Raw genomic sequence first — 420,000 nt, 5'->3', positions numbered from 1 at the left:
TTGATCGAGAATTACGAAATTAAAACGTTAACTTCCGTATGGAATCCCAGCCCTGATATCGAATTACTTGCTGACATATTCAACAAATAAATGGATATCTACTTATTGATTAAAAATTAATCATAATACTGGCTATATAAAGTTTTTTTTATATGTGAAGAAAACGACCAATAATTGTTTCATTATTGAATATACAAATATTTTTCCCAAATTAAAAATAACAATGAAATTTAATCGCTGAATTTCAGATTGTTTCATTATTCACTAATTTTTCATTGGAATTTTCTAATACCATATTTTCTTTGCGGGATAAGATAGATTTTTTTACTAAGCACCATAAAAATCGTGAAAACATGATAAGGGTTCCTTAATTACAGGCGCAATTAGCTTATAATTACAGGTTTGAAATGTGGTACCTTCTTATAACAATTCGGTAGGACAGTCTTTTTTTTTTAAATGCAAATACAGTCAAAAAAATATTTGAAAATGAAAGAATAATCTAAATGGAAGAATATTTTTCTACTTACATGCATTAATCCATCATGTTTGTATTATTGTTAAACTACGACGTTTCCAAGCGACGTCCCTTATCGAACTGAAACGTGGCTGAAGCACGATCCAAGGGAATACGAGTATTTCACTCGCGACTCGATACACACGCAAGTGAATTTGAAATGTGGTTACCAAAATCGATTTCAGCCATTTGTAAACAATTTATTTATATCCAAAATATACGCTGAGTGCACACGGCAATTTGTACTTACACAATAGTGATAATTCTGTAAGATAAGCAGGTAAATAGGTATGAAAGTTAAAGGTAATACAATACATTTAGCATTATTTTAATGAGCAGATATATGGGTACCGCGGAGTAACATAAGTTCACGTCAAGTTTCGATATCAATCCTTTTTTATCGGACCACGTCTGACTGAGCAATTTTGAATTTCGAAATTTCGAGTAATAAGGTAGCAAGATAATAGCGCGTAACACAGAGAGCGTTAAATTTGCAAACTATTTATCTTGTAGGTACATTTTTGCGATATTACGGAACATTTATGGAACAATAATACTATGGATAATGTTTTTCCTACATTTTAGCACAGTTGGGCAAACAATTGATCGCGATCGACCGGTCTTTAATATATAGCTGGCTAATCATTCCATTTTTTTTTATCCTCTAAGTAATCTCGCCATTAAAAAACTCTTGGCCTTTTTTGCCTAAGTTGCAGGTAGCTAAAAATTTACGTAAATGTTATTGCTACTAAATTGTTGGTCGTGCGAAATTCAACAATCATATTATAATCGTTTAGTGGTCAATGCATTAATGTGCAATGTTTTTATATATATTTTTGTATGAAATATCTTTCGTAGGTTTTCGTTCATATAACTGTCTCCGGATAGGTACCTAATGCAACTTAATTTTGATACACTTTTAAACGGAAGATTAGCTAGACTGGCAACTCTTAAGATTTTTAACTGTCAAGTTGACACATCGTCAGCAGACGCGTCGAACGGAAAAAAATTGGAAAAAATTGTTTATATTCTCATATATTGTACAAAAAACTTATTTTTTATGCATACATTCCATTTTAAGATTTTGTAGTGCAAATCGCATGTAAAGAAAAAATCCACTTGTATATTTTGATCAAACAAAAAATGGTTAGCCGCCAACGAAAACCTTTACCGAAAGAAGTTAAAACAGCTAGTGAACCACCTAAACCCGAGGAAAAAGACGCTCCGTTGTAAGTTTTTATTAACATATATAACTCGTTTTTTAAACTAGAATTTACTCCATCCTTTGTTTCGTAACTATCTATATACAAGGACGCAATAACTCATATCTTATTCTGTCACAAGGATTTTTTTGTTGGTTAGTGATTTTTGTCCGACCGGGGTCGGTGCAAACAATGCATTTAATATATCTAGTGTCGGGTTGTGATCTCGTGGTTAGTGTCGCGTACTCTTGAGTCAGAGTTTCTCTGTTCGAACCCACTCCACCACAATTTGATACCTATTTCTAATAATGAGCCGCTTAGGCTCACAGAAATACTATGAAATTGAAGTAATTTTGTAAATAATAAACACAAGTATTTCTTCTTCTTCTTCATCTTGTTGTAGGCCTTGTAGCCTGTTTTTAAGAGGGATTAGCCTCCTGCAATGTCGATTCCCAGCTGTCGACCCATCTCTTTGGTGGTCTGCCCGGAGTCGTCTACCATGGGGTTGGCCGTACAATGCGATGTGGGGGAGTCTGAATGGTTCCATCCTCCTCACATGCGCATACCATTGTCTCCTTTGTTGCCTTCCCCACCTAACGACATCTTCGATCTCGCATGTTTCTCTGATCCTGGCGTTTCTTATTCTCTCGAAGACTCTTGCCGGATATGATTCTTAGAGTCTTCATTTCTGACACTCTAAGCACGTTTTTAAACAAGTATTTCACTTTTTTTTAAATATTTTTTTTTTATTAAAATTTTTCATTTCTGTTTTAGGAAATATGGACCGATGCCGAGGTTTCAATATCAACAAATGCTAACCAGATCCGTCACCATATTAGCCATAATAACGATAGTTTATTTCACTCAGAAAAAAAGCAAGGAGTTTACGTTCGCGAAGCAAAATGATATTCTCCGTTCCAGGGGTCAGAACTTGGATTGTTCGGAGAGTTATAGGCAGGAGCTGGAGATGTTCCCCGGCTGCGTGCCGGAGAAATGCGGGAGGTTTGTTTCCGATGGCCTCGTCACCACGAGCGAAGCGGACAGTCTCCTGAACATTGCCCGGAAAGGCATCGCCCTCGGTGGGTCCGATGGAGGAGCTTCCATACTCGACCTGCACTCGGGAGCGCTGTCCCGAGGACAAGTGTTCATCAATGTATACTCGCTAGAGAATACCAAAGAAATATTTAATAAAATCGACATCACGACCTACAAGGTAACATTTACATTTTTTCCCACCATAATATGGAACTTGCACAGCAGGTGTATGTGCATTCCGCTTATATTTCGCTCATTTGGTGCAACAATGACATAATTACACTTTAAAAAAAAAAAACAATTTAAATATGTCAAAATGTGCAGAAGGACTATTTACATTGGGAGAAACATAGACATAATTGATTTTGTGGTAAAATGCTGCGAGATGATGTGAGTGTCGTTGTAGGATTGAGTAAAATGGTGAAAAAAGATTTAAGTTATGGGATTTCCATAATATTACCTAAATATTTCCACCTTTTAACCATGATATGAATTTTAATTGTATTGTATAAATACAGTCGAACTCGGTTATTACGAGCACGGTTATAGCGAGATCTCGGATATAACGAGGAAACATTCGATGACATTTTGGTTTCTGATTTTCTCCATATATTTATGTATGATTATAACGAGCTACTTCTCGGCCATAACTAGCAAAAATATCGCCAGAAAAATTTTTAAACTGTTAATGTTTCGATTTTTTCAGTCAGCACTTCATTACAATAAACAACATATTATTTTAGTTTATGAATAGCTTGTTTCGGGGATTTTTACGACAGTTTCCATATTTTGTATGTTCTATGTTTACTAAGGACAAATGCACGGTAAAAATTTCGAGGTGGGGAATGTCGTATCAATTCTAGAGCAGGTCAGTTAAACTCAAACCCTCAAATTATCAACATGTCTACTAATAATAAAAAGTGTCTCTCAATTTGTGAAATAGAACGTGGCGCGAAAAGAGTTGAATTGTATAAAATGTTTTTATCATTCTCAGTGTCAACGTTGTATTTTTATCTGCATTGAAAAGGAGCATCACGGACTAAAATAAAGAGTTGTGATCGTACGAATTTTGATGAAACTGCAACAATGGTTTTGTACTCAAAGAAGCACAGGATTTAAAAAATTTATAGGAAAACTGGATTGACAGATAAATATGACATGTCGCTCACTCCTTTCAAGAACGTCATAAATCAAAAAACTTGATTTTCCAGGAGAACGTTTTTAAAGTTTAAAAATATAATACAATTTATTAAAATAAATATCAAGCCACTTATTGAACTTTTTACTGTGAATCAGATCTTTTTAGGTAAAACCTGAAGGTTTTTTCTCCATTTGAAAAATAACTAGTTTATCTAAAAAAAATAATAAACAATACCTTTTCTTCAAAATGTAAAAACAGCACTTTCTGCCCTGTAGCGGGTAAATATTAAGTTAAAAATATACCTCTTTTGCAAGGATATAGTACATTTTCTATGCATTCCGAAAACATGCACAACTGAAAATGGACGATTTTTGATTTATGACGTTCTTGAAAGGAGTGAGCGATGTGTGTAATGGGTGAATTATATAATTTTTGTTTTAATTGCGACATATTGGTAATATGACCATTCCAGATAACATACTTCATGTGATAGGTATGTTTATAAAAAAATACCTATTCTCGGATATAACGAGTAACGATTATAACGAGTAAATTCTGTCGGTCCCTTCATCCTCGTTATATTGTTATAACCGTTATAACGGAGTTTGACTGTAATAACAATTTCAGGTATTTCATCTTTATAATTCGTGTTTTATTTATCAGGTAATAAAAACAAAGATTCAGCATGCAATCGGCCATAATTTCGGAGTGGATTCGGATAAAATATACCTGACTCATCCAACGTTCTTTTCCAAAATAAATTCCAAAGAAGCAGTCACCACTCACGATGAATATTGGCATCCCCACGTTGATAAAGTGAGTCTACATATTTACTTTTTCCAAAACATTTTTTTCCTTTCTTTTTAAACAAATTACAATTGAGTTTCCCAATACATACTTACCTTAATTTATTTTGCAATGTTATTTTGACATCTGCCTGCTTAATTGCCCATCAGTACTTACCAAAATTACACTATACCCTATGTGTTCAAACACTTTGTAATTGTATAGTTGATTTATTTTCTTCAGAAATTCATTTGTTAAAAATATATACACATATCGTAGTCGTACAGGAGAAAGTGACCAACTACCAAAACGTAAAATGTTCAGGAGGGCCATCGAAGTCACTATTGCTTGGCAAGAAAATAAACACCAATGGAGTTAGTCATTTTTACCAAGTCAATATATTATACTTCCAAGTTTAAAATCTTTTGGGATATTTTCAGGGCAATATTAAGCTAGTAAGATATCAAATAGTCAATGATCACGTTTTTGTTAAACAATGCACTTGGTCACTTTCTCCTGTATGACTACGATATATATATTTATATTTACATATACATTTTTTTTTGCAGAGACCCACCTTATATGTCTTGTCAGTGGAGTTCTTTTTTTTTTACATATTTTTAAAAATATTTTTATCTAATATACATACAAGAGAAGAAAAAAAGGAAAGATAAATCTATTTATCCAATATTAACTGTTGATCAGTTAAACATTCCTTTATTTTGCCATTGCTCCATATTTTTGTTTGCCCTCTTACCTCCGACAGCAACAAATAAAAAATGCTCAGAACTATATATTGAAGATCTATCATGGGACCATCAAATCTTTGTTGTTGAAATGGGTATCATAATTGTGTACCAGAGGATTTTTTTATTAGTTTGTTGCTCAACTGTGATATCCATCAACTATATTACACGCACTGGAATTAACATATTGTTGTCGCCGGTTTTTTCATCAATCAAGTCTGCCAACCCTCAGTATACTAATCACCAGTAACCACAAATCCGATTCCCATCTGTACAATGTTTTTTGACATCTCTTGCGCTCTACCAAAAGTAAGCAAATATAATGTCTCCCGCTCTCTACCAATAATATATTAAAGACACTTTTAAGCGTTTCTCGCAAACAATGTGTTAACAAAATTAATATTTATGTTATTTTGCTTTTAGGACACTTATAAATCCTTTCATTACACTTCCCTGCTTTATTTGAGCGATTTCGGGAGGGATTTTGAAGGTGGGAGATTCGTGTTCATGGACAAGGACAATGTGAGCAGAATTGTAGAGCCTCGCAAGGCGAGAGTCAGCATGTTCACCAGCGGCTCGGAGAACCTTCACTACGTAGAAAAGGTCACCTCGGGAGAAAGATACGCCCTGACTGTTTCCTTTACTTGCGACCCGCAGTACGGCATCTCCGACCCTTCTGTCAAGACGGACTGAAAGAGCTTTTAGTCATTCCTTCCATTTCTAGTTGTTGTGATGTGTTTTTAGTGTGAAGCGGGTAGCTATAACGGGTGATTTACAGATAACATTCCACGGGTATCTATTCTCAAAGACTTCAGTCAATAGTAAAAGTATAATGATAGTAGTTTTAAAAATATATTACTATATCATAATGAAATGGAAAATCATTTTTTTCCCTTATGAATCATACAGATTTAAATATGCCATCTTTTAAAGAGTTGATTTTAAGAATGAGAGATTTCCAATGAGAAAGTTAAGTCTACAATATTTTGAGTGTGCCCAAACTATTTACAAATCTGGGTTTTGTCCACTTAGGAGTTCTTAATATGGATATTTCAACATTGACAAAGAAGAATATGGATTTCTGGACAAAAACAAGGCTTATGACCTTTCATAAGCTGGTTAAAGTGATCACTTTATACACATGTAATATTCACCATTCTACCCATGATCCACAACCACGCCACTCAACGCTGTATTAATTCTTCAATTGACACTTTCTTTCACATGCCATCATCACACAATCATGGATAGAAAACGGTGAATGTTACACCAGCTTATGACATGTCGTATGTCCTGTAAATACCTACACTTCCATATTCATCTTCATGTATGTTACGATGTCAATACTGAAATTTATGCTTATAAACCTAATTAATATAATTTGCATTAGTTTTTGTCTTGAAAATGGTTGAAAATGCTATGGAAATGTTTTTTTCTAAATGGTTCATTGACCACACAAACATTCTGGCAACCATTCATTAGTCAATAAGTAGGATATTTTCCTACCTCTAGTCATCTATTATTTATAACTCTTTAGTATCTCGCCTAGAATTGTCCGCTACTTAAAAACGCCATGTTGCCATTATACTTTTAACATTGACCGGTTTCTGAATAGCTTCTATAGTTGAGTAATTTAGTACACATTTTGACTTTTATGCATTTATAAATTTTCTCGCAATCATTTTAAATATATAATTTTCATATACATACCAATAAATCATAATGTAAAAATGTAACCTTGCCGCAGTTAATGTGATACAGATTTTAATTTAAGGTTGTTATTGATAGTGGCAAACTGTGATATTAATTTAATAATAATTTACCTTCTCAATCACAGTTATGTAGTTGCAATAGACGAATGTAAATTCCTAAAATTAACATTTAGTTCAAATTCACCGACGTATGCTATTCACAAAATATTCAATAATTCCTTTCGTTCGTACAATAATGAGTGTTTTAAGAATATTTATTTTAATAGGTGTTGTTGTTATATGTTTTAAAGTGTGCAGACATATCATTTGGGAATAATAAAAAAAAAACATAAAAATAAGTTAGTGAAGTGTGGTTTTTATTTCTACTCTTAATATTTACAATCCAATGTACATAAAACAAAATAAAAAAATAATTTATGTATAAATAACATCGCGTGATATAATATAACTATATCACATTTCATTAGTAATTTTTACTAATTTGAATAACAATAATAATTCTAAATGAAAAGTGCAGAAATGGAATGTCTTTGGAATGTGAGAAATTTAAAATTTCTTATAGTGCATTACATCGAGGGTTCTTTGTAAGAATAATGATTACAAATAAGCTAATTCTGACTTTGAATTAAACTATGGTAATTAAGAAATTTCATTAAGAGCTTTATTTAAACTTGCGCTGCTGCCTTCTCTACAATGTTGGCAATTTTCATTGCCGAATCTCCCACTAATATGCTCCTATGGTTTCCTGGTAACGCGTGAATGTTCACCGATTTCTTGCACAGCTGGAATTCAAAATTATACAGATTAATACAACATTCTGGCCACAAAACAATAATTCTTATTGTATCAATTGTTTTTAATTCAAGACAAACAATCAAAAACTTTTCTATTGATTGTAATATAATAAATTATAAAAGTATGGTACGTATTGACGTGTCTTTCAGTTTTAGTGGCATTTGTGCAAATATTCGTTTTGTGTTTATCCTCTTTTGCAAATATGTAGTTTTATCAGTTTTCGTGCCAATTTTATTTATACTACTTACAAAAGTACATATAAATTAAGTGGAATTAAAAATTTTTTTTTGGTGCCTGCATTGGAAACTAGTCCAGAGGTGAGAAAAAGAAAAACGTGACCTACATATATTGTAAATAATTTTTACATCACCTGAAAATAATCACCAGTTTATAGTGTGTAGTCACGTTTTTGTGCTACTAACTTGAAACAATTATACAGTGCTTATGCTAGGCAACTTTTCACAACCTTGAAAATTTACATTCCCATTAAAAATAGCAATTACTCCACTGACAAAAAACAAAAACAGATAACTTACGGGTGTCAGGCCATAGTCGTTTCCAAGAGAGACGAAATTATCTTTGGCCGATAGTAATGTCACTTGACCCCCGAATGTGGAGGATGGTTTGTACGAGTCTGCAAGGAGCAGCTTGTAGTAGAAGGATTTAGCTGCCTCGGCCAACTGGGCCGTCGGATAAGGAGTCACCGACTTCAGCAGGTCGGTGATGTACAGGAGCCTTTGTTCCCAGGACTTCATTGAAAGCATTTCCGAAGAGAGCTAGAAAAAAGTATAGTTTTTTTTTTACAAAAAAATTATATTTGGGAAATAACAAACAATAAAACATTTTACGGAAATACTTGAGATATTAAAAATAAAACATGTGTAACGATATCACTGGACAGACAGTTCGCTTCAGGATTTGAACCTGGGTATTTTTTATATATAGTCAGCAGCATATTCTCTATTCTTCGTAGGCCAGAACAAGAACTGGGCATGATGATTTTTTTTAATGAAATTGTTGGGTGCTAAAAGTTTTTAATGTATTCGGAAATTATTACATATTTATTAAATTGTATCTCCATAGTGTAGTCATAAACGCGTCAAACTACCATACTAGAGGTCCCAGGTTCGATTCCCAGGGAGGTCAAAATAAATATATCTGATTTTGACTCACATATTTATTTAAAATTATACCTTAGACAGGTATGTATAAGAAACACGTGGGCCATTAACATTGCATTCATGCTATTGATGATCAAGATGACACTGCATCTATATGATGCAGTGCCCTGTGCACCATTGGGTGCGGATAAGGGTTAGATGAAGATATTTTTTCTCTTTAAATATAATGAGGGATTCAATAGTTAACTGTACTTGCTAATACTGAAAAAAGAATTTTATATAATTGAAGATACATTTAATTTATTTCTTCTAGAAATACTTTCATAAAGTAGGTACTATACCTTGGCTTGATCGACATCTTTGAACAACATGGCAAAGTAGCTGAGGGCGTCAGATTCGTTAGAAGCTTGAGTTGCGTTCACTCTCTTGGCCTTGCCCGTGTGTGTAGCTACATAGGATGGTGATCCGTCAATCAAAATAAGCTCCACCTTTTCACCAGCCTGGAAAAAAGTGATAATTACTCCTTTGAACACTGCCAACACTTGCGAACTACATCTGCAAGTCTTTACCATATCTAATTATGTAAAGTTTGAATACAGCAGAACCTCATTATCGATACAAATTGAGGATGAAGGTAGACCAGATAATTAAGAAAATCATAATTGACAAAATTTATCATTTTATTAGATTATATTATAATATATTTTGTATATTAAAAGCATTGATAACTTTGTTACCACAAATAAATTTGGTAATAAAACACTCTCCTGATGGAATGATTTTCTGAAACCGATAGTCATAAATAAGTGTTTAAAAAAGTAGTATGTATTACACAAAGTAAACAATGGATGGTAAGGAGAGTGTTATATTATAATAGCTTAAATAGTTTTGGTTTATTGAAACAATCAATTATTAATTTCTGCCATAATAATTGATTGTTTATTAATATAAATAGCCAGCAGTTCTTTTTGAGGCTCCTAAATTGTGAATACTGTGAATGTTGCAAATGATGACTCATATTTTGTATACTAGAAGATAAAGCATAAAGCAAAGATCAAAATAATATGCGATACAATGTGACAATTAAAAAATATTATTTTGATCAATCAGGATAATCTACTGTAACTGAATAAATTAATATGTAATAAGTATTAACTTATCAATATTATTATATTTCTATGTTTAAAATAGAAACACGACAACTGTGAAGACTCATAAACAAATGTTTTTATTGTTTAAAGTGGTAATAAAGATTAGAAAAATATCAATAATTTTTACAGTTGATAAATGATACCTAAAAACAATAAATAATACCTTAGAACATATGGATTAGTTGAAAATAAAGAATTCATACCTTTTCTAGTAAAATAGCCATTTCGAACGCAACTCCAGCGCCGAATGAGTAGCCAGCGAGATTGTAGGGTCCCTTTGGTTGAACAGATTTGATTTGCTTAATGTAGAATTCTCCTAAGTGGGTCATAGAATCCAGCGGAACGTCTTTTGTGCACTGCAGACCGTAAACAGGTCTTAAAATTTCTTTAGCAATGGTTTGAAGCAAGTCCACTACGCCTTCGATAGGATGGATCTGGAATGTATCATATAATTATAGCATATCATATAATTTGCGGCATAAATTTATTTTAAACAAATGATAAAGAACATTCATAAAAGGGTTTTTACTTACCAAAAATATTGGAGAAGCTTTAGGATTTATAGAATCATTGGAAGGTAATTTAACAAGTACTTGTTTGGGCATTAATTCTCCATTAGTAGTGCTAAATTGTACTTGAACATTATTCTCGCTCGTTCCGTTTGTTTCTGCCTTTTCTGTTTGTACTTCGGCAGAGGCGTCTCCACCGCCTGAAATATTTTTACAATCTTGTTAAAAAGATTCACAAAACCAAAAAGTACATTCAAGTAAATAGATTATAACAAAATTAAAAAGGTCTTGCTAAAATGAATAATATGACATCACCTCCTAATTCCTGTAATTTGTTGAATGTGAGATTCCTTATTTCTTGAACGCCCAGTACCAAATCATAATTCCTCTCGAGAGTTTGTTTAATTTCGGCTCCCATGAGAGAATCCATTCCGAGATCAGCCAGATTAGTTGCGCCGGGTACTTTTTTCACATCCTTGATACCTGTTGAAAACATGCAAATACAAGTTAATAACAACATATGAGCGTGTGGAATTTGAAATTTGGAGATATAGGAGATTCAACTCCATTAATAAGACATTGACTTTGGTAAAAAAAAAATATATATATATATTTTTACACCTATTGCTCATGGATGTTGCCATATAAAATATTGCATTGATGGCTCTCCAGTTAGTTTTTTCTTTATTTACTTATATAGATCCTAATTTTACCGCACATGTATAATTATTAACCTTTTCCGTAATGATCATCCAAGAATTAGATGTGATCTGAAGGGGGATACCAAAAGACCCCAGTCCATATTTGTATGGAAATGGTAATACGCAGCTCACAGCAAGTACCAGTCATAGATGTCATGTCCACTCCAACGCTCCACCAAGCGCCGACTGAACGCGCTGATCCGATAAGCGAAAGGCAGGAAATTGGATCAAACGAAAGCTAACTAGTCCATTTGTCTCACTCTCTCCTTATGGATACCACATTTATTAGAGCAAAATAAATAACATGTCGATAGCGGACAAAAAATTAACATACTGATAAATAAGTACGTAGATCTCGCGGACTGTTTTTGCTTTTTATCAAAAATAATATCTTAAAACATTTACCGATTTTAAAATTGTAAAAATAATAAAAGATTTTTTTTAAGATTACAAAAAATGGAGTAAGTAGTTCTTACAATACTAAAGTTATCAAATTAAGATTTATATATGGAGGATCTCAATTCCTCTGTTAGATCCGGCTCGGTTAATAGTTAAATACATATAATAGCAATGGCAATACCACACATTGATAATTTAAGTGCATGGCAAGGAATTTTTGTATGGGGTGAAATGTCTATACATTTAATTTGTGAAGAATCAAGTTACCCAGAATGTTGGCCACGGCTTGCACAAGGTCCTGCTGGCCGAGCGAGGACTTGGTCTTGTGCTTGTCGGCCAGGACCATGGAGGCCAGCACGGGGTGCGGCATGTGCAGCAGCGTGGACATGGTCTGCAGGCACGAGGACATGCGCTGGGGCAGGGTGCCCAGCACCACCGTCTCATTATCTCCCATCGTCTCCAGGATGAGGCCCACATCGCCGATGGCTCCCCACTGGATTGCGAGCCCTAGAAATAATAATAGTCAATTTATTTCATTCCTGATAGATGAAAGGTGAATTATATTGATACTTTTTCAGTGAAAATATCAATGCCAGTTAAAAAAGCATGGAACATATCGTGAGTATAATGGCAAAAAACATTAACTCTAAAATCTCTGTTTGAATAATCCCTGTTATTTAAAGCTTTTAGCCTGAATAAAACACCCGCTATTATAAAACTAAAAGCTGAATTTACTTTTAAAATAATGACATTTCAAACTACTTAATGTATTTTGCCAGTTTATTGAAAATTGAAAACTTTTTAATATGCATCATTAAATCAAAATTTCACATTTTCGAGTTAATGTTTTTTGCCAGTATACCCACAATATTATTTTTGTATTTTCTTTCTTACAGAATCTTTATCGTAAAGATCGCCTAGAGTGGTATTATTATTACACAAGTATGAATGCATAAGAGGTAAAAGACCCCCAGGAAGACCATCTAAACGATGGAATAATAGCTAGTCATCCAATATAGCATAAGGTTAAAAGCATTCTATGATATTTTGTGAAAGTTGGTGAGTGTTTAAAACACAATAAACCATAGAATCAAACAAACCTGGCAATCCAGCTGTCTGTCGCTGTTCGCAGATTCTTTCCATAGCGGAATTGGCCAATCCGTAATTGGCTTGTCCGGCATTTCCCCTCCCGGAAGACACACTGGAGAAAGCCACAAAATAGTCCAAAGTCGGGCACAGCTGACGAGAAGCGATATCCAAATTCTTTGTACCTGCAAAAGACCATATAGAAATAATGAAATCAAGTAAAAAATGTTACGATAGATTAAGACTTAAAAGATTACTGAGGATATAATTTATTACCGTTAACTTTTGGCTTGCAGACCGTCTTGAAATCTGATTCGCATTGATTTTCCATGAATGCGTCTCTCAAAACTACAGCCAAATTGAAGATCCCTCCTACTGGACCGAGTTGGTTGGCTTCTTTAAGGAGTCGTTCGGCTCCTGCTAGCGTTCCGATATCAGCTGTTGAAACCAATACTTTCACACCTGACTCGCGCCACCTGAAAGCCAACCACATTAAAGCAACTATTAATAAGGGGAGATGTAAAGAAATGTATTCCATTAATTTTTAAATTTCAAAAGTGTTCCGCCGATAAAACAGTGTGCGACAGAGAAAAATCAAGATGGCGACATTATGTCAGTTTTGAGAAAGACTTGATAAGCTTAAATGTCAGTTTTGAGAAAGATTTGAAAAACTTTAATGTCATTTCTTTATTTTACAGAGCAGTTTGAGCTATGTTTTATGAAAAGTTTTTTTTAAAATTATTTTAATATAGGATGAGTAACTTGAGAAAAAAGTAAGACTTCAATATAAATGTGACAAAATTTCTGAACATGTGGTTCATATGGTGAGTTTTTACAATGAGAGTATTTATTTGGTATATTTTGATGTGATAATTTACAAATAAAAGTAATAAATATATATAATTTTTAAATAGTTTGTAATACATGTTTATAAAAAATACTTTTATAATAATTCTGTATTCAAATGAAAATACAAATGAACATACCTTCTAACACAGAGAGACTGGTATCCGGTTCTCAGACCACTACGAGAAGTCAACACTATTTTGGTGGCACCACGAGTTACTAGCCAGTGTGCCAATTCCAAACCAAATCCACCCATACCACCTGAAAATAGAGCTTAATTAGAACTTTGTAAAAAGATACTTTAGCATTCTACATGACAACGATTGCGTGATTTGACTTTGAAGTTTGATTTTGTAAAATTGGCATCCTAACTATCTGACAAAATAAAAGAACATGCCCAATTTATCTACAAATGAGTGAGTTTAATTGAGTTTAATCAAATGAGTTTAATCAAACAATTCAATGAAAAATAAAATAAAGTGTTTTAATGCGGATTTATTTTATTGTTGGGCATGAAACATGTGAGCAAGTCTAATGAATCAAGGTAGTGTAAAATCAATTAATTCACATATATTAAAAGAGAATTTAGCATTTGAAAACTAGTTGATATGATTAACGTTTACGAGTCTCTAGGAAGTAGCCATAATTTGATATAAATTTTTGTATACCAAAAGTAAGCAAATAGAACATTTATAAGCGTCTCCCGCTCTCTACCAACAGTATGTAAAAGATGCTTTTAAGCATTTCCGGCAAACAATGTTTTAATAAAATGATATTTTTATTGCCCTTTTTTTATATCATTTAATCGAAAAGCTTTAAGCAATAGTTAATGAAATAATAATAAAACAATTGACATATTTACCAGCTAGAATGTAGCACTTGTCCGAGTGCATGTAAGTTTTTGGAATGGCGGTGACCAGTTTGGTGGCGGGTTTGATCTGCTTGGTGGGCTCCTCCGGGCGGATCTTCAAGACGACCTTGCCGATGTGCTTTCCGGTGGCCATGTACCTGAAGGCCTGCTCGATCTGCTGCTCACTGTACACGGTGGAGGGCAGCGGGCGAACGGCACCACTTTCTATCCCTTGAGAGACGAGGTTCACCACTTCCCGTTTGACCGGACTGTCCATGCTGAATAATGCGTCCAGCAAAATCCCGTGGAAGGTCGTGTTCTTCAAGAATACGCTCATGCCCTAAAGATAGTAAAATTGATGATATAACTTTTAACCGTTTGACTGATGAGTTTTAATGAAGATTTTATTTGGTAAAAAATGAGTTATTACTTTTTTTTTATTTCTTATAATGAAATTATAGCTGTTTGTCAGCTTTTATAGCTATTGATCGAAACGCCTCCGTACTGCTTACGCCAGCGCGACAACCCAACGGTGTTGCCAAAAAATAATGCATTATTGCAAGGCATGAAATAACAATATATTCCAAATTAAATATTTTTTTTGAACATTTTAACTAAGAGAATTTTTGACTACTTTTAAAACTGATCTCAGATACGCAAAGGTTTTCCATGAAGTATTTATAGCCCGTAACTCCATTATAATCTGCTGTTACTCCCATAACTTTGTTAAAATTAGTTTGGGCTATTTTTTCTCTGGGGTCCTATGATATGGGGATACTAGGTATGGGCAAATCCAGAGGCCCTCTTTTTGCCCGTATGTAGTACGGGTAAAAGGTTAGTAAGATATGATAATATAATATAAGCAAACACATGAGTAAAAAGTGCGATGCGTATAATCAGTTGTAACTAATGTCCTTAATGAACTTTGGTGCATAATGCAATGTATTTTACGCGTGGACAATGATAAAGATACTTAATTAAGCTGAACCAATCAACAATCGCATATAAATAAGCATTCCAAAATTATAGAGTGTCCTCTAGACAATTTATCAAGACAATTCAATGAGTTAGAACCCTATCAAAATTAGAAGCTTCGGAGCTACTGAATAGTTACCTTAAATCTAAAAATGCTTCTTTATGGATGCCATAATTTGCAAGATATTGGAATAATACAGGTATTATTTTCCCCTACCAGTGGACTGTTGTTTGACAGATCGAATTTGCCGATTTCCAGGAAGCGTCCTCCCATAGCGATGCACCGGATCGAAGCCTGCAGCTTCTCTTCAGCCAGAGAGTTGAGGACCAGATCCACTCCGCGTCCTTGAGTTTGGTTCATGACAAGTTGCTCAAAACTGGTGTCACGCGAGTTTCCTATGTTGTTATCTGTCAACTGTAAATGAAAATATGAAAAAACTGTAATAGGGACTTATTTATGAGAGCGACTTTACATGATTACTCCCCATTGCTCCCCGTTGGGCATAAAATATTGGGTTGCCAGATTTATAAGAAAATTATCCAGATACCTTTGCAGTAACTACATATATAACTGCATCTGATAATAGAGGGAACGATCGAGGGAACAAACGAGGACGGCCACATTGCGAATATCTTTGCGACTTATCTGCAGACCAATCCACAGGATTGAGACAAAAGAGCTATATAAAACAGATGCGAGTATTTACCTGTGGGAAAGTTTTCTTGAGGAACTCTCTCTTCTCCTTGGTTCCGACAGTCGTGTAAACAGTCACACCCATATGTAGGGCTATTGATATAGCTGCTAGTCCAACACCTCCTGTTCCCGCGTGAATCAAAACAGATTCACCGCTCTGCATTCTACCACGCACCAGCAGTGCATAGTAAGCCTGTAACCAAATTTACGATCTATATATGAAACACTGATAAAGTAACATATAGTGAGAATAATTTATGCGGTGCGAGTATAATTACCGTGGCATAAACGACAGGTATGGTGGAAGCTTCTTCGAGTGTCCACTTGTCAGGAACCTTCCACATGAACTGCTTATCGGCCAATAGAGTAGTTGCAAGGCCGCGGGCGGCAACAATGCCCATCACTCTCTGACCGGTCATGTCCCGTCCGGAGAACTCCAGACCCAAGATGCAGTCCTGTAATTTTATAATAAAATAAGTAATCTACTCCGACACTGTGTGTATTGAACTGTAAATTTAATGAATGGCAAATCTCTTAAATATCTCTCAAATAAAAATACTTCATATACCTGTCCAGCTAAATCTCCGGGTAAAGCATCTGGAGGCAGCTTTCCAGTGGCCAACATGATGTCTCTGAAGTTAAGAGGAGCGTAGTACACGTGGCAAAGTTGTTCATTCGGCTGCAGCTTTTCTTCCCGGAAGTATGTCAGCGGACCCTCGATCCAGCGCAAACTGGCCAAGTCGCCACGGGCCATGGTGTTGATGTACGCATGTTCGACCTAAAATCAAAAAAATTTAATGATTTATTTAGTGCGCAGATAGCTTTGAACGTCCATTTGTTTGCCAGATGTCAAAATATTTAATTTACCTGCAATGTGGCAACATCCTGAGAGTTGTCCAATTTGAGATGTCTGTATGATCCCCAGGATCCATCTTTGAACATGTTAATTACTAAATCTTTCTTCAACTGAAGTTTGTAAAAGTTTGAATTTAACTTGAAACTTTCCTTCGAGTCTTGGATGAAATAAAGTCGTAAGTTATTTCCGCCTGACTCCTGCTTCAAGCAATTTACCATTCCGACTACGCCATTCGTGGGTTCATCCTCGCAAGTGAGGAACACTTTGGTGTTGTTGGTTTCGCTCGCTTTCAACGCAGTTTTCACTTCTTCTACCCATGTGAAATTCTTCTCTGTTACCTTTACTGTAAGTAAGTTTGTCGGAATCGGGATGGTTTTACGTAATAGCAAATATGTATTGTTCTGGCTGAGCTGGGAAGAGATCAAATCTAAATTGAGATCGTCCAACAGTTTAAGACTGTCTGCGTGGTTGAGAAAACCGTGAATTTCTTCTAACAGAATCATTCCACCTGGAATCAGCGAATCCATCAAGTTCTTTAGTACGATGCTGCCGTGACGGCTGAGTACATCGACACCGATAGCCAAATGACAATTTTGTTCGGGTACCATTGTTCTGACGTCCTTATTAGATGTATTTATGGTGAGCGGTTCAAGTGTGGGCGTGAATAGCGACACTGGCTGACAAGTGGCGACAGTAATATCTGTACGAAGCATCGGCTCTGACTCTAAAATCTCCATAGCGAGAGGACTCAAGAGAGCTTCCACCGGTCGATCGATCACCACTTCCAGCACTTTCATCTTGAACACGCTTGTATTTTCAATGACCAACTGTAAACTTGCAGTGAGAGCGTCATGCTTAGATAATTCCTTCGGATTGTTGTACGGTACGAAGATATATTTTTCAAGTTTGGGAGGGGATTGAGCTTGTTGCCTGCGCGGAGCCAGGCTAGTCTTGACGCCTCTAAGTTCTATTCCGCCCGACTTGACAACGTTGATGTTTTTATACGATTGAATGGGCAAGGTCGTTCCTTCGGTAAGGTCTTCGATAAGTTGCAAATGTTTGACCGGATCTATTATGGCCTTCTGGAGGCGTGTCGGTAAATAAAGTTCCCTCGTCGGTGTTCCGATGATACCAAACTGCAGCATAGTATCGATGTACGAGACCCAATTTTTTTCCCAATTCAACGTGCCGGTGATTCCGTAGTTGTCGGATGTCTGGATTCCGCGGAAAATCCCAGAATAATCATAGCCCCTGAGCCTGCAAAATATTACAATAATTAGATAATGAATTAGGATAATATTATTTTTTGATATCTCATCAAAGATGAAGAAGAATATGGAAGTCTGGGCATTTACGGGGCTTACGACCGTCATAGGCTGGTTTGAGTAAACTCAAACTCAAACCAGCCTATGACGGTCGTAAGCCCCGTAAATGCCCAGACTTCCATATTCTTCTTCATCGTTGATGAGATATCAAAAAATAATATGAAAATAACTCCTATAATTGGAGATAATCCAGATTTTGTGAACAAGTATTTGGACACACTCAAAATGTTGTGAATTAGGATAACATAAAAAAAAAATAATGAGATGAAACCTACCTCAAGTCCTTATAAATATCTCCAGCTTGCAGTGGCAGAATATCTCCGGAAGTGATTTTGAGCGGAGGGGGAGTGAGATCAAGCGTCTCCCGGGTCACATCTTCGGGAACGTAGATCCTTCCGGAAACGGCCAAAGTCCCGGATTCGCAAAGTTCGAAGTCACCGGTGCCGTCGAATATGTTTATCAAGAATTTGATGGAACCTTCTTTGGGCATAATAGTGGCTCTGAGGAACTGGACATTCTCAAAAACGACGGGCATTTCGTAGAAGTTTCGGTTGCGCAACTTTGCCAATGTTTTCCACACGAGGGTCTGTAAATTTGAAAAAAATTTAATAAATGCGATATACACATGGACATTAAAACAAAAGTGAGAAAGATTTTTAATTATTTTAACATCACACAAGTTAATATATTTGTAGTACATGAGCCATGATTTTGATAATTGTTAGGTGAATAAAAAAAACTTAAAACCAACTTGGAATCATACATAGATTTAGAGAACGATTTTAGTTTTTATTTGAATGAGTGGTGATACGTAAGCTATGATTTTAATAATTACTAGGCAATTTTTTAAAAATTAGTACCTACTTAGAATCATACATAGATTTAGGGAGCGAGTTTAGTTTTTTTATTTTTTATTTCAAATTAGTATGCACTTATCGATGGTAGATAAGACATAATTTCAATAATTACTATGCGATTTTTATCATTAGGAGAAATAGTACCAAACGTTATCATTGAAGAAAACTGGAAAAATTACCAAATAACCCGTAGCTGGGAACAAAATACGTCCATCAATGGTGTGTCCGGCAATATAACTATCTTCTGGTTTGCTGAGATCAAACTCTATGATGGTTTCTCCAGATCTTGAAGCTGTAATCAAAATGGAAATGTTCATATAATCTGTAGTCCAATTTTGGCATGCGAGATCTGACAAAGTTAGAAAGTGCAAATGACAATGTTACCTTTTTCGGCAAATTTAGCGACATCCCATTCCTGTCCATGATCCCATTTGACGAGGGAAGCAATGGTCGGCGTGCCTCGGCTCACCGGGTACGAAATTGGATTGTACAGTTTAGAAATGTTGGGCTGAGCTCCGGCAGAATACAATCTGAAATGGACATCAAACAAATTATTATTAATTCAAACTTTATGTACCTACAGAAAAAAAGTACATTGGCGGGCTTATTGCTAAAAAGTAATATCTTTCAACCAAGCAAAAACAGACTAGTGATGTTGGTCAAACCTTTGATACCTTATATAGCTGTTTGCAATCAGAGAGTAGATAGTACTTGAACATAAAAAAAAACATAAATAACAAATTGATGATTTAATAAGGAAGGCAAAGGAAAAAGGGAGTTTAGGGAGTTATTAACCGTTTTAGTGCTAAATCTTTTCTTATATGCATGCTAAAATTTCTGAAGACTTTTTTGATAAAAGTCTTTTTTATTAGGTGTTTATAAAATCCACAGTATTTTTTAGAATTTATTTCTGTAATTGTTATTAATATCGATACCAGTTGACAGTTTGTGGAAAAACCATCCAATAGATGTCAGTCTACTAGTATCGCCAAGCCCTTTTAAAATGTGGTAAGTATCGCATATTAACACATTGGTTCCAGTGAATTTTGTCAAAGAAATATAATTTGGCGCGGCGATATTAGATCGCATCGAAAGAATGGTGACTTTTAGCCATATTTTGGCTCAAAAAAGAATCGATATAATTTTTGTATTATAGTGACACCTATCTGCTACACAGAAAAGCAAAAATTACATAAAATTAGACATTCAAGATGTGTTTTCATATATGAAGTTGAAGGTAACCTAAATGCACAAATATGTGCATGCCATAAACAATGGGTTAGTGAATTAATGAATTTCACAAGTGTTATAGAACTTTTATAATAATTAAATTATTATTATTACAATCCTAACTGTCCATCAAACCTCCTCCCTTAGTTTTTTATTCTCCTTTCCTCAACTCCCTTTTTTCTTTGCCTTTCTCATTATCATCAACTTGTAATTTATGTTTTTTTTAATGTTCAAGTACTATCTACCCTTTGATTGCAAACAGCTATTTATGGTATCAAACATTTTGACCAATATCACTAGTCTGTTTTTGGTTGGTTGGAAGATATAGCTTTTTAGCAATAAGCCCGTAAATGTACATATTTCTTTTCTGTACATGAAGTTTAAATAAATAAATAATCTTTTCTTTTAGATTCTCAACTCACTTTCCAATATTTGCTAAGCAGAACATCAAGTTGTCATCATGTCCTCTCTTCATTAGTCCTACGTTGGTGCATTCGGACGACAGAGATCTCTTGAGAATGGCTTGCAATAAGCAATGAGGGGCTATTTCAATCACAATAGCATTCTCCGGAATATGCTTCAAAGCTTCTTGGAATAGCACTGGCGAAAGGAGATTGTTGACATGGTACGCGGCAGAACTCAACTGAGCTAGAAACATTAAAAATAATTTTAACCAAACAGTAAAAAAGTTATAATAATGATATTATAGATGTCCTAACTTGATATGAAACATCAACCATTCGTTTTATTTTAAATAAAATGGAGGTCTGAGCATCTCACGACTTGACTGGCTTAAGTGATCATTTTATACACTTATGTAACATTCACCATTCTGCCCATTATCGAAAACCCATATTGCATTAATTTTTTAAACTTGTATATATGCAATGGTCTCGGATTCCTTTCACATGTGGGGTTTATCAACAGATTTGGAAGTATAGCTAATAGTGGCGCCATCAATTAGAAAATTTATAAAGTAAATAAAGCTTACTATCATAAAATAATAATAATAAACAAACATTAATAAACAAAAACTGTACATGATTCATCTCAAGTAGAGACACCTATAACATTGATATTTCATCCGTAGGGAGAAAAATCTAGTGTCTGAATAAATAGTAATAAATTGTTCATATTTATGATAGTCAGATCCGATGACTACTAATATTATTATGCATATTTTTTTGTATATTTACCGATGGGTGTATCCCACTTGTCCTCGGGAATGGAAGAGCTGATCCACTTGGAACTCCTCGGTTTAGGGTTCGGGATAACTTTATCTAAATTATTCCTGAGCATCGGAGCAGCCTCCGCGATATATTGGGAGTGGAATGCTACCCCGGAACTCTTCACTTCCTTATTGAATATATCTTCGCTTTGCAACTGCTTCAGAAAAGCTTTCATCTCTTCAGGAGGACCCGAAATCTGTATGAAAACCATTAATTTAACATTAAATTGATCATCAACAGGCGCCGTGGCGTAGTTGGGTAGAAGCTTGACTGCGAAACTAGCGACGCGGGCTCGATTCCCGCCAAGTGCAAAAAAATTTGAAGAAAGATTTATTATCAATTAGTCTAGAGTATTTGTGATGCATATTTCATGTTTACCTTCCCTTACTATCCCTACAATCCAACCTGCAGGCAACCCTCTAAAAGTAGAGGCTTTGCGGGTTATTCCTATTTTTTTTTAAAAACATATAGTAAAAAAGCATTTAAGAAAGTTAAAACAAAATATGGTCATTTTTAAAATAACTAAAAACTATTAAAAAACTATAAAACTATAAAAAAACTGCCCTCAAACAATGTTTTAACATAATATAGAATAGTATATAAGAAGTTTTTAAGCACGGGACTTGAAAAAAATTGATGATGAATGAAATTCAACATTGGACCAGTAAGGGTTAAAACAGTATAATAAAATTTTAAAATCTAAATCACACTCATGACAGAAAAAAAAATTGATGTCGAATGAGATTCGACATTGGACCAGCAAGGGTTAAAACAATATAATAAAATTTTAAAATCCGAATCATACTCCCAATATAACAATGTCATAACTTATACTGGTTATCTTGTTAGACTTACGGTGACACTGTCGCTGCTATTGTGGCAAGCAGGTACTACGCCGGGCGGGCAACGCTGCTTGCACTGCTCCCAGGAGAGCCCCACGGCGGCCATGAGTCCCGGGGGGACGTTGCTCTGCTGGATGCTGCATCCTCGCCAGTATGCCGCCAGCACCGCCTGCTCCGCAGTGAATGTGCGGTCTGCGTACGCACAACCTAAACAGAAACATCAAGTCAATACGTCTATACATACCTGAGGCAACCTCATACAAGAGATTGTACCCTATTATTTGATTAACCTTGTACATATAATATGTTGCTCACTCCTTTCAAGAACGTCATAAATAAAAAATCGTCAATTTTCAGTTGTGCATGTTTTCGGAATGCCCAGAAAATGTACTATATCCCAGTAAAAGAGGTATAGTATTTTAACTTAATATTTACCCGCTACAAGGCAGAAAGCGTTGTTTTTGAATTTTGAAAAAAGGGTATTGTTTAATAATTTTTTTAAATATACTAAATATTTTTCAAATGGAGAAAAAACCTTCAGGTTTCACCTAAAAAGATCTGTTGCACAGTAAAAAGTTCAATAAGTGGCTTGATATTTATTTTTAATTCATTGTATTATATTTTTAAATTTTAAAAACGTTCTCCTGAAAAATCAAGTTTTTGGATTTATGACGTTCTTGAAAGGAGTGAGCGATGTGTTATGCTAAAGTTTATCACATTGTTGTCAGGTGGTTTTTTCATTATCCCGACCCTAATTTGAAGTAGGGTCATATACTAATAACGTTATATCACATTATAATGTGTGTGTCCAAATTGTGAGCCCAAATTTGTGAACAAGTATTTGGACATATTCAAATTGTTGTTTTAACCTTCATAGACATTATAATTAAGTTATATTAGAATATGAACTATGTTGAAACAAAGTTATTTTCTGAATATCGCGTATTCACATTTTGTATTCATATTTTACCTTGTACCGTAAACTCTATACATACTTGTATAGAGTTAACGGTAAAAAAAAACCAGATAAGCCCGTCTCCATCCTATGTACCCTTCCCTCATCTAGTTAAAATCGTCTTATTCTCTCGTAAATACCCTTTTCTCTGGACCCATTTGTCAAAAACCAATAGTGAAAGCCGATTTTAATTGGATGATATGTATTTACTACAACTTGACTTTAAAAATGAGAATATCAATATAAAATATAATAGATACGGGCTCACAATTTTTGTATTCCTCTGTAATATAATTACGTATTACATAAAAGTATTACAATGTAAAGTTATTCATTGGCAGCGACGGAAATAAATAATTTGTGAAAATATCGGGGATAAAATCACCCATACACAAACGTTGCTTTGCGTATACGCGCATGTTGTAGCATGTTTAGCAGCACCAGTAGTAGGCAGGTCGTATCGCTTCGTTAGCTATTGCGGTTACTTGCGATGTATTTTTTTCTCGTTTTCAGTTATTTGATATCTTGTTGATAGCTAACATTACAAAATTGATACATTTCAACCTCAACTATGGTCAATAAAGGCATATAACAGTTAGGAAGATTCACATTTTTTTTAAATCACATTTTCATGTGATGTACAAAATACATATCATCGTTACACGCGGAAGCTTTTAGCACCGTAAGGGAAAGGTTAAATATATTGTATTGTAATAAAAAATATATATGGTTCTAAAACAAATTTTAATAAAAAGGGTTATTTCGTTTTTTGCACTAGTACAAAAAAGGTCAGTTCAAGTTTTTAGCATTATTCAAGACTTTTAAGACTCACGAAGTAAATATAGTCGCAAAAAGGGGATATTTATTTTACGTTTAAAAAAGTTGTGCTTCAATTTATTTTTGGATTTCATTCAAAATTTAAGACTTGGTACTAAGAGCGAATAAAAAATGAGCTCACCGACTTCTCCTACAGAGTGTCCCACAATGCCATCGGGCTCGATGTCCAGATAGGACAGGAGGTCCACAAGCGCCACCTGGATGGCCGCTATAGAAATGAAGGAGTTGACCACGCTCTCGAAGGAGGCCTCCGTGCCGTTGGTGATGATGTCGACTAGGTCGATGTCGTGCGGCTTGAGCGTGGCCGCGCAGCGCTCGATGGTCTGCCGGAAGACCGGGATCTTCATCATCTCGCGGGCCATCCCCGGCCACTGGGAGCCCATCCCGGAGAAAAGGAACCAAACGGGTCTCTTCTCGTTGCCGACAGGCTGCAAATATCATAAGGCTGAGTCTCAAATATCTACTTGTATAATTGTCGCTCCATATGTGTGATTTTTTTATTTTCAAAGTTTTGAATATTTTTGTATTCAAAGCTTTTCTATTTGAATCATTTAAAAAAAAAAGTGAATTAAAAACATTATTTCAATATCGCATTGTTAATTATTTATTCATTACAACATATTTAATGTGTCCAAATACTTGTTCACAAAATCTGGATCACTCAAAATGTTGTAAATAAATTATCTGGTCAAATTATAAGCTTAAATAATAAAAATGAAAATGGTATTTTCTGGCGTTTCTCATGTGTGTGATTATAATCCAGGATTTGGACCTCACATACTAATATAAGAGTTTCTGCTTAGTAAAAAGTTTCTTTACATCTCACCAATAGATGTCTCTAGTGAAGTTCTAGTGATTCAAGAACAAGGTTTCTAAATTGGTTCATATATAAAGAACTTCCAAGAATTTGAGTAGTGTGGTTGTCAATAATGGGTAGAATTGGTGAATGTTACACGTGTGTAAAGTGATCACTTAAACCAGCCGATGACGGTCGTCAGCCCCGTAAATGCCCAGACTTCCATATTCTTCTTTCTTCATCTTTGATGAGATGTCAAAAAATAATATTTATTCATTATTTGTGGGAAACGCTTAAAAACGTCTTTATATACTTTTGATAGGGAGCTGGAGAAACTTATAAGCCTTTTATTTGCTCACTCTACCACCCGACCCTCAGTACACTAACTACAACTAACCGCAAACTCAATTTCGATTTGAACAAAATTTCATGGCATCTCTCACGCTCGCTCTGCCAAAAGTAAGCAAAGAGAATGCTTATAAGCGTCTCCCGCTCTCTACCAACAAAATGTGAAAGACGCTTTTAAGCGTTTCCCGCAAACAATGTGTTAAGAGTGTATGATTAAGGATGTATTATCTTTCAGATATTGAAATTTACTCACCACCACTTCCTTGACGTTTGTCTCCCCGAGAATAGTGTACCCTCGGTACGGATGTCCCAAGATATTGGTCTTGTGTATCTCGGCCAACAGCCCGTAGAACTCAGGGTCCACGGGCGCCTTCTCCACCGAGTCTAGCAAATGCTCGACGGCCGCCTCCGTCCTGCCCGACACGGCGATCAGCCTAGGGATGGCGTGCTTGGGGTTCAGCGAGGGTTTGGTCTTTGGGTTCGACTGGAGGATGATGTGGGCGTTGGCTCCTCCGAATCCAAACGAATTCATACCCACGATGCCGCCATTCCAGGGGGTGTGCTTATCTACGACCTGGAAATCAAAACGCTTTTATTTCATAACTTTAAAACAAAAAAACAGGAAATAAATAGTATATATATAGTGGGTATACTGGCAAAAAACGTCAAATCAAAAATCCCTGTTAGAATAATCCCTGTTCTTTAAAGCTTCTAGCCTAAATAAAATACCCGCTATTAAACTATTTTCAACTAAGTTGAATTTTCTTTTAAAACCACATAAACATGACATTTTAAACTACTTTATTTTTCCAGTTTATAGAACGTTGAAACCTTTATGTTTTGCATCATAAAGTCAAAATTTCATATTTTCGAGCCGTTTTTTGTCAGTATACCCACAATATATTCTTTTTGTATATTAACGCATTTTGGACAGGTGTTTTTTACACTTGTGGACCACTGGCAACGGGATTTGATAATTGAGTACATATAGTTTAGACCTTAACAAAGAGATACACAATATTCATATAAAAACATAAAAAATAATTCCTTCTTTTTTGACAATGAAATGAGGCCAGCGCAGAAGGCAAAAATACCCTTCCTGTCCTTAAGCCTCAATCGACCGAACGGATAGAAATAACTTTCCCGTACTAATAAACATTGTAAAGATAACACACTGTTGTCGGGTGGTTTTTTCATCAACCCCAACTCAAATTAGCATACTAATTAGGGTCAAATACTAATTACAAGTAACCACAAACTTAATTCCAATCTGTAATTTTTTTTGTCTTCTCTCGCGTTCTACCAAAAGTAAGCAAATAGAGTGCTTATAAGCGTCTTCCGCTCTCTACTAAAATTATGTAAATGATGCTTTTAAGCGTTTCCCGCAAACAATGTGTTAACCTGTTAACCTGGCTGGACGTATAAATACGTCAAACGTAAACAATATCGGGTACGGGTAGGACATATGAATACGTCCTGTAAATATATGTTGCGCCCTGGAATGGGCGGGCTATAATATTATCGTACAATAAAGGTAATTAGTCATCCGTACATTTTCAACATGAATTCATTTCTATTTGTTTGTAATTTTGTATTTTACTTTGTGATTTACATATATAAATAAACCAGAAAAATATATATTTCATAGTCTTTTAATTTATTTTAAGCATACATAAAACATATGAAAACACGTCTATCGGGCGTGACGTATGTACTGACATGTGCTAGTGAAAGAGTTTGCGCCCGTTGTATGTTGCGTAATTAAAAAGTGAACTCCCCGGTTAACAGGTTAACTGGAGATTATTTAAAATAAATAGTTTTTACCTTCATCCTCCCGTCCACCAATCCGGGAATGTCTGGGTTGGGATCCTTGTAGTGGAGATTGGCGGGGATGACTCCAGCCTCCATGGCGAGCACGATCTTGGCGATGGAGCAGAGTCCGGACGCGGGCTCGGAGTGGCCCATGTTGGATTTCACAGACCCAATGAGGAGGGGGGTTTTGCGGTCTTTGCAGAAGAAATTGCAGATGGAATTCAATTCTTCCGGGTCGCCCACCTGGTGACAAGTCAAATCAAATGCTACATTGGTTACTAAATATTTGAGGGCTTAAAATAACAAGTATTCCAATGTCAAGACTTTGTTTTTTTATCCACTCACATTTGGGATGGACAAAATGGGATGGAAAAAAGTGAGTGGATAAAAAAAAAATCTTTCTATTTCTCAAAATAATATATCACTATGATCCACAAAGTTAATGCTTTCAATATTCAAAATATTCCAATAGCAATTCAGATAGAAACCTAAATATGGTTTTTCATTGTCATATACGAGTCTAAAAAACAAAGTATGGATGTTCCAATCGTGGGCAGAACGGTGAATATTACTTTTTTTAAAAAAGGAATAACCCGCAAAGCCTCTTACTTTTAGAGGGTTGTGTGCAGGTAGGATAGTAAGGATAGGAAAGGTTAATGTGAAAAACACATAACAAACATCCAGACCAATTGAAAATAAATCTTTCGCAGTCGAGCGTCTACCCAACTACGCCACGGTGCCTATCAGTTTATACATGATATGTATAAACTAATTACTTAAACTAGACGATAGAGGAGCCCTGTGAATTCCCTAACTGTTAGATAGACCCTGCCCAAACGTCTGCATAAAGATATTATTTATTGATTCGGCATTAACTTTGTGGAATGACATGATTATTTTATTAAAATTAAACACTTGAATATACCACATTAATGAGTTTTATTTACATATACGACAAGTTTTGAAAATGACAGATGTTTTTTTCTTCTGGTACAAATTAAAACTAATTTAGTAGTAAAAATAATTTACTAGTACCAGAAGATGAATGATGATGAAGAAGAAAATGATGAAAATAGTTTAGTAGTACCAGAAGATGAAAACATCTGTCGTTTTCGAAACTAGTCATATATATAAATAAAACTCATTAAGGTGGTATATTCAAGTGTTTAATTTTAATACAATAATCTGCATAAAGACATTGATATGATAATTGATTGGTAGTATCAATTATCATATCAATGTGGAACTCAGCGGAACTTCGAGACGCCGGACTGACCTGGGAGGAAGCCAAGGAGATGGCGCGTGACAGAGTGACTTGGAGACGACTCGTGTTGGCCATATGCTCCACCTAGGGAGCGAACATGGAAAAAGAAGAAGAAAGTATAATGACCTTGGTTCCTGTGCCATGGGCCTCTAGATAGGCCACGTCCATAGGATTGATCCCGGCTTCCTGGTAAACCTCTCGGATGAGCTGATTTTGCATTTCGCCAGAAGGGAAGGTGATCCCCTGCACCTTGGCCCCGTCTGTGTTTGTCTTTGTGTTCAAGATGGTCGCATACACGCGCTTGGCATCTTTAGCTTTCTGCAAGAATATCACCACGGCCGCTTCCGCCCTCACATACCCGTTGCCCGATGCGTCAAACGCTTTGCACTTTCCTACAAAGTAAATTCAAATATTACATACTGAACAAAGTCTACGCAAATTAGCACGTAACATAAATTGATTTTAATTTTAAAGACAATAATAGATCTAGCCAAAGAATGAATAATTTATTAGAAATCCCTTTTTGTAAATCCAGACTCGCTCAAAGACACTCATTTTTCAAGCTCCAAAACTGTTCAACTTATTCCACAAAGACTATTTGTTAGATGTTAATTACCTAAGTTTGTGTAGATTTAAAATTTTTCTTAGATTATTTATTGAAGAGACAGATGTAAGCTCCTTTTTCTCGTAGTACATGCTTGCTTGCTAACTTTTTACTTTTTCATATTTTTTATGTTTTTAAGTTTTTAATTTTATTGATTTTTTTTTTCTTTTTCTTTCTGATAGTCAAGTATTCTTTGTATTTTATATTAACACTATTATTCTAGTTCTACTTATAATACCTATACCCTTATACCCTTTACTATGACTAAATTATATTGTATACCCAGACACATGCCATGCCTTTGTGGGATCTTTTTTGTATTCATATTTATATTTTTTAAATATTTTTTTGTATTTGAATTTATGTCATGTAATGCAAAAGAATTTGAAATAAAGAAAAAAAAATCACCATATAAATTAACATATTAAAATGAATTAAAAGTTCAATAGTCTATGTGAATTACCGTGTAACATAAATTTATTTAAATTCATATAATTATTATATAGAAAAGCCTGGCGGCGTTTGTGGACTCCATATCCATTGGGAGCGGATATGGTTTAATAATAGCCAAAAACTTACACTGTTTGTAGAAATTCACACTAATGTGGCAACTTATTTAAATTACGTGTTTAGTATGTTATTGAGTAGGATACCTTCCGCAGACACCATGCCGAGGCGGTGGAAGTTCAGAGAATTGGCCGGCTTGAGGCAGAGGTTTAGTCCAGCGACGACAGCAGCGTCACACTGGCCCGACTTGATGGCCGTGACGGCTTGGTGCAGGCAGTAGGTTGAACTTGAACATGCCGTATCCACTGCGTAGCTCGGGCCTAGAAACAAATGGTAGATCGAGTGTTGAAATAATCGGCACACGTGTACGAGGAGATGCGTGAATGTGGAAGAAATGAAGAATGTTTGCAATTACAAATTTACACCTCTTATCAATGAACTCCCAAAATGTCAATAGTGCGGTCATAAAACATTAAAAAAAGTATGGCAAAAACGTTTAAGTAACCTCAAGTAAAATCATTAAAAAAAATGTTTAAGTAAAATCATTTGTATGGGCATGTATCACTCAATTTTGGGTGCTTTGCCAATAAAAAAAAATAAAAAATTACAAATTTAAACAATATTCTTCTTCTTTTTATAGATCCTCAGGATCTGTTTGTGCCTCCGCCTGTCGCTCTAAAGATGTTGACTTCCGGCTATCTCTCCACCTTTTTGGAAGTCTGAATCCTTCAGGGTTTCCTTGAAGGGCAATACGTGGAAGTCTGTCTTCTGACATTCTATTTACATGCTCATTCCAGTATTGCCTTCGTTGACCTCCCCACCTCACAATATCTTCCATCTTATACATGCTCCGGATATCAGTGTTTCTTAAGCGGTCTCGCAAAGTGTTTCCGGTTATTATAATATTATTTTTAATTTTATAATAAAGAGTATTAATATTATAAATAACTCAACTTGAGATGAAACATCTATCATTTTTTTAATAAAGCAAGATCCCTGAGCATCCCAGGGCTTACGTAATCACTTTATGCACTTGTGTAACATTCACTATTCTGCCCATTATTGAACATTCATATTGGATTAATTTTTGAAACCTGTACATATGCAATGCCGGTGGATTCCTTTTGTATGCTAGTTCTTATTTCATACATTAGAAGTATGACTGATTGTGGTGCTATCGGTTAAGAAATTTGGGAAGTAGATATATAGCTTAGTCTATTTAAACATATGTGAGAATTATTCCAGTGTCTGATAAAATGAATAATAATAAATTGTTAAAGAATATTGATAAGTTAGTATATTACATATTATTATAATTTTTTTTTTGACATCTCATCAAAGATGAAGAAGAATATGGAAGTCTGGGCATTTACGGGGCTGACGACCGTCATAGGCTAGTTTAAGTAATCACTTTACACACGTGTAACATTCACTAATTCTACCCATTATTGACAACCACACTGCTCAAATTCTTGGAAGTTCTATATAAATGAACCAATTTTGAAACATTGTTCTTGAATCATTAGAACTTCACTAGAGACATCTATTGGTGAGATGAAAAGAAGCTTTTTATTGAGCAGAAACTCTTTTATAAGTATGTGAGGTCCGAATCCTGGATTATAATCACACACATGAGAAATGCCAGAAAATATCATTTTCATTTTTATCATTTTAGCTTATAATTTGACCAGATAATTTAATTACAACATTTTGAGTGTGTCGCACTCAAAATGTTGTAAAATATTACAATTACCAAACAATTTATATATTACAGTAAAAAAACGGAATGAAAGAATAAAGAAAATGATAATTTTATTATGTAATTCAACAATTCATAAACAGCAGTTGTGTAAAAGCAGTAAATAAATAACTGATATGAGTCAAGGTCTCGTAAAGATAAAACTGTGTTTAATTATTGCAATATCTAATTAGCTCCAATGGGTGTGGGTAGAGAGGAGATATGCAAAATTTATTGTTTGCTATATAAACATATATTTCAAACACACTTTTTCACCTCTTACTGACCATGAACCTTGCTATCATTTTTTTAACATAAGAGATTATTAATTTATTTTTTGCTGATAAATTTGAAAAAAATATGCAATTAGATATGTAACTAACTGCCGATTGCCCAGTTTTTATTTATCATTATGAACATATTATTTTCATAAATTTTAAATATCCATTACATTTTATCGCTTTAAATAGTTTTTTCAACACATTCAATGCGTATAAAATAATGTCAACCAGCTCAAAATTTTGAAAACCCATAACTTTGTTCACAATCAAAATTTACTTTCTATTTAAACATCATAAATATGTGTACATATCGCTCACTTCTTTCAAGAACGTCATAATAAAAAAACTTGATTTTTCAGAAGAACGTTTTTAAAGTTTAAAAATATAATGCAATGTATTATATTAAAAATAAATATCAAGCCACTTATTGAATTTTTTACTGTGCAACAGATCTTTTTAGGTAAAAACTGAAGGTTTTTTCTCCATTTTTTTTTTTTTTTCTATTTGAAAAATATTTATTATATTTAAGAAAAATAATTAAACATTACCTTTTCTTCAAAATGCGAAAACAACACTCTCTGCCCTGTAGCGGGTAAATATTATGTTGACAATATGCCTCTTTTGCTGGGATATAGTACATTTTATGGGCATTCCGAAAACATGCACAACTGAAAATCGACGATTTTTGATTTATGATGTTCTTGAAAGGAGGGAGCGATATATTCCTTTGCTTTTTCAAAACACATAAAACTGATCCTTACTTTTATTCAACACTACTGCCGTCAACGCATAGTTGCAATATTTATATGGACATGGGATCCATGTTCGACGCACATTATGTGCTAAAAATATCTAATTAAATGCTTTTTAATACCTTTACTTTTTCTGAGTCTACACGATAGAATAAGGAACAGCAGGATAAGAAAAATATGCGAGATCCAAGATGTTATTAGGTGGGTAAGGCAACGAAGGAGACAATGGTGTGCGCATGTGAGGAGAATGGAACCATCCAGACTCCCCCACATGGCACTGCACGGCTAGCTCCAAGGTAGACCCCCGGGCAGACCACCAAAGAAATGGATTGACAGCTGGGAATCGATATAACAGAGGCTAAGCCCTCTTAAAAGCAGGCCACAAGCCCTACACTAAGAAGAAGACCTTTTAAAAATTTATAATATATCTTCATAAATACATAGCTACACAAATTAAAGGATCAATCAATGATGGATAGTAAACTAAAAAACATATTTGTTAGAAAATTTTAATCTTCAAGACACCTTATATGAAGCAAATAGAAACTTACCTTGAAAGTTGAATGTGTAGGAGATTCTGTTTGGGAACATAGCTCTGCAGCACCCTGTGAGAGCGTACCCATTTATTTTGTCAACATCCATTTCCCAGTATTCCTCAGATTCACTGGAAGACACCCCCACAAACACGCCCGTCCTCGTTCCCCTAATAGCGTTTGGGTTGATGCCTGAAAATGTAACGAGTCAATAACGATGCTAAAAAGTTAAAATGATGCTGAAAGCGCTATTTACGCAGCTTTAGGAAGCTACTGAATGTACATATATTGTTAATATAGCCATTTAATTTGCCCACCCTAACTCCCTACAAAAAATAAACAGGAGAAGATGCAGATAACAGATTTTGTAACTCAATGGAATATAATGTGGACCTTGTTTTCAAATTCACATTAAATCAACCTATTCACTTATGTAATCAATTTTGATTCTCTAAATTAAGGGAAAAAATATTATTGATTGGTTTTTATGCCAACAGTTTCTCCCTCAAGACTAATAGATATTAAACACTAAATAGATAAAAAATTGGAGTAGGAATCTCAAGATAGTTTTTAAAATTAATTTGTCTCCCTTAAAGTGAGTAGCCTGAACTGGCTAGAGGCATTTGAGATGTGGATTCAAAGAAGAATGCTTCCGATACCCTGGACGGACATGGTTAGCATTTCAAGAGTTTTCCAAAGAGCTAGAGCGAATAGGGAACTGATTTTGAATGTTAAAAAACCGGAAAGTATCCTATTTGGGATATGTGCTCAGAGGAGAAAAGTACAAGCTACTGCAACTGATCATCAAGGGTGAGATTAAGGGTCGAAGAGGTATTGAAATAAGGCGGATCTCCTGACTCCATAAAATACACGAATGGACAGGAGTACGGAGCGTCAAAGAGCTGTTTTTGACTGCCTAAAATGGAGACGCATTCTTACAAGTGATAGTCAACGTCGGGTGGACCCGATATGACATAAAGAAGAAGGAAGAAGTCTTGAAGAAGAAGGCACTAGGTTTGAAACCGCTAAAACTTTGAAAACATCTATCATGAATCGCTATGCTGCACATTCATCTGAAAGATCACATTTTGACAGCATTCATTCTACTTTAATCTATGGTAACCTAGATCATTAAAATCTAAAAAATATATATTAAAATCATATTTAACCGATAAATAGCAAAAATAAAATATTTAAAAAGAATCTATGATTACCTGCATCAACAATAGCTTCGTGTGTTAGCTCTAGTAACATTCTCAACTGCGGGCACATGACATGAGCCTGCTTAGCGTGGACACCAAAATAAGTTGCATCAAAATGTTCCAGGTCTTTCAGTTTTCCCAACCTCGATGGAAGTCCGTGCAATCCTGAAATAATAAAATAAATAAAGTTCTATTTTTGCTTAATTTATTGTTATCAAGATATGTTTATTTTTCTTTCTTAATTGTGCGTAGGAAGTGGGACACATATAAATACATTTTTTTTCTGAAGCGTCCTATTGGTTGTTTGTGGGACATGTCGCTCACTCCTTTCAAGAACGTCATAAATCAAATACTTGATTTTTCAGGAGAACGTTTTTAAAGTTTAAAAATATAATACAATGTATTAAAAATATATATCAAGCCACTTACTGAACTTTTTACTGTGCAGCAGATCTTTTTAGGTTAACTGTTAAGTTTTTTTCTACATTTGAAAAATATTTAGTTTATTGAAAAAAATAATTAAACAATACATTTTCTTCAAAATGAAAAAACAACACTTTCTGTCCTGTACCGGTTAAATATTAAGTTAAAAATGTGCCGCTTTTGCTGGGATATAGTACATTTTCTGGGCATTCCGAAAAATGCACAACTGAAAATTGACGATTCTGATTTATGACGTTCTTGAAAGGAGTGAGCGATGTTTCAATGCATTTTTTCTGAATCGTCCTGCTGGTTGTTTGCGGACACGTTTGAATGTAGGTGCAAAATACCACATCACAACTAATGATTGAAGTGGTTTTGGATTTTTCATGCCAATCATGTGAAAAAATGTAAAATAACGCATACAAATTACATTTTATTTTAATTCATGTCCCTTTAGAATCTTACTAGATTCTAAATACAGTATAATGGGGATACTACTTATTCACATTAATGATACTCAATATGAACCCTTTGGTTACCAAAATCCGATATATTCGGTACTCTAGCGAGAAATACCGGATCGGATCCGTCGAATCTAAGTAATCCGTGAATCATGTCATACAAAATTTCAGACACATTTTGGACAGTATGTCATTCAAATAAAATCCTTGAGATATTTTCGTCACACCGAAGATAAAACCATGGTGCAGAGTGTTTATAAATTATCAAACACATTTTACTTTTGATTTATTCATGTTTTTCTGCCATAATAACCCCAAAAGTCTTGGTAACCAAAGGGTTATAATTTTTTTTTTTAAAGAGGGTTAAGTATCATTTCAAACCCTTATCCGCACCCCAATGGTGCATAGGGCACTGCATCATATAAACGCAGTGTTGTCTTGATCGTTAACACATGAAGGAAAGGTGATCAGCCTTCCGCTTCAGGTACCAACCAGTCCAGGGTAGTATTGAATTAATATTAGAGTGAAAAAAATATTTTATATTATTTCGACCCCCCTGGGAATCGAACCCGGGTCTCCAGTACCGTAGTAGCCGAGCGTGCTGACCATCACACTACGGAAGCGGACAAAATATCAAGTATCATATTTTGTAAATTTTAAGAGTAATTTTTATTTTATGTATTATTTTGAGAAATAAAAAGACTTTGTTTTTTGATCCATTCACATTTTTATTAACCAACTAGTTTCGGCAACAACTTGTTGCCCTCTTCAGGGTGTACTTTATGACTTAAATTAAACCCTGTCATTAATTAAACCCTGAAGAGGGCAACAGGTTGTTGCCAAAAGTAGTTGGTTAGTAAAAATGTGAGTGGATAAAAAAACAAAGTCTTTTTATTTCTCAAAATAATAAATCAATATGATCCACAAAGTTAATGCTTTCAATATTCAAAACATTTATTTTATGTATTAATTGTTTAATCAAGCACTGATTTTTTGAGTCTACTAAGTTCTAACTAAGTAGACTCAAAAAATCTGTGTTTTATTTAACAATTAATACATAAATTAAAATGGAATTCCACAAATTAAAAGCCTAATCAATAAATAAGTCATTTTTATTACCGATGGGCCATCTCCTGTCGTCCGCCGTGACCATATCGACTCCCTCGAAGAGGTTCTTCTTGAATTCCTCGACGCTGTCGCTCTCGGGCAGGCGGCCCGACAGGCCCGAGATGACCACGTCGTTGTCGCGGTGCGAGCACCCGTTCTGCATGGTGGCCCCCGGCATGGCGCTGCTGTGCGTGGCGGGTGGCTCCTGTTCTCTGTTCTTGGTTCTCGGGCGGCTGCTGTTCTTGGACGCTCTCCTTCGGGGAATTGTGCCGGCGCGCGGTACAAGGATCGAGGTTTTCTGGAAACATATCGACAATTTAAAACAAGTACTTCTATAACAAGTATTTCGTAGTCGTACAGGAGAAAGTGACCAACTGACAAAACATAAAATGTTCAGGAGGGCCATTTAAGTCACTTTTGCTAGGCAACAAAATAAACATCAATGCAGTTATTTTTGTTTTTTTTTGTTGTTGTTATTTTATTATATAAAATGCAGTGCCACCAAGAAATGTAAGTACAAAATTTATATCTTACATACTTTGTAGAGTAAATACAAAATAAGTTTTAAAAATTCTCCCTGAACAAGACAATATTTTATTTATCACATTCATTCGCAAAACAGCATTTTACTATGTTGGTAATAGACCGGCCCCAGAAAAGATGGGCCTATGGCATTGTCTCCATCGCGCATAGTAAGTGGGTCGAAAATGCCCAAACGAGAGAAGTCTGGAAAAATTTAGAAAAGGCCTACATTCAGCAGTGGGGAGACACCTGATAAAGAAGAAGAACTGTGTGGTAATGTTCAGATTTTAACCTTCATTTTATTGAACGAACGACATAATGCACAATGGAGTGCAATTTCTGACATTATTACTTTAATTGCACATTAATTTCGTAATTTTGAAGTGTTTATAATCGCGTGTAATGTCATAATTACGATTTTTCTTTTTTTTTGCAAAATAGCTATTTCAATATGACAATATTTTTAATCCCGCGGTTTAGAAAAAATCAGGCTGACGTTAATTAACTGACATTTAAGGGTGTTAAATAATTATTTATAGACTAGGCATTTAATTTGTAGAACTCCATTTTAATTTACGTAGTAATTGTTAAATGAAATTATAATAAAGTTGTATTTCATTGTTTAAAAAAATACATTTTGTGACAATTGTTTCGCCTAGTTATGGCATTTTCAAACGAATGTTTGTTCATTTCACATTAAATAATTCATCTTCTGCGTGCATTGCATTTAAGCCAGATAGATATCCGTACACTAACTATTCAGCATTCTGCAGTTTCAATACGAAAATCTCACTGGCCGAAAAATTATTTCATTTAAAAATTTTTTTGTACGTTTGAAGTACAGAACCGTAAACAGTAAACATAAATATTTTTAAAAAAAATCTTTCTTATCGCTCACTCCTTTCAAGAACGTCATAAATCAAAATTTGTCAATTTTCAGTTGTGCATGTTTTCAGAATGCCCAGAAAATGTACTATATCCTAGCAAAAGAGGCATATTTTAAACTTAATATTTACCCGCTACAGGGCAGAAAGTGTTGTTTTTGCATTTTGAAGAAAAGCCATTGTTTAATTTTTTTTTTTAAATATACTAAATATTTTTCAAATGGAGAAAAAACCTTCAAGTTTTACCTAAAAAGATCTGTTGCACAGTAAAAAGTTCAATAAGTGGCTTGATATTTATTTTTAAAACATTGTGTTATATTTTTAATCTTTAAAAACGTTCTCCTGAAAAATCAAGTTTTTTGATTTATGACGTTCTTGAAAGGAGTGAGCGTTATGTCTGGAATCAATAAAATTTCAGCAAAACTATCGATCTTACACGGACCAGTAGTCTCGTATAAGAGTCGATAGTTTTGCTGAAATGGCAGTTGGTATGTGTGTGTATATGTATCTACATAAAGTGTAAGTATTGAGAAGCCAATATTTGAGCGCTCTGTGCTCACACACGAATAAAAATAAATAAAATTACGTAGGTATTACGACGGATGATTGGTGTAATTTGCCACTTCCTAGATGAATTGCGTCTTTTGTGTGATCAGGCCAACTTCCAGCTATATATACATAGTTACATTTAATGTACAAAGCATCCACTTATGTGTAGGGCTTCGCAGAAACTCGCCGACTAAAACTAATAAACGTACACGCCACTCGAACAACGCTGTAAGCGAGGAAGTATTCATTTTCGAATTGCCCGCGAAATGAACGGGGCCCTTCGCAGTTAGCACATGCTAATTTTACGCCGGCGTTTTTCCCCATTCGGAATTCCAAACGAATAAAAAAATTGGAATATTTACGGTCGGAAAAACCACGCGCTTGGTGTGTGGTTTTTATTTGGCACATTCGGAATATCGAAAGAAGAAAACGCCGGCGAAAAATTTGCGTATGCAAACAGGCTAATAGGGAATCACACACCAGTAAATGTTTCGGAATTCAAAACGAATAAAAAATTTCAAATTTGGAATATTTTACGGTCGGAAAAAACACGTGCTTAGTGCGTGGTTTTTGTTTGGCACATTCGGAATACTGAAGTAAGAAAACGCCGGCGAAAAACTTGCGTGTGTAAACAGGCTAAGAGTGAAAAAAAACACCACTAAAGGTGATCAGGTTTCTATTAATTTTAGGTAATACCGAATTGCATCTTAAAAATCCCGTCGCATAATAAAATCGCACATCAGGATGGAGAGCCGGTATTTATTTTTTAGTTATATTTATTTTTTCATTTCGTCATTTAAAACAGACTAAATGGCGTTTGCAACGTTATACGGACCGGTCATTCAAATGTTGACAAAAGAGGTATTATGTATAAATACAAAACAAGTATTTGCAGACGATGTTAAGTGCCAATGGTCAAGTGTTTTTGCGTGATTGGTATAGGTATTTTATTCGCAGAAATAGCCATTTATGCACTCTGACCGGGGATACTAGAAAATTAATGGTTCTATTCTCCTACCACTCAGTTAATGCAAAAATAGTATGAAATAACAGTTGATACAGCCAATATGCAGTGGCGTGCACAGATAATTAATTAGGCTAGGCAGTAGAGGTAGGTAGTAAGGTAAGCTGGTACTACTTACTCGGGTAGGCAGCAGAGGAAGTTAGTAAGGTAAGCTAGGTACTACTTAGTGAGGTAGGGTAGGTATTGCTTGCATTTTTATATGTCAAGCGGGTAGTTAGGATAAGCTGTGCTATTCTGCCTATATGGAATGCACGTCCCTGCCAATATAACCAATTTTATGTCAACCGATTAATCGTAAATCTAAACGTCATGTGTGACAACTTAAATCTTTAAAAAAGTCGTTAGTAAATTAAAAGGACTTAATATCAAAGTATGTTTTAAATTTCCCGAGTGATCTTCAAAGATTTTGGCAACCCTAAGTTAGCTATAAAGCAGGAACAAGTGTTGAAGAATGTCCTATAACGATGGATCGATCGACCGACATCGTAAATAAGCGTGAGGTCGACGTCGACAGCAACTTAAGCGAAGCTTATCTCTTAATCGAATTGAAGCTTATATTATTATGACCCTATGACTTTATGCTCTCTCCCTGGATACCGCCAAAATACATCATTTAAATTAAATAACAAAAAATATGTATATACAACGGTACCTTAAAAAATATGTCAAATTATCATGTTATATGTTAGTATTCGGCTCAACACAGGCCATGCCTAAAGAGCCGTAATACATATAATAAATGTTTATATGAAATGAATATGTATATTTGAATGTATCTATGTATTATGAAAAAATAAATAAATAAATAAAAATAAAAATAAAAAATAAAAAATAAATGTTGGCCCAGTATTCGTTAAGTCGCAACTGAATTTCTTCTAAATCCAGGTAAAATTTTACGTGATTAATTTGTTCTTAAAACACTGTTTTTGCAAAGAAAAAAAATCTACCAAATAATTATATGGTTTTGAAAAGAAAAGAGTTATTGAAAGGAGTTAAAAAAACATATTAAAAAAATATTTTTTCTATTTATATTCTAAATAACAAAAAAATATGCAATATCTCGTGTGATGAAAAAATCGGGCGTGAAGAGGCGTGTAACCTCTCCGATAGTCGGCCAGTGATTGAATTCTGTGTTTGCAAATACCCCCTTAAGTGTTTCGAAAAGTATCCATAAATAATAATAATAAAATAATATCACTAAAATATGTTTTATTCTTCAAGATAATAAAATACTTTTTTGTTGTTTTTAAATCACAAAATATAATTTTATTGACATATACTGGACTTGAGATAATGATAATAAAAAATGTAATTACTAACCAAGCGATTTATGTTGTTATTTTACGTGTTGTTTGGTTAAAAATAAAATGTCATTCTTGACCGATTACATGAGTGTCAAAAAAATATGATGTAATAGATAATAATGTTTTATAACGTAATAATATTAAGATACTTAAGAGACGTCTTCCAGAATTTAAGCAAATTATGGTAAGGGAACATCTTGGCAGTATTTTTATTAGAATTTAAGTTTTGTACTGACATTTCTTGGTGGAACTGCATTTTATAGAATAAAATAATAACTACTTAAGTATGTAGTTTTTTCCCCACAAGATGGACCCCAAGCATTCTACAATGGAGACCTTTGGAGAGCAAAAGAAGTGTCGGAAGACCCCAAAAGAGATGGTCTGACGATATTGTCGCTGTGAGGGGTAAAAACTGGTTGCAAGCAGCAACCAACCGGAGTAAATTGAAAGAGGGGGAAGAGGCCTATATCCAGTGGTATTTTCCACATTAATTTTATATGACCAGCACTGATCATGTCGGTTACGACAAACCCCCCGGTTGCTGGTCAAATAAAATTAATGAGGAAAAACTACATAAGTAGTTGTTATTTTATTCTGTGGTAGTCTTTTGTTCGTAATTTCTGTAAATGCCCAAATAAAGACTAAAGTATACGAAACAAGTCCAAAGCATCAATTTGGCTAACATTCGTCATTCGATTTTCAAATTCGGATTTTCTAAACTAAAAAAAATTCCATACTGTAATTGGATAGATTTCGTTAAGTTATACATATGATAGGTCCTTATATGCATAAACAGTAATTTAACTTAAAAAAAATTATAGAAAAATGGTAATAAAAAAAGATATTTAGATTTAAAATACACAGTTGACCTGATGATGGAATGGTAATTCCGTAATCGGTCGTCGTGAAGTAGACTTTTTAAGTAGTATTACACAAAATTAACGATGAGTGAAAAGGAGATTGTTATATTACCATACCACAAAGCTTTTAAAATACAAAATATGAATACTTGTATGTTTTATTAAAATTAAACACTTGAATAATCCACTTTATTTTTATTTACGACTAGTTTCGAAAACGACAATTGTTTTCGAAACTAGTCGTAAATAAAAATAAAACTCGATAAAGTGGATTATTCAAGTGTTTAATTTTAATAAAATAATCATGTCATTCCACAAAGTTAATGCCGAATCAATAAATAAAATACTTGTATGTATATATGTATTTATAAATCGATATATTCAAATATGTCGATAAGCGAATTTGGCTACCGTGTTAGAGGTCCCAGGTTCAATTCCCAGGAAGGTCGAAATAAATATAACTTATTTTCACTCTTATAATTATTTAATATCACCTTGACTTGTATAAGCGCAGGGCTGATCACATTGCCTTCATGCAATTAACGATCAAGAAAACATTGCGTCGATACGATGCAGGGCCCTATGGACCACTGATGCGGTTGACCATTAAAAGAAGAAGAAATAATAAATAATCAAATAAAAACACAACATTATTTTGGCTAACATAAACTTCTCGTTTCAATAAGTCCAGAAGTGATCTACACTATGTACCCAATACGTTGTTTTTCGATTGGAATCGAAGCTCGAAACGTGTTAATTTGTCGTTTTTAACAGAAAAATGGAGATAATGATATTTTCCTCGTACGGCTAATGCGGAAAAAATATTAAAAATCATACGAGGTGTAAAAAAACAATATTTACACAAAGCAGACTCAATTGGTGAAAATATTGAAACAGATGACAGATTTACCGTTTTAACCAAAAAATTTAATGTTCCATATTTATTTATTTTTTAACTTATTATTTTCTTCTTGAATGTGTTTCGCAGATACTTTGCAGCACATTTTATAAACTTTATAAAATAAATAAATAAAAATTAATACATTAAATCATTAATAAATTTGTAAAAAAAGTGGTGAAAACAAAGTTGATTTATTTTATAAAACTTTGTTTTTAACACTTTTTTATTGGTACACTTTTTCTCCAACCAGTTTTACAAGAACCTTGTCATCGTCAGGGTTTAACATGTGCTAATTCTAAAATATTGAAATACTCATAAGCGAGTGGGCGGGTTTAACCCTTCCCTTACGATGCCAAAAACTTCCGCGCGCTACGGTGATATTATTTTCTTCTTCTTTACGTGTCGTGTCGGGTCTTCCTGACGTCGACAATTACTTGTGGGAAAGTGTCCCTATTTTGGGCAGTCCGAAACACCTCCTCGACGCTCTGAACTCCTGTCCACTCGTGTATATTATGGACCCAGGAGGAGAAAACAAAAAAAAAATTAAACAGTTTTGATAAACAAAGGAGAAAGGCATAAATAAATACTAATAAATTTATATAGTTATTTACAACATTTTGAGAGTGTCCAAATACTTCACAAATCTGGATTATCTCCAATTATAGGAGTATTTTTATATTATTTTGATTAGTAGTGAATTTGAGTACTGTGGTTGTCAATAATGGGTAGAATTGGTGAATGTTACACGTGTGTTAAGTGATCACTTAAATCAGCCTATGACGGTCGTCAGCCCCGTAAATGGCCAGACTTCCATATTCTTCTTCATCTTTGATGAGATGTCAAAAAATAATATATATATTTTTTATATAGTTATTATTAAATCAAACACAATTTTTTTGAGTCTACTCAGTTGTATTTTATTGTTAAAAAGAGAGCTTAGAAGATTTTTCAACGTATTTTTTTTATTAACTATCGGTTTTATCTGAAATTCTAAACTAGTTTTATACATTTAAAAACACGATAAAATAATGTATTAAATCGTTTAAAAACTTAATGCTTTTTCAAAATTAAATAGTTAACGTTTTAGAGGTTCAGTTCATTTCGAAAATTCGATGTAGATGGCGTCTTATACGCCTGAAAACTAGGCGTAATTTTTTTTATTTGTTTATATTTGTAGATAACAGTCAGTTGATAACGTACACCAAATATCTCAAAATTGACAAAAATGTAGTTAGAGCACTTTACGTAGGGCACGTCGATATACACGTGTATGTCCATATGTACATACATATCGCTCACTCCTTTCAAGAACGTCATAAATCAAAAATCGTCAGTTTTCAGTTGCGCATGTTTTCGGAATGCCCAGAAAATGTACTATATCCTAGGAAAAGGGCATATTTTTAACTTAATATTTACCCGCTACAGGGCAAAAAGTGTTGTTTTTGCATTTTGAAGAAAAATTATTGTTAATTTTTTTTTTAAATATACTAATTATTTTTCGAATGTATAAAAAATCTTCAGGTTTTACCTAAAAAGATCTGTTGTATAGTAAAAAGTTCAATAAATGGCTTGATATTTATTTTTAATACATTGTATTATATTTTTAAACTTTAAAAACGTTCTCCTGAAAAATCAAGTTTTTTGATTTATGACGTTCTTGAGTGAGCAAAATGTAATACGTAGGTACATATGCAAATCACTTTAGTTTTTTTAAAGTTATTTTGCATACAATGGGAACAAATTGGTACGTTTGTTAATTTGATTAATGAGTCAATAAACGTAGTAAAGTCTCATTTTTCGATTAGCGTAAATTATAATTAAGAATATTGGGTTTTGATTAAAATAATTGACAAAAAATATACGGCAAAAAATCCGTATTTATGTAGATTATGTTAAATATTAAAAAATAACAATTTAAACAGTTATGTACGGTAAATACTGAAAAATATCAAAGGTTAGTTTTTTCTCACCCTCGTATGATCTAACTTTTTTTTATGTACCTGAGTAGGTACATAATTGCATAATTTATGCAAAATTATGAATTGTCAATAGTGAATCTTAGATCAAAGTAGGTACTGACCCTTATGCGCACCCAAAGGTGCATAGGGCACTGCATCAAATCAATGCAATGTCAATTAGACAGCTTGTTATATCAAGGCAAGGTGATCAGTCCTGCGCTTCGGGTACCAGTTCAGGGTAATGTTAAACAAATATACAAGTATACTAACCAGTACTTCGCTTTTCCACAAGGGTAAGCAGAGAGAATAGAACACCACTTCGTTAATATTGAGATTTCAAGCTATTATATAGGCAAAACTGCAATATGAATTTATTAAAACGTGTGTCATAAATATTTTCATTTTTATATATCGGAATCACATAACTAAGCATTAAATTTCCAATTGAATATTTGGCGTAAATATAATGTTAAAGTAGGTAATATATACAAAAAGATATGACTGGCACCGTGGTGTAGTTGTGTAGGCACTCGACTGAAAAGCTATCGTCGCTGGTTCGAGTCCCGCCAATAGCAAAATTAATTCAATCAATATTTATTATCAATTGGTCTGGATATTTGCGATGTCATTTTCACGTCTACATTTCCTATCCTTACTATACTACCTGCAGCAAGCCTCTAAATGTGTGTGTGTGTGTGTGTGTGTGTGTGTGTGTGTGTGTGTGTGTGCGCGCGCGCGCGTTTGTGCGTGTACGTGTGTGTGTGAGTGCGCGCGCGCGCGCGCGTGTGCGTGTACGTGTGTGTGTGTGTGTGTGTGTGTGTGAGTGTGTGTGTGTGTGTGTGCGTGCGTATGTGCGAAGTACGAGTTTGTTAATGTATCAATCAAATCGATATTTTTTTTAATGCAAAAAATAAATAAAGCCATTAAATTCCACTATTATAAATATTATTTTATTCCGGATTTTAAAACGTATACATAATGATATCAGGCTTATATCGCTCACTCCTTTCAAGAACGTCATAAATCAAAATACTTGATTTTTCAGGACAACGTTTTTAAAGTTTAAAAACATAATACAATGTATTGAAAATAAATATCAACCCACTTATTGAACTTTTTACTGTGCAACAGATCTTTTTAGGTAAAACCTGAAGATTTTTTCTCCATTTGAAAAATATTTAGTAAATTAAAAAAAAAACATATAAAAAATTCCTTTTCTTCAAAATGCATAAACAACACTTTCTGCCTGTAGCGGGTAAATATTAAGTCAAAAATATGCCTCTTTTACTGGGATATAGTACATTTTTTGGGCATTCCGAAAACATGCACAACTTAAAATTGTCAATTTTTTATTTATGACGTTCTTGAAAGGAGTGAGCGATATGTGAAATATTGTAGATGCATGGTAATATTATATACGGCTATTTGTATTGGCCTATTATATTGGAACAGTAAGCAGGAAAATGTTTTTTTATGTAAATAAAAATGTCGTGGAATTGCGTGTTTATGAGTCGGTAGCCCCAAACAATAAAAAAATATCATGATATTACCTGAGAATGCAATCAATAGAGTTATCCAATTTTATTAATATTTGCACTACCCAATTTTTTTTTTAATTATTTGTTGTGGTCTTAAAGTTTAATATCGAGGGCAGAATCCCACGAGATGGACCCCTGAAATGTTGAGATGGAGACCTTGGGAGAATAAAAGTGGTGTCGGAAGACCTCAAAAAAGATGGTCCGGCGACATAGCCGCTGTGGGGGGTAGAAACTGGCTGCAAATAGCACCCAACCTAAGGGAATGGAAGGAAGAGGCCTATATCCAGCAGTGGAGGACAGAAGACCAGAGAAGAAAAAGAAGATAATTATAATATTAGAAGAATTCTCGATATTGTACTATTTTTTATTATTATTTTCAGTGCACTAATTTTAAGGTTTCATTAAATTTTAATATTTTGAAAACTTATTTTACTATCAAAACGATAAAGATCTAGCTATTGACATTTTAAGCACGTTATTTCAGACAATATTTATTTTCAACAAAAGCATTTACCATTGATATTTTTTTGTTTCCACAAATTAACTTTCAGTTTGTTTCAAATTATGTTATAATCTGAAATGTTTACTCAACATTTTTAGATTATAATTAAATTGGAAAAAATACTGTTCAGCCAGTTATTGGCACTTAAGATATATATATATAAGGTAAGTGTCTATAAAACTGACCTAGCCCCTATTGCTGACCTATTTCAAAGAAACAACAGATAATAAGACACTGGTTCAATTATTACTAATTTTTAATATTACCAACACTGCAGCCATGCTTGTGTTATGTGATGACAATGTTTTACAGTCAATATTTTGATTTTTCATATTTGAAATATCAGTTATAGTTTGGACATCTGGCAAGTAGCGCGCGCACACGGAAAATCCTTAACAGACAAGCCTAATCTTTCAAGTTTTATTTTAAAGGTGTATTATTTTTATATGATTGATATTTACTAATATTTTATATGTGTTAGTTAGTTTAGTGTATTGAATTTACAAAAAACAAAGTATTTGTGAAATAACCATATGATTAATACAATACATTTATAAAATAAAAGTTGTCAGTATTACATTCACCCGAAATTTCATTAGTTTCCTTTACTGACCTATAGGTCAGTAATGAGTAAGACGAGAGCATTTTTAAAGTTTACATAAATTTGTGAAAATTCTTAAATACGTAAATTTCTTCCGTGCTTTGGATAGCATACAGTTTTTGGATTATGGGGGCCTAATTCTGACCTATATATTTTTGCTTGGTTTTATAATTATAATAAATAGTTTCAGCGGTCAGTAATAGAAACGAATCTAGATCAGTATTATAAACACATACTATTTCAGAAAAGGAGTTTTGTTCTGAGCTATCTTTTTGTGATTTTTCTTATGTTAAAATACAATTTATTTTTTCTTTTTTAACATAATATCAACAAAAAAAACTTTGTTTATTATCAAACATAAACTGATTCCACTATACTCGCATGAGTGATCACCTTGCCTTCATGTAAGTAACTATCGAGATAACACTGCGTCAATACAACATCAGTGCAGATACAGTGCACCATCGGGTGCGGATAAGGGTTAGTAGAATATAAATATAAATATATATATATATATATATATATATATATATATATATATATATATATATATATATATATATATATATATATATATATATATATATATATATATATATATATATATATATATATATATATATATCTATATATATATATATATATATATATATATATATATATATATGTATATATATATATATATATATATATATATATATATATATATATATATATATATATATATGTATATATATATATATGTATATACATATCAGGCACACTACAATCATGCTCTAATGTTGCACACCCAAATGAGGTTACTCCTTGTAAACCTCCAAATCCCACGATCTTTAATGTTCTAACAGCGTTTAACTGTCCCGTTCCGAAGGGGATATCAATTTCTTTACTAGCGCTGTATCTATCTCCACAGTTTAACCATCGGCGGTAGATCCCCAAATTTGCACGCGTGTGAATCGTGTTCTCGATACGCGAGCGTTATTTGGCAAATACAGAGTGTTTTTTTTCGTTTCTAATAAGAATTATTATTAATTTAAATTATCTACTGAAATTTCTTGGTGCAATTGCATTTTCATATTTATTTTATAAATATCTACCTTTTTACACTAATTAAATTGTCATAATTTTAATATTTACTTTACCCTAACAATGAGTGGAAAATAATTGACAGATGATATGATTGAGCAACTTCTGAGCTATACGGACACTGATGTATGTATATAAGTGATGATGAATTCCATTTAGGGTTAGAAAATAAAGATTAAGCTTCCGACGCCGACTCAGATAACTATATAATCCAAGAACTTGATGAATCTGACTCTAACAGCGTCAAGCCCGTACATATGGTAGACAACAGTAGAAATGAAGAAAATTTGTTCACTTCCAAATCAGGCTACAGATGGACAGATATTCCCAAACCCAAGTCCAAACTGTTCATACAACGTAATGTCATTTTTGTATTGTTTCTCGCTATCTGATTTTTTTACCATTCTTTGTTTTTTTTTTCACCATAATATACGACAAATTAGAAACCCGCTAGTATGTACCGAGTAGTATGCTTCTCTCTCTCTCTTTCTCTCCTCACCCCCTCTCGCTTGCATCGTTTCCGGCCGAAGCGCCTAGTGTCCAGTGATGCTTAAACATTGGGCGGAATTGAATGTCATTTCCGCAGAGAACTTTTTCACAACTATGTTTTTTTGAAAATTATTGTTTACTGCAGAAAATTCAAATTTAAATGGAAAAAATAGAATAACAATAGCATGATAAACATTTTGACATAAGTCGAATTTGTGAAAAACCTGTATTTTTAGCATTTTACTTGGGGTATTGCCAGTACCCCCTTCGAAACCCGCGGATTGTTTTTTTTTACTCTGGACAGGAAAGGTCAAGCAGTCTCTGTGTGCCAGAAGATAAAGTGGCAGAAAAGAAGAAAAAAAACTGAAAATCACCAAGGGTCTTCAAAAAATCTTCCTAGTAAAAACTAAAATGAAATGAGTCCTGTATTGTAAAGTAGGAAGGGGAATTTTTTAGGAATTGTAATAAATCCCAAAAAGGATGGTTCCGCTTTGATCAAGGTCGTGGTATGCCTGAACTGGAAGTGCCAGAAAAACAGGATACTATATAGTATACTTCAGAAGGAATCATAAAAACAATTCCAGAACCGGTGTGACTAAATGCTAGAGGAAATTATTCCATTCCAGAATTACTTATTTATAGTGAGCTTAAAAAAATACATTAACAATACATTTTGTTTAACCAATATGTTTTTTTTTAATAAATAATAAATTGTCACATAAGTACTTACTTTTACATTTATTTCCATTACAAATACTTATATCTTACTCCAGTTTACATATGGTAAAATATATTAAAATATGAATTGAGTTGTCTTTTTCACTCATAGTCAGTAATAGGGGCAACAGCGGTCAGTATTATGAAATAATCCATTTCGAATAGGTCAGTATTGAATACAAAGCCTTTAACTGTTTATTGCGTGGATTTTAATATATGCACTTGACTTTTGACTATTATTTTTTTAACTTTGTAAGGATAAAACTATCCCATTAAAAAATAAAAATAAATTTAAAAAATTATCAAGCCGTTTTAATATTAAATAAATATTTTAAAAATATGGACCGGCTTAAGACAAAAACTAGGTCAGTATTATAGACACTTACCTTATCTGTACTGCAAAAATTACAGTTTTGGCTTGTATAAAAGGGTCTCTGCTAAATAAAAAGCTTTCTCGATCTGACGTAGAGGGCTATAGTGAACTCGTATGTACTGTGTCATAAGATTGATCATGTATTATATCTAGGAGTTCCGAAAAATTGAGTACTGTGTTTGTCAATCATAGGTAGAATGGTGAATGTTGCACGTGTGTAAAGACATCACTTAACCAGCCTATGATAAGTCATAAACCATGTAAATACTCAGACTTCCATATTCTTCATCATATATCTCTCACTCCTTTCAACAACGTCATATATCAAAAATCGATAATTTTTAGTTGTGCATGTTTTCAGAATGCCCAAAAAATGTACTATATCCCAGCAAAAACGACATATTTTAAATTTAATATTTACCCGCTATAGGGCAGCAAGTCTTATTTTTGCATTTTGAAGAAAAAGTATTGTTTAATGAATTTTTTAAATGTACTAAATATTTTTCAAATGGATAAAAAAAACCTCCAGGTTTTACCTAAAAAGATCTGTTACACAGTAAAAGTTCAATGAGTGGCTTGATATATATTTTTAATACATTTTATTATATTCTTAACCATTAAAAACGATCTCCTGAAAAATCAAGCTCTTTGATATATGACGTTGTTGAAATGAGTGAGCGATATGTTGAGATGACAAAAATTTGTATACCCTGTTTAATTTGATGGTTTTTTTTTATATTGGTACCAATATATTTTTTTAAATCTTATCCGGCGGTATTTTATAATATAGTGCCACAGATACGCAGTTCTATTTTCTATTATAATGATCAAGTACGTTACGTTAGAAGCATCATAGATTTTCGCATGCCGATAACTAGTGCATATCCATTTCACAGAGTGGCCTATTTAGCATAGGATCGTCTATTGTTACATGGATGAATAGGGGTCATTAGGTATTTACAATACGGATTTGCAAACATAAGCCCTTGAATCATGCAAGCGCCGCAAGGCGCGCTGTGGAAAACAACGACGTATCTTGAAATTCCTGGTATTCAGTACCTTTAACTATTGAAAAACTACTATGACCTTTTCTTTTCGCAATAAACATCGAGACACGGTTTTCTCAGGACATTGAAAATGCAATAACATTACCGTGACGTAAGTCGGAATGACGATAATGAAACGTTACGTATAAAATGACGCGAGAAATCTTCTCATACCAGCGTGTGGACCACAGAGGCTATTCTTTGGTTTATTGCAAACAAATGCAAAAATTATCATTTATATTTGCATTTATATTTAAAATGCAACACCAAGCAATTTCAGCAAAACTTCAAATATTTGGCAATCAAACATTTCAATAAACTCCCTAAAGAAATAAAAAAAATAGATGATATAAAAATCCTTAAGAAAAAAATTAAAGGTCTATACATTTGAATCTTTAAAAAAATATATAAAAAAACTATTATATCTTTTATTATATAACATTAAACCACGAGTGTAAGTCCCTTTCCAAGCACAAGAGCACAGACTCTTTTATGGAGAGGCACAGCGAATCGAAATATAAAAGTTCTCCATATGTATAAATGATTCAAATGTTATTATGTTATAAATAAAAATGTAAATATATTAAATGAATAAAAAATTAAAATAAAAAATTTGAAGCAATAACTTTGTGATTTTCCATTTTATAATTAAAATGTAACTTTGTTTTAAAATCACTATAAATATAATTAACAACAAATGAACAACAGAAACTTATTTTTAAAATAAAAATATTCGCGGTTCAAACGACATTTTTGCTGCTTAATTAAATATTATGTAAGTAGCCAGTATCTGGGAGGATACCGGATATTTAAAATAGGCCTAAATACCGGATAGGAAGCGGATTCAAGATTCATCTCTAGTAATGAATTTTAAAAAATCACTTAAAAATATTCTACAGCAAAAACAAAACAAAACAAAACCAGTTAGCCGCGAAAATCTGTTTAAAAAACCGGACCTACATACCTGATTTTGGAGGAGTCAAATTCCATAATTATGTTGATCTGAGACGTAAAAAAAGTAGATATATTACAAAACTTGCGTATATTTATATGTAAATAAGACAGATGTATACAAATCAACTACTTACGCGTTGAGAATTGTATAATTTTATTAATCACATAAAAAACACCACTTTTCAGTTTTAGAACCAATGGGATAGTTATTACTACTAACACACGTTGTCAAATTAAAAAGTTAGTAAAACTTTTTTTTTCAAAAAACGTATGTATAAAAAAATTCAAGTATGTGCTTCAATTTATGTAGGTATCTATCTACACAGAAGCAAAAGATTATTTTTTTCAGGTATATATTTTTTAGGAATTTTAGAAGAGTCTCATATGAGGGTTATATGTATTTGAGGGAGCATATTATGTGAATGTATTTAAAAAATATATATTAACGTGAATAAATTATAATAAATTACATGTATGGGTAAAATGAAATACATTTCTTCATCACAATATGACACAAACATTGCAATGAATTTTAATGATGTCAGATTTACTAAACAAATGATATTAGAAAAAAAAACAGATTTTATATGCGTGAAGAAATTTTCATTTTGTGTACAATGGATCACCTTTACATCGTTTGCATCGTTGCTTTTTCTGACAATTTTCTGTATATGTGTATGTATATTTATGTGTTTATGTTTTATATATATATATATATATATATATATATATATATATATATATATATATATATATATATATATATATATATATATATATAACGTAGAAAAAAATCCTTTAACCACTTTCATTAATTCTTCTCCTTTCCTTTTCCTTTCTATTCTATTTTTTATTCCATACCCTTACCCTTTTATTCCCTTCCTCACACACTCCTCACCACTCTTTTTTATATATTTTTTTATTTCTTAATGTTTTTAATAGTTATTATAACATAAATGTGGAATTGTTTAATTGGCTTTATTTTTATTAATGTAACAATTTTTGTTAATGTAATGTAATGTTTATTATTGTTAATGTGACTAATTTTTACTATATACTTTTTTTTTAAATGTAAAGCTGTACAATTTCCCGAACAAATAAAATGGAATAAAGTAAATAAAATTAATGTGACGGATTTTCCTCCTTCAGCTATTTTTTGTAGAACTAGTTTGAGTGGTCAAACAAGTCTGAAAGTAATTCACTGTAAACAAAATTGGAAGATAAGTATGTAATTTTTTTTACGATTTGGTGGCACTTCGCCATTTTTAAGACCTCATATGAAGGTTCAATGTGGGAGAGGGTTTAATTCACCCACGGTTTCCGCGCTTAATTAATGCAGCCACTAATTGAAGGTTAAAAGCGTGGTATAAAAGCGCGCGTATAGTAGAAAACCCTAAATGCGTTCCATGTTTAAAATCCCCCTTTATCACCGCGAAATTCGACCCACCTAGAAATATTTAAAAATAGAACGCTATTATTTGTTTTTTCGTGGGAAACCACGCCCTGAAAGAAAGTAGAAATACGTAACGGTCATCATCCATTATAGATAGCACGGACGCTCAAGAAAAGTGGTTCAAGTCAACATTTCGATTAGAGTCAAGTTAATTAGAGTCAAATTTTCGCAATCTTTTTCAACGTACAAATGCGAATCCTACCGGGAGCCTTCACTTATACAATATTATAAACTAACTAACCATCACGCTGCTTCCCCGCAGGGGTAGGCAGAGAGAATCGAACGCCACACCACTCTGTCTTTGCACATTTTTCGCTTCTTCCACATTCATGCATCTTCTCATACATACCCGACGATTATTACGACTCCTGACCCAGCCGCTTTCAAGTATTTGACATACTCGATTGTGCCAAGTATTCCTCTGCTTCTTATCTACATTCGCATAATAAATTTGTTTAACCGTTCTTTCCTCACTCGTACGTTCCACATGTCAAAACCATCTCAACACACCTTGCTTAATTTTATCGATAATGCTTATCTCAGCCTTGAATTCTTTCCTTATTTCATCATTCGACTATACAATATTATCACGCCATAAAAGTCAAAATAAGCCAAAAGGTTTGGAAAATTCACTTGCATTCTAAACATCCCGCGAGCTTCACACGTGTGCATACGTTCTTAGTCATAAAACACGCGTTCCCAGTCGTACTACGCTAATCGATAATCTACTATATGAACGTAAAGGGGTGAATAATAGAGCTATAAAGCCGCTTTCGTCCGCCTCCATAGTGTAGTGGTCAGCGCGTTAGACCACCGCGCTGGAGATCCCGAGTTCAATACCCAAGAGGGTCAAAATAAATATTACTGATTTTTCATAAAACCCTGGACTGGTGCCATAAGCGGAAGGCTGATCACCTTTCCTTCGTATATTTAACGATCAAGACAACACTGCTTCTATACGATGCAGTGCCCTATGTACCGTTGGGTGCGGATAACGGTTAGAGAATAAATCCGCGAACGTACCTTACATTTTGACGGTTAACTTTGATGAAATTAAGTCGTGTCGGGTTGTGGTCCCGTGGTTAGTGTCGCGGGATCTTGAGTCAGATTTTCCCGGTTCGAACCCACTCTACCACAATTTGATGCCTATTTCTAATAATGAGCCGCTTAGGCTCACAGAAATAGCATGAAATTTAAATATTTGTATAAATAATAAAAACACAAATATTTCTCTCTTTTTTTAAAGAAAAAGGTCTAGTCTTGCGTCAAGTTACCTAAATTTTGAATCCTTCAATAGAAAGGCAAGTGAACTAGACTTTTCATGAATATTGCACTGATATGAATTTTCACTGAAAATCTCGTTTTGATTAACGAAAGCGGCTGCGTCCCCTTTTGTTTTTTTTACACTTATGAGCAGCGGTAATTTATTAGGAAATACGATGATAACCGTATCTATGTACGTATTTATTTACAAATGATAAAGTATCAGTGTACATATCGCTCACTCCTTTCAACAACGTCATATATCAAAAAACGTCAATATTCAGTTCAGTTCAGAAAATGTACTATATCCCAGCAAAAGAGGCATCTTTTTAACATAATATTTACCCGCTACAGGGTAGAATGTTTTGTTTTTGCATTTTGATGAAAAGGTATTGTTTAATATTTTTTTTAAATAAACTAGTTTTTTCAAATGGAGAACAAACTTTCAGGTTTAATCTAAAAAAATCTGTGGCACAGTAAAAAGTTCAATAAGTGGCTTGATATTTATTTTTAATAAATTGTATTATATTTTTAAACTTTAAAAACGTTCTCTTGAAAAATCAAGTTTTTTTATTTGTGACGTTCTTGAAAGGAGTGAACGATATATCAACCTCCTTAAGGCATTTTACAAAAAAAGTACATATAAATATGACAAAAGCAGAAAATTCATAACAGTATAACCATGGAAATTATCGTGCATTAAATACGAAATTAAATACGTAATTATCATTACTGATTAAATACGAAAATATATGAATTTTTGGCCCTTTTAGTACCTATCCTATTTTTATACTTTGAAAAACAGATTTCCATAATAATTGTATTTGTTTTCTTTTTTGCCGACTGCTTATAAGATTTTTTTATAATATTCTAATTTTATAATTTTATTTTTATATTTATATGCATCAATGTAAAACACGGTTTTTTACCATGTCTAGCTATATACAAATGTTCAAAATCCATTTTGTCATTATTACTCTTTAAAATATTAAATATTATACTGGGAAAATTATAAATGTTACTAATGTATTAAACGTATTTTATAATAAAAAAATAAAAATGTTGATAATTTGCTAGGCGGCTTTTATCTATTTTAAATTTAAAAAAATTGAGAAACCCTTAGGAAATAAATGTAACAAAAATTAACCGAATTAAAAATTTTATCATCAATTTAAAAAAAAGTAACATCGATATATTGAATGGTTTATTTGTAAATCACAATATTTACAAACCGTTTATTTATTATATTAGAATTTAAAAAAGAGGATATTTATGAATACGTAAAAAATTCCCTTGCAAAAACAGTGTAAATGCTATTAATTTAGTTATTATATTAGAATATTGGCTACATAAAGTTTAAAAAAATTAATTTAATATACATGACACTAATGGCATTTTTTTTCTTTCTAAAACTAGGTTAAATTACTAATTACTAGTTACTAAGATGCATAGAAAAAAGGATCTGTGTGGTTCGGTAACTTGCAAGTTATTCGCAATTCACTATCAATCAGCTCAATCAAGTAACGGAATAACATCAAAATGATTTAACCGTTAAGTCGGTTGCTGGAAACCATGACCAAAATATCTAATGCCGGCAAAGAGAATGCGAAATCAAAACGAGGCGTGCTAAAATGGCTATAGAGGAAAGTGGCGACGTTAGAAAAAAAGCACATTTATATTATTTTATACATACCGCAAACGCGAAAACCGTCAATCCCTGAGAAGAATGAATTAAAAAAGGGATGAGTAAGGATAAAATAAAAATAAATAATAAAATAACTTACAAAAAATAAAAATCACTAATTAGAAACACTGAAAAGATGTGTCTTTCACAGGCGTCCGAAGACGCGCGAAACGGATAGTAAGTAAAATGCTAACACTAATCAGTTTTCCGCGAGTTAGCGACTTGGAATATAACCTTTCTTCACGGCCGGCGAAAAGCCACTGATGGAAAATCGTCCGGAATCTACGGTAAAATTGTTCCGGATTTCGCGATAGTACGAATTTGACGTTCAACAGAGGGGGCATGCGCTTGCGGTTACCATGGTGCGATGTCAGACCACGTGAACTCGACCAATCAGGAGGCTGTGCGCGGCTTGGATGCGCGTGGCATCAGCATGACAGCTGATTCATCGAGAATTCGCCCAAACGCCGCCACTCTAATTGCGCGATCCGATCTCAATTTCTTTGAACCTTGCGAAACTGGCCCGCCGGCTGTATCATGCGATAACCGGGCCGTTCTCCACGTGTGTGTCAGGTACATGTTGCCGGCAAATAGTTAAAAATGTACTATTAAACACGCGTATCGATCATGACCTCTCCCAACGTTTCCGGTATTTGACCTTGATCTTGAAAACGGCAGACGCCGGCGCAGACGATCCAAAATGGTATATAATTTATGAGTTAGATGCCTACATGCATATGAAAATACTGTAAATTTAGTATTTTTACTATGTAATCAATGTATGGATCAAAAGAAACATTTCGGAAATGCGATGTGCGGCGGAGAAAATATATATCAACTTTGTTACATCATGAAACGAACACGTGCCTAATTAATGACTTACTTTTTAGGTTACCAGAGCGGGGTGTATTTGTAACTTTTTCACGGTTTATATCTTTTCAGTTTTAGTTTCTATGCCCAATATGCCAGGAGTACGCAATATGCAACATACAACGAAATTGTGCACTGATATGCTAGATAACATTGAATAGTCGAATATAAAAACCGAATGATGCAACGATCTCTAATGATGACATTTATACGTTTTGCATTGTATTTATATCAAAATTAATGTCATATTTATTGATTGTTCCCCAATATGTAGTTAATCAAGTTACCAAGGAAGTTTTATAGATTTGTGTCGCACAATTTGTGAATATTTTTGTACCTACCTCGTAAAATACATACATTGCTTTTTTTTTCTTTTTTCAAAAATGATTTGAAAAGCGAAAAATACTTTTGTATCGTTCAAATTTTTATGCAAATGTCGATTTTTTAGTTAAACTTTTATAAATTAAAAACTTACTAACTAACTAACCATCACGCCGCTTCCCCGCAGGGGTAGGCAGAGAGAATAGAGCGCCACACCACTCTGTCCTTGCAAACATTCTTCGCCTCTTCCACGTTCATGCATCTCCTCATACATACCTGCCGATTGTTACGACTTCTAACCTGACCACTTTCAAGTATTTGGCATACCTGATCGTGCCATGTTTTTCTCGGTCTTCCTCTTCTTTTTTTTTCTTTAAATTATTATAATAAAATCTGGCTCAGCTGGGTTTAATGGAAAAGAAAGTCGGTAAAAGCACACATTTCTAATGTAATTAATTTCACAATTTATGTGAAGCAATAAAATGGTTAAAAATACATAAAAACAACACTGCAAATACTAAGAGCTAAATCGAAAACGGTTAAAATGCAAGTGACAGCAGCTGTCAAGAAGCGAGATGAGTTATGTTTAATATTGTCTGTATTGTTGTTACCTTAAACAGATGGCGCTGCAGTTATGGAAGAGACTTCTTTAAAAGGATATGTTTACCCTATCACAGGGATATAAAAACACGTACGTATTCGAATGCAACGCTGTGTTGGAATTTAAAACTTCCAATCAATTTCGATATATTAAAAAAACGAATATTAACCTTTTTATTTGATAGGCGCCGTGGCGTGGTTGGGTAGACGCTTGACTGCGAAACTGGCGTCGCGGGTTCGATTCCCGCCAATTGCAAAATGAATTCAAGAAACATTTATTTTCAATGGATCTGGGTGTTTGTGATGTATTTTACACATTTGCTTTCCCTATCCTTACAATCCTACCTGCAGACAAGCATCTAAAATAGATGCTTCGTGTAATTAAAAAAAGGTTTATGAATAAATACAGAGGAAAACCAAGAAAAACTTGGCACGATCAAGTATTTCAAATATTTGAAAGTGATCAGGTGTTAGGAGTCGGAATAATCAGCAGGTATGTATGAAAATATTATTGAATGTGGAAGAGGCTAAGATTGTTTGCAAAAACAGATTAGTGTGGCGTTCTATTCTCTCTGCCCACCTCTACGGGAAAGCAGTGTGATGGTAAGTTAGTTATGTAAGATTCTTCGCGAATTATTTTACATACTAGGAGACGCCTGAAAATAAGCGGAGTTAAACCCAGAGTTTGGACACCATCAAAATATCGTTAAGAAAAGAGGTAATGTTCAAAGCGTCTTTGAGGTAGTTTTTATTACGAAAAAAGTCGATATAAATTATCAACGATTGTTATAAATTTATCGATACTGCGTTGTTAATGCATTATCTATCCACTGTAAACGACCACCTGATATGAACATATGTTAATCTGCGTGTATGAGTCGCCGCAACAATTTCCCAACGCTTTGCATGCTCGGAAAATCTTCATAACTCGTATGTTCCACCCACATAGGCACATGGGCAGATCAATGTTTATACGCAGATGTAGGTAGACCCATTATAATAAAGTAGGACATACACGCACAGATTTGCTATAAGTATTACACTATTCGTACTATATGTATAAGCGAAGAAATTGATATATTGATATCTCAACACAGATGATGATGAATAATGACTTTTTACAAGTGTAACATTCACAACCGTAATAGTCAAATTCGTGTAACATTCACCATCCCATGATTGACTTGATGAAGTAGCATGTGAAAAAAGGTCTCAATTTAAGCAAAAATATGTATAACTTCTAAAATTTGAGTAGTGTGGTTGTCAATCATGGATAGAATGGTGAATGTTACTCCATGTGCAAAAAAATGATGAAAATCTTGAACCTTTTTTTAAAATCGCATAATTGTTAAGAAGTTGGGATTGGAAATACCAGTCCATGATGTTTTTCAATGGCAAGTGACAGTTGATTGAAGAGCTGATCCATAACAGATGATAAAATGGTTGACACGGGAAGATTCTATATACATATTGCTTATTCCATTCAAAAACGTCATAAATAAAAAAACTTGAAATTCAAGAGAACGTTTTTAAGTTTAAAAATATAATACAATGTATTAAAAAAATATCAAGCCACTTATTGAACTTTTTACTGTGCAACAGATCTTTTTAGGTAAAACCTGAAGGTTTTTTCTCCAATTGAATAATATTTTGTATATTTAAAAAATTATTAAACAACACCTTTTCTTCAAAACGTTTTCTTTTTTCTTTTCTTTCTTTTTTCTGCAAAAACAACACTTTCTGCCCTGTAGCGGGTAAATATTAAGTTTAAAATATGCCACTTTTGCTGGGATATAGTAAATTTTCTGGGCATTACGAAAACACGCACAACTGGAAATTGACGATTTTTGATTTATGACCTTCTTCAAAGGAGTGAGCGATATGTGAAACGTTATTTTCTTAGTGTTATGATTGAGCTATCATCTATTGTTGTTTATGTATCTTAAACAAACCTTAAGTACAAAAAAGGTATGATAAATACGATTGATATGAATGATGTCTCTGATATAAGTTGTCAATTTTTTTTTAAATAATGAAGGGTTGCTATATATTTCCTGAGACTCCGTCGAGACATTTTCACGGAATGATCATGAATTTCGGGATGATGTCTTTAAGTTTATATAAATATAGTTTTCAGAATTTTCTCTTGACTCTGAACTCCTACAACTGTTAACAAGAGGAGAGAATTCTGGCCTGTTTTCACATTTTTAAGAATTTTTCAGGGTCATAATAGACTAAATATCGGGACAATTCATGACTCCACGACAGCACTGTCAACAAAAGTGACACATTTTCACTAATCGAAAGGAATGGGCCATGGAAATTAGAATCGAAGAAAAAATTCCAGTAAATAAATCGTGTACAACGACTAAGTACGGTTCGAATAGATACCACCTGACTAGCATTTAAATTGCGCGCTTGAAAATGATATACTAAATGGTACTTAAGACAGGTTCGCGTGTTGCGAAATTATGTACCTGCATCCACATTATGGTGAGATTGCAAATATTCTCGTGTCCTTTTGAGAATTTCCACCATACTTTTGGAACTGCACACAGCATCAGCCATTCTAACCTTCTAACTGAACCGTGCAACATGCTAGCTAACTGTCCTTTAAAACACGTTTAGTTAAAGATAATTTACAAATTTTCAAAAATTGTTCGCAGTGACTAGTGGCGATATTAAATTTGAGTGGAAAAATTAAACCAATTATTGTGTAACAAATTAAAATTTAAATATAAGAATCTAATCGAAACGAAAAATTGTGTATTATATTGCAATTGAATTAAAAATTCAATCGATACAAACAATTGTGTAACATATAGCAATTTAAATAAAAATCAAATAAAAACAAACGGTTACGTAACATATTGCAACTAAAATAAAAACAAACAGTTGCGTAACATATTGCAATTTATATAAAAATCAAATCAAAACAAGCAATTGTGAATTATATTGCAATTAAAAAAAAACAAAGGAAACAATTGTGTAACATATTGCAATTTAAATAAAAATCAAATAAAAAAACCAATTGTGTATTATATTGCAATTGAAATAAAAATAAATTCGAAACAATTGTTTTATTGTGTTTTCAATTATATTGCAATTTAGGTAAAGTTCGAATATAGTTTTGAGTTCTTGATCGTTCCGATGGAGGTCAAGGATGTACCACACGATAATAGAAAAGGAACTGAAGGAGATATCGTGGACCCTTTCTTGTACGTCGAGGAAATCCGGTCATCGTTAAAAGCTCTCAATAATATGGCTAAAAGACCATCTGTTGATGTCGAATTCGAGAATTTATCTTATACTGTTCGAAACAGGACTGGAAGAGGTAAGTTGCTATTGAACCGTTGAAAAATTCACTTAAACCCCTTATCCGCACCCCAATTGTGCATAGGGCACTGTATCATATAAACACAGTGTTATCTTGATCGTTAACTCGTGAAGGAAAGGTGATCAGCCCTCCGCTTCAAGTATAAGTCCAGGGTAATATTGAATAAATATTAGAGTGAAAAAATCACTGATATTTATTTGACCCCCCTACCCCCCTGGGAATCGAACCCGGGACTTCCAGAACGGTAGACGAGCGTGCTGACCATTACACTACAAAGGCGGACAAAGAGCAATTGAACCGTTGAAAAATTAGCCTTTTGAAACGCAATACCTTTACAAATACAGTTTTTCAAATATTTGGTTTTTTTTTTATATTATGGCCATTGTTACACCGTTTTACAGATATATGGCTTCATAAGTAGGGTGCATTAAATCAATCCACAATGCGTATAAAATCAAACATACTTTGACAAAGAAAAAATACGTCAGCAATATATGGAACCACCGTTTGTTTGCATTATATACTGAATAAAATTCATGCATTTTGCATAAAAGTTGGAATTTTATTTGTAAAATGACCAATCGTAATCCTACAGTGCTAATCACATAGTCGTATATCCCATTTGTTAAAATCACGCAAGACATTATTTTTCTTAACATATGGAAAAATCCCATGACCTATTTGAAACATATAAAGTTTATGTTATTTTAATGTAACATATTAACATTATTTATTTTCATTAATTGATTCGGTAGTAATTAATATCCTGTCCATTTTTTACTCAAATTTTATTTGAAAAACACCATATTTCTTAAAATCCATTATAACGCGTTTTTCGATGTATTCAATATTATCGATGTTTGATAGTGATATTGAACGAATCAAAACACGTTTCATGATAGATTTTAAGAAATAGTGATATTTACCGAGTAAAATTAAAATATATAAAAAATTTATGGAGTTTTACATACTCGTAAATTATTTGCCTATAGAATCGTATATTTGTTAGGATATTCAGAAAAGAGACTCCTGTTTAGGATTCAAATTTTTAAGATAATTACTTGATCTGCCATCGGCTGAATTTGTAAACTTGTGTAACGTTCACTATTCTGGGTATATTTTTGAACATCCATATTACTTAAGTTTTAAAATTGCCTTACAGGGAGATTTTTATTGTTTTTAATCTTTATATCTTCGTTATACCCCACATCAATAATAAAAACACTTTATTTTATTAAAAACTCAGTGTTATCTTATTTGTAAATTGACGTGTTGCATAGAGAGTAGATTTTTTTTATTATGTAATTAATAATTCTTATTTTCTTCTCATTTACTTATCTAAACACCAGCTGGTTATATTGATTGATTTTATTTGTATATTTTAATACATAAGTATCAAGTTTTTTCCGTTATTATTTTATTTGACTGACCAGTGACCAGGTTTCGACGTTATAGACATCATCAGACTAGTGGGAAGTGATTTAAAAAAATAAAATATTATGTACTATTATGAGTGTCACAAATATTATTCATAATATTTATACATTCAAATCATTATATTGGTAAGATTTTCTTTTTGAATTTATGATAGATATGTACGATGTGGATTGCTATTTATTTTTTTTCGTTGTAAGACTTTTCTTTAACTTAATTTAAAAACTTGATAACAAACTGCTTGAATCGCAATTTATCTGGATTTTATTATTGTATTTATGTAAGTAATTATTTTTGTATCTTAGTAAAAATGTGAATAATAAAGGTGGTCCAGTCAAGGATAACATTTATTATTGGTTGTATTTCACGGTATGGGGTGTTTAAATATTATTTTATTCATAAGTCGCATAAGGAAATTCTCCTTGGTTTTTTTTATGTACTAGGATTTACAGCATATTTAGTTTATTTGTCTTAAAAATTAAAGAAGATGTGTAAAGTTAATAATGAATAAGGTTGATCCCTAATAATAATGCAAAATTTAGCATTTATTCTTAGTTGTATTACTGTAAAAATACGATATTTTTCGTGTTAGTTTATTTTTTATCTGTGTCGCATCGCAAAGGTGGGGTTCGACTGGCTAGGAATTGCGAACAAGTTCGCCGAATGATTCAATGATTGGTACTTGAGTCTGATAACAAATTGTCAAGGGCGAGCAGTTGATCTGCGTTAGGTACGCCGATACTAAGTAGTCGATTAGTTGCACCAAAACCAGTTGGCGGGCTTAATAATATGGACATAACGAGATGTAGGTAACAGCAATGGGTGATATGTACGTAAGTACTGTGTGATCTAGGTGATACAAACTCGATGCACACTGAGTGTTGCATGTTGCATCATTTATACTGTAATCATTAGGGTATTCTAAGAATTCTCTCTTATGTAAATGAAACCTTAGGGCAAGTTTATGTAAAAAAATATCTTCTTTTGCTTGGTTTAGGGCTTTTTCTAATCTTTTTCCGTCTGTATCATGTCGGGTCCTCCTGATGTCGACTATCACTTGAGAGTAATTGTCCTTGTCTTGGGCAGCTCTAAACAGCGCCTCGACGGTCCTGATCCCCGTCCAATCTCGTATATTCCGGAGCCAGAAGATCTGCCTTCTGCCCACACCTCGTCGACCCTCTATTTTGCCTTTTATGACCAGGTGCAATAGCTCATACATCTCTCATCTCAGCACATGCTCCAGATAAGATACCTTTCGGACCTTGATATCAGTTAGCAACTGTCTTCCTGCTCTTGCCCTTTGGCGCACATTTTCGTTGCTGACCATTTATCGGTCCATGGAATGCGTAGCATTCTATGATGTAGCCACATTTTTAATGCTTCTAGTCGGTTTATAGTGCTGACATATGGTGTAGGCCTTGCGGCCTGTTTTTAGAAAGGATTAGCCACCTGCGATGTCGATTCCCAGCTATCGACCCATCTCTTTGATGGTCTGCCCGGGAGTCGTCTACTATGGGGTTAGACTGTGACAATGCAATGTGGGGGAGTCTGGACGGTTCCATTCTTCTCACACGCGCATGCTTTTTCGTTACCTTCCCCACCTAACGACATCTTCGATTTCGCATATTTCTCTTATCCTGGTATTCCTTATTCTATCACGTAGACTCTTGCCAGATAAGGTCCTTTGAGTCTTCATTTCTGATACTCCCGATTATCCGTTGATTAGCCCGTTTTTTGTTACAGTCTATGCAATTACTGTTTTATGTATGCATAAATATATTAGTATATATTTTTCGATCTTCATTTAATGAACCAATTTCTTTTATTTGACACATATTTACAATTTCAAAATTTATAATGATCTCACAGGGTTTTGCCGTGCGGAGGGCAAATTAATTTTTTTTAAATGTTATTGTTATTTTATTAGATATTAATCACAAGTTATGCAATTAAAGATGACATGGCCGAATGATACGATCTATTTAAAATCTACCCATTTTCAATATCTAATTTTAAATCGCTCTTTTATACATTGTTTCGTAAACATGTTACACAGCTTTATTGAGTAATATTCAAGGTTCCTTTGACCAACCGCGGTACCTATATCTTTGAATTTGTTTTATGTTTTCCGTGTTTTTTATTTTTAGGTTCTATGTATGTTTTCATATACAGTAGAACCTCTCATAACGAGTAATTTGCATAACGGCAAAAAATGTGAAAAAGTTACTCCCTTAACGAGTGACATTTTGCATATCGACTACAGAGAAAAGGCAAGTCCCTTTTTCACGACATTCACTTGTGAGCCGAGACTTTCGCGCCAGTCAAAACAAAATTCTCTTAACGAGTGTTTTGCTTAGCGAGTAAGATTCTGGAACGAATTATATTCATTATGAGAAGTTCCACTGTAGTGTGTTATTGATAGGCACAAGCGTAGTTGGGTAGACTAACAAATACGAAAAATAAATAAACCATTAAATTCCACTTTTATAAATATTATATTATTACAGATTTTAAAACCCGTACATAATGATATCAGACTCACATGTGAAATATTGTAGATGCAAGGTCATATAGTTATTACAATATATTGAAACAGTAAGCAGGAAAATCTTTTAACGTAAATAAAAATCTCGTGGAATTGGGTTTTTACGAATCGGTAGCCCCAAACAATAAAAAATATCAGGACGTTACCAGAGAATGCAACCAATGAGTTTTCATAATTTATTAATCTAGGTTTTTCATTTTAAATTGGACGTTTTACAAACCAAATTTATTATAATGTATGTTTTTAAAAAGTAAAATTAAACAAATAATATTCATATCAGTTATTTATCATTACTATATTAGTTATTACCACATATACCGTGCAACTTGAAGTGAAATATACTAGACAGCGGACAATATGTCTTTTTTTTCGGTTTACAAACAATGAAAAACATATTACAATAAACGAAATACAGTGCAATACAAATAGTTTTGATGTTTTTCATCAATTACATGGGAACACAACAAGCTAACAGAAACAATAAAGGTACGGGTTAAACACATTTATAAAGAATAGAAATTTGGTTGTAAAAAAGGGTAATTACAATTAAAAGTAATGAAGTAAGAAAAATAAAAATAAAAATTGGATGTAAAAATTAAAAGTGAAGTCATGAGTTAGAATAATCATGCTATTTTTTAAAGGAATAACCTGCAAAGCCTCTATCTTAGAGGCTTGTCTGCAGTTAGGAAAATAAGAATATAGAAGGTACCTAGATTTAAAAGATACATCCCAAACACTAATTGATTGTAAATATTTCTTGAATTCATTTTGCAATTGGCGGGAATCGAACCCGCGACGCCAGTTTCCCAGTCGACCGTCTACCCAACTACACCGCGGCGCTTGCCAATAAGCGCTGATATTCCATGATTTTTCAAAAGGTTTTTATTTTGCAAATTTCGTATTTTATATAATACTGATAAGAGATTAATATATTAATTGGATACTCGCTTTGCAAGGATGATAAATAATTAACAGATTATAATAATGACCCCCAGCTGACCTAAGAGACACGCACCGCACACACGACCTGAAAACACTTTTTATTCATGCATTAAAAAAAATTATATAATATTATTCAATTGAAAAATGTAATATGTAACTCTATTACGTAATTGATCTTTGCAATACAAAAAAATAACAAAAAATACTTATCTGTAATTTTATATTTACCCAGCCGCTAATTTTATAGTACCTACCAGTATAAAATTAATTATTTTATAAGTATATTATTTTAATAACGACTAAACTGGCTCAGTCTGGTTAAATGGAAAATATATATGGCAAAGAGCATAGAACGCCACACCAATCTCCCAAACAATCCAATCTCATAAGTCTTCGCCAACAATCATCGCTTCTTCCACATTCATGCATCTCCTCATATGGTACATACATACCTCATATGGAGATACAAGTATTTGAAAAACTTATTGCCAAGTTTTTCTCTGTCTTTATCTGATTCTATTATCGACGACATTTGCCTTGTATCTCGTGAATGTGCCAAAAAGAAACATCTATCATACAATATTCAAACATCTATCATACAATGTTTTGCCGCAAATTCCTCTGAGATTCCACCATATATTTATTTATATCTATATATACATATATATATATATATATATATATATATATATATATATATATATATATATATATATATATATATATATATATATATATATATATATATATATATATATATATATATATATATATATATATATATATATATATATATATATATATATATATATATATATATATATATATATATATATATATATATATATATATATATATATATATATATATATATATATATATATATATATATATATATATATATATATATATATATATATATATATATATATATATATATATATATATATATATATATATATATATATATATATATATATATATATATATATATATATATATATATATATATATATATATATATATATATATATATATATATATATATATATATATATATATATATATATATATATATATATATATATATATATATATATATATATATATATGGACTTTCCCCAAAAGAGAAAAACCAACACGGTCGAATAGGAGAAGCGTTTTATTCTAAACACTTTGGTCAGCTTCGTTGTCGTAATTTTTTAAAAAGTTATCTTTTTTTTTTACGTATATCAAATAATATTTACTTTAAGAAGTTTGACACCTACGCATATTTATGTGTATGTTTCACACATGACATACATACACACATACTTTGTTATTGTTGGTATGCTGACATTGTCAGTAAAAGGAAAGAAACCATACAAATCCTTGTATGGAAGAGCTGTGATAATTGGTTTCATTTAATTGAATGAACTGGCAAAGTTTTGTATGGGAAAAACAACCCTGACTTAAAATAATATTAAAGATGGATTGATGTAATTAATTTAATATTAAAATATTTTTATACATTTGTTCAAATATATTTGTATTTTATAAACATATTTATTAAAATCTCAATAATCAACACAAATAATTTTAAAATAAAAATTTTATTGATTAAACTCGGAAAAATTGTTACTTACATTCTACTAACAGTATTTAAAAAAAAATGCAGAAAATGGATGATTGAAATTTTATTTTTTTAAATGTTTTTTGTTCATACTTTGTGGCACATTATATAAAATACATCTAACACCAAAAAAAAATCTTTATATTTTCATTAAATTTATTCGGTAGACACTTTATGGTAATATTTATCAAACGTTAACTTAAATCGAAATATTTTTTTATTACATTTACTCGAAATTGTGATCCGGTCACTTATTATCAATATAAATTAATGAGTCAACAAAATCCGTTCGTTCAAAAACTACTCTTTGTGAGAATGTGAAATAACGAACATGTATAGACGTATAACGGTTTTTAATTCTGATCATGTTGCATGATCAGATTATCTTTATTTACCGATCAGGGTTTACACTTGAAAAAAAGAAATCGCAAATTGTCTTGCGCCGATTATAATTGGTCAATTTCCATCCATGTGTCATTCTTTTTCAGGAAAGCGTACAATACTGAAAGAAGTTTCAGGATCATTTCGGTCGGGGGAGTTGACCGCAATCATTGGGCCATCAGGATCTGGGAAAAGTTCGCTTATGAATATTCTTGTTGGATGCACGTAAGTCAATATTTTATTTAATAAAATCATTAGTTATTTCCGCTCAGACTTCCGTCTTCTTTCATTTAAAAAAATGAAAAAATAAATGTGGAAAAAACTATGTAGTTGTTATTTTATTACATAAAATGACATTTCACCAAGAAATGTCATTACACAATTTGAATCTACAAAACTCAAGGATGTGAGCTACTTTCAGAAATTGATCTTGTCAGGTGAGCTACCTACACAAATTCCCTCTGAAGTTTTTTTAAATAATTTTTTATCATCGACCATACCTTATCATAATAATAATAAAACCCTTATCCGCACCCCAATGGTGCATAGGGCACTGTGTCTTATAAACGCAGTGTTATCATGATCGTTTTACTCATGAAGGAAAGGTGATCAGCCCTCCGCTTCAGGTACCAGTCCATTGTAATATTGAATAAATATTACAGTGAAAAAATCACTTATATTTATTTTACCCCCCTTGGGAATCGAACCCGAGACCTCCAGAACGGTAGCCGAGCGTGCTGACCATTACACTACGGAGGCGGACATGTAGCACTAGACATGTAGACATGGACACTAGGAGGCGGACCGTAGTGTAATGGTCAGCACGCTCGGCTACCGTTCTGGAGGTCCCGGGTTCGATTCCCAAGGGGGGTAAAAATAAATATAAGTAATTTTTTCACTGCAATATTTATTCAATATTACCATGGACTGGTACCTGAAGCGGAGGGCTGATCACCTTTCCTTCATAAGTAAAGCGATCATGATAACACTGCTATACCTTATCATACCATACATAAAATTTTACATTAGTAAAAATAAATTGAAACATCGGATTAACCTTTAAGGCAACCGTTTAAGCATTTTGATGAAATTTAGCACAATTTTTTATATTTATTTTCGGAGTTCAATAATAAAATTTATTAGGCAAATTTAATATCCTACGCGAGCCACCGAAAACGCCTCGGCGAGCTACCGTGTGGCGCTCACTGTACTAAATTAATAGGTTTGTTTGTTATTTTTTCTTATTTTACTTATTTTTTTAGATCATCAAACGTGACTGGTAACATCCTCGTGAATGGCAGACCACGCGACATGCGACTGTACCACAAACTGTCCAGCTACATCATGCAGGACGACCTCATGCAGCCCTGGCTCACGGTGCAGGAGGCCATGGGGGTGGCCGCGAGCCTCAAGCTGGGATCCGAGCTTGGGAAGCAAGAGAAAGCTCTCGTGGTAAGAATCTACATACTTAATATCAAATATTGGTACGAAAACACACACCTTATATCTAATATTACAAGAAACATACATACATACGTACATACATACGTAATAACTAATATTGTTAAGAAACTACATACCTAATAACTTATGTTGCTAAGAAACTACATACCTTCTATCTTATATCTAATTTTGGTATGAAACTGGTATGTACAAAATTTGCATGATAAATATTCGATATTTACACTGCCATTGATTAGTGCTTCAATCAGTAATACTGATATTGATGGTTTGTGATAACTAAAACATGTAATCGATATTTTCGAGATAACGAGATAAAATTGCGTCTATTGTACATAGTTCCGGATTTTGTTATTCATCCGTTGGGTTTTTTAAAACACAATGGTAAATATTACTTCCACAACATGTGGTAGGTACCTCAGATGTTCATATATAGCGACTGACCTGTATTTCTATAAGTGTGTACACTTTATTATTCTATCGCTTTGTAACGTTGTGTTAACGTCGCTTTTTATTGCTCCACTCCCGTCGCGTCTAAATCTATAAAATATATCTGTTTCTCTTTCCCTCTACGTTAAATCTTTCTTCTCTCACGTCTAACGAAATGTGCCTAATAAATGTGACGCGTCCTTGAAATTTCACTCTCAATTCTTGTCCGATTATCAAAAGGTCGCCTAAGAAGTTTCATTTCATAAAAAGGTTACTTTTGTGCTGATTATCTTAAAAACCCTACTATTTATAATTGTATTCACTCAATTTATTAAGACTCATGTTCGCTGTTAGATATTTATCGATCAATTTATCTTTTCATTGGTATTGGTACAATTTATTGTTTTCATACTTGATTTTCATTTACCTACATAGTTACTTTGCAAATGATTCATTTGAAGGCTTTTTAATGCGCACTTCTTATTTATGTTCTCCAACGAATGACGTCAGATCAGGTAAGTAAATATTAAAAGTGGATATTGAAGATGCAGAAAAAAAATATTTGAACAAACAAGATACAATCCTTAGAGAAAATGTGATACAAAACAGGTTTTTTTTATTATTATATATTACTACGCAAAATGAGTTTTTGTAATGTAAATACGAGAAGGTATGATGACGTAAAATTTACATTTTTCTGTTTTCGGATTCCCAGAAATATTCAGCATCTCATTTTATTAGTACCTTTATCGATATATTTTATAAAAGTACATATCGCTCACTCCTTTCAAGAACGTCATAAATCAAAAATCGTCAATTTTGAGTTGTGCATGTTTTCGGAATGCCCAGAAAATGTACTATATCCCAGCAAAAGCGTCATATTTTTAACTTAATATTTACCTGCTACAGGTCAGAAAGTGTTGTTTTTGCATTTTGAAGAAAATGTGTTATTTAAGTATTTTTTTAAATAAACTAAATATTTTTCAAATGGAGAAAATACCTTCAGGTTTTACTCAAAAAGACTGTTGCACAGTAAAAAGTTCAGTAAATGGCTTGATATCTATTTTTAATACACTGTATTATATTTATAAACTTTAAAAACGTTCTCCTGAAAAATCAAGTTTTTTGATTTATGACGTTCTTGAAAGGAATGAGCGATATACAAAATCATGTATAAATGAAATGAAAGACCAGCACATGCTGGTGACAATAGTAGGTATATAACATGTACAAGGAAATTGATTTGATGATAAATATTGGCAAATCTAAGGTTGTGGTTTTTGAAAGAGTAATATTCGTATGGTAGATCTGTTTTTTTTAGATGGGAATTGCATTTTTTATTTATCTTGCTTGTTATATTTAAGGTTTATAGATTATAAAGTGGATTTTTGTTTCTTTTAACTATAACAAAGATATTTGATTTGAATCTGTTTTGTAAGCCAATCAGGAACTTCTCAGCATTTGCTCATTGCTGGGAGAAAACCACGTAACACTCTCTAAGAGAAGCCGGACTGTTGACTGTGGTCAGCAGACCTTCCGTTCCACTAGAAGAGGGTTCGGCATTTTGTGTCCTAGCTTGGTTTATGGTACCTTCGCTATTTTTATCATGTATGATCCCACCTTTCGTGACAGTTCAGTAGATCTGGGTGTAAAATATTAGTGGTTGGAGAAATTTTGATACAGGTAGATATTTTTGTATATTTGGAATGAATGTTTTCTAGGGATGGAAAAATTGATATTGATATTAAAAGGGGAGTAAATGGCGGAAACAGAGTAAATTGTACACTGAAATCAGTTATAGCAAACAAAAACCTTTGAGCGAAATCTATTCTGGCAATACATAGGACAATACACAAGGAGTTCTGGTTCCAACCCTGATGTATGAAAGAAAAGCATGAAATTGGCAAAAGAATGATAAAAGTAGACTGAATGTAGCCGAAAAGCAATTCTTCAGACAAATGTGCGGCAAAACGATATATGATAGATGTTCGGATGGTGAAATAAGAAATTAACATTATGAATAATTTTAAAAAGGTAACTGAATATTTTTTAGAACGAATGAATGAAGAAAAAACGGAATAAAACGAATTTATGAGGCGAATGTTCGAAAAACAATAGGACTAAAGAAAGACCGAGGAAAACTTGAAATTATCAACTACTTCAAATTTATTTATTTATTTAAACTTCATGTACAGAAAATAAATAAGTACACTAGCGGGCTTATTGCTAAACAGCCATACCTTCCAACCAACCAAAAACAGACTAGTGATGTTGGTCAAAACGTTTGATACCATATATACCTAGCTGTTTGCAATCAAAGGGTAGAAAGTACTTGAACATTTAAAAACGCATAAATTACAAGTTGATAATGAGGAAGGCAAAGGAAAAAGGGAGTTGAGGGAAGAAGGTAGAGGGAGAAACTAGGGGAGGAGGTTTGATGGACAGTTCGGAATAAAATGATAGATTGTACATAATATTAGTCTCAGACGTTTCTTAAAAAATATTCAATGATAACAATAATGTCTTTTTCATGTTGTATACGTCTTTACAGGTTGAAGAGGTATTGACAACTTTGGGATTAGCCACGTGTAAAAACACGCGAACGGAGCAGTTATCTGGAGGGCAAAAGAAGAGGCTCGCAGTTGCCCTTGAACTCGTCAACAATCCTCCAATCATTTATTTAGACGAACCAACTTCGTGAGTAACCATCATATGTTGTCCATAAACTCACATAATCTCACTTTCCCAAGATGACCGATCAATATGTTATACAGTGATGCCTCGCGTAACGTATTTAACTCGTTCTAGGGGCAATTTCGTTATGTGAAACACGCGTTCCTTTATTGGAACAGTACATGTTATTGTTATCAATTCTTCTCCGTCGTATTCCTCATTACTGAGGGTTGTTACCCTTGTGGAAGCAATGACTCTTCTCCGTAAAATATAGAACGACATAATATTAATAAAATATATGCAAAATTTAGTGTGAAAATTGGCCTTATAATTTATTAAGAGACTATCATACATAATATTTTTCATTTATTTTTTATATTTATTGTATATAATGAAATAATACGCCTTTATTGTTACAGAGGCTTAGACATAGTGTCCATCAAGCAATGCATATCCCTTCTGAAAATCCTAGCAAACTTTGGCAGGACGATTATTTGTACTATACATCAACCATCCGCTTCCGTATTTACGTTGTTCGACAATGTCTACGTCATCGGAAGAGGGAAGTGTGTCTACCAGGGTCCTCCATTACTGTTGGTGCCCTTCATGAGTCAAATCGGATGCCACTGCCCAAAGACCCACAACCCGGCAGATTTCGTGATGGAGACGATACAGACCGACGGGGCTAGTACCAAGCTATTGTCCGCCGCAATCGGAAATGGCAAAAAGACCTTTTATCCCGAGGAGACCCCGATCGTCATCGAACACATCCGGAAGCTGTCGAGGCAGAGAAGCATCGAAGAGGAGATCGCGGTCGTCAAACAGATTGGCACAGGATATCCGACGTCATTCCTTACGCAATTCAGAATCATACTGAAAAGAATGTTGCTGCAAAAATTTCGAAACACGGTGAGTAATTATCGCGTCTGATTATGAACATAATTTTCTGCGCATTTGTAGAGTTAACTATGAACGTAAATAATTAATTTTCTCGTTTAAGTAAATTACTGACATTTTATGGTGTAACTGCAGTTTTTATAGTAAAACAACACGTCTGGTGATGTCGTTACTGACATCATTAGACTGGTGACAAAACCCGATCACTTGTCGATTAAAATAAATGAGGAAAAAATCAATAAAATTAATTATTGATTTATTAAATAAATCATGGTGAACTAGCTATTTATGGCCAAATTAAATCCTGAGAGGGAAACACACACAATTTGTTCATATATCGCTCACTCCTTTCAACAACGTCATATATCAAAAATCGTCAATTTTCAGTTGTGCATGTTTTCAGAATGCCCAAAAAATGTACTACGAGTATATCCCAGCAAAAGCGGCATATTTTTAACTTAACATTTACCCACTTCAGGGCAGACAGTGTTGTTTTTGCATTTTGAAGAAAGGGTATTGTCTAATTATTTTTTTAAATTTACTAAATATTTTTCAAATGGAGAAAAAACATTCAGGTTTTACCTAAAAAGATCTGTTGCATAGTAAAAAGTTCAATAAGTGGCTTGATATTTATTTTTAGTACATCTTATTATATTTATAAGCTTTAAAAACGATCTCCTGCAAAATCCAGTTTTTTGATGTTGAAAGGAGTGAGCGATATATACAAATAGTAATACACAAAACAAGGCGGGGGGCATATATTATCAGCATAACCATGATTTTATATAATTTTTCTAACAAATTAAATTTAATAAATTTAAATAGCGTTTCTCAGTAATTTTTACTAGTACATATAAGATACGGTAAGGATTTTAAGTGTTTTTTTTTTAGAAATTTGACTACAAAAATGGGTTCTTGCTGGTATATTTGAATAATATATCAAAGAATTTGATTTGTTGACGACTCTTTCTACCGTACATTTATATGAAAAGTTCTAAATTTGTATGAGAAAATATAATACTTAAAAAGTTCAATTGTTTTTTACACTCCCCTTACTAAAACTTGCTATAATAAGATTTTGAATTGAACAATAATTTGTTAATTCCAGACATCATTATGGATACAGCTGGCCCACCACATGGCTTCTGGAATTTTGCTTGGCGGTATTTTCTTTCAAATTGGTAACGATGGGTCCATTCCCATAGCAAACTTCAAGTACTGCCTCAGCATCATTGTATTCTTCATGTACACCTATGTCATGTTCCCGATACTGTTATGTGAGTATTCTAGTTCAACCCAAATTTACACTCACAGCCACACATACGCACAGACTCTTGGGCTCTTGATTACAAAGAAGGGAAAAATAATACGATCATATTAGTTTATGAACCTGCGTTATACCATCCGTAGGACCCAACGTTGCACTTTCCTTCATAAATAATATAAAAAAGGGAATTTAAAGAAAGACAAAAACCCTTTCGAATGACAAAATAACATAATTCAATGATCTTATCTTCAAATCAAAATGAAAAGGCATAAAAATGTTACGGCAGCCACTTTTTTTGTGAGATTTATTATTTTTTATTCATTTAACTTTTACTTAATAACTACTGCTGTTTCTCAAAATCTTTTGTGACATGTGTTTCGACATATTCAAATCATTGAACAGGATTTAATGATGATGTTAAATGCAACGAAACACGCGTTACGGATTTATTATTTACCAGGTAAAGTTAAAAAAAGTTTCACTTTAATTTACATTAAGTATACAAAAAATTTTAAAGTTTTTTTTTTCATTTTCATTTTATGTTATGTATTTGTATTGTCATATATATTTTAGAGGCCTGCATGGTTCACCTCACGGTTTGAAATAAATATGTATAAATACAATATATGGAATATTATCTGTATGACTTATGTATGCAATATGTTTGAAAATATTGTCGTATATGTATATACAGTATTCATTTGTCCGCCTGCGTAGTTTTGTTAGCGGTCAGGCTACCGTGCTGGAAGTCTCGGATTCGTTTCCCAGGGGGGTCAAAATAAATATCAGTGATTTTTCAAGCTCATATTTATTTTATATAACCCTAGACTGGTACCCGACGAGAAAGACTCATCGCCTTTGTTTTTAATGCTTAGCGATCAATATAACATTGGTTATATACGATTCAGTGCCGCATGCACCAATGGGTGGGAATAAGGGTAAGAGAGATAGTATTTATAAATATTATCTTCAACTCTAAATATAGCCTGTTGTCACCAGCGAGCGACAAATCTATACTTTACGGGGGGTCGATAAGATACCAAAATTATCATTTTTAATATCTAGTATAATATATAGATAACGTAACGTAATTAATCATTCGGATAAAAGCAAATGTTCATTATTTTCTTTTTCTAATCATTTACTTCCTGACAATATGGATACTGATCGATAACCCGTCGACTAGTTTCTTCTGAAAAAAAACATGTTATTTCTGAAACACCTGATTGAATTTACGTAGTATTTTGTCTTGAAATATTCATATTGAATAAAGTAATCAACCACGTCAAAATAAAGCCTTAAAACAAGGACCAAAAGTTCTTATACCGATGTATGTATGTATGTATATATATATATATATATATATATATATATATATATATATATATATATATATATATATATATATATATATATATATATATATATATATATATATATATACATATATATATATATATATATATATATATATATATATATATATATATATATACAAATATACATATGAAGCTATTAATTATTTAATTAATTAATAATAAAAAACATATCCTTGTAATCGAAATAATTCAAAAGTCAATAATATGAATGAGAATTTTTAAATAAAATTTTAATAAAAATTATCTGTAAATTAACATTAATGGTTACAATAATCTTGCCATAAAGTTTTAATTGTTTTTTTTTTCACGATGATTTCAATTTCCTGATAGAATTGATTGTTTATTTCATGTTGGCATTATACTCTTACTAAAAAATCTTTTTTCAGATCCGAACGAGCTCAAAAATTTGCAAAGAGAATACTTCAACCGGTGGTATGGCTTGAATGCATATTATTCTGCACTGACCATCGCTGGGTTGCCGTGCATTGTAAGTTCAAATAAAAAATACGTAAGTAATTAAAAACATCTGGGGTGCGTTTTGGACTTGCAGGCACCGTACTCAACAGTATGAAAGCTTTTTTACATTTTGAATGTATCCTGTTTGGGGTCGGATCTTGCATAATAATAATAAAATATCTATACAAATAATATCTTTCCTCTATCCAACATAAATGACCGTTGTGAATTCATATGTACTGTGTCATGAGATTGATCAATATATATATCGCTCACTCCTTTCAAGAACGTCATAAATCAAAAAACTTGATTTTTCAGGAGAACGTTTTTAAAGTTTAAAAATATAATACAATGTATTAAAAATAAATATCAAGCCTCTTTTTGAACATTTTACTGTGCAACAGTACTTTTTAGGTAAAACCTGAAGGTTTTTTCTCCATTTGATAAATATTTAATATATTTTAAAAAATATTAAACAATACATTTTCTTCAAAATGCAAAAACAACATTTTCTGCCCTGTAGCAGGTAAATATTATGTTAAAAATATGCCTCTTTTGCTGGGATAAAGTACATTTTCTGGGCATTTCAAAAACATGCAAAACTGAAAATTGACGATTTTTGATTTATGACGTTCTTGAAAGGAGTGAGCGATATGTATGAGTAGCATGGTTGTTAATAATGGGTAGAATGATGAGAGTTGCACGTGTGAGAAAAGATATCACTTTATCGGGCTATGACAGGTCAAAACCCTGTAAATACCGAGACTTTCATAATCTTCTCCGTCTTTATTGGCATGTCATAAATGCTTAATATATTTATTTATTTATTTAAACTTCATGTACAGAGAATAAATAAGTTCATTGGCGGGCTTATTGCTAAACAACAATATCTTTCAACTAACCAAAGATAAAGTAAATAAAAATACATTATTAATTTTAATATATTTATATTTTTGATTATTTTTGATAAAACTATTTTATTTTTTCCAGTACCTACCCTTTATTATAACCTAAAATAAAATGTATATCCACACACAGGCTATGCCTTTGTGGGATATTTTTTGTATTAATATATGTTTTTGTACTGTTAATTATATTATATTGTGAAATGCAAAAAAAATATGAAGTTTTCCCAAAAGTGGGCGATAGAAAATATTGTGTATTAAATTTTAAATTAAACACAGAGTTTACTATGTAAGTTGTATTTTATAGTTAAAAAACACATTATAAATAATAATTTTGTGACAATTATTTCGCATAGTTATGGCATTTTCAAACGACTGTTTTAATAATAATAAATAATAATAGAAAATAAATTTAAATGGAGTTCTACAAATTAAACGCCAAAACTATAAAAAAAAAATTGAATGAAAATATCGACTTTGAAAAAAAAGGTGTCGAGTCAAATAAGTTTTGGAATCTATGATGTTACTGTTATTTTTGAATAATCTATGATGTATTGTTATTTTTCAGATAATCCTCGGTGTGGTGTGTGTGACCATGACGTATCTGATGTCTGGCCAACTGCTGGAACTTGACAGATTCGCCATGTTTAGCTTCGCCGGCATCATGACAGGACTGTGCTCCGAAGGATTTGGAATAGCAGTGGCAACACTGTTCAACGCACAGGTGGGTCAAAACTGTAATGCTTCTTATGCTTGTTCCTACACGCTTTATGCGTCGTTAACCCTTTCCGGTCCATATATTTTTTTTAAAATAATTCCATCAGGTCCACAATAGAATTACAGCATTACAGGGTAAAATAATACATCCAAGTTTTTAAAAAAAAAAAAAAACACTTGTGTTAAAAATTTATTTTTAATTTGAATGTATCATTGAATTATCGTCCTACTTAGTGTAAAATTAATACATAAAATAAATTATTTCTCTTCAGAACGGTTCGATCGTGGGTCCTGCAATTATAGCTCCATCTCTCGCTCTCTCTGTATATGGGGCAGGATTTGGTCCTTACATAGAGACAATCATGGTGATCCTCATGCGTCTGTCCTATCTCCGATATGGGCTGGTCGGCCTGGCCACTTCTTTATACAACGAGCGGGGCGCCCTGGACTGCCAGCAGTTCTACTGCCACTACAGGGACCCCAAGGTGCTCATGAGGGACCTGGGGATGAAAGACGCAAGCTACACCATGGAAATGGTCGGGCTTCTGGGCTTCACGGTCTTCTACAGGGTCGTGGCGTACTTCTTCCTCAAGAGTCGTCTGCAGGCCGAGTTCTCCAATAAAATCATGGAAAACGTTTCAAAATTACTACGAAGGAAGTAACGAAATGCTGAGATTAAAGTGAATGGTGTTCTGAAATCAATCAATCGATCAAACAGAACCTAAAATTTGGCGGTGTCAAAAGTCTGCGTAATCGGAGGGCATGTATGACTAGATGTATGGATGTGAAGGAGGCGAGGAGTGTATGTCAGGACAGAAGAGTGTGGCGTTATATCCTCTCTGCCTACCCCTGCGGGGAAACGGCGTGATGGTAGAAGAAGAAGAAGTGTTCTGAAATCAGTTTTGGCTAGTAAAAACCTTTAAGCGAAAGCTAAACTGGTAGTACACAACGGAATCCTGGTTCCAATACAAATTAAGTATTTAATATGAATGTGAAGCGTGGAGTTGGCGAAATAAGGATGAATGTACTGAACGCAGTTGAAATGCGATCTCTTTATGGATCTAACGTATGGAAGCGAAGCATGGAGTTGGCAAAAGACAGATTAAAGTAGACTAAATGCAGTCAAAATGCCGTCCCTCAGACGAATGTGCGTCAAAAATATGTATGATAGATGTTCGATAGTGATATGAGGAAATAATGTAAGGCTGAGATCATCACTATCGACAAGAAAGAAAAGTGTGCTGATATGGTTTAGGTATGAGAAATGAGTGTAGAAAGAACGGCAATTTTTTTAAAGGCAAATGTAGTTGGAATTAGAAGCAGAGGACAACCGAAAAAAACTTGGTGTGACGAGCGTCAATGTGAAACGAAATGCAAAGATACCGATATTTTCATACATTATTCATACATATTTTATATATTATTCGTTTTTAATCATAAGATTTTATCGTTGTAATATTGTTACTTACTCCTTCAAATTAACGTTTTTTAAACATATATAAAACTTTAAAATAAATAGAAGGAAAAATTTCTTTTTCTTATTCATAAAATAATTGTTTTTACGTGATTTCAAAATAAAACGAATCAATAAACCAAATTTCTTGATCTTCTTTGAAAACAGTTTAGAATTTGACAATGAAATAATTTTTTACGTTTTAAGTTTTTAAAAATAAATTAGTTTTAAGATAAAAGCTTACTGTTTTTTCTGTTTGTCGCTATATGCGATTTTTCTAATGTTTTGTGTGATGAATTTCTTAAATTATAGTATTAATTTTATTAGTTGCTAGGTGCCAATATTGTATTGTATCATAATTTCAGAACGAAATCTACATGACCAAAAAAAATATCGCTAACAACTGATTCCAAAGACTTAAAAAAATATGTAGTGTGTAAATATGTATTTATTCTAAGCTTTGACGTCTTCTTTGTTATAAATTAACATTTTTATAAATATAATTTGACGTGACGTTTATTTTTATCCAAATACTTGTAGGTATGTTTTGTGAATCTGTTTTAAGTTGTGAATCTGTGTAAGTTCGACGAAAAGTGTAGATATTATGAGTAAAAAAAGAGATAAAGCGTTTTCTCATCCCTTTGTATTCTACCCTTATTCATTTTAAACGTTTTTTATTTTTTTAAGAGAAATATTTGTGTTTTTATTATTTACACAAATATTTGAAATTCATACTATTTCTGTGAGCCTAAGCGGCTCATTAATAGAAATAGGTATCAAATTGTGGTAAAGTGGGTTCGAACCGAGAAACTCTGACTTAAGAGTCCGTGACACTAACCACGGGACCACAACCTGACAATATCATAATTTCTTCTTGTAAATTACCACATATTACTAGCATCCCAAAAGTAGATACAATCAAACTAATTTGGATCATGTTTTGTACTGACATTTCTTATTTGTTCTGCATTTTATTTAATAAAACAACAACAATATAGTTTTTTGTTCACTTTTATTTTATTTGACTAGTGATAGGGTTTTGTCGTTACAAACATTATCAGGCTGTTGATGTTGGTAAAGACGAAAACCAGTAAAAAATAAATAATAGTGGAAAAATTATAATGTTGTTGTTTATACGAAACCTAACAAGTTGTGCTTTCCAAGGAATGATATTGGAAATAAGGAAATTTTCATTTGTTCAAAAAATATTATTTTGGCTATGCTACGATATACAACATTATCTATCCAAATACTTTCAGCAATCTCAGATGAAAAAAGATAGTCGACTTTATCAAAATGTCAATGATACCTTTGTTTAAAACCAAAAATACTGAAATTGACGAAACACTGACGACCTGTGGACCATTGAGGACCACGGATGCCTTTCTGAGCTGTTTTTAGCTATGTTAAGAATTTATCTTTAATCGTATAATAGACCCATGACATAAAAATATTACCCAGTTAAGATTATTAAATGTACCTAATCTAAGAATCTTATGAAAAATGCACCTTCAGAGTTCTATGAAATTATTATAATTACATAATTATTTATTGTTAATTTAACATCGCATCGGATAAATTTTCCAATTTTTGTGTATTTCGCATAATCATAAGGCTCACTCCTTTCAAGAACGTCATAAATAAAAAAACTTGATTTTTCAGGAGAACGTTTTTAAAGTTTAAAAATATAATACAATGTTTTAAAAATAAATATCAAGCCACTTACTGAACTTTTTACGGTGCAATAGATCTTTTAAGGTAAAACCTGAAGGTTTTTTCTCCATTTGAAAAATATTTAGTATATTTAAAAAAAATGTTAAACAATACATTTTCTTCAAAATGCAAAAACAACATTTTCTGCCCTGTAGTGGGTAAATATTAAGTTTAAAATATGCCTCTTTTACTGGGATATAGTACATTTTTTGGTCATTCCGAAAACATGCACAGCTGAAAATTAACGATTTTTGATTTATGACGTTCTTGAAAGGAGTGAGTGAAATGTTACACAAGTTCTGCGAGTAAGTACATTTTATATAACATTTTCGTTGTTTTATAATTACACAAAGTTATAGATAAATTATTGTAATTATATTAATGTAAACATTATATATAGTTCATGTTACATTTTCTTTTAATACACTGAGTAAAAACAACGACAAAAATTTTCATTAAATAGATGACTTCATGTCATCTTACTCTTCATAGATTTTAAAAATACAAAACCATTTGTTACATTTTCACCCTTAATGTTTTTTTTTCATCAAAAGTAAGAAAATTATTTTCTCTCTTTATGTGTACGCATCATGATTTTTGCATTCCTCGCAGCCCCATAATTGAATAATTCGGCATCATTTTGTGTTCTGGTCACATCGTAGTATTATATTAACACAAGTTGGTCACCATTGTGTCGAGTAATATCCATTGTTGGAGTTGTGATAAAGTGAACGACGTCTGATCTTCTTCAGCATCTTTGAATGGAGCCAAATTGCGACGTTACTCGCCTCAATTCTCAAACGAAGTTACGCCGAACCCATACTTACTTATACGGGGATACTTTATTATTATTTACCTTGCTTATTATATACAAGGTTTATAGATCATTGAGTTGTATTTTGTTTCTTCTAGCTAAAAAAACATGTGTTATATTAATCTGTCCAGGGAATAGGGGAAGGATAAACTAGTGACGGCCAATCAGGAGCCTCTCAGCATTTGCTCATAGCTGGGAGGAAACCAAGTAAAACTCCCCAGGAGAAACTGAACTGTTGACTGTCGTAAACAGGCCTTCCGTTCCATTAGAAGAGGGTTCTGCATTTTGTATCCTAGCTTGGCTTAAGGTACCAATGTTCTTAATTATTTTTATCATACGCGGGGGTACCAACCCTTAATTTTTGTCTTGATTTTAATCAAGGGTTACAACTTCTTTTAAAAATAATCAGTCGTATAAGCCGATTTATTTTATATATTTTAAAATTCTGATATTCTCGATTACTGAAGAGAGTAACACGTAAAGCTGTGTGCTGACTTAGAAGTGTGATGCCGGAGATTGATGATATGCATTATCCAAACCACAAAAAGCACAAAAATCTCCATCTTGTAGAAACTTTAAAAAATTGAAAGACTCTGTACGCATACAACATTAATAAGGGCTACTTTGGGTTAATGAATGAAAATTGGCAAGAGGACGGCTTTCTACAATATGGAAAGATCAAATTAAGGACTAGAATGAAACTATCAGTAATCGAATGATGCTCAACGGCATTAAAAAAAATGCTACAGTGAGTTGCTGAGTGCAAATTATCAAGTGGACAGTTTTCTACAGTATGCAAAGATCAAATGAAGGAGTTAACGGGCTTATCTTTAAACTTGCCTTTGATTGTCCCCAGGACTGAGAGAAAGGGAGATGAATCGTGAACCAAATCTAGATGTGTGGTAGGTACTGACTAGACATGGAAGAAAATCATATTTTTTTTTTATACAAAAGGTTCTGCCACAATATTAAGTTTAGAACCACTGGACCCACGCAAGATTGATATTGAAAGCAAAGCAAAGATGGTGAATGAATCGACAGAAAAAATAGTAACCGCCAAGCTGTGTCATTATTAAAATGTCGTAAGAACCGATGTCATCATTCGCTCCATATGCCGTTATTGAATTGGATTACCTTACAGGTTAAGCTGTATTGGGTCTATAGCGTTTGGCAGTTACGTCAATAATTCCTTTTATTTCTCATATATGTACGTATGTACGCTAAATAAGAGCCAAGGTTTTGCTTGCTTGTAAGGGCTTTGATCCCAGTGTCATCGAACCTATTGATGTGAAAAATGACAACTGACAATATAATAATATCGATGGCAGTGCCTTGTGCACCATTTTAAAGCGGATAGGGGTCAAGAAGATATACCAGTCTCATGATCTCGATAACTACGAGACCCGGTCACTGGCCAAATAAAATAAATGTGGAATAAAACTATATAAAATATTCTGTATTACAGATACCTATGGTCATTATTGTAGCCCTTATCTGAACCCAATGGTACATAGGGCACTGCATTGTATTGACGGATCATTATCTTGATCGTTATGTACTTATACGAAGGCACGGTGATCACTCCTGCGTTTCAGGGATCAGTCCAGGGTAATATTAAATAAATACCAGAGTGTAAAATCACAGATATTTTATTTTGACCCCTCTCTGGGAATCAAACCTGGGCTATTCAGATCGTTAGCTAAACATGCTTAAATGCTACATATGGTACATACAGGTGTCCCATAATCTGACGTATTCCTTTAAAGGTGGTAGACTCACCAAAAAATGAAAATATGACCTCAGTAAAAGTGCCTTAGTTTTTCAGACATTTCCACTTTTATGAATTTTCCGAACATCTCCGCAGATCAGTTTTTTAAGCATATTTTTTTGTTGTTTTTTTTTTTGAAATGTCAAAGGTTCAATGTTACACGGGGTCGTAATTTTTTCATTAGTATTGCGATAATAGTGGAATGCAAGTGAAACAATTAAGTGCAAACGTATTTTAACTGACGTCACCTGATCCCATCGAACGACCCACTCAAACCGAAGATTACAACAGTTGTAGAGGTGCTCAACAAAAAGTTATATTTGAAATATTGCACAAAAAATCATTTAAATGCAAATCTATTCTACAACATATGGAGAATAAATAAATTATCTGGTCGAATTATGAGCTTAAATAATAAAACTGAAAATGATTGGCGTTTTTCATGTGTGTGATTATAATCCAGGATTCGGACCTCACATACTAATAGAAGAGTTTCTGCTAAAAAAAAGCTTATTTTCATCTCACCAACAGAATTCGGCTGTCCAAAGTCAAAACACAGTAAGGGACATATTTTTGTAGTACGTTTTTTTTGCATTTTTGGACTAAGTAGATGCTACTTAGTCCAAAAATGCAAAAAAATGTACCATAAAAAAATGTCCCTTACTGTGTTTTAAGTTTGGACAGCCGAGATGTCTTTAGTGAAGTTCTAGTGATTCAAGAACAATGTTTCAAAATTGGTTCATATATATAGAACTTTCAAGAATTTGAGTAGTGTGGTTGTCAATAATGGGTAGAATTGGTGAATGTTACACGTGTGTAAAGTGATCACTTAAACCAGCCTATGACGGTCGTCAGCCAGACTTCAATATTCTTCTTCATCTTTGATGAGATGTCAAAAAAATAATATGACAAATCTATTCTGTTTACTGTATTCTATCGAAATCTCAATTAAAGTTGAAATAAAACGTGACCAATGCTGTGTTAAACCAATATGAAATCATCAAATCGCACCTAAATGTAACAATTTTACAAGCTAGATTACTTAAAATCATTTACAATTGAAATATTACGTTTTGGTGAGGACTTCCACAGTTACATATCGTCATATCTGCAGCAAAATAATCAAAAGTGCAACATATCACCATGAACTTGGTGAAACGATAATGGATAAATATCACGATGTGTGATTATTGTCTAAAAAATGAATATGAAAAATCAGCATTTGATAATTGAACTGATATGTTAGTATTTAATTACGTTAAATGTTACCTGAGTTTAAAGAAAATTAAGTTGCGGGCTGTCGAATGTCCCGCCTGAATTTTAGTATTACCGATAAGTATTATGACATAAGCATCCATTTATTATTGGATCATGCAAGTCATCCAATCAACGCGCGTGCCGACACATCTTATTTTTAGACGTGATTTTGTGAAAATATTACTTATTTGTATTTCGGAAGGCATTCAGACGAGAGGACAAAAGCCACCATTACTCTTCTTGGTGTCTTCGCACACCATCACTCAGTTGAGTGGTCATCAATAACATTATTATTTCTACATACATACACTCTCACATTCTTCAATTCCACAGCATATCTTACATTTGTACTTGCTACTTACAATGATGATCGAACTCGAATAGCAAACGTGTAAAGTCCAGGGATACTAGCTTATACAAAGAATTACTCTTGGACCAAAGTCACATAAAGTCGAGAACAAATAATGGCAAAAAATTGTAGTATGTAGATACTTGCAGAAATAATAATTCATCGTGATTTTCTGTACCTGCTCGCAATTGCGCGTCAACTGAGACTTAGGAAGGCGTTCAAAAAATCATTATGGGTACCTACGTAAGATTTTTCTTTTTAAGGCCCAATATACGATAATTTTCTTTAAACCCTGGTAACATTTGACGTAATTTTCTCAAAACATTGTTTTTATATTGAAAAGATGAGATTTTCTTCGAAATAAATATATGGTTTTGAAAAGAAAATAGTAATTGAAAGGTAAGAAGTAAAAAAAATCAATACACTCGTATACTCTAAAAAACAATTGAGCGTGACCTAACGTCTCGTCTGCGGTGCCAGACGCTAACTGAATTCTATTAATGCGAGTAAGGTCTTAAGAAATTCAACGTTTTTGCATTTATAACATAATGGGGTGTGTCCAAATCCGTGTTCACAAGTCTGGGTTTCTCTTATTTAGGAACTAACCTAACCACATGATTTTTGTGTATTTACATTTTATATATAATATACTCGTATATTTTTATAAATTTGTTTTAAATATGAAAGTGATTTGGATGAGTTTTTTTTGTAGAGTTTTCAGTTTGCAAATTCCATTTTAAGTTTTGTAAATTTATTTTTTAAATAGATTGGCTTTAGAGACAAAATAAAAAGTTCACGGATTCGTGGAAGCCTGGGTGTAATGGACGTCAATAGTAAGGTAGAGGAAAGGTAATTAAGATGGTATTGGCACATAGGACACAGAGAACCTGATCATATTGTGAACCAGGCAATCGCCATGGATCTTCCTCGAAAGATGTCTTGAGGGTGACTAAATAATTCATGGTTACTGCATAAAGAAAATATGATTAAGAAGGATCTGAGAATGAGGAGAGCTGACCTCAACAGTTTACAAAGACGATAAGTTGGGATGGAGCTAGGGAGAAAAAGAAGATGTTATAAATAGATGATCAACGTTTAAAAACGATTCGTTCGGCAGAATTATTGTTGAATAAAATCAAGATTCCATTTGAAACTGGTTTGTGAGAATCTTCACACGTTACTATTACATACTTGCGGGTTTGTTTACTTTCCTCTTTCTATGACGCACTTCGTTTCCTACTTATCGACACATCAGTGATGTTATCCACTTACCGTGGTTATAATTTCATCCATTGATGGGCGTATTCATAAACCCTGTTAAAAATTGGCATTGGAACGAAAAGCCGACACAAAAAAAAAAGATTTTACCGATACTCGTCTACTGTCCGTATCTTATCAATGATAAAATCTCGTCGAGTTAGGGCGCTTGTGCACTACACGGAATTTTCTGTCCGGCAGTCCGGTTAGCATGATAAAACGGATTATTGACTTGGATTGGGTTGTGCTATTGGCCGTCTTTCTTCGGATCGGTGTGCTTGATCGGTGCGTGATCACGGTGCGCGTAAATTCGATCACGCTAAACTGTCGTAGTCGCTTTTAAAAACCGGACTACCGGACGACAAAATTCCTTGTAGTGCACAAGCGCTCTTACAATAAAATACTATATTTATATTATTTTCTTGTTAATCATCTCGTATATTACGCAACCCGATTCGAGACCAAACGATTTTTTACGAAAATAAATAAAAATTTGAAATATGTCCACAAACAAAAATTAGAATCCTAAAATATGAAAATTATAAGAAGTGGCATTAAAAAACTGATCTAGGGGGTAGATTTTCGGAAAATTCATAAAAGTGGAAATATCTCGAAAACTAAGGCACTTTTACTGAGGTCATATTTTCATTTTTGGTGAGTCATGAGCTGGCCTAATACCCCTTAAAAGAAATACGACGGATTATGGGACACCCTGTTTGTTTAAAAATTATTGTTAACTTTTTTCACTGAATTGATCTAAACAAATTACAAATTACAATAATATGAATGGTACGGATTGTCTCGTGGTTTTTATAAAAAAAATCCTCAAAAGTACCTACATAATCAATACGTATGAATAAACTATAGTTTTTTCACCTTTTTTGAAAACAAAAATCATACGATATTTTTACGTAACAATGCTACCTATAAAAAAAGATAATTATTATGACGATATTTCGCAAAAAATATATATGCTAAAATATGAAGTGTAATAACAAAATTATGATTTCAGTTTGAACATAAAAATATATATTTTTACCTCAAGAAAAAATGCAGTAAACACTAAAAAAACCGCATTTGCTTTGTGGGTTTTTTTTATGTTTAAAGGGATATTACGAACGTACACAAAAGAAACGTTAACGTATGTAAGAATTTTATAGATGGCTTTTTTTTTCATTATGATTTTTTTTCTTAAATTGATAACCCGCCATGTGAATTGAAAAGGATTCTATCAAAACACTTAAAGACTGTATCAATATACAAAGGACGAAACATTGAGGGTATTTTTCTCAGTGTTGTCATATTTTCCCAAACCCCCAATATTATTTTCATCTTTTATGCTCCGGCTTATTTTCAGTCATCAGATTTTCTTTTTATAATTTTTATTTATTTAATATAGCTACAGTAATGGTCAGCATGCTCGCCTACCGTTCTGGAGGTCCCGGGTTCGATTCCCAGGGGGGTTTAATAAATATTAGTGATTTTTTCACTGTAATATTTATTCAATATTACACTGGACTGGTACCTGAAGTGGAGGGCTGATCACCTTTCCTTCATGTGTAATCGATCGAGATAACACTGCGTTTATATGAAACAGTGCCCTATGCACCATTGGGGTGCGGTAAGGGATTTATTATTATTATTAATATAGTTACAAGAGATTTTTATGTAATTTAATTCATTTTCCATACATTTCTTATTTATAATCTTAAAAATAAATTGCGGTGTTCTCTCTAAATAAAGAGACTCAGATCTTGTGATTGGGGAGGGACTTACACTTATTATATTTTGTATATTAAAAGCATTGATAACTTTGCGGAATAGTTATATAACACTCTCCTTATCATTCATCGTTTACTTTGTGTAATACCACAAATTGAACGTCAAATCGTAATAATTTCATTTTAATGACCTGATGATGGAATGATTTTTGAAAGTGTTTATAAAAGTGGTATTACACAAAGTAAACGATGAATGATAAGGAGAGTGTTACACTTATTATTTATTGTTTTTGTTTGTGGGTAATTATAATTTTTATTGTTATTTTAATTTTTATTATGTAATTCACAATTTCAATTTTCGCCCATGCAGAAATGAGAAATAACAGCTCTTTAACGTTGTCAAGTCCTCAAAAACGTTCAAGCCATTATTCGAGTCCAAATACGATATCTCAGACGATTGTGCGGGAAAACGATATATGATAGATAATCGAATGGTGACATAAGGAAATAATGCTAGGGTGAGATAAGAATTCTCTATTTAATTAAGACAGGTGTGTTGAGATGGTTTGAATATGCGGAAAGCATTAGTGAGGAAATAACGGTAAAAAAATTAATGAGGCGGATGTAGTTGTAATTAGAAGTATAGGAAGACTGGGGAAAACTTGACAAGATCAAGTACATCAAATACTTAAAGTCAGGAGTCGGAATAATCGGCGGGTATATATTATATGAGAATATGCATAAAGGGGATATTCGCAAAGACAGAACTCGTTCGCCGGCCAGCCGCCGAAGAGGTTACACGTCTTTCCACGCCCGATTTTTTCAAAATAATGTATATTGGACTATTATTTTGATTTTTAGAATATATACATAAAAATATTTTTAGAATTTTTAAAAACTCCTAAGCATACATTTATTTAGAGGAAAAATTTATTTTATTATTACAAAAACGGAGTTGTAAGAGAAAAAATACGTTAAATGACACCACGGTTTAAAGAAAATTAAGTTATTTATTTATATTTAGAATATATATATATATATATATATATATATATATATATATATATATATATATATATATATATATATATATATATATATATATATATATATATATATATATATATATATATATATATATATATATATATATATATATATATATATATATATATATATATATATATATATATATATATATATATATATATATATATATATATATATATATATATATATTACAATTATAAAAAAATCAATTACGTAAAATATGGCTTGGGTTCAGAGAAAATTAATTTGCGACATATCGACTGAGTCTTAATGTGGAAGAGTCGAGTAATGTTTGCAATGACAGAGTGTTATGGCGTTCTATTCTCCCTGTCAACCCCCGCTGGGAAGCGGTGAATTGATAAGTTAGTTAGTTTAAAAAAAACGTATTTCCAGACATTTTCTAGGTCTTCGAAACATTTCTGTCGATAAAGCTTAGATTTCCCGACGTATCCGGCCGAATTGCAACTTAGGGATAATTACGCCTAGTTTTATGCAATCGGATTAGTTTTACAACATTTTGAGTGTGTCCAAATACTTGTTCACAAAATCTGGATTATCTCCAATTAAAGTGTGGTTGTCAATAATGGGTAGAATTGGTGAATGTTACACGTGTGTAAAGTGATCACTTAAACCAGCCTATAACGGTCGTAAGCCCCGTAAATGCCCAGACTTCCATATTCTTCATCTTTGATGAGATGTCAAAAAATAATACGGATTAGTTTTATTGGGTGGTCGCGAACATATAAGTCAGAAAGCGACCGGCTGCACGAGGGCCCAGACGTGTCCTCCACAACATTTAATTTTTTTAGAATATGTATTAGAATTGGATTTTTTTTTTAAATATATATTTAAAAAAATATTTATTAATTTTTTCAACTCCTTATCTTTCAAAAACTCTTCTTTTCCAAAACATACATTTATTAAGAAGAAAATTTATTTAATAACTACAAAAACGTTTTAAGAAAAAAATACGTGAAATGACACCTGGGTTTAAAGAAACTAAATCAAAAAGAAAGTTTTTCATCGAAATTAATGTATGGTTTTGAAAAGACAAGACTTATTGAAATGTAAAGGAATTTTTTTTTTTAAATTGCAATATGTATTCTGAAAAACAAACAAAAAATCGAATACATATTCTTTTTAAAAAAAAATAGGCGTGATGTGCAGCCGGACACTTAATGATTTCTATTATTGCGAGTAAGGCCTTAATAAATCAATTAAAAAAATCAGTAAATTATTATGTTTACTTATTTCCTATACGATATGGTCAGCCTGAACATTAAATATGATATAATATAAATTCAATATTTTTTCATGTAACCATCAATACTGTGTCTGCCTTTTAAAATAAGTTTGAATAGTCAAGTATACATGTATATTTTCGGGTGATTTTTTCGCAGGTTCTGCAAAAAACAGTCAAGTCTTGACTTTAACTATCCTATTGAAAGGCAGGTTTTGTTGCTACGAGACTTTTTTTATAACCCTTTTACTGCAAGAAACGTTTCATCTCTAGAAAAAAAACATTTTTATAATTGACAATTTGGTCACTATATCAAAAACTTGTATATCAAACACTTTAGCTTGAAGAAATAAAGGGAATATGTCAGGTATTTCAAAAACTTGAGCTACAAAAAATAATACAAACCGAGAAAAAAGTAACTACAATAGTATCCGAATCGAATAACTAAAAAAATAACGTTGAAAAAATAACAGCTTCCCAAATAATTAGTATTAAAATATTAGTGTTATTTTTTCAAGAGTACTAAAAACAAAAAAGCGTTATTTGTTTAGCCCAGATATAAAAAGGATACTTAAATATTTGAAGCAGTCGGGAAAATGATTTCATTAATTGATTCGGCAGTCACTTTGTGACATATTATCTATCCATATTATAATATAATTAAAATGAAACTTTGTTTTAAAATCACAATATATATTTTATTATAACTTAATTATAATGTCTACCCGTTTCGAAGTTAACCGCTTTTTTTTCAAGACTGATTAATACTAAAACACTATCTACTTAGACAAAATTCAATATATTCTGACGGTTAGGGAAAGAAGCTTGGGTAGATCTCTTTACATCGGATAGTAATCTTAATAATAATTATTATTCTGAATTTGCCAATCACTTAATAGAAAAGTAATCACACATTTGATAAAAATAAAGGTCTAAATATATTACACACATGCAATAGAGGACTCAAATTAGATTACTTAGAAATATTAGAAATTAAAAAGACAATTAATAATAATTTACAACTAATAAATATACAAGTAAATGATTTTGCTAAAAGTCCTTTATTAAATATGTTTCCAATCACTCATCATCATCCCTGATCCCTTTGACTGTGACTGCCAATCAACACAAAACAATAAAGCCATTTGAGACCTTCCCAAGCTTCTTTCCCTAACCGTCAGAATATTTTGAATTTTGTTTGAGTAGATGGTGTTTTAGTATAAATCAGTCTTGATAAAGAAGCGGTTAGCTTCGAAACCGGTAGACATCATAATTAAGTTATAATAAAATATTTATAGTGAATTTGAAATAAAGTTACATTTTAATTATAAAATGGAAAATCACAAAGTGAGTGCTTCAAATATAAATTATATATATTTTTATGTTGCAGTTTACATTTACCGACCGTACATACGCCTGAAACAGCACGTTTTTTTTAAAATTAACATTTTAATATTTTTTGGATTCCTATTTTCGCCATGCGTTATTGACTAATGAACCATCATACCGTTTCCCGTAGGGGTAGGTAGAGAGAGTAGAATGTTACATCAATTTGTCTTTGCAAATAATCTTCGCCTGTTCCACTTTCATGCATCTTCTTATATACATACCTGCCGATTATTCTGACTCAGGAGCTGATCGCTTTCAAGTAAATGAAATACTTGATCATGACAAGTTGTAAAAATAAATCATATTTGTAATAATTTGAATCTTCTTCTTTTTCTAGATTTTAAGGATCTGTTTATGCCTCCGCTTGTAGCTCTTGGGATGTTGACTCCCAGCTGTCTTTCCACCTTTTTGGAGGTCTGCCTGGGGGTCTGCGTCCTTCAGGGATACGAGGACTTTTTTTTTCACTATTTTGTAAAATTGCTGCAATCAGACTTATGATTGTGAAATCCAGTTTCATCTACATTCGCGTCAGCAATTTATTTAACTGTTCTTTCTTCACTCAACTATGTGACATGCCCAAACCATCTCCTCAACATACCTTTCTTAATTTCATTGATGATGCTTTCTTTCCTTATATCACCATTCGAACACCAACGTTTTACCACACCCTCGTCTGAGAGATCGTATTTCGACTGCACTCGGTCTGCTTTCATCATTCTTTGCCAACCCATCCATACATTAGGGTTGGAACTAGGATTTTTTTTATGTAATAACCCGCAAAGCGTCTGCTTTTAGAAACTTGTCTGTAGGTAGGATACTAAAGATAGGAAAGGAAAATGTGAAAAATCCATCACAAACACCCAGACCAATTGAAAATAAATCTTTCTCGAATTCATTTCGCAACTGGCGGGAATCAAACCCGCAACACAGTCCAGCGTCTACCCAACTACGCCACGATGCCTGTCAAATTGTGCACTGCCAGTTTAGCTTTCGTTGAAAACTAATTAATAAAAATAACTGTTAGATCACATGGTATGCAGAAAGAGAGGGTTAACAGAGTGTCAGTTAGCGGTCAAAATTAGGACGACGCCATTAATATGGAGAGGTCATCGGTAATAAACATTTAAGTAAATTATAATATTATCCACGTAAATATGCCAATAAATTTATCACGCTGCTTCCACGGAAACAATAACTCAAGAGATACCCTTGGGGCGCGTGGCAGCCGACATTCTGTCTTGATAAGAGATAACACCGTGTCAATCCAACGACATTTTAAATTATCTGTTATCAGTAAAAAATAATTTAATAAAATAAAATATACTTTGTCACCTATTCACCGACACGCGGGAAACATGATACACGCGCCAAAGAAATGTCGACACGTGCAAAAGAGGTTAATAGATTTGTTCTATATTATTATCATTCATCGTTGGTTAACGATGAATATAGAGATTATGATATGTTCAACTCGACATTGTCACCACTGAGATCATTCAATCCCTTTAATGCCCTTAATCGCAATAAAATGATCCAAGCATCCGGCTGCACTAAGAGCCAGTCGTCATTTCATGCCTGTTTTTTTTTTTAGAATATATCGTGGGCATACTGGCAAAAAATGTTAAAACTCTAAAATCCTTATTATTTAAAGCTTTTTAGCCTGAATAAAATACCCGCTATTAAACATACAGTTGACTGTTCTTTTTAAACCACATAAATATAACATTTCAAACTACTTAGTGTATTTTGCCAGTTTATAGAACGTTGAAAACTTTATAATACTGCATCATTAAGTCAAAATTACATATTTTCTGAGTTACCGTAGAACGGGGCTACTTGAACTTTGATGTGTTACTCGAGCCCAGTACAAAAAAAGATTTAAATCTGTATTTGGTCTACAACAATGAACGTATAAGTGTCACCTGTCAGGGAAACAATGAATCATGTCGATACGTTCATTATTGTAGACCAAATACAGATCTTAATTTTTTTTTGTACTGGGCTCAAGTAACACATTAGAGTTCAACTAGCCCCGTTCTACGGTAATGTTTTTTGCCAGTACACTCACGATATATTGATTTTTTTTTGTTTGTTTTTTAGAAAATAATAAATTAGGAATTGAGGAGTGCTAAGGGTGAAATATAGGTTTCTTCTTTTCCTATACCTTTTCCATATCTAATCTGTAGATGCCGTAATAATAAAAGTAATTTAATTTTAAAATATGAAAATAAGTACAAAAATGTTATTTTAACAAAAACGTTTATTCAATAATTCATTTATACATACAATTTTATTTACACATGAAGTACATATTAATATACGTAATTATAAACTACATATACTTATTTTTAAAATCAAGATAATACAAAAATATATGCTCATAATGACTAGGTAATTAATAACAGGACTTAAAATTAATCAACATTGTTTTAATCACTTTTTTATTATAAGTACACTTTTTGACCTACCGGTTTTGATAAGAACCTTTTCATCATCAGGGTTTATTCAATTCTAAAACATTAAAATACTCAATTACACTCCCTCGAGTATTTTAATGTTTTTAATGTTTTAGAATTTAATAAACCCTGGTGATGACAAGGTTCTTGTCGAAACTGGTAGGTTAAAAAGTGTACTAATAATAAAAAATTAGTTAAAACACAGTTGTTTAATTTTATAAAGTTTATAAAATGTGCCACAAAGTATCTGCGAAAAAATTCAATAAATTAATAACAGGACTTAAAATGAAAGAATACTACTTATTATAAATGGGTAGGATTTATGATTATCACTGGTCAGCAATATCAATAATGATTTTCCCTCTGACGTGTCCTTTCTGCAATTTAGCATATGCTGCGGGAGCCTCAGAAAATTTGTAAACTTGATCAATAATTGGTTTCAGCTGCAACAAAAAAATGTGTTAAAAGAAAACAAACAAATGGTGATGTTGCAAAATTGCAAAGGTATTACATATATCGCTCACTCCTTTCAAGAACGTCATAAATAAAAAATCGACAATTTTCAGTTGTGCATGTTTTCGGAATGCTCAGAAAATGTACTACATCCCAACAAAATAGGCATATTTTTAACTTAATAATTACACGCTACAGGGCAGAAAGTGTTGTTTCTGCATTTTGAAAAAAGGTATTGTTAAATATTTTTTTTAATTATACTAAATATTTTTCAAATGGAGAAAAAACATTCAGGTTTTACCTAAAACGATCTGTTGCACAGTTAAAAGTTCAATAAGTGGCTTGATATTTATTTTTTATACATTTCATTATACATATTCTTACACTTAAAAACAATCTCCTGAATCAAGTTTTTTGATATTTGACGTTGTTGAAAGGAGTGAGCGATATGGTCCCATAGTAGCAGTGGCGTGTAGAGTTTTTAATCAGAGTAGGCAGTAGGGTTGGGTAAGGATAAGGTATAGTAGGCACTGGTCATGTTTCTATAAGGAACGTGAGTAATCCAGGGTCGGCACTGCTTTTCTGCCTATATAGAATGCACGCTTCTGCATGGTAGTGTAGTGGATTTTATATCAGAAGTTCATGATTTGATTTCCACTGAACTAGAACTGGTATTATATTTTCAATCACATACCGCTTACGTCTAAGGCTAAAAAATGATATCACAAATTGAAATAATTGTGTAATATCATAAGAAAACAAATTTTTGACATAACGCTTTGTATGGCTAATAGTTCTATATGTGTATAAATATTTTATTATAAAAGACAACCGTAGAACGGGGCTATTATTTAGATCTGTATTTGGTCTACAATAATGAACGTATCGACATGATTCATTGTTTCCCTGACGTATTGTCACGATACGTTCATTATTGTAGACCAAATACAGATTTAAATCTCTTTTTTGTACTGGGCTCAAGTAACACATCAAAGTTCAAGTACGTACCCGTTCTACGGTACTTCAGACAACTTTAACCATTTGTATTATTAGACAATATGGCAAAATATTATTATATGTATCCATTAAACTATCCAGGAATGAGTTTCTGTGGAAAAAAACGGTATCTGGGGGGTGATTTTTTTTTCATTTATTTAAAACTTTTTATGATGATACACGAGCGACATATTTTCTTGAATAAAAAAAATATTGAGACCAGTCTATTTGTTTTATATAAAAATTATCGGAGTTTCATTTCATGGGTTTTCTTTGACAGCATCATTACACACAAACTTTGTTTTTAAGTAAAATGTCATGGGTAAAACCAAAAAAATAATTTGAAGTGTGGTTTTAGTGTTAAAATACAACCACAGATGGCAGTACAAGTACCATTTTAGAAATGAATATCACCGGGCTTTAGTTATAAGCCTGGCCGTTCATGTACGCCCATACTCCTTTGAGGAAAGTTTTGTTTGGATGACTATGTATGCCCACACTCCCGGAGAGGTTAATTTAGGAAAAAAGAAAAAAAATCACAATTCAGTCAAAGTTCAAATTTAATCATTCAAACGATTATTCAGAATTCGACATGATTGGAAGAATATAACATAATTCTAGACCCTCCAATACTATTTTCGTACAAAACGTTAAAAAACAATTGCTTTATTTTTACGAAAATTGTTTACAAATTGATCATAATATGTATTAACCTTTTGCTTTTCAAAGTAAAAGAGGTGGGACAGGTACTACTTCCTTCCGCCTCCGTAGTGTAATGGCCAGCATGCTCGGATACCATGCTGGAGGTCTCGGGTTCGATTCCCAAGAGGGTCAAAATAAATATTAGTGAGATTTCAGTCTAAAATTTATTTAATATGACCCTGGACTGGTACCTAAAGCGGAAGGCTGATCACCTTTCCTTTGTGTATTTAACGTCAAGATATCATTGCTTCTATACGATGCAGTGCCCTATGCACCATTGGATGCAGATAAGCTTAAGTACTCTCTTATGGTAGAGAAAGTCCAAAAGAATTTTCTGAGGTATCTCTACTTTATTATCTTCGGCTCTACCCGACCAAGTTTCTCCAGGGTATGCTTGGTTATAATAGTTTAGAGACTAGAAGGAATGTGTATTTGATTACGCATTTTTTATCCATTGTTGCGCGGTATGATCGATGATCCTGAAATTATCCGGAACATTGGACTGAATGTTCCCGATAGTTACCTAAGACAGCGTCGAAATAGATTGTTTCACATTCCTATACACAGGACCAACCTGCCGATGGTTATGCCTCTAGGAAGAGCTACCGCTATGTTGAACAATATCTCATTGGATATTGATCTGTCCCATGTGTCTGAAGGAGTCTTCCGAAGCAGGATTCTTCTACACCTTTAGCAATAGTTCTTGCATATATTTGATTTTTTATGTATTTTTAATGTATACGATTAAAAAAATTTTTAGTTTGTAATGTACATATTAATTGAAATAAATAAATTGAAATAAGGGTTAAAAGAAGATTTGCATACCTAATTGATGATATCTAGTTCGAAATACTTTAAATAAATTTGCAAATTTACCTTCTTCGATTCTGCCAATTCCGAGAGATGCTCAATGCCACTTTCGGACGGGGTAAAGTAAGCCCATTTTACAACCCTTCCTTTCTTCAGGGCTTGAATGTTGGGGCAGATCAGATTGGTGGCGCTGGTGATGGTTCCGCGGATGAGCCCGAGAGAATCCAGGTTCTTCAGAAGCGGTGTCGTAAAGGTAACATAGTTTCTAAAGTCCCAATCGTGCTTAGTCGCATAGTCCGACCCCAGACCAGCGCAATCAAGTATCAAATCGTAACTGTAAAGATTAAAATTTCTTTTTACTCAATGTTTTACTAAGTAAATACTACTTTTTCTTAAAATCTACTGTGATACGTGTTTCGATGCATTCCGCATCATTTTCAAACACCGTATGTGAAGCTAATTCTAAATTTTAGAGTTGGGTCCTTGGGACGTTGAAGGTTGAATAGGGGGTAGTAGCTGTTTCTTAATTTTATCTATTTATTTAACTTTAATTTTAATTATTTGTTTTTATTTCTTATCGGTGGGAACATAAACAAAAGGGGGATGCTGTAGTCATTGTCATATTATTAATTATGGGTTTATTGTTATTTATATTTTTATGAATTTCTGTTGTTTCAAAACCTTGTAGTTTATGGCTTTTTGTATTAATTATTTTTAGGATTTCTACTAATGATAATATCATTTAATAGATAATGATCACAAATTTAACCACAATAATTTGTCACAGTAAATTTTAAGAAATAGTGGTATTGACTTAGTAAAACATGAATTAAAAATGGATAGATTTTACCACAAAGTGACTGCCGAATCAATTAATGAAACTATAATTTATAACTGGCTTATGAACAATACAGCAGCAGAAAGGAGAAAAATTGGCAAAATGGTTTGATAACATTAAGAAAGTGGCAGGCCTGCACTGGAATAGAGTCGTATCCAACGGAGAACTGTAGAAGTCCAAGAGGGAAGCCATTATTCAATACTGGACACAAGAAGAAGGCTGAAGTAACTTAATAGGTTCATGTCACAGTAAATTACTTATATTATTTTATTTAAAACAAAAACAATATTGGTATTAGAAGTAGTTGGTTGTGAATTTCCAATTACTGTAAAAAAAGTGGTAAAACTTAAATTTTATATAATTTATATTTGAAACACAACTTTGTGATTTTCCATTTTATAATTTAAATGTAGCTTTGTTTTAAAATCACTATAAATATTCTATAATAACTTAATTGTAATGTCTACAGGTTTCGAAGCTAACCGCTTCTTTATTAGTATTAATCAGTCTTGATAAAGAAGCGATTAGCTTCGAAACCGGTAGACATTATAATTAAATATAATAAAATATTTATAGTGATTTTAAAACAATGTTACACTTAAATTTTATTATCATACAAATCTTCACATCTCAAGATGGAATATTGATATTTTTGCATGAATTTGCAAACACATGAGGTTAGCGGATTGTATAAGGGCTGTCAAATATAGAACTAACTTAGGGTTTGAACAAGCAAAGTTCTACTAAATTACAAATATTTTTTTATTCATTCAAATCCTACCGTCCATTATCAGCAACAATTTGACCAAAGTTTGGATCAGTGTAATCCAACACTACATCGGCTCCGAGTCCTTCAACTAATGGGACTGCGTCGGGAGCACAAGTTGCCGCAACCTACGTAAAAATATCACATAAACATTATTTTATATGTACATTTTGTTATTTTTCACAAATGGTGATGAAATATTACGAGTAAATATAGTAATAAGTAATGAGCAAAAAATTATATGTGATTTTATATTCAAGAATTCATCACAGTTGTTGCATTATGCGGAGGGCGTAATAATGAGCTTATTTTAATTAACACATTGTTATTGGGTGTTTTTTTTTTATCCATCCCGACCCTAATTATAGACACAGATTATAGACAGTTAGCTGCCCGACCCCAAGTAACCGCAAATCCAATTCTCATCTGTACAATGTTTTTTTGAAAATTTCATGATCTACCAAAAGTAAACAAATGAACGCTTTTAAGCATCTCCCGCTCTCTACCAATACATAGTATGTAAAAGAGGCCTTTGAGCATTTCCTGCAAACAATGTGTTAAAAAATACAAAGCATGTGTTTTAAAAATAGTAACAACTAAAATTATTAAGGAAATTATTTTTTTAGGCATATATGTTTATAAATATATTTTTAAAATTCTTACCTAGAAAAAAAAAATCCTTTAACCACCCTTATTAATTCCTCTCCTTTCCTTTTCCTTCTTGCTAAATCTATTATTTTATATAATACCCTTTTTTTGTTTTTTGTTTAATCTTTGAATGTTTTTTAATAGTTTTATAACATAAATGTGGAATTGTTTAGTTGGCTTTTTTTTAACGTAACTATTTTTTGTTAATGTAATGTAATGTTTATTATTGTTAATGTAACTATTGTTTTTATATCATTTTTTTATATGTAAGCTGTACAATTCCAAAATAAATAAAATAAAATAAAATATATAAAATTAGATAACATGTCACACTAATTAAAAAATAAAAATCCAGCTAAGCATAATATTTCTTGTGGCAGCATTTTGTATATATGCAATCTTTGGAACAGTCAGTATCATAAAAATATTCAATACATTTGAAATATTATTTTCCATTTAGTGAAAATTTTCTATTTTCCTTCTTGGGGGATTTAGGATATGCAAATTATGATTTGAGCATAATATCATTAGATTCAGGGAGAGAAAAAAAGAAAAAAAAAAAGGATGTCATTCAATAAATGTTACATATTTAAAAGTCAAAATAACACCTTAGCATTTCCCGCCTTGAGCAGTTGCACAGCCGAAGTCCCAACTCCTCCCGAGGCCCCCAACACGAGAGCTCTGAGGCCCGACATATCCTTCATGTTGAGGTTAGCACTCCATCTGAGGCCAGAGTACGCGGTAAGGCCAGCGTACAGCACGCCAGCCGCCTCGTGCATAGTCAAGGCATCGGGCTTCGGAGCTACCTGGAATTGATATGATGAATCATTTTACATAATTTTGAGTGTGTCCAAATACTTGTTCACAAATCTGGATTATCTCCAATTGCAGGAACTATTTTTCATATTATTTTTTGACATCTCAACTAAGATGAAGAAGAATAAGAAAGTCTGGACCTCACATACAAATGAAAGAGCTTCTTTTCATCTCACCAATAGATGTCTCTAGTGAAATTCTAATGATTCAAGCATAATGTTTCGAAATTGGATCATACATATAGAACTTCCAAGAATGTGAGTAGTGTTTGAGTAGGGTTATCAATAATGGGTAGAGTGGTGAATGTTACACGTGTGTAAAGTGATCAATTAAACCAGCCTATGACGGTCGCAAGCCACAGAAATGCTCAGACTTCCATAGTCTTTTTCATCTTTGTTAAGATGTCGAAAAATAATATTAATCATTTTAATAATAAATAAACATGAACATATCAATATTTATCAATCAAGCAATTTAAATCTGATATGTTGTGAATCATTTTTTGTACAGAATGACAAAAAATTGAAAAAAAAGATTGTAATAATAGGGGATTGCCACTGATAATGTACAGTGTGATTCATTTAATAAATGCAATGTATAGATTAATCAGCTTGTTGCTGATAACGAAAAAAGTCAGTGATTAGCTTTAAAATATGAAATGTTATTATTTTATTAAAAATGGTGATTTAACCCATCCGTGTATCAGCTTTTCCAAAGAAAATATGTACACATATAAACTAATTAAATTTATCCCTAAAAGTAAAAAAGTTGCCCCACCTGGAGGGGGGGTGACATGGTTTGTCAAACAATGACGCGCTAATATTTTGTACCTGATAAAACGAGAAAAAAATATAGAAATAATATTTTAATGCAGAAAAAAGGTAGCACACACTAAACAGATCGATTTTTGTGGTATAAATCAGTCCAAGAAATCATGACACACACTTGTGATTCATACTTTTGAAACGTCAAAGGTGTTCGAATTTGACCGAGTTGTAAAAATAAACTGTCTTAAAAATTAAAACTATTACTGTTTTACCTATCAATAAGGTACATAAAACTATTACGTACATATTTTATCAAATGTCTGGATCAAAATTAAGATAAATTGACAAGAAAACTTGAAAAAATAACTCAGTTAAATATTACGCCTGCGATGTAAAGTTTTGAGTTTAAACTGATTTTTGTTCATATTTTAATCAAAAAGATAAATCTATACTTACAGGGACATCTTTGGTCAAGTGCCATAAATACATTTGTACAAAAATAATAAGAAATAATGCATTACCAAAAGTTTTCTTTACTGATTTGCAAATATCACACTAAGGGTGATGACTGACCGGAGCCATTTCATCGTAACGTGTTACGTTACGATGCGAGCATTCGTATAGTCAGTACAGCGAGCCGAGCGCTCCATCCATAGTTTTGGATGCTCGCTGATGCTCGCCGCGAGCAATGTTATAGAGCAGTCACCACCCTAAGGTATCTTTATGATATAAACTACCCACGGCGGAGGTGTGGCTCAACCGACAACATTTGGCGGCCGGTAAAATATTCTAAGGCGCCATATCTTGGCGGCTGATATGCCAATGGGTTAAAAAAAGACTTATGGCAATCAAGCTTCAAATTGTGTATATGTATATTACCAACTTTCTGTTGACTATGACGTACTCAGCATGGCAACCTTGTTCGTGAACCGGGATAACGCCCCAGACTTGAGTGCCTACAGGAATGCTGTTGGTGCTGCCTAATCCCTTGGACACAACAATTCCTGTGAAATCCCTTCCCATTGTCAGAGGAAATTCTATGTTATCCATTTTTCTCATCAGATTCAATGCCGTCGACCCAAATCCACCTGTAACAATAATAAATAAGCAGTAAATCTTGTTCTCACTGTGCCAGTCCTTGCCGAAGATTATTAATCTTATTTTTTGCTATGTTCGCTCCCTAGGTGGAGCATATGGCCAACACGAGACGTCTCCAAGACACTCTGTTTATATTTATTGGCTTCCTCCCAGGTATATCCAGCATTCCCAAGTTCCGCTGAGTATAGTTGGTGAATGGTTGTCAGCGGTCTTCCTGGGTGCCAGAATTCTCGGGGTTGGAAGGTTAATTCTCTCAGGTCATACATACCACTTTACACCCAGTATTCGCCTTAGGCACCTTTTTTCAAAATGTTGTCTGTAACCGCTCTAAACAGCAACAAAGTACTATAGTAGAACAACTCCCTCAAGTTTTTAAGGATATACAACTTGTTCTTATGCTGAGTTTATTTTGTAAAATTATACATGCTATGTGTAATTTTGTGTTTTTTTTTGTTTTTGTTTTCTCCCCTCGTAAAATGGCCATAATACTCTTGCTTGAAATACTTGAAAGCGGTCAGGTCAGGAGTCGGAATAATCAGCGGATATGTTTGAGGAGATCCATGAATTTTTAAGAGGTGAAGAATGTTTTCAAAGACAGAGTAGTGTGGCATTCTAGTCTCTTTGCCTACCCCTGAAGAAGCAGCGTGATGGTTAGTTACTTTAGTTATCTTCTTCTTCTTCTTCTAACCCTTATCCGCACACAATAGTGCATAGGGCACTGCATCACATTGAAGCAGTGTTATCTTGATTGTTACTTACACGAAGGCAAGGTGATCACTCCAGCGCTTCTGGGTGACCAGTCCAGGGTAATATTAAATAAATATTAGTGTGTAAAATCAGTAATACTTAGTTTCACTCGCCCTGGAAATTGAACCCGGGACCTACAGCACGGTAGCTAAACACGCTACCCATTACACCACGGAGGCGGACTTCAGTGTCTATAACTTGAATCTGTTTTCTTAAAGCATCTTTGTTTCATTAAACCATGATAATTTGAGCTTTCTTTTATAGCACAACGTTTCTAATGGTATCTTTGTGGTTTTAACAAGTGGCAAAATGTTTGTGGTAGCTTGGGTGACAGTCCACCTTTTGACGTCATACAGAGTACTAGTACATAAAATTACATTAACATAAAAAATATTATACATGTCTCACAGAGACAAGAAAGGGAATATTAAAGTCTTTGGGGATGTACGGGGGTTACTACTTGTCCTCGGCTGAATAAGTTAAGTGGTTACTTTATACACTTGTAATGTTCAGTATCCCATCAAATATCTTCCTCTCCTTAATCCAAGAATTTGGAGGGCAAGACTGATCAACTAGCCTTTATATAATTAATGAACAAGTAAACACTGTGTCAAACCGATTCAGTGTTGCCATATGCCAAACCAAAAAATCTGAATCAAACAGTCTAGAAATCTGTATAAAATCTGTATAGAATCAATAACCCAAAATATAAAATTTATTTTTATACACTTTTTTACTAATTTTAGAAATCAAATCCTTTTCTGTTTTTAGTTAGTAGCATGGATCATTGTAGTTGTTTTGATAGTAATAATCCTTCTAACGTTTCAGTACTTATTATCAAATGTTAATCATGCTCGAATCTATACATATTTTCATTCTTCTGTTTTATCATATACTATGTCCAATTCCAAAAATCTGTATAAAACTAAAAGTACTACCTAAGAGTAAAATCTGTCATCTGTAAGGCCAGCCTAAAATCTGTATCAATACAGATAAATCTGTATATATGGCAACACTGAACTGATCCAGTGCCGTATTCACCTTCTTAGTAAGGATAACTAAGAAAATGCAAGTGAAATAAGAATACATTTGGTAAGTGAAGCGAGAAGGGACATTATATGGGGCGAATTAGCAGCGTCACAAACTACTTTTGAAAAATATTTGATATCTGCAAATTCGTCCCATCTAACGACAGTATAATAGAATAAAGGTTACTGTTTGCCTTGTCTAATTTAATATCCTTAATATAATATTTTACTCAGTAATTTAATATTACTTTTTTTTTAATCCAATAGGAAACAAGAGACTTTCTATTGAACTGTGATTGGAAAATAACAAATAATTTGTATGCAATGTTATTAGTATAATGATGATCATAACTTACCAATCATTTCAACGTCGATTGGATTTACTGAAGAAGCCTGTACTTTGACGAGAACGTCGTCTGGATTCGAAATACAGGGAATTCTGGTATGCTGTGATAATTTTAGCTCATCCAAGTTTCCATAAGAATGAATTTGCCAGGATAACATTTTGTCTTGGTTTTTCTCATGTACGGCATGAGAAATACTTCTGGGGTAAATCCTCTTAATTGAACGATGATTATTAAAAATTCTTGATACAATGCGCAGCGCCATATTGATTTTTTAAAATTAAAATTATCACCAGCGCTTGAAAAAAAGAGATCGAAGTCTTTCTGATCCAAACGCAAAACTTCCACAAACTTCCGAAGACGAAAGTTTGACAGCTATTTATATTTTGCGGAAAATCAAAGTGAAAAATATTTACGTTTTTAATGTTGCCATATAGAATTACTTTCATAGTCCGCATTTAAAATTGGTAGGTACCTAGATTTCCAGTTTCATAATTTTAAAATCATTATATGGATACTTGCGAGAGTGGCTAGTACATAATAAGTTTAAAACATGAGTAAATTCCTAAAAAAACTTTTCGTTGTTTCACGTAGACTCCGAACGTGATGTAAACAACAAAACTATTTTTTTCATTTGGCAATTATAAGGCATTAGCCAAAGAGATTTACCGTATAATTTTTTTATATAAACCAACAGCTGTCAAATGTCGAAAACCATTCACCCGACGTAACCTCAATCTTATACTATTTCTTTCGATTATTGATTTCATTACTTAGTGTTTCGCCATGTTATCTCGTGGATGCAGTTGTTAATTCCGTTTAAGTTGATTTATATAACATTTACAGTTTTTATCTCCTTGTGAGAATGGTGAAAATATTCATTATTTAAATATTATAATGTCGTCGGCCTTATTGAGGAAAGCACTAGAAATTGTCGAGGCAGATCCGAAACTTCGAGGTGATTATCAAATTATTTTATTTGCAAACATGTTTTTTATTGATATTTAAGGGACTAATATGTTCTTTTTTTAAGTATTTTATGTTGTTTTTGTTAAATTTAGCCATTCATGTTTTAGGACAGAACAAAAAGAAGAGTAAAGGCGTATTTGATTTGATTCCCGCTAATCATAGAAATATCAAAACCGTCGGAAAGGGTGGCAAAATAGGTACCTAATTATTGTTTATTACGCTTATTTTAGTGCTAGAACTTGACGCTTGATGGGCTTTTAATAATGATACCTAATACATTTGAACTACACCTGGATATACCCTTAGAGAACCTATATAACTTGTAAGAGGAGTCTTTTATTTTCTTTTGTTAGTAACCTCTAATACAGGTAATCCTCAATCAGCACATTTCACCGACTCTACTAGCTACTATTCCATTTTTTTAAAGAATAAACATCTATGATGATCAAAGGTGTTTTATTACAGTCTACAGCTATACCAAACTTCTCCTATCTATTGATATTTTTTATTATCTATAATAATAATAATAATATGTTATAAGTTGAAAAAAAACCACCATTTTTTCTTTGTTTTGATAGCATTCCTTCACTCGGAGCTCACATAGAAAACAAGTTAACATCACAACAATAAGATGCTGTGTCCTTTACACCATCTGAGTGGGAATAATGTTTCAAAACTGAATTGTTTACCTCCCCAATCGTAAATGACTTGTATTTTCATTAAATCAATCTGATTATCCAAAATATTTCTTTCTGTCATGTTAACAATGCTTTTTAAATTCATAAAAGTGATATTTGATGTTCCAGCCTTTTAGCTAATGCACACAGAAATCCAAATTGCTAGTTTTGTATTTTTTTTCAAATTACAATTGAATTTTCTTGGGATCGCTGCATAATGTTGAATGTATATGCCCATTCCGACTAGTTTTTTTTTTGACAGTATATGTCTTTATTTTTTTAGAAAAGCGAGCAGTTTTTAACATTGGCGATCTAAGCTCTAAAAGGAATAAGAAGGTATTCAAAAACCCCAATACAACACTCGAAGAGAATTTGAAGAAACTTGGTGTTTTGGCCAGTTCCAGCATCAACGAAGATATTGCAGAGAAGGTTAATTATGTTTTACATAATTAAAACTCATTACCGATGACCGATGTAGGATAGATGTTCGAATATGGATACAAGGAATGAATGCAAGCTTGAGATAAGCGTTATCAATTGATATTATTTATATTCAAAGCATTTACTTTGTGGTCAAACATTTTAATTGATATTAGTAATGTTAGTAAATAACCACTCACCGACTACTTCTGTCTACCGGTTTCGAGACGTACCCGTCTCTTCGTCAGGACATACACTACAATTTAACAATCATGCGAACAACACTACACCACACCCACTTAGTACTATTCACATACACTATCACTACACATGCAAAACATGCAGAGCGAGTTGTTAGTCCCACCATGCTTTTGGGAAACTGATGTTTCCCAAAAGCATGGTGGGACTAACAACTCGCTCTGCATGTTTTGCATGTGTAGTGATAGTGTATGTGAATAGTACTAAGTGGGTGTGGTGTAGTGTTGTTCGCATGATTGTTAAATTGTAGTGTATGTCCTGACGAAGAGACGGGTACGTCTCGAAACCGGTAGACAGAAGTAGTCGGTGAGTGGTTATTTACTAACATTACTAATATCAGTTATCAATTGAATTCAGAAAGGTGTGTTGAGATGGTTTTGGACATGTGAATTGAATAAGCAAAGAAAGAAGATCACAAATTTATCTTACGGTTCTTTCCTCATTCATCCAAACCATCTCAATATTCTTTTCTTAATTTATCAATAATGCTTATCGAATTAATTCTTATATCCAAGAATTAGAAAGCCAGGACTAATCACATTGCGTTTTTGTGATTGGTGTACAAGTTGAACCACGTTGATCCAATGCGGTTTTCTATGGACCATTTGTGATGTCAAAGAAAAAAGAAGATGGTACAAAGTGCAGGACTGGGATGAAATTAAAATTGACAGGATTGCACTTTGTCTTCATGAGAAACATGTACAAGGTGTCGATGAATGTAAACACATTGTGTGCTGGATACGCTTAAGCGTCTTTAACATACTGTTGGTAGAGAGCGGGAGATGTTTATAGGCGTTCTATTTGCGTACTTTTGGTACTACGCGAGATGCCAAAAAATATTGTACAGATAGGAGTTGGGTTTGCAGTTAGTTGTGATTGGTATATGACCCGAATTAGTATACTAATTAGGGTCGGGGTGGATGAAAAAACCGCTCGACAACAATGCGTTAAAAGAGAAAAATTAACATTTTGAGTGTGTCCAAATACTTATCTATCTCCAATTACAGGAGTTATTTTCATATTATTTTTTGACATCTCATCAAAGATGAAGACTTCCATATTCTTCTTCATCTTTGATGAGATGTCAAAAAATAATATGAATTTATATATGTTTGATTTATATATTATACATGTAAAAAATTATATATAGGTTCTTATCGAAATTATAATTCTTCTTGTTTTAGATTGTCAAGCGTGCCAGATCCGGCAAGCCTCTGATTGAGATTGAAGAAGAGAAAGAGGACGAAGGGACCGTTTTTACGGAAGAAGATTTTCAAAAGTTTGAAAAGGAATATTTCTGCTCTTAAATTATCAATGACTTTATCCACTGCACTCCTTGGGAAACTTGTACTCACCGCTGCAATTTTGGTTTTCTCTTATTTTGTTATTTGGCTGACTATTCTGCCTTTCACGGAGTTGGAAGAAGGTAATTGTATTTAAGTTTTTTCAATATTTCTAATGAACAATAGAAGTTTCATCTCAAGTTGAAACATATATAATATCTACAACATTTTGAGTGTGTCCAAATACTTGTTCTCAAATCTGGATTATCTCCAATTATTGGAGTTTTTTTTCATATTATTTTTTAACATCTCATCAGAGATGAAGAAGAATATGGAAGTCTGGGCATTTACGGGGCTGTAATGCAATGTGTATGTTCAATAATGGTGAACGTTACACAGGTGTATATGAAGTGATCACTTAGCCAGGCAAATGCCAGATTGTAAGCCCTGGATTGCCTAGGCTCCATCGTCTTTAGTTTAAATATGATATCAAAAATAAGCAAATAATTCCATTTAATGTTAAGATTTTTTTTCAGACCATTGGCTCTACAAAGGTTTTATGGACCGCAACATTGCTCTACTGATCACCTTTGGAGTTTCATATTTGTTGGGTCATTAATGGGATTCACCCTGTATCATATTTACCAATATTGTTAGCTCTGAAGGTAATATACCCCCTTTTTTTCCATATTTTCAAGACGCATAAAGTTTTCCATGTAGCTATATGTACTAATTAATAGAGGAACCCAGAGACAACACTGATGTTTTTCTCTGATCTAAAAATATATATGTGACATCCCTTGGAGTGAATGATATCAAAATTTGAATATGTGTGATGTTAAAAAGGTTTCCCATGTAGCTATACTAATAAAAAGAGGAACCCAGAGACAGCACTGATGTTTTTTTTGATCTGCAAATATATACATATGTGACATTCATTGGAGTGAATGATAGCAAAATTTGAATATGTGTGATGTTAAGAAGCAGATTTAGGTCATGCTTTCAATGCATTTTAGTTGTGTAGTGCATATTGGAGTGCACATTTCATAGTTGGTTCAAACATATTATTGTAGGTCCTTTTAATAATTTGCTAAATTTGTTCTATTCGTGTATATGTATATCGTAGTCATACAGGAGAAAGTGATCAAGTGCATTTTTTTACAAAAACGTGATCATTGACTATTTGATATCTTTCTTGCTTAATATTGCCCTGAAAACATCCCAAAGGATTTTAAACTTGGAAGTATAATATATTGACTTGTTAAAAATTGATGTTATTTTCTTGCCAAGCAAAAGTGACTTAACCTGTTAACCGGGAGTTAACTTTTTAATTACGCAACATACAATGGGCGAGAACTTTTTTACTTGGAATGTCAGTATGTCACGCCCGGTGGACGTGATTTTATATATTTTATTTATCTTTAAAATAAATCAAAAGACTGAAATATATATTTTTTCATTTATTTTTCTATAACTCGCAAAGGAAAAAACAAAATTACAAACAAATAGAAAATAATTCATGTCGAAACATGTATGGATGACTAATTATCTTTGTTGTTCGAAAATATAGGTCCCGCCCGTTCCAGGGCGCAACATATATTTACAGGACGTATTCATATGTCCTACCTGTTGAAAGTGACTTATTGATGAATGTTAGCAAATCTAAGATTATGGTTTTTGAAAGAGAAGAATGCAGATCTGAATGTGAAATATTGGTAAACGGAGAGATTCTGGAACAGGTAGATGATTTCGTTTATTTGGGTAGTATGTTTTCTAGGGATGGAAAGATTGATAAAGATATAGAAAGGAGAGTGAATGCTGGGAACAAAGTGAACGGTGCACTGAAATCAGTTATAGCAAATAAAAACCTATCAGCGGAAGCTAAACTGGCAGTGCACAACGGAGTCCTGGTTCCAACTCTAATGTATGGAAGTGAAACATGGAGTTGGCAAAAGAAGGATGAAAGTAGACTGAATGCAGTCGAAATGCGATCTCTCAGAAGAATGTGTAACAAAACGATGTATGATAGATGTGCGAATAGTGAAATAAGGAAAGAATGCAAAGCTGAGATAAGCATTATCGATAAAATTAAGAAAGGTGTGTTGAGATGGTTTGGACATGTAGAACGAATGAGTGAGGAAAGAACGGTAAAACAAATTTATGAGGCGAATGTTAGCGGGAAAAGAAGCAGAGGAAGACCGAGAAAAACATGGCACGATCAGGTATGCCAAATACTTGAAAGTGGTCAGGTTAGGAGTCGTAACAATCGGCGGGTATGTATGAGGAGATGCATGAACGTGGAAGAGGCGAAGAATGTTTGCAAGGACAGAGTGGTGTGGCGCTCTATTCTCTCTGCCTACCCCTGCGGGGAAGCGGCGTGATGGTTAGTTAGTTAGTTAGTTACCTGTTGTCGATATTATTTACGTTTGACGTATTTATACGTTCTGCCCTGTTAACAGGTTAAATAGCCCTCCTGAATATTTTGCGTTTTGGTAGTTGGTCACTTTCTCCTGTACGACTACGATATGTTGATATTAATCATATTTTTATGTGTAGGTACTGAATACATATATGTCTATATGAAACGCACACAGCATGTTCATGGGTAGAACATGTTCATTACATGTCATCCGAACAATCCAAATACCTTATTTATAGAGTCAATCAAAAGCTGAAATATTACTTTATTACCATACATATTATTATTATTAGTCTGATTGCGAGACTAATCTTATTAGTCTATTGATATTATGAAAATTATATACAAGTATATATAAATATCATGTTTATTAATGTGTCGATTAGTTGTCTGTCTCAAAACACTGATAACCTACTTACATTAGTAATTCTCTCATCAATTCTGTAATTCTCTTATAGGAAGATGTCTGCGCAAGATAAGTGGCTCGTTGTCGGCATTACGGGAGTGACGTGCGGAGGAAAAACTTCGCTAGCCAATAAGATAAAGAATAAATTCGAAGAGTGTGTCATTATAAGTCAGGACAATTACTTCTACCCGGATGACAGCCCGAACCATGTGAAGGTGCAAAATTTGGACCATAATAATTATGACATCCTATCCTCCCTGGATATGGAGAGAATGCTCGAAGACGTGATGAAAATATTGAATTCCAAAAATCCCAACGGTCAGCCGAACCAAAATAACAATATGACCGAGCATCTGAACATTTTGGTCATTGAGGGGTTCAGCATTCTGAACTATAAGCCCGTCGCTGATCTGTGTGATCTTAAATACCGAATAACTTTAGCGAAGGCCGAGTGCATCGAACGTAGATCCAAGAGAGTCTACGACCCGCCCGACATTCCAGGTTACTTTGATTTGTGCGTGTGGCCGGAGTATTTGAAGTATAATGTGGAACTAATGGTGCAAGAAGATATCATTACCCTCCAAGGAACGGATGAAAATTTGCATGAGAGTGTTTTATCAGATATTGTACATAATTTAATGGAGAAATAAATATTTTTTACTGTATTCTTCCATGTAAAATGTTTTTCAATACAAATTATCCTTTTCCCTCTAAGATTATCCATTTAAAATGTTTACAAATCCTTGTTTTTTTTTGTATTTCCGTTGTGAAAATATCTGTAAAATAAAGCAAAGGTGTATTGGGAATTTTCACTATGAATTTCCAATTAACCTTCGAGTGGAAAGATATTATTTACATTTAAAAACACCGTTTGTTCAGTCGGTAAAACATGTGACTATCTGATAAAGGATTTAATTTTGTTGTATCTTCAATATACAGCGTTGGTAGTCCAAATCCTGACAAAATGTGGATATATTATGGGGCGGTAAGCATGGAAAGGTTAATGTTTGTTCTTCGAGAGTGTACTCCTTAATTTCTATACTATTTTTATGATCTTATTCATAATCCACAAATCCACCGTATCAACAAAGTATCAAAAAACACATATCAACAAACAATTACGGTGTTTGAAAATGATGCAAAATGCATCGAAATACATGTCACAGTAGATTTTAAGAAATAGTGGTATTAACTAAGTAAAACATGAATTAAAAATGGATAGATTTTACCACAAAGTGACTGCCGAATCAATTAATGGAAAGATGATGTGATTAAAAGTAATTAATAACATTTTGGGTGTGTCCAAATCTTTGTTCACAAATATAAGTTTCTAATTTCACTTGGGAGCTTATAAGCTGCATAAAAATTCAAAATCTTGTTTTCAGGCATCTCTACAGAATGTAAAATAATTATAAAAAGAACCACATGTTTCATTTAAAGATAACAAGCGTAAATAAACACTACTTTTGAAAATGCACGCTCTCTTCTGACCTACTCATGACTTAGGCGCTCACTCATTCGTTTGCGGATTTGTAAACAAAACAACATTTGCCTCTTTCAAATGGACTACCTGTGTGTTCCCAGATGTATGGTGTATGTATTGGGTCCAGATTCCAGAAATAGTATATTCATTGTTGTTCCTCCCAAATCGGTTCAACCGAATGTATTATTTTATTTATTTTCATTTTCATTTCGATACTGACAACACAACTTGGCCTAGGCAGTGAATAGACATTGTCTTATCCTTCAGGGGAGATTAAAACTTATATGTATTATAAGGTGCCAATTTGTAATGACTAATGGTACAACTTGCAACTTGATGGTGAGGAAGACGAAAAGCACAATTAGGAACAATTTTTTATTTTGCCAAATTATAAGGGTGAGAAGAGAAAAGGCCGCGCCAATCAATTGAGTCCAAGCACTATGTCTTGCTTCTAAACAGTACTGAGGTCTGAACACAAAGAACACTGTTATGCGTCTAAATTGTAACTGAACTATGAAAAGGCACAATATATTCCGTAGATTCTAATCAGTACTGAATTCTGAGTACTCTGAGCCCCACTTAATATTATTGCCCCACCTTTTATATACCATTCTACTAATGTGCAAAGGCAAATAGCCACAAGTTAAAAACAGTAATTTTGAGATAAACGAGTTTAAAGTTCACTTATAATTATGCTTTTTGCCAAAACATGTATCAAATAAACACAATATTGCGGCTATTTGGATAATGAATATCTCGGTAAAGAAAACAGATTATAAGAATACTTTGAGTTGTGTTACGCCAAACAGCTACAACTTGAGTTACGGCTATTTGCCTTTACACATGAGTGTAAGTGTGGTGTGAAAAGTTTAAATATTTCATTATAATAAACATAAATATGCTCGCAATGAGTATATGTATATTTCTCGGTTCGAACCCACTCTACCACAATTTGATACCTATTTCTAATAACGAGCTGCTTAAGCTCACAGAAATAGTATAAAATTGAAATATTTGCGTAAATAATAAAAAAAAACACAAATATTTCTCTTTTAAAAAAAAATTAAATAACGATACATAATATTTAAAAAAGTATATTAATTCTTAAAAATTCCTCCATATTTTTAAGGTGCAAACAAAAATACATATGGGTTTTAATCTCCCCTGAAAGATAGGACAATGTCTATCCACTGCCTAGGCCAAGTTGTGATCTCAGTATCGAAATTAAAATTTGGGAGGAACAATTTGCTCACTCCTTTCAAGAACGTCATAAATAAAAAATCGTCAATTTTCAGTTGTGCATGTTTTCGGAATGGCCAGAAATGTACTATATCCCAGCAAAAGAGGCATATTTTTAACTTAATATTTACCCGCTACAGGGCAGAAAGTGTTGTTTTTACATTTTGAAGAAAAGATATTTTAAAATTATTTTTTAAAATATACTAATTATTTTTCAAATGGAGAAAAAATCTTCAGGTTTTACCTAAAAAGATCTGTTGCACAGCAAAAAGTTCAATAAGTGGCTTGATATTTATTATTAATGCATTGTATTATATTTTTAAACTTTAAAAACGTTCTCCTGAAAAATCAAGTTTTTTGATTTATGACATTCTTGAAATGAGTCAACCTCATAAGACCATGGCAAAGGTGGGAATAATTAATTTTAAAAAAAGTAGCACACACATTATCGGTGGGTAAAAAGTGTGCCATTTTTGAATAGTGTTTCCACAGCGAGTGTCACAAAACCCATACTATTTGTGCAAAAGGGCAAACTTCTAAACTGCTTTTGCAAATAAAAGGAACTGATAATTCCGAATAAATATTTACTAATAATATTAGTGTTAGAAATATAAAACTTTATTCTTCTCCGTCTTATTCCTCATTACTGAGGGTTGTGACCGTTGTGGAAGCAATGACTTTTCTCCAGTTATCCCTTGACTGCGCTGCACGTAGCGTTCCAACCACTGAGGTGCCTGCTGCTGCCTTAACTTGATCGGTCCACCGTGTGGGGATCTTCCTCTCCCACTCTTCCCCTCCAGGCTACCGATCATAACTAGTCGTTTCAGGCTATCCTTATTGCCACACGCATATTGAAATAAGCAATAAACTAAACGGAGTCCTAGTTCCAACCCTAATGTATGGAAGTGAAATATGGAGTTGGCAAAGAAGGTTGAAAGTAGACTAAATGCAGTCGAAATTCGATCCCTTATAGGAATGTGCGGCAAAACGATGTTCGAACGGTGAAATAAGGAAATAATACAAAGCTGAGATAAGCATTATCAATAAAATTAAGAAACGTGTCTTGAGATTGTTTGGACATGTGGAATGAATGGTAAAACAAAATTATTAGGCTAATGTGATTGGAAAGAGGAGCAGAGGAAGACCGAGGAGTGTTTGGCATGATCAGGTCGTGTTAGGATGTTTTGTGAGGTCAAGGGATCTTGCATCCCTTATGTCGCTGCGACCATATTAGGTCTTTTTTTTTTTTTTTTTGAGCCCACCATCCACCCGCAGCAGTTAAAGAGTCCTGAGGGACTCTCTGTCAGCTGCACATAGAGGAAAATCTTCAAAATATTTCTGAAGAAATAAATATTGCTCTATTCAATTAATGAGGGGGGAGGAGGATGTACGGACAGAGGCCGACACTTCATCCCCACCCCTCGGGATCCCCTCATTACCTCTTACCATATTAGGTCTATTGTGACCTTATCGTAACACGTTACGATGTGAGAATTCGTACAGTCAGCTCGTTCCAAGTACTTCTTCCGATGTTCGGATGTTCGCCGCGAACGTTACGTTACGACGAAATGCTCCGGTCAGTCCCCACCATAAGAAAATGTGCATAAATATGGAGGAGGCGAAGAGTATTTGCAAAGACGTGGAAAAAAGTGGACAAAAGAGTGGTGTGGTGTTCTATTCTCTCTACTTACTCCTGTGGGTTAATTAGTGTAAACCAAACACACCTCTTGAAATCGTGTCTAAAAACGGGTAAATCCCCGAAAACTGAGAAGTCTGTTCTCGTAATCTGAGTTAATTCGTATGACGCATATAGAGGCATTTAAACATACTAATTCGTTATAGAGATGGGTAAGATCCGGCTATTCATAAGATCTGCATCAGTAAATTTGTATCATTTTAGTGATCCATTCACTAAAAACGGATCAAATGAACGATGGATGAAAAAATTATGAAACCATAGTTTTCGCTCCATAATTTACCGGCTACATTTTCTCTGTTTCTTGTTTTAAATCCCTCGATCCAATTTAAAAAAAAATCCCAATCTATGAATCACTGTATCGGTGGATAAGTGAATCAGTGAGCCAATGTAATAATTATTCTTCAAACCATTATCTGCATCCCAATGGTGCATAGGGCACTGCACAATATAAACGCATTTTTATCATGAAAGGTGATCAGTCCTCCGCTTCAGCTACCAATCTAGGGTAATATTGAATAAATATTAGAGTGAAAAGAATCACTTATACTTATTTGACCCCCCCCCCTGGGAATCGAACACGGGACCACCAGAACGGTAGCCGAGCGTGCTGACTATTACACTGCGAAGGCGGAGGTTTAATAAAATTCACTCAAAATTGGAATACGGATTAATTAGATCCGGTCATCCAAGTAACAATTATTCACTTTTAGAAAGCATTTGCTACTTTTAGTGTATTTCTTAAATTTTTAGTACTTTACAAAATAAATCAAGCGATCACTTAAACCAGTCAATGAAAGGTCGTGAGCCAGTAAATGTCGGATATCCATGTTGTTCTTTATTCATTTTCCAAGTGACAAGTGAAATCTAGCTACGACTTATCACCACCAAATCATGGCCCTACTTAGACTACAAATTTATAAGTTTTATAGCCTATACCTACTTGTGAATGAAATTACTCTTTGTGTTTAATGTTACTATAATTTCATGTAATTTATGAGTGAAAATTCTAGGCAAAAACACTCGCTATCTCGCCAAAGGTATGAATTTAAACAGTTCAATGATTTTAAGTTAGCAATGAAGTAATTTAAGTATATGATTTTAGTTTTATTATTTGACTAGTAAGTTTTTTTAGGATACGAGTGAAATCAATAAAAAAATCTAGAACGAATCCTTCGAAAATAACGAACGAGTTCAAGTACTCGAAATAACGAAGTGAACGGGTACTGTCAAAACCCCATTAGTGCTGATAACATAAAAATGTTAACACAAGTTTACTCACTGTTTATTTGACAAACTGAGTTATTTGATTCCCGACTCGAATCATAATTTAAAAAATAATATTATATGTTCTGACCAAAACAAAGCATTTCTTTCATTCAATGAGATTAAAGGATTGCATGGGTACCTAATGTTATCGCATGACATTCTTGGAACAAATTGTTAAAAAATGAACATATAATACAAGCAAATTCGTCATTCGTTAAATATTTGTCTCGTACGTCGGTCGATTAGTTAAATTTATTCAGTCATTTCTTCACTCTAAAATAGTTTTAAAAAGTAAATTCGTAACTGCTTTTTTTTGTTTTAAATACTTTGGTATCTAATTAAATAATCAGGTGAGTTTGAAATATTTATTATGTAATATATTTAGACTTTTCAAATTTCTGATATATTTCACCGGTACATCGGAATGCCCCCAGCGTACATCACAGTGAAATAAATGACCAAGTAATTATCCTAAATAATCCTTCCCAGTTAATTATTTAAGACTTTTTTGTCACCTATAATCAAATTTTGATTTATCCGCCTCCGTGGTGTAATGGTTAGCGTGTTAAGCTACCATGCTGGAGGTCCCGGGTTCGATTCCCAGAGGGGGGGTGAAAATAAATATTAGTGATTTTACACTCTAATATTTATTTAACATTACCCTAGACTTGTCCCGTAGGATTGATTACCTTGCCTTTATGTAAGTAACGATCGAGATAACACTGCGTCAATACGATGCAGTGCCCTATGCACCATTGGGTACGGATAAGGATTAGAGTTAGAAGAACAATCAAATATTTTCACCGGTGAAGTAAACCGGCCGGAACACCGGGATTTTGTCTGAAAACCGGGGCTATACTGGTCAAACCGGGACTTCTGGCAAAAATTTCTGGAAAGCCCCTCTCCAAGCACAAGTGCTAAGCCTCTTTTTTGGAGAGGCACATCGTAACTAAAATGAGAAATATTAAAATGTCTAGTTAATATATTAATTAGAAATGTCTAATTAATATTTTTTTAAAGAGAATTTGTGTTTTTATTATTTACAAAAATACTTCAGGTTTATACTATTTCTGTGAGCCTAAGCAGCTGATTATTAGAAATAGGTATCAAATTGTGGTAGAGTGGATTCGAACCGAGAAACTCTGACTCAAGAGTCCGCGACACTAACCACGGGACCACAACCCGATACAACTTAATAAATTGTAATATTTTTTAAAACAATATTAAACCAATGAAAAAATTTTTTTTTTGCATTAAGGGGTATCAAAACACATATAAATGATTTATCATTCTTACATTTTTGACACAACCCTGGACTGATACCTGAGGACTGATCACCTTGCCATCATATCGCTCACTCCTTTCATCAACGTCGTAAATAAAAAACCGACAATTTTCAGTTGTGCATGTTTTCGGAATGCCCAGAAAATGTACTATATCCTCAGCAAAAGTGGCATATTTTAAACTTAACATTTACCCGCTACAGGGGAGAAAGTGCTGTTTTGGCATTTTTAAGAAAAGGTATTGTTTAATTATTTTTTAAATATACTAAATATTTTTCAAATGGAGAAAAAACGTTCAGGATTTACCTAAAAAGATCTGTTGCACAGTAAAAAGTTCAATAAGTGGATTGATATTTATTTTAATACATTTCATTATATTTTTAAACTTTAAAAACGAACTCCCGGAAATCAAGTTTTTTAAAAATATTATATAAAATGACGTTATTGAAAGGAGTGAGCGATTAACGATCAGGAGAACCCTGCTTCGATACGTTGCAGTCCCTTGTGCACTATTGGGTGCTGATAAAGTTAAGAAGAAGGAATAATCTAATATTTTTTTCTTTATCATCATAGTGTCCAGATTTATCACCTCCCTCCTCTTTAGATCGACATCAATGTATCTAAACTAGTCAAGCCCGTTAGAGCTATCGTGCACTATCAACTTTTTTTCATTTACGAGTGTATCCCTTGTAGCCTGTAGAATGCCTTGGTCTTACTCCAACAACTTCACGGTTGCGCGACAAAAAGTTGCGCAATCCATCTCGAACGTTGTATTTTATTACTTAATTGATATGTCATCATAGTTTGTATTTGTAGGCAAAGATGGCAGAGGCTAAAAAGTGGATAGTTATCGGGATCACAGGAGTAACGTGTGGTGGGAAATCGTCACTGGCTCATAAAATACGAGAAAGTTACGAGAGCTGCGTAGTTCTTCACCAAGATCACTATTTCCACCCGGATGATAGTCCGATCCACGTAAGAGTCCCGGAATTGAATCACTTCAACCATGATATTCTCCAGTCTTTGAATATGGAAAGGATGCTACAAGATGTTCATAAAGTAATGTATGAAACAGAGCCGAGTACGTTCGGTCCAAATGTTCTAGTCGTCGAAGGTTTCTGCATGTTGAACTATAAGCCGATCGCAGATTTATGCGATTTGAAGTACGCGATAACGTTGGACAAGGAAGAATGTATCAGACGCAGAAGCAAGCGAGTTTACAGCCGCCCAGACGTTCCTGGATACTTCGAGTTGTGTGTGTGGCCGGCGTATCTGAGGCATCACGAAGAGTTGTTGGGTCTCAGTAACATCACCATTCTGGACGGAACCGATGAAAATTTATTCCAACGAATTTTAACTGATATTATCTCATTTTCATAAAAAAAATCTTTTTACTTTCGTTGGAAAAACCAATAAGTATGTATTTTTTAATTAAAAATTTTACTCGGCAAATACATTTTTTTTATTAAAATATGTTGTGACACGTGTTTCGATGCATTCAATACATATTATGTTTGATTATGTTGTTAAATGCTTCGAAACACTTGTCAATACATTTTGAAGAAGTGGCATTTACCAGATTTTTTTTTTAATCATAATTTTTTTTACATTGAATATTAGGTTCTTCTAAGTTAATTTCTAATGTTTCGAATGTTAATATCTTTTTTTTAATTCAACGGGTTCACTGTTTCCTTACTATTCTATTTTAGACATGTTCACCAAAGACTATTATAAATTAAGCTTTTTTCAGAAATAAAATAAGTATTAATTGAAAACCATTTTTTTTAATATTTGATTGTGAAAGTTATTGAAGGATTATTTTTTGACATCTCATCAAAGATGAAGAAGAATATGGAAGTCTGGGCATTTACGGGGCTGACGACCGTCATCGGCTGGTTTAAGTGGCTACTTTACACACGTGTAACATTCACCAATTCTACCCATTATTGACAACCACACTACTCAAATTCTTGGAAGTTCTATATATATGAACCAATTTAGAAACCTTGTTCTTGAATCACTAGAACTTCACTAGAGACATCTATTGGTGAGATGTAAAGAAACTTTTTTACTAAGCAGAAACTCTTATATTAGTATTGATGTGATATGATATGATGATTAGTATGATAGTTATTGATGGAGTTTGAACAATAAAATATTTGCGAAAACTATTAACCATTTTGTACATGAATAGTTTTGAAAGTTTTTGAAATGTTAACTCGGTTTCGAAGTCATTTGGATACGTTTATAAGCAGAGTTTATAATATTCTGCAAATATTTTTTATTTATACAACTTAATTTTGGCTACATTACATTTTTGAATTTGGTATAAATACCAAGTTAGCTACTAACATCCTTATATTTGACAACGTTTTACACAAAACTTCCCTCTATTTTTTTATTCAATCACGTTATTATTTCATATGTTTTATAAATTGAAAAAAATAAGTAAGACTAAAACTATATACAATTTTATAAATAAATAATAAATTATTTGAAACAATAATTCACATATTGTTTTTAATTTATTAAAAATTATTACCGATTTATTAACAAAACATAATATTTTAATTTATGTATTAATTTTAAATCAAACACAGATTGGAGTTCTACAAATTAAACGCCAAATCAATAAATAAATAAATAAACATAATATTGGCGAGTACGGCCAGCAAAGCAAAAATGTATAAGAAACAGACAGTGAATTACAGATTGAAACCCAACAACTTGTACACTGTTTCTTTTTATACATATATTTAGTAATGAAACCCTGAAGAGGGCAACAGGTTGTTGCCGAAACTAGTTGGTTAATAAAAATGTGAGTGGATCAGAACACAAAGTATTTTTATTTCTCGAAATAATATATTATTAGTTTTGCTAGAAAATCCCGAACAATTTTTAATTATTGAGATAAAGCATCTCCAACTCGTAATGAACTATTAGTGACCATCAAACACTAAAGGGAGAAATAGATACTGATAAGAGATCAAAAATCTGTATTCGTTAGTTTTTGCGGGGTAAACTTGAGCCTTAATTATTCATTCTCAAATGGGATTCTATGGTATGTATACTATATCTCAGGTTTACCATGGCAACGTTCAATTTACATAGATATATCTATTATATTATCATAAACTCTCTCCTTGCGAATTACTTGTTTATAAAATTAGATCCAGTAAAAAAAATCATTTACTTTCATTAGCAATTTATTGACACGTGTTTTAATTAAATGTTTCTTTTATTTTGACAATAATTGAAATAATGAAAGATGTGGGGACCGCATTGGATCATCCAATGTTATAAAAACTTAATAGTTTTTTTAAAAATATTATATAAAGGTAAGTTGATCAATCTTGTGCTCTAGATTCTCGGGTCTCGAATTGGGAAATACAGATATTCGATGGGATACCGATGATGTAAGAGAAGAAGCTCAATTCATATTTTTTATCTTACTATTTAACGAAATATTTTTTCAATAAAATTCTAATATCCTCCATTATATTATACTTCTATACGTATTTATTTTTTGTGACAAATTGATACCTTGTTAAATTAATAAATCGCTATATTTTGTTATCTGATTCCTAGTTACATTAATAATTCGTTGTATTTCGTTATCTGACATCTTTGCGGATTATGGGATTCCTTGTAATTATTATTTTTAAACTGTAATATACGGGGAAAACAGTTACCGGAACCAGAGATATGAACAACCCGGAAAGCCGCTCCCGTTTGAAAGATTCTTGCAAATATGTCTCTGGTTCGTAAGATCCTTACTTATGTAACTTCAGGTTGTGAAATTCTAACAAGCATGGCTCCGGTTTATTAGATTCTAGCAAACATTACTATGATTCATGAGATTTTTTGTAATTGTGTTGCGGATCGTGAGATTCTCATAAGTATGGCTCCGGTACATGAGATTCTCGCAAGATGGCTCCGGTTATTGAGATTCTCACAAGCATGGCTCCGGTTCGTGAGAATCTCGCAAGTATGGCTCTGGTTATTGAGATTCTCGCAAGTATGGCTCCTGTTCTTGAGATTCTCGCAAGAATTGTCTTGGTTTGTGAGATTTTTGCACATGTAGCTCCAATTCAAAAGATTCTTGCAAGCATGCATCAGGATACATGAAATGCTCAATGGCATTCTTCGGTTCATGAGATTATAACTATTAAATTCCCGATTTCTGAGTTACTCAGAAGAAGGCACTAAAGTAATTGGTTGTCCAAAATAATGGAAACTTTTAATGCAGTACAATTCCTATTTTTCTGCTTATTATTTTAGAAGTAAAAGAAATTATTGTTTTCTAATACAATACGTTTTAATTTATTATTACTAAGCATAGGCATAGGCGGGATCAGACCCCCAGGAAGACCACCTAAACGATGGAAGGATAGCTGGTCTTCCACCTCTCAGGAGCGACTCGAGAATGACAGGACCTAGTCCTAAAAGAAGAAGAAGAAGAAGATTACTAAGCAAAGTTTTTAGTGTTGTGTGTAGTGTGTAATTAGGCGTATTAATATTATTCATTTTGTCCAAAACATGCCAACTTTCATATAATGTTAAAGGCGGGATGTTTGATGGCCCGCAACATGATTTTCTTCAAACTCAGGTAAAATTTAACGCATCGATTTTTTTTCCTCAAAACACCGTTTTTGTATTAAAAAAACCAGTTTTTCTTCTAAATCAATATACGGTTTTGAAAAGGAAAGAGTTATTGAAAGGTAAGAAGTTAAAATATTTTTCAATACATTAAAAAATATCATTCTAATATTCATTCTAAAACAATTTTTTTGCATAGATACACGCCTGGCTTCTCGCGCAGCTGGTCGCTTCCTGAATTTTGTGTTTACGAGTTCCCCCTTAATACCATCACTGTCTTAATTTTTTAGGAGTTTTTCTGTGTTACTATGCCTATTTTTTGTCAAAGTACCCAAAATTGAGTGATACATAAGTACTATGCCTTATATTGAATATATACATTTCGTATCGCAGCACTTCTTTTAATATCAACCCGCAAGAAAAGAAATTTAATAACAAAACCAGTTACAATATATATATATATATATATATATATATATATATATATATATATATATATATATATATATATATATATATATATATATATATATATATATATATATATATATATATATATATATATATATATATATATATATATATATATATATATATATATATATATATATATATATATATATATATATATATATATATATATATATATATATTATATATATATATATATATATACCATATATTTGTGTATACCTATATCTAAAAAATAACAATTTTGTTATAATAATTATGGTTTATTCATACATATTATGTCAGATGATTGTATATACCTTTGCAATATTCTGATCGAACGGTTTCATGTTTCATTTCCATTTTTTACCCACCTTGTTCAATATCCACAATACCAAACCATATATAATGATTCAGGTACATATAGCAATACGCCGACTTACGACAGAATAACATTCCTTAGCTTTGGTCGTAAGTCGAATTGGTGGTATGTGAAATTCCGTAAATTTTTACGATTTTTATTTATTTTATGTTATGTTTAAAAAACAAAATAATGATACCAATATACTTATGTACATATATTTTTTTCATCATACGTCGATACCTATATGAATAAACTTATCTAAACAAAGATGAAGAAGAATATGGAGGTATGGGTATTTACAGACCTTACGACCTGTCATTGGCTGGTCTAAGTGATAATTTTATATACTATTTTACCCATGATTGATAACCGCATTACTCAAATTTTTGGAACTCGTGCAAATATCATATTCTCACGTCTCTTCATATTTAAGTTTGCGACAGCATCTATGGTGGATTTGAGAAGGTTTTTATTTAGCAAAGACCGTTTTATTTAAATTTATGCAAGAGCTCTACCGATTTATTTCACATACTGGGAGACACCGGAAAACGTGTTTTTTTCTAACTTGTAATTTGACCAGTTACTTTAATCACATCATTTTTGGTGTGTAGATTTGTGAACAAGTATTTAGACACACTCAATATGTTGTGAAACTTATACATATTATTTTTAAGGGTTACTCAATAAAAAAAAAACTAATTATTGATGTTTATCGATTTTACTGCGAATTTAGTGATACTGAATTTTTTTTTCGATGTTCTAAGTCAAAAGATCGCAAGTCGAGGATTCGTGTGCCTTTATTGTATAAAACATTATTTGTACGTAACACGGTAAGACGCAAGCAAAAAACACAACCCGCGCTGAAACTTCAAATGTAGGTCTTCATGCGTCGTTGACCGGTATATAAAATGTGAGAATAATAATAATAATAATATAAAAATAATATAGTGTATATGTAGGTAGGTACTGGCCATTTTCTTTTGTCTCATATCGATGTACGATATAGGAGACATCTTGCGCTCTGTGTGCAATGTAGTAGGTACCTCATATGAGTAGTCCACTTGCAAACCACGTCATATTAAAAAAAAATAAATTAGCTAAAAAGTTTTTTAGCTAATGGCGTATGAGATTTAAAATATTAACGTCTTTCTTTGATATTGTCTGTCGAAATTCGTTAAATTAGGAATAAAATGGAATATAAAAATCAATACTCACTATGCCGATCGACAGTTCACTTTCAAAAATCTCTTTGTTACTGTAAACTTGCTATATTGCTTAGTGTCTCATGCAAAGTTGTGTAAATTGTGGATATCGAGAGAGAAAAACGTACTAAAGTTACCTGAATCTTGGCACTTTAAATTTAATGCCTCTAAAAGATCTAAAAGGTGTGTTGAGATGGTTTGGACATGTAGAGCGAATGATTTTCAGATTTTTCAGAATGATCAGCGATTTCTCAGAAGAATATGTCACATAACGATGTATGATACATAGATGTTCGAATATTGAAATAAGGAAGAAATGCAAAGCTGAGATAAGCATTATCGATAAAATTAAGAAAGGTGTGTTGAGATGATTTGGATTAGTAGAACGAATGAGTGAGAAAGAACGGCAAAACAAATTTATAAGGCGAATGTAATTGGAAAAAGGAGCAGAGGAAGACCGAGAAAAACATGGCACAATCAGTTATGCCAAAAACTTGAAAGTGGTCACGTTAGGAGTCGTAATAATCGGCGGGTATGTATGAAGAGATGCATGAACGTGGAAGAGGCGAAGAATGTTTGCAAAGACAGAATGGTGTGGCGTTCTATTCTCTCTGCCTACCCCTGCGGGGAAGCGGCGTGATGGTTAGTTAGTTTTAAAAAATCCTTTTTTTCAAGAAGAACAAAATGAAAATTCTGTTCATGAAACTGGGAGTGAAGGGACTTTAATGCATGAAAATATGGACATAAGAGTAAAATAATATATTCAAATTATAATTTCTTAAGAGTATGTAGATATAATAGAAATATGAATATGAAACTGTTTTAAAACTGCCTATACAGTTCGGCTGTCCAAATTCAAAACACAGTAAGGGACATTTTTTTTGAAGTATGTTTTTTTTGCATTATTGGACGTAGTAGATTCTACTTACTCCAAAAGCGCAAAAAAAAGTACTACAAAAAAATGTCCCTTACTGTGTTTTAAGTTTGGACAGCCGAGTTGTAATTGAATGGAAGTCGCAAAGCTTTCTATGTTTAAAGTAGGTACTACTGCAAAACTGTCTATGTTTAATTTAAAATGCAAATTCAATAATTATTGATAAACATTGATTTAATTTATTAACATAAATGACATGATCCTAGACTTATGTAATACGTAAACGAATGCGCTTCTTATCTTAACTACGAGAATAAACATTTTTATCAGTTTGTCATTATGACAATTTTTTTACATAACGTGATTTGCAAGTGGACTACTCAAATATAGGGACACAGTCAATATGACAGTTGGATGCACTCGGATCTCGCAATATAGCGGCAAAAGTAACCGAGATACTAATACTGCCGACTACCTATTAATTCCATTCCACGTGCGTCTGTCTCGCAGGGCAGACGTGTGCGCGAGCGATAAAACTCGACCCCACACGTTTTACGCGATCTAATATTTACAAAAATAAATCATTGTGTAATACTTGTGTTCTGAAAATAATTGACAGTAAAAATACGTTTGAAAATGTACTTTGAAACACGTGGCACAATGTATTTTAAGAAATTGTGGTATTTAACAAGTAAAACTTAAATTTAAAAAGTGAAAATACGACTGAAATTTCATGAAATGAAAACGTTGTTATTTGTTCTTTTTAAAAATAATTTTGTCGAATTCTGTGTTTAAAAACACATAAGTGAAAACAAAAAGAAACAGTAAAAAGTGATTTGTTTTGTGGTGTTAAGAGTTTGAAGGATATTGTACCATCAGGATATTTTGAGGAGACCTACAACCATCTTGATATAAGGGAAAAACAATCAAGGTAATTTTTGTTTTTCCTTACAATTCTCAATATGTTTTTTTTTTCAAATTACGCGATTAACAAACTGATATTCAACGTTTAATGTTTTATAATTGAAAGAGCTAAGAAATGTTTCCAAATAAATTATAATATTATGTAGTAGAGTGGTCAAAATCAACGAATCAGCGATTTCAACAAAAACTTTTATGATAAAGATATTATCTTGATCATAAAGGTGACAAACATTTAAATTTGTACATGTAAGTGTGTAAATATATTACATTGAATTTTTTAGTCCACCTTCATATTCCCTATGATTAGCGCATTTAGCTACCATGCTGGAGGTCCCAGGCTCAATTCCAGACCAAGGGCTTTCAAAAATAAATATGTGTTTTTTTTTCACTCTCATATTTATTTAATATTACTCTGGACTGGTACCTGAAGCGCAGGACTGATTGTCTTGCCTTCATATAATTAACGATCTTCTTAACATTGCATCAATATGATGCAATGTCATATGCAATATTGGATGCAGATAATAGTCGATGGCGTTGAAAACTAGAAACTAAACATTTAAAGTTTATTAAATTATTTATTTATTTTAGTATTTTTTTAAAGAGTATGCTGTTTGTTGAATAAAACACAAATTAATTTTAAAATAAAAATTAAATTATTTATACACATTGAAAAGTGGTTTCATTGCATTTAAAACAAATGACATAATTGGTAATTTTATGTCACGTAAGATTTATATGTCCGCCTCCGTAGTGTAATGGTCAGCATGCTCGCCTACCGTTCTGGAGGTCCCGGGTTCGATTCCCAGGGGGGTTTAATAAATATAAATGATTTTTTCACTCTAATATTTATTCAATATTACACTGGACTGGTACCTGAAGTGGAGGGCTGATCACCTTTCCTTCATGTGTAATCGATCGAGATAACACTGCGTTTATATGAAGCAGTGCCCTATGCACCATTGGGGTGCGGTAAGGGATTATTATTATAAGATTGAAAGAATATTTAATAATTTGATTTTCCCTATAAATTGAAATTTGCGCATACAAAAATATTTGACACTAAATGTCACATATGTAGGTTGTATCGAGTCCATACCTACAAAAAATATATATAGGTAGGAAGTAGATACAACCTAGAAATGTGACATTTACAATAGTATCAAATCTAGACAAATCCATTTACATATTTTATTTTTGAGGTTATCATGAACGACGTTTATATTTCTTAATATATTGCAATTTTATTCTAAATTTATTTTGCAAACTTTGTTTTTATATTAGCACTGTAAAAATTACTCCATTTCCATCTACTAGGAAATTTAAAATAATGATTTCACAAGTGTGACCCAAACATACGGCTAACACAGATGCAAACTTGCATTAAGAATGTGAAACTTACTTCTTATCGTACATATGTGTAATAATATCTTCCCTTGAATCAATATAGATATACGATGCAAATACCTGAGTATGCATTTTTCAGGCCAGCTCTGAAATCATTAGGAATTAACAATATGCAACATTTTTTTAATCCAGATATTTTTATCAGAATTTGTCATTTAGAATTCTAATTCACCTAATAAATATCTAATTATAACCAAATTGTTATAATCTTGATGTGCCTTTATGAAAAATATAACGGCAAAATTTTAAATATAATAACGGTTTTCGTTTTCAAGATTTTTTTTGGTCTAAAAAATTACGGTTATATTTCACAAAATCACATTATTTTATTATTATTTCTAACTTATTTCTATTATTTCTATATACTTTGTATTTGTGAATTTTGTATTAATAATTTGTATTATTTGTACTAATTAATTTTTTTACTAAAATATTAATAATGTTAGTATATAACCACTCACCGAGATTTTTATGTCTACCGATTTCGAGACGTACCCGTCTCTTCGTCAGGACAATCACTACCACAGCATGCAAACAATGCTGTTGTAGTGATTGTCCTGACGAAGAGACGGGTCTCGAAACCTGTAGACATAAAAATTTCGGTGAGTGGTTATATACTAATATTATTAACATTTTTGTAAAAAAAAAAATATACGTAAAAATGACTAACCACAAAGTAAATGCTTTAAATATTAATAATATTGAGAGTATGTATCATTTGTATTTTGTCTAAATGACGAATTCTAAATAAAATACAAATGATACAAATTAATAATACAAAATTCACAAATATAAATTTCTACAAAGTTACATGTTATATAGATATCTTGTGGTGTAATCTGAAATTTATTAAAAAAATAAAAACGTGATTTTGTGAAATATGTATAACCGTAACTTTTTAGACCAAAAAAATCATGATAACGAATACCGTTATATTTTAATTTTAGCCGTTATTTTTTAAATAAAGGTATTTCAAGATTATAACAATTAAGTTATAATTAGATATTAGTTGTATTCGACTTCTAAATGACTTTGCGATAGTCATTCATCACTCTTGTAAAATGATTTTTGATAACGATTAATCCTTTTACGCAATCTAGTCGTGAATATAGATTTATCTGAATGGACCTTTTCAAAATTAATCTTTGGTATATGAAATAGAAAAATAATTAATATCTCGTCTCTTCATCGACGAATAAAACCATAATCCTATTCAACTTTCGTTTAGGCCCAGTATTCGTTAAGTCGCAACTTTATTTTCTCTAAATCCAGGTAACATTTTAATTAGTTGATTTTTTTCTTAAAAAACGTTTTTGTGTTGAAAAAAAGACTTATTGAAAGGCAAAGAGTTAAAAAATCTGTTTTTAATATACGTATATTCTAAAGAATAAAAAAATATCCAATATACATTCTTTAAAATAATCGTCCGTTAACAGACATACGACCTCTCCGGTGGTCCCCTTAAGCAATGAAAATAATATTGAAATATATTTTTACCTTTTGAACGATAGTAATAATGTACTGACATCTCAAAATAGATGAAGAAGAATATGGAAGACTGGATATTTACAGGGCATATGACCTGTCATAAACTGGTTAAGTGATCACTTTACACAAGCGCAACATTCACCATTTTATCCACGATTGACAACCACGCTTCTCAAATTTTCGGAACTCCTAGATAAATTGATCAATTTTATAACATTGATCGAACTCATATGTGCACACTGTAAACGATGAATATAATTCCCTATGTACCAAACATAGATATCTTGCAAAAGTTTTCGATAGTTAATTTCTATAGTTATAGCGAGTCTTGTATATTAACATATTGCAGGACAGTAAAACCTCGATATAATGGATCTTAATATAACGAATTTCGCATATAACGGATAAAAAATCTGGTCAAATGTAAAAAATGAAACCGTCCTTTTTGAAATATGAATACATGCTTAAATTCAAGTGTCGTCGCATGTAAACATTTTTTTTTTAAATTTTGTAGAGTTGATTATTTAAAAAAAATCTAACTTTAAAAGTTCGAACGAAGCTTGATTACTTTTTGAAAGCAGAATTATCGAAAGCAAGCGCGTCGATATCAAACAGCAACGTCACTTCACGACGAGTGTCCGAAGACAATAAATACAATTTTGATTGTGTTTTGTATTGTTTATTTATATCTAAATAGAATATTTATTATTTTTTCTTTATTAACGGTCTTAGCCAATTTGTACATAATATATTGCATGTATACTTTATGAAAATAATATAAAAATATACTACGTATACTCGTCTGCCTCCGTAGTGTAATGGTCAGCACACTCGGCCACCGTTCTGGAGGTCCCGGGTTCGATTCCCAGGGGGGTCAAATAAATATAAGTGATTTTTTAACTCTAATATTCATAACATATTACCCTGGACTGGTACCTGAAGCGAAGGGCTGATCACCTTTCCTTCATGTGTTAACGATCAAGATAACACTGCGTTTATATGATGCAGTGCCCTATGCACCATCGGGGTGCGGATAAGGGTTTGAAATACTTTATGATAAAATAATATGTTTTCTCTTTTTAAGAATATGATTGGTTCGAAAAGAATTTATCTGAACAAGGATGATAATATAAGAAAACAAGGAATTATGCATTAGCCGGAAATATTGTAATTATTATTGCTTTATAGTTAGGAAGTGACATATTCCAGATATCGATATGGTCCGCGAAATCATTGCAGCGGTTTTGCATTTGGTGTATAGGAGTATTGAATCCAGACACTATCCGGCTGTTATTACAATAAAATATATGATGAATATCTCGTGTTTCTGGTTGGGACGTAAATATTTATCATTTGCAAAAACAAGGGACAGTCTACAATTTTATTTAAAACTTTCTATAAATTAATCAGATTTTCAAAATAAGTTTTTTTGATTTGTTTTAAACCTGTTTTATGTAGTGGGCTTTCGGCTTTAACGGACGCCCCATCCCCCATATTGGTCCGTTATATCGAGGTTTTACTGTATTTTAATTAACGAGAATTGAATATACAAGTTGATAACATCTGTTAACCTTTGACCATCGCGGCAGGAGACGTCTCATAACACTAATTAGCTAGCATTAAATAAACAGGACGATATCATCAACGGAACATTACTAGTTACACCGTTAATGTGTTGTAAATCATTATTCATTATCGATCTCAGCGATCGAAATCAATTTGTTCGGAAGCTTTCAATAACAGGGTTGCCCAAATTTGGATTTTTATTATTATAATTATTTATAAACGTATTTATTATTAAAACAAATTATTTTCATGGCTACCACTTATATGAATGTGTCTAAAATGATCGTAATACGTAACTGGGTGTTTATGGCAAAGAATATTATTTATATTTAATATAAAAATAAAATATAGATTAAAAATGTTCTCTTTTTTGTTAGTATTTAAAGCATTTACTTTGTGGTTAGTCATTTTTATTTAATTGTTTTTTTAAAACTTTTAAAAAGTATGAAACTTAATTTATTAATTCTAGATTTAAGAAACGTATAAACTAAGTTTATATTTTTGCTTATTGATGAGAACATCTGTCGTTCTCGAAACTGGTCATGTTTATATAATTTATATTTGAAGCACTAACTTTGTGATTTTCCATTTTAATTAAAGTCATGTTTACATTAACAAGCTCAATAAGAAGTCTTGTTCAAGTGTTTTATTATTATTATTTCATTTAAATTTGAATTTTTATTCATATACAATAGATAACTGTGTAATCTGCAAAGATAGCGTAATATAAATGAAGAAGAATATGAATGTTTATGAGTATGGACAGGACTGTCATAGGCTGGATGAAGACTTATCACTTTTTTAGTAATTTTTACAATAACAAACCATTTTTTTTTCTTTTCTCATACAAGTGTTTTTTTATTAATAATTAAACGGTGTAATGTTGCGAGTTTTCTTTCAATTACAAAAACGTCGTGTGGTGTTAATTGATATTTTAAAATACATTATTAACAGTAGAATCGTTATTGACAAGTTGTCGTCACCCTGTTTGGGGCTGGAACCGGTGGCGGTAGCACATTCGATGCCATAGAGCTTGTGGAACCGGTAATGATCTAAAAAAACTTGAGCGATATGGAACCTTCAACATGTATTTTTACATCTTACATTGTTTCCTCCCGTCTGCCTGTATTACGACTTCACAATTCGGCAGGTACATCATGAACCGTTATTAAAATAATAAAACAATATCATATATCATTGATTTGGGAACGAATTAAATAACGACTTCTTCGAAAGAAGTTGTTACTTGATTCGGATTTTTATTCGATTATTTGAAGCTAATCACGCCAATCATTGCACAGATTTGATTGTGTGTTGGGTATTTTTAGATCCTGGTATTTTTGACAATGTGGTCACTATATCAAAAACTTGTATTTCAAACACTTTAGCTTGAAGAAATAAAGGGAATATGTCAGGTATTTCAAAAACTTGAGCTATAAAAAATAATACAAACCGAGAAAAAAGTAACTACAATAGTATCCGAATCGACTAATTCAAAAAGTAACGTTGAAAAAATAACAGCTTCCCAAATAATTTGTATTAAAATATTAGTGTTATTTTTTCAAGAGAAGGTAGGTACTAAAAACAACAAAGAAATGTGTTAATTATTAAGCCCAGATTTGAAAAGAATACTTAAATATTTTAAGCAGTCGGGAGAACGATTTCATTAATTGATTCGGCAGTCACTTTGTGACATATCTATCCATGTTTCATTTAAGTTTTATTTGGTAAATATCACTTTTTCTTAAAGTCTAACGTGACACGCGTTTCGGTGCATTCAGCATCATTTTCAAACACTGTGCTTGAAAATGATTCGGAATGCATTGAAACATGTATCACTTTGGATTTTAAGAAATATTGGTATTTAACAAGTAAAATTTTAATTCAAAATAGGTAAATTGTGTTAGAATAGTTATTTAAAGCTATGACACAAAATCAAGTTTGTTTTCATAAGACAATTTAAAAAGTTTGTTATGCACATAGGTCTATTCTTAAGTCATAAAAACAAACTGATTCTGTAGGGACTTAGAGGTTTCTTCAACAGGAATGTTCAATTATGCCTTACTCGGTATGAACGTCTGGAGGCAGGGAATGTAAAAATAAGTAGGAATTGTCATTAATCAAACCTGTCGTTTTTTACTCGCTGCGTTTTAATTGACTTAAATTCATTATGTTGAATTAGCGTAGAACCTGGTGAAACCTATACATCAGTGGTTCTCAAAATGTGCTCCGCGTAACCCTGAAGGTCCGCAAGATCTCTGCTAGGGCTTCGTTGCCACAAGTAGCATAATAAATCTACATAATTCTATGATTAAAAACTGCAGATAAAGCTATTCACCTTGTATGAATTAGTGTTTATTGTATTATTTCAAAACAAAAAAAATACTTCATCATATACATAGTTTAAAGTAGGTAACAATAATGTGCCCTCACTGAGTTTTCCCGTGGCGAGGACACATTTAACATTATTTATTTATAAAATTATAATGAAACAAAATTGTTTATGACATGCAATCATATACGACATAGCAGAATGATGCGATCTACTTCAGATCTTCTCACTTCCATTATCCATTTTTGAATGAATATTTTTATTTCATTTATATTTTTAGTGACTTTGTGGATAATGGAACTAGGTTGTTCAAATTTGTTGCATAATAGTCAAAGTCTATTAGTAGTATGTGTTAAAAAAAACTTGTAGGTCTGTGTTTTGAATCTTGTAGTTCTTTGTACGTTACCATAGCATGTGTTAATTACTTTTGTTTACTGTTATATAAGTCAGTAGGGATGTAACTATTTCTTTATGATTTTAATTAAATGTTTATATTTAAATAATGAACATAAAGCTAAGTTTTTGCTTGTTTTAGGGCTCCGTAAAATATTTTATGTTTTAAAAGGGTTTCGCCATCGAAAAGTTAGACCAATTCCGTGTCACCACAGATATAGACTCAGAGGAAGACCAAAAAAAACTTGGCGTGTTCAGTACTCGAAATAATCGGTGGGTATGTAAAAGGAGATGCAAGAAAGGCGAAGAATGTATGCAAAACCGAGTGGTCTGGCGTTCCATTGTCTCTGCCTACCCCTGCGGCGAAGCGGCGTGATGGTTAGTAAGACAGTTACTTAATATGAAATATAATATCACAATGCAGTCTTGAGAACATAAAACGTAATTAAATAATCACATTATTGAGCACTATAATACTAAACAGATCTTAGATAATAAATCCATTCTAGTTGTAAGTTTTATTGGTACGTGTATCTAATAACCAACTTCTATCCGTGAATGTTTTACAATACCCGTCTTTTATACAATCTCAGTTTTACTACCAATTTTATTCAATATAAAACCAAATTATCGGCCATTTTTATATGGGATAACAATGCTTATTTGTAAGCACGTTGAACTCTTGTGTATTGAGATGGAAAAATATATTTTCCTTAATGAAAAAAATTAAACCTCGTTCCGACCAATCTTTACAGAAATATACTAAAACTATTTTTATTATTTTAATTAATTGATTCGGCAGTCACTTTGTGGTAAAATCTATCCATTTTGAATTAAAGTTTTACTCAGTAAATACCACTATTTCTTAAAATCTACTGTGACACGTGTTTCGATGCAATTTTTTTTCATCTGATGACCAGAACATCTGCAGTTTTCTAAACTGGTTGTTTTTACATTAATAAACTTAAAAACTGGTCTTATACAAGTGTTTTGTTATTACATTGATATTTGAACAAAAAATACAAAATATATGAATAAATCAATTAATAAACTCAAAAAGTGGTCATATACAAGTGTTTTGTTATAATTCTTAAGCATTTTTATTTACAAACTATATTTAAATGTCTACTTTAACAAGAAAATTAAGAACACTAAGAGCGCTTGTGCACTACATGGAATTTTACCGTCCGGCAGTCCGGTTTTTTAGCGACTACGGCAGTTTAGCGAGATCGAATTTACGCGCACCGTGATTCCGCACCGATAAAGCGCACTGATCCGAAGAAAGACGGCCAAAAGCACAAGCCAATCCAAGCCAATCATCCGTTTTTCATGCTAACGGACTGCCGGACAGTAAAATTCCGTGTAGTGCACAAGCGCCCTAACGCTAAAAGTGGCTATAGAAATTCCTCGTTCTATCTCTAATTTCACTGTTATTATCCATATTAACATGTGCAGACTATAATTCCGCTGTTACGAGTGTTTGCTATCATGATGTAATAAATTGAGGCGTGTTCCTTTTAAATAATTAGCAAGCGCTGGTCAGGACTAAGGAGTTAGGGATGTATCGTGACGTCCTAAGGGGTCGAAAATTATTATTTGAGAGTTCGCGGAACGTCGCCTATTGTTGGTTTTACACAAAATCACTAAAAGTGAAAGCAAGTCTTCAAAAGGGTGAACTCATTCAATTATATAATTTAAATGTTACTTTGTTTTAAAATCATTATAAATATTTTATTATAACTAGTTATAATGTCTACCGGTTTCGAAGCTAACAGCTTTTCTATCAAGACTGGTTAATACTAAAACACTATCTACTTAACAAAATTCAAAATATTTTGACGGTTAGGCAAAGAAGCTTTTTATTGAGTCTTTTCATCTCACCAATGTGAGATGAAAAGACTCAATAAAAATAGATGTCTCTAGTGAAGTTCTAGTGATTCAAGAACAATGTTTCGAAGTTGGATCATATACATAGAACTTCCAAGAATTTGAGTAGTGTGGTTGTCAATAATGGGTAGAATTGGTGAATGTTACACCTGTGTAAAGTGATCACTTAAACCAGCCTATGACGGTCGTCAGCCTCGTATATGCCCAGACTTCCATATTCTTCTTTGATGAGATGTCAAAAAATAATGTGAGAAATAACTCCCATAATTGGAGATAATCCAGATTTGTGAACAAGTATTTGGACATACTCAAAATGTTGTGAGAGTATATATTTATGTTAGCAGTTTTAATCTAATTTTATGGCTGATAATATCTGTTGTATTCTTGCCAGTGCCATTTACTATAACCTAAAATATAATGTATCCCAACACTCAGGCCATGCCTTTGTGGGATCTTTTTTTGTACTTGTACATATCCATATTATATTGTGAAATAAAAAATAATTTAATGTAAAGGTAGAAATATATATATATATATATATATATATATATATATATATATATATATATATATATATATATATATATATATATATATATATATATATATATATATATATGATCCAATTTTGAAACATTGTTCTTGAATCACTAGAACTTCACTAGAGACATCTATTGTTGAGATGAAATGAAGCTTTTTATTGAGCAGAAACTCTTTTATTAGTATGTGAGGTCCGAATCCTGGATTATAAAATCACACACGAGAAACGCCAGAAAGTATCATTTTCATTTTTATTATTTTTGTTTATAATTTGACCAGTTCCTTTATTTACAACATTTTGAGTGTGTGTTTTTGAATATGAAAAATAATTATTATAATTGGAGATATATATGGGTTATAAGAAAAAATCTTTATATTTATATTTTAAATAAAACCTTTTAGGAAGGTGTCTGTGTATTGTTAGTGCAGTGTATCCCGAGTTGTGTGTTGTGTTGATAGGATTCTCGTGAGATATGGCTCGGAGCACTTTAGAGTGCACGCTCCGTGGCCGGCCGCGCAGCCTTCTCTGAAGATGGTATCCAAGCTCCGTAGATTGCAGAAGCGACCTTAAATTATAAAGCTTTTTGCAAAAGAAAAATGCACTTTGCTCTCCATATTCGAACCCTCTCTCTTTGGACTTGTCTATGTTGTGATAAAAGTGTCATCTGGAAGAAATTGGGTTTTCTGCATTTAAAGAAAAATTGACTTGTCTTTGTTTTGAGATGGAAACAGATGGAGATAGAACGAATGAGTGAAGAAAGAACGGTAAAATAAATTTATGAGGCGAATGTAAGTGGAAAAAGGAGCAGAGGAAGACCGAGAAAAACATGGCACGATCAGGTATGCCAAATACTTGAAAGTGGTCAGGTTAGGAGTCGTAACAATCGGCGGGTATGTATGAGGAGATGCATGAACGTGGAAGAGGCGAAGAATGTTTGCAAAGACAGGGTGGTGTGGCGTTCTATTCTTTCTGCCTACCCCTGCGGGGAAGCGGCGTGATGGTTAGTTAGTTAGTTAGTTAATAAAATGCAAAACAAAAATAGTTAATAAAATGTACCTAAAATAAAATTATTATAAGAAAAATTACGCGTACATCATTGACACGCAAGAATATAACCGTACATACATTATACATGATACATATCGTAGTCGTATAGGAGAAAGTGACCAACTACCAAAACGTAAAATGTTCAGGAGGGCCATTTAAGTCAGTTTTGCTTGGCAAGAAAATAAACATCAATGCAGTTATTTTTAACAGGTCATCATATTATACTTCCAAGTTTAAAATCCTTTGGGATTTTTTCAGGGCAATATTAAGCTAGTAAGATATCAAATAGTCAATGATCACGTTTTTGTAAAACAATGCACTTGGTCACTTTCTCCTGTATGACTACGATATGTACATATGCATTCCGAGTACGAAAAACAATTCCGATTATTAATAAATTCGACATTCTATTCGTAATAATATATATTCTTGTCTGGAAGTGTATTTTTACTGCCTGTATTTTAAAATGTATATTTTAAGTTTATTTAATGACGTGTACTGAACGACAGTAATATTGTTACGCAAAGCTTTTATTTCGTTCTGCGGTTATTTCTTCGGAAACACAAAATATTATATTACATTTTAATATCTTTGCCGATGCCAATATACTTATATTTTAAAATGTTTTTACAAGAAAAGTTTACATACATCAAATACAAATATGTTGTATTCTTTAATATAATTATTATTTTATTTATTTATTGCTTTTTACGATACATAATTATATTTTTTGAAGAACACCTCACTAAGCAGAACCCGTGACGAGACGTTCATTATATAACATTATTTAAAATATACATGTAATTATATATAAGAAAACAAAAATAACGTAATATAAACACTAATTACATTAATAAGCACAGTTGAGCATTGTTACTAATTGACAAGTTCACAGTACATACATCGCTCACTCCTTTCAAGAACGTCATAAATAAAAAATTGTCAATTTTCAGTTGTGCATGTTTTCAAAATGTCCAGAAAAAGTACTATATCCCAGCAAAAGCGGCATATTTTTAACATAATATTTACCCGCTACAGGGCAGAAAGTGTTGTTTTTGCATTTTGAGGAAAAGGTATTGTTTAATTATTTTTTTAAATATACTAAATATTTTTCAAATGGAGAAAAAACCATCAGGTTTTACCTAAAAAGATCTGTTGTCCAGTAAAAAGTTCAATAAGTGGCTGGATATTTATTTTTAACATATTGTATTACATTTTTAACCTTAAAAACGTTCTCCTGAAAAATCAAGTTTTTTGATTTATGACGTTCTTGAAAGGAGTGAGCGACATATCAATAAAGAAACATTACTATTTAAATAAAAATTAAACACTTGAATAATCCACTTAATTGAATTTTATTTTTATTTACGACTAGTTTCGAAAACGACAATTGTTAATTAAATTAATTTATGTTTTAATATGTACCAGAAGATGAAAACAATTGTAGTTTTTGAAACGAGTCGTAAATAAAAATAAAATTCAATTGAGTGGATTATTCAAGTATTTAATTTTTATTTGAATAATCATGTCATTCCACAAAGTTAATGCCGAAACAATAAAAAATATAAGAAACATTACAATAATAATAAAGTTGTCATTAATTGATTCTATCCATTTTTATTAAAGTTTTATTAGATTAATACCACTGCTATTTACTTGGTAAATACCAATGGTATTAATATTATTTGCTTCTTAAATATCAATTTTAATAGTGGTATTTACCATGTAAAACTTTAATGAATAAAAAAAACGATAATTTGTTGGCTGACTTTATTTAGGTGAGGTGACCAACTTTAAGCAACTCCTGTGTCCCATATCAAGATAATATTCGTATCCTTTATAAAGAAAGTTACGATTAATGTGTAAAAAATCATTATTTAGTAATTGATTACCAAAAACTGAATGATTTCAATTGATAATATTTATTCAATTGAAAATTAATGTTTATATATCACCGTTGCGTTGCGTCACTCATAGATTTTTCTCGAAAAATTATGGTGGTAATAGGACGATATGCGCTTTGCAATTTGTTTTTCTATTTCCGCAACTCATCGATAATGATGTTATTAACATAACAGTGTGCTTTGTGTAGTACCGAAATAACAAGCGATTAGTTTATTCAATTCGTTTTTTCACTAAACAAACAGTTATATTATTTCAATATAATATAGCTATAACTATATCAAAACTGTACAATGTTAAAATTAAAGCAGTAAATTGAAAAATAAAACGATTAATTATGTATCAAATTGATTGGAAAAATAATATATAACTGAAAACATATAACACGTTATGGAATCTGTGTTAATTTTGATGTATACAACCGTGCTAATATAATAATATTAACCAGTTAAACACCTTCTAAAATATACTAAAATATTTGACCGCCTTCGTAGTGTAGTGGCTAGCGTGTTTGGCTAGCGTGCTGGTGGTCCCGGTTTCAATTCCCAGGGGGGTCATATAAAAAAATATATAATTCATTTTTCATTCTAATATTTATTCAATATTACCCTGGACTGGTACCTCAAAGGCAGGGTTGATTACAGCGTGTATTTAACGATCAAGATTACACTGCTACTTTACAATGCAGTGCTCTATACACCATTGGGTGCGAGCAAGGGTTAGAGAAATTATATATATATATATAATTGTGAAAAAATGTCGTGAAATAAAAAGAACTAAAAACATAACCAATAATTTATTTAGGTTATGGATTAGGTAACGTTTATCAAGTAAGGTTAGGTTCGAATTTGTTAGGTTAGATAAATTTACTCTCCTTTTTATCCGTCATTCACTTTATATAATACAATGTAAAAACTCTACTTCACATCGACCGGTTTCGGAATAACCATTCCTACATCATGTCAACTAAAGACTGAAGTAAAGTAGAGTTTTTAGATGGTATTACACAAAGTGAACGATAAATGAAAGGTTAACAATGCTTTTGAAATACAAAATATGCATGGCATTAAATACAATATAAGTTTTTTTTTTTTAATAATTTTTTTTTTAGTGTTCACAAAAATACTTTGATTTCATACTATTTCTGTGAGCTTAAGTGGCTCAATATTTAAAAATAGGTATCAAATTGTGGTAGAGTAGGTCCGAACCGAGAAACTCCGACTCAAGAGTCCGCGACTTTATCCACGGGACCAAAACCCAACACAGTTAAGATGTTCATATAATTAAGTTAGGTACCTTTTATAAACTTTATTATTATATACTCATTAAAAATACTATATTTAGTACCCACACGTACAATTAAATCCAATACTGTACCAATAATTTTTTACTCTCTGAAACATGGCCACTTCAAAAATATATATATATTTATAAATACATATATATATATATATATATATATATATATATATATATATATATATATATATATATATATATATATATATATATATATATATATATATATATATATATATATATATATATATATATATATATATATATATATATATATATATATATATATATATATATATATATATATATATATATATATATATATATATATATATATATATATATATATATATATATATATATATATATATATATATATATATATATATATATATATATATATATATATATATCTATATATATTTCGGAATGTATCGAAACACGTGTCACAATAGATTTAAGGAAGAAGTGGTATTTACCAAGTAAAAATTTAATTAAAAATGGATAGATATTACCACAAAATGACTCGCCGAGTCAATTGATGAAAAAATATCAGTCTGCCAATTACTGATAAACGTTCTATATTTGGGAATAATGCGTGCGTGAGGAATGCACATACGTCGGGCGATTATTATCTCACATCTAGCGGTAAACATGTAGCACATCTGTTATGTTTAGATTCGATCAAGCGACTTACCTAGTTACTTTTTTCAGTAATTTTCAATAGCCGGAAGTTTAAACCTGGTAAATACATTTAGATCTCATACGCGATATAACGGTGCGTCTCTGCATAGGGTGAATGGGGGAGTTATTGGCCTCTTGAGCTAAGTTGACGAATACATTTTTTGTATTTTATTTATTGACTTGGCGTTTAATTTTTAGAACTCCATTTTAATTTATGTATTAATTTTAAATCAAACACAGATTTTTTGAGTCTACTAAGTTTTATTTTATTATCAAACGAATGTTTGATAATGCCCTAACAAGGCAAAACAATTGTCACAGTATAATTTTTTATGTGTTTTTGTTAATAAAATACAACTTAGTAGACTCAAAAAATCTGTGTTTGATTTAAAATTAATGCATAAATATTTTTTGTACATGTTTTGTATATTAAAAGCATTGTTAACTCTGTGGTAAATACGCAGTCCATGAATTTGTAAAATGTAACCTACGTCAAAATAAGGCAAGTAATAAAATAACATTGGTAAATCCAAGATAAACATCACGGTTGAAATGTTATGGTCACAACTCTTAAAGAGTTTGAAGGTTATGTAATTTGATAAAATTGATTAAGCTACATATTGTGAGAACACAAAAGCCACACCATTTTGAAACTTCTACTTTTACCATAAATCTCATTACCCTTTATGTTTGAGTCGCGGGAGCTATCTGTGGTTGATTTGAAAAAGCTTTCATTCAACAGAGACCCCTTTATTTTACATGTATGCAATATCCTTGCCGGATTATTTTACAGACGCCTGAAAACATGATTTAAAATTTTTATGCAGCTTTTAATTTAGATCTCATACGTGATATAAAGGTGCGTCTCTGCATAGGGAGAATGGGGAGTTATTGGCCTCCTGAGCTAGGTTGACAAATATATTTTGTTGTATATGTTTTTTTAATTATATCAAATGCATTGTTAACTCTGTGGTATAGTAATATAACACTCTATAATAATAACTGCAAAATGTCCAGTTATTGTGACCTTCTAGGATTATTTACATTTTAGAATAATTTGATTAAAGTGCTATTTTATTTTAACTAAACAAGCTAACTAACCCGCTTCCTCGCAGTGGTAGGCAGATTTAGTCTAACGCCACATCAATCTGTCTTTGTAAACAATATTCGCCTCTTCCACGATCATGTATCTCCTCATGCATACCAATTTATTTTAATTTAAATATTTCTGAATCATAAAACAACCAGCTTTAAACTATTTTTGCGTTTAATTTGGGCGAAATATAAATGTTCAAATTATAATTGATGGGTATGCATGAGGAAGTGCATGGATGTGGAAGAGGCGAAGAATGTTTGCAAAGAGATGTGGTGTAGCGTTTTATTCTCTGCCTACCCCAGCGGGAAAGCGGCGTGATGGTTAATTAGTTATACTTATAAATTTAAAAATTAAAAAAAAAATAAAGACACTCGGTGGATATTCGCAATATATTACAAAAAAATTTCATACATTTCTTGTTGTTTTTGGGTTTTAACAGTAATTCTCATTATATTTCTGTGGTGAACGGAACAGGTGTGTGCTAACTACGTAAAGTGTTCTAACTACATTTTTGTCAATTTTGAGATATTCGGTGTGTGTTATGAACTGACCGTTATCTACAAATATAAACAAACAAAAAAAAATATATATAATAATAAATTACTCCTAGTTTTCAGGCGTTAAAGACACTATCTACATCGAATTTTCGAAATGAACTGAACTCCTAAAACGCTAACTACTTAATTTTGACAAAGCATAAAGTTTAAAAACGATTTAATACATTATTTTATCGTGGTTTTGAATGGATAATAATTGTTTGGAATTTCAGATAAAACCGTTAATTAATAAAAAAGAATACAATGATTAAAGAAAACACTTCGTTTTTTACCACTTGAGTAAACGAAGTGTTTTCTTTAATCATTGTAACATGTCTTACCACAAAGTTAATGCCGAAAGAATAAATAAAAAAGAATACCTTGAAAAAATCTTCTAAGCTCTCTCCAGTAAAGTAACATATTTGCAGATAGAGTACTTTACGTATTATTTATTATCGTACGAGTTATTTAGCATAAAAAATACCTTATGAAATCCTTAGTTCCATCAACTGGAAGGGTGCCAATAACTCGCCCGTTTACCCTATTCAGTTTGTAAACTTCTGTATCTCATATTCTTCAGGTTCTGATAGTGCAAAATCGCTTCCGTTTGATGATTAGATCTGTATTAATTAATTTCACACATTAATTGAACCGAATGGGTCGTTTTTTATGCTGCTCGCTCTTGATCCAGTTTTGATTCGGCGAGACACATGTTTTAAGCGGAATGGCGACGGAGACACGCTGTATTAACTAATTATCCACGATTTATTGCCCAGTTAGTCAAATTTACAATATTAATTTGAACGGAATTTTACAGTTACGGCTTATGAATAATGTCTTTATTATATTTCTACGATAAATTAACGAGGAAACCGGTAGAAAAATGGGTGTTTACTCAAACAATTAAGGAGAAAATAATGTAAGTTTTTTTACAACGTAAAAATGGTTTTTTATTTGCGGACGTTATTTCACTAATAAATAATAACAATGGCATATTATTTTTTGATATCTCATCAAAGATGAAGAAGAATATGGAAGTCTGGGCATTTACGGGGCTTACGACCGTCATAGGCTGGTTTGAGTGATCACTTTACACACGTGTAACATTCACCAATTCTACCCATTATGGACAACCACACCACTCAAATTCTTGGAAGTTCTATATATATGAACCAATTTAGAAACCTTGTTCATGAATCACTAGAACTTCACTAGAGACATCTATTGGTGAGATGTAAAGAAGCTTTTTATTAAGCAGAAACTCTTATATTAGTATGTGAGATCCGAATCCTGGATTATAATCACACACATGAGAAACGCCAGAAAATACCATTTTCATTTTTATTATTATAAATAAATTATCTGGTCAAATTATAAGCTTAATAATAAAAATGAAAATGGTATTTTCTGGCGTTTCTCATGTGTGTGATTATAATCCAGGATTCGGATCTCACATACTAATATAAGAGTTTCTGCTTAATAAAAAGCTTCTTTACATCTCACCAATAGATGTCTCTAGTGAAGTTCTAGTGATTCATGAACAAGGTTTCTAAATTGGTTCATATATATAGAACTTCCAAGAATTTGAGTGGTGTGGTTGTCCATAATGGGTAGAATTGGTGAATGTTACACGTGTGTAAAGTGATCACTCAAACCAGCCTATGACGGTCGTAAGCCCCGTAAATGCCCAGACTTCCATATTCTTCTTCATCTTTGATGAGATATCAAAAAATAATATGAAAATAACTCCTGTAATTGGAGATAATCCAGATTTTGTGAACAAGTATTTGGACACACTCAAAATGTTGTAAATAACAATGGCATTACTTACTTATAACTCACAAACTAACCACCACGTCGCTTCCACGCAGGGGTAGACAGAGAGAATAGAATGCTACACCACTCTTTGCAAACATTATTTTCCTGTTCCACATTATGCATCTCGTCCTAAATACCCGCAGATTATTTCATATCCTGCCCCGACCGCTTTCAAGTATTTGACAAATCTGGTCTTGCCAAGTTTTTTTCGATCTTGTTCTGCTCCTTTTTTCAACTATATTCCCCTCTTACCATTCTTGCTTCACTTTATAATAAAAGATAAATTATATATTTCAATATCGAAATACTCATTTAAGTTTTAAAAACTGTGGGTTGTTATATTACTACTACTGCTAACCCAATGGCGCATAGGGCCTACTGCATAAAATTGATGAAATTTTAATTTGATCGTTTATTCAATGAAGGCAAGATGATAGTGATGATAATACCAGTCCATGGTTAAATAAAATAAATATTTATGTGAAAACCATTTATATTTATTTCGACCCCTCTGGGAATCGAACCCGGGACTAAATGTACTAACCACTACACTATGAAGAAAGACAAAATTATCATGAAAGACCTAAATAATTTATTTTTATTTTTTATTATTATTTAATATTCTTACAAAAGTTTTTTTTTATAATTTTGATTCATTTTCTAGATATTTCTACTTTAACAATCTTAAAATGAATAACGCAGATCTCTCCAATAAAGAGAATAGCTCTTGTGCTTGGAGATTGACTTACTCGTATTATTTATTGTTTATGTTTTTTGGTTATTTTTATTAGAATTATTTATTTGTATTTTTTCTTATTTGATTAACATTTATATTTTTAAACCCTTATCCCCACCCCAATGGTGCATAGGGCACTGCATCATATAAACGCAGTGTTATCGTGATGGTTAACACATGAAGGAAAGGTGATCAGCCCTCCGCTTCCGGTACCAGTCCAAGGTAATATTGAATAAATATAAGAGTCAAAAAATCACTTATATTTATTTGACCCCCCCTGAGAATCGAACTCGGGACCTCCAGTACGGTAGCCGAGTGTGCTGACCATTACACTACGGAGGCGGACAACATGTATATAATTCATTTAATTTAGTTTTTAGCATATTAATGTCTTATTAATGTGATATTTTTTTTATATTTAAAAGAACATTTTTTTTACAAAAGGGTTTTGATTAAACCCTACTTTCTCAGGTATTGTGCATTGTTACGTTACTTATGTAAATGAAACAGGTTCCACGATTAACGAGGATGCCAAATTTCTCGGTATTTATAGGACGTATATAATTTATATTACAGGATTACTCCTGTAATCGGATACATAATGGCAACACTCTCCATTGACCACCTCACGCACAAGTATCGAGTGTCTAATGCCACAATAATGGGATTTTAAATTAATTACTTCGATTACAATAATGATATAAATTTATATTTAATTTAAGTTTTACTTAGTAAATACCACTATTTCTTGAAATTGAGTGTGATACGTGTTTCGATGCATACGGTGTTTGAAATATTGAATAAATATAAGGGTGTGAAAAATCACAAATATTTATTATATATGGGAATCGAGCCCGGGACCTCCAGCACGGTAGCCAAACACGCTTACCATCACACCACGGAGGCGAACAATATATGTTATTTATATAATGTTATTAATGTATGTATGTTATTTATATAATAATATCACGAAATGTGGTTAGTTTAAAAAAATGTAGTAGGTAATTATGAGGCGAATGTTAGTGGGAAAAGAAGCAGAGGAAGACCGAGAAAAACATGGCACGATCAGGTATGCCTAATACTTGAAAGTGGTCAGGTTAGGAGTCGTAACAATCGGCGGGTATGTATGAGGAGATGCATGAACGTGGAAGAGGCGAAGAATGTTTGCAAGGACAGAGTGGTGTGGCGCTCTATTCTCTCTGCCTACCTTTGCGGGGAAGCCTCGTGATGGTTAGTTAGTTAGTTAGTTAATAAAATACAAAAAAAATAGTTAATAAAATGTACCTAAAATAAAATTATTAAAAAAAATTAGTTTTTTTAGTAGGTAATTAATTATCCGAGAATTAACTGTATAGTAAAGCATACAGTTTAAAAAATGTATTGATAAATTACTATCATTAGCGTAATGAAATTACATTATGGAAATTTAGTGAATAATCGGCATTGATATAAAACTTTAAAATATTACTTTACATAAATAACTAAATATTAGTTATGTTATTTAATATTAATAACAATTTATCAGAATATAACTAACTGCTTTTTATATGCTTATAACGAATTTTATAATAAGTCATTGCAAATATTCAAAAGAATGTTTGATTTTTTTATCCTCTGAGTCTAGAAATAACTTAGTATAAATAGCTTAGAAGTTGTTTTGTGTATTATATCCACGAAAAAAATCATATGGATAATATTCTTTAACAAATTTTGGGCCATTAAATTAAAGATTATAAATTACAAGTAGGATACTGATCGAGTATAAGCTTCCATTTTTATTATCAAGTAATGTTATACCGTTAAATCACTCTGATAAGAATTATGTCTATAAAAAATAGAATTTTTAAGTATACCGTAGAACGGGGCTACTTGAACTTTAATGTGTTACTTGAGCCCAGTACAAAAAATATTTATATCTGTTTTTGGTCTACAATAATGAACGTATCGACATGATTCATTGTTTCCCTGACAGGTGACACTTATTGTCACGATACGTTCATTATTTTAGACCAAACAAAGATTTCATTTTTTCTACTGGGCTTAAGCAACACATCAAAGTTCAAGTAGCTCCGTTCTACGGAAATGTGTATCAACACTTGACGGATATCACCTTTTCCACTAAATAGTAAAATTGTAAAGGTTTATATAAACATTTCCTTTCCTCGGTTTTTTTTTATTTAGTAAAAAGGTTGTTTAAAAACGAAATAATATGATTAAATTTGTGCCCCTTAATTTTTTTATTACAAAATAGAAGTATTTGGGTATTTTAATTATTTACAAAAATACTTCAATTTTATACTATATCTGTGAGCCTAAGCGGCTCATTATTAGAAATAGGTATCAAATTGTGGTAGAGTGGTTTCGAATGAAGAAACTCTGAGTCAAGAGTCCGCGACACTAAACACGGAACCACAACCCGACACCAGTATTTGTATACTATTACCTATTTGTATACTATTTGCTGCCTATTTCACAAATCGCTCACTCCTTTCAACAACGTCACATATAAAAAAACTTGATTTTTTAGGAGATCGTTTTTTAATGTTTAAAAAATGATAAAATATATTTAAAATAAATATCAAGGAACTTATTGAAGTTTTTACTATGCAACAGATCTTTTTAGGTAGAACCTTAATGTTTTTATTCCATTTGAAAAATATTTAGTTTATTTAAAAAAATTATTAAACAAAACATTTTTTTCAAAATGCAAAAACAACACTTTCTGCCCTGTAGCGGGTAAATATTAAGATTAAAATATGCCGCTTTTTCTGGGATATAGTACATTTTCTGGGCATTCCGAAAACATACACAACTGAAAATTTACGATTTTTGATATATGACGTTGTTGAAAGGAGTGAGCGAAATGTCAAATATGATTGGCGTACGACGTTATTTGCAAAAATTATAACGTCTTCTGATAAGGAGATTTATTTAGCGCCAACCTGTACAATGATTAATGTTTTTGTTCTGTAATCAGTTGATTTCTTTAAATATCAATGACACATTTTCTTTAAATGTTACGCCCACATTCAAGTTTGATTTAGGTACGACCAGACGAATTGGATTGAATTAATGAATGTCGACAGAATGACATGAATATTTTTCAACAGTAGGAATGCCAGGAAGAAGTAGTCGTAGATAACATACGCAGTCCATGCTTGAATTTGTAAAATGTAACCTACGTCAAAATAAGGCAAGTAATAAAAAAACGTTGGTACACCCAAGATAAACATCACGGTTGTAATGTTATGATCACAACTCTTAAAGAGTTTGAAGGTTATGTAATTTGATCAAATTTATTAAGCTACATATTGTGAGAACACAAAAGCCTCACCATTTAGGAACTTCTACATTTATCATAAATCTCATTACCCTTTATGTTTAAGTCACGGAAGCTATCTGTGGTTGATTTGAGAAAGCTTTCATTTGGCAGAGACCCTTTTATTTTACATGTATGCAATATCCTAACCGGATTATTTTACACACTGGGAGACGCCTGAAAATATGATTTTAAATTTTTATGCAGCTTATAATTTTACGACAAAAAAAAATGAATGTGAGAGGGAAAACAGAACGTGGACGACCGAAAAAGACTTGGCACGATCAGATCAATCAGAACCTAAAATCTGGCGGTGTCAAAAGTCTGCGTAATCGGAGGGCATGTATGACTAGATGTATGGATGTGAAGGAGGCTAGGAGTGTATGTCAGGACAGAAGAGTGTGGCGTTCCATCCTCTCTGCCTACCCCTGCGGGGAAACGGCGTGATGGTAGTAGTAGTAGTAGTAGTAGTATAATTTTACCATATTGACAGTGAACGTGATTAAGATCGCCATGAGCTGACGTGAAGATCGGCAGCAAAAATTAATATTTATAAAACTAGTGTGCAATCTATCATGACATATGGGATCGAATGCAGAGCGGACACCGCAGTAACAAAAAACGCGCTAAGAGTGTCAGAAACGAAGATTCTAAGGAGCATATCTGGCAAGAGTCTACGAGATATTATAGAATAAGGAACGCTAGGATAAGATAATATTTGAGAGATCGAAGATGTCGTTAGGTGGGGAAGGCAACGAAGAAGACAATGGTATCCGCATGTGAGGAGAATGTAACCATCCAGACTCCCCCACATTGCACTGCACGGTTAACCCCAAGGTAGACGACTCCTGGGCAGACCACCATAAAGATGGATCGACAGCTGGGAACGGACATCTCAGGAGGCTTATCCCTCGTAGAAACAGGCCACAAGGCCTACAGCAAGAAGAAAAAGTAGACAATTATTATTGAACTGGCATTTGTTGGCAATTGCTAGACATCGCAGGAGGCTAATCTTTCTAGGAAACAGGCCAAAAGACCTACACCAAGAAGAAGAAGAAGAAGAAGAAGAAGAAGACGGTGAACAATACTGACGCACCCAAAAATATTGTGAAAAAGTACGTACCTAATAATAACAAGACCGCACATTTAAATGAAAACACGGGTTTTTACCCTCTCAGTTTTAAAGTCCTATCTACAAATCTGACTAAGGTGTATAAGGTACAAAGACTCCTCTCTTAAGATGGGCTTCAATGTTAATCTCTTTGAGTATGCAGACCGCTTATCTCCACGATCCGCGTGAGGAAGAGGAAACTGAATTATTATCAATGTGTTATCACTGTATCAATGGCGTTAGGGTCAAATTACTGCCAACAGTGCCAAGTGCCATGTGTCAACTACAACGAGTGTGTGCGTGACTATAGGCGCTGGTATGTATTCCCTTTAGTCAGGGCTGCCAATAACTGAATTAAGCGGGTTACAGAAATCTTGAGGAGGACCTATCCGACATTGAATCCGTGATAGTTCATAAGGAACCCTCACGAGAGGTGGTCGGCTGTCCAAACTCAAAACACAGTGAGGGACATTTTTTGTAGTACGTTTTTTTTGCATTTTGGACTAAGTAGATTCTACTTAGTCCAAAAATGCAAAAAAACGTACTGCAAAAAAAAAGTCCCTTACTGTGTTTTAAGTTTGGACAGCCATGATAAAAATCATACATGATAAAAATGAAAATAAAAATACGACATTGTTTCAAGATTTTAAAGCGTTTGGTGCATAATTGAAGATGATTGAAGATTTTGAACAAACTAATATTAAAGACGTGTAAAAATACCATTTTTAATTTTTATAGTAGTGTTATTTTTAATCATGGGTTGAATGGGAATGTGACACGTGTATTAAGTGATCACATAATTCATCCTATGACAGGTCGTAAGATCTGTAAATACCCAGAGTTCAATATTATTCTTCATCTATCGTGAGATGTCAAAATTTAAATACAATTTTAAATGCATGTTAGATGAAATAATGATAAAATAATTGAAAATATTTTGGCTTCGTTTAATTGCTTTTAATGCTTATTCATTGCATTTAACGCTTAATCATTTAATGGACAATTCCCACTCGAAACTAATAAGATTTACTTACAAAAGTTTTATTGTTGGGTAATATATCCAAAATAAAACACGGTTTTTGTTGGATTGAATTCTACATTTATTTGTGTATATTTTAATACGTGACGCGTTTCGTCTTTTTAGGACATTATCAAACATAATGTGTTTGATAATGTCCTAAGAAGACGAAACGCGTCACGTATTAAAATATACATAAATAAATGTATTGTAGAATTCAATCCAACAAAAACCGTGTTTTATTTTGGATATATTACCCAACAATTCAATATGGAATTCTACCAACTGTCTGCAGTTACAATAAATGAAAAAAGTTTCATTAATTTCTCTTCAAAAATCGAACCATCGTCGATTAAATTTGTTCTTTTTTCTAGAAAATACAGCGTTTCGGTGCGTTGGCAGCATATTACATAAATTATTACGTATAATATTTTGTAGCACAGCCTTTAAAACCAGTGTAAGTAATCTTATGTGAAGGGAAGACGATGTTTTATTAAAATCAAGTTGTTGTTTTATTAATATCAGGATGACGAGTGTTGCAATCGAATAAAAAAGTATTTTTTTTGTAATAATAATAATATTTATTTATTGGCAACCCTAAATATCACATCGTTTCGGATGCGACCTTTGAGATAAATCGTACAGAAGATCGCAATATATTAAGGTGGTTCTTTAAAACAATATACCATACAGGTACCTACCTACAATCTCGCATCGGAAGGAATTCAACTCGCGTCGATCTTATAAGGCGTTAAATTGAAAAGAAAAATCCCCCTTTGCATCGAGAATAGCACCGCGGCACATATCCCGATTGAGACGTTATAAATTGCATCGATTATAATATTGATTACAACATCTTGATTTTAATAAAATTATCGTGTCTATAATAAAATGGAGTAGGTTTTTTTCTATGTATACATATTTTAATATTAATTACCATCTTAATTTTAGACGCATTTCGTGTTACAAAACTATAAATATTATTCTTTTTTTATGGCTGTAAAATGAATTAACCCATTCATTGATTCGGCAGTCACTTTTAATGTCATGTAATATTTATCCATTTTTAACCCTGGGCTCTATCGTATGCAGCCCACTTAACATTTTAAATATATAATAGAGGCAGAGGAGACCGAGAAAAACTTGGCACGATCAATTATTTAAAATACGTGAAAGTGGTCAGGTCAGGAGTCGGATTAATCGACCGGTATGTATAATATAAGGAGATAAAGACATGTGGCGTTCTAATGTCTCTGCGTACCTCAGCGACTAAGCGGCGTGATGGTTAGTTAGTTTCAAGTATTTGAATACCTGACACGCCAAGTTTATCTCGGTATTCCTCTGTTTCTATTTCCAACTACATTCCCCTCATGTTTTTTTAACCGTTTTTTCGTTGCACATGTCCAAACCACCATCTCAACACACCTTTCTTAATTTTATTGATAATGCTTATCCCAGGCTTGTATTATTTTTTCATGAATTGATTCGGCAGTCACTTTGTGGTAACATCTATCCATTTTTTAGAAATGTTTTACTTGGTAAATACCACTATTTTTTACTGTGTTTGATAATGATGTGTAACGCATCGAAACACGTGTCACAGTAGATTTTAAGAAATAGTGGTAATTACTAAGTAAAACATTAATTAAAAATTTTTCATAGTAAAACATTAATTGAAAAGGATTATTTTATTAATATATCACATTTTTGCCGCACATCCGTCTGAGAGATCGCACTTCGAACCGTTTCAAACACCACATTATTCCGTGACAACCCGATGATGTGTTTTGAATGCATAGGTACACATCATTTTGTATAATAAACTTCTTTTAGCGTGTATAATTTTTTTGTGTACCCGATGTGTGCCTAGCAATCAGCCTGCCACGTCGGTCCGCTCAGCATAGCGGGTACACGAGGTACATAACCGAATCACCGAATCCCCAATGTCTAGTGAAGGAGCGATGCTGTGCTACGTGATGTAATGTCCGAAGAGCGAATACAAAGGGGTTTTTATGCTCATATCATCAAAAAGCAAGTTCGAACTGTGATTAGATGCGTTTAACCCTTTGGTTACTAAAATCTGATATATTGGCAATATTGTATATATATATATATATATATATATATATATATATATACATTTATATATATATATATATATATATATATATATATATATATATATATATATATATATATATATATATATATATATATATATATATATATATATACTCTAGCGAGGAAAACCGGATCAGTCTGATCTAACGTCATGATCTTGAGGGTGCCTTTAAGAGGAAAATTTTACTTCTTGTGTAATTCTTGGTTATGTCCACTTATTATTTTCTAACTATTATAATTATAATCTTATTTTCTTATCTACCTGTCCATACACAAGTATGTATGTATGTATACGTATGTGTGTACGTATGTTATGTGTATGTGTGTGAGTGTGTGTATGGAATAACTTATAAAATACATGTTGTATGTAATATATGATGAACATTGTTATGAACATAAATTTAAAAAAAACTAACTAACTAACTAACTATCACGTCGCTTCTCCGCAGGGGTAGGCAGAGAGAATAGAACGCCACACCACTCTGTCTTTGCAAGAGGCGAAGAATGTTTGCATGCATCTCCTCATACATACCCGCCGATTATTACGACTCTTAACCTGACCATTTTCAAGTATTTCGCATACCTGATGGTGCCATATTTTTCTCGGTCTTCCTCTGCTCATTTTTCCAATTACATTCGCCTCATAAATTTGTTTTCCCGTTCTTTCCTCACTCATTCGTTCTACATGTCCAAACCATCTCAACACACCTTTCTTAATTTTATTGATAATGCTTATCTCAGCTTTGCATTCCTTCCTTATTTCACTATTCGAACATCTATCATACATCGTTTTGTCACACATTCTTCTGAGAGATCGCATTTTGACTACATTCAGTCTACCTTCATCCTTCTTCTGCCAACTTTTGCCAACATGAGAAATGAGAAATATGATTTAAAAAAGTATCGGATACATTTCGGACAGTATGTTAGGGCTTCAAGGTTATGCAAAAAAATCAATTTACTCTATACATATTTTTTTTTTAGTTAGTAGCATCGAAATTTAGTTTTATTAATAAGTTACATTTTATGATACTACAAAATTTGGAGATACAAAAATACTTAAAGAGAAACACAAAAACCAAAGTACAATAAACCAATTGTTGGGTAATATATCCAAAATTAAACAAGGTTTATTGGATTGAATTCTAGTCTTAAGACATTATCAAACACTAGTGTTTGATAATGTCTTAATAAGACGAAACGCGTCACATTTAAACATTTACATAAATAAATATAGAGCCCAACAATTCAATATGGAATTCTACCAACTGTCTGCAGTTACAATAAATACAATAAACCAATTTTGTTCAAAGTGTTTATAAATAATTAAACCCATTTTACTTTTGAATTATTCATGTTTAAATCGTGGTTTTTCTGGCATAGTAACCCCAAAAGTCTTAGTAAGCAAAGGGTTAGAAAAAACGTCTACAATGGAAGGCCCGCGTCATCAGGGTGACGTATAATATGTGGGATGACCCATAGTGAAACGAATGCTGGAATTGTTCAGCTGTTGAATGTAGAAATCGACTTATAAAAGTTTATTTTGTTAGTAAACAATCACTGTCCCACGGATGAAATTTTAATTATATGTTACTTAGAACTTAATTAATACTTGCTTATAACATATTAAATTATGTGATATTTTTACTAAAGAGCTATGAAAAATAACGGGATATTTTGAGTGTGTCCAAATCTTTGTTCACAGATTTGGTTTTTATTTTAGTTGGGAGTTAGCTAACTAACTAACGAGGCAGAGAGAATAGATCACATCGATCTGTCTATGCACGCAATCTTCTCTTGGCTTGTAAAAGTGGCAAGCTTGATGGTGGCTCTCGGGAGGCATGCGGAGTACATAGCCAAGCCAACTGAATCGCCTTTTCTTGACGACAGTTGTGACCAAGATTAGCTGCGTCCTACGCCTTATCTCTTTATTCCTTACAAAGTCGAACGCCTAAAATTCTCCGCAGACACCTATTCTCAAAGCTCAGTACACGGCTGATCTGTACCCTTGTAAGGTGCCATATTTCACAGCTGTATAAGAGAACAGGAGCAATGCAGGCATTGTATAGGCAGCATTTGGTCTTCACCGAGTATAGATCCGATCTCCAGACACCCTTCATACTGTTAAATGCTGATCGTACGAGTCCTAATTGCACTTCCAGTTCCTTTTGAAGGCTGCCATTTTTAGCTATGTACACTTCCAAGTACTTGAAACTCTCGACCTTTTCGATAAGCTGGTTACTCAACATCAAGGGTTGCTAGGTATCTCAACATGAACTGTTGCACAACACATGGGTTTATGCAAGAATATTATAAACCCCTGTTACTTATAATAAAACATTTAAACATATAAATAAATAAGGCGCTTATTTTATGTCCATCATTAAACCACCTTTTAATATAAATAATATTTTTTACAGACGGGTTTGACAGATCGCTATAATGGCACATGAAGCCGATAAATAATATAATGACATTATGAATCATCTATCAACGTATTATGAAATATTACTCTAGGATCATCGCAGATAGGTACCAATTATATTGACAGCGCAAGTTGGTAAAGCCGGTTCTTATCGTGCGTTTAGTAACACAAAAATATTAGGTTTAAAAAGTGCAAAAGTGATGGATTCACCCACATTTATCTTTCTGTGTAATCCAGGCTTTGGACCACAGGTTCCCAACAATTTTTAGTCTAGCCCCCTCCTGACGATTTTTTTCGGAGATGGGAGAAGAAAATGCCAGAATGTCTTCCCAAAAAAAATAATTTACCTTAAAATCCACTTCCTAGCACACCTTTTATTTACTTATGAAATGATTAAATATTTTTTATGTAAGTTAATGTATCTAAAAATAATACTTCATTTGTGACAGAGCGGGGGTCGAACCTGTGATGTAGAGCCCGCGGCACTGACCACGGAACCAAAACCCATTATACATAGCGTTATAGCATTATACATTAAACCCAAGAACCATTATATATAGCGGACAACGTGCTTCTTAACAGCTGCTGTCACTAAGCATTTGCAATGTTTTCGATTGCATCGCAGTTTCATATATTTTTAATAATTTCGTTGCTTTTCCAGCATTGTTAATTTCATATTATTAGAAATCCGTGATTTCACCAATTCTACCCATGATTGACAACCACACAACTAGTTGGAAATTAGCCATAGATGCTGCCGCGAACTCGCACATCAAGCGATATAAATATAATTTTATGATATATGTGAGTTCATTAAATTTAAGTAGTACCTATATTTGTCAATAATGGGTAGAATGGTGAGTGTTACACGCGTATAAAGTGATCACTTAAACAAGACTATGACAGGTTGTAAGCCCTGTAAATACCCAGACTTCCATTTTATTCTTCACCTATGTTGAGAAGTCAAAATGTGAAAATAACTCCGAAGTGGAGAAGCCCACATTTGTGAACAAGGATTTGGACACGCCCAAAATGTTTTACATACCTTACATATCTGCCCACACATGTTCTTCGATAATATGATATACCCAGCGTATGCTTGAATTTAACATGTCGTATTATTGTTATTACTCACATATTAACTTGCTATTACAGTCATTAAATGTAAATTTGTATATCAATCACTTTTCGTGTAGAATAAACAAGTGTTATCATTCAAGTTGGCATTACGTATCATTACAGCTTTCCCACAAGGTGCACGCATTGCAATAATGATTCCTACGGCTAATGTACGACTAAAGTCTGTATTATAATGTAATATACAGCCATTGGTCATTTTATTAAAACCACTTTTTAATTTAAAATATATTAACATTATAATTTGTTTAAAAACATTTATTTTCTATTTCAATAACACTATAAGTATAAATTTTAATGTGGTAATATTATATTTGATTTTAAAAGTTTATTGTATATTTTAAGGAAAAATAATATTTACCAAGTGAAATTTAATAATTTTAAATAGATAGATACAATATATTTTGGTAATATCTGGGATTATTTTAATAAGACAATTTTATTCAAATTCAGGATTCGCTCCACTTACGATTGTTTATTTTTAATTAATGTTGTACTTAGTAAATACTACTATTACTTAAAATCTACTGTGACACATGTTTCGATGCGTTCCGCATCATTTTCGAACAGCGTGTTTGAAAATGATGCGGAATGCATCGAAACACGTGTCACAGTAGATTTTAAGAAATATTGGTATTTACTAAGTAAAACATTAATTAAATATGGATAGATTTTACCACAAAGTGACTGCCGAATCAATTAATGATATTACGATTATTTATTTATTTATTTATTATTATTATAAAATAACAATTATATATTTTTTTTCACAAATATTTTTATTTAAGCAGTGACCGAGTTTCGTCGTAACGTAACCTCAAAAATAACCCTAAGTCTAATAAAAAAATTTGTTGGTAATTCAACATACGGCAGATAGAGAAAATATGGCAATCAGGGAATTTACAGTGCTTACGACTTGTCATTAGCTGGTTTAAGTGATCACTTTGTAGCATTCACCATTTCACCCGTGGTTAGCGCGTTAGGCTACTGTACTGAGAGTCCCGAGTTTGATTACTAAGAAGGTCAATATAAATAAAAGTGTATTTTTACTCCAATATTTATTTAATATTACCCCGGACTGATACCTGGCATTGGACTTATAACCTCTTTCTGATAATATATTCGAGTTTTTAATGACCAAGATAACACTGCTTCTATACGATGCAGTGCCCTATACACCATTGGGTGCGGAATTAGAAGAAAAATTGCTAGACTATTTATGGTCTAAAAATTATTAAAATGAAACATAATTATTTCATTTCTTCATTACATGATTCGGATTTAGTCACTTTGTGGTAACATCTATCCATTTTTCGTTTTTGTTTTAATTAGAAAATACCATTTTTACCAAGTATTACTGAGTAATACTAGTAATACCAAGTAATAGGTACTAGTAATACCAAGTAATACTTGGTAGGAATTGTGTAATTGGCTTTATTTTTATTAATGCTACTATTTTTTATTATAATTTTTTACTAAATGTAAAGCTGTACAATTACCGAATAAATATGTATATAAAGTATAAAAAAATAAAAATACTTAAAATTTAAAAAAAATCTATTTACAAATATAAAAAAAATATATATTTACATCTACTTATAAAACAATCAGTATAATTATCGGAGAAATCCTGACTTTTTGACTTTTTTCTTCTTTACGTCGTATTCTGTATTAGTGGTTCCAATGAATTGCTCACCTAATGTGTGTAATATCACGTATCAAGAGTGATGGAAGCCTTCAAGCTCGTGATGGTTGTGAGGACGGGGTAGGATACATGTCGGGGTCAACATCGGAACAAGTTCCTCTCAACTCTCACGAGTGACCCGGCCTTACCCGCCTGAAAATCATACTGCTCCATCTCAAGTATAAATAGTGTTATGTAATACACTTATCGATTCAATAAGTATTTATTGATATCTCAACATAGATGGATACGAATAAAAAGTCTAAGCATTTACAGGGCTCGGGACCTTTCATAGGCTAGTTTAAGTGATCACTTAAACACACACCATTCGAGTAGAATGTATCAACTAGTCAATTAGAAGTACATATTCATAAAATATTGGGTGCGTCCAAATCCTTGTTTACGAGACTGGGTTTCTCCCGAATTTATTTATTTATTTATATTTATATATATAAAAATGTACATATATTATATATATATATATATATATATATATATATATATATATATACACATATATATATATATATATATATATATATATATATATATATATATATATATATATATATATATATATATATATATATATATATATATATATATATATATATATATATATATATATATATATATATATATATATATATAGGTATATTACATTTCAACATCTCAATATAGGAGAAGAAGAAAACGGATGTCTGGGTATTCACAGGACAAATGACCTGACATAGGCTAGTTTAAGTGATTACTTTACATAATTGTAACATTCACCTTGTTAATCATGGATAGGATGGAGAATGTTTCATGTACATAAAGTGATCACTTAATCAACCTTTGATAGATCAAATGCCCTGTAAATACCCAAACTTTCATATTCTTCTTCATCTATATTGAGATATCAATATATAGAAGAATATACCTTTTTTGATGTTATTTCAGTCGCCTTCTCCTGAAAATATGCGTGAAATGATTCTGAATGAAGCTCGCGTAGGTTCAATGTAGAAAGCTATATACTTCACTTATTCTCATCTGAAGGCACCTTCAGCAGCCGGAATTCCAAATCTGTCAAAACTACAACTAACATTCGAAAGAAATCCAACAATAGTGCATATATATATATATATAAATATATATATATACATATATACATTGCTCTCTTTCTCCTACTCTCTACGTTATATCTGATCCCTCTATCATGTAACGAAATTAACCTAGTCAACGTGACGCGTCCTATAAATTTCACTCCCAACTCCCTTTTAATTTTCAGTTCTAAAATATCAAAAACATGCTTATAAAATTAACATTAGTACTTTACGTAGGGGTATATTCCATGATATTAAAAAAAATATTAAAACTTTAATGTGGACATGGTGCGTTTCGATAGTCGTCCGTCGATCCCTTCTCACGCTTCGAAAAACTTTTCATTATCACGTATACGATTTTTATATCGATTGGTGAATTTTCGGTCACGAACACGGGCCAATAGTAATTTTACTGTTAAGCTCAAAGTCGCCATTCCACCTCTTTTCTGTTACTCATTATCGAACTTTGAGGAAGATTATCATTTATTATTCGGGGATGAATGATTAATGATTTCCAATTATTTTTGCGTGTGATTATTTATCACTTATGATTTTAATAATAACGTATTTCGGACATTGAGTACTTACATATTTACACACATATTAAAAATATACTTATACGATAAAATGACATTTTGGAACTTATTGTTAATTTTTTTTAGTGATTTTAAAATTACTAATAATTAATTTATATTTTTAATATCGAAATTATTAAATTTGTGGATCATAGTGATATATCATTTCGAGAAATAAGAAAACTTTGTTTTTTGATCCACTCACATTTTTATTAACAACCTACTAGTTTCGGCAACAACCTGTTGCCCTTTTGTATTAATTTTAAATCAAACACAGATTTTTTAACATTAAACTTAGTAGACTCAAAAAATCTGTGTTTGATTTAAAATTAATACATAAATTAAAATGGAGTTCTACAAATTAAACGCCAAATCAATAAATACCTGTTGCCCTGTTCAGAGTTTAAGTTCAGTCATAAAATAAACCCTGAAGAGGGCAACAGGTTGTTGCCGAAACTAGTTGGTTGTTAATAAAAATGTGAGTGGATCAAAAAACAAAGTCTTTTTATTTCTCAAAATAATAATAAAAAATTTCATTGACACTAAATACAAAAAAAGAATGATCTTTACACTGATTATTTATAGATTAGAGTACCTACTTTTTTCTCCCTTCCTTCTGTTTTTTTTTTTTTATTAAAAAAAAAAAAAGATTTTATATTTAATATTTCTAGAACTAAATCCAAAAAAAACATAACACAGCTTCATTATTGATTATTAAACTTTTTTCTTCCCTATAAAAAATATTTTTTTTACTGAATGTATGAAAATGTTATAATTACTCACTATCGCTAGCACCCAATACAAAAATCTGGTCTAAACACATCTTCTTTAGCGATTTTCATTTAAAAAAAAACATTATATTGAATAAATTATTATTTTTGAAATCATTCACAGTTTTTAAAAAAATATCTGAATATATTTAAAATTTAAATGTTAATAAAAGTATTTCTAATTCTGTAAATTTTTCAATTGCAAAAGTCAGTCAGGATTTCAACGATATTTTACTTTCTTTATTTTCTTTTTCTTTTTTTACACAGCATTCTCTAATAAGTGTCGTCTTTGTCGAAATTATTAGATTAAAACCATATTAGCACAACTAATCCCAACACTGGTGCATAAAACACAGCATCAGATTATGCAGCATTATCATGATCGTAAATTACGAGAAAGCTTGTTGATGCGAGTGCTTCACTTCATGTGCTAGCTCAGGGTATCATGTTTAAGTTAAAGCTTAATGTAGTGTAAAAGCACTTAACATTGATAATGACCATGTCTTCAATGCACAAAAGTGCCAACCGCTACAGTAATAAAGTTGATATGTACATACAAATACACAAATTTTAAACAACATCGAGTACATCAAATATTCATCACTCGCCATTAGTTCACTCGTATATGTAGTTAAGTCGTGAACAAGAAACGCGTTGATAAGTTAAGTTGATGGTGCTCATCAACTGGCAACCCATCACCTCACCCACACCCACACATCGAGCGCCACTAATGGATGTAACTATATTTACGTACCTACTTCTCTTTATTGACTACGTACATTGCAACCCCTCTCCAGGGACGAGTCACGACATGTGTAATACGATACCGCTATACACACGGCCTTATGTGAAGTCAGCCTAAGACAATGGATCCAATAATCGACACAGTGGTCAAAGGTCGCAGGGCTATGACTCTATTCTTGGGCTCAGAACTACAATGCCATAACAAAGGTTGAAATTTGATATTATTGGTCCCAGGGCTATTGATATTAAAATTTGGCATTATTTTTTTATTTATTTCTGAAATATAAATGTACATTTAATTTATCATATTTATTTAATAATATTTATTAATTGAAATATAAATGTGCATTAAATATAGTAAATAAATAAACAATATCAATATTTGATAAGAGTGCAGGACTAATGCCAATAGCCATTATACATTCCACTACAAGCTACGACGGTATTATTAATATATGAATCGGTTTTCCTGAGGTCAAGGTGTATGATGCTATTATGATCAACGTTGGGATTTCATAGGTACAGGACTATGACGCTGTTTTACGATTATGACGAGTTCTCGAGAGAGAGCTTTCAGGACTTCTTCTTCTTCTTCTTCTTCTTTCAGGAAATCCTTACTTTTCAAAACTATAGATTTATGTCGTAGAAACACTTAATTTTTCATTACAAAACAGGTATTTTTAGCAAAAAATTCCACTACTTTAAATGTTACCTGGGTTTAAAGAAAAAAATAAGTGGTCGTCAATCAACGTTTCCAGATTCACCCATATCTAATTTAAATCAACATTAAAAATCCATTTCTAAAATAAAAATATATTAAATCATTCTTACAACCTTTACCATAACTTAAATGTAATTAGTATAATAATCCATTGATCATTCAATTGGAATTCATTTTGTCAGGAAAAATGTATATAAAATCATCGTTTTCAACCCCTGCCTAGATTAGTGTATATAACATTGAATTTTGTCTAGCCTCACACCAGTCTAATGATGTCAGTTAAGCTGAAACCCGGTCGCTGGTCAGATTAAATTTATGGTTGTTTTATTATTCTATAAAGAATATTAAGTTGCGGGTTATCGATTATCTCGCCTTAAATTACGTCATTTAATTAGTTACGTTTATTTGAAGTATGATACCTTTGGATCAAATTTGTAGAAATTTACAGTTTTTCTATTGTTTTCTGCGGGTATTTTTTCGTTTGTTTCGATTGCACTACCGCGATGCAAGTTGTTTGTAGCCGGTGCATCAAGTCTCGGGTTGGCTAATTGACTCGCCATACACGATGCTATTCTTAACGACTTTCGACCTATTGTCTTGTAATATCACACACGATTGCAATTTGCAAACAATGCAGTTTAAGCCACTTTGCTGGCGGATTAAAGTTCAATAGAAATTAGCCGCATCTCAAATGCGAGTCGGAATTACAAGAGAAATCTGATCGGCTTAAAAAATATGACGATGGGCAGAGGAAATAATTAAGGAGTTCTAGAAATTATTAAACCCTTAGAGGACTTTGATAAAAGGGTTGTACAACTGTTGGGTTGACCTTATATTTTTAAACTTCTTACCCAGAAAAAAAAATCCTTTAACCACCCTTATTAATTCCTCTCCTTTCCTACTACTTCCTGCTAAATCTATTATTTTATATAATACCCTTTTTTTGTTTTTGTTTTTTTGTTCAATTTCTGAATGTTTTTTAATAGTTTTATAACATAAATGTGGAATTGTTTAATTGGCTTTTTTTAACGTAACTATTTTTTGTTAATGTAATGTAATGTTTATTATTGTTAATGTAACTATTGTTTATTATATCATTTTTATATGTAAGCTGTACAATTCCCGAATAAATAAAGTAAATAAAATAAAATAAATTAATTAATAAACTGCCTTAGTCATTACGGAAATACAAGTTATAAATCACAGTTAACACAAACTTCATAAAATAAACAACTTTGTTTTAACCACTTTTATAAGTGCTTAAAAGAAAGCTGTTTTATTTTATAAAGCTTATATAATTTGCTACAAAGTATCTGCGAAAAATATCAAAGAAACACAGTTAACACAGTTCTCTACAAGATCCAAAACACAGAAATACATCAAATAAAAGTTAAAACATTCCCCTTTTGGTCAAAATAACTTACAGCAACTTCGCCGACAATTGTATGTGAACGTACTCTGAGAGTCAAAACAAATAAGCTCTTTAAAAAATTACCTTACGCTACGGACTATAAGTAAAAAGGGTAAAAATAATATTTTCACCATTTTTATTATTAAATTGTAAAACTAGACTATTTTTTCTTAGTTTATAAGATGCCTGAATGTCGGAATTAATTTGTTGAAGAAAAATTCCTTCTTAAAAGCTAAAAGCTTCCCCGCAGGGGTAGGCAGAGAGAATAGAACACCAAACCAATCTGTCTTAACACACAATCTTTGCCTCTTTTACATTTTAACATCTTCTCATACATACACGCGGATTATTCCGATGCCTGATCGGACCACTTTCAAGTATTTGAAATACTTGATTATATCAAGTTTTCTTTGGTCTTCCTCTACTTCCATTACCTACCACATTCACCTCATAAATTTGTTTAACTATCCTTTCTTTACTCATTCGATTCACATGCCCAAACTATCTCAACACACCTTTCTTAATTTTATCGATAATACAATATTTTGAGTGGGTCCAAATACTTGTTCACAAAATCTGGATTATCTCCAATTACAGGAGTTATTTTCATATTATTTTTTGACATCTCATCAAAGATGAAGAAGAATATGGAAGTCTGGGCATTTACGGGGCTAGGCGAATGTTACACGTGTGTAAAGTGATCACTTAAACCAGCCTATGACGGTCGTCAGCCCCGTAAATGCCCAGACTTCCATATTCGTCTTCGTCTTTGACGAGATGTCAAAAAAATTATCGATAATTCTGGTTTCAGCCTTTCATTATTTCCTTATATCACCATTCGAACATCTATCATTTAACGTTTTGCCGCTTCTTATAGTTCGGTATTACGATGTATTCGAGATTTTAGTTTTATGTTCCAATTTGGTAGATGCGTCTTGTAATTCAGACCTCAAAGGTGAAATATCGTGACGTGGGGCATGTTAATGGGGGCAGATCGTTTCTTCTGAAAGCCTCCCCCTAATTACTGCTTGTGAGAGGAAGATCCACACAAGTCGTGACGCATCTCGATCTTCCCTTTGGTTTTTTCTTCCCATCCACACACGACGTCCCGAGACCTGTGCAGTATGGGTAACCCACAATCTGCGTCCAGAATAATCCCTGTGAACCTGTCGTGGATATAATTGTTTATTAATATTATCATCGGCTGAAGGACGTTTTGAAATCTTGGCATTATTATTAATATTAACCCTTTCCGGTGTATGATAGTTTGGAAGACCTGGTGTGTGTGTGTTATTAAAACGAGAAGCCAGAATAGGATATTTAAAGAGTTCGTACTTACAGTTGGTTTATTGATATAAATTCTTACACTTTAATTACAATTGATATTAATTATTATAATTTAATCTAATTGATTATGCAACTTTGAATTAAAATATGAAGCTGAATAAACGTCCTTCAGAAGTCAAGCGATACAAGGCGATTCTCGGTCTCCGCGCTTCGGTTGGCCGCTTTTGTTGAATCCGCTCGGGAATCTCTGTGGCGAATTCGTATAATTTAGTGTTGCCAACTTGGTAGTAGCAGTAGCTACCCGCCTACAATAGATTGAAAACGATGTATGATAGATGTGCGAATAGTGAAATAAGGAAGGAATGCAAAGCTGAGATAAGCATTATCGATAAAATTAAGAAAGGTAATGTAATGTTCATTATTGTTAATGTAACTATTGTTTATTATATTTTTTTATGTAAGCTGTACAATTCCCGAACAAATAAAATAAAAAAATAAAAAATAATAATGTATGGTAGTGAGACATGGTGTTCGAATAGTGAAATATGGAAGGAGTGCAAAGGTGACATACCTAAGCATTATCGATACAATTAAGGAAGGTGTGTTGAGATGGTTTGGACATGTAGAACGAATGAGTGAGGAAAGAACGGTAAAACAAATTTATGAGGCGAATGTTAGTGGGAAAAGAAGCAGAGGAAGACCGAGAAAAACATGGCACGATCAGGTATGCCAAATACTTGAAAGTGGTCAGTTAAGGAGTCGTAACAATCGGCGGGTATGTATGAGGAGATGCATGAACGTGGAAGAGGCGAAGAATGTTTGCAAGGACAGAATGGTGTGGCGCTCTATTCTCTCTGCCTACCCCTGAAGCGGCGTGATGGTTAGTTAGTTAGTTAGTTAGTTACCCTTTTCGGTCCCCCAAATATAAAAAAAAAACTAGGTAGACACATACATTCCAATTGGAAAAAAATATATTGTCCTCTGCTCCACATACTGTTGTAATAGATACGAGTGACAAAAATGTAAGCTTGGAATTGAAATAAATAAGCTTGGAATTGAAATAAAAAAATGTCGAATAACATCCGACATGGGACCTAAGACGAAAAAAAATCGATGTCGAATGAGATTCGACATTGGACCGGTAAGGGTTAACAGCATTAACTTTGCATTAAGCATTTCAAATACTTGAAAGTGGTCAGGTCAGGTGTCTGAATAATCGATGGGTATCCATGAATGTGGAAGAGGCGGAGATTTTTTATAGTAGATTGCAAAAACAGGTTGAAGTGGCGTTCAATTCTCTATGCCTACCCCTGTGAAGAGGATGCGTGATGTTTATATAATTACTTAGGTGGTTTTCAAATTGTCGGCCAGTGTTAAGTACATACGTATAAAATGATGCGTAGGGCAGTGCGTCATATCGACGTAGTGTTATCTTGATCGTTAATTGCTTGATTAGTCCTGCGCTTTTTATACTAACTCAAATTTCATAATTTTTAATATATAGATTATTGGGAAAAGTGAGCTGAATAAAATAAAAAAAAAATACTTAACTTAAAAATATTATAATGCATTTATTTTGAACAGGGCTAATTATTTATTATTTTTTTTAAATTTGCATATGCTCGTGTTAGTGTAAAAATAAACAAATAGATCTTAACTTCATTTCAAATAAATATAAAAGTAAAACACTCTAAAATAGAAATAAGTAGCTACCTACATTAAAAATTAAAAAAATTAAAAAAATTACATTGTATCAAATGGTTAGTAGTTCGTCCGCCTCCGTGGTGTAATGGTCAGCGTGTTTAGCTACCATGCTAGAGGTCCCGGGTTCGATTCCCAGGGGGGGGGGGTGAAAATAAATATTAGTGATTTAACACTGTAATATTTATTTAATATTACCCTGGACTGGTTCCTGAAGCGCAAGAGTGATCACCTTGCCTTCATGTAAGTAATGATCAAGATAACACTGCGTCAATTTGAGCAGTGCCCTATGCACCATTAGCTGCGGATAAGGGTTATAACCCTTATTTTTAATAACCCATGTTTTGAATATTTTATGAGTTTGCTAAATAATAATTCAAAAGTATTTGATTTATTACACTCTCTTCAGTGTCTATGTCACAATTTAATTAATTATCTGTTATGATTCAACACGTTATCACAAAATGTGTAAATTAATCCTTTATCCCACCAGTCCAGTTGATTTATGTTATTTTGATCTATGACAGACAGACTAATGAGGTTCGCTAAGTCACGAGTCACGAGACAGCTTGTAATTTAAGATGTCTTTATTATCTGGTAATTTTGTCAGAATTTACACGATATTTATTATTTTGTAATGTATTTTGATCTCACAACTCCCACACTGTATCAGATTGAGCAGGTTTTAGCTGATTACATGAAAAATAAACATAAAAAAATTTGGTAGTTTAAGCGCATGTGAAAATATAAATGGTTCCTGGAATGTATTTCTACATAGTTTAAAACAATAATGAAATATCTCTTTTGATCATTTTCAAATATTGTACAATATTACGACACGTATACAATAAAATAAACATATCGTAGTCGTACAGGAGAAAGTGACTAACTAACAATATATAAATGTTCAGGAGGGCCATTTAAGTCCCTTTTGCCTGGCAATAAAATGAACATCAATGCAGTTAAGTCATTTTTAATAAGTCAATATATTATACTTCTAAGTTTAAAATCCTTTGCGATTTTTTTCAGGGCAATATTAAGCCAGTAATATATCAAATAGTCAATGATCACGTTTTTGTAAGAAATACACTTGGTCACTTTCTCCTGTATGACTACGATATAACTCTTCCAAATCAATGGTGATTTGGAGGAGTGTCACATTCATCACATTCTTTGCTTTAGCAATGGGTAGGAAGTTACTCTTTTAATTAAATTTAGATATTTTATTTAAATTTGACTGTTTCGTATTAAAAATTGTAAATATTTGGAATGATCCACTTTTCATGATTATTTTTACGATTTTATTTATTTTATTTTTTAATATTTGTTTCAATTTTCAATGAGGGCGTATTACTGTTCCCCACCGATCCCTTCTTATCTTGTTAAAAAAATATTTTCAAGGATGAATCGGGGATGAATGGATTGAAGTTGTCCTTTTATTGTAAGTTTATTAAAGATAAATTATGTAAAATAACAGATGTGGGTGCTTCATACAATGGAGCAAAAATCTTACAAAATTTAAAAATAAAAAGATGTATTTTTTTATAATAGTAAACTAATGATTTTAACGTATTTGAAAATTATGCGGAACGTATCGAAATACGTGTCACAATACATTTTAAGAAATACTGGTATTTACCAAGCGAAACAGAAATTAAAAATGAATAAATTTTACCACAAAGTGACTGCCAATTATTTTCTTTTCCATCACATGAAGTTATAATAATTTATAATTAAAATGTAACTTTGTTTTAAAATCACTAAAATATTTTATTATAACTTAATCATAATGTCTCTCGGTTTCGATGCTAACCCCTTCTTTATCGAGACTAATTAATACTAAAACACTATCTACTGAAGGTACATTTTAATTATAAAATGGAAAATCACAAAGTTAGTGCTTCAAATATCAATAATTTGCTCGAAATCAATTAGTTTTTAATTAAATTCTGCAATAGAAACATTTTGCGGTGAAATCACTCATATAGAATATTATTGCTTTTAACTCCATATAATTATATATTCTAATCATAATTTAAAAGAGCGATATTCATTCTCAGACATTACAAATACAAAATACAATAATTTAAAAAACAAAATTCTCGGAGATCAAAAATGTTTTCCTCCGAAAATATTAAATATAATAATTACATCTTTGCATTCTTAATCTATCGCTTGACCCATGGCCCCGGTACAGAATGGGTTGATCGTGATTAATCTTAACCCCGATTGTCTAAAAAGCTGTTCAAATCAAACCTCAAGAATCGACGAAGGTTTCCTACGGCGCAAAGTGCCAGTTGAAGTTAACTTGGTATAAAGCGCGGTTTTAGTCGTTATATTATTCTTTTTCACGATCATGACCGGTTTTTATTTATTCGTCCATTATATGATATTGGGCGGATCTCTTGTTCGGTCGAGTGTACGGGGCTGTATGGAAACAGTGTTTTGAAGTAAATAATATGTTAAGGCGGGTTTACATTGAGTCAGCTACTAACGCCATACTTGCGCCGAGAACTGACTTATATTTACACATAGTTATCAGTCGAGGCCCACACTCTATTAAAGTCTTCTTCTTCTAACTCTTATCCGCTACTAATGGTGCATAGGGTACTTCATCGTATTTACGCACGTTTATCTTGATCGTCACTTACATGAAGACGAGGTGATCACTCCTGCGTTTCAGACACTAGTCCAGGGTAGTATGAAATTGATATCGAACCCTTTCCACACCCAATGGTGCGTAGGGCATTGCATTGAGGTGACGCTGTGTCATCTTGATTTTTACTTACAAGAAGGCGAGATGACACTTCTGCGTTTCAGGACAAGTCTAGGGTTATATTGAATAAATATTAGAGTGTAAAATCACTAATATTTATTTTTAACCCCCCCCCCTGGGAATCGAATTCGGGATCTCCAGCAAGGTAGCTAAACACGCTAACCAGCACACCACGGAGGCAGATGAAATAAAAGTCAATGAGGATAAATGAATTCTCGAAAACGGCAGGGTGTGATACGAGTCAATGATTTGTCGAGAAATGTTTTCCATCTGCTATTAGAAGAACACATAGATATGTTAGAAGAAGAGATAACTTTGTGTAAGGAGTTTGGATTAGGAAGTGGATAAATGATAAATGATGTCAGTGAGTCTGAGTCAGCGACTGACCAACTACTGATTTTGGTGTTTAGACGATGACGACTGACTCCCAAAATAAACACCGGGAATATTGAAGCCAGTACTGACGCGACTGTGCTGTGCTGTCGTAAAATCGAATTTATACGATAGCAGTACCACGTCAGCACTAACTTACCTTATGTTTGAGGTCAGTTACTGGCTCAGTGTAAATCTGCCGTAAAGTCATATTTATGATAGCTAGCGGCCGGAATTTCGATATTGAAGGACTTAAGAACGTATTCCCACCATGTAAAAAATATATTGCAAGAGCAGATTGATATTGGTGTCCGCCTTCTTAGTAGGGTGGTTACCGCATTTGTCTACCATGCCGGGTTCGTTTTCTAGAGAGGTCAAAATAAATGCTAGTGTTTTTTTACTCAAATATTTATTTGATATTACAGTAAAACTTCGATATAACGGACTTATTGGGGGGAGGGGGTGAACGTTATATCCAAAAGTCTATAACGTTAAAAAAATAGGTTTAAAATAAAACAAAAAAACTTTTTTGGAAAATATGAACACTGTGCTTAGATATTATTTTTTGACATCTCATCAAAGATGAAGAAGAATATGGAAGTCTGGGCATTTACGGGGCTTACGACCGTCATAGGCTGGTTTAAGTGATCACCTTACACACGTGTAACATTCACCAATTCTACCCATGATTGACAACCACACTACTCAAATTCTTGGAAGTTCTATATATATAAACCAATTTAGAAATCTTTTTCATGAATCACTAGAACTTCACTAGAGACATCTATTGGTGAGATGCAAAGAAGCTTTTTATTAAGCAGAAACTCTTATATTAGTATGTGAGATCCGAATCCTGGATTATAATCACACACATGAGAAACGCCAGAAAATACCATTTTCATTTTTATTATTAAGCTTATAATTTGACCAGATAATTTATTTACAACATTTTGAGTGTGTCCAAATACTTGTGCTTAGATATATAGACACTTGTCGTGAAGTGTTTGGTATCGACGTGCTTGATTTCGGTTATCCTGCTTTGAATAAAGAATCTAAGAAAGGTTTGTTTGCACTTTTGAATAATGTTTAAAGAAAACACTGGTTTTATACCACTTGAGTTTTATTAAAGACTACATGTTTCAGAAGTTAAACTTCCATCATTCAGGTCTGTATAATAACTAAAATATAAAATATAAAATTGTTCTATAAATAAGGAAACCCTAACTTTCCCCTCTCCTTATTTATAGAACAATTTTATATTTTACATTTTAGTTATTATACAGACCTGAATGATGGAAGTTTAACTTCTGAAACATGTAGTCTTTAATAAAACTCGAGTGGTATAAAACAAGTGTTTTCTTTAATCATTGTAACATGTCTTACCACTAAGTTAATGCCGAAACAATAAATAAAATGCACTCTTGAAATTTGGTGTTTTTCTATATAATCAACTCTCTAAAATTACGAATATGCGTATAATATAGGTGAACATCGTTATCTGACGAATAGTCAATAAATGTAATTACATCATCGAGATGTGATTTTACCACTTCCTTTTTCGCAGTGTTGTTGTTACTCTGGCTAGGTGCAGTCTATGAGCAAGACGGTATTTTATCTCTAATTCTGGCGCTAGATGTATGAAGTGATTATCTTGGCTGCTAAAAATTATTTACATGCGGCGATACTTGAATTTAAGCATACATAAAATTAACATGATTTTTTCTTACATTTTACCAGATTTTTTGTCCGTTATATCTAAAGTTCGTTAAAAAGAGACCCTTTTTATTAAATTTAAGTTTTGTACTGACATTTCTTGATAGAACTGCATTTTATATAATAAAATAACAACTATGTAATTTTTCCACATTCATTTTATTTGACCAGCAACCGGGTTTTGTCGTAACCGACATCATCGACCAGTATGATGATATCGGTTACGACGAAACCCGGTTGCTGGTCAAATAAAATTTATGTGGAAAAAAATTACATAGTTGTTATTTTATTACATGGAGGACCGTTCGGCTGTCCAAACTCAAAACGCAGTAAATGACATTTTTTTGTAGTACGTTTTTTTTTGCATTTTTGGACTGAGTAGATTCTACTTAGTTCAAAAATGCAAAAAAAACGTACAAACCAAAAGTCGCTTACTGTGTTTTAAGTTTGGACAGCCGCGTTATATCGAGGTTTACTGTACTCTTGCCTTGATATAATTAAGGGTCACTAATCAATAGACCGCAACTAAATTTCAATATTTTAGTAGCAGAATCAAATTGCCATTGGATCAATTTGATGCAGTACCCTATACGAGTACACATAATAAAATACCGGTAGACTTAAATCTCGGTGTGTGGTTATACACTCACATTACTAACTTTTTTAAAAAGTAAAATAGCTACAACTGTTCGAAAAGTTCTCAATAAATCTTTGCAATGCGACGCTTTAGGAACAGAATTCGTCGTAAGAGTTACGTATGACGGCATACATACTAGTTTTTCTTTGACTTGCTACTGTTTTCACTTCCAGTAACAACATTCTATAGAGATGTGCCTTGACTAAAGATTCATTTCATCAAGATATATAGGTAGAACGTCACGTAATTTTAGCACTAGTTTTGTAAAGACACCTCACATATTTCAAGAATATATCGCTCACTCCTTTCAACAACGTCATATATCAAAAATTGGCAATTTTCAGTTCTGCATGTTTTCGGAATGCTCAGAAAATGTACTATATCCCAGCAAAAGCGGCGTATATTTAACTTAATATTTACCCGTTACAGAACAGAAAGTGTTGTTTTTGCATTTTGAAGAAAAGGTATTGTTTAATTATTTTTTTAAATATACCAAATATTTTTCAAATGGAGAAAAAACATTCAGGTTTTACCTTAAAAGATCCGTTGCACAGTAAAAAGTTCAATAAGTGGCTTGATATTTATTTTTAATACATTTCATTATATTCTTAAACTTTGAAAACGATCTCCTGAAAAATCAAGTTTTTTTATTTATGACGTTGTTGAAAGGAGTTAGTTCCATCCCAACTTATCGTACTAAAGGAGTTAGTTCCTGAAAGGAGTTAGTTCCATCCCAACTTATCGTAACTGTTGGTGTCAGCTCTCTTCGTCCTCAGGTTATAGATCCTTCTATCATTGACAGTGTCACCTAGGTTGTGCCTTCGAATCATGTAATCTTTCTGTAGCATCCAATATTTTTTTGGTCTTCCTCAAGATGTCTTTCGATGAAGATCCATGGCGATCGCCTGGTTTACGATATGTTCAGGTTCCCTACGTCCTATGTGCCCATACCATATCAATTGCCATTCCTCTAGGCTTGAAAATATTAAATACTTATAATAAAACTAACTAACTATCACGCCGCTTCCCTGCAGGGGTAGGGAGAGAGAATAAAACGAGTACCAATCTGTCTTGGGTCGAGCAAAAACGCATTTTTAATATTTTGTCTAGTTGTTTATGTATTATTAGTGCTAGTGACGTGTAGTGTTGTCAGCATGGCGGCGTAGTGATTGTCCTGACGAAGAGACGGGTACGTCTCAAATTCGGCAGACTTACATCTCGATGAATGGTTATGTACTTTAATGACTAGTATTATACAAAGATTAATTCATTTGTATATCTAATATCCATCTTATTTAGTGGATACATTTTACAACCTTATATACGATTTTAAAATAAGGAATTTATGTAACCGCCTTCCGTTGCTTCTGTGCAATCGCAATGCTGCCATATAAAAGCCATATTATCTTAACTAACCGGAAATGAATTCAAACCCTAAAATTATTTACTCTAATTAAAATTTCAGCGCCTACCGTAATTATCAAATTCCCAAGGGTTATCTTGTAAAGATATTGTATGTTTTAAATAATAATGAATTCAATTGTTATTTATTTTTACTTCAGGCACGGGAGTGCCTTTTTAAGTCAATCGGTAATAGGCACCCAAGTGTTTGGTGATATAACACTATTTTATGGGAAAAATTTTTTAAATATAAATTGGGACTTATTTTTTTAAATATGATGTTTGGCGATCTGATTAATACTGATTGAGTTATTACCATTTAAATTAACTTCGTATCGCGTATGCAAAATAAGTTGTTTCTTAGTATGTGCATGAACGTAAAAATGTCACCATATAAAACAAAATACAAATGATAAAAATAGATTTTTATTTCAAGGTCCTAACACAATTTATTTTCCTTTATTCCAAACTATGTGAAAATAATATGTGCAAATATTTTTTATTTTTTATTTTTTATTATATTGTTCAAACTCTCTAATGATACATGTATGTATTTAGTAAAATATGTATGTGTACATATTTTTTGTTACGTTGTTAAAAGCCGTGTTTAAAGTAAAATATTTTGTCGCGTCCGTAGTGTAATGGTCAGCACGCTCGACTACCATACTCGAGGTATGGGTTGAATTCCCAGGGGGGGTCAAATAAATATAAGTGATTTTTCTACTCTAATATTATTCAATATAACCCTGGACTGGGATCTGAAGTGGAGGGCTGATCACCATTCCTTTATGTGCTAACGATCAATATGAGACTGCGTTTATATGATGCAACGCCCTATGCGCCATCGGGTGCGGATGAGGGTTTGAAGAATAGTAAAATATTTATTTTATTTTATTTGTGTTACTTTGTTAAATACCTCTAATGATACGTGAAAATATGTGTATATAGTTTTTGTTTTGATGTTAAAAACCTCGAATGATACGTGTTTACACTTAAATACGTGTAAATAGTTTTTGTTATGATGTTAAAAACCTCGAATGATACGTGTTTATACTTAAATATGTGTAAATAGTTTTTATTACGATGTTTAAAAACCTCTAATGGTATGTGATGTTTACCCTAAAATACATATGTGCATAGAGTTTTTGTTACGTTATTCAAAACCTTTAGTGATTCTTGTTTATAGTAAAATATATGTATGTTAAAAACCTTAAGTGATTCTTGTTTATAGTAAAATATATGAACATATATTATTTTGAGAAATAAAAAGACTTTGTGTTTCGATCCACTCACATTTTTAATAACCAACTAGTTTCGGCAATAACCTGTTGCCCTCTTTCAGGGTTTAATTTATGACTCTGAAGAGGGCAACAGGTTGTTGCCGAAACTAGTTGGTTAATAAAAATATGAGTAGATCAAAACGTAGTCTTTTTATTTCTCAAAATAATATATCAATATGATCCACAGAGTTAATGCTTTTAACATTCAAAACATATAAGTATGTACATGGTTTTTGTTTTTCTGACGAAAACTTCTCACGATCATTAGATTTTTCGATATATGTACCTGCTCTTATTTCGCGATCGTTAACCTAATACAATATTTGTTTTCTTATAATAGAAAGCAGAGACGGAAACAAATTAAACGAATTAATAACCAGGTATTATAATCAAAACAATAATTACAGCAACTTAAAAGTAAATTGCGCAGTAATAAAAATTAAAAGAGTTTTTCTCACTTTTCTCAACGTAGAAAGTCTATCCCCAATTCTCGCGGTGGGTTTTTTTACGATTGTTCTTAGCCTAATGTGTTCTCGAGAATAAAGTGCATAAATAAGAGATTCTCAAACTTTTCCGTCCCCATAGACCACTTGTCAATTTGTTATGTCTGTCAAAAAATTTATTTTTCTACGTCAAATGTGTTTTTCACAGCTGTCACAGTTCTGTTCACCTAAATGAATCAGAAGTCTGGACAGCTGTTATTCTTTTCGCAATGGTTTGTTGCTGATGTAAAAACTTCTTAAAAACTTGCATTTGAATGCAACACTTTGCAAAACAGATGGATATTTATCATGTATTGGGTATTTTTGATGCCTTTTAATAATATTTAAATGTTTTACAGGTTTTTAACTACAAATTGGACATTTAAGAAACCGAATTTGGGGTTTACAAAATAAATTGGACGTTGTATTGTATTTTTAAAATGTTGACATTAAAAAAATATCATTAATATTTAAAGCATTTACTTTGTGGTTACTCATTTTACTTATTTTTTTTTACAAAAATGTTAGTTATATTAGTATATAGCCACTCACCGAGATTTTTATGTCTACCGGTTTCGAGAATCACCAAAAATCGCATGTGTTAAACGTTTTGTGTAGTTTTAAGTGTGTAAATAGTGCTATGGTAGTGAAGGGTAGTATTGTTTACATACTGTGTTAGTGATTGTCCGTACGAAGAGACGGGTACGTCTCGAAACCGGTAGACATAAAAATCTCGGTAAGTGGTTATATACTAATATAACTAACTTTTTTGTAAAAAAATAAATAAGTTTAAAATAATCACTTAATCCAGCCTATGACGGATCGTAACCCCTGTAAATACCCATACTTCCATATTCGTCTTCGTGACATGTTGAAATGTCTTATTTTATCGTTAACTCAAACATGTGTATTGTAGAACCGCTCTACCGCATGGGCTTAAAGATTGGGTTATTATATATTGCGTATATTTATTATAAGCCAGAGTAAGATGTTTCCAGCTACAAATGTGGAGTTTAATTGGAGTTATCGGATGATTATCTTGCATAATGCGGTTAGACTACATCATTTGTGTATAGTATACATCGTGTATTGTGATATGCTCAACTCATTGTTTCTTGCTGTGTTACCTTGTAATTAAGTTGGGTTTATTTGGATCTGTAATAACAATAAAAGTTTTTTCAATAGATGGATAAAGTGAAAGTAATTTGTCATGGCTTCTAGCGGTAGAGGTAGATTCTCCAATATTCCAGGTAATTTACACCACTTGACCTTATCTTGGATATGGATTGCCACAGGAACCTGGAAAAAATAGGCACTTTTTGTCACTTACGTTAGGTTAGGTTGGTAATAATTTTAAAAAATCATCGTAATTGAGTTAAATTTGACCTTGACATTCGGAATATGAGAAGCGTACAATCGTTGGATTCAATTTAAAAAATAAACAACTCAATAAGCTCACCGTAAAGTCTTTGAAATGCCCAATGTAATATCAAAAAATCAACGTTGAAAGCCATTACTTTATATTATTTTTGACATCTTATCTAAGATGAAGAAGAATATGGAAGTCTGGACATATACGGGGCTGACGACCGTCATAGGCTGGTTTAAGTGATCACTTTACACACGTATAACATTTACCAATTCTACCCATTATTGACAACCACACTACTCAAATTCTTCGAAGTTCTATAGATATGAATTGTTCTTGAATCACTAGAACTTCACTAGAGACATCTATTGGTGAGATGAAAATTATTTTACTTTTTTTTTACCTTAAAGCCATTTTTTATTTCTCTTCTAACCCACATCCGTACATAGTGAAAAAACCGTTAAATCGATTTCCCGGTAAATCTGATAAATCTGAAAAATGTTTGCACTTGAAAATATGTTGAAAGTATGATACAACCAAGTATTGTTTTGATTAGAGGTGAGTAAGATTCGATCCTTTAGAAGATCCGAATCTTTCGTCGGACAAATCGCACCGACAAAGCCGGATATTTATTATTATGCACAATTATTATGAAAACTATTAAATAAAGGTTATCAAGGTATTTTACAAATGTTTTTAAGCCATAAGAAACATGCCATAAAAGTGAGATACTGTTATTCTATCACTGCGGACAACAAATATGTTCGGTGCTCAATGCGTGTTTCGACATTATAAGTACCATTGTGAAATACTTATGTTTTTATAATTTATATTTAATGTTCTACCTTTGTGATTTCCATTTTATATCTATTGTTCCGTGTCTGTCTGCTGTGCTGGTCGGGGTTGTGGGCGTCTGTGTACCGGCCAGCGTCGGGTCGGAATCGGATATAGCTGACTTATTGAACTAAACACTAATCCCTTTCACTGCCTACACTGGGATACTTCTAGAAATTTTGGTGATGGACTTACAATCTTGTATTTATTTAGATTGGCAGTGACAGATATATTGAAAGCTTTTAAATGTAAACTCACAGTAAAATCGGGATACAATTTTATATTTGTTCACATTTTCAATAAATTTCGCAACTTAGTTTAAAAACTAAAATGCTTAGCAAGAGCAGATCTGTCAGGAAGCCTAGATGCTTCTGTATCAGATCTGGATATGCGGTGAGACAGCTTTCAATATATGTCCATTTTATAATTAAAATATAACTTTGTATTAAAATCACTGTAAATATTTTATTTTAACTCAGTTTTAAGGTCTACCGGTTTCGAAGCTAACTGCTTCTTTATCAAGACTCATTAACACTAAAACACTATCTGCTTTGAAAAAAATACTAAATATTATGGCCGTTAGGCAAAAGAGCTTGGGTAGATCTCAAGTGGCTTTATTTTATGTGTTGATTAACAGTCACAGTCAAAAGGGATCAGGGATGTTGAGTAATTGGAAACATGTTTAATAACGGACTTTTAGAAAAATCGTTTACTCGTGTATTTATTAGTTGTAAATTATTTTTAATTGCTTTTTAAGTTTCTAATATTTCTACGTAATCTAATTAAGGTCCTCTCTTGCATGTGTGAAATACATTTAGACCGTTATTTTTATCAAATGTGTGATTACTTTTGTTTTAATAACATTTTTTCAAGTGTCCCGGATAATCCGGTTCAGGACAACCCGACCCCGGAAAATCGGAAGTGTACTGTATATATTTACATTTATAAATATAATATTTGATTCGTCCATGTGCCTCTACGACACAGACATTCAGATCTCAGTCATAATTTGTTTTATATCATATACCTCCGGATTAGCCGATACTGAATTAATGCGTAGCCATATTTAAACATGTACGAAACAGGGGGGCGTAACAGACCCCCACCGACATAGCCAATATGGGGTATGCTTTTGCCTGTTGATCTAGTATTCTGGTTATGTAAGTAGTCTACTAGGTGTGTAAATAGTCCACAACATCAGAAGCTGCACCGACTGCGCGTAGCACTGGTCGCGTGTTGCCTTCACGCGTTATCACTCCAGCAATAAATCTGATAATACTAGTGCAACTCCCAACTGTCTGCTGCTCGCTGTCCAATGCCCGTGTTCGGTTCATTAACATAAGCGATGACTAGAAATGACCAGTGGCTAGATACAACTAACTTACTAACCATCACGCCGCTTCTCCGCAGAGGTAGGCAAAGAGAATAGACCACCACAACACTCTGTCTTTGCAAACAGGTCATATTATTTTTTGACATCCCATCAAAGATGAAGAAGAATATGGAAGTCTGGGCATTTACGGGGCTGACGACCGTCATAGGCTGGTTTAAGTGATCACTTTACACACGTGTAACATTCACCAATTCTACCCATTATAATATGAAAATTAACTTCTATAATTGGAGATAATCCAGATTTGTGAACAAGTATTTGGACACACTCAAAATGTTGTAAACAAACAGGGATTACAACATGTGTGTTGGTTTAATAAAATGCCATATCTTAGATAGATGTGCCGTAAAAAGATGTAAGATAGATGTTCAAATGGTGAAATAAAGAAAAAATATTAGGCTGAGATAAGCGTTGTAAAAAAACTTTATAAAGGTGTATTAAGATGGTTTGGGAATGCGAATCGAATGAGTAAAGAAAGGATAGTAAAAAAAATATGTGACGAATGTAGTAGGTATCTTGGTCACAACTGTCGTCAAGAAAAGGTGATTCAGTTGGCTTGGCCATGTACTCCGCATGCCTCCTGAGAGCCGCAATCAAGCTTGCCTCTTTAACAAGGCATCAGGTTCGCGCCGCCCAGGACGACCACTACTGACAATTCGTCGGCAGTTCTCGTCAGAACTTCGGGACGCGGATCTGACTTGGGAGGATGCAAGGGAGCTGGCAGCCGACAGAAAAGCCTGGAGACAGTTTGTGGACTCCATATGCTCCACCTAGGGAGCGGATATGGTTTAATAATTAATAGTAGTAGGTAATAGAAGCAGGGTATGTACGAGTATAAGGTGACGCTTTATTTTCTCTGCATACCCTTGCGGGGAAGCGGTTTTTTTTCTATGGACAAAGGGTATATTTGGCCAGTAAAATTATTGAAGTAACAATTTCAATTTTTTTTTATAAAAGTTGGTATTTTTTTTCTTCGAAGATTTTTTTAAATAATCATGATTTTAAAAATTTGTTTTTTGAGATTTTAATTAATTTCAAATAATAAGTATTTATTTCCTAGTTGCATTCGGGACAGTTCTATTGTTGGAAAGGCCAGATATATAAATATATCAGACAAAACAAATCACGAAAAGTAAAACATGGAAAAATATTTATATTTTTACCATAATTTAATTTAATATATTCATTTACAACAATAAAAATATTTCACAAGGTGTGCTATCGTCACACTAAATGTGCCAAACAGGTTTCCCACTTAAATGGAGACAATCAAATTTAAAATTATTGTATAATTTACCTACATCAACGTTCCACGTTAATTGAGACTCCAAACAGCAAAATTAATGTTACCCGAATGATTTTTTATGGGCGGCTTTTCGAGATAATAGTCAATGAAAACGTCTTATTAATTATTATTTTAGATATTGTTATCTGAAATGAATATTTAAAAAAAACTATTAATATTGTTGTTAATATGGTGGTCCTAGGGAATCTTGGATTATTTTTATGAGTAAATGTTTCTGCAACATTTTGAGTGTGTCCAAATACTTGTTCACAAATCTGGATTATCTCCAATTATAGGAGTTATTTTTTATATTATTTTTTGACATCTCATCAAATATGAAGAAGAATATGGAAGTCTGATCACTTTACACACGTGTAACATTCACCAATTCTACCCATTATTGACTGAAACTTTGTTCTTGAATCACTAGAACTTCACTAGAGACTTCTATTGGTGAGATGAAAAGAAGCTTTTTATTGAAAAGAAACTCTTTTATTGGTATGAATATGGAAGTCTGATCACTTTACACACGTGTAACATTCACCAATTCTACCCATTATTGACTGAAACTTTGTTCTTGAATCACTAGAACTTCACTAGAGACTTCTATTGGTGAGATGAAAAGAAGCTTTTTATTGAAAAGAAACTCTTTTATTGGTATGTGAAATCCGAATCCTTGATTACAATCACATACATGAGAAACGTCAGAAAATATTATTTTATTTAGCTTCTCAGGTAATATTTTGGACTTTGATCAATAGAATACTTATTCAGTATTATGAAACAAAAATTAGAACCCGAAAATATGAAAAATTGAAAAAGTGGCACTCAAAAAACTAAAAAAAAGGCGTAGATGTTCGGGAAATTCATAAAAGTGGAAATATCTGTAAAACTAAGGCACTTTTACTGAGGTCATATTTTTATTTTATGGTGAGTCATAAGCTGGACTATGTATTGTATATATATAAATATATATATATATACATATATATATATATATATATATATATATATATATATATATATATATATATATATATATATATATATATATATATATATATATATTTATATATATATATAGATTTATATTATCCACTGACACTTCGTGATGGAATTGCATTATTAATTTATTATTAGATTAAAACCAATATTTTTAGCTTTTCCACTTTTTTATTTGACCAGCGACCGGGTTTCGTCGTTACCGACATCATCAGACTGGTCGATGTCTGATGTACAGCTTGATGATGTCGGTATCATGCTTGATGACGTGGTCCCAGTCTGATGATGTCGGTAACGACGAAACCCGGTCGCTGGTCAAATAAAAAAGTGGAAAAGCTAAAAATATTGGTTTTAATCTAATAATAAATTATATATATATATATTGTAAGTAATACCTCGTTACTGTCACCATCTAAGTCAAATCAAAATCAAACGTTTAATCTGTTAGGAAACATAGCTCAATTCGTAACTTCTTTTTTCCACACCTCTTGTTCCAAACATTGGCTGGCACATGTCAATCTGGATTTAACTTAGAGATGTAGAGATGGAAGAATCAGATAACAAGAAATAAACCGATTTTTCGATTCGATAAACATCCAAAAAATATCTCGAATATCCTGATTAAACGCTGTATTACAAATCGGATTATCGGCTTTAATACTAGAGACTTAATTTAGTTTTGATGATATAATAATTTAATTTTTAAATGACACGAAATTATTTATAATCACTTACGTCGAAATTTCCTATCTACGTGGCTTGATACCAAATGAATATCAAATCGAAAGGGCTAAATTGATCCTTGAAAATTAATGCAGTCTTATAAAGAAAAAAAATACACCAGTATTTAGAAAATAAAAATGGAAAAAAGTTTTTTTTGTACAGTACGTTCATATTCATTAGTGAGCTTATTTCTTTGAAGCAATATCTTTCTACCAACTAAACACATTTTTTTGTCAGCCTTCTTAGAGTAATGGTTAGCACGTACATAAAAATTACGTTCATTTAATCCATGTAATTAAATTTAAAACGTTGATTTGCCTTTAAAAAACAATAGACCACTCGGTAAATATCGTAGTAGATTTATAAAATTATTTAATAATAAGTGAAGCATTGTGAATTGGGTAAAGCTGGCAATTAAAAAAATAGTAGTCTATTCGATGAAGATTGTGATAGGTTTTAAAAATTATTAAATTATAAACCTAAATGAAGCACTGTGAATCGGGTAAAGCCGGCCTTTAAAAAACAGTAGTCCACTCGGTTGAGATTGTTATAGGTCTTTTAAATTATTTATTAATATACGTAAATAAAGTACTGTGAATCGGGTGAAGCCAGCCTTTAAAAAACAGTAGTCCACCCGGTGGAGATTGTAGTAGACCTTTTGAATAATTTATGAATAAGTGAAGCATTGTGAATTGGGTAAAGCCAGCCCATCCGGTCACATTAGCAGGCGTAAGGAAACGAGAAGGGATATTTGATGTCGCAAGGAATTAATCATTTTCTGACAGCGGGCTTGTTTGTTCAGGCCGACATACCGGTTTTCTTGACACAATGCGTCTACGTCCATTTGAATAACATTATTGATTAATATGAGTAGCTAAACTGGCAGTACACAACGGAGTCTTGGTTCCAACTCTAATTCCTCTCCATTCCTTCTCCTTCCTGCTAAATCTATAATTTTATATCATACCCTTTTTTTAATCTCTGAATGTTTTTTAATAGTTTTATAACATAAATGTGGAATTGTTTAATTGGCTTTTTTTTAACGTAACTATTTTTGTTAATGTAATGTAATGTTCATTATTGTTTATGTAACTATTGTTTATTGTATCATTTTTTATATGCAAGCTGTACAATTCCCGAACAAATAAAAAAAAAAGTATGGAAGTGAGACATGAAGTTGGCAAAAGAAGGATGAAAGTAGACAAAATGCAGTCGAAATGCGATCTCTCTGAAGAATGTGCGACAAAACGATGTATGATAGATGTTCGAATAGTGAAATAAGGAATGAATGCAAAGCTGAGATAAGCATTATCGATAAAATTAAGAAAGGTGTGTTGAGATGGTTTGGACATGTGGAGCGAATGAGTGAGGAAAGAACGGTAAAACATATTTATGAGGCGAATGTAATTGGAAAAAGGAGCAGAGGAAGACCGAGAAAAACATGGCACGATCAGGTATGCCAAATACTTGAAAGTGGTCAGGTTAGGAGTCGTAATAATCGGCGGGTATGTATATGAGGAGATCCATGAGCGTGGAAGAGGCGAAGAATGTTTGCAAAGACAGAGTGGTGTGGCGTTCTATTCTCTCTCCCTACCCCTGCGGGGAAGCGGCGTGATGGTTAGTTAGTTAGTTAGTTTAATGTTAGTAAAATATTATTAAAAAGCGTTAATGCTGCCAAAAAAAAATATTTATTTATTTTTATTTCATCATACGCATTAGGTACTCGTAGGTATTACAAATAACAAATTGCAATTAAAAATTAAAATAGATTTTTTCATGCATCTCCCGGTAAGTAAAATAATCCAGATTCGGATCTTGCATACAGATAACAGGGTCTCTGCTAAATTAAAGATTTCTTAATCCAATCATAAATGGCTGTGAAATATATGACTTCCGAAATTTGAGTAGTGTGGTTATCATGGGTAGAACGGTGAATGTTACACGTAAAGCAATCATCTAACCAGTCTATGACAAGTCCTGAAAATACCCAGAACCATTTTCTTCTTCATCTATGTTAAGATGTAAAATAACTCCTAAGTGTAGAAATCAAGATTTATGAACAAATATTTGGAGGGATTAAAAAAAATAAGAACTTTGTAAATTTATATTTTCATTTGACTTTATTCAAAATTATTTTATTGTTCAAATTATCCGACTGGATTATTGAGATTGATGTCTTTTACTACGATATCTGATTGATATTCGATCGAGAAGATTTAATATCCAATATCCAATATCCAATATCCTCAATTTCGTAACCGCAGTAAGTAATATTTCCCTCTCAAATATTAATGCCTATCATTATTTTATCGAATAATCTAGAACTACTCGAATTAGATTTCTTGCTGAATTCTTTATTACGTTCAAGAAAATTGACCTCATAAATGTAAAATGCGATTACCAAGGTTCGTTCATTAGCATAATGTAATAAATTATATATGTTAGGTACTTTATAAAACTAAACAACTTTGTTTTAACCACTTTTTTTATTATTAGTACACTTTAATCTACCGGTTTTGACAAGAACCTTGTCATCATCAGGATTTATTAAATTCTAAAACATTGAAAACATTAAATTGCTCATAATTAATTACATTCCGTTACCAAAAGCTTCCACACACTCCGTAAAAATCCTAAATGTTTTTACGGATTGTGTGGAAACTTTTGGTAAGGGGATGTAATTAATTATGAGTATTTTAATGTTTTAGAAATTAATACACCCTGATGATGACAAGGTTTTTGTCGAAATCGGTAGTTTAAAGTGTACAAATAATAAAAAAAGTGGTTAAAACAAAGTTGTTTCATTTTATAAAGTTATATAGCATATCTGGCAACAGTCTAAGAGATGGAATACTAGGATAAGAAACATATACAAGATCTAAGAAGTCATTAGGTGGGGAAGAAAACGAAGGAGACAATAAAGAAGACAATGGTATGCGTTTGTGAGGAGAATGGAACCATCCAGATTCTCCCACATTGTATTGCACGGCCAACCCCAAGGTATATGTAATTTCCTATGCGTACCACTAATTGGGTAACACCTTTCTTAACTTATTCACGATTTTCTTTGAAATTTTTTCAATGTTGCTTTGAAACACGCGCGTCATTTAACCGTAACAGGATTTTTTTCTTGAAAAACAGTTTTTTCATGCCTTTTCAATTAAGCTGATTGCAATTCCCAATTCAATTGGCGTTTGCAATCACCATCAACAAAGCTCAGGGCCCATGGTTAGAATTGTGCGGTTTAGATCTACATGTGGATTGCTTCTCACACGGAGAAGTATGTGTTGCGTGTTCTAGCAGCGGCAAACCAGACGTCTGTCTGCACAGTCTATAAAAAAAAAAACAAAAATATTGTAAACCTACAACCATTGTAAAATAATTGTTGGGTAATATATCCAAAATAAAACACGGTTTTTTGGATTGAATTCTACATTTATTTATGTATAAATTAATACGTGACGCGTTTCGTCTTTTTAGGACATTATCAAACACTGACTAAAAATATTTACAAAATGTCCTTATCTACTAACAATATCAAACACTGACTAAAAATATTTACAAAATGTCCTTATATACTAACAATATCAAACACTGACTAAAAATATTTACAAAATGTCCTTATATACTAACAATATCAAACACTGACTAAAAATATTTACAAAATGTCCTTATATACTAACAATATCAAACACTGACTAAAAATATTTACAAAATGTCCTTATATACTAACAATAATAAGGACATTTTGTATTTAGGTAATATCTATCCATTTAGTTGCGAAACGATGCGGAATGCATCGAAACACGCATTACAATAGATTTTAAGAAATAGTGTATTTACTATGTAAAACATAAATTCTTCAGTTTTAGCAACCCACTTAAAATTATGAAGCGTTTCTTTGCCACTTCTTTGTATCTTTGGAAAAAGTTTTTTTCTTCATAATTTTAAATAAATTTGGGTGAAAGATCAGAGATAAGTCATTTTTCCAATGTCTTTCTTAAATTCCTCCCGCTATGGCGCATTTTCCCATGCAATTGAATGCAATATTGCAAATGTAAGTAAGTACCTTCATAGTGGAGTACGGATGACTTAGCTTATTAGAATAGCTTCATAGGAAGATGATATTGTGCATCCGAAATGAACGCTTTCAACCATAGTAAAACATTGAGAGAATCAACGAATACAGACACATTTTTCTATTGTTAAATTCACTTGAAAACTGTCAAAAGACATAGAAAGTAACATTTTAACGGGTTCTCTTTTATTTAATTGAACCTTACCGGCAATTATTATTTGAAAGTAATTTCATATATGAAAACACAAAAACGTTATCGTGTTCGGTATATTACTATTGTTTTGTCAATTATCTTAGATGATCCATCATATGCTACATGTTTACGAGAATATAATTGATTGAGTTAGAAAGTATAATAGTTTATGAGCAAAATATAATTAAGTAGAAAACACAACATTTGTATTTATTATTGTGATTTGAAATATAACATTCTATGCACACAATATTTTTTAAAAATGTTTCCCAAAACTTTATTTGGTTTATGTACTTATTTGCTAAGACATATTATACCATATTGTTTTTAGTTTAGTTGTAATATCGTGAACTAAACTAGCCTTCCTTACCACGATTTCATTCCACTTTTAAAATATAATGTAATCATTTAATTTATACCGTGATGGATTGTAATTATTTTATTAATTATTTTTTCCCTTTGTACATTATGTACAAGCACTATCTGCCCTCTAATTTGCTGACGTATTTCAAGAAGCTTTATTCGGTTCGAACTTTGATTAATTTTACTAGTATGTTTTTGGTTACAACATTTTGAGTGTGTCCATAAATAATATTTGTTCATAAATCTGCGTTCACTCAGGAATTATTTCAATTTTTTTTTTATATTTACGTTTTACATTAACCAGCCTACAAAAGGTCTTAAGCCCTGTAAATACCCAGAATTCCATATTCTTCTTTATAAATATAGACGTCTTGTCAAAAAATGTGTTCTTGCTTAGTTTGAAGATATTGTTTCCTAGCAATAATTCCGCCAATGTACATTTATTCTGCTTAAATATATATTCATATATTACTTACATGAAGGGAAGGTGATCACTCTTGCGCTTCAGGAACCAGTCCAGGGTAATGTTAAATAAATTTTAATAAGTTAATAAAAAAAAATCACTAATATTTATTTTCCCCCCCCTGGGAATCGAACCCGGGACCTCCAGCACGGTAGCTAAACACGCTGACCATTACACCACCGAGGCGGACAAAATATATACACATATATAAATATATATATATATATATATATATATATATAATATATATATATATATATATATATATATATATATATATATATATATATATATATATATATATATATATATATATATATATATATATATATATATATATATATATATATATATATATATATATATATATATATATATATATATATATATATATATATATATATATATATATATATATATATATATATATATATATATATATATATATATATATATATATATATATATATATATATATATATATATATATATATATATATATATATTATATTATATATATATATATATATATATATATATATATATATATATATATATATATATATATATATATATATATATATATATATTTATATACATATATATACATATATATATATATATATATATATATATATATATATATATATATATATATATATATTTATATATTTATATATTTATATATATATATACACAACTTTATTGATTAACAATTTTCATTGCTTTCAACCAAAAGAGGTAAAGTGTATGGTCTTGTTTGACGTGTTTCTGTGTTTTGGATCTTGTAGTTCTATAAACGTTGTGTCCATAAAGTATGTTAATCATGAGTTGTGTTCTTAGCTGGGAGGTGCTTTCTTGTATTATTATTTTAATTATTAAATTGTTAGTTTGAATTTATAAATACTCAATTAAGATTTATGAAATAAATGGTTTCTAGCAGGTTCAACAGTAATATTAACAAGCTGTGGAATTTATCTATCATCAGTAGAATAATGATGATAATATTACGTAAGCTTTCATTGAATGCTAATTATTTATCGTCACTCTACAAATATCAGGTTTCAGGATCTGTCCATAGATATCCAAGATGGCAGCCAGCAAAAAGAAATAATTAAAATGCAGTACTAGGATCGCAGAACCTCCACGTTTCTTGCATTGAGAGCAAATTGTTTTGATTTTATCATTGATTGGTAACAATTAATCACTATATATAAAGAATTACTTTTTTGTGGTAACAACAACCACAGATTCTTTGCATCCTCAAACTCATTAAACGCTACTAAGAAAAATAAATAATAATATTTATTAAGTTGTCATTTACTTCGAAAAAATCCATAATTTACTAGTATAAATAAATAGTCTCCCGTGGTTAGTGTCGCAGACTCTTTAGCCAGAATTTTTGGGTTTGAACCCACTCTACTATAATTTGATACATATTTTTAATAATGACCCACTTATTCTCACAGAAATAGTATGAAATTAAAGTATTTTTGTAAATAACAAAAACACAAATATTTTATATTTTTATTTCAATTACTATATTGTTTAACGAAATACAACTTATTACGGTCAAACTTTTATATTATAATACAACCATTTCATACGCATTTAAGAATCACTCTCACATAACACAAGAAAACACCTCTCAGCAAAGCATACAAATGAAAATTAACACGCTTTGTATTTTTTAAAGTATGATACCACAAAGTATTGTTTGGACTAGAATTGGGTAAGATCCGATCATTCAGAAGATCCGCATCAGTGAATCCGTTCTCTTTTACCGAAACAATGGATAAATCGCACAGATAAGGCGAGAGCATTTTTATCACAAATATTATGACGACTATGAAATAAAAAAAATGGTTATGGAGGTATTATACAAATATACTTAAACCTTAAACATGACTTATCCGAGTAAGTGAGATACTGTTCTCTATCACTGCGGACAACAAATTTGTTCGACCCTCAACACGTGTTTCGACATTATAAGTAATATTGTGAAATATTTTTTCAATGACTCAAGTATCCCGATAATCCGCTCCCCGGCTAACCCGACCCCGGAAAATCGAGATTGTACTGTAATTATAACATATTGCCCTTACAATTTCTTTGATTTTCAAAATCTTTCAGCAAAAATAATGAAAAGATATAGTAAAAATCATAACCATCGAAAATATTTTTTATAAAGAATTACATTTTATCAATATTATCGATAACACTACTTTTATTACCTTCCAATGTGTGTAGGTAGACGCATTTTGCTACCGTGTAAGAAGTCTAGGGTTCAAAACCCAGGGGTGTCAAAAGTAATATAAGTGATTTTTACTCTCATATTAATTTAATATCACCCCGGACTGGTACAAAAAGCAAATGACTGATTACCTTGCCTTCATGCAATTAACCATCAAGGCAGGCGCCATCGCGTAGTTGGGTAGACGCTCGACTGCGAAACTGGCGTCACGGGCTCAATTCCCGCCAAATACGAAATAAATTCAAGAAATATTTTTTCAATAGGTCTGGATGATAGTGATGTATTTTTTACATTTACCTGCCCAATCCTTATTATCCTACCTGCTGACAATTCTCTAAAGTCGAGCCTTTGCTTAAATAAAATAAAAAATAAACTTGATGGAGATGCAGTGCCTTATGCACCATTGGATGCGGACGAGGGTAAGATGAAGAATGATTTTCAAATATTTTTTCACAAGTAATAATAAAAAAAAACAAAATTATAATAAACTTTTTTTTAGAATTTGATTTTATCAATGTAATCGATTTTAAGACCAGACTTAGTATCAAAAAATAAAAATTCGCACACCATTGTAAAGGTTTTGAGATAGTTATAAGATGGTTATCAAATCGTGAACCAAAGGGTAATAAAATTTTATTAGCAAATCAAGAATCATTCTTTGCAGTAAAAATCAAGAAATATCCACAAAAAACAAGAACAACAATTCCCAGCATTGTCCGGATTGCGTTGTAAAAAAAATCATGCACTTTTTCTGATCGCGCCATCTTAATCGATCGATGATAAAACGTTTATCATAATGATAGATCGGCTATGGCGTTATAACCGACACTAGGGAACTACCCACGGGCAGGAGTAGCCTGCAGTCGCAATGAAATATTAATTTATATTTCTTAAATACTTACATAAAACACTGATTTTTAGAGTCTGCTAAGTTGTATTTCTTTTTTTTTATTCATTTAATATATTTGCATTTTTATTTATAACATAATACATTTGAATCATTTATACATATGGAGAACTTTTATATTTCGATTCGCTGTGCCTCTCCATAAAAGAGACTGTGCTCTTGTGCTTAAAAATTAAATTAAAATAAATTAAATTCATTCAATACATTAATTGATTCTGCAGTCACTTTGTGGTAAAATCTTTCCATTTTTAATTTAAGTTTTATGTAGTAAAAACCACTATTTCTTAAAATCTTTATGACTTCACTTTAAGAGTTCCCTGATTCTTGTTATGTATTTTATTTCTTAAAATCTATTGTGACACGTATTTCGATGCATTACGCATCATTTTCAAACACCGTATGTGAAGATGATTCTATGTTTTAGAGTTGGGTCCTTGGGATGTTGAAGTTTGAAGAAGGGGTAGGATCTGTTTCTCATTTGTATTTGTTTATTGAATTATTATTGTAATTATTTATTTCTTATCAGTAGTACAAATAACATCATGTTAAAATAATAAAAAATGGATAGATTTTCCCACAAAGTGACTGCCGAATCAATAAATGAATTTACAAAATTCTAACTAGAGTCGATAAAGCATCTTGAAAATCTAGCGGTAGATGTAGATAAAACATCTTGAAAATCTAGCGGTAGATGTAGAAGCTTCTCTTTGCCATACAAAAAATAATAATCTACCCAAACACACAGATTCTCACAAATTTTATTGTTATGTGTTTTAAATAATATAATACAATCTAGTAGACTCTAAAAATCAGTGTTTGATTTTAATATTTAAATTATATAAATTAAAATGGATTTGTACAAATTAAACGCCAAATCTATAAATCAATGAGAGATTATATTTTACTCGGAACAGTGTCACAGAGTGCATTCTATGTCAGAACGAATTAAAAAACGATGGAATGCAGGACTTAGTTGCAGCGATTGCCTATTAAGATGCAATCCCATTTGCCAGAGAGCCTGTGAAGTCATGCAACACACGGCAGATGAAGAAAACGTTTCCACTTAGCAAAAAAACGACGTTTTGCAATGACAGAATATGGAGTCGGCGCAGTGGCGAGATGAAAATATATATCGACCATAGATAACGAAACATTTTGCAGTGGAGTTTTTATTTTTAATTTTACAACAGAACGATTTATAAAAAAAAACATTTTATTTAAAATCACTAGTGTTGAAACTCACGTATATAATTTTATAATTTTTTTTACCAAATGTTTTTTTTCAAAACATATTACATACATAAGTCATATATATAATATTCCCGATGAGTAATTTCTGTTTCTCATTTTGGGACATGGGATAAAGGTTAACAAGACTGGAACACAAATAGTAAAGTAACAAAAAAATATTAAAAATAAAAATAACCAAAACTAATACATGGCAAAAATAAAAACAATAAACAGGTATAATAAATAGGCGTAAGAAGCATATTTGAAAGAAATAAATCAGGTTACCTTACTAAATTTGTCCGCTTCCGTGGTGTAATGGTTAGCGTGTTTAGCTACCGTGCTGGACGTCCCGGGTCCGAATCTCGAGGGGGGGGTGAAAAAAATATTATTTATTGTACACTCTAATATTTATTTGATATTACCCTGGACTGGTCCCTGAAGCGCAGGAGTGATCACCTTGCCTCCATGTAAGTAACGATTAAGATAACACTGCATTAATACCATGCAGTGCCCTATGCGCCATTGGGTGAGAGTAAGTGTTTGAAGAAGAAATTTGGACATATTCCTTTAGGAAAAACAAGTACGTTTGGATATATGTACATATGTATGCATATAAAATTTAAAAAAAATTAAAATCAATGTTATTGGTCGACAGTAATGTTGAATTCCTAATAATTATTATTTTGAGAAGATATTTTACGAAATTTGACCTTTATTTGAGAAATTCCTCATTAAATTTGAGAAATTTCTCATAAAGTTTGCGCAAGCTCTTGAGAAATAATTTTATGAAGTTTTCCGCTTATTCTATTATTTGCTTATGAATAGCTTATTCGATTACGATTATGGACAAAAAGTTATCTTGTGGTTTTTGTATCGGTATCAGGTTTTCTCGGAGTTAGTTACGCGCATCAAAGTTATTATATTCCAATCGACCAGAGCCAACCTCAGATTGATGAGTATATGCATGAATACATTTCATATACGACTGATAGAGATTTATGGATTTGCCATGTGAGATACTGATTTTCAATTTTTGAACACTTGTGTGTAAGATTGAAAAAAGTCCGATAAATTTGATTTTTAATGATGTCTAAGGCGTGGTAGTTTTTTTTTCTGACCGAGCTAGCAGGTAATACGAAAAAACATTCCCTATGGGTAAAACCGTTAAATAGTTATTTATTATATTTATATCTTTGTGCAACTCAATTATTTAAATTACAAAATCAGTAAATTACGTCAGCAAATCATTAATTTATAATGCGAGTATATTTTGCATATTATGTCTTATCTTTATTTCGCGGTGAGAGTTGCATTAAAATAGTTGCTATTTTTTATCTCGAAGGTTACGTTCTTCGATTATATCAGTCTTAAAATTATGAGAGATTAGTCGTCTGTAGCTAAGCTATATAAAAAAATTATATACTTAGGAAAGCTCTCCGTATTTAATTTTGTGATGAAAAACCACAGAATATTCGTCAAGGAAACCGGATGTTCAGTGGTCTTAAAGTGAACACACGAACACTTGTATACATGAAGTATTTTGTTATCTGACATGATTGCAAGATTGGCAAATCAATCCTAGGTTACATTTTGTGTATGTTAAGGACATTGTTAAATTTGTGGTATGATAATATAACACTCTCCTTATCATTCATCGTTCGATTTATGTATAACACAAAGTGAACGAAGAATGATAAGGAGAATGTTAAAGCCTAGGTTTTTGGGATGGTCTAGGAAACGCAAGTATGGACTGTAATGTGAGGCAGCTAGGGGCCTCCCGCGTCATGCCCGGCCCAGTATGCTGCTGCCTGACGAGGCGTGTGTTGTGTTCACCCACAGCCCCTATGTAACTAGTGACTAGGAGACAGCGTGGACTGAGCTTGTTGTGTGTTGCAGGACTGTAATGTAGGGCAGCTAGGGGCCTCCCGCGCCCAGTATGCTGCTGCCTGACGAGGCGTGTGTTGTGTTCACCCACAGCCCCTATATAACTAGTGGCTAGAAGACAGTGTGGACTGAGCTTGTTGTGTGTTGCAGGACTGTAATGTGGGGCAGCTAGGGGCCTCCCGCGCCATGCCCGGCCCAGTATGCTGCTGCCTGACGAGACGTATGAGCAGTTCGCCCACAGCTCTCGCCAGCTCCTGGGGTTGCTCAGGGACTACGACGAATTCCTCGCCAGGCACAGCATTCGTCCCGAGTTCTTCTGTCGCTACAAGGAAAAAATGTTGCTACAAAAAGCACTCAGGTACAGATAGTATTTTTTTATACCTATACGTACTGCGTGATTTTTTTCGGATATCTATTTTTACTTTAAAGATGAAGGTATTACTATTAATTTATTAAGAAAGAGTCTAGGGATTGAGGTTGAAGAGAGACTTTTAAGACATTGTGGATAGATTACTGCATGATATTTATATTTCAGATGAATTTGTTGATTGACGTCTCAATCTTCGATTGGCCACAACTGCCATGGGTAAAAAATCTTTAATTTTCAACTCAATTCAAACCATTATCCGCACCCCACTGGTGCATAGGGTACTGTATTATATAAATACAGTGTTGTCTTGATCGTTAACACGAAGGAAACGTGATCAGCCCTCCGCTACAGATACCAGTCCAGGGTAATATTGAATAAATATTAGTTTTAAAAATCTTACCAGCTGACAATAAACTCACTTTATTTGGTAAGAGTGCCTTTGCTGTTACGGTAGGCATGGAATATCTTTTCATCAGTATCTATCAGTAGTTGTAAACGGTGAGAGTGAGATTATCTTATTATAGAAAAAAACTAAAAACTCATGCGTTAGCTAAATTATTTCTACAATTTCCTATACTCCAATTTATTCACAATTAGGTAATATTTTACGAAAATGGCACTATACTCGTACATAATATCCATTTTTAATTTTTTTATTACTATATCATTATTATTATTTTCATTTTCATTATTATTACAATTTTTATATAAAAGTTATTTTTATTCTTTATTATTATTATTATAGGGCGGCGGAGACGTCGGTACCTTGGAACAAAATACATCATCGTCGGCGCCGGGTCACCAGGTCCACCACTTCCGGTAAGTCATTTTACAAATGTCACAAAGTTAATGCCGATACCATTACTCAATCGTCCATTCTCCAGTAGCGACCACGTTGCTATTTATACAAAACCACCTTTATTACTGATTGACTCGCTACACCAACTCATTTCTCATCAATTCTCACCATAAACAGGTTCTTCAATAATGTATTATTCATTTTAATTACTGGAGAACTATCCCGGGATTTTCTTAATTCGATCTCGGGATTTGACAAATATATTTTTAATATTGAGGTTTTGATGACCATGTTGCTATTTACAAAAAAAAAACACCTTTATTGCTGATTGACTCGCTACACATACATTTTACTAAGGAACTATCCCGGGATTTTCTAAATCCGACTCGGGATATGAAAAGCACGAATTCAATATAAAGTTCAACATGGTCATCGAAACATGTTGCTATTTATATAAAACTACCTTTATTCCTAATTGACTCGCTACACCAACTCAATTCTTTTGTATTCTCACCAGAAACAGGTTGTTCAATAATGTATTATTCATACTAAATACTAGGGACCTATGACGGGATTTTCTAAATTTGATTTCGGGATTTGACAAGCACGAGTTAAATATGACGCTTTGATTCATAGCATTGACAGGCGCCGTGGTTTAGTTGGGGGCAGACGATTGACAGCGAAACTGGCGTCATGGGCTCGATTCCCGCCAGTTGCAAAATCAATACAAGAATCACAACACTATTTATCTTTTTACCATCCCTATCTTTATTATCCTACCCATAGACAAACGTCTAAAATAAAGGCGTTGCGATTCATTCCTTTAAAAAAACAATCGTTATTTTAGATATTTTTAAAATAAATTATTTTAATTGAAAAGAAAACGTATTCTTCTTTGACTATGAAATAAAATTGATTTATTTTTACGTTATTAACAAACAAAAAATCAAATCAAATCAGCAGATGGCTGTAAAATGTTTAATTAATACGTATAATTTCAAAGTATTAATCTTAGTCAACTTTTCATTTTTCTTTACTTAACGAGCGTGAGAAATACCGAAAAATCTTCATTTCGAAGTCAACAATAATGATCAGCTATTTTGCTCTCAACTTATTAATACACACACACCTTTGGGATCCCGGGATTTAGAATCCCGGGATGAATTCCCCTACTGACAAGTAACTTCGATAGATTTATGTAAAAAAGCTTTCTTCTAGGGCTGATGTTATTCCAACTTTGTACGCGCTTACCCACCTGGTTGTAATTATTGTGTTGTATTAAAATAACATAAGAAAATTAAACTAGTGGATAGATGGCTCTAATACAGGTTTTGAAAGAAAATCAACAGTGTTAAAAACACATTAACTTATAAAAAACAACTAATTGCCTTTTTAATTTCTAGTATTTCTATATAATCTAATTTAAGTCCTCTATTGCATGTGTGTAATACATTTAGACCTTTATTTGAATATTGCTTGGTAATTATCAGTTTTGATAAAGAAGTGGTTAGCTTCGAAGCCAGTAGACATTATAATTTAGTTCTCATATAATTATGTAAAGTGATTTTAAAACAAAGTTACATTTTAATTATAAAAAAAAAAGTTTGACTAATTCTTCGTATGGTATTATATTCCACTAAATACGTATTAAGATTAAACAGGTACCTACACGAACACCATATAACTTTTAAGTTTAACCAGTGTTTAAGCATTAACCTTGTGGAATAACATGATGCTTTGAATATAAAAGATAGAACACTTGTATAAGACCACTTTTTTGAGTTCATTTATGAAAACACAACTAATTTCGAGAAATATTCTCATCAACAGATAAAAATACAAACAGTTCATATTGTTACATCAATAGTTCTCGAAACTAGTATTTTTAAACTAAAAAAATAGTTCTATACTTGTTTTATTTTTATTTTAATTTAAACCATTATCATTATGTTGAGCCATATTACCAACAACAAAAAACATTCATACTTTTAGGATAAAAATATTTTTTGTGTTTTTATTGAAACAGAAACTACCTTTGTTGACTATTTTTATTACAATTAATAAAAAAAATTAACTGTAAGTTATCTTATGAAAAAAATTATTAAAATTATTGGATTTCTTGGAGGTAAACAATATCATTTTGTTATTTATTACCCTACGTATGTATATGAATATCATAAGTGTCTCAATTGAGATAAAAGATTTGTTATTACATATATACTAAAAGAGATGGAAGTCTGATTATCCCAGGACTCACTGATCACTTCACATACTTGTGTACCTACTCCACTGCAAATTACCATATCTATCAATATTAAATTCGTCAATTAATCAATCAATAAATAACATACCAAACGAATCTTACTACAATGCATACATATATATATATATATATATATATATATATATATATATATATATATATATATATATATATATATATATATATATATATATACATATATATATATATATATATATATATATATATATATATATATATATATATATATATATATATATATAAATATATATTTATATATATATATATATATATGTATATACATATATATAAATATATATATATATATATATATATATATATATATATATATATATATATATATATATACATACATATATATATATATATATATATATATATATATATATATATATATATATATATATATATATATATATATATATATATATATATATATATATATATATATATATATATATATATATATATATATATATATATATATATATATATATATATATATATATATATATATATATATATATATATATATATATATATATATATATATATATATATATATATATATATATATATATATATATATATATATATATATATATATATATATATATATATGTACATCTTGAAAAAAAATGCAATCCAATAATGGGCAGTTTCAATCAAAATAATTTTTTACACAGCAATTAGATTGAAAACCAATTATTCTTTTTCATTCCACTTTAAAAACAATTCGTTTTAAAAAGTGCTCGTAAAAAAAGCTCTATTAAGCTCTGCTGCCTTTTTATCGTGGAATGTTCATATGAAAGCATTTGAATATAACATTTGTACACTTGTTACACCGCCATTGATGATGAAATATCTAATTGTAGTAAACATGTCGTGAACAAAAGGTGTTTTCACACTTCCAAATTGGTCTGTGGCCCTCATCATTCATCACGTATGGAACACTGAGGCGCTCCCAAACCAATTTGATTGGATCGGAGAACGATCGATCCATTCTATTATTTTTTATTTATTTCACGGCGGCTTTGTTGTGGTCTTGATTGAAGTTTTTTCTTGGACATGTATAATATCAAGTACAGTGGCAGCAGGCGGCTCACAGTACGTTAGATTTCCGAAATTTTAACTACTACAGTATTATTTTAATCACTATATCTTACTTTTGTTTGGAGCCTTGTCCTTAATTTTTAATAATTTAATGTACTTATGCATATAGATTATGGTTGCCTGACAATGTATACATATTTATGTTTAAATGGTCAGAAAATGGTTTGTTCTTAGAAAGATTTTGAACAATTATTATTTTTTAATTCTTGGCACGGTTTTAACGAATAACCGCTGTTTTGAAATAATTTTTACCCCATAATCAAACAAATAAAAAGAGTGAAATAGTGATTGTTACACGTGTAATTTAAACCAGCCTATTCTAGGTCGTAAGCTCTGCAAATGCTCAGACTTCCATATTCTTTTTCACCTAAGTTGAGCTGTCAAAATTTTGAAAAATTACTCCTAAGTTGAGAAATCCCGACTTGTGAACAAGAATTTGGACACACTTAAAGTGTGACATATCTTGGTAGAGGTGCATTTTATGGTAAATAATAAAATAACAATAAATAGTTTTAAATTCATTTTGTCAGAAAAAAATTATGAAATCAAAATCATTCTGTCCTAGTCTGGTGATATCAGTAACGACAAAACCCGATCACTGGCCAAATAAAGTATATGCGAAAAAAACTATGTAATTGTTATTTTATTACATGAAATAAAAAGATTTTGTAAACCTATAGATGATTCTATTTCAGGTTAGAAATAGGTCTCCCCTTTCTCCTTAATTCATCCCATATTCTGTTTTTGTATTATCTGTATTTGATATCTCCCTGAGAAGATGATGTCTAGTTTAGATTACTTGTTTAAAAAATGCATTTGTAAGTTTTGTCACCATTTTCGTGTTTCCATACCACATTGTTCCTTTTTCAGTATTTGATTTAAATGTTTTCTCCCAGCAATCTCCTTTTTATATACGCTAAGACTTCTAGATGCCACAGAATTTATATCTTTAGTTTTTCTTGATTTGTAAAAAAACATCACGCATTCAATTCTAAATAAGCACCGCCAAGAATATGGTATGCGGTGATTAAAGAAAGCCTACGATAAAAGTTAAACTAACTGTTTTTCTTATTCGTTAATGATATATTATTTTAAAATTTATAACCATGAAATAAATAGTTGATACTTATTACCAAACTACGTCTCATTAGATATTATAACATTTTGAGTGTGTTCAAATACTTGTTCACAAATCTGGGTTTTCTCTACTAAGGAGTTATTTTAGATGTTTTTTGACATCTCAACATAGATGACGAAGAATATGAATTGAGAAATTGGTGAAGTATTTATTTTAGCTTACTCCGTTTGAACATATTATATTAAAGATATGTAAAGATGAACGATATATGTCACATATCAAGTTGAGACACCTTCAATATTTACATCTATCCGTAGGGTCAATAATCCAGTGTCTTATATAATAAATAATTTCAACATTGCTTAAAATGAATATTTGTAATTATTTAAATGTTTGTCCGCCTCCGTAGTGTACTGGTAAGCACGCTCGGCTACCGTACCATAGGTCCCGGGTTCGATTTCCAGGGGGGATTTAATAAATATAATGAGTGATTTTTCGCTTTTATATTTATTCAATATTACTCTGGACCGGTACCTGAAGAGGAGGGGTGTTTGCCTTTCCTTCACGTGTTAACGATCAAGATAACACTGCGTTTATATGATGTGCCATATGCACCATCGGGTGCGGATTAGGGTTAGAAAATTATTTAAATATAATCACTCTAGCTTACTTGGAGCCCTGAGTGATTGCTTTTTTGTGACGTGTCTGGGAATCGATCTTATATTACCAATTCACACGACAGTGCAGTAAAACGTTCGCCGTTGTCCGATTTTTAAGAGATTTTTAGTTTTCTTGATGTATGCTTATACTTCTATTGTAGATGAAGAAGAATATGGAAGTCTGGGTATTTAAAGGGTTTACTCAATCTCGGAACTCATATATTAACACCTCCTCTGCGATGGTGGGTCTGATCAGACCCACCATCGCGGAAAATTATTAATTACTTAATAGGTAATTTTTTTACGTCGTTTTCCTTCAGTGTAATCGTTCTTCAAACAATTACCTACAAATTGAGATATAAACAAAAATTATCGGACCAGATTCGAATGAGTTATTTAAAAAAAAAGAACAAATAAAAGATCAAAAATCATATTGAGTAAGGTCAGTTGTTCGCTATCAATGTGTTAGTGTGCCGTCTGCCGTGCCCTCGAACTCCCCAAAACAAAAGCAAACATTGTCAATCTTTGGCGATTGATTCTGTGTATTGTTTTTTTTACATTCGTTTTAAACTGGTTTATTTGTTTACTTGTATGAAAAATACTAAGGATCACGCTTAAAAAAGTGTAATTATTACATAAGTTGTTAATATTTTCATAAATTGATTCGGCAGTTACTTTTTGGTAAAATCTAACCATTTTTAATTTAAGTTTTACTTAGAAAATACCACAAATAGTGGTAATATATAGTATATAATAGATTTATGTATATATACAACACCGACATACACAAAGTTACTAACTTCAAAACTTCACAATAAACTGTTTTATGTTTGAACAATTTCTAGTTTTTAAAAAAAAAAATCTTTACGACACTTTACCACAATGAATGGCAGGAAAAAAATAAATATCTCATAACGAGATTGGACGACTTTTGGACAGTTCTAAAATTGAAAGAAAAGTGAGAAAGTAGTGTAGATGACAGTGATTTAGAATTCAAAAACCTTAGATACAGAATTTTAAAGTGAAACAGAAAACTTGGTTTTGTAAGAAATGTCAGTAAGTGATGAAGACATCGATTTTAACAAGAAAAGTAGCGATTGTCTTCTGATTTTTTGATAATAATTTACTTGTCAATATTAAAATTAAATTTGTTACCTATTATGTCTAACGAACTTGTATATAAAAATAATTTATACCCAAAAATTAGTTTTATTTAGTACCGTACAAAATTATATTCATAATTTCTAAGACCCGCAAATCTTTGTAAGAAATGGCGAACATTAAATGAATATTTACACCATTTTGGGCAATTCTGTTTATATTTTTCAATGAAAAATTTACCATTTTCACTGTATTTAAAATAAATTTTAATTGCATTATGGACAAAAATTTATCTTGAATTATGAACTCAAGTCAAAATCCCAGAATCATTTTGTGGTTTTTGGAACTAACCGCCACGTTTTATATTTGAAGATAACAAATAAAAGTTAAAAATTCTATCTTTTATGATGTTGACTTAAAATATAGTTAAAAAATTAAAAAATTATTTGAATTCAGTAAAAATAAACATGTTTACAAGCACTGCTTCATGCCGATCATGCCTCACGCGGATGCGACATGCTACGCGGTGGTAGTTAGCAGCTGCGCTCGGTCGAGTTCGCATGTAAAATGAAGCGCTTGGATAATTTAAATTCAAAACTATCAAAAACTTGAAAATTCTCATACAAAACTTATGACACATTATCCTATTGCTATGTAGCCTATTTTGATTAATATATAAAATATAAAAACCCGACAAAAAACGTCTAAAAGGCGATTTCTGTACTGGGTCAGATCAGACCCACCACCGCTGGGCGCGTTTTGTTTGAGGGCATCGCGCTTTAGGTGTTAAAGAGATATTCGCAAAGACAGAACGCGTTCGCCGGCCAACCGCCGAAGAGGTAATACATCTTTCTACGCACGATTTTTTTAAAGATTATTTTTTATTATTTTAAAGCACATATATTGCATTTTGGGCTTTGTTTTTTTAGAATATATGTATAATATAAAGAAAATGTGTTTTTACATTTTTTTAACTCCTTACCATTTAATAACTCTTTTCTTTTCAAAACCATATAAGTATTTCAAAGAAAAATATTTTTTTTAATACAAAAACGGTTTTTAAAGATAAAATCAATTACGTCAAACTTTAATTTATTTATTGATTTGGCGTTTAATTTGTAGAACTCCATTTAAATAGTAAACAATACATGAATACATAAACGTAAAATGTTACTTTGGTTTAGAAAAAATTAAGTTGAAACTTATCGAATACTGGGCCTTAATTCTTACGTTACTTCATGTGTGAGTTCGCATCAGGTAAAAAGCACTGTTTACTGAATAAAATTCTTGCATAGGTGCATAGAGCACCTGATAGAATTCTTGCAATGTTAAGTTCATCCGTCATATGTTCAGGTAATATTAAATAAATTTTAGAGTGAAAAAAACTTTTTATGTTTTGAAACCTCTAGAATGGTAGCAAAACGCAGTAACGACTAAACTATGGGTCGGTCAAAATTAGCAATATAATTTAGTTTTTGAAGATCGTTTTGTAGCTATGTGATTTTTGAGGATGTAACCTCATAATACTATTTTTTATTTCAATATAAAAATTAAACGTTTGTATAAGAAATACCATTTTTTTAGTTAATTAATGTCAACACGACTAGTTTCGAGAACTAAATATTTTCTTATCAACAGGTGAAAATTAAAACTGATAGCTGTATTGAAAATAGTTCGTATTTTCACCTATTGATGAGAGCATTAGTTCTCATCAACAAGTAATAATACAAAAATTACAGTTGTTAATTAGAGCACCTATTGATCTCAAAACTAGTCGTGTTTACATTAATCAACGTAAAAAGTGGTCGGATACTAGTGTTTTATTTATTCTTCCTCTTCAAACATTATCCGAACCCAATGGTGCATATGGGACTGTATCATATAAACGCAGTGTTATCTTGATCGTTAACACACGAAGGAAAGGTGATCAGCCCATTTATAAATTTATATCATGTTATTCCACAGTATAAATGTCAATATTATTAACTTTCTATTTTAAAAATAATTATTTTCTAGGAAAGTGAATTTATTTACTGTTACGTTTGTAAAATTACAATAAAAGCGGACACAACGTCGTATCTACAAATGTGGAGTTCCTCACTAAAACGTTACATTTCCAATTTAAATGATTTAAAGTAATCAGGAATTCTAGCTTGTAAAATTGTTACGTTTTGGTGAGATTTAATGATTTCATATTAGTTTAACACAGGATGTGTCACGTTTTGTCGCAACTTTAACTAAAATTTCGATAGAATACAGTTAACAGAAAAGATTTGCATTTGATTTAAAGGATTTTTTGTGCAATATTGGAAATGTAACTTTTTTGTGAGGACCTCCACATATGTATAACGTATTGTTATAAATCGTTCGGACGTGGGAAGTATCTTCGGCTATCTATAAATAGATATAATAAGATTGTTTTAGCAAATATAAATTCGCCAAAAAAGTGTTTAATGGCTCTTTGGGTATATAATTTAGGCGGTAAATTAAAAAGCCCGCGCTAAAAAAGAACTCAAAATGGCGGCGATAAACCGATGTAACGTACAGGGTATACTATAAATATTCATGATATTTTTTTATGTTTATTGATTGTTACGGAATAAGAGCGTGTTTTATTAATACTAAACTTTACCATAAAAATTGGATTAGTTGTAAATAAAATAGTGTTCATTAGATGTTGCTAATTAAATTCATTAGGATAATGTTTTTATAACTAGCTTGTGTGGATAATTCAGTCGTTAAAATAAGCCGATTATATTGATGATAAATTTTAACCATAATAAAATAATACGAGTATTGATTATATCCATTTCTTTACCGGTATATTTATATTGAAGCAGTATTTATACAGTTTATGTAGTTAGGAACTTTGTATTTTTGAATTACCTAACGTCCAAGTGACTCTGAAATCTAGTTACGGCTTATGCAACACCGTTTATCATGTCCCTACTCAGGCTTCAACTTTATAAGTTTCATAGCCTATGCCTACTTGTGAGTGGATTTACTCTTTATGTTTAAAGTTACTATAATTTCATGTAATTCATGAGTGAAAATTCCAAGCAAAAACACTCGCTATCTCGCTAGAGGCATGAGTTTAAGGAACTTTGTAAAGTCGAATCAAATATAGATTTCGAATCGAAAATATCAGCAAATTCGTTATTCGGTAACAATAACTGTTCTACCTTTAAGGGTATTTCAAAGACACGAATAAACATATTCGCCATAGTCTTTTAAAAAATTACCTACATACTTACCCCGATTCTGACCTCTTTATATAAGTAGGTACCTTGATTTGGATAAATAACGATTTTTTTTATCAAAATGTCAATTTCTAAGTAAAACAGATATTCAATCAATAGTATTTGTCATACGTAGGTTTTTAAAGCTTTTGATAATTAACTTTAACTGAAAATAGAGATTTATATTTTTCATTCTTTCTTTGACCATCACCATTCTTTGATGACCATCTTTCATCTCCATTTTTAATGACCATCTTTATGTGATGACCCAAATGGTGCAGAAACACCCCATTAGATTATTTTAAAGGGATGGGACGTAACCTCTTTCAATCGATTAGAAAACAGATTTTTTTATTTCATTAGATTCAATGCAGATTTGAGTATGTTCAACTTTTTTAAAAGATATTCAAATTGGAAACATAATGCGTGAAAGAAGGTATTCAGTTGACGAAAATTTATGAGAATATAGGGCATAAATATCAGATTAAGTAGTCTTATTTAGAAAATATGACAAGACGAATAAGGCAAGTGACAAGTTTTGATTGATAAAAGATTTTAAATTCATTGAATCTATTGTATTGTATTGTTTTTCAGGGATTAACCTGTATCGGGTTGTGGTCCCGTTGTTAGTGTCAAGGACTCTTGAGTAAGAGTTTCTGGGTTCGAACCCACTTTACCACAATTCGATACTTATTTTTAAGGCTAAGACTGACAGAAATAGTTTGAAATTATTTTTGTAAAACAATAAAAACAAGTTATTTATCTTTTTTAAAAAAAAACCTAATTAGTTTATTATTTACTACACATATGAACTATCATATAACATGGATAGATATTAACTTAATATGCTTTAAATCCTTGTACATAAAAGGCAAAGATATTTTTCTTAGACAACTAGTACATGTTTTTTTTTAAATCTTGTTTAAAGACGTGATTTTATTTGAATTTTACTCATTTATAAATTAAACAGAACATTAACATAAATACATTTACAATAATTAATAAAAAACAAAACAGGTAATTGTAATATTCCAATTACAAAAAGAATAAAATATAGCAAAAGTTAAGAAGATTAATAGGCACACTTAATTTAGTAATAATAATAATAATGAACCTTATCCGCACCCAAATGGTGCATAGGGCACAGCGTCATAAAAACACAGTGTTATCTTGATCGTTTACACATGAAGGAAAGCTGATCAGCCCTCCGCTTCAGGTATCATTCCAGGTTAATATTGAATAAATATTAAAGTGAAAAAAATCACATTATATTTATTTGACCCCCTTCGAACCCGGGACCTCCAGAACGGTAGACGAGCGTCCTGACCATTACACTACGGAGGCGGAATTTAGAGCTAAAGTAAAAATAATAATAAAAAACCTCAACTTATAATATGTACAAGTTGAAAAGAGATATAATGTAAAAATAAGTGATATAAGGCAACAGCAAATAAAAACAGTAAACACATAAAACAGAAAACATACGCAACATATACGTAGCCATTCATATATTGATACGTAGTATCAATATATTGATACGTAGCATCAATACATAAATATCTCCAAACCAACCGCTGTAAACAAACATTTGGACACACTGATGGTGATGATTTAATTGGTTTTTTAAATCCGATTGTCCATGTCTAAAATGCACTCAATCTGTTTATCTAGCATTTACGTTATCCGTTTTTGCAATTTTCTATTTTGTACTCTGTATGAGTAAACATTCTCGAGTATAAAGTATTCCCTCGCTAGCGCTAGAATTCCCGTCAAATCCCGTGAATTTGAAATGAGCGCGAGGAATATATTGCCCCATTCAGCAGTCAGCTGGCAATGTTCCCACCTGTTGAATGCTGAAAGGAAGGAAGGACCTGTGAATCTCTTATCTGGGAACGAACCCTAACTCAGATATTCTTGACTACTCTGTGCGCGGCGTAGAAACGCGGAGAATTCCGTTACCCGATACTAATCTCGCGATGTGTTCCCGCTATTAGTTTTTACATGCCAATTTCACGAACTTATACGTCAATGTAAAATACATGAAACAATATAAGTATTTTGAGATTAAAAAAAATAATTTAATGATGAATAAAAGATAAGTATGAATGCATTGAAACACGTGTCAAAATAGATTATAAGAAAAAGTAGTTTGTGTATTAATTTTTAAATAACACACAGATTTTTTGAGTCTACTAAGTTATATTTTACTGTAAAAAAAATAAAAATAAATATTGTGACAATTTAAAATTTAAACAGCTCCTACCTTTTGTTCACCCTTCAACGTCCGAAGACATAACTCTAAAATTTAGAATAAGCTTCACATACGGTGTTTGAAAACGATTTGAAACACGTGTCACAATAGATTTTAAGAAAAAGTGGTATTTACTAAGTAAAACTTTAATTAAAATTGTAAAGATTTTACCACAAAGTGACTGCCGAATCAATTAATGAAAATCTAAAAAACAAAATCATGAATATCTAGCAGTAGATGCAGAACGGCTGTCCAAACTCAAAACACAGTAAGGGACATTTTTTTTGTAGTACATTTTTTGCATTTTTGGACTAAGTAGATTCTACTTAATCCAAAAATGCAAAAAAAACGTATTGCAAAAAATGTCCCTTCCTGTGTTTTAAGTTTGGACAGCCGAGAAGCTTCTATTAGATAAACAAAAAATAATAATCTTCCCAAACATAACAATTTGTCACAAATTTTATATTTATGTATTTTAAATAATAAAATACAACTTAGTAGACTCAAAACATCTGTGTTTGAGTTAACAATCAAATCGTAAATTAAAATGGAGTTCTACAAATTAAAGGCCAAATCAATAAATAAAATAAAAAAGTTATAATAAATAAAAAGCAGTACTTATACCAAGTAAAGCATAAATTAAAACTGGACAGATATTACCAAAAAAGTAATAGCCGAATCAACAAATGAAAACATTTCTTCTTCTTTTAACCCTTATCCGTGCTCAAGGGTGCATAGTGCACTGCATCGTATTGAAGCAGTGTTACCTTGATCGTTAAACACACGAGGGAAAGGTGATAAAGTGTGTTTGTCAAACATGGGTTGAATGGTTAATGGTACACGTGTATGAAGTGATCACTTAAATCAGCCTATATTCTTCTTCATTTATGTTGAGATGTAAATATAAATAAAGATTATAACTAAACAAAAGGAATGTAGGAAATAATATATAATTTTATTGTATTTGAAAAAATACATCATTTTTATAATAACTGTTTTACGTAAATTTATTACATCTTCAATTAGAATGGATAACATGTAAATAATATCGTCGAGAGTCGTGAATCTTCATTTTACAGTTTTGATCAACAATGCGATAAGTTAAGTCAAAATGTAAAGAATGTTATATGTATTAACAACTTATAAATTTTATAGAAATTGGACTTCTTAATTAGGGGTGGCCAAGCTTTGGATCACTACGGGCGACTTGTTTTTTTTCTAAGTGAAACTTTCTAGACGACGATTCGATAATCGATAATCGGACGAGAATTAATGGTGAAATTTCTAGAACCCGTCACGTTTATAAGGTAAATTTCGTTACACGAGAGAGAAGAAAGATATGACGTAGAGAGAATGATAAAGATATCTATTCTGACGCCACGTGAGTGGAGCAAAAGAGAGCGACGAATACACACAATACAAAGCGATAAATTAAGATAGTGTCGCGCATGCGCGCGTTGTAGATGTATACGTCAGACGCTATATATGAATACTTGAGGTAACACGCGTTGTGGAAGTAATATTCATCATTGTGTTTTGATTATTTACGATTTTTTTTCGTTATCTCTAAAATATCGAATCACGGACATATGCCTCATGTTTAAATTCTCACAAACTATTTATATCAGTACCTACATATTAAGGTACAGTTTTTACGCGTGTTAAACCAGCCCAAGACATGTTGTTGGCCGTGTAAATTCCCAGACTTTTATACTCCTCTTCATTAGCATAAACAATTAAAGCGCCAATCAATGACAGCGTTAATATCGAATAAACTGATTTTGTTGTTGTTTATTTGTATTCCGAAACCAGTAGTCGTAAAGAAGAGTTTTTAAGTGGCATTACACAAAGTGAAGTAAAAATAATAAGGAGAGTATCATATTACCATACCACATAGTCAATAAGGTTAATGTCAATATGGTTTTAATAAAATACAAAAAATGTGATATAATTTTCATGTTTATTTTTTTACAAATTGTCTTCTTGATGTATCAGAGAACAAGCTGGAGAAACGATGTTGCATATTTACGACGAGCTATATTTCAATTTCTGTAATACTTTACATTCCACATATCTATCTTACATGTGAAATATAAAGTATTGCACATATCACTCACTCCTTTCAACAACGTCATAAAAAAAAGATTTTTCAGGAGTGTTTTTAAAGTTTAAAAATATTATAAAATGCATTAAAAATAATTATCAAGCCACTTATTGAACTTTTCACTGTGCAACAGATCTTTTAAGATAAAACCCGAATGTTTTTTCTCCATTTAAAAATTATTTAGTATGTTTAAAAAAATAATTAAACAATTCCTTTTCTTCAAAATGCAAAAACAACTCCTTCTGCCTAATAGCGGGTAAATATTAAGTTAAAAATATGCCGCTTTTGCTGGGATAGAGTACATTTTCTGGGCATTCCGAAAACATGCACAACTGAAAATTGACGATATTTGAACGTCATTTACGTTGTTGAAAGGGGTGAGCGATATTACATAGGCGGGTGACTAGAAACAGTTACGCGGTCGACCAGTTGCCCGCTGTTGACGCCTTGGCCACCCCTGTTCTATAAGAAGCTGATTTAAGAGCAACACAAATAGATTCAGATATCAATACTAATGTTCAGACCCGAACGAACACAGAATTCACATTCAAGCCAGCCAACACTTCGGTGTTAATCAAACGATTTACTGTCATCCATGTTGTGCTAACATATCAATTCGTAAAGTAGGTATGTACGTTGTAAATCTTAGAAGCTCTGAACTTGTTTTAAAAAGCTTTTTTTAAGTTTGAGCGCGGTGTATCGACCAATCGCATTTTTTTTATTGAGAACTTAATATTAATGAAGAAGAAATGCAATTCTTGGAATTTATAACGCCAAAAACCGGCCATAGGATGGTTTAAGTAACTTCACTTGAAATAACTCGCCGCTCTCTTTTGCTACATTCCCGTTACGTAGGAATGTAAAGCTCTCTTTCTCCTTTTCTCTACGTTATATCTTTCTTCCCTCGCATGTCATGAAACGTACCTTATAAACGTGACGAGTGAAATTCCACTCTTAATTCTCGTCCTATTTTTTTAATTACTAAAAAAAAGAGATATTTATTTTTTATTATTTACCAAAATACTTGAATTTCATACTATGTATTTCTTTTAGCCTAAGCGGCTCATTATTAAAATTTGGTATTAAATTATGGTAGAGTGGGGTCTAACCCAGAAACTCTGACTCAAAAATCCGCGACACTAACCTCGGGACCACAACTTGACACAATTATCGATTATCGAATCGCCTCATAAGTTTCAATTAAAAAGCAGATATTTTCAGACCTTTTGTTTTTAATGATGATTTTTAGTAATTTGTTTATACAGTTTATGGGAAATGATAAGCTATAAGGAAATACCTTTGTCTTAATTTTTTTAAAATTAGTATTGCTACTGGTCAATTTAACCTTTACGAATTCAAATTTTCGTTATTTTAATTAAAATCTAATGGTCATGTGTTTAACCACCATATTAACAATCTACTAATATTGGTGTATAACACCATAATAATAGTGCTTCGGTTATATATTATACGTTTAAATCTTTATATATCTCAGTAGTTCTAAACCTTTTTGAAGTGAGGGATCACTTTTGATCATAAAGAAAATTCGCGGCACACCAAAACTAATGATCCAAAAAATTTACAATGAAAATTTTTATTTAAAAGAAAACTGACAGTTATATTACAGACAAATAAGAAAGAACATTTCTTTAAAAAAATACATAAAAACAAAAATACTCCAATGAAACTTTTTGCGGCGAAAATTGCGTGTATTTAATGTGACACCTGAGCTTGTCGGCTTTTACAAATTATAGCGATACTAGGTCCAATATTTCATATAGCTACTGTCATTTCTTCTTATAAATTTCTAAACCATGGTTCACAAATCAAGACTCACAAATCATTTCAATGAAGCTACCGTTGACGGAGCACCCTCTGTATAAATTGCTACACATAACTCCATTGAAATTGAAAAAAATTCTAAGCATGGTGAAATAAAAAACAATCAAAGATATCAACCGCTGTTGTGAGGTGAGTGCACAAATCTTCTGTTTGCAAGGGTGCAGCCATCTTGTCATTATATTGGCAACTCAAATCGCACAGTAAATGGGCCAACATTCAATTTTGGCTTTCACAATATCGCGGAGCACCGGTTAAGGACCACTGATCTATCTACATAAATATAGACTCGGGTAAAAAGTCTACTGTTACGCTTGATGCAAGTCCACGTATAGTCTCAATTTCCAATAATAATATACAAACGGATATTTATGTGTTTTGAATCACCAATTTGAATTCATAACGATCACATTATAACCGGATATCAGAAATTGTCCCAGGTGTAATATAACGTTACACCGGGAATTAAATGTATAATAAAAGGGATATCAAATTATAGATCCGTTATTTATACGACTGTAACTGCATAATACGCCGTCTTGTCATTTTTCTGCAATATTATTACATGATTTTATAGAGGTTCCGTGCAAACACATGGTTTAAACCACGTTAGCTAATTTTATTTGAAATAAATTATTGCTGTATATAATGGTCATGATTTAAAATAAATAACCATAAATTTATGTGGAAATACATTTTTTTGACAATATATTTTCTAGGTTATATGATATGAAATATGAAAATGAAAATAATCATTTGAATATTTTCGTGTTTCAAATTTAGTATTTGACCAAACTTTTTAGTATAAATTCAACTGGAAAGATAAGGTCTAATAAGGTACGGTTGGAGAGATGAAAAATCTAATTCCTGTTGAAAAAAATACATAATTTTGTTTTCTTTTTTAAAATAATGTAATGGTGTAGGTATTTCATTCTTTTTTTACAAAAAAAATGTACTTCTTTTAATAAGTATATTTTTTTTTGCAGAAAAACAGCCTTATACTTTTCAAAAATCTCTCTTTTCAAATAGATAATACAAACATTTATACATAAACACATATACACACACCCACACATACATATATATATATATATATATATATATATATATATATATATATATATATATATATATATATATATTCGTCCGCCTATATATATATATATATATATATATATATATATATATATATATATATATATATATATTCGTCCGCCTCCGTAGTGTAATGGTCAGCACGCTCGGCTACCGTTCTGGAGGTCCCGGGTTCGATTCCCAAGGGGGGTAAAATAAATAAAAGTGATTTTTTCACTGTAATATTTATTCAATATCAACATGGACTGGTACCTGAAGCGGAGGGCTGATCACCTTTCCTTCATGTGTAAACGATCAAGATAACACTGCGTTTATATGACACAGTGCCCTATGCACCATTGGGGTGCGGATAAGGGTTTTATTATTATTTCTTTATTATTATTATTATATATATATATATATATATATATATATATATATATATATATATATATATATATATATATATATATATATATATATTACTTTAATGTGAACAAAATATGATTATTTTTATCACGAAAAGATAATCACAATATTCGCTAATGATAATTTTCAACAATGGGACATCCGTGGGAATATTCATACCTCATACCGAGACACTAATTATTATCTACCCACATGACCACCCACAGTAATATGACAGGACAGTAGTACTTCTTAAATACATATATACCTTTGTACGTACTTTTAATGTATAAACGGTGTTTAATTAATTTATTTATTAACTGTCAAATTTCCCCCAGTAAATTTATGGTGGTACCCGCCGTATGCCATCTTGTTGAAACCACAGCTCTGTCTCATCAATGACATTCAACAAAGGTACGAAGAAGTCAATAATCATAGTTCTGTAGCGCTCTCTATTGACCGTAACATTCGCGCCGGCATCGTCTTCAAAAAAATATCGGCCAATAATTCCATGTGCCCATAATGCACACCAAACAGTGACTTTAAATAAATGTTAGGGCGTCTCGACTAAAGCTTCTAGATTCTCTCAACTCTTAATTCAAGAATTTAGCTTATTGACATAGCCTCATCGGTGAAAAAAAATTTGCGTTGAAAAAGAGGATCACGCTAAATATGGTTTTCGGCCTATTACCGAACCTGCGACGCGCATAATGGTCATTCAAATTATTCATGGTAAAATGTCGAAACTTACTGACTACAAATCAACTATCAACTGTCAAATTGAGAGTCTGTAGGAACAATGTTGCCAGTTTAAAGACCAAACCTGTAAAAAAAAACACCTTTTATATACGAGTTTACCTTTATACGTATGTATACGCAAGTGAGACAATCGTAATCTTTTCTAATGTATTTTTTAATTACATTTTAACTCTACGTATACTGATCAAAATATTGTAAGCTTAAAGGTGTACTCTCAAACATACAGTTAGTACACGAACGGCTGCGCTAGATGCCGCACGTGCACAATTTTTGTTAAGAATATGTATTTGAATCTAGTGAATATTTTAAAAATAATTTCTTTACTCCTCTTTACTTTTCAAAATGATATATTTATTTCTAAGAGAAATATATAATATTGATGATTTTTTTAAAATGATTTTGAAGCTATGAAGAACATATTCCCGTAGAAAAGTTCTCACATACATTTCATAAAGGTCTCTGGTAATAAAAAACCTATTAAAGTAAAACCTGCTAACAATTTAGAAAATTCAGAAATATGTAATTTTTTTTTGCTCCTTAGTTTTTTTCTAATCACCTGTTGATGAAAATCGCTGTAGTTTTCGAAACGCATGTAATGGAAAGTGAAGGTCCTCACTTAAATGTTACATATCCAATATTGCACAAAAAATCCTTTAAAAGCAAATCTGTTCTGTTTACTGTATTCTATCGAAATCTTCTTTAAAGTTGCAACAAAACGTAACAATTTTACAATTCTTGATTATAATAACCTATATTTATTTAGTGCCCCCCTTGGGAATCGAACCCGGGACCTCCAGAACGGTAGCCGAGCGTGCTGACCATTACACTACGTAGGCGGACAAATAATGACAAAATGAGATGTCAAAATATAAATTTTATTTAGATTTTCGACATTTTGAAGTAGTCGCAGGTAGGTAAAAATCTCGTGGGAAAATGTATCGCTTCTAAAAGCACACCATGGTTTATGGTTTATCAAATTATGCATAATATATTGTACAAAGCCGTGTATCGCAACGAACAAACAACCTTATGCCGCGGGTATAAATAATTATATAAATTATATGCAACTAATAGTGTTTCGTAAACCGATGAAGGCGCCTTGTTCAGCGGGATATGATTTATATGCAAGTTCAGTGCTTGTTAATTTCTTCTCACATACTCTCGTATCTACGCGACCGTTCCCATCCTTCATTCCCCACATTATCATATCAAGGCTTCGCCGCGATCGTAACAAAAGAGTCAAGGAGATTGTATATCAAATTCATATGGGTACAATTTTATATGGAATTAAAAACTTATTATTAAAGTTAAAGATTTTTTTAAAAATAAAGTGTACAACAAAATACAATTTTTAAAATATTATGTCATGATATGTCTTCTTCTGTTAACCCATATCCGCACCCAATGGTGCATAGGGCACTGCATCGTCTATACGATCTGCTTCTAATGCGTCTAATGTTAATTCTCTGCGTCTAATGTTAATTATAAAAATATTTTTTTCAAATATTATGTAATTCAATATCAAAGTTTAGAAGTATTTTTTATATTAATAAAACAGCCTGTGAATGGTCTTTTTCACTTTGGCTTTATTGATAAACTGGGTTTCATCGTTCGCAAACGACAAAACCTGGTCTTTTCTTATTAAAAAAAGTGAGGAAAGCTGAAAATGTAATTCCAGCAACAAATATATCCATTTAGTTTATTTTTATTAATATATACGTTCATATACATACATCTTTAAATTCATTATCCTGACCCTTATCAGCACCCAATGGTGAATAGGGCACTGCATTGTTTTGACGTAGTGTTATCTTGATCGTTACTTATATGAAGGCAAGGTGATCACTCCTGCGCTTCAGTGACCAGTACGGGGTAATATGTAATAAATATAAAGTGTAAAATCATTTACATTTATAATCCTCCCCCCTGGGAATCGAACTCGGGACCTCCAGCACTCCTAAACACGCTGACCACTACACCACGGAGGCGGACAAAAATTCATACACATAATAATAATAAAAACACGAATAGCGGACCTATCAACCCACCTTACGTGTCTTGTCGGTAACTTGATTACAGTTAAGCTTTGTTGTACACTTCTTAGCTGTTTATGAAACATTGTATTATAATTTTAATTAAACATGTACATTGCCATAATTAAAATGTTCATCATTCTAATGCGTCTGCAAAGCTCATTATAAATAACAAATTAAGCCTTGTATAACGATCCGCAGGTAGCTTTGTAATATACGGAAAGAAAATTTTATGTAAATAGGGCCGTAAAGAGAGGCTTAATGCTGTGCGTTTGAGCTAGATCATATATCCGATTACCAGCTCTGACAAATAGAAATAAAAAATACATGTAAAAAAATACACTTTATTAGAGAGGTAGAAACGTTAAATTTAAAATGTTTTGTATATTTATAAGCTATTTTGTGTTATTTAAATATGCATTTTGTAAAAAAAAAAATAAAAAAAAAACACCTAGACATTACTGAATATACAAAATTCAACCATTCATATGATAAAGCTCTGTTGAACTTTAATTTTTAAATATTATTCAATATCAATTAAAATTTTGCCGATGTACTCATATTTGTAAACACGTGTTCATAAATATAATAATTGTTATCCGCCTCCGTAGCGTAATGGTCAGCACGCTCGGCTACCGTTCTAGAGGTACCGGGTTCGATTCCCAGGAGGGAGGGTTAAATAAATATGTTAAGTGATTTTTTTCACTCTAATATAATTCGATATTACCTTGGACTGGTACCCGTAGCAGAGGGCTGATCACCTTTCCTTCATGTGTTAACAATCAAGATAACACTGCGTTAATATCATGCAGTGCTCTATGCATTTTTGGGCTGCGGTTATAGGTTGATGAAGATATTTATAAGCCCTAACATTTTTTTAGATAAGTCATCTGTAAAAATTTACAAAATTTTAAAAAATCTCCAATTATAGGAGTCACTTTCATATTATATTTTGACGTCTCATCAAAGATGAAGAAGAATATGGAAGTCTGGGCATTTACGGGGCTGACGACCGTCATAGGCTGGTTTAAGTGATCACTTTACACACGTGTAATATTTCCCCATTCTACCCACTTTTGACAACCACACCACTCAAATTCTTGGAAGTTCTATATATATATATATTAACCAATTTCGAAACGTTGCTCTTGAATCACTAGAACTGAGATGTCAAAAAAAAGTGAAAAAAAACTCCTATAATTGGAGATAATCCAGATATGTGAACAAGTGTTTGGACACTCTCAAAATGTTGTAAATACATACTTAAGTATGTATTCCTAAAAGGCTACATGATATATATCAGGAATCGTCAGATCCGATATTTTTCTATTTAGTATTGTTAGGTTGTCAGCCCCCGCCATGCATAAAATCTCCACGATGGTAATCTACAATTTTATGGGGAAAACGTTTATGGAAGATACAAATCTACACGGGAACACGGTTATTTAAAACAATCGAGTGAATTCTTCGAGACTTGTGTAATCCAAATTATCCTAAACAAGCCAGTCATATTCACATAAAACAATTTGTTGGAGTAATTCCTAAGAAGTTGGGTAAATAATATGTGGAAAACTGTACTCTTATTCTGTTATGTAGTTCCTTTGCGAAACTTTGTACTTCCGTATTTATCTGCTTCCGTGTGAGCATTTTTGTTTGAATTAAATTGCACACAAGTACATATTAACGCCATTACAAGCATTTTTCCTAATCTTAGTACTTAAACAAGTTTTACTTAAATAAGTGATGTCAAGCGGCCAGACTATGGAATAAATAACTATTTGTGTGAATCTCGGAACCCAAAATGTTCATTGAATCATAATTTTATTTGGTTCCCTATATCTTTCCCACTCAACTCTTTACCTGACCCCGCTACCTTTTTTCACTATTTTCATTTTAACCACAATATAAACACAAAATACTAGCTGTATCGAGTCACGCGTTGCTGTGGCTCAGACTGATCAAATGGAAAAGAAAGGAAAAAGAAACACATATGTATTACGTTTCATTTACAATGCTTGTGGGTATAAAATATTTTATCAGCTGCCAAGAAACACGCTGTCCGCCATGAGCAATATTTAGTAATGCGTACTATGCTGTTGCTTTCAACACATGGCGCTGCCATTATGGTAGAAATGTTTTTACTTGTCACAGGTATAAATATATAAAAAGCACACATGTTCGAATGCTACGTTGTGTCTAAATTCCAAATTTAACAGACTTAAGATTTTGAATTAACGGTTATTAGGATACATTTTTATTTATATAGATAGATAAAAACACGCATTTATCTCAGTACAGTATAACATTTTACCAAAGTTTTGAAATCTTTTTATTTAAAATGATTTAGGAAACACTGGTTTTATTCATAATTTATTTTTCGTTTTATTTACATGGATTGTAATTTATTTATACATTGGCATTTAATTTGTACAAATTTAGTAGACCCAAAAAATCAGTTTTCGGTTAAGATTAAATACATAAATGGGATTGTAATTATTCACACTGTAAAAATAGCTCCTTCTTTTATGATTTATATACTTTTATGTAGGGTAAATGCCGGTAATTTGGGAGTATATGATTCTTGCCACATTACCGGCACCACCAAATAATGTAACTTTTGACGTCACCCAAACGTACAAACATCTCGGATACAAAAACCGCAATATTCCGGGAAATTACCTCATTAAAGATGTACATATGTAGATGGTCTTCTTAATTGGCTTTTTTTTTACAAACGAGTCTTAAGGTTAGTTTTTACGACCTTAGTTGTCCCATAGGAATATGGTTGTATAGAAATTGTGGTATGCAAGTACAACAGTAAGTACAGTATAATACAATGTCTAAATTAAGTTCAATAGGATTGATAAAACTATTGAATTTAATTTAGACCGTCATGTCAGTTGGACACTTACAAAAATATTGAATAACAGATACCCACATATTTAAAAAAAATGTATTTATTTAACTTCCACTCTACGAGTTAATTTAGCTCTAACAAACTATATTACCATATTATGGAAGTCTGGGCATTTATTTTCATCTCACCAATAGATGTCTTTAGTGAAGTTCTAGTGATTCAATAACAATGTTTCAAAATTGGTTCATTTATATTGAACTTCCAAGAAATCGAGTAGTGTAGTTGTCAATAATGGGTAGAATTGGTGAATGTTACACGTGTGTAATGTGATCACTTAAACCAGCCTATGACGGTCGTCAGTCCAGTAAATGCCCAGACTTCCAAATTCTTGTTCATCTTTGATAAGATGTCTAAAAATAATATGAGATGAATGTAGATCTGGGTGTAAATAAAGAGAGAATGGGGAAATTTAAAAACAGGTAGATGATTTTAAAGAGTGTCCAAATATGTTTTTTTTTCAAAGAAAGTCTGATAAAAAAAAGAAAGGAAAGTGAATGCTGGGAATGGTGCACTGTGTTCAGTTATAGCAAATAAAAACCTATCAGAGAAAGCTAAACTGGCAGTTCTCAACAGAGTCCTTGTTCCAACCCTAATGTTTGAAAGGGAAGCATGAAGATGGCAAAATAAGGTTGTTATAAGACTGAATGCAGTCGAAATGCAATCTCTCAGATGAATTTACAGCACAACAATGTATGATAGATGTTTGAATGTTGAAATAATGAAAGAAAGATTAACAAAAATAAAAAAGGGGTGTTGAGAAGGTATCGAACGAATAAGTGAAGAAAGAACGGTAAAACAAATTTACGATGCAAATGTAATTGGAAATAGAAGCAAGAAGATTAGGAAAATTAAACATGATCAAATATTTCCAATGCTTGAGTGTGGACTGGCAGGTATAGATGAGGAAAGACTTGATTATGGAAGAGGCGAAGATTGTTTGCGTTGAAGACAGATTGGTGTGGCGTTCTATTTTCGATAAGATGGTTAGTTCTTTTAACGGGCGTTTTAGAATGACAAATTTTCTCCTCTAAATACCCTATTCAAGTTTGTTTCAAAACGAATCCTCGCCAGTTTCTACCTACTCGATAATTGCTTAGAGAAATTAAACCATTTATTGTTGTGTAATTAGACTCGTATTCCATCAAGTAGCGTCTTCCTGTAATTCCAACAGTCCCTGAATACCCATGCCTATGGCTCGCTTGATAAATGAAGCAATTTCTTTAAACAATTTACTTCCTCGTTGAGATGATCAAAGAATACGATAAACATCTAATTTCAGTTTTTTTAAACTAATCATTGTGTACGGTAAAGGATACTATGCTTTTGTACCAGATTTGAGATACGTTTTATGTAATTATTATATTTTATTTATATTCTTACCCTTATCCGCACCTAAAGGTGTATAGGGCACTGCACGTATAGAAGCAGTGTTATCTTGATCGTTAAATACACGAAGGCAAGGTGATCAACCTTCAGGTACCAGTCCTGGGTAATATGAAATAAAATAAGACTGAAAATCATAAATCAATCTAACACAAATCACAAATCAATCTAATATTTATTTTGACCATCTTGGGAATTGAACCCGTGGCCTTCATCATAGTAGCTTATCGCTCTAACCACTACACTATGGAGGCGTACACAAGCATTAAAGTATATCATATTCATTGAAATTAAAAAAAAATAATTACAAAAAATAATTATCGTAGCTAATTTCATTTAAAACTTTGGTAACGGAACAGACAGATTTTCGGATCCATAAGAAGGTAGAAGAAGACGACGAAGCTTTAAACGATCGATTTCAAAAAGCCCATTAAATATCGACTTATTTTAAAGAACTCGCTCTTTCATTCTGTTTTTTAAATCGATCGCCATGTCTAAAAAAGGCATTTTGGTAAATTTTAAAAATATGAGTATCAGTACCAAGAAATTTGACTGAATAAGTCATTATTTGGATGAAATATTAAAAAAGGGTGGAAAAAAATAAGAAAAAAAGAAGTTTGGTTTATATAAATATTCACACGAATGGTGTATACATTTTAGATAATTATGAAAACCAGGTGTACTTCATGCAGAAAACTTAATTAAATTGATGCTGTGTAATAAATCACTTAATCTTTAGTGAATAAACGACTCAAACCTTTTTCGCAATGCATTTAAATATGTGTACACGTTTTTAATATTATATATGATCAGGGTTGCCCATATGTGGGTAATTCCCCAAACTGCGGGGAATGTGACTCGATGGGGGAATTCGTGAGGATTGGCACTATGCGGGGATTTTAACATTTTACCATTTATTAATAAAATAAAATAATAAAAAATGTTTCAAAGTATATTTTTGTGTGCTCTCTTTTTAGTATTATTTTTTATGTGTTCTACGTAATTGTTTACATTTTCATTTTTTAAACTCTATTTATGCTACAAAATAATAAGTAAAGTGTGTCAATTATTCTTTTTATGTAACTAAATATATATTAGGAATTTTCAGGCTGTACTTTTATTTACATTTTATTACGTGTCGAATTTATTTTCAATTATTGAACATTTTATGTAAGGCGTTTATTTTTCAAATTAAAATAAGTGAGTAGTCGATTTTTTAAGAAAACTGTTTTTTTCATGGGAAAATTGTGTGGGGAATTTGTGGAGAATCGGGTCTTTGTTTCTTCCTAAGTTGGGGAATTTGACTCAGATTTTATGGGAATTCTGAAAATTGGCTTTGGCAACGCTGTATATGATCTGAAGTTTTTGGGATATCGATTGACGGGTTAAATATCTCCAATGAAGGTTATTTTTTCTATGCACAGAGTAGAAATCATTCGGTAAAATGTTATAATTGATAATAAAAACCATACAAATACAAAGTTGTATTTTTATATGTTATTTGATAACAAAAAGTCCCGGGAAACAGTCTCGAGGAAAACAGAACTTCACATCATCTGGTGTATACATGTATGTATAAAAATTAGGGAAAGATAACTGGTTTTGTTAAACTTGTTTACCGGTTAATTTAATAAATTTAAAATATGAAATTACCGGTAAATAAATTTTTAATGCTGGTAATTTTGACAAAAATCAAGTTTATATTTTGCTATTTTTACAAAATGCTCAACCGTTGACTGTCACTATATAAATATCAGTATTTACCTCATTATTTCTACCGATTTATCGTCGATAATTTTGTACCCTTAATAGGAACTATGTATATAAACGTTAAACAGTTAAGGAAAGTCTAATTATTAGATTACTCAACAAAGCTGATACTGTGTACATGGTCAGATTTTAAATGCATTCTTGTTTATTTATTAGATGTTTATTTATTTGATTTTCGCGTTTACTTACTTGATTGTGAAAACGGTTATGAAAATTTACAGTTAAAAGCTTTGCCACACGAATGTGTGTTCATATTATAAAGGCGTATAAAATATGATTATCCATTGTTCGTCCTTCCATGTGTGGCGAAAGGAAACAGAAACGTAAGCATTGTTATACCTTAGATTCTTATAAGGATTCCAGGAATGCAGATCTATAAAGAGGCTAGATAAACGAGATCACCCAGTATCAGTAATTGCTTTCGGAACTGCCGCATAGAGATGTCGCGTGCTAGATTGGGTAGAGATTATACGCGATGGGTATAACTGGGGGATATTCTCATTCTTTCGCATACAACCGCACATATTTTCGCTGAAACATCGTCAATTTATAGTCGACTTCTCGGTAAATTAAAATAATATGGTATTAAGTAATGCTGCTAGTGAACGTATAAGCGATATGGTCGGGATATTTATGTCAAATGCGTACACAATACACATGGTTCTTTATTGTTTATCGTGTATCTACGTGTATTATTTTTGAAATATTTTTAAGAAAGAAAAGCTAAAGAAGAGAGACAGAGGTAGAAGAGTTCTCCGAGGTTGATACATGGTATTTTCCAATATTGACAACAATGCAACCATTTGCCTCAGTAAGCCTTTTCTTAATTATTGTTATTGTAAAAGAACATAAGAGAACAACAACAACATCTTCTATATGCTACGAATACTATTTCATACTAATATTTTTTTGTTCTGACATTAACGCTGTGGAATAACATGACGAGCAGATATATAATAACACGATTAAGTAGATATATAAATAAAAAGTAGTAAAGTGATCACTAAAGCCAGCCTATAACGGTAGTAATCCTTGTAAATTCCCAGACTTCCATATTCTTGTTCATCTGTATTGAGATATCAAAAAACCTGTGTAAAACTATGAAAATTTACCAAAATAAAAAGGCAATAATTTATCACAACTTAGTTATTACGTTTATAAAAAAATTGTCTTTGTCTCTATAAAATTAGACATTTCTATAAAATAACTTACTTTTTTAAAAAAATCATAAAAACCCCTTTAGGATTACTTTTCTTTCAAAATAACGCATATAATCAACTACAATTTGACATCAAATATTTATTAATTTAAACGTCATTTACTTTTTGGGGATATGCATATTTTTTTAAGCGTAATAATAAACCTATAATTAACATTATGACGAATTGTTTCAAAAATCTATTATTATTGATAGTAGTAATTATTGTATGTGATGATTTTTATTAGTGTATTCTTAGGTTTAACTCTACATATTTTTGTTAATATTGTTATAGGTATTAGCCATAAATATTTTATTTTCATTTTTTTTAATGTCCCATTGACTCAACTTTTACCCCCTCTCCATCCTTCAATGTCCCAAAAGCACAACATTTTAATATTTAAAAGTGTTTGTTTTACATACGGTATTCGATAATGATGCGAAATGCATCGAAATACATGTCATAATAGATTTAATAAAAAGTCATATTTACATAGCGAGTTAAATTTTATATAAAAATTAAAAATTAAATTTTTCGTTATTTCATTTTCAGTATTCAGTTGAGAGAGGGTTAAACGTAGGTACTACGGAAACATGTAATCAATTTAATAAAAATCGTTCTTATTATACCTTCATTTTTAAAGTCCAATCAATCATTCGTAACTCACGTATTAAAATAGCAGATAAAAATAGAATTCCGTAATTAAATTAACAGTTTAGTAAGAAAGAAAAAACGAGTTTTTCATAATGCGTTGGCTTATCAACATAACCGTAGAAAATATTTATTACAGATTACTAATTTGTAATTTGGCCCGTAATGTTGCCATCCCACTTTTGTTGTAAGTAGATGATACGATATTTAATAAGAATTTGACGCGTAATTGCACGTTCCTAATATTGGAAAATATTGTAAATTTATGTGGACATTCAATAATTTATTATATCCGATTGCGTGGAGCTACACTTATTGCGTATGTCATGGGAAAAAATATGAATCGGTAGCATTTTTTAGTGTTATTTGATTAACAATATTTCATTGTTCCGTTTTCTTCAGTTGTAAAAATAGTTGCACCATAATTTTAACGGTAACTTGCAAAATAAATCATAACGTGAGGTTTTTCTTTTTGCGTGAGAATTGTATTGAATCAATGTCCTATCTTGACTTTTAATTGTTATTCATTTATTCTAGAGAATCTGACATTCTTGTCATTTACAAACAATTTAAAATAAAAAGAAAAAGAAATAATAAAAAAGAGTTTAATTTTATTTATCGTTTTACTAAACATATTAGACATTTTATGATATTTTTTACTCCTTTTGTTGAAAATTCGACGTTAGTTTAAAAACTTTCGTCAATTTAAAATGGTCGTCAATTAGACTTAATAGAAGTCTCACATTTAAAGGGCTTACTTGATTATTGGCTGATTTTAATGACCACTATGTCCACATTTACCATTCTGTCAATAATTCTAATATTATATTAGGTTTGATTTTGACTTTCCAAATATTCTAACCGTAGTTGAAATATTATCAAATTATGAAAAATTATTTATATGGACGAGTTTATATCCTATTAATTTCACCTACTGGGAAACCTCGGCAAAATGTCACTAATAGTTAAAATAATCAGCTGTGATTAAACCGTTCACCTTTTTTCCTGTATTGGTCATTTAAAAATGTAATAAAGGAAGCATGTCATTACAATGCGTGAGAATTCTCGCAACAAAGGAAACACTACCTATTTATGTAATGGTATTCGTATGACACTTGTTTTTAAACGAATGTTTTTCAATTCATCCATCATACTACGTAACAATATATATAGAAGACAGGTTTCAAAAATAACCGGACTGAAGCTTTTTAAAACTCTACTTTCAGTTCTTCTAGTGGATTTCAGCCCAAATCATTTTAGATTAAAATTTAGTTGAAATATTGAAAATTGTGTTTTTAAAAGCTTTATATTAATTGCCCACAGAGTTAAAACCTATCTTTAAAAAATATATACACAATTTCGACCCATTCATTGATTTTGTTGAATCGATTTGAAGCTCTGCATAGTACAAATTATTTTGAAACTATATAAAAAGAAACATCCTAAGAACCCGATTCCAAAACTTGCATCCGTGGAAACGTCAAATTAGAAACCTTGCTAGTGTAAACATTATTTCATCGTAATTTCATTATTCATCGTCCATTATTTTATCGAATAACTTTATTGGAAAGCGAAAAAGATTTATGCATTTTATGAAATTGTAACAAAAAAATTCAAGCATAAAATGAATAGTTAAATAATAAATATAAATCCATTAAAACATGTTTGAGTACGTGTGTGTCCTATTCCGAAAAAAAATTTGAACGAAGAAAAGTTTACCAAAATAAAGGCCATTTTTAAATGATAGATTAATATCTTATAGTAAAATGAAATAATATCCATATTATTTTTTGACATCTCATCAAAGATGAAGAAGAATATGGAAGTCTGGGCATTTACGGGGCTGACGACCGTCATAGGCTGGTTTAAGTGATCACTTTACACGTGTAACATTCACCAATTCTACCCATTATTGACAACCACACTGCTCAAATTCTTGGAAGTTCTATATATATGAACCAATTTAGAAACCTTGTTCTTGAATCACTAGAACTTCACTAGAGACATCTATTGGTGAGATGTAAAGAAGCTTTTTACTAAGCAGAAACTCTTATATTAGTATGTGAGGTCCAAAACCTGGATATCAATCACACACATGAGAAACGCCAGAAAATACCATTTTCATTTTTATTATTTAAGCTTATAATTTGACCAGATAATTTATTTGTTAATAAGTATTTGGACATACTCAAAAAGTTGAAATAATATCCATTTGAAATATTATTAAATTTTAAAATATCCATATAAATTAGTAGTTTCATATAAGTAATAATATAAGTGTTACAACTTTGTATATATTTAATACAAATAAAAAAATTCAATGTTACTTTAAATACTATGTATTTCTTAAAAACTGCTTAATGCATCGAAACACATGTCATAATAGTTTTTAAGAAATAGTTGTATTTACTAAGTAATTGATAAAAATGGATTGATATTACCAAAACGTGCTGATCAATTAGTAAAATAAATAAAATCCATTAAAAACTTTTCTTCCCGCGTTTATGTGACTTCTCATCAAGTAAGTACCAAAGTGCAAGAAGCGGCCATTTCACATGATCGTTGTATACGTACTACGTGCGTCTCGTCCATGACAGCTATTACTAGGTACACTTTCAGTCCATTTGATCTATTAAGGGGCAATTATGTGTGGAAATGTGACACTTTATCATTGGTAGAATCACCACTTAAAGCCAGTAATCCATCTCCTTCTGGAAAACATATTACTGTGAAAAGCGTTAACTCTAAATTGGTATATTCCTTTAGTATTTGTTTATATATATATATATATATATATATATATATATATATATATATATATATATATATATATATATATATATATATATATATATATATATATATATATATATATATATATATATATATATATATATATATATATATATATATATATATATATATATATATATATATAAATAATAAACCAAATCCGCTCCCTAGGTGGAGCATATGGAGTCCACAAACTGTCTCCAGGCTTTTCTGTCGGCTGCCAGCTCCCTTGCATCCTCCCAAGTCAGATCCGCGTCCCGAAGTTCTGACGAGAACTGCCGACGAATTGTCAGCAGTGGTCGTCCTGGGCGGCGCGAACCTGATGCCTTGTAAAAGAGGCAAACTTGATTAAGGCTCTCAGGAGGCATGCGGACTACATGGCCAAGCCAACTGAATCGCCTTTTCTTGACGACAGTTGTGACCAGGATTTGCTGCGTCCTACGCCTTATCTCTTCATTCCTCACAAAGTCAAACCATCGCACGCCTAAAATATAAATATAAATATATATATATATATATATATATATATATATATATATATATATATATATATATATATATATATATATATATATATATATATATATATATATATATATATATATATATGTATATATATATATATATATATATATAAATATGTGTAAAAATAACGCCTAAGTAGAGAAACACATATATATATATATATGTATATATATATATATATATATATGTATATATATATATATATATATATATATATATATATATATATATATATATATATATATATATATATATATAAATATGTGTAAAAATAACGCCTAAGTAGAGAAACACAGATTTGTGAAAGTATTTGGGCACACTCAAAATGTTGTGCTTCAAAAAAAAATCAATTTCAATAACAGCCTTTTTTCTATATATTCGCTGTTTTGAGCTTAGTTGCACTCGTGAATAATTTTATTCCAGTTATTGTTATCCATCATTGGAAAGTATGATCGCCCAGACAGTAGGACGTTGATCAAAAGTTCACATTGACGTGAAATAATACAGATGCATCAAGCGTACGCTATCCAGGTTGTGATCTCCACCTGCCAGTGACGTCACAGTTGGGGACAAGATGGGAGTCGAACCGGGGGACCAACAGGAATGATTGTTGTTTGGGACCACTTTTTTGGACACGCTGACCTGGGAAGAGCATTCCGCGACTTTCGAGAAACAAATGCACCAAATGCGGCTTGGGAGACAGTCCTGTATTCCACTTACTTGGCACATAAATATAACGTATAAATTGACTGTCGCCCGTTAAACTAACACAGCCGACAAAGGGGAAGATTTGCGAGAATTCAAAACCCAGCATTCGTTAAGTCGCAACTTAATTTTCTTCAAATCCAGATAATATTTTACGAAATAGATTTTTTTATTAAAGGTTAATAATAAAATAATTAAACCCTTATCCGCACCCCAATGGTGCATAGGGCACTGTGTCATATAAACGCAGTGTTATCTTGATCGTTTACACATGAAGGAAAGGTGATCAGCCCTCCGCTTCAGGTGCCAGTCCATGGTAATATTGAATAAATATAACAGTGAAAAAATCACTTATGTTTATTTTACCATCCTTGGGAATCGAACCCGGGACCTCCAGAACGGTAGCCTAGCGTGCTGAGTTGTTGAAAGGTTATAAGTTTAAAAAATATATATTTTTTTTTGTATTTCTTCTAAATAATAAAAAATAAAAAATGTTCAAAATACATTCTTGAAAAATATCGGACGTGAGCAGACAAGTGGCCCTTCGGTGGTCTCCGGTGCAATAAATGCGACTTAACGAATACTGGGCCTTAATAAAGACAGCTTTTCAAATTTAACCGAACTCATTTTGCTAATTTTATTAGATACAAAATGAATTTAAATAAAAATATAAGAAAAATAGTTTTAAAAAATTACAAAATATCAAAATTTAATAATTTATTATTTATTAAATGGGGGAAGAGAGCAGTGAAATAAATGTTTAACTGATGTGAATTGTCACTAATTTTTCGAATATATATATTCATAGGTTATTTCAATTAAGAAAGGTGTGTTGAAATGGTTTGGACATGTGGAGCGATTGAGTCAAGAATGAACAGTAAAACAAATTTATCAACCGAATTTAGTTGGAAATAGGAGCGGAGGATGTCCGACGAAAACTTGGCATGATCAAGTATGTATTTCAAATACTTGAAATTGGTCTCTGCCTACCCCTGCGGTAAACGACGTGACGGAGTGTAAGTTAGATATTGAATGTAGATTCGAAATAATAACTTAAACATTTTTAATATGTTTATTTATATACGAGTATTATACTATTCAAAATGCGAATTTAATGAGGGAACTCGCAAACATACAAGACACTTAGCGATCGGCCGCATGTGTGGCCAGACGTGTCATTTTTTTAAAAGAAAATATACTAAAATAAGATTTTTTGGAATATGTATACAAAAAATAACTCCTTACCTCTGAATGTCTCTTTTCTTTTCAAAACCCACGTTTTTATAAGAATATATAATTGTATTTGTTTTTTTTTTTGGAATATTTAGTAGTTATATTTAGTAAACAATATTTTTACATATTTTTCAAAACCTTGTATTTATTTGATAGAAAAACTCGTGTATTTTGATTCAAAAACGGTGTTTTTAGAAAAAAAAATCAATTTAGTTAAATGTTACCTGGATTGAACGAAAATTATGTTGCAATTTATCGTAAAATATACGATAAAATCCAACTTAATTTTCTTCCCAATACGCCTTAAATTTACAAAGCTTTCTAAACTTGAATTGCGCCTGTTGCTCTTTTATCCGCTTAACACGAATATTTTGACATTGTTTCATTAGGGAGCTTTATTTCGTATATCCAAGAAACCTACCAAATTAAATCAGGTCTCTAGAGCCTCTTTTAGTAGCCTGTAGTAGCGAAAGTAGGCCTTTTAAAGCTAACGAACGGATGGAGTCGCTACTTTAAAGAAAGTTTCATAGATGTCTCTATTGTGCGTTTATTATGGATACCTGTTATACGAAAGCTCTTAAGACATTGAATTTAATATGTGAGATGCTTTGAAAATCAGAAAATATACGTATTTTATTTGCAAATATAATAAAACTTTGAATAAAAACCTTTTACAAGTGTATGTTATAACCGTTTATATGAATTCTTAGGTACTGAAATTCCATTCACGTATTTAAATATTGTTAATTTCCATTTTTTCTAATGTTTAAGATTTAAGTTTTAAAACCTCCACTTGAGTTACTATTAAATTAATATTTTTAAATTCAGTTTCGTCCGCCTCCGTAGTGTAATGGTCAGCACGCTCGGCTACCGTTCTGGAGGTCCCGGGTTCGATTCCCAGGAGGGTCAAATAAATATTAGTGATTTTTTCATTATTCAATATTACCCTGGACTGGTACCTGAAGCGGAGGGCTGATCACCTTTCCTTCATGTGTAAACGATCAAGATAACACTGCGTTTATATGACGCAGTGCCCTATGCACCATTGGGGTGCGGATAAGGGTTTAAAAAAAAATAAAAAATTCAGTTAAAGCAAATAAAACTACATCGGCGAAGGCTAAACTACAGTACACAACGCAGTTCTGGTTCCAACCCTTATTTATGGAAATGAAACATGGCAAAAGAAGGATGAAATTGGACTGAATACAATCTAAATCCGATCTCTCAGACAAGTGCGCGGTTAAACGATGTATGATAGATGTTTAAATGGCGAAATAAGGAAAGAATTCAAACTAAGATAAGGATTATCGATAAAATTAAGAAAGGTGTGTTGAGATGGCCGGACATGTGAATCGAATAAGTGAACAAAATCAAAACAAATTTAAGAGGCGGCTGTGGATGGTAATGATAATAGAAGAAGAAAAAGACCGAATAAGACGTGGCATGATCAAGTATTTCAAATACTTAGTCGTGGTCAGGTCAGCAGTCGGAATAATCGGCAGTATGTATTAAGAGACGCATGAATGTGGAAGACGCGAAGACTGTTTCCAAATATAGAACGGTGTGACGTTCTATTCTCTCTGCCTACCCCTACAAAGAAGCGGATTGATGGTTAGTTGGAATTATCGGCGGTTATGTATGAAGAGATGCATGAATGTTGAAGCCGCAAATATAAAGCGGTGTAGCGTTCTTTTCTCTCAACTGAATGCAACCGAAATGCGATCCTTTAGACGAATGTGTGGCAAAACGATGTTTGATATATGTTCGAATGATGAAATAAGGAAGGAATGCAAGGCTGAGATAAGCATTATCCATAAAATTAAGAAAGGTGTGTTGAGATAGTTTGGACATGTGGAACGTGTGAGTGAGGAAAGAACGGTTTTTATGAGGCGAATGTAGTTGGAAAAAGAAGCAGAGGAAGACCTAGGAAAACTTGGAACAATCAAGTTTGTCAAATAATTGAAAGCGGCTGGGTCAGGAGTCGTAATAATCGCCGGGTATTTATGACGAGATGCATGAATATGGAAAGAAGCGAAGAATATTTGAAAGACAGTGGTGTAGCATTCGATTCTCTCTGCCTATCCCTGCGGAGAAGCAGCGTGAAGATACGTTAGTTATAACTTAAGTATTTCGCATAAAAATAATTTAAAAGCTTAATATTAATTAAGATCATACAATGTTGTAGAAGCGCAGTTGTTTTTCGATGGCACAAAAACAACGTGATGTAAATTTTCAACTCCCGGCAAAAGGTTCAATGAATATTTTTTCAATGTGGAATGTCCGGCCATCGATCAAACATATTACCTCGAGTCGGCTCCTTACAATGTTTATAAATTGACTCGGAAACGCCTCACTCGAGCAGCTCCAAACAAATCGAGCACTAAATTATTTTCCCCCTCAACTCCCGACGCAGATGGTGATTAACAAAAACGCCAACGAAAAAGCTCACCGAAGTTTCCCGGCAACCTAGAATCACGGTATTTTCGTTAGTTTTTCATAAAAAAAAACTTTTTTTATTTCTTAAGTTAGCTTATATTACAACTAAAATAAATATAAGTGATTTTTTCACTGTAATATTTATTCAATATTACCCTGGACTGGTACCTGAAGCGGAAGGCTGATCACCTTTCCTTCATGTGTAAACGATGAAGATAACACTGCGTTTATATGACGCAGTGCCCTATGCACCATTGGGTGCGGATAAGGGTTTTATATATATTTATATAATATAAACTACTATTTACATTTAATCTACATCATTATTATATTTTTTATTATTTTATTTAATATATTTACATTTTTAAGTATAACATAATACATTTGAAACATTTATACATATGGAAAACTTTTATATTTCGATTCGCTGTGCCTCTCCAAAAAAGAGACTGAACTCTTGTGCTTGGAGAGGGACTTACACTCATGGTTCAATGTTATATAATAAATGGTATAATAGTATTTTATGTATATTTTTCAAGATTTATTTGTAATGGGCTTTAATTTTTTTCTAAAGAATTTTTATATCATCTATCTTTTTAATTTCTTTAGGGAGTTTATTGAAATATTTCATCGCCAAATATTTGCAGTTTTGTTGAAATTGCTTAGTGTTGCATTTTGGAGTAGAAAAATCGTTTGAGAATCTCGAAGATAAACTTTTGTCAAATAATTGTCACCCTTTAGTATTTGAAAAACTGCGTTTTTTTATAAATGGTTTCTATGTTTGGGACTTGAACTTTAGTAAATAATAATTTTGTTGTTTATATATTTTTTTTTCAAAATAACTTTAATTATGGTTTTCTGAACTATTTTCCCAGAGTTCAGTAAGTTGTTGTATGAGCCTCCCCTTATAAGTATAGTATTTCACTTATAAAAATTTCAGAATGATTGTTAAGTGAAGATTTTTTTTATCTAATTTTTCTCTAAACCCAGGTAATATTTAATATGAGTGTATTTTTTTGTTGCTTATAACACCGTTTTTGTATTGAAAAAATAAGTTTTTCTTCGAAATAAATGCATGGTTTTGAAAAAAAATTAGCTATTAAAAGGTTTAAAAAAAAATTCAAAAAATACATTGTTTTGCCAGATTCCAATATATATTCTAGAAAAAAATGCCCAGAAAATACGTTCGGCTTCTTGCGTAGCCTGTCGCGTACTGACATTGTATGTTTGAGAGTACATACTTAGGGGGTCTATGTATCCTGCGTTCTTCATTCTTGAGAGTGAAATAAACATTGAAATGAAAACGCGCTCCATTTTGTGTCAAAAGATTTCTGGCATGTTTTTCCTTATAAATTGCAGAGCACGAACAAACTGCGTGTCAGGGAGTTATTTGATGTCCCAAAATATGCCCTTGGGTTACAATTTTGATTCGTTACTCATGACTCCTAATTTAACAAAAATATTTTTGACTCGAATATTTCATCTTGTTAATATTTATGCAGTGTTTTCATATTATAACTTCATTAATTATTCAATAACCTAGCTCAATCAAAAATTCAGGTTTGGATAGGGGTAAGAAGAAAAACCTGAAAAAAGCTTATTCGTACATGAAAAGATTTTTATTTTTTGTTAAAAAAAGATTAAGAAATAAAAAAATAATAAATTCATGAAAACACGGATGTAAAAATTCTTGAAAAATTCGTTGTTATTTCTTAACATTTTGTTACAAGTATCCAATATTTTCAGTCTATTCGTTTTCTTTTTCATGGCTGAAAATCGTACTTCATTAAACGTTTATTATGAAAGTCCTCACTTTAAATGTTTTCTTTTATTCATCCCAAGTTTCAAGGATAAATAATATTCTGTAGAGTCTTCAGTTTTTTTTAAATATCAAATGTTTTTTGGATTACGTATTGTACTTTAAAGCAAGCTTTATCAAACGAAACCATTGCATAAGATTTTGAATGCGTATCAAAAATGATAGATTTTCTTTGGTGCATATTTTAATTATGAAAAAAAAAACAATGTTCGGATACAACAAAGGTGCAATTATTCACTATCAGACCACTAGCTAACTCGATCTTGAATTTTGTCTCCATCATTGGTCTCTCTTTGCATCATGTCATCTCTGTCGAATTTCTCTGATTCTTCAATATCCTAACTCAAGCAAAAACGTTTGAAAATACATAAATGGAAAAAAAAGAAGAGTTAGAATATTGATGAAAATGTGAGGTCCGTTAGGAACACTTGAAAACATACTTTTGATCAGTTTTTATTATAGCTTATAATTTAACCAGTTAATTTTTCAACAACATTTTGTCTATTTTGAGATGTCAAAAATTAATTTAATAAGTTACCCCTAATTGGAGATCCAGATTTGTGAACAATTATTTTTGTCGGGTTTTGGTCCCGTGGTTAGTGTCGCGGACTCTAGAGTCAGAGTTTCTGGGTTCGAACCTACTCTACCACAATTTGATATCTATTTTTAATAATGAGCCGTTCAGGCTCACAGAAATCGTATGAAATTGAAATCTTTTTGTAAATAATAATAACAGAATTTAAAAAAATATGTATTCTTTAATATGGTTGTAAAAGTTTTTTTAATAATTTTAATTAATTTTTTAAACGTCAAAATCTTAAAATTAAAAACGTTGTTCTCACCAATAAAGATACTGAGTTCTTGTGTTTGGAAAGGGACTTACTTACACATGTTAGTTATGCTTTTTAGTAAAACAATTTATTTTTATTTAAAAAAAAAAACTTTTTCTTTTCTTTTTTAGATAAACATATCGCTCACTCCTTCGTCACTCACTTCAACGTCATTTTACCAAAATTTTCAATTTTCAGTTGTGCATGTTTTCGGAGTGCCCAGAAAATGTACAATATCCCAGCAAAAGTGGCATATTTTATACTTAATATTTACCCGCTACAGAGCAGAGTGTTCTTTTTGCATTTTGATAAAAAGGTATTGTTAAATTATTTTTTTAAATATACTAAATATTTTTCAAATGGAGAAAAAACATTCAGGTTTTATCTAAAAAGATCTGTTTCACCGTAAAAAGTTCAATAAGTGGCTTGATATCTATTTTGAATACATTTTATTCTATTTTTAAACTTTAAAAACGATCTCCTGAAAAATATATTTTTTTGAAATATGACGTTGTTGAAAGGAGATAGCGATATTCAAAATTCATTCAATTTATTTAAAAAAAAATTATAAAAAAAAAGTATTTGCAACATTTAGCATGGTGTTAAAAAAATGTATATCCCAGTCCGCCCCTGTGTGGGTCGAGTACATTGCTCCTCCAGAATACCATTAGCTAGCTCGGGCAGGAATGCTGGTCGGACCACTGGACCGGCCCAGGCCTGTTTTTGTTACTATTAGTCAGGCGACTCAAACCCAACAGCAAGAAACGTAATGGTACCTACCTACTCCAATCTGAGAGTACGTTTTTTTAGTGCTGATGAAAATTAAATTACATTTTTTTTATTATCGTAATACTCTACCTACTTTTGACTGCGAATTTGAATTATGTGGATAATAACTGCGTTCTATAGTAAATGATTTATTACATAATTCATGTTTTCCTGTTAAAAGTGAAAATGACATTGGATCGCTTCGTGATAATTTATGATGAAAAAATGTTACTTTTTTCTTCTTCTTCTCCTAGTCTTTATCTGCGTCCAGCGGTACATTTGACAATGCATTAAACAAAGTAATAATAAAATAATAATATCTTGTAATTTACGATAAAATGTAAGTTTTGGCACGAATATTTTATTTATTTATTTATTTAGTATAGTCAAAAAATATATTACAATTGAATTAATTTAATGGACGTTTCATCTTATATCATTTACTAGTTACACTATGCCTCTACAAATAAAATATTAAGCTCTAATATCTAAAAGATAAAAAATTTAAAATAAAATATGTTGGGTTTCTCGAATATTTTTCGCAGATACTTTGTGGAACTAACTATGAGTATTTCAATGTTTTAGAATTAGTACATAAACCCTGAAGATGACAAGCTCCTTGTCGAAACCGGTTGGAAAAAGTGTACCAAAAAAAGTGGTTAAAACAATGTTGTTTTATTTTACAAAGTTTATTTGGGTTTGTCCTAATTCTAGTTTACAAGTCTAGGTTATTATTACATCCGATATTACATACATTTAAAAATTAAAGGGTTTCTGCCAAGTAAAAAGCATACTCAAATCAACCATAGATACTGCTGCGGACTCACACATGAAGAGAAGTGTGAATTATATCATATATGTATTTATTTATATTCCAAAAAAATGACATTTGAATGACAATGAAGTGTGGTTGTCAATCATGCAGAGAATGGTAAATTTTACACGTGTGATCATTTGAATTTAAACAAACTTATGAGTAGAGACATCTATTGGTGAGATGTAAACCAGCCTATGACGGTCGTCAGCCCCGTAAATGCCCAGACTTCCATATTCTTCTTCATCTTTGATGAGATGTCAAAAAATAAAAATATGATTTAAAAACTCATAACGGTTTTTTATTGTGCATTGCGTAGCGAATACGTCAACTCCGAATGACAACTTGTGAGCCAAAATAAAAAAAAAAAAATTTTTAATTTTGTATTTTTACCAAAGTTGTTTGAAATTACGGTACAATATATTGTACACTGAATAAGTCTTAGAAATTTCGTGTATAATTTGAGCTTAATGTTTCCCAATGGTGAAAAAACTCTTTCCGTTATATTCTTTCATCATTTCTGTTTAACATCGAATGGTCCGAGAGTTGATTAAATCCGAGTATCAATCAAGAGCTCTAATAAGGAGTTTTGGTCATGCCTGTAGAAAAGTCGCTTCCGAGAATCTCTGGTCAGGTGTCCGTATACCCTACACACGTCCACACGGAATACTAGAGTATTATAATGGGTATACACTATAATCATACTCGTGCCTACGTGGAGATGCTCATTCGACAAACTACAGTAAGCGGCATTTTCAAAAATATTATATTAAACAAGCGCCGCGGCGTAGTTAGGTAGGCGCTCGACTCCGAAACTGACGTCGCGAATTCGATTCCAAGTGCAAAATAAACTCAAGAAAGATTTATTTTCAATTGGTCTGGGTGTTTGTGATGTTTATTTTCACATTTACCTTCCCTTCCTTTACTTTCCTATATATAAATACATGTGCATACCTTGTTATTTTTTGTCTTCCTCCATAATGTAGTGGTTACCGCGATTAGCTTCCAAGCTAGAGTTTCCTGGGTTCGATACCCAGAGGGGTCAAAATAAATATATCACTCACTCCTTTCGACAACGTCAAATATCAAAAATCGTAAATTTTCAGTTGTGCATGTTTTTGGAATGCCCAGAAAATGTACTATATCCTAGCAAAAGCGGCATATTTTTAACTCAATATTTACCCGCTACAGGGCAGAAAGTGTTGTTTTTGCATTTAGAGTAAAAGGTATTGTTTAATTATTTTTTTAAATATACTAAATATTTTTCAAATGGAGAAAAAACTTTCAGGTTTTACCCAAAAAGATCTGTTGCACAGTTCAATAAGTGGCTTGATATTTATTTTTAATACATATTATTATAACTTTCAAAACGATCTCCTGAAAAGTTTTTTGATGTATGACGTTGTTGAAAGGAGTGAGCGATATATGTTCTTTACTTCAATATTAATTTAATATATTTTGGATATTAAAAGCATTGTTTGCATTCGTTATAGAAATATAACACTGGCCTAATCATTCATCGTTCACTTTGTGTAATATCGCTTAAAAACACTACTTCACGACTCATGAAGTCATGACTATCGTCGTCATCTCTGATTTTAGTATGATTTTTGTAATTTTCATTTTAAAAAATCAAAAATATTTGAATTTAGTTTAGTTTTTTTGGTTACACATAATCTAGGCGATTTAAAACGTTTCATAAAAGTCATAAAATGAAATAATTAAAAAAAATGTTAGGTTTTTGCAGATTTTAATTTTTTTTTTAAATATTTCAAAAGTCTCAAAATAAAATTAATGAAAATTTAACGTATGATTTTTACTTAAAAAAATTCTTTCGTATCATAAAAGTATTTTACAATAAAATGAACAAAAGTTCATCGTTTGATAATTTAAAATTTAAATTCCTTTTTTCGTTTTATAACATTTCATAAAAGTATTGAACTAAAATGTACTAAAATTTATCATTTGATTTTTTTCTAAATTAAAAATACGTTCTTCGTTACGCTCTTTTGAGGGGAAGACTCAAAAGCCATTCGTGGTTATATTACCACCTGTAAAAGTAGAGGTACCAATCCACGTATACGTGTTTATATTATTCGAACTAAGGCATTGACCTGTTACGATTTTTCTCTCCGATACCCACTCGTCGTATGTGGTCCGGGTTCCCAGTTCCCAGTTCTAGGTCACTCTTCTCCTTTAAACTTCATTCTCGCCTGAATTTCACTCATCTGGGTTTTAAATCAGCGAGCCGCGACTAATTCAGGGTTAGATGACAAGATTCGAGGCCAATTAAGATTTTTATTTTTTATTTAAGTTTTAATCAGTAAATACCGCTATTAAATAACGAAAATTTATATATAGTGATAAAACCCTTATCCGCATCCCAATGGTGCATAGGGCACTGCTTCATATAAACGAAGTGTTATCTTGATCGTTTACACATGAAGGAAAGGTGATAAGCCCTCCGTTTCAGATACCAGTCCAGGGTGTAATTGAAAAAAATAATATTGAATAAATATTACAGTGAAAAAATCACTTATATTTATTTTACCCACCCTGGGAATCGAACCCGAGACCTCCAGAAAGGGAGCCGAGATAACAAATACTCTAACCAAAACACCACTGAGGCGGACAAAAATAATCCAAAAACAAAATAATATTTACATCAATAATAAACTTATATGAAATAAAATAAATTCAGTAGATATAATTAATATAACTATTTTATTTAATGCAACTTGATGATAGAATAAGGAATGCATAGGAAGCAATATCAGGCAGGATGTTGATGTGGAGAGGGAGAAAATCAGAATTCCCAGTTTTTGAAAGATGACTCGGTAAAAATAATCGATTCTTCTTTTAATTGATTGTTTTAAAATGAGAATTACTCAAGTTTATCCTTAAAACTTATATGTATTTCATTTACCAGGGTTGACTTTTCTTATCTTACTATTTCAAATACTTGAAAGCGGTCAGTCAGAACAATCGGCGGGTATGAATGAGAAGATTCATGAATCTTTAAGTGGTGAATATTAATCGCAAGAACAGATTGAGGAAACGTTATTTTCTCTGCCTACCCCCGCGGAGAAGCGGCGTAATGGATAGTTAGATTTTTCTTATATGTAGTTTATCTTCATCTGTATTTAGTATAAGATCTCCGCATACATCTTTATAATGAGAAAACCGCAGAAAACTAATCTAGAGAAGTCAGACTGTTGGATGAGATCATTAAATTTTTCGTTGATTTGACTTGGGCATTTTAATTCCTTAGTTGGTATTATACACCGCACTTAGTGAATTGAGTATAAAGGTTCAGTTCCTCTCTGTAATTTCTATGCCCAAATACTATTTTTTCTAGTTCTAAGTTTAGGTTGATTTAGGTTTCTTATAATATTTTTTTACTAATTTACATGTAGGAATAATTTCAACTGAGGCATTATTATTTGAAATACAACTAATTCTAAAAAGAAAAACGTATGAATCCTGCATACTGCCAGTGAATACATATGCACTAGACACCATGGCTCTGACAAAAAGAAACGCAGAGAAGCTCAAATGAACACAGCGAACCATGGAAAGATCCATGCTTGGTAAGCCTGAGATAAAATAAGAAATGAAGAATTTAGGAACTGGACCAAAACAGCGGATATCAAGTATCGCGTATCAAGACTCAAGTGATAATAGATGGGACATATTTCAAGACAGGATCTCAAATAGGAATTAAAATTTTGATATAGAGATCTTGGGAAAATAAAAGAGGCGTTGGAAGACCTCAAAAAGATGGTCCGACGACATGGAGGGTAGAAATTGGCTATAAGCAGCAACAGACCGAAAAAATGGAAGGGTGCAGAAGAGCCCTATATCCAGCAGAAGGACAGAAGAGTAAAGAAGAAAGAGAAAGGAGGTTGTCAATCAAGGGTAGGATAATGAATGTGTGAAACAGTGCATAAAGTGATCACTTAAACTAGTCAATGACATTGTAAGCCCAGAAATGCCTACCTTCAACATTCTTCTTCATCAATGTTGAGATATCAATAATAATAATATAAATCTTGATACAATATAACATGGTCAGTGATCTGCTTACCAACTCAGGTTAAGGGTGATAACACCAGCTATTTTTATGGCCCAGCTACTAGTTAAGAATCGAGCCTAACCAAACCAAACCTAACTTCCACATTCTTCTTCATCAATATTGAGATAGCAATAATGATAATTAAAAAAAAAACTTGGTAAAATATAACATGATCAGTGATCTGCTTTCCGATTCAGGCTTAGGGTGATAATAGATACACCAGTACTTTCTATGACCCAGCTACCTGTCAAGAATGGAACCTAACCTAACTTCCACGTGTTTTTTTTGGCAAAGCACCCAAAATTGGATGATACATGTTTCTACCTTCTTCTACATCAATCTACAGCTATCAATAAAAAAAACATGACTAACCAACTAACCATAACGCCGCTTCCCCGCAGGGGTAGGCAGAGAGAATAGAGCGCCACACCACTCTGTCCTTGCAAACATTCTTCGCCTCTTCCACGTTCATGCATCTCCTCATACATACCCGTCGATTGTTACGACTCCTAACCTGACCACTTTCAAGTATTTGGCATACCTGATCGTGCCATGTTTTTCTCGGTCTTCCACTGCTTCTTTTCCCACTAACATTCGCCTCATTAATTTGTTTTACCGTTCTTTCCTCACTCATTCGTTCTACATGTCCAAACCATCTCCACACACCTTTCTTAATTTTATCGATAAAAAAAAACATCTGGATACAATATAACATGATCGATGATCTGATTCAGGGTTAGGGTGATAACGCCATAACACCAGTTATTTCCACGGACCAGCTTCAAGTTGAGAATCAAATTCAGAAGCACAACATGATGGCTACCACGTAAGCACAGGAGGCAAACATTTAACTTCTCCTATCAAATTATACTGGAAAGAATTTTAACAACTTCTGTTTTCCATATAAAGTGTTGAGTGGTACTCTCGTTGGCGGAGCGGTGAGTTAGAACTTGGAGCAGTTCCCGGTTTAGCGGTTTGGGCTGCCGTGTTGAAAAAATTGACTATGTTCTTCATTATTATTTAGAAAGCAGGTCCATCAAACGCGAAGAGGATTTATGATTTCATTACACGGAAGAATGCCGCGCGGCCAGTCCGGGACTCGCCCGAAGGCGGATGTTGGAAGACCATCGTTTCGGACTTTTCGGGAACGTTTTTTATTGTTGTGAATTAATCCTTCTTCTTTTTCTTCTTTGTCCGCCACCGTAGTATAATGCTAACCACGCTCAGCTGCCGTACTTGAGGTACAAGCTAGGAGACTAAAGTAATCATTTAAAATAGACAATGATATCGATTCAACAGCCGAAATGCGATCCTTCAGACAAATGTGCAAAACGATGTATAAGAGATGTTAGAACGATGAAATAAGGAAATAATGCGAACCTGAGATAATCATTTTCGATAAAATTAAGAAAGGTGTGTTGAAATGGTTTGGACATGTGGAACGAATGAGTGAGGAAAGAACGAAAAAACAAATTTATAAGGCGAATGTAGTAGAAAAATGAGACCGAAAAAAAGAAGGCATGATCAGGTATGTTAAATACTTGAAAGCAGTCAGGTCAAGAGTAAGTGGGTATGTATGAGGAAGATGCTTGAATGTGGAAGAGGCGAAGAATGTTTGCAAAAACATAGTATATTGAGGCGTTTTATATTTTTTCTGCCTACCTCTGCGGAGAAGTAGAGTTATGGTTAATTCTTCTTCGTCCTCTTCATGAGCCCTCTGTCCACCACTGCAGAATATAGGCCTCTTCCCCTTCTTTCCATTACCTTCAGTCGGTTGATGCTTGCAGCCTGCTTCTACCCCCACAAAGACTTTGTCGTCGGGCCATGTCTTTTGGAGTCTTCTGACACCTCTTTTGTTCTTCCAAGGTCTCCATCGTAAAAAAATGGGGTTAATTTTGTGGGGTCCTTCTTGCAATATGTCCTGCCCATTGTCATTTAAGTTTTGCCACGCGATCCATGATATCCTCTCATCTACTTTGGTTCTTTTCTTGGTATCTTAATATTTTTTTACTACTGTTATTGTTGTTTATGTGATAGTTAATTCTTCTTCTTCTAACCCTTATCCGCACCCAATGGTGCATAGGGCACTACATCGTATAGCAGCAGTGTCATCTTGAGCGTTGAATACACGAAGGAAAGGTGATCAGCCTTCCGCTTCAGGTACCAGTCCAGGGTCATATTAAATAAATATAATAACTATCACTAATAATTTTTTTTGTTAGTGATAGTTAGTTGGTTTATGAAAAATAAAGAACAAAATAAAAACATGGATATTATCATTGTTCCCCAAATTATTCGTCCGCATTTTGAAGAGCTAATGGTCACCTTACTTTCGTGCGTAGCCCGGTGCGTGGAGGGGGACCAGCATAGAATTAGGCAGTTGGTAATGAAATATAATGGCCTCGGATAGTGGGACGCCGGGCGGGGGAGGGGAGGGGGCGGGGGGCGAGGGGAAGGGGGCGAGAGCCCTCGGGGGATCAGGCCTACCTAAACTAGAGTCCACACCAGCGACACCTATATCTAGCACATAGGTCGGCAAAGTGTGGCTCCGGAGCCGCATGCGACTCTTCGACCTCTTAACACACCATCTGCGGGAAGGGTAATATTACCATTTCACTCGACGGTGGTGTTCGGCGGGAAAGGTAATTTTACCTTTTCACTCGACTCGTAGTAAATTGCGTGTAAGTTATTTTTACGCATGACTTTTGCGGCATCTTTTGATCTCATATCGATGTATACAGTATGGTTAAATGTTATCACTTCTTTTCAGAGATGTTTTTTTCTATTCTGAGCGCCAATCCGCCCTTAAGTGCGGCTCCGGCAAAAATATCCTCGGGAAGGCTCTTCGACTCTTCGTATTCATGCGAACAATCTTTTCAAAGCATGAACCTTACTAAGGGTGTACTCTTAAATATACAAAGTCAGTATGCTGCTGACTGTGGTCTGCACACGTTTGTATATACATGAGTTATATTGTATAATATTGAATAACCCACAAAGCCTCTACTATTATAGGCTTGCCTTAAGGATAGAGAAGGTATATCGCTCACTCCTTTCAAGAATGTCATAAATCAAAAATCGTCAATTTTCAGCTGTGCATGTTTTCGGAATGCTCAGAAATTGTACTATATCCCAGCAAAAGCGGTATATTTTTAACTTAATATTTACCCGCTACAGGGCAAATAGTGTTGTTTTTGCATTTTGAAGAAAAGGTATTGTTTATTTATTTTTTTAAACATACTAAATATTTTTCAAATGGAGAAAAAACCTTCAGGTTTTACCTAAAAAAACTGTTACACAGTAAAAAGTTCATTAAGTGGCTTGATATTTATTTTTAATACATTGTATTATATTTTTAAACTTTAAAAACGTTCTCCTGAAAAATCCAGTTTTTTTATTTATGACGTTCTTGAAAGGAGTGAACGATATGTGAAAAATACATCACAAACACCCAGACCAGTTGAAAATAAATCTTTCTTGAATTTATTTTACATTTGCTCGAATTGTTTCGCAGTCGAGCGTCTACCCTACTACGCCACGGCGCCTGTGGATAAATGTTTTACATATTATTTTAAAAACTCCTTACCTATCAATAACTCTTTTGTTAAACCATGTATTTATCTGAAATAATTTTTAATTAATAAATACAAAATACGGTGTTTTAAGCAAAAAAAATCAATTATGTTAAATGTTACCTGGGTTTAAGAAAATTATATTGCGGGCTACTCGGCTCTCCAAACTCAAAACACAGTAAGGGACATTTTTTTGTAGTACTTTTTTTTCATTTTTGGACTAAGTAGATTCTACTTAGTCCAAAAATGCAAAAAAACGTTCTACAAAAAAACGTCCCTTACTGTGTTTTGAGTTTGGACAGCCGTACTGATTACCCAGTCTCAAAAGCACACTGAGATGTTTTCTTACTGACGAGAACCTAGAAATATGCTAAAAATAACGACATACACACCTCACTTCATCAAACTTTCAAACTTGCAATGACATTATTTGTATTAAGCAGTGTTCTTAAAGAAACCTTACTATCAAAATAATTTTTATCAATCAAATCCCTATTTAGTGTGATTTCACGTTTAATAGGGTGTTCCCGTAATTCAATGAAGGTGTGATATTACGATAAAGGTGTACTAGAATTGCAAATTTTGTCCGCCTCCGTAGTATAATGGTCAGCATGCTCGCCTACCGTTCTGGAGGTCCTGGGTTCGATTCCCAGGGGGGTTTAATAAATATAAGTGATTTTTTTACTCTAATATTTATTCAATATTACACTGGACTGGTACCTACACCTTTCCTTCATGTGTAATCGATCGAGATAACACTGCGTTTATATGAAGCAGTGCCCTATGCACCATTGGGGTGCGGTAAGGGATTTATATATTACTATATAGAATTGCAAATAGATTTGGGTCTCAATTTTTTTATCGTTGTAATGTCCATGTTTGGTTTGTAAGTTTGCCGACCACTGCTCTAGCAGGTACATCTTTGAGATGCTTTACAATCACAAACAGAGATTCACTGAATAAGGTGCCACCAATGATCTTGCTTTAGCTGAAATAAGTCCTAATAAATCAATACGATTCACGCCATTTACTGCAGGGGTAGGCAGAGAAGATGAAACGCCACACTCTTCTGTCCTGACTTCTATACCTAGTTTCCTTCACGTCCATACATCTAGTCCAACATACCCTCAGATTATGTAGACTTTTGACACCACCAGATTTTAGGTTCTGATTGATCTGGTGATGGCAAGTCTTTTTTGACCATTCTCGTTTTGTTTTCCCGTTCACGTTTGCCCAATATACTTTCTTAGTCACTCTCTCGTTATCCATTCGCTCCAAATTTCCATACCACCCTAAAGAACTTTTTAAATATTTTCAACTATCACTTGTTCAGCGTTACATTCATCTCTAATATAAAAAGTCTTTTTGTATTTTCACAATATTTTTAGTGTGTTTAAATCTTTGTTCGCAAATGTGGAGTATTCCATATTAACATCTTAACATAAATGACGATGAATATGTAATATCTTGTACATTAAAAGAACTGTTAAATTTGTAGTATGGCAATATAACACTTTCGTAATCATTCATAGTTCATTTTGTGTAGTAACATTTAAAAACTCTACTTCATGACTGACAAACTAACGTTTCTTCGCCATGTTGGTTTTTCTCTGTCGCACTCTGTTTTATTGACAGAACACTTATTATAGAATAAAATAAGAACTATGTAGTTTTTTACATATTAATTTTATTTGACCAGCGACCGGGTTTCTTCGCAACCGACATCATCAGATTACAAAAAATAAATAAATACTCTTAAAATATTATTTCTTTACATATATTTAGTGTACGTGTTATCCGAATTCAACCAATAACTAATCGCTTCAGTGTGAATAACCTATTTTGATATATCGGGTGAATGAGTCATTTTTTGTAGGTAGGCTTTTGAAGGGGCCGGTTACCCTCCCATTATATGTATAGAGAGTCGGTAATTGTTATACTTCTAAACTTGTGCCTGCAGCGCTATATCTCGACCAATAATCGAAAACTGTATTCTCGGTCTATTGAATAGAACACATTATCATGAGTACATTGTTATGAGAACTGTTTGATGAATTATGTACATTGTACATTCATATGATTGTACTGACTTTTTTATAAATTAATTTAAATACACATTTGGATTTACATAATAAATTTTAACTGACTTTAAGAACTGTTTGCTGAATTATCTACATTGGACATTCATATAATTGTACTGACTTTTTTTATAAATGAATTTATTTACAACATTTTGAGTGTGTCCAAATACTTGTTCACAAAATCTGGATTATCTCCAATTACAGGAGTTATTTTCATATTATTTTTTGACATCTCATCAAAGATGAAGAAGAATATGGAAGTCTGGGCATTTACGGGGCTTACGACCGTCATAGGCTGGTTTAAGTGATCACTTTACACACGTGTAACATTCACCAATTCTACCCATTATTGACAACCACACTACTCAAGTTCTTGGAAGTTCTATATATATGAACCAATTTAGAAACCTTGTTCTTGAATCACTAGAACTTCACTAGAGACATCTATTATCTAATTATAAGCTTAATAATAAAAATGAAAATGGTATTTTCTGGTGTTTCTCATGTGTGTGATTATAATCCAGGATTCGGATCTCACATACTAATATAAGAGTTTCTGCTTATTAAAAAAGCTTCTTTACATCTCACCAATAGATGTCTCTAGTGAAGTTCTAGTGATTCATGAACAAGGTTTCTAAATTGGTTCATATATATAGAACTTCCAAGAATTTGAGTAGTGTGGTTGTCAATAATGGGTAGAATTGGTGAATGTTACACGTGTGTAAAGTGATCACTTAAACCAGCCTATGACGGTCGTCAGCCCCGTAAATGCCCAGACTTCCATATTCTTCTTCATCTTTGATGAGATGTCAAAAAATAATATAAATGAATTTAAATACACATTTGGATATACATTTTAAATTTTAACTGATTTTGAATGACTCTTGATTTGATAATAAATTTTTATTTGCTTACATCTAGATGACCATCTTATTACTATCTCAAAACCTTTAAAATGGTATGCGAATCTTTATTTTTGAATATATCTCTGGATCATTCCGTAAAATTCTCTGCTTAAACGCAATCGATATCATTGATAAAATCCTTAAAAAAATAATATAATACGATAAAATCCTTAAAAAATGTTTCACAAAAGTTTAAACTAACCATCACATCACTTAGGGACAGGCAGAGAAAATAGAACACACATCTGTTTTTGCAAAAAGCCTTTGCCTCTCCCACATTCATGAATCTTCTCATACATACCCGCCGATCATTCCAACTCCTTACCTGAAAACTTTCAAGTTATTGAAATACGTGATTTTGCTAAGTTTTCCTCTGCTTCTATTACCAACCACATTCGCCTAATACATTTGTTTTACCGTTCATTTTTCACTTATTCGATTCACATTCCCAAATTATCTCAATACACTTTTCTTCCTTTAATCGAGAGTAATTATTAAATTTTATACCGACAAAAATCAAGTAAATCCTCCAATTTCTCGCCTTCAAACTTTTGCAAGAGCAAGGTGATCTTTGTTGTCAACGTTAATATCACCAACTTTAAAGCATCTTAACTATTATTCGCATGATTTACCTATGGGGAATGATCACCATTAACTTCCATAAGCATTTAATCCGCCCCGGCTGCATCCTTCTTCCAATTGATTGAATCAAAACATAATTCCGATCGATTAAATCAAAACTCAACTGCAGATTTTCCCGCAAATGCTTCTTATTCGTATGCCTTGATTCTGGCCAATGTCTGTACACGACGGATTCTTCAGTTCTTTGGACACATTGCGCGTGGCAATGAGGATTACCTGGAACGACTGGTTGTGATCGGTAGCCTGGAGGGAAAGAGAGGGAGAGGAAGATCCCCACAGGGTGGACCGATCAAGTTAAGGCAGGCTGCTGCCTTTACTTGATCGGTCCACACTGCCTTAACTTGGTTGGAGCGCTACGTGCAGTGCAGTCAAGGGATAACTGGAGAAGAGTCGTTGCTTCAACGAGGGTTACAACCCTCAGTAATGAGGACTAAGATGGAGAAGGGAAGCTTCTTATTTACCACAGAAGTCGACATTTCAAGGAGTGAAGTGATAAAACAATAGATTTATATTATCCACTGACACTTCGTGATGGAATTGCATTTTTAATTTATTATTAGATTAAAACCAATATTTTTAGCTTTTCCACTTTTTTATTTGACCAGCGACCGGGTTTCGTCGTTACCGACATCACCAGTCTGATGATGTCGGTAACGACGAAACCCGGTCGCTGGTCAAATAAAAAAGTGGAAAAGCTAAAAATAATGGTTTTAATCTAATAATAAAAAAAATAATAATAAAAAAATTGATAAAACAAGTATGAGAACGACAAACTTGTGCGAATTGAACTTGATTAACAGGCTTACTGAAAAAATGTCCGTCTGATTTGAGGGTTTAAAACAGCCAGAGTCGTCCGTTGTAAAACGGACCGAACTTTCCGAGTCAGATAATTTGTATATTTATAATTGATTCCCTCTTATTTATCATCGATAGAAGCAGCAGGTCCATTGTTGTTTCCAGCACAATGAGTCGTTGAAGAACCGGCCTCTCCGAATACTCATTATAACGGCCGACCCAATCTGACTGCGCACTATTCCATCTCATGTGAGATATAATAACAATTCTGCTTATGATTATTATTTGGAGACGTGTTCCGACGGACATGACCGGCGCGATGACTTGACACAACGCGGCAGGAGTTCTCGTGAACGCAAATGGTGGACGCGAGAGGCGAACTCTCCTGGCTCACTGGCTCACCGGCTCACTGAACTGCCGATTGCTACTTGCCAGTTATCTTTTATTTCATTTTAAATAAATAGTGGTATGGTACCAACAGAGTCGCAAAATTGTATAAAGTATAAGATGAGATGCCTGAAAGTTAGAAGAATGAAAAGAGTCTGAAAGAATTTTAATATAAATATTTTGTTTACTGTAAGAAGATGTAAATATACGAGTTTATATGATGTATATTTTTGTTTTTAAAGTGTAAGTTAACATAAGTATCGTGGTACTTTTTAAATTACGACTTTTTTAAATTTCAACACATCTTTCCTAATATATTATAATATTTTTAATCAGCAAATAAAATGTGAAAATAATGTAACATTTAACAAGTTATATAAATGTATCACGTATAAGTTATTTTAAGGTGTACTCTCAAATTTGCAACTCAGTATGCGACCAGATTTTTTATAATGTATATTGAAAGATTTTTTTTAAGGCTTAAGAAAAAAAATCATACCTTTCAGTAGCTCTTTTCATTTCAAAACCATATCTTTATTTCTAAGAAAAACTATTTTTTTCAATACAAAAACGATATTTTAAGCAAAACAAATCAATGCAATGAGGTCGAAATGCGATCTCTCAGAAGAATGTGCGACAAAACGATGTATGATAGATGTGCGAATAGTGAAATAAGGAAGGAATGCAAAGCTGAGATAAGCATTATCGATAAAATTAAGGAAGGTGTGTTGAGATGGTTTGGACATTTAGAACGAATAAGTGAGGAAAGAACGGTAAAACAAATTTATGAGGCGAATGTTATTGGAAAAAGAAACAGAGGAAGACCGAGAAAAACATGGCACAATCAGGTATGCCAAATACTTGAAAGTGGACAGGTTAGGAGTCGTAACAATCGGCTTGTATGTATGAGGAGATGCATGAACGTGGAAGAGGCGAAGAAGGCTTTTTAGGTAAAACCTAAAGGGTTTGAAGGCTCCTCGCGGCGACGCGAGGAGCCACACGTGTACTCCGTGCACAATTAAAAAAAGCATATGCATATATAAATATTGGATTTGTTTTTTTTTTATATATTTAGATAAAATATTTTTCTCACATTTTTTTAAAATTCCTTACCTGTCAATAACTCTTTTGTTTCCAAAACCATATTATTTCGAAGAAAATCTTATTTTTTCAATACAAAAACAGTGTTCTTAGCAAAAAATTCAATTACGTTAAATATTACCTGAGTTTGAATAAAAATTAAGTCGCGGGCCATCGATTATCCCGCCTAAAGGGGAGAATGGTAAAGAAAATAAAAACCTGTTGTCTCGTCACCTTCCCTCTAGCTTGTTCGGCTGTTTGAATGCCTTTTTTTATTGAAATAGACAACATATCTTAGCACGTCACATAAAAACGTAGCTCAAACCTCTTTTTATGTACACAACATCTCTGAACGCATATATTATTGTGTATGTATTTACATAATACGTTTCAATTCTGGAGATGGTTTATTTGATATCCCTTTATTTACGACTTGGGTACTTTTTCCATGGTATTATAACTACCATACCAAGATAAAGCTCCTATTCATTATAATAATAATAATAAAACCCTTATCCGCACCCCAATGGTGCATAGGGCACTGCGTCATATAAACGCAGTGTTATCTTGATCGTTTACACATGAAGGAAAGGTGATCAGCCCTCCGCTTCAGGTACCAGTCCAGTGTAATATTGAATAAATATGACAGAGTAAAAATCACTTTTATTTATTTTACCCCTCTTGGGAATCGAACCCGGGACCTCCAGAACGGTAGCCGAGCGTGCTGACCATTACACTACGGAGGCGGACAATTATATTATTCATTACGTTACTTTATTACGCGTGGATCTAAAAAAATTATCCACATTTTTAATGTGTTCAAATACTAATCTGGGTTTTCCACTTAAGAGTTAATTTAAATTATTTTCAATAAAGTGTCGGGTTGTGGTTCCGTGGTCAGTGTCGCAGACTCTCGAGTCAGAGTTTCTCGGTTCGAATCCACTCTACCACAATTTGATACCTTTTCCTAATAATGAGCCGCTTACACTCACAGAAATAGTATGAAATTGGAATATTTGTGTAAATAATAAATACACAAATAATCTTTTTTTTTATTTAAAAAAAAAATTACATCTCGACATACATTCCATACCTATGACACATCGTTTACCCTATAAATGCACAGCTTCCATATTTTTCCTCGTATATGTAAAGATATCAATAAAAATATATATGTATTTCGGTATATAAATTGAGAAATCGTATTTTTGTGGTATTTTTGCTGAAACGTCGTTTGCAGCAAATTTTGAACCGACCGGTCCTATATAACTAATCTATACTATTCTGAATAAGAAGATTATCTTTTTTAGAAATTTAAAGATAGATGAACATCAAGATGAACATTTTGGTATTTACAGGGCTTACTATCAGTCAAAAGCTGACTGAGGTGATCACTTTATACAAGTGTAACATTCACCATTGTACACGTGATTGGCAACCACACTATTTATTAACCACGAATTAACATGGAATAATATTTATTGGAGAATATAATAAATTAACTTAAAATAAGTTTTTTTTGCTTCATATTTTTAAGTTAACTCAAATGGAAATTATTACACCAAAGCATTGTAGTATGCTTAGTTAAATACTTGAAATTTCAAGCTACTTAAAGGTATAAAAAAATGTATTTTTTTTAAATAGGACTTAATGTTTCGGACACACTCTTGTTATATTATACGCATTTACAATATGTATATATCTAGCACCTCTGTGAAATACGATAAAATATAGCTTTTGAGACGATAAAGCTCAACATTCAGAAATTGATAAATATAGCCTAAGTTATGAGTCCATTGTTAAAAGAAGAAGGTATATTTGTCCATTCGTTACACGAAATAAAGGTTAAAAGAAATTTTTCGGTTACTTCAATTTGAGCGATTCGTCTTTATGCGGCGGCTCTGTTTTACATTATTGTACAAACTACCTGTCGCTTTTTCTAAACTAAAAGTGCACTGGCAAGAAAGAGAATTGCATCATGGGAGGGATGGAAAGAGAGGATCGAGAGATAGAGATGAAAACAAAAGTTTTTCACCGTCGCGAATCCAAAAGTCCACTGTTTTGAAAGTCTGAGAATCTAAACAAATGCATAGCGGGAAAAACCTGTAAAAAGAACAATGTTCCTGCAAACAAATTCACTCAACTTATCCAAAATGCCTTTGCACTCGCTATAACCAAACTGAAATGATTTAAACTTTTTTAAAATACCCGAAAACTATTCGCGTTTTTCATCGTCTTCAGGATAAGCTTCGTGGGCCTTCGGGAATACAACATCTTAAAGTAACGCAAGTAAAATTTGCTTTAGAGTAAACAATCGAATCATTTGTACTGTCTCTATTTTTTGTTGGTGCAAGAGACATTTCACCTTTTGGTGATGTGGTATGCGACTTGGACTTGAAGCGAAGCGTGTTGGTCCGGGGAAGTTGGGGGGGAGGCGCCACTTCATGAGTAGTGACTACAGGTAGACTACAGTGGCCAGGTAGTGGCCAGGTATGAATATACTCTGTCCTTTGAGGAATGGACTAAAACACGTAAATATGTACTCGTATTTTTTAAACACGTTTTTTTTATACACATACAAGCAATTATTTCATATAATTTGACATTTTCTATAATTTACGTACTTAGTTCATGACCAAACAAAAAAATGGCTTTGCAACACAAGGTTTGTCAGGAAGCCTAGATGCCTCTGTATTAGATCTGGGAAGGCGATGGGACAGCTTTCAAAATCTCCCATAATTCGACAGTACAAATTCACTTTCAAATTATAGGAATTATTTTCTTCAGTAGGTTTATGATGTCATTTTTTTAACCTTTTGCCAATTTGACCGTACCACATACAGGCATAAAAAAAGGGGCTTTGAAGATTTGCCCGTATCTGGTACGGGCACCCCGGCGAAGAAATAGCTCAAATTCATTTTACCGAAATAACAGTGGTAGTTGTAGATTAAAATGGAGTTATACATAGGCTAGACATACGAGATGGAAAACCTTTATGTATATAAGATTAGTTTTAAAAGTAGTTTTAAAATTATCTTTCTTTAAACATTCGACAAAAATCACAAAAGCCACAAAATGTTGCCTACAAAGCCTTGCAATAATGTTTTATTTCATTTTCATAAATAAAAAGAACCTGCCATTTTCCAAATAACCTGTTCAATCAAACTCATTAGTCAAATTGAATACCTTCATTACCTCAATTGAATGCAGTGCCCTACGCACCATTGGGTGCGGATAAGGGTCAGTAATAGTAGTTTTAAATGCAGTCACTTTGTGGTAATATTCTTCCATTTTTTAATACAAGTTTTACTTGGCAAATCCCACTTTATAAATAGTGGTATTTATATTTCCAAGTAAAAATTTAAATCGCTCGTAAACGAGTGGAGGCATTTAAAAAAAAATCTAATTTAATATAGTATTAATTTAATTTGAGCTTTCCCATTGAACGTACTAGTTTAAAAAGGACGCAAAGTTCCGAATCATCTAAGAAGGCAAACGATCTGTGCGCTGAGAGAGACGGAAAGCGTGGCAAAGAGCTTTAGAGGAGGAAAGCAATACACACAACCCGATTCTTGAATTAGTCTGTTCATTGCGCGAGTCAGCTGTAGACGCGTCCGTCTAACGAGTTCTCGGTTGTGATCTGTGACTAGAGAATTGTGGATATATACATATACCAGCCAAAGTAAACAAACAGATGTCGAGATTGTAATGTCTGGTGTATCGCAATTGTGCTTCGAGATGTTCGGTGCGAGTGAACTTACCGTTGGGCTTTAGGCGGCCATCGCGGTGTATTCGGTTTTGGAGGGAACGTATCAGGGGGCGCCGAAGGCCGGGGGCTGAGATGGCCACCCTGGGGCTTTCCAAGGTCTTCATCCTAGACAAGTACTTTACCGAGCTGCAGAAGTTCTGGGAGACCGAGAAAAAGCTGCAAGGTGAGAATCAATACCTGATAAAACACACAATTTTTTTGGACCTAATTTACAACGTTTTGAGTGTGTCCAAATACTTATTCACAAATCTGGATTATCTCAAATTACAGGAGTTATTTTTCATATTATTTTTTGAAGAAGAAACACTGAAACCCGCAGCCTAAGATGGTCGTAAGCCCCGTAAATGCTCAGACTTCCATATTCTTCTTCATCTATGTTGAGATGTCAAAAAATAATATGGAAACCTAATTCTTATAATATTTAGACGGTGTTACAATTGTTTTTGATGTTATTTTATTTAAACCACATCTGCTCCGTATGTGGATTATATGGAGTCCACAAACTGTCTCTAGGCTTTTCTGTCGGCTGCCAGCTACCTTGCATCCTTTCAAGTCAGGTTCGCGTCCCAAGAACTGCCGACGAATTGTCATCAGTGGTCGTCCTGGGCGGTGCAAACCTCATACCTAGTAAAAGAGGCAAGCTTGATTAAGGCTTTCGGGAGGCATGTGGAGTACATGGCCTAGCCAACTGAATCGCCTTTTCTTGACTACTGTTGTGACCAAGATATGCTGCATCCTACGCCGTATCTCTTCATTACTCACAAAGTCAAACCACTGCACGCCTAAAATTCTTCGCAGGCACCTATTCTTAAAGCTCTGTACACGGCTGCTCTGGGCCCTTGTTAGGTGCCATGTATCAAATATATGGAATAAAAACATATTATCTACGAAAAACCTTTATTTTCATAAAATATCCGAGCATCTCCAATGAAATAATAACTTTCCAAAGCGTGATGTTTCAAAAAAATTGTTTTATCATACCTATCAATTACACAATAGCCTTTCAATGTTATCAAAAGCGATCTACAATAAATTGACTGTTGAACGCGAGGCTTAATAACGTATTGCGGGCCGAACATTTATTTATATTGTTGAATTTCCCAATTTGGAGTTGTGGGAAAGTGGTAACCCTAAATGTGTGTGTATTTGTGAACCTGGAAATGTTCAGGACCGAAATGTTCACACCAACCTATGATCTGAATTAAAATTTATGTTTAATTTAAGTTTTCCTCGGTAAATACCGCGATTTCTTACAATCTATTGTGACTCACAAAGTGAGGAATCAATTAATAAAATAAAATTATAATTATTTGAAAAGTTTTATTTGATAATGTAATTTATTTATTATTGTCCGCCTCCGTAGTGTAATGATCAGCACGCTCGGCTACCGTTCTGGAGGTCCCAGGTGGGATTCCCAGGGGGGTCAAATAAATTTAAGCGAGTTTTAACGCGAATATTTCATTAATATTATCCTGGACTGGTACCGGAAGGGTAGGGCTGATCATCTTTCCTTCATGTGGTAACAATCAAGATAACATCCGCGTTTATATGATGCAGTGCCCTATGCACCATTGGGGTGCGGATAAGGGTTTGAATGAAAAAAATATTTAACCACGTGCCATTCACCAAGTGTTATAGTTTAAATAATAATAAATATTACTTTTTAATTCAAAACATTGTTCTATATCTTGTTATACAAAGTTTATATCTTTTAACTTTACTTACAAAAAAGTCAATGAATAATTTGACTTTTTACTATCCAGATATTGTAATCAATCTCAAAGATTTATTATTTCAATTAACTCAATTAATTAAACGTCAATTGTTACATTCCTTAATTACTTTCTTTGATTCACAGTATTATTCTATGTACATGTACATGCACATAAAAAGGTAATAACTTTCAATACGAATTTAATTAATACTCTTTCAATTATTATGCATAATTAAATTTTACTGCAATCTTGATGATTTGTAAGATAAGGAATAAAAATCTGTAAATATGAAAAATTAATTTAGTTTCATTGGTTCTTTCTCTTGATTGTTGCCATTTCTTTATTAAAATTTTAACAGAAAACCTGAAACTGAAATATTTCATATTTGTACAATTTCGGAAAAACTACTCTACTGATCTATTCGTATCGTCAATATAGAATACATAATTGCAATTATATTATAATTTATACTAAAACCTTTTTTAATTTATGTATTTTTTTGTTACAAGATGTATGTACAAGCACAATCTGCCCAGCAATAATAACAGCTGTGAAATTATAAACCTTGACCATTATTACAAGTAATTTTTTTGGTTGATTGAAAAATATTACTTCATAGTAATATGCCCTCCAATGTATGTAAATGAGTTTCGAATATCAAAAAAAATAAATATGGTACAGATATTTGTTTACCAAAAAATAACTAAATGAGATACATTTATATATCAAAATCAATCTCAAAATCAATATCAAAATAAATAAATATGGTACAGATATTTGTTTACCAAAAAATAACTAAATCAGATACATTTATATATTTTTAAACAAGTGTAAAAATATAATGTGTCCGGCTTTTAATAATATTTCTGTTCCGAAAGCATAGTGGTTAGGGAGTTTGGCTACCATGCTGGAGATCCTAAATTTGATTTCCAGAGGGTTAAATAAGTGATTTTTCCCTATAATAATCATAATATCACTCTGGACTTGTACCTGAAGCACAGGACTGATCATATTGCCTTCAAGTTATAAACGATCTTTGCAATAATACATCGATGCTATTCAGTGCCATATGCACCATTTGGTGCGGGCAAGATTTAAAAGAAGAAGAAAGTAATATCCACACCACACCTAAATCGAATTTTCAGGTATTTTAATATCACCTTGTTTTATTATAAATTATTATAATGATTAAATGAAGTGATATGAATTTATTTTATTTAATTATTGGACAATTCATATACCATTTTCGTGAAAACACCTCGATTATTCTGAAAAATATGGTGGGAAAGCGTTAGTGCTTGTTTATTACTGTATATGGAAAAAGAAAAAAAAACAAGTTTATTTCTTTAAATGTGAATTATAAACTGAGAATCGTCAATATCGAAACTCCTTCAATCGGGTACCCGATGATTCATTTTGAAAACTTTTAGTTATTTATTAGAATTCGAAACATACTGAACATCGACAACCTAAAAAGAGTTGATTATACTATTGTACACTTACTACTACAGTATGGCATTGTTGGATGGGGAGGCTCATACAACAACATACTGAACTCTGCAGAAATAGTATAGAAAACCATAATTAAAGTTATTTTGAACAAAAAATACTAAAAGGTGACAAATATTTGAATTATTATTCTTAAATGATTTTTGAACTCCAAAATGCAATACTAATCAATTTCAACAAAACTTCAAATATTTAGGAATTCAATATTTTAATAAACTCCTTAAAGAAATAAAAAATAGAAGATATAAAAATGTCCATTATATATAAACCGTGAAAAAAAAATAAAAAAGACTTTTACACCATTAATTATATAAAACATTAAACCATGAGTCCCTCTCCGAGCCCAAGAGCTCAGTCTTTTTTTTGGAGAGGCACAGCGAATCTAAAACTAAAAGTTTGCCATATGTATAAATTTTTATAAAATATATTATATTGTACTGAAAAATGTAACTACATTAAATAAATTAAAATAAATAAATTAATAAAAAGCTGGCTCTAAATGTCATTTTTTGAGGCTATTTTTTTACTCCGGCTCTGACGTCAGCCCGTGTGCGTCAGGTGTGGCGGCGGGGGTTGGTCAGGGGTGGAAGGGGGTCCGCAGAGGGGTTGGGGGGAGAGGGGAAGCAGACTGCGTTCCTCGGTCACTATAATCATATGTTGTCGTTATTTGGCGATTTTCTGTTTTCGTTTTTTCGACCGTTAAAATACTGAGACCTGGCTTCAACTCTCGTGCCTGGAATAACAAGGTGTGGTTTTAAATGGAAAAGAAAGAAAATAGCATATAAAAATATGAAAATGATATATTCTGGCGTTTCTCATGTGTGTGATTATAGTCCAGGATTCGGACCTCACATACTAATATAAAAGTTTCTGCTTAGTAAAAAGCTTCTTAACATATCACTAATAGATGTCTCTAGTGAAGTTCTAATAATTCAAGAACAAGGTTTCTAAATTTGTTCATTTATATAGAACTTCCAAGAATTTGAGTAGTGTGGTTGTCAATAATGGGTAGAATTGGTGAATGTTACACACTTGTGTAAAGTGATCACTTAAACCAGCCTATGACGGTCGTCAGCCCCGTAAATGCCCAGACTTCCACATTCTTCTTCATCTTTGATGAGATGTCAAAAAATAATATAAAAATAAGCGTTTATTCAAATGCGTGAGCATTTGAATACACACTAAATAATAACAACGTTCACTAAAAAAAAAGTCCCTATCTAACCAAGTACAAGAGCTGTCCCTTTTTTGGAGAGGCTCAGCGCAACTTAAATTATAAGATTGTATTAAGTAGAAATGTATAGAAATTGTATTAAATTGTATGGTTTTTGAACTATATTAAATAAATACATAATAATTATAAAAAAATATATGAATTACAATGTTTAATATGAATTAAACGTTGTCATTTCAAAGCATTCAGTGAATGTCTTTAAGAGATTAAAAATTTTGAACAAACTAGCATTAACACATTTAATTCATTAATAAAAATTTTAATGTTCGTTTGTTCAAAGCCTTAAATCTGCTGAAGTTATTCACTGATTGCTTTGAAATAACGATGCAACATTAAATGCATATTAAAACTTTTAATTCATATTAAACGTTGTTATCAAGCGTGTACTTAAATGCTCATGAATTTGAATGCACGCTTGTTTTTATGAGTTTTTTTCATTCTTTTCCATTTAATAAGACTTATCCATATCTAGCTTGTGTAACTATAAATAAGAACATAAATTTTTTAAAGTTTTTTTTAAACAATTGTTGGATAACCATTATCTGTATTGGGATGATGACAGTTATAAAAAAAAAGTTATAACAGATGACAGTTAAAAACGTGTTTTATTTTAAAATATTTTATTTACCACAAAGGCAGTGCCATATGTTTAACGTAACATCAAAATACGCAATATAAAAATATCAAATCTCAATATTTGTTAAAACAATATTTGAGTTTTATTTTATATACTGTAGTACTGAAATTCATAAAATAAAGTAATTTAAAAAATATAAAATAATAATCTTATTTGATTGAATACATTTCAATATGAATCATAATGCTTCTTTTATTTTTATGTCCAATGTAATACAGTGTAATATAAGAGCAACGCTTATTGTAAATTGATTGTTCTAATTCTATTCTGTGTGATTATTAATATCGTAATGAGAATTATAGCATCATTAAATTGTGATAGTAATACATATTGTATATTACCTTCACAAAGATCGAACTAAGAAGGGTTGAAAAATGAGCATTTAAATACTCATACAATTATTCTATCATCAAATACTCGTATATAAAACTAGACATCAACGAACGCAAGCACGAAACCGTTGATGGCCCAAATTCAAAAACTCACTGGACTTGTTCCCGTCTTCTCGTGGATGCCTTGCCTTAATATATGCAAATGGCCTCTAATTTTTTTCAAATAATAAACGGCTATTTGTTTTCTTCTATTCCGTAAGAGTGGATGACATTCCAAACGATAATCATATTTGATTGATATGTTGGAACCCGTTATTATTTAATAGGTTTCGATCTATGCTTTCAGTGTCCATATTCTGAAGATATAAATCTTTAATATGGTAAATCTTATATTATTATTGTGGTCATTCTATTCCATCAACTCGTACATATGTACTTATACAGCGCATATTTTAAACTACATATGTTATATTAACTTAACCCTTTGTAACAATGATACTCAACCTTTTTTTTCTTCGGGCCGCATACATATGTATATTTGTAAAGATACGCGGGCCGCAACACTATAATTCTATTCCATCAACTCGTACAAATGTACTTATATAGCGCATATTTTAAACTACATATGTTATATTAACTTAACCCTTTGTAACAATGATACTCAACTTTTTTTTTCTTCGGGCCGCATACATATATTTGTAAAGATACGCGGGCCGCAACACTATACTGGTATGACAAAAAATATCATGAAACCAACCATTCCCGTTTTTTTTTGAAAACCATTTGAGATTTATAAAAATATGACCAAAACAGAATAATAATAGCGCGCATATTTGTCTGTCAAATGTTTGTTTTTTGGGAATAAATCTAGCGTGTGCAGTAGCAACATTCTTGTACCAGATCTGATGTTGACACGACAACGACCATCCTCTTCGGGTTTCCATGTCTGTACGTCAAAGTCGAAATAAATCTCAAGATATACGATTCTATATTTATAGAATCCCAGATTTTGTAAATCATGTTCCTGATAATAAATGTGTTGGGGGCCGCACAAAAAAGCTTGGCGGGCCGCAGGTTGAGTATGGCTGCTTTGTAAGATAATACGCCTTTATTAATTTAATATTAAGTTTAAATCAAATAAAAGTAATAACTTATATGATGTAGGATAAAAGAAGGTTATATTAGTATTTATATTTTCTTTTTCTCCTTCAAACCCTCATCCACATCCGATGGTGCATAGGGCACTGCATCATATAAACGCATCTTGATCGTTATCATATGAAGGAAAGGTGATAAGCCCTCCACTTCAGGTACCGGTCCAGGGTTATATTAAATAAATATTAGAGTGAAAAAATCACTATTTATATTCACAATAATTTAAATTTTAGTCATCCATATATGTATACAGCAACTACAAATTACATTTATGTAACGTATGGTTTAGTTGTAAATCATTATTGACAATCAAACTGTCTAAGATAACAATAATTGCGGTCAAATCAAAAACTACAATCAAATACTTTCACTGCAAAAATACTAATATTAATGGTTTGTGAGAACTAAAACATGAGATTTATTTCCGTGATTCATTAAATTCGAGATAAAGAGAAAAATTGCATCTATTGTAGTTCTGGATGTTGTTGATTCTTTGGGTTCGTTACCTATTGTATAGACCAAATTTTACGCGAAGAAAGATGTTTTAATATTTTTCCTCACACAGCGTGTGGTACCTTATCTGTTTATATATATATATATATATATAGCGAACGTAGTACAAATTATAAAATATAGCTGACTTAGTACATATAACATCCACCGCATAGTTTAGCTGGAATAAAAATACTCATTTTTAGTATTAAAAGTCGTTTTGTCATTTAATACTAAATATACGATACCACAGAGAAAAATCATAAAAACTACAATTTTTTATTAAGTTTTACTTGGTAAAACCACCACTCTTTAAAATCTTTTGTACCGTGTTTGAAAATAATTCGGAATACATCAACACACGTTTCACAATATATTTTCAGAAATATGTAGAGGTATTTACCAAGGAAAACTTAAATTAAAAATGGATAAATATTATCCACAAAGTGACTGCCAAATCAATTAATGAAATTAATCTACAAAATAAGATACATCTTTCGATAAACCTTTCATTACAGAAAAGACAATTCGACTTCACTTCACTTCCACTTCACACTATTAAAAATTATGCTTGATGGACTCATGAGGTTTTCTAAATACAAAACTCTTTATATGCTCGTCATTTGTTTCGATCAAAAACAAATATATTTTTGTAGTTTAAAAACAGCATATTAGAGAGTTATTTTATTATTTTAATAAAAAAATTAAACAACCAATCTCAACAATTCCCTATTAGGTACTCCGTAAGTGGTACTTGTATATACATATAATAAGATTCTTATGTGTATACCCATAGATATACCTGTATAGGTTTGTAATACCCTGAACCGGGTTTATTTTAACGAGACACGTATTGAGTATGTACAGCTTCACTTAATCTGATAAAAGGTTAAGTTACTAAAGGCTTGAGTAACAGGGATAATCAAACAAATTACTTGGGAATTTCAGGGCAATTTACTAATTTATTATATAATTTTTCAAATAAAAAAATAACTATTTCTGTAGTTGAGTTACTAGATCGGAGTAAGCCAGAACCTTACATGATCACCAACGATATTCACTAACCCTTTTTTTTGTCAATCATCATATATTTTTAAATCTGACTATCAATATCAACAAAATATGTTATATTGAGATGAGTTTTTGAACTCCATTAAACATACCCTTAGACCGCTAGGAGTCTACGAACCCAAGTTTGGGAAAGGCTATTCTAGCAGGGGCTGTGTTTTTTCTGCAATGTCATAGATTACTCTATTTGTATTAGTGATTTTTCTTACTCAATTTCCTAAAAACAAACGAAAAATACAAAATAAAGCCATTTTCCATCGTATTTTGCCATAGCAAAGAATTTAAAAAATAAAAATAAACTAAACATAGTAATAATAAACAGTATAAAAATGACCTTCATGATAATACAGATGTCATTAAATTTAAATAAGATAGTATAAAATTTTGACATTTTTACATAGATGAAGTTGAATTAGGAAGTCTGGGTATTTATTTACAGGCTTACGACCTGTCATTGGCTGGTTAAGTAATCACTTTACACTCATGATCAGGTATGTCGAATACTTAAAAGCGGTCGGGTCAGGAGTCAAAATAATCGGCTGAGAAGGTGTATGAATGTGGAAGAGACGAAGAATGTTTACAAAGACAGATAAGTATGACGTGCTATTCTCTCTGCCTACTCCTGTGGAAAGCGACGCAAAGTTTTGTTAGTATGTTTAGAATTAAAGGTATTGTCATTTTTCAATGCTTTATGCGTAGAAATTAAGTTAATATTATTATACCAAATGCACATACCTCCAGAACACTGCACTCAACAAGAAAATACAGAACTTTGTAAATAAATAGCTAGAGTTGCCCAACAAATGCAATGTAATAGCGGTCGGTTGCATACTACGAAAGGTGTGTACCTATAAAATTATAGTCCGTTCTGGCAGTGTTCGCTTTACACTGTACACGGGAAGTCATTACTGCCTGGCAGACTATTATATTCAAGTACCTATTTCTGACTCTTGTTGCCATACGGTAAATTACTCTCTACGTAGGTACTTGTGAAAATATCTATTATACAAGTCATTTTCAATGCACAAAAGATTGTTTCAAAAACCCCCAAAATACTTCTAAGTAATTTTGACTTGGGTTCATATTTTGAGAAACATTCCATTGTCCACACGATTTTTTTTACAACCAATTTAAAGTCAACTATATTAACCCCCATAAAATAAAATATAATAATCATATGCATTGGAAACATTTTTTTTCCAATATATATTTACATTACTCGTATATGTATATGTATGTAAAAAAAAATCACGTGTTTTTCTATGTGTCGAATGTTTACTCACACTCAATTTTAAAATCATCATACGCTTTTTCAAAGTGTTTGCGTTATTTTTTTGTCCTTAAAAAAATATATATTTCATAGCAAATATTTTTCCAAATCTACAATATAATTTTTATTGAAATTTAAAATACGATTATTTAATCTAGTAAAACTGGGAGCGATAAAAATGCAGTTGTTGTTATTTCATATTGTAAAGTCGATTTCTTCTTCTTCTTACTTTGATCTGCACTTAATGGTGCAAATTATTGAATAAAATTGACGCGATGTTATGTTGACCATTAATTATATGGAGGCAAGGTGATCGGTCTTACGTTTCAGGTACAAATTTTGGATAGTATAAAATTAGAGTGAAATAAATAAATACAAGAGTGAATGTTGAAAAAGCATTTGTATTTATTTTGAAAAACTTATTTTTTTTCTATATTGAAGGCAATTTTCATCATACAATTCAAAGCCATTTTTTACCACGGACATGAAATAAAATTTCAATTTAAGATAGCTCTGGTCATGCTTATTATACTTTACAATATATAATCTGCGACTGACCATACATGCTGTCAGATGTGTCTACTTACAATACGATCTGTATCTGAATACCAGAGTTAAAACCGGCTTATAACCCCGTGCTAAAATTCTTAACTGGGACAGAAATAGCCCGGGGTTCAAACCTTTGTGGAAAATAAACTAAACTAGATATTATCACTCTCTATACAAATTGATTTTTTGTAAACACTTGTTTGGCTACAGTAAAAAATAAAGGTAGGTGTTTTAATATAAACTAGATCGATATGATTTAGATACTAAGATTAAACCTACGTTAGAAATTATGTAAAATGTGGTATTATTATCTACCTCTATAGTATGTTTTTATACAGTTAAAAAGGCGTGAGCGTATGTATGTCTTGTATGAATTTATCCGAAGATATAAGAGATTGAAATATACGTTCGACTCCTCTAAATAGCTGATATGATGTTAGTCTAGTTTTACAAAATCTGCAACTTTCATACATGAATTAATTGTATCATCTAACTACTTAGGATATTTGATCAGTTTTGATTTGTAACTCAACAGTTTTAAATTTATCTCAAGATAAAGACATTTAAAATGTAAGTTTGGCACTTACAGCCATATGGAACATTTGTCAGTTATTTAAATTTAACACACATAATATTTAAAAATAATTTATTGTTTTCTACCATTAACATAAACAAAATAGGTAGAAATATTTAAAAGTCTATTGTACCATACAAACCCATAAAAAAATCTAATTTCCTTTAAAAAATAACTCGTAAACCCTGTAAATGCCCAGACAATCATACTTCCTTCGTATAAAATTATATTTTTCAAAATAAAAGTTATCTTCACCACGTAGTCAAAGTATTAACTTTCGTATAGAATCTCATCCTAGATAGAAATACACGAAGATGAAAAGTAAAAATATGACATTATAAATATTATCGTAAAATAAATACAGAAAAATACAATAAAAGAAATAAAAATTCATTGTGATGTACGAAACTACTTTCCGAGATTGTTGTAACTCCTTTCAAGATGGTCTTAATCACTCGAAAGTTTTTGCTCGGTCATTTCATTCAATTCTAATGATCACGAAATAAAGCTACCACGATATTAGTTCTGATATTCTATAGTACGGTCATGATATTCAGCATTCTTCATAACTTTGGCCATATTTTGTATGTAAAATAATTATGGGAACCATATCTCTGTTTCATTATATTCTTAAATGATCATAAAAAGTTGTTCTTAAAGCATTTTGTGCACGGCTCAGAATCTGAATGTTGTAATTACAAACACGACAATATGTGGGTAAGCACGCGCGGTTCGTGGCGTCTTGTGAAAGAGATAAAATACAAAATAGCCTTCGTAATGCACCGCTTTATCGCTGGTTATAAGCACAGCATGCAAAAAATAATATTTGAATTGTGTTGATTATAAGTTTGTAAACATAAAATATATCCCTTTGTCTTCATATAAGTTTGGATAATATATTATGTTTATTCATAGTTAACAACATGAAGTAGTGTTTTCTAAACTTTTAACTTTTGACCCCAAAGTAATCACTTATTTTCTATTGCCTTTATGTAAAATAAATGAAGCGATAACATTTTTTTCCTTTTTTATATTATACATATTACGTTTGCATATAATACAATGAAATATGAAGTCTTTTTAAAAATATATATATATTAAATAATTTCTATCTATAAGTGAGGCTGCCTTCACTCGTTACGAGTGATTTAATCTCTTTGATTGGAGTTTGAATTTTTTTTATTTTATTTTCGTAATTTTTTAAATATAATTGTGTAAATGTATAAAAAATCAAGTATGATAAGTATGAGAACATGATAATCAATTCTTATGTCATTGATATTTTTTAATGTTAACACTGAAATCTCATGTATCATTAATTGGATGCTTCCATGTAAAACCATGTTTACTTTTCCAATAAGTGTATACTGCCCATAATCGAATAATCGGTGCAAATTATTATCCACCAAAAATCATCATAATTTTATATTTGTTTGTTATTCACGAATCCACTTTTTTTTCATTCTTCATATGTTATGTTTTTAATTCTTCTGCGAGGGTCAATGTCTCAGAGCGAGTAATTTAAACATTAAAAATAATTATCGTGGATTCTTTAATATGTTTATTGAAAACATGTTTTTCAATAACATTAGACGTTAGTCTATAATTTACTCAATTCGACTTCGAAAGGAGTTATCGAAGTTCAACTATTACATGTCGTATTTTATCCAAATACGATTTTAGTCGATTCGTTAATTGCTTGATCGGAAAAAAAGTAGGAATATGGTATGTTAGTCTGAACAAAATCCCACGTGTTTTCTTCAGATCTGTGAATTCAATGATATGTCAGTTTTGCAATTTGAAATAATTATAACCAATCTATGCAAAGTATACCTTCTTCTTATTCCTGACTCTATCTCAACTTATCGTGTTTGTAGACTATTGAGGTCAGCTCTCCTCATCCTCAGGTTGTTGGTCCTTCTATCATGGACAACGTCACCTAGGCCATGCCTTCGAATCATGTTATCTTTCTGTCGGAGCCATGATTTTTTTGATCTTCCTCTAGATGTCTTTCGATGAATATCCATGGCTGTCAACTGGTATGTTCAGGTTCTCTTAGTCCTATGTGCCCATACTATCTCAGTTGCAAACCCTTTCCTCTACCTTACTATTGATGTTCCTTACACCCAGGCTTCCACGAATGCGTGATCTCTTTATACTGTCCCTGAGGAACACTCCAGCTAACCATCTAAGCATTCGCATATCAGCAGATACCAATTAAAGCGAACCATTTACCATAAGAAAACAATTACCTCTCCAGAAAGCACGAATAAAATATTCTGAAACAAAAACATTTAAAACAGAAAAAAAGCTCTTTTAATCAGACTCGATCGTGATTTTCCGCCATTAAAATATGTTATTGTTATCCGTTTTTATCTTTATTTTCGTAAAAACAATTTCCTGTTCTAAGAACATTTCAATTTATCTCGACAGTCATTTTATTTTACGAGGGCATTATCAAACGCTTGTCACTTTAAATTACAACCTTCCTTCAACTTCGATTGAATTATTTTTTTGTCATCTCCATTCCAAACGTTTGACAGAATACCTTCTTCGCATTGATTTAAAATGCGATCTTCTTCTTTTTCTTCTGCGTCGATGTCCTCATTGCTGAGAGTCGTGACCATCCTCTCTCTTTGTGCTTTAAAAATGTATTCTTAATATTTAGCTAATTGGTTCTCTGGGAAAGATATTGCAGTATTTTACCCTTACTTTCTGCATAACAGTTGACAAAGATGATGGTTTTCTTTGATGCTGTGTTTTACAGTTTTGCTGCTGCCCAGTGCCCCGTACCGCTAAACTCGTTTTGACCTAACTGATTATGTAGTATTTAATTTATATAAAAACATAAGTTTTACTCTTCCTTATAAACCTTTAAGCTTTTTATTAAAAAAAATAAATCACGTTTTCACGCGTCTCCCGGTATGCGATTTAATTCGGAAAGGATCTTACATACATTTAAATTAAGGGTCTCTGCCAAATAAAAATAGCTTATTTAAATCAACTGCTGTCGAGAACTCATAAACGAAACGACACACACATATATGAGTTTAAAAATTGGAGTAGTGAGGTTGTCAATAATTTGTTACACATATATAAAATGATCACTTAAACCAGCGTATGACGAGCCTCAAGCCCTGTAAATACCCAGATTTCCATGTTGAACTGTCAGAGATATACTATGATAGTTTAAAGATATACTATAAGTCTAATTGTCCATTTCGCATGGAATTTTATAAAAGAAAAACTTGAACATGCCATTTGTTGACTCGTTGCTACGCCAACCTAAAACGCGATAATTGGTTGTCATTTAATTGGTTCAATTAAGATTTGCAATTTCGGTGTGGTCAATTGGCTGAGGATCTTTACGATGTCCCTGGAATGCGGTGTGATTACTCGTTCCCTCTCCTGTGAAGCCTTCACACTGATTCCCTTGCTCGAGGGATATTCCTCCGAAAAAACAGAATTAATATGAACATCGTGTTGTAGCAGAATTTTCATATTGTAATAAATTTAAGTTTGTACCTATTCTCGGTAATTGGGATCGTTCGCGGCCAAACTTTGATTGATAAAGGGTGTTTTAATACATATATTATATACATAAAATATAATGGGTTAAATATGTAAAGTTGTTTTGTACTATTATTCATAAATTATTAGTGCTTTCGTTAATGAAAACATAACGTGTGAATTTACTATGGGAAAGGCATTATATAGTGCAATTAATTTATATAAATTATGAATGTAATAAAAACCTTCGGTTGGCATATTTACCCACATTATGAAAATTGTTTGAATATTTTTACATTTCAGACTTTGTACAAGAATTGTGAAAAATGCGGATGAACTAATTATGTAAATATTTTAGTTATTTACAACATTTTGAGTGTAAACATACATATACTTTTCATAAATTTGGGTTTTCTCCAATCAAGAGTTATTTTTACATCTTTTGATATCTCAACATAGATTAATTATTCTTCATATATATTGAGATATTTTAGTTATTATTATTATTTAATTTGGTTATTTTTTATTTTATTTATTTCATAGATACAAACATTTTTATTTGTTTTTACTATATCGGTCACTCCTTTCAACAACGTCATATATCAAAAAACTTGATTTTTCAGGTGATAATTTTGAATGTTTAAAGATATAATAAAATGTATCAAAAATAAATATCAAGCCACTTATTACACTTTTTACTATGTAACATGTTTTTAGGTAAAACCTGAATGTTTTTTCTTCATTTAAAAAATATTTAGCATGTTTATAAAAATAATTAAACAATACCTTTTCTTCAAAATGTAAAAACACCACTTTCTGCTCGTTGTGGGTAAATATTAAGTTAAAAATATGCCCCTTTGTTGGCATAAAGTACATTTTCTGGGCATTCCAAAAGCATGCACAACTGAAAATTGACGATTTTTGATACATGACGTTGTTAAATGTATTACGGCTCTTTAGACATGGCCTGTGTTGAGCCGAAATACTTACATGTTAATACAATTTTGTTGATACAATTGTTCATGTTAATATAATTGCAACATTTTGAGTGTGTCCAAATACTTGTTCACAAAATCTGGATTATCTCCAATTACAGGAGTTATTTTCATATAATTTTTTGACATCTCATCAAAGATGTAGAAGAATATGGAAGTCTGGGCATTTACGGGGCTGACGACCAATCATTTACGTCTTACCAATAGATGTCTCTAGTGAAGTTCTAGTGATTCAAGAACAAGGTTTCTAAATTGGTTCATATATATATATATAACTTCCAAGAATTTGAGTAGTGTGGTTGTCAATAATGGGTAGAATTGGTGAATGTTACACGTGTGTAAAGTGATCACTTAAACCAGCCTATGACGGTCGTCAGCCCCGTAAATGCCCAGACTTCCATATTCTTCTTCATCTTTGATGAGATGTCAAAAAATTATATTTATATAATTGTTCTATTTTTTAATTATTAGATTATATACATTACAAACAATAGATACAATAACAATTTACAGTATTAAGGGTTTACAATAAAATAACCTTTCCTAAAAAAATATTTAAATCTGTATTTGGTCTACAATAATGAACGTATTGACATGATTCATTGTTTCCCTGACAGGTGACACTTATTGTCACGATACTTCGAGCGATACCACGATCAAAAAAAAATTTGTACTGGGCTCATGTAACACATCAAAGTTCAAGTAGCCCCGTTCTACGGTACCTTAAATATTCTTAAGTCTAATAAATAAAAGTATCTTTTATTTCAAGGTGACCACATTTTGTAAATTCTACGTTTATTATCACAGGTACCTATATTAGCATACAAAATAACAATGCTAGTTTTTATATTTATTTGCAACATGTTGTGTTTCCGTTATTCGAATGTGTTGAGTAAATTAACGTATTTTCTCACGTGGTAAGATTTTTTTAGTTCAGACATATCTGTGTATGGAAATTGTTACAATAGCCTTTTATTCAGTTGCAACTGTTTACATCTTTGTTTCAAACACCTAGTTAACTAATTCTTAAACTACACGTACATCTATTAGTCAGATTAATAACGGGTCTTTATTAATAAAACTCATTTTGCCACTGTGGGAAAGGCGTATTGAATTTCCCAAATTAAGTATACTATTTTAATATCTCCCAATAGTTTAGATTCACGCACTTTGTTTGGAAATCTCTTAAAAAACGGATATTTGTAAACAGTAGTAGTTGTAGTAGTTTTTTTCTCATATCTAAATGTAAAAATTATGTATGTATGTGTATATACTCGTATATGTGTGTGTATATATCGCTCACTCCTTTCGACAACGTCATAAATCAAAAAACTTGATTTTTCAGGAGATCGTTTTCAAAGTTTAAAAATATAATGAAATGTATTAAAAATAAATATCAAGCCACTTTTTGAACTTTTTACTGTGCAACAGATCTTTTTAGGGAAAACCTGAATATTTTTTCTCCATTTGAAAAATATTTAATATATTTAAAAAAATAATTAAACAATACCTTTTCTTCAAAATGCAAAAACAACACTTTCTGCCCTGTAACGGGTAAATATTGTGTTTAAAATATGACGTTTTTGCTGGGATATAGTACATTTTCTGGGCATTCTGAAAATATGTGCAATTGAAAATTTACGATTTTTGATATATGACGTTGTTGAAAGGAGTGAGCGATATATGATCCTCATTTCATAGATACAAGAGTGAGGTAAGAATCATTTTTAGTGTCCACATTTAAATATATTTTCATCAATGTAGGTAATGCCGTAGTGTAATGGTCAGCACGCTCGGCTACCGTTCTGGAGGTCCCGGGTTCGATTCCCAAGGGGGGGTGAAATTAAATATTAGTGATGTAACACTGTAATATTTATTTGATTACCCTGGACTGGTACCTACTGGTACCTGAAGCGGAAGGCTGGTCACATTTCCTTCATGTGTTAACGATTAAGATAACACTGCGTCAATACGATGCACTGCCATATGCACCATTGGGTGTGGATAATGCTTAGGAGAAGATGAAGAAATGTACAATTTGTGTATGTATTCGTATGTGTATATGTGTGTATGTATATATGATCCTCATTTCATAGTTACATTTAAGATAACGATATTATTTATTGTCTAAATTTTAATATGATTTAATTTATGTAGATCGAATTATTTATTTAAAATTGACAGTTAATCGTTATTATTGTTTTTTTTCTCTTCTCTCTATCTCCTTGACCTTTTTTATTGTTATTTAAATACATTTTGTTTGTTACAGCCAAAATCACTCGTAAATGAATAGAGGTTTTCAGATAATGATCATAAAAATGTACAATTTCTCATATCTAAAAATATACTATGGTTCACTAAAAACGTAAATTAATCGTTACACCATGAATTTGTTTGATTGCCGACAAATTCGCTTAGCGGCCAGTTCTGGTATTGCTGTGAAAAAAGAACTAAGTAGTGTTGACAACATGAACTTAACTTCTGTACTTGTTATTCTAACGATGTTGGCATTTTTAAAACCGGTTGTCAATTAGTTTTGTCGGGAAATTAATGACACCGGAAATAAAATGAATTGATTTTTTTTGTTTTTTATTCAACCGAATAGAAGTAAAGTAACAGTTATCTACTCCACGTAGATAAAGCGTAAGCTTCTATATGGAATCATAGGCTGGATTGTAAATGCTCTTTATCGATATCTCAATAATTTTCATTTTTCAAACCCTTATCTGCACCCCAATGGCGCAAAGGTCACTGCATCATATAAACGCAGTGTTGACAACCACACTTCTCGAAATTATAAAACTTATAGGTATTTATTGTCCGCCTCCGTAGTGTAATGGTCAGCACGCTCGGCTACCTTTCTAGAGGTCCCGGGTTCGATTCCCAGAGGGGGGTCTTATAAATATAAGTATTTTTTTCACATTAATATTTATTCAATATTACCCTGGACTGGTACCTGAAGTGAAGGGCTAATCACCTTTCCTTCATGGGTTAACGATCAAGATAACACTGCGTTTATATGATGCAGTGCCCTGTGTACCATTGGGGTGCGGATAAGGGTTCGAATATAGACATATTGATCAAACGTGTAACACAGTATGCGCAAATTCACAATGATATACGGAATGAGATGTAAATGCTCAGACCTCCAAATTCTTTTTCTTCGATTCTTTGTACATATACATACATAAATACACACGTGCATTTTTTTTTACGTTTTCCTTCATACCAACAATTTGTATTGGGTTTCCGTAGTACCTACTTACCTACGTACGCCCGGCACACGCTTCCATTGCGCGCTGAATATCAATCACCTGGAAGAGCACTATTAATTCTGGTGGCATATAGGTATACACATATTGCAGGCTCACCGCGCAGGTAGGTACCTAGTTGGCAGATTCTACGCGAGCAAACCGACACTTTTATCTTCACCCCACTTTGCTAGGAGGAAACTCATTCATGCTTGTTGCTTGACCGCGCGTCGATGTCACCATAGCATCCGTACGAAACCTGAATACTACTAAAAATATTGCAGTACAGATATCAAATATTGCGAACAAAATATTAATAAAAAAGTAGTATCGCTTAGAAAATGTGAAAAACACAGTAATTAATATTTAATAAATATATTTTGCCATAAAAAAGAGAAAAATCATAATAATTTCTATTTAATTTAAGTTTAAATACGTAAATACGACTTTTTCTTTAAATTTATTGTGATATTTGTTTCGATGCATTCAGCATCATTTTCAAACGTACGGTGTTTGAAAATGATGCGAAATGCATCGAAACACGTGTCACAATAGATTTTAACAAATAGTGGTATTTACTAAGTTAGACTTAAATTAAAAATATAAAGATTTTGCCACAAAGTGACAAATCAATTAATGACATAACTATTTAAGATATTTTATACAGTTTTGGGAGTCTGGGCAATTAACTGGGCTTAAGCCCTTCATAGGCTGGTTAAGTGATCACTTTATACACTCGCAACATTCACCAATTATACCCATGATTGACAACCACACTTCTCAAATTTTCGTTACTCCGAGATACATTGATCAATCTGGTGACACGGTACATATGAGTTCGCAACAGCCATCTTTGTCGGTTTGAGAAAGCTTTTATTTAACAGAGACTTTTTTATTCGTATGCAAGATCCGAACACCAAATAATATTCACAAACTGAAAAACGCTTATAAGAATAAACCTTTACTTATTAAATAATGGTATTTACCAAGTAAAACATAAATGAAAAATGGATAGACATTGTATAATGATATATACTTTTAGTGTGTCGTTTGCAGACATTTATTTATTAATGTATACATGTGTTACTAAATGAATGTGCCATTAAATTTTTATGTTACTTCTAGATTAATATCGGCATACTTTATATAATATAAAACGATTCATAACAAACAAATCGTTAAATTATACGAAACAAATCCCAAGGCCTGACCGCACATCCCTTTTAAAAGGTAAAATATACTGGAATCCATTTTATACCACACCACCACATAGTTAAATTTACAATACACGGAAACCCTTGGTCCATTTCAAATCAGAATCATTTTCCAAGAAATCGTCGGCAAAGTCTTGCTTCGCTCGAACGGAGTTTGAAAAATAAAAACCAAGACAGTAAATTAAGTAGAATTAGTAAGAAGTTATTTTCTATGTGTCTTAAAGGATTTGCAGGGTATAATGGAAAAACAACCCTTTTGTTGTTTTGTCGAATGCCAGATAGGGAATTCAGTTGACTGTAGATGTATTTGAAGCACTCGGCTACAGGTTCTATCTATTAATTTCTTGAATACGGTGTTCTAGTTTGTCTCTCATTTTGTTTGGGTAGAACAAAAAAAAGCTTTTGTGCTTTTTTTACCTTTCAAGGTAAAAAAAGAATGTATTCTTTGATGTATTCTTTGAATTAATTTTATCAGAAAAATTCATAATATTAATTATGTAAAATCTTCCTGGCTACTGATATGGATAGGGGGTCAGACAAACTACATATGTACCACTTTAGGTATGTGTACGTTGACAGAAGATATAACAGATGTTATTTTATGGAATTTGAGTCGTTTGTAGGTCACAGGTGGCCAAAAATACTTCATCACGTAAATGTGCTTAATATATTACACCTATATATTGATATAGTTCTTGCATTACTGAATTTTGAAGTAAAGAAAATATATAACGAATCATGTATGGTTACAACGTTTTGAGTGTGTCCAAATACTATATGAAAGAGTTTTTACCCAATAAAATATTCTTTTATCTCACCATAGATGCCTCCAGTGAAATAATATTGAATGCAAGCACCATATTTCGAGTTTGAGCAATATACATACATATATAGAAGTTCCAAGAATTTAAGTATTGTGGGTAGAATTGGTGCATAATACGCGTGTGTTGAGTGATCACTTTAACCAGCCTATGACGGTCGCAAGCCCCGTAAATGCCGAGATTTTCGTTATTTTCTTCATCTATGTCAAGATGTCAAAAAAATTAATGTATCGTTGCTACCATGAGCAATTTATACAGGTTATTAGTTTTTAAAACAAAATTTGAATAATCGTTTAATAAGATGTTTTGCGAAGCTTTTTTTATTTCAAACAAATCACAAAATACTCGAACATAAATTGTAACCATTAAACATTTCTTTTTGTAGTATGTCTATTGTGGCTTGACATTTAATTTGTTCAAACTTAAACGGTTATTGTGTATGGGTTATTAATGTCTAAAATGCCCATAAAATAAAAGTTAAGTTTATGGTGATATTTATCGCTTGCCACAACATTTAAATTCGGCGAATTAAAATATCAGTATGGAGATATCCTATTCATGTGTTTTTGAATTGAATACGATTTGGTTAAACCAACACCGACGCAGTTTATTTGGAAATTTATGTCACGATTTTAATGGCATCTCCATAGAATTACGAGTGTCTGTCAAAAATCTCATCTTACTATCACGCTGATTTCCGCAGGGGTGGCAGAGAGGATAGGGGGCCACATCACTCCATCTTAACTATGCATCTCTTCATATCGTACAAACCCGTTGATTATTCTGACTCCTGACCTATATGCTTTCAAGTATTTAAAGTACCTATTTAAAGTTCTACCTCGCCATGTTTTTCTCAAGCTTCTTTTACTTATATTTACAAAATATGTATACTATAAAAATTAAATTCATCTCATATATTTATAATAACGCCAAAAAAGAAATAATCTTAACGCACCTTAATTAAATATGCGAAAATGGATGTGTTAGTCTTGTATTCTTTATCAATTCACAATTCGAACATCTATCATGCATCGTTTTGTTGCACATCGTGCTGGGTGATCACATTTCGACTGCATTTAATCTGCTTTCATTCTTCTTCTTCCAACACTTTGTTTCACTTCAATGCATTAGGGTTGGTACCTGAACTTCATTGAGCGTGGTATTAGCTTTTGGTTCTTTGCTATTAGGCTTTTGCTACTACAACTTGTTTTAGTACGTCATTCACTCGGTTTTATCAATCTTTCCATCCCTAGAAAAGTGTTTTTCCAACGTGTTAAATATTGAACTTGAACACTGGTATTATACAAAAATCCTCACTTAAATACTGTTATAATGTTTTCCCATAGTGTAAACCTGTATATAAAAAAAACAACGTTGTTAGTTGAAAGCTTTACCTACACGTTCCATTGCACAAAAGCTTTGTCTGAGTTTAAAATAAAGCTTCGACCCACGCTCGAGATCCTAGAACAGGTATATACGAAAGGGCTCGAAGGCCATAACCGCTAGAGGAAGGTATGTAGATTCATTTTAAAGCCTTCAATTTTTACCCATGAGTAAAAAGGGTCCTAATATATTTTAACTGTATTTTTATTTATTTGAAATTGTACAGTTATATAATAACTGAATAATATATTGCATGTAAATATCTTAATAATTAGTATTTTGTGTTTTTTCAAATGTGTATTATAAAATTGGATTTCAATCCTATGTATATATCAAGACATCCATTTAAATATCCACAGAGACGAAGTAGGTTATAAGAAGGGAATATATAAGCATGGTCATTTACAGAGCTTACGATATGTCATTATCTTGTTAAAGAAACAGCGATGCACGGTCTTTAGAAGAGATTATTTCCAGCTTTCAATTTATTTACTCGGTATATTACGAAACTAATTACGGGTAGTATATATTGACGTGTATAATAATTTTAATAATTTTAGTAGTTTTAATTGTAAAAATTACTGTTAATTGTAAACCACCCTTGAGTTGATTTCTCACGATAACGGCGCTATATAAATTGTCATATTAATAAAATCATCACATAGAATTAAGTATCTATCTTTCATTTGTTATCTGCGCTAACATGGTAATATGAAAATAATCCATTTTGCCATTAAATGCTTTAAGAATTAGACAATGTTATTTTTATATGTAAAAATTAAGATTTGTCTGCCTCCGTAGTGTAATGGTCAGCACCCTCGGCTACCGTATTGAAGATCCCGGGTTAATAAATTTAAGGGGTTAAATAAATTTAAGTGATTTTTAACATTAATATTTATTCAATATTACCCTTGACTGGTGGTACCTGAAGCGGAGAGCTTATCACCTTGTTTTTATATGTTAATTAATTATCAAGATAAAACTTCTTTTATTGATGCAGTGCCCTTTGCAGCACCGAGTGCAGATATATTTATTTTTCAAGCTTCCAAACCTCTTACGTAATAAATACGTATCATCGATAAGTCGTGGATATACTGGTAATAATACTTCATACATTTTACCTAATTCGAATCTCCTTTAGGTTGACAAATAATAAATTATCATCATCCTATTTAAGACTAAATTCAAGGCCGGTTTAAGTGTGATTATGTATTCGGTCTCCGTGTTACTAATATAGTGGGTGTCACTTTCAATATAATCGTCTCTTACATATACAGGATGTAGTCAAATTTATTATTTAAATCACATACTTAAGCTATCCACATAATGCTTATTTATGTACGCATATGTTTCAAGCTCAATCGAAAAAGGAAACCGTTTTGTCGGGGTTTGTTGTGTCACGATTTGTACGTTACATGGTTACTGAGATGTCACGTGAAATTTTAAAATACTTTTGTATATGAAGGGATATGATAAGATACGCAGCTTTTGAAATACATATTAACACATATTAATATACTTTTGTGTATAAAGTAATGTGATAAGATATATGTCATTTGAAATACATATTAACACATATGATACTTTTGTGTGTAGAGGGATGTGATAAGATATACGACTTTTGAAATACTTATTAACAAAAATTAAGATACTTTTTAACATACTTTTGTGTATGAAGGGATGTAATAAGATAATTTTTTTCTGAAATGCATATTAACACATATTACGATACTTTTGTGTATGAAGGGATGTGATCAGATACGCAGCTTTTGAAATGTTACCACATTTTAGGAGACGCCTATAATTTTCGACGCCTATAGTTTTTAATAATACAATACAATTCAGTAGACTCTACAAATGAGTGTTTGATTTTAATATTTAATATATAAAAATATTGTTCATGTAAATTTAGCTTCCGTGCTGGAGGTCCCGGGTTAAATTCGGGTGAGGGTAAAAATAAATATTAGCGATTTTACTCTTAAATATTGATTAAATATTACCCTGGACTGGTCCCTGAAGCGCAGGAGTGAGCACCTTGCCTTCATGTAAGTAACGATCAAGATAACACTACGTCAATACGATGCAGTGCCCGATGTACCATTGGGGCGGATAGGGGTTAGTACATGTAAATTTACATGGAATTTCCAGGAGAATCTTTTTCCAATATAGTCGTAAATGTTATCTCATATTGTGAATACTTAATGCAATACTATCATTGCTTCAAATTGAAGATTCGAGTCAGGCATTTAAGTTCTGCATTGTGTGGTTATATTGTGGTTAAAGTTTAACGTTGTTTTATTATCGGCACGAATGGAATAATTGGCTGGCACCTACCTTTAATCTGACCGCCATGAATATTCTGCGCCCCTCTCTCTCTGTCTTTCCTCATTCTGCCTCTTTCCGCCTCCAGCACCTGACCATTCGCACTCTCCGAGATGCTGTAACGGTACCACTCTAAACAGATAAGCCAGATGATCCGCCTCGGGACAATCCGCAGTGCTACCTTCTACCTTCCCAATGCTGACTAAATAACAAGTTCCAACTATACATGATTCAATTCCAATGTACTTTTATTCTCAATTTAAGTTTTACTTGTTAAATACTAGTATTGTTGAAATAGTGGTATTTACCGAGTAAAACTTGAAATAAAAATTAAAAGATATTACCACAATCTGACTGTCGAATTAGTTAATGAAATTACTTTTGTTCTTATGAAGTAAACATTTTTTATCAATTTTTCATTAATTCATTCGGCAGTCACATTGTGATAAAATTTATCCACATTTCATTTCATTTTTACTTAGTAAATACCACAATAGAAATATTTACAAATTATAACTTTTTTATCAAGTTAGGAACTTATATTAACTGAATTCTACACATGTACGTTCAAAACCTCAGTTATTGGGACGTCGATTTGTTGATTAGTACAGTCAATATTGAATTTCAACTAATCTTTCACAAATCATAAAAATGTAATTTTATGTAATACAAATTGTTCAGATAATTTTATACGACGTATTTATTATTTTACATGTTAACTTTTTAAAGAAAATCCAGCTTTTCGCTGCAGGGGTGGGTTAAAAGAATGAAACGCCACACTCGCCTTTTTTTACATGCACCCCTAGCTTTCTTCACGTCCATTAATTTAATTATACAAACCCTCCGATAACGTAGACTTTTGACACCATCAGCTTTTAGATTCTGATTTATCCGGTCGTGCCAAGTCTTTTAGGTCATCCTCGTCTTACCAAATATACTTTTTTAATCATTCTCACGTTGAAAATTCGCTCCACATGTCCATACCACCTTAAAGAGCTTTTATAATTTTTTTAGGTATCCATAGTTAGTCTTAAATATTTTTGTTATTTCGTAATTTTTGTATAATTTAAAATTCATGCGATGACACAGTTATGTATAATGACAATATCGTAGTCGTACAGGAGAAAGTGACCAAGTGCATTTGTTTACAAAAACGTGATCATTGACTATTTGATATCTTACTAGCTTAATATTGCCCTAAAAAATCGCAAAGTGATTTTAAACTTGGAAGTATTATATATTGACTTATTAAAAATGACCAACTACATTGATATTTATTTTCTTGCCAAACAAAAGTGACTTAATATAACATCCTTATTGTCTGCGCTCGTGTTGTCATTCCTACTATTCTTCTACCTTCAAATGCAATGTTACATTATACGCGTTGCTCCAAGTAAACAGATCTATTCCACTTTTTAAATGGCCCTCCTGAACTTTTATTTTTATTTTGATAGTTGGTCACTTTCTCCGTACAACTACGATATATAGTTGTGCAGTATTTTAAAAGAATATTTTTACTTTAAAATATACCAGTGGTAAAAAGTATATACCTATGTACACGATTATATATTATTCATATTTGTATTATCGAGTAGCTTTGAAGCATTTCGATCTCATTGATATTATGATGAATATAGGTAGAATGCAAGCAAAATAAGGAAATCAACGTATTAATTATGAGATTGTATAAAGCAAAATAATTACTTTTCCGTTCTTTAATTGTAGTACTCATAATCATCGGATACACCAGATTCCTATTACGACACATCCGGTTTTGATGGGTATAGTAACCTCGTTGATTCACACAAAAGGATAGACAACATTATAGTGTTAATAAATACACCTAGAAAAATTCTAGACAAAGGAAACAACATAATAATATGTTGTAAATAAAGTAACCTACATCATTTTTTGTAGACATTTTTAATGGATGTCTAAAACAGGTAAACTGTACGTTGTTTTTAATGACCATCTTGGACACGATGATATATTTATACCATACATGAAATATCTTGACTTTTAAATTCATTATTTACTCTTAGGTTATTTTTATGCAACACTGTCTTCATCCAATTTTTACAAGGATTTTATCTCATTGGATAAGAAATTTAATCAAAACTCTCAAAAATTTATAATTATATTTAACATTTTACATATTTAGAAATATGCATGACGTAAAACATTGTGTAAAAATAGTGGTACTACATTAAATTATAGTAACAGTTATTTGAGTAATAAGTAAAACCTTAATTTACTTATGAATGAAGTTTTTTATATCAGCAATTACTAATTGATAGAAAATTGAAGTTAGTTTGGTTGTTTTGATTCGGATATCGAAGTGAGAAATCTAAGGTTGATACTTAATTTGAAAAATCAGTTTCTTAGTCTCACATTAGATTATCGTTAAACTTTAATGATAATTTTATTAAAAGTTATTATTAATTTTATAAATTAATTTGGGTCCCTTAAATCCCTTTGAAAGTCAAAAAATATTTGTTTAAAGGTAACTTTTTAAATTACGTCTTTATTAGATGAGTGTTTATATTTTGTCCGCCTCCGTGGTGTAATGGTCAGCATGTTTAGCTACCGTACTGGAGGTCCCGGGTTCGATTCCCAGGGGGGGTGAAAATAAATATTAGTGATTTTACACTGTAATATTTATTTAATATTACCCTGGACTGGTTCCTGAAGCGCAAGAGTGATCACCTTGCCTTCATGTAAGTAATGATCAAGATAACACTGCGTCAATTCGATGCAAGTGCCCTATGCACCATTGGGTGCGGATAAGGGTTATAAGTAAGTAAGTAAGTAAGTTTATATTGTAGATTTCCTTATTCATCGTGTAACTAACTAAATTAAATAATCTCCAAGGCATAAATTCGTCTCAAAAGGCAAAACAATCGTTCTGGACACAAATAAATTACGTGCACTCACAACCTGACTTTGATTTTAGTTTTATTAAATTCGTAACTCATTGTACACCCACATGGGTGTCGCTTCGCTTAAGTTTACTACTGAATTTATTATTTTCAGGGGGCAGAAAATTACGCCGATTGACGATGATAGCCTTTTAAGATTGAATACATTTTTCAATGCTGTAACCGTAAATCAATTGCATAGTTTAATTTTTAAAAGGAGAACTTGGCCATAATTTACTCAAATAGACATTTGAATCAAATTGTGTTTTATATGATTCATCGTCAGCAAAAGCTAACATGGTATTTGTAACACTGTTACTAATGTTTTAAAGAATACCGTTCTTTAACAAAATGCGTGCATTTATGCTATGAAGAAAATGATTTCATCCGAATCACAATTTTATTGAAATATGATTTATTTCCCAAAAAAACATCATCATCAATGTTTTTCAATGAGTATAGATTTGAAAATATTTGTTGAAAATTGAAATTCACTGGTTAAGTAGTTTTTAAAATATTCACCAAAAAATATTTATAGCATCAAAAATACTTAGCAAAAATTACAAAAATGGTTTTCTAAAATCCAAAAAAAATCGTTGCAAAATTAGAATCAAATTGTGATAAAATGGAGGTCGAATTTGCGTAAATTTGCAAATTTGGTATTTGGTAATGGAACCATAAATCGACTCCAATTTTTTTGAGTGCCTACTTGTTTTACTAATAGTTTTTATCAAAATTTATTATCCATATTTAAAAAAAGAACAAAAGAACAACATTGAAAAGAATTTTAGTCCTCTATACATTTCAATTAAGTTCATTCTATAAAAAAAATACAACATTTTCAGATTTTTTTTATGTTTTACAATGGAAACATGGAAAAACTACACGCGATATTTTCGTTGTTGTTGACGAAGCATTAATATTACGTTGCGAAACAAAAATAGTTCTATCGTTTTAAAATTCTTAATATATGAAATCATGTGTGATACGCTAATTTTTAAACATCAAAAATCATAGTTCGAGAATTATCTCTGCTTCAAATAAATAAATTCTGCTGTGTTAACATTATGGATACTCAACATGATCGCCTTAGGTCAAATTTGATAGTAGTTAAATATGTATATGAAGTTATTTAATTAAGTATTTATCATTCGTAAATATACAGTTTCATATCAACATCAAAGTTTGATCTTCATTATTTTTATTTTAGTATTAAAATACTGATAATATAGGCATGTCTAATGATTAATACGATAGATTTTCGCGAATCTAGGCGTAGGCATTTAGTTCTAGTCATCAAAATAATGTAATATAGTTTAATGATTGCTATTTCCGATTGAACTTAAATTTCCGTTCATTAACTCGTTAGTGTAAAATGTATCAACTCCAGTTAGACCAATATTTTTAAAATATAACAAAGCTTCTAAGGAATAAACTTTTTAAAACTTAATAAGTAATTTTAATTAATATGAATTATGTTTAGTACTCGCGAGGTCAATTTCATAATACTTTTCTCTAAAAGAAAAGCTTCCTCTGCTTCTGTTACCAACCATATTAGCCTTATGTATTTGTATTACTAATCATTCTTCAATGTGTAGTGGTTAAACGCTAGGCTACTATGCTGGAGGTCCCGGGTTCGATTCCCAAGAGGGTCATAATAAATATTAGTGATTTTTCAGTCGAATATTTATTGAATATGACCCTGGACTGGTGAAGCGGAAGGCTGATCACCTTTCCTTCGTGTATATAACGATCAATATAACACTGCTTCTATACGATGCAGTGCCCTATGCACCATTGGGTGCGGATAAGGACTAGAAGAAGAAGAAGAATTCATTCTTCATTCGTAAGCCCTGGTATGATTCATATATCCAAACCATATCAACACGCCTTTAATTTTATCGATAATGCTTATCTCAGTTTTGCATCACCATTCTAACATGTAACATACAAGGTTTTACTACTACTGACTACTTTGATCCTTCTCTTGCTAACTTCACACTTAACTCCACACATCAGGGTTGATCATTTTTGATTAAACATAAGAAAAAAATACATAAAAGATATTTAGGAACTGAAAAACGTTAATGACTGGCATCCTTCCACCTGATATCTAAAGAATCGTCTTGCACGTACCGTCTAATTTGGACAAAAACCTGCACAAAAGGCGGACAAAGCCAAGGAACCTGAGAAATAGTATTCTACTAAAATAGAAGCGATATTTAACCGTCCATGTACCTCGTCTAATAGGAAAGGTCACAGTCGTGATCTGTGCAATTCATAAAGGAAGTGAATTGAGTGACACACTTTCGCGATGCTAGACTTCGTTTTCACGGTAAAATAAATACGAAAAATGGTTTTTTCAACATCTCAACATGGATGAAGATGAAAATGGATGTTGGGTATGGGAAGTATGGCTGTTTGTGGCGCCACCAGTTCAAAAATGTATGAAGTACATTGAAAGCTGTCCCACCGCATGCCCAGATCTGATACAGAAGCATCTAGGCTTCCTGACAGATATGCTCTTGCAAAGCATTTTTTAAAAAACTAAGTTGGTAAATTATTTTGTGAAGTACAGTGAGACGTCTCATAACGAGTAATTTGCATAATGAGCAAAGAAAATGTGAAAAAGTTGTTCCCTTAACGAGCGACATTTTGTGCAGCGAGTTATGTACAGATAAAGCACAAGTCCCCTTTTCACGTCAAAAACAACATATTTTGTTTTCAAAACAAAAAATCTTTCACTTAACGAGTAAGATTCTGGAACGAATTTTGCTCGTTATGAGAGGTGCCACTGTATTTATTTAGCTTGCTCCGTTTTAAAATAGTGTATAAAGTGATCGCTTAAGCCAGCTGGTAAACCCTGGAATACTCAGACTTCCATCTTCTTTCATATAAAAAGAAGATAGGTGTTTCATATCAAGTTGAGACACCTGTAATATTGACAACCGTAGGGTGTATAATCCAGTATCTGATATAATTAATAATATTAATATTACATTTTTTGACATCTCAACATAGATGAAGAAGAATATGGAAGTCTGAGTATTTACAGGGTTATGATAGGCTGGTCAAGAGATCACTTTACACACGTGCAACATTAACCATTACCATACCCATGATTGACAACCACACCACTCATTTTTCTAGAACTCCTAGATATATGATTAATCTCATGACATAAAAGGCATTTATTTTGCAGCGACCCTTTTATTTGGATGTATACAATATCCGAACCTCGGATTATTTTTACATAAGCATGAATATGGTCAGGTTGTGATCCCGTGGTTAGTGTGCGGACTCTTGAGTCAGAGTTTCTCGGTTTGAACCCACTCGAATATTTGATACCTATTTCTAATAATGAGCCGCTTAGGCTCACAGAAATAGTATAAAAATGAAATAGTTTTGCAAATAATAAAAACACAAATATTTCTCTTTAAACAAAAACAAAAATAAAGTATTTTGACGCGTAAAATTTTGTGAACAGAAATATGTTTTTTGTTAATATTTTCATTCGATGTTTTGTACGATCAGCGCCCTACTTTTTTTAGTTCTTGATGACCGTAAAAAAAGTCATTACCATCACTCTTAAACTCATAGAAAATGATTAGCATATTATTGCGTACTTTTTAAGTCTTCACATACATAGTTTTTATTCGGGTCATTGACTGGGTCTCTATAAATTACTATAATATTATACATTGGACTAGCTACCGAACAAAACAGCGCGGCGCGGCGCTTTGAAAATGTGATTATAATATCTACTTAATGCTCACTTCTCCAGCTGGCTGCGGTGAACTTCAAATTATTGTTGTAACTACGCTTTGTTAGGCTCGCTTGATTAGTCTGGTAAGAAGAAAAAAAAACTATGAAACAACGCTAAAGTTTATTTGGGGACTTCACAGTTGTAAGATGTCATGCTTCAGATTATATAAGAGTAAATTTCTGGCGGAAGCGATAAATTATTCAGATTCCAATGACGTGTCAAGCTAGCAAGCCAGCAATCATCGAATCGCCAAGATAACTTGTCTGATTGATCGACCATTGGAATAGCGAAAATGTATGATTTTTTATCATATAAGATCGAATTTCTGTGAAAAACGATGCATTGTTCAGATTCTGAAGAGGTGTCAAGCTAGCAAGCTAGCTATCATTTAATCGCCAAGATAATGTCTCATCTATCGACTATTACAACAGCGAAAATGTACGAATATGTATTTGAATTGATTACTCATCAAGTCACAGTTGTATGATGACATATTTCATATTAAATAAGATCAAATTTATCTCAAAAGCGATGATTGTTCAAATTCTGAAGACGTATCAAGCTAGCAAGCTTGCTATCATCGAATCGTCAAGATAACGCATCATCTCATTAATCGACCATCGCAAGTCAAAAATCCACGATCTGACATCGAATTGATTCCCCATCCAATATAATTGTCGAACCTCCGATCCCATTGAACTTGAAAGACTGGGTTTAAATGAATTACAATCAAAAAGGGTCAATTTCATATTTTGGAGTGTTTAAAGGGTGAAAAAATCGCAATTGAAATCACGTTGAGTAGTTTTTTAAAACGTGCTTAATTTATTATTTTCTAACAGTACTTATCAATCGACCCACGTACATAGTAAGTATATAAACATTTTCGAGTCAATTAAATTTATTCAAGCTTAATAACATGTTTCCCAACATCTTCACTGGACATGTTGTATTAATCATTCGTGTAAAGTTAAAGCCTAGGATTGATATACGCCAAGCCTTTTTAGCTGTGCCCGAAACATATGTCGGAACGAAACTATTTGTATAATTTATCAATAGATATGTTTTTAAAATGGTTGGGTTACTATTGAAATGGCTTATTAACTTCTGGTATTTATGTTAAGTGTTACGATATGTTATAACCGTTAATATTTTTAGGGTTTTCTTCGAGGAAAAAAAACATTTATTTACATTAAATAAATATTGATTACATCTACTCTAGAGACGGCCTAAAGCAAGGTTTTAAGCGTAAGATAAAAATATTCATATTGATTTGATCAGATAAATTTCCATACATCAACATACTCATAATTAACATGATTTATATTATTTATTGATTCGGCATTAACTTTGTGGAATGACATGATTATTTTATTAAAATTAAACACCTGAATATACCACTTAAATGAGTTTTGTTTTTATTTTCATATGTTTTAATTTACCAGAAGATGAAAACATCTGTCGTTTTCGAAACTAGTCGTAAATAAAAATAAAACTTATTAAAGTGGTATTTTCAAGTGTTTAATTTTAATAAAATAACATGATATAGATGATTTTTAAGCTTTTCTTCATTTTTCATGTAATTTGGATGAATATTGTACAATATAAGTCGATGATTATTTTCACTTTTTACCTGATCTATCTAGATTTTAAGAAACTTTATGCTTTGGACATTAACAACGATAAAAAATTGATTCATGATTTTTTTAAATTAAAATAATCAATCGTATCTATCTCTAGAATGCATAAAATACCACACAGTAGAAAAAAATTGTTTTCTACCGTGTGGTTCGAAATTATTAATATTTTTTTAATGTGTCTTTTCATTTCAGTAGCACCCACATTCACAATTAACGTATATTGGTATTTATTTTGGTGAAACTATTATAAAATATTACGTATTAGTATCTATCTCTAGAATGCTTAATATACTACAAAGCGGAAATATTATAATGCTTTCCACCGTTGGGTTCAAAATTATTGAAATTAATTTGCAAATAAATCGATATTAATGTTTTTTCCTTGTTGTAAGAAACCTTATAACTTTGAAAAATATTTTTTCTTTGTATTTATTTATTTTTTATCGATTTATACGACTGCTATTTCAATACATAAAAATGTATATGAGATTAATATGTATGTATATTTTGTAATAATTATTGTTTATAACTTTTGATTTAACTGTGTTTGGTATACACACTTATATTATAAAATAACATTTCTCACGCGAGTCGCGAGACTTTAATTGCTGAATGACTAGCCAAACTGGTCTTCAAAAATGGACGTATTTTTAAGTCATTGAACGATCCGTCGTGCGAGGTCCGCAATCAGCGCCGATTGTATTTTTAATTTAACTCTCTGTGTATTCTAGCGGTCCTCGTTGGCTGTCCATTTATTATCGTTGTCGTGTCAAATAGAAAGACTTCATGTAGCGCTGGGATTTATGCCTGTTCATAATGTTAATCAACATTTTTAACTAAATAACTACGACCAGTTTTATAGCCATCTTGATATATGTATCTATGGGTTCTACGTATTCCAAAGAATGTTACGTGAAATTTTATTAATTAATCTGCTAGATTTATTAACAGAATCTTTCATATTCCAGTCATTATATCATTTTTTGTCCTTTTTTTAAAGTATCATTTTTGTCCATTTTTTAAAAGTAAATAATCCGTAAAGCCTCTGCTTTGATTGACGGCATGTAAGATAGTAATAAAAAAAGAAGGTAAATGTGAGAAATACATCATCACGAAAATCCAAAATCAATAAAAAATAAATCTTTATTGAATTTATTTTGCAATCGGCGGGAACCGAATCCCGCGACACTAGCTTTGCAGTCGAGCGTCTACCCAACTACGCTAAGGTGCCTGTCAATTATTTTATGAAAAGCCGGAAATGGAATATATTCAACATCAAACATGATATTAAGCTTAAAGAGCTTTTCATTCAACCGAGCTTTCGCTAACACTAACTGGATATGCTTTCCCATATATGGTACATATCTAGGTACAAGAACATATAACACACAAAAAGGGATGGCCAAAACGTCGACCGCGAAACTATTCCCAGTCACTCGTATGTGTGATATGTATAATATGTACAATAAGAAAAACTGGCAATGTCAAGCTTTCAGCCCGTCCTCTGATACGACATGAGAAATATTTAATTTGTTTTTAAAATACATTCTGCACATTCATAACAAGAAAGTATGCAAAAAAAATATTTAAAAAACAATGTATTTTGTTTAATTTTAAATAAAGAATTATTATAATTTATATTTATAATTATTATAACTGTTTCTTTAGCAAGACTGATTAATAGTATAAATAGTATTAATCAGTCTTGATAAAGAAGCGGTTAGCTTCGAAACCGGTAGACATTATAATTAAGTTATAATAAAATATTTTTAGTGATTTTAAAACAAAGTTACATTTTAATTTAAGAAAAATAGTTTCTCTTTCTTAAATAAGTTGACATCAAATATGTATTAGGATAGTCTATGTTTATTTAAAATTCAGACTTATTTTTGGCTTTTAATTACGACGTTTCTCATGAATACTTAATACACGCGATTCTTTTTTTTTAAACAGGTCACCCCTAATCACCATCTCACATTTTTTCTCCAAAATAATTCAGTGCTGATTTTATGTACTGAGTAGATAATTTATTACTATTTTAGACAAGATAATTCAACATATATGACATGGGATATTATGCACTACCCATGGATAGTAGTTAAATAGGTATCTACTTAATCCAAGTATTAAAACACCTGCGTATTAAATGCTGATACGCGATAAGGTTCTTGATATTACATTGCCACAGGCAGCGTCTTAATGTGACCTTTGAACTCCACGAATGCCGTCGGGGATACCTTTTAGTATTAATCTTGCATAACTGTAATGATAACGGTAATAAAATGTCTCATTTTGCATTCCGGGTCGTGAAGCGATCGAAGCTCCGGTGAATGATACTTAGCATCATTATGCTGAGCTTAAAGAGCTTTTGATTCGACTTAAAAACATTCATACTAATGGTTAATTTTCTTAATAATTCCAATCGCTATCACATATTTTTTCAATTCATAGAATGCAGGAAAAACATTTTTCATACTAATTTTATACATCGCTCACTCCTTTCAAGAACGTCATAAATCAAAAATCGTCAATTTTCAGTTGCGCATGTTTTCGTAATGCCCAAAAAATGTGCTATATCCCAGCAAAAGAGGTATATTTTTAACTTAATATTTACCCGCTACAGGGCAGAAAGTGTTGTTTTTGCATTTTGAAGGAAAGGTATTGTTTAATTATTTTTTTAAAAATACTAAATATTTTTCAAACGGAGAAAAAACCTTCTGGTTTCTAAAAAGATCTGTTGCACAGTAAAAAGTTCAGTAATTGGCTTGATATTAATTTTTAATACATTGTATTATATTTTTAAACTTTAAAAACGTTCTCCTGAAAAGTCAAGTTTTTTGATTTATGACGTTCTTGACAGGAGTGAGCGATATGTTTATTTTTCATCATACTCATAATAACAAATAACAATAATGTGCCCTCATTGAGTGTTCCCGTGAAGAAGACACATTCTGCAATACTTATTAATAAAATTATATGAAAGAGAATTGTTTATGAAATGCAATCAAATACGCCATGGCCGAATGATGCGACCTATTTCAGATCTACCCACCTTCATTATACATTTACGAATCGATCTTTTATATTTAGTTTTAAAAAATGATGACTTTATGAATAACGGGAGCAGGTTGTACAACTTTATTGTATAGTACTGAAAGGTCTTTTGACCAAAAGAGGTATGTGTAAGGATTTGTTTGATGTGTTTCTGTGTTTTGGTTCTTATTGTTCTATGTGCGTTTCCATAATGTGTGTTTTTTTGTGATTTGTGTGGTTCGTTGTGCTTTTTTATTACTTGTTTTTTTTTTATATTATGTACGTACACACAGAAAAATATATTTTTTCCGCCAATGTTTAAAGTTTATGTTTAAAGTTTGATTTATTTAAATTTTACTGGTATTAGAAATGCATCATTCTGTGTTATTTTTCTAATTAGTTTATTATACTAATAAAAAAATATTTCAAACCTTTGAGCAATTACAATGCAAACTTCTTTTAAACCTTTATCCGCACCCAATGGTGCATAGGGCATTGCATCGTAGAGAAGCAGTGTTATCTTGATCGTTAAATACATGAAGGAAAGGTGATCAGCCATCCGCTTCAGGTACCAGTCCAGGGTCATATTAAATAAAAAATAGACTGAAAAATCACTAACAAAAAATACCCACTTGGGAATCGAACCTAAGATGTTAAAATGGTTGCCTAGCGCGCTTACCACTACACTTTATTCACTTATATTCATTTGAATTTACAAAATAAAATAATATTACAAAAAATAATTATCGTAGCTAATTAATTATTATTCTTTTAAAACTTGGTACATACGCAACATTTGAAATAATTCGCTGTGACGTCTTACTGTAAAAATACTGGAATAATTATACAACTAAAGGAATATTACGAAAACTATCAAGAAAGATCTCAGATCACAAAATAATAATATGTTAGTAATACAGACTCATTTTCTGCTTCAGGCCACGCAACTTATATTTCTTCCTTCATGTAATTAAATTTTAATTTATATTCTGCATAGATAAGTTCGTAATTTTATTGTTTCGAATGTTAAAAGGGCGCCGATTTATAGGAACATAAAACGAGGACGCCATTTTAATTAAATGATAGCTGGATAGGTATTTTTAATTTATGAACACATAAAGTGGACGATGTGCATCGAACTGTGAGGTAAAATAAAATAATTTTGACGCAATCGTATTTTTATGATTGTATTATAATTTTAAAATATCTGAGAAATATTTTTAACTGGAGATAATATCCAAAGATTATTATTCAACTAAATTAAACATTTATTTTAGCACTTGCTATATTCGGCAACGCGTTGATGTGGCACAGTCTAGTTAATTGGAAAATAAGAAAAATAGAAAGCGCACATTTCTAATCTTTTAAACAACAATGCAATCGAAAACATTGAAAAAGTGAAGTGACAGCTGTGTCAAGAAGCGCGCTGTCGTCATGATCTATATTGTTTTTTTTTAAATATATTGTTATTATATTCCACAGATGACGCTGCCATTGTGGTCCAAAAAAAGCTGTTTTGCAAAAATCATCAATAAAACACCTTTCACGCGCGTATTCGAATGAATGTTGTAATCAAATTTCAAAGCAATCGATGAACTTCTTTGGGAGATATGAGATTTTGAACAAACGAACATTTACACTTTAATTAATATCGTTTCTTCTTCTTCTTTTTTAGGACTAAGTCCTGTCATTCTCCGGTCTGCTTTTGATAGGTGGAAGACATTTTCAAATACAGTTTAATATTTAAAAATGGTTTAAAATTAAGTTATTTATAATATCGTATAACTTATAGACTAATTTAAACAAAATGGAGGGTCTTATCATAGAATAAGGGAGGGAGGAATAAAGACTTTTCATTCTATTATAACACACTTATGTTGATTAATATTTTCACACTATGTAAAGAATTGAAGCGATGCACGGTATCTGTCAGTAACACACAATTCATACACATAATGCTATATTACGTAAGAATCGGATTAAGAAAGCCAACTCTCACGAGAAATCTTTTCATCCCGTTTCTTCTATAGTGTGAAATATATTGTTATAGAAAACATACGCCATCATTATACACGCGTTTATATTTTATTTCACCGTTTAACTTAACAGCTTTTGTTATCAAAAGATGTTAGACACAAGTATCTACAATATATTGTTGCATAAATTCAACATGGGCTTCGTTATCTTCAATCTATATTGTTTTATAATGTTACTTGTTGAAGTAACTTACCTATTTTTTTATCACTAACAAGATTTTATAATAATATCCACAAATTTCAAAATACTAAGATATTCCGAGATGGACTGAGATATTGATATATCGCTCACTCCTTTCAACAACGTCATATATCAAACAACTTGATTTTTCAGGAGATGGTTTTTAAAGTTTAAAAATAAATAAAATATATTGAAAATAAATATCAAGCCAATTATTGAACATTTTACTGTGCAACAGATCTTTTTAGGTAAATCCTGAATGATTTTTATCCATTTGAAAAATATTTAGTATATTTAAAAAAAAATAATTTAACAAAACCTTTTCTTCAAAATGCAAAAACAACACTTTCTGCCCTGTAGCGGATAAATATTTAGTTAAAAATATGTCTCTTTTCCTGGCATATAGTACATATCCTGGGCATTCCGAAAACATGCACAACTGAAAATAGTCGATTTTTTTAAATATGACGTTGTTGAAAGGAGTGAGCGATATGAGGGTTTGATTTATAACTTGTTTTTGTAACATTTTATAATTTTTTTTAATTATTTTTTATTTATATTACATATAAAAAATTAAAAAATAAAATATATATATATATATATATATATATATATATATATATATATATATATATATATAAATATATATATATACATATATTTATATGTATATATATATATATTATATATATATATATATATATATATATATATATATATATATATATATATATATATATATATATATATATATATATATATTTATATATATATATATATATTTTAAAGTATATATATATATATTTTGTAAAATATTCGCACAAATTAAGGATCGAATTTTTATAAATTACTCCATAGTTGGAGAAAAAAGTATGTAACTAGTACCTACCTAAGAAGATACCGAATTTGAACAAGATCCCACATAAATTTGTAGCTGAAACCTAACTAAGAAAATACCGAATTTGAATAATATCTCACATAACTTTGTAACTGGTAACTACCAAAGAAAAAACCGAATTTGGAAAAGATCCCACATAAGTTTGCAACAGCCACCTACCTAAGGAAAAAACAATTTAGAAGATCCCGCATAAGTTTGTAACTACTTTCTGAATTAGAAGAAACTGAACTTTAAAAAGATACCACATAAGTTTGTAACTTGTACATAACTGAGAAGAAATTGAACTTCAATAAGATACCACATTAGTTTGCTACAGGAACCTACCTAAGACGAAACTGAATTTGGAAAAGATTCCACATAAGTTTGTAATTGGTATCTACCCATGTTCAAAAATATAGCACACGATTGTAAAACGAATTATTCTCTTGTTTAGTTTTGCAATAACCGCTGTGTTAGTTAAAGCACTGCCGTTAGTTTTCGTCGGCAGGCAACACAGTGGAATGTTGTGGGATAAAATTTATAGGTTATAAATATTGCTAACGAATATTTTAAATAGGTACATTAATCGTTTTTTTAAACACACCGTAATTTTACTTTCATGAGATTTTCAAATGCAAATTCCTTATTTCAAAGTTATTATAATGAATAACCATTGTTATACTTCTAATATTTTTCTCAGTTTTATACTCTTATATCAGATAAATATAATATGAACGTATGCTTATAATTCCAGCTAGTACTCTACGTACCTTCATTGTTCTGTTTTAAATTTTGCATATTAACTTATATTTTTATTTATTTATTTAAGTACACAATTTTAACAAATACATTTACAATTTTATAAATACATGAACAATTTTAATATTTTTTAATATTTATAGTTTTTACTTTGTGGTAAGTCATTTTTACTTTTTTACAAAAATGTTAGTTATGTTAGTATACATATAACTAATCGGCAAGTACTGAGATTTTTGTATACCAGTTTCGAGACGTACCCGTCTCTTCGTCAGGACAATCACCATACTGGCTTCCAAACAATACTTTACATCACTACTATATCACTATATCACTATTCACACACTTAAAACTACACAAAATATTAATCACATGCGTTTTTGGTCAATTCCGATGACCAACATGCACTTAGGATTGCCCAACAACATGCACTAAAGGCCTAGGTCAAGCATACACATATATTTAGTTCATGTTATGATTTAAATCCATACATATTTTAGGGGTAAGAGTGGTTAAGTTTTAAACTAAGCTTAACAGACAAAGTTAGTTTTATTTAATAAATTTAGAGCTTTCATTATGCGAACCCTTATTTTTAAAGGAGGCCAAGATTAAATAACACCAATTTTTTATACTGATTTCTTTTATAAATAATACTTTTAATATTTTTTTTTTTATAAATATGCACGTATACTTACAATATCGGCTTTATATTACGTCACCGTTAGGAGGAGAGGAATTCAAGATACCCCTACCTCGCGAACACGTTTTGCCTTTATAGAAACAATGCACAACGTACATATAAACGCATAATAATATAATACACATTTAATACATCCTTAACACGATTGCATTGAAACAAAGACAACAATTTTATGACCTCTGTAGGCTCCCGATGGTGAATAGAAATCCCCTTCGGATCGACGAAGTGGTGACTTGATTGTAATTGTCCTGCGCTAAAGTTTTTTGGAAACACGAAATACATTTGATAAGATAAAAGTCACTCAATTGAAAGGGCTTAGAGTAAAAGACATAACAGAATAGGAAATGAAAGAGGAATGATAGAAAATATGAGCAGTGGCTAAGGGTATATACTTAATTAAAATTAAACACATAAATAATCCACTTAATCGAGTTTTATTTTATTTACGACTAGTTTCGAAAACGACAATTGTTTTCATCTTCTAGTACAAATTAAAACTAACGAATAAAAATATATTTAGGTGTATATATAGGTTAATAAATATAGGTAGGGGGGTTAAGGAACAACATTTTTTGTAAAAGGAAACATTGATAATAATGGTACCTAACGTATTTTGAAACAGTGTATTATTAATTATTGTTTTATCTGAATTAAAATTTTTATGTATTTCTAAATTTTCTAAATTATTCATGACTTGACCTTTATTTGTAACAGAGTGTAATAATTTAAGCCACCTTGTGTGTCTTGTCGGTGGAGTTCTTTTTTAATACATTTTTTATTGTTTTAACGATTTTAACCTAATATACACACAAAAAAGAGAGAAAAATTAAGAATATAAACATTTTAGAATTTCCACAAAATTAACTCTTGATCATTTACCCATTCCTTTATTTTGCCTTTGTTCCATATTTTATTTTGACCTCTAACATCCGTCGGCAACAAATTAAAAATGTTCGGAACAATATATTTAGAACTGTTAATTCTTGGGACTATCAAACCTTCGTTGTGTTAAATCGTGTAAAATTGACCGCAGTTTATCCACCCCTGGTACAAATTAAGAACTACAATATTATTATTCTTCTTCTGTGCGTGTCATGTCATGTCCCCCTGACGTCGACTATCATTTGATAGTAATGTCCTTGTCTTGGGGAGCTCTAAACAGCGCCTCGACGGTCCTGATCCCCGTCCAATCTCGTATATTCCGGAGCCAGGAGATCTGCCTTCTGCCCACACCTCGTCGACTTTCTATTTTGCCTTTTACAATTAGGTGCAAAAGCTCCTACAATTATTAAGAAAATGTAATATTTTTGAGAAAATTTATAAAATTAATTAACTTTGTTTTCACCACTTTTTTATTAATTTTATTTAACCTACCGGTTCCGACAAGAACCCTAAATCCTAACTCAAAAATCCTATATGTACATTTAGGATTTTTGCGGAGTGTGTGGAAGGGTTTGGTGAGAGTATTTTAAAGTTTTTGAATTAAAATAAACCCTGATGATGACAAGGTTCTTGTCGAAACCGGTAGGTTAAATGTAAATTGTATTAATAAAAAAGTGGTGAAAATTAAATTGTATTAATAAAAAAGTGATGAAAACAAAGTTAATTCATTTTATAAAGTTTATAAAATGTGCCACAAAGTATCTGCGGAAAACATTCAGGAAATTTTTGAGAAAATTTAATAATCTTAAGTATCAGAAATATGTATTTGCTTGAAAAAATGCATATACGAGTATATTCGTAATAACGTTAACGAATGCATTTCTTTTTTAATACAACTCTGTCTGCAATTTAACTATTTGTCTGTTTATTCATTTACATGAAGTGGTGTAATTATTTGTTTATATGTAGTCCACCTTCATTACACGAAATATCATATAAGCATACTGTAAAAATAGTACGTTAGTCTAGATATGCGTCATTATCATTTTTTTCGCTAATATGATCGCAAAATATTACGCATAAACAAAATACACTTATTTTTAAAATTATATTTATATGCTAATTTTTAAGCAATCATCCATTTCATGGGATATTTCGTATAAATAATGTAAATATGTTTAAACATAATATCTTAACTTGATATCATCGTACAAAGATAAATGATATAATAACTTGAAAACCAACATATTAAGGGGATCGCAGCGACGCGAGACGTATGATTTTATTTATTTATTTTACCACATTTTTTAAATAAAATAATATGATATATTCATAAAATAAGATTCAAACAATTTCCATGATATTTCTTATGCAATTATTGTTAATCGAATTTAATTAAGGTCTTTTTGTAAAATCCCACCATTAATAATAAGAATGATAATATTAATATAAGTAATTATTAATAATATTGTCAAGAAAATTATATGTTCGTTAATAATGTTTATAATTTTGTAATATTAAATTCTTGTAATGTCAGATATCGTTACTTCAGATATAGGAACATATTAGGGTAAAAACATAAATACACAGTGATGGAGTTGGCAAAAGAAGAATGAAAGTAGACTGAATGCAGTCGAAATGCGATCTCTCAGACGAATGTGCAGCATATCGATGTATGATAGACGTTCGAATGGTGACACATAAGGAAAGAATGCTAGACTGAGATAAGCATTGTCGATAAAATTAACAGGCGTGTTGAGATGGTTTGGGTATATGAATCGAATGAAAGAAGAAAGAACAGTTAATCAAATTTATGAGGCAAATAAAGTTGGAAATTCAAGCATAGGAAGACCGAGAAAAACTTGGTAAGATCAAGTATGTATTTTAAATTCTTGAAGAGTCGGAAAAATCGGCGGGTACGTATGAGGAGATGCATGAATGTGGAAATTGTTTGTAAAGACGGATTGGCGTGGCATTCTATTCTCTCTGCCCACCGTCGCGTGGAAACGGCGTGGTTAGTCAGTTAGTAAATAAATCATTAAAAAATAATGGGTAGTGACCGGTGGTAACCGGTGATTCTAAGTGCCCGGGATTACCCCGTTCTCCCCTACGTTTCGCGAGACGTATCTCCATGATGCCATGTAAGTATGTATGCGGAACTTTCACGAGGAAGGTCAAAATGTGCCATAACTTAAACCTTCCCCTTCTATGTGTTACCTGCGCACAACGCGAGCACGGCCGGCCGCGGCGCGCAGTACTCACCTCTGCCAGTCATTGAACTTGGTCGGCCATCAATTTGGCACTCTTTTTTTCTTACCACCGCTGTAGTAAATAACTAATGACATATTACCATTCAATGGTTAAAGAAACGACTTAATATGCTTGTATACGTATGTGTGTACGTTGTACCTACGTACATACGTATCTATATATGTGTCGCCTACTTTCAAAATCCGACAGATCCATCCAAGTCGATTTTACAAAAAATGCAAAATTCTCCGGGTAGCATTTATGTTTTAAAGATTTGTCTATCTTTAGATAAAATGTTATGAAATAGAGAATTTTCCCATTTTTTAAAAATTTTTGTTCAATTTAAAAAAAAAAACTCGAAACTCGATAATGACGTCATCTTAATTTTTGACCTATTCCCGCTCTCTGATTGGCCGATATAGGTCAGAAGTCAAGTTTCATGAATATGGCAGAATTTAAAATACAACGCTTTTTTTAAACATTTTTAGCATGGTTTTCAAGTGTATAAATATTTTAAACAATAAAACCCACAATTGGCATTCTGATAAGAGTGTTTATTTTAAAATATTATAAAATTGGATCTTGCGGATTTTGAAAGTAGGCGACACGTATGTATTAAGTCAAATAATAATCGTTGTGTTTGATGTAGGTACGGATAGACTAACCGCCAACCCGTTTTAAAAAATATATTTTAAGTACGTATGTGTTAAGTAATGATCAACAAAATATATTTACCATGTATATAACTACGGCTTTCTGAGCAAAATTGCTGATTCTCAATGATTCGTTAAGGCCCAGTAATCGATAACTAGCAAACATCTAATTTAAAAAGCGACCAGCCGCGCAAGGAGCTAGAGGTATCTCCACGTATAATTTTTTTCTTAGAATATATTTAGAAAAAATAATTTTACTATTTTTCTTAATCTCTTACTTTTCAATAACTCTTTTCTTTTCGAAACTATATTTCGAAGAAAAACTTTTTTTTAAATATCAAAACGGCGTTTTAAGAAGAAAAGAAAACAATTCCGTTAAATTTTACCTGAGTTCAAAGAAAATTTAATTGCAAGCGATAACTGGGCCACAAAATATAAAATTTCATACGAAAAATAATTATAACCAGGAGATCAAAGGATCCAATAAAATATGATTTTTTAGTATCCCTAATTCCAGCGTAGATACGAAATCGGTCGAAAGATTGGCCCCCGAAAAACATCGAGGAGAATCCGAAACTGTCTATAAGGAACCCTACTCTACTTCCAACCCTTATCAGTACCGAATAGTTCATAGGGCACCTCACCGGATGAGTTTATGTTAACTTGTTCGTCAACAACACAAAACGGAGTTGAGACATGGTAATAGCTTGCCATCATCAATATTACCAAATTTTGTACGCAAGTATAATTGATTCAATTTGAATTTGTTCATTTAAAAATATCATGGATTTAGACCCCTGCCTTGTTTTGGATGACATTTTGTCTAGCCTCCTTCAAGTCTGATGATGTCGGTAACAACGCAACCCGGTACCTATTTGTTAAATAAAATAAACGGAGAATAAACTACATATATATATTTAGTTGTTATTTTTAAAAATGTAAAAAAAAACAACTATCCATTACGCCGCTAGGGGTAGGCAGAGAGAATATATTGCCACACTCTCTGTTTTTGCAAACAATCTTCACCTCTTCCACATGCATGCATTCTCCTCATACATAGCCACCGATTATTTCGACTCCTGACCTGACCACTTTCAAGTATTTCACATACTTAAGAAAGTATAATTTTCAAGATAATATTGTATCATGTTAGCAATTAATTAAAGATTGTCATCAGTATTCTACTATACATGATATTTATGCCATTTTTTCTTCTTAATTTCATAATTAGTTTAAACGATATAATCGATTTGAAAAAATTTAAACATCTGTCAAATATTTCCCGCGCAAGTTTTGAATTCCATAGATGAATGAGTCCGCGCTTCAATCATGTCTGCCACCATCATCTCTGTAATAATATGATTAATTCGGTACCTACTTAATGTGGCCGGACATTCCACACATCGTTCTGCATTCCGCCGTACACCCCTGGTCAGGACGTATCATCCACATAATATAAGTAGTTGATGACGTGAACCTACTTTGAGAACAAATGAGATTAAAATGCTTCACGAATTTATTATTATTGTGATGAAATATGAAACTAAAAGAGAAGAAAAAGTTCGAATAGCACTATTTAAATGAAAATCAATTCCTTTTCAAAAATAGTTTTTGATTGGTAAAAAGAGCAACATGACTGCTATATCAATGGCTCTCATTGGTTTACTGAATTTTTAAAAATAAAATCAAATCAAACGACGTTCGATTTAAGTACGTTTGGAAACTAAAGCTGATCTTCAGACAGTAAATATATATTTTTTTTTACACGTTAAATGAATTACCTTTCTTGGGAAAAATCCCAGCTAACACTCAAAAAATACATGTTCATATTCAAGTATTAATATATTATTATGTATTATGTTCACTTCCATTCTAATTATGTACGGACATGTATTCATAAATATCGTATCATTATTTTATGGAATCAATCGTCGGCTTGGTAATCAATTACACGCGATTACTGAACTACTGACATGGCATTCGTTTCAGAGCTAGCAAAAAATATACACAGTTTAGCGTAGGCCGCTTCCTATGTACCGTTTATAAATATTTATCATACATCCTTGATTAGTACTTCACAATGTCTTGCGGTCGAGTTCATAAAAAAAAACATTTTTCTGCTTACTCTCTTTTTTTATTTCGTCAGACACATAACAAGAATTTTTAATTGAAGTTTTACTTGGTAAATACCACTTTTTTCTTAAAATCTCGGTGTTTGAAAATGATGCGGAATGTATCGAACCACGTGTCATAATAGATTTTAAGAAATAGTGGTATTTATCAAGTTAAAATTAAATTTAAAATAGATAGATATTACCATAAAGTGACTGCCGAACCAATTAATGAAAATATAAATATAAATTACAAGAATGTGCCTTACTAAGTTTTCCCATGCCGAGGGCAAATTTTACTAAATTTATATGTACCATATAATTATATTTAAAGAAAATTGTTTATGACATGCAATCAAATACGACATGGCCAAATGATGAGTCGTCTTTTAAACATTTCTAATGTAAGTCCACGAGTGTCAAGTTGGTTTTGAGTCGTCCCGAATATTAATTGTTTTTTTTTCACCTAGTGTCTTTGATGTTTCTTTAGTTATAAAATGAATAGGTTTAAGATTGAGCAGACGAACACAAACAGTGGTAGAGTTTTGTGTTTCAGACGCGTCCTCCTCCAACGAGGCTGTCCATCTGCAGCAGAGGTTGCGCAGCCTCAGCACCGAGCTGGTCACCTTGAGGAACCGCCTGCACGTGGGGCCGGGAGCCGCGCACAAGCAGCCTGCGCCCCCTCCTCAGGTCAGTACCACTTCTTACATATCGCTCATTTAGTAAAACAATGACGTAATCACCAGCGTTGCAAATGCCAATTTTTAGAATTCTTCAAAAATCTAGGTCGATTTCCCTAAATTGCGGATAAACCAAGTCCGATTCCTCACAAATTCCCCACATAATTATCCCATGGAAAAAATAACAAGTTTTCATGAAAAATCAAGTACTTATTTTTTTTAATTTTGAACGCTCTTATTGGGCTTTTACATAAACCAGTAAACTTTTACATACACCAGTCTGATGATGTCGGTAACGACGAAACCCGGTCGCTGGTCAAATAAAAATAAAGTGGAAAAGCTAAAAATATTGGTTTTAATCTAATAACATATTTTACATAAAAATCATAGTAATTAAAAATACATTTGACACGTAATAAAGTATATAAGAAAGTGCAGCCTAAAAACACAGCTAATATATATATTTAGTACACAAAAAGAATAATTGACACACTTAACTTATTATTTTGTGGCATAAACAGATTTCAAAAAATTAAAATGCGAATAGTTACGTAGAACACACAAAAAATGATACTAAAAGGAGAACACAAAAAAATATACTTTCAAAACATTATTATATTAATACATGGTTAAATGTTAAATCCCCGCATTTTCGCGTCATAGTATCACCCCCACAAATCCCCAATCAAGTTGAGATTCCCTGCAGTTTGGGGAATTCCTCACAGATTGGCAACCTTAGTAACTACACTCTTATTTTAAACACGTTAAATACGTCAAAATGTGCGGAAAGGCTATTTACATCGACATAATTGATTTCGTGGTGAAATGCTGTGATATGGCGCGATTGTCATTGTAGAATTGAGTAAAATGGCGCCATTTCTGTTGCTACAACGTCTGAATGGTATATCCTGTAAAATTTCCAAAAGTGTAATTACGCCATTGTTGAACCAAATGAGCGACATATTAATCAATCTTACATAAGTTTTCTTAGTTGTTCACTAGAACAGTAATGATTGTGCCCTTGAAATTCGTTGTATCTGTCAATGACATTTGTACTGGGACCAAGTTTGGCAGATAACACTTATACACAGTCGAATATGATCAAAATAATGATAAAATGGCTTTTTACTTTTGACATTACTGTCAGCTGTCGTCAAGATCTGTGATACAAATTCTCAAACATCGCGGCATTGGAATTTGGCAAGATCCATCGTTTTTTTTATCCCGTCTTAGTGAACGAATCCATTGATGCGGATCTTCTAAAAATCTAAAAGATCGGATCTAACCCCACCTTCCCTTGACTGGATCCACTGGAGTCTAAGTGTGGTCATCTAGACACCCAATATTGCTACATCAGATATTAAAATATGATTATATTATGGATTCATTTTTCAAATTTTATTAAAGATTTTTTTACCATCAACTGTCATCAAGAATTGTGATACAAATTTTCACCCATCGCGGTAATGGGATTTGACTGAAAGATCCACCGTTCTTTTGATCCGATCTTAGTGAACGAATTCCCCGATGCGGATCTTGTGAAATAATGTATCTTCTAAAATACCGGATCTTACCCACCTTACCTTGACTGGATCCTCTGGGTTTTTCTTGCGAGTGTTTTTGCCTAGAATTTTCACTCATGAATTACATGAAATTATAGTAACTTTAAACATAATAGTAAATCTACTCACAAGTAGGCATAGGCTATGAAACTTATTAAGTTGAAGCCTGAGTAGGGACATGAAAAACGGTGTTGCATAAGCCGTAGCTAGACTTCAGAGTCACTTGGACGTTAGGTAATTTTAAAAAAATGGACTTTTCTTGTGGTCTTCTGTAGACCCAATTGCTACTAAATATGATGTAGGTATTAATTTGTGATATTTTTTTAAAGATTCCAGTAGGGGGGTTCGGACTGGGCTCGCAACTTCAGGGAGGGCCCGCGGTACCGCCCCGACACACCCCCGCCCCCCTGCCTCCCCCCCACCACCTGCCTAACCAAACACAAGGTAAGACTAACAACTACAGATGAGATCAGTAAACATTTCGCTCACTCCTTTCAACAACGTCATAAATCAAAAATCGTAAATTTTCAGGTGTGCATGTTTTCAGAATGCCCAGAAAATGTACCATATCCCAGCAAAAAAAGGCATATTTTTATCTTAATATTTACCCGCTACCGGGCAGAAAGAGTTGTTTTTGCATTTTGAAGAAAAGGTATACGAGGGCCGACCCAAAAGTAACAATAAAAAGTAAATTTAACACACTTAATTAAATGATTTTTTTTTTAATTTACACACTTATGTACCATGTTATGAGCCGAAAAAAAAAATTGGTTAAAAACGGTAATGTTTGGAAGTTTTTTTTGACGTTTTTAGTCTCCCAATTTTTACGAATACATCGAAACACGCGTCACAGTAGATTTTAAGAAAAAGTGGTATTACCAAGTAAAACATAAATAAAAAATAGATAGATTTTACCACAATATGACTGCCGAATCAATTAATGAAAGTATGTATTGAATTAAGCTGTCACAATTCTTTAACATTTTTTTGCTGTTAATTTTTTAAATTATTATTTAAGTCTTAATTATTATGTATCTCGAAGGACTTCATGATGTTTTATTGAACGTTTAATGTACGTTGCATATTCGTGCACGTCAAAACGTGTTTCTTACGTCCCAGTTTTATTCCAATAGAAGCTTTTTGTTAATCAAGTGAATCTTACTCTCCTAATTTCTACATTCCCACACGTTAATTTACAAATGAAACTGATCCAAAAGTGTATGAATGTTGTAAAAGCAAAGACCGTTATCGCTTGATGTTCATATGAATGAGTCAGCAGTTTTGAATCACGTATCGCGAGTCTTTTTATTCATAAAGACCCCCTGAGAAGAACGATGAATGTCATTTTAATTGAAATGAACTTATAACGCATGATTAAGACAAAATAATTCAAATTATGTTAACAATCTACGTTTATAAAAAATCTATATTTATGTATATTAAAGATTTAACTTGTGTTCTACTTTTTACGCATACTTTTATACAACATAGATGGATATGGTAATTTTTCTGAAATCCACATCAACTTTATGATTTTTTTTCACGAAAAAAGTTGGAATAATGGGATGCTGGACACATAGGCGTTAAAAGTTGATAATGGTTAATTGAAAACATTATTTTCTAATCAGTTGGCAAGATAAATCTTGTATAAATTAAATTTATTAAATTTTGTAAAAAAAAACGCATATTTCGTAAAAAAAAAGTTTAGTTTGAATATGATGAGGTTTGACTCCTGTACTTAGGTTCTTAGAAACCTGGAGCGTAGGATCGATCTCCTAACGTTTATGTAATTGACTATCAATTTCGCATTCCCCTATGAATGTCCTATGAAGCATTAAGTACATGTTATGGTATAAATTTGTGTTGAAATCGAATAAATAAAAAATAGTAGACTTCTAGGGCATTTTATTACAATTTTCTCCAGTTGACATTCATCGTTATTCTTGAAGAGTCTTCACATTAAGCCCGATGTTATTTGTTAATGATTTAATAACTAGCCTTTTCGTGAACTCACGAAGATTGCATTCTCATTTTTATTATATGTATTTATATAACACGCTAAAATAGTATATTACCTGTAAGTATATATAGAAAAATACTTCTTTTGGCTCTGTTTTTATAACTACACAGTTTAAAAACGTTATTTTTTAATTACAGAATATCTCTATTTGTAAAAATGGATGTATGTGTGTTTGTAAGTATGTTTATCATCTATAGAATATACATTTTAACTGATTGCGATGAAAACTTGTAAGAGTTATTGTGTGCATGCCCGCGGTGGTTTCTGGAAAAAACGGAAGCGGGAACAGAAAAGTGCGTTAAACTATTTTCAAATTCTGACAGTTTTCTTACACCATTTTGACATTTCGAAACAGAAGATTCTAGTTTTTTTGTCAGATTTTTGTTCAAAATTCAAATTCTATATAAATGAGTCCTGTTTGCTTTATATTAAATTTGTAACAAAATTAAATATATAAAGCAAATGAAGTGAGATTTTGCTATTTTTTACTGTCGAAATGGGAAAATATCAAAAATAAAAAAGGGGAAAATACTAAAAAAAATATTTGAGGAAGATATATATGATTCTTAGGTAGGAGAGAAATGTATATATTTTTAATTAAAGTTTTACTTATTAAATACCACTATTTCAGTGGTATTTACATAAATAGTGATATTTACTGAGTAAAACCTGTGTCCGCCTCCGTAGTGGTCAGCACGCTCGGCTACCGTTCTGGAGGTCCCGGGTTTGATTCCCATATGAGTGATTTTTTCACTTTAATACTTATTCAATATTACCCTGGACCGGTACCTAAAGCGGAGGGCTGATCACCTTTCCTTCGTGTTAACGATCAAGATAACACTGTTTTTATATAATGCAGTGCCGTATGCACCATTGGGGTGCGGATATGGGTTTAAATTTAAAAAAAAAGAAAACTTAAATTAAAAGTAAATTGAATTTCCCACAAAGCCACAGTAACGCGTGGCCTGGTACAGCTAGTTATTCAAAACATAATAATAATATCATCTCTCCTTCCCCCTCAGAGTCTCCCAATGCCGGGATGAAGGGCGCCAGGGGCGAGGCGCCCTCCGCCGTGCCGGCGCCGGCCATGGCCGCGGGGGCGCCGCACGCGGGCGCGGCCCCGGCGGGCGCGGCGCGCGTGGCGCACCTGCCCGACCTCACGCACCTCCCGGGCCCCCTGACGGAGGACGCCGTCATCAAGTGCTTGCAGGCCAAATTCTACGCCAACAATTTTTATGTGAGTACCCAATATTGTACCTAAATATTGATTTGACTCAATTTTCAACCGATCGAAAGTGCACTTTATCGCGAAAGATTGGATGTTCTCGAACATGATTAAGAGAAAGGTCCTCCAAACTTCCTTATTTACACTACCCAATTTTCCATAAATCGTTGTCATACAGGAGAAAGTGACCAAGTGCATTGTTTTACGAAAACGTGATCATTGACTATTTGATATCTTACTAGCTTAATATTGCCCTGAAAAAATCCCAAAGGATTTTAAACTTGGAAGAATAATATATTTACTAGTTAAAAATGACTAACTGCATTGGTGTTTATTTTCTTGCCAAGCAATAGTGACTTAAATGGCCCTCCGAACATTTTACGTTTTGTTAGTTGGTCACTTTCTCCTGTACGACTACGATATGTAAGCCCTGTAAATACCCAGTCTTTCATATCTTTCTTCATGGTGAGATGTCAAAATGTACAAATAACTCCGAAGTGGATTAAATCCAGATCAGTGAACAAGTATTTGGATAATCGTAATTACTGGAACATATCGGGAAGATCTATTTGGATAACGCTTATTTCGCAGATACTATGTACATATTTTGTTCTTGTGGGATTTATCTGAATGGTTTCTTGTCAATATTGTGTTATTTTGTGTGATATCCTGAGGCGGAATTAACTTTCACTTGGAACGACATTCGAACCTACCCATTGTATGTCGTAAATCCTGTATTACGTTTACATTACAAAGAACACCTAGAAGTAGGTCGGTAAGTGTATTTTATTATTAAACTCGGCAAATAATGTTCAAAAGTAGTTACTCTTATTCTCAAACTGAATAATGGAATTCAAACAATGAATTAAGACCGTGTTTTTGTTTATTTATTCTAACCTTATCCGCAACAATTGGTGCATAGGGCTCTAGATCGTATAGAAGCAGTGTAATCTTGATTGTTTAATACATGAAGGAAATGTGATCAGCCCTGCGCTGGTAGAGTAGTCCAGGGTTATTACCCTGGACTACTCTACCAGCGAGAAATAATTGCTTGGGTGATAAATCGCTTATATTTATTTTCTTCCTCCTAGGAATCGAACCCGAGACCCTACGGAGGCTGATTTATTTATTGGTCCATATTTTTTAATAAAATTCAACGTGTAGAAATGAGATAACAGAAAGTGTGCTTCTAAAAGTCAAGTAAAATTTGTATTTTCCATCAAGTCAAGATTTTGTACGATCATGAAGAAAAAATCATAAAAATGCGCCGCGTTTTACTGATGCATTTTTTGTATGTTTAAATAGTTTTGCAAGAATACATGCAATGGGCGATAGCAACATTTTTTACCATTACAATTTTAATTATTTTTAAGGTAAGCTACTTCTCAAATGTTTTTTTTAAAGACAAACTAAATACAAAGAGAATAAATCCACATTTTATTTCCTAAATTTAAAAAAAAACCTTAGTGTTTTTTAAACTTTAAATAGTTTTAACGGACTAAGGATTATTTTTTTCTGTCACTTGATTTATTACTTTAATTATAAAAGGCCACTTTGATTACAAAATTTATTTGATAAGTGGTACAACATCCTGTACTATAAAGTGAGCCATTCCCTTAAATATATATTAATCTAACGAAACGTTTTAAATTTACCGTTTTCTAATGCAAAAACTCAGTTTACCGGTAAATATTCGGATAGCCTATAATAATAAAAATAAAAAGTAAATGGTGTCATTAAGCTCGAATCAAATCGATTTCCTCTGTATCCGTTATTACATCTAATCCAAGATGATTGTATGGTTTTACAACCCAATTAGCCATCTCACTTCCCTAGCAATAAGAGATCTTCTCACGTTATTGGGGCTATTCGTATAAATTAAGCAGATTAAAAAAAAACAAACTTTTATACCTAGTGGCTAACGATATATTTCAAACTTTAATTTATTAAAATATTTATTTTGTTACTTCGCCATTGCATCTGAGGTAATTGGATGGATAACTTGACAGGGCTTAGATCCTTATTACTTTATTATCCTTATTATCTCAAGGGCACTGAACTGAACCACTGATAACTGAAGAATACAACTGAAGGCAATATCTGTGAACTTAGCGATGCAAAATTCACCAAGCATATAGTTTACTACTTTCAAGAACGTCATTTATTAAAAATCGTCAATTTTCAGTTGTGCATGTTTTCGGAATGCCCATAAAATGTACTATATCCCAGCAAAAGAGGCATATTTTTAACTTAATATTTACCCGCTTCAGGGCAGAAAGTGTTGTTTTTGCATTTTGAAGAAAAGGTATTGTTTAATTTTTTTTTTAATATACTAAATATTTTTCAAATGGAGAAAAAAATCAGTCATTCCATAGAAATTATGTAAATAAGTACTTAAGAAATTATCTAAATAAGTATTTTAATTCGTCACAAAAGCTAGGAAAACCTAATCGGTTGTTGTATAAATGGAGATCGCGGTCTCCCGGATGAGCCGATCTCGATCCGAAATTTTCGGATTGTCGAAAGAGTGAAGGTAGAGGAGCCTGCGAGGGGGAGGGAGAAGGGGGTAAGACCGGTTTCTGGAGTTGCCGCGTCACGAGCTCGCGGCCAACTATCACAGCCTACCTACATTATACACAACATCCACAGGTATCTACCGACTCACGATTTACATTAGATCTTCTGGCTGCGCGCAAATATTGTTAGGCCAACGGTAACTCGGCATAGAAGGTATTTGTGAAATATCTTTTGCCAAGTATTTGCAGTTGGTATAATCTACCATAGGGATGCTAGGGAGCTAGATGCCATTGTCGAGCTATTTGCCCAAGTACTAAGTATTTGGGCTAATAACTCTACAAGCAACTGGATAACGATGATATCGACATTATTGTTGAGGGTTTGTTTTATATTTACCATAGATATGTGTATACCATATTTGTGGGTATGTTACATACATACGTATGTTATTCATACATGGGCAATCGAATTAGATCGTTTCAAGTTAATTGCTCCATCAGTTCACAAATTTGGTTACATATTGTGTATTTGTAGTTTGTAAATGTATTTGACAATTTGACATAAAAAAATAAGCTGAAAGACATGTATACCGAGAAAAAGTAACGATAATGGGATGGTTCCCAATTCGGTAACCGAAAAAGTAACAGTTGCCAATGGGCACAACTATATACCAAACTTGCATAATGCAAAATACTATTTACTGTAATCACAAAATATTAGTATTACCTACTGCAATTGCTGTTATGGTTCAGGACACGACTGAAAGCTTGAAAAAATTGGAAAATGTAAGCTTCTTTGGAGGGAAAAAATAGACAACTTTTTTATATTTATATATTTTTTTACAAATAATTAGTAAAATAATAGTTTTTATAAGCACCCATCGAGATTTTTGTCTACCGGTTTCGAGGCGTGCCCGTCTCTTCATCAGGACGATTACTACACCAGCATGCAAATGATACTACAAGTCCACTACACGAAATATACACGCAGCAATACAAAATGTCGGTCACATGCGAATTTAGTCGACCCGTGTCGTAATACTTTTTATTTATTTATAAATCATTTGCCCTTCCCTCCGCTTTTTTTTAAACGTGGTTTCGAGTGATATATTTTCTTATACATATTTCCGTTTTTTTTTCTTCGACAAGATTTTGTTGTCTTAGCCGTATTATTTTATCTTATATGGTCTTAGCCATATTCATTTTGTTTTTAATACAATTACCATACACAAAGAAAAATCAATGCTATTCTTCGGTCGAGAAAATCTTTCCACTTCTTTCAATTTTTTTACACATAATTATCATATAGCTGATGTCTACAAGTGAATCCTAAGACGACTAGTACATACGACCTAGTATCAAGTCTCCTTCTACTAACCCTCATCCACACTAATGGTGTACAGGGTACTTGTATCCCATAGATCCAGTGCGGTATTGATCATTAATTACGTAAAAACAATTTGATCAGTCTCGCGTTAAAAATACCACTCCACGTTAAGAGTAAATAAACGAAAGAGAGAAAAAAACCTTGATATCTCGACAATGATGAAGAAGATTGTGGAAGTCTGGGTTTACAGGAAACAGGGCTTACAACCTATCCTATGATAGGTTGTAAGCCCCTGTTGCTGGAAGCTGGTTTACATGATTTCTATACACACTTATATACATACATTTAATATTACAATATTTAGATGCTACAGCATCTACCTACGATTGACAATGGGAGCATGTTGTAATCAAAGTTATTTTTGACAAAAAGAGGTGTTTGTTAGATTCCGTTTGATGTGTTTCTGGGTATGAAGATATCTATTTTTTGATAAGCGAAAATCGTTATGAACATTGCTATTTCCGCCGCGTCCTCGCACTTGCCGCGCCGCAGTATGCGCGGCAAAAACCGAAAGTAGAATTTTCGGCGGCGCGGCTCCTCCCGCCCTAAAATGGAAGCAGCCCGCCAGACGACCAGACCCGGCTCGGGTGACAAAAAACCTCACAGCCTCGACTTCTGGACAGGGCGGTGTTTTTTTTCCTTCAGCCATCGACGTGCTTCGTGGCTTTCGGCTGACCCCGAGGCCGGAGCCAGGAGCCCGGTGCCCGATACCAGCGCTCCGCTGCGGCAAAACTCGTCGTGAATTTTATCTATGCAAATAAATGTGTTGATTTTTGAATTCAAAAAGTGTTCCGCCGATAAAACAGTTTGCAACATAGAAAAACCAAGATGGCGACGTTACGTCAGCTGTGAGAAAAACTGAACTTAAAAAGTGTCGTTTCTTGCCTTTACAAAGCAACACGAGTATTTTGAGTCCTATATTACAAAACGTTTTTTTGTACTTTGTTTTGTCTAAGAATAAGCAATGTTTTGTATAATATTACAGCGAAGTGCCCTTAGGGTAGTATTTTATCCAAAATTATTATTATGATTATAAATTGATCGCTTGAACCAGCTAAATATAACAGGCTTGTAACATGTCATAAATCATCACCTACCCAAAGACTTGTATACATTTTTTTTAAGTGTTAAAATTTCACCAACAAGTGACAAATTACTAATGAGAAGCAAATAATAAATATAAGATTATTTCAACGGCTATAAATCAGAGCTAACCTTTAGCATTTATCTAAAAGTTACCCCTTTAGATGCAAAGTAAGCTTGACCAATGCTAAAATAAATAGCGTTAGATCAACAACAAAAAATATGAGGCAGTTTTGTTAATTGTCATATTCCCAACTTGGTATGAATGGTTAATTAATGAGGACGTCCTTCAAAACACCTCTTAGTAGTTCCATTGCTGGTATTAAGCAATGGAAAGGGTGTGTTCAGCAGTGTAGAGTTCGAATTCCCGCCACGGCAGGCATTGCCGAGTCAATACACAAATAAGTACCTACTGTATAGTATATTATTACTATGCCATGTATACGACAGGCCACTCTCCCGAAAAACTCGTTTGGGGGCTTGTTCGTATGGGCCCAATGTCTCGTGGGCCGACGCAGCGGCGTGCCACCGAGCAAATAGTTCACTCGATCGAATTCCTGCGAATGCTCATTGAATAACAATAGTCTTTTACTTTTTACGCCGTGACTTAATTTGGACAGGTGATTTTCCAGTTTGCTTCGATGTTGCGACACATAATACGTGGCTTCAGCGCGAAAGCGCAAAACCCGGAGGCATTCCCGCCAAAACAACATTTTTTCAATCAAATTCCTTAGATTGTTCGATTTTTAGAGATAGGATGGACTGTAACAGATTTCATTTATGATTCATCCTCGAACCATAAAAAATACATGTATAATTTATATTATCTTTACCCGAATCAAGTAAAATCTTCTTCTATGGTCTCAATATTGTAAATTGGTTTGCAGCAACAAATACCTCCTTTGCCATTCCAGTTTATTATGCGCCACCCTTTTCAGCTCCTCATACGTACAAACAGCCCATATAGCTTCGTACAAGTCGCAAAGATACAAGTGTAACATAATATTTTCGAATTGAAAAAATATGATTCATATTTTAAGTCTTCGAAAATTTTTAATCAACTCGGTCGTTGATTTGAAAATTTATAAAAAACACTTGTCTTTACTTGATTTTCAAGTAAAATTCCAACGTCGGTACAACCAGAGACGACAAAAATTTGATTTGTATTTTATTTTCTAAAGCCGAAAATATGTTAAAAGTATTCGAAACTCGTTCGACAATAATTACTTGGAGTCACGCTCGTATTATTAAAGTCTTATTACGCTCAAGGGAGCCAAAACAAAACTTTGAAGGGTCTCATTTAAGAAATTAAATTTTACATAAATTATTATTCTTAGCAGCCGAACTGCGTCTTTTTCTGAATCAGAATTATTGCTTATTTCTGAAATATGGAAAATTTACCACAGATGTATAATTAGTCGTAAATGCAAGTATATACATCATTAAAACGCGAATACTTTGTTGAAATGCCCAAAACTATATATTTAAGAAATTTTGTTTTTGAAAAAGACAGTAACAGTATAATGTTATTTCTTTTAATTATTTTATGTCATGTTCTGATATTAATTTTTTTCTTAGCACTTCATATAATTAGTAAGCCATAAGAACCTCAGAGGCTTGTACTTTTTACCTCAAGGTTTGAAATAAAGATATGATAAAATTAATTAAAAATCAATAAAATTAAACTAATATTTTTTTTTAATATATTCATTTTTGAAGATTTAAAAAATATATATAACTGAAAACTTTTATCAATTTTATTTAAATAAAACCCAGAATCAAAATACTTTGATTTTTTTGTTATAATATAATTCTCATTTAATGTTTTTTTTTTATTTTATATTTGAGTATCATGATATATTGTAGAATGCAGAGCACATTTTTAAAAATCTATCCGGACGTAATACTGAAAATAGTAACATATTATAATTAATTTAAGTTACCGAGTACATTGAAAATTTCGGAAAATATCCATTATTAAAAGCGATTGTTTTAATTATATATATTTAATCCCAGAAGATGACAACGTAGGTACTTGTCGAAACCGATAGGAATAACAACAAAAAAAATGAGTTTTATTTATTTTATGAATTTACAATCCTCGTTTTTTTTTCTCACAATAACCGCAATTCATCATCTTTGATATTTTCCATCTCAACATGCGACAGAAGCGAGTGACTGACGGGACGACATGAGCATTAGTTACAGCCGCGTCCGAACGAGGCTCGCGTATCTCCGCTTTTGAGGCATCTCCAGCATTATAATTTCACATCGCGTCCTGTTGATAAATAAACCCTCGACGGGCACTTACACTCGTAATTATTGCAGTTTGAGATTTCGGCCCTTCGGGCGTCTCGCCGCGGACTGCGAGGCCACCTGCCCTCTGGCCTTTGGGGGATCATTTCGGAATACAGTAAGTCCTCTACTTACGTGAATAATTCGTTTTCGTGTAAGACGAAAAATCACGTAAGTCGAATTATGCTGTTGTTGCTGCTATATATAGGGTCCGCCATCTAAAGTTTTTTTTTTCAACTAGTGCTTATTTCGTAAATGGTAACACTTAGCTCATGTCTGATTTGACAGATAATTAGTTTTATCTTTCCGCTGAGCGAATATGGTTGTGTATACGCTTGAACAACGCTGGGAAATATTGCGACATTCGACTTACAGAAGATGCCGATTTTGCCAAAAAAATCATCTTTTCGGATGAAGCTCATTTTGATCTTGGCGGGTATGTAAACAAGCAAAATTGTCGTATTTGGGGCACAGAAAACCCGCACGCATACATTGAAAAGCCGGTACACCCAAAACGAGTCACTGTTTGGTGCGGATTTTGGTCCAGAGGCATAATTGGGCCATTTTTCTTTGAAAATGAGCAAGGAGTGGCCGTTAGTCAATGGCGATCGTTATCGGGCCATGTTGAACGGATTTTTGTTCACAAAAATTGAAGAGGAGGATATTGGCAACATTTGGTTTCAACAGGACGGCGCTACGTGCCACACAGCCGAAGCTACACTCGATGTTTTGCGCCCCATTTTCAAAAAAAAATGTTATTTGGCGGACCCTATAGTATGTAATAATATGCTCATAGTTGCAAATGATATAGTACGTATTAATTGTAAAATAAAACAGGTTTTATTTTACTAATAAAAAAACGCATAAAAATTAATATTGTAACAATTGTTTCGCCTAGTTATGTCATTTTCAAACGAATGTGAAGATTACATGGACTGACAGTCCTTATACAATTCTAGGTAGGTACTTAAGTAGTAGTTTTAATATGTGCAGTAATATTTTACGGGAGACAACAATAGTAAACGGGGTATGTATGTAGGTACGTATACTTATTTTTTTTTCTGGGAAAAGAAAAATCTATTGACATGGCGTTTGTGAGAGAATTAATATTTTAAAGCTAAATACAATTGTTGTTAATATTAAAATAGGTTATTGATATTTGACTCCAATACATGAATTAAGTATTATCAGGATTTATATACGAGTAAACATAAATGTATGTATTATCATTGATTATTTTTGATAATTTATGCATGTAGATTTAAATGTAATTGAATATTTTATATATCGTTGTCATACAGAAGAAAGTGACCAAGTGCATTTTTTACAAAAACGTGATAATTGACTATTTGATATCTTACTAGCTTAATATTGCCCCGAAAAAATCACAAGGCGGTTAAATTTGGAAGTATAATATATTGATTTGTTAAAAATGACTAACTGCATTGATGTTTATTTTCTTGCCAAGCAAAGGTGACTTAAATGGCACTCCTGAACATTTTGCGTTTAGTTAGTTGGTCACTTTCTCCTGTACGACTATGATATATTTAATAAAACATTATTATTTTTAGATATATTTATATGTAAATACACATAAGAAGTTATATTTCAAAACAAACCACTGTTTAATTATTTATATTCCTTTATTTTGGTAATTATCGTAGATTGCATTGGTACTGATTTTGTTACATAATCCATAAATTGAGCATTCTATTTCATTATTGTTCGAATCGATAATTGAGACGTTTTAAGAGCACGTGCGATGTCAGCCATCATTTTCACTATAGTCATATTTTTTAAAATAATTTTGACTTGGTCTCTGTTATTATGGCATGTCTTCTTTTGTTGTCAATTCGAAAACCAAAACAATTGTTAGAAATCTTAAGGTGGAGACTGACCGGAGCATTTCGTCGTAACATAATGTCGTAACTTCGCTCGCGGCGAGCATCTCCGATCATCCGAAACTATGGATGGTGCGCTAGGCTCGCTGTACTAACTAAACGAATGCTCGCATCGTAACGTGTTTAATTACGTTACGACGAAATGCTTCGGTCAGTCTCCGCCTTTAGGGGTTAAAAAAACATTGAAAAAAAATCGTGTACGTACGAAATACGTAAGTCGAAATCACGTAAGTAGAGGACTTACTGTATTGCATATCCCAGCATCTCCTACCCCTTGAATCATTAATTAACTCTCAGTCAACGTCAAGTGCAATCGAGTAAGAGCGTGTGAGGATTTTTTTTCCACAATTTAAACATTTTTTTAATGCATCGCTATCCTGCTATGAAGAGCAAGCCGTAACTGTAATTGCGATGTGGCCTACATTTTTTTCTTCATATCATTTTGACATCTTAACAAAGATGAAGAAGAATGTGGAATTCTGGGCATTTACGGGGCTTACGACCGTCATAGACTGGTTTGAGTGATCACTTTACACACGTGTAACAATCATCAATTCTACCCATGATTGACAACCACACTACTCAAATTCTGGGAATTCTTCTTCATCTATGTTGAGATGTCATAATAATATGAAAAATAACTCCTTTAATTGGAGATAATCCAGATTTGTGAAGTATTTGGACACACTCAAAATATTGTACTTTTTTTTTACGACATTTTTACGTAAATTTTATTCATCAAATTTATAAAAATGTGTTAATATGTTGGTTTGGGGATGCGGACCGAATGAGTGAAGAAAGAATAGTTAAACAATTTATAAGGCGAATATAGCTGGAAATAGAAGCAGAGGAAGACCGACGAAAACTTGGCATGATCAGGTATGTCAAGTGCTTGAAAGTAGTCTGGTCTGGAATCGGAATAATCGGCGGGTATGTCGGGTTGTCAATCATGGGTAGAATTGGTGAATGGTACATCTGTGTAAAGTGACCACTTAAACTAGCCTATGACGGACGTAAGCCCCGTAAATGCCCAAACATTCATATTCTTCTTCACATCTATGTTGACATGTCAAAAAATAATATGAAATGTTTCCTCCCTTTCAGACCAATGTTGGGCCCATCCTGATATCGATCAACCCCTACAACGACATGGGGAATGCCCTGACGTTGCGCAACGCTCGGGGAGGCACCCCGCGCCCCCAGCTGGCCAGGCTGGTGCACGAGGCCGTCAGGCAGCAGGCCGATACTGGCTACCCCCAAGCCATCATTCTGTCAGGTAGCTAACATAAGCTTATTTATTATAATACATCTTTAGAAAGCATATATCGCTCACTCCTTTCAACAATTTCATAAATAAAAATTTGTCAATTTTCAGTGGTGCATGTTTTCGTAATGCCCATAAATTTTTCTATATCCCAGAAGAAGCGGTATATTTTTAATTTAATATTTACCTGCTACAGGGCAGAGAGTGTTGTTTTTGCATTTTGAAGAAAAGGTATTGTTTAATTATTTTTTAAAATTTACTAAATACTTTTCAAATGGAGAAAAAACCTTCAGGTTTTACCTAAAAAGATCTGTTGCGCAGTAAAAAGTTCAATAAGTGGCTTGATATTTATTTTTAATACATTTTATTATATTCTTAAACTTTGAAAATGATTTCCTGAAAAATTAAGTTTTTTGATATATGACGTTGTTGAAAGGAGTAAGCAATATACAAATTTGAGAGGGTAGTTCCATTCTGTTAAGACCATTCTTCTACATTCCGTTAAGTAGAGTGTAGAAGAACAGTCTTAGTATGGTTCAGTTCCGTTCTACTTCAACCTAGATGCTTCTTGAGAGAGTAGTTCCGTTCTACTATGACCAAGATGTTTCTTGAGAGAGTAGTTCCGTCCTACGACCAAGATGCTTCTTGAGAGGGTAGTTCTGTTCTACTACATCATATAATTATCCTGGACTGGTATCTGTAGTGAAGCATCCTTGCTTTCTATTAATTAACAATCTATTTACCATTGCATCAATCTGCCACAGTGCCGTATGCATGATTATTTTATTATTAATGTATTTGTTTGTTTGCTAGGAACAAGTGGGTCCGGTAAGACGTATGCATCCATGTTACTACTCCGGCAGTTGTTTGATGTTGCGGGTGGCGGCCCTGAGACGGATGCCTTCAAACACCTCGCAGCCGCCTTCACCGTACTCCGTTCCCTCGGCTCAGCAAAAACTGCCTCCAATTCCGAATCAAGCAGAATCGTAAGTTTAAACGTTTATACAGACCTTTTTATGCAATGACGTTAGTACATATACATTGTTTTTTATATGCTTAATACATTTTGCCAATTTTAAAGTTATCATGTACAGAACAGTGGTTCCGATCTCAGTATAATATATGAAAAAAATGATAACTTTCTTGGTTATTTGCTTTCTTTTTATTTCCAGATTTTAGAAACAATATTTGTAAGTTTTATATTGAAACTTGCATATGTTATTGTTGTCCAGAATTCTAAATAAATGTATTGTTGTACTGTTTCCACAAAATAGTACTCTAATCTAAATCATAAACAAAGGCAGATAAAGATTAGTTGATAAAAGTATTATTTATGTACTTTATTTCAAAATGAGTTTTGTGTAGAACTCACAGGAATATTATGTACTTTGATATTTTTTTACTATAAAGTTTATCACAGGTAACTTTGTAAATACATTTACACAGTTGGTCACTGTTTTTGCTGAGAGATGTCCGCACCTAATTTATTGTTTACATTAATATACTTTTAAAACAAAATGAAAACACATAATTAAATTGTATTTCATTTCAGGGCCAATTTATTGAAGTACAAGTGACTGATGGGGCACTGTATCGTACTAAAATCCACTGCTACTTCTTGGATCAGACACGGGTTATAAAGCCTCTACCAAACGAGAAAAACTACCACATATTTTATCAAATGCTAGCGGGGCTATCACATGAAGACAGGGTCAAACTGAATTTGGAAGGTTACAGTCCACAAAATCTCCGTTACCTGCAGATGGGAGATACAAGACAAAATGAGTCCGAAGACAGTGCAAGGTTTGTCTAAATTACTTAATAAACTAACAATGTTAATATTTATTAATTTTTTATTTACTATTGAGATATATGTACTATCAAATTCTTATTGTTTTTAGATTTCAAGCATGGAAGGCATGTCTCGGAGTACTTGGAATACCATTCTTGGATGTAGTGAGAGTTTTGGCCGCTGTCCTTCTTCTTGGTAACATTCAGTTTGTCGATGGGCATGGATTGGAGGTTGATATCAAAGGCGAATCAGAGCTCAATGCTGTAGCCAACTTACTTGGAGTTCCCGGACCGTCTCTCTTTAGAGGCTTGACTTCAAGAACACACAACGCCAGAGGTCAACTCATAAAATCGGTTTGCGACGCAAATATGTCAAACATGACCAGAGATTCCCTAGCGAAAGCTTTATACTGCAGAACCGTGGCTACAATAGTACGCAGAGCAAACAGCCTCAAAAGGTTGGGCTCAACATTAGGCACTTTGAGTTCCGATTCTAATGAGAGTGTGCATAATCAAGGAGAAGTGGCCAGTCAACATGCTTCTACAGTAGGGGGAAACGCCGGATCCAAGTCCATGACGGCTCTCAATAATGCAGTCAGACATGCCACTGATGGCTTTATTGGAATTTTAGACATGTTTGGATTTGAAGATCCTAAGCCGAGTCAGTTGGAACATCTATGCATCAATCTCTGTGCTGAAACTATGCAGCATTTTTATAATACGCATATTTTTAAATCCAGCATCGAATCATGCAGAGAAGAAGGAATACAATGCGATCTGGAAGTAGACTATGTGGATAATGTGCCTTGTATAGACCTCATCTCTTCCCTCAGAACTGGACTACTCAGCATGTTGGATGTAGAATGCTCCGTGAGAGGCACGGCAGAGTCCTATATTGCAAAAATGAAAGTACAACACAAAGCCAATACGAGATTATTCGAACCTAAGCCTTTGGAGCCACGTCTCTTTGGAATACAACACTTCGCCGGAAGGGTTGTATATGACGCTTCGGATTTCTTAGATACTAATAAAGATGTCGTTCCTGATGATCTAGTGGCCATATTTTACAAACATAGCTGTAACTTCGGGTTTGCAACCCACTTGTTCGGTAGCGAGCTAAAAGCCTTGTATTCTTGCGAAACAGTTCCTAGAGGTGTGAGTTTCAGAATCTCTCCCACATCGCACACAGACCTCTTAAATGGAGATGAACCGGTATCGACATTGACGCAAGATTTCCACACGAGACTTGACAATCTATTGAGAACATTGGTCCATGCCAGACCGCACTTTGTAAGATGTATACGAAGCAATCAAACAGAAACTCCAATGAAATTCGACAGGGCAACAGCCATGAGACAAATTCGTTCATTACAAGTCTTGGAAACTGTCAATTTGATGGCAGGTGGCTATCCCCACAGAATGCGGTTCAAAGCGTTCAATGCTCGCTACAGGCTGCTAGCACCATTCAATCAATTAAGGCGCATTGAAGACAAAGCTACCGAAGATTGTTTGCTCATACTGCAACATGCGGTAAGTTCAGCGTCGAAACAAGAGGAGGCTGTTGTATCGACTAATTACGCATTGGGTAAGAGGCATATATTCTTAAGCGAAGGTATCAGACAACAGTTGGAGAAGATGAGAACGGAAACAAGGCAGAGATCCGCAACAACTATCCAATCGTCTTGGAGAGGATGGCGATTGAGGAAACGGTTTACAACTCTGAGGCGTGGACAGATCACCACCTCAAGAGTGACAAATGTGAACAACAACGTACCTACAGGTGCCACTTCCACTATGGGAAGAAATGCTGCGACAGCCGGAACTAGGCCGAGACCGCAGCCGATAGCTGGAACTCCTCCACCAGACCCCACCGACAAGTGTGACACCAAGATGATACAGCAGACGTGCAACTTATTTGGGCTCGATTTGGTAAGTCATTATCTATTCTTAAAAAAAAATATATGTTATGGTATGTATATTAAGATACCTCAAAAAGGTTTTTGGTGAGATGTGCAGTGGCGTGCTCAGAGTTTTCAATCAGGGTAGACAGTAGGGTTAGGTAAGGATAAGGCATAGTAGGCACTGGTCGTGTTTCTATATGGAACGCGAGTAATCCAGGGTAGGCACTGCTTTTCTGCCTATATAGAATGCACACCTCTGGAAATGTATTTATAAAAATTTCCTCTTCCAAATATGTAAGGATGTGTACGCTTTTGAGAAAGAACTAAACTCCAACTTTTCCAATGGAAAGACATACTTTGTATTCACCGTACATTCACTGTTAGAGCAGATCAGTGTGGATCATCCTGAAATGCCATTGCATGTTCAAATATTAAATACATTAGTTGAATATTTTGATTTCAACAGCTAATATGACTGTTTTATTTAACAGGAACGTCCACCTCCTGTGCCTCCAAGTAGACCCTATACCGTGGCAGGAAGCTTAAAACTCGGCTACCCGCAGACCAGAATGATGAAGATGAACTTCCCGGATCTTGCTGACGGCACTCACGAACTCATCCTTCATAAAGGCGATGCCGTTCTGGTGGTAGGAGCTTCACCGAGAAGAGGACATCTGCTGGTGGAACACAACAGCTCTACTCTTCATGTACCGTTCCAGTACATGGAGCTGATGAAGACTAATCCTCCAGTCCTCCAAACCCCTCCCATCAACTCTTCCAACATCCCTTCCTCTACTCTCAACATATAACCTAATATTTAAATGTGTATTTATTTTTCCCATTGCGATAGTTTTCTTGTATATTATGAATTCTTTACGTGCCAACAGACTCTTTATCACTGTAAATATTTTCCTACAATTTCATTAGTGTTTAATATAATTCTTATGATATTGTTAAGTTTATCTTATCGAATTACAAAACGATTTGAAGTGGGAAATTGAGAAAAAACATAATTCTATCAGGGTATATTCTAAAATATTGTCAAAAATCTGTGCACTTTATGTATGGTATGATTTTTGTTTTGTATTTAAGTTATTAGTGTAGCAGTCTGCATATTTAGGTAAAATGTATTACGTCCCAGGATTTATTTCCAGTAGATCCGAGTGATTTTCACTGTAATATTTAATATGTATATCACCAGACTGGTTACTAGTGCAAGACTGATCAAATGCCTTGTCTAAGAAAATATATTGGTACCTGGGACTGACGTCTAAAACATAAAGCATGTCACCTTACTGTCATGTGATTTCTGGTTGAAATAATACTCCATTTTTATGATAATGCACTCCATGCACCATTAGTGAGTATACGGGAAACATACAGATAGATAGTAAGTTTAGATTGTAGGTTGTCTTCCTACCTGATTAAAAAAAATATATACCAGTACCTCCCAACTTATTTAGACGCAACTAAGCGGTTTCTCGATTTCTCAATTCATTTGCGACAAAGTGTTAGCAATATGGTACCATATAATAAGTATTTACCAGTAGAGTATAAATATTTAGTACATTATTATCTACTTTGGACCTAGATCATCAGTATCAACTCATTTGTCCCAGTGTGCAAACGGGATTCATTTCCGCGGCAAATAAAGAAGTACGCAACAATATCTCCAGAATAGAAGACGTTATAGCATTGTTTCCATGAGATATGTTGCAACATACTGAAATATCTAGGTCGTAAAGCAGTATTTACTATTTAGTAGTACAATAAAAAAACAGATATATAATCCATAGAATTTATTTTTCTTAACTGACAACATTGTGTACAAATACTTTCTAACATACATAGTATAATTTTATATGACAGAAATATAAAGCTATAAATAAATTTATCGTTTTATTCCAACAAAACTAGCGATTTTGAATCACATTACACACAACAAATGTAGAAATGTTAACACAAATACGGGAAAGGCGAAGCGCAGGTACTCACAGTTACATTATGACTAAACGTGGTGAGTACATTACCAGAGTATATGGGGAGTTCTTCAAAAATAAATGCATTACATTGTGTTTTGTTACCATCAGTCTTATAGTTTGGTAAAAAAAATATAAAAGATTACAACAGGATATAACAGGACTTAAGTTATATGAGAATGAAGATTATGAAGTTGAGAGTTGCTGATGTACTAATGTGGGTATTTGTAAAGGGCCGAAAGCAATAAACAGACTACCGACAGAATGAGAATCATTCTACTAAATACATTGCAATCTGTATGAACCATCATTAAATTTATATCCCAAACAACATTCTTTAACCTGCCAGGTAGTATGGCCAAAAAGTACAGTGAAATGAATAATGATTCAAACACGAGATAAATCACCAACAATTTGCAGATAGATGCCTTTTTTATATAGAAGTCACATGTGGACACATGTTATGGTAAGTTATTCTCTTAGGTGCTCACAGATGTATGTGAACTCCAAAGTGATCGGGTTAAAACAACTCACATATGGGAAAATATTTGAACTAGACATTTTGTGAGTTTTGTATTCAAAGTGTTGTTTGGCTAAAAGCTACAGCTGTGTTCCAAATTAGAGAAATATTTGACTGCTATAACAGTCATAATCGAACTTTAATTTGGTAGTCAAACCTGGACATAAAAGAGCCCAAGGGTCTGAGACATTTTTCTACTATAAATAGATCTCTCTCTTATAGAGGTAAAATGACGAGAAATCAAGCCAGCTCGCTTTTAAAGAGGTTTCTTTTATGTCCATGTCTCTTATATTCAGATTTTACTACATTGAAAAAAGAAACTCACTCAGAGTACTTATTAGGAAAATTCACATCCGGACAGGTTAAAGGAATATTTAGTCTAGGGAACTATCACTTTTTTATGTAACTATTTTGACTTTGAAAAGTACACACATTAAGGTGTTTCTACAAAATATTGCATTTTTTTTAATTAAAATTATTGTAAATATATCGTAGTCATACAGGAGAAAGTGACCCAAGTGCATTTTTTTACAAAAACGTGATTATTGACTATTTGATATCTTACTAGCTTAATATGTATTGCCCTAAAAAAATCCCAAAATGATTTTTTACTTGGAAGTATAATATATTGACTTGTTAAAAATGACTAACTGCATTGATGTTTATTTTCTTGCCAAATAAGAGTGACTTAAATGACCTTCCTGAATATTTTGCGTTTTGTTAGTTGGTCACTTTCTCCTGTACGACTACGATATGCTTTCTCATATTCTTAAATACATTTTGCAAACGTCACCACTGAATTAGTACAATAAATACGTTTCTGTTCTCTTAAACCAACAGTGCTTTACGAGAAATAAAGTTCGACCAGCCCCCTTCAAATATTGGAATATCTAATAATGGAATGTGCACAAATGTTATAAAAACATCAAACATGAGAAAAGTGATAACATTATTGACTTTGATAACCCACCACATTTTCGTTGAATATCTTAATATACATGAACAGTTAACACTTATGTAATCACATGTTTTGGCAGTGAAAACGCTCCATAGGCAGTAAAGGACATACAGAATAGATAAAAATTTGTACTTAGAACTAAGCTTAGTAAATTGTTATTATATAAAACACTTGAACACTTTGCATCTTCCGATAACAACAGTTAATGATAAAATACAAGGAATATTGAAACACGGCTACAGTATATAAACATATATGTCCCGACATATCAAAATTAGCCAATGCACAATCTTTTTTTTTAAGAAACTCGCAACGCCTATATTTTAGAGGTCTGCTGGTACAATGGGGAAAGTAAGATAAGAAAAATACATCACAAGTACCCAGATAAATTAAAAACAAATCTTGAATTCACTTTACAATTGAGAAGAATGGACCCTAGAACGCCAGTTTAATAATTGAGCATCTATGCAAATACACCACGGCACCTCTCAATTTTGGAATGTACAATTTTTGACGATTTCATTTTCGACATTTCTGCATTTTTAGAATCAGAATGATAGATGTTTTTCTTGTTATTCATATAGTATATAGCAGTAATTTTAAACTAACCTAAAAAAAAATTGTGCTTTATCAGTACCGCTGTAATATATTTTTTTCAATAAATAGTTGGAACACAAGTGACATCACATTGAAAGTGTAAAAAAATTTGAGTCACATGCATCTAAGGGACATCACAGTATTCATAATATGATTTCTCGAGTGATATTCTACACTACCCATGATTGTTCCCTATATTTTAAGCATACTTAGCTTCCATCTGGGAAATAGAAAATGTGGGTTTACCTGACGTGCAGTGTAAAAGTGCACTCAGCTTCCTTAAAGAGAATTCATCTCTATGTCCCTGATAACTACCTTCGGTTTTGAAAGATTAGATTGTTCTACTATCAGATAAGTGGAACCACCTTGCCAATGATAATGCTGACTGGGAGTGCGTTATGCTTAAACAATTGTGTATTCTTGTACATCAAACTCTTCCACATTGGGGAGAGCTTTTTTAAAAGGGAAATGCTTCTTCCGATATGATTTTCAGCTATGCCTTACTATATTCCATTTATAAATAAAATTGTAGTATACATGAACAATAAAGTATTTTAATGAACCAATAAACTGGTTGCAATATTGTGCATGTGATGTCTTACGGATAAATGTAGTAATAACTTGTTTATTTGTTTGTGATTTTTATATGATGTATAAAAAATTTATATATTAAATTTTAGGTAGAACTGGACTTCCCCATTGCCAAAATTCTATTGCATTGTTCAAAAATTCATATAGAGTAATTTTCTCTCTTATATACGATTAAACAAACCTTAATTCATCATTTGTAAATCGATGTATCATTTTTTGATATGAAAGGACACATATTTAACAAAGAAAATCATTACAACAGTGAGTTGATTATATCACAGCATATTCTGAGATTCAAACCTGAAACCTTCTAGTGTCAGTCAGCTGATCTACCAACTGACATTGTGATAAGCGTCACCTCACCTGTGAAATCAACTAATCCACATTTCGTAACAATTTTATTAACTTCCTTCTATGGCCATTTCTCTTGGCTACATTGTATAAATTTGCAGACTACAAAAATCTATTTTATAAGATACACAAAAAATATCTGCATCAGTTAAAATGGAATCTACGATGTTATGACATCATTACTGTGTTAAAGACAAAATTATTTTATACTTTGAAAAATCTCGTACAAATTGAGGAATTATTCCTAAGTAAAAATTCAAAAACCTGTATTAGATATTGTACATTATTTCATGATCCAAATTTATTAATATGAATAACCTTTATTTTTAATTTAAATTTTTAAAAATTCTATTTATGTGCAGGAAAATAACAGATTGAGAAGATAAAACTTTATAATATGTACATATATTATTTCAGTTGTTTAATGTAACAAAAATCCAAGTCAAAAAATTATGTAATGTTATGTAAAGCATTTTTTTTTTCATTTATAAATGGTTTTTTTTGTATTCAATTTGCTGAAATTTCATTCATTACATTTTAAATTTGAAAACATCTTTACTGATGTTTTTGATATTTGTATTTGTACAGCCTAAAAGGGGATGACCTATTGCAGAGAATACACTATAATATTTATAAGAATGACAAAGATTTAAGTCGAAACTGGATATAGGAGAGCTCAAGGGACCACGACATTTTTCTCTTACAAAGAGATCTTCCTTTTATCCATTGATTATTTTACAGGACATTGAGTCAGGTCTCTTTTAAAGAGATTTCACTTATATCCAGGTTTGACTGTTTTATTCAATGTACAGTATCTACTCAATGAATTAGGGCCACCCATTATTTTTTTGAATACTCTGAAATCTTTTGGATTATTATATTTATTTTACATAAATACTTTAAGTTTTCTATTGACATCTAATATCATGTATATTACCTTCAATAATATGTAAAATATACCTGAATTATTTAAGCCTTTACAAAATTTCAAACCCTTTTTCTGAGAAAGGTCCCTAATTAGCACAGGTAGACAGATAGTTGAAAGTTCAAAAAATAGTCCTATCTCATTTATTAGTGAGGTTTCTTGAGTTCTGGTTGTTGTTTTGTTCAGAGAGGTTATATAGTTATTGTGTCTTGTGAAAAAAACTTAATTTTTAATTTTAGTTCATAAAGTATAAATTTTTTTTTGTAAACACAAGTGTTTCTTTTGAAAAGGACAAAATGGGAAAAAGTAAAGACATTTCTGAGGAAAAAAAATCTAGTGTTATAGTGCTACTGAAATTAGGAATACTATCTAATAGAGAAATTTCAAAAAAATAAAACGTTTCTCGTCAAACAGTGGACAGAATTTCAAAATCAATAAAAAATCAGTCACCCGCCATCAGCAATCGGCGAAAGAACTGTCGTAGGATTAGAAAAACAACACCGAGGACTGATCGAAAAATCGTTCAAAGTGCCTTAGAAAATCGTAGTGCATCAGCAAAAACATTGAAAATAAAATTGGAAGAAGAGGGTATAAATATATCGGTATCAACACTGAGGCGACGTCTTTACGAAGTAAATCTGAAATGCAGGCGCCCTGTAAAAGTACCAAAATTGACACCACGAATGAAAGCGGATAGATTAAAATGGGCCAGGCTACATCAAAATTACTCGGTAGATGATTGGAAAAAGGTATTTATTTAAATTGAATTTTCAACATATCATTTTAGTAAATAAACTTATATATTTGAATTAAACTTAAATTTTCATTATTTTTCAGGTCATCTTTAGTGATGAGTGCCGTTTAGAAACCGTGACAGAGAGCCGTCGATTCGTCAGGAGAACACCAATGGAACGTTACAATGAGGCCTGTGTGGTAAAAGTTATCAAACACCCCCCTGCAACAATGATATGGTCATGTATTATTAACAATTTACCTGGGCCGTTGTTTTTCGTGGAAGGAACAATGAACCAAAATTCCTATAAGCAGGTCCTCAAACGAATTTTATTGCCCTTCTACCATACACTCGACCCAACAAAAGGTCCATACACCTTCATGCAGGATGGGACACCTTGCCACCGGGCTAAATCAATAATAAATTTTTTGTCTAACAAAAATCTGCCTTTGCTCCCCTGGCCTGGAAATTCTCCGGACCTTAATCCTATAGAAAACACATGGAGCATGTTAAAAAATAAGGTATACTCATTTCCAAATCCGACAGTAGACTGTCTAAAAAAAAATATTCAAAAAATTTGGTCAGAAGACGAAGAAATAAAAAACACGATAAAACAGTGCATTTTAAGTATGCCAAAAAGAATTGAGGCAGTTATTTCTGCCAAAGGTGGAAATACTAAATACTAACTATATTTATATGAAAATATATGCATAATTTAAGCGTAATAAAGTGTTCATGTGTAAATAAAATTCAATGTTGTTTTATTCAAGGTTTTCTCTGAGTTATTCCTGTTTGAATTGAGAAATCGCGCGAAATTCTGCGTGGCCCTAATTCATTGAGTAGATACTGTATGACAGCAAATGTCTGAGTTAGTATTTTATTGCCGTTGTAGATTAAGGAATAGAAAAAAATACAAATTTAAAAATCAACCAAGTTGTGGGTTGGGCATTTGTTACATTAAGCTATAATTCATAGACATCTTTTAAAGAACTCTGGTAATCACATTGTTGTGAACCAGATTGTAGAAAATAGAATTGTAGAAAATTCCAAAAAAAAGGTTACATAAACGGGAAATATTCTAAGCAAGTTCAGAAAAAGTCCACTAGGTGCATATGAAATCCAGAATCAATGTCAAAACTCCACCATAAGAAAGTAGATTTTAACTCTCCACCGTTTATGGCCTCCTGATTTATTTTAACCCGGTAAAGCAGGCTACCCACTTTAATTTAATACCTTGATCGTTTGGGAATCAGTGACCGCCTGTATTTTAACACTTTGGAAAACAAGAATAGGTAAAAAGTTTATTTTATGCAAACGAAGGTGACTGTTATCTTTCGATTTGTAACTAGGACATGAACGAGAGGTTGGGTAGCAGATAAAATCTGTTTCCCTATTTTATGATGAAACATACCGGAGTTAAAAGAAGTTGAGAAAATCTTCCATTAGATACTTTTGTAACATTTTAATTGATCACATTCTAGCAACAAAAGGACAAATAATAAATGTGACAGATAATTATTAGATACAATTCACCGACATGTATTATACTTTCAAAATATTAGGTAATGGTCCGATATGCCATTCAATAACAAGCTACACTCTACATACAAGAAAACTAAGTATGTATTGAGCAGAACAATATGATACCCGTCCATCACACCATAACGTTCTAACTATACATCAAGTTCTACGTTTCAAAAGGGAGATTGTAAACTGTGATGGTTTCTTAACCACAAAATAAAACACTCATAAGGCCTCAAGTGTAAATAAATGCACAAAATCGTCAATAAGGACATTTTGTAAATAAAACAAATGCGATAATAAAATAAATATGTGCAGCTTAAGCTACTTCTAAGGTACGAAACCCAACACACATTTGAGATATACATAATTTACATTGTGAACCATGATTAAACATTTGGGATAGGAAAGATATGACCAGAAAGTGCACAAAGCAATAGCTTTACCATTTACCATACGGGCTGGCAATCATTTTACCCACTGAAAGCGACACGTATTGACATTCACAACGACGGGTAAACATTGGTACTCGCCAAATGATATGGTCACAATGATAAAAATTACATTTATGTATCTCAGTAATTGAAAAGCCAAACCAGCATACTTTGGTATGGTTGTGGATTTTTTTTCCGTATATACTTCCATACTCATAATTATACCAGTTTGTGTTTTAACAATTGAAAATACCTGCTGAATAATTACTCTAAATAAACTGTACACACCTTTTTTATTATTGAGACATCTTTCTTTTTTAGCAAAAGTAATATATGTTGTTGATTTAAATCAACAACATATATCTCAAACTCAACATGAACAGACCTATCTAAGCAGCACATACGGAGTTTTACCTTTAAACTAACAATACATAAACTGTGTTCTAAAGATGATAATATTTATTTCTCATCAACATGATCTGTTATGATTTTTTTCACTATATATCAATCGATAGTGAAAAGATTATAATATCAATCAACACAGTGATTTAAATTAAACATTTAAATACATACCAAATCAAATGACCGAAATCTAACATAAGGATCTCAACAAAAGCCCACGAATTGAGCCCACATACGAATTGTAAATAAGGTACATGTATGTATTTAAAAATAAAAATAAAACACACCACATTTTTGAGTTTACTAATGTACACATCACTAGTTTCGAAAACTACAGATGTTATCAACAAGTGAAACTAAACTGTTCTGTTGATGATGAGAACATCTATAGTTTTCGAAACTAGTCATTTTGTACATTGATCAACACAAAAAAAGTGGTCTTATACAAGTATTTTTTTTAAAAATTTAAATCATCATATATTCCACAAAGTTATTATCAAATAAATAAATAAGATATTCATGTTGCATATTCACACTGATATAGCTCCAAGTATTTAGTACAGCACTATTCGGCAGGCATATTCAATTGTTTTAAATTTGACAATGCAATCTTTCAGTTTTCTTTAAAAAATATTGGTGTACTACATTTTCGAGAATCGTCAAACTGTTCACTCCCGATTGTGTCATGCTGCAGGGGATTCTGAGGTGGTGTAGATTCAGCTTCAAGACATGAAAACAAATCGCTCGACACAACTTCCGAGCACATTTGTTGCTGTGCAACTGAAAAGAAAAATACACAATGGAGGCAGTAGAATACAGTAGAATTTTTAAATGAAAGGAGACATTTTTAATGTATTACTTTGTTGACAAAATAACAGAAGTTAATTAAATTGGTAATGTAAATAAATTGTTTTCAAATATTTGTATTTCTTAAATTGAGAAGTTAATTTCTAATTTTCAAAAACATACCACAAATTCTGGGGTGAAATGGCATGCATTTCGGGTTGTCGGATATATAATTTTACTTTAAATTTCAGTAAAAAGAAAAAAAACTTTTGTTTTTGATTACTCTAAATTATTAAATATTACAAAAAGGCTTCTATGCATACAAAACTCAATGAAATGTTACTTATCCCAATTTTCATTTTTGCATTTAGAATGTGAATAAATAATTTAGCCATGTACCATTTATAGAGTACATGGCTGCCAACATAATTATTATTTTATATTTAATTGCCATTATTATAAAGGTATTATTGATAAGGTAAGTAGGTACTTACCACAAATAAACTATGTACATATATATTTAGGAATAAACTGTAGAGCGAGCAATCAGAAAAGATGGGGTCCAAATAGAATGAACACTGCATTTGTATTACTAAATTGAAATTATGAATGAAAACTATTGGCTGTCCAGAATTTTACAAAGTACGTAGAATAAACATATATTCCCTTTAAACCACCTGGAATTCTGGAATTTCACTGGTTAATAATACTTATTTTTAATTTATACGATATTGAAAAATAATTATTTTAAAATCTGGTAATATAAAAATGACAATAGTGTAAAAGACCGATCCGAAAAGTGAAAAGTGACTTCGCAAAAAAACTTTTAGGATGTAATGCTTGAAATATAGAGTTTGAGATGTTATTTACATTTCAATTTATTATGCACAATATCATGCTCTTTGAACCATCAGGAAAGAAGTTTTACATATAGTACACATTCCACATAACAGAAAATTGTTTTTTTGGTCTATTGCTTTTTTATATAAAAGTTTAAATTATTATGATAGAATGGAATGGCAATAATACCAATTAAATTCTGGATGTTGTCAACCAGAGCCCTGCTGTTGACAAGCGTCCTCGATGCTACATTTAGAGCGCTACTCCAATTATTCAACTGTGTCTCCTGAAAAAAAGATTCACCTTAATACATATGTATAAACCGAAAGCACCTTGAACCGAATACCTGTTCAGAATGTAATTAAAGCATAAAACAAGGTTAAAATTAAATATTTGTATGTGAAAATATGTTAATGTATTTATAATAATAAAGAAGCTCTATAAAGAAGAGCTCCAACCTCATCATAAAACTGCTTGTGGAGCACAGATGGGGGCTGGACATATGGCAGCACTGGGTTCAGTGTTGTGATTGCCAGCAAGATGATCTTCTTACAGTGTTATTTATTCATTAAAAAATACTAATTACTCTTTTTTACAATATCTCAATTTCTCTATCATATTTTTATTATATAATACTATGTTGTTGTAAACAAAATATGTCTGACTAAGTATTGAACCCACCACTTCAAGTCAAGCCGGAATAAAATTATCATTATTATTGAGATTAAACATCTGTTTATTATTTATTTGACCCCCCCTGGGAATCGAACCCGGGACCTCCAGTACAGAAGCCGAGAGTGCTGACCATTACACTTCAGAGGCGGACACCATTATTTATTCAATATTACCTGAAGCAGAGGGCTGATCACCTTTCGTTTACGTGTTAATGATCGAAATACCACTGTGTTTATATGATGCAGTGCCCTATGCACCATCAGGTGCGGATGAGGGTTAAAAAAAAAACATCTGTTAAATAAAACTTCTCCGTCTTATTCCTCATTGCTGAGGGTTGTGACCCTTTGCAAAAGCAATGACAAATAAAACAGAAAGCTGAAATTAAATTTAAAATGTCAATTTTCTTACCATCTTTTTGAGCAAGCTCTCCATGAATGGTTCGTAGTTAATCCCGAGCACTTCCTTGATTTCCATGGCATTATTTATGCTTTCTTGAATATTTGTTTTGACAGCTATGATGTCCTTCACAATGCTACTACACACCGGCACAGCAGCGTCAGAGTCCCCCGCCTCGCGTAGAGCACTCTGTATGACATGTGTGTGCTGGTTGATGTACTCTATGCAGTTGCGCAACTCAATCAAATCAGACTTCTGTTTCACTGTAAAGAATAGACAAAACACCAGGTGTAGTTATTTTAAAAATATCCCATGTAATTGATATACTTATCAAAGTATTAACCATTTGCAGGATGAAATTAATAATTTGGTAGCTAAATTGTTATGCACATATTTTTTATAAAATAGAGTGATTTTTAAAAGATGTATGAACAAATGAAATGAAGGTAAATTGATGATTTTTCTTTAATAAAACATGAGTAAAAATAATAAACCGTCGGGCGATTTACTTAATATAAGCCGCTGCAAAAAACCACTCCCATCATTCTTTTATTTTCAAATTCTGCGTTAGTACCGATGCAAAACATTACACAATATTAAATTTTTTAACTGTCTTTATTATAAAGATAAGATATAAATTTTAAAAACACCAGTATCATAACATTTTTAAATCAATAAATGTATCAAGAAAATGTAAACACCAATTTTTATGTGTAGTGATCACTTATTTATACATTATTAATTAGATGTGAATAATGAGTTATTTATGCATACCTTGAAAATCGTATATTCTTTGTAATCTTAACAGATGTTCCTTGTTTGTTTCTGATTCTTTAACATCTTGATCGGAATTATTAGTTTCAGCGAAATCCAGCATTGTCGCAAACAGGCATTCGCTTTCTTCCATACTGAAGGTGATAAATACCGCGATGTTAATTAACACCTAGACAAACGGTGACCTCACTCGCTAAAATAAATTGACATCGTTAATTGGCAAAACAAATATTCAAAATTCAAAGCCGTCCCTAAACGGAAAAAGAAGACTAAAAAATCGAACGAAGCCCGTCAAGTGCGAAATACAACAGACAAATTATTTGAAAACCCATAGAAGCTGAAACATAAGGTAATCAACACACGCGATTTTTGCCAACGTTTTCCTTTTTGTAATCCCGAATCCATAAACGGAATGAATAAATTAATATACATATATGGTATAAACGTTGAATAATGATTGTATCGATTTTGTACCGAGCAATTGGTCCTTTTTTTTCGAGTGGAAAATAATTCCATTCGGAAAAATTTGTGTAGGATTCATATATTTGTATTTCCAAGGAAAGAAAATGCAATTTCACCATTTTGCGTTTAGCATTTAAAAAAATCGAGGGAGTACAAAGAAATTCCAGCCTATTTATAGTTTAAAAAGTACTGTTATATAATATGTCTTTAATGTAAGATTATCAGTTTGTTTTTTTTTTTGTTGTTAAAACTTTTGCTTCTTAGTAATTTTTTTAATCAGTTCACAAACCTGGTTATCGATATTTATATATAGAAAACTACCTTTATTATAGACTTGAAAGGGGCATAACCGTTTCTTTTCTATTGATTCTAAATTTAATCAAGGCAATAAAAAAAATGAACGGCAGTCAGTACCTACACGCTCGTTACCTAATACCTACATATTTGTGTGTATCTCATTTACAAACCATAAACAACATGATACGAAAAATTATATCTTTCAAAATTGTCTGTGGCCCGGAGTGAAATAACAAAAATTTACAGTAACCTCTTTTCATTTCGCCGTCTTCAAAAACTTTTGATAAAATGGCTAGAGGAAGTAGTGCCGGCTTTGATAGGCATATTACCATATTTTCTCCCGAAGGTCGGCTTTATCAAGTCGGTAAGTTTATTGAATAAATTTGCTTAGTTTTTGTAAATCAGAGAAGCGACGAATGACACTCGTTCCCCGTGCGATGACTGTCATAATTCAAATGTTTTTAAAATTTATTTCCATTAATCTGACAAATAGTTTCGATACATGAGTACGCATATTATATATCGCTTCTTAATTTTCCTAAATTTAGTTTACTAGTACAATAATTTTTTTGGTTAATTTTCCGTCATTTTTCAAAAGTAGCTGTTGGCAATAAATGCACAATATCATGTAAATTTCCTAATTCAATATGGTCGATAGACGTTATTATTATCTTATTTTTGATCTTGTGTATTTCATTTACAGAATATGCTTTTAAAGCGATCAATCAAGGAGGACTTACTTCTGTAGCATTGCGGGGAGATAATGTTGCAGTTTGCGCAACACAGCGAAAGGTTCCTGACAAATTATTGGATCCTTCATCAGTAACCCATCTCTTTCAACTAACTGAAAACATTGGATGTGTCATGACAGGGATGATTGGTAAGATTTTTTCAATGCGGTGAAACCTATTTATAGTCTAATGGACTCGATTGAATTGAATTAATTAATTTTATTATACACACAATACATATATAACAAACTTAATTCAAAACAAAAACACATTTTTAATTTTCTAAATAGATAGAGACTCATGTAAAAAATAATAGAAGAACCCTTACATAGACCCGAAACAGATCAGTATTCAGAGCAATATTGTTCAGCATAGGCAGTAGTTCTCCCGAAAGGCATAACCCTTGTTAGGTTATTCCTGTATATTCTTATACACGGTATGATCGATTATCATGGAAATTCCGGAAGCACACATTTGCGTGTTCCTGATGGTTACATAAGACAGCGTTAGCATAGATTGTTTTACATTCTTATGTAAAACAATCTATGCTACCGCTGTCTTATGTAACTATCAGGAACACCCAAACCCGTGCTTCGTGTATTTCCATGATTATTGATCATACCGTGGAACATTAGATAAAAATGAGTAATCAAATATACATTAATTATAGTCTCTAAACTATTAAGCATACCCTGAAAAAACTTGGTCAGATAGAACCAAGGATACCCATGCTCTCTTATGTAGAGATATCATAAACATCTTTTGGATTTTCTCCACCATAAGAGTACTTACTTCATGGGACTCTCACATCAATGACCCACTCTCGAATCTACCAAGAAGTTATAAAGGCCGTACGCAGAATAAGTTTTTGTATTTCTGGTAGATCAGAAACATGTTGCGGGCTGTACAAATATGAGCCGAATGCCGTGCTTTTGACAGCCCTGTTTTGGACCGTTATAACTAAATGTATTGATGTGTAATGTAATGCTTGGTACAGACGGAGCCGGAATGCATATAGTGGGTGTAAATTTTTTCTGTATTGTCTCTGGACTACTAATTAGTTAATATTTCACCCCATTTATGACACAAACGTCAACACGAAATCACCCGGCGTGTTTAAATTCATACGTGAACGTGATGGACCAGAGACAAAACAGAAAAAATTTACACCCGCCATATGCATTTAGGCTCCGTCTGTACCAAGCATTACATCGCAATACATACACATATTTATTTATCAAATAATTTAAAATAATGTGATGTGATAGCCAAGGTACACAATTTGAAATGTCTAATGTCTGACTTTTATTAATTTTATTGCAGCTGACAGCAAATCTCAAGTTCAGAGGGCACGATATGAAGCGGGTAACTGGCAATACAAGTATGGTAATAAGATCCCCGTGGATGTTCTCTGTCGGCGTATTGCCGATATCTCGCAGGTCTACACGCAGAATGCAGAGATGAGACCGCTCGGTTGCAGTAAGACATTCTAGATTTTATTTATTACATATCTTCTTTTCGAGATGGCTTGCTGGCATTTTCGGGCATAGATTGCATAAAACAGAGTAGCCACTGTCTCCGTATACTGGATTCAGTCTCCCGCCAGCTGGAACTCTGGACTCCCAATTACCAGTTTATCTAGGCTCTAGTAAATTCCCTTCGTAGAGTAATTAATGGTCAGCACGCTCGGCTACCGTTCGGGAGGTCCCGGGTTCGATTCCCAGGGGGGGTCAAATAAATATAAGTGATTTTTTCACTGGAATATTTATTCAATATTACCCTGGACTGGTACTTGAAGCAGAGGGCTGATCACCTTTCCTTTATGTGTAAACGATCAAGATAACACAGTGTTCATATGAAGGAGTGCCCTATGCACCATTGGGGTGCGGATAAGCGGAGTAGCCGAGCGTGCTGACCATTACACTACGGAGGCGGACAATATATATAGTCTAGAATGAATATGTTTCCTTGTTTACAGGTATGATGCTCATTGCATTTGATGAAGAGAAGGGTCCGTGTGTATACAAGACCGACCCTGCGGGCTACTTCTGCGACTACCAGGCCATATCCGTCGGGGCTAAACAGACCGAGGCCAACAGCTACTTGGAGAAGAAACTCAAGAAGAAGCAGGACTATTCGTACGATGAAGCCATACAGCTCGCTATTTCTTGTCTGTCTACTGTTTTATCCGTCGACTTTAAACCCTCGGAAATTGAAGTTGGTGTTGTAAGCAAGAATAATCCTAATTTTGTGTAAGTTTGCTTTATCAAATTATATTATTTGCCTGATTTTAAACCTCCAACAGAATTTACAGCCTATACTTTGATAATATTTATATGTTTTCTAACTAGTTTTCATATATGATATGAGATTCTTATCATCAGACAACCTGCATACTATACAATCTCAAATCAAAAAATATTTTCATATTTTCATATTACATGTTAGTATTCACATTGTAAACTCAATTGATATATTTTAGTAAATATGCTCAAAATAAATATAAGCATAATTCTTTTTTAATCATGCTTTTTGTATTTATTTTGAATAGATTTACTAAAACAAAATGATTTTTTTACCTAACTGGTGTTTAAATGTTCACTTTCATGTGCAAAATAATTTTTTAACAATTGCTTTATTTTTCTAGGGTGCTGTCCGAATCGGAAATAGATAAACACCTCATTGCCATCTCTGAAAAAGATTAACAAGTATTATTTTTTTGGAATATACGGCATAATGTATGGGTTTTCAATGATTTCTTTTTTAATAAAATAATTTTATATACTCTGTCTTTACAATCTTTTTCTATCTATTATACCTTTTTGTATGAAACGTTACGATTTTGTTTTTCATGCATTAATTTTATTCTTATTAAATGAAAATAGAGAAAACCTGTAAATGGCTAGAAGATTCTTTAATGTGGACAAAAAAAATTGATTTTATTATTAATAATAAAACACATCTTGAGTTTTTCTTCTGTGCGTGTCATGTCAGGTCCCCCCTGAAGTCGACCATAAATAAATAATAATAATAACTAATCAGCGCCTTAATAGTTTTTTTTTAAATTACCTAACGTCCAAGTGACTGAAATCTAGCTACGGCTTACGCAACACCGCTTATCATGACCTTACTCAGGCTTCAACTTTTTAAGTTCCATAGCCTATGTCTACTCGTCAGTGGATTTACTCTTTATGTTTAAATTTACTATAATTTCATGTAATTTATGAGTGAAAATTCTAGGCAAAAAACACGCGCGACTTAATAGTTCTGATACCTGTCCAATCTTGTATGTTCCGGAGCCAGGAGATTTGTCTTCTGTCCACACCTAATTGACCTTTTGTTTTGCCTCTCACGACTAGGAGCAATAGCTTGTACTTCTCTCCTCCAAGCACATGCCCTAGATAGGACACATTCCGGACTTGATATTAGTCACAACTGTCTTCCTACTCTTGCTCTTTGGACCACATTCACGTTGCTGACTACATCGGTCCATGGATAAGATGTAGTCACATTTTGAATGCCTCTAATTGTTAATGTAATCTCATCGTTTCTTAGTCCTGATCTTGAGGGTACACGATTCAACTCCATGTAGAAGTACTAACCAAACATGACATCTAACCATTCTTTGCCAAGTTTTGAGTTATTAGTGCAATGATGTTTGACTTACGCTTAAGTTACATTATGAACTGTTCACATGTCACTAAATAAATGGCTAGTAAGTAACTCAGCCAGTAACAAATAAATAGGAATTGGATACTAATTTTACACTGATTTTTTTTTACATAGTCTGCTTCCATAGACTAGTTAGTGGTTAGCACATTTGCCTACTATGGTTGAGGTCCTGAGTTTGGTCCTCTGGGGGGTCAAAATAAATAACAGTTTTTTCACTCTATTTAATATTTATTTAATGTTACTCTGGACTAGCACTGGGACTTATCGCCTTACCTTTATATGATAAATGATCAATTTAACATTGCATTAATTCAATGCAGTGCCTTATGCACCTTCTGGTGTGGATAAGGGTCACGTAATACGTTTTACAATAACATTGCTTTAATGGTTTTTTAGGATGAATGTCATAGTTCCCCTGATTACACCTTATTGTTTGTAAGGTAGTTTTTTTGCTACACCAGAAATTTACCTTTTAATTGTCTGCTTATAAAATGTTTTGTATGTATATTATTTTGATCCCGACTGGTAATCGAATCAAAACTTAACGCAAATGGTGATAAAATAACATCACAATATCTGGAACTAATTTATCATTTTGTTGGTTTACGTTTAATAAATGATTACTTAAAAAGTTCCCAATAAATAAATAAAAAAGACTTCTGTAACAATGAGATTTTATTCAATATAAATAAACAATTTAACATACAAAATCATAATGTACCAACAAATAATCACTTAAACATTTATGTAAGCAGTATTTACTATAATTTCTTGAGGTACACTTCACAAAAATGGCTTAATAGAATAATATTTAAGCAACCAATATTCTTGTTTTTAGTTTAGATTTTAAAATATTTATGTACTGTTGAGGAATTAGTGCATATTATGTACATACATATTTATAATGTCTTTTATAAACTTGCTTCTTTACAGTAAAAATTGGGTACTAATTTTAAATGAAGGAAGAAATTATTTTATAAAAAAATAATTCCTTTTAATTAGCAGATAAAATAAGACCTGACGCTTTGAATTATTGAGTATTTAAATATAGCAGCCTCCCAATACACTGGAAGACAGATTATCTGGGATGTTTTATACTAATTAAAAAAAAAACAACAATAATGCAGATAATCCAGTACCTGGAAATAAAACATGTTCCCGGAAATAAATATGTTCGCGTCATATTTATTAAGTAGTAAAAAATGTTGCTGGTGCAAGCAGTGCCGTCTGGCTATATGCTAGAATATATTTTTTTAAACACATCTGTTTTGATAAATCCAGTGTTGCCGTATATTAATGTCCTGCTAGATCGGCTGTCCAAACTCAAAACACAGTAAGGGACATTTTTTTTTGTTATACGTTTTTTTACATTTTCGGACTAAGTAGATTCTACTTAATCCAAAAATGCAAAAAAACGTACTACAAAAAAAATGTCCCTTACTGTGTTTTGAATTTGGACAGCCGAGATGGTGTCACAGTATTATGAAATACTGTATAAATGTATCAGTATACTTGGTGAAATTAGATCACTTTTGGAAATCTTTATATTTTTTAAATTAATTAATTCAGATATTTCATTAAAACGTATTTTGGTATACACATTAGAACATTAATGACTATAAACTTTTTTTAAATATTCACTAGGTTTCATCATAACTGGCATTGTCTTATGGAAACTTTTAAACTTGCTTAAAATTAAAGATGTTTATTACGGTATAATTTCATCAAGAAATCTCAGTAAAAAAAGATCAATTCCCTGTTTTAGCTCATCATTTGACCAATTTGATAATTTATCATTTGATTTATTGGAATAAACTAGTTTTATGGTGTGTAAATATTTTAAATAGCAGAAATCCTAATTGCAGTCTAATATCAGATGTGATGAATATGCTAAATAATTGTGTAAGTATTGTTAACAATAATTACATATTTTTTATATAATACATATTATTTAAATTTAGGTTGATGTAACATGACATCATGCATGGCGTACTTCCAGGTCCACTGTCGAGCTAGATGTTCAAATTTCTTCCTGTCTGTATTGTACATGTGTCCCAGGACTGGTTCCATACAAATCTACAGGAGAAAAGTATTAGTATCTGTTTTATTGAGCATAAGCATTATAGCTAATTGATCATTATTAGTTAACTGCACAATGTCAAAATTCTTGATGCCCCGTATACACAGAGCATTGCGTAGTTATGGTTTGATAGATGGCCAGTAGTCTGACAAACAACTGTATTAACATAATTTACGGGTGGTTTTTTCATCAACCCCGACCCTAACTATACTCAGATAGTTGGCCGCCTGACCCTCAGTATACTAATCGCAAGTAACTGCAAACCCAATTCTGATCTGTGCAATGTTTTTTAGCGTCTCTGGCACTCTACCAACGGTATGTAAAAGACGCTTTTAAGTATTTCCCGCAAACAATGTGTTAATTAAAGTGTAACAATGACATCCTATAAGAACATATTTAATTTTAAAGGTTAAAAATGGCAAAGGTGAAAAAATAATGAAATAAAATTATTTTTTATTTTTATGTTTTTAAAAAGATTATCTCGTATCAAGACTTAGCAGTGCGTTAAGTACTGATATATGTAAATTTTTTAATTTAGAAACTGTCTTCAAAAGTTAATAATGCTTATAATTGACGTAAATAGGCAGTTTTATTACTCCTTTCATTATTTTCTTGACAAAAAACAAATACAAAAAAGGTTACCAAGTTAAGTAGTTTGCTTAAATATTTTCCAATATTCAGTCTCTTTGATTTCAAATAAACGAGCAGTTTATAAATTATTATCATAGGTAAAAAAATTAATAGGGAATGACATTTAAAAAATTATTTGATATTCTTAGACTTGGATAAATTTGAGTTCATGTTATATTAGTTACCTTGGTGTACGGATCTGTCAACAAGCTCTGGATGGAAATGAGGACTTTGCTGATTGTTAATGCCACAGACCAATTGTGATGTATACAATCTATACCTACATCACCGTGCCTCGAAATGTTTGGATGCAGTATTTTTGTTAAGAACCTGACTACTGGTGGATTGAGTGGATAACTGAAATTTTATATAATATATAATGAACAAATAAAATATGCTTGAATTCAGTTTAGTATATTTATAATTTTAAAAATATTTTTAGTACCTGTATGGAACTTGTATGTACAGATAAAACAAGCCACCCTCGTATGGAGAACCAATAGGACCTGTCAAAGTTGCTTGCCAATGGCAACACTTAACATCTAGTGGAATAGCTGCTATTCCTTCCGGAGGGTCATTGTGTAAGACCTATAAAATATTGGTAATATCGATGTAATAAATTAAATGAAAATAACTGAGTTATTTGATTGATCCACTCATTAAAATAATATAAGATTGCTCATATTATTTGAATGAGTGGATTGAAGTATTTTAATAAAGTTATTTAAATAAATACATTAAAATTATTCAGTTGATGCCTAAATGTTGTAATCAACTAGCAATTGAATTTAAAATGGTGGAAAGAAATAGTAGTATATTGAATGAGTTAATAGTTTAAAAACTAACTAACCATCACGCCGCTTTACCGTAGGGGTAAGCAGAGAGAATCGAACGCCACACCACTCTGTCTTTGCAAACATTCTTTGCCTCTTCTACATTCATGCATCTCCTCATACATACCCGACGATTATTACGACTCCTGACCCGGCCTCCTTCAAGTATTTGAAATTTTCAAGTACATTTAAATTTAAATTTCGTAATTAATTTTAACATTAACAATTTTAAGATAATTAAGAACAAAGACTTATATAAAAAAAGAACAAAATGCGCAGGAAAAAAATTGTCATTGGCTGTTATTGTTGATGGGATGTCAGATGAAAATTTTACCCAATTGTCACATGAATAAAAAAACATGCATCTCATGTTTATGCGAGTCAGAGTAGATAATAACCTTTGTTTCAGTATTTAGTCTATTTCGCCGCCAACTATTTTCTTCTCCGACAGGTTGTGCTTGCACTGCCATTTGAACAAGACACGTGTAACAGAAACATGATGTGATCAGTCTTTGGTAAGTCTAAAAAAAGGAAAAATTAATTCAACTATTTTTCAAAACAAATTTCACTCGATATGAACACTTAATATGAATGTTTGGAATTATAATTATTTCCATATTTGTGCTCACCTTAAACCACTGGTTGTTGTTGACTAAAGATTTGTACAGCGGCCATCTTTTTTTGATAAAATTTGCCCAATTTTGATTCGGCACGTGTGCTTTGAGTAAATTCCTCCATAGTTGGCAAACCATACTTACACTACATAATGACAGATCATCCAAATAGCTAAAGATCCAGAGAAGAACTATAAAAAAAATACATTTAAGAGTTCAGAATTTTTAAAATTAGAGGGAAAAATCATTGTAATAATACATTTTTATGCAATGTATTTTAACCATTTTGCAGACCTGTCAGTTGGACATATCTAATTATAATATCATTCAATTTATTATGAGATATATTCAAAATGCTTGAACTATGGAATCCATCTTCGAATCATAAAATTAAATTAAACTAAATACATACATTATATTATTAAAATATGTAAATTACAGAAAAGTAATTTTTTTGTGATTTTCAAAATTGACAAATTTTAGCATTGGCGTTTAACGTGTTAAATATAACGGTAAATTTTAATGTTTACATAAAACTACTTGTAAATTAACCTTATGTAAAGAAAACCATGTGATTCTATACATTTTTACCTCTGCGTGCAAGCTCACAAGTTCGTAGAACAAAACTATCCCTTGGCACTTTTGAGTTAAGTATTAAAAAGTGTTACCTTCAGGAGGAAGCCTTTGGACAAGATCTGGTTCCATCTGATCTCCCGGGCGGGGATTGGACAATAATTCCAAGCGGTTTTCTACATTGGGTGGAAGATTGGGTGCAATCATCTGAGCGAGTACAGGAGGATTCGGTTCTTCTGGCCTATCATCGCCATTGTTTATTTTATTGTTGTTAATATTCTAAAGACAGAAGCAAACATTATAATTTCATCTGTGAAATGCGATGTGAGTAAAGTGACATGTGAGATTAGCAAGGTGAGTGTTGATTGACTCCTATTTGAGTATTTGTCCAGTCAAAAAATGATCAACATACGTTTTGTGCCAAGTTTTTAAAAGTGACACGACCAGGTGTTACCCAGGAAATTTAAGGTATTATAAATTACATTCTCATGAAAACTATATGGTATTATAAATGGTATTTTACATGGTACATATTATAAATTTCCTTCTCATGAAAAATAGAAAAAGGAGCAGAGGAAGACCGAGATAAATCTGGCATGATCAGGTATGCCAAATACTTGAAAGCGATCAGGTTAAGAGTCGAAATATTCAGCAGGTATGTGTAAGGAGATGCATGAACGTGAATGTTTGAAGAAAAAGACAGAATGGTATGGCGTTCTATTCTCTTTGCCTAACCCTGCGGTGAAGCGACGTGATGGTTAGTTAGTTAGTTTTTCTCATGAAAAATTTGAAAGCAGCCATCTTTCCCATCCAATTGAGGTAGAAGTAGGACCAGATTGGAATAGATTTTTTTAACCTTTCCCTTCCGGTGCTAAATTAAAAATGCGCGTCCCGGTGTTGGGTAGTCACTACACAATCAAAATTTAGGAAAAATACGGACATTCAGAGCTAATCCCCTTTATTAATTATAAATGAAGTCAAAAATTATAATAATTTAGATATATTTGCTGAAAACATTAAAAAACCATCTGGCAACGCTCACGGAACAAGCATAGGTCCACTCTTGTCGGAAGCCCAAGAGCTACTGCCGCTAGCCAGAGAGCATTGAGCTTTGAGCTCCTCACCCTTGCACAGTGCAAGTATGCAAGAGTGAGATGCGAACACTCTTCGCGCGCTGTTTATACACGAATTTGTTTCCGATATTCACAAAATACCTCTGATGTACCCGACAAATTCTGATTATTATTAATATTATTTAAATCAATGCGTAAATATGTTATGGAGGAATACCTAAAATCTTAGCCTTGTATTTTTTTATGGAGATATAATGGTTATTAGAAGCTATGTGTACAAGGTACACAACACCGGGAAGGGAGGGTTAAGAAATCGGCAGGATATTATTCCATATTTCCATACCTGAAAGAACCATAATAACACATTATTTTTCGGCGTAGGCTGATTAGCACGTTTCTCAGCCGTATAGTTCAAATCACAAGGTTCGTCATTTCCAGAATCACCATCGTCAGTTTTCTCGCTGCTAATAAACGACGTAGGTAAAAAGGTGGCATAATCCGGGAACAGAAAAGAATGACAAGTCAAGCAGACTGGTTCTCCAAAACATGGGCCATAATATCCGTTGCAATCGTAACACGATGTAGTCTGAAAATAAACAAATAATTTACACTTCATTTAAAACACAAATGACACTTATGTTAATTTGTAATAGAAAAGTAAATTATAAAGTCATATTACTGTAAACTCAAATTGCAGATCAGGTTCGTCATAATGGCACAACGCTAATGTTTCGGCGGAAACCTTGTCACCATTTGATTCTAGAAGTTCTAAAAATTTAGCTGTATTAACGATATCCATTTTTGTGTATTACTAACTACATAAGAGACAATATTTTTATTGAATTCCGTGAATCGTGCGAAACTCGAAATTGTTTTGACGTTTAACTCATTTTTTTAAATAATAAATTATGGCTGTAAGATTAATGTATTTTTTTTAAGAAAATGTAAGTACCTACCCCTCTGTAAAAAAATGTCTCTGTGGCTCAATATTTCGTTGTCAAACATTTTTTGTTATTATTCAAATAAGGAATATTTTTAATACGCTATATAAAAAAGGTAGCAAATTCTACATTTCACTAATTTTGCACATTGTAAAAACAAATGTAATTAAAACATTATTACAACACTTTTTTTAGCGCTTTTACATTATTAAAAAAAAAAACCTTATGGATTATCATTTGATCACTCAAAGCTAACATTAACCCTTTTATTTGTGTCCAAGATTTTTCATAAATGTGTCCATAGGTCAGTTTTCGTTATTTGTTTCAACTTACCTTGCTTCAAGTGTACTACCGACATTAACGTATGGAAGTGAAACATGGAAATGGCAAAGGAAGAATGAAAGCAGAGTGAACGCTGTTGAAATGCGCTCCCTCGGACGAATGTGTGGAAAATTGTATGACAGAATTAAAAACGAAGATATAAAAAAGGAATGTAAGGCTGAATGAGGAATCATTGAAAAGATTAGGAAGAGTTCTTTGCGGTGGTATGGACATGTGGAGCGAATGGATAGTGAGAGAATGACTAAGAAAATATATGTGGCGAATGTGATAGGGAAAACAGAACGAGAATGACCGAAAAAGACTTGGCACAATCAGATCAACCAGAACCTAAAATCAGGAGGGCATGTATGACTAGATGTATGGATGTGAAGGAGGCGAGGAGTGTATGTCAGGATAGAGTGTGGCGTTTTATCCTCTCTGCCTACCCCTGCGGGGAAACGGCGTGATGGTAGTAGTAGTGGCTTTGCAGTTCAGTTATTTAGTTACTGTAATTATACACACACCGCTTATGACTCATATATTAAGCATGTCACCTATTACATGCATACACATATTTGCAATTTACCTTACATCTAATTATAATATAATTTACAATATAATTCTAAATGGCTGTAACTCTAAGTATTTGATGATACAGTAGCCATGGAAAAGCGAAGTCTGTATTCCTCTTGCTTGATTTTAATCTTAATAAAAAAAAATACTAAAATCAAGAGTGGAAATATAACTCTTGCAGTCGCTCTTATTTGGTTAATATTTATAAAATAACATCTCCATGGAAACAGTTGCTGCTTGGTTATTATGTTGATAAAGTACCTAGTATAGTTGACATACACCTAACAGGCATAAAAATGGTAAAAGGTAAAAATAATGTATTTTCTTCAATTTCAATGCAATAGTTCTTTTGTAAAATTCTTATAATTCTAATACATGGGCAGTTCCCAATGGATTTTTCTATGTGAAACCTCTTTTGAAATAGTAATAAAAATTAGATCTCTTGAGATGGCATCATTGAATGTTCAGTTTATATTATTGAACTTTATAACAATAAAAATATGAGTTGGGAACTGTCTTAATACACATTACAGTCCCTAATTTTTTTAATGCCTTTCCAGTTACAGTAGAGATGGTACGCAAGAAGGCCGAACATCATGATATGCAGCTAGCACCATTAAGGGAAATTTCTCTCCACCAAGAAAGTATAGAAAAAATAGAATACATCCAAGATTGGTGTCCAAAGTTACAAATATTATTACTTCAATCCAACCTTATTGCTAAAATCGGTAAAATAAATAAAAATAATTAGAAAGTTTTAGTTATTGGGTTAGTTAGTCAATTAAGGATTACTGCAGTCTGAAATTTTCAAGTCTCCAGTGCAATAACTAAACTTTAATACCCTTTTTTTTAAATTAATAAATATCTTATTACGACTCCTGACCCGGCCGCTTTCAAGTATTTGACATACCTGATTGTGCCAAGTTTTCCACGGTCTTCCTCTGCTTCTTTTTCCAATTATATTCGCCTCATAAATTTGTTTAACCGTTCTTTCCTCGGGTCAGGAGTTGTAATAATCGTCGGGTCTGTATGAGGAGATGCATGAATGTATAAGAGGCGAAGAATGTTTGCAAAGACAGAGTAGTGTGGCGTTCGATTCTTTCTGCCTACCCCTGCGGAGAAGCGGCGTGATGGTTAGTTAGTTATAAATATCTTTGTTTAAAAGCGTATTTGTTTGAAGCAAAATAAATTATACAGAAATTTTTATACAAAATAAATTATTAGAAATCAATGACCCCTGTCTTTTTAAAAAATATCATAGCATACTATATACTGGCACAATCAGATCAATCAGAACCTAAAATCTGGTGGTGTCAAAAGTGTGCGTAATCAGAGGGCATATATGATTAGATGTATGGATGTGAAGGAGGCGAGGAGTGTATGTCAGGATAGAGTGTGGCGTTCCATCATTTCTGCCTACCCCTATGGAGAAACAGTGTGATGGTAGTAGAAGAAGTAGCAGTAGTAGTAGTCGTAGTATACTAACTACTGATAACATTATGTGTTAGTACTTATAAATGTACAAATAAAATTTTAAAATATGATCCAATTAATTTCAGAAAACTTAAATAAATTAAAAGAATTAGAATACCTTAATTTGGCAATAAATAATATTGAAAAAATAGAAAATTTAGAACGATGTGAATCTCTTGAAAAACTTGATTTTACTCTAAATTTTATTGGAGAACTAACCAGTATAACAAATCTTTCCGGTAACTTTAATCTGCGGCTGCTATGCTTAACTGGAAATCCGTGCACAGGTAAGTATACAATATTTAAAAAATATATATTAATTTTCATATGTTTAGCTACATTTGGATTGTTTTGTAGATTACACGGGATATAGAGAATATGTCATATCTGTTTTACCACAGTTGGAGTTTCTTGATAATGAAAAAATTAAAAGGTCTGAGAGAATAGTTGCTCTCCAAAATTTTTCAGAAACAGAGAAAGATATTATTAAACAACAAAAAGAGTACGCACTTCAACGAAACATACAGAAAAACAGGCTGCAAAAACAATATCAAGAAAAAGCTGATGAAGATGGTGACCTAGACGATGAAGAAAAGTGTAAAAGGTTTTAAGATTTCTTCTCAATAATTTAATTTATTGATTATTACTCATCTTAATGTCAATATTTGAGTTGTTTTTATTACATTTAGCGTTAAAATACCACCACTTGTGAGTTTTTTTTTAATCAAGATTTTATTATTGCAAATAACTAAATTCACGGCTGAAGAACTGCCTTGAGATGGAAATATGAAAGTCTAGGTTAAGGCTTACGACCTGTCTGGTTTAAGTGTAGATTTTATACACCTTGCTCATTCTATCCATGGTTAAAAACAACATTTTTAAAGTTTTCACTTTATATATATGTTGCACAAGTGATAGCGCAAGTTTTTTTAAAAATAAATTTCATAAAATAAATCTATGGTTGATAATTGTAAGCTAGCGAAGACTTTTTTTATGTATGCATGTTAAGATTCTTCGGAATTATTTCACATACTGGAAAACACTTGAAAATATAATTTACAATTAGTATACTTTTTTATACTAAGCGTAGTATTTATATTTGCATACATAAAAATGTCTCCTCTGTCATGGTTTTAAAGTAATAGACAACAACAAAAAAATTCTGAAAAGCATACACTTTTGTTGAGGACCGCAAGTAATCGCTCATAATATTAAGAGCATGGATTCTGCGGACTGCTAGTTATTAAACTTCTGCAAAACATTTAATTTTTGTATGATTTTTGCAGTCAATCAAATAATTTGAAATTAGGTTTTGTATCATTGAAGGTTTGGAAATCAAAGATTTACTTGTAGAGGGTATACTAGGTTTTTAGTCAGTTACAAAACAGTACACGTGAGTTGTACCTGTGTGTTCTCAGGTTTTGGAATGAAAAAAGCGAACACTCCCCTGAAGTTCGAATCGAAATGGACAGACAAACAAATCTTCGTCGGAATCCAAGAAAAAGTAATGAAAATGAAGTCAAGAAGGAACGACCACTATTTTCTCCTGAAGGAAGACCATATAATATCAACCAAGCAAAAATTAAATTCCTTTTCAAGGATGATAATCCAGAATATTATAAATTGGATGTTGAAATATTTAAGTAATTAATATTGAATTATTTATGAAAAGTATTTTAAATCATATATTTAATTTAACTAAAATAAATTTCATTTTATTCTTCCTCACCTATCAGCACCTAAATGGTGGATAAAGCGCTGTATCATAAAATGCAGTGTTATGTTGATTGTGGATTATGTAAAGGCAAGGTGATCAATTTTGCAGCACGAAACCTATTTGGATATCATGCTGGAGTTCTCAGGTTTAATTTTCAGAAGGTTCAAAACATATATAAGAACTTGCAATTATATAATTAACATTTAACAAAATACTTTGTCAATCTAATGCAGTGACCTATGCACGATTGGGTATTTATGAGGATCAGAATCAGAAGAATAAACTTGAAAGTACATACTAGGAAACTAAATTAAGGGTATCTTATTGGCCAACTTTAAAAACTAGTATGGGTAATTTTTTTGAATCTAGCAAGTTAAGCAGGTTTTAAGATTGGCCAACTGTAAACCGGTATCAGAAATTAAACAGTGAAAGGTTGGATTTAAATAAATTTAATACGTTTTCATCAATATTATTACATTTTTATTTGAAAGCTTTAATTTGTATGATAAATTACAGATATTTAGACATAACATTGATAGACGTTGATGTTCAACCTAGTTATGTCCGGGTTACCATCAAAGAAAAAATATTTCAACTTTGTTTGCCCGAAGAAGTCGATACTACAAACTCTTCAGCCCAGAGATCACAAATAACAGGACGTTTATTAATCACAATGCCTAGAGTAAAAAAAGTGTTTAGCAAAAACAAATCATTTGTCGATATGAAAATAAAATGTGAAAACAAGAAAATAACTGAGACATGTCATCAGCAAACTAATCAGCAAAATAAGTAAATATTTTTTTGCTAAATAACTAAATTTATTGGTATATAAAAATCATATTTCAAAGTATTGTGATGTCAAAAAAAACACACTTAATTTTATTTATTTTTTATTTTATAAGTTTAAACATCCCTTGGTCCATGATAAAATATGTACATATGATCCTTGAATTAACTAAATAATAAATGAAATGAAATCAAAGAAAAAAAAATGTTGGAATAAGATATAACATAAAATTTAAATATGTTTTAATACACTGTTGTATTTTTTAGACGCGAGTTTTTGGAAATTGGGAGCTCTCATAACATTTTAGACTTCACTAATATTACTACTAAGATGAATAATTTAACTCCAGTGTATCCGGCTCCAATAATGTTGCCTCAAGAAAAACTTCCACCGCCAGATTTTATTGATAATCCCGAAGTTCCAGAACTTCAATAGACTGTTTATGGTAGGCTTTCCTTTAAAATACCCCTTTCTCCCATATGCACGTTGGGCATTATGTTAGGAGTGCTTTTCACCACTTTTGCAAAAGATGGTAAGTCGCAACAGAATACTAGACCATAAGCACTTCGCTCGTAATTGCTGCTGGTTTTTAAATGTTTGATCCAGTTCACAGAGTTACACAAACTTGGACAGAAGACAGTTTGACGGATTTCACTAATAGAAATAAATGGATTATTAATAATGATGAGGACAACAGCTTTGTGTTCATTTTCATTGTATACAATTGTCCAGATATATTTGGGGACGGGATATTTCTTTCCAGGCTTTAGATAAATTTCTTGATTTTTATCCACGGCGTTTAGGGATAACACATCATGGGTACCAACATAAATATGTATTGTGTCATTTCCATTTTTTGTTTCATTTCTCTTAAATGCGTCAACAATATCCAGCTGTAAATTTTTTAAATTTCCCAGGGCAATGCTTTTCCAAACTGCCGCTTTATTAGAAATAAATTTACTAACTCTTCCATTTTGATCATGGAAAAATATACTAGGCAGTAATTTGGTAGATGTTAACATTTGATCAGCATAGTAAAAATTGTGATTCTCTAGCATAAATTTAACCTTTTTGTTCATCGCTATATTATTACCAAATATTTTTTCCGCCTCAATTTTATTTGATTTGTCAAACATCATGTTGAAATTTCCTAAAATGCTTAGTTTTGCTCGACCGTCTTCAGCATGTGGAGTTTTGACTAAATTATTTTCATTTGAAATAGTCATATGAGCAAAGATGGTTTGACCTAAATCAGTATCGTAACATATTTCAACCAGATGGAAAACGGTAGAATGTCGATGTTGGTACGAGCGTCCCTGGTAGGGGTTCTGACAAAATTCCACTTCGTGCAAAACATCTTCATAATGGTCGGCCAGGCAACCGAGTTCACTAAGGTGATTTGTGATCAAGTCATCTTCGAGAACTCTGAATCTGCCATTTTCACAGAATGCTTTGATTGAGTTTTTCTCCGGATAACTAATAAATTTTGTTTCATGACAGTTCAAATGAACTTCATCTCCATTCCTTATATTTAATACATTTTCATTTGCAGTATGAGATAAGACCACTGGCAAGTTTTCTGGCAGGCAATCATCACAGTCAATGTTAATAAGGCACGACTCTGAAAACAAAAAGCAAGGAATGTTTCTGCATTCTAAGAAAAGTGTTTTTAAGATATGAAAAATTATCCTAAAAGAGATAATGTCAACTGATGTCAACAATGGAACTGGCTATACTGCTGAAAACCCACAATAATGTATGCAGCATATTCTACTGAACAATGTTATATGTAGATTGAATATTATATGTTTTATAAGTAACTGTAATGTCATTAAAAATAGTATAAAACACTGTAGTAAAAATATATTTTATTTTAATTTTTAAATAATAATTTTTAATTGATCCACTTAGAATAAAAAAACAGCAAACTTTTTTTTAACAACGTTTTGTGCTGGTTTGTGAAATAATAATAATGCAGTGGTATTTTATATATGTACATAAAAAAAAATATAATCTGTGTTCATACACAACAAAAGTAGTAATCACTCACCTTCACAAAAAGAGCCACCAAAAGAGAAAATAAAAATTAATATGATAACTGCAAGACTATTCATTATGAAGTTTCAGTGGAATAAATTATATGGAACTGAGAGAATCTGCTCCATAACCTTTTATCAAGAGTTGTGATAACCTCTGTGCTGGTATTTTTATTTACCAATGTCTGACTAATGTTTGCTGAGAATTTTACAATGTTAATCTATAAATTATTATCTGTTCACAACCAAAATGTTCACAAACTTTTGTTTATACTCATAAACAAAAAATAAATTTTATTAACAGGTCTACATACTCATAAAGTCGATAATTTTATATTATTAACTACAATAAATTACTTTCAAAATTGATACTTTTATCAACATGTAAAGTATTGACAGCTTGTTTGTGTTTTTCTTGTAGTTTTCTTCAGAATATTTATTATTTCAAATACTACTACTGTTACTATTACTACCATCACGCTGTTTCCCGCAGGAGTAGGCAGAGAAGATGGAACACCACACTCTTGTGTCCTGACATACACTCCTCGCCTCCTTCGCATCCATACATCTAGTCATACATGCATTCCGATTACACAGACTTTTGAGACCACTAGATTTTAGGTTCTGATTGATCTGATTGTGCAGTCTTTTTCGAATATTTGTTGTCGAAAATATATAACGTAAAGTCTTTAACACCAAAGTTTTCAAATTCATAATAGAATAATACTTATATTCCATATCTCATGATAAAGAGTCCGGTGTAAAATTTTTTATACAGGAAATTATTTTGACCTGAAATGAATCAGTTATAATACGTGTGGACATTACCAATTTCACTATTATATTTATACTGTATGATATTAGTTATAAGTATTGACACCATCTTCAATTTTTTTCAGTTATTCCTGTTCAAACAAATAAAAAATGCTAAGAAAATTACGATCAACTTCTAGGCAGCTAACATTTTGATGCTAAGATTTATTATCATTTACTTTTCTCACATGTTGAAATTCGCCGATATTATGATTTTTCTCTTTTGTTATTCAGTTATGTATTCCAGGAATATATTAGTAAGTCTACATATCTTCAGAATATTATTTTTTCTCACATTTTATAATACGCTAATTAAAATAAAAAATTGTTATTCAATTTCACATTCCATGAAAATATTAGCAAGTTTATCACATTCAAATGACAATTTGTAATCTAGGCAAAGGATGTGCAAATAGTTTCTGCTTATTGAAACTACAATTTGCTTAGCGTCGTGGTTATCGCATTCAGCTACCATGCTAGAGGTCCCGGGTTCAATGCTCCATCACAATTTGATATCTATTCCCAAACATGAGTCACATAGGCCCACCTGAAAATACAGTAACAAATTGAAAAAAAATGTATGTACAAATAATAAAAAATCTAAAAACAAAAATTAAATTACTAATATTAAATGTAGTAATGTGTACAAAATAGTGGGGTCTTCTAAAAAATAGGGGATAGCATTTTAAATATATTTATGTTCAAGGAAAAAATTTACTTAAGAAATAAATAAATAACAATAATGTAACATTCAAATGAAGAGTGACAAAACAGAAAATTACTAAAGAATAAAATAACAACTGAACAACTATATAGCTTTTTCCTAATTTTGTCATAACTGACATCATCAGACCAGTCTGAATTTTACTTGGTCAAATAAAATTTATGTGGAAAAAATGATATACATAGCTATTATTTTATTCTATAAAATGCAGTTCCACCAAGAAATGTCAGTACAAAACTTCAATGTAAGAAAACTACTAAATATAACTCATGGTTTTGTAAGTGTAGTAAATAAATAAAAATCATCTATTAACTTTACAAAGCATCCTCAACCAACAATATTGAACTTGAACATACCTCTTAAGGATGATATTGAAATTATAAAATTGGACTACAATGCTAATAAAATATTAGTGTGGCTAGTGACACAGCAGCAGATTGACGTTGGCTGGAAATATGGCAGAAAAAATTGTGTTTTTCTTGATAACATTAGGCATTTGCCTATTTGGCGTTCAATGTCAAGGTAATGTAAAATTATACTTTGTTAACAAAGATAATTGTATATGTTATCTTCTTTTAATTAAATTTTAATATTTTAGCTGGTTTCTTTTTTTTTAAACCACTGTAACCTTTAGATAATATTTGGTTATAAATGTGACAAATAACTTATAAGGATATATTTTTTTATTTATTTATCAATAGTAAAAAGTGTAAATGTTAATTCAAAGAACCATTTTAAGTCCACTATATTTTTAGAAAATCACTTCCATTTATCAATACAAAAATATGATATTTTATTAAACAGAAGAATATCATTAAATAATACCCTTCCATACTCAACCACATTCTAAAATTATGTATCAATTTAAAAAAAAGTTAATTATAAATATTTGTTTGTGACTTGTATTTTATACTTGCATTTCTTTCAGAACCCTGCATTCTTCACCTTAAACATTATGAAAAGACACCAATATTCCGGCCATTAGTTTACACATTAGACGGAAAGCTACAGAAATCTCACAACTATGAAATAAAGATCGCCAATGGCCAAGATGTTTTGTTCTCTTGCGAAAATAACTTCTTCAAAGGATACCCCGAGTTACATAATCTCACTGCAAAGTGTGACGATGACACGTTGGTAGTAGACCACGATAAAAAGAAACACCAGTTCAAGACATTAAATTGCGAAATAAGAGTAATTGAAGAAGTGAAACACAGTGTCTCCGGCTGCCCCAAACCTAGCAAGGGTACCTACATTCAATACTTCGATGCCAGGCAATCAGTTTTCTTTGTACTTGCCGAAGCCTGTTATAATTATGAAACCGAACAAATTAACTTCATACGATTCCAACTGCCGGTCGAAGCCGAACCACGTGTACAGCATCAAGAAGTCATATCAGCTCTGGTAAATATTCCACACAAGATTGCAATGCTTAGTGCCTACAGAAACGACAAAACCGAATTGGCCCTTAAAAAGTTGCTAACTGAAGAATACGACTTTGCGCATGAAACTGTGAGTCCGGTCAAACTGTTACCCAAATTGTTCTTCAACGACCAGCTCTACGAAGTGGAGAAATTCGAGAGTAACTTTGTGGGTATTTGGTCATCAGTAGCCAAGGGAAATTGGGAACGAATTTTGGAAGATATTAACGAATATACAAAAGAAAAGAAGAAGCCAATAGAAGTGATCGTCGGGACTCACGGGACACTGAGCTTACCTACACCGGGAGGTCAAGATGTAGAGATTCATTTGTCGGATGAAAAAGTTCCACTCCCGCTTTACGTTTGGGCCATCGTTCACAACAAACAAAAGAAACAGGCTGTTGCTATTGTAACCATCAATAATCCATTCATACAAGTCGAAGATATCAAAAAGAAAATGTTCTGCGAAAATAATTGCGAAAAGATATCTTGGTTACACAGGGTACTGAAAAATAAGAACTACGAACGTCCCATTTATGGTTATACATTCTGCTGCAGTATGAATTCCTTCAATATGTACCCATCTTTAGAATCTACGACCCTGCTAAAAGATTAAACTTAATCATTTATGTACTGGAAACTTCTGAATGTACTAACAAAATACAAACTAATATACGTTTACCTAATGAAGAAATGATTTAAATCAAATTCTGACAAAAATACTGTCACTTTCACTTGTACTCCACTATCAATAGTTAAAATGTAAATATTAATTTAAAGTAAGTAATCATTGTAATAATATTGATAACACTAAAATTATAACTCTTCTCAGAATATTTTTATCACTAGTTCATAGTCTTTTGAAAATACCTTTATAATCCTGTTTCAAAATCCATAGTTTGAGGATTTTTAATTATTTTTTTAACCCTTATCTGCACCCAATGTGCATTGGGCACTGCATCGTGCATAGTAGCGACGCAGTGTTATCTTGATCGTTAATAGCATGAAGGCAAGGTGATCAGCCCTGCACTTCTTGTATCAGTCCAGGGTGATATTAAATAAAATATGAGTGAAAATCACCCATATTTGTTTTGACCCCTGGGAATCGAACCCAGGACCTCGAGCGCAGTAGTCAAATGCGCTGACTACTACACTGCGGAGGTGGACAAAAGGGGTTTTTATCAACATTAATTTATGTAATTATGCTACTTTTTCAATATGTTAAAATGATAAAATTCAACACTTCAGTAGTAGCCTTTCCACTGCTATTATATTAGTCTTGAGTGTGTGATCTACAATTCGAAAGTGATTTAACTCTTCATAGTCGCACAGGTTAGAGTGCCCTCATGGAAGTCAGTTTGAAGACCTTCAAACATCTCAGCTTTCATCCCTGTTATGGTTATATTTTATCTTTAAACTTTCTTCTCAGCTGTTTTTTATACATTACACATTGGCATTCTATATTAATAATAATCCAAATAATACAAAAAATGAAATTACAAAAGGATGTTTTTATTAGCAAATAATATAATACAATATTCTCACAATTGATAAAATGAAAACAATATTTTTTACTGTGTAGCGTCGCAACCTTTTGAGTTTAAACTGTTAAAGTCATAAGCTTAAGGACGAAACATTCCCTAATTACATTTTGCACAATCGTTAATATGTTAACAACCTTTTAAAAAAAATGTATTTAACCATTGGCAGTGCTATGGTTATTTAATTACATGACATTGTCAAAGCTGACGATGTCCGAAACATCCAAATTGCTGAGCTTTAAATGACAATGATCATACCATTCAAGATCAGCCAACTCGAAACACTGAATCTCAAGTGGTCCTGGAATGGTCAATGAGATTGTCAATGTGTCCGTGAATATTGTTCGTTGATTGTTACTCAGGCAATTTAAGCGATTGCCATTTGCAACTTCTCACTGATGGAAAATGATGCAAATTTAAGTTGACATTGCCGATAGACTCATCATGCGATCAATGATCCTTCAGTTGTAAACCCCGTGGTAAAAATGACAGATGCATTAAGCTCTTTGGATTTTTTGGAAAAGATTTGGTTATAGATATAACTGCATATATTGCAATTACCAATTATGAATTATGGAAAGAATTATGGAAAATGAATTAAAAATATTGTAAAACAAATAAAACTTTTTAATGCGTTTTTGCTGAACTTAACAAAGCTCCTAGCGATTAATGTTTCATCTCATCGATTGCAATTCAATTTAAACCATCAACATATGGACAATCTCGTGTTGACCATACCTAGGCCTCTTTATACATATTAAGATAAATTCATAAAAAAATGGTAACGATATTTCACATTTCTAGAATACAAAGTGTAAGATTACAAAAAATGAGTTTATATCAGTTATTATTATATTTATTTAAAAAAGATAATAAATAAGCTGTTATCTATACATATTAAGAAATAAGACAAGATTCCAATAAAGCACACATCAGAATTGCTACGTGTACATTGTACTTACTTTGCAAACATTTATTTATTTTCCAACATTACACTTTAATGAACATGGATATTACATATTACAAATTTAAAAAAAAAATACAGGAGCATCGATTGAGTTTCCGAGTGGAGAGATTTAGAATTTTCTATTATAAAGTAGGAATTTGGTAATCTCAAAAATATTTTATTTTAGATTAACATGAAAAATGATCATACTTATTCCATATTATGTTATGCAAACACGTTTTTTTACCATATAAAGGTTACAATCGTAAGTTATATATTCCAAAGTACATACAAAAAATATGAAGAAGTATACAATGTACGGACCAAAATATGCATATGTGGTTTGTACAGGGGTAATCAATAGTAATCCAAAATGCAAAAATAATCATTACACATTAAAGAACCTTAAATAAATAAATTTAATGATCAAGTTAATGAATACAGTACAAAAAATATATAAAAAATGCGGATAATAATTTAAAGTTTCATTTTGGTTAAGATATGTTTTATCCATACATTCGAGATATTGCATTTAAGATAAATATTCCTAAATTATTATAAGAATATAAATTCCTAAATAAAATGAGCAAAAATAAGACAAAGTATTCTTATTTCTGGGCAAGTAAATTTACAGATTTTAGATTAAAATTAAGATATTGCTTTAGAATTTTAAAGTCTCATTTCAAGAAGAATACATATTAAGTAGATTTACTTCATCTCTCGCATCACTTTCTCGGGACTAGTATTTTCATTTCGATAAACCCTATCAATATATAAATTTATTGTTGTTTCTGTAAAATAAATGTTGAAAAACGGCAAACATACCTATGATCGATTCAATTGAATTTGTATTTATATATTGCACCTCCGGACATGGCTGCCATCTTTTTCCAAGATCCTATTGAGAAATTTTCGCTAAAAGTTCCAAAAAGGTTTTTTATTCAGGTTTTTTTCGGATACAACATATAAGGAAAAAAAAACACGCCAAGGAATCATAAAATTCCCGTCGAAAATAGACCTCTATGTCAGAAACTTTCAGGACCTCAATTTTTTGAGGATATTTTCTAATATATTAATGCATTGGGACAATTGGCAACCCTTTTATAGAATTACATGGTTCCACCCTGATTGCATATTATGATTTTTTTTAACATAAGTATTGTATGCAATATCCTAAATCTTTAGGTGAAATTTTGGTATGTTAATATTTTAGAAGTACTCGACAAATAGCTCTGCTAGAAATATGTGTTATACTTTATTATAAACGGAACCATTTCATCCGATAATTCAAGTTTATTTATTAGAATTTTGTCAATCTAAAGGTAGAATATCCATTCTTCGTTTAGTGACTCTCCATTCTTATTCTACTTGGGAGTTAGAGCCATCTACGGCTCTTGACGTCACGGCAATCTATTGTGATAAATTCCCGATAGACTCCTTACACCTATTAAAAATATTGTACAGCTATCAACACTTTGTCCTCTGCACAAAAACATTGAATTCCTGCGTCCAAACTGCATAAATAGGGAAAAGATATGACGTGTCGTAATATCTATTTTTTACTCCAAAAGAACAGCCATATGACCATGCTGACATCTGGGAGACAATGTAAGTGAGGAAATTGTTTACAGATACTCCCAGTACTTACTAAATGTACATGAAATTAATCATTTTCTTATTTCAAGTTTACATAAATAGTACTGTTAATGCATCATTCAATCATTATGAGTAAGACGAAGAATAACTACAGAATTTACTGCCTTATTCTTACACATTACGGAGATAGTGTAATATATCTGTAATAGATCACAAAATAATGCGGACACTATCCACATTTTAATTAAAATCCTTTTAATTATTTATACTACAAAAAAAAACATTCCATCTTTATGACAATTTAATTCAGATATCTTAAAATGTACATTCAATGAAAAAAATATATATGAGCCAGATTAATAAGAGTATAATGTATGTAGAAAAGTTGTATACTAAAACTAAAATATTGTGTCTACTAATTAGGTTATAAATTATTAATCGGGTTACCAATAGTTACGTAATAGATTATATTGCTTCGTGTACACTGTCGTTACATTTATCGGATGGGGTCAATTTATAAAATTAGAAAAGAAAATTCAGTCTCATAAATTGAAGATACAAACTAAAGGGTCACCGGCGAATTGTTAAACCTTCCGGTGATGAAATGACTGAATCGTATGATGGAGTGAGGAAGCGGTAATGTAAAACCTATACTTGGTACAAATAATAATTTATTTAGGTCTGCATTACGAAAATTGTTTAAAAAAATACACCTTTGGAGCGAACGAGTGAAAATAAATCTATTTCAGAGTTCATATTTGGCAACTCCCTACGCGGCTATTAACTAAGTAGCAAAACTTAAATGAAATGAGAAGTGTGTAAGGTTAGCTAATTCTAGTATACAATCTAAGAACAGCAGGCTCTGGCCCCCGAAGTGTTTCGTGCCGCTCCTCCCTGAACCAGTAGTTTGTCCTGAGTGTCTCCGGCCTCACGGCCGGCCGTCTTCTCCAGAATGGCCTCCGCCAGCTGGGAGAACGATTGGTTGATATTTGTGTCAGTTTTGGCTGATGTTTCCATAAATGCTATTCCATATTCTTGACTTATCTGCAATTGAAACAGGGTACTTTCAATGTTTTATTTATTCATTTAATTTATTATCAAGATTTACAATTTTATTAATATCTTTGCACCTTAAAACAAATCCCATTTTTACTTATTAACACATTGTTATAGGTTGGTTTTTTCATCAACCCTGATCTTAATTATACGCAGACAGTCTGCCGTCCGACGCTCAGTATACTAATCACAAGTAACCGCAAACCCAATTCCCATTTGTACAATGTTTTTTGAAGTCTCTCTACCAAAAGTATGCAAAATATCTACTAACAGTATGTAAAATACGCTTTTAAGCGTTTCCCGCACACAATGTGTTAACATATGTCCAGTACTACGTACAACCATTATGCAAGTGGATAATTGGTACTAGAAAAAACTACTTCAGGTCTTAATTTCATTAAAAAAAAGTAACCATAAAGGTAGATTGCCATGTTTGGATATGGTGACTATTGAAAAACAACTTAGAAGGGAAGTGCACTTGGTTGAAACATTGGAAAACAGGATACGACGATTTAATAAAATCATAGAAGAGGTAAAATGCATAAAAAATTTAAAAAGTACTCACTGCTTCTCCTCTAGCTTTACTGACTACTCTCCTGTCCTCCATGTCACATTTGTTTCCCAAGATCATTCTTTCAACATCTTCATTGGCATGCTGAATAAAAAAATAAATCAAAAAGTCAGTATATTTCTAAAACTACCAAAAATAAATACTGTTTTGTGGTTTTTTATTTGAAACTATGTGTTTCAAATATAAAACAAAAAAATATTTAGTTGATTGCTGCATGAGAGTAAAATATAATTGGAAAAGACACATTTGCCAAATGACACCGAGAGGATTGAGAAATACAAAAAAGGCACAAAAAAGAACACAATATACATGTATGTAGAAGTGTTGGTGTCTCCAAAAATGTTTAGATTTATAAAGAATATGTTAATTGAGCGCTGCAAGAGAGCAAACATAAGGCAATATTTTTCAAAATAAAAATTTATTCGATATATAAAATAAAATATATTAAAAGAAACTGAATGCATACTTTAACAGCTTTGAAGGAAAAATATTTTCAGAATTACAAAAAGAAATTAAATTGAATAAGAGTAAAGTATACCTCGTCTATATTTCGTAGCCACTTGACTATATTCTCAAAGCTTTTTTCATCCGTTATATCGTAGACCAGCATGATTCCCATGGCTCCCCGATAGTAGGAGGTTGTGATTGTGTGGAACCTCTCCTGTCCCGCTGTGTCCCATATTTGTAACTTTATTTTCTTACCACGAAGTTCGATGGTCTTTATCTTAAAATCTATTCCTGTAAACAAAACAAAGCTTTGAATTAATTGAAAATAATTCATAAACGAGTGACTCTTGAGAAAAGAAAATTTAAACAATCCGATTTAACCGTTTTAGTGCTGAGATTTTTTTCTTCATGGTCCATTTTAAATTAGGTGAACATTGTAAGGGCGAAAACAATAGGTTTTTTAAAAAAAATCTATTTTATACAAAAAATTTGTTATATTTGTGAATATTATTCACAAAATAGAAATTTGGAAGCTCGTCACAATCTTCTGGCTCGATCGTCGAAATACACTATCATTGTTGGTATATCAACGACTGCACTTTTGGAAAAGTATGCCAGAGTTGATCTATCTATTCTCAGCACCTCACGGTTAAGGTTGACCTTCTTAGAAGCAGCAGATGCTCCCATTTACAAATGAATTTGATTGATTAGTCGAATGTCTGAAGACATGCATATAACAAACACAACACCCAATAACTACTGTGACTATACTACTCCTGGAGCAGATCGGCTATATGGCTTTAGTTGTTTGATTGCTTGCCCAGTTCTGCGATGTAATTAAGCAAGTTCCATTAAAAATTTGGCTACTTCATGGAACAAATCGCATAATTCATTCATAATCGTTCTTCGTTCGCTTGCCCTTGTCGCTGCTACGTAGGTTAACCTTTATATGATCGGATCGCAGCGACATCATCTTTATGACAATAAGGTTATATAAAATGACTCACTGAACATTTCTAGTTAGTGTACATTTGTTTCATCAAAAGTATGACACTAGAGGATGTGACAGATAATAATATTATCACTGTTTTTAGAACTGGGATAAGTGTTTGGTGTTAATCTACATTCAGGAAATTCAGAATATTTTTGAATAATCTTTATTTACAATAAGTCAGGGGTGGAGAACATTCAAAAGGAACTTTGAGTGCTAAAAAATAGTATTTTATTCCAATCGATTTTTCAGATAAACATTTCCCCCAGCTAACACATTGTTGTCGGGCAGTTTTTTCACTAACCTCGACCCTAGTATATTAATTAGGGTTAAATACTAATTACAAGTAACTTAATCACAAGTAACCGCAATCCCAATTCCGATCAGATTTTTTTTAGCCTCTGGTAAAATGGGCTTTCGGAAAATAGAACATATTCACAGATCGCTGTCAATATTTCACTTACAAGCGGTGTAAAATGGCATTCATCTTTGGTTGTGAACGGCCACCTTAACAATTAAAATATAAAATATTCATAAGCATATTAAAGGAAAAATCAATTTTAATTGTGGTTATCAAGATGAGTCATTGAAAAGTCAATGGAAGGTATAAGAACAAAATAAGAAATTGGATGCGGATGAATAATTTATTAAAAATAAATTACTTTAAAATGGACAAAAGAATACAATTTACATACATCAATTTAACCAACCAAACATAAAAAATAATCTTTTCTGAGTATAAGAGTGACCATATTTCTTCTAAATACGTGTTATTATTTAGGACGAACGCATTATTGTAAAGCTTCGTACAAATATTTAACGAGGAGTAATTCGATCGTATAAATATTGCGTAGTAGCAAAAAAAAAACACTTTGACAAAGGGCTGTACGAGTTTTTCGATCATACAAAGGGTGGCCATTGATCTTGAAAACAAACATAACAAAATGCAAAACGCAAATGATATAAATTGCGGGAAATGCATCGAGAAATGTTTACAAAAATGATACTAGACAATAACTGTCAATTAAATATACGGAGAACATTGATTGAAAGAAACCCACCCTTATACAAGTCAAGGTGACCACTTACCTATTGTAGAAATAAAAGTAGTTGTAAATGCATCATCCGAAAATCTAAATAGAATGCAAGTTTTTCCAACTCCGGAGTCTCCGATCAGAAGCAATTTGAATAAAAGGTCGTATGTTTTTTTCGCCATTTTAAAATACTATCTTTTCTGAGTGCAAATTGCTCTCTAGACATTCGCGTTTGACGTTATAGTATGTATTGCCATATAAAAATCTTGATTTTCCTTATTACCACTTTATAGGAAAAAGGTACTTACTCAATGTCGTCTGCGTCAGCACATTTTCGGAAGAGGACCTAAAAGTATAGTAAAACCCCCTATAACGGTGAGGTAGGTACCGCATTATCAGAGGGAATGTTATAAGTGGTTAATTTTCAACATTGTATTTTTCATTTTAACCAGCGAAAATAACTGAATTGAGTCATTTAAAATTAAAATACAATTTAAAAACATCAACCCCCTACAACGTTCCCATAGATAAACGCGGTACCTATCTCAACGTTACAGGGGGGTTTACTGTAATCGAGACGCCCTATTTAGAGTATTTGTATAATTTTTACTATTCTTTTTTCGTAAAAAAAATATGTGGGCCTGTCGATTTAAAAAAAAAATATCGTAGGATTTAACATATTCATGTAAATATATGTACTTGTGTATTGATTTCATTAAAAAAAAATTCACATATTTTTTTAAAGAGATTATTTACTTTTCAAGAGTATTTTGATGTCCTGGCTAGTGTCATGTTATTTTTCAATTAACGAAATTCTTGTGATTTTGAAACATTAATTTACATTTTTATTCCAACTTATACCATACTTCGGCTGGCATTGACTACCTGCTTTAATCTCATCCTACATTTGAAATATTTACACTAACTGTAACCTACTTTTAGTAGTCATTTATTTCAACCCACCCGTCCCCCTTCATGTATCATCGTAAATCATAAATCGACAGTACTGAATTAAAAAAAAGTATTTTACTACACTTTGAGTTAAAATAAGAAAAACTAAAATTGCAATGAATAATGTTTTTCCTTGAATGCAAAAGGGCAATGTTGAGGTTTGTACAGGACAAAACATGTAAAAATCTTACCGGAAAATTTAATTTTTTGGTTTAGGATCCTATCCATAGGAGTCAACTTCAAAACGAAAAAAAATCGGATTTTATTATTTACTACAAAAAATTAATTATGAGGTAGTGAAAAGAATGATATAGAATAAATATTTTTATTAAAATATGAAGTACATATAAACAATAAAACAACAATACTTCATTGGGTAAAATTATTACAGGCTGGCTTCCTACATTGTATGTAAACAAAATATGTAACATAATGCAAACATATGTCTGAAAAGATTCCTTTGTAAATGATTTCGAAACATACAAAATTCTGTCAAAAATCTCTTCATCAAAAATATTCATTTTAAAATTAAACTTATCACTGCTGTAAAAGAGAACTTAATACTAAGTAGCAATTTCAAATATTTTGTCATATTTTTAAACACTACTTGGAATTCCTCGAAATATACTCATTGAGGTGAATTTTACTGGAAATGGTGATTGCTGACATTGAGAGTTACGCAACATCTCTATGGAACTGATATATTGTATTATCGTAGGATAACATTAGTTGTGATGCCTCATGTTGGAACAGCTCTGGATAAACAAAATACCAATTTTGCCATGTCGCTAGCATACAGGATGGAAATTTTGAGGCTACAAACAAGCACTGTTCCACTCCACAATTTTTCCTAGTGGATACACTAAGACCTCACTTTGCATCGTAGATGCATTTTTATCAGCTATTTTCCATTGAAAATCATACATCAAAGATTTTTCATTATTACCGTATTTTTCATTCAGTCCTTGAATGTTAAAAAAAAGAAGAATATGTATTTACATAACAAAACAAAAGAAAAACTTTGAAACAATGCAAAGTGAAACGACCCAAAGCGAGGTCTGAGTGTAGTGAGTGTCAAAGGTTCATCCCCACCTAGCTTTAGACATGGGATGTGGAAGGGAGAGATATCCAAGTAAATTAACATTGCTTTTCCAAATGCAGAAAGCAGAGATCATTGGAGGAAAATAGTTGAGAGTATCAAAAGCCACAGTGGTCAATGATACTCGGTCAATTACAATTTGATTGATCAATGTCAATTAGACATGAATAAAAAACTAGGGAAAAATGACATAAAACAAAGAAGGTGATTTATTCATTAATATGTAAAGTATAATAAAACTAGTCGTACGACATATTTTTCTTAATAAGAGCACAAATTCAAAGCCCGAGGCGAGCCGGAGTCCTGCGTGGTGTTGATGTGCCAGGAGTGGCAATTTCCTCCTTCATGGGTAACTCCTGGTCTTTGATGCGCTTTTCTTCCGCAAGTTGTTTCTCCGCTTCTTGCATTTGAATTTCCATCTCTTGGAGATGCACAGCAGCCTGCTTTCTTTTATCCCGGCCGGACCTAATTAAAATAATATACAAATGTGTAACAGTTGGTTGAAAGTAGACAGAGGGTTTTTGGAGAAAATTTTATCTTTGAACTCTTGATATTAAGGCTCAATTTTTAAGAATTGAATGTGATAATTTGTTCCTGCAAATAGAAGCTACTTAAAAGATAAACATTTTGTTTTGACATGACAATATCTCGCCCTTTAGATCTTTATGTACTATTGTTTAATTGCCTTGTTTATCAAAGGCGTGAAATGCAAACTGCAAGTGATACTATGCATATTCCTAAATTGTATTATGATCAATCCTGCATTCCTGATTCTCAGCTATAGAAGTGAAATGTATTTGAAGGGATACAAAGAACATAAGTGAAGGAAGTCAAGGAGTAGGACATTACTATAGTAGGAAGGAAGAGGAAAATAGCCATAGATTGGGCACTTGGGGCCTCATACCTGTGCTTATGTAAGCTATCCCAGTGGGAATGTGATACAAATATTGTCGGGAACCTCAAAATATCTAATAAATACCACAATATTTCTGACAGGCGAGGTGGCGTAATTGTGGGTTCGGTTCCAGCTAATTGTAAAATGAATTCTAGAAAGATTTATTTTCAATTGGTACTTTTCTTATCTTTACAATCCTACCTGCAGAAAAGCTTTGTGGGTTATTAGTTTAAATATATTGTAGTAAAAAATAACGATACATTTAATTCAATAACCAACTCTCACTATCTCTCATCATATGAAGGTCTCATCATATTTTAAAAACATATTTGGGCTATGCAACTACATACCGTCCGGTTTCTTTGACTGAGAAGAACATGGGTCCGAGCTCGGCTAACCAGTGGCCATCCACCGCTGTGACACACTGCATATACTCTTTGGCAGTCATCACCAGCTCGTGATAGACCACATAGTCAGGGCTGGAACCCAAACCAAACAGGGCAGAAGTGGGGTGGAGATGGCACGGCATCCCTGTGCGACAGTTGACGTACTCTCCAATACCTTTGAGGCGAGCCGCTTGGTGAAAGTAAGCTAAAAATTCAATGCAATAGTTGAACCAATAGGTTAATCAAATACGTAGGTATATAAGACATAAATTAACCATTTCACTGATGAGTTTAAATGAAGATTTTATTTCGAAAAAGGGCAGGTTGATTAATTTTAATGTATGATATTAAGATATGTTCGAAACATATAAAATATTACCGACATTGAGTGACAGAGTCCACCACAGTCTAAACACATAGACTCACCCTGCGAGAATACATTCAACTACCTCATAAAAGAATAAAGTAAAATTAATTGGAGCCATAGCTTCGCCAGGTTGCCCGTACAAAGGCCCTTTTTTTTGCCTGTATATGGTATGAGCAAATTGGGCAAATGATTAAAAGAAAACGTAAAACAGCTGTACAAGGCATTTATAATGAAAGTTTAAGGGGATGTATCTAACCTTTGTTATGAGATAACAGTTGTACAACCAAAATGCAAAAATTTCTAATAAATTTATGAAAAATAACTAATTTACATATTATTAAGTATGTAAATGAACTTTGCTGGATAAAAAGATAAACTTTAGAGAACAAACACTAAGTGATTTTAAGTCAATAATTTTTTTGATACTATCTAATAAAATCACAAACCAATTATTAAAATTAACGATGAGTATACTTGTAAAACGAAATTTCTAGTGATTTTATTAACACTAACTACTTTTGTTTAATACTGGGTACATCAAAGAAAAGAACGTATGTTAAGAAAAAAAGGACTGTATATCCGAATGAGTAGTATCAAAGCTATGTATAAATTTGATTTAAACACAATATGTTTAAATTACCTAGAAGGGATTGGCAATTTTGGATACCATGTATCAGGTTTCTAGTTATATTTAGAACTGGTGCCATTATGAATTGAATACATAAAAATAAGCGATGTACCTGAGCAAATACACTTCCTGATGACGTCCCAATCAGTTCCACATGACACTAGAGGCATTTTGTGCTGCTGTAAAATATCACGAAGTTGTTGTCTAACCTCCCGGACTTTTCTCATTGCTTTTGCGTGAATGAAATGATCTGTGCACCAATGAGAGGAATAGCTGAAAACAAAAACAAAAAAATTATCACAAAACCATTGATAAAAAATTATTTAGTTTACAAATTCAACTCATTACCCGTGCTTGGCACACAGTTTGTGTCAACACGGTACCAGAAATTAAAACCTCAATTTTTTTTAAGTAAGTGTTGAAAACATACTGATTTTTGGTTAAATATGTAGCTAATTTTCATACTACTTCAATGAAAAATTAGGTTACAAAGATCTGCAGAGCTTTACTGGATAATTCAGCATCTAAATAGTTTGTTATTTATTATATACCTGTTATTCAAACAACAACAAAAAGGTTCCCAGGAAAACAAATATTAAACAGAATAAAAAAGTCATAATTATACTGGGTTGCGGAAATATCACAACTAATAGGAAATGCGGTGATTATGCCATTAATAAATTGTGAAATTCCTAACAAAAAATTTTTTTTTTTTTATAAAGCAATTATTGAGCAGCAGAAATAAATTTTATGCAATATGATTGACGAGTACTTTTTCTATCAGAACTCAGATGATATATACAATATGAATTGAATAAAATACTAACTTGTTCTGTTTCCATTGATTGTAAACATGGAGCAATGTCAAGTGATCAGATTCGGGAACCTGGAACTTCTCCCTAACACCATCTGCTTCCTCTTCACGACCCTTTGGGCGGTAGAATATGGAAGGCACGGAGAGCATTGAAACTGAAAAGAGAGAAAAAAAATATTTTTGTGAAACCAATAATAAAAAATAAAAATTAACATAAAGGATGCCAACTTTGAGGAAAAAATAAAATAAGAAGGTTATGATTATGTTAAGCCCTTTGAATCATTTCAAATCATTTATTTAAATCGAACCACCAGAAGTATGGATATTGAAATACTTTCAAGAGTTTATTTAAATATCGTAAATCAACAATGGAAATTGACAAAAAAAAACTAACAGAAGCATAGCCATGCTACATTATACTTGAGGAGTTTTAAATTTCTCGCATAGCACAAAATGGCATTGGAAATGCACAAGTGAGAGTATGATATGAAAATATCATAATCACATTACTAATGTGCAAAGGCCAATAGCCGCAAATTAAAAACAGTAGTTTTGAGATAAACGAGTTTATAGTTAACTTAAAATTATGCTTTTTGCCAATACGTGTATCAAATTGATACAATTTTGCGGATATTTGGATAATGAATATCTCGGTAAAGGAAAGAGATAGAGCAAAATCTGTGATTGTATATGATAGAGGCCAGTTATAAGAATGCTTTGAGCCGTGTTACGCCAAACAGCTGCAACATGAGTTACGGCTAATTGCCTTTATACATTAAATTAGAAATACATAGTATACAATTTCGTTTTCAGTAGATTGCGTTTGAAATATTGCTAGGTCAAATCAACAAAGGGTTCAACAATAATAGATAAAATTCAATATAAAATGACCTTTTTTTTCTGGGGACATTAATTTAATCTTTTCTGCAAAAAATACAGACTTACGAGACAACTTGAAATGTATGATTAAATGTTCATCAAAGTTTTCAATATTTTTTCATTGAAACGCAACTCAAATATCAAATAAATTGCAAGGTAACATAGAAAATCGGTGCATACCTATTATAAGTATATCAGAACTGCATCCCATATTAGCAGCGGCTATCAGCATGTGGCACTGAGGAGGATCGAGAGGAAACTCGGCCATCTGCCTTCCCATTGGAGTGAGTGATCCCGTATGATCCAATGCTCCGAGAATCCAAAGTTGGTACATTGAATTCAGCAAAGTATCCTGGAGAAAAACCATGAAAGTGGTGTATATCAATCAAAAACCTTTTTTAGCCATGGAGTTAACTGAAAGTTTATGGGATAAAAAGCCTATATTATATTACATTAGTAACTGCAGAATTGATTATTGGTAGCAAAGTATTTGAGATATATATAAATTTTCTTAAATCCAATAACTTATATTACCTGAGGAGGAGGATCCATGAAATGAAACTGCAAGAGATCTTTGACACCCAAACTCTTCAAAAGCAGCACGGTGTTAGCGAGGTTAGTTCTCTGTATTTCAGGGACGGTGGTGATGAGCAGTTCATCCTTGTATTGTCGCTCGGTGTAGAGTCGGAATGCTTGCCCGGGACCAGTACGACCAGCCCTACCAGATCTTTGATTGGCATTAGCCTGGCTGATTGGATAAATCTGAAAATAAAAGAAAATCAAAGGGGTAGTCTATCTAACCGTCTAATAAAGTGCATGGATATGTTTGAGCAAGACCAGCAGACGATTTTGGCACTTGCATATTGGCTAATTATTTGAAAAAAATTAAACAATTGTATAATACCACTTATCGAAGTGTTTAATGTCATTCCACAAAGTTAATGGCCCAATCAATAAATAATACATATTGGTTGGTTGCAACTGGCTAATTAACACATTTCGGACGGGAAAAGTATTTTTGACCGTTTGGTCGAACGATGCTTAAGGGCGGGAAGGGTATTTTTACCTTCTGTGCCTGCCTCATTTCAAAGTCAGAAAATAAGAAATTATCCAATGTTTTTTATATGAATATTATGTACTAATCTCTTGATAATGGAAGCATAGTTATCTTGATGGGTTGTCATGAAGTAAAGGTGATCAGCCCTACTCTCCTGGATTATTTCATTGATCAGCAAATCAACCCGTTATTAACACATTGTTTGCGGGAAACGCTTAAAAGCGTCTTTTATATACTGTTGGTAGAGAGCGGGAGATACTTATAAGTTTTCTATTTGCTTACTTATGGTAGAGCACGAGACGCCAAAAAACATTGTACAGATCAGAATTGGGTTTGCGGTAACTTGTGATTATTATACGATCCTAATTATTTTACTCATTAGGGTCGGGGTCGATGAAAAAAACCACCCGGCAACAGTGCGTTTAAGTCAATTTAAGTAAAATTTAATTGTAAAATAAAATATACCTGCAGTGCATCCATGCCAATCCTCGGGTTGTAAACCTTTAGTTTGCAAAATCCCGAATCGATGACGAATATAATACCGTCAACGGTGAGTGATGTTTCTGGAAATAAAATGAAATTACTCAATAAACATAAAGATTGCAAACGATTTAACAAAAGAAGAAAAACCAATTTGAATCATATATTTTATAACATTTTATCTATTTCATTACTAATGACTGATGACTAAGGCGTTTTACAATAAAACCAATGAATAAACACCTAAAACAATGAAAATTGTGATTGAAAACTGAGATATATATATTTTTTGATGATAATACATATATATATACATATATAGATTTTTTTTTTAAAGTCAATATATATATCGCTCACTCCTTTCAACGTCATACAATATATCAAAAATTGTAAATTTTCAGTTGTGCATGTTTTCGGAATGCCCAGAAAATGTGCTATATTCCAGCAAAAGCGGCATATTTTTAACTTAATATTTACCCGCTACAGGGCAGAAAGTGTTATTTTTGCATTTTAAAGAAAAGGTAATGTTCAAATATTTTTTTAAATTTACTAAATATTTTTCAAATGGAGAAAAAACATTCGGGTTTTACATAAAAAGATCTGTTGCACTGTAAAAAGTTCAATAAGTGGCTTGATATTTGTTTTTAATACTTTTTATTATATTTTTAAACTTAAAAAACGATCTCCTGAAAAATCAAGTTATTTGATATATGACATTGTTGAAATGAGTGAGCGATATGTGTTACCTGCAATATTGGTTGCCACAACACATTTCCGGATGCCGTCAGTTGACTTCTGGAAGATTTTAGCTTGAAGATCCGAAGGAAGTTGGGAATAAATTGGAAGGATGGATAGCGCTGGAGCATTATCAATTTCTGTCAATCTTTCAGTAAGAACCTGAAACAAAACAGAAAATGTCATAAAATATTTAATAAAAATGGCTCACATGAATTGACAATAGGAACATTTTGTAATGAGGATAAATTGCGAAGAATGATTGTAGATTGCAGGCATGGCTGAAAACCATTTTATGAGTAATATGATCTGCAAAACTCTGCTGTCCAAATTTAAAACACAGTAAGGGACATTTTTTTTGTAGTACGTTTTTTTTGCATTTTTGGACTAAGTAGAGTCTACTTAGTCCATAAATGCAAAAAAAACGTACTACAAAAAAAATGTCCCTTACTGTGTTTTAAATTTGGACAGCCGAACTACTTGTCCACCAAATGAAGACATATTTCCTCATTGGTATGAAATATTCCCAGATCAATCAGACGCAAATATCATACATACTTTTTAACTACCCTACTATTTCATAAAAAAACTCAAACTCAAACTCAAATATTAACACTATTTTATATTAACACTATTATTCTAAAGGGTCCGCCAAATAACTTTTTTTTTTTGAAAATGCTATAAAAAAAAAACTTCGTAGCTTCGGCTGTGTGGCACGTAGCGCCGTCCTGTTGAAACCAAATGTTGCCAATATCCTCCTCTTCAATTTTTGTGAACAAAAATCCGTTCAACATGGCCCGATAACGATCGCCATTGACTGTAACGGCCACTCCTTGCTCATTTTCAAAGAAAAATGGCCCAATTATGCCTCTGGACCAAAATCCGCACCAAACAGTGACTCGTTTTGGGTGTACCGGCTTTTCAATGTATGCGTGCGGGTTTTCTGTGCCCCAAATACGACAATTTTGCTTGTTTACATACCCGCCAAGATCAAAATGAGCTTCATCCGAAAAGATGATTTTTTTGGCAAAATCGGCATCTTCTGTAAGTCGATCGCAGGCCCACTCAGCGAAGCGAAAACGCATTGGATGGTCAGTTGGCTTCAACTCCTGAACCAATTGGACTTTGTATGGCGTCATACCAAGGTCTTTATGCAAAATTCGTCTCAATGATGTCTCCGAAATGTTCAATTGTTGAGAACGACGGTGAATTGATGTTGATGGCGCTTCACGCACACTTTCTGCCACAACATCGATATTCTCGGGTGTACGCACTGTTTTTGGCTTTTCACGCTTTGGTTTATCGATGAGGATGCCAGTTTCTTTCACTTTTTTCACAAGATAACGAACATACGGAGCTGACGGTGCTTCTCTTCTTCCAAAAACCGTACGCAATTTTCGCACACATTCTGCAACATTACCATGATTTTCAAAGTAATGTCGCAATATTTCCCAGCGTTGTTCAAGCGTATACACAACCATATTCGCTCAGCGGAAGGATAAAACTAATTATCTGTCAAATCAGACATGAGCTAAGTGTTACCATTCACGAAATAAGCACTAGTTGAAAAAAAAAACTTTAGATGGCGGACCCTATAGTTCTACTTATAATACCTATACCCTATACCCTTTACTATGACTAAATTATATTGCATACCCACACACAGGCCATGCCTTTGTGAGATCATTTTTTGTATTTGTATTTATATTTTATTAATATATTTTTGTATTTGAATTTATGTCATGTAATGCAAAAGAATTTAAAATAAAGAAAAAAAAATAAATATATGAAATAAAGGTTGCTACACAAAACTACAACTTATCACTTTTTTAAATGAATTTTTATTTTAAAAACAGTTTTGCGCAGATAACATATTTAATGATTCATTATTTTGTGTTGTTATAATATTATATTTTATAAATTTCATAATATTATTTCGTTTTACATAATATATGTTATAATTATAATTGATTTATTTCCATTTAATTTAATTTAAGGCACATAATTAATATTTTAAATCCATTGTTTCAAGTACCTATTTCAAGATTTCCATTCAACTCAGATTTAAAAAAATGTCAATGGTTTGCCTTTAAGCGTGCATAAGTAATTTAAAATGCAAAGAAATATGTTAGAATATTTTTCACAAACAATATTATTTCGATTGCAAAATGTTAAAAATGGCGGTTAAAAGGTGGCGCTAAAACATCGTTCACGATTCAGCTAACGAAAAGCGGCTTGAATCGGATATAACCGATTTTTAAATGTCAGCATTGTAAGAAAAACTGGTATTGAAGCCGGCGCTTGTTAGGTACAGTAACTTGGCGCTTCGAACCGCCAAAAAAGGCGTAAGTATTCGGAGTTGATATATCGACTTCAGTCCTCTATTTGCGATACAATTAGTTGTAAAATAACGTTCAAGGTGTATTTAAGAATACAGTTACAAATATAATATCTAAGTCTAAGGAAAAAACACATTATTTACAGTTTTCAGGTTACTTTCGCAGTTTTGAAGTCGATCTTATCCCAACTGCTGCATAATTGGATAGGCCCTCGATCCGGGCATAGCGTGTCAAACTTGATTTTCGACAATTACAAACTTAAATAAAGAATTCGAGTGGGATATTATTATTGAAAAGAATAATAATGATCAATAAATTCATTCAAGGGGCGGGACTGATCACCTTGCCTTCGTAAAATTAATGATTGCGTTAAAACTGCGTTCATCCGATGCGATGTCCTGAAAACGAATGGTTGCGGATAAGGGTCAAGTAATAAGTTAATTGAAACTATAAGGTAAAGCTATAAATAAAAGTTATATTTAAACTATAAAAAAGTCTAAAAATGAAAGATACGTAATTATACAAGAAGTGGACAAAATTACAGTTGATTTTCTACATGAACATCTATTTGGCGAAGATCTCCCAAAAACGAATATTTTTACTGACCATAGAACTTTATGTGAATATATTTCTCATGCAATGATGTGAATTTATATTTGATTAAGGTTTTTTCTGTGATTCGTCTCTTCTAATACCGATTTAGGATATCACCTAATGCAGTGGTTTCCAATTAGTTTATCCCGCGTATTACTTCAAGAAAGACCTCAAATTTGCGTACCCCTTATTGCGGGAATACAAAAGAAAATTAAGTGAGTTTTTTTTGTAAACAATTATAACCACGAAAATACATAATAACAATACAAAATACTGATTAATTATGTTAGTCAAGAGATTGACTAAGATAATTTACCCTTTGACGCAACATCACGTACCTACCCCTGGGAGTACGCATACCAATAATTGGGAAACACTGACCTAACAGAATACAATAAAACATTTAGTGCTTAAATGACAGCCGTGCTCAATCATTATTTTTAACCACGAACTTTGTACGTTTTGTACATAAACATCATTGTTAACTTTGTGTTATGGTAATATAACACTCTACTTATCATTCACCGTTGACTTTGTGTAATACCATGTGTTTTAAGTGGTATTACACAAAGTGAACGATGAATGATAAGGATATTGTTTCAAGAACTTTGTGTTTGAATGAGTGTATAGATTTTGACTGTCAGTGTGAGGTACAGTAACATATTTTAATAACTATAAAATGTTTTCCTAATTTTTATGTTTGGAGCAATTAAGTTTTTTTATTTTATTTTTATTTTCATAATACTATTTATTTATTGACTTGGTGATACATATTGGGAGTCGACTGTATTCCGACATATATTCAATAAAAACCAATCAATAAAAATAACATGGGTGGTGAGAATAGGAAAAGTATTGGAAATTTGCCATGATTACGATACAGTATGATAAATGTAGTCGAGTTTGCACTACGTCATAACTGCACGGTAATCTGTAAAGAAAATTCAGTAATTAAAATAAAATTAAAATAATCGGGTTGGGGTCAAAACGAGAATGGCGAGGTTCATTAGGACAGTTTGATAATCAAGTCGTAAATAATTGTTATATTATATTATCAAATTGTCACATTTACTTTGTACGTGTCCACATTTTATTAATAGTATAAATAAATATCAACACAGTGTTCTTGCTTTATTTAACAGTTGTTACGTTTTAAAGTGACGTTCTCCAATGGATTAATTCAAATTCTGGTATAAGAATTAAAAATATAGATGTCATTTAACTATTTTTTCTATAATTATTGCCACGAATTATTGCATGAGTATAAAAAAAGAAAATAACAGGAATGCTGATCCTGTTTTATAAAGAGATAGTATGTATAATTTAATGAAACAAATACTATTTTTTTGAGGCTTATAAAATTAATACAAATTCTCACTGTCCCAAGTCACATAAGAATTATTTTTCAACTGCGGTAGATAATTCGCTTAGTACCTCTCAAAATATGGTTAAAGAATATCATTAAAATATGTCGATTTCATGTGATGACTTTTAATTTACTTTTCGTGAAAAACAAACATTTATACGGATTCACTGTTTGGCCTGGTGTCGCCAGCTAAAAATACATAACCTTTGATGCTTCGCAGTCAATTCAATTTGTTTAATTTATTGTTAATATTTAAACTATTTGCAGTCAATTCAATTCGTTTATTGTTAATATTTAATCGCTTTGAAGTAATGTCTTTGCACAGCTGAGAATCGGTTGGAAAGTATATAGAGAATGTTAGTGTCAATGAACTATTTCGTATCATGACAGTAAAGAATCGCACATAGGTAAGTATTTTTTATGATTATTATCAAATCGTTTGAACACAATACGCACTTAGAAAATAATTAATAACTTAAGTGGATTGCTTCGATATTATGAGATAATACGATTTTATATTCCTCATTTGGTAAAAAATCCTTTTGTAAATACTACAGCAATTGTATTGTTTAATCTTTGAATACATTTGGTCACATATCAAATCATTTAGTCATTTGATAAAAATTGCCTCTTATTTTTTTTGTTTAAAAAAAATCTGTTGTACAATATTATTGTACTAAATAAACTTTCATTCATTCAAACCCTTATCCGCACCTGATGGTGTATAGGGCACTGCGTCATATAAACGCAGTGATATATTGGTCGTTAGCACATGAAGGAAAGGTGTTCAACCCTCCGCTTCAGGTACCAGTCCAGGGTAATATTGAACAAATATTAGAGCGAAAAAATCACTTTGAATTATTTGACCCCCCCCCCCGGGAATTGAACTCGGGACCTCTAGTACGGTAGCCGAGCGTGCTGCCCATTACACTACGGAGGCGGACAAAGTCAATTAATAAACTACTTGATTATTAACAACATTTGGAGTGTGTCCAAATACTTGTTCAATTGGGTAGAATTGGTGAATAAAGTGTGTAAAGTGATCACCTAAACCAGCCTATAACGGTCGTAAGCGCCGTAAATGCCCAGACTTTCATATTCTTCTTCATCAATGATGGGATGTCAAAAAATACTTGATTATTATTTGATATAGTGTTAGAATATATTTTTGATTTACATAAATAACATAAGTATTAACTACTTTTGAATAACCCTGTAGTTCCTGCAACTTTTATTTTTACTCTTTAGGACACACCTGTCAAATTCGCAGTTGGCGGGAAACAAATCGAATTACGACGGAATTCAAATTATCTATGTTCAGAATGGGCGATTCAAGTTCATCGGTGAGTTAAATAGGGATGGGCATTCCGGTTTCTGGTCCTACCGATCGACCTGAAATCTAAAAATAAGCCAGTCTCGATTTGATTTATTTTGGTCCTATTATTGCCCGGAGCGTCGCGTCTCGAAAACAATCCTCGCGGCACTGGCGGCAAAAGTCGATTCGATTTGCTGATCGAATGAGATTTTTTTTTCTTTCATGTAGGTACCTACGTGAATTTGTTTTTATTTTCCAAAAAAGGATATCGATTTACGCTGCAAATCGATCTTGACTAAAGATAGTTCAAAATAGATTTTTTTCTCTATGGTAAGGCAAAAGAGAATTGACAATTAAATGAGAGTTGACGACGTTTTACAACTCGTCAGGTTATTATCAAGATCGATTGGTGTCGGGTTGTGGTCCCATAGTTAGTGCGGACTCTTGAGTCGGAGTTTCTGGGTTCGAACCCATTCTACCACAATTTGATACTTTTTTTTGATAATGAGCCGCGTAGGCTCACATAAATAGTATAAAATTGAAGTTTTTTTTGTAAATAATAAAAACATAAATACTTATTTCTTATAAGATTTTTCAGAAAAATTTAATCAAAATCGAATGAATACTACGGGAGTTGCCATGTCTACAAAATTTGCAATATTCTATTTAATGAACGAAATGTTAGGTTTCTATCATAATAATAAAAAAAATCCTCATCAAAATATCGAGCATAAGGAAAATATTATTATCCAAATAAATGTGGAAATTTATTCTACCCTCGGCAATATATAATGTTTCGTTATAATAAAAAATAATATCAGTTCTAGAAACGGTTCGTTTGAATATATTACACAAAAACAAATAAGAAGGAAAAATTCAATTAACTATTTATCGATCCATACAGTAGACATGAGCGTACGAATATAAAAAAAAATCATTTTTAAAAAGTCGTCACATAATTCGGTTTTTAGATTCGATCACTAATGCTTATAAAGTATATTAGTGTACAAATTTGGCTGGGTAATCCGTATTTTTAGCTCCAAACATATTGGAGAATTTGACATCAAAAACATAAGCTGAAAAGAAATATAAACCGAGAAAAAGTAACGAGTATCATCCTAATCGAGTAACCGATAAATTAACATCTGCCCACTAGGCACATCTCTATTATCCAATCCCGATGTCAATTTAATAGGGGCATAACTTTATATGGTTGCCTCAAATAAAAAGAAAATTCGAGGTTATAGAAAAAAATCCTCAAACATCATTTCATAAAAATTATTCGGTATTATCAACCTTGCAAAATGAATATTCTCTCAATTTGTTGAGTGTGTTTGTCTGAGTGTGTCCAAATACTTGTTCACAAATCTGGATTATCTCCAAGTATAGGAGTTATTTTTCATATTATTTGAAAGAAAATAATATTAAAAATGACTTCCATAATTGGAGATAATCCAGATTTGTGAACAAGTATTTGGAAACACTCAAAATGTCGTCAATCTACTTTTTATTTATGTATTAAAACAACAGCAACATTAAACGTGTTTATCATTTATATTAGTCATGATTTATCAGAGAATACAAGGTACAATAAAAAAGATAAAGATTTGACATAGAAACGCTTAAATATACTAGAAACTGTAGGAATTTTGTATCTACTTTAGACAGCGGCTTGCATATTCATGTACAATAAATCACAAATCGATGACACATGGACGATAAACGAGAGCTAAGATCTGTCTCGTTATTATTACATATTACAATAATTTGTCTGTGTACCAGCCAACGTCGGGTCGGAATCGGTTTTAGCTGACTAACTGAACTAAATACTAATCCCTTTCACTGCCTACACCGGGGTACTTCTAGAAAATTTGGTGGTGCATTTACAAACTTGTATTTATTTTAATTAGCAGTGACAGGGATATTGAAAGCTTTTAAATGTTAATTCACAGTAAAATCGGGATACAATTTTATTTTGTATTACATTTTCAATCAATTTCTTAGTTAAAAAATTGCTTTGCAAGAGTATGTAGGTCTGTCAGGAAGCCTAGATGCTCCTGTATCAGATCTGGGTATGCGGTGGGACTAAAAGTAACTAACTAACTAACCATCACGCCGCTTCCCCGCAGGGGTAGGCAGAGAGAATAGAACACCACGCAACTCTGTCTTTGCAAACATTCTTCGCCCCTTCCACGTTCATGCATCTCTCCTCATACATACCCGCCGATTATTACGACTCCTAACCTGACCACTTTCAAGTATTTGGCATACCTGATCGTGCCATGTTTTTTCGGTCTTCCTCTACTTCTTTTTCCAATTACATTCGCCTCATAAATTTGTTTTACCGTTCTTTCCTCACTCATTCGTTCAACATGTCCAAACCATCTCAACACACCTTTCTTAATTTTATCGATAATGCTAATGCGGTGGGACAGCTTTCAATATAATATATTACAACATTTTGAGTGTGTCCAAATACTTGTTCACAAAATCTGGATTATCTCCAATTACAGGAGTTATTTTCATATTATTTTTTGACATCTCATCAAAGATGAAGAAGAATATGGAAGTCTGGGCATTTACGGGGCTTACGACCGTCATAGGCTGGTTTAAGTGAACACTTTACACACGTGTAACATTCACCAATTCTACCCATTATTGACAACCACACTACTCAAATTCTTGGAAGTTCTATATATTTGAACCAATTTAGAAACTTTGTTCATGAATCACTAAAACTTCAAAAAGCTTCTTTACATCTCACCAATAGATGTCTCTATTGAAGTTTTAGTGATTCATGAACAAAGTTTCTAAATTGGTTCAAATATATAGAACTTCCAAGAATTTGAGTAGTGTGGTTGTCAATAATGGGTAGAATTGGTGAATGTTACACGTGTGTAAAGTGATCACTTAAACCAGCCTATGACGGTCGTAAGCCCCGTAAATGCCCAGACTTCCATATTCTTCTTCATCTTTGATGAGAAGTCAAAAAATAATGTAAAAATAATATAATATATTACATTAATATCGCAAAGAGCGATTATTCAATCACTTGTTACAACCTTCGCTTAGTGAATTCGCATCGAACTGGAGGGCTTTTACTTTTGTCAAGGCGCAAACAGGTTTACAGAATGTTTCTGGCCGGAGTTGCATTGCATTACAATATATTGTAATGGCCAAGAAAGCGAACTGGCACTGGTAACATCGGAGAAAAAGTGAACATCGAATACGCGACTAAGAAAGCCACCAAGAATTCCTAATATGGACACTTAAACTGCACATTTCGCTGCAGACATACGAGTACATGCTGTAATTTATCTTTTTTTGATTTAAATAAGCTTCAGGAAATTATAGAAATGTTAAGAACTAACAGAATGAGGTTTTTTTTTGGAAGGAAATTTGTGATTTTATGTATAAACTTCATTCATTCGAAAGACAGAGTGGTGTGGCGTTCTATCTGCTTTGTTTGTCTCTGCGGGAAGCAGCGTGATAATTAGTTAATAATGAAAGTGAATAAAAAGCATTCAAACCCTTATCCGCACCCCAATGGTGCATAGGGCACTGCATCATATAAACGCAGTGTTATCTTGATCGTTAACACACGAAAGAAAGGTGATCAGCCCTCCGCTTCAGGTAACAGTCCAGAGTAGTATTGAATAAATATTGGAGTGAAAAAATCACTTATATTTATTAGACCCCCCTCTGGGAATCGAACCCGGGACCTCCAGAACGGTAGCCGAGCGCGCTGACTATTACACTATGGAGGCGGACAATGTATACATTTACGTATTGAAAAAAAATATAGATTCGACCCCAAGAGATTCGGTACGGTAGCCGGGCGTGCTGACCATTACACTAAGAGCGCTTGTGCACTACACGGATTTTTACCGTCCAGCAGTCTGGTTTAAAAAAATAAGACTACGACAGTTTAGCTTGAACGAATTTACGCGCAACGTGTTCACGCACCGATCAAGAGCACCGATCCGAAAAAAGATGGACAAAAGCACAAGCCAATCCAAGCCAGTCGTCGGTTTAAAACGCTAACTGACGTGCCGGACGGTGAAATTCCGTATAATTCCGTGTAGTGGACAAACGCCCTAAGGAGGCGAACAAATGAATAAATTTAATTTGGTAATACGTATGTTATTTACGAAATAAATGAAAATCTATGAATGTATATAATGCGTTTTGGTGGTTTTTCCTGTGCACACCTGTAGTTTGGCTCACATATATTTTATCTTTTGATAATGAGTGATATCATTACACATTTTCAGTTTACCCTTCGAGTCGACCTCGTGGCAGTAAAATATTTTTACATGTTTTTTATCTTGCATTTCTCTCCCGTCGGTCTTATCATTTTATCTATACTGTTTTATATGCTGCACATAATACACACGGCTGTACATGCTATCCGAAGATTGATTTTAATTCATCATAGCCAAATACATTTCCTATGTCAGCAAGTATATCTTAAGGTCCAATATATTGCTACTTAATTTTCTCTAAACTCAGGTAACATTTGAGGTAGTTGATTTTTTTCTAAAAATACCGTTTTTGTATCGAAAAAAATAGTAAAATAGTAAAGAGTCATTGAAAGGTAAGGAGTAAAAAGAGTAAAAAAAATTGAAGCGCCCTCGAGGTAGCATTTTACGAAAATGGCGCTATAAAAATTATCCAAATTTATCATTACATACATATTATTATTAATTTGAAAAATACAAAGCAAAGCGTACTTTTCCTAAAAACCATGGTAAACACAATTAATTTAAGGCTCATAAATCTATTTGTAATATTGAATAATTTCAGCAGAAAGAAAAACAAAACACAATATTTTTAATTAATATAATATGAGTGGTTAACGATCTGTGAGATAATTTAAAGGAAAAAACGCTTTGAAAATAAATCATAGTTTTTTACCTTCCCGAAAACAAAATTGCCAGAGATAATAAACACGAATAACTGCTTATTAGTTTAAAAAATAAAAAAGGATATATAATATAAATAATTTGTTTCGTGAATTATTATACCACAGAAAACGAAACTCATAGACAACCAATGAAATCTAGAGATATTTATTAGTATTGCGTCTTACTTTACAATGTATCGTGGAAGCACGATATAACAAAAGGATACAAATATAACCTTTAACGGTATTGATCCAAAATGTTCCCCGTCTGGGCTGAGTGCTTGTATCAACCCACGCGATAATAAATTTAGTGAAAATATTATACTCGTCTTTGAAGCAAAACTGTTGAAGTGAAAACATTGAAAAAATAACCAATACTTTATTTTGTAGAAAAATATAAATAATTGTCTTCATTTGCGCGTTTCCGTCTTCCTCATCACAAGTGTTCCAGTACCGTTAGCAGTAACATATTCTGTATTTGGACCCATGCGTGGTGAAACAGTGAAAAAAAACGAAACTTATAATTATAATATAACTTTGTTTTAAAATCACTGTAAATATTTTATTGTAACTTAATTATAATGTCTACCGGTTTCGAAGCTAACCGCTACTTTATCAAGACTGATAATTCTAAAACACTATCTACTAAACAATATTCAAAATATTTTGACGGTTAGGGAAAGAAGCTAGAGTTATAATAAAATATAGGGTCCGCCATCTAAAGTTTTTTTTTTCAACTAGTGCTTATTTCGTGAATGGTAACACTTAGCTCATGTCTGATTTGACAGATAATTAGTTTTATCCTTCCGCTGAGCGAATATGGTTGTGTATACGCTTGAACAACGCTGGGAAATATTGCGACATTACTTTGAAAATCATGGTAATGTTGCAGAATGTGTGCGAAAATTGCGTACGGTTTTTGGAAGAAGAGAAGCACCGTCAGCTCCGTATGTTCGTTATCTTGTGAAAAAAGTGAAAGAAACTGGCATCCTCATCGATAAACCAAAGCGTGAAAAGCCAAAAACAGTGCGTACACCCGAGAATATCGATGTTGTGGCAGAAAGTGTGCGTGAAGCGCCATCAACATCAATTCACCGTCGTTCTCAACAATTGAACATTTCGGAGACATCATTGAGACGAATTTTGCATAAAGACCTTGGTATGACGCCATACAAAGTCCAATTGGTTCAGGAGTTGAAGCCAACTGACCATCCAATGCGTTTTCGCTTCGCTGAGTGGGCCTGCGATCGACTTACAGAAGATGCCGATTTTGCCAAAAAAATCATCTTTTCGGATGAAGCTCATTTTGATCTTGGCGGGTATGTAAACAAGCAAAATTGTCGTATTTGGGGCACAGAAAACCCGCACGCATACATTGAAAAGCCGGTACACCCAAAACGAGTCACTGTTTGGTGCGGATTTTGGTCCAGAGGCATAATTGGGCCATTTTTCTTTGAAAATGAGCAAGGAGTGGCCGTTACAGTCAATGGCGATCGTTATCGGGCCATGTTGAACGGATTTTTGTTCACAAAAATTGAAGAGGAGGATATTGGCAACATTTGGTTTCAACAGGACGGCGCTACGTGCCACACAGCCGAAGCTACACTCGATGTTTTGCGCCCTGTTTTCAAAAAAAAAAAGTTATTTGGCGGACCCTTTACTTATAGTGATTTAAAAACAAAGTAACATTTTAATTATAAAATGGAAAATCACAAAGTTAGTGCTTCACATATAAAATATAAACAAAAAAAACAACTCCAAATAACCTCACCTAATAGTTGGATTTCATATCATTATGGCTCATAAATATAAAATATCAAATCAGAATACATTTAGCAAAATGTGTTTAATTCTCTAAACTATTGAATTACTCCGATACTCTGATATTAAATGAATAATGGACAAACTAAAACTGTCTCAAGGATACCTATTGATTGGCATTAAATAAATTTGGCGTTGAGTGGTAAGACTCTGTTGAGGTCCACGATTCAATAATTGATTTTTGTATTATTTTTATAAATAAACCTGTTTTATAACATCACTTTGGATCTTAATTTAAATTTATTTTGTTATCGGCTAGTCGTTAAAATAAAGCTATACAATAAAAAATCTTTTTTTATACCAAAAACTTTTTAAAAATCTCTTAATGTTTTTAATAGTTATTATAAATGTGGAATTGTTTAACTGGCTTTATTTTTATTAATGTAACTATTTTTGTTAATGTAATGCAATGTTTATTATTGTTAATGTAACTATTGTTTATTATATACTTTTTTAATGTAAAGCTGTACAATTTCCGAACAAATAAAACAAAACAAACAAACAAAATCAGAATTCTTACTTCTAACATTAATTATAAGATTTTGATGTAAAGAAAGAATATATCAACATTTATTTGTTAATGAAACGCAATTACTGAAGTAAACAGCGTTGAAACTCAAAACAAATGATACAAACCAATATAACAACAAAAAAACAACTGAAGTTATTTTAAAAAATCATGTTGACAATTCATGAAATGTTCATACACAATTATCGCACTTAAATATAATCAATAAAAAATACGAATAATTAAAAAAACAAACGGGTTCTCGAAATAAATCGAAAATAAGATAAGCATAGGTATCATAAATAAAATAATATTGTAATAAACGTGTGTTAAAATTAATCAGCGCGAAGACCTTAGCGGCGATAAAAATTGACGCCAAAATTATCGCCAAAACATTGTACTAAGACGCAGTATACAGATATAATTAATTTACACACATAATTTACATACATTCGTATTAATTTTTATGTATTTTCATTTCCAAACGATAAAAACCGTTGATGAAAATATCCTATTAAGCGTATTTTCTTTATTGTTTCGGCATTAACTTTGTGGTAAGACATGTTACAATGATTAAAGAAAACACTTGGTTTTTACCACGTGAGTTTTTATTATAGACTACATGTTTCAGAATATACAGACCTGTATAAGTTATTGTACAGACCTGAATGATGGAAGTTTAACTTCTGAAACATGTAGTCTATAATAAAAACTCAAGTGGTAAAAAACAAGTGTTTTCTTTAATCATTGTAAGCGTATTTTCAGCTTAAGGGCAAAAATTTAAGTAACTAAACTTAAAGAAAATTAAGTTATCTGTAACAATAAATTATTTGTTGATTTGGCATTAATTTTGTGGGATAACATGATGAAATATTTTCTTTATTTATTTATTTCATAAATACATAGATACATTCATAGATACATATTTATTTCATATATACATTTACTATTTAGGCATGGCCCGTGTTGAGCCGAATACTAACATGTTAATACAATTTTTATTATTTTTTATACAAACAAATTTTTATATACAAATTGAACACTTGTATGATACCGCTTTTTTTAGTTTATTGATGAAAACACGACAGCTAAGGATGTTCTCATCAGCAGGTAAAACTAAAAAACTGACAAGCAATACATAATATAGGAAATGATTGAACTATGAAAATTTCCAAGTTTTTTTTTATTATTTTATATAAGTTCTTTAACTCTTATTCTAACTATATTTAGTTTTTATTATATAAAAAGTCGATATTTTGCTATCTGGATCTAAAATAAGCAAAAAGAAATAAATTTTTGTGTAATTATCAAATGAAATTAAATTTAAATGGTGTTATGGAAAACAGGGGCGAATGAGATAAACCCGTCCACCCTTTCCAACACACCACTAATATTATTATAATATATTTTTTTATAATTATTATTATTTTGGCGATAAACTTAACTTGATTTTTAAAAAACTTGATTTTTCAGGAGAAAATTTTTAAAGTTTAAAAATATAATATAATGTATTAAAAATAAATGTCAAGCCACTTACTGAACTTTTTACTGTGCAAGAGATCTTTTTAGGTAAAACCTTAAGGTTTTTTCTCCATTTGAAAAATATTTAGTAGGTATATTTAAAAAAAAAAATTAAACAATACCTTTTCTTCAAAATGCAAAAACAACACTTTCTGCCCTGTAGGGGAAAATATTAAGTAAAAATATGCCATTTTTGCTGGGGTATAGTACATTTTCTGGGCATTCCGAAAACACGCACAGCTGAAAATTGAAGATTTTTGATTTATGACGTTCTTGAAAGGAGTGAGCGAAATGATAAAAGTTGTAGATTTTACATTAATAAATAATTTAAGAATTTTGCGATACTGTGAAAAAACGACTGGAAACGTTTTGGAATGAACAAAATAAATTCGTATACAAAAATCAATGTTAGTTTGTTCATATTTTATGGGTTGCCGGTTGCCATATAGTTCATCCGATAGTCAACTTTTTGCTTGTTCAAAGAAGTATTGAAAATCTTGTGTGAAAACTTGAGTACACATCGCGCGCGCAGACTATGACAGTGCGCCGCGCAGGCTTGCCAACTTGACGACTAATGCACTTGCTAGTCTAAAGAATACGATTTGATTACGCATTTTTATCGATTGTTGCGCGGTATGATCAAAAATCTTGAAATTATCGAGAATATTGGTCTGTATGTTCCCGATAGTTACCTAAGACAGCGTCGGCATAGATTGTTTCACATTCTAATATGCAGGACCAACCTGCCAATGGTTATGCTTGTAGGAAAAGCTACTGCTATGTTTAACAATATCATATTGGAAATTGATCTGTTCCATGTGTCCGAGCGAGTTTTCCGAAGCGTGATTTTTCTACACATTTAAGTCTTGTGATTACTTTTAATACATACGAATTGAATATTGTTTTTTTTTTGTAAATATTTTTTTTTTGTTGAATAAATTGAAATTGAAAAATTGAAAATAAAACATGCGAAAGAAAGCGTGCTTCTTGACAGCTGCTGTCACTTTCAGTATTTTTTATTGCATCTTTGGATCAAAGATTTTCAATATAATCATTGCTTCACAAGCATTGCGAAATTAAACAGATTCTATGTAAATGCGTGGTTTGTATTTTCTTTCTTTACCATTTAACCAGACTAAGCTACAGCAACGCGTGGCTAGATACGGCTAGTAATTTAAAAAAAAAATGTGGTAATCCTTGATAAATCAATAATAATCTATCTAATACGAATAAATAATGGTGATACGTGACATAAAAATTAAATAATCATAGTCCATTAATTTATAAAAATATGGTGACAAGTCTGGCGACAAAATTTGGAGAATATTGCCTAATTGAAAAATGATTGATGGGATTTTAAATCAATCGGAAAAACCAAAAATCTAAACAAGCATATTTTGTCTTATCAATCCCATACTCGTACACAGAAAATATAGAATGGAATTTATATCTACATCCAACGGAATTTTTAAATTAAATATTATCTATATCCATATATGGTAAATAAAAATGTGAATATTATTTTTTGACATCTCATCAAAGATTATGGAAGAATTTGGAAGTCTGGGCATTTACGGGGCTGACGTCCGTCATAGGCTGGTTTAAGTGATCGCTTTACACACGTGTAACATTCACTAATTGTACCCATTATTGACAACCAAACTACTCAAATTCTTGGAAGTTCTATATATTTGAACCAATTTTGAAACATTATTCTTGAATCACTAGAACTTCACTAGAGACATCTATTGTTGAGATGAAATGAAGCTTTTTATTGAGCAGAAACTCTTTTATTAGTATGTGAGGTCCGAATCCTGGATTATAATCACACACATGAGAAACGCCAGAGAATATCATTTTCATTTTGATTATTTAAGCTTATAATTTGACCAGATAATTTATTTACAACATTTTGAGTGTGTCCATATTCTTCTTCATCTTTGTTGAGATGTCAAAAAATAATATGAAAGTAACTCCTGTAATTGGAGATAATCCAGATTTTGTGAACAAGTGTTTGGACACACTCAAAATGTTGTAAAAAAATGTAAAGGTTCGTTCGTTCAATATCTTCAATCTGCTGAAATCAAAGAACGATTGCTTTGAAATTTTGACACAACGTTACATTGCGTGTGATTTTATCTATATAAATGAGTCCGTCTCCATAGTGCTGTGATAACTGCATCTAGCTACTGGAGGGTCTGGGTTCGATTAATATTAAATAAAATGAAAGTGTTTTTTACTATATTTATGTATTTAACATTACTCTAGATTGGCACCTAAAGCGCAAGACTTATCACCTTGTCTTCATATGATTAATAATTAACATTGCATCAATTTGATGCAGTGCTCTATGAACCCTTGGGTGCGGATGAGGGTAAAAAGAAGATGTAAATGTAAGGGGTAACAGTTTAAAAAAATGACAACAATGACAGCTTCATCTGTTGAACGTAACAGCAACACACATAATACTAAACATTCTTCGTGGCGGACAGCGTGCTTCCTGACATCTGCTGACACTTAGCATTTTCAATGTTTTCGATTGCAATGTTTTTTAATATATTTTCATTCTTTCATAAGCATTGTGAAATTAAACATTTAAATGTGTGTTTTCTATATTCTATCTTTTCCATTTCACCGGATTGATCCATAGCAACACGTGGCTAGGTACAATTAGTATATTTACAAATTTTAATCTCATGAATGTACACCCTTAATTCAATTTTGTAATACGTACGTAACTTATATCATAAGCATTGTGAAATTACGAATATAATATACATTTGTACCTTCCATATTCCTTCTATTCCATTTAAACAGACTGGGTCACATCAAAACGTGGCCAGATACAGCAAGTAAATAAATGTGTCGGGTTGTGGTCCCGTGGTTAGTGTCGCGACTCTTAAGTCAGAGGTTCTCGATTCGAACCCACTCTACCACAATTTGATACCTATTTCTAATAATGGGCCGCTTAGGCTCACAGAAATAGTATGAAATTGATATATTTGTGTAAATAATAAAAACACAAATATTTCTCTTTTAACTAACTAACTAACTAACCATCACGCCGCTTCCCCGCAGGGGTAGGCAGAGAGAAAAGAACGCCATACCACTCTGTATTTGCAAACATTCTTCGCCTTTTCCACGTTCATGCATCTCCTCATACATACCCGCTGATTATTACGACTACTAACGAACCTTTTAAAAAATATATATAGAAATATATAAATCACAAATGACATAGCGACCGATTTAATCAGTATTTAAACTAATGCAGGTGTTTTTGATAGGGTATTTACATTAAAATTTTATGCATAAATGGGCTGTCAATATTTTAATAACACATAGTTAGTACACATAAAACTCATTGGATTAATGTTGTTTATGAGGGATAATAAAATACCCGCGGGCAAAAAAACATTTCGAAATACGCAGACACAAATAAACCTGCACTGAAGAATGTTATCAGTAAGTTATTATAAGGCGTTATCAGGAATAACATGTTCATATCCCCCGCGAATGGAAATATGTACATGCAAGTACTGAGTACACATATTATGCTTACAAACTAATCTGTAAAGGATGTGACGAAACTTATAGATATTAATTTTTGATATCTCATCAAAGATGAAGAAGAATATGGAAGTCTGGGCATTTACGGGGCTTACGACCGTCATAGGCTGGTTTAAGTGATCACTTTACACACGTGTAACATTCACCAATTCTACCCATTATTGACAACCACACTACTCAAATTCTTGGAAGTTCTATATATATGAACCAATTTAGAAACCTTGTTCATGAATCACTAGAACTTCACTAGAGACATCTATTGGTGAGATGTAAAGAAGCTTTTTACTAAGCGGAAACTCTTATATTAGTATGTGAGATCCGAATCCTGGATTATAATCACTCACATGAGAAACGTCAGAAAATACCATTTTTAATAATGAAACTTATAGACATTCGAAATCGCGAAAAGAAGAACAAATGTATACATATTTACTTTCATGAATAATTTTCGCATATAATTTGTGGCACATTTTATAAACTTTATAAAATAAAACATAACCACTTTTTTTTGTTACATTTCTTAAAAACCGGTTACGACAAGAACCTTGCTATCATCAGTTCACCCTGGTGATGACAAGGTTCTTGTCAAAACATATTTAACTGCCATAGATGGATAACTTCGGTCATAATTTGTTTGTTTATTACGTATTTTAAAAAGTATTGTATTATTAACTAAATCACCGAGGCAAAATATAAATTATTTATTTATTTATTATTTATATCATTGACAATGTTAAAACTAGTTTACTGCTTTTATCGGCTGTATACTACGAGTATATATTACTTAAGACCAGCCTATGACAAGTCGTAAGCCTTGTAAATACCCAGTCTTTCCTTTGTTGAGATATAATTATTGTATATTCATGTATTGTGAGTGTGTGTGTGTGTGTGTGTGTGTGTGTGTGTGTGTGTGTGTGTGTGTGTGTGTGTGTGTGTGTGTGTGTGTGTGTGTGTGTGTGTGTGTGTGTGGTGTGTGCGTGTGTGCGTGTGTGCTTGTGTGTGTGTGTGTGTGCGTGAGTGAATTTATGTATTAATATCTTTACTTTAATTTATTTTCACTTTTAGTATACTGTCATTAGTATTATCATTTTTTAAGAATACAGACATTATTTTCATTGTGTGTTTTAATAATTTTAATAATAATATAACTTATAAAAAGTTTTTTTTGGGGTAAAATACTCAAGGTATCAAATATAATGTATAATACATACCATTTGAACCAACAATATATGCTAACACAGCTTACCTTAATGTATGGAATAAAGAAAGATACATGATGAATTAATTAAAACAATTGTAATTAGATATTTAAAGGAAATTAAACAACCTGTCGTAGAATTTTTTTTCATACATAGGTACAGCGTTTCGGGGTACCCTATACATTGTAAAAGTAAACATAATTATTTATTTATATACACTGGCGACAATCGGCATCTGCTTATCAACAGCACAGCGTGTCGTTCTATTTACCACTCATTACCGTGGAAACAAGCGATTGAGCCCATAAAAGGCTCAGTACACTGTTAAAAAACAAATTTAAAATCGCGTTCAAAGTTTACAAATTTAAACTAAACATATTTTTTGCAAAATGGTACAAATGATCGGTTGGGTCGATAACGATGTACGGTTTAAGGAAGCACGTTTTCTTGGATGAAAAGAGTGATATATAGAAAGGATAGTGAATGCTTGGAACGCAGAGGAAGACCGAGTAAAATTTGGTATGATTGAAGTATTTCAAATACCTGTGCGTGGTCAGATCAGGAGTCGGAATGATCGGCGGGCATGCATGAGGAGATGCATGAATGTGGAAGAGGCGACGAATGTTTACAAAGACAGAGTGGTGCGGCGTTCTATCCTCTCTGCCCACCCCTGCGGCGAAGCGGCGCGATGGTCAGTTAGTTAGTTAGGATCGATAAGGCCGGGTTATTTTTAGACACGCCGCTATGGGAGGTTCGTTTCGCATTTTTGCATAAAGGTTATCGATTTTAGTTACGAAGTTAATAACCTTACGAAAAGTAAATAACAAAACTCGCTCGTACCATGTACCGAAGGAAAATTTATAGACGTTATTTCATAATGAAATTTTCGGCGATGGTTCCTCCTTCGTGTTTCGTGATTTCCGAATAAAACTTGGCTAATTTAATATAAACAGTTTGTCATTAAACGTTTTCCATTTTCATTTACAGGTAGCCTTCGTTTTGCGACTGTTCGAATTACGCCGATTCGCAATAACGCCGGTTGGTGCGAGCCGTGAGTTAGCATCACTCTCATCATTAGATCACCCTCAATCAGAAAATCCCGAATAAGAAAAGAAGGATGAGAAAGAAAATGATGGGAAAACCCTAAAAACGGCTGATTTAACTCGTATCTTTTCTTCTTTAGAAAGGTTAACAGATGAGTTCAGTGAGATGGGATTTTGATCGAAGCGAAAATGTTAAAAGAAGCGTCATAGCTGTCGCTAGCCCTATGCTATATGCTTGCAAGAAAGGAAGCAATAACAAAGCAAATGAAATTGGATGCTTTTTTTTAAGCGTGAGAAATTAATTCCGTGCCGACGAACTGGTGAATTAATTATTTTTTTTTAAATCATAAATTACATCAAGAGATTGGTAATTTTGTAAATGTATTTAAATTTTATTTGTTAAAAACATTCACTATTTATTTAGAAAATGTATAGATTTTGTATTAAACAATCAAATAAACATGTTAGATTGTTTTTAAGAATTTTGACACGGAACCTAACCTTATATCGTCCATTATATTTGTGTTCATTTTACGCCGATGTCTCTCGGAACAGAGTACTGGCGTAAAACGAGGTTTACCTGTATTTTGTCAATACTATGTCGTGACTTCGAAGGACACCACGCCCTTGAAGGGAAATCGGTGACCTCCACCTTTGATCTTTAATATGTTAAAATGTCTGGCTATAAAAAAAGTCGATAAAATTAAGTAAATATACGCTTGAAAATATATGGGCATGACATAATAATACATCATTAAAAAATGATGTACATTTATATTGTAAATAAAAATAAATTATTCATCATTGTATCGTATACAAAAAACGACTACGACAGTTAAGCGTGATCGAATTTACGCGCAATGTGTTCACGCACCGATCAAGAGCACCGATCAGAAGAAAGATGGACAAAAGCACAATTCCGTGTAATGCACAAACGCCCTAACGCTCTTCGACTCTACGTATTCATGCGAACAATTTTTCAAGCATGAACATATGAGTACTAGAATTGGTTCTTAAGAATTGTTTTATTTGTTGTGCATATTTGGCTAATAAGTTTGCCAATCACTGTTATAGGATAAATAGTTAAAAAAAAGATCGGATCTCAGAAAAAATAATGGATTTTTAATACTTAAATGCTTGTATAAAATTAAAATTTCACTGCATTGTGAAATTAAACATATTAGAAATGCATATTATATATTTTCCTTTATTTTCAATTCAACCAGACTGAAGTACAGCTCAGCTTCAGCTAGTGTACACACACACACACACACACACACACACACACACACACACACACACACACACACACACATATATATATATATATATATATATATATATATATATATATATATATATATATATATATATATATATATATATATATATATATATATATATATATATATATATATATATATATATATATATATATATATATATATATATATATATATATATATATATATATATATATATATATATATATATATATATATATATATATATATATATATATATATATATATATATATATATATATATATATATATATATATATATATATATATATATATATATATATATATATATATATATATATATATATATATATATATATATATATATATATATATATATATATATATATATATATATATATATATATATATATATATATATATATATATATATATATATATATATATATATATATTTAGATAGAATTTCTTCATTAAAAATATTATACAACAAAATTATATTACGAGGGACGAAAAAACCCCTTGAAATTCATAGAGAATAAATGACGTGTATTGTGTGCTGACATAATGATAGTTCGGTTCGGTAATATTGTTGTAATCAGCTGTCGTATCAATTTACCCATCCTCAGAATGACAAGCTAAGGGTAAATAAAAGGTTGTATGGACAATGTAAACGACAAGTACTCACATCGCACGTCACTTCGATGTCCTCCTGTCCCGGCATAAAGATAAGCATGTCACCTTCCCCCGGCTGCAGATGTATTTGTAATGCCTGAAAAAATATATGATACCATGTGACTATCGGGATTAAGACAGCAACAAACTCACCAAGAAATGAGCAAATGTGTAAGATACAGAGGATTAATCTTTTGGACACCGTGAGAGTCGTCGAAACGCTAATTAGGTCGATCACACCGTGATGTCAAGAAATGCTGGCAGCTTCAGTTTTTGGAAGATATACTTTGTATGTGATATTCATTTCACACGAATATAATTAAAATGCTTAAATTAAATTAAAAGGAGGGCTGTTCAATTTGTACGTAGACTGGCATCATAAAATAAAACTTTTTACTTGTGTTTTTTGGTATTTTTGTACATTACTTTGTACTTTATTAAGAGTTATATGTTTGGGTGATATTCAAAGTATTCACCTCCCAGATACACACACTTATCCCATCGGTTTTTCTACTTTTGCAAACAGTTTTGGAACGCTTCTTTTGTGATGTCATTTAGACCTTTCGCCTTAATCCTAGGAATCGTGTCAAATATTCTTCCTTCCAAATATTTTTTATAGATTGGTGAACAAAAAGAAGTCAGAAAGAGCGAGTTAGGTGAGTAGGGTGGGTGGGGAAAAACAGTGATTGAGTAAACTTGATAAAATATAACAACTTTGTTTTAACCACTTTTTATTGGTACAATTTTTCCAACCGGTTTCCACAAAAAGCTTGTCATCCTCAGAGTTTATGAACTAATTCTAAAACACTGAAATACTCATAGTTAGGTTATAATTAATAACCCTTCCCTTACGATACCAAAAACTTCCACACACTCCGTACATCATATGAAAATATGATTTAAAAAAATCCTAAATTTGTACGGAGTGTGTGGAAGTTTTTGTACATGAACCTTGAGGATGACAAGGTTCTTGTCGAAACCGGTTGGAAAAAGTGTACCAATAAAAAGTGAATAAAATAAAGTTGTTTTATTTTATAAAGTTTATAAAATGTGCCACAAAGTATCTGCGAAAAACATTCAAGAAAAGTGATTGAGTGTTTGGCCAAAATCTCACGAGTTCTGAAACATGGATTTCAGCATTGTGTACACCAAATGGTATACGTATATGAAAGCACATTAAATTTAATACATGGAATAAAATAACCTATTTTTTGAAAAATGACCTAATTGAGCGCAAATAAACAATAAATGTTATTTTTTAAGTATATGATTTTATTAGTGTCTCAACCTGACATGAAACATCTATCGTTCCCCTTTATATGAGAAAAGATGGTTGTCTGAGCATCCCGAGGCTGGCTTAAGCGATCACTTTATACGGAACAAGCTAAATTCTTCTCCTTCAAACCCTTATCTGCACTCGATGGTGCATAGGGTGCTGCATCATCTAAACGCAGTGTTATCTTGATCCTTAACACATGAAGGAAAGGTGATCAGCCCTCCGCTTCAGGTACCAGTCTAGGGTGATATTGAATAAATAAAAAGTAAAAAAATAACTTGTATTTAATTTCATTAATTGATTCGGCAGTCACTTTGTGGTAAAATCTATCCATTTTTAATTAATGTTTTACTTAGTAAATACCACTATTTCTAATAATCTACTGTGAAACGTGTTTCGATGCATTTCGCATCATTTTTAAACACCGTATGAAACACAATACGGTGTTTGAAAATTATGCGGAATGCATTAGAAACACGTGTCACAGTAGATTCTAAGAAATAGTGGTATTTACTAAGTAAAACATTAATTAAAAAACTTGTATTTATTTGACTCCCCCTGGAAATCGAACTCGGAACTTCCAGTACGGTAGCCGAGCGTGCTAACCATTACACTAAATAAATAAATCACCAATTTCTCAATTGATGGCGCTACAATCAGCCATGTCTTCAAATAAGTCGAAAATCGTACCGACACGTGGAAGTCACTATGTGGTTTTCCCTATATTTTTCTTATATCGCACCTGCTTGACAGCTCCGTCGACGTAGTCCTCGCAGACGTTCTTGCTGAAGAATGTCTCGACTGGAAAGGTCCTGCCGGGGATCGTGAAGGTGGGAACGTTGCCGAAGAAGGACGAGAACTTGGTCGAGTCCATGGTGGCCGACGTGACGATCAGCCGGAGGTCGTGGCGCCGCGCAACAACCTGCACAAAAGGATTTGAAAACAACATTAATAAAACCACATCGAGCGCACCATACATGGTCACGAGGAAAATCAGTTTCAACAGGACATTGGTTTTTATTCGATGGGTCATCGCCTTTAGAGGGTTCCCTTAAGAAGTCACATAAGTTATATTTATGTTATATATGTTTGGTATATACATACATTTATACACATTACAATATTATTCGCCTCATAAATTTGTTTAACGGTTCTTCCCTCACTCGTACGTTCCACATATCCAAACCATCTCAACACACCTTTCTTCATTTTATCAATAATGCTTGTCTCAGCTTTGTATTCCTTCTTTATTTCACTATTCGAACATCTATCATACATCGTTTTATAGCACATTCTTCTGAGAGATCGCATTTCGGCTGCATTCAATCTACTTTCATCCTTCTTTTGCCAACTCCATGTTTCACTTCCATACATTGGGGTCATAAGTCGAATTTATGAGGCGAATACATATAACGTTGACTCCCGTAAAACATGCCGCCAGATCCATGTAAGTCGATTTTACAAAAAATACAAAATTATCTGGGTAAAATTTATGTTTCAAAGATTTGTCTATCTTTAGATAAAATATTTTGAAATAAAGAATTTTCCCCTTTATTTAGAATTTTTCACTATTAAAAATAACACGAGACACAAACCAATATTGACTTCATCTTAATGTTTATGATACCGATATGGGTCAGAAGGCAAGTTCCATGAATATAGCGGAATTTGAACTACAACGCTATTTTTAAGTATTTTTTAGCGGGGTTTTCAAATATACAAATATTTTAAACAATAAAACCCACAATTGGCATTCCGATAGAGTACTCATTATAAAATCTTATAAAAATGGATCTGGCGGATTTTGAAAGTACGCGACACATATATTTTATGCAAGTAATAACTATTGTTTCCGCCTCCGTAGTGTAATGGTCAGCACGCTCGGCTACCGTTCTGGAGGTCCCGGGTTCGATTCCCAGGGGGGGTCAAATAAATATAAGTGATTTTTTCACTGTAATATTTATTCAATATTACCCTGGACTGGTACCTGAAGCGGAGGGCTGATCACCTTTCCTTCATGTGTAAACGATCAAGATAACACTGCGTTTATATGAAGCAGTGCCCTATGCACCATTGGGGTGCAGAAAAGGTTTTTTTTTTTTTTTTAATTTTTTTTTTTAATAACTATTGGCGTAGAAACATATTATATTACATATTCCATCGTAGGTTATAATAAAGTGTGGGGGTAGTCGGTCTACAAAGGCGTTATTTTCTCGCTCAGCAACGTGGTAATTGAAATCAATCATTGCGTGTGAGGCTTATAATTATAATCTTGCAAATCAAGTAAAATTAGAGAGGTTCATTCCAGAACATACTTGTAGTGGGCTTGAGGAAATGTAAAAAATAATATTTATACAATGCGTCAAGTCTGGAAAATGTCTGATTTCGTGAATTCAGCATCTTTTCACGGTAGAAATAGAATGACTGAAGAAAGGAAAATCAGAACATAGTAGAACGATGCAGTATTAATTTGCCCGATTCCTTAATTATAACATATCATAGTTGTGCTGGCAAAAAACGTTAACTCGAAACTATGCAATTTTGACTTAATAGTGCATATTGTAATGTTCTCAACGTTCTTTAAACTGGCAAAATACACTAAGTAGTCTGGAATGTCATAAATAAGTATGTGGTTTTAAAAGTAAATTCCACTTAAAGTTTAATAACGGGTATTTTATTCAGACTAAAAGCTTTAAAAAACAGGGATTTTAGAGTTAACATTTTTTGCCAGTATACTTACGATATAATAAGTAGAAGAAAACCATCATGAAGTGGACGCACCATATTGAAAGTACCAGCACTGTCAAGTAGCACACTGCCCGCCATTAGCAATGATTAGTATTACGTGTGTTGCTGTAACGTTCAATAGATGGGGCTGCCATTTCAGTAAAAATATTTTTTATTGCCAGTTACATTTCTATTCAAAATCAATGAATGCAGCGTCGAGATAAACTTTTAGGCAATCGGCGAATAAATTTGGGAGATTTGAGATGTCGAACAAACGAACATTTACAATTTTATTTCTATAGTTTTTTTATTTGTATGGCGATCTTCGTAGGATTTTTACTGTGAATATTTTATTCATTTATAAAAGAGAAATATGTGTGTGTTTAATACTTACAAAAATACTTCAATTTCATACTATTTCTGTGAGCCTAAGCGGCTCAATATTAGTAACAGGTATCAAATTATGGCAGAGTGGATTCGAACCAAGAAACCGACAATCCGAGAATCCACAATCCACAATCCGACACATTTAATTAATCTACGTAATTGTATCAAAATGAAAAAAGATGTGAGATACATATTTTTAGAAGATATAAATAATCAAAAAATAATAAAACCCTTATCCGCACCCGAATGGTGCATAGGGCACTGTATCATATAAACGCAGTGTTATCTTGATCGTTTTTACACATGAAGGAAAGGTGATCAGCCCTCCGCTTCAGGTACCAGTCCAGGTAATATTGAATAAATATTACAGCGAAAAAATCACTTATATTTATTTTACCCCCCTTGGGAATCGAACCCAGGACCTCCAGAACGGTAGCCGAGCGTGCTGACCATTACACTACGGAGGCGGACAGAAATTATAGAATTAAGAAATTATAGATCCAAGAAAACAATAACATTATTTGCCTGTTTTCCTAAAAATATTTCATATGGTAATATAAAAATTTCGGTGTTTAAAAATAAAATAAAATTTGCATACAAAGCGACAATGGAATTTATTGTTGTGTTATTTTAACGTGACGAGGTGTCGGTGGCTGAAGTTCAATAAAACCAATGTTACGAGTGAGATGAAGGTCAAAATAATACGCATTATTTTTAAAAATAAATACCAATTTTAATATGAATGATTCTTATACAAAAAAACATCACGAAAATTTTATTACGTGACATATGTATTGACTTTATTGTATGATATATGTGTATAAAAAACAACTTTAGTACAGAGTGCAATTTTATCGAAATTATTAAAGAAAACACTAGTTTTTTTACCACTTGAGTTTATTTAAGACAACTAGTTTTCGAAACTAGTTGTCTTAAATATACTCAAAAGGTAAAAAAAACAAGTATTTTCTTTAATAATTTCAACATGTCTTACCAAAATGTAAATGCTATTTTATTTATAAAAATGATCAAGATTGTAAAAAGTAAAAAGCAATGATATTAATTAAGCAGTTAAAATATGAAATTTAAGTTAAATAGTAGTATACATATATATTGAATAAATACTTCTACTATTACTGACCCTTTTTATCCGAAAACTTTCACAAGATCAGACATGTGAGAGTTTTCGGTAGCATTTATGGTTTATATTTAGCAGAGAAAATATAAACATGTGCAAGATTCTTTCCGAATTATTTCACATACTAGGAGACGTCTGAAAACATTTATTAAATGTTGCAAATAAAATAACTGGTTAAATATTAGCTTCGTAAAAATTGAAAATCTTGTTTTCAGGCGTTTTTAAGTATATGACTTCTTTCGGGGAAAATCTTGCATAGTTTTAAATAAGAGTCTCAGCTAAATAAAAAGCTTACACAAATTACTAAAAAAGTTGTTATTTTTATTATTATTTATCAATAGTAATACTATGGATAACTTTTTTATTGATTTGGCGTTTAATTTGTAGAATTCCCTTTTAATTTATGTATTAATGTTTAAATCAAATACAGATTTTTTGAGTCTACTAAGTTGTATTTTATTAAAAAAACACATAAAAATTAGTATTGTGACGATTGTTTCGCCCAGTTATTACTTAAGTACCTAGGACACTACATAAGGACCGTCAGTCCATTTAATCTTCACATTCGTTTGAAAATGCCATAACTAGGCGAAACAATTGTTACAATATTAATTTTTATGTGTTTTTAATAAAATACAACTTAGTAGTCTTAAAAAATCTGTGTTTGATTTAAAAATTAATACATAAACTATGGATAACGCTCTGATCCTCAATGGCTCTGTAGATTTGCTAAATATTTGCGATATTTGAAATAGCTAGGACCACGAGTGACCGCCAGACTTGAGTCTGGTTATTGCAATCAAAGATTTATTTACTTCATTGAAGGATGAATGGATGGTCCGGGTAGCAATATTGTGGAAAGTATATAAAGCGAATTGATTTATTTCGCAACTTCCTGGTTTCTGGTAGGCGATACATAACCCTGCGTGCCGTTTCAGAATAGCTCGAACGCAAACACGCCAATATTTAATGGTATTCTCCACAAATTAAACGGCAAGTAAAACATTTATTAAGGCTCGCAATTTATCGGTGACATTTAAAGGTTGCAGATGTCGTGGCCGCACATCATTTACGATAAGAATGATTGCATCGGTACATGCACCAAAATATTTACTGAATAGGGTTGGTAGGAAAAAAAATCATTGGAAATCTACCCAAAAACGGATACGGAGAACTTGTGATTTTTTAAAGGACGATGAAGTTTTGCTGTATCAGATAACGTAAAATTCCATTTGAAATGACTCGCCTTGTAAAATTATTGCGTAAGAAATGGCCTATTATCTTAAATCTAGTTTAGCGGTTAGCGAAAATTTCCAAATAATAGTATAATACTTTTAATATTGGTGTTTTACTTTATTATTTTAATAAACTTACATTTTCCACCTATTACACATTGATAAAACACACCCTCATATACACTCACACATATCCACCCTGTCTTCTCTTTTCTCTCTTAATATACAACAAAGTATTCACAACATCTATGTAGAATTAATTAATTGGCTTTTATTAGTGTCGCCGCTTCTACCCAGGGGTAGGCAGAGAAAATAGAATGCCACACCACCCTGTCTTTGCAAACATTCTTCGCCTCTTGCACACCCAAGCATCTCCTCTTATATACCCGCAGATTTGACCTACTTGACCACGTCTTACTCGAACTACCTCTACCATATTTTCTAACCACATTCACCTAATAATTTTTTTATAGTTCTTTTCTCACACATTCGTTTTCCATGTAAACACCATCTCAAAAAACCTTTCTTATTTTCAGGATAATACTTATCTCAACTTTGCATTTTTTTCTTATTTCAACACTTGAATATCTATCATACTGTCGAGAGATCGTATTTCGACTGAATTCAGTCTACTTTCATCCGTTGTTAGCCAACTTCATGCTTCACTTCCATACATTAGGGTTTGTACCAGAGCTCCAATGTATACCAAAATAGTATTTTAACTGAAACATTTATGTAAGATTGTAATACAATCAATTGAAAATTGTTTGGCGGTGAATAAATAGAAACAGTTCATAAACTGTCCAAAAATGGTGTTTCTACCCAACCACGCTAAAAGGACGTGGAAAATATTCATATATATATGTTAATTTTTTGCATAACTTTGGTGCTGGCCTTCGTACACCATACGCGAAAAATAGGTCTTTTAACCGAGCTAGTCCATATTGAAAATGTCAATGGATTATTCATTAACAAAAATAACGCTCACGTTTCATGTATAAATTACATATTAAGAATGAGTTAATAAGGTGGTCCAATTCAACGCCTTAATATAAATTATACACTATTTTTTTAATACATCCTTAAAATAAAATAAAAACATAAAACCACTATTTTCATACTGGCAGATAATAAATTAACTGTGATCAAGAAACCAGAAACCATAAAAAAAAACATGGTGCACAAACATTCCACGATTAAAAAATAATATAGAATAATTAAGTGGTATTTTAAATTGATTTATAAGTAAATATACTACACCAGGATAATTTAGTATAATTATTGTACGAAAGGGGACCCAAAAAACTATGACGTCTTAATTTCTAATATTTTTACACCAAATTTAACATTTACGTACCTCAATCTCGTACATCTTTAAACGCAGATGGAGATCATATTATGGAATACATAACCTAATAATCTGAAATTGACAATCAAGATTTTTATTGATACTCATCATTAATCAAGAAGAATATGAGAGACTGGGCATTTAAAAGGATTATGGTCTGTCAACGGCTGGTTTAAATAATCACTTCATGCACGTGTAACATTCACTCGTCTATATAAAAAAAACTTATTTCAACTATAGATGTCGCCGAAGAAGTAAGATTTTTCAATTAAAACATATGCATAACTTCCAAATTTGAGAAGTGTGGTTGTCGATCATTGGTAGAAAGGTGAATGTATTATATAAAGTGGTCACTTGAAGCAGCTTGCGACAGGTCGTAATAAATTTCTAAGATTTCCATAGTCTTTTTTATATATGTTGAGATATCAATAAAAAAAAATCATGATATAAATATCAAAAAAAATTGGACACGTAAAAAAAAAAATATCAAAATATAAAATACCAAAAATCGCAAGTGTTAGACATTTTTTTGTAGTTTTGAGTGTGTAAATGGTGCTTTGGTGGTGAAGGGTGGTATTGTTTGCATGCTGTGTTAGTGATTGTCCTGACGAAGAGACGGGTACGTCTCGAAAACATGAAAATCTCGGTGAGTGGTTATATACTAATATTATTAACATTTTTGTAAAAAAATAAATAAGTAAAAATGACTAACCACAAAGTATGGTAAATGCTTTAAATATTGATAATATTGAGAATAAGAAAAATATGAAATTGACAAATTTGTTTTATTAGATGTTTTATAGAGTAAAATAATAAAAATAATAAAACCCTTATCCGCACCCCAATGGTGCATAGGGTACTGTGTCATATTAACGCAGTGTTATCTTGATCGTTTACACACGAAGGAAAGGTGATCAGCCCTCCGCTTCAGGTACCAGTCCATGGTAATATTGAATAAATATTACAGTGAAAAAATCACTTATATTTATTTTACCCCCCTTGGGAATCGAACCCGGGACCTCCAGAACGGTAGCCGAGCGTGCTGACCATTACACTACGGAGGCGGACAAAATAATATCTCTACCTTTTATGGGAAAAAATAAAAGTATGGACTATGCAATAATTTCAAACCTATTTTTTATGACTAAATTGAGTGCCGAATGCTACACAGTTGGTACAACACAGCATCAATGCTAAACTGTCGTAAAAATTACGACAGAAAAATGACGATTCCTGGAAAAACACAGCTTCACAGTGTCTTCCTAATGTACCTTTAATTATTTTTTCACTATTACGTGATCTCTCAAACCCAAAGAATGTCACAATAGAGTGGTGAGTCACAAAAATGACTAAGGATTTAAGTCATAAATTAGTACAAATATAGGCCAGGATTGTAAATCGACTAATCCGTACAGTTTAAATAATTTACGAGTGGGTGTGGAGTCGCTGACGTAGCCACGTACAGTGGACGTCACAAGGCGATCCGTTCACCCAAAATAGTACCAGTCATGTGAGATGAGTCTGCAAAGAGACGCCAGTGGCGGGAAATAATGGACTTAGGCGCCGAACGGGATCACTTTATTAGCGAGGAATTTAGTAAACGGATCAACAAAAAGAACAATGGCATATTTTCGCATTTTACCGAACGCAACAATGTCTCCCGTGTTTCGGAAGAGGCATTGTCGGGCACATTTGAGATTTAGGACGTACGGCGGATGGCCGAAAGCCAAAAACACGTATTCAGAAAAAAACTTGAATAAGTAAGTTTGTATATATTCTGAATTTTTATCACAATATATTGAACGAATACTTCTGTCACAAAAACTCACACACAAAAAGTTTAACATCGTAACAATATGGCTTCGTAAGCCACGTGTTCAGAAATTTATAAAAATCAAGTTAAAAAAATAAAATATAATACGTTTTATAGTATTGGACTCAAAGTACTCGTGTTGTTTAATTTTTTAATTTATAAATCGTCTAAAAATTAATAAACATGTATGTATAGGTATAGTATCTACGGTGTTTAAAAATGATGCGGAATGCATCGAAACACGTATCACAGTAGATTTAAAGAAAAAGTGGTATTTACTAAGTAAAACATTAAATAAAGATAGATAATATCGTCGCTAAAAAGCGAAAATGTTCGCTAAAAAGCGAACATTTCAGATTTGAATGATATTTTTAAAAAATAACTGATGTTTTTTGGTCAGGATAAGTGTTCAAGTTTTTATTTTCACTGTTACGTATGTGTTAAATTATGTAAGTAAAACGATACAGTCCGTTTCAGTTTGTCGAGCAACATATACGAGCATATTCCATTTTTTAGTGATATAATTGAATTTATTTTATTACTATAGTGTTATCACAAATATAACAAGTATAATATATAATTAAGATAGATACACCTGTTATAAATTGATATTTCTGAAAATCCTCAAAAGTTAAGGGATGAAAAACCTAAATTCCTCATAATAAAAGTATGGTAGTCAATGGGCAATCAAATTTCTAGTATAGTAAATAAAAATCTGAAAATTTTAAGGTTTGATAATAATGAAAAAGGCAAAAAACATAAATCGATTTTGCACAAAAGTAATGATTTTCGCCTACGAATTTTGGAACGTTTCCAATAGTCATTTTTATTCATGAAATGATGAACTGAGACCTCGTCTAAAAATACTTCACTCGTCATTTTTGAGGACGAATAATTACGTAATTATTTTGATATATCTAATTCTTCAGTGTAAATACATACATGTTTTTTTTTATAAAACACATGATGTTGTTTTTAAAAGTAAAATAAGGTCCTGGGTTATGTATATTATATTCATTTATTTGAATTGAATATTTTACACCAAGAATATATTTATAATTTAAAATCATATTTCCATTTAGATGAAGAATATGGAAGTCTGGGCATTTACAGGGATTACAACCTGTCATGTAGAACGTAAGCCCTGTATATGCCCACACTTGAGGGATGTCAAAAATTTAAAAAATAACTCTTAACTGGAGATAATTCAGATTTAAGAACAAGTATTGAGACACACTCAATATTTTGTAAATTTAAAATAATGTGTCCTTACTCGATTTTCCTGTGCTGAGGATATATTTAACTTTTTTTTAAATTATTTGATTAGGAGTTCGTCTAACATGAGTAATGCAATAATGCACAATATGGGCGACGACACGATCTATTTCAAATCTACCTACCTCCGCCTTCTATTGATTTATTTATTTATTTATTTAAACTTCATGTACAGAAAATAAAAAGTACATTGGCGGGCTTATTGCTAAAAAGCAATATCTTCCAACCGACCAAAGACGGACTAGTGATATTGATCAAAACGTTTGATACCATATATAGCCGTTTGCAATCAGTGGGCAGATAGTACTTGAACATTTAAAAAAACATAAATTACAAATTGACATTTAAAAAGAAACATAAATTAACAAAAGACGATAATAAGGAGGGCAAAGAAAGAAGGGAGTTTAGGGAAGGAGGTAGAGGGAGGAGGTTTGATCGACAGTTAGGATTCTAATGACAGATAGTAATGTCTCAGACGTTTTTAAAAGTTAATACATATTATTGTCTGATGTAATAGATTTTATCAAAAAACTAAAAAACAATTATTAACAATTAGACAAAAAAGTGAAGAGCAAATTATGAATAGCTCTTTTACATACAGTTTAATTATTTAATGACTTTTATTAAAATAGCAGCAGGTAATATAGCTTTATCTCGTAATAAATAAGAATAATAATAATTCAAAGTTACTTTGACCAAACAAATTGTTTGTTTGTTTCTTTGATCGTGTGGTTCTATGTATGTTTTCATATAACGTGTTATTGGTGATTTGAATGTTTTATCAGGAGGTGATTTGTTGTAATTAATGTGAGTAATTCTAATAGATTTATATTATCCACTGACACTTCGTGATGGAATTGCATTTTTAATTCATTATTAGATTAAAACCAATATTCTTAGCTTTTCCACTTTTTTTATTTGACCAGCGACCGGGTTTCGTCGTTACCGACATCATCAGACTGGTCTGTCATCAGACAGTCTGATGATGTCGGTAACGACGAAACCCGGTCGCTGGTCAAATAAAAAAAGTGGAAAAGCTAAAAATATTGGTTTTAATCTAATAATAAATTATGAGTAATTCTAATTAATATGAAAGTGTGAGCAAACTAATGATATGTGCTAAATGTGGGGAATTATTCCAAACGGAGATTAATATTTTTTATACAAACATAAAAAATACGACAAACGCGTATAAATAGTTTAAAGTATTGTATTATTTAGAGATTTGGCGTTTAATTTGTAAAACTCCATTTTAATTTATATATTAAATGTTACAATGTAATTTTTAGAGTCTAACAAAATATATTTTATTGATAAAAAACCCATATTTTTTTGTTGTTACAATTGTTTCGCCCTATTATGGCATTTTTAAACTCAAATAACCGTAACATTTGTTTGAAAAACAAGGCGAATGAATTGTCAAAAATTTTATTTTTATGTGTTTTTAAACAATAAATTGTAGACTCTAAAAATTCGTTTTTGATTTTTACATTTAGTATAAAAAATTAAGTATTTTACTTTACCTACATCTCAGAGAGATATAAAAAATATCTTATAAATCGCTATATTTTTATTTGAAATGATAAAAATATCACATTTTGAATATTCAAAACATTAACTTTCTGGATCATTGAATTATATTTTTTGGAGAAATTAAAATAGTGTCGGTTTGTGGTCCCGTGGCTTGTGTCGCGGACTCTTAAATCAGAGTTTCTCGGTTCGAACCCACTCAACCACAATTTGATTCCTTTTTCTAATAATGAGCCGCTTAAGCTCATAGAAATAATATGAAATTAAAATATTTTTGTAAATAATAAAAACACAAATATTTATCTTTTTTTTAATTAAGAAAAAAATAATCATAAATTAAGTTAAGTGAGTGGCTCAAAAAACAAAGTCATTTTATTTCTTCAAATAATATCATTACAAAGTAAGATAAGAGTATCATTAGAAGGTATTAAAAATACGATGATTTTTAACGACAAAGAAAAAATGGTATAAAAATATGGGGCGTTAGTCACACCAGTATCAATGCACCCATATCCAGTCCGTGGCCGCGGGAGAGCATTCCGATGCGTCAATAAAATATAATGTTACAATACACCAAAGCATCGGCCGCTCGTGCCATTGGCCGAATACCTCAAATGGCCTCAAACTTGGCCTTACTTCGCGTACTTCACCAGCAACGAAGAGTTTTTGTACCGTAGCACAATCGTCGAACGCGATGCGAACGTTGAAGGCTAGCGTGTACCTGATCAAGTAAATTATGCAATCTGTTCAGGTAGGTCGAATGGTATTACGCAACATAAATAAGAATGGAATTTCATTCAGTAAAAAATATATACTATTTTGCAGTCACAGGTAGTGAAGTGGGCTATAACGAAAAACACCAAAAAAATCTACATAGTTCAGTACAAAACAAGAACTTAGATTTCCATAAATATATGTACACAAGAAGATTTATAAAAACAAACAAATATATGAGATTACAAAAACAATGCTTCAAATCATGTTTAAAACGACTCTATACAAAACCTATTTTAAGAGAAAATTATCATTATAATGCACAAGGACATATTCATTTATTTATTGAACGGCTAATGCCTTTAACATAAGAAATATATACAGCATCTAATATAAAAATACACTAATGAATACACTAATAGAGAAACAAAAAGTCTTAAACATAAAAAATTAAAAATATAACAAATAGTAACCACTGGCAAATACACGTCTCCTTCACACACTATCAGCGAGCAGCGAAAACACGACGTTTAAATTTATCCATTATAACATGAAATAAAATAAAATAAACATGGAGCCGATAAACACAACTTAGTTCGGGGAGTAAGGTCCTTACAATATATCGCTTATACCCAAATTAACCAGCTGCCTGACATATAAATAAAATAGAACCCAGTAAGGGATCCAAAATTAATGAACTGAAAAAAAAGTGATTAATTTGTATAATTTGTATACAAAACTATGCATCGTTTTTCCATACATACTTCACTATTGAAATATATTATTGATTACATTTAATTAATCATTGAAAATAATTCAAAAATATATTTAAATAGCTACTTATACTAAATGTAGAAATCAATATTTTTTTCAAAGGTGATCATAATATAAATTGTGCATGACCGCTTTAGAAACTGAGGCAAAAATATTAATTGGAATTATGTGTAATAAGAGCACTTGTTGAAAATTCAACTAGTAGACTGTGAATAGCAGTAGTAGTAGTTGGAGAGTGAAGATCGAAATAATCCATATAAAAACTACTACTAAGCCGAGACATTTGCGTCACATCATGTCTGGAGTAGACCCAAATAGACAAATAACTGAAAGGCCTCACATTAATGAAGACGGTACAAAAAATAAGTCAATGAATTTCGTAATATAGAAAATTGGGAATACTGACCGGGGTTGTACTTCTCTACACACGAGTATACGTTTAGGCCTAGACAAAAAAGACAAAACAAAACTATTTTTGATTGTTTCATCTTTAATGAGATGTCAAAAAATAGTATGAAAAATAACTCCTATAATTGGAGATAATCCAGATTTGTGAACAAGTATTTGGACACACTCAAAGTGTTGTAAATAAATTAACTGGTCAAATTATAAGTTAAAATAATAAAAACGAAAATGATATTTTCTGGCGATTCTCATGTATGTGATTATGATCCACGATTCGGACCACACATACTAATAAAAGAGTTTCTGCTCAATAAAAAGTTTATTTTCATCTCACCAATAGATGACTCTAATGAAGTTCTAATGATTCAAGAAAATGTTTCGAAATTGGATCTGTTTTACGTTATGTTAATAATCAGTTGATAAACACCTTAAGTGTTCAGCTACTAATTTACTTACTATGACGTAGCTGTTAGACAATCTCGCACATAGTATCATATATCGCTCACTCCTTTCAAGAACGTCATAAATCAAAAAACTTGATTTTTCAGGAGAACGTTTTTAAAGTTTAAAAATACAATACAATGTATTAAAAATAAATATCAAGCCACTTATTGAACTTTTTACTGTGCAACACATCTTTTTAGGTAAAACCTGAAGGTTTTTTCTTCATGTGAAAAATATTTAGTATATTTCAAAAAATAATTAAACAATACCTTTTCTTCAAAATGCAAAAACAACACTTTCTGCCCTGTAGCGGGTAAATATTAAGTTAAAAATATACCGTTTTAGCTGGGATATAGTACATTTTCTGGGCAACAAGAAAACACGCTTAACTGAAAATGGACGATTTTTGATTTATGACGTTCTTGAAAGGAGTGAGCGATATCATATTATTCACACGGTGACCTAAATGAGCAAAGATTCGCATCAAGATAAAACATAGTTTATATTAGAAATATTGCAAGGACATAAAACTATATGGAAATTGAAACAGTGCATGGCAATAAAACTAGTATTAAGAGACGTACTATAGTGAAACACGCTTATTACTGCCTTTATATCAGTTTGAAGAAAATTATATTTTTTTTTGGAAAAAAAAGAAAAGAAAATTATTATCAGTTACCTTAGTAGAACTAACCCAAAATTTACAGAATTTATTCAAGATAAAACATAGGAAACAGATCATAATTATGCATAAATTGAGTAATAAATTAATAATGCAGTACCATGTACACCTACAGAATATAATGTGTGCGAAAATTCAGTTATACATGTAAAAGGTTTGCCGTTTCTGCTAAGAGTACATCGTGGCTGTAGTGGCAAAAAACATAATGTTTTGAATACTGAAAGCATTAACTTTGTGGATCATATTGATATATTATTTCGAGAAATAAAAATACTTTGTGTTCTGATCCACTCACATTAAAACATTAACTCGAAAATATGCAATTTTGAATCAAGGATAAAGTATTATAAAGTTTTCAACGTTCTATAAACAGGAAAAATACACTAAGTTATTTTTTTTAATAACCTAACGTCCAAGGGACTCTGAAATCTAGCTACGGCTTATGCAACACCGCTTATCATGACCCTACTCAGGCTTCAACTTTCATAGCCTATGCCTACAAGTTTCATAGCCTATGCCTACTCGTGAGTGGATTTACACTTTATGTTTAAAGTTACTATAATTTCATGTAACTCATGAGTGAAAATTCTAGGCAAAAACACTCGCTAAATAAATACACTGAGTAGTTTGAAATGTCATATTTATGTGGTTTTAAAAGTAAATTCAACTTTATGTTAAAAGCAAGTATTTTATTCAGACTGAAAGTTGAAAATAACAGGGATTATTAAAACGGGGATTTTAGAGTTAACGTTTTTTGTCAGTATACCCACGATATGGTATGTTGTATCGATAAATACAGAAAAATAAAAGACAAAAACCCGTTTCCTTATCGAGATGACAATTAAGAAAAGTAATCAGTTCATTTACGTTTTATAATATCTTGCAATTAATGATTTTAATGATATACTACATACGTATGGAAAAAGTCAATTTTAATACGTCAATATCCAGAAATGGGAGATCGAGCTGTAGATAAAATATGTGTCGAAGAGATAAAAAACATGTGTCAATGATTAATAAGATTTTTATTACGCAATAATGATTTCTTATTACGATACTTTTCAACTTCGATACAAAATTCAGATGAGCTTAAAAGTGTTTTATATTATGAATACAGTAAAGTTTATTTATTTATTTTTAATTTGTTTTACTTGTTCGGGAATTGCAGAGCTTAACATTTGTCCGCCTCCGTGGTGTAATGGTCAGCGTGTTTAGCTACCGTGCTGGAGGTCCCGGGTTCGATTCCCAGGAGGGGTGAAAATAAATATTAGTGATTTTACACTGTAATATTTATTTAATATTACCCTGGACTGGTTCCTGAAGCACAAGAGTGATCACCTTGCCTTCATGTAAGTAATGATCAAGAAAACACTGCGTCAATTCGATGCAGTGCCCTAAGCAGCATTGGGTGCGGATAAGGGTTATAAGTAAAGTAAAAAGTAACATTTAAAAAAATTTAATTACATTGCAGACAAAAAAAATACATAATGAAGCCAATTAAACAATTCCACATTTATGTTATAATTACTGTTGAAACATTAAGAGATAAAAAAGAAGAGGAAAAAAAAAGAAGAGAAGGGTGGGTGTAGGCGTGTGTGTCTATGTGTGTGTGTGTGTGTGTGTGTGTGTGTGTGTGTGTGTGTGTGTGTGTGTGTGTGTGTGTGTGTGTGTGTGTGTGTGTGTGTGTGTGTGTGTGTGAGTGTGTGTGTGTGTGTGTGTGTGTGTGTGTGTGTGTGTGAGTGTGTGTGTGTGTGTGTGTGTGTGTGTGTGTGTGTGTGTGTGTGTGTGAGGGTGTGTGTGTGTGAGGGTGGGAGTAAAAGGGTAAGGGTATGGTATAAAATGGAATAGGAGAGGAGTGTTTTTGCTTAGAATTTTCACTCATGAATTACATGCAATTATAGTAACTTTAAACATAATCCACTCACGAGTAGGCATAGGCTATGAAACTTAAAAGTCAGTTTCAGAGTCACTTGGACGTTAGGTAAAAAAAGAGGAATTAATGAGAGTGGTTAAAGGATTTTTTTTCTAAGTAACAAGATTAAAATAAGTTGCCTAAAAATGGATAAAATCTACAATATGTGTCTCTACCTGCTAGCTTTTGGGAAATCAAAAGACCCACTAAAGTAAATAAACTCTCAACTGCATATAGAAAACAAAACACTGGCAAAAACACCGTTACTTGGATGTTTGCCATTTGAATAAATAAATAAAAAGTACACAAAAGAAAACAATAAGGCAAGGGTCAAAACGTTGGTAGGAGAATACACTTGTATTTTTTTATACGACTTTAATACTTAAAATGTATATTATTAACAATGACCGCGAAAATGTACGATCATACTTCATATGTGTTTATGTACATACTTTGTATTATTTAGGTTATATGGTATATGGGCACATCAATTTCGATTATTTTCATTGACAATTTATCAAGGAATCTCTGACCGTGCTTCGAAACATACAAAAAAAATAATTAAAAAAAAAAACTACGAGAATTTAATAGTTTTTTAGTCGCGCAAGCAGATAACTAGCTATATACTCGTTTAAGAAAATAAAATATGTAAATATTTCCCAACTTCAAAATAGCTATTTTTCTGTCATGTTTGCATTTCGTAATTGATCGTTAAAATATTCATTTGTTATTTAATAAATACAGCTTCATATGATTCCTTGTCTAACGAATAAAATACAATATGATATTATTTATTATATCAGACACTGGATTATTCACCCTACGAATGCTACGTCAATATTAAAGGTACATAATATGTTCAATAATGGGCAGAATGGTAATGGTTAGACAAGTGCATAAAGTGATCGCTTAAGCCAGCCAAATACCAGGTCGTAAGCTCAGACTTCCATCTTCTTTCATATAAAAGATCGAAAGATGTTTCATATCAATTTGAAACACCTAAAATATAGAGAAAAATAGAGCTTTAAAAATAATGTCGTAGTTTAGAGTATAAGTATTTGTTAATCGTCTTATTCTCAGTATTTATTAATTTAACGGTACATTTAGTTATTCCGGAGATACTAAGGTATTCCAAATAACCAACAGTATTCCAAATATGCTTCCTTTCCTCTACTTAGATAATCTAATAAGACATGCCAAGGACTGCAGTAGAATATAATAAACGGTTAAATGTACTTATGTCATATTCCGTACACTGCACTATAAATAACATCATTATGAAAATGCATAATACGTTACGTAAAACGTAACGTACATACATGACTATTTTTAAACATAAAGGAGTCGTTCTATAATGCTAGTAAATATTTAAATGGACGTTCAAATAATAAATGAGATAATTTCTTAAAGAAAAATCTACTAAACATTATTTGCCTATTCTATGTGTATAGCAAAACCAGCAGCTCCAGGGCAAATACTACCCAACAAACGATCTTCATCGTCTTCTTTCAACCTTAACCGCCCAAAATGATGCAAAAGGGCACTAACTGGTGAATTGGTGAATGTTACACGTGTGTAAAATGATCACTTAAAACCAGCCCCGTAAATGCCCAGACTTCCATATTCTTCTTCATCTTTGATGAATTGTCAAAAAATAATATGAAAATAACTCCTGTAATTGGAGATAATCCAGATTTTGTGAACAAGTATTTGGACACACTCGAAATGTTGTAAATAAATTATCTTGTCAAATTATAAGCTTAAATAATAAAAATGAAAATGATATTTTCTGGCGTTTCTCATGTGTGTGAGTATAATCTAGGATTCGGACCTCACATACTAATAAAAGAGTTTCTGCTCAATAAAAAGCTTCTTTTCATCTCACCAATAGATGTCTCTAGTGAAGTTCTAGTGATTCAAGAATAATGTTTTAAAATCGGTTCATATATATAGAACTTCCAAGAATTTGAGTAGTGTGGTTGTCAATAATGTGTAGAATTAGTGAATGTTACACGTGTGTAAAGTGGTCACTTAAACCAGCCTATGACGGTCGTCAGCCCCGTAAATGCCCAGACTTTCATATTCTTCCTCATCTTTGATGAGATGTCAAAAAATATTATGAAAATAACTCTTGTAGGAGATAATCCAGAATTTGTGAACAAGTATTTGGACACACTCAAAATGTTGTAACTAACTAACCATTAGAATGTAAGGTTGAGATAAGCATTATAGAAAAAAAATAAAGAAAGGTGTGTTGAGATGGTTTGGGGATGTGAATCGAATGAGTGAACAAAGAACAGTAAAAGAAATTTACGAGGTGAACGTAGTAGGAAACATATGCAGAGGAAAGCCAACGAAAACTTGGCATGCTCAAGTATTTAAATTACTTAAAAGATGTCAGGTCAAGAGTCGGAATAATCGTCAGGCATGTATGAGGAGATACGTGAATTCGGAAGAGGCGATGATTGTTTGCAAACACAGATTGGTATGGCGTTCTATTCTCTCTAGGCAGAGGGGTAGGTACTCCTACGGAGAAGCGGCAGGATGGCAAGTTCGTTATTTAATTCGGTTTTTTAATTCGATTGGCCACGTCTAAAACATACATATGTTATTTTTGTGTACCTTTATTTTAAGATCACTAATTTTGCTCATTTAATTGTGGGTACAAGTTTTGATTCATCGTGATTCATGAGGAAATATTACTAACTTATAATAAATAATACAGGGTGGCGCAAAATGAATCACCTTATCGGATGATGTTATAATTTTTCAAATGGCATCGTACGTCAATCATATTTGACATTTGTGAACTAGACAGCTACAGTATACAAACAAATTAATACGGCACAAATATGTATCAACACTGGCGGCAGTCACTTAACAGATAATATCTTTTCCACTAAGCAGAAAAAATGTTAAACGTCCAAATAAATATTTTAAATTGCACTTAAGGTTGCAGCACAAACATGCAGTGTTTGACCTTGAACAGTGCATGTTTGACCTCTGCTCGTAACGCATGTTTGTGGTCTTCGGGTCGACCAAAAATCGCATGTGTTAAACATTTTGTGTAGTTTTAAGTGTGTAAATAGTGTTTTGCTAGTGAAGGGTAGTATTGTTTGCATGCTGTAGTAGTGATTGTCCTGACGAAGAGACAGGTACGTTTCGAAATCGGTAGACATAAAAATCTCGGTGAGTGGATATACACTAATATTACTAGCATTTTTGTAAAAAAAATAAGTAAAATGACTTACCACAGAGTAAATGCTTTAAATATTAATAATATTGGAATTTTTATAACTAACTAATTAACCATCACGCCGCTTCCCCGCAGGGGTAGGCAGAGAGAAACGAACGCCACACCACTCTGTCTTTGCAAACATTCTTAATTTTTTTTCTGTTAAGTGAAAAACATGATATCCGTCAAGTGGCTGCCGCCAGTATTGATTCATATTTGTGCCCGCTTTATCAATCCGTTTGTACACTGCAGCTGTCCAGTTCACAACTGTCGAATATGATTGACGTACGACGCCATATGCGAGAATTATAACATCTGGGTGATTGATTTTTCGCCACCATGTATGTTACGCGGTAAGAATAGACCCCCGTCGGTAATGAAGTTAATTGAGTTTGGCTTGCTGCAACACCTTCCTGAGATATTATTGCAAGAAGACCGTTATGATGTTTAGTTCCTTATGGATGAACATTTCTTAAGAAACACTCAAGCCAAACACATTAAGTGCGGTAACGTTACAAATGTCTTCCGCACTACAGAGATTAAAATATCAAACACAATAATATTGTACTTCTAATATATATTTGGAAGAGAGAGTGAATGCTGTTGAAATGCGCTCCCTCAGACGAATGTGTGGAAAATCATTGTATGACAGAATTAAAAACGACGATATAAGAAAGGAATGTAAGGCTGAACGAGGAATAATTGAAAAGATTAGAAAGAGCTCTTTGCGGTGGTATGGACATGTGGAGCGAATGGATAGCGAGAGAATGACTAAGAAAATATATGTGGCGAATGTGAGAGGGAAAACAGAACGTGGACGACCGAAAAAGACTTGGCACGATCAGATTAATCAGAACCTAAAATCTGGCGGTGTCAAAAGTCTGCGTAATCGGAGGGCATGTATGACTAGATGTATGGATGTGAAGGAGGCTAGGAGTGTATGTCAGGACAGAAGAGTGTGGCGTTCCATCCTCTCTGCCTACCCCTGCGGGGAAACGGCGTGATGGTAGTAGTAGTAGTAGTAGTAGTAGTAGTAATATTTTATGCTTTATAACATGGGTGGCCAACATTTTCAGTAGCCGGGCCAGATTTTAGAAATGTGATATCTTACCGGGCCGTAAAACAAAATTAATTTATATACATTTATTATTCAAAGCAAACAAGAAATATTTACAACTGTTTTTTCGTGGAATTTAAAACAAAACCCACGTGCCTGATGTGCAATGATTTTGTTTCTATCTTGAAAAAGTATATCATTAAACGGCATAACGAGGCTAAACATGCAAATAAGTTTGAAAAGTACCTAATAAAGTAAGTACTATATATGTTTATATAATTTGACTCTCATACACTTAAATTATTACAATCTGTTACAAATAAAGGTCAAGTCATGAATAATTTAGAAAATTTAGAAATACATACAAATTTAAATTCAGATAAAACAATAATTAATAATTTACTGTTTCAAAATACGTAACCATTATTATCAATGTTTCCTTTTACAAAAAATGTTGTTCCTTAACCCCCCTACCTATATTTATTAACCTATATATACACCTAAATATATTTTTATTCGTTAGTTTTAATTTGTACCAGAAGATGAAAACAATTGTCGTTTTCGAAACTAAATAAAAATAAAACTCAATTAAGTGGATTATTCAAGTGTTTAATTTTTATTAAAATAATCATGTCATTCCACAAAGTTAATGCCAAATTAATAAATAATATATAGTACATACTTTATTAGGTGCTTTTCAAACTTATTTGCATGTTTAGCCTCGTAATGCCGTTTTATGATATACTTTTTCAAGATAGAAACAGAATCATTGCACTTCAGGCATGTTGGCTTTGTTTTAAATTCCACGAAAAAATAGTTTATAGTCCATCTCTCTTAAAAATTTATTCTGTTACTCTTCTCTTCTTTAGTCCATCGTCTTTACTACTTGACGCCATTATGGGTCTTGAAATTGTCAGGATAGTGAAATACTCCCATATATGGGATATTATACGAACTATGCACGATGGAATGTTCTTTTGGTGGTTTTGTGTACACTTAAAAATGTGTGATTTGCTCCGCGGGCCGCAAGTAGACACCCGGCATGCAGCATGCGGCCCGCGGGCCGCGGGTTGGCCACCCTTGCTTTATACAATTCTTCTTTTGGTCAAAAGAGCTTTGATTAGTATGCAATAAAGTTCGCTCCTTTCAACAACGTCATAAATAAAAAAAAACTTGATTTTTCAGGAGATCGTTTTTAAAGTTTTAGAAAATAATCAAATGTATTAAAAATAAATATCAAGCCACTTATTAAACTTTTTACTGTGCAACAGATCTTTTAAGGTAAAACCTGAAGGTTTTTCCTACATTTGAAAAATATAAATTATATTTAAAAAAATAATTAATCAATACATTTTCTTCGAAATGCAAAAACAACACTTTCTGCCCTGTAGCGGGTAAATATTAAGTTAAAAATATGCCACTTTCGCTGGGATAAAGTACATTTTCTGGGCATTCCGAAAATATGCACAACTGAAAATTTACGATTTTTGATATATAATATGACGTTGTTGAAAGGAGTGAGCTACTTGTACAAACTGTTTCAAAAGTTAACATAGAAAAAGATATTTTTTTTTATAAATTTTGGATAGACATTAAACGGTGAAGGACACAGGTTTGAGCCATAAAGACTATATGCAGTTTTACAAAATAAGATAAAAATTGTTACTTGGTATTCCAAAAATTGTTGTTTACGACAGTTGGTTATAAGAACGAGGATATGATATCTACTTTCGGAGTAGAAATCCACGGATATGTTTTGAGTAAATCATATTTCATTTTTATTATTTTTTATCAGCTGAAATGATTTTTTTTTTCTAACTTTTGTCTGAACCCAATGGCGCATAGGGCGCTGCATAGTATGCAAAGAGTGATATCTTGATCGTTGAATACACGAAGGAAAGGTGATTTGCCCTACGCTTCAGGTCTAAGGTGATATTAAATAAATATTAGAGTAAAAAATCACTTATATTTATTTTGACCCCCTGGGAATCGATCCCGGAACCTCCAGCAACAAAGCCTTACGCAAAGACTACTACACTACACTTTTTGCACAAAAATCAATAGCATAAAAGTAAAATTTATATCCTATACAAACAAAAAAATTTGCTCAGCCATATAACTAATATTACTGATTTTACAAATAGATATGCATTTACAAAAAAAATCTAATTCAATAAAACGTCAAAGAGCAAACAAAGTAAAATAAAAATAAAAATGCAGACGCAGCCATTTTTTACATGCAGGTGTTAATCATTAAGGCTTTCGCAAACACGTATGCGTATTTTTTTGCATCTAAAAATTATTAGCTCAGAGACTATAAACATTATTTGACATTCATTTGACCCGTTGTAATATTTTGCGACACAAAAATGTCGAGACAGCAAAAAAACGATGCGATGCTCACTCGAATTTAGTCACTGAACGAGAAGAGCTAATAATTAGAGACGTGACTAATGGGTAACTGATACTTTTTCGATTGTACGACTGAGATGGTATTCATTAGTTTTTCTCGGTTTATATTTCTTTCAAATTTACGGTTTTGTAGTTGGATTGTCAAATATATCGAGATCTAAAAATACGCAATATGCAAATCAATTTGGGCACAGATTCAAATGATCTAATCTAAAAAGTGAATTGACTAACAATTTGTGATAAAGTCATGTTTTTATCACCTATGTATGCAATACAGCAATACTGCCAGTGAACACATATGCATTAGAGACTATGAGTCTGACAGAAAGAAACGCACAGAATCTCAAATGAACACAGAGATCCTGGAAAGATCCATACTTGGTTTTAGCCTGAGGGATAAAGTAAGAAATGAAGAAATCAGGAACAGAACAAAAATAGAGGAAATCATGGATCGCGTGGCAAGACTCAAATGGCAATGGGCGTGACATATTGCAAGCCAGGACCCCACAAGATGGACCCCAAAAAAATTGAGATGGAGACTTTGGAAGAATAAAACGGGGCGTCGTGAGACTCCAAAAAAGATGGTCCAACGACATGGGGGATAGAAATTGGCTGCAAACAACAACCGACCGTAGGAAATAGAAGAATACGGAAGAGGCCTATATTCAGCAGCGAAGAACAGAAGGCTAGAGAAGAAGAAGCAGATGTATACAATAAACTAACATGGAATACGATTGTATCTTGTCCCGTAAACGAAGTATGAAGATAATTCAATATTTTTTACTCATGTGCTATTGCATAAGCATATCTTGTGTTTCTGCATATCTACCTGATGAAATTAAAATAAACACATAAATAGTGACCACAGGAAATAACACGAAATTACAAAGTCAATTGATATAAAATTAAATCAATATTTATGTTGATTGAAAAGTGTTTATGTATGATAAAAGAAGGTACAATAAAAGTGGAGAAATTTAAATAATAACATAAATAAATAACGCGGATGTGGTTAAGACTGTTACATTGATAAACGAATTAAAAATAGGTATTGCGATAATAAATGCAAAGAGATAAAAAAACGTATTTTTAAATTAATTCGTCGTTAAAATGTAAAACAAGAGTAATGTTAAAATTGTTGGTGACAGAAGTAAGGTTATACAGAGTGTGTTTTAAAAAAGGTGTGAAAATTACGTAAGTTAAGAAAAATCTATGATGACGATAAAATCGAGGAATTTATATACTTATGCATAAAAATGAACATTATGGTTTATTGTTTACTGATAACGACAAATAGTAGGACACAATACATTGTATCATAAACATGTCAGTAGTACCATATTTTACAATTGAGATTTAAATGTAAAAAATAAAATACTTCTTTTATATTACTTTTGTGTTTATTAATCAACGCGACTAGTTTCGAGAACTACAGATGTTCTAAACAGGTGAAGATAAATAGTAAATAGCATCTTCACCTGTTGATGAGAATATCTATAGTTTTCGAAACTGGTCTTTTTTACATTAATAAACTGAAAAGTGGTCTTAAAAAAGTTTACGTGTATTTTTACATTTAAATCTCAATTGTAAATTGCATTGTCTATTTACTAACAACCAATAAATAATTAAGTAAGGTGTATTTATGTATGGAAGCGAAGCATGGAGTTGGCAAAAGAAGGATGAAAGCAGGCTGAATGCAGTCGAAATGCAATCGCTCAGACGAATGTGTGGCAAAACGATGTTTGATAGATGTTCGAATGATGAAATAAGGAAAGAATGTAAGGCTGAGATAAGCATTATCGATAAAATTAAGAAAGGTGTGTTGAGATGGTTTGGACATGTGGAGCGTATGAGTGAAGAAAGAACGGTTAAACAAATTTATGAGACGAATGTAGTTGGAAAAAGAAGCAGAGGACGACCGAGGAAAACTTGGCACAATCAGGTATGTCAAATACTTGAAAGCGGCCGGGTCAGGAGTCGTAATAATCGTCGGGTATGTATGAGGAGATGCATGAATGTAGAAGAGGCAAAGAATGTTTGCAAAGACAGAGTGGTGTGGCGTTCGATTCTCTCTGCCTACCCCTACGGGGAAGCGGCGTGATGGTTAGTTAGTTAGTTAGTTAGTATTTATATACCTTAATTATCATTTTACTCCAAAAAGTCATAATGTCAAATCAATAATCAGAACAGAATGTTGTGATATTTGTATCGTTTCAAAGGGATGCAGAATTTTTTGATACAAAGATATGCTTGTTTATTGCCATATAATTAATAATTGACGGTATTTATTTTGGTTGTCATTCTCCTTGGGTAGCATTTTTTCAAAGATATATTTTCTGCACACCCTGGATACTTGTACACACTAGTTAGTATTAACTTACATACCCCGCTGACAGTTATAGGGACTTTGAAAGGATAAGTAATATTTTTTATCTTGCATTGCGAAAAACTTTGCATGATCGATTAAATACAGACGTAAAAAAAGAAGATTAAAAAAAAGGATTTTTCCCCATGGAAACCAAGAGTTTCCATACCGTACCTGGGAATGTGGCAGGAGCTTTCAGAACCTGAATAATTTTGAAAGGATTTAAATCGCAGAAAATTCCTACAAAAATTGTTAAAAAATGCAACAATGTATGCGTATATCTGCAGAAAGTATTATAATTGAAATAGTCTCAACGACGTACAGAATAAGGATCCTCTCGGCATTTGGGCACATTGCCAGAAAGATCGAAGAAAGTCTCGTCAGTCGAGGGAAAGCGAGCAAGTGTAGGTACGGTGTCCCAAAGATAGATATACCAAGTAAAAGAGTAAATGGGATCCTTCACCTTGACCCAGGAACGGGAAGAACGGAGATGTATTATGACGCAAGTTTTAGACATCTCCAGAAGCTCAGCGCTGTGCAAGACGAATATTTTAAGATATTTATCATTATTATAGCAGATTCCTCATACGTCAAAATGAAGTAACCTTAGGTAATGAATACGTTATGTAACAAGGCAATGAAGTGAGATTATCTACACGACGAAACCCGGTAACTGATGAGATAAAATAAATGAGTAAAAAGTTGTTGTTTCACTATGCAAAATGCAGTTCCACCAAGAAATGTCAGTACAAAACATAAATCTTGTATTTTAAATCTTCTTCTTCTTGTCTTCATCCCAACTAATCGTCTTTGTAGACTGTTGGGGTCTGCTCTTCTCGTCCTCAGGTTGCAGGTACTTCTATCATATACAACGTCACCTAGGCCATGCCTTCTAATCACGTTATCTTTCTGTAGCATCCATGAATTTTTGGTCTACCTCTAGATGTCTTTCAAGGAAGATCCACGGCGACTGTCTGGTTTACGATATGTTCAGGTTCTCGTCCTATGCGACCATACCATCTCAATTGCGTTTCTTCTAATTTACTATTGATGTTAGTTACACCCAGGCTTCCACGAATGCGTGAAATCTTTATGTTTTCTCTAAGGGACACTCCAGCTGACCATCTAAGCATTTACATTTCAGTAGTTCTAATTGCCTAGAGTAGGTGTTATATATCGTCCAACATTCGGAGCCATAGAGGAGTGCATAAAATTTATATTTCAACTGTTTCCTCAAAAATCTCACAAACCTGCTTTGTTTTTTTTTTCATTCGTTTGTTTCTTTTCATGATATTTAAACATTCCGATTCTCATATTTCCTGATACCCTAAATCCCTAAAAGCTGACCATCTCAGCATTATTTTACTATTTGAATATGAAATTTTATGTATATTTATCGTAAAATTTTCAGTTAGCAAGTGTTATCTTGCATTAACTGAACTTCTTCATCTTCTTTAGTAAGGACTGTGTCATGTTATTCTCCGGTCCACTTCTGGGAGGTGGAAGACCAGCTGTTTCTCCATCGTTGAGGTTGTCGTCTTGGGGGTCTGCTACCTCTTATGCCGCTGTCTGCTGCTATCCTCACCACTCGATCCGAACTTGCTCTTCCCACATGATTTCTCCAGAAAAGTCTTCTTTCTCTTCCCCATCGCACAACATCTTCGACATCGCAGATTTTTGTGAATTTAAATAATTGCACAGATTAACTGTATAATTATTTAAATTCATCAAGAGCTGACTCACTTGCATCCGTGTTATATTCTCTGTAATTGGCGTGACGATAAACGTCTTTTGGGCAATTGGATTACAGGAAACTAGCAAACTGTGGCAGAATGGGTGGACTTTGTAATGTTTTTGAAAGGAGGAAGTGTCACGCTGCTGTGTCCATTAACCGTATTCTATCCCTTGCGGAAGGCGACACATGAGACGTTACATTATGCACTGTATCGGGTCATTGCGTAGGACCTGACCCCTTTACTAAAGCGATGCTTATTCTTCGTTATTATTCTGTCCGGCGCACTTTGCATGTTCAGCTCTACGCCTACTAATATCTCCGCAGTTAATACAAACAACTAACGCAGATAATAAATATAATTATAGATTGTTACACTCGTGTATTGATTCGCCGGAATTACTAAAACGTACAAGTTTTAGAGTTCCCGGTCGAATCACCAGGACAACTGACACCCTAGCGCTTCCCACGAGTAGAACAAACTCTACACAAGGCTCCTATATTTATCGTTCATCAAAATTGGTCAACGATGAATATGGAAATTTTAATAAGTCGATATTTATATCGTGGTGTGCCCCAATTTTAACATAATTTGTCTTGGAATTTGATCTTCTCCCCTTTTCCCGCCCCTCTACCAGGTATTTATATTTAATGACATATGTGAAATTCTGTAAGTGGAATGTTACAAATACCTGTTTTTGTTACTCATTATTGTAAATGTATTTCTGTAAAATTCCCAAAAATAGAATAAAAAATAAAGATAAACCTACAGTAAAATTACAGTAACCCCTATAACGTTGAGATAGGTACCGCGTTATTGGAGGAAACGTTATAAGGTGTTAATGATTTAAATTGTATTTTTACATTTTAACCAGCGGAAATGACCGAAACGAGTCATTATTAAATAAAAATACAATTTAAAGACATTTACCCACTATAAAATTCTCTCCGATAACGCAGAACTTATCTCAACGTTGTAGGAGGGTCTACTGTATAGTAATTTTGGATAATTTTTAAAGTGCAATTTTCGTAAAATACTATCTTTCGGGTGTTTCACTGTGACTGAATTGGGAAAAGGAAATTCAAGTAAGTTTTTGTTTTTTTTTTACATAAATAATTTACAACATTTTGAGTGTGTCCAAATACTTTTTCACAAATCTGGATTATCTCAATTTACAGGAGTTATTTTTCATATGATATTTCATTTCATATTGATATTTTTAGTACATCATTAAACATCTTTGAGTCAAAATTTACAGCGCACATTTGGATCTCTTGGTATGAATTTTATTTGGATTATTAGCTTCCCTAATTTGTACCAATTTTTTAACCTGTTTTGCATTTCTTTTATTACTTATACTGATCTTTTCGTTTTTCATTATTGTTATTTTTTTAATCATTTATTATTATTATCTATGTATTCTATCTTTATTTCTAATTTCTATGTTATTTTTTGTAAAAGGCAGTAATGCCACAAATAAATAAAAATATATGGATAAGAGAATGCTGTTTATTAATCAAAACAAAGCCTTTAAAATGAACACTTCGTGTCAATTAAAAGATATCATTGAACTATCAATGTTTTAAATTGAACGAGTTTTTTGTGTGTTTTAAATTGTTAGCGTGAAAGCAATTTATAAACAAAGGTTGACATTGTCCATTTCCTCGTTTCCATAAAAGGATAAAACTTTAGTATGAAGATGGCATATCGGTGAATTTATTTGAGGACATACTTCTATAGATATGGATTGATAATAACAGGTTAAATATTACAATTATATATAACAAATGACATGACCTTGGGAGACTTGAAGAACAAGGTCACCAGTGGCATAAAAGAGTCGAAAATTATATAGACGTAGATATTTATTGTTACAAGAAACGTTATGGTGGATAGACTGATAGTATAATATACATACATATAATCTATTAGTTATACCAACTATTAGAGATAGTATAATTATCTTTTTTTTTGACATTTCATCAAAGATGAAGAAATATATAGAAGTCACCATGATATATGTAATGACGTGTTGTGTAGACT

General features: G+C 32.3%; 15 protein-coding genes and 1 long non-coding RNA gene across 22 annotated transcripts in view; 8 read left to right on the top strand and 8 right to left on the bottom strand.

The window, feature by feature from the left end:
- The window catches only part of LOC148314042 (serine/threonine-protein kinase dyf-5-like), a 31,122-nt gene extending 30,444 nt beyond the window's left edge, over positions 1-678 (bottom strand). The window contains exon 1 of one of the 2 annotated variants that reach the window (XM_088256826.1): positions 528-678. The gene's annotated coding sequence lies outside the window, so the exon portion shown is untranslated. The remainder of the gene's footprint in view (positions 1-527) is intronic. The other variant, XM_088256901.1, reaches the window with a different exon arrangement.
- A 788-nt stretch (positions 679-1,466) lies between these two features.
- On the top strand, positions 1,467-7,483 carry LOC148314041 (2-oxoglutarate and iron-dependent oxygenase domain-containing protein 3-like). The gene is made up of 4 exons (XM_088257026.1): positions 1,467-1,743; positions 2,491-2,929; positions 4,556-4,708; positions 5,848-7,483. The coding sequence occupies exons 1-4, from the start codon at positions 1,658-1,660 to the stop codon at positions 6,115-6,117; spliced, it is 948 nt and encodes a 315-aa protein (XP_088113152.1). The 5' UTR covers positions 1,467-1,657; the 3' UTR covers positions 6,118-7,483.
- Positions 7,472-56,192, bottom strand: LOC148314040 (fatty acid synthase-like). 2 transcript variants are annotated; one of them, XM_088256636.1, is made up of 31 exons: positions 56,031-56,192; positions 36,235-36,520; positions 34,244-34,396; positions 33,048-33,221; positions 29,872-30,045; positions 28,741-29,006; positions 27,363-27,593; positions 25,792-26,112; positions 24,516-24,822; positions 22,616-22,809; positions 21,728-21,956; positions 20,954-21,179; positions 19,686-19,831; positions 19,481-19,593; positions 18,720-19,030; positions 17,131-18,376; positions 16,832-17,041; positions 16,542-16,718; positions 16,277-16,456; positions 15,787-15,984; positions 14,607-14,934; positions 13,885-14,005; positions 13,175-13,374; positions 12,913-13,083; positions 12,080-12,319; positions 11,028-11,195; positions 10,737-10,912; positions 10,407-10,637; positions 9,394-9,552; positions 8,468-8,707; positions 7,472-7,918 (listed from the first exon to the last, which is right to left on the bottom strand). In XM_088256636.1, the coding sequence occupies exons 2-31, from the start codon at positions 36,398-36,400 to the stop codon at positions 7,802-7,804; spliced, it is 7,173 nt and encodes a 2,390-aa protein (XP_088112762.1). In that variant the 5' UTR covers positions 36,401-36,520; positions 56,031-56,192; the 3' UTR covers positions 7,472-7,801. The 2 variants fall into 2 exon arrangements, with proteins under 2 accessions (XP_088112762.1, XP_088112832.1); XM_088256706.1 differs by having other exon boundaries at positions 55,940-56,065.
- A 4,679-nt stretch (positions 56,193-60,871) lies between these two features.
- Positions 60,872-78,818, top strand: LOC148314039 (ATP-binding cassette subfamily G member 4-like). The gene is made up of 9 exons (XM_088260345.1): positions 60,872-61,073; positions 68,080-68,197; positions 69,235-69,424; positions 72,414-72,559; positions 72,955-73,444; positions 74,541-74,709; positions 76,465-76,565; positions 78,008-78,163; positions 78,429-78,818. Exons 1-9 carry the CDS (start codon positions 60,872-60,874, stop codon positions 78,816-78,818), a joined length of 1,962 nt encoding a protein of 653 aa, XP_088116471.1.
- A 15,594-nt stretch (positions 78,819-94,412) lies between these two features.
- On the bottom strand, positions 94,413-105,064 carry LOC148314038 (NAD(P)H oxidoreductase RTN4IP1, mitochondrial-like). The gene is made up of 6 exons (XM_088256525.1): positions 104,649-105,064; positions 102,299-102,507; positions 100,445-100,642; positions 99,204-99,316; positions 97,651-97,918; positions 94,413-95,066 (listed from the first exon to the last, which is right to left on the bottom strand). Exons 1-6 carry the CDS (start codon positions 104,899-104,901, stop codon positions 94,953-94,955), a joined length of 1,155 nt encoding a protein of 384 aa, XP_088112651.1. The 5' UTR covers positions 104,902-105,064; the 3' UTR covers positions 94,413-94,952.
- A 200-nt stretch (positions 105,065-105,264) lies between these two features.
- Positions 105,265-108,831, top strand: LOC148314037 (uncharacterized). Its single transcript, XM_088276506.1, has 5 exons — positions 105,265-105,594; positions 105,713-105,802; positions 106,566-106,711; positions 108,145-108,386; positions 108,780-108,831. The coding sequence occupies exons 1-4, from the start codon at positions 105,534-105,536 to the stop codon at positions 108,265-108,267; spliced, it is 420 nt and encodes a 139-aa protein (XP_088132632.1). The 5' UTR covers positions 105,265-105,533; the 3' UTR covers positions 108,268-108,386; positions 108,780-108,831.
- Positions 108,832-116,992: 8,161 nt separating this feature from the next.
- Positions 116,993-119,481, top strand: LOC148314036 (nicotinamide riboside kinase 1-like). The gene is made up of 2 exons (XM_088275621.1): positions 116,993-117,105; positions 118,855-119,481. Exon 2 carries the CDS (start codon positions 118,861-118,863, stop codon positions 119,416-119,418), a length of 558 nt encoding a protein of 185 aa, XP_088131747.1. The 5' UTR covers positions 116,993-117,105; positions 118,855-118,860; the 3' UTR covers positions 119,419-119,481.
- A 6,553-nt stretch (positions 119,482-126,034) lies between these two features.
- Positions 126,035-318,280, top strand: LOC148314035 (unconventional myosin-Va-like). Of its 4 annotated transcripts, none has more exons than XM_088278334.1 (11): positions 126,035-126,458; positions 193,082-193,289; positions 194,047-194,120; positions 297,579-297,712; positions 299,594-299,708; positions 302,307-302,521; positions 312,796-312,967; positions 313,769-313,941; positions 314,508-314,758; positions 314,857-316,675; positions 317,139-318,280. In XM_088278334.1, exons 2-11 carry the CDS (start codon positions 193,132-193,134, stop codon positions 317,454-317,456), a joined length of 3,429 nt encoding a protein of 1,142 aa, XP_088134460.1. In that variant the 5' UTR covers positions 126,035-126,458; positions 193,082-193,131; the 3' UTR covers positions 317,457-318,280. The 4 variants fall into 4 exon arrangements, with proteins under 4 accessions (XP_088134460.1, XP_088134391.1, XP_088112321.1 ...); XM_088278265.1 differs by having other exon boundaries at positions 297,564-297,712; XM_088256195.1 differs by lacking the exons at positions 126,035-126,458; positions 193,082-193,289; positions 194,047-194,120 and adding an exon at positions 251,020-251,354.
- Positions 318,281-323,304: 5,024 nt separating this feature from the next.
- On the bottom strand, positions 323,305-329,447 carry LOC148314034 (uncharacterized). 2 transcript variants are annotated; one of them, XM_088256316.1, is made up of 5 exons: positions 329,130-329,447; positions 328,368-328,618; positions 327,474-327,570; positions 326,304-326,438; positions 323,305-323,523 (listed from the first exon to the last, which is right to left on the bottom strand). In XM_088256316.1, the coding sequence occupies exons 1-5, from the start codon at positions 329,260-329,262 to the stop codon at positions 323,483-323,485; spliced, it is 657 nt and encodes a 218-aa protein (XP_088112442.1). In that variant the 5' UTR covers positions 329,263-329,447; the 3' UTR covers positions 323,305-323,482. The 2 variants fall into 2 exon arrangements, with proteins under 2 accessions (XP_088112442.1, XP_088112527.1); XM_088256401.1 differs by lacking the exon at positions 326,304-326,438.
- A 662-nt stretch (positions 329,448-330,109) lies between these two features.
- LOC148314033 (proteasome subunit alpha type-6-like) lies at positions 330,110-333,410 on the top strand. The gene is made up of 5 exons (XM_088278131.1): positions 330,110-330,252; positions 330,592-330,768; positions 331,943-332,098; positions 332,598-332,871; positions 333,267-333,410. Exons 1-5 carry the CDS (start codon positions 330,177-330,179, stop codon positions 333,322-333,324), a joined length of 741 nt encoding a protein of 246 aa, XP_088134257.1. The 5' UTR covers positions 330,110-330,176; the 3' UTR covers positions 333,325-333,410.
- Positions 333,411-335,855: 2,445 nt separating this feature from the next.
- LOC148314032 (uncharacterized) lies at positions 335,856-340,982 on the bottom strand. Its single transcript, XM_088278012.1, has 8 exons — positions 340,774-340,982; positions 340,438-340,680; positions 339,117-339,300; positions 338,464-338,639; positions 338,233-338,355; positions 337,447-337,589; positions 337,187-337,358; positions 335,856-336,367 (listed from the first exon to the last, which is right to left on the bottom strand). The coding sequence occupies exons 1-8, from the start codon at positions 340,891-340,893 to the stop codon at positions 336,239-336,241; spliced, it is 1,290 nt and encodes a 429-aa protein (XP_088134138.1). The 5' UTR covers positions 340,894-340,982; the 3' UTR covers positions 335,856-336,238.
- Positions 340,983-342,117: 1,135 nt separating this feature from the next.
- LOC148314031 (protein tilB-like) lies at positions 342,118-346,341 on the top strand. Its single transcript, XM_088277825.1, has 7 exons — positions 342,118-342,235; positions 342,490-342,657; positions 343,489-343,689; positions 343,760-344,006; positions 344,821-345,045; positions 345,636-345,908; positions 346,173-346,341. The coding sequence occupies exons 1-7, from the start codon at positions 342,226-342,228 to the stop codon at positions 346,339-346,341; spliced, it is 1,293 nt and encodes a 430-aa protein (XP_088133951.1). The 5' UTR covers positions 342,118-342,225.
- LOC148314030 (uncharacterized) lies at positions 345,997-348,039 on the bottom strand. The gene is made up of 2 exons (XR_015839293.1): positions 347,957-348,039; positions 345,997-347,527 (listed from the first exon to the last, which is right to left on the bottom strand). It is a non-coding gene; the product is annotated as an uncharacterized LOC148314030 (long non-coding RNA).
- Positions 348,040-349,890: 1,851 nt separating this feature from the next.
- Positions 349,891-351,748, top strand: LOC148314029 (uncharacterized). Its single transcript, XM_088277592.1, has 2 exons — positions 349,891-350,001; positions 350,408-351,748. The coding sequence occupies exons 1-2, from the start codon at positions 349,935-349,937 to the stop codon at positions 351,514-351,516; spliced, it is 1,176 nt and encodes a 391-aa protein (XP_088133718.1). The 5' UTR covers positions 349,891-349,934; the 3' UTR covers positions 351,517-351,748.
- A 3,525-nt stretch (positions 351,749-355,273) lies between these two features.
- LOC148314028 (ras-related protein Rab-10-like) lies at positions 355,274-359,334 on the bottom strand. Its single transcript, XM_088277710.1, has 4 exons — positions 359,138-359,334; positions 357,149-357,348; positions 356,605-356,694; positions 355,274-356,027 (listed from the first exon to the last, which is right to left on the bottom strand). Exons 1-4 carry the CDS (start codon positions 359,262-359,264, stop codon positions 355,830-355,832), a joined length of 615 nt encoding a protein of 204 aa, XP_088133836.1. The 5' UTR covers positions 359,265-359,334; the 3' UTR covers positions 355,274-355,829.
- A 1,980-nt stretch (positions 359,335-361,314) lies between these two features.
- LOC148314027 (pre-mRNA-splicing factor ATP-dependent RNA helicase PRP16-like) lies at positions 361,315-391,690 on the bottom strand. Its single transcript, XM_088277482.1, has 10 exons — positions 391,514-391,690; positions 389,509-389,592; positions 367,385-367,535; positions 366,624-366,721; positions 365,636-365,863; positions 365,282-365,453; positions 364,236-364,377; positions 363,521-363,681; positions 362,378-362,618; positions 361,315-361,597 (listed from the first exon to the last, which is right to left on the bottom strand). The coding sequence occupies exons 1-10, from the start codon at positions 391,643-391,645 to the stop codon at positions 361,411-361,413; spliced, it is 1,596 nt and encodes a 531-aa protein (XP_088133608.1). The 5' UTR covers positions 391,646-391,690; the 3' UTR covers positions 361,315-361,410.
- Between the last annotated feature and the right edge of the window lie 28,310 nt (positions 391,691-420,000).

This window comes from Brachycentrus maculatus, unplaced genomic scaffold (assembly GCF_059751285.1).
Source record: "Brachycentrus maculatus isolate JH-2025_06_01 unplaced genomic scaffold, ASM5975128v1 h1tg000002l, whole genome shotgun sequence".
In the NCBI taxonomy this organism is placed as follows: Eukaryota; Metazoa; Arthropoda; class Insecta; order Trichoptera; family Brachycentridae; genus Brachycentrus; species Brachycentrus maculatus.
This window is presented reverse-complemented; position numbering and strand designations above follow the sequence as displayed.

Excerpts from the sequence above, each read along its gene's own strand:
- LOC148314041 (XM_088257026.1), top strand. The coding sequence starts at position 1,658 with ATGGTTAGCCGCCAACGAAAACCTTTACCGAAAGAAGTTAAAACAGCT. Across the intron at positions 1,744-2,490 it reads GAGGAAAAAGACGCTCCGTT|GAAATATGGACCGATGCCGA; the intron begins GTAAGTTTTTAT and ends TTTCTGTTTTAG. Across the intron at positions 2,930-4,555 it reads TCGACATCACGACCTACAAG|GTAATAAAAACAAAGATTCA; the intron begins GTAACATTTACA and ends TTTATTTATCAG.
- LOC148314040 (XM_088256636.1), bottom strand. The coding sequence starts at position 36,400 with ATGCCGGGGGCCACCATGCAGAACGGGTGCTCGCACCGCGACAACGAC. Across the intron at positions 34,397-36,234 it reads CGACAGGAGATGGCCCATCG|GATTGCACGGACTTCCATCG; the intron begins GTAATAAAAATG and ends TTATTATTTCAG. Across the intron at positions 7,919-8,467 it reads ACGACTATGGCCTGACACCC|CTGTGCAAGAAATCGGTGAA; the intron begins GTAAGTTATCTG and ends TTTGAATTCCAG.
- LOC148314039 (XM_088260345.1), top strand. The coding sequence starts at position 60,872 with ATGGAGGTCAAGGATGTACCACACGATAATAGAAAAGGAACTGAAGGA. Across the intron at positions 68,198-69,234 it reads AATATTCTTGTTGGATGCAC|ATCATCAAACGTGACTGGTA; the intron begins GTAAGTCAATAT and ends TTATTTTTTTAG. Across the intron at positions 69,425-72,413 it reads AGCAAGAGAAAGCTCTCGTG|GTTGAAGAGGTATTGACAAC; the intron begins GTAAGAATCTAC and ends ACGTCTTTACAG.
- LOC148314038 (XM_088256525.1), bottom strand. The coding sequence starts at position 104,901 with ATGGCGCTGCGCATTGTATCAAGAATTTTTAATAATCATCGTTCAATT. Across the intron at positions 102,508-104,648 it reads AATCGACGTTGAAATGATTG|GTGGATTTGGGTCGACGGCA; the intron begins GTAAGTTATGAT and ends TTATTGTTACAG. Across the intron at positions 97,919-99,203 it reads ATTGTTGCTGATAATGGACG|TTACGATTTGATACTTGATT; the intron begins GTAGGATTTGAA and ends TAATCTTTACAG.
- LOC148314037 (XM_088276506.1), top strand. The coding sequence starts at position 105,534 with ATGTCGTCGGCCTTATTGAGGAAAGCACTAGAAATTGTCGAGGCAGAT. Across the intron at positions 105,595-105,712 it reads GGCAGATCCGAAACTTCGAG|GACAGAACAAAAAGAAGAGT; the intron begins GTGATTATCAAA and ends TTCATGTTTTAG. Across the intron at positions 105,803-106,565 it reads CGGAAAGGGTGGCAAAATAG|AAAAGCGAGCAGTTTTTAAC; the intron begins GTACCTAATTAT and ends TTATTTTTTTAG.
- LOC148314036 (XM_088275621.1), top strand. The coding sequence starts at position 118,861 with ATGGCAGAGGCTAAAAAGTGGATAGTTATCGGGATCACAGGAGTAACG.
- LOC148314035 (XM_088278265.1), top strand. The coding sequence starts at position 193,132 with ATGCTGCTGCCTGACGAGACGTATGAGCAGTTCGCCCACAGCTCTCGC. Across the intron at positions 297,713-299,593 it reads AGCCTGCGCCCCCTCCTCAG|ATTCCAGTAGGGGGGTTCGG; the intron begins GTCAGTACCACT and ends ATTTTTTTAAAG. Across the intron at positions 316,676-317,138 it reads ACTTATTTGGGCTCGATTTG|GAACGTCCACCTCCTGTGCC; the intron begins GTAAGTCATTAT and ends TTTATTTAACAG.
- LOC148314034 (XM_088256316.1), bottom strand. The coding sequence starts at position 329,262 with ATGGAAGAAAGCGAATGCCTGTTTGCGACAATGCTGGATTTCGCTGAA. Across the intron at positions 327,571-328,367 it reads AGAGCTTGCTCAAAAAGATG|GAGACACAGTTGAATAATTG; the intron begins GTAAGAAAATTG and ends TCTTTTTTTCAG. Across the intron at positions 326,439-327,473 it reads CAACATCCAGAATTTAATTG|TTGCACAGCAACAAATGTGC; the intron begins GTATTATTGCCA and ends TTTTCTTTTCAG.
- LOC148314033 (XM_088278131.1), top strand. The coding sequence starts at position 330,177 with ATGGCTAGAGGAAGTAGTGCCGGCTTTGATAGGCATATTACCATATTT. Across the intron at positions 330,769-331,942 it reads TGTCATGACAGGGATGATTG|CTGACAGCAAATCTCAAGTT; the intron begins GTAAGATTTTTT and ends ATTTTATTGCAG. Across the intron at positions 332,099-332,597 it reads GATGAGACCGCTCGGTTGCA|GTATGATGCTCATTGCATTT; the intron begins GTAAGACATTCT and ends CCTTGTTTACAG.
- LOC148314032 (XM_088278012.1), bottom strand. The coding sequence starts at position 340,893 with ATGGATATCGTTAATACAGCTAAATTTTTAGAACTTCTAGAATCAAAT. Across the intron at positions 339,301-340,437 it reads TGTTATTATGGTTCTTTCAG|AATATTAACAACAATAAAAT; the intron begins GTATGGAAATAT and ends TTCTGTCTTTAG. Across the intron at positions 337,359-337,446 it reads TACATACAAGTTCCATACAG|TTATCCACTCAATCCACCAG; the intron begins GTACTAAAAATA and ends ATAAAATTTCAG.
- LOC148314031 (XM_088277825.1), top strand. Across the intron at positions 342,658-343,488 it reads CAACCTTATTGCTAAAATCG|AAAACTTAAATAAATTAAAA; the intron begins GTAAAATAAATA and ends AATTAATTTCAG. Across the intron at positions 344,007-344,820 it reads GATGAAGAAAAGTGTAAAAG|GTTTTGGAATGAAAAAAGCG; the intron begins GTTTTAAGATTT and ends GTGTGTTCTCAG.
- LOC148314029 (XM_088277592.1), top strand. The coding sequence starts at position 349,935 with ATGGCAGAAAAAATTGTGTTTTTCTTGATAACATTAGGCATTTGCCTA. Across the intron at positions 350,002-350,407 it reads ATTTGGCGTTCAATGTCAAG|AACCCTGCATTCTTCACCTT; the intron begins GTAATGTAAAAT and ends CATTTCTTTCAG.
- LOC148314028 (XM_088277710.1), bottom strand. The coding sequence starts at position 359,264 with ATGGCGAAAAAAACATACGACCTTTTATTCAAATTGCTTCTGATCGGA. Across the intron at positions 356,695-357,148 it reads GGCTACGAAATATAGACGAG|CATGCCAATGAAGATGTTGA; the intron begins GTATACTTTACT and ends TTTTTTATTCAG. Across the intron at positions 356,028-356,604 it reads GTAAAGCTAGAGGAGAAGCA|ATAAGTCAAGAATATGGAAT; the intron begins GTGAGTACTTTT and ends TTTCAATTGCAG.
- LOC148314027 (XM_088277482.1), bottom strand. The coding sequence starts at position 391,645 with ATGGACTCGACCAAGTTCTCGTCCTTCTTCGGCAACGTTCCCACCTTC. Across the intron at positions 362,619-363,520 it reads CAGGAAGTGTATTTGCTCAG|CTTACTTTCACCAAGCGGCT; the intron begins GTACATCGCTTA and ends TTGAATTTTTAG. Across the intron at positions 361,598-362,377 it reads TCAGTCAAAGAAACCGGACG|GTCCGGCCGGGATAAAAGAA; the intron begins GTATGTAGTTGC and ends TATTTTAATTAG.